General features: G+C 43.6%; 1 long non-coding RNA gene across 5 annotated transcripts; it reads left to right on the top strand.

The window, feature by feature from the left end:
* The first annotated feature begins 124,180 nt into the window (after positions 1 to 124,180).
* LOC115084134 lies at positions 124,181 to 435,844 on the top strand. Of its 5 annotated transcripts, XR_003854477.1 has the most exons (8): positions 124,181 to 124,304; positions 124,580 to 124,773; positions 161,653 to 161,707; positions 426,266 to 426,347; positions 428,931 to 429,008; positions 434,748 to 434,880; positions 435,063 to 435,127; positions 435,340 to 435,844. It is a non-coding gene; the product is annotated as an uncharacterized LOC115084134 (long non-coding RNA). The 5 variants fall into 5 exon arrangements; XR_003854474.1 differs by lacking the exon at positions 428,931 to 429,008; XR_003854476.1 differs by lacking the exon at positions 428,931 to 429,008 and having other exon boundaries at positions 426,266 to 426,343.
* The last annotated feature ends 140,872 nt before the right edge of the window (positions 435,845 to 576,716 follow it).

Genomic DNA, 576,716 nt, shown 5'->3' on the forward strand with positions numbered 1-576,716 from the left:
TCTGCCTGATTACCGACCACGTCTGCATGCTGCCTGAAACTGACCTCTGCCTGATTACTGACCACATCTGCATGCTGCCTGAACTGACCTCTGCCTGTTGGGGGATCGTGTAAGATGGATGTTTAAAGTATCAGTGCCATCCTGAAGTTTTCAATAAATCCTATTGCTTCACAATTAAAAATAAGTGGACTTTAAACTTTATTGACCATCACTGATTGGATTTCTCACTGTCAACTTAAAACTTAACATGGCTGAGATATGACTCCTTGTCTTTCTCCCCAAACCCATCTCTCCTCTTCCCATTTTATCTGTCTATGTGGATGGCACTCTCATCCTTCTTGTGCCCTTGGTATATAATATTGGTGTCATATTTGATGCCTCTCTGTCCTTCTCTACACATAGCTACATAACTACTTAGATTATTGTAACTCTTTATACCATTCCTTATCACGTTCCATCCAAACATTACAATTAGTACAAAATACCACTGCTAAATTCAATTTTGTAAAAAGAAATTTGATCATGTTACTCCACTATTGCATGAGCTTCACTGGATCCTTATTTCTCTCCATGTCCAATTCAAAATTTGATGTCTGCCCTTCAAGGCCTTTTGTTCAGAAACTCTTCATACCTAGCTAATCTTTTAATTCCATATGTTCCAGGACATGCACTTCGTTCAACCCAACATGATCTGGTTTGGGTACACTCTTTTAAAGAAATTGTTTATGTGAGTACTCGGAAATGTGTTTTGCTTTTTTGGCCATTTCATTTTGGAACTCTTTACCCCTAACAGTTTGGCTTGAAAAGGAATTTTTTAAATTTAGGAAACTATTGAAGACTTTTTTATTTAAGGCCTTTCCTGATTGAAATCTGTTATGATTGTTACATTTACCTATTTTATAATTTTATTTTATCGATTGCTGTATGTTTATGGTTTCTTTTATTGCTTGTTTTATTGATTTTATGTTTTATTGATTTATGCTTTAACTATAGGATTATTAGTTTATTATTTTGTTATTTTTTTACTTTTATTAGATATTGCTTTCATTTATTTGTAAGAAAAGTGATCCATCAAATATAATAAACTAACTAAAACACTACTAAAGCATGTCAAATTTTATCAATGTTATTGAGGAAAAAATATCTCTTTCTTTCTGAGCATGCTATCAAAATGCTCAGCCACTTTCTTAACATCTCTTGCTTAGAGTACTGCAACTTGCTGTTTACAGGTCTCATACTGAATCATCATTATCCACTGCAATCTATTCAAAATTTGGCTGTATGACTTATCTTCTTTCAACAGCCCTCTGATCAAGTAACTCCTATTTTCAAATCATTACATTGGCTCCCCATCCATTCTGCATAAAGTTCAAGCTTTTCTTGTTTGCTTACAACTTCAATCTCTCTGCAGTTTCTTATTACCTTTCTTGTTTTCTCTCTTCCTGCATTACTTTTCATGAAGCCTGTCGATTGATCAAATCATTTTTATCTGAGCCTTTCTCTACCATTGAAAACTCCTGGGCCCAGGCTTTCCAGCTTGCTGCACTGTATGCCTGGAATAGACGTCAATGCTTGGTGTGTCATGACTGCTCTCTGACTATATTTAAATCTGGTCTAAAAACGTTTCTGAGGCTTCTTTTGAATCCTAATCATATTTCTAGAATAAATACACTTCTGATAGACTCTTATTTGTTATGCATGTTTCTCTAGATTTGATTGTTAGCTCCATAGAGTAGGGACTGTCTGTATAGTATTCTGTATGTCTATTAGTATTTTAGACATGATAAATAATAGTAGTAGTAGTAGCAGCAGCAATAGTAATATGGTCTAAAGGTGTACTGCCAAGGTGACAGAAAGCAGTAACCATGGGGATTGGTGGCCATGAGCTAAAAGGTATTTTCTCTTTTGTTTATCAGACTGACCAAGGCGCATAGCCTTTAGGGATGTGCAGGAAAAACAAATGCGTTTTTGTTTTCGGTTAATTTTCAGGAGTTTTTTCCCCACAAATTTTGGTTTGTAGATTGTTTGATTCATTTTCATTCTGAAAAAGAAATGAAAAACAATTAAAAAAAAACTCTTAAAGGACCAAAAAACAAAAACGAGATCTCACAGAGCCTCCCATCCACCTGCCTGAAAATTTTCTGGGGCCAGGCTCCCTACGACCCCCACTTATCTGGTCCAGTGTGGATCAACCAGCTTCTTCCTTGTGAAGTCTGAGGGGGAAGGAGATTGCTGTAACCTCGGTCTAGTCAAAGCTGAGGCTTCGACCTGACCCAGAGGCCGGTCCCAATATCTGAGCCTCAGCCTAGGCCGGGGCACGGACCCAGGCCCGATGCTGGGGCCTTGAACTGGACCATGGCAATGCCAGGCATATAGTACAGACCCAGGCCCAAAGCTGCAACCTGGCCCGGAGGCTAGGTCCCGACGCCGAAGCCTCAGTCTAGGCCGGGACCCAGATCCAGGCCCAATGATGCGACCTGACTTGGAGGCTGGATCCTGATGCTGGAACTTCAGTCTAGGCCGGGACCCAGATGCAGGCCTGACAATGCAACCCAACTTGGAAGCTGGGTCCCAACATCAGTACCTCGGCATAGGCCAGGACCCAGATCCAGACCCGATGATGTGATCCGACTCAGAGGCCGGGTCCAGATGCTAGGGCCTAGGTCCGAACCAAGGCCCGATGCAGGGGCCTTGGCCAGGAAGATGGGGTCTGACACCTGGGCCTTGGCCCTGGGTCAGGCCCAGGCTTTGGAGCTCTGGCCTCAGAGCCTCTTCATTCTTCAGCACTTGCAAGCCAAATGACCCGTCTGCTGGTATTGCACCTGAGTTAATTAATTGCCATTTTGATGCATGGCAATGGGTACGGCATTACCATACATCAAAATGGCAGTGTCTGCTGGGTTGAATGTGCCAAAGTTAATTAAGAAGGAATGCATGCTCACTAATCACCCAAACTCTTGCAGATTTACACTGGCTCCCAATAGAACAGAGAATTCAATTTAAAGCACTATGCACAGTTCATAAGCTAATAAACGACGAAAACTCGGACTGGCTAAACACCGCATTACGACTACATGTCCCCCAAAGAAACCTCAGATCAGGCAATAAAGCTCTACTAACCATACCCTCAGTCAGAACAGCAAAGTTAACCCAAGTTAGAGAGAGAGCACTATCTTTGGCAGGACCATTATTATGGAACACATTACCACTAGAATTAAGACTAATGAAAGAAATAAAACTCTTCAAAAAAGGCTTAAAAACATGGCTCTTCAAAAAAGCATTTCACGGTGAGGTAACGGAATAACACATACACAAAGCAGGAATTCACCAAGAAAAAGCAGTATTGCTTACTTTTGTTATTTTCTCACAATTTAAGTATAAATTCTAAAGACAGTTAATAGTAAATGGTAATCACACCCTTTCCCATTTAGATTATATTATCGAACTATGTTACCATTTAATAATGGCACCCTTTGGATAAATTAGAAACCACATATTTGTGCCTAACTGTAAACCGTTGTGATGGTGCTCCACTAAACGACGGTATAGAAACGTTTTTAAATAATTAAATAATTAATTAATTAATGCAGAGATGCTAAATTACCCAGTTCCAGGAGGGATATTTTAGGGTTCTGATAAACCATCCTAATGCATTCGGGTATCTGCAGGACTGATTTCAATCTGTAGAATCAGGAACTACAATGACTCCAATGCATTGTGATGTAAGTTCAAAACCAGAATTGGCCATTTTATCTCCCTCCTCAGACTGGGTAACCATGTATATGTACTCAATAAGGAGATCAAGTTAATAGTAATGGGTTATAAACTACTGATGTCTAAAGTTAGGAAATGGATTGCTCATATAACAGCTCACTTTCATGTACATAATCTCAAAACAACTTGCCATCCTAGACAGACTATATTTTTCAAATATGGAGTTAAATATAGAAATTCAAAATGTACAATGCTTGCCCTATCTTAGACTTGGAGTCTCTATAAACTGAATATCTATTAGAAAGAAGCTCTAAGGATTGCTGTAAACATGTTGAATTAGAGGGAAGAAACATAATGCCCAGAAACCATGTTTGTTTGTCAACTGATTGAGAGATAGCTCTAGTCCAGGGAAAGGCAACTCATGATCTTGAGTGCTGCAAGCCAGTCAGGTCTCCAGGATATCCACACTGAATATTGGGTTTGATGGACCCTTGGTCTGACCCAATATGGCAATTCTTGTTATGAACGCTGCCCGCGGGTTTCCCCACGAGCAGGCTCCGCTCACCTTGCTGCCTTTTCCTGCTGCCCGATGCAGCCGGACGCTGCCGAAGTCGGGCCTTCCCGTGCGGCTGGAGCCACGGACTTCATTCCCTTCGCGGCCCGGAGGCCGCCCACCTTGTCTTGCTTCACCGCAGCCGGTGCCGCAGACTTCTCCACCGTCCATTGTGGCACGGAGCCGCCGCCGATGTCCTTAGGATCATTGGGGCTGGAGGCCGCAAGCCTCAGACTGGATTGGTGTCTGGAGCCGCCCCTGGGGTTTCCTACAGTGGCTGGAGCCGCTGCCGTCGTCGGGGGCCTGCTTCCCAGGCCCGGCCCTGCTTCTGCGCATCGACACCGGGCAGAACCGCTGTCCACGGTCCTGCACAGCTTCCTTCCTGCTCCTAGGTGCGCGGCCGCACCTCTCTTCTGAATTTAAAGGGCCCATGGCCGGATATGCCCTGGGCCCCAACTTAGTGTTTCCTGTGCTAGCCCTATAAAAGGGCTGTAGCTGCATTTCCTCCTTGCCTTGCATCGGAGTTACTTCAGTCCTGGAGGCTCCTGCCTGCCAGAGCTCCGTCAGGTCTTCTGTCTTCTTCGTGGAGCTCCTCATCTCATCTTGTCATCTCGTCTTGCCATGTCTTCATTGCCTGAGGTCCCCGTCCAGGTGTCCTGGTGTTTCATCTCCTGATGTCTCGCTTCCTGTTTGTCTAGCCCTCCTTGGTGTTCGCTCTTGCTTCGGATCCTTCTGTTCTGCCGGCCGTGGATCTCCAGGTGATGGGTGGCCATCATGGGAGATGCCGGCAGTGGACTGGCATCCTGTGCTCCGGAGCCGTCTTGTCCTGCCAGTCTTTGTGGTGCTTTGGATGACATCTGGCTCCGTCGTTGAAGTTCTGCCTCTGCTGGATTCTTCCCTGCACTTGTCCTGCTCTCTGTGTGGTCCGTGACCAGCCTCCTCGGGCTGTGAAAGGCATGCAGTGGGACAAGGTGGTCCGCGACCAGCCCATTGGGTCCGCCCATGAAGGTGGACTGAGTAGGGCACCCTGAGAGACAGTGCCAATGTCCACCTGCCCCGCTTCTCGTCTCGTCTGGACTTCGTGAAGTTCCTTGTCTTGTCTCTGATGCCGTTGCATCAGCCTTGGTGTCATGTCTGCAACAGCCCTGGTGTCATGTCTTCACATCAACCCTCATCGGTGATGCCGTTGCAACAATCTTGGTGTCATGTCTTCGTGTCAAGGCCTCCATCTGCCCTCATCCTCAGGCCAGCCTGCTGCTCCATGCCGATCCAAGCGGCAGGTCCGAAAGGGCTCGGAATGGTCGGAGGACCGTTCACCTACCAACATCATCATGTTGTTGGTGCTGGGAGCTTGCAGGCCTGGCAGAGGGTAAGACCGTGTCTCTGCCATCCTGGGACACGTCGCCAACCCTCGGTTCAGTCCTGGATCCGTCTGGGGTCGGGCTGAGGCCCAAGGGCACACAAAAACACCCCAACACAACAGAATGCAAGGCCTTTCGAGGCCGCCTATGTAACAGAATGCAAGGCCTTTCGAGGCCGCCTACACAACAATTCTTATGTTATTCATGAGCTTACTTTGCATACACTGTCTCCAGTGCATGCAAATGCATCTCATGTATATTCTTTTTTTTTTTTTATTATTATTATTATTATTATTATTTTGCTTTTCAACATTTCAAAGCAGATTACATTCAGGTACTGTAAGTATTGCCCTATCTCCAAAAGGCTTATAGTCTAAGGGTCAGATTCATTAAGACTTTTCTCCCATATTGTGTCTATGGGAAAAAAACATTAGAGGCAGATTTTTAATCCTACGCGCATGGGGTACATTTGTGCGCGCTACCCGGCACGCACAAATGTACACCTGATTTTATAACATGCACGCGCTGCCGTGCACATGTTATAAAATCCAGGGTCGGCGCACGCATGGGGGTGCACACTTATGAACCTTGGCATGCCGAGCCCTAGGGGAGCCCCGATGGCTTTCCCCGTTCCCTCCAAGGCCGCTCCGAAATCGGAGCGGCCTTGGAGGGAACTTTTCTTTCGCTCCCCCTCACCTTCCCCTCCCTTCCCCTATCTAACCCACCCCCCAGTCCTACCTAAATCCCCCCTACCTTATTTTATTTTTTATGCCTGCCTCTTGCAGGCGTATCTTGCGCATGCCGGCCAGCTGCCGGCGCATGAACCTCTGGCACGGCCGCGGTGCCGGAGGACTCGGGACTGCCCCGGACCGCCCCCGGACCGCCCCCAGATCGGGGCCATGCCCACGATCCTGCCCCCTCCCCACCCCTTTTTCAAAGCCCCGGTACATACGGGAGCCCCAGGGTGCACGCAGGGGCAGGTTTTCAGAGTTATGCGCGTAACCCTTTGAAAATCTACCCCTTAGTGAATCAGGTACTAAATTTGTACCTGAAGCAACAGAGAGTAAAGTAATGTGTCCAAAATCACAAGGAGTGGCAGTGGGATTTGAACCCTGGTTTCCCTGGTTCATTGTGGATATTCTGAAAACCTGATCAGGCCTGGATTTGCCAATAGGTTCACTAGTCCTGTGACTAGGGAGGCAAAACTCTGAGGGGGGAAACAGACCAGCTAGAGATTTTCTGCCTCCCTATTGTGCGAATCTCGCTCAGCAGAGATCGGCTTCCAGCTAAAGCCTCTTCCCACCCAGTGCAGCGAATAGGAGGGGAGGAGTGAGGCTGGAAGGGACAGAGCAAAGAAAAACTGCTCTACTCCCTATATCAACTCTTCCCCTCCTGTTCTATAAAGGGAACAGAAGGAGAGAGGTGAGTCTAAAGCTCACAGCAAGGAGCAAAGAAAAGTCACTCTGCTCCCTAACTCAGCCTCTCTCCTCCTGTCATTCAGGGACAAACAGGGTAATTTTCAAAGGAAAATGTAAATGTAACATGTTGTCTTAGCAATTTTCAAAAGCCCATTTACCTGCGTTAGGTACATATATTGTAGCAATTTTCAAAAATTGCTTCAGTATATGCTAATGAATTGTACCCACGTTACGTGCACCTAACGCAGGTAAGTAGGCTTTTGAAAATTGCTGAAATAGCATGTTACATTTACATTTTCCTTTGAAAATTATCCTGTAAAGGCCGAGGTGAGTCGGGAGTAAATAGAGCAGAGCAAAGAAGGCTGTGCCTTAGACCTTCTGCTCTGTTGTCCTTTGTGAGGGGGAGGGGCAGTGATAGCGTCACCAGTGCCTGTGGTGGTGAAATTAAATCTGTCACTGAACCTGACTGATTTGCAGCATTCGAGGACTGGTGTTACCTATCCCTGCCCTAGGATCGGATTTCCCATAAAGCCAACCTAGGCCACGGCCTAGGGCGCAGCAGTCAGGGGGCGTATATACAGCAGAAATAACAATCAAACATTTACACATTTTCCAGAATTATTTTGAAAAGGCCACTTAAAATGCTGTTTTTTAAATTTATATCCATATACTTTAAATAAATTGAGCAGTACATTTACATTATTTATTTATTTTATTTATTTTTAATTTTTATATACCGAGGTTCTTATAGAGACTACAAATCACTCCAGTTTACATATAACGATAAACTGCCCAACAGAGATAAGGGGCTTTACATAGAACAGTGGCACATATGGAACAATATAACTGGATGACAATTTAACATAATGATAATAAATAATATAGTATAGTTTAACATTGTAATTAATAAAATTATGTAATATAATCTGTATAATTTAACTATTTAACTTGGATATAGTGACATATTAACCATGCTAGATATAAATAATAAGATAAAATGAATTTTTGAACTTAGAAATTGTAGTCCAGTTGCAGAGGAAAATATAAATAATAAGATTAATTTTTAGAACTCAAAGATTGTTGTCCAGTTGCAGAGACCTGAAGGAAGGACTTGGTATGGTGACCATAATTAGGGGATACTTCTTATTTGGGAAGACTTTCCGTCTTGGTAGGATTGTGAGTCTGGGAAGGCTTGTTGGAAAAGAAGAGTCTTTAGTCTTTTTTTGAACTCTTGATGATTGGGTTCAAGTCTTAGATTTGGGGGGAGCATGTTCCACTGGTGGGGGCCTGCTAAGGATAGCGCTCTTTTGCTCAGAGATGATTTTACTTGTTGGGCATGCAGTGTTCCTTTGTAAGCGCTTCTGATTGGTCTAGAAGATGTGTGCGGTTGGAGTTGAAAGCTTAACGTGATGGGAGCTATTTTGTTTGTCGCTTTGTGGATGATTGTGAGTACCTTATAGAGTATCCTTTGTTTAATGGGAAGCCAATGTAGGTTACTAAGGATTGGGGTGATGTGATCTTTTTTGTTAGTGCTTGTTAGAATTCTGGCAGCAGAATTCTGTACCATCTGTAATGGTTTGATCGTGTTGTTGGGTAGACCTAGTAGCAGGGAGTTGCAATAGTCGAGCTTAGATAATATAATGGATTGAAGTACCAGCCTGAAGTCGGAGAAGTAAAGGAGGGGTTTAAGTTTTTTGAGGACTTGCAGTTTGTAAAAGCAGTCCTTCGTGGTATTGTTTACGAACTTTTTTATGTTAAGATGATTGTCAAGCCATGCTCCAAGGTCTCTGACGTCTGGTGAGAACATGTTATTAGCGTTTGGTAGAGAGAGGCTAGAAGAGATTGTGAGGGGATCCTGAGAGACAATGAGCATTTCGGTTTTATTGGCATTCAATACTAGGTTGAGGCTTGAGAGTAATTCCTTAATGGGCTGTAGGCATTCGTTCCAGTAAGTGATGGTTTTTTGAAGGGATTCTGTAATCGGGAGAAGGATTTGAATGTCGTCTGCATAGAGGTAATGGGTAAGCTTGAGGTTTGAGAGTAGGTGGCAGAGAGGGAGGAGGTAGATATTGAATAGGGTGGGAGAAAGTGATGATCCTTGCGGGACTCCTTGCTCTGTAAGGATTGGATGCGATTCTTTGTTGTTTATCCTTACTTTGTAGAATCTGTTGCTTAGGAAGGAGTGAAACCATTTGAGAGCTGTGCCTTTGATCCCTATATTAGCTAGTTGGTCTATAAGTGTAGTATGTTTTACCGTATCAAACGCCGCAGAAAGATCAAGTAGAACCAGCAGGTAAGATTGTTTTTTCTCCAGGTTCACGAGGATGGTATCAGTGAGCGATAATAAGAGAGATTCGGTGTTTAGTCGTTTTCGGAAGCCATATTGAGCTGGGGATAGAATGTTATGATCTTCCAGATATTCTGACAGTTGCTTGTTGACAATTTTTTCCATCAGTTTGGCGATGAGTGGTAAGTTTGCAATAGGTCGGAAGTTAGCTGGGTCTGATGGAGAAGCATTTGGTTTCTTTAGTAACGGTTTGAGGATTGCCAATTTTAACTGGTTAGGAACTAAGCCTTGAGACAGGGATGTGTTGATAATTTCTGCTATTGGTTTTGAGATGGTGTTTGGTATGGCAATGAGGAGATTTGTTGGTAATGGGTCTGATGGGTGTGAGGATGGTTTTAGTTTTTTGAGTGTATTTTCAATCTCCAGTGAAGAAGTGAGCTCGAATGAGTCCAAGCTTGTGTTTTGTTGCGGTACTGTTGTTAGATGGTGTGTTAAGGTGGGGCTATTGGATGTAATTGAATGGGTAAGGTTAGTGATTTTTGTCTTGAAGTAGTTGGCTAGTTCGTTAGCTTTGTTGAGCGCTTGGTGGTCTGGGATAGTGGGAGGAGATGGTTTGGTTAAAGAGGAGACGTAAGAAAAAAGAGCCTTTGAGTCGAAAATGAAGTTGTGTATTTTTTTTGCGTAGAATTCTTTCTTTGTTCTAAGGATAGTATTCCTGTAGGTGTTGAGGTGGGATTTGTAGATGGTTTGTGTCGAAGTGGATGAGTTTTTTCTCCAGCTTTGTTCTTTTTTTCTAAGAGATTGTTTGAGGGATTTAAGTTCGGCTGTAAACCAAGGTTTTCTATTGTCTAATGTAGGTTGTATGGTTTTGGTTGTAGTTGGGCAGATTTTATCTGCAATTTTATTGTTAATATTGATCCAAGAGGTGGTAGCAGTTGTTGCGTCTGTGAGGTCAAGTTGATTTAAAGCTTCGGACATCTTTTCACTGAGTATGTCTAGAGAGCAAGGTTTACTGAATTGGATGGTGGATTTGCCCATCTCTACAGTTTGCGCTGTCTTGCTCAGTCATAGGCAAAGCATTTGCTATTTCTCTCTCACACACTCAGCGTAAACCACGTGTTACAGGAAAATTCCTGATTTGGCGTTACAATAGTGATTCCAAGTGATTCATTACACTCATATCGCTTGTCTTCTACATATCTATTGATAATAGGTACGTAAAATATATCGCTACTACTTTTATATACTGTTTTGTTAACTCAGGGCTGAAAGCCGTAAGCAGAAAAAGTTGTCGGGGGTGTTCACCAAATTATAAGGGAGCTGCGATTTTTATTAGAAAACATGAAACATACACAACTTATGGCTTGTTTATGCAGCATCATTTAATGTGGTGTAATGTAAGCTTGACACAAAATGCAAAACATTTCAATAAAATTCTATAATGTCAGATGAGAATCAATGTAAATCTGTTGCATTTTATGTCAATTTTATTCGCTGTTTTTTGTATCGCATACGCCATCTGGGTGAATAATTTGAAGTAACCAAAGAAGTAATCGTTGTTGCGATCCCCCCTGCTGCTGCGCTGCAGGAGGTCTCTTACCTTCCTCCAGAGGCCACTCTGAAGCCAGGGCCTCGCCTGCGCATCATCCAGGACTTGCTCCAGGGCCTGAGAGGCCTAGCTGCTCCTGAGGCATGCCTGTGGCTTGCAAGCCTCAGCGTTTGGACTTCCTGCTTCCAGCCACGCCCGTTTCTCTAGGGGCTGGCCCGCAGCTCTCTACCCTAGTTATAGGACCAGCGGTGGGCGGTCCTGGCAAGCTCCTCCCAGGGAGTTGCCTTCTACCTCCAGTATTTAAGGACTTTCTGTTCACTGTGTCTTGGCCTTGGATCTGAGCATTACAGTCGCCTGTAACCTAGCCGATCCAGGTCCTCCATGTTTGATGGCGCCTTGTCCTGTCTCTGCTTGATGTTCCTGATGTCCAGTGTCTCTGCCTTGATGCCTGTCTCTGACCCTGCCTAGATGTTTGTTCCTGTGCCTGCCAGCCGTAAGGGCTTCGGATGTGAGTTTCCCAGCAACGGAGTCCTGTTCGCCTGGGTCTTCCCCGCGCCCTCCTTCTCAGCGTGGTCCGCGACCAGCCTCCCAGGGCTGTGTAGGGCGCGTCTGGGACAGGGTGGTCCGTGACTCAGTCCCACGGGTGGGCTGAGTAGGGCGCCCTGATGGACAGTGCAATGTTCCCGTCCAGCCTTGTCTCCAGTGTCTGCTTCAGCCCGTACCTTGATGTCTTCCTCTGCCAGCCGAGGGGGCTTCGGATGTGAGTATCCCAGCATCGGAGTTCCTACTCGCCTGGATCCTTCTACTGTCTCGCTTCAGCCCTTGTCCTGATGTCTCCGTCTGCTTCAGCCTGCTTCTGCCCTGTCTGATGTCGTCTGTTTAAGGACTCTGTCTGCCCTCGCCTCTGTCCGGCCTGCTGCCCATTGCCATTCCCTGCGGCAGGTCCGAAAGGGCCGGGAACAGTCGGAGGACCGTTCATCAGTCAACTTCCCCGTGTTGGCTACCATGGGCATGCAGGTCCGGCTGAGGGTCGGACTCCCTGCTTCTGTTCCTGCCTGCCTGGCTCACCATGCCTGCTCAGCTCACCTCCCACGGTGTGGCCTTGGGCTCCTCCTGGGGTCCTGCCGTGGCCCAAGGGCTCACCACCCGCCCGAGACGACCGCGCCCGCGCGCGCTTGTAACAGAATCCAAGGCCATGAGCTCGGTGGGCTGTGCTCGTGATGGACTTGTCTAGTTCCAGGATTTTTTCTTTTGTCTGCTTTCGTCTCACGACCTGCTGGAGGCGCCAGCTTCTGCTTTTGCTTACGACCTGCTGGAGGCGCCAGCTGTTTGGGTTCCCACGACCTGCAGGAGGCGCCTGCGCCCAAACCATCGTTTCCTTATTCCCAGGATGGAGTTCCACGACCTGCAGGAGGCGCCTGCGCTCCTCCTGATGTTGCTGTAGTTTCTGCCCGCCCTCCCCCCCTCTCGTTCTTGCTCTTGCTTCTGCTTGCTTTTGCCTGTTTCTGCTTGCTTCTGCCGTGGGTGCTTGTTTCTGCTGTGTGCCTGGGTCTGCTTGTTTCTGCTGTGTGCGGCGTGCGTGCTCGTCTGTGCTGTGTGCGGCGTGGGTGCTGTTTGTGCTGTGTGCGGCGTGGGTGCTGTTTGTGCTGTGTGCTGCGTGGGTGCTGTTTGTGCTGTTGGCCCTGTGTTGCTCGTTTGTGCTGTTGGCCCTGTGTTGCTCGTTTGTGCTGTTTTCCCGCTTGTTGTTTCCTGCTTGTGGGTTCCCGTCCTCCTCGTTCCCGCGTTGTTTCCCCTGCTTCCTGTCTCTCGCCCTTCGCTCTTTCTCCCTTCGATCTCTCGCTTTCCGCTCTTTCCCTCTCTGCTCTTTCGCTCCTGGGCTCCTTCGCTCTCCGCTCCCTTGCTCTCTGCTCCTTCGCTCTCTGTTCCCTTGCTCTCTGCTCCTTTGCTCTCCGCTCCCTTGCTCGCTGCTCTCTCGCTCTCTGCTCCCTTGCTCTCCGCTTCCTCGCTCTCCGTTCCCTTGCTCCCTCTTTTGTTTTTGTGTGTGTCGGTCGCGCGGTCTCCGTTCGCTCGGTCGCTGCTCGCGCGGTCTCCGTTCGCTCGGTCGCTGCTCGCGCGGTCTCCGTTCGCTCGGTCGCTGCTCGCGCGGTCTCCGTTCGTTCGGTCGCTGCTCCCGCGGTCTCCGTTCGTTCAGTCTCTTGTTCCCTCGGTCTCGTGTTCGCGTGGTCCCGTGTTTCCTTGGGTTTGGTTGGTCTCTCGTCGTGTGTTTGGTTGCTTGCCTGTGGTGGCTGTGTGGTTGTTGGTTGTTGCTTGCTTGCTTGGGGTGTGTGGTTGTTGTTTGGTTGCCTGCTTGCTTGGGGTGTGTGGTTGTTGTTTGGTTGCCTGTTTGCTTGGGGTGTGTGGTTGTTTGCTTTCTTGCTTGGCTTTTGTTTTTGGTCCCTCTGTGAGGGGGGGGATTCTTTGAGGGGGGGGGGGGTACTGTTGCGATCCCCCCTGCTGCTGCGCTGCAGGAGGTCTCTTACCTTCCTCCAGAGGCCACTCTGAAGCCAGGGCCTCGCCTGCGCATCATCCAGGACTTGCTCCAGGGCCTGAGAGGCCTAGCTGCTCCTGAGGCATGCCTGTGGCTTGCAAGCCTCAGCGTTTGGACTTCCTGCTTCCAGCCACGCCCGTTTCTCTAGGGGCTGGCCCGCAGCTCTCTACCCTAGTTATAGGACCAGCGGTGGGCGGTCCTGGCAAGCTCCTCCCAGGGAGTTGCCTTCTACCTCCAGTATTTAAGGACTTTCTGTTCACTGTGTCTTGGCCTTGGATCTGAGCATTACAGTCGCCTGTAACCTAGCCGATCCAGGTCCTCCATGTTTGATGGCGCCTTGTCCTGTCTCTGCTTGATGTTCCTGATGTCCAGTGTCTCTGCCTTGATGCCTGTCTCTGACCCTGCCTAGATGTTTGTTCCTGTGCCTGCCAGCCGTAAGGGCTTCGGATGTGAGTTTCCCAGCATCGGAGTCCTGTTCGCCTGGGTCTTCCCGCGCCCTCCTTCTCAGCGTGGTCCGCGACCAGCCTCCCAGGGCTGTGTAGGGCGCGTCTGGGACAGGGTGGTCCGTGACTCAGTCCCACGGGTGGGCTGAGTAGGGCGCCCTGATGGACAGTGCAATGTTCCCGTCCAGCCTTGTCTCCAGTGTCTGCTTCAGCCCGTACCCTGATGTCTTCCTCTGCCAGCCGAGGGGGCATCGGAGTTCCTACTCGCCTGGATCCTTCTAGTGTCTCGCTTCAGCCCTTGTCCTGATGTCTCCGTCTGCTTCAGCCTGCTTCTGCCCTGTCTGATGTCGTCTGTTTAAGGACTCTGTCTGCCCTCGCCTCTGTCCGGCCTGCTGCCCATTGCCGTTCCCTGCGGCAGGTCCGAAAGGGCCGGGAACAGTCGGAGGACCGTTCATTAGTCAACTTCCCCGTGTTGGCTACCATGGGCATGCAGGTCCGGCTGAGGGTCGGACTCCCTGCTTCTGTTCCTGCCTGCCTGGCTCACCATGCCTGCTCAGCTCACCTCCCACGGTGTGGCCTTGGGCTCCTCCTGGGGTCCTGCCGTGGCCCAAGGGCTCACCACCCGCCCGAGACGACCGCGCCCGCGCGCGCTCGTAACAATCGTCGTACCTCGTATGGGTTATATAGGCAAACGTCTGCATTTTGCGGGCTGGACCAACCCAAACCCGCGGTCCAGGTCGGGTTCAAAATATTTCAGCGTGGGTCGGTTCGGACAGAAGAACTTCCGCGGGGCGATGCGGGTGCCACGGGCTGAACGTTTTTTTTACTGGTTTTGATCTGTTTTATTTTGCTTCTGGGTTCACTCGTCGCAAGTTTAAAAACATTTCAAAAAGAAACTATTACATATTAAATTGAAAATTATAAATCAACTTTTGAGGGGGAGGGGGCGCAGAATTGTGCTTTGGCCTAGGGCTTAGAAATGTGTAAATCCGGCCCCCTTGTCAACAGTTACTTTTCATTAAACTTTGTGTCATATAAAAGTATTTGCCATGGTTTTCAAAATGATATCTAGTTTTTTCAGATATATCTGTGGATACTTTAAAATTGTTTCTATATGATAGTGATAGGGTTGGTTCACCCCAGTCATTGTGGGTTCTGAAGGACAAATATCTCGATATATTCAGGTTTTGTTAAATAACATCTAGTATTTGAGTGCTACGCAGTGTGAAAAAGAACATATTCAGCAAAAAAAGATATTTGGGCCTACAGGAGGTAGCAGAACCATAGATGTTCCATTAATGCCCCTCACCCAGAGACCCCTGGTTCAAACAATTGCTTCCCCTGAAGGCTGGAGCATCTATTGAAGATCCTTTGCTACAACTACTTCATTTCTATTGTAGCATATGGAAGTGATTTTCTCACATTCATTTTTCTTTTTCTCTCATGGTCCAATCAGCAAACCTAGCTAAGACAAACCATGCCATTTTACTCTACCACATGCTACAAGAGGGAAAAGTGGTAAAACTTTTATTAATCTAAAAAAAAAATGGTTAAACTATTTTTTATGGAAAATGATGCATCTAAAAATATTACTGTTGTTAATGTGGCGATGTCCTAGATGGCAGAAGTGAAGTGCTAAGCACTTTCTACAGACAGGCTTTCTGCAATAACCCAATGGTCAAGGCAAATCCTGAGTCTTTCCTGATGACCTGGGAGTGAGCACACACATTGGGCCTCATTTTCTAAAGTATCGCAGGCCTGCGATACTTTAGAAAATCGCGCTAATGGGGGGCAGGGGGGGGGGGGGGGGACGGGACGATCCTGCGCTATCCGGCAGCGATCGCACCGCCGCGGTGCGATCGCTGCCGGTTTCGCACACAATAGCGCCACCATAGAAGGTGTAGCTATTGGGCGTCAAATAGGACGCGAAAAGGCACTTACCTTTTCGCCGTCCAAGGCGTCTTCGCGGAATTGGCCCTGGTGACGCCCCGACTCCTCCTCTTCCGGGGCTGACTCTGCCCCGATTTAGGTAGCGCAGGCGTGTGCTACCTTTGCAAGCTATCGCAGGCTTGCGCTGTTTAGCGCAAGCCTGCGATAGCTTTAGAAAATGAGGCCCATTGTGAGGATTCTCTTGCTGTCTGATTTCAGTGCATAGCAGACACAATATGTGAGAGCAAACATGCAATCACCTTTGAAAGTTGACTTGCTGCACAATGAGATAAATACAAAGGAATATACTCACAGTATAGTCATTCAAGATGCACTACAGCTCTGCTTCCAGCCCTTTGTAACCTGCTGAGCCCTCTAGAAGCCACTGGGGCAACCAGGAGTGAACAAACTCCCTTTCTAAACTAAATAAGAAGATGCCCTACTATAACATCTGAAAAGCATAAGGGATCTGCATTCATTTAACATGAAACTGCAAAATGCAAAGAATAAGGCTAATTTGCATCATTTGGGAGGCCTCGAAATGAATCAGGAGCACCCCAAATGAAACAAATCTTATTCATTTGTTTCATTTTAAACTAATGATTCAGGCCTAGGTCTAGTCCCACAGTCAGGGCCTCGCCTAGGGCATAGGTCGAGGCCCAAAGCAGAAGCCATGACCTATGCCAGGTTGCGACGCCGGGGCCTCGGCCTAGGCAGAAAGATGGAACCTTGCCTAGCACATAGGTCGAGGCGCAAAGCAGGGGCTACGGCCTAGGCCCAAACACAATGCTGGGGTCTTGGTGAAAGCACAGGTCAATTCCAGGGCCTCAGTCGAAACACCCAAAAATTAAACAACCATTTGCATATATTTTGTTTATTTTAAAATTCAAGTATGGACTATTCTTCAATTGTTCATAATTTTTATTAAAGTTGGATATTGTTATATCCAGAATTTTGCTTTCAAGGCTTAGGTATCAGAGAATAAATTGGATTTTCCAAAATCAAAAGATAGCTGGACAGCCAAATGGCAATACTTCTTTTCAAAATACAAGAATCTAAATGAAAACACGTGGATCTACTATAGCCTAAATAAGAATAGCCAAGACAGTTGTTTTGCTACCTCTGGCTGTTTATGAGCACAATAAAAATAAAATGTCTATCTTTTAAGGTGTAATATATTAGTTCAAGATGTGAGTGTCTAAGCAGATTGTCTCTTTCTACTTGGACTTCTAAAGCATTTGCTCTAAGCACTGCTTTGACGGTTGGCGTTTATGATGACATATTAAACTAATTAGTAGAAATTAGTGAGTTGGCTGTTACCTATCTTGGATGTTGATTTTGATCTTCTGGTTCATAGTTAACCTCAGTATAGCAAACCTTCTGTAAAGCTGCCAGAAATCTGTCTTATTCTGGATTTGTCCCAATTACATGGTATTTGATGCTGTTTCTGGATTTTAAAAAGTAAGATTTTTACTTTCTGTCCCAGGAACTTTATAAAGAATCATCAATCCTCTTGAGAAACAGTTTTCATCAGCTTTACTTACTTACTACTACTACTACTACTACTTCTTAGCATTTCTATAGCACTGCACGCCATATGCAGCACCTTACAAATACACAAAAAATACAGTCCCTGCTCGATAGAGCTTACAACCTAATAAGACAAACATACAGCACAAGAGGCTTGAGGCATTTCATAAAGCAAGACAATGGTTAAAAAAGAAGCTTTGAAGATGCTTACTGAATGGAAGGTCATCTATTAAACTTGCAGCCATGAAACATCATAAAAAGTGTGCAAATAGGCCACAATCATACAAAACAGGCTCAGAGGATTCTAATTAAATCCAGATTTGGGCCAGAAAGAACTTGATCAAAGTTCTTTCATGTATGGTGAAAACCTGGACCTAGGGATGAAGGATATTTAAACTGAAATAGGTAATCTATCTATAACAATAATAATTACAGGCTCTCTATAGTTTGTAAGGCTTTGCATTCATTTGAAGTGAATAAGAAATCTGAACTGAAAATGACCATTTTTGGAACAGATTTTTTCAAACAAAATGAAACCCAATTGCCTATAAAAAAACCCTGACAATTTTTGTTTTCTCGTCATTTCAGGAAACAGTGTATGCTAATAGCAAATTGTGTACATATTTGTCAAGAAACAAATAAAAATCCCATGGTCCCTGCCACTAAGCCATCGTCTCCCCTGGCCTCTCTGATTCTCCATCCTCTGCCAATAAGATGGGGTCTAGCCCTAGTCGGTAGGGTTGAGCCAAATCCGGTTGGGGGCCATCTCGGACCCTTCTGACCTCACTCCACCCCTTTTAAATTAGCTGGGGCCATGGAATTCCCTGGCCCCCACTTATCCCTTTCTATCCGGGTCCTATAGCAAGAAAGGGACAGGCAAATCTTATACAGCCGTAAAAACATGCAGCTACACAAGAAAATGGCATTGACTGGCACTGAGACCGGTGCCACTTGGTATTGGTCCTGGCCGGCACATTTTTATAGAGATTACGGTGGAGCAGGAGTGAGTGAGCTTCGCTCTTGTCCCTTTCTTGCCACAGAGGAGCCCCTAGGAATCAATAGCAGGAGTCTGGGCGCCTGAGTAGGCCCTATTTTTTTAAAGGCTTACCGGTATTTCATTTTGGCAAATGAACTGTACCAAATTAAACATTAAAACAAACCGATTTAAAGACTTAAAACCTGGTCTGGTCTGGATTATAGAATCATGGTATTCAGATGCCAGCTGCTGCATCCCGAACCAGACGTGTCCCCCTAGAAACACCTTTTTACACCAGCCTTGGCTGGAAAAGAGAGGTGGTAGGATATTATTAATTGTTAAAAAAACAGATCCAGCTTTCACAGATGAAACTTTCAACTCCTACAGATTGTGAAGCGGTCTAGCTGTTCAGGTTGCTAATTATACCATAATTCTAACTTATTGCCCCCCCCCTCCCCCCGATATATTATTCAACTTTAATAGTAGCAATCACTACTATATACTATAAGAGAGAGAAACTGGTAATTTCTGGAGATTTTAATTTACATATGGATGACCCCTCTTCAAAAACAGCAAATGAGTTCTCAGATGCTTAAGCAGCATTGACATTTTTTAAAACTCTTTATTTATATGTTAACAATGATATACAAGCATAATTACTACAGCAGTATGAACTAGAAATGTAAGGAAAAAGGCAAATAGAAATCAATTCATAAGAAATATAATATGCAGGTCTATGCTCATGTAGGCCAAAATAAGGGGGATAAAGACCAGAAACAAGGGAGTGAAAATTAAAAATATCCAATGAAAAAATCTCCCAAGAAGATATTAATCCAATAAAAACGAATTCACAGAATTTACCCCACCCCTAACCATCCCTTGTTCAAGAAACAATAACACTTGAATCCCCTCCACTAGGTATCTTAGAATCTAAAAAGAAACAGAGCTATGAAAATTAAAAAAATATATACTAGGGATAGGCATTCAGGAGAACTGAAATAGAAAGTGAGATGAAATTTCTTATTTAGTTTTCGGTCGTTTTCAAAATGGAATGATTAAAATTACGAAGAAATTTTGTCGGAATCTCTTCCAGCTTTGAAAATCGTGGGAAAAAAAGTCACCCATTGGGCCTAGGCATGAAGCCAGAGCCTTGCATAGGGAATAGGCCTAGACCCACCACAGGGCCGTAGCCTTTGTCCAAGTGAGACACTGACACCTCAGCCTGAGACCAGGGCCTCATCTTGGCACAGGTCACAGCCTGACAATGTGGGTGTGGCCTATGCTCAAGTGGGACTTCAGGATTTCGACCTATGCTCTGGACCAATACTGGGGTCTTGGCTAAAACATGAGTCCAGGAACTTCCCTGACCCCCATTTACTTTTTCTGTCAGGAGTCCAAGGCCGCATCCAAGCCCAAGCCCAATGCTTGGGCTTTGGTCTAAGCCAGGGCATGGGCCCAGAGGCCTGGTCCTAATACCTGGGCTTCAGCCCAAGCCAAGGCCCAATGCTAGGTCTTGATACCTGGGCCTCGACCTAGGCCAGGGTCCGGACCCAGGCCCAACACCAAGGTTAAGTGTGGAGCCTGGTCCTGATGCCTGGGCCTCGAACAAAGCCCAAGCACAATGCCAGGTACCAACACCTAGGACTCGATCTAGGCCAGGGTCCATGCCAAGGCCTGATGTTGGAGCCCATTTCGGAGGCTGGGTCCATACAACTGGGCCTCAGTCCAAGCCTAGGTCTGATGCCAGTATTTGACATAGATGCTGAGTCCTGATGCCTGGGCCTTGGCCCAAGCCCAGGCCTGACACCAGGACCCAGCCTGGATGCCAGGTCCCAATGCCTAGGCCTTGGCTTAGGGTCAGGTCCAGACCCAGCTGCCAGATCCTAGGCCTCATAGGTCCTCTGTCTTCTTTTTTCAAATGACAGCATCTGCTGAGGGCACATAAGAACATAAGAACATGCCATACTGAGTCAGACCAAGGGTTCATCAAGCCCAGATCCTGTTTCTAACAGTGGCCAATCCAGGCTACAAGTACCTGGCAAGTACCCAAAAACTAAGTATATGTCATGCACTGATGCTAGTAATAGCAGTGGCTATTTTCTAAGTCAACTTGATTAATAGCAGGTAATGGACTTCTCCAAGAACTTGTCCAAACTTTTTTTAAACCCAGCTACATTAACTGCACTAACCACATCCCCTGGCAACAAATTCCAGAGTTTAATTGTGCATAGAGTGAAAAAGAACTTTCTCCGATTAGTTTTAAATGTGCCCCATGCTAACTTCATGGAGTGCCGCCTAGTCCTCCTATATCTGAAAGAGTAAATAACCGATTTACATTTACCCATTCAAATTAACTCTAGCGCATCCTTGTCAGCGAAGGGCGCTATTTTGTTGTATGGCAGTTTGCCATATGGCCATACAACAATATGGTACCCTACGCTGAGGAGAATTTTCCAGAGTTAATTTACTCCTGCACATCCCCGGAGGATGACACCATATGAAGAAAGAAGATGAAGAGGACCTTCAAGGACTGGGCTCTGTGGGCCAGGCCTGGATTTGGCCCTGGGCCAAGACCCAGGTGTCGGAACCATTCCTCCTGGCCTGGCCTTACCATTGGGCCTGCATGGGCTGAGGCCCAGGCATCAGAAATGCCCTGGGATGCTGCCTGAGCTTGGGCTAAGGCCCAGGCATTGCAACTGAACCTTCGGTCCAGGCCCTGCTTCGGGCCTGGACTGGGCCTTGGCCTAGGTCCCTGAGGCAGTACTAGGTCTCCAATCCTGGGCCTTGCTTAGGACCCAGGCCAAAATCACGTCAACCTATCATGCAATAATACTTTATATATTATAGATCTCTTACGTTCACAAATGTGAATAGGTTCTTAGTTTCCTAGGCATTACATGTTCCATAATTCACTGCCCTATATAAGGTTTAGGCAATCATGAGTATATTTTCTGAGAATTGAGATGCTTGCTTATATATGTAATGTGTTTTTGCACAATTATTTCACTGGTGTAGGACAACTGAGGCCCCATATTCCACTCATAATCTCCACATGGAGAATTTACAACAGAAAATAACTTTATTGCAAGAAGTGACAAATAATCACTTCCTAAATTACATTTATCCTTCATAAATGTTTCACTTAATACAAGAAAATAATGTGCCTGTTTTACAGATTTGCTTTGCAAAAAACAAAACAATTGCTCCCCGGCCAAACCTACCCCCCCAAAAATAAACTAAAAATAAGACAAATAAAATTGATTGACATGCTTGTTTGCATTTATTGTACTATGTAGAAAACTTCAATTTTCCTTCTTGATAGCATATTATTGGAATGGATTATTGTTTCATACTATGTAAGAGCTGGTATCTGAAATAGCCTTTATATAGAAGGTTCTATTTGTGAACAAGAATAAATTCTAAGAAAATAAATCATTTACTACCATTTTTATTGATGAGTCCAAATCTAGCTTCCTTATATTTATATATCTTCTTGGTCTGAGAGTTGTGGGCTCTGTCTGTTTCATGTTAATAGCAGACACAATACACACTCCTACCCTCAGTAACAGTTCTTTTTACTGGTATTTGGTTGCAGATGTTTAGTTGTCTATTATTTGATATTTACTCTAAACTAATTATGCTAGAAGTTTTGATAGAAAGCAATATAATTCTCTCTGATATGCCAGCCGCTAAACAGTAATACCAATTCAGATGATCTTGAAAAATATCATGGATAAGATTTGGATGCATTTTGGTTGTAACATGCTCAAAACCCAAAAAGAGGGAGTACAATCACAAATCTTCTATATGGCAATCTTAGAGAAAATAGCACCCTTTCATTTTTTTTTAGTTCTAACATATTTATCTTATTAAAAAAAACCAGAAACAAATATACCCATGCTTTAAACTGTATTTAATGGTGAGGATTCAGAAGAACTGACACAAATCATGGTGATGCTAGAAGATTAAATAAGGCAGATTGATAAACTAAAGAGTAGCAAATCACTCAGAACAGATGGTACATACTAGGGATGTGAATCGTTTTAGGACGATTAAAATTATCGTCCGATAATTTTAATATCGTCTTAAACCGTTATGGAACACAATACAATAGAGATTCTAACGATTTATCGTTATAAATCGTTAGAATCGTGAGCCGGCACACTAAAACCCCCTAAAACCCACCCCCGACCCTTTAAATTAAATCCCCCACCCTCCCGAACCCCCCCCCAAATGACTTAAATAACCTGCGGGTCCAGCGGCGGTCCGGAACGGCAGCGGTCCGGAACGGGCTCCTGCTACTGAATCTTGTTGTCTTCAGCCGGCGCCATTTTCCAAAATGGCGCCGAAAAATGGCGGCGGCCATAGACGAACACGATTGGACGGCAGGAGGTCCTTCCGGACCCCCGCTGGACTTTTGGCAAGTCTTGTGGGGGTCAGGAGGCCCCCCCCAAGCTGGCCAAAAGTTCCTGGAGGTCCAGCGGGGGTCAGGGAGCGATTTCCCGCCGCAAATCGTTTTCTTACGGAAAATGGCGCCGGCAGGAGATCGACTGCAGGAGGTCGTTCAGCAAGGGTTCCGGCGCCTCGCTGAACGACCTCCTGCAGTCGATCTCCTGCCGGCGCCATTTTCCGTACGAAAACGATTCGCGGCGGGAAATCGCTCCCTGACCCCCGCTGGACCTCCAGGAACTTTGGCCAGCTTGGGGGGGGCCTCCTGACCCCCACAAGACTTGCCAAAAGTCCAGCGGGGGTCCGGAAGGACCTCCTGCCGTCCAATCGTGTTCGTCTATGGCCGCCGCCATTTTTCGGCGCCATTTTGGAAAATGGCGCCGGCTGAAGACAACAAGATTCAGTAGCAGGAGCCCGTTCCGGACCGCTGCCGTTCCGGACCGCCGCTGGACCCGCAGGTTATTTAAGTCATTTGGGGGGGGGGTTCGGGAGGGTGGGGGATTTAATTTAAAGGGTCGGGGGTGGGTTTTAGGGGGTTTTAATGTGCCGGTTTTGCGATTTTACGTTTTTTTTGATTTTTTCACGATTTTTCACGATTTTTCACGATATTTTACCCCCCAAACGGCAACAATACGATTCCCTCCCCCTCCCAGCCGAAATCGATCGTTAAGACGATCGAGGACACGATTCACATCCCTAGTACATACACAAGAGTTCAGAAAAAACTAGAAAATGAAATTGTAGATCTATGATTAGTAATTTGTAACCTATCATTTAAATTGTCTATTGTTCCAGAAGACTGAAGCGTAGGCAATGTAAACCTGATCTTTAAAACAAGCTCCAGTTATGAACAAGGAAACCTTAGACCTATGACTCTGACTTCATGCAAGGAAAAATCATGGAAACTATTCAAAAGAACAAAATCACAGAACATATAGAAAAAAATGGTTTAGTGTGACAAAACCAGAATGGATTTACACAAAGGAAATCTTGGCTCACCAATCTGATACATTTTTTGAAAGGATTGATAAACATGTGGATAATGGTGAGCTGGTGGATATAGTATATCTGGGTTTTCAGAAAGCATCTAACAAAGTGCCCCATGAGTGACTCCTGAGAAAATTAAAAAGTCACAGGATAGGAAGCAAAATCCTGTTGTGGATTGCAAACTGGTTAAAGGATAGGAAACAGAGAGTAGGGTAAATAATCAGTTTTCTCAGTCAAGAAGGGTAAAAGTGGAATATCTCTTGGGATCTGAACTGGGAGCGGTGCTTTTTAATAGGGATGGGCATTCGGGAAAAATGAAAGGGGAAATTAGAAAAGGAGCTCCAAGGCCAGGACCCAGCGCATGGGACTTGGCTTACAGTCAGATCCAGGCCTGGATCCCAGGGCTTGGAGCTCCTCTTCATGCATCTTCTTTCTTCTTCTTGAACTGATGCCATCAGTTGGGGCCGTGTCAGAGTTAATTAACTCCAGTGCATCCTCCCCAGTGGAAAGCACCATTTTGATGTACGGCAGCTAACTGAATTACCATACATCAAAATTATGCCCTTGACTAGGGAGGATGCTCCATTAGCTCAAGAAGAAGAAAAAAGACAGAAGATGCATGAAGAGGAGCTCCAAGGCCTAGGCTCTGGGTCTGGGCTTGATTCTGGGCCAAGGCCCGGGCATTGAGACCTGGCCTCCAGTTCAGGCTTCAGTGTTGGGCCTGGGTTCTGATAATGCTTCGGCATCAAGACCTAGTCTCTGGGCCAGGCCACTGCATCAAGCCCATGCCCAGGCCCTGGCCTTGGCCAAGGCCCAGGCATCAGGATTAAGCCTCCTGTTAGGGCCCAAATGTTGGGCCTAGGTCAGGGCCAAAGCCAAGCCATCAGGACATGGCCTCCAAGCAGGGCTCTATGTTGGACCTTTGCCTGGGTCCTGGCCTAGGCTAAGGCCCAGCTATTTAGTCCAGGCCTCCAAGCTTGGGCTTGCATAGGGCCTAGGCCGAGGTTGCAGCAACCTACTGCAGCCTAGGCCTACGCAAGGCCGAGGCTTTGACCAGGGCCTAGGTGTTGGGATAAGACTTTGAGGCCTGGTCCTGATGCCTCGGCCTTATGTAAACCCTAGGCCACACTATGTCCTGGGACTTTGCCCTAGGGTCTATGCAAGGCCCAGGCTTTGGCCTGAGACTAGGCCTTGTCTGCGAATCCTCCCTGGAATAGGTAAGTGGGGGCCAGAGGGGATCCTGGCCCCAGCATTTTCCTGGGTGGGAGGGATGGATGGGGTAAGCCTCGGGAGGCATGTTTCTATTTTTTTTTAAGTTTATTTCATTTTAATTTTAAATAAAGAAAAGAAATAGATATTACACTACTTGAGATTTATGGGAGAAAAACACCCAAAAATAAATGAAAAACAAAACAAACATTTTTCCCCTTTCCACCCCTACTTTTTAATATATTTATAAATGATCTGGAAAGGGAAACATTGAGGTGATCAAATTTGCAGACAATACAAAATTATTCTGAGTTATTAACAAGTGGATTGTTAAAACTTGTAAGAAGACTTTGAAAGACTGGAAGATTTTGAGCATCCAGATGAAATTTAAATGGCAGATGAAATTTAATATGGACAAGTGCAAAGGGATTCACATGGGAAAAAGTAACCCACATAGTAGAAAAGGATCTGGGTACCATAGTGGACAATACTTTGAAATCCTTGGCTCAGTGTGCAATGGTGGTCAAAAAAGCAAACAGAATGTTAGGAATTATTAGAAAAGGAATGGAGAATAAAATGGAGAATATCATAATGCCTCTGTATCGCTCCATGGTGAGGCCACACGTGGAGTACTGTGCGCAGTTATAGTCACCATATCTCAAAAAAGATATAGTTGAACTGGAAAAGGTACAGAGAAGTGCGACCAAAATGATAAAATGGATGGAATGGATGTCCTATGAGGAAAAATCTATAGAGTTTAGGGTTGTTCAGTTTGGAGAAGAGATGGCCGAGTGTAGATATGATAGAGGTTTATAACATCATAAGTGGAATAGAACAACTAAATATAAATCAGTTATTTACTCTTTCAAAATTACAAAGACTAGGGGACACTCCATGAAGTTAATAAGTAGCACATTCAAAACAAATCAGAGAAAATTATTTTTAACTCAATGCACAATTAAGCTCTGGAATTCATTGCCAGAGGGTGTGGTTAAGGCAGTTAGCATAGCTAGGTTTAAAAAAAATTGAGATTTCGGAGCGGCCTCGGAGAGAACGGGGAAAGCCATCAGGGCTCCCCTAGGGCTCGGCGCGTGCAAGATGCACAAGTGTACACCCGCTTCTGCGCGCCGACCCTGGATTTTATAACATGCGCGTGGCTGCGCGCACATGTTATAAAATTGGGCATAGATTTGTGCGCGCCGGGTTGTGCGCACAAATCTACGCCCGCGCGTAGGTTAGAAAATCTGGCCCTTAGGGAATAGCCACTATTTATCTCTGCACCCTAGCAGCATAGGATCTATTTACTGTATGGGATCTTGCCAGGTAATTGTGACCTGGATTGGCCACTGTTGGAGACAAGATATTGGACTTCATGAATCGTTGGTCTGTCCTAGTATGGCAAATGTAATTGTAATTTTAATTGTAATTAAAATTATAATCCAGAGACAAAAAGGAGTTTATCTGAGAAATAAAAATGAGCAATTACTAAGAAACAGTATATCTCGGTATCCTACCCCACATTTTTGAAATTCAAAAGTTTGGTTCAATTTATCTGCGGCAGCATACTCTTATTTAGAAGTAAGAGATAATGAGTTATACCAAAAAGTGACATTGAACAGGGTGGAGTCTCTTCAATAGACAAAACATTTTGACAAGCAATTGACAATAAAATATTCAATAATTATTGAGCACTGGAAGCCAAGCAGTCATTTAAAACAAAAAAGCACCCTTTCAGTTCTTCTGAATTTTTATTCATCATTATTGTCCAATAGAGAGATGGATGTTAGTGAAGTGAATATTAGGGGTGTGCAGGGATAAAATATTAGTTTTCATTTTTTGGTTTATTTTCAGGAGGTTTTTTCCCATGAATTTCGTTTCGTAGCATGTTTGATTTGTTTCATTCATGTGAAAAAAACAAATCAAACATAAAAAAAACAACAAAAAACGACCCATAAAAAGAAAACCGGGCCTCCCAAGGCTTCCAATCCCCACCAACTATCCCTCCCACTTGGAAAAATGCCGGGGCCAGGATCCTCCAGCCCCCACTTACCCGGTCTGGTGGGGATCTGCCAATGAGGCTTAGGCCAAGGTTGAAACCTTGGCTTTACATAGGTGTTAGCCTAGGCTAGAGTCTTGTCCCAGTGCTGGGGCCTTGGCCCAGACCCAGACCCAATATCAGGGCCTGGCCCAGAGGCTAGGTCACAATGACTTGGCCTTGGCCTAATTCAGAGCCTGGGCCCAGGCTCAATGCTGCAGCCCATCCCAGAGGATGGGTCGCAATGCTGGGGCCTCAACCTAGACCCACGCTTGACACTGGGGATCGGCCAAGAGGCTGGGCCCTGACTCCTTGGCCTCAGCCTAGGCCAGGGCCCAGGACCAACATTGTGGCCTAGCCTGGAGGCTGGGTCCTGATGCCAGGGTCTCATCCTAGGTCAAAGCCTGGGCCCAGGCCCGACACTGCGGCCCAGAATGGAGGCTGGATCCCTATACCTGGGCCTCAGCTTAGGGTCAGTTCCAGGCCTGAAGCCCAGGCCTGACAATTTCGATGTTAGCTTCCTATTCTTTCTTCTTTCTTTTTAAACTGATGCCTTCCACTGGGGTCATGCTGGAGTTAATTAAATCTGGTGCATGTACCCCAGCTAATGGCCCATATTGATGTACGACGATGTCTACATCAAAATGGTACCGTCCATTGGGATGAATGTGCCAGAGTTAATTAACTCCTGTCTGACCCCAGTGGTTGGTGTCAGTTTACTAAGAAAGAAGAGGACACATCCAGGCCCTGGCATCTGGCTCCCCCAAATGAAACAAATTGGCCTTATTTATCGTGTTTTACACATTAGTTTAAAATGAATGCAGATCCCTAGTGAATTTAGGCAGATCAAGAACCAGGATTGGAGGGTCTTAGACAGTGTAACCTAAAGTGGTATGATCATCAGGTTTTTAAACAAAGAGGCATAGAAGGAAAATGAGAGTGAAAGAGATACAGAGCAGTTACAAGAAATGAAATACAAAAAAAGAAAAGGCCTGATATTTCAAAATGCCCTGTTATCTAAGATATCCAGATATTACTTATTCAGATAACTTTAAAGGGATATTCAGCTGCACAGCTATGGTGCTGAATATAACCGGAAAAGTTCTAGATATCCAAATAACGTCTATCTGTATAACTTTAGACCTGCTTAGACCAGTTAAGGCTGAATATAGATAACTGGATAAGTAGCACCACCCTGATCTGCCCATCCCCCATCCATTGACTATCTGGTTGAGTGATGGATGCTGAACATAGCTGGATATTCAGCAGCTACCACTTAGCTGGTTAAGTCCTACTTAGGATATTTGGCCCTAAATGTGCTTTCAATATTTGGCCCAGTTTGTCTACAAAACAGCATGTATTTCATTCAAGAAAAAGCCACCATGGAATTCTGAAAAGAATATCTTCACAAACACAGTTATTTTCATAAAAAATAAGTTTATTCCTTTTCAAGTCAATTTTCAAAAATCTACTTAGCACATCATAAGAACATAAGAACACGCCATAATGGGTCAGACCAAGGGTCCATCAAGCCCAGCATCCTGTTTCCAACAGTGGCTAATCCAGGCCATAAGAAACTGGCAAGTACCCAAAAATTAAGTCTATCCCATGCTACTGTTGCTAGTAATAGCAGTGACTATTTCAAATAGTCAACTTATTTAATAGCAGGTAATGGACTTCTCCTCCAAGAACTTATCCAATCCTTTTTTAAACACAGCTACACTAACTGCACAAACACATCCTCTGGCAACAAATTCCAGAGTTTAATTGTGCGTTGCATGAAAAAGAACTTTCTCCGATTAGTTTTAAATGTGCCACATGCTAACTTCATGGAGTACCCCCTAGTCTTTCTATTATCTGAAAGAATAAATAACTGATTCACATTAACCCATTCTAGACCTCTAATCATTTTAAACACCTCTATCATATCTCCCCTCAGCCATCTCTTCTCCAAGCTGAAAAGTCCTAACCTCTTTAGTCTTTCCTCATAGGGGAGCTGTTCCATTTCCTTTATCATTTTGGTTGCCCTTCTCTGTACCTTCTCCATTGCAACTATATCTTTTTTTAGATGCGGTGACCAGAATTGTACACAGTATTCAAGGTACGGTCTCACCATGGAGTGATACAGAGGCATTATGACATTTTTCATTTTATTCACCATTCCCTTTCTAATAATTCCCAACATTCTGTTTGCTTTTTTGACTGCCGCAGCACACTGAACCGATGATTTCAATGTGTTATCCACTATGGCACCTAGATCTGTTTCTTGGGTGGTTGCTCCTAATATGGAACCTAAAATTGTGTAACTATAGCATGGGTTATTTTTCCCTATATGCATCACCTTGCACTTATCCACATTAAATTTCATCTGCCAATTGGATGCCCAATTTTCCAGTCTCAGAAGGTCTTCCTGCAATTTATCACAATCTGCTTTAGATTTAACTACTCTGAACAATTTTGTATCATCTGCAAATCTGATTACCTCACTTGTTGTATTTCTTTCCAGATCATTTATAAATATATTGAAAAGTCAGGGTCCCAATACAGATCCCTGAGGCACTCCACTGCCCACTCCCTTCCACTGAGAAAATTGACCATTTAATCCTACTCTCTGTTTCCTGTCTTTTAGCCAGTTTGTAATCCACGAAAGTACATCGCCACCTATCCCATAACTTTTTACTTTTCCTAGAAGCCTCTCATGAGGAACTTTGTCAAATGCTTTCTGAAAATCCAAATACACTATATCTACCAGTTCACCTTTATCTACATGTTTATTAACTCCTTCAAAAAAGTGAAGCAGATTTGTGAGGCAAGACTTGCCTTGTGTAAAACCATGCTGACTTTGGCCTGGATTTATCAAAATGTGGTAAGTACTGCTTGCGATAGCAAAAGGGGCATGTTTTATGCTAATATAGCAATTTGCACTAATTACCTGTGCAAAGAGCTAAGTTAGTGCAAATTGCAATACCATTTTCAGATTCTGCAATAAGTGCCAGACCTGTTGTATTTCCTGGGGGATCATTGTTAATGAGAGAGAGAGAGAGAGAGAGAGAGAGAGAGAGAGAGAGAGAGAGAGAGAGAGAGAGAGAGAGAGACTGATTGGCCATAATATCATGGCCCATAGGTAGGTATTTGTATCCCTATGGTAGGCCCACCTAGTAACTCGAGGTGGGGTTTAGGTAACCATGTAGGGGGTTAGGGGCCACTTTGACATTCTACGTGACATTTACGAACAGAACAGTGGTCTCTTGTGAAGATTTGATGGCCTTCGGAGTGAGGAAACTCACTCCAAGATGAGATTTGGGCAAGGTTCTCTCAAGCTAGCTTGATGTTACCCAGGTAGAGAATCCATTAAGCTAGGTTGAGAGAACCTTGCCCAAATCTCATCTTGGAGTGAGTTTCCTCACTCCGAAGGCCATCAAATCTTCACAAGAGACCACTTTTCTGTTCGTAGGTGTCACGTAGAATGTTAAAGTGGCCCCTAACCTCCTACACAGTTATCTAAACCCCACCTCGAGTTACTAGGTGGGTCTAGCATAGGGATACAAATACATACCTATGGGCCATGACATCATGGCCAGTCTCTCTCTCTCTCTCTCTCTCTCTCTCTCTCTTTCAACCTGTCAATTCAGCTGAAATTGGACTTACAGGAGACATCACAAATGGCAATGAAACTTTACCACATGGTCACAGCAGCTATCACACAGCCTAACACAATCCAAAGAGGTGTTGTTAAAATCAGCATTATGGCTGTGCAATAGCTCTTCACACACAGGCTAACCCAGCCCACTCTCCACCCCTAACTCCTCCTATTTTTGGAATTTGCATCACACCATACGATATGGTGTGATCGCATGCGGTAAATACATTTTTGCATGCGTTAACGGGGCTTTTCGCATGCGATAAGCCCTTAACGCATGCGAAAACACCTTATCGCATTTTGATAAATGACCCCCTTTGTTCCATTAAACCATGTCTTTCTATATGTTCTGTGATTTTGATATTTAGAACACTTTCCACTATTTTTCCTGGCACTAAAGTCAGGTAACTGGTCTTTAGTTGCCAGGATCGCCCCTGGAGCCCTTTTTAAATATTGGGGTTACATTAGCCATCTTCCTGTCTTCAGGAACAATGGATGATTTTAATGATAGATTACAAATTTTTACTAATAGGTCTGAAATTTCATTTTTTAGTTCTTCAGAACCCTGGGGTATATACCATCTGGTCCAGGTGATTTACTACTCTTCAGTTTGTCAATCAGATTACCAAGTAATTATATCCAGTTAGCTTGAGCTGGATTTTCAGCCAAACTTAACCATCTAGACTTGGAGCTGGAAAGTCATCTAAATCTAGCTGAACAAAATTAGATCAGCTACATAAATGTTTACTTTTGCCATTTTAAACTCTCCATTTGAACGACTCTCTGAATCTTAGAGAGTTAAAGGCACCATATACTCCCTCACATCAGCTTAGATCATCACAGGTTGTGCTTATAGGGATTCCACCTAATATTATTCAATTGTCACAGACATGGCGATGAGCCTTTTCCCGTCATCTTCCTCTCCTTTGGATTAGCTTACCAGTTGGAATTAGAATAATGCAGGACTTGGCTTTGTAAAGTAAAAAAAAAATGTAGTCAAAATCTGGCTTTATAGTCAGGCTTTTGGAATTAACTAGTTAATTCAAAGGTCAATTGAGAGGTTAACCTTTTCTTCACTGATAATACGTTGTTGTCTGTATGAGCTTTTATCTTATTTGATATATGCTTTATTATTTTGGTATGTTAGGTGATATGTTATGGGGTTTTATTACTTTATTTGATGTATATTTAAGGTAATGCTAAATGATTATTTTGGAGTTATTATTATACTACAGCTCAAGTTCTCTCTAGGTGTATAAAACCTAGGTATGTATACTTGTAATATGACTTGTGAATCGATTGTGGCTTTTAGAGTGGTAAATATAATATACATTGGCTTTCACCTTACAAGAATGCTGTTCTATGAACTGTAGAGTGTTAATATTCAGGAAATAAACTATTTCTTTATACAAAGCATAAAATGCTGAAAGCAAAATGCATGTAATACCAACAAAGTTCAGTGAGTATGAATAAAAGTGGTTGACTGCTTTTAAAAAGTAAAGTTTCTGAAATTCTTACTGCAGAGTTAAATTACATTATGTGAGGGACACTGTACATTGAACTTTATTGCTAATTGAAACATCCAAAGAATCAGACTCTTCCAATTACTTTAGGTTTGCTCTGAAAACAGTGGTGTCCCTTGAATAACATGCCCCTGGGTTGTTTTATTGCCTGGATTCCTCCATTTGAGTCATCAGGTGAAACAAATTATTCTTTTCTGTCTGAAGCTGTTAAACTCTCCTTGTACTGGCATTTAGTTTGGGAAATGCAAATTGCATGTATATTATACTGGATATTTTGTACTGTGCTCTATGATGAAAATGGCCTTAGGGGGCAATTAATCTAATATAGCACTTAGCAGACACTAGAATCACAACTCCTTGGGGGCTCATCTCACAGTGCAACATGCGTACACAAAAAAATAGTAAAACAGCACAATCACAATCCAAATCACAAATGGATCAAATAAATAAAACTAAAAGAGCTTAAACTGAGGGACCCTAGTGTTAGACTTGAATGAATTTCTGGGAAAAGGAGCTCCAGAGCCAGGGGTTATCATGAAGTACATCCTAATTTCCAGTCTATGAGTTTAGGAATATATTATATAATCACAAAGCAAAAGGAGAGAGGAGATTAAACCCACTCAATATTTCCAACGTACAATTTTCAAAAAACTTTTGTGCAACAATTAATTACCCAACAAATGACAATATCATAAAGATTGTTGCTCAAATAGTATAATCTGCAGCCTCTCATCACGCAATGGGCCGCAGGCTATCAGCTTACAGAGCTTCCTTTTTTTTAATCATTTATTGTCATTTGTCCACCCACCAATTACCTTTATTCAAACAAGTTCCATAACCATATACATTTTGAATTTTTAAATTTTCAACCTTTCTTTAAAACTGAACGTTCTATAAATGTCAAATTCAGAAAAATAGAATACTTAGCCGTAAATGTTTTCAATCAAGCAACTACAGTGCATTGCTGTTAATTTTAACCATCCCAACATGAATCATGTTTTTAGCGCCATTTTTGAATCCCTAGAGAGACCTTAAAGTTTGGTCCGGGGTACATGGAATATATTGGCCTGATTTGAGAGTTACAATTCCCCTGAAGAAGACTGATACCTCAGTTGAAACATGATTCATGTTGGGATGGTTAAAATTAACAGCAATGCACTGTAGTTGCTTGATTGAAAACATTTACGGCTAAGTATTCCATTTTTCTGAATTTGACATTTATAGAACGTTCAGTTTTAAAGAAAGGTTGAAAATTTAAAAATTCAAAATGTATATGGTTATGGAACTTGTTTGAATAAAGGTAATTGGTGGGTGGACAAATGACAATAAATGATTAAAAAAAAAAGGAAGCTCTGTAAGCTGATAACAGCCTGCGGCCCATTGCGTGGTGAGAGGCTGCAGATTATACTATTTGAGCAACAACCTTTATGATATTGTCATTTGTTGGGTAATTAATTGTTGCACAAAAGTTTTTTGAAAATTGTACGTTGGAAATATTGAGTGGGTTTAGTCTCCTCTCTCCTTTTGCTTTGTGATTAATTTGGAGAGGTAGTTGCTTCATTAGTGTTTGATTATATATTATATAATGCCAGGCTTTATTAGTGAAGTAAAGGATACTGGCTCAAGTAACAGGAGAACATGATATACCTAAATCTGGTTGCTCATTTCACGTCCCTTTTTAACTCAACCAACCTGTCACATGTAGAATGTCCAACTCCTTATCCTTGCCTGCTATGGCCTGGACTCAATACTAAACTTTTATTTCTTTCATTTGTCCTTAGAAATAAAAGATGACAACCACGTTAATAAAAGTGTAAACATTCTCCTCTCAGATACTTTTTGTCCATTATTGTTTACTGAACTACATGAAATTGTGAAAACTGAATATTTTGACAACCATTGTAACTCATGGAAGTCAAGCATTAAAGACTGATAGTGAATCTCATTCTCTAGAAATCTAGTTGCTGCTGTTTATTTATGGCATCCTATGAGTGTTTCTAATGGTGACCTGAGGTTCTGTATAGTATGCAATTCAGGTAATTCTTTCTAGTTGATGAGCATTTTTGTAATATAAGTCATGCGTTTGATCCCAATATAGCCATTACACTGTTAATTTTGTTCCACATAAGCTTGGCACAATACTCTATGTACAATTTAAAAGAACTATTAAGGGGCATTAACCAATAGACAAAGCTAAAGAAAATGATAAAGAAACACACTGAATTTCTGGGGAATCAGCACCATTTCAGCTCTGTCCAATCAATTTTACTGCATGTCTATCTCCGAGACGTTGCAGCCTTCCAAATAGAGTGTTCAGCCACAAGCACTCGGCTAAGTTCTATTCAGTATGTTTCATCTTCCTCTTTAAAAGATGTTACTTTATGCTGATGTTCCTAAAATATGCCCGTGAAAGAGATTTAAAATGTCCTTACTGTAGACCACTTTTCTGTGTGTGCAATAAGGCCTTTTAGGCAGAGATCATTTCCATCTTGCACTACACATATTCAACAGAGTTATTAATTAGGGATGTGCAGACCAAAAGTTTATGTTCATAAGTCCATAAGTCGAAAGGGGGGGTCAATTTCGGTCAATATGGACATATGGAGAATTCCATAAGTTGAGTCTATGTCCATATGTGCAAATAAAAATTTAAACCCCTCACCCTCCTTAATCCCCCCCCCCCCCAAGACTTACCAAAACTCCCTGGTGGTCCAGCGGGGAGTCAGGACGCCATTTCTGAACTCCTTTGCGAGGAGCACGTGACGTCGGCGTCACGTCGGAGTGACGCGGCGTCACGTGCTCCTCGCAAAGGAGTTCAGAAATGGCGTCCTGACTCCCCGCTGGACCACCAGGGAGTTTTGGTAAGTCTTGGGGGGGGGGGGATTAAGGAGGGTGAGGGGTTTAAATTTTTATTTAGGATCAACAATCGCGATTTCCAACGTATTCAACATAGCTATGTTGAATAAGTTGGAAATCCGATCGTTTTCGCCTCATCACTTTTTTAAGTTAAAAAAAAAAAAAGTTGCGTTTTACATTTAAGTTCAAAACGAATGCACACCCCTATTATTAATCCTTAGATAAAAGTATACCAGACAGTCAGACTCTAAGTGTAGCCTACTTTAGAACAACAATAACATTAATAGGCATGCATATTCTGTGTCAGCAAGACAGCACAAAAGTATACAGCACTACGGAAAGTCTGATAATCCACTCACAGTTCTGGTAGTTCAGGTCTAGTGGGCCATACCTTATTTTAGAGAAGAAAGTTGGAATTGATCTACATTGTTAACCTTTGCCAATGGAGAAGCAGAACCCCATTGTTATGCAGTATGCAGCTACTTAAAATGCATAATTTCTTGTAGATAACAGCAATTCCTGACAGCACTGATGCCCGCCTATGTAAGTGCAGGTGTTATTTTAAAAAAAATGGCTGTGTGGATGGAAGCTTTCCATATTTATTTTCTCATCCTTTCTTCAACAGTGTGATGCCCATGTAGCCGTGTACCTTACTGGGATATGAGAAGTTTAGGGCCTTTTAAAATTAGCCACTAAATGCTGCAATATTAAATAGCAGGAAGAAAAAAATTAGTCATGGTCTCAAATTATTTCTCCTTTCATCCAGTTGTCTTTTTAATGGACAACACTGTAGTAGGTATCATTGCTTTCAATACAAGACGAAGATGTGTATTTTTTATTTTCCAAATAAGGGAAGATCACAGTGGACCTTGAAGAGATTAGAAAAACAGTAAATTTGTTGCACTTTATATATTGCTTCTTTGTGAAATCCCTAACTTGCACACAAAGGAAAGATATTAACTTTGGAATCATAGCTAACTACATTATCTATCTATCTATCTAATTAGGCCTTTGATGTGGTTTTGGCCAAGTTGCATAATGTAGGAAACTTGAGTCACAGAAGGCTATTGATTGGTAGGTGGTAAATCACTGGTCTCTCTTTTATCTCATTTCATTGTTACATGTGCATTTTGAAGTAAAATATCTGGAAACACTTTGATATTACAGCAGATTTCAAACAGGTGCTCTACAAGACATTCTTTAGATTCTCCAAGAGCCAAAACAGCAACACATGTTAGAAAAAATAATTGGATATAATCAGAAAATATATTTGTTCATTCCTGAACGCCAGGGGTTTTCACAAATGTTCAGTAGTAAAGACTCAGTTCAAAATTTTTAGATAGCTGACATTTCAATTTGTGTTTGGGAAAGAAGGTATTTTAATTGGAAGTACCTTAACTGGCCAATCAGGTTAGATTTCTCTGAGAATTATAGGTATGTTGTCATGTAAAAATTTTGAACTGAGGCCTAAGTTGATAGGTTTCTTTTGTTTAGAGAGCAGGAGAGTTGATAGAATGGGCAGTCAACTGCCAGCTAACCCCAGTATTACAATATCTAATCTGTGTGTTAAATATGTGTTTTGATTTTTATTGCTATTAAGTGTTATATACATGAATTGTAAATGCATTTTATGGGAGCAATAATTAAACTACTCATGTTGGTGCAAATTCCACAGGTACCTTTTACCTGCAGGGTAAAGGGGCACTTAGGAAAGATAAGGCCATTATGGAAAGACTAAATTCATTCTTTCCTTCAATGTTTACTGAAGAGGATGTAGGGGAGAAACCCATTCCGGAGACAGTTTTCAAGGGTGATAAATCAGATGAACTGAACCAAATTATGGTGAACCTGGAAGATGTAGTAGGCCAGATTAATAAACTAAAGAGTAGTAAGCCACCTGTACCAGATGGCATACACCCCAGGGTTCTGAAAGAACTAAAAAATGAAATTTGAAACCTATTAGTAAAAATTTGTAACCTATATTTAAAATCATTCATTGCACCTGAAGACTGGAGGGTGGCCAATATAACCCTGATATTTAAAAAGGGCTTCAGGGGAGATCCTGGAAACTATAGACCAGTGAGTCTGTCTTCAGTGCGAGGAAAAATCGAGAAAACTGTTATAAAGAATAAAATCAGAACATTTAGATAGACATGGTTTAATGGGACACAGCCAGCATGGTTTTACCCAAGGGAAGTCTTGCCTCACAAATCTACATTTTTATGAAGGGGTGAATAAACATATGAACAAAGGTGAAACAGTAGATGTGGTGTATTTGGATTTTCAGAAGGCATTCAATAATGTGCCTCATTAGAGGCTTCTATGAAAACTAAAAAGTCATGGGATAGGAGGGGATGTCCTGTTGAGAATTGCAGAAGGAAACAGAGAGTAGGATTAAATGGTCAGTTTTCACAGAGGAAAAAGGTAAACAGTGGAGTGACTCAGGGATTTGTACTAGGACTGGTGCTTTTTAATCTACCTTATAAATGGCCTGTGACCGACGGCCCGCAAATGCGCAGTAGAGCACAGCTCTACTGCGCATGTGCGGGCAAGGATGTCGATCAGAAAAAAAAAATGGCGGTGGGGCCGCAGGAGCGGGAGGAGAAGCAGCGGCGCCGCGCGCGCGCGCGGTGCCGCTGCTTCTCCTCCCCAGATCTGCCGGCAGATCTCGGGGGGGGGGGGGTGTCACTCCCGCGCCCCCCCCACCGAGATCTGCCGGCAGATCTCGGGGGGGGGGGGTGTCACTCCCGCGCCCCCCCCACCGAGATCTGCCGGCAGGAGCGGGAGGAGAAGTAGCGGCACCGCGCGCGCGCGGTGCCGCTACTTCTCCTCCCCAGATCTGCCGGCAGATCTCGGGGGGGGTCACTGCCGCGCGCGCGGGAGTGACCCCCCCCCCCGAGATCTGCCGGCAGGAGCGGGAGGAGTTAATGGAGCCGGGTGAGGGTTGCGGGAAGTCGCGCTTACGGCGCCGGGAGGAAATGGAGGTGGGTGAAGGGAGGGAGGGAGGGAGAGGGGGACTGAGTGAGTGGGAGGGAGAGGGGGACTGAGTGAGTGGGAGGGAGGGAGGGAGAGGGGGACTGAGTGAGTGGGAGGGAGGGAGAGGGGGGACTGAGTGGGAGGGAGTGAGGGAGAGGGGGGACTGAGTGAGAGGAGAGGGAGGGTGGAGAGGAGTGGGTGGGGGAGGGGGGTGGTGAAGAGTGAGGGGAGAGAGAATGAGGGGGAGGTGAGAGACAGAGGGATGTAGCCCGTTTTAACGGGCTTTACGGCTTGTATATTTATAAATGATCTGGAAAAGGGCATTTTGAGTGAGATACTTAAATTTGCTGATGACACAAACTTATGCAGAGTAATTAAATCTGAAGCAGATTGTGATAAATTGCAGGAGGACCTTGTGAGACTGGAAGATTGGGCGTCCAAATGGCAGATAAAATTTAATGTGGACAAGTGTAAGGTGATGCATTGCATATAGGAAAAATAACCCTTGCTGTGGTTACACGATACTAGGTTCCACATTAGGAGTTACTAGGGATGTGAATCGTTTTCCATATTGTCTTAACGATAGAAATCGTGTGGCAGGGCAAGAAAATCGTCTTAGGCACGATTTTTTAGTTAAAAAATCGTTAAAAATCGTTTTTTCCGATTAGTGCGCACTAACTCGAGTTAGTGCGCACTAACGGGAGTTAGTGCGCACTAACTGGGAGTTAGTGCGCACTAACTGAAAATGATACAATTTGACACTTTTCAGGTCAGTTAAGGTCAGTTTAGGAATGAATATGTATTCCTATTGGCTGCCCTCTTATTTATTCATGTTACCAAGTTTCCTACTGACAGTATATGGGGGATGGGAAATGGAAACAGTTGGTAGCTTGACAAAACAAGTAATGTGATCAGTCAATGTGACTAGAACTTGTGCCCTAACCCTGATACCAGGGGTATTGTGATCTTCCTGCACACAGTGCCCTATCCCTATTAATACCAGGAGTGTTGTGATCTTCCTGCACACAGTGCCCTATCCCTAATACCAGGGGTGTTGTGATCTTCCTGCACACAGTGCCCTATTCCTGATACTGGGGGTGTTGTGATCTTCCTGCACACAGTGCCCTATTCCTGATACCGGGGGTGTTGTGATCTTCTTGCACACATCCCGATATCAGGGATAGGGCACTGCATGCAGGAAGATCACAACACTCCTGGTATTAATAGGGATAGGGCACTGCATGCAGGAAGATCACAACACTCCTGGTATTAATAGGGATAGGGCACTGCATGCAGGAAGATCACAACACCCCTGGTATCAGGGATAGGGCACTGTGTGCAGGAAGATCACAATACCCCGGAGGAGTGAGGGTCAGGCAGCTCCCCCCTGTCTGTGAAGCCAGCCTCTCACTAGTAATGCAGGGAGGGAGCTGTCTCAGACTTCACCATCCTCCCCCCCCCCCCCTTACCCACACACCATTCACTAGCTGGGACATGGGGGAAGTCAGGAGTGAGGGTCAGGCAGCTCCCCCCTGTCTGTGAAGCCAGCCTCTCACTAGTAATGCAGGGAGGGAGCTGTCTCAGACTTCACCATCCTCCCCCCCCCCCCTCACCCACACACCATTCACTAGCTGGGACATGGGGGAAGTCAGGAGTGAGGGTCAGGCAGCTCCCCCCTGTCTGTGAAGCCAGCCTCTCACTAGTAATGCAGGGAGGGAGCTGTCTCAGACTTCACCATCCTCCCCCCCCCCTCACCCACACACCATTCACTAGCTGGGACATGGGGGAAGTCAGGAGTGAGGGTCAGGCAGCTCTCCCCTGTCTGTGAAGCCAGCCTCTCACTAGTAATGCAGGGAGGGAGCTGTCTCAGACTTCACCATCCACCCCCCCCCTCACCCACACACCATTCACTAGCTGGGAGATGGGGGAAGTCAGGAGTGAGGGTCAGGCAGCTCCCCCCTGTCTGTGAAGCCAGCCTCTCACTAGTAATGCAGGGAGGGAGCTGTCTCAGACTTCACCATCCTCCCCCCCCCCCCCCTCACCCACACACCATTCACTAGCTGGGACATGGGGGAAGTCAGGAGTGAGGGTCAGGCAGCTCCCCCCTGTCTGTGAAGCCAGCCTCTCACTAGTAATGCAGGGAGGGAGCTGTCTCAGACTTCACCATCCTCCCCCCCCCCTCACCCACACACCATTCACTAGCTGGGACATGGGGGAAGTCAGGAGTGAGGGTCAGGCAGCTCCCCCCTGTCTGTGAAGCCAGCGTCTCACTAGTAATGCAGGGAGGGAGCTGTCTCAGACTGGTATCAGGGTTAGGGCACTGTGTGCAGGAAGATCACAACACTCCTGGTATTAATAGGGATAGGGCACTGTAAGAGATGACTGTAGTAGATTGAATAAAGATCTGATGTTTCTGCTCTCCTCACACCAAACAAAAACAACACACAAGCAGAGAAGCCCTTCTTACAAAGCTGAGCTAGTGAGTTAAGTAGGAGGAAAAGTAAACATACTGGTGCCAGTGTGGCTACTTAAAAAATACACTTACCAACAATCAATTACATATATTTGAACTGTGTACAGTTCCAGCCAGGACCACCTTTCTAAAATGCACAGTGATTGGCAAATTCAACATGCACTAGCATTTCAGGTGCCTGCTAACAAAAATAATAAACAAACAAGTTCTAGTCACGTGAGTGCTGATCATTACATTACTTTTTTTGTCAAGCTTCCAACTGTTTCCATTTCACATCCCCCCAACCATATTGGTAACATCAATAGATAAGAGCACAGCCAGCCAATAGGAATACATACATACATATTCATTCCTAAGTGACCTTTACTGACCTGGGAAGTGTGAACACTTTGTTTCATTTTCTGTTGGTGTTCGTTAGTTTCCAGTTCCATTTCCCATCCCCCCAACCATCACCTCAGTGGTAACCTTGGTAACATCAATAGATAAGAGGGCAGCCAGCCAATAGGAACACATATTCATTCCTAACTGACCTTCAGTGACCTGGAAAGTGTTTATTTGTATCATTTTCAGTTAGTGCGCACTAAATCGAGTTAGTGCGCACTAACGGGGAGTTAGTGCGCACTAACTCGAGTTAGTGCGCACTAACACGATTTAACGATTTTTAACGATAAATCGTTAGAATTTCTATTGTATCGTGTTCTATAACGATTTAAGACGATATAAACATTATCGGACGATAATTTTAATCGTTGAAAAACGATTCACATCCCTAGGAGTTACTACCCAGGAAAGAGATCTAAGTGTCATAGGGGATAATACATTGAAATCGTGAGCTCATTGAACTGTGGCAGTCAAAAAAGCAAACAGAATGTTAGAAATTAGGGATGTGCAGCCAGAAAGTATTCGTTGGATTTGGGATATGTATTTGTCGGGGCCCAGATACGTTAAATTCGTTCAATGGCGCGCCAATACATTGATACGTGCATTTGTTTTCCGGTTCCCATTAAAGTCAATGGGGGAAGTATTTGCAGCCTATTTTTGGCTGCAGAACTGAGATTTTATTATCAATTTTGATGAAACTTCTGGGGAGCAATCATCAGAACAACAAAACAGCTCCAAGGTACTTAGACTGTGGCAAAATGGCACCAAAGTGGCATGAATAGCCTAAGGTACTTTAAAGGGGCAAAGGGGTACCAGGAGTGGCAAGAAGAGTACTTTAATAGAGGCACAAAGCAGCAGCGAGAGTGTCAAAAACATACCACAGCTTCAAAAGAGAGCACCGATAACAGATGCATGAACCCTTGAAGGCAGCATGACAGGCAAAGCGGCAAGACAAGTGGCATCGACATCCTACAGCACAATGAAGGGGGAACATAGCAAGCAGAAAGACTAGCACCAACACACTGAGGAACCATGAGAGTGGCAAGAACACCACAAGGAGTTGAGTGAATCATCTGGTGTATGGTAGCAAGACACAGAGGCAGAGGGTAGATACAGGCTGGCTACACCCAGGGAGAGTTCCCTTTCCTTTGTGCAGGAAAGGGCTCCCTGGAATGGGTTCGCTCCTAGAGTGGGGTGTTTCCGTTGGCATCTAGTGAGCTTTCACTGGTCTTTTAAATTCTGGTAGAGTTAGCAGAAATACAAAAGAGAATTTTCAAGGCCGAGGCGGAGGAGATTACCATGTAAACAGCGGTTCAACATGGGTCAGAGGGTAGATACAGGCTGGCTACACCCAGGGAGAGTTCCCTTTCCTTTGAGCTGGGAAGGGCTCCCCAGAATGGGTTGGCCCCTAGAGTGGAGCACGAGCCTTCAAAGTGTGGCAAGTCGATGTGGAGGAGGTTTCCATGTGAACAGCAGTTCAACATGGGTCGGCAGGCGTTAAGAGATAGGCTGGCTACACCCAGGGAGAGTTCCCTTTCCTTTGAGCCGGGAAGGGCTCCCCGGAATGGGTTGGCCCCTAAAGTGGAGCACGAGCCTTCAAAGTGTGGTGACCTGGAGTAGGGTCACCACACTTTGAAGACTTTGAACATGGTCTCACTGTGTTGTGTTTGCCACAGTCTAAGTACCTTGGAGATCTTTTCTTGTTCCGAACATGGGTAAACAGGTGGTAAGAGATAGGCTGCAACAACAGGGAGAGTTCCCGTTCCTTTGAGCAGGAAATGGCTCCCTGGAATGGGTTGGCCCATAGAGTGTATAATGGTACAAATTGTAGGATTTAAGCATTTGCAAACAGATCATGACTTCATAAGCAAGACAGAGGAATTTCTCTTCTCTGCCCTGAAACTAAAGAAAACTGTTTGTTTTATTTAAGGATCCATGCTGTGAAGGATTACTAGTTTAAATTGCCAGACACTGAGGTTTCCCTTTGCAACATGGGTTCAGCCGTTAACACTGGACATAAGGCCTGGACAAACAGGCACAGCAGTTGAGGACAGAGGTCAAGCCCACCTAGGGACATAAGGCCTAGACAGCAGGCACAGCATTCGAGGACAGAGGTCGATCCTATCTAGGGACATAAGGCCTAAACGGACAGGCACAGCAAGTTTTTTTTAATTTATTTATAATCCGCTTTTCACGTTTTTCCAGTACTTCATAGTGGATTACACTCAGGTACTGTAGGTATTTCCCTATCCCCAGAGGGCTTACAATCTAAGTCAAACCCTTGTAGGGACATAAGGCCTGGACGAACAGGCACAGCAGTTGAGGACAAAGGTCAAGCCCACCTAGGGACATAAGGCATAGACAGCAGGCACAGCATTCGAGGACAGAAGTCGATCCTACCTAGGGACATAAGGCCTGAACAGACAGGCACAGCAATTTTTTTTTAAATTTATATATATTCCACTTTTCATGCTTTTCCAGCACTTCATAGTGGATTACACTCAGGTACTGTAGGTATTTCCATCTCCCCAGGGGGCTTACAATCTAAGTCAAACACTTGTAGGGACATATGGCCTGGACAGATAGGCACTGCAATACAGGACAGAGTCAATCCCACCTAGGGACATAAGGCCTAGACAGACAGGCACAGCAATACACGCCTTTCCAGCACTTCATATTGGATTACACTCAAGTACTGTAGGTATTTCCGTCTCCCCAGAGGGCTTACAATCTAAGTCAAACACTTGTAGGAATATAAGGCCTGGATGGACAGGCACAGCAGTCGAGGACAGAGTCAATCCCACCTAGGGACATAAGGCCTGGATGAACAGGCACAGCAATCGAGGACAGAGTCAATCCCACATAGGGACATAAGGCCTGGACGAACAGGCAAAGCAATCGAGGTCAAACCTTTGTAGGGACATAAGGCCTAGATGGACAGGCACAGCAGTCGAGGACAGAGGTCAAGCCCATGTAGGGACATAAGGCCTGGACGGACAGGCACCACAATACAGGACAGAGTCAATCCCACCTAGGGAAATAAGGCCTGGACGAACAGGCAAAGCAATTGAGGTCAAACCCTTGTAGGGACTTAAGGTCTGGATGAACAGGCAAAGCAATCGAGGTCAAACCCTTGTAGGGACATAAGGCCTGGATGGACAGGCACAGCAGTCGAGGACAGAGGTCAAGCCCATGTAGGGACATAAGGCCTGGAAGGACAGGCACCGTAATACAGGACAGAGTCAATCCCACCTAGGGAAATAAGGCCTGGACAAACAGGCAAAGCAATTGAGGTCAAACCCTTGTAGGGAAATAAGGTCTGGACGAACAGGCAAAGCAAGTGAGGTCAAACCCTTGTAGGGACATAAGGCCTGGACGGACAGGCACAGCAATACAGACAGAGTCAATCCCACCTAGGCACATAAGGCCTGGATGGACAGGCACAGCAATCGAGGGCAGAGTTCAAGCCCACGTAGGGACATAAGGCCTAGGCAGACAGGCACAGCAATTGAGGACAGAGTCAATCCCACCTTGGGACATAAGGCCTGGAGAAACAGGCAAAGCAATCGAGGTCAAACCCTTGTAGGGACATAAGCCTAGACGGACAGGCACAGCAATCAAGGACAGAGTCAATCCCATGTAGGGACATAAGGCCTAGACGAACAGGCAAAGCAATTAAGTTCAAACCCTTGTAGGGACATAAGGCCTGGTTGAAGGGGCACACCAGTCGAGGACAGAGGTCAAGCCCACGTAGGGACATAAGGCCTGGATGGACAGGCACAGCAGTCGAGGACAGAGTCAACCCCACCTTGGGACATAAGGCCTGGATGGACAGGCACAGCAGTCGAGGACAGAGGTCAAGCCCACATAGGGACATAAGGCCTGGAAGGACAGGCACAGCAATACAGGACAGAATCAATCCCACCTAGAGAAATAAGGCCTGGACGGACAGGCACAGCAATCAAGGACAGAGTCAATCCCACGTAGGGACATAAGGCATGGATGAACAGGCAAAGCAATTGAGGTCAAATCCTTATAGGGACATAAGGCCTGGATGAAGGGGCATAGCAGTCGAGGTCAAGCCCACGTAGGGACAGAAGGCCTGGATGGACAGGCACAGCAATCGAGGACAGAGGTCAAGCCCACATAGGGACATAAGGCCTAGACGGACAGGCACAGCAATACAGGACAGAATCAATCCCACCTAGAGAATTAAGGCCTGGACGGACAGGCACAGCAGTCAAGGATAGAGGTGAATCCCACCCAGGGACATGAGGCCTGGACGAACAGGCAAAGCAATTTAGGTCAAACCCTTGTAGGTACATAAGGCCTGGACGAACAGGCACAGCAGTCGAGGACAGAGGTCAAGCCCACGTAGGGACATAAGGTCTGGACAGACAGGCACAGCAGTTGAGGAAAGAGGTGAATCCCACATAGGGACATAAAGCCTTGATGAACAGGCACAGCAGTCAAGGACAGAGGTCAGGCCCATGTAGGGACATAAGGCCTGGATGGACAGGCACAGCAATACAGGACAGAGTCAAACCCACCTAGGGAAATAAGGCCTGGACAGACAGGCACAGCAGTCGAGGACAGAGGTCAGGCCCATGTAGGGACATAAGGCCTGGACGGACAGGCACAGCAATACAGGACAGAGTCAAACCCACCTAGGGAAATAAGGCCTGGACAGACAGGCACAGCAGTCGAGCACAGAGGTGAATCCCACCTAGGGACATAAGGCCTGGACGAACAGGCAAAGCAATTGAGCTTAAACCCTTGTAGGGACATAAGGCCTGGACGAACAGGCAAATCAATCGAGGTCAAACCCTTGTAGGGACATAAGTCCTGGATGGACAGGCAATGCAATCGAGGTCAAACCCTTGTAGGTACATAAGGCCTGGACAGACAGTACAGCAGTCGAGGACAGAGGCCAAGCCCACATAGGGACATAAGGCCTGGACGGACAGGCAGAGCAGTCGAGGATAGAGGTCAAGCCCACCTAGGGACATAAGGCCTAATGGACAGGCAAAGCAATCGAGGTCAAACCCTTGTAGGGACATAAGGCCTGGACTGACAGGCACAGCAATCGAGGACAGAGTCAATCCCACATAGGGACATAAGGTCTGGACGAACAGGCAAAGCAATTGAGGTCAAACCCTTGTAGGGAAATAAGGCCTGGATGAACAGGCACAGCAGTCGAGGATAGAAGTCAAACCCACGTAGGGACATAAGGCCTGGACAGACTGGCACAGCAATCGAGGTCAGAGTCAATCCCACCTAGGAACACAAGGCCTGGACGGACAGGCACAGCAATACAGGACAGAGTTAATACCACCTAGGGTAATAAGGTCTGGACAGACAGGTACAGCAGTCGAGGACAGAGGTGAATCCCACCTAGGGACATATGGCCTGGACAAACAGGCAAAGCAATTGAGGTCAAACCCTTGTAGGGACATAAGGCCTGGACGGACAGGCACAGCAGTCAAGGACAGAGGTCAAGCCCATGTAGGGACATAAGGCCTGGGCGGACAGGCACAGCAATTGAGGTCAAACCCTTGTAGGGGCATAAGGCCTGGATGGACAGGCAAAGCAATCAAGGTAAAACACTTGTAGGGACATAAATCCTGGACGGACAGGCACAGCAATTGAGGACATAGTCAATCCTACATAGGGACATAAGGACTGGATGAACAGGCAAAGCAATTGAGGTCAAACCCTTGTAGGAACATAAGGCCTGGACAAACAGGCACAGCAGTCGAGGACAGAGGTCAAGCCCACGTAGGGACATAAGGCTGGACAGACAGGCACAGCAATCGAGGACAGAGTTAATCCCACCTAGGGACATAATGCCTAGGTGGACAGGCACAGCAGTCGAGAACAGAGGTCAAGCCCACATAGGGACAAGGCCTGGACAGAGAGGCACCGCAATTCAGGACAGAGTCAGTCCCACCTAGGGAAATAATGCCTGAATGGACAGGCACAGCAGTCGAGGACAGAGGTGAATCCTACCTAGGGACATAAGGCCTGGATGAACAGGCAAAGCAATTGAGATCAAACCCTTGTACATAAGAACATAAGAACATAAGGAAATGCCATACTGGGTCAGACCAAGGGTCCATCAAGCCCAGCATCCTGTTTCCAACAGTGGCCAATCCAGGCCATAAGAACCTGACAAGTACCCAAAAACTAAGTCTATTCCATGTTACCATTGCTAATGGCAGTGGCTATTCTCTAAGTGAGCTTAATAGCAGGTAATGGACTTCTCCTCCAAGAACTTATCCTATAATAATAGCAGGTAATGGACTTTTCCTCCAAGAACTTATCCAATCCAAGCACAGCAGTTGAGGACAGAGGTCAAGCCCACGTAGGGACATAAGGCCTGGATGGACAGGCACAGCAATACAGGACAGAGTCAATCCCACCTAGGGACATAAGGCCTGGACAGTGGACGGACAGGCACAGTGTTTCAGGTCAGGCCCTTATAGGGATGTATGCCTGGACAGTGGATAGTCTGGCGCAGTGTTTCAGGTCAGGTACATGTGCTGCAGTGCTCATGTTATCTGGAGTATAGGAGGCATTTGGAGCTGCTGCAAGGCTTTCAATTGCTTTTATTCATCTTGCCATTCAAAGGGAAAATTTGGAAAGCCAAGCAAAGGCAGGTTTACATTAAAAAACACTAGCATTTTCATCAACTCTGGTGCCAGCCTTGAGCGGTGAGGGCTCATGATATCCCCTGTCATTGAAAAGACACATTCACTGGGCACACTGATTGGTGGACATGACAGATATCGCTGAGCCACTTTGGCTAGGTTTGCCAGACAGTGGACTTGTGTGCCCAATATGCCAGCGAATTTGTCTGCATGTTCTCTGTCGGCTGTGAGAGATACCGTGTCACTGACAGCTGTGCTGGTGTCTCCTTTGCTTGGGTGGGCTGAGAGTCACTCTTGCCAGCTGCTTTCTCTCTCGCCCATCGCACAACAGATGTATCTTTATGGGCAACATGCCTTTGGCATTCTGAAGTGGAGGAGGAGGTACTATCTGTCGCTGACAGAGTGCTGCTCCTGCCTGGGCTAGCAGCACAACTCTCTGAAGTGCCCGCTGTTTCCACCTCTGCTTCACGCTTAATCTGTCTCTGCCTATGGCACTCCTGTTCACGGACGTTTGCTAACAGCAGGTCCTTCACCAATAAGAGACAATTGTACTGCAGGGGAGTTTCCCTTTCACACGGGGATCACAGACTGTGGCGAGCATGTATGTGTTCTGTTCTGTTAAAGGCCTTAATCTGTCTTCCACCTGCTGCTGCAAAATGTCCAGACAAAGCAGCACTTCAACTGTTATTCCCTCTTCCTGTTTAAAGGCCTCCAAATGTTCATCCAGGAGATTAACTATAGGGATGATGTCAGCTTAGGTGGCACTTCTGGAACTCAGTTCCTCCGTGACATCCTTGAAGGGCTGCAGGATTTTTACCAGCTGACTCATGACTAACCAATCATGATGCCCTAGGGGATTCTGCACACTTATGTCCATTGTACCAGAAAGTTCATGAAGGGGTGTCTGCAGCTCCACTAACCTCTCGAGTATCATAAAGGTGGACTTCCACCGGGTGGCAATGTCTTGAATGAGACGCTTGTGAGGCATCTCCAAATCAGTCTGCTTTTGTCGGAGAACCTGCCCCGCCTTCATACCTCATACCAACCCCAGAGCTGACTTCACTACCAGGTGCAGAGTGTGTGCAAAACATTGGATGTTCTTAAAGTGCCCATCGTTTATTGCCTTAACCATGTTTGCACCATTGTCTGTGACAAAGAACCCTGCCTGAAAATTCCTGTCTCGCTGTTGTAGTTGCCAGCCCTCCAGCATCTGTCTGATGCATGCTAGAATATTGGCTGCAGAATGGGCCTGGTCTGTCAGGTGGGTATGCAGTAAAACCCACCTCCACCCTGATACTTGTTCAGTAATAGAGCTGCTGGCTGCCCCTGCCTCAGCCAGGTCCTACCAGTGTGCTGTCAGGGAGAGGTAAGAGTTTGCAGCTTTCATGGCGGTCCAGATATCGCAGGTGAAATGCACTCTCCCCTCTGCCTTAGCTAGCAGCGCTTGCATTCGACTGCGACACTGCTTGTACATGCTGGGGATGACCTTTCTGCTAAATGTGGTTCTGGAGGGGACTTTGTAATTTGGAACTACGACCTTCAGAAAACGTTTGAAACCCACATTCTCCACTAACTGCAAGGGCTGGTCAACAAGGGCAATCATTTCCCCAGTGTTCCTGGTTACAACTTTTGTGGCTGCCTGCCTCCTACCCCAGGATAGCGTTACCGCGCTCCAGCCCATTTCCTCCATGGTGGGTTGTCGCTTCTGCCACATGTCAGGGGGTTGCTGGCCTGCCACCTGACTGCTAGAAGGGGATGAGGGCATGGGCTGACTCTGTTGCTTTTGAACCACTTTACACTGCTTGGAAGGGGTCCCCTGAATGGTACTGCCACCATCCCCAGATGGCAGTACTCTTGTTGGGTGTTGCCTCTTCATATGATGTGTCATGCCAAAATTAGATAGATGTCCCATTGGCTTGCCGCTATTAATATCCCTGCCACAGTAATTACACCAAGCAAAACGCGGGTCATCAATCACTTTAAAGTGGCTCCAGATTGCCTTTCATGATCCTCCCTTCTCTAAAGTCTTGGGGGTGGATGCTGGCACTAGAGCTGATGTAGTGGGTGCACCCTGAGAAACAATGCCAGGGGCCTCAGTCACCCTCTGTGCCTGCACTGACTGCTCTTCCTCCTCCTCCTCATCACTTTCATCTCTCCCCTGCTGCAGTGAAGTGGAGGCTAAGACAGGACTAACTGATCCTCCTTAAGCTTCGTCAGCTATTACGTCTTCCATTTCTGATGAGAATCCCACACAATATGATTCTTCATCTGAATCAGAAGCAAACAGTCACTGTGCTACAATGTCAATGCTAAGTGTTAGTCGAGACTTCTGTCCCCCTGCTGCTTTTGGGTGTTGACATTTTGTTTGGCATGACTCAGCCTCCCCTTCCCTCACCTCCAAAACTACAGGGTCAGAAACAGGTGGTGGCAATGGTGATGCATCATGGTCAGATTTCATTTTTTTCTGGATGGAACTGCCTGCCCCTCCAAAGAGTTTAGATTGCGACAGGTCCCTTTTTAACTTTAATGGGGGAGTGGCACTAGTGCCTTTTGAAGTGCCTCCTCTGCCAGTCCCAATCACTCAACTACATCTAGCTTTCCCTGACATTATGGATTTAATGTCACTGCCTAGTGCCTACTGGCTGCCCACTGTCACAGTGCCTTGCTATGCACTAATGTAACGAGTGTGGTGTGCACACACATGCAGCTTGCTTGTAAGCACAAAAGAGGCAGACTGGGAATTTTACTGCTCAGACTGTCCCAATAATAAAGTTCAGTCTGTTAAACTACCCACTACCCACTGTCACAGTGGCTTGCTATGCACTAATGTAACGTGTGTGGTGTGCACACACACACGGCTTGCTTGTAAGCACAAAAGAGGCAGACTGGGGCTTTCACTGCACAGACTGTCCCAATAATAAAGTTCAGTCTGCTAAACTGCCAGCCCACTGAAGCCCAGTGCACAGAGAGACTGAGTGAGTTGAATTAAACAAACTCAGTTTAAAAAAGCTGGAATTGTTGGCACAGCAGGAAAATTGATGAAATATATTTTCCAATGGAGATTCTAGCAAAATTGAATATATCTCTCCCAGCCACAACACCCAAATGGTGCTTGCTTGCAGCCTTGCCCAGAGGGTGAATGAAACAAAATGGCACTGCTAGCAGCTTCTCTCCCTGGAACAGAAAATCCGTCTCAGAACACCTAAATAAACTGTTTAAAAAACAAACAGGGCTAGCTGGCACAGGCACTGCAGCCAAATAAAGAATAAATAGCTTTTTTTCCCTACTAACTAGCCTAGCTAGCAATTCAATAGAGATTTCTGAACTCAGACTAGCTCTGAGTGCTGCCTTCTTCCACAGAGACCACCTCCCCACACCACCCCTGCAAAGAAAGTGTGTGTCACGCCATGTGCTTAAGTATATATAGTGCTGGGTCATCAGAAAAATCATCACCGAGCACTGAATGACAGCGCGATTGGCTGCATTCAGTGCATTTCACAAATGTTGTCGCTGATATGCTGCATTCCGGTATCCGTGCCAACCTGTCCGACCCTTTCCTGTAAGTCACTGATGACTCACAGGAAAGGGCTGGATTTTGGCTCTGGATAGTGGATACACTGAAATGGCGTCCTCCGATTGCAAATGGCAGTGAAGAAAAGCGCACGCACTGTGCGCCGTGCAACGGATGAAATGGATGATAAGTTATATTCGTGGGGAGTCACGATACATTTCACTTCCCCACGAATATAACGAATAGGGAAAGATACATTGTGGATTGCCAATATGTCCAAAACGAATGCACACCCCTATTAGAAATTATTTGGAAGGGAATGGAGAATAAAGTGGTGAACATCATAATGCCTCTGTTTCACTCCATGGTGAGACCGCACCTTGAATTCTGTGTGCATTTCTGGTCGCTGCATCTCAAAAAAGATATAGTGGCACTAGAGAAAGAACGGAGGCAGGAGACCAAAATGATAAAGGGGATGGAATGGCTTCCCTATGAGGAAAGGCTAAAGAGGTTAGGGCTGTTCAGCCTGTAGAAGAGACAGCTGAGAAGGGATATGATAGAGGTCTACAAAATAATTAAAGGATTTGTATGGGTAAATGTGAATCATTTATTTACTGTTTCAGATAATACAAGGACTAGGGGGCACTCCATGAAGTTAGCAAGTAGCACATTTAAAACAAATAGGAGAAAATTTGTTTTCATTCAATGCATAAATAAGCTCTGGAATTCATTGCCAGAGGATGTGGCTATGGCAGTTAGTGTAACTTGGTTTAAAAAAAGGTTTGGATAAGTTCCTAGAGCTGAAGTCCATAAAGTGCTATTAATCAATAAGGATTAGTAGCTTGGGATCTATTAATTTAATGTTTGGTACTTGCCAGGTACTTGTGACTTGGTTGGCCACTGTTGGCCACAGGATACCGGGCTTGTTGGACTCTTGGTCTGACCCATTATGGCATATCTTATGTTCTTATATTTACGCAAACAATCAAAACTACATAGATAGTTTTGCTTTAATTATTGCCCTGGAAACATTACATTCAGAAATATGTGCTGCTTTGTCTGTAGGAAAATTTTCCATTTGAAGCAATGCACATAGTTTTGATTCTACAAAACTACAATTCATATGCTTTTGGTTAGCCCATCCTCTCCCCAATGCTGGGAATGCCTCCACAATATGTCGATAAAAGTATACCATTACTGAACTACACATTCTTTTACATGCATGCAGAGTGGTGGTATTCAAAGAGCTCATTTCCATGGGTGAAACATTGCTTTATCTACAGAATTGCTTTCCCATCCTTATATTGCGATTCTGTATTTAATTGCTAAATGTTGTGATTTGTTGTAAGCTGCTGTGTGCAGTTCCTTTAGACTGGAATGGTGGGGTACACGTCTTATAAATAGATCGATAGATACACTTCATGAATGACTGTCAGATCGAATATCAGAAATTCTTCCAGCATTAATCATGTTTCCACAGGGGTTTCACCATTCTCTGCTTTATGCATCATTTGGAAACCTCACAAGCTGAGAAGCCCCATATTATTCCATTTATTTTGTGGTTATAAATAATCAAATACAATTTGCTATTCTGTGGTCCATAATGCATTCAGATTGACTTATAACATGATAGAAGAGGACAAGCTAGGCTTGTACTTGAGGGTTCACTTTGGACTGGAATTCCCCAGGTAGTTCTCTCATTATGGAGTGCGTAGTTATGTTCCATAGACCACTCTTTAAACCCCAGGGAAGCTGAGTCTCATTAGACATGTCCCAGTGAGCACTGTTGATGGAATGTAGTGTGCTCTAAGGATCAGTAAGCCTGGATGAGAAGGATGATTTGGAAAAAAAAAAAAAGAGAGAGAGAAGAAAATGGTTGAGTTACTGCCTGGTAAGGTTTTTAATCCAAAAGGCTGTGATGCAAAGAAAAAAAAAAAGCAGGACAAAATTGCAGAATATTGGTAACTTGAATCTGTTTTGACAGAAATATGGTTTATGCTTTTTTTTTTTATAGTTCAGTTAATATTTATTTAAGCATTCCAAGTGGACAGCATGAAATGAATCTTGGTAAATCTGGTCAGCTAGCAGCTTTTTTTTAATGTTGCTTTTGATATTTTATTCAAAGGCTTTTAGATCAAGAACAACCTGGGCCATACTTAGCATCTTTGGCAGTACAGCTCTCCTCTGATTCCAGACTTGGAAGTAACCTTGAGTTGGCCCACATACCACACCCTGTTCCAGAACGCTATGTTTGATGCATCTGAGGTGCCAGTTCCTACCTTGATGGGAGGTTTTCTAGGGCCTTGCTGAGTAAAAACTTCCTTATGGGAGATAGAGAAGAAAGGGAGACCTTCCTACAAGTCCAGCATGTCAAGAAGGAAACTGGGATTTGCCAACTTATCTCTGTCTCAAAAATGAAATTGCAGATCCATTACTAGTAATTTGTAACCTATCATTACAATCATCTATTGTACCTGAAAATTGAAGGGTGGCCAATGTGACACCGATCTTTAAAAAGGGATCTGGGAAACTATAGACCAGTGAGCCTGACTTCAGTGCTGAGAAAAGTTGTAGAAACTATTTAAAGAACAAAATCACAGACATATAGAAAGACTTGGCTTAATAATACACAGCCAGCATGGATTTATACAAAGAAAGAATGAGGGAGTGTATAATAAACTCCCTCAGAACACCTAAAAGGACTGGCCAGAGCTATCTAGCCTGGTTCTACTTAAGAGCCACCTAGCAAGAGATTCTGGGCCAGGGAGGATCCCTGCAGCCATGGATAAGAAGGCAGGGCCCAGAAGGCTGAGGAGGCCCCAGAGAGAAGGCAGGAAGCCAGTCTGAGCAAGAACTACATATATTGGATTGTTGTGAAACTGCTGAGATATGCAGCCTCTGCGCTGTACTTTTGGTTTTGAATATTGCTTGTAAAAAAAGAGTTTGCACGCAATCAACCAGGGTTTGTACTCATTGCTATTTACCAACTGGTTGCTGAACCACAACATATGGTGGCAGAAATGGGGTCCCTGTTCTAAGTGGGAAGCACAGATAGGAGCCCACCTTTTTAAGGGGCCAAGCTGCAGGGACAGCCTGGGAATAGGTTAGCAAGCCAAGGGGGCTAGTCCTGCCGGAATCAGCTATAGAATACTCAGTTAGTAATGGCCATATAAGCCAGAAAGAGGGGGGTTTTTTTTGTCTTCTTTTTCTCCTATCCCTGAGGGTTTCCAAGCTTCACCACTTGCATCATTGGAGAAGCAGAGAAGATGGAGCAGGTGATACAGATGCTTGCTGCAGGGCAGCAGCAACTACAGAAATTTGTGCAAAATTTATATGAACAGTTTACCCAGTATCTGTTGGTGGGTGGACCCTTGTCCTGAGGCAGTGGAGAACCACCACCTGGTAGGGACCAGGAGGCAACTGCCCCCAGGGGGTGGAGCACTGAAGGAGACAGAGGCTAGCAAGAGCTTCACCACTGGAAGCCCAAGGTCCCCCCAGGAGGAGCCATAGTAACCCGGGCAACTTGGATTTAGGTGGACCTTGCTGGGTTTCCTGGGATAGTGAAAGTCCAGCGTGCCCCCAGACAGAAGGGGAGTGCAGTCAGATTCAAAACTGGAGGTCACGTGGAACAAGGAGGGCCAGAATAGCGTAGGTGACGACAAGGCTAGGAACAGAGCCAGAATCTAGAGATGAGGTCAAGCAGACAAAGGTCAGAGTCTGGGAGCCAGTCTGAGGAGTGTTCAACAAAGCAGAGGTCAGGTACCGGAGGTCAGATGAGATCACAGGCAGGCTGGAGTCAAGAGGCAGGCGGCAGGCAGGCAAGTCGAGGAGCAGACTGGAGTCAGAAGGCAGGCAGCAGGCAGGCAGGCAGGTAGAGGAAGAGACTGGAGTCAGAAGGCAGGCAGCAGTCAGGCAGGTCGAGTAGCAGGCTGGAGCCAAGAGGCAGGCGGCAGGCAGGCAGGTCGCAGAGCAAGCCATCAGTACCAGAGAGACAGTCTGAAGGTACTACCTGGGGAGATGAACAGATGAACAGGAACAGGAGGACGCTGGAACTAGGAAGCAGGAAGAAGGCAGGAACAGAACTGGAATAGAAGGATCCTGGAATGAGACTTGGAACAAGACAGGAGCAAGATACAAGTGCGGTGACAATCTAGCATACAAGCTGACCCGATTGCCAAGGCAAGAAAGTACAGGCAGGGACTTCCTTATAACAAGGAATCAATCAGGGCGCGCCGCGGAGCTAAGACCTGCCCTTGGCCCTACAAGAGGCCGAGCAGTCCGCTAGGGTGCGCTTAGGGGCATGGTCAACGCAGCCAAGGACGCAGGCTCCGGCATGAGGCCTGGTGCGCAGTGGAAGGCCCGGCAACCACCGCTGCGGGACGCCGAGGCCGGAAGTGCTAGCAGCTGCCGCTAGGGAGGCCAACCCAGGACCCTCCGTGGAACCATGAAGGTGATCAGGCCTGTGCGCGGGATGGGCGCAGACAGGGCGCATAACAGTACCCCCCCCCCCCCCCTTCTAGGCCTCCCCCTATGCGGCTGTGGTTTGTCAGGATGAGTCATATGAAAGGTTTTCAGAAGTTCTTTATCAAGGATATTATGGGAAGGTTCCCACAAATTCTCCTCGGCCCCATAACCCTCCCAGGCTAAGAGGTATTCCCATTTTCCTCAACACCGCCAAACGTCGGGGACCTCACTTACCTGGAGGGAAGAGTCAGGTTCAGCAGAGACCCGTGGAGGAGAGGGAACTCTGCGTGGTCTAGGAGAGGACCAACGGCTTTAACAAGGACAATGGTACGTGTTATGGATACCCATGGCACGAGGTATCTGGAGTTGATACGATACAGCTCCCACTCTTAGGATTACAGGGAATGGTCCTATGTATTTCGGAGCCAAGCAATGAGAGGGAAGTCTCAGTCATATGTGTTGAGCGCTTAGCCACACTTTCTGGCTGGGATGGAAGAGTGGAGTAGGACGTCAGAGTTACACTTGGAGTGTTCAGCGGCTTGAGAAAGACGCTCTTTTACTTGGTTCCATACTTGACGAATGGTGTGAGCCAAGGATTGTGCCGCTGGAGAAGGAACTGTCAGAGGAACAGGAAGAGGCAGTCGGGGCTGCCGTCCGAATACCACAGAAAACGGGGATACATCGGTGGCTGCAGCAACATGCATATTGTGCGACAGCTCAGCCCAAGGAAGACGATCAGACCAGATATCCTGATGATCATTTACATAGGAGTGGAGGAAAGTCTTCAGAGTCCGAATGGTCCTTTCAGCTTGGCCATTGTCCTATGGATGATAGGCTGCTGTATAGCTTAAGGAAATGTTGAATTCTTACATAGGGAACGCCAATTCTTGGCAGCAAACTGTGGTCTCCGATAGGAAATAATCTCCTTGGGGAGTCCATGAAGGCAAGAGATGTTCTTCAGAAACAGCTTTGCCAATTCCGGGGCTGAAGGGAAGCCCGGCAGGGGAATGAAGTGACCCATTTTCGAAAAACGGTAGATGATGACCCAAATCACAGTGTTGTTCTGGGAAGGAGGCAGGTCCATAATAGTCCATTGAGAAGCTAGACCATGGCTCGGTAGGTGCCGGGAGTGGTTGAAGTAAGCCCCAAGGCTTTCCAGTAGGCGGTTTCTGTTGGGAACAGATGGGACACGAGTCTACATAATTCCGGGAGTCTTGCATCATGTTGGGCCACCAATAGTGTCTTCGCAACATCTCTAGGGTCCTGGCTCGACCCGGATGGCCCGCCAACTTGGAATCATGAGCCAATTTCAGAACTCGTTCACGTAATCTACGAGGAACAACGGTTTTTCCAGTAGGAACTGTAGGGTTCACAGCAAGGGATATACAGGCAGGATCAATGCTGAACCTAGGAACTTCAGGGACATCTTCAGGTTCAAATGATCTGGATAGTGCATCAGTGTGGAGGTTCTTGGAACCAGGATGGAAACAGAGGACAAAGTTAAATTGTTCGAAGAAAAGTGCCCAATGGGCTTGACGAGATTTCATGAGTTGAGCCTCTTTGAGATGCTCAAGGTTCTTATGGTCAGTGAAGATGATAAACTTGTGTTGCGCCCCTTCCAACCGGGGCGCCACTCTTGAAGTACCAACTTGACTGCGAGAAGTTCACGGTCACCAACGGTGTAATGCTGATCCGTGGGAGAAAACTTATGTGAATAGAAAGAGCAGGGAATCAGTTTGCCCTTGGGGGAAAACTGGCTCAAATCAGCTCCTGCACTGATTGCAGAGGCATCAACCTCTATGATGAATGGATGTTTTGGATCCGGGTGCTGCAGGCAAGGGCCAGAAAAATAGGCCTCCTTGATCATCTGAAAGGTGGCTAGTGCTTTGGGTGTCCATACCCGGGTGTTGGCCCCTTTTCTAGTCATAGCGGTGAGTGGGGCAACTAGGGAAGAGTAATTAGCAATGAAGCTCCGGTAATAATTGGTAAAACCAAGAAAACGTTGTAAGGCTTGGAGGCCTATTGGCTGGGGCCAATTGCGGATCCCCTGGACTTTCTCGGGGTCCATAGAAAATCCTCGGTCAGAAATTATATACCCTAGGAAGGGTAAGCGATTACGCTCAAACAGGCATTTTCCAGCTTGGTATACAAGTGGTTCTCTCTCAGGCATTGAAGGACAATCTGGTCATGATCTCTATGAAATTCCAGGTCTTTAGAGAAGATCAGGATGTCTTCAAGGTATACAACCATGAAGGAATACAGAAGATCTCAAAAATTTCATTCATAAGGTGTTGAAAGACCGCTGAGACATTACATAGCCCAAAGGGCATCACAGTGTGTTAAATGTGGTTTTCCAAATATCATCAGGTTGGATGCGTACCAAATTGTATACACCCTTCAGATCCAACTTGGAGAAGATCCTCACCCCTTTAAGGCGATCGAAAAGTTTACTAATGAGCGATAGTGTGTATTGGTCTTTGCGGGTTATGGTATTGAGCCCCCTGTAATCAATACAAAGGCGTAAGCCGCCATCCTTTTTCTTAACGAAGAAGAACCCTGCACCAGCAGGGGAGTCAGATGGACAGATGAAATCTTTTTCTAGGTTCTCCTTAATAGACATAGCCTGAGTCTCAGGTTGAGACAATGGGTAAGTTCTGCCTTTGGGAGGCGTGGTACCCAGCAGGAGTTCAATAGGACAGTTGAACTTGCATAACGGAAGCAGGGTATCCACTTTCTGTTTCGAGAAAACATCGTTGAAGTCAGAATACTGCGGAGGCAAAGCAGGTAAAATAACAGACTTCAGGACAGGAACTACTGGAGACACAGAATGCAAACAAGTCTTCTGGCATTTGGGACCCCACTGTACCAAGTGTAGAGATTACCAGTCAAACTGGGGTTTGTGAGCCTGGAGGCAGGACAGCCCCAGGATAACCAGATGGGTTGATCGATTCAATACGTAGAAAGATATCTCCTCCTCATGGTAAGACGGACAGTCACTGTCTGGTGAGTGATGAGTCCTGGAAGATGATCCCCCTGGATGGAGGCAATGCAGAGACTCACCTCCAATGGCTGGAGAGGAATGTTCAAGAGCTTGACGATGTCATCCATAATGAAGCTGCCACTTGCTCCGGTGTCAACAAGAGCGGTGGTAGCAAAGGTGTGGGTCTTGATGCCCAGGGATACAGGAAGCAAGAGTTGAGGGCCAGTAACCATTGCGCCCAAGCTCGGGACCCCCACCAGGCTCAGGCGTTGCAGTTTCCCGGTCAAACTGGGCAAGACTGTAGATGATGTTTAGAGGTGCCACAGTAAAGGCAAAGACCCTCCTTCCGCCGACAGAGATGTTTGATTGTAGGTAAGTGCCCACTATTCACCTCCATAGGTTCTACCACGGAGGGAGGTGATGATGCAGAATTCTTTACTGGAGGATTGGAGGTACTTGTGGGATGTGCTATAGGAGAGCGTGGAGCCTTTACTTCTTGGTGTTTTTGCCGGAGACGATGATCAATCTTCCCGGCAAGGAAGATCGGGTCCTCTAGAGACGTGGGAGTTTCACGGATGGAGAGCTCATCTTTGAGAGCTCAGGAGAGTCCATCTAGGAAGATGGCTTGCAGACAATCTTCTTGCCACCCAGGCTCTGTGGCCAGTGTTCTAAACTCCACCATATACTCGGAGAGGGTCCTTGCCCCTTGATGGAGGTGGAGTAAGTTATGGCTAGCAACAGCCTGGCGGCCTGGGTTTCCGAAGGTCTGCTTGAAGAGAGCAATGAATTCAGATAACTTGGAAAGGATGGGATCAGAACGTTCCCAAAAGGGAGAGGCCCACGGAGAGCCTTCCATTCTCAATGGGACAGAATGAAGGTCACCTTAGTGATTTCCTTCAAAAACAATGAGGGTTGCAATGCAAACTGCATGAAGCACTGATTAAGGAAGCCACGACAGGATCATGGGTCCTCATTGTATCGAGGAGGTGCAGGACGTGCCAGATACTTTGGTAAGCATGGTGGCCGAGAAGCCCACAGGATTGGCCAAAGCTGTCTCTTGTAGCTGGGATCGCAGTTCTTCTACCGAAGAGGCCAACATCTCCAAAACTTGATGATGTTGTTTCACTATAGTGGCCAAACCCGGTAGGGCTCTAGAGGCGGGAGCTCTTCCGGGTCCATGCCTTGGCAACGTCTTGTGCTTGGGGGTGGACTCTTGTCCTGAGGCAGTGGAGAACCGCTTCCTGGTAGGGACCAGGAGGCAACTGCCCCCAGGGGGTGGAGCACTGAAGGAGACAAAGGGTAGAAAGAGCTTCACCACTGGAAGCCTGAGGTCCCCCCGGGAGGATCCCATAGGGACCCGGTCTGCTTGGACGTAGGTGGGCCTCACAGGGTTTCCTGGGAGAGTGGAAGTCCGGCATGCCCACAGACAGAAGGGGAGCGCGGTCAAGTTCGAAACTGGAGGTCAGGTGAACTAAGAATTGAGCCATGATCACAAACTTTTAAAAAAAAATTAAAAACATGGTTCTTTGAGAAAGCATACCCATCACAATAAGAAGGATCATCATCACCACTCTATTTAATGTTTGCAAATCATACTTTATTTATTTTCCCTCCTCTTTAATTAATTCTCCCTCTATTTTTTATCTATCTACTCTCTACTATTTATCACAAAGTAACTTTTTCTTATTTAATTTGTTATATGTAAACCGATGTGATGACTTAAGTTGAATGTCGGTATATAATAAATAAATAAATAAAGGAGGACCAGAATAGCGTAGGTGATGACAAGGCTAGGAACAGAGTCAGAATCTAGAGACGAGGTCAAGCAGGCAAAGGTCAGAGTCTGGGAGTCAGTCCGAGGAGTGGTCAACAAAGCAGAGATCAGGTACCGGAGGTCAGACAAGGTCACAGGCAGGCTGAGGTCAGGAGACAGGCGGCAGGCAGGCAGACTGGAGGTCAGTACCAGAGAGACAGTCCGAAGGTACTACCTGGGGAGATGGACAGACGAACAGGAACAGGAGGACGCTGGAACTAGGAAGCAGGAAAAAGGCAGGAACAGAAGTGGAACAGAAGGATCCTGGAATGAGACTTGGAACAAGACAGGAGCAAGATACAAGCGCAGTGACAGTCTAGCACACAAGCTGACCCGATTGCCAAGGCAAGGAATTACAGGCAGGGACTTCCTTATAACAAGGAATCAATCAGGGCGCGCCGCGGAGCTAAGACCTGCCCTTGGCCCTACAAGAGGCCGAGCGGTCCACACACACGCGCATAGGGGCATGGCCAACACAGCTGAGGATGCAGAGCTCCAGCGTGAGGCCTGCTGTGCAGTGGAAGGCCCGGCGACCACCGCCACTCGACGCTGAGGCCTGCAAGTGCTAGCAGCTGCTGCTTGGGAGGCCGTCCCTGGACCTACCGTGGAACCATGAAGGTGAGCAGGCCCCGTGCACGGGACGGGCGCAGACGGGGTGCGTAACAGTATCAGGGGATACTGGCACAGATTGCCCAAGCCATACAAGTTGCCACAGCTCAGGTGAATCCATTATCTTACATTCTGTTTAAGATAAAAGCAGTCGAGGACCCTGAGATCTTCCTGAAAATCTTTGAAAGGACTGCCCAGCTATCGGGTTGGCCAGAAGCCAACTGGAACACATAACTGGCAAATTTACTCATGGGCAAAAGCCAAGCAGTTTTTCAAGTGGCCAATCCAGATGGAAGCACCACCTATGTGGAAGTCAAGACAGCCATGCTAGAAAGAGCAGGGTATAACTCGGAAACATAATGGCAGCAGTTCCAGTGGGGAATCCTACAGCATGGTGAAAGCCCCCAAAACTTGTTCTATTGTCTGAAAGATGTCAGCTGGAAGTAACTGCAGCAGGAGGCAAAGACCCACCTCAAAGTAGACAAAGAGGTGCTTCTAGAACAAACAGTTCCTAGATGGGTTTGACCGGCCTATGCAGAACTGGGTCTGCTGCCACCCAGGGCTCACTGTATATAAAGCATTAGAAGTGGCAGATGCCTTTCACCAGGTATAATTAATGCCCAGCATGTTTGGAGGCTAGAAAGACAGCTTGCCAGTGGCTGGAGTGGTGAGGGGTTAGTCTACCTCAGGTGACAGCCAGAAGGAGGTTCCAAGCATTGTTCCCTGTAAGCCAGCAATTCTCAACCGGTGTGTCACACACTTCCCTTCCTACTGCTTTTCCATCCCTCTTCTCCACCCTAGCAAAAGGAATTCTTCCACTGCTGCTGTTGCCACATGGCCTATCAGTATGTTCAAGGATGCAGCAATGTTAGTAGAAGCAGCATGGCCTTTTCTTCTTCCCATCCCCAACTCAGAAGAGGAAGTGACATACAGTGGGGTGCATGGAAAGAAGAAAGGGCCATGCTGCATTCAAAAGTAGAATCAGCATCAGCCCAGAGCAGCAGCTGGCGATCACAATAGGAGCAACGGGGGCTCAGTGGAAAATGTGATCAGCCAGTGATCAACAAGAGGAGGTAGAGCTGCATTAGCCTCCCATGGCTGATGGGTCTCTTCTTTCTTGGGCCACAGAAGGAAGCTGCTACAGCTGCCATTTGTGCTCCCAGGGGTGAGGGGAGTGAGTGAGAGAGAGAGAGAGAGACAGCCAATGTGTATAAAAGGGAGAGAGAGAACATGTGTGTGAGACAGAACATGTATGTGATAGAGAGAATGTGTGTGATTGAGAGTGTGTAAGAGAGAGAGAGCATGTGTGTGATTGAGAGAGAGACTGGTCAGGGAAGTAGTGTGTGTGTGTGTGTGTGTGTGTGTGTGTGTCTATATATGTGAGAAAGAGCAAGAGACTGGTCAGGAAGGTGGCTAGTGTGTATATGACAGAGTAGTCAAGGAGGTAATGAGTGAGAGAGAGAGAGAGAGAGAGAGACTGATCAGAGAGGTGATTGGTATGTGTATGAGAGAAAGAGACTGGGCAGGGAGGTGACTGGTGTGTGTTTGAGAGAAAGACTAGTCAGGGAGGTTACTGGTGTGAGAGAGGGGGATAGACTAGTCATGGAGATGGCTGTTGTGTGTGTGAGAGAGGTTAGTCAAGGAGGTGACTGGTGGTGGCCAAAAAAAGGAAGAGGATGTGATAGCCACCAGTGGACCTCAACTCCCTGGCAGCTGAAGTCAAGGCCCAGACCCTGTTTGTGTATATGTATGTATGTGTGTGTCTGGGTGAGAGCCTGGGTGGTGGCATGGTGACAGCCTGTGTGTATCGGTGACTACTTCTGTGTGTGTGTATAAGTACCTAAATGTGGGGGTGAGAGCCAGGCTGTGTGCATGGGCATGAAGAGTGACTGCCTGTGAATATCTCCAGGGGTGACTAACTGGGTGAGAGGCAGGCTGTATGTATGTGGGGGTTAAGAGCCTTTGTGTGTATGGGGGTGGGCGAGAAGCTATGTGTGTCTGGCTGGGTGAGAGCCTAGGTATGTGTGTGGCTGGATGAGATCCTGTATGTAGATGTCTGCCTGTGTGTGGGGGGAGAGTAAGAGCCTGTGGGTGGGTGAGAGGCTGTGTGTGTGTGGGGGGGGGGGGGTGAGTGGCTGGATGAAAGCCTGAGTGTGTGTGTGTGGTTGGGTGAGAGCCTGTGTGTGTGTGACTGCCAGTGTGTGGGTGTGGATAGAGAGAGGAAGGGAAAAAGACAGGTGGAGAAAGAAAAACCAGTAAAAAATGAGATGCTGTAAAAGGAACTGGGAAAAGACCAAGAAAGGGAACATGGAAAAAAAAAGCCTGGGACCAACTGATTAGAAAAATAAGATCAGACCACAAAAGTGAAAAATAAATTGTTTTGAATGTTTATTGATTGGAATATGTTATCTTTGGGAATGTGCATTACATATTTGTATTTTGTTCTTTCTTTGGTATTCCACTGTTCAGAGTCTGGTTTCTCAGGCTTTCCATTTTATTCTGTTTCTAATTTGTAGTCCCTTATTTTGGTTTAGGTATGGGTTGGACTGTGTTCTGCAAGTGCAGCTGAGATGCAGTATTTTGCTAGCATGTAGTTTTTCTGTAGGGCTTTGTTCTGTTAATCCCAGTAGGTGGTATATTAGTGTTCTGGGCCATTGTATAATATTTGCATTGCTGCCATGTCATAGATTAGGTTGCTGCTGTTTGAGTCCTGAGAAGTATGTGAGGGAGGGCCAGCAGAGCACAAGTGGAGCCCAACCTGCTCATAGCTGAAGAGTGGCATCACCCGGTGGGCTCTGAGCAGAGTCTATCCCGCTTGTAGCTGAAGAGCGGCGACATTTACCAGGCCATGAGCAGAGCCCATCCTGCTTGCAGCAGAAGATGGAGGAGGCCCAGCAGACCACAAGGGTAGCCGATCTCACTCATGGTGGAAGACAGGGAAGAGAGACCCCAGAGAGCCATAGGTGGAGTCCATCCTACCTGCAGCTGAAGAGGGAGAGACCCAGAATGACCACACATGAGCCTCTGAGAGTAAGAGAGGTAGGTGTGTGTGTGTGTGTGTGTGTGTAAGTGTGTATTATGTATATGTAATTTAGAGATTGGAAGCTTGTATGTGTGTATCATAGTGAAGGAGTGAGTGTGTGTTTGTGCATAGGAGTGAATGTATGTGTGTATGGGAGAACATAAGAAACATAAGAACATAAGAAAATGCCTGTTGGAAACAGGATACTGGGCTTGATGAACCCTCGGACTAGACTAGTATGGCAATTGTTATGTTTTATGTCTGTGGGGGCTACTGGTCCTGGTGGTCAGAGTGGCTCCAGAAAGTAAGAAGACCACAGTAACCTTCAGATAGATAATAGCTTTTCCTATGACAGAAGAGGTGGGTTGACTAGGATTTTGCCAGTTATTAGAAATATCACATTGGAACAAATCTGGATAATGATTACCTAATGAGTTAGCAAGGAACTCCAACAGGACTTGCTTCGGCAGTCCACGATACTTGCAACGATTCGAGTCAGCCAGGGGAATCCCTCCCCACTGCTCGGCCTTTTCAAACTTACCAGGAGTACCCGCTCCACGGAGGCTCCACTCTCTATTCTTGATTTCAGATTGCCGGAATACTCAGAAGATTCCTCATTGCCTGGAAACGATCGCGGATGTGAACAGTGAGTTCTATTGTATATAGGAATCCGTACTCGCTCCATGAGGGCTTACATTCCTATAGCTCTGAAGACTCCCTTCGTCCAAGACGCTATCGCAGGTATGGAGATCGAGAATTACATTGGAAAGATTGCAGATACGAACCGGTACTTGCTCCAAGAGGGCCCATGTTCCTAGAATCCTTTACAGACTCTCTTCTACGCTAGAAGCCATTTCATATACAGCTATTGTGAGTTCTTAATTTAGACTGTGTAGAGGAACCAGTGCTCGCCTACGGCTCCTGTTCCTGAATATACTGAAGACTCTCTGCGGCATAGAGACCTTTGCTAACATCTACTATTGTGAGTGTACCATCTTGTATCTAGTATACCCTGTCTACTAGGGATGTGAATCAGAACCGGTAGGAGCAATGGATGGCCCACACCATTTTTAAAGATGGTGCCGGCCATCCATTATTCCTACCATGTGACAGGGGCCGGCCAATGGCACGGATACTCTGTCACATGGTAAGGGCAAAGGGCCATTGGTGCCATTTTTATTAGTGGCAGCCGATGGCCCGAGAGTGGGAGATCGGTCCCGGGACCCCCACTGGACCACCAGGTAATTTTAAAATATTTTGGGGGGGATCGGGAGGGTAGGGGAAGCTAAGGGAGCAGTTTTAAAGGGTCGGGGTGGGTTTAGGGCTTGTTTATGTGTGCCCTCCCCCAAAAGGATAAGAGAACCCCATGAACAATTCCGTGGGTTTTCCTATCGGTTTCGGGGAGCCCCCGATTTCTGACAACTTTGAAAATATCGTACAATATTTTCAATCATCAGAAATACGATTCACATCCCTACTGTCTACTCACTCCTTCTAGTCTCTCTCTACAGCTCAGCGACCCCAGAGATTATTTTCCAGTATCAGAAGGACTTTAGCCCTACCGGACACCTCGACTCTCTACTGCCACCTCTGGTGGTCCAGCTTCCAGCTTAATAAAAAACTATTGTGTTTACTTCATATTGTAGCCTAGCCAGTGGTTCCTCTCAGGATCTCCTCCTGGGGGTGCTGTCATATACCATCGGCCCAGGGATTCACCATTTCCTCCTAGTGATCATTCCTTACACTACTATCACTCTGTGGGAGCCAACCACTACAGACCACTAACACCGCTCACGGAAGTATTATAGATAGCTACCTTCTCTTTCTATGGGACTTGCCAGCAGCCTATATATATATATATATAACAGATTGCTACTCCGTAGCGGAGGCATGATAGATAGCTATCTCAATAACGAAGTACAATATCCTATTGTTAGCTCTTCTCCTCAGAAGAGTATCATAGAACAGATTGCCAACTCCTCTTCCCTGGGGAGTTGGTCCATAACAGTTTGCTACCTCCTTTCATTACAGGAGCATCTAACAGCAGTTCGCTACAGATTACTAACTCTGCCCTCCTGGCAGGGTCAGCACTACAGATAGCTATCTCCTCCCTTCTGGAGGAGCAGATCATGACAGATTGCTACTCCTCCTCATTTCAAGAGAAAAGCAGAACAGTTTGCTAAACTCTGCCCTCCTGGCGGGGTGAGTGACAGCAGATTGCTGACTCCTCCCCTCTGGAGGAGGAGAGCATAACAGTAACTCCTTTGAAAATTCACTCCAAAGTAAAATTTAAAGGTATTTATTTCCTCTTAGTGGGTTTTTTTTGCATGATAAAATTCATAAGCAATTTCCCTTTTTTCTGTAATTCTTTCCCCTCCATTATAATATTATATTTGAGCTTGATTTTGGTATCTATTTGGATGTGGAATTAAGAAAATATTGTTGGTAAGTAGTACTTCTTTGAATTTCTTTCTTTGGGATGCTAAATTTTATTGTACTGGGCCTCCATCATGTACATGATCTGCATGACAATTTAATGATCTTTTTTTCTTTTAAGCCTATTTTCTGAAATTATGTATGTGTGTACGTATGTTCATGTGTGAATGAGGGTAATATTCAAAAGATACTAAAACAGATAACTTATCTTTCTATTGTCTTGCTGAATTACCCCAAATAAAGTTATCTGGTTATAGGTAGCTGAATAACTTTGAAACTTAACAGTTATCTTTCAGTATGTCTGGTTAGGTTTCAAATTTATATGAGTACATACACCCAGATAACTTTTCCCTTAACTGCCTATATTCAAATGATATATCCGGTTAAATGCCGATGCTAGGAAAAAAACCCAAAGGCTATGCTACAGACGTCCAGGTCAATCTCCCTCACCATAGTTAAATGCTTAAAGCTTGGCAGTTGAGTCCCTCCAACCTCCATTCCCAGATAACTTAACCCTGCTCTTGCAGTTAGCCAAAAAATGATTCAGCAAACTTCAAATACTGGAGATAACCAGAAAACATATTCAGCTAACTTTATTCTGCCCCCCCCCCCCCCCCAAATGCCTCTTACTTATTCAGCTAAACTTTAGGCAGATAATGCAGAGCAATGCATTTAGATTGCAAAAACCCAACGGAGAGGTGAAATTCTTCTAAGCACAAAGGAAGAGTGGGATCTGTAAGTGATTGTGTCTGATGATCTTAAGATGGCCAAACAGGTTGATAAAGCGACAGCAAAATCCAAAAAGCTGCTTGGCTTCATAGGGAGAAGAATGGTCAGCAGAAACAGGGAGGTGATATTGCAAATGTATAGGTCTCTGGTGAGACCTCATTTATAAATGTAGCCCTTGGCTAGTTGAACCGAGATACTGGTACCAGAGGCCATATCTCAAACACAGGTTCAGGTAGTAAACTTTTCATAATGTTAAAATATCTTAAACTGCAAAAGGAAAGATGACATTGCAACACTTAAGTCCCAGTTCCAAATTAATCTATATAGCACTGATGATAACAGCACTGATAAATATTAAAGTCACAATATTAAGCTGATTTTGGTTTCCAATATTATTTGTACTGAGATGTAAAATGATGAAAATATTATTTACAATAATTCACTTATTTATTTATTTAAAATCATTTCTATGCCGTCGTTAAGTAATATACCATCACAACGGTTTACAATAAGGCATGCATAGTAATGTTAAAAATTTGAAAATAGGTAATACTTTATAAAAGTGCCAATGGGGTTCCGGTTATATAAAATTTCAATATTAAGTCTATTTGATGAATGACATATATCTTGCCCTTTTAATACATGTATCCTTGTTGATTTATATGTAAAGCTCTCTTATACTGTGTTTCTTTAAGGTTATCAGTGAGTTTTAAAATAAAGAAAAAACAAAAACAAAAAAGCACCTCGAAGTCTAAGTGCTGAGTGCTGATGTTATGACGCCTGCTTTAGGTACTTTCCTTTTCTCCATTCTCTTTACCAAATGCCTGTTTAAACACCCAGGTTTTTAAATTTCCTTTAAATAGTTTGTAATTTCTCTGTAATCTTATCTCAAGTGGCACTGTGTTCAGTATGGGTCCCGCCAGGGACAGTGCTCATTCTCTGACTTGGATATGTTTTGCTGTCTTAACAGAAGGAATAGTTAAGAGCGCTTTGTTAGCTGATCTCAGATTTCTTTGTGGTACATGTTCATGCAGTGCTGTGTTAAGCCACTCTGCTTTTTCATCATAAACTAATTTATGTATTGTGCAAAGTGCTTTATATTTTACTCTATGTTCAATTGGTAGCCAGTGTAATTCAGCTAGTGTTTCAGTTATGTGATCTCTTCTCTTTTTACCTGTAAGTATTCTTGCGGCAGAATTTTGTAATATTTGGAATGGTCTTATGGTCATATATGGTAGTCCCAGAAACAGAGCGTTGCAGTAATCAGTGCTTGCAAATATTAGTGCTTTTAGAACAGTTCAAAAATTAGCTAGTGTTAATAAAGGTTTTAACTTCCTTAGAACCATTAGTTTAGCGTATCCTTCTTTTATTTTCAGTGATACGTGTTGTTTAAGGCTAAGTTCCGGGTCTATTATTACACCAAGGTTCCGTACCTTCTCGGTTAATTCCACTGTTTGGTTATTTTTAAACATTATTGGTGTTTGAATTAGATCAATATTTTTCCTTTCCAAGTGTAAGAATTCAGTTTTATCAATATTTATAACTAGCTCCATTTGATTTAGTAATTGTTTGATTATGTCCAGGTAAATATTGGCTAGGTTTTAGAGATGTGAATCGTGTCCTCGATCGTCTTAACGATCGATTTCGGCTGGGAGGGGGAGGGAATCGTATTGTTGCCATTTGGGTGTGTAAAGTATCGTGAAAATCATTAAAATCGTGAGCCGGCACACTAAAACCCCCTAAAACCCACCCCCGACCCTTTAAATTAAATCCCCCACCCTCCCGAACCCCCCCCCCAAATGCCTTAAATTACCTGGGGGTCCAGCGGAACACTAAAACACGGCACACTAAAACCCCCTAAAACCCACCCCGACCCTTTAGGCTGAAGACTACACGATTTAGTGTGCCGGTTTTCCTGCTCTCCCCCTTCCCCCGATTTAGCTACGGACCGCCGCTACAGAGGTAATTTAAGGCTACGGAGGTAATTTAAGCTACGGACCGCCGCTACGGACCCCCAGGTAATTTAAGGCATTTGGGGGGGGGGTTCGGGACGGTGGGGGATTTAATTTAAAGGGTCGGGGTGGGTTTTAGGGGGTTTTAGTGTGCAGTGTTTTAGTGTGCCGCTGGACCCCCAGGTAATTTAAGGCATTTGGGGGGGTTCGGGAGGGTGGGGAGATTTAATTTAAAGGGTCGGGGGTGGGTTTTAGGGTGTTTTAGTGTGCCAGTTTTCCTGCCCTCCCCCTTCCCCCGATTTACGATTTTTTGACGATAAATCGGGGGAATTGGTATTGTATCGTGGCCCTAACGATTTTTGACGATTTAAAATATATCGGATGATATTTTAAATCGTCAAAAAACGATTCACATCCCTACTAGGTTTAATGTTTTTTCAATTGTGTTTTCAATGGGTAAAATTAGTTGTATGTCATCGGCATAAATGTAGTGTATGATTCCAAATCCTGCGAGTAGATGGCATAAAGGCTTTAGGTAAATATTAAAGAGTGTTGTGGATAGTGCTGAACCCTGTGGTACTTCCATTTGTAGCCTTACATTTTCTGACATAGTATTTTTAATTTGCACCTGAAAAAATCTGTTACTTAGATATGATCTAAACAATGCAATTGTATTGCTTTGTAGTCTTATTTCTTCTAGTCTTTTTATTAGTATTTCATGATTCACCATGTCAAAAGCAGATGACAGATCTAACAGAATAAGGATGTAATGTTTTACACTATCAAATCCTCTTAGAATATTATCTTTCATTGAAAGGAATAGTGTTTCTGTGCTGTAGTTTTTACAGAATCCGTGTTGTGATGGATATAGGATGTTGTTGTTTTCTAAATGTTCTGATAGTTGTTTTTGTACAGTTTTTTCTATTAGTTTTGCGATTAATAGTAAGTTTGAAACTGGTCTGTAGTTGCTCAGGATTTGGGGGGGCCATGTTTTTTTTCTTTATGATTGGTTTAATTATTGCTCCTTTCAGTTTGTCAGATATTGAACCTTCCTTTAGAGATAAATTTATAATTTTTGTTAGTGTTGGGGCAGCTATGTTAGCTATCTTTTTCAGCTCCATAATAGGTAGGTTGTCAATATTATGGGGGGCTGGATTTAACTTTTTTAGCATGGTTTCCACTTCCAAGCTTGATATCTCAGCAAACGACGACCACTGTATACATTTTAATCTCTTGTTTGGTTGTATTTGGGATTTTGGCTCAAGTTCACAATTTTGTCACTAAAAAACTATGCTATTTCATTGCATCTATTCTCTGGCAGATTCTGGAGAGAGTTAGTTTTAACACTTGTAAGGTCTTTGATTATGGTGAACAGTGTTCTTGAGTTATTCGCAAATTTTTCTATTTTGAACTGAAATATTGTTTTTTTACGTCTAGGATTTTTTGCTTGTAGTAGCCCAGATGTTTTCGATATTTAGTTTTCTGTTGTTTTATGTTTTTTCCATTCCTTTTCTTTTTTTCTAAGATTTCATTTAATTTCTTTTATCTCTTGGTTATGCCATGGATTTATTTGTTTAGTTTTTTTGATGCATATATTTTTTTGTGGGGTTTATTTCATCTGCTAATTTTTTAGTTGTATTTGCACATGCTGGTGTTGCGGTGTAGCAATCATTGTAGACAAAGTTTGTTAATTTTTCTTCTAGTTTGTCTTTTAGTATTTCTATGTTGAAAGGTGGATGATACTTAAATTCTATTGGTTCCTTTTTTTGTATTTCTATTGGTCCTAGATTTTTAATGGTAGATTGAATGAGGAAATGATCTGAACATGGAATTTGTATATAATTTGTGTTTATATGTCTAGGTAGCTGTTATTAATAAATATCAGGTCGAGTGAGTGCCCAGCTTTGTATGTGGGTTTGTCTGTAATTAGTTTGAATCCTAGTGCATTCATTATATCATTTAGTGTCTGGCATGTATTTGATAGTGGGTATATGTCCATGTGAAGGTTAAAATCTCCTAGTAAGATGGTGGGTTTTGAGGTATTTAGCTGTATTGCAGGGGTGTGCATTCGTTCCCTATGAATTGGCAATCCGCAACGTTTAGGGCCATATTTGTTGTATTCATGGGGAAGTGAAATGTATCGCGATTCCCCACGAATACAATGAATCTTTGCCAAATTATTCGGCCATCTAAAGGAGCCAATTTAAACAAACTCCCCACCCTCCGGACCCCCCCCAAGACTTACCAAAACTCCCTGGTGGTCCAGTGGGGGGTCCAGGAGCCATCTCCTGCACTCACACCCTCAGCTGCCAGTTTCAAAATGGTGCCAATAGCCTTTGACCTACTATGTCACAGGGGCTATTGGTGCCATTGGTCAGCCCCTGTCACAGGTTAGGAGCAATGGATGGCTGGCACCATCTTGTGCTCCTACTATGTGACAGGGGCTGACCAATGGCACTGGTAGCCCCTTTGATATAGTAAGGGCAAAGGCTATTGGCGCCATTTTGATTACTGGCAGCCGATGGCCCGAGTGCAGGAGATCACTCCTGAACCCCCACTGGACCACCAGGGACTTTTGGAAAGTCTTGGTGGACCCTCCTGACCCCCACAAGACTTGCCAAAACTCCAGTGGGGGTCCAGGAGAGACCTCCTGCACTCGGGCCATCGATTGCCAGTATTCAAAATGGCACCAATAGCCTTTGCCCTTACTATGTCACAGGGGCTACCGGTGCCATTGGTCAGCCCCTGTCCCATGGCTGGCACCATCTTGTGCTCCTACCATGTGACATGGTAGGAGCACTATGGCGCCGGCCATCCATTGCTCCTACCATGTGACAGGGGCTGACCAATGGCACCGGTAGCCCCTGTGACATAGTAGGTCAAAGGCTAGCGGTGCCATTTTGAAACCGGCAGCCGAGGGTGTTAGTGCAGGAGAAAATACTCCCGGACCCTCGCTGGACTACCAGGGAGTTTTGGTAAGTCTTGGAGGGGTGTCAGGAGGGTGGGGAGTTGTAGTTAATTTAATTTTAGCCGGGAAATGAATAAGAATTAACGTATAAATGTATCGGGGGCCCCCCTTGCCGAATGCAACGTTTCTGCCCCCGATGAATACGAATCCCGAATGCAACGTATGGCATCCCTCTGCACATCCCTAGTGTATTGTGAGGAATTTGATTAGTGGAGAAATGTTTAATTTCAGTAGACTGGGTGGGCAGTAGATTAGGCAGATTTGTATTTGGTTAGTTTCAAAGATTGCAATTTCATGATTTCTAGGGGGTGTGGTTGTTAGTAGTTTGCATTGGAATATTTTTTCAATAATAAGTAGTAAGCCACCACCTCATCTATTTGCTCTAGGGATCGAGAAAACCTCATAATTTTTATGTGCTATCTGGTTTTTTAAAACCGTATCTGATTTTTTTAACCATGATTCTGTTATTGCAATGAAACTAGGTTTAGTGTCGTATAGTAGATCTGTGATGATAGGAAAAATGTTGTTACTGATTGTGCGTTGACTAGAAGAAATGTTATCATTTGTAGTTTATTCACATTTATACTATTAGTCCTTTCTATTTGTATAAGATTTTGATTATTTAAGTTTAGATTCCTTGTTTTATTTGTAATTTAATGATTATTGCATTATCAATGTTACAAAAATAATTTCTGACTTCTGAAAGTCTTGTTAAAGTTAAGATGGTAAAGCCAGTTAATTACGTCTTTATTCTGATGTTTCTTCGATCCCATTGGCATAGTACAAGTTTTAGTTCTTACCTCCCAATGTAGGTGAAGTCTTAAAGATGCAATCCATTTTGCACATCAGCTATCTCCTACCTCTCCATACTGTCATCTCACACTCTTTAGTCTCTTCACAGAAGCTGAATGACACCAATTATTTATTTATAATTTATTTATTTATAACTTTTATATACCGAGGTTCCTGTATGGGATACAGATCACCCCGGTTTACAAAAAATTATTATTATCCTCTTCCCCTTTCTAGTATCAGAGCAATACTCCTCTTATCCAAAATCTCCAATAGATATTCACGGGCCCCATAGGAGATCCATCCCAACTCCTAACTCTCCTCTCTCGTTCTTCTCCTTTGGATTGTGTAAGTCATCCCTCCTCCGGATGCAGATGATCTGCAGGTTCCTTCAGAATGAAAAGACCTCTCCCATTGATAGTAGAGTAGAAACAGAAAGTAACTGAGTCCCTAGTTAATGGTCAATCAGGAAAAAGAGGATAGGGAGAGGAATAAACTAGGAATAAGAGGCTCCATGGAGGAAATAAAAGTTAAACAATAAAAAAACTCAGAAGAAAGCCGTGGCATGCTATCCCTAGGAGGGATAACAGAAAAATCCACATTGTAAGACGTGGTCTGGCTATAAATACCAGAGGAACATACCACATACTCTCTTCTACATGGGGAAGGCAGAAGCTATACACTCACACTATTGCTCTATCCCCCCCCCCCCCCAATATAAATGGTACATTCTGTACATTTTCTGGTAGAGATTCAAGAGGATCTCCACATAAATACATATTATCAGAAGTTCTACTTATAGTGCTTTTCCCCACAACCATGGGATTTACCCTTATCACCAATCACAACCCCATAAAGTGCTAGTAATCTATTCCTCCCAGCATTAACCCCTTCCAAATAGCCAGAGCACACACACCCATCTGCACCACACCCACACACAGTATGCCCCTGTCCTCGGAAGAGCCCCAGCACTTTCCTTCCTCTTAAATATTTATTTATTTATTACTAGGATTTATTGCCTACCTTTATGTATACAAAATTCACTCAGAGAATCTTAGGAAAATTATAGAGCAGCATATAAAGTCGTCAACTGCAGCTTTACAATTAGAAAGGATGATCTCAGATTAGAATAGTAGCAGCAAATCTATTTGCAGCATTGACAGTTAAAGATGCACCTTAGAACTAGCTTCATCTACATCAACCGATATTTGTACCTGAATACAGTTCATCCCAAGCCATCGGTGTAAAGGCTCAAGCTAATCCGAAAACAAATAAAAATACTGACTAAACTACCAGTAACCTAGCAGAAACACTGGCAACTAACTCTAAAATAAATAAGACTGAATCAAAGACAAAATGAGCTGTAACAGCACGTTTAAGGTATTTGAGGTGATGCCAGGCACTTTCCCATAGTCAGTTTAGCAGCTTTGTGTTCCATATTGGGTATCAAATGCTTGCCAGAAAAGCAGGTTTTTGCTTACCAAAGTAGGTGTAGCCATGTATTTGTTGGAGCACTTCTGGGAGGGAGTTCCAGAGGGCAAATACTGCTCCCATGAAGGATTTGTTGCAGTTTTTCTTTCTCTAGATTTCTTTTGACAACGGAATTCACATTTGGGCTCCAGATGAGGATCTCAGTGGTCTGGATAGCACCATGAACAAAGATAGGTCAATCTTCTCTGAGGGTTTGGATGTCAGTGTCAGAGTTTTAAATTGTGTTCGGTACATTATTAGTAATCTGTATAATTTGTGCAGGACAGATGTGATATGGTCGTGTGGTTTGCTCCTTTCTATCAGTCATGGAGTGGAGTTCTGTATTATCTGGAGTTTGAGGAGGGCCTTATCTATTGGTGTGTTGCAATAATGCAGTTGTGTAGTTCTGTGATATGAGCAATTATGAGTAAGTTTTGCTTCTCGATTAACAGGCATAGTTCTCACAAGTTTTATAATTGAAAGTGGCAGCTCTTTACTGTTATCTGGATTTGCAGTGGCATGGTGAGTTCCAAGGCCAGTAAAACTCCATAGCTTTTGACCTGAATCTTTAATGGGAGTTCATAGATTCCAAACAGGATTTTCATTACAGAAATCTGTCTATGCATATTTTCTACCCAGAGAATCTCCATTTTATTTCGATTTAGATGATTTTTGTTATTATGTCCATTCTTGGATATATGGAAGACACTTGCTTAGCTTACCTGATGATGTAGGTGGGCCTGGATCTATATTGGTAGGACAAACTGGACATCATCTGCATAGATGTATGTTTTATGTCAAAAGTTTGGATCAGTTTTCCTAGTGGTTTAAGATATATGTTGAAAGTGCTGGTGAGAGCCTGGATCCTTGGGAGATCCCATAGTTGACGTGTTGTCAGCAAAGTGAACTGATTGTTGCCTATCTGACAGAAATGAATTGCATTAAGTTAGGACCTTTCCATTTGGGTTAGCTTCTACTAGTTGAGATAACATGGTCTTGTGGTCTACAGTTTCAAAGGCTGTACAGAAACACTGCTGCCTGGTTTTTATTGTGAAATTTAAGATCATCCAGCAGGATGACTAAAGCTGTCTCTGCTCCATGGGATTTTCTAAATCCAGATTGGTATGGATCTAGCCAAATTTCTTTGACAGTTGTTTAGTTGACATGTTACTGATCTATTAATTTCCCTTGGAAGGGGATATTGGACATTAGTTTTCAGGTGTGTCTTTTTTTTAGAGGTTGCACTACATGGTTTTTTTTTAGATCCATAGGGAGCAAGCCTTCAGTGAGGGAGGAATTTATAATTTTGGATGCCCAAGCTATGAATCCCTCAGTTGCTAGCTTTACCAACTTAGGGGGTTATTTTCCAAGCCGTGTCATGGGCTTTTCGTATGCGAAAAACACCTTAATGCATGCGAAAAGCACCATAATGCATGGTGCGATGCTAATTTGGAAAAGGGGGAGGAGTTTGGGATTTCTGGCCAAGTGGGCTGGCTTTGCAACCTGCAAAACCATATCATACAGTTTTAACACCAGAAATAACTACACCTTTTTCATTTGTGTTAAGGTGTGCAATATGGCTTTATCATACTTTGCAATGTTTTCACAAATAGTATTTTTATCTGTGGAAGAGGGAGAAAGGGAGAGAGAGAGAGAATAACTATGAAACCCATGTAGTAGTTAGGTATTTATATCTCTATATGAGGCCCACCTAGTAACTCGAGGTGAGGTTTAGGTAGTAGTGTAGGGGTTAGGGTCCATTATGACATTCAGAGTGAGACGTACGAACAGAACAGTACTATCTTGTGAAGATTTGATGTCCTTCAGAGAGAGGAAACTCACACAAAGATGAGATTTGTACAATGTTCTCTTAACATGATGGACTCGGTAACTGGGTACCATAAAACACACCCCTTTTCCTATCTCATATAATAGTTTGATAAATCCTGGCCTTAGTTTAGTTTAGTTTATTGTTATTTATATACCGTTACATCAGATGTACCTTCACAACGGTTTACAAATTTAAAACATATTCAGAAATACAAAGTTTGTTAAAAATAGTAACAGCTAAAACTACACAAAAATAGAAGAAAAACTTAGCTGTTAAGCAAAGATAAAATCAATAAAAAGAGGCACATATTAAGTGAACAGATTTGTTGGCCACAGGATTGCAAGAATTTTTCTGTGATTGGGGTAAATGATTCCCATATTTCTGGTGTATTTGACAGGTTTAAGTTTATTTTTGTCACTGGATGGGAGATGTCTTGATGTGGTGCTAAAGGTCCTTTATATTGTTTTCACAGATGAAGGCAATTTTATTTGCTATTAGTTTTGATGTAGAGTTAAAATTTTGTTATGGTGATTTGCTCAGGCTATTTACTATTTCAAATAATTTTTAGGTTGGGTTAGGAGCTTGTGCAATGCACTGGGAAAAATATGTGTTTTTGGCCTGGATTATGGCCCTTGGTATGTGGTCATATGTGTAATTTACATTGCATTATATGCACTTAGATGAGTGTTGCACCATTTCCTTTCCAATTTTCAATCATGGTATTTTATAGGGATGTGAATCGGGCTTCGGACGATTGAAAATATCGTCGATATTTTCAAAATTGTCAGAAATCGGGGGCTCCCCCGAAACGATAGGAAACCCCCACGATATTGATCGTGGGGGTTCTCTTATCATTTTGGGGGAGGGCGGGAAAAATGGCACACAAAAATAACCCCTAAACCCACCCCAACCCTTTAAAACTAATCCCTTTGCTTCCCCCACCCTCCCGACCCCCCAAAAAACATTTTACAGGTACCTGGTGGTCCAGTGGGGGTCCCGGGAGTGATCTCCCGCTCTCGGGCCGTCGGCTGCCACTAATCAAAATGGCGCCGATGGCCCTTTGCCCTTACCATGAAATGGGTATCCTTGCCATTGGCTGGCCCCTGTCACATGGTAGGAGCACTGGATGGCACGCACCATTTTTAAAGATGGTGCCGGCCATCCAGTGCTCCCTCCATGTGACAGGGGCCGGCCAATGGCACGGATACCCTGTCACATGGTAAGGGCAAAGGGACATTGGCGCCATTTTGATTAGTGGCAGCCGACGGCCCGAGAGCGGGAGATCACTCCCGGGACCCCCACTGGACCACCAGGTACCTGTAAAATGTTTTTTTGGGGGGGGTCAGGAGGGTGCGGAAAGCAAAGGGATTAGTTTTAAAGGGTCGGGGTGGGTTTTTTGTTTATCTGCTCGGGCGCAGCCGATAAACAAAACCACGATCGGGCCCAATGAAAATAATCCACATGTGAATCGGAACCGGAATCCGAACCGATTCTGGTTCCGATTCACATCTCTAGTATTTTAGGGTTCAGAGTTCTTGGGAGTTCCAAGGTGAGCATCTGTGAAGGAGGCATAGTACCATTTATTGGAAGTCAATTTTCTCTAAGGCTTTTGCTAGGTTGACATTTCATTCCTTTATTTGGTCTGTTATAGATACTGGGTTCTCATCCATGGGAGGAATTCAAATGCATTTAGCAGATTTTCTGGTGTTGAACTTTGTTATTCCAGATCACTTTCGAAGATCTACTCGTGTGCATGCTTTTAACATTACTACCTAAAGAGAACTTGATTAGTGAGTTATTGGTCCATGAAAGTGGTGTATCTTAATGTCATATGCCTGATGTTCTGACATTTTCACTCCCATGTAGATCAGGTGGAGTATGTGTCCCTTTTTGTGTGGGGGGTATTTAACAGCCTGAGTGAGACCTGAGGTCATCATTGTGGCCAAGAAATTGGCCATGTGTGGTGTTGATTTATCTATATGTAAATTAAAGTCACCCATGATCACACATTTGGTGAATCATAGCATCAGATCTGTGGTCAGTTCTAGTGTGAAGGATAGTGGATTTGTGAGCCCTTTGTGCTGAAGCATAGTTGACACAGCCTCAAGGGCAAACCTACATGGCCTACGCTGGCAGGTGGCAAATGTGCCCTGCAGTGAGATAGTCACCTGACCCACAGGTTGAGCCATTGGGTTCTGACAGCCGGCAGGACCTAGGCGGATCCCTAGGGCAGTGACGATAACCAAAGTCGAAAAGCACTCCGGGATCAGGGCATGCAGCAAATTAACTTTGCTAATCATACTGTGCCTGAATATGGACCTCAGAATTTCTAGATTTAGTGCATTTGTAATGTCCTGGATCACTAGGTATTTTTTGTTGATTGTTCTGGCATTCATTAGGCCTAAATATTCATGCATCATGTGTGAAGAGTTGTTTTGTGGATGAGTCACTTCTGTCTGTTCCATTGTTGTGGCCTCCTAAAGCCACAGCACAGTCCTAGAGCTCTCTCCCTTCCAGGGCCTGCCCCTGCACTCAGGCTTCCTAGTCAATGCATCACCTTTCATCTATCTGCATCGGCCTCTGAAGGTCATGTAGTTTGTGCTTCCTGGTCCTCAGCTGTCTGATTTGTGGTAGTACTTTGTGTAGCTATAATCACAAACCACTGCCTCCTATCCAGGCACAGCTTCCTCCACCCTGATCAGAGAACCCTGCAATGGCTCCCACTGGATTGTGTCTCCCAAGCAGGGCAGGCCGCACTGTCACGTGGCCTCTTGGCACCCCCAAGGTTCTGCTCCAACTGGTGCACTAAGCCTCCCACTGGTACTAAAGTACTCTATCTTCTAGAAGTGTTTATTGGTTAAAATTAATAGCTCCACTTTTTGTAACAGGGTTTCTCTACCAGTGTTTATCAGTTTTAACTGATAATCAGAAGCCCTAGTCAGAATATACCTACAGTATTCATCACCAATTATAATACATGTAGCAATAAGTCTAAGAATCATCCAAAATTCAATATGTTTCCCAGCAATCACCCAAAGTGTCGAAAAAGAGATAGAGAGAGAATACAAAGAAAGAAAGTATTTTTATATCTAATTATCCAAATTCAAATTTTAATACATTTACAAATATTTATAAAGAGCACACAAAATAATGTACAATAAATGTTTTATCATCACTGGTCACATCCTTAAACCCTGAAAAATCTTCCCAACACATATCATGCACATCACTCAAACTACTGCATACACATCCATCATACACTCACATAATAATAAAAAAAATACATAGGCAAATAATATCGATGAGTTTCATAGCTAAAATCAGCACAGAATGAATCTCTTAAACATGATTACTAATGATGTATTCAAATCATTTTTTTAATTTGCAAAGTTTTCAATGTCAACTCATCTGGAGTTATGGGCACGGTTTGTATAAGAGTTTCTCTAAGGACTTCCCTCTTCAATCTCTTTAACAATAATCTGGTGAATATCCAAAACTTTACTCACATTTGAAATATTTTGTTTGCATTATTCCCGACAAAGAATTCTTTGTTTCATCCCATGTAACAAAGGCTTCATCAGAAGATCCTATTAGAATGATTGTTCCTACAATTAAGACAAAAATAAGCTACTATTGAATTGTGTAAATTATCCCTCTCTAATAAAAGTGTATTGCCTACTTATAATAAATACCAAAAAATGATTGAAAACCTTAATCTCACCAACATGTGACTTAAATGAATTTGCAATGGGACTCATGCCCCAATCCAATGATATAACTTGTTCCAAACATACGAATTGAATATATTTCTAGCAGGACTCACACCCCGATCTTACTGGATCAGGGTAGTGGATGGCGAGATTAAGGTTTTCAATCATTTTTTAGTATTCATTATAAATAGGCATTAGACTTTTATTAGAGAGGGATAATTTACACAATTCAATAGTAGCTTATTTTTGTCTTAAGTGAAGGAACAATCATTCTAATAGGGTCCCCTGATGAAGCCCTTGTTACATGGGGTGAAACAAAGAATTCTTTGTCAGGGATAATGCAAACAAAATTTTTCAAGTTAGTAGAGTTTTGGATATTCGACGGATTATTGTTATACAGATTGAAGAGGGAAGTCCTTAGAGAAACCCTTACACAACCGTGCCAATAACTCCGGATGAGTTGACAGTGAAAACTTTGCAAATTAAAAAACTGATTTAAAAAACATCATTAATAATCATGTTTAAGAGATTCATTCTGTGCTGATTTTAGTTATGTGATACTGTTTGCCTATGTATTTTTTTATTATTATGTGAGTGTATGATTGATTTGTATGCAGTAGTTTGAGTGAATGTGCATGATATGTGTTGGAAAGATTTTTAAGGGTTTAGGGATGTGACCAGTGATGATAAAACATTAACTGGGAGATACAAGACTCGCTTGCCCCTTTTTCTTCAGCTCCCCCCCCCCCATTCCCATTTTGTCACTCCCCAATAAATTCACAGACCTCTTTTGTTTGGTAAAATAAAGGCCGCAGTTTATTTACTAGACCCGAGCCCGCCAAACATTTAATACAATACTAGACATTCCCCCCTCTTTTGTAACATATTCAACTATGCCCCCCACCTCTTCCAGTGGTAGAGCTCCTCCTGAACATCACCTCTGAGCATCAGACCCCCTCTTGCTCATTGGCCATCTCGTGCAGCAGCCCCCCCCCCCGCGCTACATAAGATTCCCCCCCCCCTTTCAACCTTTTAACAATACAATAAAATCAACAACATTCGGGCTCGGGTTTACCACCCCTCACTGCAACAAATTCACATAAAACCACCATGAAACAATACAAATATAACCGCCACAGGGAGGGAGGGAGGGAAAGCCTCTTGCCTGCTAACTGAGCCGTTTCCTCGCCAACTGAGGCGGGAAAACAGCTTCCCTGCAATAAAGAACTCCCTCGCCCAATCCCTGTTATGTATTTCAAATTCTAGCTTTCCATTGGTTCCCTACTCCTCCCTACCCCCTCCTTCCTTTTCCTACCTTCCTATCTCAACTCATATCCCTCGCTCACTTGCCACCCGTTATTTACACAGCGTGAGACAAGCTCACTCTGCTTCACTAACTGGGAGATGCAAGACTCGCTTGCCCCTTTTTCTTCAGCTCCCCCCCCCCCCATTCCCATTTCGTCACTACCCCAATAAATTCACAGACCTCTTTTGTTTGGTAAAATAAAGGCCACAGTTTATTTACTAGACCCGAGCCCGCCAAACATTTAATACAATACTAGACATTCCCCTCCCTTTTGTAACATATTCAGCTATGCCCCCCACCTCTTCCAGTGGTAGAGCTCCTCCTGAACATCTCCTCTGAGCATCAGCCCCCCTCTTGCTCATTGGCCATCTCGTGCAGCAGCTCCCCCGCGCTACACAAGATTTCCCCCCCCCCTTTCAACCTTTTAACAATACAATAAAATCAACAACATTCGGGCTCGGGTTTACCGCCAAAGAACAATAACAACACCCGTTGTCATTGTTCCCCCCCTCCCACTGCGGCCCTCATTTCTTGTGATCACCTGCTCCAACCCTTCCTGTAATGCATTATTAAACAAATCAATACCCACATCGTAAAGATGAACCCCATCTGACCTAAAGTAGCCTGGAATAACCTCCCAAGCCCACTCGTGTCGCACCCAAAACCCACCCTGCCTCACCAACCACTTACCAATTTGCTTGTTCATTTTTTTAACACCTTTATACCAAATTGGTGCCGCCAAGAATTTTAACCTCACAATAATGTCTGACCACCCCAACCGAGTAGCAGGCATCCCATTCATCAATGTGCTAAAGTCCTTCCGGATTTTAGCCACCATATCCTTACAAGACCATTCACCAATAGCATTACCCCCAAGTGGATTAACAGGATTTGTGGCATATCGTTGACCAAAACACATTTCTGCAGAAAGGATAATAGTCCGTCCTACTTCATCCCCCGACGACTAAGCCATTTGACACTCCAGTTCATCGCCTCCAGTTCAAGATTTGTTCCATACGGCCTCTGTTCTGCTCTATGTTGCGCCCAATGTATGAAAGAATGGCCCACAACCCAGACACATTCTTGCTCACCCCGAGGTATACTCCGTTCTGTAAGAAAGACACCACAATTACTACCTTACCAAAGTTGCCTCCCCTCCCCAACCCCACTCAACACTTACTCCCCTTGTATTTTTCCCTTTTTTTTATCGATCTTGTCTCACATAAGACAAGAAGGCATTCGACTTCCAACGCCCTATTGATTGTATTGCCTTACTAGAGAAACCACTCTCCGCCGCTGATGTTGCCGCTCCGATTCGAAACGAATGTGAGGTATAACGCTGCACACTCCATCCCAATAACATTATCACTCTTTTCAATACTTGGACAAACTGATAAACCGTCAATGGCGACCCATCTTGATGCACTAAAAATAAACCCCCCATCCCTGGTCTCACATCCACAAAATGCTGAACATTTCGCACAGGACACACCAACCTGTCTACCGCTGGCACAAGCATTACAAATTGTCCCTTGCCGTGCTGATCTACTTTGGAATGATGAATGCAAATCGTCACAGCACTGTTGCAAACCCACACATTCCTTACCATTAGACCCTTCCCGGCTGCGTTCCCTCTGGAGGAAGCAACAAGTTCCATCACTCGCATTGCCCCAAAAAATGCTAGAACAAACACTGTCCGAAACAGCAATACTTCATATCCAGACCAGCATACCTTTTGTAAACCTCTCACTATCACCAGGAGGTCCTCATAACGTATGGGAAGCCTCCTATCTGGTGCAAATCCCTTTTCCCTTTTCCACCCTCCCAGAACCCTTTTTACCAAAAAACTCAAAACCGGATTTCCCCATCTCTTCAACTTTTGAAAAAATGAAAAACCAGCCAGGTGTGAACGTACGGCTGTCAATGAATATCCCATATTTTTTGCCCACAATATGAATTGAACCATCCATTCATCCTCCACCGGACCTCCCTTCCATCCCCTCTCTTCCAAATACTGAGTTACTACTCGAAAACCCCTTAGGTATGAATTCTAAGTTGCTGGAGCCAAAGACTTCCTAATCAGCGTCCATGCTGCGACCTTCCCATACTCCATAGGTGTTCTGGAAACTGTTCCCCTGTCAAATTTGCTTCCGGCGCTAGTTCTCTGAATTCCTGCCACTTGAAACGAGAAAGTGCATCCGCTATTACATTCTGTTCCCCTGGCACATGTCTCGCTCTAATAGTTACGTTCAATTTCAAACACAGGAAAACTAATTCCCTCAACAACTCGGACACTCTAGGACATTTCGCTGACTGTCTGTTAATAACCTGCACTACCCCCAAATTATCACTCCAAAACAAGACTTTCTTGTTTGCCAACTGTCTATCCCAGATACACAATGCAACTACTATTGGGAATAACTCCAAAAAAGTAATGTTTTTAATTAACCCTTCTTCTTTCCATTCCTCTGGCCACCTTTCCATGCACCAACCTCCTTGAAAGTATATGCCAAAACCAAACCCACCCGCTGCATCCGTGAATAGCTCCAAATCGCAATTAGATATCTCTGCATTCTGCATAATACACACCCTTTTAAATGAGTCCAGAAAAGCCTCCCACACACCTAACTCCTCTTTTACCCTACGAGTCACTCTAATATAATAATGACTGGCCCGCACACCTACTGTGGTACTCGACAACCTCCTAATAAAGGCCCTGCCCATTGGAATCACCCTACATGCAAAATTAAGTGCGCCTATGAGAGACTGCATCTGTCTTAACGTAACCTTAGCTGCCCTGCGTATGCTCCTTACCAATTCTTTCAGTTTCTCAACCTTCTCTTCCGGTAAACACGATTCCAATGCTAACGAATCTAGCTCAATACCTAAAAATGTTAGCCTAGATATAGGGCCCTCAGTTTTGTTATTAGCTACTGGCACTCCCAACGTGGATGCTACCTGCAAAAATCCCTCTAACTGCCGTTGACATAAAGTAGACTGGGCTGGGCCCACAAACAAAAAATCATCCAGGTAATGCAATATCCCACCGCATCCTGTACTTTGTTCTACCGCCCATTGCAAAAATGAACTGAAAGCTTCGAAAAAAGCACACAACACCGCACAACCCATTGGCAAACACTTATCTATATAGTACTGTCCTTCAAAACAGAAACCCAACAAAGAAAAACAACTTGGATGGATAGGCAGTAGCCTAAAAGCAGATTCGATGTCAGCTTTCGCTAACAATGCTCCCCTGCCTGCAATTTGAACTAAACTAACAGCCTCATCAAAGGAGGCATAACGTACAGAACAAAACTCCCTGAGTATATAATCATTTACTGACCTACCTCTCGGGTGCGATAAGTTTAAGATAAAGCGAAACTTACCCTGCTCCTTCTTTGGAATCACTGCAACTGGAGACAAATGCATATTTACATATGGCTGCAAGACAAACGGCCCTGCCATTCTCCCAAGCTTGACTTCTGCTAACATTTTTTCCCTAACTATAACTGCATGATTATGGGCAGACCTAGCATTCCTACCCCTAACCCCTTCACCCGGCCCCACATAAGGTATAACAAAACCCTCCTTGAACCCTTCATATAAAAATTTTGCATCCTCCCGATTAGGATAATTCTCTAACCAATAGCCCAATTCATTCAAGGAAACAGGGGAATCCGCTTTACAACACAACTCTTTAAACTTTTCCCCCTTTTCCTTGAGTTCCGCTAGCTCCCTGTCCACATTTAAGGGCTGAATGTGCTCCTCCACAGGTAGAGCATGCGTGTCGGAACTTGCAGTCTGGGAATAAGCAAGCCATTTTATTGAACCGCCAGCACACATCATTCCCCCCTGGATTGCCTTTAAGAACTTGACTTCCCGCTCAAAAGGAATTCACAGTCCCACTACTCCCCCCAGACCCCACTCCGCCTCCTAAGCCACTGTTCCCAAAACCTACAGCTTTACTTCCCTTCGACCCCTTAAAAGTCATCTGGGTTAACCACAAGTTAATATCCTGTGATCCCCAAGACATGACTCTGCTGCCTTCTATCTTGTCCCGGAATTTTTCATCATAGTTGAGCCAAGCCCAACCCTCATAATCCCGGTACGCTCCTAGTATACTGTCGGCATAAGACAGCAAAGCCCCATATTGCGAAGAATCATAATGCCCCACCACACTAGCAAGGCGAAGAAAGCCTCTCACCCAATTTACTATATTCTTCGTTACCTTAGGACCCCCCGACTTATTATGCTTCTTCTTGTCCTTCTTCTTAGTCCTCTTAACTCTCCTCCTCCCCTCTAACAATCTAAAGATATTCACATACTTTCTCTTGCGTATGAGCCTCCGAAGTTTCCTCGGAACCCCTTCCCAAAGTTCTGCTAAAGTGGCACACGCTGACTGGCCTGCCTCATGCTGTGGCCCCTCTTCTAATATTACTTTATACTTGGGACCCACATCCGATGAGCCATCAGAAGATTCTGAGGTACTAGATGAAGAACTAGATGAATGTTGTTCCCTTTTCCTTTTAGGTTTCCTTTTCTTATACTTCATCACATTTTCTTTCTCACCTGGACCAACAGGAACATCCCTCACTTGACTGGATTCATCCTTCCATCTGGACCTCTCGCTGCTGCCACCTTCCCGACCCGCCTCCTCTTGTGCAAAATCCCTCTCTCTCCAAGCTTCTTGCCTCAATGTTCCCGGCAGAACCTCCTCCTCAGGCTCTGAAAGAAAATATACCTCCTTCCCTCTACTGCCCCCCCAGTGACATGTCCAATTTACCTTCTAACTCACTGCTCTTTCTAACACCTACACTCATTCCTGGTAACCTCCCCTTCTTACCTGCACTTACTGCAAGCCCTGCAGGTCCCGAACTAGGCACCTTTACCCGTGACAAATTATTCCTCTCACTCCATGCTGGCCACCCACCAAAACACTCCCCTTTCCCCAAGGTAAAACCTTCCCCCGGCTCTATGTCCTGAATCCATTCGCTTTCACCCTCATCTTCCCAGTCATTACCCAAACTGTCTTGCCACCCTTTGGAAAGATCTCCCTGAAAACCCTGTCTCCTCTTGACAGCACTTTTACCGTGGAAAACATTCCCCTTGTCCCTGAATTAAGAACCTGAAGGGACTAACATCGATTGAAAACCTGCTGCCTCTGCCTCAGATACTTTCTTTCCTGCTCCCGATGCTTGATTTTTTACACCCCCCCCCCCCCCCGTGCCACTAGCAATATCTTGAACGAGTTTAAACCTTGCTCTAATTGGACCACCCGCCCCCCGAACCGCCCCTCTCCCAGGTGCACCTGAACGCTTCTTAACCTTACCACAAGCCCCTACCCCACCACGAACTGTTTTACTACCCCCCCTCCCTCTGCTCACGTTCGCCCGCCCACCAGTGGAACCCGCTAACACTGTGTCTTTCACAGATACATGGCCGCTCGCAGGAGGACTGGCGCCCTCTGACAGGAAACTGAAATCGCGAGCAGAAGCGTTGAGAGACACCTCTGCCACATCTCCCCATACGTCGGTGCGACGGGCCACCGGCGAGGTAGCAGGAACAGTTTCAACCTCAGCGGACTCGGGGCCGCTCTCCCCCCGAATCCGCCGGCATGTTACCTGGTGGCGGAACGCCAGGGGGAGGGGCAAAATTATTATTAGGCGCTGGGGGCGCTGAGTAAGGAACAAAAGCCGCGCGCTTAGCCCCGTGGCCAGGGAAACCCTCCCGGGAGAGCTGGCCAGGAGAAGGCTCAGCAGCAGGCACAGCACGCGGGGCATAGGGAGAAAAAGCAGCACGGGACGCGGCCGGGTGAGCGAGGTACCCACGGCCGCGCTCCCTCACTCTCCTCGACATATTAGGGCGAATACAAAGGACTCCCTGCTCCTAACAAATAGAAAAGTATTAGGACTCCCAAAAGAAATTAACTTACAATTCAATATGATAAAATATGGTTATAAAGGAATACTAAATATGACAAGCCCACAGCTAATCCCAAGCAAAAAAGCTTCTTGCCTGCTAACTGAGCCGTTTCCTCGCCAACTGAGGCGGGAAAACAGCTTCCCTGCAATAAAGAATTCCCTCGCCCAATCCCTGTTATGTATTTCAAATTCTAGCTTCCCATTGGTTCCCTACTCCTCCCTCCCCCTCCTTCCTTTTCCTACCTTCCTATCTCAACTCATATCCCTCGCTCACTTGCCACCCGTTATTTACACAGCGTGAGACTAGCTCACTCTGCTTCACTTATTGTACACTATTTCTGTGTGCTCTGTATACATATTTCTAAATGTATTAAAATTTGAATTTGGATAATTACATATAAAAAATACTTTCCTTCTTTGTATTCTCTCTGATTGTATGTGAGAGAAGATATATTGTGTATTTGTTACTTCATTAAAAAGAAATATACATATATATCAAAGAACAATATACTCTGTAGTTTATAATGTTTAATTGCCTGATGAGAAAGAAAAATGAAACAACCACGATAGTTTGTGTTACGTCCCATTGGCTGTTTCATGGGATCGCACAATTAAGCTCTGGAATTTGTTGCCAGAGGATGTGGTTAGTGCAGTTAGTGTAGCTGGGTTCAAAAAAGGTTTGGATAAGTTCTTGGAGGAGAAGTCTATTAACTGCTATTAATCAAGTTTACTTAAGGAATAGCCACTGCTATTAATTGCATCAGTAGCATGGGATCTTCTTGGTGTTTGGGTAATTGCCAGGTTCTTGTGGCCTGGTTTTGGCCACTGTTGGAAACAGGATGCTGGGCTTGATGGACCCTTGGTCTGACCCAGCATGGCAATTTCTTTTGTTCTTATGTTCCATATTGTGAGGTTCATGATAACAGCTATGACCGTGTTTTCTTTGCATCCCATGGTGGCTCTATAAATTAACAACCAAAATGAAAAATGAAGGAATATGTAATTTGTATTTCTACTATATTTATCTTCATAAACATGCATATCTATTTAATCATCTAATTATCAGTGTAATAGTATTTATGGCTGAACAAAAATATATATAGGAAATATATTCAATGGAGGCATATAGGACAGTCTAAATATATTTTTTCAAATGTCCCCAGCTGACCATAGTATGAAGCACATAATACTCAATCTGAACTTACTACTGAATGTAACAATACTCTTTTCTAGCTGCTTCACTGTATGTTCTGTGTATGGACATTTTGCATAAAAATAGAACTGTTCTTTCCAATGGTATGTTAAATTGCACATAACCCAACGCGAGAGTGAATATTGAACAAGTGCAAGACCAATGAAATCATATTAGCAATATGGTCAATGACACAAAACTAAACATCTTCTACAGAGTGGTTTGTTATTCCTAGTATAAAATGAATGGATTATGATTCCTAATACTCTTTCTGTGTTCTGCAATCTGGGTTTTTACAGGTGGTTTACTCTTGACCACATGTTTAAAGTCACAGAGGTATTTAATAATGTAAAGGTATATATGCTACAACTAGATGAAATACTTTGAAACTTTTTTTGAATGAGAATATATAAGGAAATTGGACTTTCCATGAATACCAGCAGATACTACATGCCCACAACTTTCATTTCCCAGAGGAAGAACCAGATCATGTCTACTTTGAGGCAAAGATTTGGAAATAATTTTAAAAAATCATATTTTCCCGCTTTGATAAGCAAAATGGGGTCTTTCAAAATTATCATATATTTCAAAGACAGACCAATATTTCCTTATAATTCTATTAATTATACCTGCCTGATTAGAAAATGGTAAAATACACATCACCCAACTGGACTGTTCCTTCTTCCTGTGTTCCAAACACAAATCTAAGGAATATATTTGGTTCTGCCTCATTGACCATATATTATCTCACCAGAGATGTGGCAAATTGCTCAGCTTTTCACTTACTACAGTTTGCATCCAACAGGACTCAATTTAGAAACTGAGTTTTCTTGTGAAGTTTTCTTTTGAATTTCTTGTATGTGGGATTTATGTGGACTGTCTTTTTATGTTCATTCCTAAGTAAGATTTTCTGTTTTATAGTAGAAATATAGCTACAGGTTAAAGTGGTGGATTGTACTTCTGCTTTCTAACTGGTTCGTACTAGTACAATTTCATTGGACCTTACATCTTTTCGATATTCACTCTCTCATAGGCCTGTTATGGTCATGTAGTTTTTAGCATACCTTTTTGAAAGAACAGTTCTAATTTTGTGCAAAATGCCCATAGCTGGGACTTGCAATGAAGATGCTACAAAAGTGTTTCAGATTAAAAGAGTATTATGTATTTGATGCTATGGTTGGCCCGGGACATGTGAAGAAATATATATAGCCTGTCCCATAGGCCTCTATTCGATATTTTTGTTCAGCCTGAAATAACATTATACTGATAATTATATGGTTAAATAGACGTGCAGATTTTAGGAATAGAAATGTAGTGTAAATACAAGTTATATATCATCCTTTCATTTTTCATTTTGATTGTTTTGTTAATCAGTTTAGAGATTCACTATGGGATACATTTCTTTCAGCCTCCCCTTCTCCTTGGAAGAATCAAGTCCACTTACTTTAACTCTTAGAAGCTAGCAGAAGAAAATTACATCTTAGACAGCAGTAGTTAAGATTTTACATTCCCAGCAGGTTCATATAAATTGCTTGGCGCTATGCAAATTACATCAACCACTTTTTTAATATTAATGAACTGTTTTGAATGAATTTGCATGCAATGCAGTTTATTTATAATTTAATTGCATTAGTCCACAGTAAGTCTGCATTAACATTAACACAAACTAATTGACAAAAGAATTGAGCCTAATACCATGTTAATGCATGTTAAGATTATGGTAGGATTAATGCATTTTAGTCAGACCAGTAATGTAGCAGCAGAGCTCAGTATGCACATGTCCTTATTTTACTTTATCCTTTAGGGCGTTAACAGTTCTGCTTGTTATTTTTGGAGACTTTTATGTAACAAACCAAATCCATATGTTGCCAGGCCTCATTTATGCGGGAGGAGGAGAATATGATCGGCAGGGTGCTGCGTACAGTAGAGATTGCTTTGAGGATCATGAAAGAAGATTATGAGTGTTGTCTTCATGTACTCTTTTATTAAGTAGTGCTGCCTCCAATAATTACATGATATCAGGAAACTTAAATCTCTAAACACAAAAGATTTCTATCAATTGAGCTCTCTCTGTTTGTTAAGACACATAGAATCTGAAAATACATTAACTCACAGAGGCCAATGTAATAAAGCCATTATTAAGAATATAAGAACATAAGAAGTGCCATGTTGGATCAGATCAAAGTCCGTCAAGCCCAGCATTCTGTCTCTGACAGTGACCGGTCCAAGTCACAAGTACTCAGCAGATCCCCACTAGTTGATATATTTCTTGAATCTCACTCCCAGGGATAAGTGCTTGCGTTCCCAAGTCTACTTGGCGAACTGTTTATAAACCTTTCCTTCAGGAGCTTGTCCAATCCTCTTTTGAACCCCACTAAGGGGGTCATTCTCTAACACGATCGCACACGGAAAGGGACTTTCTGCACGCGAAAAGTCCCTTTTCGCCTGCGATAGCTAGCTCGGGGCGGAGTTGGCCCCAGAAGAGGAGGAGTCGGGGCGGCACCGGGGCTGACGCTGCGGACACATCGCTGGTGGCGAAAGGTAAGATTCCTTATCGCCGCCAGTTTCACGCCAAATAACTACACCTTTTATGGTGTAGTTATTTGGCGCGAAAGCCGGCAGCGATCGCACCGTGCAGGTGCGATTGCTGCCGGCTATTGCAGGACTGCTCCCCATTACCACCGGATTCTCTAAGGTCTGCGACCTTAGAGAATCCAGGCCTAAGTTAGTTGTCTTGACCACGTCTTCTGGCAACAGTTTCCATATATCGATTGTACAGTGAGTGAAAAAATGCTTCCTACGATTTGTTTTAAATCTGCTGGTTGCTAGTTTCATGAAGTATCCCCTAGTCTGAGAGCTGTGTGAAAAGGTAAATAACCATTCCCTCTCTACCAATTCACCTTCAGTCATGATTTTAAAAATTTCAATCATATTCCCTTTTAGTTGGGTCTTTTCCAAGCTAAAGAGCCCTAATCTGTTTATTTTTTTCTTAACTCTTTTTGTTCCTTTAATTTTTCATCCTACTTAATATCATAATGATATTAAGTAGGAGACAGTACAGAAAAGCAGTTTTTTCAGCTTTTCTGTACTTGTTTTAGATGTGCTCAGCTATTAACTCCTGCTCCAGGAGTGCTGTCTTGGGATAAAATCAGAGTTTATGCATAGGCAGCCATAGAATTCCCATGGTAAGCTTAAGTGTTGTCTTAGCCCTCTCCAAGCTTGTCGCATATTGCTCACTAAAATATTTGATCGCAGATATAGAGATAGCTTCTCTGCATGTGAGTGCAGCACATATCACAGATCCAATGGATCTGTTAGAAAATGTACTAGGCTAATATCAGCATATACATTAGAACTTCCTATCCAGTCTCCTAAGGCCCTCATCACACATCCCATATTGTTGTTCCTTAAATTAGGAAAACCCCATCTTCCATCTTCTATTGGAACTGCCAGCTTAGCGATAGCTATACATGCCCGTTTCCCTCTCTAAATAAAGGAAGAAATATCATCTGTAAATACTGAACATCTTTCTTCTTTAGCATTATTGGTAGCATTTGTAATATGTACGGAAGCTTTGGAAGTAATATCATCTTGATCATTGCTATTCTACCAAGTATAGTATGGTAATGTCATCCAAGTCTGTATATTACTATTATACTATTTCCCCAAATCTCTATGAATATAAACCCCTGGGTTCAGTGATTTATAAAATAACGCAGTCAACCCAATGCAGGCCCAGGAGATTTTAATGGCTTAAGCTTGGCTACCGTGTTTTAATTTCTACTTCATTAATTGGGAGATTTAAAAATCCCAACTGATGATCCATTAGTAATGTCAGTATTTTCTTTTGAATGTAGAAAATTGATAATATTCCCAAAAAATTTCCCCAATTCTCTCTGAAGTGGATACAAATTTCCCATTTCTATCTTTCAGAGTAGTAATAAATAAGGTCCCTGATTTGGGCTTAACCAATTTTGCCAGCAGCTTACCTACTTTATTGCCAGGGATGTACAATTTATTCTTAAGAGCAGTCACTAATGTTAATGCTCTATGACGTAATCTGACATTGAGAAGATTTTGAAGAGACCATATTGCTTGCCTATCTTCTTCTAAATTTAAATTCACAAACACTCTTTTTGCTTCTTTTACTTTATTTGTAAACCCCAAAATATCCTATCTAGTTCCCTTTTTTTCCATATCGTATATCTGATTATTTTTCTTCGTAATACTGCCTTTATTGACTTCCCATAATATTATGGCTTGAGAACTATGCTGTTCATTATGTTAGGCACCTTAAAGAACAATCCCTGACTGAAAAAACACAAAAAAAGAGAAAAATCGCTAAGAAACAAAGCAGATTGAGAGAGCTCAGGGAGAATGGGATCCGCCCCCTATGACATCATCATGTTCAGCGTGAGAGCCGGTAACCGACGCCAGTCCACCAGGCAATGAAGTTGAGGGGCAGCCCACCAGCATCAGGCACCTTAAAGAACAATCCCTGACTGAAAAAACACAAAAAAAGAGAAAAATCGCTAAGAAACAAAGCAGATTGAGAGAGCTCAGGGAGAATGGGATCCACCCCCTATGACATCACCACATTCAGCGTGAGAGCCGGTAACCGACGCTGGTCCACCAGGCGTCGCGCGCCGAAGGGGCGCGACAAAGGGGCTTTCCCCTTTGTGCTCCCCTTCGTGCTAACCTTTGTGATTCCTGTAAAATAATTTTATTTATGTTTTCTTTGTTAATTAACCTTTATTAATGTTGTTTAGCTTTTTCCTTTGTTAACAATTATTTTTTCGTTATAGATGTTCAATGTATTAGACTAAGGAATCATATTTCCTGCTTATTGTGTTTCATTGTAAACCGGTTTGATTTGCTTTTTATACAAGAAATTCGGTATATAAAAATTAAAAATAAAAAATAAAAATAATGTTTTACACATTCTGCCCATTTCTCACCAATAAACCGTTTAAATCTTTTGTCTTGTAATAACTACAGCGGCATTTTCCAAGTACTATAACTAGGCCTTTGCAGCCCCATCTTTATTACACATGACATTGGACAATGGTCCGATATAGCCAACGGTTCAATCTCTACCCTAGAACAGTGCCCAAAGGATGCTTTAGACACAAGGATATAATCCAATCGAGATTTAGATGGATGGGACTTGGCTATATGGGTATTGTCTTTGGTATGAGGGTTTAATGCACACCAGATATCCAGTATTTGCAGCATATTACAAACAAAATACAGCCCTCTAGCAGCTTTATTATATGCTACTAAATTCTTGGATACATGTCCATTTTTGGGTCCATGACACAATTCATGTCTTCTCCTAAAATAAGCATCACTTGCCTCAATCCCATAATTTTTGTCATCAGCCCTGTAAAATAAACTTGTGATCATAACTATTTGGTCCATAAATAGCAGCTAATATAGTGGGCCTTCCTCCCTGATTCTCTCCACCTGAACACCTGTTGCCCATGCCCACTAGTACTGCCAGTTGTTCCTCCTTCCCCAGCTTCTCCCCATCACTTGTCCTCTCTCAGCCATCACTGGCTTATTTCCACATGCAACATGCACATTCCTTTCATGTCCACATGCATCCTTCTCACTCTTCATCCTCTCACCAGCCATGAAGAAACACCCCACTTTAGCAAACTCTAGAAGAGAAAGACAAACACAGAAAAAAATCAAACCCAGACAATAAAAACAGGCGGACAACAAAAACAGTCACACCCTCTTTAAATCACAAATATAGGCAAACAACAATAAGAAAGAAAGACAAAGAGCACAAAAAAGGCAAGGAAACAAAATTAGTAATCACAATATTAAATCTAAACTCTCTTCTTCTGGCCTACATTGGGCAAACCTCTTATCTGAGTCTAATGTTCCACCCATCTCATTACACTGACAATGGTGTGGTAGCACATGGCAGCTTTTCAAATAAGGAGTTAAAAAAGGTGCACTGAGCATGCTCTACAACCATATTCTGTGATAATTAACAAGGAAATGTGTTATTTAATGCATGTAGGAAGGGAAAGTAATGCGTGCTGATCACACAAAGCCACGTGCTCGGAAACATGCATACGTTAGCTTACATGCAGAAAACATCCCAAAATAAAAACCGCGAGAAAAATGTTGCAATAACAATGTACATAATGTATTCTGCATTAATTATCACCGGCAAATTGCACGCATGACCAGCACGAAAGAACAAGTAGCTTCAGCACTCTGTAGTTCATTGGCCTCAAACCAGTAAACAGAAACACCGTATGATTTTAATGAATCCAAAACATACTAGCTTGCATTCATTTTTCCTGGAAGCTATTTTTGTTTTACAAAAGATAAGCATGTAAAAGCTGTATTTTTTTTCACTTAGTTTTAATCTCAGAAAACCTAGGCACTTATTCCCATGAGCCTCTTTATAATGATGCTCTAGGTTCAGCTGCATGTCCCCTTTGGTTTTTCTCCTGAAGCAAGGAAGCATTTGCAAGGAGCACACCAGGTGTTACTTTCATATTCTCAGACACACTAGAATACATTAATGCAAACAGTAAATCAAAACAGAACAAAATTAATGAATGCTGCCAAAGCGCATAGACAAAACTCCTTATTACAGAGTTCCAAATAGCAACAACAAAAAAAAAAGCTTCTATTATCTAGGTCTCTAGATTATTACAGAATCTGATACCAATCACTAATTAGCAATTTTAATTATTAGTTTCAGCTCACAGAAATAATGCTGGAAGACCCCAAGTTTGCTTTATTTTAATCAATATATTTTGTCAGGAGGTTGCTTGGGGTTGTAAGATAATGAGATATAACACAAGCTAGTGTTGCACTGTGCTTAGCTGGGGCCTTTTGCCCAAGGAGCCCCCAGAGTGCTTCACACTGCTTCCCCATCTATTGCTTTTGTGTGGAAATGGAACCAGTAAATACGGTACAGTCCCAGTACCATACAGTACTGTGGAATTCAGTATAGAAAGGGATAGGGGGGCAAGTGAATCAATGACTCTCCACTACTATTGTTAGAAAACTTAAAACAAGTAAAACTATAAGATTTGTATTCACATCTCATGTGTTCCTTTTCTGGAACAAAACCCTTAGGTGACTATGTGTATAATGGTTTTAACCAAAAGAAAATTCTTGCTTGAAAAGTTAGAAATAATGATCTTAAGCTTAGAGTCTATAAAAGGATTGAAAACCACATGATGCACTTGGAGCAAAAGATTTAATTACCTCAAAATGTGATAACCTGCTGTTATTAGCTGTAAAATTTTCATTCACAAGCTTAACATGTTTTCACACATAATATATATTTTTTGATATAGGTGACTGAGTACAGTGAATAGGAATATGAAGAATTTCTCTATCTGGGTCACATTGTAAGCCACTGGGGATGAACTACAGCATAAAAGAATTTCAAAAAAATCATATCTATTACTTATTTTTACTGTGTATATAAAGAAAGATGTAATAAGAATTGATTTTAGAAAATTAAATTACCTAAAAATGAGGATCAAATCATTTCGACTTCCATACGTTTATAGTAAACTTTTCAACAAATCAATTGCAAGGTAAGAAAGAAACTTCATTGCAATTAAATAATAATCATCATAGTTTATAAATATGTAACTTTATAAGCTATGTTTATAGATTCTAATGACTGTCACATATGAAACTCAGCTTGATGTTCAAGACAGTTTTTAAATCCGATGAGATTTCATCATAACACATAGCCATCACCACTTATAATATGTGTAAAAATAAGTCCAAAAATAATCCATATGTCATCTGTGATCATTTAAAGTATAAAATATATATATATATATATATTAAAGAACCAATATGGTCCATATTGCATACAAATCCTATTGAGAAAGGAGAGAAAAGCAAGACCAACACAGTCTATATTCTGACTGATTGGCTGTTTCTTGAGGTCTCCATTTTGAGAAGGTCTTGTTAATGTCCTTTTTTTCTTTGTATCAGACCCTCTTGGGCTACTCATCATGCCCCCTGACACAATCAGGGCCGCCCCCCCCCCCCCCCCCAGGACTATTCAGCCTTTCCCTTCAGGCCCATTAGTATCAAGACTACCCCAGACTGATCATCCTTCCTTGTTACCCATCTCCAGGCAGAATTAAGCCCTCCCAAGCAAACCAACCTACCCATCCACATTCCCTCCCCCATGCCAGACCCACCTCCCACCTACTTTATTGTCTGCAGTAATCGTTGAAGTGGTTGGAATAGCACTCTTGGTTGGTGCCACCTGGCTTTGACATTCAAAATGGCACTGGACAGACTGACGTGATCCTTTGTCTGTGTGAGCTCAGCCAGTGCTATTTTGAATGGCAGAACTTGAAGGGCAAAGGCAGGACTGCTCTTCTGTCCCCTTCAACTGCTAGAGTGGATGATAGAGTAATTAAGAGGTCCCAGTCTCGGGGGACGGAGAGAGATGAAGGAAGTTTTAGGTGAACTGGGGAATTCTGATTTTGCAGGGAGCAGAAGAGTAAGAAATCTGAAGGGGTGTGAATTGATTCTGCTGGCAGTGTAATGCACTGAAATGAAAATGTCTGTTGCAAAATATTAGGTTCAATGCCTCTTAGTATGCTGAGCATTTAGAATGGTGTTTTGTGGGAGATAATGCCCCATTAATACCAGACAATGATGAATGTTATCAGCCGGTTTTAATGTTGTTTACTATAATGGCATCATAAATATATTGTAGATATAGAAATATATGTATATATATATATATATATTATATATATAGAGAGAAATCTATTGTAGATATAGAACTATATCTACATAGATATAGAAATATAAACCGTTGTAATGGCGAAACTGAACGACGGTATATAAAACTCGATAAATAAATACATTATATATATATATATATATATACATATAAATAGATGGAAAGATACAGAGTCTGATATTCACTGCCATTTGGCTGTATAAGTTCAGACTTACCTGGCTAAGTGGCGCCGTTTCAATATTCAGCCACTTTCAGTGGCTGCCACATATCTGGATAACTTTTTATCCAGCTAAAAAGCTATGGGCCAGATTTTCAAAAGGCCCGGTGACACACATAAAGCCCCAGGACATGTGTAAGTCCCAGGGCTTGCAAAAAGGGGAGGGGCGGAGGCAGTCTGGGGCGGGGCGGATGCGGGGCCAGTCTGGGGTGGGGCAGGGCCAGTCTGGGGCGGGGTGGAGGCGGAGCGGGGAGGGGTGGAGCAGGGAGGAGGCTGGGCCAGAGGCCTCTGACACAGCAGCAATTTGCTGCTGTGTCAGATTTTGGAGTGGCCAGGGAGGGAACAGGTGTCAGATTTTGGAGTGGCCAGGGAGGGAACAGGTGAAGGCAGCGTGGCTCGGAGCGGGCTCGGCACGTGCAAGGTGCACAATTGTGCACCCCCTTGCGTGCTCCGACCCCCGGATTTTAAAACATGCGCACCTGCGTACGCATGTTTTAAAATCAGGCGTACATGTGCGCACGCTGGGTAGCGTGCGCACATATAGGCCACATTTGCTTCTTTTAAAATCTACCCCTATTTGAATAAGGGCCTGTTTCACTAAGGTGTTTTTCCCATAAACACAACATAGGAAGAAAGCCTTAATGAATCTGGACATAAGTGAGGAGTGGGACAGGGGCATTCTGGGGCAGTCCTACTTATCCATCTAACTTAGTACCTGATTCACTAAGGGTTTTTCCCATAGACACAAAATGTGAGAGAAGCCTAAATGAATCCGGCCATTAGCTGAATAAGGCCTGGATTCATCATTCTTATCCTGCGAAAACGGGGGGCGGGCCTGTGAAAGCCCGCAGCCTTTGCACCACGGTGATGCGATATTGGCAGCCGCGGTTTGCCGACTCTGCTCCCTGCCCGCCATGACTCTGCCCCGACTCCGCCCCAATCTACTTTGCATGCTATCACATGCGTGCAATAAGCCTTTGATAAATGACCCCCTAAGTTAGATCTACTATTCAACTGGCCTAAAGTTAGCTGGATAAACATATTCAGATAACTACTAGATAGCCGAGTATATTCAGAAGCTTAGCTGTGCCGCTGAATATCTCATCCAAGTTAGCCAGGTATGTTTATTTGGCTAACTTACTCAGCTGGATAACAGCTGAATATGGAACCCATAGTACATAATACAACTGAATAAACATTAATGAATAACTACAGTTTTTGTGGATGTCAGGGTATGCATATAATGGGTCAGATTTAAGGTTTTGCAAAATGATTGCAATAAAGAAAAGCAAAACAGCTACAAGTCAGTTTGCTTGTAGGATTCATTAAGAGCACATCTTTCACTCAAGGATTGTGTTTTATTGCACTTAAAAAAGGGGGAAAATGCATACAAAAAAAATGTGAAGGAAAAAGTTCTTTAAAAAGTCCTGTGGTCCTATTGCCTGAAAGAGCTAAATTTAAGAATCAGGAACACATTCCATAGGACCTGCTGCACAAGTCTTTGTTTACGAGCTGTTTTCTGTGGAATTTATTTCCCTTCCAGAAGTTGCAGGAAATTAAGTCCTGGGGCAAAAGATTGCTATTTGAAAACTGTGCTAGCCAAGGGACTTGCAGACTTCTTGCACTTTTTGTCCTACTTTTGTCTGAAACTTAAATCTGGCCTTGTTGATTTAAACTTTGTAACATAGTATTAAGAAATCAACTAAATCAGTACCAATCAAATTGTCCAGCTTATTTTTATTTAATAGCAGAAGAAACTCAGTTTAAGAAGAAATGTGACGTCATCGAGTGCCGTGGTCTATTTAGTAAAGTAAGTTAAAGCTTGTTAAACATCCGCGTTGGTACCCAACGCACGGTACAATCAGGTTAACGCACAATAAGAGTAATGCATGCACTTGACTTACAATCAACAAAAACAAATTGGTTTTAACACACTGAATATTTGAATGATTTGTGTTGCAATCAAATAGTCTATTGGGATAATTAAAGTTTTGTAAAGCCATGCAGTCTATGTAACCCCACCAGCGAACTCCAGACTTGAACGGCATCGCTGAATGTGTAGTTAAGTTCAAGTGTCAGCTGATGTCAGCTAACGTGAACCCTATGGGGTGAATCTTAAATCCCGCGTGCGGGCACACACATGTGCGCGTGTTTGCCGGCGTGTGCACATGGATGCACGTTATAGAATCTGCTCTATGCGCATACACGTGCGCGCAAATGGTGATGGGAGCGCACAAGTGGGGGGACTTTTAGTAGATACGTGCACCGACACAATTACCTATTTCCCCAGTTCATTCCCAGTTCGCCTCAGTAAAGGAGAGGACTTGCAAACCCCCTAGCTATCTTGCCTCCCTTTTACCGTATTAGCCACGACCCTTAAAACCCCGCTGACTAGCTTATTATTCTTTCTTACATCACTTACACGCCGTCCATAGCAGAAGTAAAGTTACGCGGTTGGAGACCCTGGCACACGCAGACATCATGGTGCAGTCCCGGTCCGCCCATGTAAGACCTGTGCTCTACCCAGACCATTTTCGTGAAAAAAATTTTTATGTGCATACTCGAGCTGTTTTTAAAATCCACGAGGCGCAATTCTGAGCGAGTCACATGCGTATCTCCCGGCTTTGGCGTGCGTAGGGGATTTAAAATCAACCAGTATGTGATCCAATATCCCATTCCCTCCAGCTGAGTAATAAGGCACCCCCTGAGCCTTAACACCTTCCCCTTATTTCTAGCAAAGTCTCCTGCGGCCTGATCCTTCTACCCCTGCCCACCTGACATCTCAGTCAAGGGACTCCAGAGCCCCGATTCATCCGCAAGACCCCTTTCACCCCCTCCCCTACAATCTACCTGCTCAGAAGTTTTCAAATGTAAATTGGAGGCAGGAGGAATCACTTCTCCAGCTTCCCCACCAAATCTTATTTTAAAAATGATATTGGATGACATATTGTGTTTCTTTGCCCCAGAAGTGATGTGAAACAAAGGAGTGTGTGAGGTCATTGTTGGTGCCACTTTTAAAATTGGTATCAGCAGGTGAGGTAGGAGGATTGCTGTTCTCTCCTGCTTCCACCGTGACATTGAAGATCAGCATACATACCCAGTGGACTTCGGGCTTAGGCTGTATGCTCAGAATGCCTCTGTTATTTTGTTACCAATGGTTCTGGGGTTAGGAGAGCATCCTTGTTTGTTCTGCGAGTAGCATTCTGTATTTTTCCATTATGATTTGTAGAGAAATCACTGATCTTGCTTCTTTTATTCGAAGTCAGCATTTTCATTATCTGACAGCTTATTGTCAGCTTGGTGTCCACCTTGTAAGTAGCTGATATGCTATAGCACAGTTGTCTGTCTTGTCAGCCTGTGTGCATAGCTGGAGTTTCTATGTCAAAGCTTTAGTACTGACAGTGCATAATACTGCACAATCAGCCTGGCTGCCACGCAGAAACTCCTTCACCAGAATACATTAAAACAAAAAGCAATATAATAATTCCCTTCTCCTTTACACACCTCCCCCAAATTACAGATTTACAAAAGTTTTAATGTCCTTTGGTTAACTGGGAGTTAAAACTGGAAATAACAACCACATTAAAATCAAGCATTAATATCCAATTTTAACAACTTTAGTTATATATCAAAATCTCTGATCTCTTCCACAACACACACATTACCAGTTAAGATCGAGTTTCTTGATCATGGTTCAAAACTACAGGAGCTGAGAAAATGCCCAAAATGTTTTTACAAAGAGATATGGATAACTTGTTTTGGTCCAGAATCACAATCAAAATAATCTCCACAATTTTGTCACCGACATTTAATGGTATCCTATATAGAAATTGCAAGCATGCAACCTGAATAAGCATATACTATGCAAACTAGATATATGTAACTCACTTGAATTTCTTTATGAGATCTAATAGCTTTTCACTAATCAGTTTCCACTGATTATTTTCTGAAATCCTGAGATCTATGTGGTAGTGGTGGCAGTGGTGGTGGTGGCATATACCTCATCTTTTTTTCATAGATCTTGGCAAGTACTTCAGAAGTTTGAAATTGCCTGCTGTACCTGTTACCTAGATAGTTTCCCCTCTAAGAACTAGCCAGGACCAACCTCGCTTAATTTTCAAACCTACTGCCTGATTCACATAAGGCTTTTCTCCCATTCTGTGTCTATGGGAAAATACCTTGATGATTCAGGCCCTTAGATGAAGTTAGTCTTACTCAGAATGATATGGTTAGGGTTGTGTTCTATAAACAAACACAAAATATAGGGCGACCAATATTCAAATAGTCTGAGCAAATCACCAAATGCACTTGTAAGTGGGTCTGTTGAGATTTCTTCTAGTATTTTCTAAACTGAGTGGTGAGAACTTTTTTAATAGGTGCATAATAATTAGAACATGTGTGTGGAATAATGAAGACTTATATGCACAGGCATGTATTTTATAAAAATGTGCATATTCTGTTTCTAAAAATACTTGTGCTTGTACTGACACCTCCACCAGTTCACCCAGACTCTCCAGCAGTTCACCTTGACCCCTTACCACTTAAGTCAGATCTTCCATCCAAAAACTGCAGACAAAAGGCAAGTGCAATTTCACTTCCTCGACTTAATTAGCCAGTATAAAAGCATATGGCCACATTTGGTAATGTATGCTCATATACCACTTACAAAATAGCAACTTATGGTTTATGGTTTATTTTACTTGACATACTATTAATCTAAGCAGTTTAAATATTACATAATATATATAAGAATAAAAACATCAAATGCAGAGCAGAATAACCTTCATCATAACAATTATAGTAAAGGGATAATTTAAACCTAACGAGACTGATATTCAGCACTACTTAGCTGGATAGGTAACAACTTAGCTGGCTAAGTGGAGGCCATTGAATATCTAGCTATCTATAGTGATCACCAATTAGCCGGATAAGTACTTATCTGGCTAAGTAGATAATAGTATATCTAATGTATGGGAAGGCAAAGGGTGGATCAGTGAGGAGCTACTTAACAGTCTAATGTAGCTGGATAAGTGCTGATATTCAAAGTTATCCATCTATGGTAGACAAATAAGTTAGTCCTGCTCAATAGCAGATCTAAATTTAGCTAGAGAAGAGTTATCCGGTTAACTTTAAACTTATCTGGATATATCCAAATGCCTAGCCATGCTGCTGAATATACCAAGTAAGTTAGCTGGAGAACTCTTATCCAGCTAACTTACATAGTCATTCATCTCTGAATATTGAGGCCAATATAAATTGAAACAAAGACAAATTACACTTCAAGGAATAAAGGATTTACTGTGCATCATTTAAGCTGAGTAAAATCTATATTAAACCCAGCAATATTAAGATTAGCGGAATCCTAGCTAGCAGCCCTTAAATTTCTTAAACAGGGGCAACAGAATCAGGAGCAGAATGCCTGGGCAAAGAGCCATGCTTTCATATTTTCCTAAGTTTAATATTCTCTGATTCTGTCTGAATATCTACCTGTCGGGGGTTCCTCAGTAATGGAGCTTGATAGCTCAAGGATTTTTGTCTGGATATTTCTAATCTAATACCTGAAGGTGATGGAATTCTCAGAAGTCCTTACTGGGAGGAATGCAGATGTAGTTGACTGACATGGAATGAAAAGGTCAATGTGACAGTGAAAGTGACCCCGACAGACTCCTCAAAAGGCTAAGCAAAATTTCTTAAATTTGATTTGGCATAAAACTGGCAGCCACTACGGTTTTTCAAGGGTGGGGTAATATGATCAAGTTTTTTTGACCCAAGGATTAATTTAGCAGCTATGTCTTGTAGGATTTCTAAATGCTTAGTCAGAATCAAAGGCAGACCTTGATACAAGGTGTTACAGTAATGAATAAGAGAAAGCACCAGATTGTAAAGTAAAGTTCTCAGGTAATGGCTTTGTGTAATTTCTAAACCCTGTCACGGAATGCCCCTAAACCGCCTTTTTGCTTTTCTACCAGTAACATATGTGCATGACACAGCAGGTATGTGCATATTTGTGATGTCAAAAGAGCATAAATGTGTATACAATACATGCTCCTTACATATGTATATACCAGTTTTAAATGTGGAAACCTTTTTAAAACTAACCCCTACATTTTTTGTTGGGAAGCCATGGCTAAAAAGAAAAATCATGAATTTGTGATTTATTATGCTAATTATTCATGTGTAAGACATTTACCTGAATAAAGAACGATTTATTCATATAAGCTGGCCTGGCTGAAAATGTTGCATGTGCCAGCCACGGTAGGCCCGCGACCAGGCCCTCTTACCCTCTACTGCTGAATCCAGCGTCTGGCTCCATGTCCCTCACGGCAGTTGGCCGCCGGCTCCATCCTCAGGCCATCCCCAGCGCTCCTGGCACTGCGACAAGCTCCTGTGCTCCATGATGGGCCTCTCTGCATGGCCTGTGGAGAGATGCTGCTGTTCAGTGTCGCGCCCATCATTGCTGCTTATGAAGGGCTCACAGAGGGAACCTGGCTGCGGCCCTGGATGATGACGTCGCTGAAGCTCCGGTATATAAGGCCAGGCTCAACTCCTGTTAGTAGCCTTTGCAACAGGTCTCCACACTGATCGTGTACTTCGTTGCCTCCTGGTGATTCCTCCTTGTTCCTGGTTCCTGTTCCTTTTGAGTTCCTGTTCCTGGTTGATTCCTTCATCTTGTGTTTCTGCTACCCAGCTTCCCTTACAGACTGATCTTTTCTGGACACGACCTCTGCTTTGCCTGACTACGCCATTGATCTTCTTCTGGACACGACCTCTGCTTTGCCCAACTACACCATTGATCTTCTCCTGGACCCGATCTTTGCTTTGCCCGACTACGCCATTGATCTTCTCCTGGACCCGACCTCTGCTTTGCCCGACTATGCCATTGATCTTCTCCTGGACCCGACCTCTGCTTTGCCTGACTACGCTACTGATCATCTCTTAGTCCAGGCCTCCGCTTTGCCTGACTATGCTACTGATTATCCCCTAGCCCAGACCTCCGCTTTGCCTGATCACATTATTGATTATCTCTGAGACCAGACCTCAGCCTTGCCTTGCCACTGCTCCTTGATTGCCACCACACCTGACTTCAGCTTGTTCAACAACGTCTCTTCAGTCTATGTCCTGGACTTGGCTTTTCAGGCTTCGGCCTACTCTTGCTCAGGCGCCCCCTGTCAGACTTTGTTTTCTATTGGCACCCGGGTCTCCGGGACTCCACCTCATCCAGTACAGACTTTATAGTTTAGCTGTTGCTGTCTCTAGGCTGACCACATCATTCTTCCTTTGACAACTATATATGGAGGCGCACCTAACTCCAGCCGGCCCCAGTACCCAAAGGCTCAATCCGTGGGGAACCAGGGCTGGTATTGACGAAGCTCCAGCCGGCCTCCTTCAGTCAGTCCACTCCGCCTGCCGATGGTGAGGACCCATAGGATCCCTTCCATGGGTAGCATCTACCCCACCTCAGCCCAAGGGTCCACCTCCTACGCAACAGAAAATTAACCTTTTATGCACTGCTAAAAGAACCTATGGGTTTCCAGAGCATGCACACTTTTATCTGGGTTCTAAAGAGATGTTTCTGGGGGAGTGTTGAGGTTGGAAGAGGAAACCTGCATGCATACATTCATTTGCTAGATGTAAACCTGCTATTTAACTCATGTTTGTTTACCCACAGCTTCAACATACTCTACATTAACTCAAGTGCCAGTGCAATAAGGTGCATTTAACCAGATCGCACAGTTTATCCCGCAGCAAGGGGTTTTGTGCTCAAAAAATGTGTGCACAGGGTAGAGCCCACTCAAGCAAATTCCATAGGGATGTGCATTCATTTAAAATGAATGCACAAAATGTGAAGAATAAGGCTGATTTGTTTTATGCGGGGGCTCTGAAACAAATGGGGGACCTGCTGGGTTGCGGTATTGCACCAGGTTCTGGGCTGGGTCCTGACATCTGTCCTGGGTCCAGGCCTAGGTTTTGGCATCGGGCCTGGGTGATGACTACAAGCTAGGCCAAGGCCCAGACTTCAACCTAGAGTAGGCTGAGGCTGAGGTTGCAGTGAACTACCGCGGCCTCGGCATTTGCAAGGCCAAGGCTTTGACCTCTACCTAGGCCTTGCTGGTGGATCCTCACCGAATCGAGTAATTGAGGGCTGGGGAGGATCTTGACCCCAGCATTTTTCTAGGTAGGCGGGGAGGGAGAGGCCTTGGGAAGCCCTGTTTTCATTTTTTTCACATGGATGAAAAAATCAAAATTCCATGAACTGATATTTGTGGGAAAAATACCTCCCAAAAACAAACTGAAAAACAAAACACATTTTTCCCCTCTACCATTCCTAAAATTGGATGCTAATGAAGGCATTTCCACCAAATGCAGAAGTGCACTGGCTTACATCATGTTTTCTTAGCCCTGCAAATTTTTAGCCCTGGAAACTTAAAGGTGAATTTTAAAAGCCAGATGCATGCATCATTTATGGAAAGCGTGCCCAAGTTGGGCTGGCGCATGCCCATCAAATTCTAAAAATTGCCAAGATGCGCAAAGTATCTCCAGCAGCAGGCACATCTCACTTGAATTGAAAAAGAGTTGGAGTCTGAATGGGGCATGGTTGATTCGGAGCGAGTTGTGCCTGGGTGTAATCCAAGTCAAGTGCCATGTAAGTTTACTTCTGCTGTAGAGGAAGTATAAGTTTAAAAAAAACCCCAAAAACTAGCATTCCATGAGGGGTTTTAAGTCTAGGGTCATTGGGAGGAGTGTATGCTGTCAAACCTGAGGGGTTTGGAGGATCTAGTTCTTAACTGGGTGAACTGGTGGATGAACTGGTGGAACTGGCAATGATGAAGACGTGCACCCCTTTTAAAATCCCCTGATTTATGTGGTAGAAGTGGGATTTGCACTTGTATGTGCTCGTCAGTTTAAAATTGGGTACAAATGTGCACTCGCCCAGGCTATTTTATAATATGCTTGCACATCTGAGCTAATGTGTACCCATTCACCAGTTTGAAAGTTACTACTCTCTGTCCCTACTCCTAGTCTGAAGTGGGGAAAATATTCCAGAGCTAAATGTTAATCTACAGACGAAAGCTAGAGTTCCGGTGCCAGGACCTGTAGTTGGTGTTTTATGTATAGAATATATGCTTTGTGCACACAAAATATGATTTATGCACACAAAAAATGCTTTCTGTGATGAAAACATTTTTTGTGTACATAAATCATATTTTAAGCATGCTAGGCCATTTTGGGCACATTTTTGGGTCTGCACATTTTTTAACATCTGATACCCTAGTATAACATTAGCTTATTGCATTGTGAGTTAACAATTTTTTAGCTGTGCATTAAGAAACTGCACTAAATTTCAATGCACAATTTTTACACTCAGCCTATTACACTGGCCGCAAAGATAGCTGCTCTTTGAAAATTTGTTTCAGTCCCCAGTTTTCTGCAACAACTAAAGGTAGATTCTGAAGCAAGAGTAAGAAATTTCTGCAGCAAGGAATTTGAAATTCTGCAACAACTTTGTGGCACATTTCCAAAAATTTTAATATTAAACAAAATACGTTACTTTCTACAAATAAAGTAATTTTCTTACATTTGTTGTGCATCCAAATAATTAAATATATTTTGGGGGGTGGGAAAGGAATCTTAATGATTTGTGGTGGGAAAGAAATAGGGGATAGAAGATAGGGGTAGGGAAGGATATCTGGGGATGGGGGGGGGGGGATATAGTATCTCAAAAGAGGAATATGGATAATAGTTCCCAGGGAGGAGTGGCAAAAGAATAGGGAATGGAGGGGAGATTAGGGATGGGGTAGGGTGGGGAATGGGGATTGGGAATAAAAGGGGCATTGAAGAACAAAGGGAGGAGGAGTAAATTGTGGGGCAGAGGGAGAAGGACCCTGCAAATCATTAGCTTCACAAGTGGAGGATAGAGGAAAATGGGAGATTAGGATGGGGAAAGGAAAAAGAAGGGATCCTGACTCATGGAGGGTGAGATCCAGGATCAAAAGACAGAGAAAGGGTCCATTCTCACACACCCCTCCTTCCAACACTGATCCCTTCTCTCATTCACTAACATACCTCACACTTTTTCCAATCCCCCATTTGCTTATTTATATTTTCTGCCCCCTTTCAATAAAATTGCACATGGTGGAGTACATCCATCAACATACACATCTCGATAAAACAAACACCATGAAACTATCATTAGATAAATATTAAAACTTTACCAACATACATTTCTCATTATTATAATAAACCATTCACAAAACAGGAATTTCAATTAGTTACACATTCTGTAAGCCTTCTTAAATTGATCAGTTTTCAACTTCTTTCTGAAAAAAACAAGTTCTGTTTCTTGTTTCAGCTCCAATGGCAAAATATTTCAGATATATCAAAAACAGAAGAGAGGCCAGAAGTAGTATAGTGAAATTGAAAGGTAATGAGGAGCAATGTGTGGAGAGAGATTAAGAAATGGCGGAAATATTAAACAAATACTTCAGTTCGGTGTTCACTAAAGAAGACCCTGAAGAAAGACCATTGCTGGTTAAGAAGACTTTAGATGGGGATGGTGTAGACAAAATTCCATTTATGGAACAGAATGAATGGGAAGAACTAGGCAAATTGAAAGTGGACAAGGCCATCGCACTGGATGAGGTATAACTCAGGATACTGAGGGAGCTCAGAGATATGCTGAAGAGAGCTCAGAGATGTGCTGGTGGGTCTATTGAAGGATCTGTTCAATAGATCCTGAAAACAGGAATGGTGCCATGGGATTGAAGAAAAACAGTAGTGATCCCACTACACAAGAGTGGTAGCAGAGAGGAGGCTGGAAACTACAGGCCAGTTAGCCTCACCTCGGTAGTAAGAAAATTAATGGAGATGCTGAAGAAAAGGATAGTGAACTATCTAGAATTGGATGGGTTGTTTGACCCAAGGCAGCATGGATTCACCAGGGGAAGGTCTTGCCAGACAAATCTGATTGCTTTTTTTGATTTTGGTGAATAGAAAATTGGATCAAGGAAGAGTACTCAATGTGATCTACTTGGATTTCAAAAAAGCTTTCGATGTGGTCCCACATTGGAGACATGAATAAAAAGAAAAGCTTGGGAGAGAGTGCCAAGGTGGTGATGTGGATTACAAAGTGGTTGATTGAAAGGGGACAATGTGTAATGGTAAATGGAACCTACTCTGAAGAGAGGACCATGTTAACTGGAGTGCCACAGGGATTGATTTTGGGACAAGTTCTGTTCAATATCTTTTGAGTGTTAGGATTCGTGGGTTTCGTGGACTTTTGGCCCAAGGTGAGGGTTGATACCACCTGTGGGGAGAAGCCCCACAGGTCTTCACCATCGGGAGGCGAGGCCAGGTATCGCAGGAGGTCCGGTAGTAGTGGCAGAGAGATAGGGCATCCTGTGTCACAGCCACGTGATCGCAGGAGCTTGTAGAGAGGATACTGTGAAGTGTCTCGAGGAGCAAGGTAAGAGACACAGTTCAGAGGGAACCCACAGTACTCAGGCAGGACTGGAGATGCAAGTACCAGAGCAGGAGCCTCTGACATAGGAGCGCTAGGCAGGCCCTGAGAAGTGGGTAATGCGAGACAGGAACTTCAGGAGGAATGCAGCAGAGACTGTCCCGAGGGGCAGGACAGTGTAGCGAGTGAAGCTCTGGTGTGATGATGTAGGCTGACCCGAGGAGCGTGGAAGCCCAAGTCGAATCTCCAAAGTAGTGACGTAAGCCACCCCAAGGAACGGGACTATGCACGATGGAATCTCTGATAGAGAAACAAGGCACTGCCCAGAGGAGTGGGGAGGCACAGAGTACAGTCACTGGTGTAGAACATAGGCACTACCCAGAGGAGCGGGAAGCAAGGAGTACAGTCTCCAAAGCAGTAAGATAGTTCGAGGGACAACTCTGAGAAGCGGCAAGCCAGCAGGCAGGGTCTCTGGAAGGCGCAGGGGCTACCCCAAGGAGTGGGGAAGCCTGGCGACCAGGTCTCCAACTGGAGTGCGAGCAGGCCCCCAAGGAGCAGGTACCCAAGCCAGAGTCCAGAGCCGCAGGTAGATCCAAGGCAGGAACCACGGGTCTGAGGAGACAGGTGCAAGCACCAGTAGGTGAAGGAACTCATTGCCAAATCAGCTAGCAAAGGGCGAAGGAGGTGGTTATGAATCCCAACCTTGTGATGTCATCAGTCGGGGATGCCCCTGAGATTCTCACCATTGGGCCTTTAAAGGGAGGCCCGGTGGTGCATGCGCACACCTAGGAAGGCCCAGAGTCGGTGTGGGTAGCAGCGGCATCCCAGCCATGAAGAGCCTTGAGAACCCGGAGATATGCGGCGGTAGCAGCTAGCTTCAGCCACGAGCTGACCCAGAGAGGAGAGCAGGGCAACACATGATGTGAGTTGAATTGGTCGCAGCCATCTGCGACCGATGGTCATAACAGTGAGAGACATTGCAGAAGAGATAGAAGATGGAGTTTGTCTATTTGCAGATGATACTAAGTTCTGCAACAGAGACTGTATCTCAAAAAGGATAGAGACAAGATGGAGGTGGTCAAGAGAAAGTTGACCAAAGTGGTGTAGGATCAGTATTGGAAGACTTATGAGGAGAGGCTGAAGGATCTAAATATATATACCCTGGAAAAGAGGAGGTGCAGGGGAGATATGATGCAGACCTTCAGCTATCCAAAAGGTTTTAATGATGCATGAACTATGAACCTTTTCTGTTGGAAAGAAATCAGTAAAACTAGGGGTCATGAAATGAAACTCTAGGGGAGATGACTCAGAACCAATGTCAGGAAATATTTCTTCACAGAGAGGGTGATGGATGCCTGGAATACCCTTCCAGAGGAAGTGGTGAAGACAAAAACAGTCAAAGAATTTAAAGGTGCAAGTGGTAAACACTGTGGCTCCCTAAAGGATAGAGGATGGAAATAAAGAAGAGTCCATGGGGGTAACTTGCTGGTGCAGCGGTTACTACCCTTATCAGAAGGTATGGTGATTACTATCCTTAACCGATAAACCTTGATGTTTTGGTGCAACTGCAACATTGCTCTCTGCTTCAATAGCAGGGGGAAAAAGGGAATTGGATTCCGTCTACAACCAATGAGGGTCCTGACTTTTATGGTTTAGGGAACTGATAAGCATAGGGACTACCTGCATGGAGCAGTAGTTACTACCCTTAACATAAGGCATGGGATTATTACCTTTAACCAATAAGCCTTGAATCCTTTGATGTACCTGCAAAATCATTCTCCCCTTTGACTGCGGGAGGGTGGAAAGAGGTATTGGATTCAGACAACAACCAACATGAGCTCTGACTTTTGCAGTCTGGGGTAATGATATGCAGATATAAGGGAAAAAGCACATGACTGCTTCTACAGCCAAGTCCATAATCAAAGCACATCTCGTCAAGCAGTACTGTCTGAATTTCAAGAAGGTCTAGCTTTCAGCAGAAGAGAAACATGAGGGTTACCTGTACAGCATGACAGATACTACCATAAGAAGCTTGCTGGGCAGACTGGATGGTCCTTTTCTGCCATCGTTACTACGTTACTGTGTTATATAGTGTTATATATACATATGTTATTATTCCAGATTACTGGGCCCACAACAGAGAAAGCTGTATTCTGGGTCACAACTCCTTAAAGGAGGGAATCCTTAGCTGCTGCTGCTGCTGCTTAGCTAATTGGAATGGCCAAACTGGCCTATATTGGATGAATAGGTCCTTCAAAAATACCCTGAGCCTTCATTTTGCAGAGCCTGAAATATTAAAGTAAAAAATTTAAATTTAATCCTTGCAGTGGAAATCCATCACTACTGGTGTAATATAGTTCCATCTTTTACTTCTTGAAATTAACGTGGCAGTAGCATTTTGAACCAGTTGTAGGACTTTTAAAATGAATCCCATTATAATAATCTAACGTCAATAAAACAAGTGCTTGCACAACTGAACAAAAATCCCTCTAAGATATTATGTATCTTAATCACCTTACCAACCAAAGCTTAAAAATTGTATTTCTAATAACTGTCTTTATCTGCGGGTAAAAAGACAAACTCATATCTAAAACTATTCCTAAATCTCTAGCCTGCGTGAGTATATGGAACATGTGTCCCATAAACTGAAGATTTTTAAAATCCTCTGGCACTTGCACTCTCCCCACACCCCTTCCAATCCCCTTATTTACTTTCTCTGCACACACCTTCTCTGATACCATCCTCCCATTTATTCCACTGCATCTCTCAAACTTCTGTAATCAATCAGTCTCTCTTGCCCACCCCTCTGATCCCTCATTCACCCTCTCCCTCTATACCCCTCCGATACTCTCACTCTTCCCCTGCAGCTCCTCTGATTCCCTCACTCATACCTCTCCACCTCCTCTGATCCCTTCAAACACCATCCCCTCTCATTGCCCTCCTCCATCTGATCCGAGCATGGAGTTGGAGAAGACAGCAACGGATCAGTGCCTCAAGCCGCATCCTCATCTTCAGCTGCCAGAGTGCCACACCTTCCACCATGCATCAGTGTGGTGTCTGGCTTGGCTCAAAGCACAATTACTCATCCCAAGCAGCAGAGGAAGAGGTTGTAGCCCAAGGTACCACACTGCTGCTATCCAAGCCAGGATTAGTGAACTAAGGGCCTCATTTTCCAAGTGGCTCGCACGCGGTAAGGGACGTTTCGCACGCGAAAAGTCGACGAAAGGTAAGGGCCTTTTCACGTCCGAGTTCGTGCCCAATAACTGCACCTTCTATGGTGGCGCTATTGGGTGCAAAACCGGCAGCGATCGCACCGCGGCTGTGTGATCGCTGCCGGCTAGCGCAGGACCGCCCCCCCGGGTTGATCCCCCGTCCCTCATTACCTAAAGTATCGCAGGTCTGCGATACTTTAGAAAATGAGGCCCTAAGAGATGTGCTGTCTGCCGCGGTGATGTGTCCACCCAAAACCTTGGTCTTCCATGGCATATCAGTGGGAAATAGAGAATTCTGTGGTGAGAGCTGGATTTTGTGGACCTTTCTGCAGCTGTGGATTCATGGCCCCTGGCTAAAATGTATGCACTTAATTTATAATTAGATGCCTATTGAAAATTAGCATCCTTTATTATTCATGTCTTCTGCAAAATGTGATTATTAATGAAAATCTTTATATGACTTTTACATTACACCATTTCCCAGTAGTATAGTATAGTGACATATTATTCCCTTGCTCTTAGAGCAGAACTAATTTACTATAGGAGACTTTCCTTTTATAATATCCACTTCAAAATCTGATTGAAACTTGAATGTACCTCTCTCTGATAGATTGAGAATTTTTTCCTCTTCAATTTGCAGGCAAAACTGACCATTCCATCATTGTGAATAGGAACCTGAAGTAGCAAGGTATAGCTTGTGAACTGCAGCAAATCAGCAATAAATTCCTAGTCTTCATATGCAACACATTTTTTTTTGTAATATATTTCTGGCTCATCCAGAGATACAATGACTTCAACTGGAGTCCACAGGAGCAGAGAAACGATGTATCGGTCTGTTGAGCCAGAGTGATGGCTGATTAATATGGGACTAAATGCTCTTTGAAGCACTGCAGGAAGAATGCCAGAGTTGACTAGAGATGATGTTTTGCATTAAGATAGCAGGATGTGTAGTGATTGCATTAATATTTATTTGAAGCCTTGTCTTCAGAAAACATTAAAGTGAAACATTAAAAGTTAAGGCTGCAGGAAACTTATCTCTCCAGTCCTGAACATAAGAAGTACCATGCTGGATTAGGCAAATGGTCCAGCGAGCCCAGCAGCCTGTCTCGGTCAGAGATCAATCCTAGTCGCTTACTAATGCCTGGTAGATCCTAATGGGGGGATACATTCCATGTTACTCGCTCTCAGAAGTAAGATCCAGCAGTCCCCCTCCCCAGTACCTGGCTAATCATTTTTAATGGACCTTCCACCAGAAACCTGTCTAAGGCTATACTACCAGTCTTCACCACTCCCTCTGACAACAAATCCCAGCATATAATTGTGCATTGACTGAGGAAAAAGGCTTTCTTCAATTTATTTTAAATCTGTTGCCAGTTAGTTTCATAACAGTTATATCCCACTTTTTCATAAGATGCTCAAGGCAACTTACTGCATTTTTTAAATACAGGTTAATAAGTCTGTGTCCCTAAGAGTTTATAATCCAAGTGGGTACTTGCTGAAGTGACTTGCCCATGGTCACAAGGGATTTTAATGGGATCTGAATCCAGATTTGCAGCTTATTACTCCTGCTCCTGTTCTTTTTATCTTTTTTTTTTTTTTGAAAGAGGGATTCTGAGGAAAATCTGAAGTGAATCTGTAGCTTGAAAGAGAATTTTGATGCAAGTATGGTTTTCTTTGAGGAAAGCTTCATCAATTTGACAAATTTCAATACTTTTACAGGCTCATTGAATAGATTTGTGAACCTTTTGTGAAGATGTATACATTTCCATCCATCACTGTTATGTAATTTTTTATCTATCCAATGCCACTTGTCCAATTACAGACATGTGAGGCAGTACCTCTTATGTTCCCTTGTTTACTTGTGCAGGACCAGGCTAGACGCCTAGTCCACCTTAAATCCACTAAGGAGAGTATGCTCCATGGGCTGGATTCTGAGGTGCAGGTGGGACTCAGATGGCATAACCAGAGACTGGGGAATAAGAGCTGGGATCCAGATGGGGATAACCAGACCAGAGCTAGGTCTCTGGGAGGAAGGCAGCTCCTCTAAGTAACAATGGCCAAACTCTGAGCTGAGACAAAGCAGTTCAAACTGTGATTAAGCAGAAGGTTGGTAAGGCACTGCCCTGCCCCTTCAAGCCATTTTTCTCTTCTACAAACTAGAATATAATTTGGTAATTTCTCTAATGACAAAAAACTTTATGAACGGCAGCCATCATCAAGGAATTTTCACTTGCCAAGCACTGCAAAAAAACCATCAGCTTCTGTTTCGGAGAATTTCACAGCACACATATACACAATTTTAATGACACATGCTTCTTCTTATCATCTCTATGTCTCAGACAAACAACACACTGACCCACCATCTTTCAAACATACAGGCATATCTATGTTAGTTCTCACCCCCTCCTCCAACACAGACCCACCTCCCACACCCCTATCCTCTCTTTTATATATATATATATATATATATATATATATCTTTACACACTTGGAAGATAGCTTTCTTGCAACTCCGCGCAGCTGCATATATGCGAGTTTATGGCATGTGGAGATCTACAATAGTATTTTATTACCTGTGCATATCAGATACGCATGTATTATAAAATACACGTATGCATGCTTACGTGCAAATATATGCAATGCAAAGTATTTCAAAGCACTGAATGTGCATACTTTTCCTACCACATTTAAAAATATACATGCATATGTTTTAAGCATGAAAAAAATATATATACTCCTTAAATAAATCTGATTTATGTGTGAAAGTTGGTATATTTTAAAATGTGCATGTGTAATTGAAATTACCAGTTTTCTGATTACTCTGCCAGTTTACCCAATCTTCTTGCATGTCATCGAGACTCTCCTGGTTCTTCAGCCTGAGCTTCCCCCTCCCTCAGTTCACCCAGACCTCCCACCCAGCCAATAGTACACAATAAACAAGTTTGATATAAATTCTGAAAGATAATTAGCAGGTGTAAAATTACATAAGTCTCTTATATTAACTTGTGTGCATAACCCTGGAATGTCCCTTGACTGCCCTTTTTTTCTGCACATATTTGCATGTGAAACCTAAATTATGTGTGTACTTTCAATGTTTAAAAAATGGAGATTATGGGCCGGATTTTAAAAGGGTTACATCCATAAGTTATGCGCGTAACCCTTTTAAAAGCCCCCTGCGCATGCTGAGCCTATTTTGCATAGGCTCGGTGGCGCACGCAAGCCCTGGGACGTGCGTAAGTCCCGGGGCTTCGCAAGGGGGAGCCTATCGGGGGCATGCCGGGTGGGCAGCGCGATTTTCGGGGCATTCCGGGGGGCGTGTTGGGGGCATGGCTCCGGCCCAGGGGCGTGATCGAGGCCTCCAGACCAGCCCCCGGGTCGGGTGATGGTGCGCCAGCAGCCCGTTGGCGCGCGCAAAGTTATGTCTGCCTCCGGCCGGCGTAACTTTGCCAACAAAGGTAGGAGGAAGGGTTAGAAAGGGCCGGAGGGGTGGGTTAGGTAGGGGAAGGGAGGGGAAGGTGCGGGGGGGGGGGTAGAAGGAAAGTTCCCTCCGAGGCCGCTCTGATTTTGGAGCGGCCTCGGAGGGAACAGGCAGCGCGCGCAGGGCTCGGCGTGCGCAAGTTGCACAAATGTGCACCCCCTTGCGCACGTCGACCCCGGATTTTATAAGATACGTGCGGCTACGCGCGTATCTTATAAAATCCAGCATACTTTTGTTCGTGCCTGGTATGCGAACAAAAGTACGCGCGCGCATAGATTTAGAAAATCTACCCCTATGTGAATACAGGTTACTTATGTGCATATATGCTCATTTTTATATGAAAAACTCCTTGAAAATGTACACTTTTATCTTCTTTCACATACACAGTCACCACGTGTTCATAGGTATTCTCTTTTAGACACATACACCTTTCTTTGCCTTTCTCACTCACTCCTCCCCCACAACTGCCATCTTTAAACATTTGGTCAACTGATCCCAAGCTATTTTGCCCCACAAATGAGGGCAAAAGAAATATTTGAGGTCAGCCAGCACCATTTTGAAAGATAATACCTTAGGGAAAGGAGCAAGTAGGGATTGTTCCCGCACGCTGAAGACCACCAGTATTTAGGGGTAAGCCTGGGGAGGGTCAGGAGGAGGAAGAGGGATGTTTTCTTAAGGGGAGGACACTTTTTTGACAAAGGGGGTAGGGTTTGAAGCTTGGTGGGGCAGGGCTTAACTTTCTTTTTCATTTATGGGCCTGGTTGGGGTGCCAGGGGAAGCTCGGGGTTGCCCATGGACCACCAGGGAGTTTTTAAATGAGGGTGGAATCTTACTTGGTCTGTGTCTTCTTTAAAAGATGGTGGACTGAAATGGGCGGGGGCACCATTGTGTTTTTTCTTGAACATAAGATAAGAAATTGCCATACTGGGTCAGACCAAGGGTCCATCAAGCCCAGCATCCTGTTTCCAACAGTGGCCAATCCAGGCTAAAACTATCTGGCAAGTACCCAAACACTAAGAAGCAATGAGAGTAAAATTTCCTTGCAATTTACTAAATTGTGATATTTGGATACTGCAGTTTAGTGAACCCTGCAGGAAGGTGCTTGTGGAAAAATCAGGATGGTAAGGTACCATTTTACCACAGTTTAGTAAACAGGCCCAAAAGTTTGTAAACCTAGCCAGTCAAATTTTAACCGGCTAGATTTAGGAGTAGAGATGTGAATCGTGTCCTCGATCGTCTTAACGATCGATTTCGGCTGGGAGGGGGAGGGAATCGTATTGTTGCCGTTTGGGGGGGGTAAAATATCGTGATAAATCGTTAAAATCGTTAATACCCGCTAAAATCGTTAAAACCCGCTAAAACCCACCCCCGACCCTTTAAATTAAATCCCCCACCCTCCCGAAACCCCCCCCCAATGACTTAAATTACCTGGTGGTTCAGCGGCGGTCCAGAACGGCAGCGGTCCGGAACGGGCTCCTGCTATTGAATCTTGTTGTCTTCAGCCGGCGCCATTTTCCAAAATGGCGCCGAAAAATGGCGGCGGCCATAGACCAACAGGATTCGACGGCAGGAGGTCCTTCCGGACCCCCGCTGGACTTTTGGCAAGTCTTGTGGGGGTCAGGAGGCCCCCCCCCAAGCTGGCCAAAAGTTCCTGGAGGTCCAGCGGGGGTCAGGGAGCGATTTCCCGCCGCGAATCGTTTTCCGTACGGAAAATGGCGCCGGCAGGAGATCGACTGCAGGAGGTCGTTCAGCGAGGCGCCGGAACCCTCACTGAACGACCTCCTGCAGTCGATCTCCTGCCGGCACCATTTTCCGTACGGAAAACGATTCGCGGCGGGAAATCGCTCCCTGACCCCCGCTGGACCTCCAGGAACTTTTGGCCAGCTTGGGGGGGGGGCTCCTGACCCCCACAAGACTTGCCAAAAGTCCAGCGGGGGTCCGGAAGGACCTCCTGCCGTCGAATCCTGTTGGTCTATGGCCGCCGCCATTTTTCGGCGCCATTTTGGAAAATGGCGCCGGCTGAAGACAACAAGATTCAATAGCAGGAGCCCGTTCCGGACCGCTGCCGTTCCGGACCGCCGCTGGACCACCAGGTAATTTAAGTCATTTGGGGGGGGGGGTTCGGGAGGGTGGGGGATTTAATTTAAAGGGTCGGGGGTGGGTTTTAGCGGGTTTTAGTGTGCCGGCTCACGATTCTAACGATTTATAACGATAAATCGTTAGAATCTCTATTGTATTGTGTTTCATAACGGTTTAAGACGATATTAAAATTATCGGACGATAATTTTAATCGTCGTAAAACGATTCACATCCCTATTTAGGAGGATACTCAGTGGTACTGTTAACTAGAGAGGTGCCAGTGAATATACACATACCGATATCCAGATAAAGCTACCTGGTTATGTTTAGCTGCATGGTGGCCACTAAATATTGACCGTATATTGCCTATTATTGTCTATAATACATGTGGAGGTCCATATTTGGTGGGCTGGTTAGTAGACAAGTTATCCAGCTAAAGTTAGCCGGATAACTTGTCCCACTGAATATCCCAGCCTAAAGTTATCCGGCTGACTTTAGCTGGATAACTTGCCCACTAACCAGCCTACTTATTTATCCATCTAAATGATTTTTTAATATCTACCCCTTCAAATTTATCTCTTTCTATATTTCATATAGCAATATTTCTATTAGGGTGGATATTTAAATACACTAACTCTAAAAGAATTTTCTATCTTCAGTCCTGCAGTCAAGACTGCGAGCCAAGTTTTCCATACCAAGTCAATTAATTTCACTAGTTTATTTTGAAAACATTAAATTAATTGGAATACATACATTCATCCTCAACCCGTTTTACAAATCCTTTCATTAAGAAGCTTAATTCACTTACTTTTTTTTTTTACTACATATTAAGGTTATCTTTCCTTGTTATAGCAAGTATCTCGCCTGTAAGAACTCATGATCTGAAGCACTTACAAATTTAGAAAAATATACTGTGGCTTATGTATCATATTATAGTTATTAAAATAATTAATCAAATATATTGTTTTCCATTTCTTAACCTCATTAATATAGTTTTCTCTCTCAGCCTTATTATAAAAATATCTTGCAAAAATGAAGGCAGCAGCAGAATGATTTCAATTTATCTCAATCAACTGCTAATAATAAGTGACTTGTGAATAAGCATAAAAAGAATATATTTTGGTGTCTGTATTCAAATGCCAGAAGTCTAAAATATAGGATCACAGAGTTCAAATACATGGCACTAAATGAGGGTAAATGAAGATCTAACGTACACTCTAGAGGAAAGGCGAGATAGGGGAGACATAAGAGACATTTAAATATTTCAAAGGTTTCCATGCACAGGAGGTGAGGCTCTTTCAACAAAAAGTGGGCTCTAGAAAGAGGGGTCATGGAATTACAGTAAAGGGGGCAGACTCAGGAGTAATCTTAGGGAATATTTATTTAGAGAGAGGGTAGTGAATGTATAGCACAACAAAAAAAAAGTATCTGAATTCAAGAAAGCATGGGATAAACGCAAGCGATCTCTGAGGGAGTTATGGGAATTTTAAAGCCAAATTAGTTGGGTGGATGGGAAATCTAGGCTGGTCATACAGTCTTTTCCTGCCTTCATGTTACTATGTTTTGATATTCAGAGATCTGGTGAAAAAAGGATACAGCATGGGACATTGTGACACCAAGGTACAAAATATAGGAGATTGAATTGGGGTTGGGTTGGCAATATATGCTAAGATGGTAACTTTTAAACAGGCCCAGGGGGGCACATGTGCGAGTGTTCGTCACCCTGCATCCAGAGACTTCTCCATTTTATAACATCCGCGAGTATATGCACACAAGTTATAAATGGATGCATGCATGTGCACGCAAATCTCGCATCTACAGTCTGGGAATTTTACAAGGGATGTGTGCCAATGCAATTTTCCATTGTCCCAGTTCTCCCCAGTTTAGGGGTAGGACTTGCAAACCTCCCCCCCCCCCCCACAAAGAAAAAAGAATAGCTTCCCTTACCCCCTGATAGCCCCCTCCCTTAAAAACCCCACTGACTTGCCTACATTTTTTGGTTTTAAAAGTTACACGCCATCCATAACAGAAGTAAATGTATACAAAAGGGGACCCTGGCACATACAGGGACGTGTAAGTATTTAGGTGTACATTTCTTGGCCAGGCCCCAGCACCCCCGTGCTCCATCCCTTTTCAGAAACGTTGTACATGTGCGCACAGCGGCACATACGTGAATCCTTGGGCGGCTTTCAAAATCAGCAAGCCGGCCCGACTTGTGCTTCAGGCCTTTTAAAATTTACCAATAAGGATGGAAAATGACTCAGGTAGGATAAATGTTAAGCCAGAAACAAACTGCTCTCTGAAATAGAAATCTTATATGCAATGGGCAAATAATTGTGGTTGCTCTTGGTCTACTTAGATATGCTGAATTAACCTGATAACTCTTGAAGGCTGATCACAGATGTATTAAGAAGATAGTACAACAAATGGTGCCATTTCAAAATTGTTTGTTGATCCTGAAATCCATATGTTTAATGGGAAAGAGTACACCAATGACGGTATATTACTATCTACCTGACCAGAGTGGTGAAACAAACTGTAAAATGCAAACAGGGAGTATAACTTTCAGACAAATGTGCACAGTGGCATATATGCGTTTTTATGGCTATGAGCAGATCTACCTACATATTTTATAATATGTGCATATTATATATGTTTGTTTTTTAAAATAAGCATATCTCTACCCCAAAACATATGTGCATATGTAGGCTTACACATGAATGCATGCAGTGCATTGAAACCATGTATATCAATGCATTTAACACACATACTCAGTGGCATACATAAAAGTACTTCGCACCAGGGGTGGATACTTCCTTTGGCACACACCCCCAAATATAACTTTAAAATTTTCTAAACATCGATAAAATATTTCAGAACAGCAGATACATCAAATCACACACAATAATTAAAACTAATATGGATTTTAAAAATCTCCCTCTTTCCATATCTGTCATCCAAAGATTGTCATAGACTGGGGCACACAACCACAGACACAATATCTCCCCTTTCCCTGACACTTACACACATACACACTTGGGGGTAGATTTTCAAAAATACACTTGGGCGTACATGTGCGCGCGCTACCCGGCGTGCACACATGTACGCCCGATTTTATAACATGCGCACGCATGTTATAAAATTGGAGGTCGGTGCGCGCAAGGAGGTGCGCACTTTATAAAATAGGCCCTCTGGATTTACGCGTGTAGAGCTTTGAAAATCAGCCTCTTGGTGAGAGACAGATGGAGCATGTGTGTGTGTGTGTGTGAGACACACACACACACACACACACACACTTCCTCTATGTTTTCTCTTTCTCTCTCTCTCTCTCTCTTACACACACACACACACACACACACACACTTCTTTGTGTGTGTGTGTGTGTCTCTCTCTCACACACACACATACACACACACACACACACCATCTTCCCACCCATACAACCAAATACCAACAAAATTACTACTTATGATACCAGACACTATTTCCAAACCTTTAGCTAATATCATAAACTGCTCATTATCTCAAGGAATCTTCCTGGACGACCTAAAACTCGCTTCTCTCAAACCACTCCTCAAGAAACCCAACCTAGACACTAGAGAACCTAACAACTTCCGCCCTATTTCCAATCTGCCATTCATAGCCAAGATCATGGAAAAGATAGTTAACAAACAACTCTCTGACTATCTCGAAGACCACAAAATACTACACCCATCCCAATACGGGTTTCGCAAAGCTCTAAGCACCGAAACCCTCCTCCTCTCTCTAACAGACCACCTTATCATGGGTATGGACGAGGGACAATCCTTCCTATTGATACTCCTCGACCTCTCGGTGGCTTTCGATACCGTTAACCATTCCATCCTCATCAACCGACTAGCCGATATTGGGATAACAGGAACCGCCTTTAAATGGTTGAATCTTTCCTCACAAACAGAGGCATCAAGGTCCGAATCAATAATAAAGAATCCCCCCGCATCAATTCATCAAAAGGAGTCCCCCAAGGCTCCTCCTTATCCCCTACTCTCTTCAATATATACCTCCTTCCCTTATGCCAACTACTAACGAACCTAAACTTAAAACACTATCTTTATGCGGACGACGTCCAAATCCTGATCCCTACATCTGAGTCTATTACAAAAACTCTCAATCAAGTTCTGGGAAACCTGCCTCAAAGAAATCAACTCCCTCCTCACTAAGCTAAACTTAATACTCAACCCAGACAAAACCGAACTCCTCATCATCTCTCCCGACGACAGCGATGCTCCAACAATACCAACACCCAATCCCCTGGTCTCCCAAGCAAGAGACCTGGGAGTATTAATCGATAACTGTCTAAATCTAAAAAAATTCATCAATCAAACTACCAAAGACTGCTTCTACAAACTGTAGGTACTAAAAAGAATCAAACCATTGCTGCACTTCCATGATTTCAGATCAGTGCTCCAGGCAGTTTATTCTCCAAAATTGACTACTGCAACTCTATCTTGCTAGGTCTCCCAGCCTCTTCTACCAAACCGTTGCAGATGCTTCACAATGCGGCAGCCAGAATCCTAACAAACACCTGCAGAAGAGACCACATCACACCCATCCTCAGAAATTTGCACTGGCTACCAATCAGCTTCAGAATTTTACACAAGTCCCTCACCATCGTCCATAAACCATGCACAACCAAGTCCCTTTGGATCTTCAATTCCCAATCAGACTTCACACTTCCTCCAGACCAATCAGAGAAGCTTACCGAGGATCCCTGCATAGCCCCCCCCCCCCCCCAACAAATCCACCTACCACCTAACCACCAGAGAATGGGCCTTTTCCACAGTGGGACCAACCATCTGGAACTCCATCCCACCAGAGCTCAGACAAGAACCTTGCCTGCTGACTTTCAGAAAAAGGCTCAAGACGTGGTTGTTTAAACAGGCCTTTCCATAAACCTCAGAGCCCCCTCAGCTGCTACGATCGATTACTCAACAATTTGTAAATATTTGATACAGTTATCCAGTTACTATCTGCTATATCTTCCTCTTCCCAGTTACGGCGCCCCTGTTCATTGTAACTTCTGTCTTCTCTATACCATGTTAATAGTTAGTTAGGTTTCGACCCTTGTTATTTGTAAACCGACATGATATGATATTTATCATGAATGCTGGTATAAAAAAAACACTAAATAAATAAATAAAATAATTGAGAGAGCTATGTTATTAGTTTCTTTTTTCAGTGAACATGATTTGTCTTTCATTATGAAAAGTTACTTTAAAAATGTCAATGGATTTTTTGGGGCACCCAGCCAGGATTTATCCTGACGTGGCTAGGGTAACACAAGAAAGGCGTAGGAATTTATCGGCTCTACGTTCAGAGAATCAGGGTTTGGGGGCTTCTTTCCTACTCAGATATCCCTGTAAATTTGTTTATAAAATTTGGAAATGATTCTTATATATTTTTTGTTCCAGAACAGCTTACATTTTTTATTGATGGGAAGAAATTGACTGTTTCCCCAGTGCTTACTTGATATAGTTTTGAGTTTCCTATGTAAGAAATAGGGGTGGGTCATGTCAGTATGATTTCTAATTTTTCCAATTATTTTTTTCCTTTTTCCTTATATTGTATCTCCTATGTTTCTCTCCTCACCTTCCTATGGTTGGAAAGTCTAAATTCAGAGAGAATTTTATTTATTGGATTATGTCGTCCCCGTCCCCCCCCCCCTTGATACACTCTTTAAGATTCTGTGCAAAACTTTGTACTTTGTAATTTTGAAAAACTCATAAATAAAAAAGTTTAAAAAATATATATAGATACATTTATATATATAAATCTAACAGACTAGTAAAACCATACTAAAAGTACACAAATCAAAACAGCTGATGAATAGAATTAACAAACAGTAATAACATATTTCAAAACAGCAGACACATCACATTCAATAATTAAAACTAACAAGAATAAACAATATCTCCCACTCTCCATACCTGGGATCTTTAGATTTCTAGTCGTCATGAGATTTTCATGGACTAGAAGAGAGCGCACAAACTTTAACCTCTCTAACACACATGCGCTGGCACAGGCACTCTCATACACGCACAGGCACTTTCTCTCCAAGACACCTGCACAGGCACAGGCACTCTATCTCACAGAAACCCACCCAGGTATTCACAGACACGTATACATGTAGGCCCACTCATAACACGCGCACACACAGGTGCATTCACACATACAGGCCCTCTCTCATATATAGACACAGACATCCTCACACTCACATTCGCTCTTATATACACTCACCCTCTCATACACATACACACACAAGCACACACACACACACACACACACACACACACAGGCACCCTCTCATACATTTACACCCTCTCATACATGCACACATGTACACACTCCCATACACAGGCACTCACTCTCAGAGGGCCAATCTTTCACTCTCTCATACACATTTTGGACCTCTCCTTCAGCCACTGGCTACACAGCTAGCCAGTGCAGTCATTTCGCTGTTTCTTTTTGCTCAGTGTATCTTCTCTCTTGCTAATCTCATTTTAATAAACTCAAAAAAAGAGTCTATCTCCCTCTCACCAAATCTCTTCTTTTAGCTAAGATTATGTAATATGTTCCCTCAGTGTAAAGTCCATTCAAACTTGTTGTGACTGTGTAACTTTAGCTAATAAACAAAATGATAAATAAGTAAACCTTAACTTCAGAGAAGGAATAACCTCAGTAATTTATTTACATTCAACTGGAACTTGTAACTTTTGTATCAGATTCAAGCTTTTTTGTTTTTCTTTTTCCCAGTTAAGGTTTTCTTTGCTCACCTTTTTACCTTTGCTCACCTTTTTACCTTCAAATCTCTTTCCTTAGAACTGTTCTTTGCTGAAACTTTATTTAAGGGCACACTCAGGGTGGAATTAGGCTGTAGCATTCAAAGGGGTAAGTGTTGGTTGTCTGTGGTTCATCTCCACCACTTTTGCCATTTTTGAGTGAACAAAACTCAGACAACTTAATCACGGACACACAATAACTTTAATATGCTGTTCAATGACCTTGCGGTACAGCATTCACTTTACCCTTACTGTATCCAATTCTTCCGCTTACCTTGGACAGGAACCTTTGTTCTGAACACACTCATACATACTTCCCAATCATTCTCTACTTCTCTTTTTACTGTTCCTTCTCTTTTTTTATGTTTTTACTACTTTTACTAGGCCTGGGGAGCCAAGAATTACATCAGCACTCCAGTTCTAACAGTCAGGCTTCTCACTAGCATTCTGGGATCCTTGTTTGCGATGACATCACAGTGCCAGGAACACTTTGGCTGGTACCACTCCACTTACACCAGCCCTTCCCGTCAGGCCTTCATTAACCGGCCTGCTCCTGTCCTGCCATACCTGGGAGCCAGGTAAGCCTTTCTTCCTCTTACCTTTGGGCACCCTATTTACATTAGCACTGCAGTCATAGTTAATGAACTGTCTGCAAGATCTGGCATCACAGCAGCTTGTTAACTTTGAATTTGCATAAGTTTGCATACATTTTCCAAGAGTAAACTTATTCGCATAAGTGTACTACATATGAAGCCAAAAGATTTTTCAAAGAGGCTTTGCACATAGAAAGGGAAAATTGTGCGCCTAATCCAACTAAAATATACAAGTTGCTGTTTTTGCGTGCAAAGTGGACCTTGCAAAATTTGGCACGCTAGTACATTGGCTTCCTAGATTTATTTTTATAGGACATTCATACAGAAAAAGAAAGTTATAAAAACTATACAGATATAGCCAGATTTTTACTATATGCAATAACTAACTCATATGCATGCAATTAACAAAAAATGTACTTCAATCAAAGAAATCCATTTAATATGTTTCTAATTGTTCCCAAAAGCTTCCAGTAAAGTGTGATGTGCATTCAAAATTCTTCTAACTAGCAAATAAAGTACTCAAATACATGAATCAATCAGTTCATAAGAATCCTCCACAGCCTGTGTTTTGGCACTGTAGTGACTGCATTGGGGAACATAAAAGTGCAATCTTTTCTGACTCATTTATCCCAGTCTCTTCTGTCACATTCTGAAAAGATTGCACTGTTTAGCATCTCCTGATGCAAGTGCTATGGTCCCAAAATACCAGTAGTGTTGAACCAGCTTCCTTTTGAGATGAGAATCATTTTTTCAGAATAATCTTTCAGGGAAGTAGCACTTTTTTTTTTTTTTCTGTGATTTTGTTATGAGATTTTATGTTTTTAAAAGACATTTCTTAGTAGTGATCCTCTGTCATGCTAATGTTGTTGTTCCTTGGAGATTTTTCACTAAGAGGATATTTAGTTGCTATTATTTGACAAGCTTTTGGCTCCTGTTGAACAATCTATATGAGGTTTACAGCACTTAAGTGCTTTACTTACTGATTCAGATCATGTTGCTTGGCTTTTTACAATTGAAATCTTTTTTGGAGATTTATTCTGATTGGTTCCTCCATTTGAGCTCTTTGGCCTGGATTCATCATTCTTTGCAGAATGATGAATCCAACGAAAACAGGGGGCGGGCCTGTGAAAGCCCGCAGCCTTCGCACCACAGCAGTGCGCTGGCTACCGGCTTTCGCATTGAATAGCACCACCGTGAAAGGTGGTGCTATTCGGCGCGCTACTGCCGACGATAATGTTAGTCACATTATCGCCAGCAGCGAAGACACCACTGACTCCGCCCCTCCCCGTCCCAACTCCTTCCTTCCCCCTAATTTGCATTCTATCGCATGCGAAAAGGCCCTTTTCACATGTGATAGAGGCTTATCGCATCGATACGGCCTTATCGCGTGCGATAAGCCTTTGAAAATAACCCCATTTATTTTCTATTTAGAAACACTTTAAAAATACATAGAATTGTAATTTTTTTGGGAGCAATTAGAATTATATTACATGGATTCCTTTAAGTATATTTTTTTATTAATTACATGTGAATTAGTTATTGCACAGAATGAAAATTGGACTACTACTGTTAATGTGGTATAGTATTTGTAACTTGCAATTTCTGTATAAATGCCATTCAAAAATAAGTTTAAATTTCTCACTGCTACTGTTTTCTAAATATTATGGTCATTTATAAAATCCCGTTAGGGCCTTATTGCAGACATTAGGGCTCTAAAGTCCGCGATAACTCCATAACGCCTGTGATAAAGAACGCATTGCAAAATATATGTGCAAATTTTTCCTGAATGGGAGGAGTTTGGGCAGAGTTAGGGCAGAGTAAATTAAAATGAGGGGTGCTTAGCATTGCATGCGATAGTGTAATGCACGTTTTAATGCCAGAGATAACTACACCTTTTTTCCGGGCGTTATCATGTGCATTATGCCCGAAATGGGATTTGTGGTAAAAATTGCAAATCCCATTTTATGCGAGAGAGAGAGCGCTGCTGGGGAGGCACACATTAGTCAACTTTTTATACCACTCTTGGAGGGTGAGGTTTTTGTGGTGGTCTAGGTTTTGATGTGATATGGAGTGAGGAAAGGTAAACAAAGATGAGATTTGTACATTGTACTCTCGACCTAGCTTGATGCACTCAGGGTGCCAGGTCCAGCCTTATGCTGCCTTTGCAGAGGGTAGGGGGAGGGGTGGATATGGAATTAAGAGGGAGAGAGGATGCAATGCAGTTCATCCATTTATCCAGAGCAAGGAGAATCACTAGGCAGATTAGGTGGCCATCTAGCGTGCCACTGGTTTCGGGGGGTGGTGACAGTATAGCTGCTTCTTTTTCTTCACAGCAGAAAAGGGGATAGTGAAACATAGTTATAAAGGCAAAACTCAAGAACTATAAATACTGCAACTAAGCATTATTATGGGTGTCAGCAAGCTGGAAAAGAGTAAGACCTCTCTGAAGGGAGGTAACCCGGTCCTCTCGATCATTCACCCATAATACATTTTTGTATGTAATTTTTCTTTTGCAATAAAATGTCAAAAGTATAGAACCAGCCTTAAACCCTGATAAAGCATAGAGAAATTTTGTTGAGGCAGATAATCATTGACTCAGAAGAGGAAGTGGTCGGTCCACGCAGATATAGTCAGCCTGGATCCATGCAGCAATCAGCAGCAATAAGAGCATGCCTCCCTCTCCCACGCCTCTGGCAGATGCAGGAAGCAGATCAGTATCAGCCTCTGGTCCCATTAGACTTGCGTTTCTGATGGGGAGGAAGTGAGTGAGTGAGCATGTTTGTGTGTGTATGCATGACTGTGTGTGTGTGTGTGTGTGTGTGTGAGTGTAAGTGAGAAACCATGTCTGTGCTTGTGTGTGACAGCATGTGTGTGTGTGTATATGAAAGTATGCCTAAATGTGTGTGTGTGTGTGTGTGTGTGTGTGTGTGTGAGCAAGAGAGAGAGAGCTTGTCTGTGTGTGTGTGTGTGTGTTTGTGACAGCATGTCTGGGTCTGTGTGTGTGTGTGTGATTGATTGATCATGTGTATATGAGAGACAGAGGAGAAAGGATTGTGAGCAACAACCCCTCTCTTTCCCCCTGTTTAAACACAACAATCTTAGGGCATCTGGAAATCAAAAGATCCCAGGTATGGACAGCAGGAGATTTTTTATTCTTTTTAAAATTTTAAGTTTTGGGTGGTGTTTGTGTCTGCTGTTTTGAAATCTTTTATTGGCCTTTGGAAATTTTATGAGTTTTAAATTATTGGATGTTATTCTACTTGTTAGCTGTTGTGAAATATTATTTTTATTAGTATAGTTTTATTTATATTGATGATTTATATTTCCTGATTTTATTGTTTGATGTTTTATGAGGAATGGAAATGTTTCGGTTTTTCCATTGTTGCACTACATATGGTTTATAGTTCAGTTTTTGTCTGCATATTTGTATTACTATTTTATGGTCACTTATTCTGCATTTGATGGAGAATCCGTTTGTATTTTGCAGGTGTGACTGAGGTGAGGGATTCTGCTAGTGTGTAGGTTCTGTATAGGGATCTATACTAGCTTGGCTTTCTCTGTTTTCCTAATAGTAGGTATATTGGTGTTTTAGGGCCTGATGTAATAATTACAGTGGAACCTTTCATAAGTAGGGTTATTAGTGTTTTGAGTGCTGGCAGTTATTGAAGTTTTGATATGGGAGATATACTATATTAAAATTGTAATTCAGTTTACTCATGGCTTTCTGAGGGCCAAGCCAGTATCCAACACATATTACAATAGACCTACTATCAATTTCAAGGGTCTGTTTAACTTTTTTGCAAAGTTTTACAACACTGCATGTAACTATAATATACATGTTGTAAGTGATATTTTTAGCTCAGAAGACTGTTTTTGTTCATGTAAAATCTATTATTATAAACACATAACTTTTAACTGTGAGTAGGGAGAGTGTGCTGGGCACGGGGAGGAACAGGCTGTACGTTTCGCCTAGGGCGCCTAATTCCCTTGCACTAGCCCTGTATAGATCTGATGCCCTTTGAATCAAGCACTGCCTATGTATCTGATGCTGATTGGATCTTGGCTGCAGGGAAATAAGGGATTTAGTAACAGAACTGTTATCTGGGATTTGTTTTGCAGTCATTCTCGCTCTTTTGCTGGGATGGCAGCCTACATTCTTCCCACCTAACCTCTTTTCTTGTATTCTTATGGTAGAGGTGGTTGTTGCAGCTATTTGGGGAAATGGTTACAAGAGCTCAGTTAATTTACTGGGCTACTTGGTTAATTTACAGGGATGGTTAAAGGGTCAGAGATAGAAAGATTCACTTCGTTGAGAAGGACTGGGTACAGTCGCTTGGGAGGTAGCTTCTTGATAGGCTACACAATCATCCTGTCAAAGGGCTGTTCAACAAAAGGCCTACAAACCCTGTCCAGACTCAATTCAACCTGCAACTTCTCCTGAACCACCTTGCTTAGCCACAACACAGAAGAAGAATTACTGATCTTATTTTCTTCAAGGCGGCCTACATAAGGGATGAGAAAGCCATAAAGAAAACCATCATAAAACCCTACCATTATCCTTCCTAGTGTAATGCCACAGCCACCCCTCCATCACCACAACATTAATTGGTATGATGCTCTCTCAAATGGATTATTTCTTTGAACTACCTTCAGATTCCCCTCCAGCCTTCTTGGGACATTTACTGGCTGGATGACTGGCTCCAACCCTTAAACTTATAGTCAGGGAAGTTGTAAACAGATGTATTGTATATCCAGGAAACATCTAGCAATCCTTCTCCCTACTTGGCCAAGCCAGTCTGCGTGGCAGCTTCCTGAAAGAGCTGAGCTAAGGACACTGATCTACTGCCTGCAGGAGCCACTGACCCAGCACCCAACTCTGTTACAAATGACCCTGCTGCCTTATTTGTCTTCTGCATGAGCCAGAGGCTCATGTATTTACCCAAGGACATATATTTGTTTTTCCCCATCATATCCCTAAAGTGCACATTATAATTGAACCAAGTCTAACCTTTGTAATCCTTGTGAGCTGCAAGGATCATATCAATGTATGCAAGGAAAGCTACATATTGAGATGACAACCCCACTAGAGAACATATCATATTACAGCACATCAAACAACAATTTGTGCAAACATTTTTATTGAGACCAAATCATTAAGATACCTATCTAGACAATAAATACTATCTAACTCATCCACACACTCACAACCAAACCATTCATCCAATAAAAATTACACAGTGTGTTATCTCCAACAGTCAACAGTCAATATCACATCGCAAAGACAGTTTAACATGTAATCATCAAATGGTAAAAACATATACATACAATGATATTGACTAGAAGTTTACTTCAACAAACCATCATATCATGTATTTCTAGCTCATCTTAGGCGAATGATATTGCACCAACTGTGTCAATGCTCATCGAGTCCAACAATCCAATAGCCTTGGTACTTAAACATCCACTGTGTTTCGAAACATAGAATTGACACTGTCCAATGGACTATTCCATTGGACTGTTGTGAGTGTGTGGGTGAGTTAGATAGTATTTATTGTCTAGATAGGTATCTTAATGATTTGGTCTCAATAAAAATGTTTGCACAAATTGTTGTTTGATGTGCTGTAATATGATATGTTCTCTAGTGGGGTTGTCATTTCATAGGTATAGAGAACTTATATAATTATTAACCCTCAGTGAGTATAACATATTGAGATGAGTCATGATGCCCCACTGTTGCGTCTTTCGGTCGCAGATGGCTGCGACCGCTCTGCCTTACTTCTTTTTCTCCACTTTCTCTCTCTTTGGGCAAGATGGCTGCCTCCGGTGCCATCTTGCCCAAAGGTGCTGAGGGTCTCGGCATTTCCAAACCAGCATGGGCATCGCCATCCTCCATGCTCACTCCTGTGGCCTCCTAGGGTGCGAGCGCGCACATCTCCTATGCTCAAATACACGTCATGGCGGGAAACTCGGGGGCAGCCCCAACGCATGATGTCAGTACCTCCGGGTATATCTAGCCTCCGCTTTCGCTACCAACTTGAGTTAGCAAGGACTTTGGTTTAAGCTACTCTGACTGCTCTAAGCTGCATGCTTAGACGCTGCTTCACTCCAAGGGCCTCGCTCCAGTAGAAGCTTAAGATACCCGCTCCTCGGGGGTCTCTCGCCTTAAACTACCCTTCGGGGTCCTCTCTAACTAGACAACCACTCCTCGGGGTCTTTCTCTCTCTTCAGGATATTGGACCATCGGGTACTCGCTCCTCGAGGGCCTACCACCCATTATATCCTGCACCACAGACCTTCAGTCCCAACTTTCCACCATCAGGAAGACGCCATCATTCCTGTGAGTACCTCTACGATCCAGTGCTCCAGCTGCATTCACCAGCTGCGAAGTTACCCGCACTGCAGGCTTCTGCCTATCGTGAAATATCTGGGTGAGACTTCACATCTGAACCTGTTGAACGTACTGGCACTTCTTGGATCAGTGCCTTACCTTCCTGCTTTACCATCTATCTACAGCAGTACAATAAAGCCTCTATCCATACTATGTCTGCTATCTGAGTTCAGCCTATTGCAGTGGTTCTCCACGGGGCCCCTCCCCATGGGTGGAGTTCTCCATTGCGACCAAGGGTCCACAATGCCACAAACACCTAACCCCATTCAATATAGTCTGTGGCACCCTTTTTTGAGTACCCTTAAAATGCTCTTTCTCCTTCTCCTTACCCTCCTTCCTACATCCCCTCCTTCCTTCCAGCAACCAAAAAATCTCAATGCATTTACGCTTCTGAATCTTACTCCTGAAATAATGCAATACACCTTCCCATAGCTCTGACAAATCAACCAGAGCTGGAGACTATCTATTCTCACCTCCACTAGCATTGATTGACGATGCATGGGGTCAATTCCTGGAAGAAGAACTGGAAGAGGAAGAAGAAGAACCAGAGGAAGACAAACAGAAAGATCCCACCCATCTTTGCCAATGAGGGCACCTAGACCTGCCTTGCTTTTTCAAACCACCAGGCCCAATTCCTTTCCTGTCACTTTGGGTCTGCTCTTGAACCTGCTCTTCACCAGTCCTCCCCAAAATCACTGAAGCATTATCTGCTTTTGGCCTCTATATCAGCTGTGAGGTATGTACAACAGCCTCCCCTGCTCCTACATCCTCTGTCCCAGCAGCAGACTCGACTGACTCCTGCACCATCTGCGGAACCTGCACATTGCCACCATGCAAAACCTGTACCACATCAAGACGGCTCAACTGGGACCTCTGCTGATCCTCTGGGCCTCTCAGCTGAGACTTACACAGAGCCTCTGCTGGATTGCCACTCCAAACCTCCTGCTGAGCTGCCCCCAGGTGATCAGTGGTCCAAATTGCCTTGATGTCGACACTCAACCTGCAAAGGAAATACATGGGTGCATCATACTGAGGCATAGCACATGACACCAGAGTTTAATAAAAGCTGAGGCCTTTTGATCCCAATTTCTGAGACTGTCTCTTATTGTGTCAAGTGTTTTGTAAGGAGGGTGGTGGAAGGAGAGGCTGAGGTCCTGGTTGCCTATGTTATGTGAATTACCTCGAACCTGAATTTGGTTTATTTTGCATATATTTTTTTACTCTTTGAGCTCAGTGGAGTCCTTAATCATTTATAATTTTAATTTTTAATTTTTACCCGCGAATTTCCTTTTTTAATGGTTTTCAATCAGAATCAAAAGCTCTTATAAAGGTGATTCAATCTATATGTTCTTCCATCTTAGGGCAAACTTAGGGGAAAGTGAAGTATAGCCTTGACACCTGGTAAAGTAACACAGAGGAGAGTATTCAAATATCTAGGCACCTAAATCTGCCTAATTAAAATGATCCCCCGCTGAGTCCCTAAATTTAGTTTCCTGTCTGTACTAGGTCCCTAAATTTAGGCACCTAAAAAGCAGATGGGGCTAGGTCAGAGGATCAAAGTTAGATGCTCAGTGCTGATTTCCAGTGCTGGGCCCCTAACTTTGGCACCTAAACTTAGAAGATTCAATCACTGGTCTAAATTTAGGGCTCTCAGTTTTAGGTCCCTAACTTTAAAGTTAGATGCCTATTTTCAGCCCAAAACTTAGGTGCCTAAGAATATCTGAAAATAGTGGCCTGGACTGTCATGGATCTTCTTTAGCCACTGACAGGATGGCCTCTTCCAGTGACCTGGGCTCTCTATCCTCTTCTTTGGCTGCTGGCAGATTGGATCCACCAGCAGCCCAGGCCATCTTTCCTTCTTTCTGGGCACTGGTATAATAAACTCTGTCTGTGGCTCAGACCATCTCTGCTCTAGCACCCTGGGCATCTCCCGTCTCTTATAAAAAATAAAAGCAAAATTGTGTTAGTTTTTCTTTTTGTCTTTTTTAAAATGACATGAAATGAAACAGTTTGTATTGTTAGTGTCTTCATGTCATTTAAAAAATGAAAGCATGTCCCCATTATGTGTCAAGGTACAGCTCTATAGTTAATACTGCGTGGCTTATTAATTCAATCCTTATTATCTGAGATTTTAACTAGATGTAATATATTACTTTATAAGTCTCCACAAAAGCTTGTATGTATTATTTTCTTTTTGTCTCCTTGGTGACAGTAACCTTTATCTCACTGTTCAGGCTGTATTTTGTTTTCAGCCCTCTCTGCTATTTCTCAGAGCTTTTAAATGACTTTTAGTAGTAGTGAGCTGCTCAGTCAGCAGAGCAATTCTCATCTCATTGCTTATGTCACTTTTTTTTTTTTTTTTACTTCCCTCTCACCTTCCTGCACTTTACAGACAAGATAAAAATGCAAACACACTTAAAAGGGAGAGAGAGCAAGGAACCAGTCAACATCCCAAGGGGAACTGCCTGGTCTTTCTCTTTGCCAAAGACAATTATTAGTGTTGCTAATATTGAGTGTGTGAGATACATAGCTTTTAGCTTTTATGATGTCACTTTTGCTTTTTTTTTTTGTATAATAACAATCTCACAATATTTGCTTGTCCTGAAGAATTCCTGAAAGAAACATAAGAACTATTGCTCTAATCTAGTACAGTGATATGAGTCCTGCTAAAAAAAAAAAAAAAAGCCCAGATGAAAAAAACAATACAAATCAAACAAGTTTTCAGTTCCTCTTTACAATATAACACCAAAATCTCAAGCTGCTAGCATAATAAAAGAATACCAATCAACAGGAATTGATACAACATGGTAGTGAAGGTGCAGTTAGCATACTGTAATACTCGACTGCAATTTTAAGGCAAACTTCTTGCCTTTGTTAGAAAAACTTTAGAAAATCCGGCAGACATGATAAAATGTAGTTTTGGAAGAAAGACAGAAACATAAACGGGAGCGCAGCATGAAGTGTGTATTGTACCAGCTTTGACAGTCATATGAAAAGCTTGTAAAAGCTTGTAAGGAAGACTGCCCCCATGAAGCTTGTGTGAAACATGTACTGTTCCTATTTCCTGCTCATGCCATTAGCATCTGTCTCACGCGGCATCCTGGTATCATCCTTTTCTTGGAGACTGCTGCATAATATCACAGAGTGTTGGATATCTATTGTTGTGCTTTCTGAGTGAATGCTTTTTGTAGGAACCTGGTTAAGTGATAACTCAGAAGCACCCAATTTGCTTATTACTTATGGGGCTGCATTCCTGCAAATGCTACATAGCAGGCAAATCAACCTTAAATGATATACTGTATTACTGTGAGATTTGTCACAAAACTATTTCTAAAAAAAACAGGGCTTGATTCACCTCCGGAGGTTTGGGCCTGTAGCAAGTGGATAGTGGCCAAATATTGTATCTCCAGAATATCTACAGTCGTGAAAGGGGCTATTCATCCACACTGAATGCTGTTTTGAAATTCTGGAAAAGATATTTGCAAGGACCTGAAAAAAATAGTAGAAGAATGTAGGAGGTAGAGAGCATCTTTACTCATTTCATACATGATAACCTATGTATATACACACCATTTCACCTCTATTCCCACCCACAACAAATAATTCACCCCTCTCGGTCCCTGTGCCCCCAGATACCTAGCTTTTATCTTCTACTCTTAAGCCTCTGCCCTGATTCTCACTCAGAGCAGGAGTAAAACTGAGTAGCTTCCCTTTTCACTGTGTTTAGTGTCAATTATTTGCTAATGCTTTATTTTCCAAAAAGTAGATATATTTCTTCTTACTCACTGCCAGGGATAGCAATGGCTTTTCTAATCTACCTGGCTTATAAATTGTTATGAACGTTTCCTCCGTACATTTGTCCAAACTTCTTTTAAACCCTGCTATGTGCAGGTTGCCTTGACCACATCCTCTTCTAGTAGCAGATTCCACAACTTGATTATGCATCGAGTGACAAAGTTATTTTCTATGAATTGTTTAAAATCTGCTGGCTGTTAGTTTCATGGAGTGTCATTAATTGAATTGGTAAATAACTGGCCTTTATTTTCTCGTTCCACCCCACTCCTGATTGTTATAAACTTCTGTCGTGTCCCCTCTTCGCCATCTACTTTCCAAGCTGAAGGGTCCCAGCCAGTGAGGCCTCTCTCTCTTAATAGGAGATCCATTCTATCCCTTTCATTATTTCTGCTGGCCTTCTTTGCTCCTTTGCTAGTTCCGCTATGTCCTTTTTTTGTTAATGTGGCCACCAGAACTGCACACAATATTCAAGGTTCAGTCATGCCATGGATTGAAACAGAGGTAATTTGATATTTTCTGTTTTACGCTCCATTCCTTTTTGGATCATTCCTAACATTCTATTTGCATTTTTGCCCAGCGCCACACACTGTGTTGAGCAGTGGGGTAAGAACATAAGAAATTGCCATGCTGGGTCAGACCAAGGGTGCATAAAGCAAATGGTGACTCTTTTATAGTAGGGGATTCAGTCTTGCTCCCTCAGCCCCTCTTCCACTTCCAACTCCACCCCTCCCCCCCCCAACAACCGAGTTGCCAACAATCCTGCTCCCTACGTTCCCTCTACCCTCCAACACCCCCATCCCCAACCCTTCAGCAGTTTTGCTCCCTCTGTCCTCTTTCCCCAACATACAAAAGACAGTTAGAGCCCATATGGCATTAGGCTTTTTGTAACATGCATTGGGTGTGGGTTTGGCCCTCAGAAAGCCATGAATAAACAAATACAAAATAGTAAATCTCCCATACCAAAACAGCACTAACTGCCAGTACTCAAACTGTAAAAACCTTACATATAAAAAGACAACAATGCAAATATTACATCAGGCCCTACAACTCCATTACACCACCTATCAGGTAAACAGAACAAGCCAGGCTGCCTAAAAATACCTGCAAAATGAATACCTTTACTTAAAAATATTGTACAAGAGCTTTTAAAACTACACAGGCCCCTTCTTCAGATATCAGATCAGAGATATTCACATCTAAAGATGTGTTCTATATTGTCTCTATAGCTCACATATAGTATTTTGAGATAATACTTCCATAGCTCCCATAAAAGCTATCACAGTCTACCAAGAGTACAGTTTACCCCAAGAGAAAAATCAAAACTCTAACTCCCAGGACTCAAACAGTAACAATCCTACCCAGGAAAGAGCAGCACTGCAAATATTACATCAATAAAACTTTTTAAAAAGCAGATATATATCGAATAACAGCCAACAATTAAAACTAATAGGGATAAAAAAAAAATCCTCTGCACTCCATACCTGGGAACTTTTGATTTCCAGTCAGCTTGAGACTGTCCTAGCTTAGCTGGGGGATGGGGGGGGGGGGGGGGGGGAAGGGTGTACAAACTTTTATTCTCTTTCTCTCCTCCATACACACAGTCTAACTCACACACACATACTCAGTGGTTCTTTCTTCTTCACACATACCCACACCCACATACAAAGGCACTCTAACACACTCAGTGGCTTTCTCTCCCTTACACAAAGGCACTATCTGACACTCAGTGACTCTCTGTCCCTCACACATACAAAGACACTCTCTCACACTCAGTGGCTCTCTGTCCCTCACACATACAAAGACACTCTCTTACACTCAGTGGCTCTCTGTCCCTCACACATACAAAGACACTCTCTCACACTCAGTGGCTCTCTGTCTCTCACACATACAAAGGCACTCTCTCACACTCAGTGGCTCTCTGTCCCTCACACATACAAAGACACTCTCTCACACTCAGTGGCTCTCTGTCCCTCACACATACAAAGGCACTCTCTTACACTCAGTGGCTCTCTGTCCCTCACACATACAAAGACACTCTCTCACACTCAGTGGCTTTCTCTCCCTTACACAAAGGCACTATCTGACACTCAGTGACTCTCTGTCCCTCACACATACAAAGACACTCTCTCACACTCAGTGGCTCTCTGTCCCTCACACATACAAAGACACTCTCTTACACTCAGTGGCTCTCTGTCCCTCACACATACAAAGACACTCTCTCACACTCAGTGGCTCTCTGTCTCTCACACATACAAAGGCACTCTCTCACACTCAGTGGCTCTCTGTCCCTCACACATACAAAGACACTCTCTCACACTCAGTGGCTCTCTGTCCCTCACACATACAAAGGCACTCTCTTACACTCAGTGGCTCTCTGTCCCTCACACATACAAAGACACTCTCTCACACTCAGTGGCTTTCTCTCCCTTACACAAAGGCACTATCTGACACTCAGTGACTCTCTGTCCCTCACACATACAAAGACACTCTCTCACACTCAGTGGCTCTCTGTCCCTCACACATACAAAGGCACTCTCTTATAGGGATGTGAATCGTTTTCCATATCGTCTTAACGATAGAAATCGTGTGGCAGGGCAAGAAAATCGTCTTAGGCACGATTTTTTAGTTAAAAAATCGTTAAAAAATCGTTTTTTTCCGATTAGTGCGCACTAACTCGAGTTAGTGCGCACTAACTGGGAGTTAGTGCGCACTAACTGAAAATGATACAATTTGACACTTTTCAGGTCAGTTAAGGTCAGTTTAGGAATGAATATGTATTCCTATTGGCTGCCCTCTTATTTATTCATGTTACCAAGTTTCCTACTGACAGTATATGGGGGATGGGAAATGGAAACAGTTGGTAGCTTGACAAAACAAGTAATGTGATCAGTCAATGTGACTAGAACTTGTGCCCTAACCCTGATACCAGGGGTATTGTGATCTTCCTGCACACAGTGCCCTATCCCTATTAATACCAGGAGTGTTGTGATCTTCCTGCACACAGTGCCCTATCTCTAATACCAGGGGTGTTGTGATCTTCCTGCACACAGTGCCCTATTCCTGATACTGGGGGTGTTGTGATCTTCCTGCACACAGTGCCCTATTCCTGATACCGGGGGTGTTGTGATCTTCTTGCACACATCCCGATATCAGGGATAGGGCACTGCATGCAGGAAGATCACAACACTCCTGGTATTAATAGGGATAGGGCACTGCATGCAGGAAGATCACAACACTCCTGGTATTAATAGGGATAGGGCACTGCATGCAGGAAGATCACAACACCCCTGGTATCAGGGATAGGGCACTGTGTGCAGGAAGATCACAATACCCCCGGAGGAGTGAGGGTCAGGCAGCTCCCCCCTGTCTGTGAAGCCAGCCTCTCACTAGTAATGCAGGGAGGGAGCTGTCTCAGACTTCACCATCCTCCCCCCCCCCCCTTACCCACACACCATTCACTAGCTGGGACATGGGGGAAGTCAGGAGTGAGGGTCAGGCAGCTCCCCCCTGTCTGTGAAGCCAGCCTCTCACTAGTAATGCAGGGAGGGAGCTGTCTCAGACTTCACCATCCTCCCCCCCCCCTCACCCACACACCATTCACTAGCTGGGACATGGGGGAAGTCAGGAGTGAGGGTCAGGCAGCTCCCCCCTGTCTGTGAAGCCAGCCTCTCACAAGTAATGCAGGGAGGGAGCTGTCTCAGACTTCACCATCCTCCCCCCCCCCTCACCCACACACCATTCACTAGCTGGGACATGGGGGAAGTCAGGAGTGAGGGTCAGGCAGCTCCCCCCTGTCTGTGAAGCCAGCCTCTCACTAGTAATGCAGGGAGGGAGCTGTCTCAGACTTCACCATCCACCCCCCCCCTCACCCACACACCATTCACTAGCTGGGACATGGGGGAAGTCAGGAGTGAGGGTCAGGCAGCTCCCCCCTGTCTGTGAAGCCAGCCTCTCACTAGTAATGCAGGGAGGGAGCTGTCTCAGACTTCACCATCCTCCCCCCCCCCCCCTCACCCACACACCATTCACTAGCTGGGACATGGGGGAAGTCAGGAGTGAGGGTCAGGCAGCTCCCCCCTGTCTGTGAAGCCAGCCTCTCACTAGTAATGCAGGGAGGGAGCTGTCTCAGACTTCACCATCCTCCCCCCCCCCTCACCCACACACCATTCACTAGCTGGGACATGGGGGAAGTCAGGAGTGAGGGTCAGGCAGCTCCCCCCTGTCTGTGAAGCCAGCCTCTCACTAGTAATGCAGGGAGGGAGCTGTCTCAGACTGGTATCAGGGTTAGGGCACTGTGTGCAGGAAGATCACAACACTCCTGGTATTAATAGGGATAGGGCACTGTAAGAGATGACTGTAGTAGATTGAATAAAGATCTGATGTCTCTGCTCTCCTCACACCAAACAAAAACAACACACAAGCAGAGAAGCCCTTCTTACAAAGCTGAGCTAGTGAGTTAAGTAGGAGGAAAAGTAAACATACTTGTGCCAGTGTGGCTACTTAAAAAATACACTTACCAACAATCAATTACATATATTTGAACTGTGTACAGTTCCAGCCAGGACCACCTTTCTAAAATGCACAGTGATTGGCAAATTCAACATGCACTAGCATTTCAGGTGCCTGCTAACAAAAATAATAAACAAACAAGTTCTAGTCACGTGAGTGCTGATCATTACATTACTTTTTTTGTCAAGCTTCCAACTGTTTCCATTTCACATCCCCCCAACCATATTGGTAACATCAATAGATAAGAGCACAGCCAGCCAATAGGAATACATACATACATATTCATTCCTAAGTGACCTTTACTGACCTGGGAAGTGTGAACACTTTGTTTCATTTTCTGTTGGTGTTCGTTAGTTTCCAGTTCCATTTCCCATCCCCCCAACCATCACCTCAGTGGTAACCTTGGTAACATCAATAGATAAGAGGGCAGCCAGCCAATAGGAACACATATTCATTCCTAACTGACCTTCAGTGACCTGGAAAGTGTTTATTTGTATCATTTTCAGTTAGTGCGCACTAAATCGAGTTAGTGCGCACTAACGGGGAGTTAGTGCGCACTAACTCGATTTAGTGCGCACTAACACGATTTAACGATTTTTAACGATAAATCGTTAGAATTTCTATTGTATCGTGTTCTATAACGATTTAAGACGATATAAACATTATCGGACGATAATTTTAATCGTTGAAAAACGATTCACATCCCTACTCTCTTACACTCAGTGGCTCTCTGTCCCTCACATATACAAAGGTACTCTCTCACAATTAGTGCATGTTATATAATGGCCACGTACCTGGGCGTAGGCTGACATATGATTGCCAATGTGCGCCCATGTGCCAATTTGAAAGTTACCTTTATAATGTGCAGAATGTTCCTGATGTTGATCCGGTGACACAAGCTCAGTGTAAATACGCTGCTGTTTTTCAGAAGGACAATTTATTTTTTTTGAAGTGACACATTTGGAAACATTTCTTTTAGAAAACAGTGTTGAGGCTTAGTTATTTTGCCTTATCCATTGCAAATGTGGGCTTCAACATTAAAATAGTAATGTCAGTTGACAATGATATTCTTTTCTCTGATGATGTTTCCTTTTATGATTCTTCTGCTAATTTCACCTCCCTTTTTTTACTTTTGATAATGGGGGCTGAGATTTGAATTATATTGATTGTTTCCTTTTTTCTTTTGATTATTGCTGAAATTCCAATAATGCTTTTAAGTTTATCATTTTGTAATGGTTTAAACTTGGATAAAAATTAAATTAAAAAACTAAAATAAATTAATGTTTCTTTACACAAGATAAATGTATTTCTAAGCAATAGATTTCCAAAGAACAAAGATCTGTGCTGTCACTGACATTGTCACTGTGACCAAACATCACTGTAAACCACAGCCCATGCTCTTGTAATACTGGATTGCAAATGTGGCAATGTTTTGCATCCAAACTGTGACTTCCATCTTTGTCCTTCCCACTACCCCTAAGAGACAATCCTGAACTATTAAAAATCATACACATATGAATATTAGACTTCTGGATGGTAGTAGGCCTCATTCAAACATGACAACTGCATATTACTGGAACATTGAGTGACTGGGTGATTGTACAGTTGTATAGACCTGTTACTCCCTGGAACAAACTATTTTCCAAGGGAGTAACATGTCTATACAACTGTATAATCACCCAGTCACTCAATGTTCCATTAATATGCATAACCTTATATACCCTTCATACTGACCAATCAGAGCATATTCTAGATAAGTGCAGGGCATCTGATTTGGGAATGTATTAGACCAATCAGCTAATGGGTCTGGGGTGTTGGCTGGCTGCATTCCAGCATGTAGTCAGAGTCCTCTGCATTCTTTGTCTAACACAGGAATACAGGAATACAGCATAAAGGGGTGTCAGAAAGACAGTGCATACCTACACAACATTTTCATAATGGAGAATTTTAGGAGTTCATACATTGCCTCTAAAATTAAAAAACTTGTTGATTACCATCTTCAGATAGTTTCAACTTAAAGAGTTCATCACAAAACCACTAAACAAATTAACTTGTAGTAAAAACATTACCAAATTTGAATGTATAATTCTAAAGGAATCTCAAAACAGAGATGATTTCCAAAATCTATTTGATTCTCATTTGCGAGGCTTGAAACTGAACAGTATTCTGAGCTTCTACAGCTTACTTGAACTGACCAATTGTTTTGGTTTTAGTGTTAAGAACATAAGAACATAAGAAATTGCCACGCTGGGTCAGACCCAGCATCCATCAAGGTCCATCAAGCCCAGCATCCCGCCTCCAACAGAGGCCAAACCAGGCCACAACAACCTGGCAATTACCCAAACACTAAGAAGATCCCATGCTACTGATGCAATTAATAGCAGTGGCTATTCCCTAAGTAAACTTGATTAATAGCCGTTAATGGACTTCTCCTCCAAGAAATTATCCAAACCTTTTTTGAACCCAGCTACACTAACTGCAGTAACCATATCCTCTGGCAACAAATTCCAGAACTTTATTGTGCGTTGAGTGAAAAAGAATTTTCTCCAATTAGTCTTAAATGTGCTACTTGTTAACTTTATAGAATGCCCCCTAGTCTATCTATTATTCGAAAGTGTAAATAACCGATTCACATCTACAAGACCTCTCAAGATCTTAAAGACCTCTATCATATCCCCCCTCAGCCATCTCTTCTCCGAGCTTTGGAGTAGTAGTAGATTGTGTGGTGCAACCACTGCAATGCCTATATTACAGGGTGATGGTAGAGGGGAGAATGGTCAGACACAGGGTGCTCTTCTGACTTAGATGGTCTAGATTCTACCTGGGGCTCCTCCATGTATGCTCCTTTCTGTTCCCACTTATCTTCTCACAGCATTCTTTGAATATCCTTACTTCTAAATATGCAGTCATGTCAAATTGTTGCTCTCCTGGAACTCTGTTCTCCTTTGATCTCCTCTCCCTAGAGTCCAGTAAATCTTCCATTTCTTTCATCTGCATTGACAAGCAATGTGCAAAGCTTACTTGTATACCTTTGGAAGCCAATAGAAAAAAACAGAATGAAGAGGGAACTGAGCATGCTCATGCTAATTAGCATGGTCTCAATAAGTAGCATACTTACACTATTTAGCCATGCACCAGAATACTTATTACTTAAAGGATTATTCACAAACCCACTACACAAATGAAACTGTATTAGTGACTTTGCCAAATATGAATGTATAATTTTAAAGGAATCTCAAAATAGGGCAACAAGTTCCAAAATCTCTTCAATTTTTATTGAATTCCTAATACAGATACTTATACTTTTTAGAAAAATGTGAGTCTGAACTTGGTTTCACTCTGTCTGTCCAAAGGTGGTCACATATCTTTGATAGACTCAGGCGAGGTAATTCTATCAAGTTCTTTCTCAGAAAGTGAACATAAAATAATATATAAATGGTACTACATACCAGCCTCCTTGATTAAGATGGGAATCAAATCATCAGGCCACTGTTGGCAGAATTTGGAAAAAAGGAAAGTTTTTCAATATGTGATAGCAGTATCATCCCATAATAAAATTATTTTGGTTAGAGATCCTTTTTTTGATTCACAAAGTAACTGAAATTACACTACCTTTTAGAGATGTGAATCGTGTGATCGATCGTCTTAACGATCGATTTTGGCTGGGGGGGGAGGGAATCGGATCGTCGCGGTTTTGTTTTTTTTAAAATCGTGTAAATCGTAAATCGGGGGAGGGCGGGAAAACCGGCACACTAAAACAACCCTAAAACCCACCCCGACCCTTTAAAATAAATCCTCCACCCTCCCGAACCCCCCCAAAATGTCTTAAATTACCTGGGGTCCAGTGGAGGGGTCCCGGTGTGATCTTCCACTCTCGGGCCACGGGTACGTTAATAGAAATGGCGCCGGCGCTACCTTTGCCCTGTCATATGACAGGGCAAAGGTAGTGCCGGCGCCATTTTGGTTCCTGTCCCCCGACGTCACGAGTGCAGGAGATCACTCCCGGACCCCCGCTGGACCCCCAGGGACTTTTGGCCAGCTTGGGGGGCCTCCTGACCCCCACAAGACTTGCCAAAAGTCCAGCGGGGGTCCGGAAGCGACCTCCTGCACTCGAATCATCGACAGGGCAAAGGTAGCGCCGGTGCCATTTCTATTAACGCAATACAAAATGGCGCCGGCCATATGGCCATATTGCAATACAAAATGGCGCCGGCCGTATGGCCGGTGCCATTTTGCAATACGGCAATACGATTCGAGTGCAGGAGGTCGCTTCCGGACCCCCGCTGGAATTTTGGCAAGTCTTGTGGGGGTCAGGAGGACCCCCCAAGCTGGCCAAAAGTCCTTGGGGTCCAGCGGGGGTCCGGGAGCGATCTCCTGCGCTCGTGACATCGGGGGACAGGAACCAAAATGGCGCCGGCGCTACCTTTGCCCTGTCATATGACAGGGCAAAGGTAGCGCCGGCGCCATTTCTATTAACGCACCTGTGGCCCAAGAGTGGAAGATCACACCGGGACCCCCCCACTGGACCCCAGGTAATTTAAGATAATTTGGGGGGGTTCGGGAGGGTGGGGGATTTATTTTAAAGGGTCGGGTGGGTTTTAGGGTTGTTTTAGTGTGCCGGTTTTCCCGCCCTCCCCCTTCCCCCGATTTACGATTTTTGACGATAAATCGGGGGAATTCCTATTGTATATCGCCTCTAACGATTTTTGACGATTTAAAATATATCGGACGATATTTTAAATCGTCAAAAAACGATTCACATCCCTACTACCTTTATTCCATTAATAATATTTCTTGGCTTCTTAGAAGGCCTAGCTCCTTTAAGAACTAAACAGGGATCCCCCTTAATCATTTCTTTCAGGCACACTATAGCTGGACATTGACTCCTTATTCTTCCTGTATATACTGCATTAGAAACAGAGGGGAAAGCAAATGTTGACTGAAGTTTTAACGTAGAGCTGTTATTTCTTCTTTATATATTTCAGAGTATTTTTATTCATTTATGTATTTATTTATATTTTTTCTAGGGATGTGAATCGTTTTTTGACGATTTAAAATATCGTCCGATATATTTTAAATCATCAAAAATCATTAGGGCCACGATATAATACCAATTCCCCCGATTTATCGTCAAAAAATCGTAAATCGGGGGAAGGGGGAGGGCAGGAAAACCGGCACACTAAAACCCCCTAAAACCCACCCCGACCCTTTAAATTAAATCCCCCACCCTCCCGAACCCCCCCCCCAAATGCCTTAAATTACCTGGGGGTCCAGCGGCGGTCCGGAACGGCCTCCTGCAATTGAATCGTGTTGTCTTCAGCCGGCGCCATTCTGCACCGCCATTTTGCAAAATGGTGGCGCGAAATGGCGGCGGCCATAGACCAACACGATTCGACTGCAGGAGGTTGTTCCGGACCCCGCTGGACTTTTGGCAAGTCTTGTGGGGGTCAGGAGGCCCCCCCAAGCTGGCCAAAAGTCCCTGGGGGTCCAGCGGGGGTCCGGGAGCGATCTCCTGCCGTGAATCGTTTTCCGTACGGAAAATGGTGCCGGCAGGAGATCGACTGCAGGAGGTCGTTCAGCCGGGGGACCCCGGCTGAACGACCTCCTGCAGTCGATTCGCAGCAGGAAATCGATCCCGGACCCCCGCTGAACCCCCAGGGACTTTTGGCCAGCTTGGGGGGGCCTCCTGACCCCCACAAGACTTGCCAAAAGTCCAGCGGGGGTCCGGAACGACCTCCTGCAGTCGAATCGTGTTGGTCTATGGCTGCCGCCATTTTGCGCCGCCATTTTGCAAAATGGCGGCGCCATAGACCATGGCCGCTGGACCCCCAGGTAATTTAAGGCATTTGGGGGGGTTCGGGAGGGTGGGGGATTTAATTTAAAGGGTCGGGGTGGGTTTTAGGGTGTTTTAGTGTGCCGGTTTTCCTGCCCTCTCCCTTCCCCCGATTTAGCTACGGACCGCCGCTGGACCCCCAGGTAATTTAAGGCATTTGGGGGGGGGGGGTTCGGGAGGGTGGGGGATTTAATTTAAAGGGTCGGGGGTGGGTTTTAGGATGTTTTAGTGTGCCGGTTCACGATTTTAACGATTTTCACGATACTCTAAACACCCAAACGGCGACGATACGATTCCCTCCCCCTCCCAGCCGAAATCGATTGTTAAGACGATCGAGGACACGATTCACATCTCTAATTTGTTCTAACCTTCCTATCTATTATCCTAAGCAGGTTATAGTACAAATGTACATAATCACATAGAAAATGAACCCATCAACTTCAACAATGAAATGGCAATTGTGAGTCAAGCAAAAATAGATCTAACATCACTGTGGGATGAACTACAGTGGGACAAACCATTAATTGTTCTAATCTACTGCAGAAAAGTTACCATTCCCTATATGCCTGTTCAAACAAGAAACCTTTTAGCTTTTTCTAAAAGTTTTTAAGCAAACCTCAGCCTTCAAGCCCTCAGGCAAGGATTTTCAAAGGGCCGTGCTAGGAATAGCGACAATTCCCTCCCTCAATTTGCACAATCTCAGGTGACAAAAAGAGAATTCCCAGAAAATGTGAGTGAAGCTGACAAGTGGGAACACATGCTTTCAAGGCTGAAATAATAAATGGTGGCATCATGCCATGCAGAGCCTTCAAAATCAGCAGGATGACCTTAAACCTGACACACCAAATAACTGGGAGCCAATGCAATGACTGTGATATTGGGGATATTGTGTTCTCGAAGTGCCTCACCTGCAATCACAGACAAGCAGCTGTCTTCTGAATTAGTTGTCGAAGTTTAAGGGTGGTTGCTGGAATACCTAGGTAAAGAGCATTAGTGTAATCTAGGCCATTGATCACGACATCTTGAATTAGCAGATGGAAATGGCCCAGCCGTAACAAAGGCAAATGATTACATAAAGCTCTCAGCATTTGGGTCTCCACATGCCTACTTTTTAGCCCACACATTTCTAGTCAGAATTCCACCACATGGTGCCTGTGTACTTTGTGTTTGAATATTGTCTTGTTATGTGGCTAAAAGTATGTGTCCACTCACATTTATTTAAAAAAGTTAAATATATATACGTGCTTAGTTCCCTACCTTCCCCTCCCCCCCTGACCACATTCTGCCATCAGGTACAATTTTATACTGTGGCTAAATTACACACATTATGAAAATATGCACCTACTTGTAGCCACTTGAAAATTCACTTAGAAAGATTCAACCATTCTATCCACATAAATCCTGTTTTTACCTGCCTAGTTCTCAACTAGATGTTAGAAACATTTACCCCATAGTATTCAATCTGGTGGTATTCAAACAAGCACTGAAGTTAGATTGTAGCCATGAAAATATCTGGAAACCATGTTCTGTCTTTGTCATGGATGAGGATTATTTTAAAGAATACAGGAAAATTGATACCTGTCAAAGCTTCTTTGCGAAGTGGTAAAAGATGAGCACCATTTGGCTACTTAAGGCAGTTACATGTACTTATGATGACCCCCCCCCCCCCATCCACTGTCTATTCTGAATGAATATTTAGCACATCAGCAATTTTGACTGTGACCTTTGCAGGTGTCTGTTACTCAAAGTAGAAAAGTTTTTGTTCATCTATCAACTCTGCTACCCTCACTGGATATTTATTTATTTATTTATTTATTTATTTATTTAAAAACTTTTCTATACCGTCATTAAGTTAGGTACCATCATAACAGTTTACAATAAGGCACAAATAATAATATTGGAAAATCTATCATTAAACAGGTGCCAAGAATTTACGGTAACATAGTTCGTTTATAATTACTCATAATTGGAAGTGTTGTATCATGTTATATCATGCCCATTCTTTACTTTAACAGATTTTAAAATTCAATAAAAGTAGAATATATACCCATGTAGATTGGGGTAGTGTGCTTGAGTGTTCTGCAGATCGATTTTCTTATTCCCTGTGTTTTACTCTCCTCTCTCTATGTTGTACGCCTGTTTAAATAACCATGTTTTTAAATGTTTTCTGAAGGTTTTGATGTCTGTTTGTAAGCGGATCTCGATAGGCATGGAGTTCCATAACATAGGACTAGCTAAGGAAAGTGCTCTTTCCCTTACTTGGGATAGTTTAGCTGTTTTAATTGAGGGGATGGTTAGTAATGTTTTATTTGCTGATCTCAGGTTTCTGTTAGGGACGTGTACGCGGAGGGCTGTATTCAGCCATTCAGCTTTTTCATTATGTATTAATTTACGTATGATACATAGTGTTTTATAATGTACTCTTTGCTCGATGGGTAGATCACACCGGGACCCCCCCCCACTGGACCCCAGGTAATTTAAGACATTTTGGGGGGTTCGGGAGGGTGGGGGATTTATTTTAAAGGGTCGGGGTGGGTTTTAGGGTTGTTTTAGTGTGCTGGTTTTCCCGCCCTCCCCCTTCCCCTGATTTACGATTTTTGACGATAAATCGGGGGAATTCCTATTGTATATCACCTCTAACGATTTTTGACGATTTAAAATATATCGGACGATATTTTAAATCGTCAAAAAACGATTCACATCCCTACTTTGTATCACCTCCTATTCAGAAAGGTCCAGCAGAGGAGTGTGGGTGCAAAAGATATGCTAATGCCATGACCTGTGTTTCATCTTTGCAGCTGTTAGTGAAGTTTTTATGGGGCCCACTGATGCTGCTGCTCCAACTCTGTCTCCAGTGCTTGTTCTTGGTTCTGTAGCTGCTGTTAGCAGAGCTGACAAGCAACTTGAAGCCTCCAGTAGGTCATGCAGTCATTGGCATATATTGTTTAGATGCTGTCTTAAAGGGTAGACCCTAGATAGGTGGGGAGAACGAGTGGGTTGTTGATAGTACAGAGAACAGTAAAAGGTATGGAACAGAATGCAGACTGACTATTACTCAGTGATGTAGAATTCTCGGGATATGTAACATAATTCATTTGCAATGGAAGTATTTGATTTTATTTGTTTTAAATTTATAAGCCACCATGATTGTGAATGGTAAATAAATAAATTGTAAAAAATTATTAAAATAAATAGTGCTTAACAGTGCATTCTAAAATTACTCATGGTATTTTGTGACTGTTAGCTAAGAGTCTTGTTCCACAATAACACATCAGTTCTGGAGGTGTTAATTAATCAGCATCAAAGTGTCCACATTAGCACTTATAGCCTTTAGTACGCCTATGCCCTAACACTTAACAAACTGCTTTACATTTGTTCCACCCATTAATATGTATGTATATGTATATGGCATTGTTATGTTTCTAGATATAAGATTGTAATCTGCATTGGATGCTCAATGCTAGAAAGTTGTGGAATATAAGATTTTATAAATACATAAAAAATAAAATATGTCTCTTACTGCAACATATGCCATGTTATTGCATGTTCTATGTCGTAGGTACTTACCATGACCATTTAGCACATGTTATTCCAGAAGAGGGAATCCCATTTTATATCTGTGAGAAAATGCTCAATACATTTGATTTAATTTGCTACATCTATGAACAATCAACAAAGAACCGAAAGTGACTGAGTGATTGATTGGAACTGTCCCACTACTTAAAGATTTTTAAGTCAGATTAATGTTTTACATTTGCAATTTTTGAGCACCTTTTCTTTCCTTATATTTTGTCTTTAATTGATATGAGTCATCCAGGCAGTCAGGGCCAGTGCATCCCATTAGGCAAACTAGGCGGTCACCTATGGCGCCAGTCATTGGGAGGTGGCGAAGAGCAGCCATGTGGGGCTGCAAGCAGAGCCTATCCCGCTCGCGGCTGAGAGAAGCACAGAGTCGGTTAGCTGTGAGTAGTACCCATTCTGCTCATGGCCGGAAAAAGCAAACACTCAGCAGGCCACAAGTGGCGTTTCAGTGAATGAATTTGGGACCAGGGGAAAGGATAGAGGGATGGGAGTGGGCACAAGGCAGAAAGTTCACCTAAAGCGCCTAAAAGCCTTGCACCAGCCCTGCAGGCAGTTCATACTTTGTAAAATCTAAACCTTTCTATAATGCAATAAAAGAAAAAATGCAAGAGGAAAGAACATAAGCCTCGTGTCTATTTATTTACCTTTTATAAATTGTGGAGTTAAATATTTATTGTATTTTGTAACTCATATGTTGAAAAGAAAAGAATCAGTCATGGTTCAGCCTTATGAAACAGAGCTGTGTAAACATTACTGATGAAATAGAGTCTGGCAGCATCCATTTTGTCTTCCTTAACTTAGGGAAGAAACTATACACTGTTGACTCTTTTAAAAAGCTGCAGGTTCCTCTTTGTAATCTTAACACTGAGTGCCCATAAACAACTGCTTTCTTTTTCGTGGAACTGCCCAGGGAGTGCACATGGATTTCTACATATATCTTCAGCTTTATTGCTGTCTGCATGCCAGATCACAATTAGAATTCTAATTTGAATTCTAAATGCATTTTGAGCCCTCAGACTTCTTGGTTTCACACCTTATGGAAAGAGACAAACTCTGCTTCTAAAGGTAGGAACTGATTCAGAACTGTTCACTGATACTGCCAGATTGATTAACTGAACATCATCATATTCAGCATGTATTGAATCATGGCATATTCTTTACTGATTTTCACTTATAACAAGTTATTTCTCACTCATTTATTTTTATGTCAGTGTAAAGGAGTGGTTCTATATCCCCTCTTTAACCTGTATGGGACCATGCATCTAGTCTGGTCCACCTTAATAACTATAGAGAGAGAGAGCTCTGTGGGCAGGGCCCTGCTGAGTAGGATAAGAGGGAGAACTCAGCTGGTAACAGGAAGCCTTGCATCTCCAGAAGAAGTCCGCACCTGATCCCTTTCTGTCAGAAGGTAAAAGCTGTAGGTACACTGCTGGAGATAAGCAGTCTACTTTGTTTGTTTGCTGATTATTGTAATAAAGCTGAAAGTTGTAAGAAGAAATTCTGCAGTCAGTGTGATTACTGCCTCCAGCCTATGAAGGTTATCTGGCTATCTCACATATGATTTCTGCACTGCACTCTGCACAGACAAAAATCCAAGTCTCCAAAGGAGGGAAAAGAAGAAAGAAGAAAAAGAAAAGTGTTGTTTATCATTCCTGCCAAAAAGCAGTTTGAGGCAGAAGCAGTGTTGCTGGCTGTGCATAGAGTACTGATAAGTTTAAAAGACTGTGATTCAGGAAGGAGTTCAGAAGTCAAATAGTTTTAAATGTTTTTCTTTAAAATAGAGAACTGTGCTTTAGGGTCTGAAGAAAAATAGCAGCTTTAAAGGTTTGATTGCACATCAGGAGAGAAGCTCTGTTTGCTTAGTCAAGGAAGACTGAGTGAGTTATTTGCTGGACAAACACGTTTTTTCCTTTTCCTCAGAGAAAAAAAGGAACAGTTTGTTGTAGTGTGTGGTTGAATAGGAAGTGGCCCTCCAGCAGCAAGCTATTTGCTCTGCACTAAGATCAAGGAAGTAAGCCTTGTCTGTGGTAAAGCATGACTAATGAAGAAACAGAAGAGTGGATTAAAAGCCTCCAAGAAGGACAGAAGCAAATGTGCCATAAAACACCAGACTCCTTGGGCATGTGTTTAGAATGAATGGGAAGCAAGAGGTATGATCCTAACTGCCAGTCTGCCAGAAGTAAGACCAGGGAAGGGTTCACTGCAGTTAGAATCTGGAAAAGCACAGTAGCCATTTGAATCACATGACTGGTGCTTTACCCTCCAGAGGTACAAAGGTGAAAAGGAAGATAAGAGCAGCGAATGTGCTTGAGCCAGAAAGGAATCTGTGGACAGTGTGACAGAAAATTTTAGCATGGGTGGAAGAAAAGCCTAAGTTTCAAGGAGAGGCACAGCATAGTACAAGAAAAGAGAATGGAAGTCAGGTGAATGAACCTGTAATGACTGTGACTGACATGCAAGAGAACACATGGTGGAGCTTTACAGCCTGGCCTGTAGGAAGCATCACAGGCTACACTGAAGAAAACAATACAGAGTGGCCTGATGGAAGCAAAACAGACTGGTCTGAGGCAGGCAACACAGAGAGGCCAGTCAGAGGCTCTACAGAGAGACCAAATGGAGGTGCTGTGGTGTGACCAGAGAGAGGCGCTGCAGAGAGGCCAGAGAGAGGTGATGTGGAGTGGCCAGAGAGAAGCGCGGCAGTTGGTGATGGTACAGAGGAGTCAGAAGACAGCAGGAGAAGAATTGAGAAAGAGGTGAAGCCGGGTATAGATTGAGCGGAAGAAGAATCAAAATGATAGCACCCAAAGGAAGTAAAGAGAGTCCTGCAAGAGAAGGAGTGGAACCCAGAGCAGCAAAGGGACTCAATTTAAGAACTGTAGGTGGACATTGGGCGGTTCTGCTAATGGTGGAATTTGGGGCAATCCTAATGAAAGAGAGAGAGAGAGTATGATCCTACAGTTCCTACCCAGAGTCTAGCTGGCGGGAAGCCATGAGAAGTATATTGGGGAGTGAGTGGAGATGCTTGTCCCAACAAGTTTGAGCTGAGGGGGAAGGTATGTAAAGAAGTGACCCTACAACCCTGCTTTAACCTGATTGGGACCAGGCATTTAGCTTCGTCTACCTTAAAACCTACATAGAGAAAGAGATCTTTGTGGATGGGACCCTGCTGAGCAGGATAAGAGGAAAAACTCAGCTGGGAACAGGAGGTCCCATATCTGCAGGAGAAGACAGCTTCTGATCCTTCTCTGTCAGAAGGTAAGACCTGTAGATACACTGCTGGAGGTAAGAATTCTACATTGTTTGTATGCTGATTATTGTAATAAAGCTGAAATTTGAAAGAAGAAAGTCTGGAGTCAGTGTGATTCCTGCCTCCAGCCTATGAAAGTTACTCGGCTATCCCACAGTTAGGAGCAACAAAGAACAGATATTGCTCTTGAAGGGACCATTTTAGTGGCCTAAAGTTTAATATTTATTTGAGAATTTCCAGGTAGAGAAAAACATGTGTAATCTCTTTTCATATCAAGAAGGTTGACTAAGGAAGTATAACTGATGAAAAAGGCATAGGATAGACATTGAATAAATTAAACTGAAAATTATGCAATGGAACAATCTCTTCTATTCTGTAGATAATGAATATAGTGAGATAAAGGAATACATTAACCTCCCCCCCCCACCCCAACCCCATCTCTCCAAAACTAGAATAGTTTCACATTGTTCTATAAAATAGCTGGAGTCTGATTTATAAAGGGTTCTCTCCTGTTTTGTACTTATGGGTAAATTATTGTATACATTTTGAATTTCTTTGCATAAGAAGGTAGAACCATCAGAATATTTTAAAGAAAAATTCACATCTCACACTTTCCTTTGCCATCTTGAACATTTTATAGAGAAGGGAACACTTGAGATAAATCTTTTGAAAATCTATCTGGCTAATTTCAAACGTTTTTAGCCAGATAAATCTAACAAGGTAAAAATTCCCACCATCACCTTCTGCTGACCAGCAAAACTGATGCATCTTAAATCACAACTGTCTCAGGTGCGGGCAACTACCAACTCTCACCTACCCATGACTGATCACTCACACCCCTATTCTTCCCACCCCATCCCAAGTACTCCTATTATATTTATAAGAGACAACTCTGTCACACCAATATTCTCAAAGAAGATCTTTAATGGATGGATATGGCAGGAACATAGGCCAATTGCTTGCAACTCAGTTGCATACAATTCAGTTTACTAACCATCAATTACTATTTACTAACATATTCTCAATCACCTGCTAAATTTCAATTTGACAAATGCTCCATAGGATCATGCTACAGCAATGTAGCACCATAGGGAGCATAGGGCATTCAAAGCCACGCCTCAATTTTACAAACTGCTCATAGCATTATGCTACAGCAATGTAGAGCTGTTAGGTGACGCAGGCCGTCAAAGACTCACCCCTCAGGTAATCCTACATTTCTATCCTTGTTCACTGACAAATGTTCTCTGCAGTGCATTGAGGCTCTGGTTCCTAAAAAAGCAGAGGTTATTCATTAAGCATACCAACACAATTTAGGGTAGTGCACAGGCCAATCCCGGCTGTCAAAGCCGAAGACTTGACAGGAAACTCGTTTTGCTCCCACTTACCGATGCCACATAGAAACAGAATACCACATTGCTTAGTATTCTGTGCTTGGCCAGGGTTCAAACACCGCACATGCTGAGTGCCTTAGGATGTAGTCAACCTCATCCCCTGTGCCGCGACTGTTCAGCAGTCCTTCACACCTACCTCTCCACATTGAAACCTTGGAAGCTGTCCCCAAATGGGCAGACTGGGTGGGGAAACCCACCAAAAGAAGTGGCTGGTAGGTAGGATAGCCCCCCTTTAACTTGTGGTCTCCAGCCCATCCCCCAGCCTCTGCCCCCTTCTTTGCTTCGGAAACAGAGCACCTCCAAGGTTCAGGCACTGCACCCTTTAGCCAAGGTGGCTCGGGTCTTCAGATTTAGCCAGTCATAAAAGGGAATGAGTAATATGCATTTTCATTTGGATTTAGTCAATCGGATAGATTTTCAGTGCTACCAATCTAAATTTCACTACACAACTCCAGTTGGATAAATGGCTGCCCTAAATTTAGTCAGTTGAATTTTGTCCAGTTAGATTTAGATGGATTTTTAGCTGCATATCTAGCCAGTTAGATATGGCAGAAAATCTGGCTATATCTAATATGCTGAGGTGGTTTTTGAAAATTGACCCATTTCCATATAATCTGTGCAATTACGGAAAAGAATGTCCACCTGCTGTTTGGGCTTTTAGCAGCATTAGTCAGTTGGGTGTTGCCATATAGCGATAGGGATGTGCTTTTGTTTGGAACAAAATATAGAATGTCAATGAAATTTCCCATTTCATTTTATTTTAAAAATAAAATCTAAGCAATTTGATTCATTTTTTGTTTTGTTTTCAAATAGCAGGCTACAAGTCCTGACCACCTCCCCCACCCCTAAAAAACCCAGACCTTCAAAATTAAAAAAAAAAAAATCTTTCCAGGGCTTGTCATATTCCCTCCAACCTCCCCAGGCTCTCGACTCCTTCTCTGCCCCCTGTATCTTACCGACCATTGGTCACTCCTAGCCTGCCAGTGTCGAACTTCAATGTGGCACTGGTCAGCTCGATGAGGGAAGATACAGCTTTTTAAAAAAAATGTTGGCGGGGGTGGGTTTGCTTTAGTGTGTGCTGTCAATAGCATGCAAGTAAAACAAAAATAAAAAAATAAACCAGAAAACAAAACACCCCCCACCAAACTAAACACAATGAAACTAAATTTTCCAGTGTGCACATCCCTATATAAATCCCTTCAACACTAGTTAGTACAGGAAACAAATTCAGTGGATTTCACTTGCCTGCATTTCAAATATAGACACGTAAACGGTGACTTTCAAAGTGGCACATGGCCGCACATGTACGTGCGTTTGTTGGCCTGTGGCCATTTTATAACTTAAGTGCATAGATATGCGCGCATGTTATAAAATAGCCTGAACGCTTGCACATTTACATGCAATTTTATGTGGATGAGTGCCCATGCGCACAAATGCCGCTTCCGCCATGTAAATGGGGGGATGTTAAAAGATGCGCGGTAACACCATTACCAGTCTTACCAGTTCATTCCCAGTTCACTCGGTTAAGGAATAGGACTTCCAACCCCCACACCCACACACACACACACACACACACACACTCACACAGTTTAATAGCCTCCCTTCTTCCTCATTAGCCCTGACCCTTAAAACCCCACTGATGTGTTCAGTTTTTTTTTTTGTTTTACGACTTACACGCCATCCATAGCAGAAGTAAAGTTATGCGGCAGGGGACTCTGGTGCACGCCTGTGTGTGTGTAGATTACTGTGGAGTAAGTAGACTTTTGAAAATGTGAAATCCAGGAATGCCCATGCCCTGCTCAAACCACACCCATATCCCACTCCTTTTTCGGAACTTTTCATTTGTGTGTGAAGTGGCAAGCATGCACGTACGTGGGCGGATTTTAAAATCCGCTCGGCACACGCTGGCCCGACTTTTGCACGGATCTCCCGGATTTGGCGCACACTGGACTTTTAAAATTCACCTTATAAAGGGTAACTTTCAAAGCCATTTCTGTGGTTAAAGAGTACTTCACCCACGTAAATGGCTTGCCTGCTATACATGTGGGTATAAATGTTCACATGCACCCTGATTTTACAAAGCATTTACACACGTGAAATTGGTTTTACTCCAGTAAATGCATTTTACTGGAGTAGGTAGGCTTTTGATAATTGGTTCAATATATGCCATTGAATTGTTCATAGGATTTACCCGTGTAAGTGCACTTTACTTGCATAAATGGCTTTTGAAAATTGCTACAATAGTATTTTACATTTCCACGCTTAACTCCATTTCAAATGACCTCTTCTTTGCCCGTACTTTTACTCGCAGTGATAAGAGGAGTTCTCAGGCTTGAGGTTGTTGGAGGGTTTGCACTTGCTCATGCACTTTTCAATTTTCAAAAGTATATGCATATTTTTTTTCTTAGAAAAGATTAGCAGGGGTAAATGTGCACAGGGATGGATGGGACATAGGTAAATGTGCACAGGTGGATGGGACATAGGCAGCTTGCTGGGAGCCAAAGAGGAGGGGATGGCTTGCAAGCCACCTCCTCTCTCTATGGTGGCCAGCCAATCACCTGCTGAGGCCAGCTGCTTCCCTCTGCCTGGATGCTGTTACTGCAGCCCCTTGGCATGCTGGGATACACTTAGCAGTGTGGTCATACAGGCATGAACTTGCCACACTGCCATGGAGGGAGAGGTATCTGCCACTATTACAACCATGTAGCCAATTCCAGGATCCAGGGCCTTTCTGCAGTTTCTCCTTTGCAGCCCTTATCCATTCCCAATCAATATTGGCTTCATCCCCCTCCCCCCTCGCATGAATCAATAGCTGGAGAAAATGGAGGGAGAGGAAGGAGGCATACCCATCCTTCAAGAGGATATAAATCAGTTAGAGTCGGGCCAGAGGGAGGCTACTAAAATGATCAGCAGTCTTCATTCTAAAGAATATGGGGATAGACTTAAAAAGCCAAGGCAGATGTGGAGATATGATAGAGATCTAAATATCTCAAAGGTTTCCATGTACTGGAGACAAGCCTCATCCCATGACAAGCCTCATCCCATGAGGTTGAAAGGGGGGTTAGATTCAGGAGTAATCTTAAGAAATATTTCTTTGTAGAGATGGTGGTGGATGCTTGGAACGGCCTCCCAGTGGAGGTGGTAGAGACAAATATCGTATCTGAATTCAAGAAAGCATGGAATATATATATAGGGGATCTCTGAGGGCACGATGGGACTTGTAAGGGCTAGATAAATTAATTGGATGGGCATGTTTCTATGGATTTTATACATATTTTCATGATCTCAGGGCTTGTTCCTTTTTCTACCCACTTCTGAATGTTGATGTTTGGATAATCATGGCTCAGTCATGGTATATGTTACCTTTTCTTGACAGAAAATATCAGTGATACCCCCATTGTCTTCTGCAACTCACAGCAGCTGATCATCCCTACTCGTTCCTAGCCAAGTACTAGTCTATCCAAACCCTGCTTAGCTTTTGAGATCTAAAGAGCTTAGCATCTCCCATGTTGCTGTGGTCTCATAGTCATGCCTATCTATAAAGGTTAATAAAGAAAGACTATCCTGAAATATATGGCATGACATAGTGAAGGACGGGATAAGTAATGAACTAGAGGTTAAGCATTTTTATATTCAGAAACTTGCACAGACATTTTACCAAATTCACCTCTTGTTTTTACATTTTTTTTGTTAAGGTGTAGACTAGGCACTTATGGGTAATAAGTAGCACTTTGCATAAGATTTAGCCTTTGACATATTCAGAGGCTGTAAGCAGGAAATGTTGCATTTCAAGCATTCTAGCATATCATCTCCTCTTGTAGCCTAGTGGATAGCGTAGTGGGAGATAAGCCAGGTTTCAAATCCTGCTACCCACACCTTGTGACTTTTGGCATGTCACTTCACCCTCCATTGCCCTTAGGTACAAAGTTTGATTGTGAGCCCTCTGTGGACAGAGAAATATCTACAGAGCCTTAATGCAATCTGCTCTAAAGTGCCTGAAACAGTGGAACATAAATAAGAAACCTGCACACACATTCAATGGGGGAACACCTTTTATTACCTTCTTATTTTGTCTACTTATGACATTGTCTTGGGTAATGACAGGACACTCACTATCTATCACAAATTGCTCTAAAAATGGTATTGATTTTTGAGACAATAATCCACTGCTACAGAGTCATAAAATTTCACATTGCTGCTTCAGAAAATGTTATCATGTAATGTCAGTAGCTTTGGTTTTTATTTAATTTTGTGATTTAAGTTTTCATTGATTTCCCTGGAGACTAGAATATATCAATATCTTTACATTTAGAGAACATTCAGCTACAAGAAAACATTACAACCACTCCACCCCTCAAATGCAGGAGTAGCTGCTTTATTTTGAATTTATGAAATGTCTTTGGTGAGCCCCATGGGCATGTCTCTAGTAACATTTTTCAACTGTTCAATTCAGTATTCACAATCACTCAAGAAATAGATCCCTTAAGTAAAGAGGGGTTTAAAAGCATGCATTTTAATTATAAAGGGCTCTTTGAGAACTATTTATGAACAGACAGACCAATGCACAGATATACTGGACATATACTGTGTATATATATATATATATATATATATATATATATATCATATATTCCTGTAAGGCCTTTGAACTCAGAAGGCACATGATTGCTGCAGATTCTTCCTGTTAGCACATTTTAGCATGTACTTAGACATAATAAAACAATTACTAAACCAAATGGAACTTGTGATTAACATGAAAAAAACAGAATTTCTACACTTAGAACGAAAAAATATCGAAATCATTCAAACCCTAATAATACTCAAAAACAACCAGAAAATTGACCTAGCTGAAAAAGTACGGAACCTTGGAATAATAATGGACCCAGAAATCAATCTAAAACAACACATATCGCTAAAAGTAAAAGAAGGCTATGCAAAACTCATGATCCTCAGAAAACTAAAACCACTACTAACACCAACTGATTTCAGAACAGTACTTCAGGCGCTGGTTTTCTCTAGTACTGACTACTGTAATGCACTTATACTAGGACTCCCGAATACAACATTAAGGCCACTTCAAATATTTCAAAACACAGCAGCTAGATTACGAACCGAAAAAAGAAGGTGGGACCATATAACTGAAACTCTAGCGGAATTACATTGGTTACCTATTGAGCACAGAATAAAATACAAAGCCTTATGTAACATACATAAACTAATACATGATGAAAAAACGGACTGGCTAAACGTGGCACTACAAGTACACGTCCCACACAGAAACCTTCGATCAGCAAACAAAGCACTCTTAACCATTCCTTCAGTAAAGACTGCGAGACTAACTCAAGTGAGAGAAAGGTCCTTATCTTTAGCAGGCCCCACACTTTGGAACACTATGCCTCTAGAGATCAGATTGGAAAGAGATCTCAAAACCTTTAAGAAAAGTTTAAAAACATGGCTTTTTAAACAAGCATTTTTAAAAGAGACCGGAGAATAGAACATTTACAGGAGGAGGCAAAAGAGCACCAGCACACAGCACTATTCTCAGAAATGTGCATTATAATAGCCCAACAATTCTATTTCCTGACAAACGTAAATGTAAAACACATAGAATATGATTTTTACCTGGGAATAGTATCTTACTGATACAACTGGTCATGACCTTTGTCACGAAACAATTGACTGTCTTATAATGATATATTGTAACCGAACCTTTTGTGGCACCTGTTAGAATGTACTATAGTACACACTCACCTACCTTAATTTATGTGCCTACATGTAAACCGTTGTGATGGTATATAACTTAGCAACGGTATAGACAAGATTTTAAATAAATAAAATAAATAAATAAATACAATTTTAAGTATGAGCGAACTAAGTCCAGAGCTTTTTTATTTGTAGCAGTTTTAGCATGAAATACATTGCCAGTACAGGTGAGGGAGATACAGGAGTTAAAGAATTTTAGGAAGCAGGTGAAAGCAATAGGAAGGGATTTTGGTCAGTTATTATTACTGTCAAGTTTTAACTTTGTATGATATATTTTAAGTTATGTTATGCTTTATTGTATGTGATTTTTATGACTGTGATTCGTGTCATCTGCTTTAGACAAGGTTTTAGGAAATTGCAGACTACAAGAAATTGCAAATAAATAAACATATATTACATTAATTTCACTTCAAAACTCATGTAATCATCTATGTATTCATTCTTCTCTAACTGTTGTAAGGATCTTTTTAATAGATCTTCCGATACATTATGGAGTAGATTTTAAAAAGGAGCGTGCGGGTATACATGTGCGTGCTCTCTCCGGCGTGCACACATGTATTCTCGATGTTATAACATGCGTGTACAGTTGTGCGCATGTTATAAAATCCGGGGTCCGCGCACGCAAGGGGGTGCACAGTTGTGCACCTTGCGAGCAAGAGCCCACTCCGAGCCGCGTTGCCTTCCCCCATTCCCTCGCAGGCCGCTCCAAAATCAGAACGGCCTCGGAGGGAACTTCCCTGCCCCCACACCCCACCTTCCTTTCCCTTCCCCTACTTACCCCGCCCTTTCTCCCTTACCTTTTTTCTCTTCTTTTTTTTGTTTCTAAACTTACTGCGGCCCTGGGGCTGAAGTAAGTTGCGCGCACCGGCCAACTGCCGGCGCCATCCCAAGTACAGCGGCAAATGGCCACTGTGCCTGGAGCCTCTGTCCCCACCCCCGCCCCACCCCTGGACCACCCCGTCCACGTCCCGTCCACACCCCACCCCTTTAGTAAAGCCCCGGGACTCATGTGCGTCGCTGGTCCTTTTGAAAATAGGCCCAGCGCACGTAACCTTTTTAAAATCCGGCCCTATACTTTTCAGTTAACGCTGATACTGGAAAGTTCTAAATGCAAAAGTGCATGCATTTTTTTCTTTACAGCACTAAGTACAATATCCAAATGCAAGTTTATTTTCAAATCACCCACAAATAATGATGCATTGGAATTGGAGAGCCATATGTATCTGTTGTCTCATTTCCTGGAACAAATATCTTTTATTTAGATAGTTTACTTGCAGTTCCCAAGCTGTTAGCAATGGGCCGGATTTTATAAAGTTGCACGAATGTGTACTTTTGTTCGCGCACCAGGCGCAAACAAAAGTACGCGGGATTTTAATAGATACGCGCGTAGCCGCGCGTATCCATTAAAATCCGGGGTCGGCGCGTGCAAGGCTGCCCAAAATCGGCAGCCTGTGTGCGCCGAGCCGCGCAGCCTGCCTCCGTTCCCTTCGAGGCCGCTCCGAAATTGGACAGGGCAAAGGTAGCGCTGGCACCATTTTGGTTCCTGTCCCCCGACGTCACGAGCGTAGGAGATCGCTCCCGGACCCCCGCTGGACCCCCAGGGACTTTTGGCCAGCTTGGGGGAGCCTCCTGACCCCCACAAGACTTGCCAAAAGTCCAGCGGGGGTCCGGGAACGACCTCCTGCACTCGAATCGTGTTGCCGTAATGAAAAATGGCGCCGGCCATATGGCTGGCGCCATTTTGCAGTACGGCAATATGGCCATATGGCCGACGCCATTTTGCAAAAAGTCCCTGGGGGTCCAGCAGGGGTCCGGGAGCGATCTCCTACGCTCGTGACGTCGGGGGACAGGAACCAAAATGGCGCCGGCGCTACCTTTGCCCTGTCATATGATTCTTAGAAATGTTTCAGTAATATCTGTTTTATGGAAGATAGTGGAAGGTAATATTAAGGGTGGCAGGATGGAGTGAGAATGAGAGCAGGGCCGGCAGAAGCATTAGGCGAACTAGGTCTAGGCCTAGAGCACCGGCCATTGGGGACATGAGCCATGTGGGGCCGCAAACGGTGGCGGCAAAGAAGAGTGGAGATTTGGCGGGCCGCGAGTAGTGCCCAACCTGCTCGCAGCCCAGAAAACCAAGAACGAGGTAGGAGTCTGAGTCAGGGCCGAGACTGGGGAGTGGCGGTGCGATCGGAGGGAGGGGATGGTGGATGCAAGGCAGAAGGTGCCTAAGGCACCTATTCCTCATGCACTGGCCCTGATTGAGAGGATTGAGGAGGTTACAGAGAGAAAGGGAATGACAGCTAGAGAGAGGTGAATGGGAAACTGGAGTTTCAACCAGCTTTATTTCTAATTTCAGTTTCTACAGCTTAGGAAGTGTCCTTATTTATCATCTACACTAAGTTTTACTAAAGGTAAGTCTTATTTACTGTGGCATTACAATATTTCAAGGTTTACAATGCATATGTGAAAATGCATGATCACTGGCTATTACAAATAATAGTGTGCAGTATCCCTCTTGATTTAACTTGCATTACCAGTATCATCTTTCTCCTATGCTAATTCTGACAATTGTTTTAAATCATGCATTATTCAAGGAAGACTATGAAATTACATTTTTAGAAGGAAAAGAAGTTCAGTGAATTGTTCCTAGTCAATTTCTCATGTAACCCACTTGCCCAAAAACATGTCTCTTCTTGTGAATTATTCCTTAAGGAAATTCATTCACACATGCCACTGTGAAAACAATAGGAAATTTCTCAAGTATGTAGACATTCTGAAAGAATGCTTGAGGTTTTTCTTTGTCCTTCTGAATATAGTCCAATAATGTGAGTGTAATAAAATAACCTTGTTCCAGAAAGCCCTTTATTTTCCGAAGATCCTCCTGCAGTCCTAAACTAAATCCATCTCCTCTGGATTAAAACTGCATTTGGCATATCAAGATCCAGATTGTGCCCTTTGAGCTTTGTCCAAGAATATGCAGGGGCGCTAGCAGCTGCGAATAAAGAGGCAGCAGAAGTGGTGGGCATCGGGACCACCAACATGAGCAGATTGTGCGAAGGAAACTCTTCTGCAGTTTGCCATGCAGCCAACCTGCCTTTGGCTCGTTGGCAATGATGAGAGCTGTTTCAGCTCTGGTGCACAAGGCCACCAAATAATGCCAGTTGTTTTATGACAGGAGCATCTCTAAGCCGATTAAAAAAACCCCAAAAACAAACAAACAAAAAAACCTCCCAAGATATGGATGCACGGAAAGGCAATGACTTGTCTCTAATGTCCTGGTTTATGGCACAAGAGGAGCGCCAACCTAAGCAGAGAATGAAGTTTCTGTTACATTGTCCACAATGAACAAATGCATTTAGGAAGAAAATAAAAGAATAAATAAGCCAGGTGATGAAAATAAACTAGCTTTTCTTCTAATACATGGCAGAACTGGCTGAAGGACAGTAGATCCTTATGTAAAAATTACCCTTGTAATGCTGCCAAGGTCAGTATCTGTATGGATTTCTACAGCTTTGCTGGTTGCCTAGGAACGGCTTTAACTTGAGTACCCTACTTTGTGAACATTTTAACTTTTATTCACATAAATCAATATAACTTGTTCTTTCATGCTGAATCGTACAACTTGTTTTCATTCTTTTTAGATTTATGCAGGCCCTACCTTGCCTGTATTGTGCATATTTGACTTCTTGCTGCATGCAACAGAGCCAGACTTTTTGTACAATTGTATTTATCTACAGTGTTCTACATGAACTTTGACCTTACATTGGACTTAGGACCTAATGTATTAAAGATTTTTTGTTTTTCCATTTGGGGTTAATTTTCAAATAAATTTATGCACATAAAACATAAGATTATGCACATAAATGGCTTGTTATAAAATTTCCTCTGTCTTTGGGAAAAATGCTTGGTATATAGGCCCCAATTTGTTCAATAGCTGGGCTTCCCAAGTCTGTCCTGGTGACCCCACAGACAGTCAGGTTTTCAAGACAGCCATAATGACGATGTATGAGATAAACTTGCCTACACAGTGGCGAGCCAATACATGCAAATATACTGTTTTCCCCCAAGACTGATGTGGGAAGCCCTTTCTTATGAAATGGAATAAATATAACAAAGGATGACAGCCTGGATTATTACCAAGCTGGATTCCATGCCAGGCATAGTACCTGTGAGGACACTGCCTGCTGTATTGTCCTCCTGCCAGAAGGGGCCCTCAGTGGACAATGTTCTATGCTGCCTCAGTTCCCCCAAGCTCATATGGCTTGGAGATCCTGCTGGTACCCATGTTGGCAATGACTCAGAACTGCCACATCCATTTAAGCCTGCTTTGTCCTCAGCACTCTGCCTCAGCTTGGAGTCCTTTTTCTCCTTGTAGTCATCATGGTCCTGTCCCCTGCCTTGTTCTGTGTCCTGCTTAGACTACAGGGTGGTGGCCTTTCATGTCACTGTTTGTATTCTTGTCTTGTCTGTTTGCTTATTCCTGTTTTAGATTTAGTCTTATGTTTGTTCTTTAAACTAGCCCTCCTATAGAGGCATTTTGTTTGTCCTTGTTTGTTCTAGGATTTTGTCTGTTCCTGCTCTGTTGGTGCACTCTCTTGTCTTGTGTTTTCATGAGGGCACCTTTCTGTTCTTGTCTGTTTTATTTGCAGCCTTGCTCTGCCTTTGTGGGTGCCTTGGCCCTATTTCTGTGCACCACCAGTTAAGTCCTGCTGGCCACCAGAACCCAAACGTTCAATCTGATAGGGAGATAGATTGTGTAGGTGAAGATTCTATTCCTAGCCAGTTCTGTTCCTGAATCCTGCACTGCTCCTGCCCTGGGAGTCAACATTTACCTGTCCGAAAGGGTTCATCACTGTCCCCATTGCTGTTTAATATTTTTATATAGTTCCTGGGGTGACTGCTGTGTTCTGTGTACTTAAATGTTTTTATATACGTGGAGGATATAGTAATCATTTTCCCAGAGAGCAGAGATAGTCAATAATCACTTTCTTATTTTATTCAGGTTCTATTGCTGGTTTCCAATTGATGGAGTTTCAATAACAAATTATTCCTGAATGCTAAGAAAATGGAAATTTTTAACATTGGGAATAATGATTCTGCTATCAGGCCATATTAAGGTTGATTATGGTAATGTTATTTTGATTAAGTCAGTGAAAAATGTGGGGGTTACTTTAGATCCTTTTGCTGAACTTAGAGGCACATGTGACCTGGGTTGTCCGTAGTGCCTTTTCTAAGCTATGCATGGTGCAGAAACTTCACCCATTATTAGATTTTAAATCTTTCAGAATGGTGGCCCTTGCCATGGCTGTGTTCTGTCTGGACTATTGTAATTGTCTGTGCATTGGTCTCCTGGAGAGATTAATGCACAGGTTTCAAGTCATTCAGAAGTTGGCAGCACAGACTATTCTGGGTTGCCAAAATGTACTCTTTCTGGATCCTTATTACATTCTTTGCTTTGGCTTCCAATAGGTCAGTAGGTACAATTTAAGATGTTGTTGTTCATTTTTAGTTTTATGAGGAAATGGTCCATTCTACTTGAAAAAACAAATTGCAATGGCACATGCCTCTGCTAGCACTGTGCTCTAGCCAGGGAGGATTATTAATGTAAGTAAAGTAGTAAGGAAAGTGTAGCCCCCATATGGTGGAATAAACTTCCCATCAATGTTAGGGAAGAGTTAAATTATCTTTGTTTTCCAGCAAGAGTGAAAGCTTTGCTTTGACCCTGAAGTGAGTCTTTATTAATATCTAAGGTTCCTTGGGTACTCCTGATAACAGTTCCCATGCAATTTGGTGTAAAGATTTTAAAAGTCTCTTATGTAGGACTTGGATTTTATGATTGTCTATGAAGTATGATTTTTTTTTTAATGTGTATTTTTATTTTACATATGATTTTTATTTTTTCAGATATGATTTTCTTATTTTAATTTTCAATTGTTTTATGGTAATTTTGCCTTGTATTTTTATGTTTTCACTATGTAGTCATATTAGCTTTGAACACCACCTTGGAGAAACTAATCAAGGTCAAGAAGGTGGTTTAAAAATCTTTTCCATAAATAAAATCTTTCTGTTTAGATGTCAATTTGGATTTCCTTTCTTTCCACATTTGCAACACCTTTGGGGAAAAAAAAGCCTATTATTCAGTATCACTGTCTAAATGATCTGTGTCCATTCTACTTATATACAGGACATAGCATTGCATTGTTTATATCAAATTATGGGCACAAATGGGCAGATTTTGTCAACCAAGTGGTCCTTATCTTTTTTGTCATCTTTTTTTCTCAGTTTATATTATTTCAGAAAACAAGCCTATCTGAAAGTCTGTAAGATTTCTTTTACTATATAGATAGAAAAGCAAATACCTGATACTTCCGAAAGCTGTATAATATCAAATGCTTGAATGTTTATACTAATCTTGAGATATGTACTGTACCTGATAAATGAGTTTCACTTGGTTTCATCTATTTTTTATTGTTCACCATCATTTGCGCTGCAGAAAATAAATCCCTGCTGTAGCTCAGCAAAACTGTCATGAGAAATGCATTGTGTTGAGCATTTCTTAGAGTTAATGAATTAGTAAATTATCAAGTAGTGAGTGAAAATTAGTTAATTGTCTTAATTTAAAAATCTATGTCTGAATCAGTTCCATTACCGAAGCAATATTTATTGTCTATGACATTTTCTCTTTCCAGATTTTTCTTTGCTAATTTTATTACTATATGCATGCAATGTGACAAGACACTGATGTGCATTTTCTGCTTAAGTCATCTACAAGCACATCAACACCTGTCCAATTTATATTCTTATATAACCTTGCCTCCAACCAATTTTTTTGTTACTTCTGTTGATCATTATTTTGAAAATATGGTGCCAGTCACAATATTCTAGCGGCATCTCCTGCATTCTGCTTCAAAAGCCCTATGAAAACTGACCTTGCCAGTAATTTTCCATTAAGGATACAGTCTTAAATTTGAGCCTAACAAACAGCATAAATAGAGTAATGATCCTTGCTAGGATTTGTGTTTTTCAGAACAAAAGGTATATACTGGAACAATTGGTTTATTCAGATGTCCCACAGAGGACAGACATATAGATTTATCATATGAAATTTCTATTTCTTGTGAAGAAGCCATTTACAAAAGGATATTCCACAAAAACATTTATGAGTATAATACACATTGCTAAGTTAAAAGCCTACCTATTATAAGTTACTTTGTAACATGCTGTTGCAAATGGAAACTTAAATGCCTTTTTAAAATATTGGCATATTTTGTAATAGCAGGAGCCTCTTACCAAGAGATTACTATCTCGCTGTCTACTGTCTTTGTAATAGTCTTATATGCTTGCATGTGAATGGTACCTATGGGAATTTTCCCATTGCTAGAGTTTGTGTGAGATACAACTTATGCATGCATTTATGGTATATACATATATGGGTTTTCATTGATGCTCATTGAGAACATCAAACAGCTTCTAAAAGTCATGATAAATGAATAAGTAATTTTCAATAAGACATTTATGAGATAAAATACCCGTGAACCATATCGGCCCTTTTATATGATGATATCAAATATAAGACAATTCTTTTATATTCAGGGTCATCTTATGTAAAGCCCTTAACCACTGTCTCTTCCCCAGACCAGACCTGGTGGGAATCTGCCTCTTTTTCATCTATGCCCGGTAGGATACCACTCTCTGCTCCTCCACTGGGCCTGGTTGTGCACTGCTTCCTCTTTCCCTATCATGCTGGAAGACATGTCCTAGTGTTTAGATCCAAGGCAATGTGGGTTCCAATCTTGCTTCTCCCACACACATTTTTTGTGAATTAAGGTAAGTCACCTTATCTCCCATTACCTCAGGTCCCCATTTAGATTGTAAGGTCTTTTGGATGGGACTTATTTTATCTGAATAACATTGTAAACTGACTTGAGCTAAAATTGAAAGGCAGTCAAAAAGATACAAAATAATATAATATTATTATTCTTTCCTCACTCAGAGAATCAATCTTTAGCCTCAGTAAGATTGGCTTTGCAGCGGCTTTCATGCAGCAGTCTTCAGCCTTGCTTAGGCTCTCTCAGTCCTTAATAGAGATGTGTATTCATTTTAAATGATGAATACTGAAAGCAAGATGAATGAGGCTATTTTTAGTTTGTACCAAATGAAATGAACCAAAAATGACCTTTTTTAAAAATACCTGAAAACTGTCAAGTATTTTTGGTTAAAATGTGGCAGAAAAAGTTTTTTTTTAAGGCCTTCTGGAGACCCTTTAAGCCCCTTCTACCCCAACAGGAGCCTCAGAAGCCAGCCTAGGCCCAGCTGAGAGTCTCCTTGGCCCCTCTGATCCTCCTCCTGCCAAAAAATAGCTCCGGCCCTAGGGCTACCCAGCTTGGCCTAGCAGAGCCCCTCTGATCCCGCCCTCCTACTTCTTCCAATAATAGCTGGGGGCCAGAAAACTACCTGGCCTTCACTGACCTCTTCCAGTCAGTGGCCAGTGAGTATTCGTAAAGGGCAGGAACAATGCTGACTCACTCCTGCCCTGTCTTGGCCTCATAGAAATGGTGGCACTGGCCTTCCTGAGTAGTGCCAGATGTCACATCAGCACCTGTCTCAGATGCGGCTAGTGCCATATATGAGACAGGCAACATGGCACTAGTCGCATCTGGGACAAGTGCCAAAGTGACCACTTTGGTGCCACTCAGAGGCCAGTGCTGCCATTTCTAAAGAGATTTCAACAGGGTAGGTGCAATTGATCATCACTTCTGCCCTTTCTGACCAGTGCACCAGACCCCCAATGGAAGGATTAAGTGGGGGCCCGGGAGGTCCCTAGCTCCTGGCCATTTTTTGAAGGAAAGTAAGGTCAGAGGGGCCCAGCTAGGCCCAGCCAGGTAGACCCTGATTCAGTCATATATAATAGCGATTGGCTCCAGTTGGTCTCTCATGCAACAATCTTTGGTTCAGATTGGATGGGTTCTGCCAGACCTCTCTTGCAGTAGCCTTTGACCCCAGTGAGATTTCTCCACAAGTGCCCCAATGGAGCCTGCCTTCATCAGGGGCTGCGCTGATTATGATTATAAGAAGAGTTGGGCTTTATGATCTACACCAGGGGTGGGCAATTCCGGTCCTCGAGGGCTGCAAACCAGTCGGGTTTTCAGGATATCCTTAATGAATATGCATGAGAGAGACCTGCATACACACTGCCTCAGTTGTATGCAAATCTATTTCATGCATATTCATTAGGGGTATCCTGAAAACCCGACTGGTTTGCAGCCCTCGAGGACCGGACTTGCCCACCCCTGATCTACACAATGCCTTAAAAAACAACCCTTGCCTTATAATCAGACCAACACAATGATTTTCAGTCCATATAAACTAACCTTATTTTCAAATACAAACTATTCACATCGTTTGCGTGTGATGTTTGAGTGGTTAAATTTTAGTGTCTGCAGAAACCCCTCACCACCTAACAAAATTCTGCATTAAGATATATGATGTGGTTATCAAAATAAAGGAAGAGGTAAGAAAGGTGTTGTAAAACACTACCGAGAATTAATGCTGCCACACATTCTTTTTGTTGAAAAATGTGATTTAATATATTAAAGAAAACATTAATGAGACTTTCATTTTTTGATTGTATGGATAGAAAGTTGTCTCAAATGAGAGCATAATGTACGTGCATTGTCTATATGCAACTCGTTTTGGAAGCTTCCGTGTGTGCACATTGCTTTCTTCCCCCCACCCAGTTACTACACTGGCAGCGACTCTTCTTACTGTGGGTAAAAGAACTCACCTTTTGAAAGTAACCAGCTGAAAATCCACTTGGGAAGATTCAACCAACCATTCTACCCACATAACCCCCGATTTTACCCACTTAGTTCATTACCAAGCTTTTGAAAATATAACCCCTACATGTTTTGTTTTGTTTTTGGCCTGATCTCACCTCAGCTGCTATTAATGCAGGGATGCCAAGGGATGCCTCACAGTGACCTAATCCTGCTGCAGATCTGTGTGTGGTAGGGAAGGAAGCAGATTTGTAATTTATAAGTAACATAAGAGACTGCTTTAATGTATCCTAACAACAGATTCACTATTTTTACCACCACTAAACATTGGTAGGAATTATTAAATAATTTTACCCTGTTCAAGACCTTTCCTACTATGAGTTGCCTCCTTTACTTTTCATTTAAGTCTGTCTATTCTGTGAAGTATGTGGTTTTTGCTTTACATTTATCCGTATGAATTCATATCTAGTGCTGTTATACCTGTTTCTCCAGCCTGGAGCCATCCTGAATTTTAGGTCCTGAAATGATCCTTCTTTGCTGTGTTTGCCAATCTCCGTTGTTTTTGTGTCAATACCATATTTTGTTAGCATACTCTGGGTATGCTGCTGTAAATCATTAATAAAACTATTGACCCATACTGGTCAAGGAATAGAGCCCCAAGGCACACCATGTGTTACTGTGGAAATCCTTAGTCTGCAGCTCTCTAACCAAGGATGTGTTCAGTTTGTTTATCTATACAAACATGCACATAACAGGCAAGACTTGAGGTAACTGATAATTAAACCTGAAAGAGATTAAGGAAATCAAACATTTAGTTAATTTTTAGTGTTCTGTTTATTATTTTAATGCTAAAAACATAGACGGTAAACTTTAAAACAAGTTTACGGATGCCCATACAGACGTGTATGGACGCATGAGTGGACATACACTGGAATTTTAAATCATGCGTGCAAGTATGCATATATGATTTAAAATATGCTTACCACGTGTAAATGTGCTCCTAATTTTAAGCCATTACTCAAGCAAACGTACTTTGCACATTAAACTTTGTCAGTTTAATGCGCGCAGGTAAGCGGATTTTAAAACATGCTTGCACAAAGAGGATTCCCAGTTTTACCAAGTAGTCTACCAGTTTGCCCTGTGTATCTTGAGGTCATCCAGACCCCTCTGGTTCTTCACCCTTCACGTACCCCAATTAACCAGGACCCCTTACCCTGTCGGGTTAGGCCTAAAATATGATTTCTGCAGACCTCACCAGGAGCAGCAGTAAATATATTCGGCTAATAAGACATCATGCATTGTGGTTTCTGGTTTTAAAATATGGATTTAGGTGTGTAACTGTTGGCCCTGCCCCAGAACCCCCATGCCCCACCCCTTTTAATTAGCTCATGCATATGCATATACTCATGTAATTAGAGGCTTTTAAAATCCGCATTGCTAGCGCATGGCCCACATATCTATGAATATGGGCCTTTTAAAGCGAGCAACACTTTTAAAATTTTGCCCATACTATGTATTTTGTACTTATTATACTAGTACCTGTTTTAAATAACTAATACATCTAAAACATGTAGGGGGTATATTTTCAAAAGCCTGGTCAGGATCATGTGGGTTATGTGGGTAGAATGGTTGGTTGAATCTGCCCAAGTGGATTTTCGGCTGGTTACTTTCAAAATGTGAGTTCTTTTACCCACAGTGAGAAGAGTTGTTGCCAGTGTAGTAACTGGGTGGGGGAAGCGCACATGGAAGCTTCAAAACCTATATGCATATAGACAATGCATGTACATTTTGCTCTCATTTGAGATATCTTAAAATACATTTTACTTTCTATCCATATAACCAAAAAAGAAGGCCTCAATAATGTTTTCTTTAATATATTAAATCACATTTTTCAACAAAAAGAATGTGTTGCAGCATTAATTCTCGGTAGTGTTTTATAACACCTTTTTTACCTCTTCCTTTATTTTTAAAATCACATCATATATCTTTATGCAGAATTTTGTTAGGTGGTGAGGGGTTTCTGCAGACACTAAAATATTATTTGCTGTTGATACTAAGCGAGAGACATAAATTGGTAGGACATTTGCTTTTCAATATTAATAAAGTTCAGATTATCCTAACCAGAACCAGCCTATTCTCATTCCCAGTTGTGTTCATCTGGCATTAAAGTACTATGTACCTTTATTCGTGGCTGCTTAGTATTTTTAGCCCTGAAGAATGTTACACCTTGATTGAAAGGTCATGAACATAGGAAGCTCTTTTCAGCATCTCAATATTTCCAGGACAGAGGGCTGTTCAAGTATCACACTGACAGGAGAGGGGCACCATCTTGATGGAGGCTGTTTTCTTCTTCTTCAGCCTCAGGACATTCCTGCAGTGCCTAACCAAAATCAGGGGAAGGGTGATAGGGTGGAAAGAAAAGCAGGTAAAATTAGTCAGAGCTGCTTAAGATGCACTAAAAGGGCTTCATTTTAGGTTCTTCTATAAAGAGAGCTACAATGTGTGGCAAGGTTGATCCCTGTAAGCACACCCACTTTCTGATGGTGAACCTACAGGAAAGATAAATGGACGTGTATGTAACCTATATTTGGTGGCTGCATTCTAAACCCCTCATCGATTACTGGGTTCCATTCAAATTGTGGAAAAGCAGCTGTTGTAATGGACAGTACGGATGTGCAGGGGAAAAAGATTTGTTTTGGTTTTCAGTTTGTTTTCAGGAGGTTTTTTTCCCCACTAATTTCGATTTGTGGATTGTTTGATCTGTTTCATTCATGAGAAAAAAAGGAATCAATTAAAAAATTAAAAACAATTAATAAAAAACACAAAATGGCCAAACAACAAAATGAGGCTTCCCATCTACTGGCCTTGAAAAATGCTGGGACCAGGATCCCCTTAGTTCCACTTACCTGGTCCAGTGAGGCTCTACTGGTGAGGCCTAGGCCCAGACCAAAAAGCCGAGGGAGCCATATGTTACCACAACCTTGGCCTACTCAAGGCCAAGGCTTCGACCTGGGCCTAGTCCAGAGCCAGGATCTAGGCTAGGTCCCAATACCGGGGCCTTGGACTGGACCCAGGCCTTAAGCCATGACCCAGCCTGGATGCCAGGTGCTGACACCTAGAACTTGGCCTAGGTTGGAGCCCGGAGACAGGCCTGACACTGTGAGCTAGCCTGCAGACTGGGTCCCGACGCCTGGACCTTGGTGTTGGCCAAAGCCCAGACCCATGACCTGGCTCGCAGGCCAGGTCCCGAAGCTGGGGCCTCGCTCAAACTCAGTCCCCACACTGCGACCTGGCTTGGAGGCTGGGTCCAAATGTCAGGGCCTCGGTCTAGACCCAGGACTGAAACCATGACCTGGCCTGGACACTGGATCCTGATGCCAGGACCTCAGCACGGACCAAGACCCTATGACATGACTTGGCCCACAGGCTGGGTCCCGACACCTGGGCCTCAGCCTAGGCAGGAGCCTGGACCCAGGCCCAATGTTGCGACCCAATCTGTAGGCTAGATTCTAATACCAGGGCCTTGGCCCGATAGTGTGACCTGGCCTGGAGGCTGGGTCCTGACATCAGGGCATCAATCTGTATCCAGGCTTGATGCCACAACCAGGCCCAGAGGCCGGGACCCAATGCCTGACCCAGGCCCTAAGCTGGGGCCTGGCCTGGTAGGCTGGGTCCTGTCATCTGGGCCTCAACTTCAGCCTAGTCCCGGGCCCAGAGCCCAGGCCATGCAACTGCTCTCTCATCATCCTCTTCTTTTCTTCTGACGCCGTCTGCTGGGGTTGCACCAAAGTTAATTAACTTTGGCGGATTCAGCCCAGCAGATGGCACCATTGTGATATGCTGCAGGACCCCTTCTCTGGCCAGGCCCCAGCTTTGGGCCTGGGTCCATACCAAAGCCCAGGTTTCCAGGCTGGGTTGTGGCATTGGGTCTGGGTCTGGGATCCAGCCTAATCCAAGGCCTGGACAATGGGAACTGACCTTTGGGTTGGGTCACAGCGTTGGGCCTAGATCCAGGCTGAGGACCCACCATCAGGACCCAGCCTCCAGGGTAGGTCGTGGTGTCAGGCTGGGTCTGGGCTCTGGCCTAGGCCAAGGCCCAGGTGTCGGGACCCGATCTCCCAATTGTGTCATGGCATCGGGCTTGGGTCCAGGCCGAGACTTCACCTTGCCATCAGATAACAGATGGATCAGGTAAAACATTTTTTGGGTCTCAGCCAAGGCCTCGGCATCTGGCTGGGCCTAGGCTGAGACCCTGGAGTCTTGCTCAGGCATAGGTCACTGTCCCTACTTTGGGTCTCAGACTATGTCTTAGGTGAGGCTCCAGCTTGGTTCTAGGCTTAGGCCGAGGCACTGGTGTCATGCTAGGGCAAGGGCCAAGGCCCCTACTTTGGACATTAACCTATGCCTTAGGCTCTGGCTTGAGGCCTAGGCTTAGGCCCAATGCATTATTTTCAAATGAATGCAATGAATAAGGTTTGTTTCATTCAGGAGGCTCCCAATTCATTTCAGCGCCCCCCCCCCCCCCCCCCCCCCCGCCCCCCGAATGAAACAAATTGCTCTTATTTGTTGTGTTTCTGAAATTCATTTGAAATGAATGCATATCCCTAATGGACAGGGCCCAAGGTGATTCTTTCACTGGCTATTGAGAAATATATTCTTTGTGGCTGGCAAAGTTATTGCCTTAGTGGCTTCTGACACCTTTACCCTTGAATCAGTCTGTAACTACTTTACCTCTCGCTAACAACCACAGCCCAAATCTAGAGATGAATCCAAGTCCTCACAAAGCCTGTGGCCACTGCTCTTCCATGGAATGCTGCCCAAATCCAAGCCCTGGAGCCTGGAAGAGTGTGCAGCCTCACATGCACCCCTGCCAGCTGTATCCTCATCGCTACTCATCAGGCCAGAACCAGCACTCTCCCTGTCCCCAAACTCCCACCAGTGAACTAGAGCAACAAAATTCTCTAGCACCAACACTCCTCGATATCCTTCGTCAACTACATGTCATCAACATCTGCTGCAGCAGCCCTATTGTTGCGTCCGTTGGTCTCAAATGGCTTCGACCTCTGTGCCTCACCTTTCTTCCTTCTCTCTCCTCAAACCTTGGGAAGATGGCTGCTGCCGCGTCTTCATGCCGCTCTGTCCGGCGTCCCCTGGAACGGCAACGGCAATGGTGTTCACCATGTTTCTCCTGAGGACCTCCTAGGGTGCACGCGTGCATGCCACCCACGTCTTTTATCCACATCATGGCAGGAACCTCGGGGGCGTCTCTTCTGAGTGATGTCATGCCATTCAGGTATTTAGCCTGCCCTTCATTTGCTAACAAACTGACAGGTCAATACAGTAAAGTGCGGCACGGTTACCCTGCTTCTAAACCGCTTTCTACTCACTTTTCGGCCGCGTTAGTCCAACCCGCGATACACTATCCCCTTTAACCCATTCTTACCGCCTCTTTAAATCACCGGGTAACCCCTTCGCCCGTGGCATGTATATTAGATGTAAATGATCAAATTAACTATTCCCTCCCATACAGTAACACGCGCCCCGACTATCGCTTTCTTAACCTGCAGTTTTGCCGCGCGTTTAACCTGCTAATTTACCGCCTACCCCTACCCCTGTGTTAGAGGCAGGGGTAAGGGTAGAAGGCAAAGTTTCCCCCAAAAGGAAACCTACAAACCTAAAATCCCCTCCTCCCGAAGCGACTCAACATGTTACCAACTTACTTTTTGTTGCTTTCAGCCCCTTCCCTTCTCTGCCGTCCTCCGGAGGGGACAGCCAACGGCGAAAGTGGCTCGCAGCGGTCCCCCCCGCGCAGGTCCCGGTTCTCCTGGCTCAGCCCTCATCTGCTTAAGGAAGATTGTGAAATCAGGTAAGAGCCCACTGTTCTGTGCCCTCTCCAGTCACGGCATGAGCGGAGCGAAGCGAAGCGTACTTTAATTGGCTTGAGCGCCCGTCAATTTGGGTGCTCCAGCCAATGAAAGTGCATGGACGGGCATGCGTGACGCATGCCGTGACGTCACACCCACCCGTCCATGTGCTTTTCATTGGCTTTCATTGACCCAACCGGAACTTTTGGCCAGCTTGGAGGGGCCTCCTGACCCCCCCAAGCTGGCCAAAAGTTCCTGCCCAGAACTCGTTAGCAGGATCAACCTTGGTTCATCTAAAACAAGGTAATAAACCTTTACCAGACTTCGCCATTGAATTCAAGACGTTGGCTTCTGAATTACATTGGGATGCTAGATGCCTGAAGACACTCTTCTTTGAAGGCCTGAACTTCCGGTTGAAAGATGAACTGGCGGCTCGAGAGATGCCTGAAACCTTAGCAGAACTGATTAAGTTGGCAACAAGGATTGATCGCTGACTTTGCGACAAGGTTCAAGAGGTCAAGAGCCCCAGAAGACCACCTCAGGGAGAGACTCGAGTCAAGTCTGTACCCAGGCCTATAGCTCCAAGTCCTGTTGCAGGTGAAAAAGAACCAAAGCAATTGGGTCACAGTCATTTGACTTCTAAAGAGAGACAAACTCGAAAGAGGTTGGGACTATGCATGTATTGTGGACAAGCTGGACATACTGTTCAAATATGCCCTATACGTCCAGGAAACTGGCAGACCTAAGTCCTGTGGGAGGACTCTTCTCAGGTCTAACTGCACCCTCTCCTCCACTATCTCTTCCAGTATCCTTAATCTGCGGATTAGAATACCAGACCCTTGCCTTAGTGGATTCTGGGGCAGGGGAACATTTCATTTTGAAACGTCTAGTGGAACATTTGCAGATCCCCACCACTACCATGACTTCTCCTCTACTTTTGTCCTCTATTCATGGAGAGCCCTTACCGGGTGAAGTAAACCTGCTCACAGAACCAGAGAGCTTATGTACTGGTACTCTTCATACAGAGACTATTTTCTTCTTTGTGCTAGAGAAGGCCATGCACCCTTTGGTACTGGGGCTACCGTGGCCGCAGAAACATATGCCACAATTCAACTGGGCCACTTTGGAGCTTTCTCGTTGGGGTCCAGATTGCCATTGGCAAATGCTTGATGGAGGTTTCTCTATTTACCATGCATGCCAAATATTCCGTTGTTGCCTGGGTTGCCGCCTCAATATGCATCTTTCCAAGATGTGTTTTCAAAAGAAGCTGCTGATGTATTACCTCCACACAAATCATATGACTGCTCCATCAATTTGAAGCCTAATACGGAACCACCCAAAGGAAGGGTTTACTAGGGGTGTGCATTCGTTTTGAACTTAAATGGAAAACGCAACTTATTTTTTTTTTTTGACTTAAAAAAAAGATGAGGCGTAAACGATCGGATTTCCAACTTATTCAACATAGCTATGTTGGATACGTTGGAAATCGCGATTGTTGATCTAAATACAAATTTAAAGCCCTCACCCTCCTTAATCCCCCCCCCCCCAAGACTTACCAAAGCTGGCCAAAAGTTCTGTGAGGGTCCGGGAGCGATGCGTGGGGAATCACGTGACACCGCGTCACTCTGACATGGCGCCGACGTCACGTGATTCCCCTCGGGTTCGCTCCCGGAACCCTCGTTGGGCCCAAAAGGCACTTTTGGCCAGCTTGGGGGGGTCAGGAGGCCCCCCAAGCTGGCCAAAAGTTCCTTTTGAGCCCAACGAGGGTTCCGGGAGCGAACCCGAGGGGAATCACGTGACGCCGCGTCACTCTGACGTGACGCCGACGTCACGTGCTCCTTGCAAAGGAGTTCAGGAATGGCGTCCTGACCCCGCTGGACCACCAGGGAGTTTTGGTAAGTCTTTGGGGTGGGGGGGGGATTAAGGCGGGTGAGGGGTTTAAATTTTTATTTGCACATATGGACATAGACTCAACTTATGGAATTCTCCATAAGTCCATATTGACCGCAAATGGGACCCCCATTTGACTTATGGACTTATGAACTTAAACTTTTGGTCTGCACATCCCTAGGGTTTACCCCCTCTCTGTGGTAGAGAATAAAGCAATGTCAGAGTACATCCAGGAGAATCTCCAGAAAGGCTTCATAAGACCTTCCAAGTCTCCTGCCAGCGCAGGCTTCTTCTTTGTGGGGAAGAAGGACGGAACATTACGTCCATGCATTGATTACAGAGGTCTGAATGAGATCACTGTAAAGGATCGCTATCCCTTACCACTCATCTCGGAGCTATTCGACAGGTTACAGGGAGCCAAAATATTCTCCAAGCTTGACCTCAAAGGAGCGTATAACTTACTTTGCATCCACTCTGGCAATGAATGGAAGACGGCTTTTAATACCTGGGATGGGCACATTGAATACCTGGTGATGCCCTTTGGCTTGTGCAATGCCCTGGCTGTCTTCCAAAACATGATGAACGATATTCTGCATGATCTACTCTACCAATGTGTTGTTTTATACTTAGATGACATCTTGATATTCTACCAGGACCTGCAATCCCATCAGGAAGATGTCAAAAGAGTTCTGCAGAGACTTCGTGAGAACCGCTTATACACCAAGTTGACTAAATGCAAATTCCACAAGGAATCCATGCCCTTCTTAGGGTACATTGTCTCAAACAAAGGTTTACAGATGGACCCTCAGAAGCTTAAAAGTATTCAAAAATGGACACAACCCACTGGCCTAAAAGCTCTGAGACAATTTTTGGGATTTACCAACTACTACAGGACCTTCATCAAAGATTATTCTTCATTGACTGTTCCATTAACAGCAATGACTAAGAAGGGAGCCAATGTTGCCACTTGGTCTACGGAAGCTGTGACAGCATTTCAGAAGTTAAAAGAAGCCTTCTCAAGCAAACCATGTCTCCGCCATCTGTACCCTACACGACCCTTCATTATGGAAGTCGATGCCTCTGACATAGGTGTAGGAGCCGTGCTAAGCCAGACCAGTGATTCTAAGATCTTGCACCCCTGCTCATTCTTTTCCCGACGCTTTTCACCAGTGAAGAAGAACTACGGCATTGGGGATAAAGAATTGCTGGCAATAAAAATGGCATTTGAAGAATGGCACCCCTGGCTTGAAGGTGCACAATATCAGATCATTGTTTACACTGATCACAAAAATCTGGAGTACTTCCATCACGCTCAATGCCTTTACCATAGACAGGCGAGGTGGTCCCTGTTCTTCAACAGATTTGACTTTGTGCTGAAATATCACCCTGGTGATAAGAATGTCAGAGCAGATGCATTATCTCACTCTTTTCTCTCTGAAGACCTACCTGATGAACCCCAGCATATCATCGACCTGAAGAGAGTTATTTTGACAGCTACACATCCAGTACCCCCGGGCAAGACCATTGTACCCTGCAATTTAAGAAAGAAGTTGCTAGCATGGTCTCATAATTTGAAACTGGCCGGACACCCTGGTCAACGGTGAACACTGGCTAAGCTACAAAAGTATTATTGGTGGTCCACCATGAAGGAAGACACTCTTACGTACGAAGCTTCCTGTTCCAATTGTGCCAGACAGAAACCTCTGCCCAGACATCCTTGGGGCCTGCTTTTACCCTTGCCAGTACCAGATGAGCCATGGACCCACATTGCAACAGATTTTGTGGTGGACTTGCCACTTTCTGGAGGAAACAATACCATCTCAGTTACAGTGGATCAATTTTCGAAGATGGCTCACTTTGTGGCTCTCCCTGGCTTACCTTCAGCCATGGAACTTGCTAAACTATTCATCAGTCAAATCTTTCGCCTACATGGCATGCCTAAACACATTGTTTATGACAGAGGAGCTCAATTTACAGCAAAGTTCTGGAAAGCCTTGTGTAAGAAATTCGACATCACATCACACTTGACTTCACCTCTGCATACCATCCTCAGTTGAATGGCCAAACTGACGTCTTCCCATCGTTTTCACAGATAAAGCTAGGCTCTTCTCTGGCAAAACTGATGTCTTCCCATCATTTTCACAGATAAAGCTAGGCTCTTCTCTGGCAAAAGCAAGATCCTCCCTCCACAGCCAGCAAGGGAAAGGATTTGGTTTGTACTGGGGACAGAGCGAGGTAATCTGGGGGCTTAGCGAGGCACAAGATACAGTTCAAGGAGCTCCTTTCAAACGATGGGAAGATGTTAGTTCCGGATGATGAATTTACATCCGGAATTCGGTACTAAATATATATGGATGTAGTGAATTAACTGTCTCCTTTTGAATACATTGTAGTTTCATGTGAGGTTGGGTGATACAGATGATAACCTGGAATCTTGAGATATATATACTGGATGGGTTGTGATATGACGATTGAATGGTGAATTTACCCTCAGTGGGATACCTGGATCCAGTGAAGAAATTCATTGTGAAAATTCAATTGACACATTTGGAATACCCGAATCATCTTGTGAATATGAAGATTTATTGAACGACTGGTGAAGTCATATTGCTGAGAGGAATTGTGTGATCAATTTTATTCCATTGGAATTCCTTCTCTTTATTCAAGATATTTTCGATGAATTTAGTACGTTGAGTCCGTCCCTGAGGAAGCCCTGCAGAGGAAGGGGGTGAAACAAAGATCTTTGTAGGATTTATGGACTGATATGATTATTCTCTCATGCTTTATGAATTAGGGATTGATATTGTTTAAAATACTTTTGAGATTACAAATAAGTGAAGTATATGATTTTATGTGTTATGTGTGCATGTGAGGGGGTATGTGTGTGTTAGAGAGATTTTAAGTGCTAGACAGGTGTCTAATATGTGTGAATACAAATAAATGTAAAAAAAGTACTGTAAACCGTTTCTTCTTCTTGTGTATACTTATGTATTGTGATAAAGAAGAGGTAGCTACTTTGACCCATTGTGTTACAATCATAAAATAAAGCATTTAAAACAGGAATTAATAAGGCTTGGAGCAAGAGCTGAACTGGAACAAAAGCTAGATTAAACCAAGCAGTAGCTAACCTGGATTTTATTTTTAACTGAGACCAAAAAAAGGCTTACGTCCCTATCCACAGGGGGGAAAAAAACAGAAAAGACAGCCTTTTCACAGACAAAGCTAGGCTCTTCTCTGGCAAAAGCAAGATCCTCCCTCCACAGCCAGCAAGGGAAAGGATTTGGTTTGTACTGGGGACAGAGCGAGGTTCTCTGGGGGCTTAGCGAGGCACAAGATACAGTTCAAGGCAGGTTTAACTCTGGGGTTTATTTCTCCATTTCAAACAAGATTACTTCACCATGTAAATCAAACACAATTATGAGGTATGTACTCATAGAAATACTAGCACGAGGTGCAAGGTTTAGAGGCAAGGTTCCAATATAGTGCTTCTGGCAAGGTACAAGGCATCTGGTTCAAAGATCCTTGGCAAAATATAGGCATCTGGTTCAAGGATTTTTAGCAAAGAACAGTGCTTCTTCCAGGATTTATGACACGGGTCTTCCTCCTGGAGCCCTCAATTTGCTGGGAACACTGGGAAACCTCTAGTGACTCTTATGAACCCCTGAGGATCAATCCCAGTCCTCTGGGGCAGGGTTGCTGCTGGTCTGTGCTGAAAGTAGATATGCAAGTCTTCACAGCTTACTTGGCTGCAAGAAATCCATTCCGTGGGTCATGGGCAAAGCAAAAGCCCTCCACCAGAACAGCCCAGTTCAGGTCTAGCACTGGCTCTGTTTGTAAATTACTTTTGAAAATTGCTTTCCCAAGAGCCTAAAGGTGTGTGTGTGCGTGTGTGTGTGTGTAGGAGGGGGGAGGTGGGGGTTGGCACAGTTTTGAGGCAGAGGAATATGTATAGAAGCTGAACCAGAAGTTATGGCTCAATAAATGAATGGGGGATTCTAATACCAGTATCTGGGCTTAAAATCCTTTCCTATTTCCTTTATGCAAAGGGAAACCGGATTATTGACAGGAAAAGTCTTTCAAATTCTCTGTAACTGTTATTCCTTTCCATTGCTGAACATAAAAACAGGTACATTCAATAAAGCCTCACACATCTGCAATGGCATTTTATTTCCCTGAAAACTAAAAGTCAGCTTCCTGAACTCAGAGGTGGATATTCTATTAAGGTACAAAATAAGAGAGATGCGTAAGAAAGTTTGCAGCACTCTAAACACAAAGGAAAGTGCTACTTTTAAAAGCTTGACTAGTTTTACTGCACCTGTTCTAGTTCTTTCCCAACATGCTTTTTATGACTTGCTTGAATTGATAAGATTTTATTTTTTCTAGAGAAAAAAAATCTGATTCTTGCTGCCGACACAGAAATATAATGATTTGAAACAATGTATTGATTTTGCAATTAAAGCTGTCTTCACTTGTGTAATGGAAAGTCCTAGCCTTCTTGGAATTTATCAGAATGGCATTTGGTTGGCGTCTGCTATTACTGATCCATACATTCAGTAAATGGGGAGAGACGTGTAAGGGCAAAAATGCTTCTAAATTGCACTAATGCACCCTTGAAGAGCTAGTGTCATCAGGATTTGGATCAGAACAGCATTCCTTTTACATAGTGCATTAATTAATGATGGTGACGTGTCTTCTGTACATTACTGACATGAATTACTTTCCTGTCTGGCTTTACACACAGTTCCTTGCAGACCATCTCAAGGGTAACCAGGAAGAAATAATGTCTTTGCAAACATTAGACATTTTAGTCTGTGAAGTTCGGAGGTGTGCAAAATATTACGCATTTGAGTAAATCTCCCGAAGACAGAATCAAATATCCCTGGAGGTGGCCTAAATGTCTTTATTATTTTCCTCTTTTGTGTTCCCTTTATGGCTTAGTTTTGCTTTGGTTTTAGCACATTTTCTGAAAAATTAAAAATACTTATGTTAGTTTCTTCTTTCTGTCTATCTATATTTGACCCTGACTTCATGGGCCAGACTTCATTGGCCAGACCAATGGAGCTGGTGGGGCTCCCCGGGTCCCGTTAGACAAAGATGCAGTCAGTGGCCAGAGAAATAGGACTGGTGGAGTTCCCTAGGCCCTGGTAGTAAATGACGTGGAGTAACATAGCAGGGCTGGCAAGGTTCCACAAGCCCTGTCAGTGGCTGTCAGCACGTGGCCATTCCTTATCTGATGCAACCGCTACTGCGGTAAAATTATGCCAGATGTATAATGATAGGTTTGTTATAATTGTTTTATGTCGAATTTTGCTACAGCAAATTCTGTTATTGTAAACCGACATGAAATTAATTTGAATTTTGCACAAAATGGCGCCGGCCATACGGCAAAACGATTCGACTGCAGGAGGTCGTTCCCGGACCTCCGCTGGACTTTTGGCAAGTCTTGTGGGGGTCAGAAGGCCCCCCCAAGCTGGCCAAAAGTCCCTGGGGGTCCAGCGGGGGTCCGGGAGCGATCTCCTACGCTCCTGACGTCGTTTTGCCGTACGGCGTATGGCCGGCGCCATTTTGTACGGCAAAATGATTCGAGTGCAGGAGGTCGCTCTCGGACCCCCGCTGGACTTTTGGCAAGTCTTGTGGGGGTCAGGAGGCCCCCCCAAGCTGGCCAAAAGTCCCTGGGGGGTCCAGCGGGGGTCCGGGAGCAATCTCCTACGCTCCTGACGTCGGGGGACAAAAAACAAAATGGCGCCGGCACTACCTTTGACCTGTCATATGACAGGGCAGCGCCGGCGCCATTTCTACAATGCACCGCAGGCCCGAGAGTAAAAGATCACACCGGGACCCCCGCTCTGGACCCCAGGTAATTTAAGGCATTTTGGGGGGGTTTGGGAGGGTGGGGGATTTATTTTAAAGGGTCGGGGTGGGTTTTAGGGTTGTTTTAACTAGTGCTCTAACCACTAGGCTATTCCTCCTCCCCAAAATCCGCTCAGCACACGTGAGCCCGACTTCTTTGCGCATCACCTAATTAATGAGCACATCGGGCTTTTAAAATTCAGCTCATATAATAAGTAGGCATTCTGAGAAGTGGAGCTGGGTTATGAAATGGATATACATGCATACTTTCAATTTTCAAAAAGTATACATGGACATATGGACAAAGTTACACCTGCTCTTTAATAGGTGTAAATTTATGCATGCATGGTGCTGGGGGTTATGTGCAAAGCAGCAATTTTTCAAAGTGGATTTGTGCACATAAATCTGCTTTGAAAATTCTGGATGAAGTCTGCGGGTAAGAAAGTACCTGCAGATTTTAGCCTATGCAGGCTATTCAAAAAATTGAGTAACGAATTACTAATTCATAGGTTCACAGATCATGGTTATACATAATTGTTTGATAAATTGAAATGAATAGAGTATTTTTATGGATGTGCAGAGGTCAAATTTTCATTTCAGTTCATTTTATTCATTTTGTAGGTCCCCTCCATTTGTTTCATTAGTTTCATATGAAAAATAAAATTGTTTATTCATTTCTTTTGTTTTTCCGTTTCCCATTAAAGTCAATAGGGAAAGCAATGTAACCTAGTTTGAGCTTCAAAATTAGTTTTTTTCTAATCAATTCTAATGAAACATGAGGATAGACATTATCAAAAGGGGAAGAGAAGTCCATCGCATCAAGCCTGTGCCAATACAGCACTAAAAATGCTATGAATAACATCAAGGAATTGCAATGACTGAAAATGCTACTAGCAGTGGCAGACGTTTTTCAAGGCACCATGAGAAGAGCAAAGCATCGACAAGAGTGTCAAGACCATCCCAAGGCTTCCAAAGAGGGCACCAATAATAGTGGCATGAATTCCCAAATGCAGTGCAAAAGGGAGAAAATGGCAACAAGAGTGGCATGAACATCCTAAGGCACCATGAAGGGGTAACAAATCAGCAAAGGTGGCAGAAAAAAATCCAAGCCCTGAAAGAGGGACAAAGTGTGCAAAGAGTGGCATGAGGATTCCAAGACATCATGAAAATTGCAAAGGAACCACCCAAGGTAGCAAGAACACTCCAAGGTATAGAGTCTGAGGAATGGCAGCAAGGCAGATTGGAAGCAAGACCTCTATGGTATAAAATCTGGGTATTGCAGTAAGGCTCAGTGGAGCAAAGATCCCCATTTGTATCATGAAGAGTATAGCAGCAAGTGGTAGAGTCTGGGGTATGGCAGCAAGACAGAATAGCAGCAGTACTCCTATGTTGTAAAGTCTGAGTTATGGAAACAAGGCTGAGTGGCAGAAAGGTCGCCAAGGTGTAAATTCTATGGTATGACAGAAAGGAAGTGTAGCAGAAAGACCCCAGAGGTACAGAGTATGAGATATGGCAGCAAGGCTAATTGGAAGCAATACCCAGAAGGTGGTACATCAGTAGAATGGCAGCAAGGCAGAGTGGTAACAAGACCCCCAAGGTGTAGCATAATGTGTATAACAGCAAGGAAAAGTGGCAGAAAAACCCTCAAGGTGCTACATAAGGAGCATGGCATCTAGGCAGAGAGCCAGCTAGAACCCCAAAGTGCTACATCTGGGGCATAGCTGCTAGGCAGAGTGGCAGCAAGACTTACAAGGTGTTTTAAGTCATCTTGCCAGTCACAAGGAAATTCTAGAAAGCGAAGAAAAGGCAGAATGATTTTTAAAAAGACCAACTTTTCCATCAACTCTGGCACTAGCCTTGTACAATGAGTGCTTACAATTACCCCTGCTATTGAGAAGCCATATTCACTGGGCACGTTGGTGGACAGGAAAGATAATGCTGAGCTACCTTGGGCAGGACTGTCCAAACTGTGGACTCGTATGACCAATATGCTGGTGGATCTGTATCCCTGACCTTGATAGGCCTTGTTAGATAGAGATGTGCTTTGGGTAAAAAATTTGTGTCGGACTTTGTTTTGGGGCCCCCCGTGAGAATTTCATTTTTCCCGTGATTTGGGGTTTTTTTTCGGGGGCCCCAATTTTTGAGTTAGTACGCGCTAACCTGGCAGAGTGAGCTCGCACTAACAGGAGTTAGCGTGCACTAACTCAAAAATTAATTTTTTTCTGAAATTTCGGAAAAAAAATCAATCATTTTTGGTTCTCCCGAACCATTCGGAATTAGGCAATTTCATTGACATTGCCTAATTCGGGAAAAACAATTGCACATCCCAAATGTTAGATAGCATGTTATAGAAATTGCTTCTGGGATCTCCTGTGCTGGAACGGGGTGAGGGTCTCTCTTCTCAGATTCTTTATCCATAGTCTGTGTCAGGAGAGATGATTCTGTGCAGGCAACATGGCTTTGGTGTAATGAGGTGGGGGAGGAAGTACTAGCTGACAAGATGTTGCTTGGGCTTGCACTGCTCTCTGGGGTAGCCACTCTTTCCTGAGCTTCATCCCCACTGTGCCTCCGCTGCTCCTGTTCACACACCCTAACTGCCAGTATCTCTTTTATGCATGTGAGAAATTGTGGATTACAAGAGTGGCAAGCATGAAAGTATTGTTTCCTGTCAGAGGTTTCAATCTCACTTGCATCTGCTGCAGCAAGGAGTCCACAAACTGCAACACCTCTGCTTCCATTCCCTTTTGCTTAACATTCCCTTTAACATTTCCTCCAGAATAATTACAGTAGGGTTCGAGCTTCTGGATCTGAGATCCCCGGTGACATACTTGAAGGGCTTTAGGACTTGAATCAGCTGCCTCATCACTACCCAATCACGATATCCCTGGGGGTAATCCACACCTATCTCTGCTTCTAGAGACAGATCATGAAGAAGTGTCTGTTGCTTCTCTAACTTCTGCAGCATCATACAGGTGGAATTCTAGTGGGTGCCAACATCTTGGATCAGATGCTTATGAGGCATCCTAAATTCTTCCTGTCCCACAGAAAAGATGCCCGCCTTTCATGTTTCATTGAAAATAGCCTGCTATTTCCCTGCACCTCTCTATCAGATCCTCAGGACTGGAATCCTGCGTCCCTTGGCTCCCAGCCTCATGATGTTCCTCACTGTCAGGTCCAGCAAGCGTGCAAAGCAACAGATCCCCTGAAAACCCCCATCTTCCATTGCAACTGCTGTCACAAAGAAACCCGCATAAAGATTCCTGCCCCCCCCCAGTCTAGCTGCCAGCCCTTAAGATCTTTCAGCAATAATCAGAAATAAATTAATAGAATAAATAAATAGGGGTGTGCATTCGTTTTGAACGCATATGTAAAACGCAACTTATTTTTTTTTAACTTAAAAAAGTGATGAGGCGCAACGATCGCGATTTCCATCTTATTCAACATAGCTATGTTGAATACGTTGAACCTAAATAAACACTTAAACCCCCCACCCTCCTGACCCTCCCCAAGACTTACCAAAACTCACTGGTGGTCCAGCGGGGAGTCAGGAAGCCATTCCTGTATTCCTTTGCGAGGAGCACGTGACGTCGGCGTCACGTCGGAGTGACGCAGACGTCACGTGATTCACCGCGCCTCCGCTCTGGGACCCCCATTGGACCCAACCGTAACTTTTGGCCAGCTTGGGGGGATCAGGAGGCCCCCCAAGAACAGTCAATAAATAACAACAAATTGTGAAAATAGTCATATAGTTATTTGAATACCATGTAAAAATAAAAAGCCTTTACCTTCTTTCTGAATTGTTTAACATCTCTTTCATCTCTCAACTAAATTTAGTCCTAGATGGCATTCTGTAATTGGGAGCTAACAGGTACAGTAGATGCTTAAAGCTCAAGTTCTCCACTATCTGCAAGGACTAGTCATGCAGGACAATAATTTCCCTGATGTACCTCAATACTACTTTCGATGCTGCCTCTTGTCCCAGGACACTGATACAGAATACCATCCCATTTTCTTTATGTTAGTTTGCCTCTGTAGATGCATGGCAGGTCGCTGCTGGCTTGTCACCTGAATAGTGGAAGGGGCCATGTGATCAGCTAGGGAAAAAGTGTTCTTCTTTTTTACCTCTTTCCTCTGGCTTTTGTTCTTAGTGGCAGAGGGGAACTCCAGGCTAGTACTGCCATCTTCCCCTGATATAAATTCTAGTGGATGCTGCTTTGCAGGTAATGCTGATGGCCATAGTATGGCGAATACCCTGAGCAAAATGCATGCCCTCCTTCATTTTAAAGTGATTCCAAATCAGGGATGTCTTGCATGATCTTTTCAATGCATCCTTGGGAGCTGATACTGGCACTGGAGTTGAGATTGAGGGTGGTCTGTGAGGAAAACGTCCAAGGGCATTGCTCATGCTCTCTTCCTGAACTACCTTCTCTTCATATGGGTTGCTCTCAACACTGTTAGTATCATCCATCACATCACTGGAGACTAAGATGCTACTGACTAGAGTTCCCAAATTATCTTCAGCTACTAGATCTTCAATATATTCTGATTCAGGAAATAACAGACAAGATTCTTTATAGAATCAGTTGTTGAAAATACTGCCTCCATTACCTCAGAAGTAGTAATCATGGAGGAGTATGCTGCTGACTTTGGGTATTACACTTCTGCTGCCCATATCCCTGCCCTGCCCTGCTAATATGAGCTATGTATGAATCTCTTGCCTTTTGCCCCTGCTCAAAACAAGAACAGGCAGTGGTGACACATGCTCTCCCAATTTTAATTTTATATGGCTTGAGCTGGCTTCCACTGCTGGTTTTCTGTGGCTCTTTTTTCTCTTTACTGCTTGTACTGCTTGTACTTCTCACAGGTTTGGCTGGCTCTACAGCTAACCCTCTGCCCCTGCCATTCCCTTCTCTGCCCTTTCCAAGCTGTTGTATGATAGAATTTGAAGTACATACTAGAAGTTTGATACCACATTAAAATGTATTGAAACTGTACCAGCACTCACACTAGTACTCAATTATTGTGTCTGTCACACACACTTAGTTTAGTTCACAGACTGAATTCACGTCAGTTCTTAACAAGCACAGAGATAACTTGCCAAGCACAGTTAGCATCAGTTTGCTAGTTGTGGCACAAACTCAGTCTCTGTCTTTCTAGAGCTACCCCTCACAGTGTGTGCAAAAATGTCTCTGTCACACACAAACACAGGCACATATAAAGTATATGTGTGTGCACTGCTGACTGATTCCTTTTGCACACAAAGAAAATTACTAGAAACAAAACCAAAAAGGCTAGAAAGGATATACTTCTCTTCATTTCCATCTCTCTGCAGATAACCTCACTGCAATGCACTGTACTGTAGGGATGTGAATCGTTTTTCAACGATTAAAATTATCGTCCGATAATGTTTATATCGTCTTAAATCGTTATAGAACACGATACAATAGAAATTCTAACGATTTATCGTTAAAAATCGTTAAATCGTGTTAGTGCGCACTAACTCCCCGTTAGTGCGCACTAACTCGATTTAGTGCGCACTAACTGAAAATGATACAAATAAACACTTTCCAGGTCACTGAAGGTCAGTTAGGAATGAATATGTGTTCCTATTGGCTGGCTGCCCTCTTATCTATTGATGTTACCAAGGTTACCACTGAGGTGATGGTTGGGGGGATGGGAAATGGAACTGGAAACTAACGAACACCAACAGAAAATGAAACAAAGTGTTCACACTTCCCAGGTCAGTAAAGGTCACTTAGGAATGAATATGTATGTATGTATTCCTATTGGCTGGCTGTGCTCTTATCTATTGATGTTACCAATATGGTTGGGGGGATGTGAAATGGAAACAGTTGGAAGCTTGACAAAAAAAGTAATGTAATGATCAGCACTCACGTGACTAGAACTTGTTTGTTTATTATTTTTGTTAGCAGGCACCTGAAATGCTAGTGCATGTTGAATTTGCCAATCACTGTGCATTTTAGAAAGGTGGTCCTGGCTGGAACTGTACACAGTTCAAATATATGTAATTGATTGTTGGTAAGTGTATTTTTTAAGTAGCCACACTGGCACCAGTATGTTTACTTTTCCTCCTACTTAACTCACTAGCTCAGCTTTGTAAGAAGGGCTTCTCTGCTTGTGTGTTGTTTTTGTTTGGTGTGAGGAGAGCAGAAACATCAGATCTTTATTCAATCTACTACAGTCATCTCTTACAGTGCCCTATCCCTATTAATACCAGGAGTGTTGTGATCTTCCTGCACACAGTGCCCTAACCCTGATACCAGTCTGAGACAGCTCCCTCCCTGCATTACTAGTGAGAGGCTGGCTTCACAGACAGGGGGGAGCTGCCTGACCCTCACTCCTGACTTCCCCCATGTCCCAGCTAGTGAATCGTGTGTGGGTGAGGGGGGGGGGGAGGAGGATGGTGAAGTCTGAGACAGCTCGCTCCCTGCATTACTAGTGAGAGGCTGGCTTCACAGACAGGGGGGAGCTGCCTGACCCTCACTCCTGACTTCCCCCATGTCCCAGCTAGTGAATGGTGTGTGGGTGAGGGGGGGGGGGGAGGATGGTGAAGTCTGAGACAGCTCCCTCCCTGCATTACTAGTGAGAGGCTGGCTTCACAGACAGGGGGGAGCTGCCTGATCCTCACTCCTGACTTCCCCCATGTCCCAGCTAGTGAATGGTGTGTGGGTGAGGGGGGGAGGGGGGAGGATGGTGAAGTCTGAGACAGCTCCCTCCCTGCATTACTAGTGAGAGGCTGGCTTCACAGACAGGGGGGAGCTGCCTTACCCTCACTCCTGACTTCGCCCATCTCCCAGCTAGTGAATGGTGTGTGGGTGAGGGGGGGGGGGGGAGGATGGTGAAGTCTGAGACAGCTCCCTCCCTGCATTACTAGTGAGAGGCTGGCTTCACAGACAGGGGGGAGCTGCCTGACCCTCATTCCTAACTTCCCCCATGTCCCAGCTAGTGAATGGTGTGTGGGTGAGGGGGGGGGGGAGGATGGTGAAGTCTGAGACAGCTCCCTCCCTGCATTACTAGTGAGATGCTGGCTTCACAGACAGGGGGGAGCTGCCTGATCCTCACTCCTGACTTCCCCCATGTCCCAGCTAGTGAATGGTGTGTGGGTGAGGGGGGGGGGAGGATGGTGAAGTCTGAGACAGCTCCCTCCCTGCATTACTAGTGAGAGGCTGGCTTCACAGACAGGGGGGAGCTGCCTTACCCTCACTCCTGACTTCCCCCATGTCCCAGCTAGTGAATGGTGTGTGGGTGAGGGGGGGGGGGGGGGAGGATGGTGAAGTCTGAGACAGCTCCCTCCCTGCATTACTAGTGAGAGGCTGGCTTCACAGACAGGGGGGAGCTGCCTGACCCTCATTCCTGACTTCCCCCATGTCCCAGCTAGTGAATGGTGTGTGGGTGAGGGGGGGGGGGGAGGATGGTGAAGTCTGAGACAGCTCCCTCCCTGCATTACTAGTGAGAGGCTGGCTTCACAGACAGGGGGGAGCTGCCTGACCCTCACTCCTGACTTCCCCCATGTCCCAGCTAGTGAATGGTGTGTGGGTGAGGGGGGGGGGGGGAGGTGGATGGTGAAGTCTGAGACAGCTCCCTCCCTGCATTACTAGTGAGAGGCTGGCTTCACAGACAGGGGGGAGCTGCCTGACCCTCACTCCTGACTTCCCCCATGTCCCAGCTAGTGAATGGTGTGTGGGTGAGGGGGGGTGGGGAGGATGGTGAAGTCTGAGACAGCTCCCTCCCTGCATTACTAGTGAGAGGCTGGCTTCACAGACGGGGGAGCTGCCTGACCCTCACTCCTGACTTCCCCCATGTCCCAGCTAGTGAATGGTGTGTGGGTGAGGGGGGGGGGGGGGAGGATGGTGAAGTCTGAGACAGCTCCCTCCCTGCATTACTAGTGAGAGGCTGGCTTCACAGACAGGGGGGAGCTGCCTGACCCTCACTCCTGACTTCCCCCATGTCCCAGCTAGTGAATGGTGTGTGGGTGAGGGGGGGGGGAGGATGGTGAAGTCTGAGACAGCTCCCTCCCTGCATTACTAGTGAGAGGCTGGCTTCACAGACAGGGGGGAGCTGCCTGTCCCTCACTCCTGACTTCCCCCATGTCCCAGCTAGTGAATGGTGTGTGGGTGAGGGGGGGGGGGGGGTGGATGGTGAAGTCTGAGACAGCTCCCTCCCTGCATTACTAGTGAGAGGCTGGCTTCACAGACAGGGGGGAGCTGCCTGACCCTCACTCCTGACTTCCCCCATGTCCCAGCTAGTGAATGGTGTGTGGGTAAGGGGGGGGGGGGAGGATGGTGAAGTCTGAGACAGCTCCCTCCCTGCATTACTAGTGAGAGGCTGGCTTCACAGACAGGGGGGAGCTGCCTGACCCTCACTCCTCCGGGGTATTGTGATCTTCCTGCACACAGTGCCCTATCCCTGATACCAGGGGTGTTGTGATCTTCCTGCATGCAGTGCCCTATCCCTATTAATACCAGGAGTGTTGTGATCTTCCTGCATGCAGTGCCCTATCCCTATTAATACCAGGAGTGTTGTGATCTTCCTGCATGCAGTGCCCTATCCCTGATACCGGGATGTGTGCAAGAAGATCACAACACCCCCGGTATCAGGAATAGGGCACTGTGTGCAGGAAGATCACAACACCCCCAGTATCAGGAATAGGGCACTGTGTGCAGGAAGATCACAACACCCCTGGTATTAGGGATAGGGCACTGTGTGCAGGAAGATCACAACACTCCTGGTATTAATAGGGATAGGGCACTGTGTGCAGGAAGATCACAATACCCCTGGTATCAGGGTTAGGGCACAAGTTCTAGTCACATTGACTGATCACATTACTTGTTTTGTCAAGCTACCAACTGTTTCCATTTCCCATCCCCCATATACTGTCAGTAGGAAACTTGGTAACATGAATAAATAAGAGGGCAGCCAATAGGAATACATATTCATTCCTAAACTGACCTTAACTGACCTGAAAAGTGTCAAATTGTATCATTTTCAGTTAGTGCGCACTAACTCCCAGTTAGTGCGCACTAACTCCCGTTAGTGCGCACTAACTCGAGTTAGTGCGCACTAATCGGAAAAAACGATTTTTAACGATTTTTTAACTAAAAAATCGTGCCTAAGACGATTTTCTTGCCCTGCCACACGATTTCTATCGTTAAGACGATATGGAAAACGATTCACATCCCTACTGTACTGCACTACACAGTGTTATATCAGACAGAGACACAAAAATCACTGGCACTGCTTCATTTCTGCTGAGCCTCTAGTGAACACAGAAAGCAGTGCCACTGAGCTGTCTTTCTGTCACGACTACAAACTGTAGCAGAGATCAGAAAAAGCCCTTTGCTAATGCCAATGCCTACTTTTCTTAAGCTTTTAACTCTGAGAGAACTTCAGAAAAGAGATCCTTCACTGCAAAATCCAACAGAACAAATGAAGTTTCTTTGCACATGCTCAGATCTGTCAGTAGGAGGATGTCAATGTCACTTGATTCAGATAGCAGCTTAGGCTAATTAAAAATATGCTTGACCATCTGTTCACCTAGCCAACTTGTCCCATTTCAGCTCTGATGTTACACAGGCAACAATCAGTTCCTATAGTTACCAGTTAGTCCCTGTCTGCATCTGCTGTTTGTTCAGCACAGCCATAGACTTGAATGTGCTATAAACATGAATGGGAGACATAAACAAATGAAAACATAATGTTCATTTACATTTGTGGGCATCCTTCATTCATTTTGTAGGGAATAAATTAAACAAAAATGGTCTCATTCTTTTAATTTTACTCTTTGATTTCAAACAAATACACATTCCTAGTATTTATGAAGATATTATACAGTCAATATATGGCGCCCTTTTGCTGGTTAAGTTGTAACATAGTTGAATACATTTATTTGGCTAACTTTGGGACAACTGAATAGGAGATCTTAAGTAGAAATGTGGCTGTCCAGTGACATTTTAAGTCAGATGGTGCAGGGCTTGGAGTCTAGGGGGGTGCACCAGGCTCTACTAGGCCATCAAAAGTACTAAAAGTATGACCTAGAGGGGTCTGGTTAGTTGGGGTCCACTGCCTTAGGATGGGCAGGAAATCTAAGGAGAAGCTATTGTTTCAAAAAGGCATAGTTGGGAATGGATAAGGTCTTTTGCTGCATAAGTTCTAATATATATATATATATATATATAATTTATTTGTTTACTTATTTATTTTGGTGTTTAGGCCACCTCTAGAAGCAACAGGGGTTTAAGATAGGGACTCACAAGATTCCCAAGGGGGGGTTACATTCAAACCACTCAGATCCTTTAACTAGCAGCCTGGAGTATCATAATGTGAGTTAGCATCCTGATGCTCCCAGGGGTAGTTAACTACAACTCCAGAGTTGTAGCCTTCATGAAAATAATGTAGCTTGTAATTTTTCAGGAAAGCTATGTAGTTTTAATCCCAATAAATGTAATAGTAATGTGCTGCTTTGAAAATATTAAAGCAGCTCATTATCATTTTTGCATTATTGTGGACAAATAACATGCGGTATTTAAAACACTACATGTTATTGCTAATGCAAGACATTTTCCACATATAAATCCTGTTTACTGTGTGATAAACGCCTAACACAGCTTGATAAATGACACCCTTAGCTGGATAAGTGCTGATTTTCAGAGAGTCTCATTATAAGGCTTGCATATAAGTAAACTATTTATACTACTGGAAGAGGGGCAATTAGTAACTTGAGGTGAGGTATTGTGGTGGCCTACGTTTTGGGGGGGCAGTCAGAGGTCGGAACAGCACAGTACACATCAGTGAGGATTTGATGTGATTTGGTGTGAGGAAGGTACACAAAGATGAGATTTCCACATTGTATTCTCTACCTAGCTTGATAGCTAGAATGGTTGCGGCAGTTTCTTTTCAGCGCATGCGGGACTCTCGGGCGTTTTGTGCGTGGTCGGTCCTCGGGGGAGCACGCCGGTTCTTGGGCCAAAAGCGGGGCTTTGTTTCCGGGATGGATTGGAGATTGGAGCGGTGCTGGGTGAGTGACCGGGACAGCGCAAGTGAATTGGCCTCGGTCATCTTCCTGCTTTCCCCTGACGTCGGGTCTCCATTGCACGGTTTGTTTTCTTTTAAATGTAAAGGGCCAGTGTTCTTTTTATCTCTAGACCCTTTTCTATGACTTCACAGTACAGGGACTAAATAAGGATAGTCCCTGTACTGCACTAGTGTCTTGGCAACGTTTTTTTTTTTTTCTTCAAAGTGCTAGGTTCTTTATTTTAGTCTCCTGTAACTCCTGAGTTTCTGGGTTTTCCTGAGATAAATCCTCCTAGATTTACATGCGTAGGTCTTTGAAAATCTGCCCCTATATGTGCAGCATGCATACAGTTTTGTAAGAGAAGACTTCATCCTAAATAACCTCCAGGAGCTGCTTTTTAAAGACATGTCAAATCTAGTGCCAAGAAAGAGAAGCTAGAGAGTTGAGTAAGAGGCCTGTCAAAAGGGAGGAAAACGGAGAGTGCAGAAAAGAACTGAACTGCTTCCTTTCCCCTATCAAGCTACTAGTTTGTCAGTGCCTTTTCTTGTGAGACATTACTGTTCCTTCGATTAGCACTTGCAAAAAACCTTAGACTTGAACACAGTGCATAAATACAGTTTGTTGAAGGAAGAACCTCATGGTGATGGAGACAAAAACTAAACTGCAGGTATAAAAGCTCCTTACCTTAGAGTGGAGACCACAAGCCTTATTTGACCTTTGCTGATCAGCATTTTCCATTTAGATTATAGTGCTTATGAAAACATGACAAAAATGAGTGCCAAGATGCTGTGGCATGCTGCGATAGTGCAGAATGCTCATCAGGAACATGCAGTGGTTACTCTAACTGCACTGAGCAGGACAATATGGTACCGGAATGATTAAAAAAAAATAGTTGAGATTTTAAATGGGAAAATACTTAGGGTCTCTTTCAAAAAATATTTTTTTCTATAGGCACAGAATGGGAAACAATCTTTAAAATAAAAACTATAGCCCTTAAACTCTTATGTATACACTGTTGCTATGAAATGGCATATCCTATTAGATCAGCAAAATTAAAAGTAAAATATATACCTCTCTTGTCAACGCTGTTATAGGAAGTTTATACCTCAAACGGAGGAGGTGATAGCCTCCAGTATACTAAAGCCTCTTCACTCAGGCAGCCTAGCTACAGGGATTGATGGCCATGAAAAAAAGCCTTGGCGAGATAATATTCTTGCTGGTTATCTGATTTCTCTATTATAGCAACTTTTTAAAGCAGTATGATATTTTATTTGATATGTAAGCTCATCTTGAAAATGTTAAAGCTGCTGTCCATTAACCAATAACATGTAAAGGAGATGACCATTCTCTTTGCTTATAATTAAAGTCAATAACCTCCGTACCACAGTTATAGTATATCCTCATTTATAGTAACTGCATATCATTTTCATGCTTTAGCATTGCAAGGTGAATAAACAAGCATACTACTGTAATTAATCAAACCTTCAGTTTATGTGGTAATTAGTAATTATGCTTAGTAGCACCAAATAATTAGTAACCAATCAGAAGTTTTTAGATGTAATTCTTTTGCTGATGGTTTGTTAAACAGAAATAACCATGAAATTGTTTGTATACTATATGGTACTGATCATGTAATTAAATGTGCTATAATTACATGATTATACAAGGGAGGGAACTCACTGTACGATATAGTATTATGTAATGTGCCAATGTAATCTTTCTATTAAAAAATATTTCATACTTCAGCAGGTATTTCATTTGAAACAGGAGAGGCTATTCATGATCCATATTCTCCATCCCAGGACCCCCGACATCAGTGCTGACTCATTGAGTGGGGTTGTCCAATGGTAGGAAGGATTTACCTTCAGGGCTCTAGGCTTTGACAAACTCTGTGGATTTTCCCCAGTAACAATTCCTTATACAGTTATGATATTCCAACACAACATAAACTTTAAAGAGGCACGTCTTCAATACAAAATAATTTTATATCTTGCACATTTCTTTGGTGTGACATCCATATTACAAAATGAGACATTCAGGAAGTAAATCTGTCTGGATGTCCTGATGGCCACTGTGGAAAGACTGGCAAACTGAATGGATGCCATGCCTCCGTTACCACAGTTAGTGCCTGCTCAGATGCCTAGCCTTGAACCGGTCACTACCACGCAACTGTCACCCCTTCCTGGTATTCAGGGGATGCTAAACAGTACTGTGGTTTTCTCAACCAATGCTTTGTTTGTTTCACCCTGCTCCCGTCGCGATTTCCGTCTGACTTAGTCAAGACCAGGTACATCATTTCCCTATTGGAAGGCCGGGCTCTTGTCTGGGCTTCGCCATTCTGGGAACGTAAAGACCCCATCTTGGGGGACCTGGAACAATTTGTGGCTACCTTTAGACAAATTTTCGATGAACCTGCTCGCAAGTCCACGGCAGCTACGGAACTACTATGCTTACGTCAGGGCACTCAGTCACTTTCCGAGTATGCGGTCAATTCTGCACCCTGGCCACTGAGCTAGACTGGAGAGAGGACAGCTTCCACGAGATTTTCTTGGAAGGACTGTCTCCTCGTCTCAGTGGCAAGAGGGCTTCCCGACGATTTGGATTCTATGATTGACCTGGCAGGAAGGATCGACCGTAGACTTCAGCTACGTAGCCACGAGAAAAAGACCAATGTGGCCCCTGCTTCTTCATGCCTGATGGCAACTTCCCCGAAACTCTCCAGCAACCAAGCGCCAGAACCCATGCAGCTGGGACGAGGTCCTCTCTCTCAGGAGGAGAGAAGACACCGATGTTCCTTGGGTCTTTGTTTGTACTGCGGCAACAAGGGGCATTTCCTGGCTCAATGTGGTGAACGGCCGGGGAACGAAAGGTCCTAGGTCCTATCAGCGAGCTGACCCTAGGAGAAGCGAATATCGCTCCTCAATGCACCGTACCGGTGACCTTAGAATATCCTGGTGGTTCATTCACTACATTGGCCTTGCTGGACTTCAGAGCCGAAGGGAACTTTATTCTCTATGATCTGGTCCAGCATTTACAGCTCCATCCAGGGAGCCCCTCTTCTGGGAAGCATTTCCACCCGCACCAAGCCATTAACGCTCCACACAGGTCTCCTCCATACAGAGGAGATATCATTCCTTATTCTGGAAAGATCTATTCACCCGGTTGTTTTGGGCCTACCCTGGCTTCAAAAGCATTCTCCGGTGATCAAATGGGAAACTCTTTAAATTGCATCCTGGAGCACCTCCTGTATCAACTCCTGCTAGCCACTATCTCGCGATCCGGTGTTCCGCTCCTTTCCACACTCCTCGCTATACCTGAACCTTACCAGGACTACTTGGACGTATTTTCCAAGGAAAAAGCCAAACTTCTCCTGGAACACTGACCCTTCAATTGCACCATTGACCTGATGCCAGATACCACATCCCCGAGGGGGCGCGTGTACCATTTATCCCTCCAGGAGACCAAGGCTATGTCTAGCTACATACAAGAAAGCCTGGATCGAGGCTTCATCTGACCCTTCAAATCCCGGGCCGGAGCCGGCTTCTTTTTTGTGGCTAAGAAAGATGGATCTCTCAAGCCTTGTATCGACTATCGCGGTCTGAACGCCATAACCAAATGTGACAGGTACCCGTTACCGCTGATTCCAGAACTCCTAGATCGTCTGCAAGGAGCCCAAATCTTCTCCAAATTGGATCTTCTGGGGGCTTACAACCTTGTAAGGATATGACCCGGCGATGAGTGGAAAACTGCCTTCAACACAAGAGATGGGCCTTTCGGTTTGTGTAATGCCCTGGCGGTTTTTCAAAACCTTATGAATGAGGTACTGAGGGATATGTTGCATACATCGGTAATCGTATATTTAGATGATGTCCTGATCTACTCCAAGGATTTGGCCACACACCGTGTACACGTTCGACAGGTATTACAGAAGCTAAGAGACAATTGCCTCTTTGCCAAACTAGAGAAGTGTTAGTTAGAGCGAAAATCCCTGCCATTTCTTGGGTACATCGTCTCCTCTACTGGTTTCTATATGGACCCAGATAAGGTGGCAGCTACTAAGGATTGGCCTCGCCCTATGGGAGTGAAGGTTCTTCAACATTTCCTAGGCTTCGCCAACTTCTACTGCCAATTCATACCACACTACTCCCAGGTAGTGGCTCCGCTCACTGCTCTTTCCAGAAAAGGAGCTGACGTCAGAAATTGGCCTCAGGCACCGCAAGAAGCCTTCCAGGAACTAAAGAGAGCCTTTCTTCGAGATGTGTGTCTTCACCATCCCGACCCCCAACATCAGTATATTGTCGAAGTTGATGCGTCTGACATCGCTGTAGGAGCGGTCCTAAGCCAACTATCCAGGATGGGAAAATCCTTGCCATGCTCGTACTTCTCCTGGAAGTTCTCTCCCACCGAGATGAACTACAGTATCGGCGACAAGGAATTATTGGCCATTAAGCTGGCATTTGAAGAGTGGCACCAGTGGCTTGAGGGGGCCCAACATCCCATAATTGTCTATTCTGACCACAAGAACTTAGAGTTTCTGTGTCGAGCCCAACGCCTTAACCCTCGGCAAGCTCGCTGGGCTTTATTTTTTAGCCGCTTCAATTTCCTTCTTCGCTACCAGCCAGCATGTAAGAATGTTCGGACTGATGCCCTGTCTCGCACCGCTGAGACTGAGGACACCCCCAAACCACCTCAATACATCTTAGACCTGGCCAAAGTCCTCCTGGCAGCTTCAAAGGCTGTGCCTTTAGGCAAGACAGTAGTGCCAACTCGTCTGCGCAAGAAAGTACTATCATGGGCCCATGACTCGCTAACTGCTGGCCATCCCGGCATCGCCCGGACATTGGAGTTATTGACCAGATACTACTGGTGGCCTCAAGTAAAGGAAGATGTACTTCTGTATGTAAGTTCTTACCCTACCTGTGCTGGACAAAAAGCTCTGCCCGGCCGTCCCTGGGGCCTCTTCCAACCGTTACCCATGCCCACTGAACCATGGACCCACTTCTCCACGGACTTTATAGTGGACCTGCCTCCATCTGAGGGGAAGACGGTGATATGGGTCACGGTTGACAGATTTTCAAAGATGGCTAACTTTGAGCCCCTGGCCAAGCTACCAACCGTGCCTGAACTGGCGCAACTCTTTACCTGGCATATCTTTCACCTACACAGACTCCCTCTCCATGTTTCTTTGGACCGAGGATCACAGTTCACAGCCAAATATTGGAGAGCATTCTGCAGGAAGTTTGGGGTCCAATTAGACTTCACCACGGCCTTCCATCCACAAAGCAACGGTCAAGTAGAACACATGAATAGAACCTTGAAAGCTTTCCTTCGAGCTTTTGTTGGGGACCAACAAAACGACTGGGTGGCTCTGCTGCCATGGTCAGAATTCTCTTATAACTTCCATCGACATACTGCCACCAATAAGCCTCCTTTTCATGTGGTCTGTGGGAAGCAACTCAGACCTCCGTTACCCTTGACTCTGACAGTATGATGTCCTGTAGCGCAAATCTCCGCTCGACAGCTACATAGTCTGTGGAAGTCCACTCGGGAGAGGCTACAACAGACTGCTGCTATCTCAAAGAAATATGCAGACCGACTGCGGTGCTCTGTGCTGGTATTTTGCCCTAGGGATAAGGTATGGCTAAACACCAAGAACATCCAACTGCGGATCCCCTCCATGTGTTTGGCTCCCTGCTATATCGGTCCTTTTGCTGTTGTGGAGCGAGTGGGCGCAGTCTCTTACTGTCTATGCCTTCCCCCCACCTTAAGAATCCACAACGTCTTCCACGTGTCCTTACTCATGCCCTTGATTCTGTAGGTCTTCCATGACAAACCTCCGGGTCCCACTAGACCTACTGCTGAACCAGACGTTGTCTATCAGGTAAAAGAGGTCTTGGATGTTCGGTTCTTTCATAGAAGATGAAAATATCTTCTCTCCTGGGAGGGGTATAGTCCCGAGGAGAATACTTGGGAGCCAGCCTCCAACGTCCTGGACAAGAACCTTCTTCACAAGTTCCACTTGGACCACCCTGCGAAGCCCAAGCCCCTGGGAAGGGGATGTAGGAGGGGGGGTACTGTTACAGTCCCGGGCCATTACCCGGTACCTCCTCCTACCTCGGGGATGGTCCAGGCCGCTGTGGCGTTCCTCCGGCCTGTACAGGCCTGTCCGGCTCCTCTCCATGGCGCTCCCTGCTCGAGGGAGACGCCGCCGATGCTCCGGGGCTTAGGTGCGCACGAACGCAGGGGCTCCACTTTTAAAGGGGCCAGCACGGGAAAGGATAGCACTGCCCCAGGATGACTCAGATGTTTTCAGGGTATTTAAACCCTACATCTAGCTCCAGTTCTTACCTTGCAACAAGGTTCACTCACCTAGAGTCTCTAGTTGCAGTTCTGACTTCGACTTGTTCCTGTCTTCTGACTTCAGCTTGTTCCTGGCTTCTGATTCCAGCTTGATCCTTGGCTTCTGACTTCGGCCTGACCCTCTGTATCCTGCCCTTCCATCCAGGAGGTCTCTCCTAAGTCCAAGCGGCTCGGGTCCTCCCGGGCTCCCCCGGGTGGATCTTGGGCTTCCAGTGGTGAAGATCCAGTCGGCCTCCTGGCACCAGCTTCCTCATCTTCATTCCAGGACGTCTCTCCAGTTACTGCCCACAGGAGACCATTAGTAAGTCCAAGCGGCTCGGATCCTCACGGGCTCCTCCTGGGGGGATCTCGGGCTTCCAGTGGTGAAGTTACATCTGGTCTCCTGCCTCGGGCCACCTACCGGTTGCAACCTCCACTGTGAACCTTCCCACAGTGCATCACCATCTATTTCAGCCGGCTCAAGGGTCCAAGAACATAACAACTCAAAGCTGGACAGATTTATAAAATAACATCACATTGCACATCTGGATGATTGTATCTGATGGTCTTAAGTTGCCAAACAGGTAGATAAAGCAACAGTAAAAGCCAGAAAGATGCTTGGCTGAATAGGGAATGGAATGCTCAGCAGAGGTGTTATTGCCCCTGTATAGGTCCCTGGTGAGACCTCATTTGGAATACTGTACACAATTCTGGAGATTGCACCTTCAAAAGGATATAAACTCGTTGCAGTAGGTCCAGATGGTGGCTACACAAATGATAAGTGGTCTTTGTTCTAAAGTATATGGGGAGAGACTTAAAAATCTACATCTAGCTCCAGTTCTTACCTTGCAACAAGGTTCACGAGCTAGGTTCACGAGCAAGGTTCACGAGCTAGGGGAGATATGATAGAGACATTTAAATATCTCAAAGGTTTCCATGCACAGGAGATGAACCTCTTTCAATGGAAATAAGGCTCTAGAATGAGGGGTCATGGGATGAAGGTGAAATGAGGTAGACTCAGAAGTAACCTTAGGAAAGATTTCTTTACAATGGGGGTGGTGGATGCATGGAACAGCCTCCCAGTGAAGGTGGTGGAGATAAAAATGGTATCCAAATTCAAGAAAACATGGATTTCTGAGGGAGTGATGGGAATCGAAGGGCTACATAAAATGGACGGATTGGCAGTCTAGAAAGACCATATGGTCTTTTTCTGCCACTGTTATGCCTGTTGGTCGCAGATGGCTGTGACCGCGTGTACTTACTTCTTGCACCACTCTCCTGCCCTCCTCCAGTCTGCTTACGGCACGGGCCAGTCTACACCACCACATTTCCCGGGACTCCTCATGGCGGCATGGACGCCGCTACCACCTTCTACAACTTCAGGCCTTCCTAGGCGCGCGCGCACATCATCATCCCCACCTTTGAAGCCTCTTCGGCGGGAACCTCAGGGGCATCCCTGTTTGATGAAGTCACGGGACTGCTGTATTTATGTTCTACCTTCGCCCCCAGCTAGCCAACTTGGCAACAAGTTCCGTATGAGTCTGTAATTCCTGCCTTCGTGTTCCTGAGACTGCGCTGCCTAGCCTTTGCTCCTGGACCCTGACTGGCACCAGCTCCTCGGGGGGTCAGTGTGTGCTCCCCTGGCCTTCCCTCCTCTTCGGGCTGGTTCTGCATCTCCTGGGTTCTATCCTGCAAGGCTTTCTACTGCACGGAATTCTCCCTGGAACCCCTCGGCAACCTGTGAGTTCCACGACAGGGCTTCCCCATTCCTTGGGCCTGCGCCTGTGTTCTACTAAGACTGTCTGCGCCTCCCTGCTCCTCAGGGCCGTGCCTACAAGTATCAAGAGACTCTCAGAGCTTCCCCCGCTCCTCGGGGTTATGCTCTCAGCCCCGCTCCTCGGAGTTCCATCTACTCTAGGCTACCGGCATTTCCCCGCTCACGGGACACTGCCTACATCTGTAGCAGAGATCTGGCTCGGGCTTTCCTGCCCCACGCGTTGGCCTATGTGTTTGCATCATCGCGCTCTACACTACACAAGCTCCGCCCCTCAGGGCTGCCTTCCCAGAGAACCCCTTGCATGGCTAGTCTTGTGCCTTCTGCTCAGTGGTCTGTCCAGCGCCTCCTCACTTCAGGGTCAAAGCCCAGGTACTGCCTCCAGCCTGCCATCCTACTGGGGCAACCTCCTGATCCCTGGGGACCTCTCCATGCCCAGAGCTCCCTGCTGTGCCTATACCTCACCTCCTGATGGTGCGGACCTGTGGGGCTCCTCTCCACAGGTAGCAACAACTTGCATCTCGAGCCAAGGGTCCACATACCCGTGAATCATAACAGCCACCATGTTTCTATACCTAAGAAATTTGGTGATTAGTCAACTAATTAATAGTCTTAACTGGCATAATTTAACATCTTCAACAGGGAAATAATATACTGATTCAAATATTTAGATATTTTTTGCCTGTCCTTTAGTCATTGGGCATCTTATAAAATATGCTAACCATCTGGTATACACATAGGTTTCTGTTTTGCCTCTATATATCAGGATACAGATTCCCAAAACAGAAGCTTCTTTATTAGTTGCTCCATCATGCTCATTTTAAACAGTTACGCTTCAACATAGTTAAGAGTTTTATCCTGGGTAAAGCAGATTTATGGAAAACATCACATCTCACAGCTGGATGTATGCTATCCATCACTAAATTGTTCTACAGATAAAGCGATGTGTAAATTTTGTTCTCCCTCAGAACAAAATGATCCATTAAGCATTGATGCTGCATACCTTGCATCTTAAGTGACCCTTATTCTAGCATACACTATGAAATCCTTAAAAGTCATATTTAATTTTTGAATATTTTTTCACTTATTCATGTTTGTAAAGTTTCTCTTCTAACCTGTCACTTTCTAGTAGTATCTATCAGAGAAGTGATTTTTTCCATCTACCATCTTACATATAAGGCAAATGCAATATAAAGGGAGCAATTTTCTTACTACCAGCATAGCTGCAAAGTTCATGGGTACATTTACAAACCCCAACTCTTAGCAAGGGTGTTACACTTTAGAGGCTGCAAGCACTGACTCACTCAGTGCAGCCCCTGGAAAACCAGCCACAGATTCAAACTTTCGGTAGCAGGAGTCATCTGTGGGGCTCTAAGGTATCACCAAACATAACCAGTCCACACAAAATTTAGTACATCAAACAAGAACAAATAATTATTAAAGAATCCAAAATTTTAAATCCACCTAAAAAGGTCAGGAAAAATCAGCATGCAGCCTGTGCCACAATTAAAATAGACAATTCAGAAAAGGTTTCAAAAGAGTTACTCATGTCTTTTGTTGCTTAAAATCCCTCACATATGGAATCTTCCTACCAAATTCCTATTAATACCTCTGTTTTCTTCAATGTTCATGAAGAACAGATAAAATAAAATCTCTTCACCTTCTTACACCACTCTGGCAGCAAACTTCCTCAGTCTGATGGTGTCCCCATCGGGCAAAGTATCTTTATCTTCTCAGTTGGTTCTCCAGTCTCTCTCCAGTGGATCGGTAGATAATAAACAATAGGGATGTGAATCGTTTTTTGACGATTTAAAACAATCATCAGATATATTTTAAATCATCAAAAATCGTTAGAGCCGCAATACAATAACAATTCCCCCGATTTATCTTCAAAAATCGTAAATCGGGGGAGGGGGGAGGGCGGGAAAACCGGCACACCAAAACAACCCTAAAACCCACCCCGACCCTTTAAAAGAAATCCCCCACCCTCCTGAACCCCCCCAAAATGTTTTAAATTACCTGGGGTCCAGTGGGGGGGGGGGGGGGGGGGTCCTGGCGCGATCTCCCACTCTCGGGCCACGGCTGCGTTAAGAGAAATGGCGCCGGTGGCCCTTTGCCCTTACCATATGACAGGGCAAAGGTAGCGCCGGCGCCATTTTGGTTCCTGTGAGCTGACGTCACGAGTGCAGGAGATCGCTCCCGGACCCCTGCTGGACCCCCAGGGACTTTTGGCCAGCTTGGGGGGGGGGCCTCCTGACCCCCACAAGACTTGCCAAAAGTCCAGCGGGGGTCCGGGAGTGACCTTCTGCACTCGGGCCGATTTGCCAATATTCAAAATGGCGCCGGCGCTACCTTTGCCCTCACTATGTCGACATAGTGAGGGCAAAATGGCGCCAGCACTACCTTTGCCCTCACTATGTCGACATAGCGCCGGCACGATTTTGAATATTGGCAAATCGGCCCGCGTGCAGAAGGTCGCTCCCGGACCCCCGCTGGACTTTTGGCAAGTCTTGTGGGGGTCAGGAGGCCCCCCCCACACCCAAGCTGGCCAAAGGTCCCTGGGGGTCCAGCAGGGGTCCGGGAGCGATCTCCTGCACTCGTGACGTCGGGTCACAGGAACCAAAATGGCGCCGGTGCTACCTTTGCCCTGCCATATGATAAGGGCAAAGGGCCACCGGCGCCATTTCTCTTAACGCAGCCGTGGCTAGAGAGCAGGAGATCACGCCGGGACCACCCCCCCCCACTGGACCCCAGGTAATTTAAAACATTTTGGGGGGGTTCGGGAGGGTGGAGGATTTATTTTAAAGGGTCGGGGTGGGTTTTAGGGTTGTTTTGGTGTGCCGGTTTTCCCGCCCTCCCCCCTCCCCCGATAAAATGATTTTTTAACCTAAAAAACTAAGACGATCAGATCCCCCCCCCAGCCAAGATCGATCGTTAAGACGATCGATCACACGATCCACATCCCTACTAAACAAACTAACCCTGAGTTCCTCAAGACTCCACTATACAACTCCTTTCAACAAACTGCAAGACTAGACTCTAAAACACTTCTCCCTATGACTCATTGAGCCATCTTTTATACTAACTCTGCATAATATCCTCTTTGGGATGAACCCACCTTTCAATCATTATTAGGAAGGGAATGGTGAATAAAATGGAAAATGACATAATGTCTCTATATCGCTCCATGGTGAGACCCCACCTTGAATACTGTGTACAATTCTGGTTGCCGCATCTCAAAAAAGATATAATTGCGATGGAGAAGGTACAGAGAAGGACGACCAAAATGATAAGGGGAATGGAACAGCTCCCATATGAAGAAAGACTAAAGAGGTTAGGACTTTTCAGCTTGGAGAAGAGATGGCTGAGGGGGGATATGATAGAGGTGTTTAAAATCATGAGAGGTCTAGAACGGGTAGATGTGAATCGGTTATTTACTCTTTCAGATAATAGAAATACTAGGGAGCACTCCATGAAGTTAGCATGTGGCACATTTAAAACTAATCAGAGAAAGTTCTTCTTCACCCATTGCACAATTAAACTCTGGAACTTGTTGCCAGAGGACGTGGTTAGTTCAGTTAGTATAGCTGTGTTTAAAAAAAATCCTTGGAGGAGAAGTCCGTTACCTGTTATTAATTAAGTTGACTTAGAAAATAGCCACTGTTCTACTATTACTAGCAATGGTAACATGGACTAGACTTATGGTAGTTTTTGGGTACTTGCCAGGTTCTTAACGCCTGGATTGGCCACTGTTGGAAATAGGATGCTGGGCTTGATGGACCCTTGGTCTGACCCAGTATGGCATGTTCTTATGTTCTTAATCATTCTTAACTCACACTTCCCTAGACTTCCTATTGTTTAAAGATTATCTATTAATAAGTGCTAGACACCCTTACCTATTTTACCCATGGTCCTTTGTACTAATTTTCGAACAAAGTACATGTATACATTCCCTTTGAAAATCGGCCAAGGAAAAAGTAACCACAGAGATTTGCACCTCCCTTTTCTGAAGCCATTTTTTCCAACCAAGACTATGCATGTTGTTTTCTTCCCTGATCTAACCCAGCCTCGGCAATGACTCCACTATAATATGGGTAAAATTCCACACATTGTGGAACTACATGCATACTTTTAACTGCCTATACATATTACATCTTATGAACTCCAGAAGGAAACTGTTTTGGCACAATGCAAGTATGAGGTGAACACTAGCAATACATTTGATAAATTGGGATCTTACTCAACTTACACTGGTTTATGATTGAAGTTCATTCTTGTCAAAGTGTGAGCAAAACCAATCCATTTGGAGACATTACCCTGTGAAAGACAGATGACAAAACATACTTGACTTACCAGAGTACTAAGGAAGACTTGCCAGGTTTCCTTCTCATCTCTGTTGTGGCCTTGGAAGACCATCTACAGGAAGGCCAGCAAGTGGCAGTTGTAGAGTGCAGCAGTGCTGCTGACCTTGGCTTCCATCCCCACATGTCAGTTAGGCAATGAGCAAGAACACTTGAGGACTTCATATTTATACTGTTTCCAGCATCACAGCTAGGGTAGCACATGATCAGCATTTAATTGAGAGGCTGCTGAGCCCAGTCTTGGCAGCCATAATCAACATGATGCCAAGCCTGGCCCATACAACATTCAGCCATGACGTGGGGGGGAGAAAAAGGGATTGGAGAATAAGGAAGAGTCGTGTGCTTCATGATGGTTGGCTATGACTGGGAAATGGGAGGATGCTGCTGGTTGGTCATGAGACTCTGGAAGGTAGGGTTCAAGTTTGAATTTTCTGGCTTTAATGCATTCACCCTGAGGAATATTTTTTCCTTTTCGCTTGGTCCATCTGACTCAAGGTAAGTGTACTTACTGGCGGAGTTGTAGCCTTCAATGTTTTTTGCTCTCTTGTTGCAGGTATTCACCAGTGGCTGGGTGTCGGCCAAGTGTGAGTCTTCTCCTGGTGGAATTGGTGTATTGGGCCCTGTTGCTGGTGCCTAAGGCTCTGGTGTGTGGAGACAGTACGTGCGTTCACCCCCATGTTTTGTGTGTTTGGAGGGGGTGCGTCGATTGTTTGGGGATTGAAGGTGAGGGGGAGGATAAAGTCAGGAAGTTATAAGGTGAGAAGTGCCGAATTAGGGAGAAGCAAGTACTGGGGCATGCTGATGGGGGCAAGCATCTGGAGGAGTAAGGTGATGGGCAGCGGCAAGATAGTTTGGGCCTCCCCACCTCCTTCTTCATAATTCCTCTTTTCATCTGCTTCGTGGTTTGGAGCACAACTGAGTGCAGGATGGGACATTGTTTATTTGGAAGATGTTTCTGCAGGATGGCATTCCTTTGCTGCGGTATTGGGTGTTTGGTTGGAGAGGTGGAGGCATCTGGATCTGCAGCAGGTATGCCTGTTATCAGATGGTTGGGTTCCGGGGTAGTCTGCTTCTTTCCTGGGTCTGAGTGAGTTGGCTTGGGCAGGGGCATGGATTTCTGAACAAACTGATGTGATGCTGTTTGGATGGGCACTGTTTGTTTATTATTTGCTATTGATTCTTGTTTTTGGGGTTGGGAGATGGTGTTACAAGGGATTGTATGTCCCAGTGGGATGGCATTGGGGATTGTGGTAGGGAGGTTGGTTGGTAATGGGAGATCAGTACCCTGTTATAGAGTCCATCAAGTTAGGGTGAGATAACATTGTAGAAATCTCATCTTTGGGACACTTTCCTCACTCCAAATGATGTCAAATTTTCACTGAAGTGTACTGTGCTGATCATACGTCTCACTCTGCATGTCAAACTGGCTCCAAAACCCTAAATCACCACCAAATCCTCACCTCATGTTATTAGCTGGGCTTCCTATACTGGTATAAATAGTTGAAGACTGTGAAGGCTCACCAGAAGCTCTCTCTCTCTCTCTCCCCCCCCCCCCCCCCCCCAAAGCCTGTCTGGGCACATTGAAGCCATGAAATACACTATAATGCACCTCACAATATACTACCTATATGAAGCGCTATCATAGTGCGGGGTGTGGTAATTCTAAAATAATCATAAACAGACCCCTTTTTCTTATTGTGGGCGTTATCCATGCAAATATATAGCATTTTGATGAATCTAGAGGTTATTGTGTGGGGTGTTTTCAGTCCTGTGTCTTGTTTTTCCAGGGTGTGTGAAAGTTAGAATCTGTGATGCTTTACCTATCCCCCCTTTCTGTAGGGTGCACTTGTTAGGTTTGGGTGGCTGTTCTCCCTTGCTCGGTGTGGAGGCGTATTTAGCATTGGGTCTAAGGCATCTCTGTTTGCTCGGAATATTTTCTACTATGCACTATGAATGCAGACGTTTTCTATTATAGATGGGTATGCTCATATCTTTAAACATATCAATGTAAATTTTTCTATTTTTCCAACATACCTTTATTTTCATTAAGTATTTTTTATTGTTATACAAACCACTTCATACTGTTTGAATCATCAACATATTTCAAAAGTATCTATAATTTTACCACTCACATAAAATCCCCATTTTTTTCTCATTCATATCTATTTCATACACATTCATACATCCATCACTCTCATAAAAACCTGTCCTAATCTCTAAACAGTTGCTATTGCCTTACTATAACATATAACCACCACCGTGCTATTATGGAAGTCCATCCAAATCCAATGTTGATCTTCTAATTGTAATCCTCGATGTTATGCACACTAATGTATTTGTTATTTCAAAATTTCTTTCTTTCAAAACGCATAACCTTCATTAAGCCACATCCATGTATTCTTTCTTCACTTCGATCTTGCTTCCTTTGAAAATATAACTTTCTGTTATATAATGCTTCCATTCAAACTTGCTTTCTTAAAAGTACATGGCCTTCATTGAGCCACACCCCAAGTGCTTCAGTTCAAACTTTCTTTCTTAAAAGTACATGGCTTTCATTGAGCCACACCCCAACTGCTTCCATTCAAACTTGCTTTCTTAAAAGTACATGGCCTTCATTGAGCCACACCCCAAGTGTTGTTGTTCAAACTTGCTTTCTTAAAAGTACATGGCCTTCATTGGGCCACACCCCAAGTGCTTTTGTTCAAACTTGCTTTCTTAAAAGTACATGGCCTTCATTGAGGCACACCCCAAGTGTTTGTGTTCAAACTTGCTTTCTTAAAAGTACATGGCCTTCATTGAGCCACACCCCAAGTGCTTCCATTCAAACTTGCTTTCTTAAAAGTACATGGCCTTCATTGAGCCACACCCCAAGTGCTTTCATTCAAACTTGCTTTCTTAAAAGTATATGGCCTTCATTGAGCCACATCCCAAGTGCTTCCGTTCAAACTTGCTTTCTTAAAAGTACATGGCCTCAAGGGTGTAGCTCAATGAAGGCCATGTACTTTTAAGAAAGCAAGTTTGTATATTTATTTATTTATTTATTTATTTATTTAAAATCTTTTCTATACCATCGTTAAGTTATATACCATCACAACGGTTCACATACAGGCACATAAATTAAAGTTGGTAAATGTGTAGGGTAGTACATTCTAACAAGTGCCATTCAGGTTAGGTTACATCATTTCATAATAAATATTATTTGAAGAGTGTGATAATTCTTGTCCTTTAATACATGTAACATACTTTATTTACAAGTATAATTCTCATGATCTGTGTATTTCTATTATGTTAACCATGAGATAAAATAATAAACTAATAAAAAATGCACATGTTGGAAAAAGTACTGTGTTCTTCTGCCAGTTCCTTCATACTTTCTCTTTGTAAAAAGCTTGTTTAAAAAGCCAGGTTTTTAAACTTTTTTTTTTAAGTTTTGAGGTCTCTTTGTAGTCTGATCTCGAGCGGCATGGTGTTCCACAGTATAGATCCTGCTAAGGATAAAGCCCTTTCTCTAACTTGGGTTAGTCTAGCTATCCTGACTGAAAGGATGGTTAGGAATGCTTTGTTGGCTGATCTCAGGTTTCTATGAGGGACATGTACACATGGTCCCTCCTTCTTTTACCAGTCAGTATTCTTGCTGCAGTGTTTTGTAGTATTTGAAGTGGTCTTAACGTTGTGTGCGGTAATCCTAGTAACAGGGCGTTACAGTAGTCAGTGCTAGAAAATATTAGTGCCTGAAGTACTGTTTGAAAGTTTACAGGCATTAGTAAGGGTTTTAGTTTCCTGAGAACCATGAGCTTTGCATAGCCTTCCTTTACTTTTAGTGATATGTGTTGTTTTAGACAGAGTTCTGTGTCTATTATTATTCTGAGGTTCCGTACTCCAATAATACTCAAAAACAACCAGAAAATAGACCTTTTCTGCTAGTTCTATTTTCTGGTTGTTTTTGAGTATTATTGGAGTTTGAATGACCTCAATATTTTTCCGTTCTAAGTGTAGAAATTCCATTTTTTCAATGTTAATAACTAGTTCCATTTGGCTTAACAGCTGTTTGATAATCTCTAGGTACATGTTGACTAGGTTTAATGTTTTCTCAATCGTGTCATCAATTGCTAGGATTACCGTAGTTGAATGTCATCTGCATATATGTAATGTATGATTCCCAGACCTGCTAATAGATGACATAAAGGCAGCATGTATATCTTAAAGAGTGTTGTGGACAAGGCTGATTCTTGTGGTACTCCTGTTTTAAGATTACATTTGTCTGATATTACGTCATTGATCCATACTTGAAAGAAGCTATTGTTTAGCTACGAACTGAACCAGTTAATTTTTTTGCTGTGTAGTCCTATTTCTTCTAGTCTTTTTAATAGTATATTATGATTTACTGTGTCGAAGGCTGATGATAGGTCTAGCATTATTAGAATGTAATGTTTTCCGCTATCAAAATCTCTTAGAATATTGTCTGTCAGCAAGAGCAGCAATGTTTCTGTGCTGTAATGTTTATGAAAGCCATGCTGCGATGGATACAGTATATTATTGTTGTCCAAGTGTTCAGCTAATTGTTTCTGTACAGTTTTTTCTATTAATTTAGCTATTAAGGAAAGATTCAATACTGGTCTGTAGTTTCTCAGGATAAGGGGGTCACTGGTTTTTTTTTCTTTAAAATTGGTTTTATAATTGCCACTTTCAATATATCTGGCATTGTTCCTTCTACTAGGGATAGGTTTATGATCTTTGCTAATATTGGGGAAACAATGTTGGCTACTTTTTTTATGTCGAGGGTTGGTAGTGTGTCTATTACATGAGGAGGCGGGTTTAAGATTTTTAGTATGGATTCAACTTCCAGATCTGATATCTCATTAAATGAGGACCATTGTGTAACATCTCTTTTTTGCATTTTAATTTCCTGCTTGGTTGTGTTTGGAATATTGGCTTTTAAGTTTGTAATTTTGTCACTGAAGAATTTTGCTATTTCATTGCACCTTTGCTCAGGTAAATTTTGGGGTGATTCTGCTTTGTCATTGGTGAGATTTGAGACTATGGTGAATAAGATTCTTGGATTATTTGCAAACTTTTCTATTTTAGAGCTGTAGTATTTTTTCTTTGTATCAAAAATTATTTGTTTGTAAAATGCTAAATATTTTCTGAATTTAGTTAGTGTTTTGGTTGTTTTATACTTTCTCCATTCTTTTTCTTTTTTTCTGAGATTTCTCTTTGCTTCTTTTATCTTTTCATTGTGCCAGGGATTATTTTGTTTTGGTTCTTTGTTACGTATTAATTTGATGGGGTTTATTTCATCTGCTATTTTGTTGGTTTGTTTAACCATGCTTTAGTTGCGGAGCAGCAGTCTTTGTAGTCAAATTCTGTTAGGTTTTCTTCTAATTTGTCTTTTAGCGTTTCAGTGTTATAAAGCGGTCGATACTTGAATTCTATAGGTTTTATGTTTTGTTTCCTTTGTGGTTTAAGAAATTTCATGGTGGATTGTATGAGGAAGTGTTCTGACCATGAAATTTGTGTGTAATCTGTTTTAATGTGTTCTAAGCAGTTGTGGTTGATGAAAGTTAGGTCAAGAGCATGTCCTGCTTTGTGTGTTGATTTGTCAGTTATTAGTAAGAATCCTAGTGCTGTCGTTGTGTCCATTAATGTCTGGCAGGTATTTGATAAAGGGTAGATGTCCATGTGAAGGTTGAAATCTCATAGCACTATGGTAGGTTTAGAGATATTTAGGGGGAAGATGTTTAGCTCTAGGAGGCTTGGTGGACAGTAAATAAGGCATATTTGTATATTGTTTGTATCAAAAATTGCAATTTCGTGATTCCTTGGAGGTGTTGTTGGAATTAGTTTATATTTGAATTTTTTTTCAATTATTAGTAATAGTCCGCCCCCTCGTTTATTTATTCTGGGAATTTGAAAGACATCATAATTTCTATGTGCTATCTGATTTTTTAGAACGGTGTCTGATTTTTTTAACCAGGATTCGGTGATTGCAATGAAGCTTGGTTTATTGTCATATAATAGATCTGTGATTATTGGGAACTTCTTTGTGATGGATTGTGCGTTTACTAGAAGGAAAGTTATCATTAGCATATTGTTTATGATTGCATTTTTTGTGTTATTGGTCCTTTTTATCGGTATAAGGTTACTCGGATTTGGGGTTTTTTTTAGATGCTTTTGTGATGTATTTGTCTCTGTTTTTCTTTAAGTATTTCTCCCCACATTTACCTCTAGTTAGGCAGACTTTGATCGATTGTGTTACCAGAACTTTTCTTTCATTGTCCATGTTCAGTGTTGTCCAGTTTTGAAGCATAGTTTGTTTGGTTTTTCCTCAGGATCTCCGGGGTGTCCAAAGGGGTGTCCAAAGGGGCATACAAAGGGGCCTGCCCCTTTATCGCGCGACGCCATTGTGCAGCACCTCCGGCTCCCTCTCCACTTTTTAAATCCCCTTTTTGGCACTCTTTCCGACGTCAGTGATGTCAGCAGCGTCAGCCAAAGGGGAGGAGCGCGGGTCGCTCTTCTGGGGTCCTCGGGGCGACGTGAACCAGCATCTGAGAAAAGAGTAAAAAGAGACAAAGGGACCTGAAGAGACACAAGGAGAGAAAGAAAGTTAGTTTGGGCCTTTGGTGTTCAGTTCCTGCAGGATGGCAGGACGCCAGTCACACTGCTGCCTCCGGCTCCCTCACAGCTTTTTAAATTCCCCCTTTTGGCGCGCTTTCCGATGTCGGCGACGTCAGTAGCATCAGACAAAGGGGAGGAGCGCGGGTCGCTCTTCCGGGGTCCTCGGGGCGACATGAACCAGCATCTGTGAAAAGAAAAAAAGGAGACAAAGGGACCTGAAGAGACACAAGGAGAGAAAGAAAATTAGTTTGGGCCTTTGGTGTTCAGTTTCAGCAGGACGGCAGGATGCCAATTGCACTGCTGCCTCCGGCTCCCTCTCCGCTTTTGAAATCCCCCCTTTTGGCACGCTTTCTGACGTCAGTGACGTCGGCAGCATCAGCCAAAGGGGAGGAGAGCAGGTCGCTCTTCTGGGGTCCTCAGGGCGACGTGCACCAAAGTCTGTGAAAAGAAAAAAAAGAGACAAAGGGACCTGAAGAGACCCAATAAGAGAAAGAAAGTTAGTTTGGGCCTTTGTTGTTCAGTTCTGGCAGGACGAAAGCACTTGGGATGTGGCTCAATGAAGGCCATGTACTTTTAAGAAAGCAAGTTTGAACGGAAGCATTATATAACGGAAGGTTATATTTTCAAAGGGAGCAAGATCGAAGTGAAGGAAGAATACAAGGATGTGGCTTAATGAAGGTTATGCGTTTTGAAAGAAATAAATTTTGAAATAACAAATACATTAGTGTGCATAACATCGAGTATTACAATTAGAAGATCAATGTTGTATTTGGATGGACTTCCATAATAGCACGGTTGTTGCAGTTTGATGCTGCTGGAGAGGATAGTGGACCCTTGGGCTGACCTACCTAGGGAGACAGGGTAGGCCGGGAGGCGGAGCCACAAGCTGGAAGGGTTCACCCAAGAACCAGGGACCCCCCGGGAAGAGCCCGTAGGGTCCCGGGTCCTTGGGACGGAGCTGTTTGCAGAATGTCCAGAAGGCTGTGGTGGGGCGTAGGCCGGGACCGGAGCAGGCGGATTGAATAGGAAGTCCAAGGTACCCGGAAGGCTGGGGGCCGGCTGCGCAGAGCCGAGGGCCGGCTGAAGGCAGGGCAGCGGGCGGCTGCGGAGTCTGTAGCAAACCGGAGTCAGAGGCAGGCAGTGGGCTGAAGCTGGGTCAGAAGCAAACCGGAGTCGGAGGCAGGCTGCAGGCTGAAGCGGAGTCAGAAGCAAACTGGAGTTGGAGGCAGGCTGTAGGCTGAAGCGGAGTCAGAAGCAAACCGGAGTCAGAGGCAGGCTGCAGGCTGAAGCGGAGTCAGAGGCAAACCGGAGTCAGAGGCAGGCAGCGAGCTGAAGTGGAGTCAGAAGCAAACCGGAGTCAGAGGCAGGCTGCAGGCTGAAGCGGAGTCAGAGGCAAACCGGAGTCAGAGGCAGGCAGCGAGCTGAAGTGGAGTCAGAAGCAAACCGGAGTCAGAGGCAGGCAGCGGGCTGAAGCGGAGTCAGAAGCAAACCGGAGTCAGAAGCAGGCAACGTGGAGATCAACAGGAACGCAACTGGAAGCAACTAAGAAGTTGTGAACCTCGTTGCAAGGCGTTGAGAGAGAGTCTGAACGCCGGTTATGTCAGGAATCGGGCGTGACATCAGCCGCGAGGGCGGGGCCGGGCTTCCGGGAGCTGGGCGCTCAAGACTGGGCGCGCGAGACCGGAGGGAAGCAGGCCCGTAATGGCGGCTGCCATGTGGAATGAGAGAAGCCCCCGGGGTCCGGAGCGGGCGGAATGCGGCAACTACTGAAGCGGAGGTAGGCGGGCCTGAGCCCTAACAGAAGGGAAGCGGTCGGGACCGCAACACGGTGGTGGTTATATGTTATAGTAAGGCAATAGCAGCTGTTTAGACATTGGGACAAGTTTTTATGAGAGTGATGGATGTATGAATGTGTGTGAAATAGATATGAATGAGAAAAAATGGGGATTTTATGTGAGTGGTAAAATTATAGATACTTTTGAAAAATGTTGATGATTCAAACAGTATGAAGAAGTTTGTATAACAATAAAAAATACTTAATGAAAATAAAGGTATGTTGGAAAAATAGAAAAATTGACATTGATATGTTTAAAGATATGAGCATTAGTAGATAGACTGTCTATATATAGACCTTCTAATTTTTTGACAACTATATGCTATGAAATGTTTCCTTTGCACTACTTTTCTTAGCTGGGATTGAATTTGTACACTATGAGGTCACATATTGTGGGTTTTATAGGGCTTCTGGTTCGGGCTTTGTTTGATGTGGTTGCGCAGATTGTGACCTATGTGTGCACATGATCGTGTCCAACTTCAGGGGAGAAGTGGTGTGCTGTCTTGGTGTTCCTCATTTTTCTTAATGATCTTTCTTGGTATGGAGCATGCACTTTTCTATGTGATTGGCTTCCTCACTACTGGCTCTCTCGGTGCAACTGTATACTTTTTTAGGTGTTTTTGCTCATTTATCACTAGTATCTTGACTGGTATTCTTGGATCAATGGGGTGGGTTATTGGTGGTTGGAGATGTGGATGAGGCCTGAAGTTAGGTGGTTGCAGGGCTCCAATGCTCACTATACTCTGTTGGGTTCCTCTTCCTGTGATTGGTTATGTGGGGATACACACAATGGATAGGGGTAGGGTTTTACCTGGTGGTTCATGGATTAGGGGTGAGTTGGGAGAAGTTTTGTGGGGGGTGTTTATATTTCAGGCGGCTCCTTTTGTTTGGCATATAGGGGGATGATTGAGGGCTCATGCTCAAGGATCTTTCTTTGGAGCACAGTATAATCCCCAGGATCTGCATTTGTGCTCAGTGGTTGCAATAGACAAAAGTTTACTATTCAGGGACAAGAAATGCCTCTGACGAGCCTGTGTGGATCTGTCGACAAAATAAAGCATCTTTATTCCTAAAGAAATTTTTAAACATGTGGTCTTTATCTTGTTCTAGCAAAAAGGAGACAAAACGTGTGGTTCTATTATTATTAATATCGATTGATTCCCCTAAGAAAGTAGATATCCCTAAACTAGAGGATTCATCTATATTACCACACTGGATCTTATCTTTTCCAACCACTTGGAATATTGTCATCATCATATGACAATATTTCTTTTAAGAACTTCTTAAACATTTCATAGGGTGATAACAACCGAGTTGAGGAAAATTAACCAAGCGTAAGTTTTTAGAACACATTATGTTTTCAATATTATCAATTTTATTATATAGAACCAAATTATCCTTGATATGAATATTAGGGATGTGCATTTGATTTCAATGAATGTGCAATCCGCAATGCATAAGTCCCTGTTCGTTTGATTTGTGGGTTCGCGAAATGCATGGCGATCCCCCAAAATAAAACATATCATATTAGTTTCATTCTTTTGGTTCACAGTGATTTCTTAGTGGCCGTTTGAAATAGAAGGCCATGTGGAAGTATCCATAAGAAAAAGCAGCCCTTTCCTCTGAGTAATAAGTGACCTCATAGCCCTGTCATAGAGTGGGTCAGACAGGTTGGCAAGGAGATGAGAATGCAACCTAGCAGAGCTAAGCATTTTTCTAATGCAGCCAATTGCCGCTCTCATTCAGTGCTCTATGATGCTGTTCCTGATGATGCTGTACTATTTATACCTTAAGCACGCGGCTTGCTACGCTCTTTCTTTGAGGGGGTGGTTCGGGGAGGTGGCTTTACTCAGAGCTAGTCTGAGTGTCTCAAATCTGTATTCAATTGCTAGCTACTTTGATAGAATTTTCCATTGAAAAAGATATTTGCTCGTTTTTGCTGCAGTGCAAGCCAGCCAGGCTTTCTTTGACCGCACTTTTTTTTATTGAACTCAGAAGGTCTCTCTGTCTCTCCAACTGAGACAAGCTGCTAGCAGTGGCATTTTGATGCTTATCTTACCCCCCTGGGGTAGGTAGTTGCAGACACAGGCAGGGTGTGGGTGGGAGATAGTGTGAGTTGGTATTTTCAAACAAGAAGCAGCAACACTAGGAATTGTGCTGGCTCAGGCTTCCAGTCAAGTCTTTTCTCTGCTGTTTCATTTTTTTGTGCACACAGAGCAGTCTCAGTTGTAGTGTACATCAAGGCACTGCACTGTGCATCTGTGGGCAGTTTTACAGACTCACATATATTGGGACAGCAGTGCTCTTTGAAGCCAAATCCCCAGTAGGCTTCTCTTGTAGTTACAAGTTTGGTGTGTGCACAAACAGTGGTCCCAGTTGTAGTGTACATCAAGGCACTGCATTGTGCATCTGTGGGCAGTTTTTGTTACAGAAAGGGGGGCCTTGAGAGGCCTTTGCCCTCTGTTATGCACACGCAGGCTTTGGCTAGATGGCTAGATGGAGCAAAAGATGCCATGAGCAGCTGCTGCACGAGAATGGGAGATGTGTGTCCTTGGACCTCAGTGAACCCAGAGAGGAGATCTGGGGAAACACCGGGCTGGTGAGACAAATCCATGTCTGGGTCGAGACCAAGCCCAGGCCCCTGCCAACCTGCATACCTCAGTGAGACCAACCACCCTTGGTTGGTCTCTGAGTGGTCCTCCGACTACTCCAAGCCCTTTCGAACCTGCCGCTGGGAACGGCAATGGCAGCAGGCTGGACAGGAGACAAGGGCAGACAAAGGCTCTGGAACATGAAGACTGAGACAGGGAGACTTGGGGCATGAAGACTCAGATGAGAAACTTGAGCATGAAGACTCAGGATCAACGTTTTAGGAACAAATACTGGTTTGAGGCTGCAACGCAGCATGCCCTACACAGCCCACAGCCCATGGACTGGTCGCGGACCACGCTTGAGTGCGGAGCAGACTCCAGACGAATACATGGTAGTTGAAGCCAGAACATGGCGAAGATTCAGTAGAAGCCTGTACCAAGGCGCACTCTACACAGCCGCCCATGGCTGGTTATGGACCATGCTGGAATGGCACAGGTTCAATCAGAGTCTTAGGCATGGACAGTGCAGCCACCAGAGCATCCGAGGGCCGAGACAAATTCCAGGGTAAGGGACCAAGATGAGACTTGGCTTCGAGCAAAGGGAAGGGGGCCAAGGCGAGACTTGGCTTAAGGCATGAAACATGGGACCAAGACGAGACTTGGTTTCAAAGTGAAGATGACCCTCTGGAGACTAGTGCTGCGAGACAAGAAGGCTGGCCCATGCCACAAGGTGACGAGACACGACATGACATGCTAGAGAAGGTAGCCATGAGGAATCAAGGGTCCAGGAAGCAGAAGCAGAGATGAGGCATCAGAAAGGAACCCAACTGACCGAGGCTCCAATGTCCGAGAACAGGAACCAAACGAAATGGATTTATCCTCGGGATGGACATTTGGAGGACTCGAGGAGCTGGAACATCACAGGAAGACCACAAGACATCAGGAAAACCATGAAACATCAGGAAGATACCAGGAACAAGAAGAACAATGAGGGATCCCACGAAGAACAGGAAATACCAGCAGGAGTGAAGATGAGAAGTCCTTGAGACAAACTAATTCCTTGCGAAGGCAACCCAGGACTGGAAGCTGAGCCCTTATATAGGGCTGAAGATCAGGAAATGCCCTTGGAGGAGTCCAGGTGGGGCCAGGAGGCTAACCCTTTAAATCTCTGAAGGAGGCATGGCCTGCACCCTAGGAAACAGGAAGCAGGAAGTATGCAGGACCATGGCCAGCAGCCATGCTACAGGAGCAATGCAGGGAGAAGCCAGACCTCTACACAGGCCCCGATGTCAGCAGCGGCTCCTGCCGCTACTGGAAGCACCGAGGGCATCTCCAGCCACCAGGAAAGCCTGGGGACTGCGGCCTCCAGGCCGTGAAGCTGAAGAGAGTGTCGGCGGCACTCCCTGCCGCAAGAGGGTCCCGATAGGTGTGGCTCCAAGCCACGCTGAAGATTAAAGTCTACGGCTCCTGCGCTGCGGAGGTAAGTGCAGAATCATAACAGTTTTGCAGACTCACATATATTGGGACAGCGGTGCTCTTTGAAGCCAAATCCCCAGTAGGCCTCTATTGTAGTTACAAGTTTGGTGTGTGCACAAACAGAAGTCCCAGTTGTAGTGTTCATCAAGGCACTGCATCGTGTGTCTGTGGGCAGTTTTGCAAACTCACATATATTTGGACAGCAGTGCTCTTTGAAGCCAAATCCCCAGTAGGCCTCTTTTGTAGTTAAAAGTGTTGTGTGTGCATATATAGTGGTCTCAGTTGCAGTGTACATGAAGGCACTGTACCATGCATCTGTGGGCAGCTTTCCAGACTTACATATCTTGGGACAGAGGTGTTCATTCACTAATAAAGAAATAATTATTTTAATTGAAATCCCTAGTAGGCAGTGACATTAAATCCATGATGTCAGGGAAAGGTAGACGTGGTCGAGTGATTGTGACTGGCATAGGAGGCACTTCAAAAGGCAGTGCCAGTCCCCCATTAAAGTGAAAAAGGGAGCTGTTCCAATCTAAAATCTCTGGAGGGGCAGGCAGTTCCATCTGGAAAAAAACTGATATTTAAAGATGATGCACCGCCACCACCTGTTTCTGACCCTGTAGTTTTGGAGGTGAAGGAGGTGAAGGAAGGGGAGACTGAGTCATGCAAGACAAAAGGGCGAGACCCAAAATCAGCAGTGCGACAGCAAACTCGATTTAGAGTTGAAAATGTAGCGCAGGCACTGTTTGCTTCTGATTCCAATGAAGAATCATCTTGTGTGGGATTCTCATCATCAGAAATGGAAGAAGTAATAGCTGAAGAAGGTTTAGGAGGATTAGTTAGTTCTGTCTTAGCCTCCACTTCAGTGCTGCAGGGGAGAGATGAAACTGATGATGATGAGAAGGAAGAGCAGTCAGCACAGGAACAGAGTGTGACTGATGCCCCTGGTATTGCTTCTCAGGTTACACCCACTACTTCAAATCCAGTGCCAGCATCCACCCCGAAAGCAATAGAGAAAGGATCATGAAAGAAATCTGCAATCTAGAGCCACTTTAAAGTGACGGAGGACCCATGTTTTGCTCAGTGTAATTACTGTGCCAGTGCTATTAGCAGAGGTAAGCAAATGGGACATCTGACTAAATTTGGCATGATGCATCCTATGCAGAAGCAACACCCAAAAGTACTGCCATCTGGGGATGGTGGCAGTACCAGTCTGGGGACCCCTTTTTCCAGGCAGTGTAAAGTGGTTGAAAAGGAGCAGTCACCCCACTCCCTCAACCCCTTCTAGCAGCCAGGTGGCAGGCCAGTAGCCCCCTGCCATGTGTTAGAAGCGACAACACACCATGGAGGAAATGGGGTAGTGCTCTGTAATGCTATCCTGGGGAAGGAGGCAGGCAGCCTCAAAAGTTGTAACCAGGAGCACCAGGGAAATGATTGCCTTTGATGACCAGCCCTTGCAAGTAGAGGAGAATGCTGAAGGTCTTAGTTCCAAATTACAAAGTCCCCTCCAGAACCACATTTAGCAGAAAGGTCATCTGCAGCCTGTACAACCAGTGTCGCAGTCGCATCCAAGCGCTGCTAGCTAAGGCACAGGGGAGTGTGCATTTCACCTGTGATATCTGGATCGCCATGAATGCTGCACACTCTTACCTCTCCCTGACAGCACACTGGTGGGACCTGGCTGAGGCAGGGGCAGGCAGCAGCTCTATTAGTGAAGAAGTATCAGGGTGGAGGTGGGCTTTACTGCACACCCACCTGACGGACGAGGCCCATATCTCAGCCAATATTCTAGCATGCATCAGACAGATGGTGGCAGGCTGGCAGCTACACCAGTGAGACAGGAATCTTCAGGCAGGGTTCTTTGTCACAAACAATGGTGCAAACATGGTAAAGGCAATATGCGACAGGCTTTCAGAACATCCGATGTTTTGCATAAACTCTGCACCTGGTAGTGAAGTCAGCTCTGGGGTTGGAGTCCAATCACCAAGAGAATGAATACCTGCATAAGTAATACTCAAGTGCAGGAACATAGCAGCGCACTCCCACAGAAGTGTGAAGGTGAGGCAGGTTCTCTGACAAAAGCAGACTGATTTGGAGATGCCTCACAAGCGTCTCATTCAAGACATTGTCACCTGGTGTAATTCCACGTATATGATGCTGCAGAGGTTAGTGGAGCAGCAGACATCCCTTCATGACCTTTCTCTGGAAATGGAGATAGGTGTGCATAGTCCCCTAGGGCATCATGATTGGTTAGTCATAAGTCAGCTGGTAAAAATCCTGCTGCCCTTCAAGGATGCCATGGAGGAGCTGAGTTCCAGAAGTGCCACCTTGGCTGACACTTCTGGAGGAAAATTTGGAGGGATTTAAACAGGAAGAGGGAATGACAGCAGAGCTGCTGCATTGTCTGGACTTTTTGCGGAAGCAGGTGCAAGAGAAATTAAGACCTTTAACAAAAGACCACTCATACATGCTGGCCACAGTCTGTGATCCCCGTGTGAAAGGCAAACTCACCCTACAGTCAGATTGTCTCACATTTGTGAAGGACCTGCAATTAGTAAAAGTCCGTGAACAGGAGTGCCATAGACAGAGACAGATTAGGCATGAAGCAGAGGAGGAAACAGCGGGCACTTCAGAGAGTAGTGCTAGCCCAAGAAGGAGCAGCACTCTGTCAGCGACAGCTAGTACTTCCTGCTCCACTTCAGTACACCAAAGCCATGTTGCCCATAAACAAGCATATGTTCTGGAATGGGCTAGAGTGAAAGCAGCTGGCAAAAGGGACTCTCAGCCCACCCAAGCAAAGGAGACACCAGCACAAATGTCAGTGACACGGTATCTCACAGAGCCCATAGAGGACATGCAGACAGATCTGCTGGCATATTGGGCACACAAGTCCACTGTCTGGCCACACCTAGCCAAAGTGGCTCAGCGATATCTGTAATATTCACCAACCAGTATGCCCAGTGAATGTGTATGTTCAATGACAGGGGATATCATGAGCCCTCACCACTCAAGGCTGGCACCAGAGTTGATGGAAATGCTAGTGTTTTTGAAAATAATCTTGCCTTTGCTTGGATTTCCAAATTTTCCCTGTGAATGGAAAGATGAATAAAAGCAATTTAAAGCCTTGCAGCAGCTCCAACTGCCTCATATGCGCCAGATAATATCAGCACATGTACCTGACCTCAACTGCTGTGCCTGTCCATCCAGCCCTTACGTCACTACAAGGGCCTAATCTCAAACGCTGTGCCTGTCCATCCAGCCTTTATGTCACTACAAGGGCCTGACCTCAAACGCTGTGCCTGCCTGTCCAGCCCTTACATCATTACAAGTGCCTGACCTCAAACGCTGTGCTTGTCCGTCCAGCCCTTATGTCACTACAAAGGCCTGATCTCAAATGCTGTGCCAGCCCATCCAGCCCTTACATCACTACGAGGGCCTGACCTCAAACGCTGTGCCTGTCTGACCACTGACCAGCCCTTATGTCACTACAAGGGCCTGACCTCAAATGCTGTGCCTGTCTGAGTTTAGTTCTAGTATTTCTAATTTCAGTTTCATATATTTGTGTGTCACTTCTTTACAGAATATTCTTTTTCCTGTTTTGCAACATTTGGAATTTAAGAACATAAAAAGCTGACTTAATATGTTTTGAGCTTACATATTTCATATGCTCAATAGTTTTCATGACCTTCATAATATGGGCCATGTACCCTAAATCTTTCTTAGGTGCCAACATTAATGTTTCTAGTACTATAGAAAACTGGTGGTAGTTGCACTCTAGTTCATCCTCTGTGTTCCCATAGTTTACGAAGGCACTATGTAAACTACAAAGTCAACATAGGTTGATATTGTAGATTTGGACTTGAATAGCAGTTTTCTTATTTCTGAGAGCTCTTCAAGTTCTTTTATCAGCTGAAGTGCATAAGTACACTTAATAGCTTCTGGGTATTCACTAGATGCCAATGGAACCACCATACTTTCAGGGCCAACCCATTCCAGGGAGCCCTTTCCTGCTCAAAGGAAAGGGAACTCTCCCTGGGTGTAGCCAGCCTATCTCTTAGTACCCATTGACCCATGTTGAACCAGAACCGTTGTTCACATAGAAACCTCCTCCATGTCGACTCGCCACGCTTTGAAGGCTCATGCTCCACTCTAGGTGCCAACAACCCATTCTAGGGAGCCCTTTCCTGCACAAAGGAAAGGAAACTCTCCCCAGGAGTAGCCAGCCTATCTCTTAACACCTGCTGACCCATGTTTAACCACTGTTCACCGATGTTCACATGGAAACCTCCTTCGCTTCTGCCTTCAAAATCACCAGATTTTAAAAGACCAGCGCGAGCTCACTAGATGCCAATGGAAACACCCTACTCTAGAGACAAACCCATTCTAGGGAGCCTTTTCCTGCACAAAGGAAAAGCAACTCTCCACAGGGCCAGCCTGTCTTGCCCCTATCAAAACCACAGGGACCTGACAACCTCAGCTCTGCCAGCCTGTCTTGCCCCTATCAACTTTCTGCCACTCTGCCTTGCTGTCATACACCAGACAACTCACTCTACTCCTTGTGGTGTTCTTGCCACTATCATGGTTCCTCAGTGTGTTGGTGCTAGTCTTTCTGCTGTTTTGTCCCTTTATCGGCGCCTTGTGGTTTTTTCTGACATTCTTTCTGCTTGCTATATTCCCCCTTCATTGTGCTGTAGGATGTTGATGCCACTTGTCTTGCCACTTTGCCTGTCGTGCTGCCTTCAAGGGTTCATGCAACTGTTATCAGTGCTCTCTTTTTAAGCTGTGGTGTGTTTTTGACACTCTTGCTGCTGATTTGCACTCTTGCCACTCCTGGTAGCCCTTTGCCCCTTTACAGTGCCCTGGGCTATTCATGCCACTTTGGTGCCACTTTGCCATAGTCTAAGTACCTTGGAGCTCTTTTCTCATTCTGATGATTGCTCTCCAGAAGTTTCATCAGAATTGATAAGAAAACCCCAATTCTGCAGCCAAAAATAGGCTGCAAATACTTCCCCCATTGAATTTAATGGGAAGCGAAAAATGAATAAAACTAATCAGCGAATTGGTTTTTCCCCCTGTGAAACTAATGCAACAAATCTGGGTCCTGGTGAAATGAAAAACAAATCAAAATATTTTTTTTTCCTTCTGCACATCCCTAATGCTTATGTTCAGATTTCTGTAATAACTGAACCTTAGAGGATTATGACCCAACAGCATTTTCTAATCCAGAAGTTTTCCTAATCTGCTCATCAATGAAAGATCTATTGGTGTTAACTAGGGAAGAAAAAAATGCATTCACTTGTGAGGCATTAGAGTCCAGCTTAGATATCATCTTCCAGAAATCAATACGCCTGACATTAATAGAGCTTCAGCAGACTGTTGAAGCCTATCTATTTCCACAGATGGATTTCTATTGTTAATAAGAAAAGACTGATTTGCTGATAAATTTTCAGACTGAAAATGTCTAGTGGACAATTCTGATTCAACACCACCAACAGACATTGAGTCATTTACCTTAATGACATAAATTGATGGAATAATTGATGGTTGTGGAGAAGAAGGATCTTCACCAGGACTCAAAGAAGCTGAAAAAATAGCCCCCTCAATGTCCTCAATAGGCTTCTCAATCACTCTTGTTATGTAGTTGTCCATAGGGCCTCGAAGATCTTGTAAAGTAGGAGAGGAAGTTGTAATTTTGGCTTTCCTTTTTTTCCCCATTTAAAGGGAATCAGGAAAAATAAACAAACAATCCCAGTCGATCAGTCTCAGCCAGACAAAGCCGCTCATCCCTTCGGAGTGCGTGGCGTAGACAGTGTGCTGGCGACGGCAGTGCTCGCACTGCCAGGAGATTTAAAGCCGGCAGTTACTTCCTGATGACATGAACCCCCACACCTCTAGATGGTACCAATCGGTTCAACCAGATTCAGCCACCCAGTCAATCACTACTGATAAGAAACTATCAGACCCAGCAGCCCCAGCAGGGAAACAGACAGGGCGGCCCAGCAACTCCTCTCACCTCCAAAACTCCCCTGCTTCCATATTATTCTAAGATCACAAATGCAGTTTCATATGGCTAAGACAAACTATAATATGTCTAACAATCCTATATAAACCCTAATACAAGCAATGTTTCACATTTCATTGTATAAAAGCAAGCAGTATATAAGTGTGTGACCCATGGAAGTGATTCATAGTAATCCATTTTACGTAGGGACAACCTGACATTGTGTATCCTTTTCCCTCCTAATTCCTAACTCCACAACACATAGCAACTAGAGATGTGAATTGGAACCGGAATCTGATTGGTTCCGGTTTCGATCCAAATATTAAAATTTTTATCGCCCAGCCCGATTTGAATTTTGATTATCGGCTGTGCCCGATCCGATAATCAAAAAACCCTCCCCCACCCTCCCGAACCCCTAAAAAAGGTTTTAAAATTACCTGGTGGTCTAGTGGCGGCGCGGGGAGCTCTCGGGCCATCGGCTGCGTTAATAAAAATGGCGCCGATGGCCCTTTGCCCTTACCATGTGACAGGGTATCCATGCCATTGGCTGGCCCCTGTCACATGGTAGGAGCACTGGATGGCCAGCACCATCTTTAAAGATGGCGCTGACCATCTTTAAAATGGCCGGCGCCATTTTTAAAGATGGCGCCGGCCATCCAGTGCTTCTACCATGTGACAGGGGCCGGCCAATGGCACGGATACCCTGTCACATGGTAAGGGCAAAGGGCCATCGGCGCCATTTTTATTAGTGGCAGCCGATGGCCCGAGAGCGGGAGATCGCTCCCCGCTCCCCCACTGGACCTCCAGGTAATTTTAAAAGGTTTTGGGAGGGGGTTCGGGAGGGTGGGGGAGGCTAAAGGGGTCACTTTAAAGGGTCGGGTGGGTTTTTTTTTAATCGGGCCATCGGCGCCATTTATATTAGTGGCAGCCAAAATGGCACCGATGGCCCGAGAGCGGGAGATCGCGCCGGGACCCCCCTGCTGGACCACCAGGTAATTTAAAACATTTTGGGGGGATTCAGGAGGGTGGGGGATTCGATTTAAAGGGTCGGGGTGGGTTTAGGGGTTGTTTTGGTGTGCCAGTTTTCCCGCCCTCCCCCCTCCCCCGATTTACGATTTTTCACGATAAATTGGGGGAATTTATATTGTATCGCGACTCTAACGATTTTTGATGATTTAAAAAATATCTGACGATTTTTTTAAATCGTCAAAAAACAATTCACATCCCTAATAGCAACTAAAGAATATGAAGGATGTAATAGGTATAGAGGTTGTGTTCAAATTTAATTCCTGTTTAAGGCTCCGATATAATAAGAAGAGCTAGGTTGTGCACACATATTTATTCTACAACTGTACTCCTGATTTAAAAGGAGCTTTGCACATAAACAAAACTTGTGCACAAAAATGTGTGTATATATTAGTGTACTTCCATGCAAATCTCATGTTAATGTAGGCATTAACTATTCCTATCCAATGCAAGGGAATTCTGTTAAAGTCCTGAAGGCCAAACACAAGATTTTTTAACAATGGAAATTTTACTCTTGGACGTGGTGTAGTAAAGTTCACTTACATTTCTGGGACTAATGGTAGTCCATAATGCTGTGCCCCAGCATGGTCCTGGACCTGGAGTTCAGAAGTCCTGGTCTTGGATTTTGTGCATGCAACTGTTATGCTCCTAATTTATGTTTTATACTTCTAGCTTGAATGAGCATAACATTTGTGCTGCTAATTCATTTTTGCACACAATTTTTAGAAGGATAACTTTTATATGTACAAATATATATCCATAGGCACGATCTGTATGCTCTAAGCATATTTTTATTCACTCATTTTCAGGTTAGTGTGCTTTTTTTCAATGACCAATGCATTAGCATACCATTAGCTTAATGCATTGGGAGTTAACTGTTTTTTAATGCATGGGAAAAGAAAATGTGTGATGAAATTCAGTGCACATGTTTACTCATGTCATATTGCATTGGGCTCTTAGTAAAGATAGTTATGTGGTTAAATGTAAATAAACTTAAACTTAACTCCCAAAAGTCTGAAATTCTGTGACTAAGGAAATTTCCAACTCAGGTTTTAAAAACAGATATATTTTTGAATGGTGAGGGGAAGGACAGTGTTATACAACTCACCCATTAATTATAGAGTTTTGATTTACTTTTAGACTCATTTATCTATGGAACTTCAAATCTCCAATGATTCTAAAGTTGCTGTTTTTTCAACTCAGGCACAGATAGCAACTTTGGCCCATTTTTGACAAAATGCCATTAGCTACTTTGATTCATTTGCTTGTTTTATCCCACTTAGATTATTGCAAATCACTTTATATTGGTCTTTCCCCGAAATGTCTGCAGAAATTGCAGTTAGTACATAATAGAGATGTGAATCGTGTCCTCGATCGTCTTAACGATCGATTTCGGCTGGGAGGGGGAGGGAATCGTATTGTTGTCGTTTGGGGGGGTAAAATATCGTGAAAAATCGTTAAATCGTGAGCCGGCACACTAAAACCCCCTAAAACCCACCCCCGACCTTTTAAATTAAATCTCCCACCCTCCCGAACCCCCCCCAAATGACTTAAATAACCTGGGTGTCCAGCGGCGGTCCGGAACGGCAGCGGTCCGGAACGGGCTCCTGCTATTGAATCTTGTTGTCTTCAGCCGGCGCCATTTTTCAAAATGGCGCCGAAAAATGGCGGCGGCCATAGAACAACACGATTCCACGGCAGGAGGTCCTTCCGGACCCCCGCTGGACTTTTGGCAAGTCTTGTGGGGGTCAGGAGGCCCCCCCCCAAGCTGGCCAAAAGTTCCTGGAGGTCCAGCGGGGGTCAGGGAGCGATTTCCCGCCGCAAATCGTTTTCCGTACGGAAAATGGCGCCGGCAGGAGATCGACTGCAGGAGGTCGTTCAGCGAGGGTTCCGGCGCCTCGCTGAATGACCTCCTGCAGTCGATCTCCTGCCGGCGCCATTTTCCGTACGGAAAACGATTCGCGGCGGGAAATCATTCCCTGACCCCCGCTGGACCTCCAGGAACTTTTGGCCAGCTTGGGGGGGGCCTCCTGACCCCCACAAGACTTGCCAAAAGTCCAGCGGGGGTCCGGAAGGACCTCCTGCCGTGGAATCGTGTTGTTCTATGGCCGCCGCCATTTTTCGGCGCCATTTTGGAAAATGGCGCCGGCTGAAGACAACAAGATTCAATAGCAGGAGCCCGTTCCGGACCGCTGCCGTTCCGGACCGCCGCTGGACACCCAGGTTATTTAAGTCATTTGGGGGGGGTTCGGGAGGGTGGGAGATTTAATTTAAAGGGTCGGGGGTGGGTTTTAGGGGGTTTTAGTGTGCCGGCTCACGATTCTAACGATTTATAACGATAAATCGTTAGAATCTCTATTGTATTGTGTTCCATAACGGTTTAAGACGATATTAAAATTATCGGACAATAATTTTAATCGTCGAAAAACGATTCACATCCCTAGTACATAATGCTGCAGCACATTTGATAACAGGTGCAATATTATTTCACAGTATTATTCCAATTTTAAAAGAGCTACCCTGGCTGCCAATTAGGTGTGGACTAGTTTTTTTTTACATTTTAATATCAGTTTTTAAAACCTTAAAAAGACTAAGTTCCAATTACTTAAAGACTTGGTTAATCCAATATGTTCCTTCTCATGCACTGATATCAGCCAATGAAATCTTCCTTTTAAGTGCATGCAATGTCCCTGTTAAGACTCACTGGCTAGTATTGGTCAAAGGCCATTGTCTTTGGAATTCATTACTGAGGGGAGTAAGCCTGGCTGAAAAACTTATGATTTTTTCAGAAACTGTTAAAGATCTGGATTTTTCAACAGGCTTTAAAGTGTAATTTTATTTTTGGGATTTGTTTTATTTAAACTTTATAATTTTATTACTTAATATTTTATTTTGTAATTTTATCAATACTATTATTTTTAATTAATTTGTTATTTAATATGATATTTTGATCATATTTTATTTGTATTGCTTTACAATTGTATCTTGCTTTGACCTTTTGAAACATAATAAAATTGATTCATTTTGTAAGCATTTTGCCTCATCTGGCCTTGTATGACAGCAGTTCTTTCTATATTACTGTATAAGCCATTTATGTGTTGTTTTTTTAATTGTAAAAAATGGTTTGGTATGTATTTCTGTGAGTGCTAAGGTTTTCCTGCATATATTTAGATAGAGCAGAGTTGAATAAGTGTTGCAAAGAGTATATAAATATGGTAGTTTGCAATTTAAATATGGATATCTGTTGGCTTTTTGTTATATTAAATGTTGACATGACATCATGGCCCACATATGCTCTCTTACATTTTTCTACCTTTTCTATAAAGGACTGATATCACTGGAATGACTTATATGTCAGAAAAAAACATGATTGATGCATATGGAATGAAGCTGACAATACATTCCACAACTAAGAGCTGGCTTGGCCCAAATGCCTCATTATATATCCTTGTTGCCAAAATTAGCACTGTTTGACCTACCATGAAACCTCTGCTCAAGCTTCAAAGCTCATTATTTGTATTTACTGAGCCTTTCTATTTAGCTGTTCACCATGGCCTCCTCTCCAGACTCAAATGGGACTTTGTCTACCTGGGTAACATCAAGCTAGGTTGAGAGAACATTGTACAAATCTCAGCTTTGGATGAGTTTCCTCACTCTGAATGACATCAAATCTTCACAAGAGTGCACTTTTCTATTTGTACGTCTCACTCTGAATGTCAAAGTGTCCCCTAACCCCTACACTAATACCTAAACCTCAACTCAAGTAACTAGGTGTGCCTCCTATAGAGGTATAAAGACCTAACTACTATGAGACCCATATTGCTAGTCTCTCTCTCTCTCTCTCTCTCTCTCTCTCTCCCTCTCCCTCCCTCCCCCCCTCCCCCTCCCCCTCCCCCTCTCCCTCTCCCTCTCCCTCTCCCTCTCCCTCTCCTTCTCCCCGCCCCCAGTGGTCCTAGGAATTACAACAATTGTGGCACTTACCACAAAGTCTGAAAAGTTATCATATTCTGTAGTAATACCTATGTGAAGCACTAAGATAGCACACTTTGCGATAAATAAGCTATTACCATAAAATACACCCCTCTAACTATCGCATGTGAGAGTTTGATGAATCTAGCCCTTAGGGATCTAATTTAGAAGCTCAGCTTTTTTTGAATATCAGCCCAATGCTGTTTAAAAGAATCATTATTATCACTACTGTTTATTTGTTGTTTTTTTTTAATAGTGCAAAAGTATATGCATTTTTCTTATGAACAAAATGATCCATTTGCCAGTATACTGGTATGTATACTGATGCCATTTCCAATTATTTTAATAGTTTTCTTTCGTATAGTTTGTGTGATGGGCATTTGTACCCTACACTGGAGTGCAACAGTGAAAAGAGAGACAGGCAGATGCAGCTGGAAGGACAAAGCTAGCCCAGGGATAAAGAACATTGATTAAAGTTGAGCAGAGAGAAAAATAAAGTGAAAAATAGACTGAAAGCAGGCAGAGGGGTGGGACCAGGATCTGAGCTCACCCAGGGAGAAGCCTTGAAAATAGACCACAGCAGGAAAGTGGGGGCTGCCAGCCCAGGAAGAGCTCAGAGAGACACCTGGAGAGTTCCAGTCTTAGCTGGGACTGGGGAGGAGTCCAAGGCAAGAAAGGACCTCCAGCTTAGTACCTTTTGCCTGCGATCCTTCCCCGCTCGAGACTTAGGAAAGCGAGTGAGGGTTTGCTTTGGAGAAGAGGCTGGTTGGAACTACTAGCCCTGAATGAGGGATCTGCCAAGAGTATAGATGACGCTGACATAGGGTTTTTTTTTTCTTTTCTTTTTATGTATTGTTTTGTAACTACCACAGAGGTAGCAGAGAAGGAATAAAGAAAGAACTTGCTGACACCTGAGGCTGGAATTACAATTACTAGAGGGGTCCTAAAGGGAGGACTGTGAGAGACAGAAGCAGTTTGCCAAGAACCGATGGCACAAAGGGAAACCGTATTCAGATAATTAATATTGTGTGTGTTTGACTAATTATTTCTTATGAAGATGACTGATAGAAACAGACAGAGAAACATAGAACAACAGTAAAGAGTCAAAAGGGGGAGCACTACAAATATGATTTACATGGAGCAGCAGTGGTGTGTGTTAAGTTCCCAGGGAGAGAGGGATTTGTTGATCAGCACAGAGTGGTTGTAGAACTTTCTCATACTCCAGGGTAAAACTGAAAGAAGTGGCTGATCACCCAGCATGGATGTTAGGATGGGTGGGCTACATTCCCCAGTTAACAGCACAAAGGACAAGGAGTTGCTTTCCGCTGGGGGTCAAGCTTGTACAGCTGGGAGATTTCCTTTAATGCAGAGGGTGATGATAAGAGCAAGGAAAGGATGACCAGAGATATAGTATGGTAGGCAGGGGAAATTGGGTAGATTGGCTGGGTCAAATGGTTCTTATCTACAAACATCCAGTATGTTACAGTATATTACTGTGCTCTGGGTGCATGTTTCCTTCTTACAAGAACAGTGAAAATGTCCATTGCTGAGATCTCCTTGCAATCAGAATGTAGTGATGCAGAAAGGGAAGAAAGATACCCTGAAGCAGACAAACTGGAGTGGCGTCATTTACTGCTGAAACCCCTTTACTTAGAACATTTTGGTGTTTAATGAGTTGAGACTCAGAAGAATAATTAGCATGGGACCGAAGGAAGCAGTACTCCATGAACATTAGGGGCTTTAATTTACAGTCTACATAATTAAATTTACAAGTACGAGAGCATGTTTGGCTCAGTTTTCAAGTTGTTCTCTTCTGGGCCTTAGCAAGCAAAGTTAACTAATTTATCTTCATGACCCATCTTAATGGTGTGTACCTTATAATGCTAGAACTAGAAACTGAACTTGTGAAATGTGATTCCCAGATGTACCATAAAATAAGTCTTTTCTTTTACTACTTGGTAAAAGAATAACACATCATGTTATCTGCTTTCAAAATGTATACAATTGGGCATTTAATCTGCGTTATGCCAGTCTGACTGGCTGAGTAAGAAAGGGAAGAAAGTATCCAGAGACCATATCACCAGTTTATTGAAAGGACACATGCTTCTAGTTTAACTATTATTTTTTTTATTATATCCTTATTCTCTCTTTTGGTTTTTTGATGCCCATTTTCAGTGTCTTAGATTTGATTCTGCTATTATTTTAGGGAGATTTATGAAGGTGTTAAAAGAGAGAGGTGAACATAAAGATTCCATTTGTGACCTCGTTATCAGGCTTCGCATGAAACTGATTTTTGTTTTCTCTTGTATGAAAGTTTAGGTTCAGGGACAATTTTGCAACTGGGAAATATGACCGTAACTTTGAGGGAGTCCATTTGCAAGCAGCTGCATAAGATGCTTAAATTGGTAAATCCTAATATAATTGTGATGTTTTCTGCTAGCTTCTTTGCTATCATTTTCAGACATAATTACCATTGTGAGTTTTGGTGCAAAGATAAAAGTTATGAGCTCTTGGGATGACATAAGAACATTAGAAATTACCATGCTGGGTCAGACCAAGGGTCCATCAAGCCCAGCATCCCATCTCCAACAGAGGCCAAACCAAGCCACAAGAACCTGGCAATTACCCAAACACTAAGACGATCGCATGCTTCTGATGCAATTAATAGCAGTGGCTATTCCCTAAGTAAACTTGATTAATAGCTATTAATGGACTTCTCCTCCAAGAACTTATCCAAACCTTTTTTGAACCCAGCTACCCTAACTGCACTAACCACATCCTCTGGCAACAAATTCCAGAGCTTTATTGTGCGTTGAATGAAAAAGAATTTTCTCCGATTAGTCTTAAATGTGCCCCATGCTAACTTCATGGAATGCCCCCTAGTCCTTCTATTATTCGAAAGTGTAAATAACCGAGTCACATCTACTCGTTCAAGACCTCTCATGATCTTAAAGACCTCTATCATATCCCCTACTCAGCCGTCTCTTCTCCAAACTGAACAGCCCTAACCTCTTTAGTCTTTCCTCATAGGGAAGCTGTTCCATCCGCTTTATTATTTTGGTTGCCCTTCTTTGTACCTTCTCCATCGCGACTATATCTTTTTTGAGATACGGCGACCAGAATTGTACACAGTATTCAAGGTGCGGTCTCACCATGGAGCGATATAGAGGCATTATGACATTTTCCATTTTATTAATTCCCTTCCTAATAATTCCTAACATTCTGTTTGCTTTTTTGACTGCTACAGCACACTGAGCCGATGATTTCCATGTGTTATCCACTATGATGCCTAGATCTCTTGCTTGGGTGGTAGCTCCTAATATGGACTTTAACATTGTGTAGCTATAGCATGAGTTATTTTTCCCTATATGCATCACCTTGCACTTATCCACATTAAATTTCATCTGCCATTTGGATGCCCAATTTTCCAGTCTCATACGGTCTTCTTGCAATTTATCACAATCTGCTTGTAAACTATTTATACCATTGTAGGAGGGGCAACTAGTAACTCAGGGTGAGGCTTTGGTAGTGGCCTAGGTTTTGGGGGGCAGTTTTACATGCACAGTCAGAGGTATGAACAGCACAGTAGACATCAGTGAAGATTTTATGTGATTTGGAATGAGGAAAGGTATAAAAAGATGAGATTTGTACAATGTACTCTTGACCTAGCTTGAAAGCAGCTAGGGGAGGGATGATTGGCCAGGGGGAGGGGGAGCATTGAGATAGACATGGAGGCCTACAGGCTAACATGGCTGGCCCCAGAATTTTGCTGTGCTAGCTATAGGCCTGGTATGCATAAATCCAGGTTTGGGTATTGAACTGACTAAAGGATTGGAGTGGCTGTAGCAACTGGAGTACTGCCATTGGTCATTTTCAATAAGGCTATAAGCATTTTATTTATTTATTTAATGTTTTTATATACCGGCATTCATGATAGAATCACATGCCGGTTTACAATTAACAGGGGGTGTGGGTGGAACAAAAAATAGAACGAGTGCAAAGAAACAAGAAGTTACAATACAACAAGGCTGATCAAACTGGGAGAAGAGGGAGAGCTAGAGAGAAATTAACAGCGTGTGGTATAATTATTTACAGTATATACGGTATTCTGAAGTGACTGGCTGAAGATAGTATTGCTTTGAGATTTAGTCAGGGTCTGGAAAGGCTTATTTATTTATTTATTTATTTATTTATTTATTTATTTATTTATTTATTTATTTAGAGGATTTTATATACCAATGAACGTTGGGAACATCTCATCGGTTTACATGAAACAACATATATCTAACTGAGCTTTACAGAGAAACTTGGAACCAATAAACAAAAAGGAACAAATACATAATATTACTAACAGAGAGATTCATCAATAAACATACAAAAGGGCATCAGTTTAGAAAAGGGGGAGAAATAAAATACAATATAGGGAAAGAAGGAAGGAGCTATTTTCAAGAAAAATGTGTGGTTAAATAAAGAAAAAAGAAGTTGAATTACAAGTGGCAAAAGGCCCAAAGGGAAAGCTGTTATGCAAATGCTTGCTTGAAAAGGCAGGTTTTTAGATTGTGTTTGAATTTTTTTGGGCAGGGTTCCTGCCACAGAAAGGGAGGGAGTTTGTTGCAGAGGGCAGGCCCAGCTAAAGATAGTGCCCAAGCTTTAGTGGAGGCAAGTTTAGATTGCCTGGGTGAGGGGATAATGAGGGGAGCCTTGTGTTGCTGCCTTATCAGTCTGTTTGAATTGTGAAAGATGAGGTGATCAGAGAACCAGTGCATGTCTTGGTTGTGGAGGGACTTATGGATCAGGGTGACGGTTTTATAAGATATTCTTTCGGCGACAGGTAGCCAATGCAAGTTTTTAAGAACAGGGGTGATGTGGTCACTTTTGTGTGTGTTAGTTAGAATCCGTGCAGCAGCGTTTTGTAGAAGCTGGAGCGGTAGTAGTGTACTTTTGGGTAAACCTAGTAGTAGAGCGTTGCAATAATCAATTTTGGATAAAATGAATGCTTGCAGGATGGTGTGAAAATCACTGAGATGCAGAAGGGGTTTGATTTTTTTGAGGGAGTGCAGTTTAAAATAACAGGCTCTAAGGGTGTAATTGATATATTTTTTAAATGAGAGATGGCTGTCAATAGTGATGCCAAGACTGCGCACCTGTTGGCTAAAAACAATGGTGGAGTCAGGGTTGCAGGCAGGTTGGAGCGGAGGGGGAATGCTTTGTGGAGAGATGTGCAGTAGCTCAGTTTTGGCCGTGTTGAGTGCCAAAAAGTTGCTTGTTTGAATAACCAAGTCTTAAGCCTTTTTCTGAAAGTTGGGAGGCAGGGCTCCTGTTGCAGATCCAGGGGAATGGAATTCCATATCGGTGGACCTGCAGTAGAGAAGGCCCGGTCTCTGAAGGTTAGGTGTTGAGTGGATTTGGTATGTGGTACATGAAGTGATCCTCTGTTTGCTTCTCTGATGGGTCTGGAGGAGGAATGTCGTCTGAGCGGGATTTGTAGGTTAAGAGGAGTGTGGTGATGTATGGCATTGTAGATCATGGTAATGGACTTATGAATAATTCTGAAGTGTATGGGCAGCCAATCTAAGTTTTTGAGGATGGGAGTGATGTGGTCTCTTCTCCTCGTGTTTGTAAGTAATCTGGTGGTCGCGTTTTGGATCATCTGAAGCGGTTTAGTGGAGGATGAAGGCAGACCTAGTAAAATAGAGTTGCAATAATCTATCTTGGAGAAGATGATTGCTTGAAGAACAGTTCGGAAGTCTTGAAAGTGAAGGAGAGGTTTTACTCTTTTCAATACCTGTAGTTTATGGAAGCAGTCTTTAGTTGTGCGGTTGATGAATGATTTCAAATTCAGACGATTATCAATTATTACTCCTAAGTCTCTTACTTGGGTGATGAGTGGGTTAGTTGGTGGATTTGACATGGTGTTGCTATTTTCTGGAGAGATAAGAAGGAGTTCACTCTTAGATGAGTTTAGTATCAGGTTAAGGCTAGCGAGGAGGTAGTTAATTTCTCGAAGGCAATTTTCCCAAAATTCAAGTGTTTTATTGATGGTTTCTTTAAGAGGGATCAGGATCTGTACATCGTCTGCGTATATGAAGTGTTTTAGATTCAGTTTGGTTAACAGCTGGCGCAGTGGAAGAAGGTATATATTAAAGAGCGTAGGGGATAGGGAAGAACCCTGGGGAACTCCTAGGGTGGAATTGTAGCGGGGTGATTCTTTATTGTGAATTTATATCTTGTAGTCTCTGTTGCCCAGGAAAGTTTTGAACCATGCTAGTGCCTTTCCTGTTATTCCGATGTCTGCCAGCTGGTTTAGAAGGATAGTATGGTTAACAGTGTCAAATGCAGCCGAGAGGTCATGGAGAATCAGTAAGAAGGATTGACCTTTATCCAGGCCCATGATGAGGTAGTCTGTCAGGGATATGAGTAGGGATTCTGTGCTTAATGCTTTACGGAACCCGAATTGTGTAGGGAACAGAATTTTATGCTCTTCGATGTAGTCGGATAGTTGTGTGTTAACCAGTTTCTCCATGATCTTGGCTATGAAAGGCTGGTTGAAGATCGGACGGAAGTTGTTTGGATCTTTAGTATCCAGATTTGGTTTCTTAAGGAGAGGTTTGAGGGAGGCCAATTTAAGGTCATCTGGAAAGATTCCCTGAGATAGCGAGCAGTTTATGATGTCAGCCAGTGTGTTGGAGATTGTGTCTGGTATTAGTAGTAGAAGTCTGGTGGGAATTTGGTCGAAGGGGTGGGAGGATGGTTTCATTTTCTTTAGTACCGATTGGATCTCTGAGGCTGTGATGGGTTCAAATGAATCGACTGATGCCCTTGATTTGGAGGTGGTATACACTGTTAGGAGAGGTAGTGCTGGAGGGCAGCTGTGTGAGGAGTTTAATGATTTTGTTTTGGAAAAAGAGAGCTAACTCGTCAGCTTTGGCTTGAGCTTGGGTGATAGGGATGTCTGGTGTGATGGTTTGAGTTAATTTGGATACGTAGGCAAAAAGGGCTTTAGCGTCGAAGATAAGGTGAAGGATTTTGTGAGCATAGAAATCCCTTTTTGCTCTTAAGGTGGAGTTCCTGTATTGGTAGAGAGTGAATTTATAGGCGGCGAGAGTGTTGGGGCAAGGGGTTTTATGCCATTTACTCTCTTTCTGTCTTAAACTCTGTTTTTGTTTTCGAAGTTCGTTGGAGAACCATGGTTGTTAGGGATGTGAATCGGGCTTCGGACGATTGAAAATATCGTCGATATATTCAAAATCATCAGAAATCGGGGGCTCTCCCAAAACAATAGGAAAACCCCATGATATTGTTCGTGGTGCTTCCCTTATCATTTTGGGGGAGGGCAGGAAAAACGGCACACAAAAATAACCCCTAAACCCACCCCGACTCTTTAAAAGTAACCCCTTAGCTTCCCCCACCCTTCCAACCCCCCCAAAACCTTTTTCAGGTACTTGGGGGTCCAGTGGGGGTCCCGGGAGCAATCTCGCGTGATCTCCCGCTCCGGGCCATCCTCCGGCTACCGGGCCGTCCTTTGCCCTTACCTTGTGACAGGGTATCCATGCCATTGGCTGGATCCTGTCACATGGTAGGAGCACTGGATGGCCGGCGCCATCTTGTGCTCCTACCATGTGACAGGGGCTGACCAATGGCACTGGTAGCCCCTGTGACATAGTAAGGGCAAGGCTATCGGCGCCATTTTGGTTCCTGGCACCCGACGGCACGAGTGCAGGATATCACTCCTGGACCCCCGCTGGACTTTTGGCAAGTCTTGTGGGGGTCAGGAGGCCCCCCCAAGCTGGCCAAAAGTCCCTGGGGGTCCAGCGGGGGTCCGGTTTAATGGTCAAGTTAAACTGTAAAGAACCTCTCACCAGACCAACCCTGGCAAAGAAATAAATCTTTTTAAAATTAAAAAGTTTATTGAACTTATTGGAGTTGGGTTCACCAGGATACTTTCCGGATGCTAAATTTAAGGTGGGAGCCTCTCCCCAGGCTGCTCAACAAAAACATATCATTTTTAAATTTTTATTTTTATTTTTATTTTTTTCATTTTCAACAATAATCACAAGAATCCTCTTCTACAGTAATATGGATTATATCATGAAAGAAGAATCACACCAAATATCTTCATTTAAGAAGGAAAACTTACATATGAATTCTCCAAAAATCAAGGAAATATGGGGGAGACAAGTGCAAACAAAGCGGTTTACCCATAAAATACAACAGAAACTTTAAGGAAACTAGCCAGTGAATTCCCCTAGACATTTTTTTGCACCTACTCTTTTACTATGGGACCTCTTCAGGAGTGTGCGTCCAAGAATGTTCTTAACTATACCAGTTCAATGAAAACATGCTTCGCATTAGAATAAGTTACTAAGCATTTACATGGGTATCTTAATGTAAATTTAGCTCCACATGTTAAAGCTTCAGCCCACATCTCCAAAAATGTTTTTCTCCTTAACTGTGTGGCCCTTGCTAAATCGGGATAGATCCACATTATTTGGCCGTATAACAATGCAGATCATTTTGGCAAGAAAAATCTTAGTACAGAATTTCTATCAGAAATAAAAGTAAATGATACCAATAATGTAGCACGATCTGTTACCATAGGAGCAGATTTTCAAAGACCTACGCGCGCTGGGCCTATTTTCAAAAGGCCCGGCGGCATGGGTAAAGCTCTGGGACGCACGTATGTCCCGGGGCTTTTCTGATTGGGCAGGCAGGAAGCAGGATGGGGGCCGGGCAGGGCAGATGGTCCGGGGGCATGGCGGGGCAGTCCGGGGGCATGGCTGGGCGGTCCGGGGGCGGTTTGGGAGGCGTTGCCGAGGACTCTGGCACATCGGCCAGGGGATCGCGCACTGGCACAGCACTCGGCCGGCGTGCGCAAGTTACGCCTGCCTCTGGCGGGCATAACTTCCAAAACAAAGGTATGGGGGGGGGGGGTTCGGTCTGGGGGTAGGACAGGTAGGGGAAGGGAGGGGAAGATGGGGGGCAGGAAGGAAAGTTCCCTCCGAGGTCGCTCTGATTCTTCTGACATCTACTGACATCATCGCTGACATCAGTGAGGACTCCTGGGTCTGCCCTTATAGTGTGCTGGGGTTTTGCATAAAACCCCAAAGCTATATGCCCCTTCAGTTTCACAGTGGGAGAATTCCCATGGCTGCCGCTGCCTCTGGGCGTCAGGTCCACTCAGCAGCGTTGATTTATTTAAAAAAAAATGTGTTGCCATAGTCATTCACAGCTGAGTGGGAGAGTGTACCTTTTAAAATCTGCCCCATAGTATCTAAAGACATATCCAAAATATCTGAGACATTCATTGATTGCTCAGGCAGTTGTTGTTCTAGGACAGGTTCTCTACTCTGTTGATCTTTAGGCAAATAATAGATTTTAGAAATTAAGGCATATTATCAGGTGAGAAACCTAAAATCTTAGGGCCTCATTTTCCAATAACACATTAGGGGGCGTTACCAATGCAAATGAGGCTTCTTTCGTGCAGTGGGGAAACATCGCATGTGGCGATGTTTTCGCCATTTGTGAAAATATTAGCATGATGTTTTCCCAGTGTGTGATGATTCTTTGGGTGTTTCATCGCAGTGCACGATATTTGCAGAGAGAGAGAGAGAGAGAGAGAGAACCTTACTATAGTGCCTAGGCCCTAGACAGGTATTTTAATCCCTATTGGCCAACGTTCTCTCCACCTAGCTTGCTGGATACTCTACCTGGGCAACAACAAGCTAGGTGGAGAGAATGTAGCCCAAATCTCCTCTTGGAGTGAGTTTCCTTACTCCGACGGCCAGCAAATCTTCACTAGAGACCACTGTTCTTTCCGTAGGTCTCATGTGGAATGCGAAAGTGGCCCCCAACCCCCGACGCTCATACCTAATCCCCACCCCGAGTTAGTAGGTGGCCCTCCCATAGGGATTAAAATACCTGTCTAGGGCATAGGCACTATAGTAAGGTTCTCTCTCTCTCTCTCTCTCTCTCTCTCTCTCTCTCTCTCTCTCTCTCTCTCTCTCTCTCTCTCTCTCTCTCTCTCTCTCTCTCTCTCTCTCTCTCTCTCTCTCTACTTGCCGGTAGTGCAGTCTGTAACGCAAATTTGAGGGTTGTAGTTATTAGCCGCAATAGCAGCCACACTAACACTGTGGCTGTTTCGCCACACACGATAAACTGGTTCCTGCTTTACATATACTCCACCCCCTGAATACCAAATTACTAATTTGCATTCACAAATCACACGCAGTAAACTGCTTGGAAAATGAGGCCCTTAGTCAAGTATGTTTTAAATAAATCAGAAGGAGATATCAATTTTACATATGGGAAATTAAGTATCCGAAGATTTAAACTTTTCAAAACATTTTCAATGTTCTCAAACTTCTTAGTGTGTATTAATTCTGACTTAATCATAAATCCTGCTGAAGATTATCTATTGTAGTAAATCGAGTTTCAGGTTGTTCCAATCTCTTTTCCAAAGAACTAACTGTCTCTTCCATTATTGGGGTAAGTTGTTTATTTATTTATTTATTTATTTTATTTAAGGTGTTTTGTATACTGTCATTCGGTTTCGCCATCAAAACGGTTTGCATAAAAATGTTACAAATTGTTGTATGTGCTGTTACATATACCAGTTATTTCTTATATCATTAAATTCTTGCATCGTTGTTACATACTGCAAGTTACTTCATTCATACTGCTGCGTACTCCTTCTTATTTCCTTTTTCTTTCTAAGCTCATGTTATCTACATCATATATATCCACTCTTCTGATTTTCCATTTTTCTTGCCTAGGGTTACATCAGGTAACATTCAGTTCCATAGTGCTAGTTGAAAGGTATTACATACTGTTACATACACATGGTACAAATGTACCAAATGTACAAATGTTCAAATGTACACCATGTTCCTTGACTTGTCCTAAAATCTCATTACCGTTTAGTATTCATTGTATTTTTATTCCCAAGTTTTTTTTCTTGATCCAAGTTCATCTACCTGTTCGATGTAATCGCATTCTTTCATGCGTGTTTAATGTTATAATGTAAACCGAAATGATATGTAACATTGCTACATGAATTGCGGTATATAAAAAAATGTAAAATAAATAAATAAATAATACATACTGCAAGTTCTCCTTTATGTCCTATACAGTGTTGCTGTTATAACACACTGTTGCTTGATAGATTTTCCTATTGCTAGGATAAGTCTGGTACATTATTATTACTAAGATGTGGATGTGACCTTTTTGTTGTTGGATGTGTGTCAGATATGTGTATTGGTTGATTGAGGGAGTCTGAGTAGGCTCTCTTGAATAGCCAGGCTTTTAAGTCTTTTTTGAACGTTTTTATGCATGGTTGAGTTCTTATTCCGATTGGTAAAGCATTCCATAGTTTAGGGCAGGCGATGGATATGGCTCTCTCACGTGTTGTGTTCAGTCTTGAGCTTCTTGCTTGAGGGAGCTTAAGTAGTCCTTTATTTCTCGGTCGTAGATTTCATCTTGGATTATATGTTACTATGTGTTTGCTTAGCCAGTTGCTTTGTTGTCCTGTAATTACTTTATGCATGGTTGTAAGAACTTTGTATTCTATTCGATATTTTATTGGGAGCCAGTGTAACGAGATTAGAATTGTTGTGATGTGATCATGTTTTATTGATCCTGTTAGAATTCTGGCGGCAGTGTTTTGTAGGATTTGGAGAAGACGTATGGTATTGAGAGGTAGTCCAAGGAGTAGTGCATTATAGGTTAGAGAAGATGAGTAGTTGGAGCACTGTTTTGAAATCATCCTGTGTGAGGAATGGTTTAAGACGTCTGAGTGTCAGTAGTTTGTGGTATCCTTCTTTAATCTTGTTGGTTATTTGGGGTTTGAATGAAAGTTCCTTATCAATGGTGATTCCCAGATTACGTGCATGGGTGACAGGTGAGATTAACGTTTTTGGATTCTGTGTAATGAGAGGCTTCATGAGCGAGTTATTGTTATTTTTGTCTAGTATGATTAATTCCATTTTATCAATGTTTATTATTGGTTTCAGGTCATTTAATTGTTTTGTTTTTTTATTTCTGCAAGGTAGGTGGCTGTTTTATCATATGTTTCTTCCAGGGTATTCTATATAGGGATCAGAATTTGTATATCGTCTACCTTCCAGGCACTCTCTCCTGCTCCCATATGAGTTAACATGCCATGTCTAATTCCAGCAGGGTCTGATAAATTGCCCAAACCTAAGGCCCGGCCAGGGTTCTCAGGTGGCACATCTGAGGATTGCACCCCTAAACCTTCAGGGCTCCTCTGTCCAAGTTCTTCTCGTGGTATCTCGTCCCTCTGGTCAACCTTGCCAAATTGGGCTGTCGCTCCATCAGACAGGGAATTGAAGGGTGGTGACGGCGTGGTAGGTGCTCCTGGACTGAGTGATATCCCTTCAGCCAGTAACCCTGAGGACCGCTCTACCTTGGCCGTTGCAGCGGCTGCTCGTTCCAGCATCGTCGTCGGTGAGGCCACAAAGAAGCTATCAATCCATAGCTGATGTTCTTCCGATAAGGGAGAAGAAATTATATTCTCCCTTATTTTAGCCTTCCTCTTTATATGAGGCATTCTTTAAGGTAAAATATAAGGAAATTTAGGATCCCAGAAGAGAGAGCTCCTCAGCGTGTTCACTGGGCGGTGGCCATCTTGTCTCCCTTTTAAATTTTTTAAATCATTGGTTTAGGTTTTATTTAACTTTTAAAAACTTCAAAACTACCTTTGGGCTCTTCTGGGGCAGCTTCCCACTGACATCATCGCTGACATCAGTGAGGACTCCTGTGCCTGCCCTCACAGTGTGCTGGGGCTTTGCATAAGGCCCCAAAGCTATATGCCCCTTCAATTTCACAGTGGGAGAATTCCCATGGCTGCCACTGCCTCTGGGCCTCAGGTGCACTCAGCAGCATTGATTTATTTAAAAAAAAGTTGCCATAGTCATTTCACAGCTGAGCAGGAGACTAGAAGGAGGAGCTTCAGCCAGAAACAACTGCTTGCTCCTCCCCCACTCAGACACTGCCTCATCTTTAGGTCACTAATACCTCCCCAAGTTCCTGCATCCCCTCCTGTCCTTGCGCGGCTCACTGCCACTTCAGGGGAATCCCAGAGCGACCCAACAATATAACCAGCTGTTCGCTCCAGGTTCCCCCAGCCAGCTCATCCTCCGTCGCAGCACTCTGCTGCTTTCATTTTTAATCGCGGCTTAACCTCTCCTCCTGGGCCCAATGAAAACTTTCCCTGCGAGATTCCCAAGCCTCTGGGGCACCTCCACATTCTCGCAACTTTCAGCCGCTTAAACTTTTAATTGCAGCCTGGAGCCGCTGGCAGCAGGATGCGCTGCTCCTCCCAGACCTTAAAAAAAAAAAAAAATCAAAACGCTGGCATATCTCCATGGGCTTCCCTAGCTCCACAAAAGCATGTGGCCATTTACTTCATGGAGCTTAGGCCCTCAACAGCCAATGGAGGACCTTTTCCCAGGGCAGGTAATTATATTATTTTTACCCTTATTTACAATACTGTTACCACGCCTACTGCTAGAGAGGTCTGCTAGTGTTCATAGTTCTCTAACCTCTGCTTTCTGCATTTATGCAGCTGAAAGAGAAACCTTTCTTCTTCTATGATCTGTTTAAATGACATTGGTGCCAGCTCTGTGGGTGAATGACTGCTTAAGCACCCCCAGTTTTAACAAACTCCTTCACTATGTCCAGGGAGGAGTGATTTGTATTGAGTTTAGCGCCCCCAACTATTTTGAAATTTGGCTCCTACGTTAATATCACTTGTAATCCATAGTTTTGGAGTTCCGTCTGCTGTATCTGTGCAGCTGAGAGATAAATCTCCTTGCCCCACTGCAAAATATTCAAACAACCTCTTCCAAATCATATTTTACCTCACTAGTTTGTGACTTGTCAACTGCCATGAAAGAACCCTGGAAAAGACCTTACTCTAGGGCAACAGAAATCCACATCTCTTTGCAAATGAAACCCTTTGTTACTTCTATAATCGGCTGTTCCGCTGCCCTCCTCCTATGAGACAACTCACCTTTCTTAAATCACTCTAAAATGTGTCTCCAACCATCCAGCACTTTAGAGATTCCACCCTCAGGGCCCTCACATGACTCATAGACTGCTGGGATTTGTAGTTCTTACAGAATACTTTCCTTCTCTGGAAGTCTTAAGATCCTTTTTTAGTATATTTCCCCTCTTGCTTATCCCATCCTGCACTCCTTCTGTCTGTGTACAGTACATATATCCTGTCAGAATGAGTCTCCATGGGGGTAGACTCAAGATTAGCATCAGAAAATATTTCTTCATGGAAACAGACTCCCAGGGGAGATAAGAAAGGCAAAAACACTAATGGAATTCAAGAAAGCTTGGGATAAGCACAGGATACATAGTTACAAAGAAGTGAAGGGAAAGCCAGATATCAAAAGGATCTATGGCATGCACCAGGAAGTATTTTGGACAGACTAAATGGGCCTTATGACCTTTTTTTTTGCTATCATGCTTTGTGTAAATTTAGGCACCTTTTTATTTGCCATTCACTCCCAGGAGAGCCATTCTTTTTAGCCATCACTCCTGCCTCAAAATCAAGGATTATTACATCTTTACCTTGTTATTTTACTCAGATTTTATCATTTTAAAGTGCATGAGGTTTCTTTACATGAAATGATGAAGGTATTTCAAAATTAAACTTACATACAACTTTGATGTCGCAGAAACATAAAGTAGGGTAATGGTTTGACTACCCCGCATTATTTAATTTTAGAAAATTACATTGGAAGTGGCTTTTGAGCACATTTTATTGCAAACAGAAATAATGAATATAGTAGAAATCATTGATGGAATGATTTCACAAATGTGAGCCTTCTAAAAACTGGGTTATGATCCTTCAGATTCATATGTACCCAAGCAATAAGAATGCTAAGCCTTACCTTGCTTTTGGAAGCACCGTTTTGTCTTTCTTTTTCCCTACATTACTAGCCTGAGCATAATTGTACATCATGCCCCAAGCAAAATTAACTTCATTTGCACTGATCTGCATCTGTAGTACATGCACTGATGGGATAGCCGCAGCAAATGAAATCACAGCAAAAACTTAGGCAAGCAGAAAGAACTGATAAGTTGACATCTACTTTAATTCCCGTTGTGAAGGAATTAAAATGGTTTTTAATTATCTCTCTCACCCCCAGGTTTAGGGAGTTCATTGCTTCGCTCGCACACTCCCTTTCTGTGTTAAAAGTAAAAATGAAGCAGCAAATAATCTCATGTTTAAAACTGATGTTGATTTAAAATAATATCTGAATGCCCTGGAGTTAAAAAAAGAAAAAAAGGGAGTAAAATGTGGGTAAACTTCTGCTGACATGACAAGCAGAGGCTTAGAATGCTATGCCCATTCACGAGAGAATGCATTGGACGTAGAAGTCAGACGACAGCAGTCCCAGAACAGCGGGACAGTGATAAGCGAGCAGAGCATATGGTTTACTTTTTCAAAGAATATAAAATAATTTTCTGATGTGACACTGATATAAAAGAAAAATGTAGAAGTAATGAAATGTTTTGGTGCCATTCCACCATATAACTGAATGCTATACATAATATATAAGGTCCTTCGTTTTCAGTTTAAACCGATTTCCACCTATAAATTCCCGGATTTTTCCAAAAAGACAAGCAGTTTAAAATTATTTTCACCCTAAGGCATATTAAAGAGCAGCTCCAGAGCTGCAGTTGCAGTATCTCAATGCCTCCAGCAACTGCAGCATTTCAAGTCCTGGCCGCCCGCCCCCCCCCCCCCCCCCCCCCCCCCCCACACACATATGTTACAATACTCTCTCCCACCAGTGCCACTGATACGGCATTTTATGACCCATCTCCCCCCCCCCCCCCCCCCAGGCAGTCAATGTGCCTGCTGCTTGGTGCTGCCAATACAGCATTTGCAGCGGGCCATGCCCACTAGAAGCACATTCCAGCAGGCTCTCTGGCTCCGCGCAAAAGCAGAAGTGCAGTGCTGCACAGCACGGAAGCCTCAGTAGGCATGCTGCCGAAGGAGAGAGGAGAAGCCTGGAGCCGCCACTAGTAAGGAGGAATGCTGTTACATGGGAAGAGATAGGGACATGCTAGGCAAAGGATAGGGGTAGGGAAGCTGCTGAATGGGCGAATGGGAGAATCTGCTCAATTTTTATTTTTTATTGTCTTGGCCTCTGTCCATTAAAATAAACTCTGATGTTTACCCAGAAAAAAAATGAGTCATATTTTTCCACTTAATTTTGCCTGTTCTGGATCTTGTCATAATAAACCCAGATAAATTCCTGGGAAAAATGTTAAAAATAAAAACCAAAATTGAAGGTCCCTAACAATACAGTATTATACCATTGTCGATCACCTCTTTTATGCAAGTGTATACCAAAATGCTTTAGAGTCATTTTGGCAATTACAACGAAATAATACAGAGTAGACACAGTGGGGTGCCTGGGGATTTGAATACAAGGCTGTGCCAAGATTTTGATTACTGCAATAAAGGCAGGAGAGAAGAGATGAGTTTTCAGCTGGGATTTAAAAAGGAAAGAAAGAGAATGAATCACATAAAGGGAAAGCAGCTAAGGCTGAAAGTTGTCTATTGGTGCTACTACTCACAAGTTTCTAACTTGTGCTAATTCAACCCTTTCTTCTGACTAAGGGAGAGCATGGGAGTAACAGAGAAACAAGAAAACATGCTGATAGAAAAGACTTCAAGAGTCTTCTAAATCTATCCAAGTTTCCTTCCTGTTCCAAATACGTCAGACCTTGCAAGACTGGAAGATTGTGCATCCAAATGGAAGATGAAATTTAATGTGGATAAGTGCAAAGTGATGCATATAGGGAAAAATAACCCATGCTATAGTTACACAATGTTAGGTTCTGTCTTAGGAGTTATCACCCAGGAAAGAAATCTAAGTGTCATAGTGGACAGTACATTGAAATTGTCATCTCAGTGTGCTGTGGTGATCAAAAAAAGGAAACAGAATGTTAGGAATTATTAGGAAGGGAATGGGAAATAAAATGGAGGATGTCATAATGCCTCTGTATCACTCCATGATGTGACCTCACCTTGAATACTGTGTGCAATTCTGGTCACTGCATCTCAAAAAGGATATAGCTGCACCGGAAAAAGTGCAGAGAAGGCCATCCAAAATGATAAGGGGCATGGAACGGCTGCCGTATGAGAAAAGGCTAAAGAAGTTAGGGCTGTTTAGTTTGGAGAAGAGACGACTGAGGGGGGGATATGATAGAGGTCTAAAAATCATGAAAGGACTTGAACAAGTTAATGCAAATCACTTATTTACTCTTTCAGATAATAGAAGGACCAAGGGGTACTCCATGAAGTTATCAAGTAGCTCGTTTTTACAAATTGAAGAAAAATCTTCTTCATTCAGAGGTAGATTTTAAAAGGTGTGCAAGGGTGTACATGTGCGCACCTGGCGTGCACACATGTACGCACGATTTTAAAACTTGCGCGCGCAGGCGGGTTGGCGCATGCAAGGGGGTGCACAATTGTGCACATTGCGCGCGCCAAGCCACACTGCCTTCCCCCGTTCCCTCCCAGGCCCCTCCGAAATTGGAACGGCTTATGAGGGAACTTCCCTTTCCCCTAGCCTGACCTTCCCACCCCTTCCCCTAACCATTCCCCCCCAGCCCTACCCTAACCCCCCCTGACCTTTGTCTTACCTTTTGCGCCTGCCTCTGGGCAGGCGCAAGTTGCGCGCGCCGGCAGCCTGCCGGCAAGCGATCCTCCGACAAAGCGGCAATGGCCGCTATGTCAAAGGCCTCTGACCCTGCCCCTGCTCTGCCCCGGACCACCCCACCCATGCCCCGCCCCTTTAGTAAAGCCCCGGGACTTACACGCGTCCCGGGACTTTACGCGCATTGCCAGGCCTTTTGAAAATAGGCCCGGCACGCATAACCCTTTGAAAATCTGGCCCTCAGTGCATAGTTAAGCTCTGGAATTCATTGCCAGAGGATGTGGTTATGGCAGTTAATGTAACTGGGTTTAAAAAAGGTTTGGATAAGTTCCTAGAGAAAAAATCCATAAACTGCTATTATGGTAATTAACAGTATCTTGAGATTTATCTAATGTTTGTATACTTGCCAGGTACTTGTAACTTGGATTGGTTGTAAACAGGATACTGGGCTTGATGGACCCTTAGTCTGACCCAGTATGGCATATCTTATGTTCTTATGCATTGCATTCTGCCTACCTCTATGATCCTGCATGTGGAACAGGAAACATTTCAGAGAATGCTATGCTGGAGTTTCTGGATTTCAAATTTCTACCTAAAATTCTAAATTTGGCTTCTAGAACCTCTCTCCTTCACCTTCCTATGGTTTTGGTACCCACATGTACCAAGAGAGATGGCTCCTCCCCAACACTGTCTAAAATCCTATCTAGATGATGTGTGAGATCTGCCACCTTCACACCAGGCATGCAAGTTAAAAAGTGATCCCTATGTCCACTAGCCACCCATTTATCTGCATTCCTAATGACTGAATCATCATGGGCTCCTGGAGAGCAGATTATAGCTACAGGATTGTTTCCTGCCACACCAAGGTGATGCTTTCCCTTTAAATGATCTTTCCTCTCCACAGCAGCACAGGGGCTGTCAGAGTGGATGTGGGACTGCTCTACCATGTCCCTGAAAGGTCTCTTCTATATTCCTCTTCATCTCCCTTAGCTTTTCTAGGTCTGCTATTCTAGTCTGCAGAGATTGAACTCATTCTCTGAGGGCTAGGAACTGTTTGCACCATGTACACAAATACAACCATTCACCAACTAGTAAATAGTCATACTTGTGGCATTCAGGAGCTCTTCACAAACTTCCATCACCACTGTCTATTAGTAGCTTTGATGGCCAGACTTTTATACAGTCCAGAGCAGATGGTGCTTGACAAGTTATGTAACCACTATGGATTGATTCACTTTGCATAGATGCAGAGTTCCACTGTGGTACCAATACTTCCATGCTGAAACCAAGTTTTACCAAGGAAAAATTTCCAAAGCTGCCTTGTGCACATCTTTACCATTGTAACTGTTCATAACCCAGTCCTAGTCGGGTCATCACCAGCTGATTAGGTTTTCAGAATATCCACAACTTATTATTTATTTATTTATTTAGAATTAGCTCATATCTTTTCATTGGTAGCTCAAGGCAATTTGCATGTCAGAGGCAGAGCATGCAAATTTATTGCATGCATATTTATTACAGATAGGTTGAAATCCAGACTGGCTGGATGTGTCACAAGGATTGGGTTGAGAACCCGTGCCTTGGGCCTGGATTTTCTAAGTTCGCAGAACTTAGAAAATCCGGCAGTAACGGGGGTGGGGGTGGGGGGGGGCAAAGCGGGGGGTGGGTCTGCAAAAGTCGGCAGCGATTGCACCACTGCGGTGCTATCGCTGCCGACTTTCGCAAACCAATAGAGCCACCGTGAAAGGTGGTGCTATTGGCCGTGTTACTGGCGGTGATAAGGCGCCTTACCTTTTTGCCATCAGCGATGTCTTCGCGGCGCCCACCCCTGTGTGGCCCCGACTCCTCTCCTTCCGGTGCGGACGCCGCCTAGAACCCGCCCCGATCTAGGTATTGCACACGGAAAGGGACTTTTCGCGTGCAATACCTTTGGAAAATGAGTGCCTTAGTTTCTAAGGCAATATTTGCAAATTTACTATGTATGGTAATTTTGTTAGGTCACTTGTGATAACCCATCAAAATTGTCAGGGTATATTACATCAGCCCCAACTTATTATTGTGGAAACACATGCACAAATTGTCATGCCAATTAAGCTTTAACTTGAATCTTAATATATGCCCCAATGGTTTAAGTCAGTCATAAAGCAGATAAAAACCTGGCACATATTCTAAAAATGGCAAAAAAAAAAAATAAAAAATTATTTAAATCAATGAAAAACAACAATATTTTTATTCAAGCTATAACTTTGCTTAAAACATAAGGCAATAATGTGTGTATTTTTTTATAATCAACTAAACTGCTCTTATTTTCATGTAAAAGGGACAACTGCATTACACATTTGTGATCCTGCCATGCATGACTCACTAATTTAATTCAAGCCCCATATAAAGCACACTTATTTGAAGTAGCTTTTAAATCTTAAACATGGGCTCTTCCAGATCCTAAACCTCAATTTTAACCATGTTCACATAATTTAATTATTAAATATATTTTTGGAAAGTTATTTGTCTGTTTCACTTTTTAAAATTGTATTTTGATTTAGCTCATATCTTTTCAATGGTGGCTCAAGTCAAGTTACATTCAGGTACAGTAGGCATTTTCCTGTCCACAGAGGGCTTACAATCTTCTAAAGGATATATTTACTAAGCCGCAATATGGTGATAAATCATGTAAAATAGCATTTAATATGCATTAAATGCTATTTATCACAAGTTATTGTTGCGCATCCCATCCGCGCTCGGCCCACGCCCGGGCCTGCTCACCTCACTAACTCCTCCACAGGTCCCAGGTCGTCCTCCCCAGCTGCAGCAGCGAGTACAACCAAGCCTTGGTGTCCCACGGCGGCGTTCGTCGGGCCTTCCACCTCCAGCCAGGCTTTACGGCGGGGCTCGGTGTCCTCCATGGCATCAGCCCTGCCCCTAGGCATGCGCGTACCGCTCTGTCCCTTAGATAGCCAGGGCCAGGTCCCAGCTCTGTGGCGCGTCCTGATTGAACGCTTTATAAGATGAAGTCCCTGCTTCACTTCCTTGCCTTGGCAATCAATGCTGTGATTTCTAGTTTGCCTCTGTGTTTCCAGTCTTTGTTCCAGTCTCATTCCAACCTTATTCCAATTTCATTCCTGTCCTGTTCCAGTCTCGTTCCAGTGTCCTTCTGTTCCATTGTCTTCCTGTTCCTTCGTCTCCCCAGGTAGTACCTTTCAGACTGTCTTCTTGGTACTGACCTTAGCCTGTTCCTAACTACGTTGATCACTGCCTGGATTTCACCTCTGCCTGATTTCTGACCACGTCTGCATGCTGCCTGGAACCGACCTCTGCCTGAACCCTGACCATGTCTGACTGCTGCCTGGAACCTGACCCCTGCTTTGGCTGACTACCCAAGGACTGACCACTGGTATTGACCCTCGCTTTGGCTGACTATCTTCGGACTGATTACTGGTATTGACCCCTGCTTTGGCTGACCACATTACCTTGACTCTGGCCTTGATCCTAGCCATACATTCAGAGACTCTCTTCTGGCCTTCTCTGGCACCCCAGACTTCTAGTCTGCACATCGACCATGCACCCTTGATCGTGGTGGGCACACCTCTGAACTTTCTCTCAATGAGACCCTGCGAGGCCCACTTAAGACCAGACGGCCCGGGTAACCAAAGGCTCAACCTGAGGGAACCCCGGGTTGCTCGTGGCGAAGCTCCAGCTAGCCTCTGTCGCTTCTTGTGCTCCACCTTCTGGTGGCAGGTGCTCTCTGGGTCCGACCAGGGAGCCTACTAATCCTGCACTAGGCCAAGGGTCCACCTCCCGGCGCAACAGTTATCACCATATCGCAATATTGCATGCTATTTTGAAAGATTTTCTCCCCATGTATATTAGCTGCTTTTGCAAGCATAAGATTAACTAATGAATGTAAAGAAGCTAATTACTAGACAATCTAAAGCAAATACAATAATGCGGTTAGCATAAAACAAATCCAGATGTGTTATTCTATTGCATTTGGAGGAGGTATAGTTATTTTTTCCTGGGGACCTCGGGATGCTCAAATGCATCACGAGGTCCCCGGGATACCACTTAAAGAACCCATTGGCCCCAAAATAACTGCTCTCTTCCACAAAGAAATACCCTGTGGGGGTCTATTGAGACCCCTTGCCCACCACCCCACCACTTTTCAAGGTAGCAAGGGCCCAAAATGTTTTAAAAAATAGAATAAAAGATTTCATGATAATACCCATCCCCTACCCTAACCCCTCCCATTAGATGCAAAATTACTTCCTGCCTCCCTCCCTCAGAAATCCATACCAAAAACAACCCCCCCCCCCCCCCGATATCAGGCCCGCCCTGGCCCCACTCTTCAACAAAAGCCCTAATCCATGGGGCCTAGTGGATTTTCTCTCCCCAAGAAAAACCTCCCTGGTGGTCTAGGGGGTCCCTGGATCCCCCTACCTCAAAGAAGTCTCATTGATGGGCTAGTGGGGGTCCAAAATGCCCCCTAGCTCAGGCCCAGTCAACACCATTTTCCCAAATGGCCCTAACTGGCCATTGCCCCTATCATGTGATATTGCTCCTATCATGAATTTGCCACAATATTTTGTCGGGGAGGGGTAAAATATTGCCAGAATGTCCCCCCCCCCCCCCCATGATATATTTTTCCCTCCCATGATAAAATATCATGGCTTAATAAATGACCTCCTAAATTTGTACTTGAGGCAATGAAGGATGAAGTGACTTGTTTAAGGTGACTGGATTGTAAGCTCCAATGAACAGAAACGTCTGGTTGTGCTATAGAAAAGATAAGGAAGTAATAACAGTAATGCAAGTATCTGAAATGTATAAAAATAACTATTTGTTTTCAGTCTGTTTTATTGTATATACTCTATATGCAATGTATTTCATTTTAAAAATGTTTTATTCTGTCATTGGCAATAAATGACCCTATATAATACATTTGTGACTTTCCATAGTTGAAAATGCCATTCCTAATTTAAGGTATTGAAACTATTTCTCCACCTCACTGCATTATATCTTCTCTGTATTGTATGCAATAAGTAGCATTTTCAGGATAGAGAAAGATTACTTTTTCAGTAGTGGTTTCTGAGTTTCTGAGTTTACAGGGACTTTGACAGTTTAAAAACATAAATTTTGTTTAATACCAGCTCCATTACACATTCTATTTATCCCACAGTTTTATTTTTCAAATACGTTTTCTCTATGAGCTCTATTTATTGAAAACTACTGTTGCACAGAATTGTAAAATTACTCTGCAAACTGATTTATGTAAGGAGAATGTAGATGTGTTTGTCATAAAACCATGACCTCCACAAAAATTTAAAATCCTATGTATTTGTTTCAAATATCTATCTTCTTTAGAAAAATATCCATTATCACCTATGTGGTATTGCTATACACATATATTGTAGTAGTAGTTTACTAATGTTGTTATGGTAAGTACTAGTGACTCTACAAAATAAAAAATATGCATTGAAAAATGGTGGCCAGATGTTAATGACTTCGGGCCATTACATTAAAATAAATTGGCCCACCCTCCGCGTTCTTATGGGCAAACTCACAGCTGCCAATATTCAGCAGCTGGTAGTACGTTAGTATTGATGCTACAAATAACATTACATATCCCAAAATGGTTAATGTATATTATCATGAATGTCATTAATACTATTCTGTATATTTACCATTTCTAGTGCGGCTTGATATACCCAACTGCTTATTTGCCTTCGAAAGCAGACAGAAGAAAAACTCTAATTACTCTAATATTAGAGGTTAATCAGAAGATAATTATTAAACAAAAATTCATCATGGCTTGAAAAAGATATTTGAACCATGTTAGGGGAGAACTCAAATATGCTCCATTAACACATTCCACTCTGCCCACAAATATGATCACAAACACCCATTCGAATGCACTTGGGGTAAATTAAAAAAGAGAACGCATGTGCATCTATGTGCGCACGCTACCCGGCATGCACCCATGGACATGTGATTTTATAACATGCGCGCGCTGGCACGCACATGTTATAAAATCCCAGTCGGCACACGCAAGGGGGGGTATAATTTCGCAAATTCGCGCAGCGACAAATCGTCGGGCTTCCCCAGTTCCCTACCCCCTACCCTAACCTCTCTTCCCCTTCCCCTATCCTACCCACCCCTATCCATATCCTAGCCCCCCCCCCCCCATTTTTTTAACTTACTTTTTGCTCCTGCAAAGGAGCAGGAGCAAGTTGCGCGCACCGGCACCCTGCCAGCGCGCGATCCCCTAGCACAGCAGCAAATGGCATAAAACACAGGGTTACGTGCGCAGCCGGGCCCCTTTTAAATGCGCGTGGCATGTGCAAGGCCCGGCCATGCATGTAACCCCTGTGTTTTATGCTCGCGGGCCATTAAAAATCTGGCCTTTATTATTTACCTCTGACAGACGTATTTTATACTTTTGTCCAATCATGTGATGGCGTAAATGTCTCCATGTGGTCAGCTGGTGCTATTTTGAAAATGATGGTGTCAGGCCTGAAGCTCAAAGGAGTGCTCTGGGCCCCACTTGACCACCATGGATCTTCAGGTACTATGAAGGGGGGGAAGTGGGAGGGGGCTAGAGTGGGAAGAAGGAGGTAGAAGGTTCAGGGTTAATTTTTAGACAAAAGGTGTGGGGTTCAGGATGGAAGGTGAAGGGCCAGAGACTGGACAGTTTTATTTATTTTTTACAGTTTGACCACTGGCGCTGCCAGAAGGGGAGGTTGGGTGGGAACATGGTGGTCTATCAAGACCTCCAGGGATCTTAATGCCACCTGGAGTGGGGGAACACATTCAGGCCTCTTGTCACTTTAAAGTGAGCTCCTGGAACATCAGGATGTGGGTTAACATCCCAAGGCTCCTGGGAAAAGTTAGCATTACCTCCTGAGTGTAGCTAAATTTCCTCAAATTAATGTGGCTTGCAAAATTTTCATCAGCTCATTACCATACCTGCACTGGGCCAGATTTTTAGGGGTGAATATAGTACACAGTATTTGAAATGCTCAAGTGTTTGACCTGTTACATGCATAGATTAACTGTCACAAAGTTACACCTCCTTCTAAAATAAGTATATTCATAAGTTGTAATCATAAATTCCATCTCTGCCCAACTCTGTTCCCCTCTCCCAAGTAATACTTCTCTACAGTTTGGATAAAATAACCAAGTTACATATATACTTTTACATGCATAGAACTGAGGATATTTTGGAACAGCCATTTACACACATAATATATATGTTTATATACATAAATGCTTTGAAAATTCAGCCCCTAGGGCCTATTCACTAAAACTCATGCTAACTTTATTTTTTAGCATGCCTGCACAAATGTGACTTAATGCGTGATACATTATTTTTGTGCATCTACTAAAATGAAGCCACTTTAGCAGAAGCAAAAACAGCATGCATGCTAACCTAAAAAAGTACAGTGTGCATACCCTGCATTGTGAAATCCCCCATGCTAGCTGGCTCAATGTGAAAGAACTGGTTGAATTAAAGGGAAGAATATCTGGTGAAGCTGAAAGAGATGAGGAAAGAAATCAGGATACCAAAGATTTGAGTGTAAGAAAGGATTGCCAAAGAGGTAAAGCGAGGTAACAAAACATTGTTCAGGGAAAAGAGAAAGGCTAGAGGTGGTATTGTAAGAATAAAAGGTGACAAGGATCATTGTGTGGAGAAATATGAGGAAAAAGCAGAAATATTAAATAAATACTTCAGTTCGGTGTTCACTAAAGAAGACCCTGGAGGAGGACCATTGCTGGTTGGCAAGAGTATGGATGGGAGTGAGGTATAGATACATCTTCATTTACAGAAGAGAGTGTTTGGATAGAACTAGCAAAACTGAAAGCAGGCAAGACCATGAAGCCTGATGTAATACATCCCAGGATACTAAAGAAGCTCAAAGACATATAGATCCCTGGAAATGGGCATGGTGCCACAAGATTGGAGAAGGGTGGTGGTGGTTCTGCTTCATAAAAGTGGGAGTAGAGAAGAGGTGGGAAACTACAGTCCATTTAGTTATAGCTCAGTAATGGGAAAAATAAATGGAGATGCTGCTGCAGGAAAGGATAACCAACTATCAACGATCTAATGAGTTACAAGATCTGAGGCAACATGGTTTTACCAGAATAAAGTCATGTCAAACAAAATTTAACTGATTTCTTTGATTCAGTACCTAGAGAATTAGATAAAATATGAGCACTCAGTTTCATTTATTTGGATTTTAGCAAAGCTTTTGACACTGTCTCATATAGGAGGCTCATGAACAAAATGAAAAGCCTGGGAGTGAGATCCCAGGGCAGTGGAATAGATTACAATTTGGTTGACTAACAGATGACAGTGAGTGAAAGTTAATGTAATCTACTCTGATGAGAGAAAAATGATAAGTGGAGAGCCTCAAGGTTTGGTTCTGGGGCTGGTTCTGTCAATATCTTTGTGAGCGACATAGTAGAAGGGTTAGATGGAAAAGTTTGTCTTTTGTTGATGACACTAAGATCTGCAACAGGATGGACATACCTGAAGGAGTAGAGAGAATGAAAAGTGATCTAAGAAAGCTTGAGGAGTAATGAAAGTATGGAGTTTGGGATTCAATGCCAAAAAGTACAGAGTCATGCATCTTGGGTGCAGAAATCCAAAAGCACTTTATGTGATGGGGGTACAAGATTGATGTGCATGGACTGGGAATGAAAAATTGTGGTGATAGTGTCTGATATTATGAAGGCAGTGAAGCAATGTGACAAGGTGGTAGTTAAGCTAGAGGGATGCTGAGCTGCATAGAGAGAAAAATGCCCAGAAGGAAAAATGAGATGATAATGGTCCTTTACAGGTCCTTGGTAAGGTCTCACCTGGAGTAGTGTGGTTCAGTTCTGGAGACTGTATCTTAAAAAGAATAGAAGCAGGATGGAAGCTGTCCAGATAAAAGTGACCAGAATGGCATAGGGTCTGCACTGGAAAGCTTATGAGATGAGACTGAAGGTTTTAAATATGTACACCCTGGAGGAGTATACATATTACCCCACATGATCTAATATCTTCTATTCCTCGTCAACACGGTATTCTGACAAACTTATGTACTTATCTCTGTATACATTTGAACCCTTTCTGTAATTCCCCCCCCCCTTAAGCACGAACCTTGCCCCTACCTCCCCGTCATTTGTTAACCCATTCCCAATTTCCTCTTTAATCCCTCCCCCCTCCTCCCCCCTCCTCTCCCCTTGAAAATCCCCTTCCCGATTTTTAACCTCCGCTGTATATACTAAATAGATTTTCACCGTTCCTAATTATCCTTCTCTTTTCACTACGTTACCCAGTGAACCTATTTATAATGTCTCTACCAATTAACCTTTTATTTAGCTTATTTCTTTAACGTTATCATGTAGTTTCTCGTTCTTTGTAAAAGCTATGCCTATGCGACAGATTCCCTGTCCAAGTTTCAAGTTACATGTAAACTGATACGATGTGTAAACGGTTGTCGGTATATAAAAAAATGTAAACAAATAAATAAATAAACAAATAAATAAATAAATAAATACATATATAAATAAGATAGGGGAAATATGGTACAGACCTTTAAATACCTGAAAGGTAATATGATTGACCAGAATAAAGCTTTAGAATTAAGGGAACAACATCAACAAATATTTCTTTGCAGAAAGGGTGGTGAATGCACAGAACGTCCTCTTGGAAGTGGTAGTGAAGTAAAAAATGGTCATGGAATTCAAAAGGGCTGTGGGATGAACACAGACGATCCCTAATGGTTAAAGGATGGAAATGAAGAAAAGGGGTAACCTGCATGGAGAGACAGTTACTTCCCTTAACAGAAAGCATGGAGGCAACCTGCATGGACCAACAGTTGCTACCCCAGACAACTTGCTGGGCAGGCTGAATGGACCACTTGGGTCTTTTTCGGCCATCATTTTCCATGTTACTATGTTAACTGGCAGCATTATGCAACAGGCTCCAGAGCAGGCGGGGCACTCAGGTCCTCACTAGGTGGGAGAGGGGCCATTGGTTGACAGAGTTCTAGCTGAGGTGTGGCTGGACTGGCTCGGCGGCATGGATTTAAAAGCAGTACATGGAGAGGGCTGCTGACTATGAAATCCAAACCTTTGAGCGGGCTATTGTTTCTACTGCCCTTACTGCATGCTGCTAGGTTACTGCATAGGTTCCTTAATGAAATAGACAGCTAGAAAATAGATTGAGACCATATGAAATTTTTCAAAGTCTCTTTTTTCTCTTGAGTAGCTTCTATCTGATTTTAATAATTTTGCTCATTCAACTGATATAATATGTGGCATAGCAATCTTTTGTGATGCTACAGTCACCAAGGCTGGCAATTGTTTTCAATGTACGTGCAAATTGCAAGACAATCAAATCCTGGTAATATCAAGGAAGTGGACTAATGATTACCAGAGCAATCCCCAAATTCTTAAAATGGAATTTAATAACTTCATCTTAAAGCAGTCTCTGCATTTGACCTGTGAATTATAAAGCTAGCAGCATAATCTATTGTGATGGAATTACAATATCCTTAATATTATTATACCAGTCTTTATACGATGTGAATTTCATCATTCACTTAGATGTTCTGATAATTCCGGTGGCAATGTAATCACTGTACTTTAGAGGATTCATATTTCTTAAATGGCAATAGTCAGTCTACCACAATTTTCAGTCTTGTAAAGTAAATATACAGTAAAAGCTCCATTATACGGCAATCATCCAACTGGAAAGCTCATCTAACCGGTATCTAGCAGCACAGCACTTTTTTCACTGTTGCCAAGAAGGTTTTAACAGAATGCTAATCAACATTATGGAGCACATTAGCTTTTCTTTTCTTTCCTCTGCTCTGCGCTCTGTCTACTCTTGCATTATCACTTACCCTCCCAAGGCTGGTTTAAGGATATTAGGCACCCTATGTGACCCTTCAATCTTGCACCCTCCCTCTTGCATTCCTGCCTATTGATGGCAGCTCTGGCACAGAATCACACTTTCTCACCCAGTGCAGCATCCACCCCCCAACCTTTCCCAAGACCTGCATCCCTCTCCCTTTGTCGACCCCGTGAACAGTGTCCACTGTCCACCATCCATTCTCACTATCCCCCTGGCTGGCATCTCTTCTCTTTTCTTTTCCTATGAGCATATTCTGCCTTCTCACCTTTATTCCTTTCTCAGTACATCAGCATCACCCCAATCTATTTGCCTCATTTTTGTAGTACCCAGCAGGTTCCCCATGGGGCCCCTCCCCATAGGAGGAGTCATCGCCACTTCGACCAAGAGTCCACAATATGCCACAAACCCATCAGATTGCTAACTCCATGGACTTGGCTCAGCACTTGGCCTTGCAGGCCATTTCTGGCCTAGCCCAGCAGATCACCGAGCAATAAAAGTCTCTGGAAAGCCTAGCTACTGCCTTCAGTCAGTTACATGCACAACTGAATACTTCAGCAACTCCAGTGAAAGAATTGCTGTCTCCGGTGGTGACTGTCAAGACCACCGTACCGTTATCCGTGCCTACCCGCTTCACGGGCGAAGCACGAATGTGTAGACGGTTTGTCAACCAATGCAGTATGCATTTTTCTTTGCAGCCTACTCTCTTTCCCACAGAAGCTTCCAAGACCACCTATATCCTATTTCTACTTGAAGGAAGAGCCTTGGCTTGCACTTCACCGTTATGGGAACGTGAAGATCCTATCCTGAATGACCTATCAAGATTTCTGGATCTTTTTAAGTCTGTCTTTGATGACCCGGCTCGCCAGAGCATCGCTAGATCTGCTCTGCTTAACCTCCAGCAAGGTAATAAGCCACTTACAGACTATGTAATCGAATTAAAGACTTTAGCATCTGAACTACACTGGGACACTGGATGTCTACGTGCTATCTTCATGGAGGGCCTCAACTCTCGCTTGAAGGACAAACTGGTGGCTCATGATCTGCCTGATACCCTTGAGTCTCTTATGGAACTGGCTGGGAGAATTGACCACCGTATTCGAGACCAAACTCAAGAGGTTAGGAATCCTCGAAAGTCTGCCTCGGGAGCTAACTATCCTAAACCTGTGCCTGTTGCTCCAAGCCTACCGTCTGCTGCCTTAGAAGAAGATGAGCCATGCAACTAGGCCAAAGTCATTTAACTTCTAAAGAAAGACATTTTGCAAACGCATGGGGTTCTGCATGTACTGTGGCCAATCTGGCCACACCGTCCAGAACTGTCCCGTCTGTCAGGGAAACTGACGGGCCTAGGATCTGCAGGAGGACTTCTCCTAGGCCTCATCTCTCCATCTCCTCCATTATCTTTACCAGCCTCACTACTCTGCGGAAGCCTTGAATTTCAGACCCTCGCTCTCATAGACTCCGGAGCCGGAGGAAATTTCATCTTAAAATGCTTAGTAGAACATCTATGGATTCCTACCACACCAAAAGCTAAGCCATTGCTATTGTCTTCAATCCATGGGGAACCACTTCCTTGAGAAGTTTCATTGATTATCCAGGCCATTGGCCTGCGGACCGGAGCTTTACACTCTGAATCTATTTCCTTCCTCGTATTGGAAAAGGCCATGCACCCGGTGGTACTTGGACTGCCTTGGCTACAAGATCATATGCTACAGTTTGATTGGGCCACGCTGAAATTATCCCAGTGGGGATCTGGCTGTCATGGTCAGTGTCTCGCAGAAGTCTCGCCGCTAATGTGCATGCCCACTACACCATCGTTACCTAGCTTACCTCCACAATACGCCTCCTTCCAGGATGTCTTCTCTAAACAAGCAGCAGATGTACTCCCTCCGTACAGGGTTTTTGACTGCGCTAAAAACCTGAAACCTAATGCGGAGCCTCCGAAAGGAAGAGTTTACCCTCTTTCTGAAACTGAGACTAAGGCTATGTCCGCCTATATACAAGAGAACCTTCAAAAAGGATTCATCAGACCCTCCAAATCCCCAGCTGGTGCAGGATTCTTTTTTGTAGGGAAAAAGGATGGCACCTTACCCCCCTGCATCGACTATAGGGGTCTGAATGAAATTACCATAAATGACCAGTATCCCCTGCCCTTGATTTCTGAACTATTTGACAGACTCCAGGGAGCCAAGATATTTTCTAAATTGGATCTCAAAGGAACTTATAATTTGGTGCGCATTCGTGAAGGAAACGAATGGAAGACAGCTTCTAACACCCGCGATGGACACTTCGAATATCTCATCATGCCCTTTGGATTAGGTAATACCTGCAGTGTTTCAAAATAAGATGAACGACATCTTACGGGACTTACTATATCAATGTGTAGTAGTATATCTTGATGATATTCTGATCTTCTCACAAGATCTACAAACACATCAAGAGGACGTCAAGAAGGTTTTAAGACGCCTGTGGGAATACCACTTATACTCAAAACTAGAGAAGTGCGAGTTCCACAACAAATCTGTACCCTTCCTGGGCTACTTTGTTTCTAAAAACGGGTTTAAGATGGACCCTAAGAAATTAGAAAGCATCCGGGATTGGCCCCAACCTACAGGCCTGGAAGGCACTGTGCCGCTTCTTGGGCTTCACGAACTACTACCGTTCCTTTATTAAGAACTACTCATCATTGACAGTTCCTCTCACTGCTATGACCAGAAAGGGAGACAATCCCGCCAACTGGTCACCTGAAGCCATATCAGCCTTTTGACTCTCAAAGAGGCTTTTCAAAAGACGCCATGCCTCCATCATCCAGACCCGTATCGCCCATTCATCGTCGAGGTCGACGCATCGGACGTCGGCGTAGGAGCGGTTTTAAGCCAGTACAGCGAATCCAATGTGCTCCATCCCTGCTCCTTCTTCTCAAGGCAATTCTCGCCTGCCGAAATAAATTACGGAATAGGAGACAAAGAGTTACTTACAATCAAGCTGGCCTTTGTGGAATGGCATCCTTGGCTGGAAGGCGTACAACACCAGATAGTAGTATAAATCGATCACAAGAACTTGGAGTATCTTAGACACACTCAACATCTCAATCATCGTCAAGCAAGATGGTCACTCTTCTTTAACAGATTTGATTTCCTCTTGAAATACCGTCCGGGAGAGAAGAACACTCGGGCTGATGCCCTGTCACGATCCTTCTCACCTCAGGATGTTCCTGATGAACCCCGTCATATCATTGACCCCGGGAGAATGGTTCTTGCAGCTACTCATGTCGTATCTGCAGGGAAGAAGGTTCCGTAGTACTACCCAAGTTAATAGTACCTGTACATACCTCAACTGTACATAGTCTCCCTCTATTCTATTTTATTTTTGTTTTATACTTCATCTAGCTATGCCTTTTCCCCTCCCATTCCCCACACCCCCCTTCCCACACCCCCCTACCCCTTACCCTCCCTCCCTGCCCTGCTCCCCCTGCCTATCCTCCCCCACCTCTCCCTCCCCCATCCTCCCCCTTTTGTTATTGCTCCTTTGATTCATTTGTATTTTGCTTTTGTTTCTGTTATTAATGTTATATTGTTTTATTGTTTTATTGTATTTCCCGCCTGAGTTCTTTGTAAACCGGCATGATGTGTTTCACGAATGTCGGTAAATAAAAAGTTAATAAATAAATAATAAATAAATAAATAAATCAAAGGAAGAAACTGTTGAAGTGGGCACACGATTCCCGCCTAGCCGGCCATCCTGGACAGAGTCGCACTTTGGCTATGTTACAGCGGTATTACTGGTGGCCAACCATGAAAAAGGATGTACAAGCTTATGTGGGTTCCTACGCTGTCTGCACCAAGTAAATGCCGCCAGCTGGACGTCCGTGGGGTCTGCTACAACCCCTGCCAACACCAATGAACCCTGGACACATATAGCAACTGATTTTGTGATAGACTTACCACTCTCCAATGGAAACAATACCATTTGGGTCACCATTGACCGCTTCTCCAAGATGCCAAATTTCGTAACCTTACCAGGATTACCTTCTGCTGTGGAGTTAGTGAAACTCTTCATCAAACATCTTTCGCCTTCATGGAATGCCTAAGCATATTCTGTCTGACAGAGGAGTACAATTCACTGCCAAATTCTGAAGAGACTTATGTCAAAAATTTGATATCTCCTTGGACTTGACCTCTGCTTACCACCCTCAGTCTAATGGTCAGACTAAAAAAATGAACAGAACACTTAAACAGTTTCTATGGTCCTACGTTACCTCAAGACAGAGTGACTGGGCAGAACTGCTGCCTTGGGCAGAGTTTGCTATCAATTCACATCCTGCTACATCTACAGGGTCTTCTCCCTTCCAACTCAACTATGGACGACAACCGCTTCCTCCTCTGCCAATTCCTTTATCAGTTGCTTCTCCTGCCACACAGGCTACTGCAGCAGAGCTATCTCAGCTTTGGAAGTAAACGAAGGACATGCTCCTCAAAGCAGGAGAGAAATGATGCTCACTATCGAGAGGCAGCTCAGTTTCAGCCTGGAGACAAAGTCTGGCTGAGTACCAAGTTCCTCCATCTTAAACTACCTTCAGCACGCTTTGCGCCTCGCTATGTAGGACCTTTTGCTATCCTTCTGCACTTGGGAAATCTGACGTACACTCTAAAATTACCTCCATCTATGAGCATACACAATGCTTTTGATGTCTCTCTGTTAAAGCCCTTGATGCACTCAGAGTTCTCCAAGAAGACCCCAGAACCCACAAATCTGGACACGGAGGATGACATTGAATATGCCGTAGATGACATCTTGGATGTCCATAAGAGAGGCAAGATGTGGGAATACCTCATCTCCTGGGAGGGCTATGGACCAGAAGAAAACTCATGGGAACCTCTGTCCAACATCATGGATAAAGACATGGTACGTCAATTTCATCTCCCACATCCTCGGAAACCCAGACCACCAGAAAGAGGTCCTGAAGGGGGCCCTTTGAAGGGGGGTACTGTTGTGTCCATCGGTCGCAGATGGCTGGGACCACTCTGCCTCACCTCTCTTCTACCCTTTTCCTCCTCCCTGGGAAGGATGGCTGCCTCCAGTGCTGATTGCCAAAACCCTGGGCGTCTCCGACACAGCATGAGCATCCCCATCCGCCATGCTTCTTCCTGAGGCCTCCTAGGCATGTGCATGCACGCCACCTATGCTTTTGAATATGTCATGGCGGGAATCTTGGGGGCTTCCCCACCGCATGACGCCAGTACCTCCGGGCATTTAAACCTCTGCTCTGCTACAGCCCAACGAGTTAGCAAGGACTTTGGTTTTGCTGTTCTGTTTCTAAGCTGCCCACTTGGATTCCTCTCTACCCTCCGGGGTAACTCACTCCTATGGAAGCTCTAGGTACCCGCTCCTCGAGGGCCTCTCGCTTCTATCTGCCCTTCCTAGATAGGACCCTCCTTGGGGGTCCTATCTAGTTTCTTCCAGGATCCTTCGGCGCTCATAGGTACTTGCTCCTCGAGAGCCTAGCCTGCTCAGGGAATCCTGCACATCGGACCTCGGGTCCCTCTCTCCATTCTTCTACCAAGGAAGTTACCAGCACTGCCACTCTGTGAGTATTGCTATGCTCCAGCTCTCCTTATTCCATCCTTCAGGTTCGGCTTATGCCACGCTGCGGAACACTACCCAACCTTGCTTCATCTGGGTGAGACCATCATCTATAGAGACTATCTGAGCTTACTGTGATATTGCTGGCCTACAGTACTATCTTGAAGCAAGATTCAACTTACATCAGCAGTACAATAAAGCTTTCTTCCCTCGGTGTCTGCTTACTAGAGTCTAGCCTATTGCTGTGGTTCCCCACGGGGCCCCTCCCCATGGGGGGAGTCATCACCACTTCAACCAAGAGTCCATAATATGCCACAAACCCAACATTTCTCTTAGCATTTCATCATCTGTCTGACCATTTTGTCCAGGTGGACGGTTGTATACTCCTATCACTATACTCTTACCCAACACACATGGGATTTCTACCCATATAGATTCTACTGAACCTTTAGTCTCTTGTATGATTTTTATCCTGTTGGACTGTATACCCTCCTGGACATAAAGTGCCACACCCCACCAAGTTGATCCTCCCTATCATTACAATATAATTTGTACCCTGATATAGCACTGCCCATTGATTATCCTCCTTCCACCAGGTCTGTGATGCCAATTATGTCAATCTCATCATTTACTGCTATACACTCTAACTCTCTCATCTTACTTCTTAGAACTTCTGGCATTGGCATACAGACATTTCAAGGTGAGTTTTTTGTTTGTATTAACAACCTGCTTTTCAATTGTTGGGGATAATTTGGAAATCTTTAGCTCAGGTGATTTTTTACATATAGGCACATGGACTATGTTTGCTTTTATTGGAACCTCTCTGTTGGTATGCCCTAACTCTCCTGTTTTATTAGTATCCTTCAAGGATACATTCCTCCGAACCTCGCACTGCTGAGTGACTGTCAGCTTTCTCCTTTGTTCTAGTTTAAAAGCTGCTCTATCTCCTTTTGAAAAGTTAGTGCCAGCAGCTTGGTTCCATTCTGGTTAAGGTGGAGCCCATCCTTCCGGAAAAGTATCCCCCTTCCGCAAACGTTTCCCCAGTTCCTTACAAAACTGAATCCCTCTTCTCTGCACCATCGTCTCATCCATGCATTGAAACTCTGGAGCTCTGCCTGCCTCTGGGGACCTGCATGTGGAACAGGAAGCATTTCAGAGAATGCCACACTGGAGGTTCTGGATTTCAGCTTTCTACCTAAAATCCTAAATTTGGCTTCCAGAACCTCTCGCTCACATTTTTCTTGGAAGCCATGTGACTGGGCTCATTGAAAATTTGCTGGAATTCTTGCAGAAAGCATGTGAGGTCCCTCAAGAGTGGATCATCCCTTTCCCAAAGGGGTGAGGCCTTAGCCAGGGTGGATCTGCTGAACAAGGAAAGAAGATAAGTCACCTTGACTCAGTCTGTTAGAAACAAGGGTGCCTGCAATTCAAATTGCATCCAACATTGGTTTAGGAAGCCTCTACACTTTTTTGGATCTCCATTGTACCTCAGGAGCAGAAGCAGTTGAAGTTTGGGACTAGAAGGCCATATTAAGGGTGCCGGAGCAGAAGCTGGAGCAGGATGGTCCACGATGTCCTGAAGATATCTGGCAATAGTGTTCAGCTGATCCTGCTGCTATTGGAGCTGGTGTGCTAGGCCAGTGATAGCGGAGGCCAGAAATGAGTCTGCTGAGCTCATGGCTTCATAAAACTGTGAAGGGTAATGGAGAGGTGAGCCCTTTGTGCTGTGGCATAGTTGATGCAGTCTTGTAGGTGAAACTCCACCGCAGGTTGAGCCCTTGGGTTCTGGCAACCATCAGGACTTAGGCAGGTCCCTAGGATGGTGAAGAGAGTTAGAGTTCACAGACACACTGAGGTCAGGGCAGGCAGCAGAATAATAAAGTAAGAGACAGGCCAATTTCAGGGCAGGTGACTAACAAAGGGTATCTGTTGTGTCGAGGTGGACCCTTGGGCCGAGGTGGGGTTGATGCAACCCATAGGTGAGGACCTATGGGTCCCCACTGTCAGCAGGTGGAGTGGGCTGAAGGAAGAGGCCACTGGAGCTTCACCTATAGCAGCCTTCATTCCCCGCGGGTTGAGCCTTTGGGTGCTGGGGCTGGCAGGACTTAGGTGGGCCTTGAGGTTGGTTAGCAAGAGAGGTTGGTTCAGCCCAGAGACAGCAGATGATAAGTGGCGTAGTCTACCCTGGACTGGGTACAGTACTGGAACTCGGGCACCAATGGAACGGAGAATAGCTGGGGACACTCGAGAAAAGGTAGGCTGAAGCCTAATAAGTCCACGTCCAGGGAGTAGGCTAGAAGAGGCGTCAATGACAGGCTTGCATCAGGGCCGGTGGCAAAGTAGAGGTCATGGAAAGCAATGCTGAGTTCTGATCACGGAGAAGTCAATAGCATAGTCAATCAAGGCAATGGTCGGATCACGGAAAAGTCAATATTATAGTCAAGCGTAGCAGAGGTCTGGGTCTGGAGATAAGCAGTAGCGTAGTCAGACATAGCGGAGGTCTGGGTCTGGAGATAGGCAGTAGCGTAGTCAGACGTAGCGGAGGTCTGGGTCTGGAGATAGGCAGTAGCGTAGTCAGGCGCAGCGGGGTTCTGGGTCTGGAGATAGGCTGACGTGTAGTCAAGCAAAGCAAGTTGATATCTGTAGAGTCAGTCCAAAACATAGACAGGGTAGAAACGAAGAAGACAGGAACCAGGAACAACGAAGGTCAGGAATGAAGAGTAGAGAGAATTCTCTAGCAGCAACGAGTACTCAAGTAGCAAGGAGACCTGTTGCAAAGGCAACACTATGGAGCGAGGCCTGAGCTTAAATACACTGAAGTGTTTGATGTTATTATGCGGGGCTGCGGCCAGGATCCCGCCGCGGGCCCGTCATAAGGATCAGCGATGTCGGCAGAGAGGCCCAACAAGCAATGGCATCTTGACCTGCAACATTGGGGACCATGGCAGAGCCAGAGGCACTGGGGGTGGCCCAAGGCTGGAGCCGGCGGCCCACCGCCGCTAGCGAGGAGGAACTAAGAGCTGGAGTCTGTGTAAGAAGGTGAGGGGGCCGCGCTGTGGGTCTGCCACAGATGGCACGTGTAACAGTATCAGGTCCAGGGAAGAGCTGAGGACAGGCAATCTTGGACAGGTCCAAGCAACAGATCATTTCTAGGTGGCAGGTAATCATGGTCAGGTCCAAGTAAGAGGTCAAGATCAGGAGAGTCAGGCCAAGGGTATACGAAGACACACAGAAGACACTGGACAAGGCAAGGCTGGATAAGGGGGCCTGGATGGTGAAGGCTGGATGAGGCAAGGCTATAAAAGGCAAGGCTGGAGGATAAGGCTAGATGAGGCAAGGCTAGAAGACAAGGCTGGATTCTAGAATGCAGGATAACAGGAACCAGAAACACACAAACAACATGCACTGTTAAGGCAGGAGACCCAATGTTGAGGATATTGATGCTCCAGAGGAGGAGCCTTCAGTAGCAAGGGGCCAATAATGTCATCAGAGGGCACTGATGCTAAGTTCCCACCGTAGGCCCTTTAAATGTGGGACTGCCAGGCATGTGCACGCCTAGTGGAAGCCAGGAGGCACGACAGCCGGCGGTGTCCTGTGCCGAACTGAGCAGCATCCTGCAAATGAACCCCAGCTGTTGGCAGCATCCCGAACATGAAACACTATCCCAACACCGGGAGTGAGTGAAATGGCTCACAGGACCATCCCGCAAGCTGCGGAGTGTAACAGATACAAATTGTATGCAGATGATATTCAGTTTTTTCTACCATTATCATCTTCTTGGACCAAGACTGTTGAATCTACGTCAATCTGTATCAATGCCATCGAGTCCTGGATGACTCAGAATAAACTGGCCTTGAACATGTTCAACATTGAGATGAAAATATTATCTCTTAAGATCACAATTCTTCAGTCAATACCACTACTCATTGAGAATAATAACTTATCAGTTGTTCCCTGTGTGAAGTCTTGGAGTTCTCATTGAATCTAGCCTGTCTGTTCAGCCACAAATTAAAGCTGTGGTAAAATCTGGCCTTTACAAGATAAGGTTGCTCTGTGGCCTGAAGCCTTGTTTGGAATGACTTTCAGTCATAAGGCATATTGCTTGAGTTAACGTCTGGCAATCTGTAAGCATTCTTCTGAGTTCTATGACGATACTTGTTAAATAAGAATTTCATTTGTAGTTCTGTTTTAGTTTGAAAGTTGTTTTTCTTTATATGCTTGTTTAATATTTACATTGCCCAGTCCTTTGTGTATAGGTGATTTATAAATTTTAATAATGTTAAAGATTTTTCTAGCCTTTATTTTGCCATTACTTGACTACAGCAATTCAGTCTATACTAGGCTACCAGATTATGCATTGAAGGTGCTCCAGGTGCCCCAGAATGCGGCTGCTCTGCTGATTTCCAGGAAAAGTATTCAAGATCATATCTTTCCGGTCTTAGTTGACCTACACTGGTTACCTGTACGGTATCAGGTCAAGTACAAAGTGGCAATTATAGTCCAAAAACTCTTGACATTTGATCCTCTACCATGAAATGCTCCTTTTTTACAATCCTTCTCCAGCATTGTGCTCCTTTCCGAGAGGTCTTCAGGATATTCCAGCAATGTACATAGAACACCTGGCTGAGACCTGAAAGAAAGCTTTTTCAGTGACTGCGCCATTATTTTAGAACTCCCTGCCTCAAAGATTGTGCCTTATGACTTGTGCTAAAAACTTTTAAGACCATGTTGAAACGTATCCTTTTCAACAAGCATTTTCATAAGGTTAGGGGCTGAAATGCACACTGATTGATCACTGGATTCTGCTAGTTGCTTATTGTTCTTTTAGTCTGACTTTTTGTTTTTATGATTTTATTATAAATGTTTATCTAGTACATGACGTAGAGCCTTGCACCAGTCAAATAATAAATAATAATAATTATTATGTAGATAGAATTAAACCAATAATAATTCAACTTTTTTAAGTGGGCTGGCATTGAGAGATTCAAGTCTCAAGGGACTTTCTTCCCTCCATTCAATTCTCTTTAATGCAGGATTTCAGCATCACCAATCAAATTGTTGACTTTGACATGTGGAACTGTCCAACCACAGTTGAACAGTGCTATATGTCCACAGGAGGAAAAAATGTTGAAAGCTATTCTGTTATTTTGCCTTTGCTGCATGACAGAGTTCTTTTCTCCTTTCTGAAGTACTTATGTGACCCCTGTATTCTATCAATGAGCTACATGCAGAAAAATGGTTGAATTAGCCTGTCTGAATCTTATTAGCAGTAATACAAATCATCAAGACTTCAGCTTTAGTACAGCCTTGACCAATACATAATATATATAAACTTGTGATACTCTCCATACAGAATTTATTTCAGAATACACCAGAGCATATTGAATCTGCCAGAAAATAACTTTATTGCTAAAAGCACATGTTTAAAAATGTACATTTGTGGTTAGGGGAAAGCAAATTGTTTTAATGAGTTCAGTAGAATAAGAAGAAACCATGGAATCCCAACATTGTAAATACACATTTTATAAATACATGAGGACAGGCACAGACATAACAGAATCATATATGACAATAACATTATAGCATCCAAAACAACATATTTGTATTTTATATTGCAATGATAATGCAATATTGCAATAATGCCATATTTTATAATGCAATGATAATATATTTAATCTATAATGCATACTATAATAAATATTCTGTATGATTAATACATTGCATGTCTAATCCTCCCAGAAATGCTTTCTCTCAGAGACCAAAACAATGTTTTCAGTGGACAAGGCAGTATCTCAAACACATGCAATGATGATTATATGACCCTAAACAACATGCTTTCACAAATGGAAGATCCTGTCAGACAAATGTGATTGATTTTTTAATAAGGTGACAAAAATCAAGGAGGTGCATTGGTTGTTGCTTATATGGACTTAGATACTTCAACAGAAAATGCTGGTAAGCAAACAAGCCAGTATGGGAATAGGATAGAAGGCAGTTAATGTGACAAGGAACTGGATAAGCCACAGAACTCAGAGAACAATGGTTAAAAAAAATAAGCAAACAGGATATTAGGAATTATTAGGAAAGGAATGTTGAATAAAACAGAAAATATCGTAATACTTCATCAGAATAAAAACATAAGAATTACCATACTGGGTCAGACCAGGAGTCTATCAATCCCAGAATCCTGTTCCCACAGTGGCCAATTTAGGTCAAAAGTACTTGACAGAATTCCAAATAGTAGATAGATTTCATACTGCTATCAATTGATCCACATTTACCTGTTCCACTCCACTCATGATTTTATAGACCTCTATCATATCCCCTCTCAGCCATCTCTTCTCCAAACTGACGAGCTCTAACTTCTTTAGCCTTTCCTCATAGGGAATCTGCTCCATTCACTTTGTCATTTTATTTGTCCTTTTCTCAACTTTTTCCAGTTACACTATACCTTTTTTTGAGATTTGGCAAATAGAGCTCTAACCTGACACACTTTTGCTGATCTAACAACCCACACAGAGTTTGCTCTGTGATGTCCTGCTGCCTGGCTTTGTTCTGCTCTGGTCCTATTCCAGTCCTAGTCCTCCGATACTCTCCTGGTTCTTGCTCTGATTTTGGTTCTAGTCCTCAGTTATTCTCCTGGTTCCTGCTCCAGCCCTGGTCCTTGGCACCTCTCCATCCCAGTGGAGTGAACCATGACAATGTGATCCAGTTCAAACCCAGAGGCAAGGTGAAGAAAGAACAGTCTTGGGATACAAAGGGATTTCATGAAAAAACATTCCAAGAAGCCCTGGCCCAGCTTAACACCTTTCAGTGAAGATACTCCTGTCTAATTCATCTTTTTTTTTTTTTTTAAACCAGATATGCTATTTCAAGATGAATCATTCAAGAAAGAAGAATTGTGAGTTCCTTTCCAGTGTACGATGCTCTGTACGAAAGCAAGACCCACATGGAGCCCAGCAACTGACTGACATCTTGACTCGGCCTGTAGGGTACAATCGTCATCTGGAGAAATGAGGAACAAATGGTCATAGTCATGCATGACTCCATGCTGGTGATTGAATTCACAGCATGAGCTCTTGGCTCATAACAACAGGCTCCTGTGGTTCTGCTCCAAACTACTCCCACAACAGTTTACAAAATTCAGCACCAGGCTGCGCCCACAGCACCAAAGAGTCAAATCCAGGCTGTGCTCACCACAGCATCAAAGACTCCAGGCTACTCCAGATCCAGAAAGTACAGTGCCAGCTGCCAGGTCACTCCATTTCCAGCAAGTCTAGTGCTGGTTGTCCACACTGAGTGATCGCATGCAACAACTCTACTCCTAGCTGTTCCAGTTCCTGCAATGGCTCTTCTCCATGCTGAGCCAGCCCCTGCAATGACTTTGCTTCAAAGCAGAGAGCACATTTAAAATTGCTAATAATAATTTGTTAATTATTGAATGCAATAGCAAATAGTCTTATTTCTTATGCTCCTAGTTGCTCCTATTGCGCTCCTATTGCGCTCCTATTGCGCTCCTATTGCGCTCTGCAAGGAAACGCTTGTAAGGTCTTCTTTGTGTAGTGCAAAATTGCAGTCAACTCGTGAGTGCATGTTTTCATATGTTGCCCCTGAATTATTGAATAGCTTGCCTGTAAATATCCAAGAGGAAAGAGATATCAAGGTTGTCAGAAAAAGGTTTAAGGTTATGTTTTTAGAGAAGCATTTTATGAAATATGTTAATCTGAATTGCTATTTGTTTATGTATGTATGTGATGTATGTTTTAAATTATGACTATTTTTAAGATTGTAATCTTTTCTGAACAACATTTTGGAGATTTGTAAAATAAGTCTTAAATAAATACATAAAAATAAGCTGTGCCAACAAATTAGAAGATTCCATGCCAGGCTGTCCCAGCAGCCCCTGTCCATGCAGTGGTGTGAAGTCATTGACATCTGTCACCACAGCTCTAGTGCCTCCTCTAGAACTCCACGTCAGCTGCCTGTTCAACCTGAGTTCCTGTCCATGCACTGGTGAAGTCAGCATTGACTATCCTTGCAGCTCTAGCATCAGACCCCATACCAGACATTGTTCCTGCTTCCAGCCGGGGCAGGGTTTGTCCTCATGCCCACTCTGGATTGTGTCCCTCAGGGTTGGAACAGAGACCCTGGAGGTCTTTTTTGGTTTTGTGACCACCCATTCGAGGGGAGAGGGATTCTGTAAGGGACAGCAGGGATAGAAACTGCATCCTCAGATGTTCAAGGCCAGACGATTTTGCATTGAAGCAACAGGGACACTGAAACACCAAGAATCCTGTAGAAAACACTGTATTGGCTGTGTTCTATGGGCCTGATTCTTAGGAAACCAGGGCCTATTGCCATCTCCCACCATAGTCTGAAGCTGGGGTTTGTGCTTCCCCTTTCACTATGGCTGCAACTATATCTACCTAATCTGCAATCTCCACGAGTGTGTCCTCTTCTAGAGGAGAACTCCACCACTCATCCCCCAAGTCCATCAGTTCCAGCTCATCCTCAGGGCTGCTCAAAACCTCCACCTCCATTTCCTCTGCCTCTTCATCTGGTTCTAGTAGGATTCTTTCCTGTTCCTGCCCCACCCATCCTTCAGATAAGTTCTCAGCCTTCTCCCACCACACCCAGGCTCTCTTGTCTTTTTGATAGGGCAAAACCTGGAAAGTTCTACCTCCTCCAGAACCCCTGTTCCTTCTGGGAGTTAGAGTCCAACTCCTATTCTGCTTTCCTCCTGCCTTCTAGTATTCCCCAGGGGAATATAATACCTATCACAATACTAAGCAAAGCAAAGTTTGGGAGATCCACCCATGGAGGCTTACTATAGGACCAGCAATTGAGGGCTGTTTATAAGCTATATATATATGTTATTTGTTTTGCATTTTTATTATGAATGTTATTTTGTAAGTCACCTTGAAATGTGCTGTGAAAGTGTGGCACACAAATTTTTAATAAACTGAAACTGACCTAGAGCCTGATATACCTTTGTTAGTCCAACAGCCCACATAGAGTTTGTTCCATGATTTCCTATTGCCTGGCCTTGTTCTTGCGCCAGTCCTGGCCCTCGGCTATTCTCCTGGTTTCTGCTCCTGTCTGGTCCTTGGATTTTCTCCATTCCTAGTGGAGTGAACAGTGACACTTGGGAACATCAACTCCTAAAAGTGTAAAAGAGAGGGAAGGTTCTTATGTATATTTGTGTGTATTGATCTAATGCTCAGTTATGTAAAATAAGATAATGTTAAAATGTTTCCCTATTTCTCTGTTTAGCACTTGCTGTTTGTGATTGGACAAGGGGTTGAGCTGATATCATAAGAAATACCTTTTTTCTCTTTCTCTCTCCCTGTCTGCTACTTTCAGATTTCATTTCTGATCTGCCCTGCAACAGTGCAGCAGCTTCTAAGACTAGGCTTTCTTGTTTTGCATAGATGTTTAGTTATCCCAAATAAATAATAAAATGTTTTTGGAACTTGTAGTGTGTACATTCTTTCTTCTGGAATACTTTGAACACAAAGGTTAAACCACAGACTCTAAAATTGGGTTATGGGCCCAGACACCCAGGGAGTAACATTTTTTGTACTGTAACAAGTCTTAAGCACAGAATGTGTTGAGCCATGCCAGAAAGTTCATTATTTTTTTCTTGTGAAATATGAAAATCTTATCCTACATGGTCAACCAAGATTCTAGCCCACTGCAGTAAAATGGATATTATGAATGCACTTGAAAAAGATTGTCAAGCTGCAGTGGCTAAGGCATGAAGCCAAGCTTAAAGCAGAAATCATTCTGTATGTAAGTGATAATTTAAAGATAATTGCAGATCTGCCTACGGGAAACGAGATATTGCAAACACTTAATAATTTACTTAGATGCAGCTCCAGCACTGCTCTCTACATCAATGGTGGGGGTGGAAGGTAACTAGAACCAAAAAGTTACTAATAATGGCCAAGAGTAACAGATAAGTATGAGAAAAAATAAGTGTGGAAGCTTGCTGGGCAGACTGGATGGGCCGTTTGGTCTTCTTCTGCCGACATTTCTATGTTTCTATGTATATGTAGACATTTGCACAGTTGTCTATGGTCTCCAAGTCTATAATTTTCCAAAGACTGTTAAACACAAAACTAGCAGTAGGGGGGGGGGGGGGGGAGGAGACTGAGTACACATGTCATAGTTCATATCAATATAAACAACTTTTTTAAATAATGATGTATATTTGCCAGAGGTGCTCCTAAAGCAATTTGTACTCCACTCACTACTTGAGAGCTATGTAAGTACTGTGGGATTACTTAGCCTGAAATCATAGATGTCTCTGAAACAAACATTAGCCCAAAGATCAGAAAAAGCTCATAATGATTTTAACAAACAACTACTGCGGGGAATGCTTAAGATGTGTTCTAATGTGCAGTAGCACTTATGAGTTTAATAACCACGGTATGGTTATACTATTTTAATTAGTGCATTCCATCTTTAATTTGAAAACTTTCAAAAAACATTTTTTGGTTATTTTTTTTAACTTTTTTTAATTCTGCAAATTTTTTAATTTTAACTTTATTCTTTTGCTTCAGTAATGCTTTATGATATCCTCTCTCCTTTTCAGTCAACCCAACTCCCTTCTATCACATTTGTTAGGCAATACTGTATTTATCTTATTGGATATAGTGGCAGACGGCCCAGACTCACATAGAAGGTTTATATCAATGGGATAGACATTGGTCCACCATATCCAATAAGATAAGTACAGTATTGCCTAGCAAACATGATAGAAATGAGTTGGGTTGACCGACAAGGAAAGAAGATATAATGAAGCATTACTGAAGCAAAAGAAAAGAACAAAAATTACAATTTAAAAATTTGCAGAATTAAAAAAGTTAAAAAAATAACCAAAAATTATTTTTGAAAGTTTTCAAATTAAAGATGGTATGCACTAGTTAAAATGGTATAACCATACCATGGTTATTATATTCATAAGTGCTCCGTATATTAGAACACATCTTAAGCATTCCCCACAGTAGTTGTTTGTTTATGATATTTGTTGGTGGGGGAAACTAGTAAGATCTTGTAGTTTGTGGTTATCATAATGTTTTTAAGGCAGAAACAAGAGATGAGATTTGTTAACTGTATAATAAGAAATGGTATGTAAAAAGGCATTGCAAACTAAATAAAGATATGTTAGAACTCTTCTACCAGCAGGAAAACAATACCTTTTGAAGAAGGGAAGGGTGAAGGAAAGTCTTCATTTAGCAGTAAGGCAGGAACACAGATGAAAAGGAAAATATCAGTAATGATGTTAGACCAAATCAAGATAACAAACACAGATACTATCTGGATTCTGGTGTCTCATGCCAATATGTGTGCAGTGAAGGTGCATTCACTTGTTTAGACAAATTCTACAAAGTAGAGATTTGCCTTGCAGATGGCAGATCTATTGAAGCAAAGGAAAAGGAAAAATCCAGAATAGTTGCTTGATTGATGAAGGACAGGTTAGAATTCTTGAGTTTTTGAATGCTTATTGGACTCCTGAACTGGATGGGAATTATCTAAGTCTTTGTTATATGATGGGAAAAGGTTGTGATGTCCATCTCAAGAACAATGAAGATTTAGTGGAGAGGGATGTTGAGATTTTGCTAAAAGGAATTAAAACAAAATGGCTGCAGCCTGCAGATGGGAACAATGCAATTAAGGTTTGTTCACATGGAAACAAAGGGATCAATTTATGGCTCAGATACTGTGAGTATGGTGACCTTTGCCCTGTGAATGCTGTGTAAAAGCAAAAGCAAAATGAAGCTCATTTCCTGTGCTACAAATAAAACATACCAAACAAACATTAGATCTGGTTTGTACAGATGTTTGTGGCCCCAAATGCAGTAAACAGAAAGGGTGTCAGAAGCTAGTTTCTTGTTCTTGTGGACTGCTATTCAATGTATACTAACATCTATCTTACCTAATAAATGACATTATTGAACAAGGTTAATGGATTTATATTAAATTATGTTTATTTGTTATTCATGAAAGAAATTGTGCAACTAATTGTTTTTTAATTGTGTTGTAAATAACTTAGGAAGATTTTTTAATCTGTTAGGTGATAAATAAATGATTTTAAATAAATAAATACCTTCAAGGACATAGTAGCCAAGTCCCAAATCCAGTCTGGCAGACCCAGTGCTGCCTTGGATCAGAAAGGTCTCCCAGTAGGAGAACATCACCCTGGTATAGCAGGAAGTGATCCTGTAGCAAGGACCTGCTCTCCAGGTGATGTATTGTCCTCTCACTCTGAGGACAAGTCTCCCAGGGCTACTGCCTAGGAGGGAAGGGTTAGGCCGGCCATCATAGTTGGTGATTCAATTATTAGAAATGTAGATAGCAGGGTGGCTGGTGGATGTGAGGACCACCTGGTAACTTGCCTGCCTGGTGCGAAGGTGGCAGACCTCACACATCACCTAGATAGGATTATAGACAGTGCTGGAAAGGAGCCAGCTGTCGTTGTACATGTGGGCACCAACAACAATGGAAAATGTGGGAGAGAGGTTCTAGAAGCCAAATTTAGGATTTTAGGTAGAAAGCTGAAATCCAGAACCTCCAGGGTGGCATTCTACATGCAGGTCCCCAGAGGCAGGCAAAGCTCCAGAGTTTCAATGTGTGGATGAGACGATGGTACAGGGAAGAGGGATTCAGTTTGTAAGGAACTGGGGAAACTTTTGGGGAAGGGGGAGACTTTTCAGAAAGGATGGGCTCAAACTTAACCAGAGTGGAACCAAGCTGTTGGCACTAACTTTCAAAAAGGAGATAGAGCAGCTTTTAAACTAGAACATTCACCTCAGCAGACCGCGCCATTTTGAAGTATGGCAATGCCATAGAATGCTGTATATTAAAATGGCGCTGTCTCCTGGGGTGAATGTGCCAAAGTTAATTAAGTCCAGCATGACCCAGCAGATGCCATTATTTGACATTGAAGAGCTAAAGAAAGAAGATACAAAGAGGAGCTTACAGGCCTGGGATCTGAGGCCTGGGCCTTACCCTGGGCTGAGATCCAGGTGTCAGGACCCAGCTTCCTGGCTGAGGCCCTGGCAGTAGACCTGGGCTCAGGCTCCAGCTTAGGCCAAGGCCCAGGTGTCAGAACTCAGCCTCTGGATCAGGTTATGGCTTCGGGCCTGGGTCCAGACTGAGGCCCCAGTGTCAGGACCTGACTTCCGCGTCGGTTCAAAGCTTCAGCCTTGGCTCAGGCCCAAAGTCCTGGCATCAGGACCAGGCCTCCGGGTCGGGTTATGACATTGGTCCTGGGTCCAGGCTGAGGTCCCAGCATTGAGCCCCAGCCTCCGTGATGTGCCATGGTGTCAGGCCTGTGTCCGGGCTCTGGCCTAGGGAGAATACCTGGCCCTGAGTAGACTAAGGACATGGCAACCTGCCGCAGCCTTGGCCTTTGCAAGTCTGAGACTTCAGCTGCGTCCTTGTTGGCAGATCCCCACTGGACCGGATAAGTGACTGTTGGGGAGAATCCTGTCCCTGGCATTTTTCCAGGAGGGTGGGATGGAGGCTTTGATTTCATTTTTTGTCTGTTTTGACGAGGGTTTTTTTATTGCTTGATTCATTTTTTTCCCACGAATGAAACAAATCAAACAAGCCACAAAGCAAAATTTGTGGGAAAAAAACTCCCAAAAATGAAATGGATAATGAAAACACATTTTTTTTCCTCTGCACATCCCTTTTCAAAAGCACAAACTATAGGTGGAGAGCAATGCAGCAAGATGAGTGACATCAAGACTCTGACACTTACAGTGAGGGATATGGTAGCATGCAGGGATGGTAACTTTTAAACAGATGCATGGGCACACATGTGAGCATGTTCATCAGCCCGTGCCGAGGGACATGGCTATTTTATAAAATTGCCTGACCATGCGCCCATGCACATACAATTTTAAGTGGATGAGTGCTTGAGTGTGCAAATCCCGCTTCTACTGCATAAGTTGGGGAATTTTAAAAGAAATGCGCGCTGACGTCATTTCCCATTTTTCAAGAAAAAGAGAGTTATGTTGCTGAAGATGAAATAAAATTTAAAAAATAAAATAAAAACGGTATTTACACTAAAAAGGCTATCACCTATTTATGGTGGAGCTGATTCAGTAGTACCGGACATCCGTGTACATAAGAGAACACATGGTCCTCTGTTTGTTGGTATTTGATATATATTAGGTAGACATCAGTAGGATATCCTACAAGCTCCCCCTGAATCTTAAGCCTCTCAAGCTCTCTAGGAATGGGCTTTTATGCCACGGTGAAGGGAACCTCCCTTCACCCAGAAGTCCTTGCAGCCTTCTGCCTTATGGAGGTCTGGGTTAAATAGAATGAGGGAGTTGTTGGTATACTCTCTCACATACCCTCCCCCTCAGCTCGGCCTTGTCAGGTTTGGCATCCAGATGTGCACGGGGTACACCCCAGCTAGGCTTCAAATACACTCCCGCTCTAGATATACTGTCTCCACTACCTATGATTTATCTCCATACAGATGCAAAATCGGGATAATCTTGACCCAGGATTTCTGGATACAGGAGCTTGGGAAGGACAGCCGCTGCTTGCATGGCTTGTCCTGTGGCAGTTGTCAAGAGGACATGGGAGGTTGAACACTTCTGTTCATCCCTATGTATACATGTTAATGTTTCTTTCCTCTTTTAGTTAATATGTCCTTGGCATAGTAAGTCCTGGTGAATGAGCATTTTGCTACAGCCAGAATCCACCAAGGCCTAGGTAGAAGCTCCCTCCAGTTCTACCTGGATTATAAAGTCCTTAAGTCACGCATGTGGGACATCCACAAAATTGCATCTTTAGATTTTGTACAACTTGTGATCCTAAGTATGTTCCCACGTGTCATTATCATTCTGGGGCTCTGTCCCTATTATTTGCTCCTTCTTGCATTCACACTCCAGATCATCAAGCCAAGGCCATTCTTCCTTTGCATGACCTTCTATTTTACAGAGGGTCAGTTGAGTTTCTGTCCTACCAGGTTTATTTAAAGACTATTCAGACTATTCAGTTTCCGGCTGCCTATATAGACAGCAGTTTTCTTCATAATTCACCCCAGTAAAGGAGAGGACCTCCTAAACCCCCTAGCTAACTTATCTCCATTTTATCCTATTAGCCCCAACCCTTAAAAACCTGCTGACTAGCCTAGTTTAGTTTAGCAAAAGTAAAGTTACGTGGTAACTTGCTTGTGCATGAAAATACTTATGTGCAGACCTCATGTTACAGACTCAGCCAACACATGTCCCACCTAGACCTTGCCCAGACCCCGCTTATATTCCGCCCCTTTTTTGAACTTTATGATTTGTGTGTGTACCAGGAGATATATGCGTACTCGGGTGCTTTTTAAAATCCACGTGGCATGCATAGGGCTTTTAAAATCAACTAGTTTAGGCACATAAAGAGAGGGTCTGCAAAACCCCATTTCTGAATTGCTCCTGTCTCTCTGGATTCCCCTTTTCCTTTCGGGTTGTGGGTTGTGGCTGCTTCAGAGCGTTATTTTTAAGTATACATACTTTTTCCTCAGGCATTGGCTGGGTCACCAGGCTAACATCTCTAGGTTCACTTCATCCATACCGACAGTCCCTTGCCAAGTGTCCTTTCTGTCCACAGTTAAAACATATGGGTGAGATTGGTATCTGGAACCTGGATACAGAGGCCAAGCCCCCTATCTTGGAGGTTCATTGTGGAGCTCTTCTGACTTCTGTACCATGCCAGGGCACTGTTATGGGTTGTCTCTCCAAGCCCCTAATGCCAGCAGACATTGGCTATACCTGGTGGAATCTTCTTCCATTTCTAGGGCTCTCTCCAGGGTGAGCCCGGTATGTCGGCAGACCCAATTCCACATGGGACAGTCCAGACCATCCAGGAACTGTTTCAGGAGTATTTAATGAGCCACTTCCTGTCCAAACCTTGCCTCCAGCTGGAGCCACTTCCACCCAGCATCTTTCAAACAATGAAAGAGGATTCTGGGGATCTCCCCAGGCAATAGGGACACCCATCATAACTACTGCTGATAGTATTCTGGGGAGTACCCGCTCTCTGTAGTATAGTAGCCTTGACAACCTCATTGGAAGCCCTCCCATCTGGATTAGTGGCCTGGCATGTCTCTTGACTTTTGCCTGTGAGAAAATTAGCCAAGTAAGTTGTCAGAAGGTTTTTGGCCAGGCTAGCAAGTGGACAATCTGTTCAAAGTTCTTTAGAAAGACCTCCAGGTTCTCCCCTTCCTTCGTCTTAAACAGGGTATGAGAAGGTAACAGTGCCTGAGGTATACTGAACATAGCCAATTGCAGGGTCTCAGCTAGCTAAGACTACATCTTATTGCATTACTTGGTCTTGTAGCCACTGCTGTTTTGTAGCTGTTACTGTCCTGTGGCCAGGACCTTTATTACCTGCTCCATTTTATCTCTTGCTGGGGCCAGCTCCCAAACAGATAACTCACACGAAGCATAACAAAGTGAAAAACACCTTTTGGCCTGTTTGTCCTTTATTTACTTCTTGACCCATGACTGCTCAGGTGGGGATAGTCCCCTTGGTCTGCTGTAGTTAGAGATGTGCTTTGGGTTTTACTATTGTGTCAGGCTTTGTTTTGGGCACCCCCCCATGGGAATTTCATTTTTACCGTGGTTAGGTTTTTTTTTGGGGGGGGCCCAATTTTCAGGTTAGTGCGCACTAACGTGTCAGAGTTAGCATGCACTAATGGGTAGGGATGTGAATCGGGTGATCGATCGTCTTAACGATCGATTTTGGCTGGGGGGGAGGGAAAGCTGATCGTCATGGTTTTTGTTTTTTTTAAATCGTAAAAAATCATAAATCAGGGGAGGGCGGGAAAACCAGCACCCTAAAACCCACCCCGACCCTTTAAAATAAATCCCCCACCCTCCCGAAGCCCCCCAAAATGTTTTAAATTACCTGGGGTCCAGTGGGGGGGGTCCCGGCGCGATCTCCTGCTCTCGGGCCACGGCTGCGTTAAAAGAAATGGCGCCGGTGGCCCTTTGCCCTTACCATATGACAGGGCAAAGGTAGCGCCGGCACCATTTTGGTTCCTGTCACCCGACGTCATGAGTGCAGGAGATCGCTCCCGGACCCCCGCTGGACCCCCAGGGACTTTTGGCCAGCTTGGGGGGCCTCCTGACCCCCACAAGACTTGCCAAAAGTCCAACGGGGGTCTGGGAGCGACCTCCTGAACGCGGGCCGTATTGCCAATATTCAAAATGGCACCGGCGCTACTTTTGCTCACTATGTCAGAGAGGGCCTCACTATGTCAGTGAGGGCAAAAGTAGCGCCGGCGCCATTTTGACTTTTGCCCTCACTATGTCGACATAGTGAGGGCAAAAGTAGCGCCGGCGCCATTTTGAATAATGGCAATACGGCCCGCGTGCAGGAGGTCGCTCCCGGACCCCCACTAGACTTTTGGCAAGTCTTGTGTGGGTCAGGAGGACCTCCAAGCTGGCCAAAAGTCCCTGGGGGTCCAGCGGGGGTCCGGGAGCGATCTCCTGCACGCGTGACATCGGGTAACAGGAACCAAAATGGCGCCGGCGCTACCTTTGCCCTGTCATATGGTAAGGGCAAAGGGCCACCGGCACCATTTCTTTTAACGCAGCCATGGCCCGAGAGCAGGAGATCGCGCCGGGACCCCCCCACTGGACCCCAGGTAATTTAAAACATTTTGGGGGGCTTCGGGAGGGTGGGGGATTTATTTTAAAGGGTCGGGGTGGGTTTTAGGGTGCCGGTTTTCCCGCCCTCCGCCGCCCCCGATTTACGATTTTTTGACGATAAATCGGGGGAATTGTTATTGTATCGCGGCTCTAACGATTTTTGACGTTTTAAAATATATCTGACGATTGTTTTAAATCGTCAAAAAACGATTCACATCCCTACTAACGGGAGTTAATGTGCATTAACCCGAAAATGAATTTTTTATGAAATTTCGGAAAAAATTCATTCGTTTTTCAGTTCTTCCGAACCATACCGAATTAAGCAATTTCGTTGAAATTGCCTAATTCAGGAAAAAACAAATGCACATCACTAGCTGTAGTAGAAAATGAAGTCAGAAGACCCAGCAGTTATTTCTCTTTTTCTTGGAGCTGTGGAATTTTACTTGTGCTTCTTGCTTAAGCGAAAAAAAATCCCCGAACTGACACTATGTGTAGCATATTTGGGCCAGTTGCAGCCACAGGAAAGGTTTCAGGAATACCACAAGACTTGACTAACTTGGTTCAGGTGCAATTATTTATTTACAGTGCATCTCAAGTTCATAAATCAAAGTAAAGCTCATCAGGCACATATATTAGGTAGACATATAGCACACAGATATCCCGTGAGGTCCTACAAGCGCCCCCTGAGGCCTCTCAAGCTCTCTAGGTCTGGGTTCTTTTGGCAGGGTAAAGGGAACCTCCCTTCAGTCAGAATCCCTTGTAGCCTTCTGCCTTAAGAAGGCCTGGGTTAAAAGCCTGAGCTCCTTAAGGTAGAATGAGGGAGATCTCGGTATACTCCATCACACCCAGACATAATCAATTCTAGAGTAAACATTCTGGGAGGTGGAAAAAAAAGTATATTCCATATTCTAGAGTGGACATACTTCCAAACATTCATACCAATAATAACACATTACCTGAAATGATTTCTTTTCCCCATCATGTGAACACAGGCTGATTGTGAAGCACGACTTTTCGAGACATGAGAATGGTCCTTCTCGATAGTAGATCTGACAGTCTGGAATGTATTAACTGTTATTTTATGTGCCAGTTAAGTCAGTTAAGAAGGCATTGAAGACTCATTTCTTTCAAATGTGTGTTGATTATATCTAGAAGTTGTTTTTCTGCATGAGGATGCTATTGAAATCAGCGAAATGCTGATTTCTATCTTTTACTCTGTTCTGTTAATATTTTGTCTTAATTATGGATGCTTTATGTAAGCTTCCTAGAGCTGTTAGTATGGACAGCTTTGAAGTGTTTTACAATAAATAAAATTAAAAATAGTAAGTATATGGCTGTTCAGAGATCTATGATATTATTTTATAATGCATATGTATGGGAAACAAATGTATTATAAAATATGCTTATGTCTACCCTGCAACACACATACATATGTTTACTTACTCGCAAATACATGCAATGCATTGAAAGAGAATATTACAATGCATTGAACACACGTTTTTTCTACCTATTTTAAAAATATACATGCATATATTTTATGCAGGAAAATAAAGAGGACTTGCTCGTGTAAAACATGATTCATGCATAAGTCGTTATATTTTAAACCATCTGCCCATAATTTAAATTACTTGTTTTCCGATTGCTCTATCACTTCATCCAGTCCTTTTTCAGATCATGGATATCCTCCTGGTTCTTCAGCCTGGACTATCCCCAGCACACCAGTTCCTCTCATCAGCCAATAATACACAATACACAATAAACAAGGTTGATATAAACAAGGTTGATATCAATTATGCACAATACTTAGCAGGTATAAAATTATGCGAGTGTGTTTACCAAATGTACGCATGCAAGTCTCTTATAAAATAGCAACTTACACAGATAATTATTGGCCCTTGCCCGGAAAGCCACTCGACTGCCCCTTTTTTTTCCTGTGTATTTGTGTGCATGAAACCTAAAGTACACACTACTTTCAATGTTTATAAAAACAGCAATTACAGGAGTACAGGATACTCATGTGTGTATATGCTAAGTTTTATATGCATAACGCTTAGAAAATTACCTCCTTATCACAAGAACATAGGAAACACGTTTTGGTTCAATAAGTTCTCTGAAAAAATTGAGTATTTAATTAAGATCTATACATTTTAGAAGTCAAAGATTTAAGGAACCTAATTCTGCATTTTGCTGAAAGAAAATCAGCAACATAGGTAGTGATGGCATTTTTATAAGACTAATGAAACTTTTCAGGCACAAACTTCCAGGACTTCTCGTTTCTATCCGGCTGCTTTTCTTCACTAGGCTGTATTTTTTTTTTTTGGACTAACACTTTCTAAATCTGAAAGTTCTTTCAAGTCTTTGGAAATCAATATAATCATCTCATAAAATGTAATGAAAAAAACATAATTTAGGAAGTCAATGACTTCCACCCTTTAAGTATTGGAAGTTTTTGCACATTTTTTGAAGCAACCCTGCCTCCCCCACTCTTATGATAGAGGCCAACTAAAGGATAAGGTCAGAACAAAAGGGAACATGTGCACTACAAAGAACGAAAACAACCCAAACACTCAGACATATTTTCCAGTTTAAGCTCAACTTCTTTAATCATTTTCTTATGCCTCAGTTGACTCAAAATCATAATAATAAAATCTTAAAGAACAATGAAATGAGAACAAGAGGACGGCCCAGCTCAGTTTCTAAGAGCCTTAGGCTGCCTTGTTGCAGTTTGGTTGATGACGAGAGTGCACAACCAGAGGAGGAATATACCAGCATTATACACACATAGGCGGATTGTGGACATAAATGTTCTGGAGATTCTGCAAACAACTGGAACACCAATTTTATCTTACACCCCCATATTTCCCCTCCCCATTTTATTCCACCTCACTTTGCCCTATGCCTCTTTTGAGCTGCCTCAGATCTGCTTCTCACTGCTGCCTTCCTGAAAGTTTGCATGTCCTCTGGCTCTTCCATGTTCCTTCGCCTCTGTGCCGCTCCAGGTTTGCTGCTACTGTCACAGCCTCCTTAGAATGACTCTAAGATGATCTGAATGCCTTGCAAACAGGGCCAGTGCAAGAGGATTTGGCGCCCTAGGCGAGCCTTCTCCCTTGCGCGCCCCCCCCCCCCCCCCCCCCCGGGTCACCCCGCCACTCTCCGGTCTCGGCCCCGACTCCTACCTCATTCTCGATCACACCTGCCGACTGTGTGATTTTCTGGGTCACGAGAGGGTTGGGCACTGCTCGCGGCCCGCCAAATATCCACTCCTCTTTGCCACCGCTTGCAGCCCCATATGGCTCGCACCCAGTGGCGCACCAAGGGTCTCCGGCGCCCGGGGGCCAATGCATGTGTGTGCCTCTCCAGCATCCCCCCGTAATCCTTCTTGTACTAATGCTTAAGGTCACAGAAAATCAGTGGCGTCTCTAGACAGAAGAATTGTTGGGGGGGAGCCAAAATGACATTTCTTCATCACACCCACCTCTATAGCATGGATCCTGCTTTCAAATTGGTTATAAAAAAAAAGTGTTAATAAAAAAAGTCGAAAGGGTCTTCTGTGTAATTTTAAAAAGCTGGCCAGTTTCACACTATAAAATTATTTGATAGCCTCATTGAACTAATTCTATATGGCTATGAGAGTGAAGTCTGGAATATATAGGAAGGGACAGAATGTCAATATAAATCCTGCACCTCCAGTTCTGTAACTCTGTGCATCCACTGAAATTCCCCCAAACAATGGAGCTTGGATGTTTCCCTTACAGCTCATCATACTGAAAGATATTTTCATTTCTGGTGTCACTTCACAGTAGGGATGTGAATCGTTTTAGGACGATTAAAATTATCGTCCGATAATTTTAATATCGTCTTAAACCGTTATGGAACACAATACAATACAGATTCTAACGATTTATCGTTATAAATCGTTAGAATCGTGAGCCGGCACACTAAAAACCCCTAAAACCCACCCCCGACCCTTTAAATTAAATCCCCCACCCTCCCGAACCCCCCCCCAAATAACTTAAATAACCTGCGGGTCCTGCGGCGGTCCGGAACGGCAGCGGTCCGGAACGGGCTCCTGCTCCTGAATCTTGTCGTCTTCAGCCGGCGCCATTTTCCAAAATGGCGCCGAAAAATGGCGGCGGCCATAGACGAAAAAGATTGGACGGCAGGAGGTCCTTCCAGACCCCCGCTGGACTTTTGGCAAGTCTCGTGGGGGTCAGGAGGCCCCCCACAAGCTGGCCAAAAGTTCCTGGAGGTCCAGCGGGGGTCAGGGAGCGATTTCCCGCCGCGAATCGTTTTCGTACGGAAAATGGCGCCGGCAGGAGATCGACTGCAGGAGGTCGTTCAGCGAGGGTTCCGGCGCCTCGCTGAACGACCTCCTGCAGTCGATCTCCTGCCGGCGCCATTTTCCGTACGGAAAATGGCGTCGGCCATACGCGTATGGCCGGCGCCATTTTCCGTACGAAAACGATTCGCGGCGGGAAATCGCTCCCTGACCCCCGCTGGACCTCCAGGAACTTTTGGCCAGCTTGTGGGGGGCCTCCTGACCCCCACGAGACTTGCCAAAAGTCCAGCGGGGGTCCGGAAGGACCTCCTGCCGTCCAATCTTTTTCGTCTATGGCCGCCGCCATTTTTCGGCGCCATTTTGGAAAATGGCGCCGGCTGAAGACGACAAGATTGAGGAGCAGGAGCCCGTTCCGGACCGCCGCTGGACCCGCAGGTTATTTAAGTTATTTGGGGGGGGGTTCGGGAGGGTGGGGGATTTAATTTAAAGGGTCGGGGGGGGGGGGGGTTTTAGGGGGTTTTAGTGTGCCGGTTTTTCGATTTTTCGATTTTTAACGATGTTCCGGTGAGGGATGGGGTTCGGGAGGGTGGGGGATTTAATTTAAAGGGTCGGGGGTGGGTTTTAGGGGGTTTTAATGTGCCGGTTTTTCGATTTTTCGATTTTTCGATTTTTAACGATTTTTAACGATTTTTCACGATATTTTACCCCCCCAAACGGCAACAATACGATTCCCTCCCCCCTCCCAGCCGAAATCGATCGTTAAGACGATCGAGGACACGATTCACATCCCTACTTCACAGTAACAGCAGCACAAACACCTTCCACTGCCAGGCACGTTGTGAACACACAAAACCTCGCAAAAAAGACACTCAAAATCTTAACTGCAATCTCATCATAACATAACAGTAATAACACCAAGGACTCAAACAACAATAACCCTACCTGTGAAAAAGCAAGGGTAAATAATACACTGGGTCCTAGAATACTAATACACCACCTACTGAGGAAACAAAACAAACCCGATTGCTATAGATCCCTATACAGACACTACATGCTAGCAGAATCTCTCATCATGGTCACACACATGGAGCAGAGACAGACCCTCACCAAATACAGAATAAAGCCACATAAAGTATAAATAGAAAAGTGCAGACAAAAACTGAACTGTAAAACGCATCATGCCAGACTCTATACAGTGTAACAATGGAAAAACAAAAATGTCACCATTCCTCATGAAACAATCAATAAAATCAAGATATATAAATCATGAATCATAATATCATACTAATAAAATAATTTCAAAACAGCTTATGAATAGAATATCCAATAATTAAAGACTCAAGCAAATTTTGAAATCTTTATCAAAACACCAATAAAATATTTCAAATAGAAGACATCACACACTACCCAATAATTAAAATGGTAGTCAGTCAAGAAAAATGAATTTTAAAAGCCACCTTTACTTACCCTCTCCAGCAGTTCTCCTACTTCTTTCCCTTGCAGGCCATACCAGAAGCAGCAGTAGCTGCTGAAGCTGTCCTCATGGTCCTCTTCCTTAGGGACCACAACCAGTCTCTTCTCTCTCTCTCACACACACACACACCAATCACACCCTCAAGACCAGTTTCTGTCTCTCACACACCAATCATCTCCCCAACCAGTATCTCTCTCTCACACACAAGCACACACATACCACCAGTCATCTCCCTGTTCAGTTTCACACATATGTCGCCTCTCTGGCCAGTCTCTCTCAATCACACAATGCTCTCGCTCCCCTTACTTACACGCAGGATTTCAATCACACAATGCTCTCGCTCCCATTACTTACACGCAGGATTTCAATCACACACATGCCTTCCTCTCACAGCCACAAGCCAGCCAAAAACATGCTCCATCTCTCTCTCGTACACACACATTGACTCACACAAGCACCCTCCCTGACTCACATATACACCACACACACAGAAGCACCATTCCTTTCTCAGGCACACACACACACACACACATACACCCACAGAAGCACCATTCCCTTCTCAGGCACACACACACACAGAAGCACCATTCCTTTCTCACACACACACAGAAGCACCATTCCTTTCACACACACACACACACACAAGCACCATTCCTTTCTCACACACACACACACAGAAGCACCATTCCTTTCACATACACACACACCCAGAAGCACCATTCCTTTCTCACACACACACACAAGCACCATTCCTTTCTCACAAACACAGAAGCACCATTCCTTTCTCTCACACACACTCACACAAGCACCATTCCTTTCTCACACACACAGAAGCACACTGAAGCACCATTCCTTTCTCACACACACACCCCCACCCAGAAGCGCCATTCCTTTCACACATACACAGAAGCACTCTGCCAATCTAAGGCCCCCAGCTGAACAGCTGGTCTCCAGCGGGGGTTAGCAGACCCGGGGTTCATTTTTTCGCCACTGCCGGCCCCGATTTTTATTTCTTCGGCCCCTGCTGCTTGGTCTCTAGCGGGGGCTGACTAGGCAGCGCCCATCTTCATTTTTTCGGCTCTCGCGGGCTTGGTCTCCCGCGGGGGCTGTCTGGGAGGCGCCGGGCCGGCCCATGTTCTTTTCTTCGGCCTCCGCCGGCCACGATTTTTATTTCTTCGGCCCCCGCTGCTTGGTCTCTAGCGGGGGCTGACTAGGCCCTTGAATTGATGGAGGTCACTGGGCTGAATGCAAGCTACACGCGGTCGAGACCACGTGAACAGCTAGACCGGCCCACCGGGGGAAGCCCGATCCCCCGATTGCTCAGTCAGCAGGGGCGGATTGACCTATCAGATCGGGTCTTGTTGGGGGAGGAGGTCAGATGGGTCTGTTGTGGCCGGCGCCATGATAATTAATTAAATCTGTCTTTGGGGCGGGCTGCCGGCAGCGGCTCTTTTATTTTTATCAGGGGGGCGGCGGCTTAATGCAGCTCTTTTAATTTTACCGGGGCAGCGGCTCTCTTTTATTTTTACCGGGGCAGCGGCTCGCTTTCATTTTTACCGGGGTAGCGGCTCTCTTTTATTTTTACCGGGGCAGTGCCGCCCCCGGGAAGCTGGCGCCCTAGGCGACCGCCTAGCTCGCCTAGTGCTTCCGCCGGCCCTGCTTGCAAAGCAGAATTATAAAGTGGTTTAGTTTCTGTAGAGAGGCTTTGGGCAGTGTATATCCTACTGCATTATGCTATTTATTACCCTGCTTATTGCATTTGATATCAGCACTACAGGTATCACAATGCATTGGGAATTAAAAAAAACAACAGGACTGGCCTAAAGTCTCCCTTAAGAAACTAGGCCATTTGTCAGCTCTGCCCAGGCTTTTCCTACAGGGGATTCAGGTCGAGCATCAGAGTCTTCATGATTTGCTGCTGCAGTACTGTGGCAGGGCAGATGCATGCAGGAAGGGAGAATGTAAAGAAATCATACATGGGATCAAGTCCCAATAGGCAAGAAATCCATTGAGAGATGAGGGAGCAGGAGCCACTGAAAGCTGATAGATGTGTTTTCAGTTGCTTCTGCGGCTCTGACTTTGAGCTGAGAATAAACTCCTGCAGGCCATAATCCAGGAAAAACAGTTTTACATAATTCAAGTGGTCCAGAGGATGTTGAAAAACAATGGAGAGAAGGAGGCAGCTGCTCATCAGGACTCTTTGTTTCCATTGGCAGGCTTCTTAGAGCATAAGAACATGCATTCTAGGTCAGACAAAGGGTCCATCAAGCCCAGCATCCTGTTTCCAACAGTGGCCAATACAGGCCATAAGAACCTGGCAAGTACCCAAAAACCAAGTCTATTCCATGTTACTGTTGCTAGTAATAGCAGTGGCTAATTTCTAAGTCAATTTAATTAATAGCAGGTAATGGACTTCTCCTCCAAGAACTTATCCAATCCTTTTTTAAACACAGCTACACTAACTGCACTAACCACATCCTCTGGCAACAAATTCCAGAGTTTAATTGTGCGTTGAGTGAAAAAGAACTTTCTCTGATTAGTTTTAAATGTGCCACATGCTAACTTCATGGAGTGCCCCCTAGTCTTTCTATTATCCCAAAAAGTAAAAAAACGATTCACATCTACCCGTTCTAAACCTCTCATGATTTTAAACACCTCTATCATATCCCCCCTCAGCTGTCTCTTCTCCAAGCTGAAAAGTCCTAACCTCTTTAGTCTTTCCTCATAGGGAAGCTGTTCCATTCTCTTTATCATTTTGGTTGCCCTTCTCTGTACCTTCTGCATCGCATTTATATCTTTTTTAATGTGTGGAATACATCTGGACTGTGCTTCTAGGATGGTATTTTTTAACAATACCATGCCTCTTGCACATTTTTTACCTTTGTAGCTGCTCCTTTCAGTTTTTTCTAACAATGTTCTCATTTTTTCCCTTTTGAAAGTTTAGCACGAGAGCCATGGATTTGCTTACTGTCCCCCTTCCAGTCATTAATTCAAATTTAATGATATTATGATCACTATTGCGAAGCGTCCCCACCACTGTTACCTCTCTCACCAAATCCTGTGCTCCACTGAAAATTAGATCTAAAATTGCTCCCTCTCTTGTCGGTTCCTGAATCAATTGCTCCATAAAAATGTCATTTATTCCATCCAGGAACATCTCTAGCATGTACTGATGATACATTTACCCAGTCAATATTGGGGTAATTGAATCTCCCATTACTGCACTACCAATTTGGTTAGCTTTCCTAATTTCTCTTAGCATTTCACTGTCAGTCTCAACATCTTGACCAGGTGGACGGTAGTATACTCCTATCACTATAGTCTTTCCCGACACACAAGGGATTTCTACCCATAAAGATTCAATTGTGCATTTAGTCTCGTGCAGGATGTTTCTCCTGTTGGACTCTATGCCATCCTGGACAGAAAGCGCCACATCGCCTCCCGGGTGCTCCTGTCATTGCGATATAATTTGTATCCCAATATAGCACTGTCCCATTGGTTCTCCTCCTTCCATCATGTCTCTGAGATGCCAATTAAGTCTATGTCATCATTCACTGCTATACATTCTAATTCTCTCATCTTACTTCTTAGACTTCTGGCATTAGCATACAAACATTTCAAAGTTTGTTTTTTGTTTGTATTTTCATTCTGCTTTTTAATTGATAGGGATAAGTTAGAATTTTTTTTAGCTCAGGTGAGTTTTTAGTTACAGGCACTTGGACTACTTTTCTTATTATTGGAACCTCACTGTCGGGATGCCCTAATTCTAATGCATCATTAGTATCCTTTGAAGATACCTCTCTCCGAACCAAAAGGAGAGCGGGTAATGTCTCCAAATGGGTTAGTTTTACACGTAATATAGAAATACAATATGGGGCGGATTTTCAGACTCCGCGAATAGGCCTACTTTTGTTTGCACTCCAGGCGCAAACAAAAGTACGCTGGATTTTAGTAGATAAGCGCGGAGCGGCGCGTATCTGCTAAAAACCTGGATCGGCGCGCGCAAGGCTATCTATTTTGTATAGCCGGCGCGCGCCGAGCCACGCAGCCTACCCCCGTTCCCTCCAAGGCCGCTCCGAAATCGGAGCGGCCTTGGAGGGAATCCTCTAACGCCCTCCCCTCACCTTCCCCTCCCTTCCTCTACCTAACCCACCCGCCCGGCCCTGTCTACACCCCCCCCTTACCTTTCTCCGGGGATTTACGCCTCCCGGAGGGAGAAGTAAATCCCCGCGCGCCAGCGGGCCTCCTGCGCGCTGGGCCGCGACCTGGGGGCAGGTACGGAGGGCACAGCCACGCCCCCGGACCACCCCGGGCCATAGCCACGCCCCCGTACCCACCCCCACAACGCTGCCAACACGCCCCGAAAACGCCGCGACGACCGGGACCGCCCCCGACACACCCCCGACACGCCCCCCTCGGAGAACCCCGGGATTTACGCGAGTCCCGGGGCTCTGCGCGCGCCGGTAGGCCTATGTAAAATAGGCGCACCGGCGCACAGGGCCCTGCTCGCGTAAATCCGGGCGGATTTGCACGAGCAGGGCTCTTAAAATCCGCCCCTGTGTGCAGAAGGGTAATCGATGTCCACGAAAGGGTCAACAAGTTGAGTAATAAAGTATTCAATAATGACTTTATTCCAGAGCTTTCAATCAGCAATTTTAGAGATAGTTCAAATCACAGTGTGTCTCCTGACATGGACCCATGTTTCACCCGAGGGCTGCAATGGAAGGGATTAAACTGCAAAAGGCTCAAACATATAAATAAAAGCAAAATATAAATTTGTTTTAAAATAAGAGATACATTATATAGGGCATCAAAGAAACATGGGGCAAGCATGATGACTGGCTTAACAGCTGGGATCCCAACTTACAATTCAATCACTGCATTGACCCCTGTTGGGTTTTCTTTCCTAGATGCTTGCATCTCTTTTTCTGATACTGGTTTCTTAACCTCCATCTACCATAAAGAAACAGATCACAACACTCTACTCACATACACAAGCCACCATCCACGGGTTTTGCAGGATAACATACCGGTCTGCCAGTATTTTAGATTTCGCCATCTTTGTGCCAGGCGGGATGATTTTGTATGTCAATCAACAATCATGATGTCCCATTTTACCTCTTGTGGGTATTCCTCCCAGGTTATCAAATGTGCATTCAGACGTGCTCTATACATTAACCAGGATTTACTGTTTACTCGGCCTCGAACTGGCATATCAGATCACCTTACATGTGTCCTCCCTTTCTCTACTCACGTTGGAAGGGTATGCTCTGTTATTAGATTCCATTGGCCAATGTTAAGTCCCCATGCAACTTTTCATGACATCCCCCATTTTGTCTTTCATCGCGGCAAAAATCTTCATGACTTACTTGTACATTCAGAACTCCATTCTCTCCCGCCTCCTTTACCTTCTCCACCAACTGGCCACATTCCTTGTGGCAAATGTTCAGCTTGTCCCCTCTCTCTGTCCATTATAGTTTATTTCCATCCTGTCACTGATCAAACCTGTCACTGGTCAAACCTTTCTACTACAGCATAATTCATCTTGCGCCGGCCATCATCTTGCACCATCCATCCATTGCTCCTACCATGTGACAGGGGCCACCAATGGCACCGGTAGCCCCTGTGACATAGTGAGGGCAAAGGCTATCAGCGCCATTTTGAATACTGGCAGCTGACAGCCCGAGTGCAGGAGATCGCTCCAGGACCCCTGCTGGACCACCAGGGACTTTTGGTAAGTCTTGGGGGGGTCAGGAGGGTGGGGAGTTTATTCGTTAGATACATTGTATTTGTGGGGGTTCGCCATACGTTTCGTGACCCCATGAATACGACGAATAGGGACATATACATTGTGGATTGCCAATACGTCGAAAACGAATGCACACCCCTACACATAGATGAGCATTGCAATGTGTGAAAGATCTCACTGTCCTGGAAAGCTTCCCCAAATGGTTTACTTTGTACTAAACAGAAAGTGGGCATGGTTTCAGTCTTTTACAGAAAGACCACAGTCTACCAGTTTTTCTTTCCCAGCAAGGGTTTATGCTTCACCTTGGCTGAAAAGCTGAAGCAATTAAGATGAGAAATTGAATTTGTGACAAAAGGCAAGGAAATAATCCTTCTCTCTCCTCTGCTAAGATACTCAATGTGCAAAGTTTAGATTACTTAACTCAGTCTTTTAGGAGGGTGATCTAGCCATGTGCTCCTGGGCCTGGATATCTCTAGGAAGGAAATCTCTCAGTCTCTCAGCTCCTGGCTCCTCTGTCTCTTATTGGAATTTTACATGAAGCTCCACTATGCAACAAGAACTGCTGTATTTAACTTCTTCTCGATAATTAGCCATTCCTCCTCTGCTGGCTATGTAGTGCTGTTCTCCAGTAGGCTATTCAGTACAGCCCTTTTCCCAACTTGTTAACACTGTGAGTGCTGGATGCTGGTTCTTGCAGAATATTTGTCATTCAAAGGAGAGCAGATGGGGTTTTGACATATGTTTATATTCCTTCAATTTGTCTATGGTGGCTTGCAGTCTCTGCAGGGTTGAAAAACCCTTTTTCACAAGTCCAAAACACTCACTCAGATCTAGATGTAGCTCGGTCCACATTGTAAGGCTCCAACATATAATAAGCTTGTGGGGGGGCAGGAACCCGGTTTATAGTAGCTTGCTACATCAGGGCAGTGATTACAGTGTTTTTCTGGTACAGTGCTGTTATAATATTGACACATAGGTCTATATTCAGTAATACATCAGGGCAGTGATCACGGAGTTTCTCTGGTACGGCGCTGTTATAATATTTACACATAGGTCTATATTCAGTAAGCAGGAGAGTGGCAAAATTATCCAGATAAAGTTATCCAAATAACTTTAGCTGAATATTCAGCGGGGCAAATCTCTCACTGAATATAGTCAGCTAAAGTTATCTGGGTTTTAATCTAAAAACTTCAGACCTGACAGGCTATATTCAAATATACCCTGTTAAATAAAAAAAAACCCAAAAACAAATAAAATGAAAGCAGCAGCCAAGCAGGACCAATTCCCCAAGCTTCCTATCCCTCAAATAATTCTAAAGAATGTTGGCATCTAATGTCTGATCCCCCCCAACCCCCAAAATAATTAAACTGAACTTCAGACCAAAGAGTACCAAAAATTCCCCAAATATGAAAATAAGAGTTAGTTTTGGGCCCCTCTTCTTCCTTACCCTACCCTCTCACCAACCTGGAATCTCCCAAGACTCCTTAAGCGGTAGAGTGGTACCACACTCCCAACCATGTCCAATGTTTCTCTGACAGATCTCAAACATCTCAAACAACTACTGTTCCCAAATGATTTCAGAACGGTTCTACAATCTCTCATTTTCTCAAGCCTTGATTATTGCAACGCAATTTTCATTGGACTACCTAAATCCACACTGAAACCGTTGCAGGTACTGCAGAATGCCGCTGCTCGAGTTCTCACTGGCAAGAGGAAATATGATCACATCTCACCAACCCTGAAAAACCTACATTGGCTACCAATTTCGCAAAGAATTAAATACAAAACTTTAACTATTCTGCATAATGAAATTTACAAAGGCAACAATACTTCCCTGGATAATATGATCGCAATTCACAAATCACCCCGTGCTACAAGGACTAATGACAAATTGCAATTAATCATTCCCCCTCTATCATCTGCAAAACTATCCATTACTAGAAATAGAGCCTTCTCCATAGCAGGGCCGAAAGAATGGAACTCTATTCCATCCTACCTAAGTTCCATTAGAGACTCCAAATCATTCAAAAAAGAACTCAAAACTTGGTTGTTTAGACAATCATTCACAACCTTTGTCTTTCCTTGAATCCAAAACCTTCCTTTCTAAGAATCATCTAATCTGATTTGTAAATTGTCAACTACTAATATGTTTTTACTCTGCCTTTTCTAAAATGTTAAGTTGTACTTGCGTTATAACATGTTCCATGTATGAAGTTGTTTTTTTCAATGTAAACTGGGGTGAAGGCACTCTGCTATACTTCGGTATAAAAAAAGACTCTAAATAAATAAATAAATAAATAAATAAACTCATGGTAGTGTGCACTACCAATATTGCTGTCAGAGCAGAGCTGGACATGGTTGTAAAAGCAGGAAGAATCTACCACCTGCTAGCTCAGCCCTGAGGATATGGGGTGATTCTGTGCAGGATCAGGGGCAAGGATGTACTTTGGCCTCTTAATAACATATTCCCATTAATGTATTCATTGGCTAGCATCAGAGGCTGTTGCAATTCTTCATAGCTATAGTTATTAGTTATGGGATCATGTCATTGCTGCATTTCAGTAGGTATCTATTAGCAGTCTATGCAGGGTGAATTTAGTCACTTAAGACTATCAGCAAGATTAGCACAAGAATAAGGTCCAATTACTATGAATTTTAGATATTTTAGTCAACAATATTTTCTGTAACTAAAAAAATTATGAAACACTAATAAGGATATGCAATTGGTTAGAAAGACGAAAAATTGGTTTTCTTGACAGTAGCAGAACAATAGCCAATACTTGAACCATAATTATTGTCAAACCTAAAAATGCACAGCTGTGGCCTTTATACTGAAATCTTAGGAACAGGCAAAATGGGAATCTGAGTCATTCATGATTGTCTCTCTCTAGTTTTATTTATCAATCAGTCCTGATACTAATCCTTCAGGAGCTTTAAACAAGACTGTGTAGGAAAAAAATCATCTAAATATTAAAACATAAAATATAATTTTCCTGTGTTCCATAAAATACAATAAAACTACATGAGAAAATAATGAGAAGATAGCAAGAACATGGAAAATACAGAAGATCCAGTACCTGAAGCTTTTTTGACTTATCCAGACTATCTTACTTATCTGGCTATGTGGCGCTTTTTAAAACTTACCTGGATAAGTAAAAAAGAATTTGCTATGTGCACATATTTGTGTTCCTAACTGTAATCATTTACATGAGGAAATTTAACTCATATATTTTCCTTAGCACTTGTCAGTTTTTACACATGTAAATCATCCAATTTTATTAACATGCACGCATGAAGGAAATTACCAGTTAAACCAATTAGTCCACCAGTTTATCTATTTCTAAGTTACCAAGACCCCACCCCCCCCCCCACCCCCCGACCCTTCAACCTGCTCTCCCCCAGTTTACCTAGACTCCTCATCCAGTCAGAATTTGCCTATATTTATATCCTGACTTACACCTAATAATTAGCAAGTGTAAATATGAACAGGTAACAGCCTTACAAGCATGATAAAGGATTTAAAATAATACTTTGTACATGGAAATGTTGACTCCACCCCTAACACCCTGGGCCCACTCCTTTTTTATATGAGAAAATGTATTCATGCACCATTACTTGCGGGTGTATGTTTGAGGTTTATAAAATAGTAGTTGTGCAAATATGCGCTATTTGTGCATGCATGAGCTCATTTTTACACATGCAGCCCTTTTAAAATTCACCTTTCTCTTTTTAGCCAGATAACTACTTAGCCAGATAAGTTGGGGCAATAAAATTAGCGGGGAAAGTCATTGTATGTCTGGCTAAATCTCGAATTTAGCAAGGAAACACTTTGCATATGGTCTATATACTAAAGTGCATTAGCATTAACGCATGTTAAACATGCTATAAAATGCACTAGTGCTTAGAAAATAAGAGCTTAAGACTTGATATTCTGAATCACACCAAAGGTCCATCAAGCCCAGTATCCTGTTTCCAAAAGTGGCCAAGCCAAGTCACAATCCTGGCAGGTTTCCAAGAATAAACAGTGGATGTCTAACTCAACCTTAATAATGGTTAATGAACTTTTCCTCCAGGAAATTGTCCAAATCTTTTTTAAATGCAGCCACACTAATAGCTTTTACCACATCCTCTGGCAAGAAATTCCATAGCTTAATTATGCGTTGAGTAAAATAATATTTTTTTCTTAAGAACATAAGAAATTGCCATGCTGGGTCAGACCAAGGGTCCATCAAGCCCAGCATCCTGTTTCCAACAGAGGCCAAAACCAGGCCACAAGAACCTGGCAATTACCCAAACACTAAGAAGATCCCATGCTACTGATGCAATTAATAGCAGTGGCTATTCCCTAAGTAAAACTGATTAATAGCCATTAATGGACTTCTTCTCCAAGAACTTATCCAAACCTTTTTTGAACCCAGCTACACTAACTGCATTAACCACATCCTCTGGCAACAAATTCCAGAGCTTTATTGTGCGTTGAGTGAAAAAGAATTTTCTCCGATTGGTCTTAAATGTGCTACTTGCTAACTTCATGGAATGCCCCCTAGTCCTTCTATTATTCAAAAGTGAAAATAACCGAGTCACATCTACTCATTCAAGACCTCTCATGATCTTAAAGACCGCTATCATATCCCCCCTCAGCCGTCTCTTCTCCAAGCTGAATAGCCCTAACCTCTTCAGCCTTTCCTCATAGGGAAGCTGTTCCATCCCCTTTATCATTTTGGTTGCCCTTCTCTGTACCTTCTCCATCGCAACTATATCTTTTTTGAGATGTGGTGACCAGAATTGTACACAGTATTCAAGGTGTGGTCTCACCATGGAGCGATATAGAGGCATTATGACATTTTCCGTTCTATTAACCATTCCCTTCTTAATTCCTAACATTCTATTTGCTTTTTTGACTGCTGCAGCACACTGAGCCGACGATTTTAAAGTATTATCCACTGTGATGCCTAGATCTTTTTCCTGGGTGGTAGCTCCTAATATGGAACCTAACATCGTGTAACTACAGCAATGGTTATTTTTCCCTATATTCAACACCTTGCACTTGTCCACATTAAATTTCATCTGCCATTTGGATGCCCAATCTTCAAGTCTTGCAAGGTCCTCCTGTAATGTATCACAGTCTGCTTGTGATTTAGCTACTCTGAATAATTTTGTATCATCCACAAATTTGACAACCTCACTCGTCGTATTCCTTTCCAGATCATTTATTGAAAAGCACCGGTCCAAGTACAGATCCCTGAAGCACTCCACTGTTTACCCTTTTCCACTGAGAAAATTGACCATTTAATCCTACTCTCTGTTTCTTGTCTTTTAACCAGCTTGTAATCCACAAAAGGACATCGCCTCCTATCCCATGACTTTTTAGTTTTCGAAGAAGCTTCTCATGAGGGACTTTGTCAAACGCCTTCTGAAAATCCAAATACACTACATCTACCGGTTCACCTTTATCCACATGTTTATTAACCCCTTTAAAAAATGAAGCAGATTTGTTAGGAAAGATTTCCCTTGGGTAAATCCATGTTGACTATGTTCCATTAAATCATGTCTTTCTATATGCTCTACGATTTTGATCTTGAGAATAGTTTCCACTATTTTTCCCGGCACTAAAGTCAGTCTCACTGGTCTATAGTTACCCGAATCGCCCCTGGAGCCTTTTTTAAATATTGGGTGTTACATTGGCCATCCTCTAGTCTTCAGGTACAATGGATGATTTTAATGATAGGTTACAAATCTTATTTGTTTTAAATGTATTACTAAGTAACTTCATTGTGTGTTTTCTAGTCTTTATACTTTTTGAAAGAGTAAGCAACTGATTAACATTTACTCGTTCAATTCCACTCATTATTTTATAGCTCTCTATCATCTCCCTTCAGCCGAATCTTCTCCAAGCTGAAGATTCCTAATCTCTTTAGCCTTTCTTCTTAGGGAATTGTTCCATTCCCATTATCATTTTGGTCACCCTTCTCTGTATTCTGCTATATCTTTTTTGAGATGTGGTGACCAGAATTGCACACAATACTCACGATGAGATTGCACCATGGAGTGATACAGAGGCATTATGATATTCTCTGTTTTAATTTATTTATTTATTTATTTAACATTTTTATATACCGGCCTTCATGAAAGAAATTCATCTCAGATCGGTTTACAAATAACATGAGGGGAATAACAAAGTCAATCATATAACAAGAAATGAAAGTTACATATAACAAGGGGTATTAACCTGGAGGGCTAGAATAGCCGGAGCGATAGAAGGCATAACTGAACAAATTAGATAATACAATAATATGATGAGAAGAGGCGTAAGTGTATAGGCTACACTTGTCATAGAGTTTAGCTAGGAGTCAGTGTCTGAATTAGTGAGGAATTGCTGGAACTGTTGGTTAAGTGAAGGCCTGGATGAAGAGCCATGTCTTAAGTTTTTTGCGGAAGGTAGACGGGCATGGTTCTAATCTGAGTTCTGTGGGCATCTTGTTCCAGATGGCTGGGCCAGCTGTAGAGAAGGTTCGTTCTTTGGTAGATGATAGGCGGGTAGATTTCCTTGTAGGGGGTTGCAGGGTGCCTTTATATGCTTCTCGAATCGGTCTGTCTGATGTGTATAATTTGAGGGGAATCTGGAGGTCTAGTTGTTGTTGGTTGTGAATGACTTTGTGAATTATAGTGATAGCCTTGTGTAATATTCTATATTTGATTGGCAGCCAGTGCAGGTTCTGTAGTATGGGGGTGATGTGTGTTCCTCTGTTGGTATTAGTCAGGATTCTTGCCGCAGCATTTTGGAGCATCTGTAATGGTTTGATAGATGAAGTAGGGAGCCCGAGGAGAAGAGAGTTACAGTAATCTGTTTTGGAAAAGAGTGTGACTTGGAGCACTGTCCTGAAATCATGGAAGTGGAGGAGGGGTTTGAGCCTTTTCATGACTTGTAATTTATAAAAGCAGTCCTTGGTAGTGTTATTGATGGCTTTCTTAAGATTCAGACGGTTATCAATGATTACTCCAAGGTCCCTTACTTGCGTGATCTGGGTGTTGCCTGCTGGTGGATTGATTACGGCCGAGTGGTCCGAGGAGATGATTAGGAGTTCAGTCTTATTTGCATTCAGAACTAGATTCAAGTTGGTGAGCAGACTGTTTATAGAATTGAGGCAGATTTCCCAAAAGGCGAGAGATTTAGGGAGAGATTCTGTAATGGGAATCAGAATCTGTACGTCATCTGCATATAGATAGAATTTTAATTTTAGGTCCGTGAGCAGTTGACAGAGGGGCAGGAGGTATATATTGAATAGTGTGGGTGATAAGGAAGAGCCTTGTGGTACTCCTAATGTTGATTTGACATCTGGGGATTCGTTGTTATTGATTTTTACTTTGAAGCTTCTGTTACTTAGAAAGGAGTTAAACCAGCTGTGTGCAGATCCTGTTAATCCGATTTCTGCTATGCGATTTAGTAGGATGGAGTGGTTCACGGTGTCAAATGCGGATGAAATGTCCAGAAGGACTAGGATAAAAGATTGACCTTTGTCTAGGCCCATGAGGATGTGGTCGGCAAGGGAGATAAGAAGGGTTTCTGTACTAGCTGCTTTACGAAAGCCATATTGGGATGGGTGAAAGATATTGTGCTCTTCCAGGTATACGGAAAGTTGTGTATTAACAACTTTCTCCATGATTTTTGCTAAAAAAGGGAGGTTGGATATGGGGCGGAAGTTAGAAGGTTCACTTGTGTCGAGGTTAGGTTTCTTCAGGAGAGGTTTGAGGGATGCGGTTTTCAGCCTGTCCGGGTAGATTCCTTGGGAGAGTGAGCAATTTATAATGTTGGCCAATGCTCTGGAAATAGTATTCGGGATGAGAAGCAGTAGTTTAGTTGGAATGTGATCTGTTGGGTGGTTTGATGGTTTTAGTTTCTTAAGTATAGATTCGATTTCCAGTGGTGTTGTAGGTTCAAAGGAATCAAGGATGGCCCCAATATAAGTCCTGGAATTGAAAATTATGGAGGGTGGAGTTGCATTGTTCAGTAGGCGTGCTAATGTGTCTGCAGTTTTTTTCTGAAAGTAGAGTGCTAATTCGTCTGCTTTGGTTTGTGCTTGGTCGTCTGGAATGGTGGGTGTAGGGGATTTTGTGAGTTGGGAGACGTAAGAGAATAGGGTCCTGGCATCAAATTGAAGGTCGTGTATTCTGTGGGCATAGAAGTCTCTTTTTGTCTTTGAGATGGTGATCCTGTAGTTGTGGAGGGTGCGTTTGTAATCAGCTAAATTAGTGGAGTTGGGGATCTTACGCCATTCGTATTCTTTGTGTCTGAGGTTTTGTTTCATCTGCTTGAGTTCTGGGGAGAACCAGGGTTGTTTCTTCTTCTGTATTGAGTTGATTATTTTCACCGTTTTAGGACATAATTTATTTGCTATTGCCTCAGTGATATTGTGCCAAGAGAGGAAGGCTGCATCTGGGCTAGTGGTGTCCAGGTTGGGGAGTTCTTTGGTGAGTTGATCACTGAGTGTGTCAGAAGTGCAGGTTTTCCTAAATTGGATGGTGGAAGGTGGTTGAGGAGGTTTAGGGCATTCTTGAGTCATGAGTGTGGTTGTAATTATTGAATGGTCTGACCAGGGAATTGTGGTACAGATAGGATCATTTTTATAAGATATATTAGAATTGATGAAGATGAGGTCCAGAGTGTGTCCTGCTTTATGGGTTGGTTTTTCTATGATTTGTTTAAAGCCCATTGCACCCAGGGTGGAAAGGAGTGCTTCACAGTTAGGGGTGAGGGGAGAGGCGTCCATTCCTTTCCTAAAAATCCCTAGCATTCTATTTGCTTTCTTGTTAGGGGTGAGGGGAGAGGGGAGAGGCGTCCATTCCTTTCCTAAAAATCCCTAGCATTCTATTTGCTTTCTTGTTTACTGCTGCTGTACACTGAGTAGAAGATTTCAACACATTTTCAATGATGACCCTTCAGTCCTTTTCCTGAGTGGTGACTCCTAATGTAGAGCCTTGCATTGTGTAGCCATAATTTGGCTTACTCTTCCCTAGGTACATCATTTTCTACTTGTTCACATTAAATTTAATTTGCCATTTGCATGCCTAGTCTCCCAGTTTTGCAATGTCATTTTGCAATTTCTCACAATCCTATTGCAATTTACCAAATTTGAATAATTTTGTATCATCAGCAAATTTGATCACCTCACATGTTGTTCCCATTTATAAATATTTTAAAAAGCAATGGTCCCAGAGCAGCTGCCTGGGGCACTCCACTATTCACCATTTTCCACTGGAAAATGTATCATTTAGTCCTACTTTCTGATTTCTTTCTTTTAACCAGTTGGCAATCCACAAAAGACACTGTCCCCTATCCAATAGCTTTTTAATTTCCCAAGTCTCTCATGTGGGACTTTGTCAAATGCTTTTGGAAATCCAGTTACACTATATCAGCTGGCTCACATTTATCCACATGTTTATTTACAACCTAAAAAAAATGTTGCAGATTTGTGAGGCAAGACTTTCCTTGACTAAATCCATGTTGGCGTTGTCCCATTAAACTATGCTTATCTATATGTTAAGCAATTTTGTTCTTTATGATAAATTCTACTGTTTTGCCTGGCACAAATGTTAGACTCACTGGTCTGTAGTTCCCTTGATCACCTCTTGATCCCATTTTAAAAATTGCCATTACATTGGCAGCTCTCCAATTTTCAGGTACCATAAATGATATTACTGATAGTTTACAATTTTCCAATAGCAGGTCTGCAATTTCATTTCTCAGTTCTTTCAGCACTGTGGGATGTATACCATCAGATCCAGGTGATTTGTTACTCTTTAGTTTGTTAATTTGCCCTAGTACATCTTCCAGGATCACTGAGATTTGTTTCAGTTCTTCTGAATCATCACCTTTGAATATAATTTCTGGCATGGATATATCTCATATCTTCCTCAGTGACTACCAAAGCAAAGAATACATTTAATCTCTCTGCTATTACTTTGACATTCCTAAGTACCCCTTTTATCCCTTGATCATCTGATGATCCAATTGACTCCCTCACAGGCTAATTACTTTAAATCTACCTGAAAAAGGTTTTATTATGAGTTTATGTTTTCGCAGCAAGCTTCTTTTCAAATTCTTTCTTTGCCCTCCATATCAATGCTTTGCATCTGACTTGCTAGTTTTCTTCAATTGGATCCCTTTTCCATTTCTTGAAAGATGTTCTTTTAGATATTATAGCTTCTCTCACTTCACATTTTAACCATGCTGGTAGTCATTTAGCCTTTCTTCCACCATATCTAATGCGTGAAATACACCTGGTCTGGGCTTCCAAGATAGCATTTTAAACAGTGTTCATGCCTGAGCTAAACTCTTAACCTTTGTAGTTGATCCTTTCAGTTTTTCCTAATCATTTTCCTCACTTTAGCTTAGTCACCTTTTTGAAAGTTAAATGCTGTTGCAGTAGATTTCTCTTTTGCACTCCCTCCAGTTATTAGGTCACATTTGATTAGGTTATGATCACTATTGTCAAGTGGCTCCAATACTGTTACCTCTCGCACCAAATCCTGTATTCCAGTAAGGACTAGGTCTACAATAGTTTCCTCTCTTGTTGGTTCTTGTATCAGCTGCTCCATGAAGCAGTTATTTATTTCACTTAGGAACTTTACTTCTCTTCAATGTCCTGATGTAACAGTCACCTAGTCAATACTGGGATAACTGAAATCACCCAGTATTATCATACTGCTAATTTTGTTAGCTTCCCTAATTTCTTTTAGCATTTCATTGTCTGTTAGTTCATTCTGGCCAGGTGACGGTAAAACACCCCCACTACTATTTTATTCCCTTTTTCAACATTGCATTTTGTTTCCTGCAGAACTCAATGCTCTCTTTAACATATAGTGCCACCTCTCCAACTATTTGATCCATCCTATCAGTATCCCATTGGTTATCCTCCTTCCACCAATCTCGGAAATGACAATTATAGCTACCTTTTCATCTAGTGCTATACAGTCTAATTCTCCCAACTTATTTTTTAGACTTCTAGCATTGATAACAGACATTTCAAAGTATGTTTTTTGTTTGTATTAACTACCTGATCATCAATTGACAGGGGTAATTTGGAATCTTTTCGCTCTTTACTTAAAGACACCTGGTCCATTTGGGTATTTATTGCAGTTTCTCTACTGGAATGCCTTATTTTCAGTGTTTTCTTAAGCCCAGCATGCACAAAAACTGGGGATACACATGTGGTTGGGCCGTGCGCATGCTGAGCACATTTTAAAAATGGTCCAGCCACGCGTGTATCTCCCGATACATGTGGAAGTGCTAAGCTTGGTAGAAGGAGTGGGCCAGAGGCAGGGTCTGTACAGGGCGAGGGAGGGATGGGGCCAGCCAGGACAGAGGCCATTAGGCCCTGTCCTGAGAAAGCACACACCGGGAGCTTACTACTGCTCAAAGGAGCAGGTAAGTTCAAAAATAAAAAAAAATAGTTTAGTTAGGATAGGTTTAGGGGTCAGGAAGGAGATGGGAAAAGGGAGGTAGAATAGGAAGGGAGTAGAAGACTGGGAGAGAACTGAGCAAAGGCCTGATTGCGTTGCCGCACGTGCTTTACAAAATCCACCCCACACGTGCGAATGGGCACCCACGTGCACATGCACGAGCCGATACAAAATCAGGCACACATGTGTGTGTGGGTATCATATTTTCTAACATGAGTGCGGTGACACATGCATGTTATAAAATTGGTGCGTCCATATGCATGTGCCGGGAACCGTGTACACATGGACGCATGCACGCATGTTTTAAAACCTACTTATTTGTATCTTTCAAAGATATATCATTCCAAACCATGCGCTTCTGAGCAACTGTTGGCTTTCCACATCATCTGTTGTACAAGCATGGAGTAAAACAGCCGACACTGCAGTGTTTAGACAATGCGCAATTGTCTGCTTCAGGGATCATTCAATGTTTATCTAAATAAAGAAGCGAATTGTTAGATGGCAAAAATCAATAAAAATTTCCCAGTTCAAATTCAGAGTACAACATCTTACATCCAAACCACAGTTTCAAAGCTTTTCACAACATGGCTGCTGCAACGGGACACCCGAGCGTCAAGATCAAGTCTTTATATACATCATCTCAGCCAATGACATCTCAAAAATCCAGTGATGTCATATGGCAAATTTAATAGAAGACTGACCACTCAATGATGGTTATTCCATTCATAATAAAGTTCTATTAAAATCTCCTCCTCTATGATTAGGTAAAGGCTGACATAGAACTGAGAACTGTAAATCTTCTAGCATATGGTAAGTGGACAACCAATAACTAACAAGAGGAGCCTCCAGGCATTCTGGTCGAATGCATTTAAGGTGCTCTTGAATCCGAATGCTTAACGAATGGAGAGTTTTTCCTATATAGAATAATGGGCAGAAACACCAAACAATATAGGTCACTCCCTTCAATGTACATGCTGAATGTTTACTCCATGCTTGTACAGTGACACTAGCAGCTCAAACTTGGCCGGAGTCCTAAAAATCTTGAAGCTAAGTTTTTTTCTACTAAGTTCATTTTCAAAGGTATCTCAAGTGTACAATGCAGTAGAGTTGATAATTTCACAAATGGGAAACATGGCTTGTTAAGAGAGCTTGTTGTTGGCATTACCTGTTTTAGGAATAATTACACCAGCATTTTAATTGTTCTAAAAAAGAAAAAGAAAAAAGAAAATCATAAAGATAGTGTTTTACAGCCTGGTATATGATTGAACCTTGGGTGATACTGCCTTTAAATACATAGGCTGTTCAGCACCACTTTATGATACCAATTCATCACACATATTTTTTGATCCTGTATATGTTGTATTGTTTTTAACTTCAGTACAGCCATTTATGCACATAAAATGGGTTTAATGTATGAAAATGTCTTTGAAAATTACCTCAACACAAAAAAATTTAAATTTGTTGCATATCAACAAATGCAATGCTAAGCAGCTCATGAATATTTAATGTAAGTTAGTGCATAAGAAACAGAATTAACCTACCAGTATTAACTGGTAGGTTAATACTGGTAGTATTAACCTACCAGTAATACTAAAACTTAACTACAACCTCTAGAGGTGAATTTTAAGTTTAGCATTAGCCTTGAAAGACTAACACAGATAAAGATGCAGCCCAAATCCCTATCCCTCCACTGTTTCCAAAGACCTGCTTCAGCATCCATAACAAAGAGCTTGCTGAGAACTAATCCCACCGGACGCTTAGGGTCAACCGGTGGCTCCGTGTCCTCCTCTTGACTTTAGCTGCCAGCCAGTTAGGATGCACTGATGGTCCTAGGGCATCCTCTCAACTTTGGCCACTGACAGATTGGGATTCACTGGTGGAACTGTGGCTTACTTTTGACTTTAGCCACCAGTAGGCTGGGGTCTACTGGAAGCACCCAAGCTGCCACCCTCTCTGAATCTGAACCACCACCTTGTGCAAGTGGACAACTTGTACAGTGAGTTGTTCTGGCGTTGTTTAGAGGAGTACTTTTGATTTCTAATACTGATTGACAGTATGCCCTTTTTGTGTGAACATTATTGATCCCTAAAATCCCACTTGAAAAAATGTACTCTATTAATCAAAATATCCACCCCTCACTATACTGTTTTTAAATGAAATACTTTGAAAATTACAAATTCAGCAATACTTTGAAATTTAAGCAATACTTGAAAATTGAAAAATAATGAGTTCTAGGGATGGGCATTTGGGAGAAACAAAATAGGAAATGAGATGAAAGTTCTTGTTTCATTTTGGGTTGTTTTCAAAATGTAATGAATTAAACTCAGACAAAATTTCATCGGAAACTTGTTTTGTTTTGAAAACTGATTTTAAAAAAAAGATCACCGGTCAGGCCTAGGTATAGGCCCAAAGCCAGGGCCTCACTTATGGAATAGACCAAGACTAGGTCCTGAAACCTGGGCCTCAACCAGGACCCAGGCACAATGCTGGGACTTGGTTCAGAGGCCAGATCCTGATGCCTGGCCCTCAATCCAGACCCAGGGCCCAATGCTGGGGCCTGGCCCAGAGGCCAGGTCCTGATGCCTGGGCCTCAGGCTACGCTAGGGCCCAGGCCGGACATCTTAGTTCAGCCCAGAAGCTGGGTCCTAATGCTGGGGCCTTAGCCCAGACCGTGGTCAAATGCCAGGGACTGGCATGGAGGCTGGAACCTGATGCCTGGGCCTTGGCACATGTAAGGCCCAGAGCCCAGACCTCAAACATCTTCTACGTAGGTCTTCTTTCTTCGATATTCTTTCTTCAAAGGGTGTCATTTTGAAGTACAGCAGGCGACAGACCTGGGTCCATGTTGACGCTCAGGCATCTGGACCCGGCCTCCAGGTTGGGCCCTATCATCAGGCCTGGGTCCAAGCTGAGGTCTAATGCCTGCTGCACATCAAAATGATGCCTTCATGTTGATGTGCAGCAGGGGAGAGGAGGATCCTGGCCCCAGCACTTTTCCAGTTGGGTGACACAGAAGGCCTTGGGATCCCCATTTCTTTTTTTTTTTGTTTTTTTATGGGAGTGTTTTAATAATTATTTCATTTGTTTAAAACTAAATAAACAAAATAAACATTACTTGAAATGAAATTCATGGGGTACCCCCGCAAAAAGACAAAACAACAAATAAAATGAAATATTTACATCTTCCCACCCCTAATGAGACCATCGTTCATGGACTCTATATAGATAGTAAATATTCAGACAGGTGCCCAATATAATCAAAGATCTTGTTTATGAATGAACAATGGTTTGAGGTAGTAATTGATTCCCTTAAGGAGAATTATATTGAAGCATGGCCTGTGTCAAGGCACTTTACAAGAAGTCTGAGCACAGCTACTTGAACTTAATATTCATTTATTCACTGTACTGCAAAAAGGAACCAACCAATTCAAAACTCATTTCTGAATGGGAATTGGTCCTTCTTAGGGAATAGTGAATAAATGCTGATAGGTAGTGAAAGAATGGCAGTACCAACTTAACAGTGGCCCAAGGGCACACTACCACCATTCTGTAACATCAAGTGAGGACCTGTTTCTTTTTTTAAATTAACTAAAGCTACCTAAAAAATTTCAGATATTTTCAACTGAGTTGATTTTCAGTTCATTCTGTTCATAACTTACTGAAAATTGACTTATTCATTACAAAATACACATTAGTTTTAAGCAAATGCATTTTCCAATCAGAGACAATTCCACATCTGAGCTGGATGAAGAGCATGAATGACTTTCAGTTTTGCCCAAGAATCCTCTAGAAATTCCCACATCAACTGTTCGCATCACCTCAAACTTATCCAAAGGACCAGAAGAGGGTTCATCAGACAAAGGAATATGTCTATGTTGACCTTTCACTTGCCCATAAAAAATTAACCCTAAGATTAGATCAAGAAAGAAAAAGAGAAGCAAGAATGCTCTTTGATGTCCACCATCTTGGATCTCCATACCCTTTGTCTTATTAGATTTAGACATGCTATATTTTGCTTAGAGTTAACATGCTAAATATCCTAACTAGGACTGAAAGCCACTGCTAACTGGTTAAGTTTCATCCTGTGACCTAACCATGCATCTGACCCTCACCTCTTTTTTTCACTAGTTAAATTTATACACTTTACGGATTTAGCTGATTAAATGTAACCAATCAAAAGGAGGCCATTTTTAACCAATGCGGTTTAATCTGATTACAACTGAAATTAGTTGTTTAAATCTTTTGAAAATCCATGCCTAAATTTCCAAAATAGGTCAGAGTTAGGTGTAATTTGTACCCACCCAGAATTTTATCTGGTTTGAAGAAAGTTCAGCATACTTAGGACCTCATTCACAAAGTGTTTTCCCCATATACACAGAATGTGAGAAAAGCCTTAGTAAATCAGGTCCTTACTTTACTTTGTAGTATCCAAGTTGGAGTATATTCTACTTTCTCATCCCTGCTAACTACCTACCATGGGTATAAACAGATACTTGGCGCATTTTGTTTTAGTGTGTGTAAAATAAATGTAAGAGAGCTTTCTAATGTTTATGAATTTTAAAATAATACAATAAGAATACATTTTTAAAGGATTATCACATTTTGTAAGTCAATTACTCCCTTACTGACTTTTTTTGATGCTTTTCCTAAGTTAAAAGATCTAAAATAAGTATAACTGAAACCCTTGGAGCAATGGAAAGCTTTTTGTCACAAGTCTCATTTTGCTACGTTATTTCAGATCTGACATTATTCTCACAGAATATAGTCCGTTTGTGAAATATATACATTGTGACAATAAGTTTGCTAGAATCTCAATTGCTGATCGCTCACACCATTTTGTCAGAATCTTCAGCCAATAAAACAAATAACACCACTAGAATTTCTAATAATAATTTCCTTAGAACACAATATTCTCCACATTACAATACGAAAGATGCATTGAAAAGATAATAACATTATAAAACTTCTTGAAACTGACAGCATAGATTCACTGGATCCACTTCATTGCAGTTACAGATTCTACCAGTTCTGTCAAGTCTTATATCAGAGAGGGAGTTTTACTCTTAAGGTCCTAGTAAAATGTCTATTTAACATCTTCCCTTAGACCTATGAAAGCAACCTATGTTAATTGACAATTTAACATTTCATGCTGTACAGCATTCTGTGACATATTTCATTAAGTTGAGTAAGATATAAGCCATTGTTCTCAGGGGAGCAATGACTTCTGATCATGCTAAACCACATGAAACCTGACACAGACTATGACAAACTTACAATTAGTGGTTTACTCTATTTACTTTCTTGTTTTTTACTTTACAGCTCTTCCCATTTTACAAGATAGAGCATTATGAAAAGGAGCAAAGGCCACTGCAGTCCTAGTTCTAACCTTTATAGAACTGACACCATTATTCATGTGCAGTGAAATTATCTGCTTTGGAAACTGATGGCTCTATTTTTAAAACATGTTAAGCATATTTACCATTCTTGGATTATTATTTTATCTGAAGTACATTTTACTTCCATAAGGAAAAAACCAAAAGTGGGTAGTCATTAGGGACGTTCATACAAAAATGTTTCAGTTTGGTTCATTCTTTATTTTCATCCATTTTTTTTATTTTGTTATATTTTTCAATTTATTTGTTGTAATTTGTGGTCCATGGTCCTGTTCAATGGGCTGCCGCACTTACCTCCAGCCCTGACTCATGAAAGAGCTCATCTGATGCCATGGCAGACCAACCTGCAGCCCAAGTGGCTGACCTCCGCGGCTGACTGGGCCCTGACGCATGCCGACGCCGCCAACTCCAGCAGAGGCTGTCCCTAGGCGAATGTGCAGCCGATCAGCCCCAATTTAAAGGGCTTGTAGCAGGGAAATCTCCATGGCGCTTCCTGATGATATCTAGAGCCCAGGCCTATTTAAGGCTCCCTCTGCAGCACCTTCATTGCCTTGGCAATAGGTTGACTCCTCCTGGAGAAGTACTTTGCCTATGTTACTGTTTCCTGGTATCTGCTGCATGTTGCTCCTGTGTCCTGTTCATGGTATCCTGGCAGTGTGGTCATCTCTTGAGTTCGTGTCTTTGTGGTCAGTCTCTCCCTCTTCTGTCTTCAGTGTCTTGTCTTGCCCCGGTGGTTCCTCGTTCTCTTTCTTCTCCTCCTGGTCCCTCATCTCCTTGGATTGGACTTCTGGCTTGACCTCTGACTAGGCTTCTGGCATTGATTGTATTGAACTTCTGGCTTGACCTCGGATTGAACCTCGATGCTGCTTGACCTCTGCCTGCCCCTGACCACTGCTTGTTTCCACTTCTGATTGAACGCTGCCTGCCCAGACCACTGCTTCAACCATGACTCCGTGAGAACGCTGCCTGCCTCATACCACAGCCTAAACCCGATCCTGCTGTCTGCAGCTTGACCCATCACCGCTTCTTCCTACGTGCTGGCCTGCAACAACTTCCACGTGATGGATCTTCATCGTCACAGAGACCCTCAATTAAGACCAGCCAGCCCTGGCACCCGATGGCTCAACCTAAGGGAACATGGGCTGGTATTGGCAAAACTCCAGTTGTGCCTCTGCTCCCACCAACTCCAACTGCCAATGGTAGGGACCTATGGAACTCCTCCCTGCAGGTAGCGCCAAGTCATCCTCGGCCTAATGGTCCACATCTGCAACTTTATTTCATTTATTTCAGTAGCTTATGTGTGTAAATAACATTTTGCATGCATAACATTGAATTTTATGCATGCATGTTGTATTTACACATATAAAATCAAATTTTATGTGTGTAAAACATTTTTCTGCATGAATTACCAAAATAAATGAAAATGAATGCAAATCCCTGTTAGTTATCCTTCTCTGTACTGTTAAACCTGAGGTGCATCAACCTGGTCCTTAAGGGCTACAAACAGATTTGTTTTTCAACTTATCTGCAATGAATATGTGTTAAACATATTTGCATATTTTAGTCTGCAACTCAGTTTAATTGGCACAGTTTGCTTATGTGGAAAACTAAACCTGTTTGCAACACTTGATAACCAGGGTTATGCATCTCTGCTCTGTGTTGTATTTTCAATTTCCATTTACTTCTTTTAGAAACATGGATGATGTTGACAGATAAGGACGCATGGGCCACTCCTTCTGGGACTTTTCCTTCTTATCACTAAGGCCCTTTTGTGTTTGTCCCAAACATGCTTGAATTGAACCACTGTTTTGTCTCCTACCACCACCTCAAGAAATCTGTTTCAGGTGTCCACCATCATTTAGATAAAAATGTAATTTTTAAAATTCTCTTTGAATCTTCCTCCCTTCATATTATGATTCTTTCCCACTGAAAATGCTACCTTCTTAGTTTATGCTTAGTTTAGTTAAGTTAATATACTACTTTTCTTTGATAAACCAAGGCTATGTACAGTGTAGCTAGAAAGATCACCATTCTAAATATAAATAATAACAAATCAATAATGCAACGGTTAAACAATACAATGCATCTATACCTTTAAAAGAAAAATTTAAAACAATAAAATAGCAGTATACTTTAACCAAACTCATTAAATTAATCCTCAAAAATCTTCCTAAACAACCATGCTTTAACTGGTTTTCTTGTGTCTTATTGAAGCTTGCTAGATATCTAAATGTTTCTAGAAGAAAGAAGAGAAAAAGATCTGATACAGAGTACAACTTTTATGCCTTAATTTTCTCTCTACATAGCTTATACAGTATATAAGGCTTCTGATTATTGCTTAAACCCAATAAATCCCAAGCCCATGTGAAAAATGGGACTATCAATTTCAACTGATGAGCATGAAATCTGATCTCCTCCTGTACATGTTCTCTTCATAGCATTGGCCTTCTCATTTTGGCTGCTCCAGCCAATCACTTCTTCCAAGTCAGTTCTGCTGCAGCTGATCAACTAAATTGCATGGCTCACTCAGAGCTGCTGCTTGGCTCACAGTGAATTAGAACTCCCATGGTTACTGTACAAACGAGAGCAGTGCTGGAGTGGTGGAATCAGAGTCTCAAATTCAGTGTGATAGGAGCGGTAGCTGTGGGTGAAGGGCATGGTTTAGGTGATCAGCAGCAACAGCCTCAAATCAGAAGAGGAGAATAGCAGAGGAAGCTGATGTAAAAAGGCAACTGTACTCCTCCTTAAATACACCCCAAGTCTCACACATAAATACCTCACTCCCCTACTCCTCACACACAGCTATCCCCAACTTTCAGACTGAGCTGGAACCAGCATTTCCTGCACCTGGAGGCCATGATTACTTGATTAGGTTCCAACATAATCTTAGTAATGGATTGTTCAACATTACATATTAATGAATTAGAGAAATCCATTCTTCAAGTGGTTCTTTACATAGTTACTTTTCCCTAGTTAAACCTGTGACTCTGTAATGGTGGTAATTTAACATCTTCCTATCCAGATCTCTTCCCAATTTCAGGAAAAGTTTTAAAGCTTCATCCTAACTTGAGTGAAATGTGTGGGCTAAATGACTTACTTTGATTGCCAATTTGCCTTATCTTAGTTAAGTTGTCTTGGTTAGATATCTTATAGCTTCTCAACATCTCTTATGCCTCTTTGTACATGAATAATACCTCTCAACTCCATTGTAGTATATTTGTGATGATAGTTAAGTGGATGTACACTACTTGAATGCCTCTTATCTTCTCCCTTCCTCCTCAGGGGCATTAGATGGATATCTCAGTCTCCTCAGAACCTCTGAATTCTTGATGACCCTCCCCCCCTTGTCTTTCACAAGAGACAGCTGTCCAGAGAACAAAAACCCTTGGGACAGAAAAATGATTGAAATGAAAGTTTGAGCAGGCAGTTGATAAAAGGTCAGGTAGAAGGCTACTCCCTTCTTACCATTCTGATTGGGTTGGCAGTGGGAAGAAGGGGGGTGGGGGGGGGGGGAGAGAAAAGAGGAGAGAGAATCTGGGATCACAGTAGATGTATTCCACACATTAATCCAAATGTATTCCAGATATATTCCACACATTAAGAAAGGTGGAAGGAAGGCAAAATGATTACCGGCATGGTTAAAAGGTGAGGTGAAAGAAGCTATTTTAGCCAAAAGATCTTCATTCAAAAATTGGAAGAAGGATCCAACAGAAGAAAATAGGATAATGATTAATTGTTGGCAAGTTAAATGTAAGACATTGATATGACAGGCTAAGAGAGAAATTGAAAAGAAGTTGGCCATAGAAGCAAAAACTCACAGTAAAAACTTTTTTTAAATATATCCAAAGCAGAGAGCCTGTGAGGGAGTCAGTTAGACCGTTAGATGATCGAGGGGTTAAAGAGGCACTTAGAGAAAATAAGGCCATCGCGGAAAGGTTAAACAATTTCTTTGCTTCAGTGTTTACTGAAGAGGATGTTGGGGAGATATCCATATCGGAGAAGGTTTTCATGGATAATGATTCAGATGGACTGAACCAAATCACGGTGAACCTAGAAGATGTGGTAGGCCTGATTGACAAACTGAAGAGTAGTAAATCACTTGGACTGGATGGTATACACCCCAGGGTTCTGAAGGAACTAAAAAATGAAATTTCAGACCTATTAGTAAAAATTTGAAACCTATCATTAAAATCAATCATTGTACCTGAAGACTGGAGAGTGGCTAATATAACCCCAATATTTAAAAAGGGGTCCAGGGGCAATCCGGGAAACTTCAAACCAGTTAGCCTGACTTCAGTGGCAGGGAAAATAGTGGAAAGTGTTCTAAATATCAAAATCACAGAACATATAGAAAGACATGGTTTAATGGAACAAAGTCAGCATGGCTTTATCTAAGGCAAGTCTTGCCTCACAAATCTGATTCACTTTTTTGAAGGAGTTAATAAACATGTAGATAAAGGTGAACTGGTAGATGTAGTGTATTTGGATTTTCAGAAGGCGTTTGACAAAGTTCCTCATGAGAGGCTTCTAGGAAAAGTAAAAAGTCATGGGATAGGTGGCAATGTTCTTTTGTGAATTACAAACTGGCTAAAATACAGGAAAAAGAGAGTAGGATTAAATGGACAATGTTCTCAGTGGAAGGGAGTAGGCAGAGGAGTGCCTCAGGAATCTGTATTGGGACCTGTACTTTCCAATATATTTATAAATGATCTGGAAAGAAATATGACGAGTGAGGTAATCAAATTTGCAGATGATACAAATTATTCAGAGTATTAAATCACAAGCAGATTGAGATAAATTGCAGGAAGACCTTGTGAGACTGGAAAATTGGGCATCGAAAAGGCAGATGAAATTTAATGTGGATAAGTGCATAGAGGGAAAAATAACCCATGCTATAGTTACACAATGTTAGGTTCCATATTAGGAGCTACCACCCAAGAAAGAGATCTAGGCATCATAGTGGATAACACATTGAAATCGTTGGTTCAGTGTGCTATGGCAGTCAAAAAAGCAAACACAATGTTGGGAATTATTAGAAAGGGAATGGTGAATAAAACGGAAAATGTCATAATGCCTCTGTATCGCTCCATGGTGAGACTGCACCTTGAATAAACTGTGAAGGATTTCAAAGGGGCGTGGGATAAACACTGTAGATCCATAAAGTCTTGAGGATGTGAATGAAGAGTAGAGGCATAGAGGTGGCTTGCGGGAATGATGGCTACTACTTGATGATTAATAACTTTTTCAGTAAACATACACACAGTTAATGCAACTGCAACATTGCTCTATGCTTCTACGGCAAGAGGAAATGTGGGGAAAAGGATTTGCATTCACATATAAGCATAGGAATAGCTTGCTTGTTGTGGCAGTTACTGCCCTGAACCAATCAAGCCTGCTACTTCACTTTCAATGCATATCCAAGCAGCTCTCTGCTTCAATAGCAAGGGGAGAATGAAGAAAAGAGGATTTATATTCAGACAACAACCAACAAGGACTAAATTCCACAGGCTAGTTAAACTAATGAGCATGGGAGTATCTTGCTTCTTACAGTGATTACTACCCCTAACCAATTAGGCTTGATACTTCACTTTGGTGCGGCTCCAGCACTACTCTCTGGGACAGGGGTGGGAGTGGAGGGAAATTGGAACCGGGGAGTTACCAATAAGGGCCCTGACCTTGATAGTCAGAGTAACAGATAAGTATGAGAAAAATAAGTGTGAAAGCTTGCTGGGCAGACTGGATGCGCCGCTTGGTCCTCTTCTGCCATCATTTCTATGTTTATGTTTCTATGTTTCTGTGAATACTGTGTACAATTCTGGTTGCTGCATCTCAAAAAAGTTATAGTTGCGATGGAGAAGGTATGGAGAAGGGCGACCAAAATGATAAAGAGGATGGAACAGCTCCCCTATGAGGAAAGATTAAAGAGGTCAGGACTTTTCAGCTTGGAGAAGAGATGGCTGAGGGGGGATATGATAGAGGTGTTTAAAATCATGAGAGGTCTAGAATGGGTAAATGTGAATCGGTTATTTACTCTTTCGGATAATAGAAGGATAGTGGGTACTCCATGAAGATAGCATGAGGCACATTTAAAACTAATCGGAGAAAGTTCTTTTTCACTCAACGTGCAATTAAACTCTGGAATTTGTTGCCAGAGGATGTGGTAGTGTAGTTAGTGTATGTTGTGTTTGTGGCATTGTGGATCCTTGGTCGCAATGGAGATGACTCCGCCCACGGGGAGGGGCCCCATGGGAAACCACTGTGATAGGCTGAACTCAGATAGTAGACACAGTATGGATAGAGGCTTTATTGTACTGCTGTAGATAGATGGTGATATCAGGAAGGTAAGACACTGATCCAAGAAGTGCCAGTACGTTCAACAGGCTAGGATGTGAAGACTCAACCAGATGTTACGATAGTTGGAAACCCGCAGTGCGGGTAACGTCACGGCTGGTGTGTGGAGCTAGAGCACTGGATCGTAGAGGTACTCACAGGATTGATGTTGTCTTCCTGATGGTGGAAAGTTGGGACCGAAGGTCCGTGATGCAGGATATAATGGCTGGTAGGCCCTCGAGGAGCGAGTACCCAATGGTCCAATATCCTGAAATGTAGAAGAGAGAGAAAGACCCCCTAGGAGCAGTTGTCAGTTAGAGAGGACCCTGGAGGGTAGTTGGAAGCGAGAGACCCCCGAGGAGCGGGTATCTGAAGCATCTACAGGAGCGAGGCCCTTGGAGTGGAAGCAGTGTCTAAGCGTGCAGCTTAGAGAAGTCAGAGTAGCTAAAACCGAAGTCCTTGCTAACTCAAGGTGGTAGCGGAAGCGGAGGCTAGATATACCTGGAGGTACTGACGTCATGAGGTGGGGCCGCCCCCAAGGTTCCCGCCATGACGTGTATTTGAGTGTAGGAGATGTACGTGCTTGTGCCCTAGGAGGCCACGGGAGTAAGCATGGTGGATGGGGACACCCACACTGGTTTGGAAACGCTGAGACTCTCGGCACTCGGCACTAGAGGCAGCCATCTTGCCCAAGGAAAGTGAAAGAGGAGAAAAAGAGGTAAGGCAGAGCAGTTGCAGCTGTCTGCAACCAATGGATGCAACAGTGTAGCTGTGTTTAAAAAAGAATTGGATACGTTCTTGGAGGAGAAGTCCATTAAGTGCTATTAATTAAGTTGATTTAGAAAATAGCCACTGCTATTACTAGCAACAGTAACAGGAATAGACTTAATTTTTGGGTACTTGCCAGGTTCTTATGGCCTGGATTGGCCACTGTTGGAAACAGGATGCTGGGCATGATGGACCCTTGGTCTGACCCAGGGTCCACCCATGGAATATTCTTATGTTCTTATGTTCTCCATTCCACTCCTCGGGACATCTCGCAGTATACCTCAGTTCAGGCACCTGCGATCACGTGGGGGATCCCGATGGTGGGGACCTGTGGGGTTCTACCCCTCAGGTAGCATCAACCTCCACATTGGGCCAAGGGTCCACAAAACCCACAAAACCTAACAGATTGCCAAGTCCATGGACCCGGCAGAAGTTTCAGCTATCCAGGCCATTCCTGGCCTGGCTCAAAAGATCATCGGGCAACAAAAAACCTTGGAAACACTAGCAGCAGCTATAGACAACCTGAGAATCTGCTTGGACACCGCAGTGACCACGACGTCCTCCAAGCTCAACGCTTCTACCTCTACGCCGGACTTGGCTTGGGCCTCATCTCTATAGGAGCATGCTGACCCGGTCCTACGAGATTTGCCCAGGTTTCTAGCCTTATTTCACTCCGTCTTTGATGACCCTGGGAGAAAATCTGCTTCCGGATCCACGCTTCTTCATCTCCATCAGGGCACCAGGCCCTTGGCAGATTACATCATAGAATTCCGGACACTGGCATCTGAACTCCATTGGGACCTTGATTGTCTCCGTTCCATTTTCCTTGAAGGACTGAGCCCTTGAATCAAAGATGAGCTGGATGATTGTGATTTGCCTGTATCTTTGGATTCTTTAATTGACCTTGCTGGGCGGATTGACCAACGTCTCCAGGAATGTTCAGAAGAGACCCATTCCTCCAGAGGATCTACGTACAGCTCGTTCCATTGTCGATGCTCTTCCTCCCCAGGTTAGACTTGGTCCAAAACAAAGTTGAGGAAGAACCCATGCAAATGGGCCGAAGCAAGCTTTCACCCAATGAACTAGGTCGCTGCCAGCAATCAGATCTCTGCTTATACTGTGGCAAGTTCGGACATGCCTTAGCCTCATGCCCCATCTGTCTGGGAAACTCCCAGGCCTAGGTTCAGCAGGAGGACTGCTCCTAGACCTGACTTCTCCTTCTCCATTGACCTTGCCTTTCTCCATCAAGCTGGATAACCAAGAGTTCTACACCCTGGCTCTCGTGGACTCTGGTGCTGGTGGAAATTTTATTTTAAAACAACTGATGGAGCTACCTCCGGATTCCCACTATTCACTCCCCAGTACCTCTACTTCTTTCGTCCATTCATGGAGAGCCACTGCCTGGTCAAATTACTCACACCACAGCTCCTATTCTTCTCCGCACTGGTTCCCTGCACGTGGAGTCCATCTCCTTCCACATTCTGGACAAGGCCATACATCCTGTGGTTTTAGGCCTGCCATGGCTACAACAGCATACCCCCCAGTTTGATTGGGCCACCCTACAACTTTCTCACTGGGATCTTTTTGCCATACCAATTGTCTGGAGCCTGTGTTGCCTCTACCCTGCCTGAGTACTTCGATTTTGCCTCCTGGCCTTCCTCCACAATACTCAACCTACGCAGATGTGTTCTCCAAAAAGGCCACAAACACTCTGCCCCTGCATTGAACCTTCGATTGCGCTATTAACTTACTACCTAACACCGAGCCTCCTCAGGGAAGGATTTACCCATTATCGCTCACCGAAACTCAGGCCATGTCAGAGTACATCCACGAGAACCTGGCCAAGGGGTTTAATCGACCCTCCAAATCTCCTGCTGGACCGGGTTTTTTCTTTGTGGGAAAAAAAGATGGATCACTCCGCCCTTGCATTGATTACTGGGGTTTGAATGAGATCACCCTGAAAGACCGCTATCCACTACCTTTAATCTCTGAACTTTTTGACCGGCTCCAGGGAGTGAAAATTTTCTCCAAATTGGAACTCAGGGGAGCCTATAATCTGGTTCATATCCACAAAGCAGATGAATGGAAGATAGCTTTTAATACCTGAGATGGCCACTTTGAATACCTTGCGATGCTGTTTGGTCTATGCAACGCCCCAGCTGTGTTCCAAAATTTAATGAATGAGGTCTTCAGGGATATGTTATATCAATGCGGTATGGTGTATCTCAACGACATTCTGGTGTTCTCCAAGGACCTTCAGAGTCACCGTCATGATGTCTCTCACGTCCCCCAGTGCCTTTGAGACAACCAACTCTATGCCAAACTCAAAAAGTGTTCTTTCAAGCAGGAGACCGTTCCCTTCCTTGGCTACATAGTCTCCAGTCAAGGGTTCAGAATGGATCCTCAAAAGTTAAAAAGCATTTGAGATTGGCTTCAGCCTACGGACCTTCACTCTTTACAGAGATTTCTTGGCTTTGCCAATTACTACCGCTCTTTCATCCATCATTACTCCACTCTGACTGCACCACTTATGGCCATGACCCACAAGGGGGCTAATCCTTCTCACTGGTCACCTGAGGCCATGACCACCTTCCAGAACCTCAAGACCACTTTTCTCTGTGAGCCGTGTCTCTGTCATCCGGATCCTAGACACCCATTCATAGTCGAGGTCGATGCCTCTGACGTGGGAGTAGGGGCGGTCCTAAGCCAGAACTCAAGTACTCATACCCTGTATCCATGCTCCTTTTTCTCCAGATGCTTCTCTCTTGCAGAGCGTAACTACGCCATAGGTGATAAAGAGTTGCTGGCTATCAAGCTAGCCTTCGAGGAGTGGCAACCCTTACTTGAGGGAGCCCAGCATCAGATCACAGTATATACAGACCACAAAAACCTTGAGTATTTACACTGAGCTTAACGTCTGAATCATCGCCATGCCCACTGGACCTTCTTTTTTACCCAGTTTAATTTCCTCCTGCGCTACCGTCCGGGCTACAAGAATTGCCAAGCCGATGCCCTCTCTAGATCCTTCATCCCAGAGGATGTTCCAGACTCTCCATGGCATATAATTGACCCTGCTAATGTCATTCTAACTGCGGCCTTCTCGGACCCTCCTGGGAAGATGGTGGTCCCACATCAGTTTTGCTGGAGGGTGCTTCGTTGGGCTCATGACTCCCTTACCGCAGGACACCAAGGACAATCCAGGACCCTGACCACTCTCCAGCAGTTCTATTGGTGGCCTACCATGAAGAAGGATGCACAGGCATACGTGGAGTCTTGCCCCACTTACGCACGCCATAAGCCTCCAGTGGGATGCCCATGGGGACTCTTACAACCTCTGCCTGTCCCTAGTGAGCCATGGACCCATATCATGACGGATTTTATTGTGGACTTCCTTCCTTCCAAAGGCAACAACACCATTTGGGTCACTCTCGACTGCTTTTCCAAAATGGCCCACTTTGTGGCTCTGCCTGGCCTCCCATCGGCACCTCAGCTCACACAACTGTTCATCCGTCACGAGTTCCGGCTTCACGGACTTCCTAAACATATACTTTCGGACCGTGGAATCCAATTTACTGCCCGATTCTGGAGATCCCTCTGCAAGAAGTTCAATGACTCTCTAGACTTCACTTCTGCCTATCACCCCCAAGCCAATGGGCAAGTGGAGAGAACTAACAGGAGTCTTAAACAATTTCTTCAGGCCTATGTTAACCTTCAGCATAATGATTATTCTGACCTACTTCCCTGGGCTGCATTTGCCTTGAGCACATCCGTCCTCTTCAATTGGCTCATCACCGTTTCAGGTAGTCTATGGATGCCAGCTTCTTCCTCCTCTTCCACTTCTGTCACGATATGAGGCAGTCATAGCCTCTGTTCCTTCATCAGTGACCAGTCATCTGCCCAGGAGTTGCACCAACTATGGAACAGCATGAAGAAGTTGCTACAGAAAGTGGAGAACAGGGCTAAAAAGTTCTTTGACACCCATCACGGTGAATCTCCCCAGTTTAATCTGGGCGGCAAGGTGTGGATTAGTACCCGGTTCATCCATCTCAAACTCCCATCTTCCTGCTTCGCTCCCAAGTACATCTGTCCCTTCCCAGTGGTCTGCCATTTGGGTCCAGTCACTCACAAACTTCGGCTTCCAGCCTCTCTTAAGATCCATAATGCCTTTCATGTATCTTTGTTAAAGCCTTTGGTACTTTCAGGATTCTCCAAGAAGCTGCCGGATCCTCAACCTGCGTTCTCTGAAGCGGATGTGATTTACCAAGTTCAAGACATTCTTGATGTGCGAAAACATGGAAAGAAATGGAAGCATCTCCTGTCTTGGGAGGGCTTCGGTCCCGAAGAAAATAGCTGGGAGCCTTCCACCAATATCCTGGATAAGGATCTCATCAAGCAATTCCATGCTACACATCCTTTAAAGCCCAAACCCATGGGGGTGAGGGGGGGGGCCTTAGAAGGGGGGTACTGTTATGACCGTCAGCCGAGGTGGCCGTGGCCGACCCAACTCACATCCAGCCATGCCTGGCCCTCGACTCCAGATGAACTCGTGGCTCTGGCCAACCACTGTCACCGGGCAAACCTGGCCCTCTCTGCTCCACATGGCAGCTGGGATGCCACCAACCCACGCTCTGACTCCAGGCCTTCCTAGGTGCACGCGCGCGCCATCTGTTCTCTATTTAAAGGGCCAATGGCAGGAACTCCTGGGCTGTCCCCTACTGATGACATCATTACCTTGAGATATTTAAGCACCTCCTTTGGCCTACACAAACTGACTTGGCAACGAGTTCCATGACCTCTCTGGTGCTTGTTCCTGTTTCTACGGACCCGCGGTTCCTGCCTTGGATCTCCACCCTCTTATCTGGACTTTGGCTCAGGTACCCTCTTCTCGGGGGCCTGCTTGCGCTCCCTTTGTTGAGACCTGGTCTCCGTGCTTCCCCCCTCCTCGGGGTGGCTCTTGCACTCTTCACCAGAGGTCCTGACTGCTCACTTCCCCACTCCTTGGGGTAGCCTCAGCATTGCCTTTCAGAGATCCCATCTCTACGCTTCCCCACTCCTCGGGGTAGCCTGTACTTTACTACACCGGAGACTTTGACTCTACTCTTCCCTGCTCCTCAGCAACACTACACCAGAAGCTTTACTCTACTCTTCCCCGCTCCTCGGGGAAAGCCTACATCACTACATCAGAGACTTGACTCTGCACTTCCCCGCTCCTCGGGGCAGCCCCTACATCACTACGCCAGAGACTCTGTTGCTACTCTGTCCTGCCAATCGGGGCAGTCTCTACAGTAGTCCTCCAGAGATCCTGTCTCCGTGCTCCCCGTTCCTCAGGGCCTGCCCAGTGCACCTCTGCCTTGAAGGTTTTTTCTCTGGCACTTTGTATCTTTAGACCTGCCAAGTACTGCGACTCCTCTGAACTCTGTCTCTCCATCCCACTCCTTGGGACGTCTCACAGTATACCTCAGTGCAGGCACCTGTGATCACGTGGCAGTGTCGCAAGATGTCTCCTTCTCTACTGAGCCATAGTCGTATTACTGCTGCAGCTAAGGGATGTGCATTCATTTCATTTGTTTAATTCGTTTCATACGTTTCCCATTACATGCCAATTAGATGTTCATTCGTTTCATACGTTTCATACATTTCATATTACATGCTTGTATAGGAAACGTATGAAACGAATGCACATCCCTAGCTGCAGCTGACCTCGCCTCCCGACGTTGGGGACCTGTGGGGTTCTACCCCTCAGAAAGTATCAACCTCCACCTCATGCCAAGGGTCCATGAAACCCACAAAACCTAACATGAAATATCTGTGTTTATTAGATTATGCTGTTGAAATGCTACTCTACATCTACAATAGAATGAGTACTGATGGCACTGTCAGTAGCATATGTGGTTCAGCTCACTAAAATGATGCAGACTTCCATGAATGCTCTATAGTATACTCCACTGGTGTTTAACCAAGTCCTTGATGTCAGACCAACAGATTTGCTTCTGGGAAGGAATTTCAAAATATGAGGAATAGTTTGTTTTTTATACCAACTACATGCAATTATAGGGTATGAAAATTCACTTGTGGATATACTGAAAACCAGATATGTTGGAGTAAAAGCACCAAGGACCATAACAAGAACCACTAGAGATTTGCATCACTAGCCATGAAAAACACAGGAATTCCAGTATACTGGCTGGTATTGTATCTATGTGCCTGCTGGCTTATTTCTATGAAGAAGAATTTGATATTTGTCTGCTATGAGTGCCTCATAATTAGCTCCTAAAGTGGCTATGTATTTTGCTACTTATAACTGGAAAATAGATAATATACACCTTATTTCAGGATAGACTGGTGTCCTTTTAATGTGTTTTATCTATTCTTCAAATGCTGCCATCATAATTGAGATTCATATTTTTCACCAATATTTTCCCTAAGCTCCCATTAGTATTTCCTTTCCCATCATTGCTGGTTGTTGAAAACTTTATGTATAAAATAAACTCTTTCCCATATACATATTGACCTTTTCCCTGTCTCATTTTTCTAATAACGTCAAACCCCATTGTCTTGCATCATTGTATTTTCCATGGTATCAATGTGTACAACTGCAGATACTAGATCATGATTCCATTAGAAAAATCACATAGCAGGAAACAACTGATTAGAAAGGAGTGATTTTATGTGACAAATAAATTGTCCATAACCAGCAGTGATGGGAAAGGAAGTACAATCCAAAGGAACAACAGATGTGGGTTTGCTAAAATATTCCTTTTTCAAATTAAGTGTGACAGATGCTCTTAGGCCTTGAAACAACTATTTACTAAACCCCTGCAATGCACAGCCCAGAAACAGTAGCATATTTAAATCTTTGCAAAATATTTTATCTTTGTTCTCCAGAAATATTCCACCCACCTCTTCTTCCCCCATTTATAAGTGTTTGGTAGCCTTAGCAAACTTTATAAATGTAGGTGTTTTACTTCCCTTCTTTTCTAAATGTAGACCACGCTCAAGTTACAGCAGCATAAGAACAAAAGAAATTGCCATGCTGGGTCAGACCAAGGGTCCATCAAGCCTAGCATCCTGTTTCAAACAGAGGCCAAACCAGGCCACAAGAACCTGGCAATTAGCCAAACACTAAGAAGATCCCATACTACTGATGCATTAATAGCAGTGGCTATTCCCTAAGTAAACTTGATTAATAGCAGTTAATGGACTTCTCCTCCAAGAACTTATCCAAACCTTTTTTGAACGCAGCTACACTAACTGCATTAACCACATCCTCTGGCAACAAATTCCAGAGATTTCTCCGATTAGTCTTAAATGTGCTACTTGCTAACTTCATGGAATGCCCCCTAGTCCTTCTATTATTCGAAAGTGTAAACAACCGATTCACATCTACTCATTCAAGACCTCTCATGATCTTAAAGACCTCTATCATATCCCCCCTCAGCCATCTCTTCTCCAAGCTGAACAGCCCTAACCTCTTCAGCCTTTCCTCATAGGGGAGCTGTTCCATCCCCTTTATCATTTTGGTTGCCCTTCTCTGTACCTTCTCCATCGCAACTATATCTTTTTTGAGATGCGGCGACCAGTGACTTTTTTAAGATGAGTCAACCAGTGACTCTGAAAAATATACTAGGCACTTCCTCTTGGAATATATATTAAGCCTTTGCAATATCATTTATTTTGTTATTCTCTTGATGTATACGATAACAATCTATGGAAAGCAGGAACAAACAATACCTCATGCCCACATAGTTGCTTAATGGAAATGGCAATGTCCATTTTGTTGTTGTTTTTACTTTTAATACCCTGTTTATTTAGATTCCTCTTTTGTACTGCTGGCTTTGTGCATAGATCATTCTCTGATTTTAAGTACAAAAATCATACAAATGTATTATTATAGAATGAATGCATTATAAAGTTGTACTGATTATTAATTCTTATACTTTTTGTAAAATTACAAAAATATTTGTACTTTTTAAAAGTATTTATAATATTATGCATTGTTACATTGTATGAATCAACTTTATTTCCCAGCTTCAAGGAAACCCAGCAAGTTGTCCTTGCCAGGATGTTACTTGCACTAATCTCCTCATCCCTAAATCTGAGTAATAGTAGCTTTCCCTAATATTAAAGAATACAATTTCACAAAAATGTTATGGAAATATTTCATTAGTATAATAAATGCATACATATCTAGCAGTACTTTAGAGATTTTGCATTATCATTAAATAAGACATTATCTTGGTAATTAGTATACTTAAGAGCATAAGATTGATATGTGCCCGACCAGCGGAGGTCTGCGGACCGGCACCCCACCTACCCCGGGATGTCTCCCTGAGGCCTGGTCAGGCCGGCAAGCATCTTCGCGGAGTTCCCTCGATGAGGGAGACATCGCCGACGTCTGGGCTGGTTCCGCAGGGGCTCTGCCATTTAAAGGGACTAGCGTGGGAAAGCCTTGTTCCGCCTCTGGAGGTGACGTCAGATGCTGCCAGTACTTAAACTGGCTCGACAAGACTCTCCTTGCCTTGCAACGAGGTTCACTCTTCCAGAGTTGATAGTTGCTGTTCCTGACTTCGGCTTTCGTCCACTGGCTTCTGACTTAGGCTTTCGCCCACTGGCTTCTGACTTCAGCTTTCATCCAGGAGGTCTCACCCAAGTCCATGCGGTTCAGGTCCTCACAAGCTCCTCTCGGGGGGACCGCAGGCTTCCAGTGGTGAAGATCTGATTGGCCTCCTGGCTCCAGCTATCCTCCCCTCCTCCGACACCTGCCCACACTCGTAAGTCCAAGTGGCCCGGGTCCTCACGGGCTCCTCCTGGGGGGACCTCGGGTCTCCAGTGGTGAAGATCCTCTTGGTCTCCTGCCTGTGCCGCCTCTTGGTCCCCTGCCTGTGCCGCCTCCTGGCTTCAACCTCCACTGGGGGTCATCCCACAGTGCATCATCATCTGTCTAGCTGGCTCAGGGATCCACGAATCCAACAGTTTGCAAGGCCGTGGACCTGGCAGACATGGCGGGTCTAAAGGCCATCCCCGGAATTGCCTAGCATCTACAGCAACAACAAATCTGCCTTGATGCCCTGATGGCAACAGTAGAGAGACTGGCCAATCATATGGATGGAGCACCTGCACTCGTACCTCCTGTGCCAGTTGCCACGACCGATTCCGGACCAGCAACGCCCACACAAAAGCTGGCACCTTCACGGTACTCAGGGTAAGCGAAGCAGTGCCGTGGATTCCGCAGATTGGGGTCCAACCCCGTATTCTTTCCATCCGGGTATCTTCTATTAATGGTACTCTCCTCCCAGGGAGTATTTGTTACGGATCTTGCTAAGGAGTTAGCAATCTGTTACGCTCTCCTTCTCCAGGAGGGAGGCGCTAGCAAACTGTTATCGCTCACCCCGCCAGGAGGGCAGAGTTAGCAATCTGTTCTGCTTTCCTCTTGAAAGGAGGAGGAGTTAGCAATTGGTCATGATCTGCTCCTCCAGAGGGGAGGAATTAGCTATCTGTAGTGCTTACCCTCGCTAGGAGGGCGGAGTTAGTAATCTGTTAGCGAACTGCTGTTAGATGCTCCTGTAAGGAAGGAGGTAGCAATCTGTTATATGGATCAACTCACCAGGGAAGAGGAGTTGGCAAACTGTTCAATGATACTCTTCTGAGGAGAGGAGCTAACAATATGTATATTGTACTTCGCTACTGAGATATCAATCTATCATGCCTCAGCTACAGAGTAGCAATCTGTTATATATAGGCTGCTGGCAAGTCCCGTAAGCGGTGTTAGTGGTCGGTAGTGGTTGGCTCCCACAGAGTGATAGTAGTGTAAGGAATGACCACTTGAAGGAAATGGTGAATCCCTGGGCCAATGGGAGATGACAGTGCCCTCAGGAGGAGATCCTGAGAGGAACCACTGGCTAGGCTGGAATATGAAATAAACATAGATAGTTCTTTATTAGGCTGGAAGCTGGACCACCAGAAGTGGCAGTAGTGAGTCAATGTGTCCAGCAGGGCTGAAGTCCTTCTGATACTGGAATATAATCTCTGGGTCGCTGAGCTGTAGAGAGTGACTAGAAGTAGTGAGTAGACAGGGTATACTGGATACAAGATGGTACACTCACAACAGTAGATGTCTGCAATGGTCTCTATGCCACAAAGAGTCTTCAGTATATTCAGGAACAGGAGCCGTAGGCGAGCACTGATTCTTATAAATAGCCTGTAATAAGAACTCACAATAGCTGTATATGAAATGGCTTCTAGAGTATAAGAGTGTCTGTAAAGGATTCTAGGAGCATGGACTCTCATGGAGTGAGTACCAGTTCCTATCTGCAATCTTGCCAATATAACTCTCGATCTCTGTACCTGCGATAACGTCTTGGAAGAAAGGGAGTCTTCAGAGCTATAGGAATGTAGGTCCTCGTGGAGCGAGTACCGATTCGTATCTACAATAGAACTCACTGTGTTCATGTCTGCGATCGCTTCCAAGCAATGAGGAGTCTTCCGAGTATTCAGGGACGTAGGCCCTCGAGGAGCGAGTACCGGATCCCGTCTTGGCAATCTGAAATCAAGAAGAGAGAGCGGAGCCCCCGTGGAGCGGGTACCCCTGGAAAGTTTGAAAAGGCCGAGCAGTAGGGAAGAATTCCCCTCGCTGACTTAGATCGTTGTTGCAAGTATCGTGGACTGCCGAAGCAAGTCCTGATGGAGTTCCTTGCTAACTCATTAGAGGTTAGCAAACAAAGACCTTTTAAAGCGAAGATGGATGACGTCACTACGAGGGGACGCCCCCGAGGTTCGCGCTCTTGCTGGTTCAAGTCTGGAGCGCATGCGCCCTTTCGTCATCAGGAACATGGCGGATCTGTAGCGTCAAGCCAGCCTGGGGACACCGGGACTAAGAGGCAGGGAGAAGCCGTGGCTGCATCTGTCTGTCAGAGCCGAAGGGAGTCACTCCCAAGGTAGAGAGGGTGGAGCGAGGGGCGAGAAGAGGCACAAATGTGACAGTATTTCTACCTGCACCAAGCCCTTGATTCTATGCACTGGCCTCCTACACGTGGAGGAAATCTCTCTCCTCATACTGGAGAGGTCCAGTCACCCAATCATATTGGGCTTGCCCTGGCTGCAGAAAAAGTCTCCAATTTTCCACTGGGATATTCTTCAGATCGCCTCCTGGGGTCCGTCTTGTTTTGACTCCTGCCTGCAACTATTCCTCATCCCAGTGTGCCTCTTCTGACCACGTCCATGACACTCCCACCACAGTATCAAGAGTATGAAGATGTCTTCTCTAAGAAGAAAGCGGAACTCCTCCTGGAACATTGTCCGTTTCACTGTGCCATAAACCTTGTCCCTGGAACTACGCCTCCCAAGGGACGGGTTTACCCCTTATCGCTCCCGGAGACCGAGCCATGTTGTCATACATCCAGGAGAATTTGGAGAGAGGCATTATTCGGCCCTCTAATTCCCCCACCGGGGCCAGGTTCTTCTTTGTTGCTAAGAAGGACGGGTCACTCCGACCCTGCGTCAACTACCATGGCTTCAACGCTAATACGCGGTGGGACAGGTACCTTTTGCCTTTGATTCCCGAGCTACTAGACCGGCTCCAAGAAGCTAAGGTCTTTACCAAGCTGGACCGCCAGGGTGGTATGGATATGACCCAGCAATGAATGGAAGACCGCGTTCAATACTAGAGACGGGCCCTATGAATATTTGGTTATGCCCTTTGGCTTATGCAATGCCCCTGCGGACTTCCAAAACCTTATGAATGAGGTCTTGAGGGATATGTTGCATACCTCTGTCATACTATACCTCGACGATGTATTGGTTTACTCTAAAGATTTGTCCACACACCGCATACAAGTGCGACAAGTGCTGCAGAAACTTCTGGACAATCGTCTCTTTGCCAAGTTAGAGAAATGCCAGTTCGAGTGCCAGTTTCCTCCAGAGGCTTCCACATGGACCCTGATAAGGTGGCGCCCATTCGGGATTGGCCACAGCCGGTAGAGGTTAAGGCGCTACAACGCTTCCTTGGCTTCGCTACTTTTTATCGCCAGTTCATACCTCACTACTCCCGGATGGTGGCACGCTTACGGCCCTTACCAAGAAGGGTGCCAATGCTAAGAACTGGTCCCCGACTATGACAAGTGCCTTCCAGAGGCTGAAGGAAGCCTTTCTACTCGATGTTTGTCTCCACCATCCAGATCCGCAGCGTCAGTTTATCGTAGAGGTAGATGCATCTGATCTTGCGGTAGGGGCTATTCTGAGCCAGTTATCCATGAAGGGCAAAGCCTTACCATGTTCCTATTTCTCTCGAAAATTCTCTCTGGTGGAGAGAAATTACGGTATTGGTGATAAGGAGCTCCTGTCCATCAAGCTCGCGCTGGAGGAGTGGCGCCATTGGTTGGAGGGGGCCCAGCACCCCGTGTTTGTCTATACGGATCACAAGAACCTGGAATTCTTGTGCCGAGCCCAATGCCTCAATTCTCGACAAGCTCGATGGTCGCTTTTCCTTAGCCGGTTTAATTTCCTTCTCTGGTATAGGCCAGCCTCCAAGAATATTAGAGCGAACGCCTTCTCTCGCATGACAGAGACGGAGGATAACCCTAATGCACCTCAATATATCCTCGATCCAGCCAAGGTCCTTCTTGCAGCATCTGAAGTGGTTCCTATGGGTAAGACAGTCATGCCAGCTCGCCTACGCAAGAAGGTGTTATCATGGGCTCATGACTCGTTGACTGCAGGTCATTCGGGGGTCGCTCAGACCATGAATCTGCTGACCAAATATTACTGGTGGCCTCAGGTCTGGAGAGATGTTCGTCTCTACGTCAGTTCCTGCCCGACCTGAGCTCGACAAAAGACTCTGACTGGTCGCCCTTGGGAACTTCTTCAACCATTACCTATTCCCACCGAACCATGGACCCATTTGTCTACCGACTTCATCATGGACTTACCACCCTCGGAAGAGAAAACAGTAATATGGGTCACGGTCAACAGATTTTCGAAGATGGCTCACTTCAACCCCTTCTCTAAATTACCAATGGCACCCAAGCTCGCTAGGCTTTTCACTCAGCACATCTTTTGCCTACATGGACTTCCTCTCCATATTGCTTCCGACTGGGGCTCACAGTTCATGGCTAAATATTGTAACACACTCTGCAAGAAATTTGGGGTCCAATTGGACTTCACGACCACCTTTCACCCCCAAGGCAATGGCCAAGCGGAGCGCACAAACAGGACTTTGAAACCTTCCTCTGGACCTTCGTGGGAGACCTACAAAATGATTGGGTGGCTTTACTTCCTTGGGCAGAATTCTCTTACAACCACCAAAGGCATTCAGCCACCGGCAGGTCTCCCTTCCAGATAGTCTATGGGAGACATCTCCAACCTCCTTTGCCTTTGCCTTTGGCGGTCCCATCACCAGCCAAGCAACTCACAAAACAACATGTACACAATCTCTGGGGCTCTACTCGGGAGAAACTTCAATGCACGGCAGTCATGGCAAAGAGGTGAGCAGATCGCCTACAACGTCCAGCCCCAACATTCCTTCCTGGGGACAAGGTATGGCTAAGTACCAAACACCTTCACCTGTGGGTTCCTTCTATGTGCTTGGCTCTGAGGTACATTGGTCCGTTCCTAGTCACGGAATGAGTGGGTGCTATCTCTTACCATCTCCGCCTTCCCTCTATGCTCAGGGATTCATAACGTGTTCCATGTCTTGTTGCCTCAAGCCATTGGTCTTGCCGTCTTCCACAACAAGATCCCTGAACCTGCCGCTCCCGTGGCTCAGGAGGACACTGTCTACCAAGTAAAAGAGGTATTAGATGTGTGATTCCACCTCAGACGATGGGAATATCTCCTCTCCTGGGAGAGCTATGGCCCTGAGGAGAATTCTTGGGAGCCTGCCTCCAACATTTTGGATAAAACTCTTCTTCAACAGTTTCAATCTACGCCACCCTGCTAAGCCAAAGCCCCCAGGAAGGGGGTGTAGAAGGGTGCAATTATATGAAGAATCCACACAATGAGTCGAAATTCATGTAAATAATTTTTAGTTAGTACGGCAACTCCATGATTTCAAATGCAGTAATGCAGTTTTTAACACAATCCCCCGACATGGTCCCATGTTTCGCCATGTGGCTGCATCGGGAGGGAAGGCAAATAAATTCAAATTTCTGAAACAAAGGAAATTTAGGTGTGGGTACAGAGAAAACATGATGGGAACTGCTCAAAATACAATTTTTAAAGAAACATACCTTAGCCAAGTGTCAGTGCACAACTTAAATGGGAGTGCACCAGAGCAGTACAATAGACAGCCCTTTAAAGCTGAAAAAAGGTGCGAAAAAGCGCTTAACCAATCAGAAGGCAGCAGGCAAAGTGAACCTGATAGACAACTGTGAATTCTGATCATGTGAAAAGACCCCACTCAATTTCATTGTTTAAACCAAGTGGAGATAAACTTTTTAATGAATAAATCCATTATTGTTCCCTGCGGACCAAGATTTCAGAAAAGTTACCCCCACCCCCCACCCCCAACATGGAGGAGGAAGCACATCAATTACACAGAACTTTAAATCTGAGATACTCTGGGCATGAGCAATCCAATGGGCAACTAGGGGAGCGTTTTTCCGCTGAATGTTGAGACTTGAACAATGTTCAATAATTCTTGTTTTGATCATCCATGTTGTTTTACCACGTAAATTTTGTAACAGGGGCATCTAATGACATAAATGACTCCAGATGTAGTGCAATTGGAGTTAAAGCATAATGGAAAAGAATCCCATACAGATGGGTGACTGAATGTATCAAGAGATAAGGAGTGAGAACAAACAGAACAGGATCCACAGGGACCATGACCCATGAAGGTTTCTATAGGAGAATTAATTGGAGACAGCTCAGAAAGTACTAGCAGATCCCTAAGGTTTTGTCCACGATGAAAAGTATATCTAATAGGGCATGCAAAGATTTTATGTAAGGATAATATAGGCCAATGGTGGTGGTTGATGGATATAAGAGCAATGCGTTGGACAGAAAATGGCAAGATACAATTAATAATACTTTCAGAGGAGTGAGATTGGATATAAAGAGCAGGTCTCTGTTGGAATAAAGGGCACGTTTAAAGGCTTTCTTTAATACTGAGAACAGATATCTTCGCTCTCTGAATTGAGCCAACATTTGTTGAGACTGAGAAATGAAGTCAGATCTAGAAGAACATAGACTCGAAGCCTTAAAAACTGTCCGAAAGGAATATTGTTTTTTAATTTTAAAGGATGATGACTATTAAAGGCTAACACAGTGTTACGATCCATGTCTTTCCTAAAAATAGACGTAGTATGAAATAAGGATATCCAGAATAGAAATGAACGAGTGATGAATATTAAAATTGAATTGTAATGGCCATACAGTGATTAAGCTAGTCCAGGAAAAGAAAGAATTGGATATCAGGGCTGGTCCAAAGTAAAAGGATGTCATCGATGTATTGGAGCCAAAGGGGAATGAATTTAAACCACTCAGAGGGATAAACAAACTTCTCCTCAAAATTAGAAACATAAAGACAAGATAAGCTGGGGGCCATGGTGGCCCCCATAGCAGTCCCCTTTATTTGCTGGTAATAGAATCAAAAATAAAATGTTTCTTGTTAAGGCTAATCTAGTAATTGAAACTAAAAAGTCAGCGGGGACACGAACCGGATCTAAATGGGAGTTTAGAATATCTTTTATCAGAAGGATAGCCTGCTCTTGGGGTATATTAGAATATAGCGAAATGATGTCCAATGTGACAAGAAAGAACAGTTCAGAAGGAACTGGCAAGCTTTGTAGAATGGTGATTAGATGCGAAGAATCCCTAATATAAGAACGGCTCTTGGAGACAAAGGGTTGAAGGAAATAATCTGTGAATTTTGATAGAGGTTCAAGCACAGAGCCAATCCTGAAGACTATGGGATGGCCCGGAGGGGTTTTCAAGGGATTTATGAATTTTTGGTAAGGTATAAAATGTGGGGGTAACTGGATGTTCAACCATCAGAAAGTTTGCTTCCCTTGTGGTAATCCATTTACGATCAAGAGCCTCAGTTATTACTTCCTTAATGTATTTATGTAGGGGACCGGAAGGATCAGAGGGTAGTGGGAGATAAAAAACGTGATCCTGTAGTTGACTCTTAATCTCCTCCACATACATAGACCTATCTAAAATGACGATTCCACCTCCTTTATCAGCAGGTTTAATTATGATGTTCTGATCATCTATAAGAGATCTTATGGCCAATCTTTCTTGCTTCATAATATTAGATTTGAAACATTTTTGGCAAGTAGCTAGCTTCTCAATATCCATACGAATTAAATTCTCAAATGTTAGCAATGCAAGATCAAAAGGGGGAGGTGGAATCCATCATGTTTTTTTAGACATAATGCATCTCGTGTAGAAACAGTATCAGCAAAAAACAGTTTAAGTTTTAACATTCAAAAAAATCTGTATAGATGAACTTGAACATCAAAAGGATCATATTTGATGGTGGGAATGAAAGACAGCCCTTTTTCTATTACATCGTTTTCCACTTTTGACAATTGGTGAGTTGATAAGTTAAACACCAAACCAGTAGATTTATGAGTTATTGCCAAGGGTCCGTGAGATATGGTTGAGGCTGCTGTCGTGTGTTGCGGGTGATGTGTGAAGTCTGTTGTTGAAATGAACGACCGCGGGAGCTTTGGAACCGAGAGTTCTTCAAGGTTTCTTATCATCAAGACCACTAAACAGCTAACATACTCTTTAAAGAAGAACTTTCTCTTCAGATTGAGAATATCAAATCTAACTCTCCCATCGAAACATTTGACCAACAGCTCGCTGAGTTCAAATCTAATCTGGCAAAATTCAAAGGTGACCTTAAAGCCACCAAATTTAAGAAGTTCCAGTGAGATGAACTAGACTATAAAAGGCTCTAATAAAGGTTGTGCAGCTGGAAGAAGAGGAGTAAGAGGATAATCCAACAGAGGAAGTTGTTGAAGGAACTGGACAGATTTCGTGTTCGGTGGATACCACATTCTCGTCTCCAGATGAATCCTCTGAGGAAGATTGAGCGAAAGTAACAGGTTTTATGGGGAATTGTGGTAGAGGCCATCCATGAGTACATGTATCCCTTTTTATTAGTCTAGTTCATCTCACTGGAACTTCTTAAATTTGATGGCTTTAAGGTCACCTTTGAATTTTGCCAGATTAGATTTGAACTCAGTGAGCTGTTGGTCAAATGTTTCGATGGGAGAGTTAGATTTGATATTCTCAATCTGAAGAGAAAGTTCTTCTTGTAAAGAGGATGTTAGCTGTTTAGTGGTCTTGATGATAAGAAGCATCAAATCGAAAGAACATTTATTTAAGATTTGGATCCATCGAGTGATGAAGTCTTTGTTCTCTGTCTTGGTCTGCAGGGAGCAAAAATGGATTTATTCATTAAAACGTTTATCTCTACTTGGTTTAAACAATGAAATCGAGTGGGGTCTTTTCACATAATCAGTATTCACAGTCGTTCACTTTGTCTGCTGCTTTCTGAATGGTTAAGTGCTTTTTCGTGCCTTTTTTCAGCTTTAAAGGGCTGTCTATTGTACTGCTCTGGTGCACTCCCGTTTAAGTTGTGCACCGACACTTGGCTAAGGTATGTTCCTTTAAAAATTGTATTTTGAGAAGTTCTCATCATGTTTTCTCTGTACCCACACCTAAATTTCCTTTGTTTCAGAAATTTGAATTTATTTGCCATCCCTCCCAATGCAGCCGCACGGCGAAACACAGGACCGTGTCGGGGGATTGTGTTAAAAACTGCATTACATGTAACTTTTGAAATCATGGAGTTGCCATACTAACTAAAAATTATTTACATGAATTTCGACTCATTGTGTGGATTCTTCATATAATTGTACTGCACTATTCCCTTGGATTGTTGATTTATTACGTGCTGTACCTCTCCTCTTTTGTTTGTGGTGCATACCCAAGAATGCACAGGATGGAATAATTTGTCCAACATTTTGATGGCAATGATACCATTACTTCTCTGTTTCTACTCATGACACTTTTTCCATGGTTTTTTGACTGCTGTAGAAACCACAGCGTGGTCTGTGGACCCCTAGCCTGAGTTGAGGTTGATGCTTCCTGAGAGGGTAAACCCCCATAGGTCCCCAACATCAGGAGGCGAGGCTGGAGGAAGACAGGGGCTAGCTGTAGCTTCACCAATACCAGTCTGCGTTCCCCGTGGGTTGAGCCCTTGGGTGCCGGGACCAGCTGAACTTAGGTGGGCCCCTGAGGCATGGTATAGGTGCCAGGTCTGGAACTGGAGCGGGGAGCGGTTTGAGTCCAATGGCTAGCTGGCAAGACAAGACAGACAGAGTTCAAGAGCCAGCAGCAGGAGAAGGAGGAGGGCGCTTGCCTAGAGTCAGAGGGCAGGCTGGTCAGGGATGGCCAAGAGCCATGATTCCGCCGCAGGGAAGACGAGCAAAGTGAGGTCCTGTCCAAGGTTCTGAGGCAGGCAGCTGACGAACAGAGTAAGGTCCAGTCCAAGGTTCAGAGGCAGGCAGCAGACGAGTAGAGTGAGGTCCAGTCAAAAGTTCAGAGCAAGCAGATCCATCCGAAGAGACTCCAGGAAGAAGAGCACAAGGCCTGGTCCTGGAGCAGGAGACAGGCACTGGAACATAAGAATATAAGAACATAAGAAAAAAAATGATGCTCTTTGCAGATGACATGCTGATGACAATTTCCAATGCTCGCAGCTCCCTACCAGAGCTTTTGAAGCTTATTCAGACCTTTGGCACTTTTTCAGGGCTGAAGTTGAATCTCACTAAATCCGAAGCGTTAGATATTACGGGATCTCTCAAGGATCTTTGGCCCGATTTTCCGTTAATGTGGGCGACTGATATGATCAAGTATCTTGGGATTAGAATACATGCACACCCTCAGAGCTGGTATCTTCACAATATCACCCCCTTAATAAAATTGTTTCAACAGAAGGTCAATAGTTGGGTGTCCCTACCATTATCTATTTCAGGCCGGATAGCTTTAGTTAATATGATTCTGCTCCCCAAATTACTATATATTATGCAAATGACTCCCTTCTACTTGAAACCTAAGGATGTGTGTATGTTGCATCGGATATTGAGTAGGGATGTGAATCGTGTCCTCGATCGTCTTAACGATCGATTTCGGCTGGGAGGGGGAGGGAATCGTATTGTTGCCGTTTGGGGGGGGTAAAATATCGTGAAAAATCGTTAAAAATCGTTAAAAAATCGAAAAAATCGAAAAAACCGGCACATTAAAACCCCCTAAAACCCACCCCCGACCCTTTAAATTAAATCCCCCACCCTCCCGAACCCCATCCCTCGCCGGAACATCGTTAAAAATCGAAAAATCGAAAAATCGAAAAACCGGCACACTAAAACCCCCTAAAACCCACCCCCGACCCCTTAAATTAAATCCCCCCCCCCCCCGAACCCCCCCCCCCCCCCAAATAACTTAAATAACCTGCGGGTCCAGCGGCGGTCCGGAACGGGCTCCTGCTCCTGAATCTTGTCGTCTTCAGCCGGCGCCATTTTCCAAAATGGCGCCGAAAAATGGCGGCGGCCATAGACGAAAAAGATTGGACGGCAGGAGGTCCTTCCGGACCCCCGCTGGACTTTTGGCAAGTCTCGTGGGGGTCAGGAGGCCCCCCACAAGCTGGCCAAAAGTTCCTGGAGGTCCAGCGGGGTCAGGGAGCGATTTCCCGCCGCGAATCGTTTTCGTACGGAAAATGGCGCTGGCCATACGTGTATGGCCGGCGCCATTTTCCGTACGGAAAATGGCGCCGGCAGGAGATCGACTGCAGGAGGTCGTTCAGCGAGGCGCCGGAACCCTCGCTGAACGACCTCCTGCAGTCGATCTCCTGCCGGCGCCATTTTCCGTATGGAAAATGGCACCGGCCATACGCGTATGGCCGGCGCCATTTTCCGTATGAAAACGATTCGCGGCGGGAAATCGCTCCCTGACCCCCGCTGGACCTCCAGGAACTTTTGGCCAGCTTGTGGGGGGGCCTCCTGACCCCCACGAGACTTGCCAAAAGTCCAGCGGGGGCCCGGAAGGACCTCCTGCCGTCCAATCTTTTTCGTCTATGGCCGCCGCCATTTTTCGGCGCCATTTTGGAAAATGGCGCCGGCTGAAGACGACAAGATTCAGGAGCAGGAGCCCGTTCCGGACCGCTGCCGTTCCGGACCGCCGCTGGACCCGCAGGTTATTTAAGTTATTTGGGGGGGGTTCGGGAGGGTGGGGGATTTAATTTAAAGGGTCGGGGGTGGGTTTTAGGGGGTTTTAGTGTGCCGGCTCACGATTCTAACGATTTATAACGATAAATCGTTAGAATCTGTATTGTATTGTGTTCCATAACGGTTTAAGACGATATTAAAATTATCGGACGATAATTTTAATCGTCCTAAAACGATTCACATCCCTAATATTGAGTATCTTTTTTTGTAGCCCTAAGAAAGCCAGGATGTCCTTTTCTAAATTAATGGTGCCCAAACCAGACGGAGGCTTAGGAGTTGCTAATCTGCGGTATTATAATATTGCTTGTTTATTACCTACGTTACGGGAGTGACTGGGGTATGGGAGCGAGTCTGAGGTCCTGCAACTCGAGAGGGCAGCCTTTTCCCCCTATCATTTGACGTTTATACTGCATGCACCCCCCGGGGCGCTGCCACTTCCCATCGCCGGTAGTTTACTAGCTAGTGGTATGCATAATTGCTGGAAATATATCCGGGTGTTTCTACATTTGGATTGGAAGCTATCTTACTGTCTCCCCTTAATTCATAATCCGATGCTTCCTGCTGGGATGCCCAGTCGACTATTGTAGAGACTTCAGGAGAGGGGTATTGTTAATATTCTTCCCTTTGTTGATTTGCAGTCCAACACACTCCGCTCCTTTGATTACTGCTGCCAAAACCTCAACTTACTCCCATCAGACTACTTTACTTATTTACAGATTCGTAGCTATATCCAGTCTTGTATAACTGGTTGTAAGTGGGGGATGACGAATGGTCCCTTCCAGAGGCTGTTACATGTTAGTTCACTTAAATTAGTGAAATTGTCCATGTACTATAAATTTTTGCATGATAACTCTACGTACCACTTATACCGTACATGTGCCTGCACATGGTCAATAGATCTGGCATGTGACATTCCATTAAAGGCCTTACGAATGAGCTGTCAAGCAACCCACAAAGCCGCCATTAGTATATCTCTCAGAGAAACCCATTTGAAGGTTATTCATAAGTTGGTGTTTTGGCCTCGTAAAGCGTTTCTAGCAGGAATAACTGCCTGTGGGGATTGTATCAAATGTTCTCACCACAATGCTACTTTACTACATTGCCTGTGGGACTGTACGTGTATCCAGGTTTTTTGGTCACAGGTTTTCCAATATTTTTCCAGTGAGTTTACGTTGGACCATGAATGGACTGCCAAGTTTTGTTTGTTGGGCGTCAAGAGTGGAAAGGGATCTATTCTTGGCCTGTCCTCACTTTTGCTTCACAAGAGTCGATTGATTGCATTACGCATCATCCTCCGTCACTGGCTATCCGATCTCTCGCCAACTCTTCGCGAATGGAGGGATGCCATGCTTCATTTGTACCTACTGGAAAAGAAATCACTGGATACGACATCCCACAAACAGCGGCTTCGATTTACAGCCTTATGGGATCCATTTATTAAATCGTTGCCCTCCTCTTTGGTGGTGGAAGCACCAACCTTATCCGCTTAAAGTACAGACTTATGTTCGTAACCCTGATACTTATTACTGCTTTACTGCTTTATATCTCTAATCACTGGACTTGTGTTCTAGTCCCATTTCTGGTAGAAATATGCCTGATGCTGGTGTCATGGGGGGGGGGGGGGAACTACAAGGGGTTGGGGGGGGGGGAATGGACGAGGTCATACTGAAATATGGGATACTCTCTTACTGCATATTCAGTACAATTTTCATTTTCATTATTGTTGTTGTGCTATTGTTATGCGCATTGTGGTGTTCCTTTGTTAACCCTCAATAAAAATGATTACAAACAAAAAAAAAAAAAAAGAACATAAGAAAATTCCATACTGGGTCAGACCAAGGGTCCATCAAGCCCAGCATCCTGTTTCCAACAGTGGCCAATCCAGGCCATAAGAACCTGGCAAGTACCCAAAAACTAAGTCTATTCCATGTTACCATTGCTAATGGCAGTGGCTATTTTCTAAGTGAAAATAGCAGGTAATGGACTTCTCCTCCAAGAACTTATCCAATCCTTTTTTAAACACAGCTATACTAACTGCACTAACTACATCCTCTGGCAACAAATTCCAGAGTTTAAATGTGCATTGAGTAAAAAAGAACTTTCTCCGATTAGTTTTAAATATGCCCCATGCTAACTTCATGGAGTGCCCCCTAGTCTTTCTATTATCCGAAAGAGTACATAACCGATTCACATCTACCCATTCTAGACCTCTCATGATTTTAAACATCTCTATCATATCCCCCCTCAGCTGTCTCTTCTCCAAGCTGAAAAGTCCTAACCTCTTTAGTCTTTCCTCATAGGGGAGCTGTTCCATTCCCCTTATCATTTTGGTAGCCCTTCTCTGTACCTTCTCCATCGCAATTATATCTTTTTTGAGATGCGGCGACCAGAATTGTACACAGTATTCAAGGTGCGGTCTCACGATGGAGCGATACAGAGGCATTATGATATTTTCCGTTTTATTCACCAATCCCTTTCTAATAATTCCCAACATTCTGTTTGCTTTTTTGACTGCCGCAGCACACTGAACTGAAGATTTCAATGTGTTATCCACTATGATGCCTAAATCTCTTTCTTGGGTTGTAGCACCTAATATGGAACACAACATTGTATAATTATAGCATGGGTTATTTTTCCCTATATGCATCACCTTGCACTTATCCACATTAAATTTCATCTGCCATTTCGATGCCCAATTTTCCAGTCTCACAAGGTCTTCCTGCAATTTATCACAATCTGCTTGTGATTTAACTACTCTGAACAATTTTGTGTCATCTGCAAATTTGATTATCTCACTCGTCGTATCTCTTTCCAGATCATTTATAAATATATTGAAAAGTAAGGGTTCCAATACAGATCCCTGAGGCACTCCACTGTCCACTCCCTTCCACTGAGAAAATTGTCCATTTAATCCTACTCTCTGTTTCCTGTCTTTTAGCCAGTTTGCAGTCCACGAAAGGACATCGCCACCTATCCCATGACTTTTTACTTTTCCTAGAAGCCTCTCATTAGGAACTTTGTCAAACACCAGGTGCTGGAACAGGAGTCAGGTATTGGAACAGGAGTCAGGTACTGGAACAGAAGTCCTTCAATGAGAAGCGCAGGATCCAAAGAGAAGCAATGCAGGAGACTCGTTGCCAAGCCGTCTGGGTACAGCCCAAGGGAGCTTATATAGTCCCGTGCTGATGATGTCATCCTCCGGGGCAGTCCCAGGTTTCCCGCCAAAGGCCCTATAAATAGATGGCGGCATCTCATGCGCTGGTAAGGCCGGGGAGGCCCCGGCATCGGCGGGTGTGAGAGGAGAGGGATTGGAGAGGCAGGTCGTGGCAGCCAACATCCCAAGCAGGGCCTAGAGGCGTAGCCAAGTGGAAGGAGCCAGCATGGGGGTTCTGCGGGCGGTGAGTACAACAACTGCTTTGGCCCCTCAGCTGGACTGTTGGGAAAATATTGTCAAAAATACCTTTAAACATTTCCTCTTATAATTTATCCCTCTAGTTACTTAGGGCAGTATGAGTAGGTAAAATCTCAGAAGGCCAGAATCTGATAGCACAACGGTATCTCAGTTTTAAAAAGTCAAGTAAGATTATTGTAATCACAGGTACCATCAAACTTATCATTCTACATAAGAAATGTTTTTATTAACAGTTTCATCAGTATGGAGAAAGTAGACATCTGCAAAGCACTAGTTTCAGGATACAATCCATTAGTGAACTCAGAGGAGCTCTGGTCTTTGGGTATTATATCTATAAGGTCATAGTACATAAGAAAATAAAAACATAAGAAGCACTGTGCTGTGAAGACAAATGGTCCATTGAGTCACCATCTTGTCCCTGACAGTAGCCAGTCCAGATCCTTAGAAGTACTCGGAAGACCCTTTCCTTGTTGCTCATTCCCAAATGAAGGAGGTGACAATCCCAGTGCCTGCCTGGATAATAAGTGTAAATGATCTGTCCTTCCAAAAATTGTCTAAACCTTTTTGAAACCCAGCTATGCAATTAACTAACCATGTCCTTTGGCAAAAAATGTAATTATGCATTGACTAAAAAAACACTTTCTTTAATTTGTTTTTAGATCTTCTTCCTGTTAATTTCTATGGATATGCAGAGGCAAAAATGTGTTACATTTGTTTATTCATGTCGAGGGCCACAATCATTCATTTGGTTCATTTCAAATAAAAAACAATTGTATTTGTTTTATTTGTTGGTTGGTTCCCATTAAAATCAAGGACAGAAGCAATGCAAACTATTTTAGGCTCCCAAATTAGGCTTTTCTAATCATTTATAATGAAATTTGTGGGTAGCCATTATCAGAAGGATAAACACATGAAGACTATGTCAACATGGCACCAAAGGTGCATGAATATCCAAGCACCTGCAATAGGGATGTGAATCATTTTTTGACGATTTAAAATATCGTCCGATATATTTTAAATCGTCAAAAATCGTTAGAGGCGCGATACAATAGGAATTCCCCCGATTTATCGTCAAAAATCGTAAATCGGGGGAAGGGGGAGGGGAAGGGGGAGGGCGGGAAAACCGGCACACTAAAACAACCCTAAAACCCACCCCGACCCTTTAAAATAAATCCCCCACCCTCCCGAACCCCCCCCAAAATGTCTTAAATTACCTGGGATCCAGTGGGGGGGGTCCCGGTGTGATCTTTCACTCTCGGTCCATGGGTGCGAGACAGGGCAAAGGTAGTGCCGGCACCATTTCTATTAACGCACCCGTGGCCCGAGAGTGGAAGATCACACTGGGACCCCTCCACTGGACCCCAGGTAATTTAAGACATTTGGGGGGGTTCGGGAGGGTGGGGGATTTATTTTAAAGGGTTGGGGTGGGTTTTAGGGTTGTTTTAGTGTGCCGGTTTTCCTGCCCTCCCCCGATTTACGATTTACATGATTTTAAAAAAAACAAAACCGCGACGATCCGATTCCCTCCCCCCCAGCCAAAATCGATCGTTAAGATGATCGATCACACGATTCACATCTCTAACCTGCAATGGGGCAAAAGGTCACCAACAGTGAAGGAGTTTTCCAAAGCACCATTACAGGAACTAAGTAGCAGTAGGAGTAACTATATACCCCCAAGGCTCCAAAACTGGAGCAAAGGTCACCAACAACCACTGCATGAATCCCCAAGGTTGCTTGAGAGGTGCAAATGGTACTAATTTGGTATGAACAGCTCAAGGCCCAAACAAGGAGGAACAAAGCTCCAAAAGAAGCAGGAAAAATTCTAAGGCAGTGATAGAGGGTAAAAACAGCAGAAAGAGTAGCATAAAGATACCAAGGCATCATGAGAAGCACAAAGTGGCCACCCATAATAGCAAGAACACACCAATGCTCCAAATTAGAGTCAAATGTCAACAACCAAATTGGTACAAAGCCTTAGACAGGAAGAAGCCAGAGGAAATCTCTGGAGAAGGCCTGATGTTTCTGCATCACATTATTAGGGGAAAGGGCTGACCATTTAGACTTAGAGTTGGTCTCCCCCTTTGCTGTGTATAATCTCAGACTTGTTAGTATCATCTGCCTCCTCTACCTTCACACTGGAGTCTAAGATGCTATTGACTACAAGCACCAAATTCTCTTCACCCACTAGCTGTTTAATATCCTGTGATTCAGGGAATCAAGAACACATTTCCTCTTCTGAATCTGTTTTTGAAAATATTGCCTCCATTACATCAGAAGCAGTAATCATAGAGGAGCACGGTCCTGGTTTGGGGTGCTGTACTTCTACTGTGGTATAATCCATTGAAGGCTAACTACTGGATGAGACCAATAATTGTAAAAAGTGTAAGGAAAGGGAGCATGAAGAAAAAGTCCAAGAGGGCATAAAACCATTAAAAATAACTAGGTAATATCTGATTGCTAGGGAAAGAACAAGAGTTGGCAAATACCCTAAAGGAAAGGAATACAGAAATAACCTTGAAGACCAGAGTGGAGGATGAGCCACTCAAAGGTATCAAGAGTAGCTTGGATCAGCAGCAGTGGTGCTGGCAATTAAAATCACAAATAGTTGGTGCAGAGCAATGCAACAAGGCTGCGAGGGCTGAGGCAGAAGAAGAATGGCATCAAAAGCCCAAGGAACCAAAAGATAAAATGCGGACCACAATATGACCTTAATCTAGATCTCAGGACCCTAATAACTCCTCCCTTTGATCCTCTAAAGGATATTTCCTTGAAGATGGCCTTTTTAGTGACTGAAGTGAATGTGTGATGGTAAATGGAACTTACTCTGAAGAGAGAGCGGTGTTAAGCGGAGTGCCAAAAGGATCGGTGTTGGGACCGGTCCTGTTTAATATCTTTGTGAGCGACATTGCGGATAGGATAGAAGGTAAGGTTTGTCTTTTTGCGGATGATACTAAGATCTGCAACAGAGTGGACATGTCAGAAGGAGTGGAGAGAATAAGATGGGATTTAAGGAAGATGGAAGAGTGGTCGAAGATATGGCAGCTGAGATTCAATGCCAAAAGTGCAGAGTCATGCAAATGGGGTGTGGAAATCCAAAAGAATTGTATTTGATGGGGGGTGAAGGGCTGATGTGCATGGAGCAGGAGATAGACCTTGGGGTGATAGTGTCTAACAATCTAAAATCGGCGAAACAATGTGACTAGGCGATAGCTAAAACCAGAAGAATTCTGGGCTGCATAGAGAGAGGAATATCTAGTAAAAGAAAGGAAGTGATGATCCCCTTGTACAGGGCCTTGGTCAGGCAGTGTTCAGTTCTGGAGAACGTATCTCCAAAGGGACAGAGACAGGATGGACGCGGTCCAGAGATGGGCGACCAAAAAGGTGGATGGTCTTCATAAAATGACTTATGAGGAGAGATTGAAGAACCTAAATATGTATACCCTGGAGGAGAGAAAGAGCAGGGGTGATATGATACAAACTTTCAGATACTTGAAAGGATGTAATGATCTATGGTCAACAACAAACCTTTTCCATTGGAAAAAAATCAGTAGAATTAGGGGCCATGACTTGAAGCTCCAGGGAAGAAGACTCAGAATCAATATCAGAAAGTATTTCTTCACAGAGAGGGTGATGGATGCCTGGAATGCCCTTCCGGAGGAAGTGGTGAAGACTAAAACTGTGAAGGATTTCAAAGGGGCATGGGATAAACACTGTGGATCCATAAAGGCTAGAGGATGAGAATGAAGTGTAGTGAAGAGCCATGGGGGTGGATTACTGGAGTGGAGGCTACTACATAGTGATTACTACCCTTACTCAATAAGCCTTCGCAAGGTTAATGCAACTCCAACATTGCTCTCTGCTTCTATGGCAAGGGGAAATGTAGAAAAGAAGATTTGCATTCAGACAACAACCAACAAGGACTGAACTTCACAATCTGAATAATGAAATAAGCATGGGGATAGCTTGCTTATTATGGCAGTTACTACCCTAAACCAATTAAGCCTGATACATCACTTTGAATGCATGTATAGCGTGCTCTCTGCTTCAACGGCAGGGGGAAATGTGGAAAAGAGGATTTGCATTCTGACTACAACCAACAAGGACTGAACTTCACAATCGGGGTAAACAAATAAGCGTGGGGGTAGCTTGCTTAATATGGCAGTTACTACCCTAAAACAATTAAGTCTGATACATCACTTTGAATGCATATATAGCATTGCTCTCTGCTTCAATGGCAGGGGGAAAAGGGGGAAATGTGGAAAACAGGATTTGCATTCAGACAACATCAACAAGGCAATGATCTGTGCAGTCTGGGTAAACAAGCATCAGGGTATGTTGCTTAATGTGGTGGTTACTACCCTTTAGGGGTGTGCATTCGTTTTCACTGTATTGGCGATCCGCAACGTATATTGCACTTTTCATTGTATTCGTGGGGAAGCGAAACGTATCGCTATTCCCCACGAATACAACAAATTTTCACCGAATTATTCGGCCGCCAATTTAAACAACCCCCCCACCCTCCTGATCCCCCCCCAAGACTTACCAAAACTCCCTGGTGTCCAGCGGGGGGTCCGGGAATTATACCTTGCATTCACACACCCTCGGTACCAGTATCAAAATGGTGCCGATAGCCTTGCCCTTACTATGTCCCAGGGGCTACCGGTGCCATTGGTCAGCCCCTGTCACATGGCCATCGGCACCATCTTGTGCTCCTACCATGTGACGGGGCTGACCAATGGCACTGGGAGCCCCTGTGACATAGTAAGGGCAAGGCTATCAGTGCCATTTTGATTCCTGGCACCCGACGGCACGAGTGCAGGAGTGCAGGTAGCGCCGGCGCCATTTTGAGTACTGGCAGCTGCTAGCCTTTGCCCTCACTATGTCACAGGGGCCGACCGTCGGCCCTGTGACATAGTGAGGGCAAAGGTAGCGCCGACGCCATTTTGAATACTGGCAATACGGCCCGGGTGCAGGAGGTCGCTCCCGGACCCCCGCTGGACTTTTGACAATTCTTGTGGGGGTCAGAAGGCCCCCCCAAGCTGGCCAAAAGTCCCTGGGGATCCAGCAGGGGTCCGGGAGCGATCTCCTGCACTCGTGCCGTCGGGTGCCAGGAATCAAAATGGCACCGATAGCCTTGCCCTTACTATGTCACAGGGGCTCCCAGTGCCATTGGTCAGCCCCGTCACATGGTAGGAGCACAAGATGGCGCCGTTGGCCATGTGACAGGGGCTGACCAATGGCACCGGTAGCCCCTGTGACATAGTATGTCAAAGGCTATCGGTGCCATTTTGATACTGGTACCGAGGGTGTGTGAGTGCAGGGTATGATTCCCGGACCCCCCGCTGGACCACCAGGGAGTTTTGGTAAGTCTTGGGGGGTCAGGAGGGTGGGGGGTTGTAGTACATTTAATTTTAGCCGGGTAACGAATAGATTTAGACGTATAACCGTATCGGGGCACCATACGGACGTATGCAACGTATCTGCCCCCCCGACGAATACGTATCCCGAATGCAACGTATGGTGCCTCTCTGCACATCCCTACTACCCTTAACCATTAAGCCTTATGCTCACCTTTGATGCAACTCCAACATTACTCTCTGCATCAATGGCAGGGAATGGCAGGAAATTTGAATCAAACAGTTACCAACAAGGGCCCTGAAATTGGTGGTTGGTGAAACAAATACATTTGGGAAAATAAGTGTGGGAGCTTGCTGGGCAGACTGGATGGGCCGATTGGTCTTATTCTGCCATCATTTCTATATAATTGTTCAGCTAAGTATATCTTGGAGATACAAGCTTTGTCATATAGGTACCCCTATTTGGTGTTTGTGGCAGACTCAGTCACCTTTCAACCAGTTCCTTCATTCTTATCTAAAAGTAATGTTCCCATCCACCTAAATTCAGTAATATCTCTTGTGGACTTTAAAGACAGCAAGTCATGAAATAAGAAATACAAACTTCATCTATTGGATATTTGGCATACATTCTTAAGGTACCTAAAGGTTACAGACTCTGAAAGACTGTTCATACTACACAGAGACATGCATAAAGTTATTTTCTGAGTATATAATGGTTGTAGAAGATTAGTAAGTTCAATATTATCTAACTTTAAATATGTCAATGACCACAAAAGTTGGATATTTATCTTTTACTAGTATACCATTACAGTTTATAACATAAGTACAAAATCTGGGGTTTATCCTGGATTCTGGGTTTAACCTTTGGCCCACAGATTAAGTAGGTGGTAAAAAGAGCTTTTTACCAGCTGAAGGTTCTGAGACCTTTGAAATTCATGCTGACCCCAATTTTGTTTAGATTGGTGCTACAAGCACCATTGTGTGGACAATTAGACTATTGTATTAGTCCTTATTATGGGCTAGAAAAAAAAAAATCTTAGAACACTACAAATCATTCAGCATGCAGCAGCACAAGTAGTGACTGGAGTGTCAACTATACTTCATGAGCTGCATTGGTTACCAGTTAATTATAGCGCCCAGTTTAAACTGGCTGTTATAATTTTTAAACTTTTACATAGGGAAAATCCATGCTCGTTGGATGACACTATATCAAAATACATACCAGTAAGGTCATTGCCTTCTTAAGATGCAAATTTGTTGAGTATACCATCTGTACAGACTTGCTAATTTGTTAGAAAGTGTACTAGAATATTTCATCAGCTGGGTCCAACATTCTGGAATGCTGTATCTTTGGAAGTATGCAGTATATTGGAAGTGAAGGTTTTTAGAAAACAATTGAAGGCTTATCTTTTTAAATATGCTTTTAATTTTTGAGTTGTGAATCTGTATTATTGTTTGTTTTTTATTAAAGTCTGTGAATGTTTTTTGTAATCCATAGTGAATATTGTTTACAGCTACGGAATATACCGGTAAGTATTTCTAAATAAAATAAGTAAAGGAGAAGCAGATTCCATGTGTCAAGAAATCCATCTCTCCAGGCACTGGTCATGCTCTGTGTGCATTCCACTAGAGCACAGGTAGCATCCTGGGCAAAGGTATCATCTGTGGCCTCAGAAGACATCTGTATGGCAGCCACTTGGTCTTCCCTACATTCTATTTAAAAACATTAACAACTGGATGCCCAAGCAATGGCAGATTTAGACTTTGGTGTGGGCGTTCTCAGGGTAGCACTATCTTCTAGCTGGGGGAAGTAGCAGCTTAGGTATTTCCCATGTGGTAAGGACTAGTCTGCAGGAAGATAAGGAAGGTGATATTTAATCTTACCTGTTAATTTTTTTTCTTTGAGTCCTGCTAGACCAATCCAAGGCCCACTAACAATATCATGCTGCCAGAACCCAACACAGCCAAGATGCTAGGCACTGTTTCTTTCTCCCTACTTTCAACCCATATCCCCTTGTGGTAGAGAGAATCTTCAATCTCATCTGCTGTTTTCTATTAAGAAAGATAGGGAGAATATTGTCCAATAGAGTAGGCAACCTCACAAAGTGGGAATGAAAGAGTTTTCTCTTCCTCCTTTCTCTCCCGATTCTTTATTTATATCTTTGTAAATTATGATAGGGTAGTTTTGCTCTGAGAGAAAGTTACCGCCAACTCCTAAGATCATGGCTCCCTTATAGCTACACCTGATGACTCATAGAAAAAAAACTGTATCTTTTGTCTCTGGTAGTTGTAGAGGGGAACGAAATCCATGTGTAAAGACTGGTCTAGCAGGACTCAAAGAATGGAAATTAACAGATAAGATTAAATGTTACCTTATTGCATGATCATCCTGGAAGCAAAAGACTGACCACTATTAGCTTGATGGAAATGGTGCCCCCCACGGCGATTAGAAAATAAATCTATAGAACAGCTCCTTCTAGAATACTACTGACGTTAGAGTTAGGCATAGCAATCACTTCTTATATACAGTATATATGTAGGTAAAAGTTTTTATAATAGATAAAGCAAGATATCGGAAACATTTGAACTATAGAACTAAAATAATATTGGATATCTATTCTGCTCTATCTTCTTAGGGCTATGCAGCTAAAAAACGTTTTTTTGTCATTTTGTTTTAGACATACAAATTTTTTTTTTTAGTGCATGCCAAAGCCTATTTAGTATGCACTAATTTGATTTTAGTAAGCACTAAAAAAATAGCATGAATTAATTGAAACAAAAAAAATTACAGCAAATCACTCCATCAAATACTGTATTTTTTACTAGATATAAAATGCTAAAATGTTAACCAGGCTTGCAATGATAGGGCCTGATTTACTAAGTTTTGTTTCCCATAGACATGAAATAGGGGAAAGCTCTTAGTGAATCATGCACATAGTAGTGTCCATGGCAACAAGAAGTAAAAAATATTTTTGGAAAAACTTGATTTTTGAATATTGTAGTTGGTAAAATTACTAATGGCAGTTTAAATTCATTTTTCTTCATTTTTTCCTAGTAAGATCATGAAAGATTTCACATTTCTATTGTTGTGGGGTATGTTTAATTACCTTGTTTATATAATAGCTAAGTTTATAGCTTATTTTCAGGCAAAAACTGTTACTTTAGCCTATACGCAATAATTATTCTGATTTTCACACTCTTTTTTTCTTTCAGTACTGCCCCCAAAACAATAAACAAATGTGAGCAAAGTTACCATACCATAATAAGGGATTCTCTCCAAATTTTAGACTTAGTTGAAAAGCAGTCATAAATAGAGGCCTTATTTCCCAGTCAATCATACTGATCCAATCAAAATTTTTCTAACAAACACACTCCAGAAACATAGACCTAAATTAACTGCATGCAAAGTTTCATTATCATAGATATTTGTGATTAATATTATCCTTGTGATATTATGATTTCAACAAACATTAACTTATAGTCAAAAGAATATTTTTCAAGTTTTTGCTTAAAATAGGCATGACCTAGTTATTCTCTCTCTCTCTCACATACACAAACATATATATATATATATATATATATATGTGTGTGTGTGTGTGTGTATGTATGAGAGAGAGAGAGAGAGAACGAGGCATGACAAAGTCCCTTTTTCTGTCCCCTGCTTCCAATAAATTATCATACTAGGCATTTCAAAGGTCCTTTTCTTGAGGTCTCGAAGGGAATTATGCTTCAAGGTTGAACTCTCAATGCCCTCTAGATGCCAACTGGGACTGCCCTGCAGCAAGTAATAGTCATCCATCACTCCTGGAGCCTTTAGCCATCACTGCCACAGCCCATAATTTCCATCCACTGATATATACATAAAAGCCAAATTCCATGTGTTCTTGATGAGTTTGGTTTTGAGAAATACAAAATTATTTTTTTCTCACAATTCTTGGTCTTGCTTATGTTTCAGATTTTATCCACAAATTAATTTTAATATGATCCACTTTTGGTGCTTTTCTATTTTCCTAGAAGTCGTGATTTGGATTGGCTTTCCCTATGGTTTGGAGTTGTGTATTTTGTTTTGGCATTAGCACCTCGCTTTTAGTGCATGTTTTGAATCTCTTCTTTTCTACCATGTGAGAGTCTACAGCAATGCCACCAAATCACTAGGTTGGCCTAATATATGTTTCTAATTAGACATATATGCAGAGTTCTAGAAACTGTAGTAGTCCTGAAGAAAACTTGATTCTTTGCAGATCGTGAGCCCAACAAACAAATCTGATGTCTGATGGGACCTGAGTATTCTGGATAATTCCTGTACAACAACAATCTTCAGATGCTTTTTTCTGCACTAGCAGCATTATGATTATCAGAACTTGAAAAGAATCCAGTAATCACAGATAAAATAAAAATGATAAATTGTGTCTTGTAGCAAATTCTTTTCAAAAGTAGTCAACTAGATGAAAATGAATCTGCACCTAGACCACAACATTTTAAAACGATGGTAAAACAAGTCAGTCATCCATTGCTGTAGCTAAATTATGGTGAAACTTCATCGGCACACTCTTTTAATTAAAAAAGTCACTTTCACTGAAGCCTTTCCAGCCACCAGTTCCCAACGGAGAGCAGGTGGGCTTGCTTTAGACAGTTTAATTAAAACTGCAACCAGATAGCAGGGAACACTGATTGCATGTGCTTAATACAGGAAGGCTCCTGTCACGTGGAATTCTCCAAAGAAAAAGTTTGAAAGGGGATGGTCGGTAGCTGATGCCAGGATACCTGATATTTTTTTCTTTTGTTAGAAGGATCATTCTAATGCCCTGTTAGGGTTGCCAGCTGGCTCCAGATTTTCAGGACAGGTTGTTCCAGTCCTGGTTTTACCCACTTGCATGCAGGGATTTGTAGCCTTGCTTTTTTTACAAATCCCTGCATGCAAGTGGGTAAAACCAGGACTGGAACAACCTGTCCTGAAAATCTGGATCCAGTTGGCAACCCTATGTCCTATGCAAGGTGCCTGCTTACTAAGTATTACGTTCATCATATGTATAAATGTTATTTGTACATGTGTTAACATTAAAAAGTTATTTTAAAGACTAGCAATCTATACTTTGCACATCTTCTGGAAGATACCTCATGGGGTGTTATGGCACAGCCTCCCCTTGGAACAACTACATGTTGATCATAGAACAATATTAGCTGAATGTACTGGTTAAGAAGGACGTATAAGGTAGAATCCTTTTTTCAGCCCTTGACAGTACAACATGCAATCCTAAGCACGTCTCTACAATAGTTATACTTCCCATAGACTCTTGTTTGTCATTTATGTTTGTCTTGACTAAATTGTAAGCTCCATGGAGCAGGGTCTGTCTCTTATGTGTATGTCTGTATAGCAGGGCTTATATCTACTAGGGCTTTAGAAATATAAGCAGAACCAATGCTAGTTTTTTTGCTAATTCTATGAAAACAATTACTGTGCTGCCTATTTTTGCATTCTGTTTTTTTTTAATGCTTGATTTGTATTAGTTTTCCAGTCAGGGCCAGTGCAAGGGTATTAGGCACCCTAGGCATACCTTACAGCCTTGTGCCTTACCCCACTGACCCCAACACCACCCTTGTCCCAGGCCTCCCCATTCATAATTAAAAATTAAACATTTATACCATATTTAACATGAAAAAGGACATTCAAAGTACAATCTTCTGAAGTAAAAATATCACAATATGTATTTATATACACTGCTGTGGTGTCAACCAGAAATCCTACAAAAAAGACATTTGGAACCCATATGGTATTAGGCATAATGTAACACATGTTGGGTGTGAGCTTGGCCCTTAGAAAGCCATTGGTAAACTGAATTACAATTACAACCCCTGCAATATAGTAAACATCCCATGCAAAAAAACAGCACTAACTGCCAGCAGTCAAACAGTAGCAACCTTACCTGCAACGCTGCAAAAAATTACAACAGGCCCTAAAACATCAATACTACTCCTATTAGGAAAACAGAAAAAAGCAGGCTACTATAAATCCCTACTCAGAAGTTATACACTAACAGAATACCTCACCTTGTTTGCACATGCTGAACACAGACAAACCCTCACCAAATATAGAATAAAGAGACCACAAAATAGAAATAGTCATGGGCAGACAAAAGCTGAACTAAAAACCACAGGAGTCAGATTCTGATTTAGTGCAACAATGGAAAAACAGAAGTGTGACCATTCTTCTGAAAAACATCAAATAAAATCAAGAAATATAAATCATCGGTCATAATAGTAAAATCATACTAATAAAAATAAATCTTTCAAATAGACACCCAATAATTTAAACTCATATACAAATGTTTAAAAATTTCACAAAAACCATTAAACTATTTCAATAACAGCAGACATGAAATAACATCCAATAACTGGAATTAATAATTTGTAGGCTGATAATCTCTTTCAAACACAGCCTCTGTCAAACACAGTATCCACAGGCAAAACACAGCTCAGGACACAGTATATAAGTGTTACAGTTTTGGCTGCAGTGCAACCGCCTCACCACCAGGGGTCCCTCTAGTGCTGGCTTTCCTGACAGGCCCAGTCCATCTCCTCTGTCCACTCTATGTTCTGGGTGTGCCCTTATAACCCTGCCTGACAGTTGCCTCGGTGCTTCGGCATCGAGCTCTCCTGGGCTCCCTGCTCTAGCCTTCGGGCCTTTCCTTGCCTTGCGCGGCCTTCGGGCCTTCTTCCTTGCTTTTCTTACCTGGCCTACGGGCCTTCTGTGTGTGTGTGTGGCCTACGGGCCTTCTGACCTGCCTTGCCCCGCTTACGGTGTGTGGCCTACGGGCCTTCTGTGTATGTGTGGCCTACGGGCCTTCTGACCTGCCTTGCTCTGCTTACGGTGTGTGGCCTACGGGCCTTCTGTGTATGTGTGGCCTACGGGCCTTCTGACCTGCCTTGCTCTGCTTACGGTGTGTGGCCTACGGGCCTTCTGTGTGTGTGTGGCCTATGGGCCTTCTGACCTGCCTTGCTCTGCTTACGGTGTGTGGCCTACGGGCCTTCTGTGTGTGTGTGGCCTACGGGCCTTCTGACCTGCCTTGCCCCGATTACGGTGTGTGGCCTACGGGCCTTCTGACCTGCCTTGCCCCAACTACGGTGTGTGGCCTACGGGCCTTCTGTGTGTGTGTGTGGCCTACGGGCCTTCTGACCTGCCTTGCCCTGCTTACTGTGCCCTGACCCAGCCTGAACCTAGACACTGCTTTCTGCCGCCTGCCCTGACCCAGCCTAAACCTAGACACTGCTATCTGCCGCCTGCCCTGACCCAGCCTGAACCTAGACACTGCTTTCTGCCGCCTGCCCTGACTCAGCCTGAATCTAGACACTGCTATCTGCCGCCTGCCCTGACCCAGCCTGAACCTAGACACTGCTTTCTGCCGCCTGCCCTGACCCAGCCTGGACCCAGACTCTGTTTTAGCCATTCCTGTCTCTCTCAACCTGGAGCCACCCTTCTGGGTGGTGTTCACGACTCCTGACCGGAGCCCAGTCGTAACAATAAGTTAACTATGCAGTGTTATCCAGTCCACCATAGTTATCATTACAGTGAGTTGTTCACAAAAATCCTCAGATTCAGGACTGGGATTTGAAGTTATCTCTCTAGTGTCACTGTAAAGTTCTTTGCCTCAATGTGCTAGAGCAAACTACAGTTTTTACAGTCCCAAAACTCAAGACAGGCAAAGCAAAAAGAAAAACAAACAAAATCATTCTCTCAGTTCACAAGTCCAGTCCTGTAGCTCTGTAAAGAGCTTTTAAACCAGGCACTTAATTGAATACCTCCACCCACAGACTGGACGACTTCCAGCACCAGGAGCTGTTTATTTAACAAGGTAAAAACAGAGCTACTTTAACTTCAGGCTACATGAGATAGAGGAAACAAAACTGTTCATTTACACTTTTGATACTGTAGTGTTATAAATCTCTCTATATATTCCACCCACCTCTGAAGATTGTCAGGTAGTTCAATCTCCATATTCTCAAGTTCATTACCTAAATTTGCTTTAGTTCTCAGTCCTGAAACTGTTCACTTCACTTCCTCTTACCAAGGCCAGATGTCTTCCTCTTTTCCTGCTCAGTGACCTGATTAGATTCACCTGATGTGTTACGACTGTCGCTGACCGATGTCTTCACTCCGCCCTCCTTACCTCTCTGGTGACTCCTCCCATGGTTGACGGATGTTTGGCTGCCGCGGCGTCTGCCTGCTGTCCTCTCTGGCATCCCCGCCATTCTGTCCAGCTGCCTTAGGGCGCGCACGCCGCGTGGCCCTGCTTCAAATACTTTCTTTCGCGTGAACATCAGGAGCGTCCCCCTGTGATGACGTCATGCATCCCAGATACAAAAGGCCTACACTACTGCTAGCTAATAGAGTTAGCAGCAGGTATTCGTACTGGTGAACTCCTTACGGATGGGATTCGCCCTCCGTACCTAGCTACTCTACCTCTCCATTATTGGACTTACTCTATTTGGGGTACCCGCTCCTTGGGGGCCTCTCTCTTCTCTTTCAGGTCGCTGTCTGAAACCGGTACTCGCTCCTCGAGGGCTCATGTTCCCGGACTCGCTGCTGGACTTCACTTCTGCCTGGAAGATTTTGCTGCCTACACCAGTGAGTTGCCATCTACTTCTCTCAGAGCTGTTCCCTGGAACCAGGTACTCGCTCCTCGAGGGCCTGCCTTTACTTCAACTCCTGTGTTCCCTACCGAGAGAAACCGCTGTGTGAGTACTCAACCAATGAGGTTCTATTCCAGAACCCTGCATATTCTTTATTGTACTCACTATCTCAGTTTCTCTTCACTACAGTACAGCCATTGTGGGATCGCTGTTCCAGAGCCCTGAGGGGCTACAAGCCCAGCCGGGCTTCATCTCTGCTCACTACTGCCACCTCTGGTGGCTCCTCAATACTGTTAATAAAAGATCTATCTGTGTTGTGTGTCCTAATGCTGAGCCTGACCTGTGGCCCCTCACGGGAAGTCCCCCCGTGGGTGTGGTCAGCAGCCAGTGCCCAAGGATCCACCCAAAACCTTACAAACAATAACAGATTGCTAACTCCATGGATCCGGCACAGCTCAATGCCCTGCAGGCCATTCCGGGCCTGGCCCTGCGCATTTCTGAACAGCAAGACACATTGGAGAAACTCACTTCAGCGTTTCATCAGCTGCACACACAGAACACCCAAGGCGCTAATTCCAGCAATGAAGGTCCGTTACATGAAGTAACTTTAAAGACTGCTGTATCACTGGTTGCTCCAGTTCGTACCTCGGGAGAGATTCAGAAGACCAGGGGCTTTTTAAACCAGTGCTGCATGCATTTTGCATTACAGCCGTCTCCGTTCCCCACAGCTTTTTCCAAGACTACTTACATTCTATCTTATCTTGATGGAAGGGCCTTGTCTTGGGCCTCTACACTGTGGGAATGCAAGGATCCTATTTTGCAGGACATAGATGGATTTTTTGACTTATTTAAATCCGTTTTCGATGATCCTGCTCGAGTGACCATTGCCGGTTGTGCTCTGGTGGACCTGAAGCAAGGCAACCGACCACTGGCTGATTTTACGATAGAGTTAAGACTCTTGCTACAGAACTCTGCTGGGACCCCAATTGCCTGAAGACCCTCTTCTTCAGAGGCCTGGATACTCGCTTGAAAGACGAGCTGGCCGCTCGTGAAACACCTGACTCGCTGGATGAACTAGTGGCTTTGGCTACTAGGATCGATCACCGGCTTCATGAAAAGGTGAAAGAGCTCCAGCCTAATAAAGGACCTGGTCAGAAGGAGGCTAGTGCTAAACCTGCACCTCGGATGGTTCCAGTAATTCCTGCTACCAGTGGAGATAAACCGATGCAACTTGGTCGCGGACATTTGATTTCCAAAGAGAGAAGACTTCAGAAGAGGCATGGTCTATGCATGTACTGTGGACAAACTGGTCACGATGTCCCAACATGCCCAATTCATCCAGAAATGGACGGGCCTAAGTCCTGCAGGAGGAATGTTCTTAGGCCTCACTTCACCCTCTCCTCCGTTCTCTCTCCCAGTCTCCTTGATCTGCGGACCGTTTAAGGTTCAAACTCTTGCCCTGGTGGATTCTTCGACGCCTAGTGGAATATCTGAGGATTCCCCTCATCACCTTGAAGGTTCGACTACTCCTATCCTCCATCAATGGAGAGCCCTTACCAGGTGACGTGACTTGCCAAACTGTACTGGTAACTCTCCGCACTGGAGCGCTCCATATTGAGTCAATTCCCTTCTTTGTGTTAGAGGCCATGCACCCTATCATCCTGGGGTTACCCTGGTTGCAGTCACATCAACCCCAATTTGACTGGGCATCCTTGTAACTCTCCCACTGGGGCCCAGGTTGTCATGGGAAGTGCCTTAAGGAGATTGCTCCTGTCATCTGCATGCCAACTACTCCAGCGATGCCAGGACTGCCATCCCAATATGCATCTTTCTTGTGTTTTCCAAAGAAGCTGCTGACATCCTTCCTCTGCATAGGTCCTATGACTGTGCCATAAGACTGAAATCCAATACTGAACCTCCTAAAGGACGTGTATATCCACTCTCAGTGATTGAGAACAAGGCGATATCCGAATACATCGAGGAGAATTTACAGAAGGGGTTTATTAGACCATCAAAGTCTCCAGCTGGCGCAGGCTTCTTCTTTGTGGAGAAGAAGGAAGGTACCCTATGTCCTTGTATCGATTACCGAGGTCTGAACAAGATCACGATTAAAGACCGCTACCCCCTGCCTTTAATCTCAGAGCTGTTTGACCGGCTTCAGGGGGCCAAAATATTCTCAAACTTGACCTGAAGGGGGCCTACAACTTAGTTCGCATTCATAGTGGCGACGAATGGAAAACAGCCTTCAACACTTGAGAAGGCCATTTTGAGTACTTAGTTATGCCCTTCGGCCTGTGCAACGCACCCGCTATATTTCAGAACCTGATGAACGACATCCTGCGGGACCTGCTGTACAAGAGTGTCGTGGTATACCTGGATGATATCCTGATATTTTCCCAGGGTTTGCCCACTCATCTAGAGGATATTAATCAAGTTCTACGCCGACTCCGTGAACACCGGCTCTATGCCAAACTCTCCAAGTGTGAATTTCATAAAGACTCAGTGCTTTTTCTTGGCTATATCGTGCCTAAAGATGGCTTCCAGATGGACCCTCAAAAACTCGAGAGTATCAAAAATTGGTCCCAACCTACCAGCCTGAAGGCCCTGAGACGAATCCTGGGGTTTACCAACTATTATAGAAGCTTTATAAAGAACTACTCTTCTTTAACAGTACCCTTGACCGCAATGACCCGCAAGGGTGCCAACACTTCAAAATGGTCTGCGGAGGCCATTTTCGCGTTTGAGAAACTAAAGACTGCCTTTTCCATGGAACCATGCTTGCAGCATCCTGACCCCAAAAAGCCCTTTATCGTAGAAGTTGACACTTCATATGTCAGCGTTGGGGTCTGTATTGAGCTAGACTGGAGACTCTAAAGCCTTACATCCCTGCTCTTTCTTCTCACGACATTTCTCCCCGGCAGAGAAGAACTATGGGATCGGAGATAAAGAGCTCTTGGCAATAAAGCTTGCATTCGAGGAATGGCAGCCTTGGCTCGAAGGCACTCAACATCAAATAATCATATTCACGGTCCACAAAAATCTAGAGTATTTCCACCATGCGCAACATCTTAACCAAAGATAAGCTAGATGGTCCTTATTTTCCAATTGTTTGGACTTTGTGCTTAAATATCGCCCTGGAGACAAAAATACCATAGCTGATGCCTTGTCATGCTCCTTTCTCTTGGAGGATGTGTCTGAAGAACATCAGCACATATTTGACCCAAAGAAAGTCATCTTGGTAACTACACATTCTGTGCCCGCTGGTAAGACCATCGTGCCTAAACACCTTAGGAAGAAAGTGCTCTTTTGGGTGCATGATTCCAAGCTGGCTGGCCATCCTGGTCAATGCCATACCCTGCTCAAGATCCAGAAGTTTTATTGGTGGCCTACTATCAAGAAGGATACCCTATCCTACGTGGCATCCTGTACCAAACACAAACCTGCTTCTGGCCAACCGTGGGCATTGCTGCAACCACTGCCAGTTCCGGAACAGCCCTGGTCACACATCGCTACTGATTTTGTAGTCGATTTACCAACTTCTGGAGGAATGAATACCATCTGGGTAACAGTCGATCGCTTCAGCAAGATGGCCCATTTCATGGCGCTGCCTGGCTTACCTTCAGCCTTGGAGCTTGCGAAGCTCTTCATATCGCACATTTTCCACCTTCACGGCCTACCAAGACACATTGTCTCAGACCAAGGATCTCAATTCACGGCAAGATTCTGGAGGGCCTTATGCAAGTTATTCAACATCTCTCTAGACTACACTTCAGCCTATCATCCACAATCAAATGGCCAAACAGAACAGATGAATAGAACCTTAAAACAGTTCATTCGAGCGTACGTGAGTTGCCATCAGAATAAGTGGGCTGAACTGTTACCTTGGGCTGAATTCACCATCAACTCTCATCCAGCAACATCAATTGGATCAACACCTTTTGAAGTGGTATATAGATGCTCTCCAATACCGCCACTTCCACTGAAGCTCTCAGTGACGTCCCCAGCAGCTCAATCTACTTATGATGAAATCCATAACCTGTGGACTCAGACGAAAGACATGCTAGTTAAAGCAAGTGACCACGCTAAGAAGTTCTATGATGCTCACCATTCTCAAGCGCCTGTCTTCAAACCTGGTGACAAAGTCTGGTTATCTACCAAACATCTCAGACTGAAATTACCCTCCACTCGGTTCGCTCCTCGCTATGTTGGACCATTTCCAATCCTCCGACGTCTTGGCAACATCACCTACAGTCTGAAGCTACCACCCGGACTAAACATCCCCAACGCTTTTCACATTTCACTCTTGAAACCTCTCATACTCAATGAATTCTCTTCCAAGACTCAGGAACCACCTGCCATCAATGCAGAAGATGACCTACAATTCAAGGTTGAAGAGATTCTTGATGTACAAAGATGAGGCAAAACACTTGAATACCTCCTTTCTTGGGAGGGTTTCAGCCCCGAAGAAAACTCTTGGGAGCCTCAGGCTAACATCCTTGATAAAGAGATGCTCCGTCAATTTCATCTTGCGCATCCTTCTAAACCTAAACTTGGTACCCACAGAAGAGACCGCCCTTTGAAGGGGGGTACTGTTACGACTGTCGCTACCTGACATCTCCACTCCGCCCTCCTTACCTCTCTGGCAACTCCTCCCGCAGTTGACGGACATTTGGCTGCCGCGGCGTCTGCCTGCCGTCCTCTCCGGCATCCCCGGTCCAGCTTAGGCACTGCCGCTCACCATGCTGTCCAGCTGCCTTAGGGTGCACACACCGCACGGCCCTGCTTCAAATACTTTCTTTGGCGCGAACCTCAGGGCCGTCTCCCTGTGATGACGTCACGCATCCAGGATACAAAAGGCCTTCACTACTGCTAGCTAATCGAGTTAGCAGCAGGTATTTGTACTGGTGAACTCCTTACGGATGGGATTCACTCTCCGTACCTAGCTATTCTGCCTCTCCATTATTGGACTTACTCTATTTGGGGTACCCACTCCTCGGGGGCCTCTCTCTTCTCTTTCAGGTCACTGTCTGGAACCGGTACTCGCTCCTCAAGGGCCCATGTTCCCAGACTCGCTGCCTGGACTTCACTTCTGCCTGGAAGATACTGCTGCCTACACCATCAGTGAGTTACCATCTACTTCTCTCAGAGCTGTTCCCTGGAACCAGGTACTCGCTCCTCGAGGGCCTGCCTTTTCTTCAGCTCCTGTGTTCCCTACCGAGAGAAACCACTGTGTGAGTACTCAACCAACGAGGCTCTATTCCAGAACCCTGCATATTCTTCATTGTACTCACTATCTCAGTTTCTCTTCACTACAGCACAGCCATTGTGAGATCGCTGTTCCAGAGCCCTGAGGGACTACAAGACCAGCCGGGCTTCATCTCTGCTCACTACTGCCACCTCTGGTGGCTCCTCAATACTGTTAATAAAAGATCTATCTGTGTTGTGTGTCCTAAAGCTGAGCCTGACCTGTGGCCCCTCACGGGACGTCCCCCCATGGGCGTGGTCAGCAGCCACAGTGTCCAAGGATCCACCCAAAACCTTACAAACAATAACATGATGAGAGTGTTTTCTTGCCTCTCTCCTGCCTGTCATCAGTCAGGTTATATAATCTTATCTCCCAAGGCCTTCTGGGAGATGCTTTTTCCCCTGGTAGTTCTAGTACCATAAGGGAATCTTTAAAGGTTCCTTTCATTTGAAAGAAACTGGGCTGTTTTCCATTCTGTCCTCTGGGGAACCACTGTGATGAGTTCCAAGGTGCCTCATCTCAATACACACACATATACATGCTTTCTTCCTCTCACATGCATGCCCCCTCTATTTCTCACATACACTCTCATACGTGCACATATACTCCCCTCTTTATTACACATGCTTTCATTCACATGCACACACACATCTTTCACTCATATATTCTCATTCTCACTCCCACATGCTCTCATAGACACACACATTCCATCTCTCAGTCACAAATGCTCTCACAAATACACACACACACACACACACACACACATGCTTTGACATACTTACTCCCTCTCTCACACAATCTCTCACTCTCACACATGCTCTCACTCACATACTCCCTCTCTGTCACACATGCTCTTGTTGACACACATCCCTCCATTTATTTAAATTATTTATTTTGTAAAAAATTGTAAGATCCTCTATCCTATGTTCTAGGCGTCTTCCAGAAAAAAAATTTATAAAATAAATTTAAAACAAAACCGAAAAATGACACAAATATTTATAAAATATCATGCATGAGTTATATATGGCTACAGTAAACAGACAGTTGGTCCGGATATGCAAGATATAAGCAGTGAGTAGATCAAAATTATCACAATGTATATTGGTAACGTGATTCAAATAAAAAGCTTGTTTAAATAGGTGAGTTTTTAGTTGCTTTTTAAACATTTTTTACAGACCAGTTTCCATAGAGTAGCTGGAAGTTGGCTGTATAGCATCGCACCTGCCACTGAGAGCAGACATTTTCTTGATTCAGAGAGATGAATCACCTTATTACTTGAAACATCAAGTAGGCACTACTCCTCAGATTTTAGGCTTCTGACTGGTCAGTGAATTTTTAGTAAAATATTAATACAGAAAGGTAAATCATCATCTAAAGCATTATGTCTCATATTAAGGATGTTGTATTGTATATGGAGTTTTATAGGCAACCAGTGCAAGGACTTTAAAATGGGAATGATACATTCAAATTTTGTAATAGCAGTTAATATTCTTGCTGCAGAGGTTTGAATGATCTGCAAAGCTTTAATAGTATATGAATTTCAAATTACAATAATCAATGCTAAGGAATAACATTGATTGTATCACCAACTAGAAATCTGCCAACTCCAAATAAGATTGTAGTCTATAAAACATGCATAGTTTCCAGAAAGATTTTTGCACTAGAAGTTTAACATGTCTTAAAATATAGGTCAGATTCAAAGATAACTCTTACATTTCTAGCTTGCCAAACAATGGGCAGTAAGTGACCTAATAAATCAAAAGCTGAGGAGAAGGGGTTCTCCATTTTCCTGCTAAGGTAAAATGATCTCAGTTTTATTTGAATTAAATGACAACCTATTGTGAGATATCCAACCTTTAACTGAAGATAGGTGAATAGTCAACAGACCAAGAGATGTCTGTGTATCAGCAGAAAAGAACCGAATCTCATCTGCATATATATAATAATTTAGTCCCAAACCAGCAAGCAATTAGCAAAAAGGTCTAAGGGCCAGATTCATTAAGACTTTTCCCCCATTTTGTGTCTATGGGAAAACCCCTTAGTGAATCAAGTACTAAGATCAATGTTGAAAAGAACAGCAGAGAGAGGTGAGCCCTGTAGTACTCCCATGTTCAAAGGGCACCAAGTAGGGGTCATGAATCCACATTTCACTTGTTGAGTCCTGTCTAACAGGTAAGAGGAATGTCAATTTAAGACAGCTCCACTAACACCAATTTTAACCAAATGAGTGCATAAGATACCATGGCCTAGGATTTCAAATGCAGAGGAAAGATCCAGAAGGACAAGCAAAAATAAGAGGAGCTCCATACTGTGTTTTTGAAGAAAGTCAAATTGGAAGTTATCCAAACATGATGTTCATCCAAAAAGGACTAAAATTGAGATAGAAAGGAACATTCTCTTACCTTAGTAGGAAAAAGTATGGATGAGATAAGTCTATAATGTATTAAATCATTCGCATCAGCTGAGAGGTCATATAGAAGTTTAAGTGATGGAGGTAGAATTCCACCTGACAAGGATAAATTGATTAATCTAGCTAACGGCTCACATAATTGATTAATCTAGCAAACACTCTCATAATGATGTTGCTGCAGCAGTAGAGAGCACTTGTGGTAGAATTCATTTTTTTTAACAAAAGTAACAATAACCTCCTCAATAACATCCTCAAAATTAAACCACAAAGGATCATTCAATCTGAAGGTCACCTAGCATTGGAAGGTGGGATAACTGTAAGCCCAAATCCACAATGTTTTGTTGAAAAAATGGGCAAACTTGTTGGGTAAAATGTTAGGATAACTATGTGAGGGCAATTTCCTGCTGCTATTGGTTAATCTCACTACAGCATGGAATAATTCTTTAGAATTATTACATGTGGATTGGATAGATTTACCAATATACACTTTTTTGATAAATGCTGCCCTGTAACTATCCAACTCTGAAAGGTGGTTCTTTTTCATCGGGGAGCAATTCTGACTGGAGTGAGTGACTCATCAGCAGACACTTCCTCTCGAAACGGGCGAGATCCCCAGGAGACAAGCAATATCTATATATTCCCTCTTCCTTATCTTGCTCCTCAAGGCCTTAGGTATGGTTTCCCAAAGCTCAGATAAATTAGGAAGAGCCGGTGGGCTTTGCTTGTCTCTTGCACTTGAACAACTCTTGTTCCTTTTTCTGTTTGTACCCTTCCCTTTTGCTTTCCGTGATACCCTTCACTCCGCACCTTACGATTCTGCAGCTGGCTCTCGCTCTGTTCTTGTCCCGGTGGGGGCTTCAGACATCCCAGTGTCATTGCTGTCCCTGTTGGTTGATGTTCCAGCACTCACTTCTGTGTCATGCCATGCTTGTACTCCCCTCCAGCTTCTCTGATGCTGCTTGGCTCTCTGGCCTCACGGTCATCACAATATCCCTCGTATCTTCCTGCGGCACCTCTTTCTGGCTTGCCGCACCCATCATCTGTCTACTTCCTTCTGCCATAGCCGTGTTCTCTGCCGCTGTTGGATAAGGCCCAATACTGCCCTGCCAGGTCACCGTTGGCTGCCACCATGGGTTACACATCAGCAGGTATGCTTGAGGGAACGTGGGCGGCAATTGCATTGCAGTTGTGAGCCATGGAGCGCTGCTGTTGGGGTTCGTGTCCTGCCCTCTGTGTGTGGTCACTGTTGTGGCTTGCCCTTGCAGTTCTGGTCCCATCGGTGGCCACATAGGCCAAAATGGCCATTGAGCTGAACCGTAGAACCCGCCTGTTGGATGTATCGTGGCTTGCCCCTGCTCGCTGTTCTGCTCTGCTGCACCTCCTTTGCTTTGCTCACCCTGGACTACTGCTATGTTGCCGGTCTGTGGCATGGCCAGTTCCACTTCCTGTGCCACTGCCTATCCCCTCATGCTTTTCTCTGGTTGAGCCCTCCATCTCCTTATGTGCGGGCTGTCTGGCCTTCCTCTGACCATCCCACCTCCCATAGCCGTGGTCAGGACCCCTCTTTTTTGTGCTCACTGAGATCGGCCTCCCTCGACTTCTCGCCGCTGCCCCCTCCCTTGACCGCTCCTTTCCGTGGTCCTCTTCTTCCAGCCATGTGGAGTAATGTGTAGGCTTTTAGCCTTGTCCACCCTGCTTCAGCATGGTCTTTAAATTTAAGGAGGGAGGGGGAGGAAAGGTTTCTTTCCCCGACGGCATCAACTGAGGCCTAAACTTACAGCTCCTTCAGTCCCTGGGTCCGTGGTGGGTGGGAGGCAGGTTAGGTGCCTGTGGGTCGGGTGCCTGTCCTGGGTCAACCCACTTCGTGCTCCGTGGGCATGCTCGTACCTCCGATCCACCGCGACACACGGCTTGCGAGCCTTGCCTCACAGTCCTTGCAACGTGGGCGCCGGCCGAGCAAAGAGGAAGTGCCGGGCGCCCACAGCGAAGTTATGGCTGGCCTCAGTCTCACAATGAACGTGAGGCCAATGCCAGCTGCAGCGCCTCGACATCAACGCGTCCTCTCCCCGTTCCCCTCCCCTTGCTCCTTGTTCGGGATCGGAGGCAGAAATGTCGTGGCGGGTAAGGGGAGCTCCCCTCGGGCTCGCGCCATGTTAACAGGGGGCCTCCCCACAAGGAGCGCATCAACCCTTTCCTCTATCGCATGCTGCGCTACCAGACCCTCATTTCCATTTACTCCACCCAAACTCCTCCCACTCGAATCCTAATTTTTAATTTGCATACACATTTTGTGATGCGGTATTTATCATGCGTGTTATGGCATTATTGCACATGCTGGGCCCTACCACGAATTGATAAATGATCCTGATAGTTGGCGTGGAAGGAAAGTGTTGGTATCAAGCAACCACAATTCTATAATGCACAAGAGGTAGGGCTGAGTATCCACTAAAAAATCATGAAACATCTCAATTCTTTTCTTAACAGACCTAGCATTGATGAGACATACTAGAAGAATACAGGATGTGAAAGCAATCAATGAGAATTTAGCCTTAACACAAGGAATCAAATGAGCTCTAGAGATAAAAGGTTTCTTGTACTTTTTATGAGTGAACTGACCATAATGGCCTTGTCCCATAACAACAGAGATGTTATTAGCAGGAGTTTCCATGATGAAGGTGTGACTGAGAGATGAAGAGGTGAACCCCTTTGTTATGCTCCTTTGACATGCACAAAGGTGCGTGCTCGTCTGGTATCACCACAGGAATAGAAATAATTTAAATAAATAAATAAATGTCAACAGGTGGCAGAATCAGAGTCCATCAATTGTGGGAAAGAATTGGAACATCCAGAGGCAGCAATAAAAATAGAAAACTTGCAGACAAACAACTCCCTGCTTCAGCTGACACAACAGAATGCTAGGGTTAGTAGGTAGAATGACAGGTTGCAGCTATTGTTGGCTTCCAGCATCACTACGGGACCCCCACTGATGATTTCAACAGGAGGCGGAGTCAGAGTCTATCAGGAAAGAGCTGGAACATCCAGAGGCAGCAATGCAGAGTACAAAACTTGAAGACCAATGACTCCCTTATTTGTAAAGACAAAGACAAAACCCTCTTGACAATCTGCAGCACTGCACCAAAGATTAACCCCATATCTCACTCACAAATGCTCTCACTGAATGACTCACACACTCCCTCTCTCTCTCACACACATACTTTGACTCTAACTCACATATGCTTTCACTGACACACACATATACTCTCTCTCTCTGTCACTTGCACTTATATAGTGACTCTTTCACCTCACACGTGGGCCTTTCTTTCTTCTTTTTTTAGCTGCCAGTGGCATGGGGTCAACTGGCAGCTACCTCCAGGACTCTTTCTCTTTCTTCAGCCACCAGTTGGATGAGCCTACCAGTCGCCCTTTGGGCTCTTTTCTCTCTCCTCTTCTTCTTCTTCTTCCTTCAGCCGCTGTTCAGATGGGAGTCTATCAGCAGCCTCTGAGCCTCTCTCTTTTTTTATTTTTATTTCTTCAGCTGCCAGTGGGATGGGATCCATCAGTGGCTGCCCAGACTTCTCTCTCTGCTCTCTTTCTTGAGCCATGAAGTCTCTGCCAGACCTTTTATGCTACTGCCATGCCCCTCCCCCCCTCCCCACCACCAGGTGTTTCACCCTGTGATTTGCACATCTAGTAGCACTGGGCCTGAATAGTAGTAACAATATTTATTTTTCTGTAAAATAGTCAAGTGGGGAAACTTGCTTTCTGAATTTCGCAAAATCAAGGTAGTGAAATTCAGAAATGAAAATGTTTTCTGCAATTTTTATTTGCTTTCATCTCTATATTAGTCTTTCCTCTGCTCTAGACCTGCATTGTATGTCTTTATCCTTCCCATGCACTTCTGGGATAAAATCTACTTATATAAAAGGGAAACAGTGTCAGTGTAATCTTCCTTTTATAGGTATGCTAGGTATATAAAAGGTTCAATTAATGTTTTGAAATCCAAGCTAAACCTTCATCATCTATCATCAATCACAATTCTGACTCATCATGAACAGAAAAACAACATGCTCAACTGTGCTCTCTTAAAAGTGCCAAGTAGCACATATTAGTTTCATATTGTCAAGCTATCTTGCAAGCCTGTTGAACAGGCTCATTTATTCCAATTTAGGAAAGCTAAAGAGGTTTGGACTGTTCAATTTGGAGAAGAGATGACTCAATGGCACGTTCTTTTGTGTCATGGCCAAATACTTGTTGTGTCTGTCGGTTCCGACACCCTCTCTCCACCCTCCTTACCTCTTTGGCGCCTCCCTCTTTGCCCGCGAAGTCCTCCGGCGTCCCCGGACCGGCTAGATCTGCAAACCGCCATGTTTCCTGGAGGCCTAGGGGTGCGCACGTGTGGCACGGCCCCGACTGAAGTACCGGCAATGGCGCGAACCTCGGGGACGTCCTCCTAAGATGACATCACCCGCGACGGATATATAAGGTCTTAGAATTTGCTAACAGATTGAGTTAGCAAGGGTTACTCTACCTAAGCTACTCTGCCTCCTTGGACTTACTAGGGGTACCCGCTCCTCAGGAGCCTCGCTCTCTCCTTTGTTTTTCAGGTGACAGTCTGGAACAGTTACTCGCTCCTCAAGGGCCCTTGTTCCCAGACTTACTCAGTACTCTCTTCTGCCTGGAAGTCATCACTGCCAACTACATCAGTGAGTTACCATCGCTCTCTCAGAGCTTTCCCTGGAACCAGGTACTCGCACCTCGAGGACCTATACATTCTAGCTCCTGGGCTTCTATGAGACATTGTGTGAGTGTTACCATCTGGTTCAGTACATGAACTCTGCAAACCCTGCCTACTCACTATTTTTCAGTTTCTCTACAGCTTAGCCTCCAGGGATCGCTGTTCCAGTATCTGAGGGACTACAGCCCAGCCGGGCATTCCAGCTCACTACTGCCACCTCTGGTGGTTCAGTATACTGTTTAATAAAAGAACTAGTGTGTGCCTGTCTCCATACTCTGAGCCTGACCGGTTGTCCCTCTCGGGATCTTCCCCCGTGGGCATAGTCATCTGCCACTGGTCCAAGGATCCACCCACAACTCTCCTAAATAACAACAGATTGTTAATCCCAAGCTAACTGTTAACTCCAAACTGAACAGACTGCTAACTCCAAGCAGACTGTTAACTCCGAACTGAAATGCTAACTCCATGGATCCAGCACAACTGAATGCCTTGCAGGCCATACCAGGCCTGGCCCAATGCATTGTGGAGCAGCAAGACGCCTTGGAGAAACTTACTGCAGCATTTCATCAGCTACACACACAGAAGGTTCAAGGCACAGCCTCCAACCAAGAAGGTCAGTCACCGGAGGTAACTTTGAAGACTGCTGTATCACTGGTGGCTCCAATCTGCTTTTCCGGACAAATCCAGAAGACCTGGGGCTTTTTGAACCAGTGCTGCATGCACTTTGCCTTACAGCCATCGCTATTTCCTACAGTTCTCTCCATCTGGACAGGGACATGCAAAATATAGCATATATCACATGATATATGCAATATAATGTGCGTTAGAGCCTATTATCATGTCATAAGGCCCTAACATAATTTGATGAATGACCCAGATTGATTGCTTTTCTGGGCTTTCTCAAAAATGTATTTTGAGATGTACATAGAACTCAAACAAACATGCTTATGGGAAAAACCCTGTGATTGAATAGGTATGTGTGTACAAATTCTGCAAATGTATAGAAGTAATAGCAAGAATCTGGGAAAGAAAGAGACCAATTTAATAAGAGATACATTTGTGGAGCCAGGTTAGAATACTTGGCAAGTTACAAAATATAAATAGAAATATTGCTGAACTTTGTTGCATTTTTAGACTGACAGGGTCTGATTAAGGTTACTGATGACCTAAGTACAGCACAACAGTGGTGCCCCCTCAGCTATTCCATTGCTTTAATGACAAGACATTAAGTTTCACTAAGTGCTGAAGGTGAAATAGATTAAAAATTAATTTTTCTTCCAGGCCATTCAGCAGGCCAGATGCCACAACTATATTAAATATAAACATTTTATTTTATTTGTTTTATTTAACACTAAATAGTAGTAAGCAATATAAGCAAATTATATTCTTATAACTAGGGGACAACAGAAAAAAATGCAAATTCTCAGCACTCTTTGTTGTTCCCCATTCCTTGTTGCCTTATGCACATGCTTATTTTGCTTAAAAGGTTAATTCAGGGCTGCTGACAGAAGAAGGATGATGAAGAAGGAGCTAGTGCCCAGCCCTACTAAAGCATGCATGTTTCTCTTTCCTCTGGCCTCGAGGGGACCCCGTCGGGCATGATTGCCAGGAGAAGCATTTCTGAGCTGCTACTGCTGCTTCCCAACTTCAGATGGCTGATTGGTTCTCATGAGCAGAATGAATCCATCGGCCACAGGAGGAAGAAGAAGCAGCCGCAGCATCTTGGTAAGCTTCATCCCACTCCTTCTGGCTGTTTCAGTGCTGCTGATGGGTGACAGTGGGGTAGACGAGTGTGATAAGTGAGACCAGTAGAGATAGGATAAGAGCAGTAGGGAGAGATCAAGGAGAGGTGAGAGATGGGGCTGAGAGAGGTGAGTATAAGGGGTATTTTCAATTTTCAGATATATTTCACTACTTTGATTATGATCCTAGTTGCTTTATTATTATGATGCACAAATAAATAATTAAAAGCTGTGCTTAAACATTATTTGGTTGATTTTTGGACAAGAAAGAAGATATCAAGGGTCTTGATCAAATGCTATCCAAAACTACTTGGATCTGTTATGACTTGTAGGTGAGTGGGCCCTTGGGCCACGGTGAGAGGTGGAACCACCCACACGGAGAAGCCCTGTGAGTCTCACTGCCGGTATGCGTGATCTCAGTGGATGTCAGACACAGCTGTGGGCCAGAGTCTTTATTATAGAGGTAGAAAGGCACAGCCCGCGGAGCAGGGGTGCAGGAGAAATTAAGCAGAAAGAGTAGAGGGGTATACCCAGGAGGGGGATACCTCAGATGTGGAGATCCGGTAGTGGCCTGCGAAGCGGGGTACACCGATGAAGTCTCTCTGTAGTGGTAATGCGGTAGTGGCCTGCAGCGCAGGGTACACAGAGGGTTCCCTCAGTTCGGGATGGTATGTTAGTGACCCGAGGTATGGAACACAATGAGGGTCCTGTAGTGATGATACGGGAGTGGTCTGCAGCGCAGGGTACATCAGAGCAGTTCCTCACAAGAGATGACCCGGTACTGGCCCGACGAAAGGGGTTCACCAGAGAGGTCCCATAATGAGGTTGGTAGTAGAAGTAGTCCGTGAAGATGAGGTACTCACAGAGTGCTAGTTCCAGAAGAGGTCCTGGGAACAGGAACAGATGGTGGGCTAAGGCAAAAGGCCCTCCGAGGAGTGGATAGCCAGAGACGAGGAAAGGCCCTCGAGGAGCGGGTACCCAGAGCGTCTCACGCTGAAGTGCGGAGACTGGAACAGGGAGTCCATAAAGATGAAGCGGATTCAACAACGAGGGAACTCCTTGATAACTCATCAGTAGGAAGGGCCAGTCAACTTAAGTACAGCAGGGTGAACACGTCATCCAGATGGGACGCCTCCAAGGTTCTTGCCATGACGTGTTTAAGACTGACCTGTGTGCCTATGCGATCCCGAAGGCAAGATGGCAGTCGGCAGCGCCCAAACTGACCCGGGAACGTCAGGAAGGTCGGAGGTAGCTGGCGGAGGCTGCCATTCTCCCCATAGGTGACAAGGCAGCAAAGAAAGAGGTGAGCATCAGTGGTCACAGCTGTCTGTGACCAATAGGCGTGACAGGATCACATCCTGCAACTTTTGATTGAGATCCAAAATGTCCCACATCTGTAATAAGTAATAGCATTTTATTTTCTTGCACTGTTTTGTTCATCACCTGGTACATTTTATTTTCTAAGGGTTCTTTAATTTGTTTTTCAAGATAATAACAGGCAAGTTACTACTATTACAACCTAGCGGGCGGATTTTAAAAGCCCTGCTCGCGTAAATCCGCCCGGATTTACTCGAGCAGGGCCTTGCGCGCCGGCGCGCCTATTTTCCATAGGCCGCCAGCGCGCGCAGAGCCCCGGGATGCGCGTAGGTCCCGGGGTTTTTGGAAGGGGGCGTGTCGGGGCGTGTCGAGGGGGCGGGACCCGATGATGCGGCGTTTCGGGGGCGCGGCCCGGCATTTCGGGGGCGAGACCGGGGGCGTGGTTTCGGCCCGGGGCGTTTCGGGGGCGCAGCCGTGTCCTCCGGAACCGCCTCCGGGAGGCGTAAATCCGTGGATAAAGGTAGAGGGGGGTTTAGATAGGGCCAGGGGGGTGGGTTAGGTAGGGGAAGGGAGGGGAAGGTGAGGGGAGGGCGAAAGAAAGTTCCCTCCGAGGCCGCTCCGATTTCGGAGCGGCCTTGGAGGGAACGGTGACAGGCTGCGCGGCTCGGCCCGCACCGGCTGCCCAAAATCAGCAGCCTTGTGCACGCCGATCCAGGTGCGCAAACAAAAGTACGCGAATGCGCTTTTTAAAAAAATCTACCCCTAGGTGACTAGACAACTACCACAATCTACTTCATATCTCTAATTTGATCTGAATATATGCTCTACCTCTGTTTCATATTCCTTATTTTGATTCTAACCTGTAATTGAAATTATTTTAATTATAATTTTCATTGTAATCTGCTTTAAGACTTAACCTAGGAAAAGATAGAATATCAAATGTTTATAAATAAATAAATGACAGGTGAGAGCAAAAGCGAGTGTGAAAGAGGTGAAGGCAAGTAGAGGTGAGAAAAGCAAGAGAAAGAGGAAATGAAGGGAGTTACAAAGACAGGAGCAAGGGGGTGAGAGCAAGGGAGGATTAGACAAATGAGAGCAAGGGGAATAAGTAATATAGTAACATAGTACCGACAGCAGAAAGGCCAAATCATCCATCTAGTCTGCACAGCAAGTTTCCTAAGGTATGTCCAGACTTGTCCACAACCGTGAGGTAAATGGTGGTGAGTGACGGGGACTGGGTGAAAAACATACCTGTTGAGGTAATGAAAAGACCATGTGGGAACGAGTGGTAATTCCCACAGGCCTGGAGACAAAACTAGTCTGACTCCAGGCTTTCTTAAAAATTAATCTTTATTCACACCTTCAATCATATACACAACAGTAGACTGCTTTAGCTTCAGACAGTGTACTCTTTTTACTCACAGTTTCAACTGGTTCGTCTCAGCTCAATGTTTGGACAATGTTATGTACAGGGGCTCCATCCTTCTGGAGACCTGGACCTGGTCTGGTTATCCCCACCTGGATCCCAGCTCATATTTATAAGTCTATGATTGTGCCATCTGAGCTCTAACTGCCCCGATCCCACCCATAGAGCATATTCTCCTTAGTGGATTTAAGATGGACCAGGTATCTAGCCTGATCCTGCACAGATACATAGGGGAAACTGCCTCACATACCCCTCCCCTCAGCATGGACCTGTCAGGCCAAGCATCCCTACTCCCTCCTGGATCCCATCCAGGAAAGTCCAAGACATCCCATTCCCCTTCCTCTGGCTTTCCACCAGCTACGTTTGGGAATGCGGACCTAGTGACATGCTCACCCCCATCTCTAAGGGTTATCTTTGACAGCATCATGACCACCACCTAGTGTGCCTTTCGTGCTGTGTACATCCCCAGTCTTTTAACTAAGTCCTTTGCTAGCTTCATGTTCAAATTCCACACTGATGGAGCTTTATGTACTGACTGGGCAACCACAAGTTCCTCTATCACCAGATGCACCCACTTCCTGGTACCTGGTATAACTGCTGTAGAGCCTCTTCTTGGCTCCTCTGTATCCTCAGTTGCTGGAGTCTCCACAGTGCCTCCTTTTGTGCTTTCTGTGGACTATTTATCTAGGTTCTCTGCAGTGTCTCTCTGTGGTTTCCTCCGCTGCACACTCTATAGCACCTCCCTTCAGGCTCTCCACAGTTTCCATCTCTGTGGCCACTCACCCATGCTGGTTGCTGGCTCAACTGCAGCCTCACTCACTGAGGTCTCCAAAGCGCCACCCTCTGGACATCTCCATGGCATCTCTTGCCCTCTCTCTCTGGGCTTCTCACTGGAGTTGACTCTTGGTTTCGGGCAGTGTTTGGGCACCCTACAGGTTCTTCTCTGGACCTCCTGTAGTGCCTCCTTCTGGCTAATCAGTGCTGCAGCCCACTGGCCACTCAATACTCCCTTCTCCTGGGCAGTCTGTGTTGACCTTACTAGGGCTCTCTGTGACCCCTCTCTCAAGATTCATCACCATACCCTTCTCTGGGCTTCTTATGGGAGGTGTTTTGGGGCTCCAGGTAGTGTTTGGATAGCCTAAAGAGTCTTCATCTGGACCTCCTGTAGTGACAACCTCTGGCTACACAATGTTGTGTCCTTCTGGGCTCACCACAGTCTTTCCTCCTAGGGTGCATTGCCAGAGCTCACTGAGCACCTGGTCAATCTCTGCTGCAATCACCTTTATCTCTGCCACCGTCTGTACCCATCCATCTCCCTGCCCAGCCAGGGCCCCTGGAAGCGAGCTTTCTGGCTTCCCAGCCTCAGCTTGCCTCTGAAATACCTATTCCTCCAGCCTCAGGTTCTCTCTTCCCTCTGACTCTGGAGATCTGGGAACTCCTACCAGCCAGATGTACATAGCTGCACTCCTTCCCTGCAGAGCAGCTTGCTTGCTGCAAGAGGGCCCCAACCTGTTTCCATTCACCACACTCACAGTCCACTCTGACAGCTTTTCCAGGACCACACCCTGTACAGCACAGCCTTGCTGCACCAGTGTTCCTTCCTCTTTTCTATTTTTCAAGGCAAAAATAAGTAAAAACAAAAACAAAAACAGCCCTGCATAACCAGCATTAACTAAATCACTATTAATCCGTATCTACCTCCAGCCTGGCTTCTTCTATCTGGTACAAACCTACCACTTTCTGGCTGTCCCTGCACCAGGCCCACTCACAGTATCCTCTCTACCTGCAATTTTGAGGGGGTTTTTCTTATTCAGTGCAGTTTCTGAGCCAAACCCTTTCACAAAAGCTACTGTGCTATGTGCACCCTTGTGCTCTGTATGTTGTTTTAGAGCCACAGGCCCCCCTGTGTTCTGTACCCCATTTAGAACCACAAGTCCTCTTCACAACTCTTTCTATACTCCAAACAGACACTTTTTTGGAGGCTGGGTTTTTTTTTTCCTATGCAAAGCTTTATAAAAAATCCCATGCAGGACACCATACGTGGGAACGAGTGGAGATATTCCCACAGGCCTGGAGACTCTAGGCCTGCGGGAATCACTCCAGCCCTTCTTAAAACATAATAATTATTCACAGCTTCAATCATATACACAACAGTAGACTGTCTTTAGCTTCAGATAGTGTATCTCTCTACTCAGTTTGTACTGCTTTGTCTCAGCTCAGTGTTTGGACAGTGTTAAGTACAGGAGCTGCCTTCCTCCCAGAGACCTGGGCCTGGTCTGGTTATCCCCACCTGGATCCCAGCTCTTATTCCCCAATCTCTGATTATGCTCTCTGAGCCCCACCTGTCCCACAGGATTCCTCCCATAGAGCATATTCTCATCAGTGGTTTTAAGCTGGACCAGGCGTCTAGCCTGGTCCTGCACAGGTACATAAGGGAACACTTGGCACACTGCCTCACAGACCCCTTATTTCATTACTAGATCAATCCCTGCTCCAGCCTAAAAATAGTTTGGAAACATGCTTGATACTTCCACATTTTTACTATAGAACACTACAGTATCTACTCCTTTGGTATTTGAAGGCCTGATATCCAAAAGCATTTATGCACAAAAATAACCAGTTTTATGCACACAAATGGCTCTTTGAAAATAGTCGGGGCCAGTCCATGAAAAAGCTTGCATATAACATTGTTGTATGCATACATTTATTCAAATTAGGACTAGACATTCTGGAGGATGGAGTTGGGGTAGGGATATGACTTCCATGTATACTTCTGTATTTTTAAATGTATGGATGTAAATTATTGTGCACAACTTACATCTTGCTTGGAGCAAGTATAACTTTGTATGGAGAGAATTCCATGTTACAAATCCAATTAAGGAAGGATTTTCAAAGCAAATATATGCACATATGTTTACTTTGAAAATACTCAGTTTGCATTATCCATATGCAGGTTTCACGGCTCTGTGGGGGATTATAAACATACTCTCCCTGTGTCTTTACCATCTTCTGCCTTTCCATTCTTTCCTCCTGAGTATACACATTAAGGTAAAAATACATTATCCACCTTATATTAATAATTAAATGCCTTTCTGAATCTTTCATATCCAGCAACCACATAAATGTGAATGGTAGGGATGTGCAGACCAAAAAATGTATTTTGGTTCCTTCATTCATTTCATTGGGATCCATATTCATTTCACTAGTTTCAAAATGAAAAAAAAAAAGTGTTTATTAGTTTCATTAGTTCCATTTGTTTTCTGTTAAAACATATGGGAGAATTATTACAGTCTATAATAGGCTCTAGAATAGTGAATTTTATATCAATTGTAATGAAACATGGGTGAAGAAATCATCAAAAGGGGGAAAGAGTCGCACGGTAATTTAGAAAATGGCAAAGTGGCATCAAAAAGTGGCGTAAAGTAGCCTAAGGCTCTTCAAAGGGGTACAAGGCTTACGGGATTGGCAGGCGTTCTCTAATGCAATGAGAGTGAAGCAAAGAAGCAGATAAAGAGGAAGAACACCTCAAGGTTTAGAAAGAGGATGGCTGCCCAACAATAGTGTCATGAACAGTTTAAGGCAGCACAAGAGGTAAAGTGACATCAACAGTGGCATCAGGACCCTAAGGCAGCATAAAGGGGGAATGAAGCAGAAAATACAGCAGAAAGAAACCCAAGGTAAGGATAAAGGGACCAAGAAACAGGAAGAGTGGTTCCAAGATAAAGAATTCAAAAGCATGGGAGAGGTGCACAGCAGCACCCTGGATTGGCAAGAAATCCTCAAAGTGTAAGAGCTGAAGATACAGTCAGAAAGAAGTTAAGAATATAAAGGTGTAAAATCTGCGCATGGAGGCAAGGCTGAGTGGCACAAGGATCTGAAGGTATAGGATGAGGGGCATAGCATTAAGGCAGATTGGCATGGGAGATATCAGTCATTGAATTGGAGCCCTCATAGAGAGGGCGGATGACTCTTCCTGTCAAAGTATGGCTACACCTGGATGATCCACCAGTCCAATAGGATATGTTTGTGTCACGGAGTAAGCCACACACGTCATAGTTAGGTAGTAGGTAGGTACCCAAATGCACAGTACAGAGGAACTGCTAATGGGCCATGAAATCAGTTATGGTTCATGAAGAGATGCCGCAAGTGTGCAAAAGAATGGATAGCCATGGCAAGAGCAAGAAATAGAAAGAAGGTGAATACTGTGGATGAAGAATGGTCTTAAAATCCTGAGGAGTGCTTCAGTAAGTTTGTAATGCAATCTATGGCTAGGGCCTCAGTGATAATAATTTTAACAAGGCATAGGTAGCTGTAAGAGAGAGGCCTCAGTGGATAGGATTAGAAAACGGCATGTCATAAGGGTGACACGCCTCATTGTTAATGTTTGGAACATGGCATGTCAAAGCTGTAAGTGTCAGGCCTCAGTTGTTAGGGTTTAAACATGGTTTGCCTTAACTGTAAGTGACAGGCCACAGTGGTAATGGTTGGAACATGGCATGCCTTATCTAAAAGTGAGAGGCCTCAGTGTTAATGGTTGGTATATGGTATGCCATAGCTGATGGAAGTGATATGACTCATTGGTAATATTTGTACATGGCATGCTGTAGTTGTACATGTAGCAGGTTTCATTGATAATGGTTGGACCATGGAATTCTGTGGCTGTAAGAGATAGGCCTCATTGGTTATCTTTAGAAAATGGCATGCCGTTCCTGCTGTACATGACAGACCTCACTGGTAATGGTTAGAACACAACATGTAGCCTTAAGAGAGAGGCCTCATTGGTAATGTTTGGAACATGGCATGACACAGCTGTAAGTGAGAGGCTCATTGGGAATGGTTGGAGCATGACATTCAATACCTGTGACAGGCCTCATTGTTGATGGTTTTTTAACATGGCATGCCATATCTGTAATGGACAGACCTCAGGGTTAATGTTTGGAACATGGAATACGGTGAATGTAAATGACAGGCCACATAGGCAATGGTTGGATCATGGCATGCCGTAGCTGTAAGTGACAGGCCTCAGTGTAAATAGGTTGAAAATTGCATGCCATAGCTTTTAAATGACAGGCCTCATTGGTAATGTTTGGAACAAGGCATGCCATAGCAGTAAGTGACAGGCCTCATTGGTAATGGCTGGAACATGACATGCCAAAGCTGTAAGTGACAGGCCTCATTGTTAATGGTTGGAACATTGTATGCCATATCTAATGGATAAGCCTCAGTGTTAATGTCTGGAACATGGCATTCCATAGCTGTAAAAGACAGGCCTCACTGGCAAGTGTTGGAACATGGCATGCTTGAATGCTGCAAGTGACAGGAGCAATTGGTAATGTTTGGAACAAGGTTTGCCGAGCTGTAAATGATAGGCTTCATTAGGAAGTGTAGGAACATGGTATGCCTTAGCTGCTGTAAGTGACAGCCTCAGTGTTCATGTTTGGAACATGGCATGCCTTAGTTTTTAGATGACAGGCCTTATTGGTAATGGTTGAAACATGGTAAGCCGTAGTTTTAAATGACAGGCATTGGTAATTTTTGGAACATGGCATGCCATAGCAGTAAGTGATAGGCCTCTAATTGATGGAACATGGCATGTCATAACTGTAAATGACAGGCCTCTTGGAAAGGGTTGGAACATGGCATGCCTTAGCTGCTGTAAGTGACAGACCTTATTGGTAATGGTTAGAACATGGCATGCCTTAGTTGCTGTAAGTGACAGGTCTCAATGGTAATGCTTGGAACATGGCATAGTGCAGCTGTGAGTGACAGGCCTCAATGGTAATGCTTGGAACATGGCATGCTGCAGCTGTAAGTGACAGGCCTCGATGGTAATGGTTGGAACATAGCATGCTGTAGTTTTTAAATGATGTCATGCCTCAGCGGCATTAATTTTTAAGGGAGGTAGAGGAACTCAATGGAGACATGCCTTTGAGGTAGCATTTATTAAAGGAGGCAGAGGAATTCAGTAGAGTCATGCCTCTGAGGTAGCATTTCTTAAAAAGAGTCAGAAAAACCCAGCAGATTCATGCCTTGGAGGTGGATGTTGGGGAAAAGGAGGTAGAGGAACCCTGCAGGTAGATACTGGAGAACAGGAGGCAGAGGAACCCAGTAGAGTCATGCCTACCTCGGAGGAGGATGCTGGGGAAAAGGAGGCAGTGGAACACAGTGGAGTCATGCTTGCCTTGGAAGTGGATGCTGGGGAAAAGGAGGCAGAGGTACCCAGTGGAGTCATGCCTCAGAGATGGCATGAGCATGCAGACAAACTCAGTAGAGTCATGATCCTGCAGTTGTGCTTGGAAGAAGGCAGGGTGAGGTAATTAGTGTGGGGTGTGAAGTGGATGGCATGTAAGGCTGCTTCTGGATGTGACTCCTGTGCTGTTACTGTAGGGGAACTTTAGTGTCAGGCTGATGCAGGTTCTGCTGCTAGACTCCTGTGTTGTTCAAGTTGGAGTATGGAAGTAAAAATCTGCTACTGGGTGTCCTGTCAGACCCCTATAGTGTCATGTCCCAGTGTTTTATTTGGGAATGTGTCAGGATGAAGAAATCTGAGTCAGACCTAATTTGTGGATGGCGACAAGTCAGGAGGCAGCAGGGAATGACAGGCCCCAGTTTGGTGGATGGGGACACATCTTCATAAAAGCGGAGAGAGTCAGTACATGCTGGCCCCTGTAATGTTGATAAAGACAAGGCAAGCAGATTTTGTCGGTGTATATTGGCCCCTGTGATGATTTTGTTGACACAACAGGACTCAGCATTGTTGTGTTGTGGCCCTTGGATTAGAGGCAGCAGTAGTGTACTTGTTTTAGTGTGCCCAAAACTGGCAGTGTTGGGGACACAGCAGGACACAGCATGGCATCTCTTCTAGCCCTCAATCTTTAATCTCAGGTCTGGACAGGAGTAGCAGTGTAGTTGTTGTAGTGTGCCCCTACTGGCAGTGTTGGGGACAAAGCAGGACACAGCATTCTTCTGTTCTGGTCCTTGGATTGGCTTTTTGGGCCATGGAGGCAGCAGCAGTGTGGTTGCTGAGGTGTGCCTCAACTGGCAGTGCTAGGGACATAGCTGGACACAGCATGGCATCTCTTCCAACCCTCAATCTCTAATCTCAGGCCTGAACAGGAGTAGCAGTATAGTTGTTGTAGTGTGCCCCAACTCAACGCACAATTAAACTCTGGAATTTGTTGCTAGAGGATGCAGTTAGTGATGTTAGTATAACTGTGTTTAAAAAAGGATTGGATAAGTTCTTGGAGGAGAAGTCCATTACCTGCTATTAAGCTCACTTAGAGAATAGCCACTGCCATTAGCAATGGTTACATGGAATAGACTTAGTTTTTAGGTACTTGCCAGGTTCTTATGGCCTGGATTGACCACTGTTGGAAACAGGATGCTGGGCTTGATGGACCCTTGGTCTGACCCAGTATGGCATTTTCTTATGTTCTTATGTAACTGATGGTGTTGAAGACACAGCAGGATACAGCTTAGTTATTTCTTCCAGCCCTCCATCTTGCATCTCAGGTCTAGACAGAAACATCAGTGTGGTGGTTGTAGTGTGCCCCAACTGGTGGTGTTGGGGATACAGCAAGACACAGTATTCTTCTGTTGTGGCCCTTGGATTGTCTTTTTGGGTAGGTGAGGCAGCAGCAGCATATATGTTATAGTGTGCCCCAATTGGCAGTGTTGGGGACACAGCAGGACACAGCATGGCATCTCTTCCATCCCTGTCGTCCATAAGTTCTTGAAGAGCTCATCATTGAATCCTAATCAACCTCGATTGTTTACTGTAATCTCCGCTAATCTCCTCTAATCTCCTCTAATCTCTATGTTATCTGTTAAAATGTTAAATGTATTTATAATGTTATTTATAATGTTATTTGTTATAATGTAAGCCGCCCACGTGGCGACAGTTTTATTTCACTGTACACCGGTGTGATATGTATTTTATACAGGAACGTCGGTTTATAAAAACTAAAAATAAATAAATAAATAAATAAATCCCTTGATCTTTAATCTCAGGCCTGTTTTGTGGCCCTTAGATTGGCTTTTTGGCCATGGAGACAGCAGCAGTTGGTGGTTGTAGTTTGCCTTAGCTGGCAGTACTGGGGACACAGCATTCAGCAGGACTCAGCATTGATGTTTTGTGGCTCTTGAATTGTCTTTTTGACTGTGGAGACAGCAACAATTTGGTGGTTGTAGTGTGCCCCAACTGGTGGTGTTTGGGACAGAGCTGGACATTGCATAGCATCTCTTTCAGCCCTCGATCTTTAATCTCTGGGCTGGATAGGAGCAGCAATATGGTGGTTGAAATGTGGCCCAACTGGCAGTGTTGGAGACACAGCAGGACTCAGCATTGCAAACCTTTCCAGTCCTCGATCTGGCAACTCGGGCCTGGACAGCAGCATCAATGTGGTTGGTGAAGTGTGGTCCAATTGATGGTATTGCGGACAGAGCAGGCAGATGCAGTTAGTCAATCACAGTCACTGGATTTTGCTGGATGCTGGATGTATGCCCCATTGCTTTTATTGAGGCATGACATGCAGAATCGCAGAGCAACCTTCATGTTCCATTCATTTGTCTTGCCACTTGCATGGCAAACCTGGATAGCCAAGCAAAGGCAGATTAATTTTTAGGAACACTAGCTTCTCTATCAATTGTGGTGAAAACCTGGAGCAATGAGGACTTATGATGTCCCCTGCTATGGAAAACAATCTCTTGCTGGGGACACTTATTGTGGACAAGAGAGATAGCGCTGAGCCACTCTCGCTAGGTCTGACCAGATATTAGACTTGTGAGACCAATATAACAGCACATCTGTCTCCATGTTCTCTATGGTCTCAGTGAGATAGTGTGTTACTGACATTTGAGTTGCCGTCTCCTTTGGTGGTATTGGACATGAATCTTTCTTCTCAGCTGCTTTAGCAATCGCCTGAGACAGAAATGAGGATTGATTCCATTTTCCTGTGGCGGGTGTGCTAGGTGGCAATGACGGGGTGCTGCTCTGACTTGCACTGCTGAAAATCTGGCCAGTGAGGGTGCTTCCTCCTGTGCTACATCCCTCCTCTGCCTGAACATGTGGTGCTCTAGCTTACAGACCTCCTCTGTCAGCATCCTCTTCATATGTGTCAGGCTGTTTGACTCCACTGCAAGTATCCCTTTCACATGTGGATCGCATAATGTAGCGATTATGTATGTGGGTTTCTGGTCAGAGTTCACAGCTTCTCTGTGACCTGCTTTTCCAAGGACATTAAATAGCGCAGCACATTGCCTCTCATTCCCTCTTCCTGTTGAAAGCCCCTCAACTTTTCTAACACCCAGCCCCAGGGCCTACTTCATGCTAGGTGCAGGGTGTGAGTGAAGCATCGTGCACCCTGATATCCACCATCGGATACTGCCTTGTCCATATTAGAGCCATTGTCAGTGATAAAGAAACCTGCAATGAGACTTCTGGCTCTCTGATCCAGCTGCCCGCCTTCCAGCATTTCTCAAATTGCTGCTAAAATATGGACAGAGTTATGGGAACCATCCGCCACGTAAGTGTGCAGGAAAACCCACTTGCGTCTTGTTGCTTCTGCCCCTGTGGAGCTGCTACCTGCCCCTATCTCAGCCAGGTCCCACCAGTGTGCTGTCAGAGAAAGGAAGGAGTGGGAGGCGTTTGTGGATGTCCATGTGTCACTTGTGAAATGCACACATAAGAACATAAGAAAATGCCATACTGGGTCAGACCAAGGGTCCATCAAGCCCAGCATCCTGTTTCCAACAGTGGCCAATCCAGGCCATAAGAACCTGGCAAGTACCCAAAAACTAAGTCTATTCCATGTAACCATTGCTAATGGCAGTGGCTATTCTCTAAGTGAACTTAATAGCAGGTAATGGACTTCTCCTCCAAGAACTTATCCAATCCTTTTTTAAACACAGCTATACTAACTGCACTAACCACATCCTCTGGCAACAAATTCCAGAGTTTAATTGTGCGTTGAGTAAAAAAGAACTTTCTCCGATTAGTTTTAAATGTGCCCCATGCTAACTTCATGGAGTGCCCCCTAGTCTTTCTACTATCCGAAAGAGTAAATAACCGATTCACATCTACCCGTTCTAGACCTCTCATGATTTTAAACACCTCTATCATATCCACTGCTCCCCTGTGCCTTCACCAGCAGTGCGTGCACATGGCTTTGACAATGTTTGTACAAATTGGGGATGACCTTTCTGCTAAAAGTGGTCCTGGAGGGCACTTTATAGTTTGGTGCTATAAGCTGTAACAAATGCCTGAGTCCCATGTCTCAAAAACCTGCAGGGGCTGATTGTCTAAAGCGATAATTTCAGAGATAGTCCTTGTCACCACTTTGGATGCTACCTGCTTCTTTCCCCATGACAGTACCACCAAACACCACCCCATGTCCTTCATTGTGGGCTGTCACTTCTTAGCTATGGTTGGAGACTGCTGCTACCAGCCCACCACCTGACTGGTAGAAGGAGCTGAAGTCCTAGAAGGAGCTTGAGGAACACTCATCCCCTTTTCAAAGACTAGTGTCCTCTGTCTTATAGAAGGGGGTCCCCTGACTACTACTACTACCATCCCCGGGTGCATATTGAAGGAGATGCTGCTTCTTCAGGTGATGCTCCATTCCAGAATTGCTTAAGTGGCCTAGTTGCTTCCCTCAGCTGATGTCTTTTATGCAATGGTTACAACATGCAAAATGTGTGTCCTCCCTCATTTGAAAATGGCTCCAGATCACAGATTTCATTTATTTATTTATTTATTTAGATTCTTTTATATACCGAAGTATAGCCGGCTGCATTTGTGATCCCTTGCCTCTGTCTGCATCCTTGGTGGTGGATGACGCTGTTGGCACTGAAGTAAGGGTGGTCACAGATGGAGTCTAAGGAACTACAACAGAGGATTCAGTCATCCTCTGTTCCTGCACTGTCAGTGTGGCCTACTCTCCCTCACCAAAATGATCTCCTGCCTCTCTCTCCTTTGTCAGTGAAGTGGAAGCCAGACAGTACTATCTAAACCTCCTAATAGTGGGTCTTCAGCTAATGCCTCTCCCATCTCTGCTTCAGAAAATCTTTTGAAGGGAGATTCATCAAGCTCTGATTCACAAGAGAATGACAAAGCTAATCATATGGCCTCTGCTGAAACTGAACTAAGGGTTTGCGCTAGTGGTGGTTTAGGTTTCATTACTTGTACCTGTCTTCTAAAGGCACGGGTGTTGGTTGTTGTACTCTGCTGTGGCTGCTGCTACCAGTGCCTTCTCTTTCCCTCTCCTCTGACAATGCAGGATCTGTCCGAGACACTAATGGAGCAACTGGCATATCTTCCCCAAATCTCAACTTTTTGTGGCTTGACATGCTTATCTTTCCTGCTGTCTTTTGGGATTTGAAATAAATCCCTCTTTATCTTAGTTGAGGGACTCACTATTGTTCATCTAGCAAATCCCCTACCAACAACTGCAGGCTTCCCACATTCTTTTCCTGACATGATTTTTTGTATCTTCTGCAGTGCTAGACAAAAGATATTTTCAGTTAATCTTTATTTCTGAAAATTGGGAGGATGTTGGATGGATAGATGTGGGACGCAATGATGACACTAATGTGACTAACTACAGTGATCCTTGTGTGTATAAGGTTGAACAACACTCAGAGAGAATACACTACAGTAGAACAACTATTTTAGTATTTTGCTCTGCTAATGCTAACTACAATGCACACAGATGCATACACAAAGAAAAAGCAAATAATGGTATATGTGTAAGTACTGACAGCAGTACACAGATGCACACACAAAGAAAAAGCAAAGAATGGTATGTGTGTGTATGTGTAGTAGCTAGTAAATGCAGCGACAAAATAAATGAATCCACAAATGAAAGTGGCTGCTGTACCTGTGGTGGTGACTGGCACAGACAGACTCTACTTTTTTGTGGATGCACTAATAGATACAGACACAGAGAGTTAAAACAGCCTCTGTATGCTGGATACTGTGTCACAGCTCAACTATAGCGCTGGTACTATACTAGTTAGCAACATGTTTAAAATGTAATAAATCACTGCAAAAAGAGCCACTGACAGCAGGCAGGCAGCCTATGCCTTGCCTTCCCCAAAGGGAAAGGCAGATGGATTTGAAAAGACTAATTTTTCTCTAAGTCAGTGGCAGTGAAAGCAGTAACATGTTTAAAAAAAATTATAAACCTGTGCAAATTAATACAATGTGACAGCAGCTAATAGCTAACAGGATTAGAACAGATAGAATATTTCTAATCATTTTGAACCAACGCACTGTTGATATAAAAGACTGTGGTAATATAGAATTCAAAGACAGGATGAGTCAAATCTCCAGGAGTGAGAGATAGAATCCAACTGCAAACTGAAACAGTCAGGGATTGTAATACAAAGGATGGAAAGTTCAGTCATTCACTGCTTTAGAAAAATGCTTCCCTCTGATATGTTCCCTTGTTTGCAAGTCTGATTTCCTTGACAACAGATCCCAGTTCTCCTCTGACCTCACACTTGAGTCATAGGCATGAGAGCTGGTTGCTATGGAAACTCCCACATGACTTGCCTAGCCTCAGATACTATTGTTTTAATGCACTCAATGCTGTTTAGTAGGGAAATGTAAATGAATGAAACAAATGACATATATTTCATTCATGGGACTTGCTCATATATTTTTAGGGGCAAACAGATCAGATGAATATGGTATATTTGTCGTAGATAGGCCATTTGTTTTAAATTAATGCACATCCCTAGTGAATGGGGATCTTCATATATTGCTATGACTCATCATTGTTTATAGTATGCTGCTGATACAGTTGTTATAATCATTGGTCATCCTTAATTAATTTTTTGATATTTTGTTTTATATGGAATAACATTTGCTGCAATACTTATCAATGGTTCAAGAGATTGCTGTTTGAAGTCTAATTCCTGCTTCAACTGATTATCTGCTCAGTCCCATTGCTTCAAAGATTTCCTGAAATGGAACTGTATTTTATGAACATCTGCATCATGAGTTCCTTTCTGCGATTGCAGGTAACCTGTCAAGCATTGTGATCCATATTAAGGTCTGTAAGTTTCATCTTATTGGGTTGAAGGTACTCATTCTGCACAATTTTAATAGCATTCTTCTGAACTTTTACTTTGTCTTTTTCCTTTTGAAATGAAGCCTCCAGACTTGACTCAGCACTTTTAATGAGTTCTCACCAATTATTTGTACAGAGGTATTAGTACCTACCTTCTTTTTTCTGCTTATTATTCCTCCAGTATATATCCTATGATACACATACCTTGTGAATAGAGTTGCCAACTGGCTCCAGATATTCAGGACAGGTTAATCCAATCCTGGTTTTACCCCATTGCATCCTGGGATTTATTCAGATTTCCCTATTGCATTCCCTAAGAAAACCAAGACTATAAGAACCTGTATGCAGTAGAGTAAAACAGGACTGGATCAACTTGTCCTGAAAATCTGGAGCCAGTTTGCAACCCTACTTGTGAAGTAGTATGGCAATCTTAAGAACAAAATACTGTATATGATGTCCTCCAGATGTTGCTCCTGTTTGGTGCTCATCAGTACCTTGCCTATCACATACTTTCCCCCTGAGTTTCTGCATCTCAAATGCATGACATTGAACTTTTGGAAACATATAAAGATCAAAATCAAAAAAAAAGGTAAAACTGCTAGCTTGGTCCCTTAGAAATGAGTCATGTACTGTATAGGAAAAACAAGTATTTTTCTGAAAAAAATATATTCTTTACAATATTTGACAGGAGTGCATTGGAGATCTTTTATGGAACTTAATTAACTGTACAAGTTGCCTTTTGAAGTATAAAATACGTTTTCTGAAAATTTAAAGCAGTGATTTTGTCAGATGATGATGACAGCGAAGGCTGATAGGCAAATTCTAACTGCAATATGTAAAGTCTGGTTACAATTCTAGAAATAATGACATGATTATTAATAATTGACAGTCAGACAAAGCAAATAAACTGTACTTTTAAGCAAAATACTTGGCTTGTAGATTGTTCACAAAACTGCAGTAAAGTAGAGTCATTATAGGGCAGTCTGTTCCATCAAGAGTGATGTTAAGTATGGCAAATCTAATGACAAGAAGCAAAAGTCACAGAAAAATGTATTCACTACTTTCATGAGAAAATTTCAACATTAAGGGTCCTGTACAATAAAACTCATGCAATACTAATTTCTGGACGGACTTGCAAAAAAAATTAATGGGCAAGTTAACATGCCATTTAACTAGTGCAAAAAGATTTGGCATGCTCTTAATAAAAAGTGTCAGAAATAGCATGCATCCAAGTCAGAGGCACTGTGGGTAGGCAACTGGGACCCTCATATGTATGGAACAACAAAAAAAGCCGAATAACAACATTAACATGGAGCAAAAAAGTAGGGCATTTAGGCTAGATACCAAATTAATAATGGGTATCCATATTGTCACAGTTACCCAAGTATTATTTATTCAATTGAGAATTGCCCATGAATATATGATTACAGTGGCCCAGTCTCTTTTGTTGTCTAGACTGGATTATTGTTGTTAGGATTCTATTAGTATGTGAGCCCTGGGCCGAGGTAAGACATCTTACCACCCAGAGGAGGAGCTCCGTGAGCCTCACTGTTGGGAGGCGAGGTCTCAGTAACGTCAGACACAGTATCAGTCTAGAGTCTTTATTAAAAGAGGCACTACGGCGGAGCGGAGGGTGCCAGCGAGGAGGTCACACAGACCCAGAGACACAGGGTCGGTGGAATGGGGGATGCCCAAAGGGAATACCTCCATAGAGTTGGTAATAGTCCACAGAGTGGGGTACACCGATGAGGTCTTCAGTAGAGACGATAGTGGTCCGCAGAGCGGGGTACACCGATGAGGTCCTTAGAAGAGATGGTAATGGTCTGCGGAGCGGAGTACACCAGTGAGGGTCCTCAGTATCGGTGATAGCAGTCCGCAGAGCGGGGAACACGTTTACTTGAATTTGTTACTCTAGTTTTTCCCTTTGTTAAACTGTAAACCGATCCGATATGGTAATTTACTATGAAGGTCGGTATAAAAAACTGTTAAATAAATAAATAAATAACACCAATGAGGTTTGCAGTAGAGTTGGTACAGGCCCACAGAGCGGGGTACGTCCGAGGGAGACCTCCGTAGAGATGGTAATGGTCTGCAAAGCGGGGTACGCCAGAGAGGTCCTCGGTAGAACAGGAAGTGGTCCACAGAGCAGGGTACTCACGAAGAGAGTAGCGATGGTTCCAGGGAACCCCGGGTAATGGGGCAGGCAGAGTCCCAGGCGTCAGGCCCTCTGAGGAGCGGATAGCCGAAGACAAGAAGAGGGTCCCGAGGAGCGGGTACCCGAGATGCCTACGCTAGGAAGCAGGAACTGGAACACAGGTCCTCTGAGAGTGAGGCGGATTTAGCAAGAATGGATCTCTTTGTCAAGTCGTCCGTAAGCAGGGCCAGCTGGGTGAAATATTCTGAAGGGATGACATCATCCGGAGGGATTGCCTCCGAGGTTCCTGCCACGATGTGCTTAAGACTGGCCCGTGCGCGCGCGCCCAATGGATGCTGATGGCAAGATGGTGGTCGGTGGCATCCGTGCCGCCCCAGGAGGCCTGGGAGTGGTAGGCAAGCCGTCGGCAGCTGGCGGAGGCTGCCAGTCTACCCCATGGAGACAGGGAAGTGTAAAGAGAGGTGAGCAACAGTGGTCGCAGCCGTCTGCGACCGACGGGCATAACAATTGTAATGCAGGATATATTGGCTTGCCTCCAAAGCAACGCAAATGGTTACAAATTTTCCACAATATCCCCACTAGAATTATAGGTTGCACAAGATGAGGGATTATGTATCCCAACATTGGTTACTTATAGAGGATTTAATGATTCGCCGACCACGGTGCCCATCCTGCAGCCAGCGCACCCTTACTTCTCAGGTTGTCTATGCTGCCACTGCTGATGCTGTCGCCACTGCCACCATAATCTACATTAGGCACATGTAGTACATGCACATGCCCCCTTCATAAAAAGCCAGCAGTGGGAATTGCTCCTTGGTGCACTCAGATGGCATCTTCCAGCTCGGGGTACTTAAACACCAGCAGTGCAGCATTCAAACACCTCAGCCACAAGACCTCCTGCGCCTTATCGCTAGTGTTTTTTTTCCTTGCTTCCAGTTCCTTGCCTTGCTTCCAGTTCCTTGTCTTGCCTCAAGTTCCTTACCTTGCCTCTGGTTCTTTGCCTCATTTCCGGTTCCTTGCCTTGCCTCTAGTTCCTGTCTGTCCTGCCCGGTCCTGTCCACCCTTCTCTTCTTGTCTCCTGCCTCTTTCCTGTTCTTCTTGGATTGATCTCCAGTTGCCAGTTTGAACTATACTACCTGTGACTTTGCTTGACTGCCACTCGCCTCGATCCTTGGCACGGTCACCGACTTTGCAGGCCTGCTGCCTGCCTTGACCTTCTGACTGCTACTCCATTTTGTGGACATTCTTCTAAGTCCTGCTGGCCTGAGAACTCAAAGGCTCAATCAGTGGGGGAAGAGATTGGTACAGCTGAAGCAGTCCTACTACACTCCAGCCTGGAGCACGTCTGCCACTGCCTGCATAGCCCATGAGCTGGGTAGTACCATATCAACAGCAGTACAAGAGCTCACAACCCCATGTGTGACAGAGGCATAGGAAAGGTTCAAGATAATCATGCTACATATAAAGCCATGAGGGGACTGGAACCTAGTTATCTGTAAGATAAACACAAGGGCTATGTGCCAAGGCATCAGCCTCGTATGGCAGAAAAGGATTTGTTGGTAACCTCAGAAAGAGCCCAATAAAAGAAAACAAGAGGAAGAGCCTTTTCCATCATGGTACCATTATCGTGAAACAGTCTGCCTGAGAAGTTGCAACTGCAAAAAAGACTACACGTAGTTTTAGAAAAACAAAAAAGGAATGGTTATTTTGACAGACATATCTGGATAAGCAATAGTTGATCAGAAGGAAGGGAGGAGACCTTTGATATCCATATCTATCAGATGGTGGGACTAAAGATCAAAAGGTAGGAAGTCATTGAGCAACAGAATGAATTTATAGGAAAATATGAATTCTCAAGAGGAAAGGTAAGACAGCACAGTTAAGAGTGGGTGATATCAACATGATTATATTTTGGGGTTAATATGTGGCAATTTAGAGGAACATGAGACTAACTGTATTGGTATATGTTTTGCTTACGATTTGATTATGATTTTATAATACTTATGAATGTGATTTTATTTATGATATGTATACTGCAAATTGCTTCAAGTTGCATATAGAAAATCTAAAGCTACATGAATTATTACCTCCCCCAATCTATCCCCACCTTAGAAATACCTTTGAACAATGTGGATAAAAATAAACACATTGTAGAACAATGCTTCTAGTTTTACCTGCATTCAAGATTAACAATTTTCAAACAGCTTTATTGCTATCTTTCACATAAGGCATGGGAGTAACCTGCATGGAGCAGCAGTTACTACCCTTAATAGAATGAATGAAGGTAACCTGCACTGGGTGACAGTTACTACCCTCAATAGAAACTGGGAGAAACCTGAACGGAGCAGCAGTTACTAACATGGGAAGCTTGCTGAACAGACTAGATGGCCCGCTTTTTTTTTTTTTCTGCCATCATCCATATGTTACTATGTAGTCAATTTAACCAGAAAAATCACGATTTTCCTGGGTAAATTGCCATTACAATGGCACATAGTGTTAAGGAGACTGACTATTATTATACTGTACCTGTTTAAGTTCTTAAATTGTCTGTAATCCACTTTGAGACCATAGCTGGCAAAAAGCAGAATATTAAATGCTGGCAAATAAATAGATACATTTTAACATTGTTCTCTTAAAGATAAATTTTAAAAGCTGAGGGAGCATCTGGCACTAGTGCGCATCTACCTAATTTTATAAGAGGCCCAGATGTGCACGCAAGTGCCGATGTGCGCACATCTCATATCAGCCAAAATCGTGGTGTGGTAAGGGCGTGGTGGGGCCAAGAGATGATCACACAAGTACCTACTCCTGGGCACGCACCCCCGCCCAGCTACGGAGGAGGTTAGAGCAGCAGGCTACGAACCAGGGGTCAAATCCCACGATGGCTCCTTGTGACCTTGGGCAAGTCACTTTACCCCCTGTTGCCTCAGGTACAAAATTAGATTGTAAGCCCTCTGGGGATAGGTAATCTGCTTTAAAGTGGTATATACAAAGCTAATGAATACATTATTTCCAGGAATTTGTGAGGGGTTTAAGAGGTCTGGCTAAAGAACCAGGGGGCTATGGAGGACCCTGCTCTAGACTGGTGAGACTGGTCATGGCGTGGACATGTGCCTGTTATAAAATTCCCGCCCTTGCATGGCTCAAACCCAGCTTATATTGTTGGGCGCACACAAGCTTAAAATTAGATGCACATTATAATATTGTCATGTCTCTAGGCATGCACCACCGCACAAACATATATATGTACCCATTTGAAAGTTACGATCCCTGGAGGTAATGATATAACAGTCTCTATATATTTGTGGGCTGTTATACACTCAATTTATACCAATTTTCAAAACAAACTTACACATGTAAGTTTGAAATGTATCCCAGCAAAATCACATACACACAATTTGCTAAAACAATTTCGGGTAGATTTTAAAAGAAGTGTGTGCGGCCTACATGTGCGCGCGCTACCCAGCGCGCGCACATGTACGCCCGATTTAATAACATGCCCGCACAGGTGCACGCATGTTTTAAAATCTTGGGTCGGCGAGAGCAAGGGGGTGTACAGTTGTGCACCTTGTGTGCGCCGAGCCGTGTTGCCTTCCTCCGAGCGGCCTGGAAGGGAACTTTCCTTCCCCCTAACCTAACCTAACCTTCCCACCCCTTCCCCTAACCTTTCCCCCCTAGCCCTACTCTAACCCCCCCCCCCCCCTCGACTCTTGTCTTACCTTTTGCGCCTGCCTCTGGGCCGGCAGCCTGCCAGCCGGCAGCCTGCCAGCACGTGATCCTCCAACACAGCGGCAATGGCTGCTATGTCGGAGACCTCTGGTCCCGCCCCCGCTCTGCCCCAGAATACCCAACCCCACCTACGCCCCACCCCACCCTGCCCCTTTTGTAAAGCCCTGGGACTTACACGTGTCCCGGGGTTTTACGTGTGTCGCCAGGCCTTTTTAAAATAGGCATGGCGCGCGTAAGGCCGGTTATGCACATAAACCCTCCGCATTTACACAAGTAACCCTTTTAAAATCCAGCCCTTTATGTGCATACTTTTTAAAATCAAAAACTATACATGTAAGTTCCAACCCTAGCCAGATTCTGCCCCCTGGAACACCTCTCCCCTATGCGTGTATAAGTATTCTCAGACAGTGTGTATGTGTGTAATTTTATGTGCATATTGGTCATCCAATTTTCTAAATGGCCATTTCTCTGGGTACAGCACTACTTTACCCACAGAATTCACTTTCAGGTCAATACAGTAAAGTGCGGCCGCGGTTACCCTGCTTCTAACCCGCTTTCTACTCACTTTTCGGCCGAGTTAGTACAACCCGCGATACACTATCCCCTTTAACCCATTCTTACTGCCTCTTTAAATCACCGGGTAACCCCTTCCGCCCGCAGCATGTATATTAGATGTAAACGATCGAATTAGCTATTCCCTCCCATACAGTAACGCCCGCCCCGACTATCGCTTTTTTAACCTGCAGTTTTGCCACACGTTTAACCTAGTAATTTACTGCCTACCCCTACCCCTGCGTTAGAGGTAGGGGTAAGGGTAGACGGCAAACTTTCCCCCAAAAGGAAACCTAAAAACCTAAAATCCCCTCCTCCCGAAGCGACTTGACATGTACCACCTTACCTTTTGTTGCTTTTTCAGCCCTTTCAGCCTTCTCTGCCGGCTCTGGAGGGGGCAGTCAGCGGCGAAAGCGGCTTCCATTGGTCCCCCGTGCAGGTCCCGGTTCTCCTGGCTCTCGATAATGTTCCAGCAGGTACTCCGCGGCGCGGTTTGGGCTCTCGGCTCCAATGGCTAGAGCCAGCGAAGTGCCTGACGTAACGGCGTGAGCGAAGCAAAGCGTACTTTCATTGGCTTGAGTGCCCAAATTGACGGGTGCTCAAGCCAATGAAAGCACATGGACAGGCGGGCGTGACGTCACGGCGTGCGTCACGCCCGCCTGTTCATGGGCTTTCATTGGCTTGAGCGCCCGTCAATATGGGCGCTCAAGCCAATGAAGCACATGGACGGGCGGGGTGACGTCACGCTCGCCCGTCCATGTGCTTTCATTGGCTTGAGCGCCCAAATTGACGGGCGCTTAAGCCAATGAAAGCACATGGACGGGCATGCATGACACACGCCGTGACATCACGCCTGCCCGTCCATGTGCTTTCATTGGCTTGAGCACCCAAATTGACGGGCGCTCAAGCCAATGAAAGTACGCTTCACTTCGCTCATGCCGTTACGTCATGCACTTCGCTGGCTCTAGCCATTGGAGCCGAGAGCCCGAACCGCGCCGCGGAGTACCTGCTGGAACATCATCGAGAGCCAGGAGAACCGGGACCTGCGCGGGGGACCAATGGAAGCCGCTTTCACCGGCTGCCCCCCGGGAGGCAGGGGAGCCGTGGTCCGTCTCTGGAGGAGGGCTGCAAGAAAAGTAAGTCGCTTCGTTGCTTTACACTTTACACTTTATATGTTGTTTCACCAGTCCTCTCTCCCCCACTCCCTGCGCCTTGTTTCGGGAGGAGGGGAGAGAGACTGGCAATCCCAAGCGTAGGAGAACCGTCCACTTCCTGGTACCTGTCATTTCAAATGTCATTTGAAATGACATTTGAAATGACAGATACCAGCGTGTCCGTGAAGCATTAGGCCAACACACCCAGGATACTGTATAGCGCTCTATACAGTAAAATGGGTTGCGCGGGCCTAATGCTTCACGGACGCTTCTTGGACGCGGCTTGCATTTGCAAGCTATTTAAATACAGTATCGAGCAGTAGGTGAGCCGGACTGTGCGTGCGGCAACCGCGGGTGCGCCCGGCACTAACGCAGCTCTTCCTACCGCTCCTTACTGTATCGGCCTATTTGTAAATTATTCTCTTAAAGGCCAATGCAGATAGATGCGATGAGCCGAACGCACCATTCTGCCTGAATTTCTGTGCGCAAAAGTTACTGCCAACAAAGCAAGGAGTTTTGTGCACAGAAAATGTGCATTTCCAAACAGGAGTAATGCTTAGCGTCCTCACATGGAAATTCTATGCAAATGAGGGCATTAAGCACTACTTCCTGATATAGAGAGACTGCATCTGATCAGTGCGCTTTTCTCAGCATTGGAAACTTAACTCCGGGTCCAGAGCTCAAGTTGTTTCCAGCACTAATGCGCTGGTACTTAAAAGCACTTTAAACCATTTGTAAAAAGTCTAAAATACTGCAATTCCTGCATGCTTGCAGGAAGAGAAGAAAACCGGAGCTCTCCCAATTCCCACTGAGTCACTTCAAATAAGATGAAGTCATTAAGCATTACTCTTCTCCAGGTGCTTGTGCTTTATCCAGATAAACAGCAGAAGTTGCCGCTACTTAGCCAGATAAGTACCGATCTATCCGCCTATCTGGCAAGCCGCTGTCACTTACAGGGTCATTCATCAAACCGCGATGGAATGCAAATTAGAGGAAGGGGAGGAGCATGGGTGGGGTTTGGGTGGAGTTATGTCCCGGCAGCACTACGGGCGATAATGTTTTCTACATTATCGCCCGCAGCACCGCGGGAAGTAACTCCACCTTTTCCCGTGATACAATGGGTGCGAAACTGTGTGGCCTGGCTGCAACTGTGGCGGGCAAAAATGCACCGCTGCGACGTGGCTGGCTGCACAACTTCACCCCGCCCCCTTTTTTTTCGTGCAGCTTATCATTCTGCTATAAATAATGCAGAATGGTGAATCTAGGCCTTAGCTGGATAAGCTGGTACTTAACCAGGTATCTAGTGTGGATTACCACTAGTTAGCCAGATAAGTATTTATGCAGCTAATTAGCGATGAACCGTGCCAGATACCCACATAAGTACCAACGTATCTGGCTAAGTGACAGTGGTGACAGCCGCCACTTACCCAGATTAAGAACAGGCACCTGGAAAAGAAGGGAAAATAGCAGTCTCAACATACTATTGCTATAAAAATAACTTTTATATACAGATTGGAAAATGGAGAATTACTCTGATTAGAGTGATTGTTTTTCATCTTGTTTGAAGTGATCCAATGGGAGTCAGGAGGGATCCACTTGTCTTCTCTCCCTACCAGGATGCCTCACCCACATTACTGAGTTAAAATTTGCATCCAACCAATGCCGAATGCACATTTTATAGTTTTTGCTTGTTTTTATCTCCTGATGCATTTGCATAACATCAGCTTTCTGCATCAAGAGTTAATTTTTTTTTTTTTTTTACCTGAGAGTTATAAATGAATGCTGGAAAACAGTGCACAGGTTTTTTTTTAATCCTCAGCTTATTGCATTAGCCTATTGGAGGGTAATTTATAACATTGCAGGTAACTTATGCAGCAAATACGTGCATAAGTTACACCAGTAAACAGAGCATAAATGCAGAGCCAGCACAGGGACAAAGCAAACAAACATTTGAGGCTGACAGGTTGTATAGGAAAAGAAGCCATTTGCAGGCAGGGACAAATAGCTCAGAGGACACGCTGATCATTTGGGAAGAGAAACAGAGCCAGCCTTTGAGGGGGAAACAGCTCTTTTTTAGAGATGAGAGGCACAGTGTGAGTACCTTCTATTTGCAAAGTTATGAGAGGAAGATTTGTTTTGTTAATTTGATCTGTGTTAGCGAAAGATAAGCTATGTGTATTAACTTGGGCTACAGCAATTCAAGATCTCAGGAAATTTAAGAGAAAATAACTGTTTGGAGATACTTTGAGAAAGAGAGCGTGCAAAGGAACATTTTTTAACCATTTGGAATTTGGCAGTAACAAGCACCGGTACCTGTTCAGCCAGGAAAAATGGATTTGCTGTGTGTGATACAGAAATCACAGTGAAAGTGTATTCACCCTACATTCTTTAAATAGAAGCAGAAGACTAAGAAATTTGTGAAGAGTTGATTGAATGATAAAAGACATTGGTCTGTGAGCATTTGACTATGAATTTGAACAAAGATTGCAACATTAAGGGGCAGATTTTCAAAGGCTACGTGCGTAACTTGAGAAAATCTGCCCCTGCGCTCCAAGCCTATTTGCGCACGCAAGACACGGGGCTTCGAAAAAGGGGCAGAGAGGGGGCATGTCTGGGGGGCGTGGTGGCGGTCCGAGGGTGGGTCTGGGGGTCAGAGGCGGTCCAGGAGTGGGTCTGGGGGCATGGTGGTGGTTCGGGGTGGTCCGGGGGTGGGGACAAATCCCCGGCACAGCGGCCTGTGCTGGGGGATAGCGAGCCGGCGCGCGCAAGTTACGCCTGCCTCGGGCAGGCATAACTTTTGAAATAAAGGTAGGGGGATGATTTAGTTAGGGCTGGGGGGGTGGATTAGATAGGGGAAGGGAGGGGAAGGTAGTGGGGTGGCCGAAAAAAAGTTCCCTCTGAGGCCGCTCCGATTTCGGAGGGAACGGGGAAAGCCATCAGGGCTCCCCTCAGGCTTGGCGCATGCAAGGTGCACATGTGTGCACCCCCTTGCACGCGCTTAGCCTGGATTTTATAACATGCGTGCGGTAGCGCGAGCATGTTATAAAACCGGGCATAGATTTTAAGATCTGGCCCTAAATGTGATAGGAAACTAAAAGAGAAAATGTACTATCCTGAGACGCTTGTGAGAGAAGTTTGCTGAAAAAATGAGGGAGAGTCACAATTCTGATAGAAATATAATTCTAAATTTTGCACAGTGAATGAGAAGATGAATATAGGGACGTGCATTCATTTGCGACAAAATAGGAAATATAGACAATGTTTCCTATTTTGTCGCATTTCGGGGGGGGGGGGGGGCACCAAACGATAGGAAACCCCATAAAATTTCATGTGATTTTCTTATCATTTTTTTTTTTGGGGGGGGGGGGAGAAAGGGCACATAAAAAAAAACCCAAACCCCTCCCAACCCTTCAAATTGAATTAATTGCAACCCCTCCAAGACTTGCCCGACCCCCCCCCCCCCAAGACTTACCAAAAGTCCCTGGTGGTCCAGCGGGGTCCCGGGAGTGATCTCCCCCTCTCGGGCTATCGGCTGCCACTAATCAAAATGGTGCCGATGGCCCTTTGCCCTTACCATGTGACAGGGGCTATTGGTGCCATTGGCCAGCCCCTGTCACATGGTAGGAGCAATGGATGGCCTGCACCATTTTTTAACATGGCGCAGGCCATGCTAAAAAATGTGGACAAATGTAAGTGTTGTTACACAATGTTAGGTTCCATATTAAGAACTACAACCCAGGAAAGAGATCTAGTTGACATAGTGAATAATACATTGAAATCATCAGCTCAGTGTGCTGCAGCAGTCAAAAAAAGCAAACAGAATACTAGGAAGGGAATGGTGAATAAAACGGAAAATGTCATAATGCGTCTTTATCGCTTCATTGTGAGAACACATTGAGTACTGTGTACAGTTTTAAATGATAAATGGGATGGAATGGATCACCTATGAGGAAAGGCTAAAGAGGTTAGGGCTCTTCAGCTAGGAGAAGAGATGGCTGAGGGGAGATATGATAGAGGTCTATAAAATCATGAAAGGGCTAAATAAGATTGGGGGCACCCCATGAAATTAGCAAGTAGCACATTTAAAACAAATCATAGAAAATTATTTTTCACTCAAAGTACAATTAAGTTCTGGAATTTGTTGCCAGAGGATATGGTTTGTGCCATTAGTGTAGATGGGTTTAAAAAACATTTGATTAAATTCTTGAAGGAGAAGTCCATTAAATGTTATCAACCAAGCTGACTTATGGAATAGCCACTACTATTTCTAGCATTAGAAGCATGGGATCTATTTAATGTTTGGGTACTTGCCAGGTACTTGTAATCTGGTTTGGCCACTGTTGGAAACAGGATGCTGGGCTTGATGGACCCTTGGTCTGACCCAGTATGCCAACTTCTTATATTATGTTCTTATACTATCTGTCTTTTCAATGATGGAAAATATTGACCCTGATGGAGGGTGTGGCAACTGATGAATTATGTTTACTGAATCTAAAGGCTGAGAATCTCTGGAGTTCAATTCAACCTTCCAAGGGAAAAATATTTAGCCATTATTGATTGTGATAGTCTATAAAAGTTTTTCTAAAAATGTAGGCAAAAAAAGTAATTCATGTCATCATCTCAACTACTGGAATTATGTGATTTTGCTGGAACCCATGAAGAATGAAAAAAATTTCAAAAAGTAGATATGAGTCTGTCATAAAAAAGAAAAGGAAATCCACAACTCATCAGCCTTCTCTGTTTCACATTATTGTGATGATGTCATAGAAGAACATTTTCCAGAGCAGCTGTAATGCAGAACTTTTAGACCTATGTATCTTTATCTTAGATCCACTGCATTACCTTACATTCAGCATTTTCACAAACTGCATTTCCATTCTCCATCAATATCAGCTTTTTGTGTGCTGTACATTTGTCACTGTCAACTAATATCTATCTTGAAAGAAGATTGATAATTATATTTTTGTCTCCCTATCAATTTAAACAGCAGCATATTTATTGTTTGTGCTCATAACAAAACTATATTGCTATGAACATCTTGACTGATGTGTTGATCATCAATTAATGTCCTGGCATTCAGGCATGTATAGCTCTCCATTAATGCTGATACCTTTCTCATCTTTCTCTATGGCAAGGTTTTCAGACTATCCCTAATGAATATGTATGAGGTAGATTTGCATACATTGGAGACACAATGTTTCCAAACCTAACTTATCTGGCAATCCTGAAAACCTATCTGAATAGGGGTGCCTCCAGGAGAGGGTTTGGAAGGAATGTCTAAGGAAAAACTCCCAATTAATATTCGACTGGTGCTGATGTAGTCAGGGTAACCCCAGGATGACTGGATTCACGGTCCGAGGGAGCACATGGCAAGAGATGGTTTCCTGGTAGACAAGGCCGGTGCAAAGAGAGAGTGGAACAATTATTTCAGTAAGCTGGACTGGGAAGGGTTCCCCATAGACAAAGGAAATAGTTACTGGATGGTCCCTATGGAACTTAGATTGTGCAATTACTTAAAGACATACAGAAGCTTGCTAAAAACCTTCCTGTTTAGGTAAGCTTACTTTTGATTGGGGTTAGTTTTTAGCTTCCTTATCATCACAGGTTCCTGTAATAAACTATTTTTTATTTTGTTATTGTCTAGTGTGTATTATTTGATTTTATGAATGTTTTCTTCTGTACATTGCCAAGGTCTTTTCTGTATTAGGTGACTAATAAATTTTTAATAAATGTAAATGTAAATGATGTTTGGAATCCAGTGCTGGTGGATCTGGGCTTGATCAATAAAGTTCCTGCCTGCTCCAGAATCTAGAAATGCTTCCATATGGAACTGACCATTTTCAGTGGAGACTGCAATGGGAACCAGCAATTATGGGGAGATTGTGTCCAGCCTAGGTTTGCCTCCCCAGTCAAGCCTAGGAATGGGAGTTTCTCGACTCCTCTAGGCATCGGGATGCCATGTGCCCACAGCCACACAATATAAATATAGGCCTCACTGCCTTCATCGAAGCTTTTACTCCAGGGAAAGTTTGATTCTGCCCTCTGGAGAGTCAAAAGAAGCAAGAACAAGAGGGCATTTAAAACACAGAACTAATGCTGCCTCTCACCAGGTGCACTTAGTTTCCAGAACCCTTTCTTGAAAGTAGTGAACAACAGGTCTAACCAAGGATACTGAGGCACCTAATGAAGGAGGAACATCTCGCCCAGCCAGTTCAACTTTGATTCTCCTAAAGAGACCATGCCAGAAGATGGCAGTGAGATTATCTTTCCCCCAGTGCAGTTCGGAGGTAAGTGTCCAAAATTCTATTGCATACTCCCAAAGGGATTGGGAACCCTGCTGAAACCAGAAGATGACCGCTGCTGACAAAGAAGCTTGATCCAGCTCTTCAAATACAAGCTTACACTGCTGGAGGAAATCAGAAAGACTCTAGAATAGAGGATCGTCATGATCCCATAGAGGATACACTCAAACCAATACAGTGACACTGAGCAGCAACAGGAAGTAGGTCATCTTAGACCAGTCAGTAGGGAAGAGAGTGAACTGCAACATTGGTTAATGAAGCAGTGGTATTCCTTGGGATCACCCTGATATCAAGGAAGCAAAAGGAGTTGAGAAATTGGTCTTGGGGATGGAACCAAGCTAGTGGGAAGCTGAGTCACTGGAAGTGGAACCAGTGCAGGGGTCAAGATGTCCATGCAGTATGTAAGCTTCTTCAGGACTGCAGTCACCAGGTTCAGAACCCCTTGCTGTTCTTGGATACATTGAGACAGACTAGGTATAGCCTGGAGCAAGGTCAGGACCACTGGGTCCTTGGCCTCAGCAAATTGTAAGATTCATGGACCATTGTGGCTGTGGTGAGGTTGAATCAGCCTAGGGGGTCAGTCCTGTAGGTACTACTTTAAGCCTTTAAGCCTCCAAGTTTTCCATACCTTGTTGATTGTAACTTTGACTTATTCCTTTTCCTTTGTTATCTATTATTTACCAGAATTGTTACCTCAGTTTTTACCCTTTGTTAAAATGTAAACCGATCCGATATGGTTATCTACTATGAAGGTCGGTATAAAAAACTGCTAAATAAATAAATAAAATACTCACCAACAGCTGATGGAGCTATGCAAAGAAGAAATGGTTCAAGAGCTTCACCTCTAACAACCCCTTTCCCCTTGGGTTAAGCCCTTGGTTCCAGGGGCTGAAAGGCCTTAGGCAACAGTCTCTATGGTAGTGGTGTAGGTAAAGGTCCAGGGTCAAAGGTGGGCAGCAAACTAGAAGGGTCAATGTCCAGGCAAGGGTCAGTGATAGGCAGCAGGCAAGAGTGTTCAGTATCCAGGCAAGATCAAAGGCAGTCAGTAACCAAGAGCAGTCAAATTCTTGGCTAGGGTCAGATCCAGAAGTCAGTCTAAGGTCAGGTTTAGGAGTCAGGAAAAAGGACTGACACCGCAGGGCAGGCAGGGAGGCAAAGGCTGGATAAGATGAGGCAGGTTGGACTGGAGAGACAAGGCAGGTTGGGCTGGAGAGACAAGGCAGGCACAGGATCAGAAAAGCAGTAGTCAGGAAGCAGCAACTCATAACACACACAAGATGCAGGCGACCCGTTACTGAGGCATCTGCTGGGAGTCTATGGTGGACTATTATACCCGGAGCAGGTGATGTCATCAGCAGGCACAAAAGTCTATTTTCCCACCTCTGCCTTTTAAGATGCAACATGTGCCACACACACACGCCTATGGAAATTGCTGGGAGGGGCCAAGCATGGCAAGGAAGAGAGTGTCGGAAGGAACATCTGAGCTGGGGCCTGCTTATGCCATGCAGCATCAGAAACGAATGCTGCAGCTCACGGGGCCTGTCCACGAACCGCAAAAATGTAGCAATCTCTGACCAGAAATTATGTCTGAATCGGAGGCCTGTAGACCACCAATGTAAATAGAAGCACCATCTTCATATTTTTAGGACAGCCCACAATGCTTCTTCCCTACCCCATGTCCCTTGCATTTCAATTACTTGGATATAATTTTTGTCATTAAGTATTACTCCTACCCCTTTCCTGTCCTTTCTGCCCTTCCTTAATAAGATGTAGCCCAGTTTGGCCGTATCCCAATCATGAGACTCAGTGAACCATGTCTCTGTAGCAGCAATGATGTCCAAGTCCACTTCCACAATCAGAGCCTGCAGGTCTGGTATTTCATTGTGTAGACTACGAGCATTTCCCTCAGCTTACTGCTCTTCTTGGACATCTTTTTTGCTGTATTCATCTGATTTTTATTAATTTTTTCATCCACTTTTTGGAGTTGTCAGGGGTGACATTCCAATTTCCTTCTGTCACCCCATCCTCTAGTTTAAATGCCTTATGGCATATGACTTGAATTTTTCACTTAAGATCCTTTTTCCTGCCACAGACAGATATAAGCAATCTTTGACATAGAGCCTTTTACTGTTCCATACATTGCCCTACCCCCTAATACAGCCAAAACTTTCTTCCTTACACCAGGTTTTGAACCATGCATTGAAGTTTTCTATATGGCTTAGCCTCTCCTTCCCGTTCCATGAACAGGAAACACTTCTGAAAAGGCAACAATCTGGAGTCTGGAAATCTTTCTGTTGGATGCTGTTTCAAGCAAGGATGTTCGTTCCCAGATGGATGATAATGTCAACTTCAAAGTCCTTACTTTCCCTTTATTAAGGCTCCAGGGCAATAACAGTTCAATTTCCTTTGACTCCTACACAGGAACCAGGGTCTTGCTCATTTTTAGCCCAGATCAGCAAGGCTGTTGCATCCTCCTGTGGCACAGGCAGAATTTGGGCTAGCTGTTGCCTCCTTTGGTGGGGTCAGGAGTTTAGACTTACTGCCTCCTCCAGTGTGGGTCAAGTTCCATGCAGTATAATGACTCAGTGATGTTGCCTCCTCTGTTGCAGGCATAGACCCTTGGAATGTAGTGGAGTTGATGCAACCTGCAGGGAGGAGCCCTGTAAGTCCCCACTATCAGCTAGCAGAGATGCCTGTGGCAGAGGCCCAACTGGAGCTTCACCTATACCAGCCCTTGTTCCCCTTAGGTTGAGCAGTTGTGTACAGGGCCAGCAAGACTTATGCGCAGGCCTCTATTGACGAGATGTAAGTTCATGGAGACAGGCAAGTCACAAGCCAGGGTTCGGGACAGGCTAGGTACAGGAATAGTCGAAGACAAGTAGTGTTCAAGGCAGTAGCATTCCAGCACAGTTGTGAGTCAGGCAATGGTAAGTGGAAGGCAGAGTTCAATCATAATCCAAAATCAGGCAGTGGTCAGTGGCAGGTGGAATTCAGTCATAGTCGAGAATCAGGCAGTGGTCAATGGTAGGCGGAGTTCAATCGTAGATGAGAATTAGACAGTGGTCTCTGGCAGGCAGAGTTCAATTGTAGTCAAGAATCAGGTGGTGGTCAGTGGCAGGCAGAGTTCAGTCATAGTCAAGCAGGCCAAAGTGAAAACCAGAGATCCGTCCGAGGGAAGGCGGGATGGATAAGCAGGCAGGGAAGCAAGGAACAGCACAGGAAGGCAGGAGAAGACACTGAAGAACTGAAAACTGACCACAGGATGAAGACAAAGAACTGAAGACTGAACACAGAATGAAGACAAATAACTCAGAAAGAAGAGCAGGGACTGCCAAGACAATGACCAGGAACACACTGAGGCAATTAGCTTTACCAAAGATAGTCAACCTATTGCCGAGGCGAGGATGGCAAGGGAAATGGGCTTTTCTTAGCCTGAAGCTCCTGATGTCATCTGAAGGTGCATGGGGTATTTCCCACATCGGACCCTTTAAGTGGAGGCAGATCAGGTGCGCGTTTGCCTAGAGCAGCCATTATCAGGTTCACTGGCGTCTCTTCTGCAGAACGTTGGAGCCGGTCGAAGCACGGCAGCCTGCCACGTTCTCTTTCAGGAGGCTTGCCCTTGTGTCGGGAAACTTCACAGTTGGCTCGGGGCTGGAGGTAAGGAAGACAGTGTGTGGGCCTGCCCTGTGGACCGCCGAATGCAACATCTTCTTTATATCTCAATGACAGAGAGGAGTATTTGGGAGGCGGGGTGGAACTTTAGGTCCAGGATGGCATAGAGTCCAACAGGATAAAGATCCTGCATGAGACTAAATGCACGATTGAATCTTTATGGGTAGAAATCCCTTGTGTTTTGGGGAAGAGTATAGTGATAGGAGTATACTACCGTCTACCTGGCCAAGATGGTGAGACAGACAGTGAAATGCTAAGAGAAATTAGGGAAGCTAACCAAATTGGTAGTGCAGAAATAATGGGAGATTTCAATTACCTAGTGACAAGGATTGTGGAAATCGCAATAGTATAAATATTAGCCTAAGAAGGTGTCAGCAAGCCTGACGTTATATGTCATTATAACAGACACTAACCGGTCTACTCAATCATCCACCTTCATCATTTTTTTAATTCTTTAATACTGCAAAAATTATTTTTATAGAACTTTTTTCTTTTTAATTAAAATAGTCCTCCATCCAAAAGTTTCAAAATGAAATGGACTCTTATCAAACCACTCATTCCTATCGCCCTACACAGGCCGGTGTTTCGCTTATTAAGCTTCGTCAGGGGCACATCAAAAGATGTTTTAGCAAGAGTCAGTTACCATTCAAAATGGACCGCTGAGATGGGAATGAGTGGTTTGATAAGAGTCCGTTTCATTTTGAAACTTTTGGATGGAGGACTATTTTAATTAAAAAGAAAAAAGTTCTATAAAAATAATTTTTGCAGTATTAAAGAATTAAAAAAATGATGAAGGTGGATGATTGAGTAGACCGGTTAGTGTCTGTTATAATGACATATAACGTCAGGCTTGCTGACACCTTCTTAGGCTAATATTTATACTATTGCGATTTCCACAATCCTTGTCACTAGATTATTTTTGTGGTTATCCACTGACTCCTTTTTTTTGTTTGTTAGATTTCAATTACCCCAATATTGACTGGGTAAATGTAACATCAGGACATGCTAGAGAGATAAAGTACCTGGATGGAATAAATGACAGTTTCAAAAAAGATATAGTTGTGATGGAGAAGGTAGAGAGAAGGGCAACCAAAATGATAAAGGGGATGGAACAGCTCACCTATGAGGAAAGACTAAAGAGGTTAGGGTTGTTCAGCTTGGAGAAGAGATGGCTGAGGAGGGATATGATAGAGGTGTTTAAAATCATGAGAGGTCTAGATCGGGTAAATGTGAATCAGTCATTTACTCTTTCAGATAATTGAAGAACTAGAGGGCATTCCATTTAAGCTCTGGAATTTGTTGCCAGGGGATGTGGTTAGTGCAGTTAGTATAGCTGTGTTTAAAAAAAGTTTGGATAAGTTCTTGGAGGAGAAGTCCATTACCTGCTATTAATCAAGTTGACTTAGAAAATAGCAACTGCCATTACTAGCATCAGTAGCATGGAATAGACTTAGTTTTTGGGTACTTGCCAGGAACTTGTAACCTGGATTGGCCACTGTTGGAAACAGGATGCTGGGCTTGATGGACTTTTGGTCTGACCCAGAATGGCAATTTCTTATGTTCTTATGTACTTCCTGTTTCTTCTTCCAACTGTGCAATGAAAGATCTGCATTTTCAGACTTTTTTTCAGGTTACATCTTAAATCCCAATTTCTAAAACTCTGAAACAGGACATCGAGGGAGGAGGGGGTGTTAGGTTTGATCTGATATTCATATGTCCTACTTGAAAAGCTATTCCATAGTAAAATTGCAGAGGGCTGTATGAGGAACAAGTTACCAAGACAACAGTTATGTTTTCTAAATTGAATCAACTGCTGGCAGAGAAGAAAGTAATCTGAGGACAACAGTTCTTTCTATGTTATGATCTCTTATAGGCTTTGATTTAAAGTCCAAATCTAACAGTGTAATGTATTTTCGTAACAATGACTGTGATGGAGATAGATTTGATTAGCTAAGTGAAACCATGGTTCTGTATGCTCCATATCCTAATGCAACATTTGAAAAAGATCAGAAGCTTTCTCCCTTTTATATTTTGTTGGAATCACCCCTCTTGTGTTATTTCAATAAGGCACTAGTGAGCAGGAAATGTTGTCTTACAATTACAGTCATCAAGTATATGTACGTGATTGTCTGCTGGCTGAATGACAGTAACTACCTGACAACTGTTATAAAATGAATCTGTAGTATTTATATTGGAGTCTTTTTGTAAGTCGTGAAACCTTTAAAAAATATCACAACCTAGCAAGACTCCAGCTTTCTCTAAAACCACTATGGCTTGTTTACTTATTTGTTTATTTGTATTTTTTTATTCTTGTTCTCAGTATTAAGTTGTAACTTACAATCCTGATAATTCTTTCCTCTTATCTCCTCATTCAGTTTTCTCTCCTTTCTCCTAGTTAAACTGGAACACATTTTTGCTCTTCAATGGGGAATTTTCAGCTATTGGGTGAATACCTAAAAGACCTTCCTTTAAATCCTTTCTTTATCCTGAGGTACATTTTTACTGCAGTACCTCAGTGCAGAGCCAGTGCGAAGATTCTGGCTGCAGTAGGTGGCTTCAAAATGTGTTACCCTCTTCCCCTGACTAATACCAGTACCGTTGATGCTTCCTTCTCTGAAAATCCCTCACCACCATCACCATCACTGCTAGTATTTGGATCTGACGCCCCTCCTTCTGCTGATGATATCCCCTGCTGGGCTTCCACCGTTGCTAGCATGCTTGCTCAGTTCCTTAAACGTACACCTTACCCCCTTTCTTTGGAAGTGGGCCCAGCAAAGGGTCAAGGCAGAAATAACAGGAGAGCAGAGATTATACGGCAGCCCACAGCCTGAACTATGGTTGCCCAGCATGGCAACAAGCAGCTAGGGATTGCCACAGAAGGAGGTCAGTAGTTAGGAACTGGGGAACTACTGCAAATAGGCAACAATAGCAGAAGGCAGTTTTGCCACCCCTTGCGGCTTACCACCAAGGCCAGTGCTAGATTTTCTGCTGCACCATGCAAAAAATTACTGTGTGCCCCCTCCCCCCCCCCCCCCCCCGATTTATTCAGTGTCTGTCTTGGGCCCATCAAATAAAGCCCAGCTCCATACTGCAATCTATATTATTAAAAACTGACATGTCCCCATCCCCCCCTCCAGAACTCATGGATAGGGAAGGGTATGAGGTACACTGGGCAAACCTTACAGCCTTGCACACAAGCACCTCCCCCCACACCCACACCCTTTACTATTAAATTATGCATTTATAACAAATTTCACATGAAAAAGAACATACAAAAGTACAGTCTTCTGAGGCAATAATAACACTTACAACATGCATATTATATTTACATGCACTCCTATGGTGCGAACCAGAAAACTCTGCAAAAAAGACACTTGGAGCTCCTATGGAATTAGACTTTTTATAATACGTATTGGGTATGAGTTTGGCCCCCAGAAACCCATAAATAAACAGAATTACCATTATAATATAGTAAACCTCCCAGACATAAACAACCCTAACAATCTTATCTATGAAAAGGCAAAACCTCACATATTATACCAGGCCCTAGGACACCAATAAAACTCTTATTAGGAAACCAGGATGCTATAGATCCCTACACAGAAATGACATGACAACAAAATACCTCACCTAAATACCTCATCTCAGTCACAAATTCAGAATACAGAGAGACCCTCACCAAAAACAGAATAAAGAGATCAGAAAGTATAAACAGAAACATACTAAGAAGAACTGAACTAGAACCTACAACAAGCCAGCCTCTATATGCAGAGCAACAATGGAAAAACAGAAACATTACCATTCTTCATAATACATTAAATAATAAAATCAAGAAACAAAACACTTTAATCATAATAGTAAAATCATATTCATAAAAAGAATAAATATTTTAAACCAGTTAATAAATAGAATATCCAAAATTTCCCAAACACCAATAAAATATTTCAAAACATCAGATGAAATAAAAAATCCAATAATTAAAAAAAGGTTCTATTCCCCCCCCCTCAAAAAAATATTTTGAATAAGCAGAATCATCAAATTACACCCAATAATTAGAATTAATAAAGATTTAAAAATCTTCTGCTCTCCATACTTAGGATCTGTTGCGATTCCGGGTCGGCCCCGGAATCGCTACTCACTTCTTCGGGGCTCCGCGTTGGGCCCGCGCTCCCCGGACCTCCGGGGACCTCAGCCAGCGCGGGTTTGGCGTTCCCCCGCCTCGCCCGGGCCTGTGCTCGCTCCTGCCGGCTCCTCTTCGCTGCGTCGCAGCAGCCGGCGTTCCTCAGCAGCTGGCCCCGCCCCCTAGATACACGCGCGCGTCTCTGACCCAAATTTAAAGGGGCCAGCGCGGGAAAATGCAGGGGAAGCCTCCGGGTGACGTCAGACGCTGCAGGGTATTTATACCCTGCAGCTCAGCCAAGCCATTGCCTTGCAACGAGGTTCCCAGGGTTTTTTCCTGTCTCCAGTTGCTGCGTTCCTGCTTCGTTGTCTCCTACTTGGCTCCTGACCCCGGATCGGCTTACGTCCTACTCTTGGCTTCTGACCCCGGACTGGCATTTGGTATCCTCTGGCTTCTGACCTCGGACCGGCTTACGTTGACCCTCTGGCTTCTGACCCCGGACCGGCTTACGTTGATTCTCTGGCTTCTGACCCCGGACTGGCCTACGGTGATCCTTTGGTTCCTGACTCTGGACTGGCGAGCGACGACCCTTCGGCACTCAACCTTGGACTACAGCTGACCAGGCTCTCGCGGGCCCTCCTAAGTCCCAGCGGCCAGGTTCCTACGGGCTCCTCCTGGGGGGACTCCGGCTTCCAGGGTGAATCTCCTAAGTCCCAGCGGCCGGACTCCTACGAGCTCCTCTCGGGGGAGGATCGGCTTCCAGGGCGAAGGTCTTCTCAACACAAGCACCAGCGCCATCATCACCTCCTTCCTCGCCAGAGCTCTTGGTCGCATAGGGCTCCCAGAGTTCCACCTTCGGTCAGCCACCAGTCTGTCCGCGCTGCCTCCCGGGCGGGGTCGCTGCTGCAACCACCTACAGCAGCTCTTCTTCTGGCTCCGATCGGCCCAAGGGTCCACGAATCCAACAGGATCTTGTAATTTCCAAATACCTTGAGATTGTCGTGGATTGGAGGAGGTAGGGCCGTACAAATTTTATCTTGTCTCTCACACACATGCACAATAACACATTCATTATCTCACATACTCCCTCTCTCTAACATACACAGGCTCCCTCTCCCTCACAGATACATTATGTATATGACTGACATATAGTCAGTATTTTATACAAAGAAAACAAGCTTTCTGAACAAAAAAGCATGTTTTCCATACATTTAATAAGATTTATGCTCACAAAAAATGTTTTATGCACTGAAAATATTTTTCTACACACAAATCATATTTTATTGCAGAAAACATGATTTTAGCACATAAACCATGTTTGGTCTGCATAAAATATTATTTATGCACATAAATCGTGTTTTAGTATGTGCTAAGCATTTTCTATGGGCATATTTTCTGTTTTGTGCACATTTCTTAAACTCCCAATGTATTAGTATATCATTAGCGTACAGCATCAGGAGGGTGTTAAACTGTGCCTTGAATTTCAGTGCAACTTTTATGCTCAGCATTTTACATCTGCCTCAAGAACAGGACTCCAGGAATGCCCAGTGTCAGGAGCTACAAGCTATAGTTTTTAAAAAAATATATGTAAGATAATTCAAAGCTTACCAAAGTCACATGACAATAGTTTTAAATTGAAAATAAAAACATTTTTATCTTTTCCCCCACATCATACAGTACACTTTCTTCTGCTTTCATTTTTTTGCTTCTCATGACCCTGCTCTCTGTTTTTCTTTCTGATTTACACAATAGGTGAATTTCTTTGAATTTGCGGTGCTCTCAGGTCCAATTATGCTGCAGCCTTGGCTGTTGTTACTCTTTGCTGATCCTCAGAAGTTGTTGCCTTGTATCTTTTGCACCCCCGGAAGGCAGCAGGAACAGTTGCAGTGGAAAGTGTTAGCTTAAGAAGATGACAGATAGAAGGGATGACAGAAGAGGAGATATTGCTGGGGAGCTGGGTGGAACTGGGGTCAGAGGTAGAAGTGATTTTGGAACAGAAGAGAAGATGGGCAATTTCCTTTTCTGTGTCCTTAACAGAGGAAGAAAGGAAAGTAGAGGGCAAAGGGATGGGAGAGGCGTGAAGTGGACAAGTGCAAGGTGTTGCATATAGGGAAAAATAACCGTTGTTGTAGTTACACGATGTTAGGTTCCATATTAGGAGCTACCACCCAGGAAAAAGATCTAGGCATCATAGTGGATAATACTTTAAAATCGTCGGCTCAGTGTGCTGCAGCAGTCAAAAAAGCAAATAGAATGTTAGGAATTATTAGGAAGGGAATGGTTAATAGAACCGAAAATGTCATAATGCCTCTATATCGCTCCATGGTGAGACTGCACCTTGAATACTGTGTACAATTCTGGTCGCCGCATCTCAAAAAAGATATAGTTGCGATGGAGAAGGTACAGAGAAGGGCAACCAAAATGATAAATGGGATGGAACAGCTTCCCTATGAGGAAAGGCTGAAGAGGTTAGGGCTGTTCAGCTTGGAGAAGAGACGGCTGAGGGGGGATATGATAGAGGTCTTTAAGATCATGAGAGGTCTTGAACGAGTAGATGTGACTCGGTTATTTTCACTTTCGAATAATAGAAGGACTAGGGGGCATTCCATGAAGTTAGCAAGTAGCACATTTAAGACTAATCGGAGAAAATTCTTTTTCACTCAACGCACAATAAAGCTCTGGAATTTGTTGCCAGAGGATGTGGTTAGTGCAGTTAGTGTAGCTGGGTTCAAAAAAGGTTTGGATAAGTTCTTGGAGGAGAAGTCCATTAATGGCAATCAATTTTACTTAGGGAATGGCCACTGCTATTAATTGCATCAGTAGCATGGGATCTTCTTAGTGTTTGGGTAATTGCCAGGTTCTTGTGGCCTGGTTTTGGCCTCTGTTGGAAACAGGATGCTGGGCTTGATGGACCCTTGGTCTGACCCAGCATGGCAATTTCTTATGTTCTTATGTTCTTAAGTGCAACAGTTGGATGAGCCTGGTGGAGAGCACAAAGTGATTCCTGTGAATCTTTCCATGGAAAAAATCAGTCACTGACTATGCAGAGTAGAGATTTACCCATCAAAAATGTTCATTTAGGCTATTATGTTGTTTCATATGAGTGCTTTTTTGTTTTATTTTTGTTTTCATTTTGGGGGGATTTCTCATTTTGTTTTCATTTTATAAAATAGTTCATGCTATTTGAAAATTGCACACACTATATTCCAAAACCAAAAAGAAATATTTTGAGTCTTAGAACCCAGAGGACTTGGAGACCCCCTGTCCCACCCTCTGCCAAACTTAAGAGGTAGCCATGTCCCCAGAAAAAGTAATCATTTTTAAAATAAAGCCCATCTACCAGCCCCGCCCCCACTCCAACCCTCCCCTTTGTTAAAAAAATATACCCCTGGGAACTGGCCTCTCCACTATCCACTCTAGCCCATCCTCCTGTTCTCTCTTCCTCCCCCAGACTCATCAAATTGTGCCTGGAGGTCTGGTGGGGACTCAGGAGCAATCCTTCTGCTCTCGGACTGGAGGTAGCCATGGTACTAGCCACATCTTTCCTCTTATCATCTCACAGAGGCTACCCAATGGCATCGATAGCCCCTGTCACATGATAGGGGCAAAAGGACCAGCACCTGCCACCATTTTGAAAAATGGCACCAGTGGCTCCTTGCTCCTATCATGTGACAAGGGCAACCCAATAGCATGGGCAGCCCCTGTCATATGATAGCAGCAAAGGACAGCTGGCACCATTTTTCAAAATGGTGACTACTGGTTCTAGGATGGGAGGGTTCACTCCCAGGCCCCTGCTCTACCAAAAGGCACAATTTGGTAAGTTTGGGGGTGGGGATGGGGAGGGTGGGCTGAGGTGGCCATGGGAAGGACTGACTCCTGGGAGGAGTTTTTTTTAACAAAGAGGGAAGGGCTGGATGTAGGTGGGCCCTGTGACCCGCATTTTATTTTTAAAAGTATTACTTTTTCTGGGAAACGGCCACTTCCAGGGCTGGCAGGGGGTGGGTCGGGGGTATCCTATGTTTGACAAGGGTACCTGTGCACACTTTTTGCAAATAGTGTGCATAAAATACAGAAGGAAAAGCCCCACAATTTCTTGTGTTTTTTTCTATCATTTAGTTTCAAAAATGAAATCATTGATGTTGTCTATGTCATTTCAAATGAATGCACATCTTTAGGAAAGAGTAAAGGGGGGAGGGAAGAGGACAGAAGGAGGTGGTGGTTTGAGGAGAGAGGCAAGTATGTCAAATAGATTGAGATTTAGAGGCAAAGGTTTAGTTAGACGTACATAATATGCTTGCTTATTGAACATAGTAGCAAACTAGAAAGAGGTAAACAAGAATTTTAAATATAGGAAGCCAGCATATAATAAGGCCCTGATTTAGATGGATATAATGCTTTATTTTATAAAATATATAAGGATGTGACTTAAGTAAAGGTATTTGGTTCTCTTGTGGCTAAGAGTACTCTACCTAAAACAATACTGGAAATATCTATTACTCTTTTTCCCAAACCATTTATAGATTTTACTAATTATAGTTCCTTCAAGCCCACCCCCTTACTAAATTAGATGTGAAAATATTTGCTAAAGTCTCAATTAACAGAATGACAGTTTTGCCCAGACTGGGATTTACGGAGGGCGTACAAAGTTTGATAATATTTAAACAACATTTAATGCTTTGCTATCCATCATGCTAACTTTATGAACTTCCGGAAAAAAATTCACCTGGTTGATTGTTCCTTCATGTACCAAGTATTGAAGCTTGCAAGTTTGTATAAAAAGTTTTGTTTATGGATTCAACAACTTTATAGTTAAAATAAGGCAAAAGTATATGTCAATTAGTTTTTGGGGTTAGAAATGGATACTAATTAGGAATGTCCTTTCTCACCTTTTCTTTTCACAAATACCACATAACCATTTGAGGTTAAAATTAGAAATAATATAGGCAGTAGTGGAATCAAAATGAGCAAGTAGTATATGCTGATATTCTATCTATACATTTCTAATCCTCTGACCTCGCTGCCAGGTGTAATGTAAGAAATAAATAATGTTGGCAAGACTTCAGGACTGAAAATCAGTTTCCATAAAACAACTTATAAATATTTGTCTCATCTAAGAATAGGTAAATAAGTTAAATATCATTTTCCCACTTAAGTGGGCAGGCCAATTGCTAAAATATTTAGTAAAAATGAATTCCTCTACAAATACAATTTTTAGAAATTACTACCCAGTACCCATCTATGACCCCCTTCTACTCACTATAAAACCGGACTCTTCAAGATAGGCTAAATAAAACATTTCTTGAAAACTGTTGCCAGTACAGATGGACATTCGAAGCATGAGCCCTGTGTCGTGATACGACCTGTACAACTGCGGAGCTGGCCATGGTCCATGCTGCTGGTGGGCGCGTGCATCTGGCCATGGGCTGGATGAAACAGGAAGACATTTGGCTTGGAAACAGGAAGACACTTAGCTTGGCATAGGAACACTCGGATGTCCATCACACTAGGAACTAAGCACAGCAAAGCAAAGCTGGTTTCTGGAGTAGTCCTCCAGACACTTGAAAACCCTTTTAGACTGTCACTTGGAAGTGGTTTAAGCATGAGGACAGCTGAAGGTTGAGGACTCAAGACAAGACATGATGAAGGCTTGGACAGGACTCTGAAGACTTGGACAAGATGAAGGCTTAGGACTTGGGAACATGATGAAAGCTCTGAGAGAGACTGGCTCCACTGCGTGCCCTACACAACCCTGGGGCTGGCCGTGGACCACACCAATAGCAATGTAGGCACTGGACTCAAAATCTTGGAACAAAACTGAAGCTGGAACAAGAACTTTGAAGACCAGGGACAGGACTCAGGAAGTCAAATTCAGACTCAGACTCAGACTTTAAAACCAAGGAAGAACTTTTGAAGACTTGAACTAGCAATGAAAACTCTGAAATGTCTGGACAGGATGAAGGCTGGAACCAAGAAGAAGATGAAGATTTCACCAGGACTCAAAAGACACAGGAACCAGGAACATGATGAGAGACCAGAAATATCACAGGAACAAAGACATGGAGGACCTGTAACAATGAAGACAGGAAACAGAAGATCTTGAAGATCATAGGAAGACTGAAGACCTTGCAAAGGAAACAGGAAGCAATTAGAAGTGTCCTTTTATAGGGCTAGCTGGAGATGACATCATCAGGAAGCGCCACAGCATTTCCCACTGTGGGCCTTTAAATCCGGGGTTGAGACATGCGTGCACACTTAAGAAGAGACTGGCATGCAGGAGCAGGGATGGAAGTCGGTGGCCCACAGGACACGAAGAACATGGCAGTATAAGCTCCTCCACTGTATGGATGGGAGAGGCATTATCCAGCCAGCATCAGGAGCCAGCGGAGTCCCTCCTGCATGGGTCTGTGGTGAGGATGGCATTCCAGGTTGCTAGAGAAGTGATAGCGATGGCGACAGCTCATCACCACAAGGAACACAGGCAGCGATGGGGTCGGCGATGTTCGGGTGAATGAGGCTGCTTGTAGGTGACAGAGGATCAGCAGCCTGGGCTGATCTCTGGGAGTAGCATTCCAGCCACTCCGAAGGCCCTTTTGGACCACAGTTATGTGTGAGCCCCTATGCCATGATGTGACCAACACAACTCCGGAACTGGCCATGATCGACGTTGCTGGAAGATAATTTTATCCAGGCACCGGCTAGGTGATGACAAGGATCCACTGAAGACCAGAACCAAGACTGCAGCCTCACCAAGCTGGAACTGAATACTGAAGTGGAGCTAAGCTGGAAATATGGAACCAGGATCAAGGCTTAAGATCATAGCAGGCTGAAACAGAAGTCCAGGTGAAGATGAGAAACCAGATAAAGACTGAAGACAAGGTCCAGACAATGATGAGGAACCAGGCGATAGTGAAGTCAAAGATCCAGGCGAATAGGAGGAACCAGATGAAGACCAAAGACAAGGAACAGGTAGACAGTGAAGACCAGAATGGACCGCAGGCTGGAACAAGCTCTCCAAAGATCAGAAACAAAGAACTCAGGAACTCAGAACTCTGGAACTCGGAAAAAAACTCTAAAACCAAGAGGACTCCAAAGACTTAATCCAGTGAAGATGGACATAGGATAGACAAAACCACAGGAGACCTGGAACAGATTAAGGACCACAGAACACCAGAAGAGACCAGGAACAGATGACCACAGAAGACCAGGAAAAGAGACCAAGAGACCTTGTGAAGGCCCTGAAGGCAAGACTGAAAAGCCCTTTTGTAGGGCAGCTGGTGATGATGTTGACTGATGGCGCCACGGGTTTTCCCAACTGTGGGCCCTTTAACTGCAGCAGGAGTGCACACACATGCACCTAGAGAGACAGGAGCCAGAGCGGTGGTGATATTCGACTGCAAGACGACTGGAGGCATTTCTCTTCCACGGGAAGTGGCAGAATCAGAAGTCAGCAGCATTTTCCTGCCATGGACCAGCATCAGGTGAGTGATGCCACTTGCGGGACCTTCCTGCAGGTGGCAAGCCTAACAGTGGGGACCTCCCGCAAGCAGAATCACAACAGATATAGAGGATCATTAGTGTATAGATGAATTTGCTTCCCAGGTTCTGATATTTATTTCAGACTCTTCCCATATTAGTCTCCCCAAAAAAAGTACTCGAACACATAGGATGACTTTTTAGAGATTTGGACAAGAAAAATCACAGAAGCCAAATAAATTTTATTAAGATATAAACTATGAGGTGAATTTTCAGTTCCTAATGTTATTGTGGATTAACATGCTTGTCACTTGAAAATGGTATTTGAATGGTATAAGTGTATTAATAGCAACGTTGTGTTCAGAGTAATCGTGTGTCCCCTAGGAGTTCCTAGATAATCTAAGTTGGTTGTGATGGTTATTAGGTGTTTGCTTAGTCCCTGTGCAGAAATAAAGATAAAGGATTACAATTTCCTGGTCAGGCTTCCTTTAATTTGGGAGAGTGAGATTAAACCAAGATGGCTTCTTCTGGGACTACATTCCTCAGGTGCCTCTAGAAAGCCATTTCTGGGAGGATCAGTATGGAGTAACTCAAGCAGGGTGTGATCAGTCCCTCTGGCTGCCAGGTGAAATAAACGAGGAAGGTTCAGCAAGAGAAAGGCAGGGCAGCAGGAGAAACAGCAAACAGAACATGGAGGAAGATTAAGAGCCATTATCTACAGACATGCCATTCCTTAATATAAGTAGCTTGTTTTATTAAGTGAAAATGAGATGTTTACTTCTATTTAATTACACCCTGGAAAATTTGGGACTGAGAATGTAAGACTAGAGAATGGAATGCTACATCAAACAGGAATGGAGGAACACAGCCAACCAGTGTGAAATGCTGCAAGTGTAACCCTTGAAGTTCAATTTTCTTTATGACTCCTTGTGTCTGAAACCTGCACTTTGATTCCCAACCCAGTATCAGAAATGAATCCACACGCTCTTTAGTGAGTAACAGTTTTATCTTTACTGGAATGAATGACTGAAATAAATCTGTTCACTTCCTAAGCATCTGCATTTGTCATATAAACACATGTATATAGTACAAGAGAAAACTCAACTTTGTCATAAACTCATGTTAAGTATTTCAACCAGAATCAGCATGTGATATAGCACCCGACCTTAAGCAGTCTCTGAACAAGCAAAGTCCCAGATTGTATCCTACTGTGTGTCCATTTGAATTTAGAGCTGAAGAGGGCGTCAGTACTGCTGCTTCAACTGCCAAATCCACAATACAGCAGCCTCTATCCGAAAGAAGAGCTTCAAATCCTGACAGGGCACAGTTCAACTACTCCAAAGTCATCCACAGCAGGGTTCCAGAAAAGAGAACCTTAATCAGCACAGATAATATTTATTAGTTCAGAGCAGGGCAGGAACTCTGTTCAAGCTGAGCAGTGATCTGTTCGCACACGCTCAATACAATCAAATTTTTATAAATCTCTTTAGGTAAAGTAAAAAACAACTTCAATACATCTCAAAACAATGTTAACTAACATAAATACATTACACATGAATACAATTATAGAGGGCTGCTCACCTTAATCAGCACAGATAATATTTATTAGTTCAGAGCAGGGCAGGAACTCTGTTCAAGCTGAGCAGTGATCTGTTCGCACACGCTCAATACAATCAAATTTTGAATCTCCTTTCCCCCCCCCCCTCAGCTCTTAAAGAGACAGCACTCTATTGTCAGTCTTTTCATGTCACAATGATGATTCAACATTTCTCTGCCCTAGTTCCTAGAGGTATGTTACACAAGGATTTAAGAAATTGTACTTTTGTAAACTGTTTGCCTCCTTAATAAGTTAAAGTGAATAGTGAGCGTGTGAAAGTTTTGCAAGCGAAGCAACTGATACGTATCTAAACTGGCTACTTTATGATGAGGATATTGGGAGAATGAATGACTCTAGACCCGACTTGCTTTATATTTCCCTATGAACTGCAGTGACTACAAATTAAAAAGGAATGTTGTTTTTTTTTAAGAGAACTCAGGCATTTTATGAAACCATTAGAAACTTGCCTGCTGAGTTCCAGAGGATTGCCTGACTACCAATCTTCCACTTAAAGTTGTTTCAAGGTAGCTATGAGTTTAAGGGATTTTTTTTTTTTTTGTTTGGTTTGGTTTTCTTTTGGCAAAGAAGTAAGAGAAGATCTTACTTTGATGAGATGTGTGACCAATTATATTAAGAGGAGATAAAAAGAAGAAAAGAAATCTGGCAGAGGGTTAGGTTCCAGCACTGCTCCTTGTTTTTACAGAATGAAAGGATTACAGGCTATGACACTTTTTCCATAAACTGTTCCGTGCAGAGTTAAAGTGGATCTGGATCTGGGAAAATTATGTTTGCCTGCATGCTGCCAAAAACTAAGTTTGAGCTAATTTCTTGTTTTTGGACTGAGAATCTTGCTCTAAGAAGAAACTGGTTTTCTTGTTTTGTTTTATGCACATGATTGTAATAATGAAGAGAGCAAGTGTATTTTACCCAAGAAGGGGGATCTGATCCCAGATGGAGACAGTGTTTTGATTTGTGTAACCTGAGCAGGATCGAATGCTACCTTCAAATAATAAAATATATATATATTTTTTTTTTTAATAAAGGATAATATGATTCTGCATCCGTGAGAAAACTGAGATTGGATGAGGGATTGAATCCTGGCCAGGAGAATGCTGAACCTCCGTTCCTTAAATTGATATAAAAGAGAAAGTTCCCCATAGCCTTAAGGCTCTTCCGTAGACCCCTAAGCATATCCAGGAAATAAGGCTACAGCAGTCTTACCTACTTCAGTACTGGTGGTGGCATGATCCAGTGACATGCTAGATAGACTTTTGATTATTTGTTTATACTTCTACAGGGTCACTCACATTGCAGATTTGCTCTAGCCAAAGTGACCAGTGAGCAATCCCTTACATTGGAATCCAAAGAGGCTGAACAAATTCCCAAGAGGAGTTTAGACATTTTTAGATTTCTAACTGGGGCCAGATGTACTAAACATTTTTCCCACATACACAAAAATGGGAAAAAGTAACTCTCTAGTACATCTGGCTATCAGCGTCTCATAGTTTCCTCACTCTTGCTGAGATCCCAAAACCTTATGTTCTCTGTGTGACTGGATCAGAGAAAATAAAGTAAATGGAAAGAGGCAGAAGTGAGAATTAAAGGAGAGCGTTCTGACAAGGAAAAATTCTGGATGTCAAACTTCTTAAGAAAATAAATATATTTAACTATTTAAGACTCAAAAAGGATTGCAGCAGCAGCACCATTACCCATGCAGCAGGACAAGGAAGACTGCACAGGATCACCTATTGAGGCCTAATTTCTGAAGAAGGCATCACCTAGCAACAAACACACCACTCGTCTTAAGTAAAATAAAACCTTTTATTGAAAAACAGAAAAAAAGAAGAAAACTTAGAATGAGAACAAATTATTGGTTCTGATATCCAGGAAAACAGTGATAATGAGCAAAATACCTTTGACAGTCTCATATTGGGCTGCTGTATTGGGTAGAGTTCTACTGGGATCCCTACAAAAGAGCATGGCCTAGTATCTAGGTCAGGCAATATAGAATGGAGAACCGTACTATTTTTGCCACCTCCATTGGAGGCTGCTGCAATGCTTTATGTTTGCTTGCATGCAGGTAAGTGACCCCCTAGTACCTGTATGAATTTTTTGTTTGGGTTAAAGAGAGAAGGCGCTTTTCCTTTCAGATTTCTTAAGTTTGTAAAATAAAGGCCCAGAGCCTTAACTGAGGAGCCTTAGAAAATAAAGAAATTAAATTTCAACTCAGACCCAGTCATTGATAACATATATCTAGTGCGTTTTGCAGTTATTTATTCTTTGTGTCTGTTGTTGGGAGAAGTGTTTATCCACCTTTCCAACCCAGAGAAAGGAGTGACAAGAAGAAGTTTGTCCTGGGTATCCTGGTATCCTTTAGTTCAAGGGATTTTATTTATCAGTCTGGCAAAATGGTTGGAGAAGGAGTGGATACCCAAGTGGTTCCACAACCTGGGAGGAGATTGGAGGGACTGAGCTGTCATTCTGGTGCTTACAAACAGCAAAGGAGGTGCCTACAAGATACACTGTGTCCTTCTCTGCTCAGCTGCCGCTATATGGCCTCTCTCTCTGTTTTTCGGCCACTGGTGGGATCGGGTATATGCAACTTCCCCCAAGGTATGACATTCCACTAGGCCCCAGAGAGCAGAGGCAGGCACTCTTGACTTTTCATCCCAGCTGCTGGAGGCCTCCTGGAAGCTCGTTTGCAGCCCCCTGTTTGTACACCCCTGGTCTAAGGACCTTGATGCCTTGCCAAAAGGTGTGCCCTATAATGGAATAGCTGGTTTTGCTTCTCCAGGGATATTGTGAGGCAGCCTATGCATTGCAGATGCAAAATGGCCATTAAGAGGTTTTGTATGTTCTTATATTGTTGCGATGGAGACAGATCTTAACATATGGCTCTGAAGCCTGTGTAACCGAGAGCCATTTTTGGTTACCAGAAAGCCCTAGGAAATGCCAGAAAGAATAGGTTGGTGAATAGGGGGAGGATCCATCTGGAAATATATTTATTGGGCCATTAATTATCAGTGTGTGAACAGTAAAGACTTTATAATTTGGACACTAACCCAGCAAGTCCAGTGTGATTATTTGGGCACACAAACACACACAGTGAAGAAAATTGCCCCTCTCCAAGGGGCACTCAAAGGGAAGTCGGCCACCCCAGCACTGAGCCCTGAAATTTCACTCTTTCCCCCCATAAAAATGATCCACACCCTATGGCGTCAAATAGAAGAGCTAGCCAGGGTCCCTGGCCCAAAGAATTTACAAATTCTTTTATAACCCCAACCATGTAGGACAGGCACACAGCGGTGGGGTTACACCTGCATAAGCATATTCTCTGCTTTTGATGGCAGCGTGCTCTGCCAGTGGGATGCAGTGGGGTAGCTTTCTTTGAAAAGGGGCAGTAGATGAAGGCTGGTGCTGAAGTGGCATAGTGTTGTGGCACTTGTGGCTGATGGTTTAGCCTGCTGTTGCTGCTTCAATGCACAATCGCTTTCTGATATCACCTCCTCCATTTCTGCCCCACTGAAGAGCAGTTCTGCCATCAGTGTGGGTGTAGGCAGTGTTTCTGCCTGTCACCCAGAGATATCCTGAAACTTGGAATCAGTGGCTACAGATATAATCTAATCTATTATAATCTTGGTTTGGGCCACTCTTTTCTGTGGGTTAAAACCCATATTTAATTTGTTACATAATCATAAAAATACATAATAAAATATATCATTATTAATATATAATAATAAAAACAATATATAACACATAAATACAATTTTAACAATTCAATGTACAATAAAAATACAGGAGATGACAAAAGAAGGTTGTTTTGGGAGGAGAGAAGTTCTAGGACATGGGGAAATCTGCTTATCCCTGGGAATCTTATCAACCTGGGATCCTGCCAGGTATTTGTGACTTAGATTGACCACTGCTGGAAACAGGATACGGCGCTTGATGGCTCTTTGGCCAGTATGGAAAATCTTATGATCTTGTGAATTGGGGAGGGAAAGAAGGAAGGAGCTGGGAGGGGGAAAGATGAGGGAAAGAATAAGGTTCTGGGACCAAAGGGGTGCCAAAAGAGGGAAGTTCTGAGACTTGACGGGAGAGGAACTAAGAGAAATAGAGGGAGGTTCTGGGATTTGGGCAGGGGGGAAGAAAGAGAGGAAGGGACATTCTAAGATTGGGGGTTATCCACATGGGGAGAGGGAAGTGTCCCAGCTTTTGGCCTTCGCCCACTCATATCCCTACGCCCCCAATCCCAACCCTATTCATCTTTCTGTCCCTATCCCAGGTGCCCTCTCTCACCTTTTCCCACCCCAACTATTGTTCTCTCTCTCTCTCTGTCCTTCTCTCCCCCCTCCCACACACAAAAAAACAGATGCCTTCTCTCTCACTGCCCCCATCCATGCCAGTCATATCAGCCCCTCTTTCAGTTCCCTTTTTTACCTCTAAACAAACTCCTCTTTCCTTACCTTCCGCTTTCAGTCCCACTTGTGCTGATTGGGCTGGCAGGATGAGAAGTGACCTGTGCTGCATCCTCCTTCTGTACTTACTGTTAGGGGCTAGAGTACTGCACAGTTCAAAGAGCAAGCTGGACCCTGGCAAAAGTGAAGGTGATCAGCAGTGCTGTAGACTGCATCCCTCTACTCTATAGCCAGGGTCCAACTTGCACTTTGACATTCAACGTGAGACATACAAACAGAACAGTGGTCTCATGTGAAGATTTGATGACCTTCGGAGAGAGGAAACTCACCCAAAGATAAGATTGGTGCAATGTTCTCTCCACCTAGCTTGATAGACTCTCTACCTGGGTTACATCAAGCTAGGTGGAGAGAACATTGCACATGTTGAATGTCAAAGTGGCCCCTAACCCCCTACACTAATACCTAAACCTCAACTCGAGTTACTAGGTGGGCCTCCCATAGGGATATAAATTCCTATCTAGGGAGAGGGCATTATGGCTAGTCTCTCTCTCCCCCTGCCCCCCCCCCCCCCCAGATGGCTAGGATGGTGCTCCAGGAGCTTCAAACCTACTAAAACAGGCCTTACCACCCCATAATGCAAGCTATCGCATGGCTTAACACTATTGAAAAAGGTGTAGCTAAAATCGGCGTTAAGTCCATGGAATAGGACTTTGCAAACTGGTAAACCCAGCCCACTCCCGCCCCTAACTCCTCCTCTTTTTCGAATTTGCATCGCACCATATGATATGGTGCTATCACATGCATTAAAGGCATTTTCGTATGTGTTAAGGGCTTATCGCATGCTCTTTTGGCATCTTTGATCCAAAATTTTGTAGATTAATTTTTTCTCCATTCAGATGATATTCAACTCCTTGTCCACTTGGGGTTAGACTAATATGAAGCCATAAATAGACTAAATAGATGTCTTAGTGCAATATCTGTTTGGCTCTGTGAACACCAATTAAAACTCAGTTTGAACTAATCTGACCTATTATGGTTAAGTAGAAAAAAATCTAACTTTATCTACTTTTCCTAATATTCAAGGATTTGACCTTTGTAACAACAAGTAGTATGAAATTTAGATGTTTTGCTAAACTAAATTATTAATGCAGAAATAAATGTTATCAGTAGTTCATGCTTCCTTCACACAGTTAGTTGATCTGAAAGTTTCAACATGTGCCAGGCATTAAAGACATCAAAACTTGAATGTGTCCTTTTATCTTAAATCAATTTTGTTGTTTTATCTGATTTTATTATGTATGTTTGTAATTTGTGTTGTATGTTGGACATGTGCAGAATATACATTTTGAAAATAAAACAACACCATTTACCAAGACTTTCCTGAGGTTGCCATTAAATGTCTGCAGATGGTACAGAATACTGCAGCCAAACTGGTAATGGGTTTCGGGCGTCGCGACAATATTACTCCAACCTTGCATGAATTACACATCGCTTCCAGTCTCTGTGTGTGAAATTTGAACTATTGCCCATTGTGTACAAATGTTTCCACAATATAGATCCAATCTACTTATCCAGTCTAATCACTCCCTGTGTCCCCACAGGTACCTTTAGATCTACTAGCCATGAACTTCTTAGGATTCTAACTACAGAGCTGTAGATATTTGTACTTCAGCTTTTAGTTGTATGGCTCCAGTTTTGTGGGATAAGGTTCCTTTAGACCAGTGGTTCCTGAAACTGTCCTGGAGGACCCCCAGCCAGTCAGGTTTTCAGGATATCCACCATGAATATGCAGAATATCTACCATGAATATGCATGAGATAAATGTGCATGCAATGGAGGTAGTGCATGCAAATCTTCCTAATGCATATTCATGGTGGATATCCTGAAAACCTGACTGGCTGGGGGGGAGGGGGGGTCCTCCAGGACAGGTTGGAAACCACTACTCTAGACCAAGGGTGACCAACTCGAGTCCTCGAGAGCCACACATAGGCCAGGGTTTCAGGTCATCCACATTAGATAGATTGTGCATGCACTACCAACTTTGAGGTAGATTTTAAAAGGTTTACGCACAGCTAAACTGGGAGATATGCATATGACTCACATGCGCTGTGTGGATTTTAAAAGACACGCAGCCACACACGTATCTCCCGGTACGCACATAAAAAAGGTTTGCCAAAAAGGGGCGGGAAAGGGCAGGACAAGGGCGGGTTGGGACTGCGCTAGCCACGCAGGGATCCCACAACCACGTAACTTGCTTCTGCTATGGGCTGTGTGTAAGTACATAAATCTTTAAAAAAGGATAGCAGGGCTTTAAGGGTCGGGTTTAGGAGAGTAGGAGGTCCTCTCTTTTACTCGGGTGAACTGGGAGGGAACTGGGCAATAGGCCTAAGGCGCATCTACTAAAATCCTCTCCACTTACGTGTTTGAGACGGCATTTGTGCGCACATGGGCACACAAGTGTCACTTTGAAAGTCTCCGCTATTGTATTGTTATTGGATTTAATTATATATTAGGGATGTGAATCGTTTTTCAACGATTAAAATTATCGTCCGATAATGTTAATATTGTCTTAAATCGTTATAGAACACGATACAATAGAAATTCTAACGATTTATCGTTAAAAATCGTTAAATCGTGTTAGTGCGCACTAAATCGAGTTAGTGCGCACTAACTCCCCGTTAGTGCGCACTAACTCGATTTAGTGCGCACTAACTGAAAATGATACAAATAAACACTTTCCAGGTCACTGAAGGTCAGTTAGGAATGAATATGTGTTCCTATTGGCTGGCTGCCCTCTTATCTATTGATGTTACCAAGGTTACCACTGAGGTGATGGTTGGGGGGATGGGAAATGGAACTGGAAACTAATGAACACCAACAGAAAATGAAACAAAGTGTTCACACTTCCCAGGTCAGTAAAGGTCACTTAGGAATGAATATGTATGTATGTATTCCTATTGGCTGGCTGTGCTCTTATCTATTGATGTTACCAAGGCTAACACTGAGGTAATGGTTGGGGGGATGTGAAATGGAAACAGTTGGAAGCTTGACAAAAAAAGTAATGTAATGATCAGCACTCACGTGACTAGAACTTGTTTGTTTATTATTTTTGTTAGCAGGCACCTGAAATGCTAGTGCATGTTGAATTTGCCAATCACTGTGCATTTTAGAAAGGTGGTCCTGGCTGGAACTGTACACAATTCAAATATATGTAATTGATTGTTGGTAAGTGTATTTTTTAAGTAGCCACACTGGCACAAGTATGTTTACTTTTCCTCCTACTTAACTCACTAGCTCAGCTTTGTAAGAAGGGCTTCTCTGCTTGTGTGTTGTTTTTGTTTGGTGTGAGGAGAGCAGAAACATCAGATCTTTATTCAATCTACTACAGTCATCTCTTACAGTGCCCTATCCCTATTAATACCAGGAGTGTTGTGATCTTCCTGCACACAGTGCCCTAACCCTGATACCAGTCTGAGACAGCTCCCTCCCTGCATTACTAGTGAGAGGCTGGCTTCACAGACAGGGGGGAGCTGCCTGACCCTCACTCCTGACTTCCCCCATGTCCCAGCTAGTGAATGGTGTGTGGGTGAGGGGGGGGGGGGAGGATGGTGAAGTCTGAGACAGCTCCCTCCCTGCATTACTAGTGAGAGGCTGGCTTCACAGACAGGGGGGAGCTGCCTGACCCTCACTCCTGACTTCCCCCATGTCCCAGCTAGTGAATGGTGTGTGGGTGAGGGGGGGGGAGGATGGTGAAGTCTGAGACAGCTCCCTCCCTGCATTACTAGTGAGAGGCTGGCTTCACAGACAGGGGGGAGCTGCCTGACCCTCACTCCTGACTTCCCCCATGTCCCAGCTAGTGAATGGTGTGTGGGTGAGGGGGGGGGGAGGATGGTGAAGTCTGAGACAGCTCCCTCCCTGCATTACTAGTGAGAGGCTGGCTTCACAGACAGGGGGGAGCTGCCTGACCCTCACTCCTGACTTCCCCCATGTCCCAGCTAGTGAATGGTGTGTGGGTGAGGGGGGGAGGATGGTGAAGTCTGAGACAGCTCCCTCCCTGCATTACTAGTGAGAGGCTGGCTTCACAGACAGGGGGGAGCTGCCTGACCCTCACTCCTGACTTCCCCCATGTCCCAGCTAGTGAATGGTGTGTGGGTGAGGGGGGGGGGGAGGATGGTGAAGTCTGAGACAGCTCCCTCCCTGCATTACTAGTGAGAGGCTGGCTTCACAGACAGGGGGGAGCTGCCTGACCCTCACTCCTGACTTCCCCATGTCCCAGCTAGTGAATGGTGTGTGGGTGAGGGGGGGGGGGGGGGGGAGGAGGATGGTGAAGTCTGAGACAGCTCCCTCCCTGCATTACAAGTGAGAGGCTGGCTTCACAGACAGGGGGGAGCTGCCTGACCCTCACTCCTGACTTCCCCCATGTCCCAGCTAGTGAATGGTGTGTGGGTGAGGGGGGGGGGGGGAGGAGGATGGTGAAGTCTGAGACAGCTCCCTCCCTGCATTACTAGTGAGAGGCTGGCTTCACAGACAGGGGGGAGCTGCCTGACCCTCACTCCTGACTTCCCCCATGTCCCAGCTAGTGAATGGTGTGTGGGTGAGGGGGAGGAGGATGGTGAAGTCTGAGACAGCTCCCTCCCTGCATTACTAGTGAGAGGCTGGCTTCACAGACAGGGGGGAGCTGCCTGACCCTCACTCCTGACTTCCCCCATGTCCCAGCTAGTGAATGGTGTGTGGGTGAGGGGGGGGGGGGGGAGGATGGTGAAGTCTGAGACAGCTCCCTCCCTGCATTACTAGTGAGAGGATGGCTTCACAGACAGGGGGGAGCTGCCTGACCCTCACTCAAGCAGAGAAGCCCTTCTTACAAAGCTGAGCTAGTGAGTTAAGTAGGAGGAAAAGTAAACATACTGGTGCCAGTGTGGCTACTTAAAAAATACACTTACCAACAATCAATTACATATATTTGAACTGTGTACAGTTCCAGCCAGGACCACCTTTCTAAAATGCACAGTGATTGGCAAATTCAACATGCACTAGCATTTCAGGTGCCTGCTAACAAAAATAATAAACAAAGAAGTTCTAGTCACGTGAGTGCTGATCATCACATGTCAAGCTTCCAACTGTTTCCATTTCACATCCCCCCAACCATTACCTCAGTGGTAACCTTGGTAACATCAATAGATAAGAGCACAGCCAGCCAATAGGAATACATATTCATTCCTAAGTGACCTTTACTGACCTGGGAAGTGTGAACACTTTGTTTCATTTTCTGTTGGTGTTCATGAGTTTCCAGTTCCATTTCCCATCCCCCCAACCATCACCTCAGTGGTAACCTTGGTAACATCAATAGATAAGAGGGCTGCCAGCCAATAGGAACACATATTCATTCCTAACTGACCTTCAGTGACCTGGAAAGTGTCTATTTGTTAGGGGTGTGCATTCGGATTGACCGCATTAGTGAAACGCAACTCTTTTTTTTTTTTTACTTAAAAAATTGATTCGACATAAACGATCGGATTTCCCACATATCGAACATAGATATGTTCGATATGTGGGAAATCGCGATTGTTGAGCCAAAATAAAAATATAAACCCCCTCACCCTCCTTAATCCCCCCCCCCCCCGACTTACCACAACTCCCTGGTGATGGAGTGGAGTGAGGACGCCATTTCTGCAATCCTTGGCGAGAAGCATGTGACGTCGGCGGCACGTCGAGTGACGCCGGCGTCACGTGATTCCCGGTTCGTTCGCGCCGGACGGCTCGTTCGGCCCAAAAAGAACTTTTGGCCAGCTTGGGGGGGTCAGGAGGCCCCCCCCAAGCTGGCCAAAAGTTCTTTTTGGGCCGAACAAGCCGTCCGGCGCGAACTCGCCGGGAATCACGTGACGCCGCGTCACTCGACGTGCCACCGACGTCACATGCTTCTCGCCAAGGATTGCAGAAATGACGTCCTCACTCCTCGCTCGATCACCAGGGAGTTGTGGTAAGTCTGGGGGGGGGATTAAGGAGGGTGAGGGGGTTTAAATTTTTTTTTTGCACATATGTACATATACCCAACTCATTGGATTTTTTTTATGTCCATATTGGCCGCAAGTGGGACCCCCTTTCGGACATAAAAAATATGAACATAAAATTTTGCTCTGCACATCCCTACTATTTGTATCATTTTGAGTTAGTGCGCACTAATCGGAAAAAACGATTTTTAACGATTTTTCAACGAAATAATCGTACCAAACATGATTTTCTTCTCCTGCCACACGATTTCTATCGTTAAGACGATATGGAAAACGATTCACATCTCTATTATATATTGTATTAGCTAATTATTTCTAGTTTAGGAAGGAGAAACAGATTTTAAGTGTAAACTGCTTATAGATTTTATTTTAGGTGGTATATCAAGTTGAATAATCTATAATGGATTTCAAAAGTGACTGACAATGGAATTATAATGCAACCAATGATGTTTGTAAAACTTTGATTCTGCATCCTATTGTGTGTTATTCTCTGCTTGTTTGCTTTCAGAATCTTAAGAACATTATTGGACTTGCAATAGGGAAGCTATAACTCATCCCTCGGATCACTTGTCATCAATGTCATAAAGTCAGTAAGTTAGGACAGCAGATTTATTAGTTGATGCTAACATCACCAAGGCCTTTTGACATTTACAGTTCAAACAAACCAACACAGCAGTCAAAACTTTTGGAAGGAAAATAAGGGCCTCATTTTCCAAGCACTTTACTGTGTGCGAGAAATTCACAAATTGCGTTAACAGCTGTTAATGCAAATCCACGATAGTTCTAGACAGCCTTTTTCAGGCTTCGGGGGGGGGGGGGGGAGGGAGAGAGAGAGAGAGAGAGAGAGAGAGAGAGAGAGAGAGAGAGAGAGAGAGAGAGAGAGAGAGAGAGAGAGAGAGAGAGAGAGAGAGACTTACTATAGTGCCTATGCCCTACATAGGTATTTGAATCCCTATGGGAGGGCTACCTACTAACTCGGGGTGGGGATTAGGTATGAGCGTCGGGGGTTGGGGGCCACTTTCGCATTCCACATGAGACCTACGGACAGAACAGTGGTCTCTAGTGCAGATTTGCTGGCCGTCGGAGTGAGGACGCTCACTCCAAGAGGAGATTTGGGCAACGTTCTCTCCACCTAGCATGTTCTTGCCCAGGTAGAGTGTCCATCAAGCTAGGTAGAGAGAACGTTGCCCAAACCACTTCTTGGAGTGAGTGTCCTCACTCCGACGGCCAGCAAATCTGCACTAGAGACCACTGTTCTGTCCGTAGGTCTCATGTGGAATGCGAAAGTGGCCCCCAACCCCCGACGCTCATACCTAATCCCCACCCCGAGTTAGTAGGTGGCCCTCCCATAGGGATTCAAATACCTGTCTAGGGCATAGGCACTATAGTAAGTCAGTCTCTCTCTCTCTCTCTCTCTCTCTCTCTCTCTCTCTCTCTCTCTCTCTCTCTCTCTCTCTCTCTCTCTCTCTCTCTCTCTCCCTCTCCATGAGGCCCTAAGGGTGTCCCTTAAAGAGAAAAACCAAATGTTTATAATGGTTTCAAAAACCAGGATTATGCAGACCTATGACTAGTAATCATTACATACACCCCCAAAAAAAGAAAAACTTTACAAAGATTTTTTAGTATTTAATATAATTGGGGATGTACATTTTTTAATATGTTAACTAAAAACACTGAGCTCAATATTGACGTTTTCAGAACAAATCATTCCAGGATTAACACAGAAAGCCAAGTTGAAAAGCATCTCTCAAAATAGCCAATCACAAGAATCCAATTATTCAGATGATCAAAACCCAGTAATACAGATGATCAATATTCAAAAGACTGCTTGAGAAATCATAAATCAACATATTTACAACACTCTGACATAGACCATGTTTCGACAATAGGCTTCTTCAAAGGAGGCTCAAACATAAACCATCCAGCAGCTCATCTCCAGGAAAAAGCAGTAAATATCTCAAAACAATTCTTCTGGAAAAAAAACAAAACAAGAACATGCACCGTAAACACATTAGGTAGTGTTTATTACTTCTACAAAAATATGTTTTATAAGGAACCACCTGAGGCAAACTTCAGCCAGCAATACAGTTTCAGGCTAAATAGTAAGTCAGTGAAAATTGTCAGTATTTAAATAAAACATATGATTTTAACCTATTCAAAAAATAGACTTATGCTTCGATCAGAAGTGCCAGTCACATGATTAGTAAATGTCCTATAAGCATGTTTCAATACAAATCAAATGCAGTAACCAATGAAATCACTAAATTTATTTAAAATATTTATATCCCATGCCCTCCAAGGTTCAGGATGGGTTTCAATTTGCACATTCTTAAAATAATGGATGAACAAATGTATGTTAAATTAAAAACAAGGGTTGCATAACAAAACAGAGGCTATGTCAATTCTGGGGATTCTCTAGATGTCCAACGCAGTAAAAAATATTTTAAAGCCACAAGGAAAAATTTTAAAGTAGAGTCTACCATCTTGCTTCTTGTTTCAATCCATTTGGGTGTATTGTCTGCCAATAACAAATCCATTCTGCTTGTGCCATTTCAGATATTGAAAGATATCACCTCCACGAGTAAGGTGTATCTCTTTAGTAACTACAAAGGGACCATCATCTAATGAATGCACTATTGTTAACCAATTTTCCACTAAGTGAGCTTCTTCATAAGAGTTGTAAATGCAACTTTAGATATTTATCTTTACTATAGATTTAATAAATCATTTATGCAGAAGCTCAAAGTGATTGCAGGAGTACATATATAATAAAACAAAAAAACAAGATTATAATATTAAGGCAAAAACATAAAATAGATTAACACAAAATAAAATAAAACATGTCTGCTCTCAAAAATAAAAATGTTAAATTAAAATTAATACATTTGTCTTAACAAACATATATTTAGTTCTGATTTAAAAACCTTGAAAATTTCCTCCTGGCAAAGTGCTTGAGATAACATATTCCAAAAGGTAAGAGATGCAACTGAGAGAGCACATGTTCTAATAGAAACTAATCAAGCTTGTCTGAATAAAGGGACATCCAAAAAACCTCTTTGTGCAGATTTCAAAGCACTCATTGGTTAATGTACTCATAATAACGAGTTTACCCAAGGTGCAACATCAGTTAAGAGTAGTTTTAAAAATCAAACTGGTGATTTTTTAATGTACAGATGCTGCTGTGGAGGTAGCCAGTGGAGGTCAATCAAAATTGGAGTAATATGATGAAATCGACTTAACCCAGAAATGAGGTGAGCGGTTGCATTGATTAAAAGTTGCAGTGGTCTTAAAGTGGAAGCTGAAAAGCCCAAATAAATGGGATTACTAAAATCAATCATAGGTAAAATGGAAACTTGCAGAATACAGAAATCTGAAGCTTCAAGTAAATATTTCAAACCATGAAGGAAATGTAGCTTATAAAACCCTGAATGAATAACTGATTTGTATGGGATTTAAAAGATAAACTGGAATTAATCCAGATCTCAAAATTTTTAAAACAAGAAACTTAAGGAAACACTGAGTTGTTAAAATGAATCTCATGAGGAAAAAATTGGAAGAATCTCTGTGTATTAAAATAAAACTGGTCTTTTCCATATTGAGTGCAAGCTTATTAAAAGAAAGCCACTTCCAAATGGAAGTAAGACAAATATTTAAAAACTAATTGTCATCAGCATAAATTTTAAAACCATGACACAAAGTAGCAAGATTCTTACATATAGGTGCTAGATAAATGTTTAAAAAAAGAGGTATAACAAGGCTGAACCCTGTGGGGAACCGGAATCGGTTTGGATTCCGGTTCCGATTCACATGTGGGTTTTTTTCCATCGGGCCCGATCGCGTTTTGTTTATCGGCTGCGCCCCAGCTGATAAACAAAAAGCCCACCCCGACCCTTTAAAAGTAACCCCTTAGCTTTCCCCCACCTTCCCGACCACCCCAAAAACTTTTTACAGGTACCTGGTGGTCCAGTGGGGGTCCCGGGAGCGATCTCCCGTGATCGCCTGCTCCGGGCCGTCCTCCCGCTCCCAGGCCGTCGGCTGCCACTAATCAAAATGGCGCCGATGGCCCTTTGCCCTTACCATGTGACAGGGTATCCGTGCCATTGGCTGGATCCTGTCACATGGTAGGAGCACTGGATGGCCGGCGCCATCTTTTGCTCCTACCATGTGACAGGGGCTGACCAATGGCACCGGTAGCCCCTGTGACATAGTAAGGGCAAAGGCTATCGGCGCCATTTTGAATACTGGCAGCCGACGGTCCGAGTGCAGGAGGTCACTCCCAGACCCCCGCTGGACTTTTGGCAAGTCTTGTGGGGTCAGGAGGGTCCCCCAAGACTTGCCAAAAGCCCCTGGTGATCCAGCGGGGGGGTCCGGGAGCGATCTCCTGCACTCGGGCCATCGGCTGCCAGTAACCAAAATGGCGCCGATAGCCTTTGCCCTTACTATGTCACAGGGGCTACCGGTGCCATTGGTCAGCCCCTGTCACATGGTAGGAGCACAAGATGGCGCCGGCCATCCAGTGCTTCTACCATGTGATAGGATCCGGCCAATGGCACGGATACCCTGTCACATGGTAAGGGCAAAGGGCCATCGGCGTCATCTTGATTAGTGGCAGCCAACGGTCTGAGAGCCCGAGGACGGCCCAGAGTGGGAGATCACTCCCGGGACCCCCACTGGACCACCAGGTACCTGTAAAAATGTTTTGGGGGGGTCGGGAGGGTGGGGGAAGCTAAGGGGTTACTTTTAAAGGGTCGGGGTGGGTTTAGGGGTTATTTTTGTGTGCTGTTTTTCCCGCCCTCCCCCAAAACAATAAGGGAACCCCCACGATCAATATTGTGAGGTTTTCCTATCGTTTTGGGGAGCCCCCGATTTCTGACAATTTTGAAAATATCGACGATATTTTCAATCGTCCGAAGCCCGATTCACTTCCCTATCAAAAACTATTTTATTTCAAAGCGCATTTCACCAAAGATCATTCACCTCTTCTGCTTTTAAATATCTCCTATAGCCTCCATTTTAGCTATTAACAGATGTGGTTTTTGAACAATAAATGTTCTCTCTCTAAAATTCTCCACCCAAATACAGTTTCATCAGTTTCAACGAAGCATCGCCACTCTATTAGAGAAACATATATATTACAATTACCGTTCAGAACATATTTTTTAGAGATGTGAATCGTGTGATCGATCGTCTTAACGATCGATTTTGGCTGGGGGGGGGGAGGGAATCGGATCGTCGCGGTTTTGTTTTTTTTTTAAATTGTGTAAATCGTAAATCGGGGGAGGGCGGGAAAACCGGCACACTATATAGCAGGGTCACATCTCCAAATTGCGATCCAATGCACATATCAATCCCAGGAAGTTAGCTTCCGGTACTATTTCTCTAGAGTTAGTATTCCTAGGCACATTAGGGATGCTTTGCTCACCTGAATATTTACCTAAATTAATGTTTAAGGCAGCTGTTTTGTCATAATTTACTTGAAATCCAGACACTCTAGCGCTTCCATTAGGAAAACAATGAGGTATGTTAGAGCGCCAAAACCCACCCCGACCCTTTAAAATAAATCCCCCACCCTCCCGAACCCCCCCCCCCCCCAAATGTCTTAAATTACCTGGGGTCCAGTGGGGGAGTCCCGCTGTGATCTTCCACTCTCGGGCCACGGGCCACGGGTGCGCCATTTTGTATTGTGCGCCATTTTGTATTGTGCAAAATGGTGCCGGCCGTATGGCCATATTGCCGTATTGCAAAATGGCGCTGGCCGTATGGCCGTATGGCCGGCGCCATTTTGCAATATGGCAAATACGATTCGAGTGCAGGAGGTCGCTTCCGGACCCCCGCTGGACTTTTGGCAAGTATTGTGGGGGTCAGGAGGCCCCCCCCAAGCTGGCCAAAAGTCCCTGGGGGTCCAGCGGGGGTCTGGGAGCGATCTCCTGTGCTCGTGATGTCGGGGGACAGGAACCAAAATGGCGCCGGCGCCATTTCTATTAACGCACCCATGGCCCGAGAGTGGAAGATCACAGCGGGACCCCCCCACTGGACCCCAGGTAATTTAAGACATTTGGGGGGGTTCGGGAGGGTGGGGGACTTATTGTAAAGGGTCAGGGTGGGTTTTAGGGTTGTTTTAGTGTGCCGGTTTTCCCGCCCTCCTCCTTCCCCTCCCCCTTCCCCCGATTTACGATTTTTGACGATAAATCGGGGGAATTCCTAGTATATATCGCCTCTAACGATTTTTGACGATTTAAAATATATCGGATGATATTTTAAATCGTCAAAAAACGATTCACATCCCTAATATTTTTATCTCTCACTGTTTTTTATTCTTATACTTACTATACACTAACCTTATAATGTTTACCTGGGTTTCCAAGCCAATACTGCTTTTATTTGGCTTTTCCACAGTTCACCTAACTCTCTCCTAATCTCCTCATGGTTCCATCAATTGAAATAAGATATCACACTAGGGATGTGCAGAGCAAAATTTTATGTTCATATTTTTTATGTCCGAAAGGGGGTCCCACTTGCGGCCAATATGGACATAAAAAAAATCCAATGAGTTGGGTATATGTACATATGTGCAAAAAAAAAATTTAAACCCCCTCACCCTCCTTAATCCCCCCCCCAGACTTACCACAACTCCCTGGTGATCGAGCGAGGAGTGAGGACGTCATTTCTGCAATCCTTGGCGAGAAGCATGTGACGTCGGTGGCACGTCGAGTGACGCGGCGTCACGTGATTCCCGGCGAGTTCGCGCCGGACGGCTCGTTCGGCCCAAAAAGAACTTTTGGCCAGCTTGGGGGGGCCTCCTGACCCCCTCAAGCTGGCCAAAAGTTCTTTTTGGGCCGAACGAGCCGTCCGGCGCGAACTTGCCGGGAATCACGTGGCGCCGCGTCACTCAGACGCGGCGTCACGTGATTCCCGGCAAGTTCGCGCCGGACGGCTCGTTCGGCCCAAAAAGAACTTTTGGCCAGCTTGGGGGGGCCTCCTGACCCCCCCAAGCTGGCCAAAAGTTCTTTTTGGGCCGAACGAGCCGTCCGCCGCGAACGAGCCGGGAATCACGTGACGCCGACGTCACGTGATTCCCGGCAAGTTCGCGCCGGACGGCTCGTTCAGCCCAAAAAGAACTTTTGGCCAGCTTGGGGGGGGCCTCCTGACCCCCTCAAGCTGGCCAAAAGTTCTTTTTGGGCCGAACGAGCCGTCCGGCGCGAACTTGCCGGGAATCACGTGACGTCGCGTCTGAGTGACGCGGCGCCACGTGATTCCCGGCTCGTTTGCGCCGGACGGCTCGTTCGGCCCAAAAAGAACTTTTGGCCAGCTTGGGGGGGCCTCCTGACCCCCCCAAGCTGGCCAAAAGTTCTTTTTGGGCCGAACGAGCCGTCCGGCACGAACGAGCCGGGAATCACGTGACGCCGGCGTCACTCGACGTGCCACCGACGTCACATGCTTCTCGCCAAGGATTGCAGAAATGGCGTCCTCACTCCTCGCTCCATCACCAGGGAGTTGTGGTAAGTCGGGGGGGGGGGGGATTAAGGAGGGTGAGGGGGTTTATATTTTTATTTTGGCTCAACAATCGCGATTTCCCACATATCGAACATATCTATGTTCGATATGTGGGAAATCCGATCGTTTATGTCGAATCAATTTTTTAAGTAAAAAAAAAATATGAGTTGCGTTTTACTAATGCGGTCAATCCGAATGCACACCCCTATATCACACCAAACCCTAAAAAACCATTCAAAAAGGATATTTATATATAACCATATCTATCACAAGTTACCTCGTTCTCTCATTCTTTCAATTCAGCTTTTAAACATACCGACCTGTAATGATGTTAAAACAAAATTCCAAACCAACTCAACATCTCATATCACCAAAAAGCCACGGCTGTGCATTTAAGTGCTTTCTTTCTCTTTTTAAATCTCCCCCCGGTTACTCTCATTGCAAACGTCACCACTATACTGAACCTTACCTAAACATCCCCTACATATCATTATCTACCCTCTCTACTCACTCTCTCTTATGTGAAATCCTCAATATACAGATACATAACAGCGTCAAAAAAATATATAGTCCCATCAGTACCTAATTAACTGTAACCTACTGGTGTCAAAATCAAATAAACACACTCCACGCCACATCTTGATTTAATCCCAGGGGTTCTATTGTTCCCCAATGAAATATTTATCTTTGCCCTTACTATGTCACATCCGGTACTGTGATCTCAAAAAATACTGATTCTCCTCACCACCATACTGATTCCCTCCACTTGAAGACTCCACAAATGTATTTACCAATGGCTGAGCAAATGCACCACTGGTACAGCATTGGTATGAAAAGAATCATAAAATCCAGGAATTGAGGTTTTGTGTGCTCAACCAGGTATTACTAAAAAGGGGAGTTGATGTTTCAAAAATTCTGGTTCCTTTTGCACCAGAATTTTTGAAATATCAACTCCCCTTTTTAGTGCTCCTGGACCTACTCCCGCTTCTGGAGGCCTGGTTTGCGCCCTGTTTGGCGGCGTCCCCACGGGGGCCGCGCCGCCGGGAAGCTTCTCGTGGATGTCCTGCTCCTAGGCGCGCGCGCCACTTGGACGCTTTTCTAGGCCGTTTCCCGCCAGCGGTGACGCCGCCCAGTTCCTAACGTCTTGATAAGCCATCGGGGCTCCCCTAGGGCTCGGCGCGCGCAAGGTGCACTAGTGTGCACCCCCTTGCATGCGCCAACCCCGGATTTTATAACATGCGTGCGCAGCTGCGCACGCATGTTATAAAATCGGGCGTACCTCTTAAAATCTGGCCCTAACTTTTTAGAGCACTCATTTTAACATAAACCATATCAAAAAAGTTTTTATGTCCTTGTAATTTTTATTCATTTATCAACTTTCATCATCATATGCATTTTATTACATACACATTTTTTTGGTTTAATATATTTTTATGCTTTATCTATTATGTATATTTTATTTAGGGATTTATTTTATTTTTCTTATTTTTTCATAGTTTCACACAACCTCCAATAAGTACAGTGATGTGCAGACTTTGTACCTAACATTTTGTTTCCAAAGGCTATAATTGATGGCATAACAGTTAAAAGGAAGGAACCCATATTCAAATGTTAGAAAAAACACACACAGTAAGGACTTTTTTCTTACATATTTTTTCCTTACACTTCTTTTCTTATACTTCTACCTACTTTTGTATATGTCCTCCTTGATACATTATCTATTTTAAATATGAAGCAGTCAAATTGTAAGTTATCAAGATGGGAGATAACACTGAAACCAAGTTGTTTTTGCTGTTTATTACTTAATATAGGTACACCTCTTTCACTTAATGTGACCCATGAGATTGCTTTTGCATATACAGAACACTTCATACAGGTATTACATACAGTAATATAAATATTTATTTATGTATAATCTTATTTTATATCTCTAATTGTACATGGTTTTTATACATATTTTTGTTTATGCGTGTATTGTATTTATTTATATTTATTTTTTACATTATTTATATTTTATCATGATGTTTCAACACATATACTTGTTTTTAAATGTTTTATGCTTACATTTTATTTATGTTTTAATTATAGTAGCCCCTGAGGCAGCTCTATTCATGGAGTGAAACTCAGCCAGAGTCAGACTGATATACTGAGGAAATAAAGTTCTTTGACTAAACACCGATCGCACTTTTCTTGGTCACTACACCGCTATATTGAATCGGCTTCCGGTTTGTTTTTTGGGAGCATATTTGTGATGTGACATTTTTAGGAATTCTCTAAAATGTTCTTGATTTCAGTATAGTAAACTTTTCAGGTCCTCCATCTGAGTGCTGCAGATTTCAAAACAACTAGCAATGCAGCACTATTTTTTGATTATTTTTTATTTAAATTTTAGATGATTGGTTCTTGGAATCACATTACTTAACCTTAATTGGTGGACTTCCTCCTTTTGTATGGTATAAATGTTGTTTTCTAAAATGGCAGATACAGTTCCAGAATGCCGTAGTTACCTTCTCTACTGATAGCAAATTTTCAAAGATTTTTGAACATCATGATACAGACATGTATGTTTCTATTTTACTAGTAAAAGATTCTTCTCTTAAAAATTGAGTTATTTATTCAATGTGTTTGTATTTTTTCAAATGTGTTGCCACAATTTTTGCCAGATTATTAACCCCTGATTAAGAAGATTTTTTTCAAAACATGAATTATGTTGAGCTACTGGACTTTCCATCTTCAGCTTTACAGATCAGAAAGGCTTCTAATATGGGCATATTTTAAAGAATTCTAAGATAAGTGTCTGCATCAAAACATATTTTTTTCATAGAAGACTTAGGGGTAGATTTTAAAAGGTGCACGCGGGTGAACATGTGCGTGTACACATGTACGCCCGATTATATAATATGCGCGCGCAGGCATGAGCATGTTATAAAATCGGGGGATGGCGCGCACAAGGGGGTGCACAAATGTGCACCTTGCACGCGCCGAGCCGCGCTGCCTTCCCCCATTCCCTTCCCCCTAGCCTGACCTTCCCACCCCTTCCCCTAAACTCCCCCCCCCCCAGCCCTACCCTAAACCCCCCCTGATCTTTGTCTTACCTTTTGTGCCTGCCTCTGGGCAGGCGCAAGTCGATTGCGCCGGCAGCCTGGCAGTACGCGATCCTCTGACACAGTGGCAAATGGCCGCTATGTCGGAAGCCTCTGGACCTGCCCCCGCTCTGCCACCCGACCGCCCCGCCCCTGGACCGCTCCTTTTTGCGAGTCCCGGGACTTACACGCGTCCCGGGGCTTTATGTGTGTTGCCGGGCCTTTTAAAAATAGGCCCGTCACACGTAACCCCCCTACGCACGTAAATCCTCTGGATTTACACGCGTAAGGCTTTTAAAATCCAGCCCTTTATTAAGAAAAAAAAAAATATAAAAGAGAGCAATGATTACAAGCAAATCGGGTTTTTGTCACTTCAGTGGTCTAAGTGAATAAGATAATGGTTCACTAACCAAATTTAGGTGATTTCTTTACCATCACAACTTTATATGAGGGTCTCAAAAAAGAAAAAAGAATTTTGTCTTATGTATGATTAGTCCTATTATATGTGGTTTTTCATTTATATACACATAGGGGCAGATTTTAAAAGGTACGCGCGTGGCGTAAATTTGGGCGCGCAACCTGGCGCGCACAAATATAAGCCCAATTTTATAACATGCACGTGCAGTTGAGCACATGTTATAAAATCAGGGGTTGGCGCGCACAAGGGGGTGCGCACTAGTGCACCTTGTGCGTGCCGAGCCCTTGGGGAGACCAAATTGGCTTTCCCTGTTCCCTCCGAGGCCACTCCGAAATCAAAGAGGCCTCGGAGGGAACTTTCCTTCCCCCCCCCCCCCCCACCTTCCCCTCCCTTCCCCTACCTGTCCCGCCCCCAGCCCAAAAAAAACCCCCCATACCTTTATCTCACAAGTTACGCCTGCCAGAGGCAGGCATAACTTGCGTGCACTGGCCAACTGCCGGTGCGCGATCCTCCCGGCCAGCGGCCTTGCAGAGGCATCTGGCCACACCCCCGCCCCTCCCCAGACCACCCATTTTTTCAAGCCCCAGGACTTACACGCGTCCCAGGGCTTTATGCGTGCCGCCGGGCCTTTAGAAAATAGGCCTGGCGCGCCTAACCCCCTATGCACATAAATCCTCCTGGATTTACGTGTGTAACCCTTTGAAAATCTTCCCCATATTGTCTATGGGATGGCAACGATTTTCTGAGAGCTGCACGGAACTTGTTTTTACCACTTTTTAGACTGCCCATTAAAATGAATGGGAAAATGAATCCAATAAAAAAAACTCCACTTGCACAGTTCAAAATCACACCAAACTTTCAGGTTAGCTTCTAAATAAATGTATCAATAGTCCTGTGTCTTTTCATGATCATATTAGCTATTTTAACATTTTTACAGCTAATAATATTTTTAACTTGCATGATTTGGGTACTTGCCAAGTTCTTGTGGCCTGGATTGGCCACTGTTGGAAACAGGATGCTGGGCTTGATGGACCCTTGGTCTGTCCCAGCATGGCAATTTCTTATGTTCTTATATCATCTCACCTGGTGACCACCACCAGCAAACCCCAGTTTCTGACAAGTTTTAATCACTTTTCAATCACAGGGACCCCCTGAGAAAATGGGTGGGATAACTGAATTAATATTCACTTCTGACCCCAAACTCCAGATGTGGTCAGGTCACAAGCACCCCTAATTCATACCAACACTTGCAAAATGTTAATTTGTATTAATAGGCAAAAGTTTATTAAATTTATTGGTGCTGGGTTCCTCAGGGTGCTTTCCAGGGGCTGACACTAAGGTGGGTGCCTCTCTAGATGCTCCCCTTTTGAAAAGTCACCTTTTTACACTTTTAAGATCATGAGTTTAAGTTTTGTTAACTTTTAAACTTTAATTTTCCTACTGGCACTGTGTAGGCAGCCTCTCGCAGATGTCACTGCCCCAAATCTGTGAGGACCCTTTGGCCTGCAATATAATCGTGCTGAGGCTTTGATTACAGCCCTGACGCTGTCTACTGGCTTAAGTTGGCAGCAATGCAACATGAGCCACACTGAGTGGTATTTATCTATTTTTAAAAAATTAATTTCAGCACTTCTGGGCTCTCTCTGGCTGCCAGGAGCTCCCCAGGCTCCCATGGCCCCAGCAACAATCTGGCATGTATTTTGTTGCGCTCAGCGGTGGACCCTTGTCCTGGGGCAGTGGAGAGATGCCTCCTGGGAGGGCCCAGGAGGTAACTGCCCCCAGGGGAGGGAGCACTGGAGGAGACAGAGGGTGTGAAGAGCTTCACCACTGGAAGCCTGAGGTCCCCCCAGGAGGAGCCCATAGGGACCTGGGCCACTTGGACTTAGATGGGTCTCACAGGGTCTCCTGGGAGAGTGGAAGTCCGGCATGCCCACAGACAAAGGGAGAGTGCAGTCGGGTTCGAGACTGGAGGTCTGGTGTAACAAGGAGAACCAGAATAGTGTAGGTGATGACAAGGTGAGGCACAGAGCCAGAATCAGAAGACGAGTCAAACAGGCTAGGTTCAAATACCAGGAATCAGTCTGAGAATGGTCAATGTAGCAAGGTCGGGTTCCAGAGATCAGACGAGGTCACGGGCAGGCTGAAGTCAGAAGGCAGGTGGCAGGCAGGCGAGTCGAAGAAGGAGCTGAGGTCCGAAGGTAGGCGGCTGGCAGGTCCGAAGGCAGGCGGCTGGCAGGCAGGCAGATCAAGGAACAAGCTGAGGTCCAAAGGTAGGGAGCTGGCAGGCAGGCAGGTCAAGGAACAGGCTGAGGTCAGTACCGGTAGGTCAGTCCAGAGGTACTACCTGAGAGACGAGCAGACGAACACAGGAATGGAAGGATGCAGGAACTAGGCAGGAACAGAACTGGAACAGAAGGATCCTGGAATGAGACTTGAAACAAGACAAGAGCAGGAACAAGCACAGAGGCAATCTAGCAAACACGCTGGCCCGATTGCCAAGGCAAGGAAGTACAGGCAGGAACTTCCTTATAACAAGGAATCAATTGGCGTGCCGCGGAGCAAAGGCCCACCCTTGGCCCTACAAGAGGACAGGCGGCCCGCGCGCACTTGCGTAGGGGCATGGCCATCACCGTTGAGGACGCTGAGCCTCGGAGTGAGGCCTGGCACATCGTGGAAGGCCCGGCGACTGCCGTCGCGGGTCGTTGGGGCCTGGAAGTGCTGGCAGCTGCCATTAGGGAGGCCGACCTGGGACCTGCCATGGAACCATGAAAGTGAGCAGGCCCGTGTGCAGGGCGGCCACAGACAGGGCGCGTAACATATTTATTTTAATTTTATTTCCCCCATTTACACTGTTCTCAGTGATCTTGGCTACTTCCAGCATTAGTCTATTACCTACATAATGCTTCCAGGTAATATCGCTGGAAAAATACTGTTTAGTGTAAAAGTACATTTCCAGCATTATTATGTTAGCTGGATAACATTAGGTATATAACTTGTCGACTAAACAGCCTACTGAATATTGGCCTCACTGTTTGTAAAAATATATTCAGTACATACATTTATTCATTTAAATAAAACTGCTGCCAGATCATTTTTTGAAAAGATCATATTTGAACCAAAACATGGAATTTACATACTCCCGGTACAACAGTCTAGACCAGTGTAACTCAAGCTGGTCCGGAAGTACCTCCTAACCAGTTTGGTTTTCAGGATATCTCCTATGAATATGCAGGAGATTTGTTTTGCATGAATTGCCTCCATTCTAGGAAGTTCTCTCATTTGAAACAAAATGGGACATTTCAACAAAATTTTCTTTTTCATTTCATTTTGCTTTAAAAGCCATCTGAAAGAAAAACATCTGCTTTAAAAAAAAAAGGCAGCCCACCCAAGGTTCCCTTCCCACTGCAAATATTGTGATTCCAAAAAATAAAGACTGGCCCAATCTCTTTCCGATCCGCCCCTAATGACCTGTTACCCCGCACCCCTACCTAACCCACAACAGTAAGCAACTTCACAGGGCAGGAACAATCCCCAAACATTTCTGCCCCACCAGGGCAGGCCTTTGTATTTTTTAGAAGCGTAATTTTTGCAGCATGGACCAGGCCCTGAGCCTAGTTGCTAGAGCCTTAACAAAAAAATCCTTTGTTTTCATTTTTTTAAAAATTTAAATTAATAACGAAAAATACAAAATGAAAAGAGAACTCCCCCACTAATGAAATGAAATCAAAAGAGAACAAAAAAAAAAACAACCTTTCAGCTTCTTACTCCATTTTATGCAAGTGTATCTCATTCACATTCATTGTGGGTAGCTTGAAAACCAGACTGGCTAGAAGGTACTCCAGGATTGGTTTCAGAAACACTGTAGCATCTAGACAACTGTCCTCTTATGCTTCTGTTCCCTGTTAGCAAAGAGTATAATGCATTATTTTATAAAATATTTATTTATTTAAGGCACTTATAACCTGATACATCCAGAAAAAGATCAGCACAAAAAATAAACCATAGACATAAAATACACATTACAACACAAATCAATAAAACAAAATTTATTTCATATAACTTTCTTAAAAAGAACAGCTTTAAGTTTCTTTCTAAAGAAATGATATTCAGTTTCATTTCTCAGTTGTTCATTTAAAGAATTCTACAAGAACGGGCCAATTATAGAAAAGGCTTTATTATGAGTCTCTTGTGTGCGAAAATTCCTAAAAGATGTTACTGATAACAGATTTTTTTTCCTAAAGCCTGCAAAATGTGGGTGCAGGTATAAGACTGAATTAACTAAATGAGTGGATAATCTTCAAAAACTATAGCTTTGTGAACTAACAAACATTTTAAAACAAATTCTTTCAGAAACTGGCAACCAATGAATGATCCTGATAACATATACCAGTCAAAATGTGAGCTGCTCCATTCTGGACTATTTGTAATACTTGGGGAGACCAATATGTACTCCATTACAATAATCCAACTTACTCATTACTAAAGATTGAAATACAGGGGTAGATCTTAAAAAAATACGCGATCGCGTACTTTTGTTCGCGCACCAGGCGCGAACAAAAGTACGCCGGATTTTATAAGATACGCGCGTAGCCGCATGTATCTTATAAAATCTGGGGTCGGCGCGCACAAGGGGGTGCACATTTGTGCAACCTGCACGCGCCGAACCCAGCGCACGCTGCCTGTTCCCTCCGAGGCCGCTCCGATTTCGGAGCGGCTTCGGAGGGAACTTTCCTTCGCCCTCCCCCCACCTTCCCCTCCCTTCCCCTACCTAACCCACCCCCCCGGCCCTTTCTAAACCCCCCCCTAACTTTGCGCGCGCTGGCCGGCCGGCAGACCCGCTCCGTGTTCTGGTCCTAGGGGCTGGTCTGGAGACCTCGACCACGCCCCCGGGCCGGCGCCACGCCCCCGGGCACGCCCCCAAAACACCGCGGCATGCCCCCGAAATGCCGCGTCATTTCGGGAACGCCCCGACACGCCCCCTCCCCGCCCCTTTTCCAAAGCCCCGGGACTTACACGCGTCCCGGGGCTTTACGTGCACCGGCGGCCTATGCAAAATAGGCGCGCCGGTGCGCGAGGGCCCTGCGCGCGTAAATCCGGAAGGATTTACGCACACAGGCCTTTTAAAATCCGCCCCACAGTGCATAAGTCTGTTGAAGAAACTAAAGGCATTAACTGATGCACCATTCGGAAACTTGAAAAAGCAGATTTGGCCACTGTAGAAATCTCAGGCTGCAGTGTTAATCTAGGGTAACCCCACCCCGGTATGCCTGTCCTACACGGGTGGGGCATAAAAGAATGTGTTACTCTTCAGGGCTAGAACCTCTCATAGGCTAGCTCTTTTATATTTCCTCCTTCTCCCAGGGCTGGATCCTTTGTAGGTGAGGGGGAAGATATACTTCTAGGGCCCAGTGTGATAGGGATGAGCTTTCCCTTTAGCTTCCCCTGAGGAGGATGTTTGACCTTAATGCGGACGCAGTGGGTGCAAAAGAAATAGTCTGGAGTCACTGTGATAGTGTCCAAAATTAAAGTTTTTACTGTTTAACACTGGTGATAAATGGCACAAAACTCAAACTGCAGCACTACAGGATTCTCTTCTCAATTTCTTACAGGATCTTCCCTCTATCTGTGCAGGACTCACTTATATCAGGACAAAGAAACACTCACTCTTGGATTTAGGAAAGTGGAGTTCCCAAATGGGCAGGTTCTCTTAGGATGGTCAAAATCCCTTCCAATCCTGATAAAAATGTTAGAGTCTATGGCACAGAGAGTAAATCCTCTCTTTCTCTCCCCAGAGTGGTGGAACACCAGATGGGTATCCCAGTGATGTTACTTTCCTTTACTCTCGGTTAGCAGATCTTCTGGATCTCCTTAATGTTACACAATCTCTTTAGTTCTTCTCTCTGGATCCATGATGGGAAGGATCCCTTGAAACAAGCAGCTCTCGCTTCAGAAGAGGAAGAAAGGGAAGCCAAAACGTCTTCCTGAATCTTCTAACAAGATTGTTTTTCCCCCTAAAACTGATATTAACACTGGAGTTGTTCCTTGCAGTAGGTCACCACCTCTAGGGCAGGTCTTCACTATGCCTGGGTGTCCCAGATACAGGGTTCCCCAATTCCTGTGCCCAAGAAGGTCCAGATGTCTCACAATGCTCCTACCATGAAAAATCTCAAAACCCTCAAAAACAACCCAGAGAAATATCCCAACCAACTAGTGAGTAAACTGGAAGGAAAACCCTCCCAAACTAGGTCAGGGCCACCAAGCAGGGGTTGATTGGCTCCTCTGACTGGGCCTGAGAAATAACAAAATCTAAGCTCCTAAATACCTCTTTACTGTGTGAAAACTTGGGATGTGCATTCGTTTTAGATGAATTAGACAATTTCAATGAAAATGTCTAATTTATCCTGGTTCAGAGGACCTGAAAAACGATCGGAATTTTTCCTGAAATTTTGGAAAAATTTGTTTTTCAGGTTAGTGCGCACTAACGAGAATTAGTGCGCACTAACTCCCGTTAGTGCGTGATAACTTTAAAATGTTAGCACACACTAACTCCCGTTAGATGTGCTAAAGTATACAAGGCCAAAAGGAGTAGAATGTTATTCCATAAACAACTCTAATATCTATTGATGGAAAAAAAAACACAAGAAGTAGAGAGATAAGTGGAGGCCCTTCAGGGGATCTGCTCAAACAAATAGTGATGGAACCCATGAAAAAAGGACTGATACTTGATCTACTGCTCACAAATGGAGATAATGTCTTTAATGTCAGAGTAGGTGCTCACCTGAATTCCAGTGATCTTCAGATGGCATGGTTCAATATAGCAGCCAGGATGGAAAGAAGTCATACGAACATCCAAGTTTTGGTTTTTAAAAATATGGATTTTGGTAACATCAGGACGTACCTTGAGGAGAAGCTAGAAGACTAGGAGAAAATGGGTGGGGTGGAACAGCAGTGGGTCAAATTATAAGGGGCTATAATAAAGGCAACAAACCTTTTATGTCAGAAAAAAACAAAACAAAAGTAAGAGCAAAAAGAAACCAATCTGATTATCAAAAGAGGTGGCTAATAAAATAAAGGCAAAAAGAACAAGGAGTACAAAGGTTCCCAAAAAGAGGAACATAGGAAAGACTATCTGGTGAAGCTGAAGGAGACAAAGAAAGAAATCAGGAAAGCAAAACATCAAGAGCAAGAAAGGATCTCCAGAAAGTTCATGTGAGGTGACAAAACATTTTTCTGATATATCAAAGAAAAAAGGAAGGACAAAAGTGGCATTGTAAAATTGAAAGGAGAAAAGGTATATTTAACCTTATTTTGTTTCTTTTGTACAGTATATTCATAATAAATCAATACAATATTCATTTCAAGTAAGTGATGGCAGAACAACAGTTTTTAATCAATGCTAGTTTGAGGCAGATTTGAATAGAAACTCTAAAACTAAAATGCCATATGCCAGTTCACTGAGTGATCCAGTCATCTTTTGTGTGTAGGACTGTAAGCACATATAACTCTTATCCTTAAAGTCTAATATTCTGTTTGGAGCAGGTTTATGAGAAAAACAGTCTGAATATTTTTGAAGGATTTGCAGTAAGAGGATAACTCTGGTGTCTATAGGCATCTGCTCTCAAGAGCTGAGTGTTCCTGAAGTCATATGTTCACATTTTTCCATGGTTGACTCAATCTTTCATCCTTCATATGTACATAAAATAAATACCAATTGTTACTGGCACATATTGAGTAGAATGAAGGCAGAGATAAGTTAATGTCATAGTCTACTTGGGGACAAATTGCAGGGCTAGCAGCCAAATCAGTATGGTACAGGAAGAGTTGAAGAAATTAAGAGAGGATGGTAGGCAGCAAGTGAGCGCTATTGCATTTTCTGGCTCTGATGCCTGCTAAAGGAGATGATAGACTTTGTCACACCAAAATCTTCAATGTATGGTTGAAAATGTGATATAAAGAACAGGATTATGGATATATTGGGGATGGGGATATTCACGGAATAATAAAAAAATTTATTGTAATGATGGACTGCATCTATGTGAGAGAGGATCCAGAATTCTAAGGAAATAATTTTGAAAATATATATGGTTTAAACCAGATGAGAGGGACAACAGATAGAAGCTGGTTAATTTGGCTGTTGCCTCCGAGAAAGAAATGAGGTTAATGACAGAAAATACAAGAATAAGTACCTCACAGATCTACCTGGGAAGACAAGTCAAGCAGGTACGAGGTTATATGAAAGGACAACTAAGAAAAGAGAGATGTTTGGAAACCTATGAACACAAAAGTTCATAGTCTAGGCCAGGGCCCTCAAACCTTTCATGAGAATGGCTATGTAGAACATTTCAAATCAATGAGAGGGCTGGACCATTGGATAGGGGACCCCTTGGTGACTTTGCTGAACAAGAGAAAGACCCTATCCAGCCCTCTAAGTAATGTGAAATGCTGGGGAAAGGAGAAGGAGGAGGCAGGGCAAGGTTTGCCAACTTCTGAGAAATATTATTACTGATATAATAACTTGTTCTCCCTGTTTATAGGTAGACTTGCAAGGTTCTTATTCTTGTATGTTCTTTCATTAACCTCATTTGTGTGTTGGGGTGACAGATAAATTAACCAGCTTCTATTTGCCATCCCTCTCATCTGGTTTAAACCATATAATCAATATTTTCACAATTCTTCCCTTAAAATTCAGGTTCCCCTCTCAGATAGAATATCAGTAATAATATTTCTTGGAAGCTGGCAACCCTGCACACCCCAGGAAACCCTGAGTCCTGCCTTTCCTCCTCTTCCCTAGCTTATTCTCTCTATTTCTTCACCCCGTCCCCCAGTATCCATTCCCACTTACCTTTTTTTTAACATTCCTTTTTATGTTTTTGTTTTTATTTTATTTTTTGTGCTTAATTTAGTTTAATGGTTTTTATTTTTTTTTTTGGGGGGGGGAGGTGTAATTTAGTTGTTCATTCCTGAAAGGCCTTTTCCTCCTTCTCCCCCTGCTCCCAAGGACAGCAGAGGAATGCCCAGCCCAGAAAGGCATGACAATAAAGAGATGAGGAAGGCTTGGCTGCTTCATCATCTTCCATGCAGCAGAAGTAGGGCGGGAGCTGCAACAGGAAACAGAGGCACTAGCTGAGTTCCAAGCACCAGTGACACAAGTTACAACGCCTTTAAGGGGAGGCACAGACTATGCCTGAGCTGCCAGTGCTCAGCACCATCAAGCCACTGGTGGAGTGCGATGACATCAGCTCTGACTCAGACACCTTCTCTGCTGCTGCAGCCCTCTGGCAGCAGAACAGTGCCTGTGCCGGCACGACAAGCATGTTCAACAATTGAAGCTTGGCACTTTTGCTTCTTGCTGTTGGTCTTGCACAATGCTTGCAAGTTTTGAACTTTTGTGGTGCCAGTACAGCCACTGTCAGAGTGGTTAACGGTGACATGTGCTTCTGCTGTTGCATCTCCTGAAACTTCCAGGCCAAATGTGGGCCATGAGCTACAGTTTGGGGAACCCTGGTCTAGTCAATAACATTCCCAACCTGCAAGTCCTAATGGCAGAGGCAGATCTAGATACTGTTGCTGAAACAGAGGCATTGTTCAATGAGCCCCATGACTGGGAGAAAGACATACTGAGCTATAATCTGTTCTAGAATGACAGGATAGGCAGAAAAGGGGGAGGAATATTTTATATTTATCTATAAGTACTTATAATCACTTCCCTGGCTTTAATTATAGTAGCATTTTATGCAAAACATAATATATCAACTGAAATACAGGGGGAATGGGGAAAAGAAAAGGTGCTTTGAGTTATCTTGGAAAGAGGAAGTGGCATTTCTATCTGCATTGGAGTGATTCTTCTGGCACAAGCAGAAGAGCCGGAGGAGATCTAGTCAAAAACAAATACTCAGCCCCTGTTTCACCAGCTAGTAGAGCTTAGGGGCTCACTTGGGAATGCTGAGTTCAAGTTTTCATGCATGATTCTGAGTTCTTTCCTGATGGGAATTAAAATCTTCCAAGGCCCTTAGGTTGTTTATATATTTTATGATAACTTCCTGCAAAAATAACAACACGGTAACAATCTGGTATTGTTCAAAAAACAAGTCCTTTATTAGAATAACTGATGCAGTAAATAGAATCAAGAGGAGTAAATATTCAGATGCTAAGTGGCTAGTTAAATTGACAGGATACCCATATCTAGCTAGTTAACAGGATACCCATATCTGGCTAACAATTGGATAGGCTACAGTTAACCGGATATGTGGTATCCAGCTAACTTTAGACCTGTCCTATGGCATGACTAGAGTTAGCCGGTTAAGTTAACTGGGTAACTCCGAATATTGGAGATAGCAGGTTTACTTAACTGGCTAACTCAGCTCCTCTCTGGAATACCTACCTCTCTCCCCAGGACTGCCCCCGACTTGCCTGACTAAATTCTAGCTAGATAAGCATTTTAAAAATGCAGGTAAGCCATTTAGATGAACAACTTTCCTGTTATCCATCTAAATGGCTTTTGAATATGTACCCCAATAGAGTGCGGAATGAAACACAGTTGAATCCATGCAAAAAAACAAGACAATACACAGTCCAAAGACTAGAGTTGCTGCAAATTTTCACAAATTAGGGATTTTCTTTCTTCACTACCCATTTACTCTGAAGTACTTAGAAGAATCGTACCCTCCTTAGTATTTGCCATCTGTTGTACAGAGCTCTGTAGTCCAGCAGTAAACACTCTCCAAAGCAGATGACTCTTCCCAGCAGCAACCATGAAGTGGGTCTCTCAATCTGGAAATCCTTACTGTGACTCCAACAGGAAATCTACTCTATAAATCCTCAAAAAAATCTTCAGTGACATGCAAGAAGTATGGGACCAATTCCCTTTTCACTATTCCAGTTCTTTGGTTTCTCTCAATCTCAGGATCCTCTTTGAATCTCAATCAAGAAATCTCCCTCCTCCTGGAAGGACAGAGGACTCCAACCTTGAACCTCAGCCACCTTCCTAGGATAGAAGATTGGACAAAATAACATGAGCCTTCTCAGGACAAGTCCCACTGGGGAGTGTCAGGAAACACTTTATATTCCTACTTTCTCTAGCATCATGCATCCAGCATCTGTGAAAACTCTGATGTATATAGTAAGGGACACTTTGGTGCCATGTTTACATATGTAAGACTGCAGTGAAGGAGGAGGGGTTTCTGGTGGGATATTTAATTTGGTACATATTGAGCTCTTCTCTAAGCAATGTGGCATCTATCCCACTTCCAGATGAACCTCTGACAACTATTGTTAGTCTTTCTCCATTCCCTTTTTTAATGACTACTTAAAAGTATTTAGTAAATATTTTCACTTTTTCCATGTCACCCTCTACATATTCTTCTTTTTCTCCTCTTAGAATCCCACCTCTGCCCTTCATTTTTTCACTGACATACCAGAAAAATGTTGTCATATAACTTTACCACCTTAATCATATTCTTTTCCACTCACATCTTTGCCATCCTGTCTACTTTGCCTGCTTCATTCAGTTTTTCCTGAGTAGTCTTTCATTTGCTTCACTTTAGAAGAACCCTTGAACTTTTTGCATGCAAATTATTTTGCTCTTACTTTTGCAGCCACCTGCTTTGAAAACTATACTGATTTTTTTCCCTCTTGCCTTTATTTACTTTCATAATATAAAGATTTCTTGATCTTGCTGTGGCTCCTTTTAGTTAAGGCTACTGTTCTACTTCACACATATTTTTTCATCCTGCCAGTGCCATATTAAATTGGTCCCCCATGTTAAAGTCAATACCCCTGAAGTACAGGAATCTAATTCTTGTGTGCCCTTCTCTACAGTTACTCTTTCATTAAACCACACCTTCTGATAATTGCTTGAGCTTAGGTGACTGCCTACTCAGATATTAGAAATGCTTTCCTTAATTGTAAGTACCAGTCCTGGGATGGCTCCATGCTTCATGTGTTGCATGCCCATTTGTTTCAGCAATTCCCCTTGAAGGGAGTACAGGATCTCTCTGTTTTTGACTTATTTCACAGGGTGAACTGAACCAAATGACAGTGAACCTGGAAGATGAAGCAGGCCAGATTGACAAACAGTAGAGTAGTAAATCACCTGGACTGGATGGTATATACCCCAGGGTTCTGAAAGAACTAAAAAATGAAATTTCAGACCTATTATAATTAATTTGTAACCTTTCATTAAAATCATATATTGTACCTGAAAACTGGAAAGTGGCCAATGTAATCCTAATATTTAAAAAGGGCTCAAGGGGTGATCTGGGAAACTATAGACCAGTGAACCTGACTTCAGTACCAGGAAAAATCATGGAAACTGTTTTAAAGAATAAAATCACAGAACATTTAGATAGACATGGTTTAATGGGAAACAGCCAGCATGGATTTACCCAAGGGAAGACTTGCCTTACAAGTCTCCTACATTTATTGGAAGGGGTGAATAAACAAGTGGAAAAATGAGAACCAGCAGATGTGGTGTATTTTAGTCCTGGGGGAATTCTGTGCTACTGCAGAGCGCAGAATTTGTGCAGAATCCCCCCCCCCCATGCAGAACTAAGAACATAAGAAATTGCCATGCTGGGTCAGACCAAGGGTCCATCAAGCCCAGCATCCTGTTTCCAACAGAGGCCAAACCAGGCCCAAGAGCCTGGCAATTACTAGGGGTGTGCATTCGTATTGAACATAAATGTAAAACGCTACTTATTTATTTTTTTTAACTTAAAAAAGTGATAGGACATAAACGATCGGATTTCCAACTTATTCAACATAGCTATGTTGAATAAGTTGGAAATCGCGATTGTTGATCCAAAATAAAAATTTAAACCCCTCACCTTCCTTAATCCCCCCCCAAAGACTTACCACAACTCCCTGGTGATCCAGCGAGGAGTGAGGACGCCATTTCTGAAAGCCTTTCCGAGGAGCACGTGACGTCGGCGTCACGTCGGAGTGACGCGGCGTCACGTGATTCCCCGCGGGTTCGCGCCGGAACGCTCATTCGGCCCAAAAGGAACTTTTGGCCAGCTTGGGGGGGCCTCCTGACACCCCCAAGCTGGCCAGAAGTTCCTTTTGGGCCGAACGAGGGTGCCAGAGGGAACCCGCGGGGAATCACGTGACGCCGCGTCACGCCGACGTCACGTGATTCCCCGCGGGGTCGCTTCCGGGATCCTCGTTCGGCCCAAAAGGAACTTTTGGCCAGCTTGGGGGTGTCAGGAGGCCCCCCCAAGCTGGCCAAAAGTTCCTTTTGGGCCGAACGAGCGTTCCGGCGCGAACCCGCGGGGAATCACGTGACGCCGCGTCACTCCGACGTGACGCCGACGTCACGTGCTCCTCGGAAAGGCTTTCAGAAATGGCGTCCTCACTCCTCGCTGGATCACCAGGGAGTTGTGGTAAGTCTTTGGGGGGGGATTAAGGAGGGTGAGGGGTTTAAATTTTTATTTGCACATATGGACATATACTCAACTCATTGAATTCTGTTTATGTCCATATTGACCGCAAATGGGACCCCCTTTGGACATATGGACATATGAACTTAACCTTTTGCTCTGCACATCCCTAGCAATTACCCAAACACTAAGAAGATCCCATGCTACTGATGCAATTAATAGCAGTGGCTATTCCCTAAGTAAACTTGATTACTGGAGATAATACCCTTATTCAATAAACATACACACGGTTAATGCGACTCCAACATTGCTCAAAGACTCCAACATTGCTCTAAGCTTCAACGGCAAGAGGAAATGTGGAAAAAAGGATTTGTATTCACAAAAAAGTGGGGAGTAGCTTGCTTGTTATGGCGGTTATTACCCCAAACTAAATAAGCCTGATACTTCACTTTCAATTCATATCCAGCATAGCTCTCTGCTTCAACGGCAGGGGAGAATGACTGATACTTCATGCATATCCAGCATAGCTTTCTGCTTCAACAGCAGGGGAGAAAGTCTGATACTTCACTTTCAGTGCATATCCAGAATAAATCTCTGCTTCAACGGCAGGGGGAATGAAGAAAAGTGGATCTTTATACAGACAACAACCAACAAGGACTGAATTACATAGTCTGGGTAAACAAATAAGCATGGGTGTAGTTTCCTTATAGCGGCGGTTAGTACCCCTAACTAATTAAGCTAGATATTTCACTTAGATGCAGCTCCAACACTGCTTTCTACATTAATGGTGGGGGTGGAAGGGAAATAGAACCAAAAGGTTACTAAGAGCCAAGAGTAACAGATAAGTATGAGAAAAAAAAAAGTGCGAAACTTGCTGGGAAGACTGGATGGGCCGTTTGGTCTTCTTCCGCCGTAATTTCTATGTTTCTATATGTTAATAGCCGTTAATGGATTTCTCCTCCAAGAACTTATCCAAACCTTTTTTGAACCCAGCTACACTAACTGCACTAACCACATCCACTGGCAACAAATTCCAGAGCTTTATTGTGCGTTGAGTGACAAAGAATTTTCTCCGATTAGTCTTAAATGTTTTACTTGCTAACATCATGGAAGGCCCCCTAGTCCTTCTATTATTCGAAAGTGTAAATAACCAATTCACATCTACTCGTTCAAGACCTCTTATGATCTTAAAGACCTCTATCATATACCCCATCAGCCGACTCTTCTACAAGCTGAACAGCCCTATCCTCTTCAGCCTTTCCTCATAGGGGAGCTGTTCAATTCCCTTTATCATTTTGGTTGCCCTTCTCAGTACCTTCTCCATCGCAACTATATATTTTTTGAGATGCAGCGATCAGAATTGTACACAGTATTCAAGATGCAGTCTCACCATGGAGTAATATAGGGGCATTATGAAATTTTCCGTTTAATTAACCATTCCCTTCCTAATAATTCGTAACATTCTGTTTGCTTTTTTGACTGCTGCAGCACATTGAGCCGACGATTTTAAAGTATTATCCACTATGATGCCTAGATCTTTTTCCAGGGTGGTAGCTCCTAATATGGAACCTAACATCGTGTAACTACAGCAAGGGTTATTTTTCTCTATATGCAACCCCTTGCACTTGTCCACATTAAATTTCATCTGCCATTTGGATGCCCAATCTTCCAGTCTTGCAAGGTCCTCCTGTAATGTATCACAATCCGCTTGTGATTTAACTACTCTGAATACTTTTGTATCATCCGAAAATTTAATAACCTCACTCGCATATTCCTTTCCAGATCATTTATATATATATTGAAAAGCACCGGTCCCAGTACAGATCCCTGATGTACTCCACTGTTTACCCTTTTCCACTGAGAAAATTGACCATTTAATCCTACTCTCTGTTTCCTGTCTTTTAACCAGTTTGTATTCCATGAAAGGACATCGCCTGTTATCCCATGACTATCCAAATTCTGTGCTGAAAATAGCAAAGGAGACCCCGGCATGCCGCGAACAGAATGCAAAAAAAAGAAGGCCCGCGTGTGCCAAGGGACACGTTCCATTTGCAGCAAAGATAAAGGCCTCAGCACGCTGTTCGTGGCGAAGATGGAAGGCCCCCATGTGCTGCGAACAGAGTGTGCTCCACTCACGGTAAAGATGGAAGGCCCCCATGTGCTGTGAACAGAGTGTGCTCCACTCTTGGTGAAGATAAAAGCCCCGATGAGAGAGAGTGGGTGTGAGAGAGGGGAGGGGAGGAGAGGAGAGAAGGGGCATGGGAAAGGGGAGGGTGAAGGAGAGGGAGAGAGCATGGGAGGTAAGAGAGTGGAGGGGATGCTTGTGTGTGGGTTTCAGAGAAAAGAAGCCTATATAAGGGGAGGGGGGTGTAGGGGAGGGGAGCAGGAGCAGGAGGGGGTGAGAGAGAGCATGGGCGGTAAGAGGGGGGATGCTTGAGTCGAGTGTGGGTTTCAGAGAGAGGGATCCTATATGAGGAGACTGTGAAGAAGTGTGTATGTGTGTGAGAGATCGGGAGCTCGTGTGTATGAAAAAGGGATCGTGTGTATGTGAGGGTGTGTAGCCTGTGTGAAGGAATTGTGTATGTGTGAGATAGAGCCTTTGTGACAGGATGCATGAGAGAGAGACTTAGATAGCCTGTGTGAGGATGTATGTGTGAGAGAGAAAAAAGGAACTTGTGTGGGAGTGTATGCAACAGGGAGGGCCCTGTGTGAGGGGATGTGTGTTTGTGTGTGAGAGAGTGAGGGAGCCTGTATGAGGGTGCATGTATGTTTTATTTTTTATTTTATTAACTTTTATTTACCGACATTCGTGGAGCACATCATGCCGGTTTACAAAGAACTCAGGCGGGAAATACAATGAAACAATATAACAATATAACAATATATCAATAACACATTAATAACAGAACCAAAAATCAGAATACAAAGAGAACCAAAGGAGCAAAGATAACGGGGGGAGGAAGGGGGAGGGGGCGGTGGGGGAGGATAGGCAGGGGGCAGGGTAAGGGGAGGGAGGGAGGGTATTCACTAGGATATAGTTTATTTAAGGTGAAACTGGAGGTGCAAAAGAGAGAGAGGTATACTCGGGGAGATGATAGCGGCCAGGAGGCCCAAGGATCTAGGGATGGCTAGGGGGGGGGGGGGGGGGGGGGGGGGGGGGTGGGGATGGGTCGAACGAAGGGGGGGTAGGGGTAAGTGACAAGGGCAGGGGGGCTGGGAGGTGTGGGAGCGGGTGGAGAAAAATCGGGCGGGTGGATCTGGGGGAGAAATGTGTATTAGAGAGAGGGAGCATGTGTGTGAGAGAGGGAGGGGGACACAGGGAGCCTGTGTGAGGGGCAGAACTGAGAACGGGGTCAAGCTCTGGGACTGGCGATAGAGTGGAAGGTGTTGAGCCTAGATGTGGAGAGGAGAGATACTGGCAGGTGGAGGAGTTGGGGCCTGAGAGGGCAAAGTGACCAGGGGAGTAGGGAGAGCGAGTAGAAGGAACACTCTTAAAGTGAATTTCTAGGGAAATTCTGCTCAAAATATTTAAAATTCTGCATCTTTAAGTAATAACCTTTTTCTGTATTAATTTAAAATGTAATTACTTAAAGACTGTCATGTAAATTATGTTATTTTGACCAATATAAAATTTGCAGAATTTTGCAGAATGTTAAGTTTTTGTGCGTAGAATTTTTAATTTTTTTGCGCAGAATTCCCCCAGGAGTAGTATTTCGATTTTCAGAAGGTGTTCGACAAAGACCCTCATAAAAAGGCTTCTAAGAAAACTAAAAAGTCATGGGATAGGAGGCAATGTCCTTTTCTGGATTGCAAGCTGGTTAAAAGAAAGGAAACAGAGTAGGATTAAATGGTCTGTTTTCACAGTGGAAAAAGGTAAATAGTGGCATGCCTTAGGGATCTGTACTTAGACCAGTGTTTTTAAATATATTTATAAATGATCTAGAAAGGGATATGAAGCATGAGGTGATCAAATTTGCAGATGATACAATTTTGCAGAGAAGTTAAATCTCAAGTGGATTGTGAAAAACTGCAGAAGAACATTGTGAGCCTGGAAGATTGGGCTTCTAAATGGTAGATGAAATTTAATATGGACAAGTACAAGGTGATGCATATAGGGAAAAGTAACTCTTGCTATAGTTATATGATATTAGGTTCCATTTTAGGAGTTACCACCCAGGAAAGCGATAATACATTGCAATCATAGGCTCAGTGTGCTGTGGTGGTCAAAAAAGCAAACAATGTTAGGAATTATTAGAAAGGGAAGGGCAAATAAAATGGTGGATGTCATAATGCCTCTTTTTCACTCCATGGTGAGACCACACCTTGAATACTGTGTGAAATTCTGGTCGCCACATCTCAAAAAAGATATAGTTGCACTGGAGAATGTACAGAGAAGGGCAACCAAAAGGATAAGGGGCATGGAACGGCTCCCCTGTGAAGAAAGGGTAACGAGGTTAGGGCTATTCACTTGAAGAAGAGACGGCTGAGAGGCAGGGCCGGTGCAAGGGTATTAGGCACCCTAGGCAAACCTTCTGCCTTATGCCCCCCCCCCCCCCCGCCACTCACGGTCTGCTGAGTCTCTCCTGCTCGCGGCCGGCCGAATCTCTAGTATTCTCGGCTGTGAGGATAGGCTCCACTTGCGGCCCGCCGAGTCTCTACTCCTCTCGGCCATGAATGGGATGGGCTCCATTTGAGGTCCACATGGCTGCTCTTTGCCGTTCCCTAATTGCTGGCACATTAGGAGACCACCTAGTTTGCCTATTGGGATGTGCCAGCCCAGCTGAGGGGGGATATGATAGAGGTCTACAAAATCATGAAAGGACTTGAATAAGTAAACATAAATTGATTACTTACTCTCTCAGACAATAAAAGGACTAGGGTTATTCCAAGAAGTTAGCAAGTAGCTCATCTAAAACAAATTGGAGAAAATGTTTTCACTCAACACATAATAATTAAGCTCTGGAATTCAGTGCCAGAGGATGATTAGGGCTGTTAGTGTAACTGGGTTTAAAAAAGATTTGGATAAGTTCCTAGAGGAGAAGTCCATAAACTATTAACAAATAAGGAATAGTAGCTATTTAATCTATTTAATGTTTGGATACTTGTCAAGTACGTGTGGCTTGGATTGACCACTGTTGGAAACAGGATGCTGGATTTGATGGACCCTTGGTCTGACCCAGTATGGCATGTCTTATGTTCTTATGTTCAAGTTCTTGAATGTTAGAACATAGTTGTCTCAATCAGAAAAACTGACTCACAGAAGATTGGTCTTCAAACAATTTGGTTTACTATTATTGTGATGACAATTGTTTCACAAAGCATAAAGAGAAAATATTTTTCAAGAAATTAGTCAGGCAGATGATTATATTTTATTGCTGATCCATGCATGAGGATACATAGTCATGTGGATCTTATATGATGCCAACACATAAGTGAAGCTATGCTATGGTTGATATAACAATATTCAATGCTGGAGAAAGAATAGTTACTGAAGTTAAAGCATGGAGTTAGCACAAAAGATCCTCAGTTGTGAAGAAAAAAGGGAAGACAGAGTTCAGATAAGAGTCCATAACATTAATTCAGGACTTATTGTAAATTGGACAGACTAGGGACCTTATTTTCCAAGGCTATCGCAGGCTTCTGCTAACAATTAGCCTGCGATAGCTAGCAAAGGTAGCGCACGCCTGCGCTACCTACATCGGGGTAGAGTCGGCCCTGGAAGAGGAGAAGTTGGGGCGTCACTGGGGCCGACTCTGCGACGACGGCACGGACAGCAAAAAGGTAAGGGCCTTTTCGCTGCCTATTTCGCGCCCAATAACTACACCTTCTATGGTGGAGTTATTGGGCCCTAGATAAGTTATACGGTCCCCATCTGCTGTCATGTTCTATAAAATTGGTAAAAGGGTTAAACAAAAGGATAATAGCCAGTACATTACTTTTTGAAGTTGAGATGCTTAGTCAAGGATAATATTGCATTAAACTAATTTTATATTGATGGGTTAACTAATTTTATCAGTTCCTTAGATATTATGTTGGGGATTAATGAGTGCTCTATGTCAGATTCAGAACACCAATTAAATTTATCACAGTTCCTGGTTTGATAAAATTTCATTTATTTTCATAAAATGCTGCCAAATTAGGGGGTCATTTTCTATAGCTTTTGCACGTGAAAAGGGACTTTTTGTGTGCGATAGCTAGATTGGGGCGGAGTCAGAGTGGAGTCGGCACTGGAAGGGGAGGAGGCACTGGGGCGTACATGGTGAAGACATTGCTGACGGCAAAAGGGTAAGGCCCCTTATCGCCGCCAGTAACGCGCCCAATAGCACCACCTTTCATGGTGGCACTATTGGTTTGTGAAAACCCGCCCCCCGCTTCGCTCCCCAGTACCGCGCGATTCACTAAGGCCTGCATTTTTAGAAAATCCAGGCCTTAGTGATTTTATTTTTTTGCAAAAGGTAATTTTTGTGCATGTATTTCAAAAAGCCAGAGCATTATTTTTTACAGTATAATAAAAGCAGTATCATGCCATCTTTTCTTCCTATTTTTCTTTTTTTCAATGTTTTCGCTTTTATGTTATTTTTTCTTTATTTTGGAAGTGTTAGGAAGAACAAGGTAGACATAGGCATCTGTTAAATATCTACTTTTTGCAATCACATGAATTGTTAAATGATTCCCATATAATTTTAGAATTTAGTCTCAGATTAATCCCCCATGTTCAACTGACATACAGGAAATTTAGAGAGAAATATGTAGCCACCTCATAGAAATAGAACTATGTTATTTCAACATCTAATATAATCTTTCTGAAGCTAATTTGTTCCCTGAAGACTAATTATTGAAAAAAATCACTTTTTCCTGCTGCAGTTTCTTCATATAAAGGAGTCATAAATCTCTCTTGGTGACATCATAATCTATTGTTTTGGGGATACTTCTGGTAACAAAGTGCTCAATTCAACCAAATTCGTTTTGGCTTCTGGATGGTGAACAGTGTAAAACGATGAATAACAATTGCCATGAAAGCATATATTTGCGATGAATTCAAAAAATAAAGAAAATATTTGAAATGGCCTGAAAAAAAAGATTTTTGGACCATGTAGGACGTACCACCATAAATGATCCATTAACTCAGGGGTAAGCAACTCCAGTCCTGGAGTGCCACAAACAGGTCTGGTTTTCAGGACATCCACAATGAATACGCATGAGGTATATTTGTATACATTACCTCTATTAAATTGATATATATCTCATGCGTATTCTTTGTGGATGTCCTGAAAACCAGACCTATTTGTGGCACTCCAGGATAGGAAATGCCTATCCTTGCATTAACCTCTTCCACTCCATCCACAGATATTCCCACAAGTGTCCATTTACTAGAGATGTGAATCGTGTGATCGATCGTCTTAACGATCGATTTCGGCTGGGAGGGGGAGGGAATCGGATCGTCGCAGTTTGGGTTTTTTAAATATCGTGTAAATCGTGTAAATCGAAAACCGGCACACTAAAACATCCCTAAAACCCACCCCGACCCTTTAAAATAAATCCCCCACCCTCCCGAACCCCCCAAAATGCCTTAAATTACCTGGGGTCCAGTGGGGTGGGGAGGGGAAGGAGGAGGGCGGGAAAACCGGCACACTAAAACAACCCTAAAACCCACCCCGACCCTTTAAAATAAATCTCCCACCCTCCCGAACCCCCCAAAATGCCTTAAATTACCTGGGGTCCAGTGGGGTGGGGAGGGGAAGGAGGAGGGCGGGAAAACCGGCACACTAAAACAACCCTAAAACCCACCCCGACCCTTTAAAATAAATCCCCCACCCTCCCGAACCCCCCCAAAATGCCTTAAATTACCTGGGGTCCAGAGGAAGGGTCCCGGTGTGATCTTTTACTCTCGGACCTCCGTGCGTTGTAGAAATGGCGCCGGCGCTACCTTTGACCTGTCATATGACAGGTCAAAGGTAGCGCCGGCGCCATTTTGATTTTTTGTCCCCCGACGTCAGGAGCGTAGGAGATCGCTCCCGGACCCCCGCTGGACCCCCAGGGACTTTTGGCCAGCTTGGGGGGGCCTCCTGACCCCCACAAGACTTGCCAAAAGTCCAGCGGGGGTCCGGAACGATCTCCTACCGCGAATCGTTTTTCCGTACGGAAAATGGCGCCGGCCATACGGCAACACGATTCGACTGTAGGAGGTCGTTCCGGACCCCCGCTGGACTTTTGGCAAGTCTTGTGGGGGTCAGGAGGCCCCCCCAAGCTGGCCAAAAGTCCCTGGGGGTCCAGCGGGGGTCCAGAACGACCTCCTGCAGTCGAATCGTTTTTCCGTACGGAAAAACGATTCGCGGTAGGAGATCACTATTAAATTAGGGTCCCCCCCATAAAAAGTTAAAAATGTTTGAGAAACAATTTGATAAATGAGAATGATTGTGTTTTCATATTTAGGCAAGATCCCCTGAAGAAGGCGGGTGTTTCCGCCGAAACATCGTCGATGTCGGGAGGCGCGGGAGTGCGTATATAACAGCGGCATTGCAAACTGAATGAATAGCGGGCAAAGAAAGAGATTAGCATTTAAATGTTTTTGAGATTTGAAATGATCAATAATTGAGAATTTGAAAGAAATGCTTTGAGGATATGTGTGGAGCACTTAGGTGTGGGTAAAGTTTAAATACTGCATGAGAGATAGGTTTTTAAGAAAATAGTGAGTCACATGATGGGGTTTTAAAAAAATAAATTGGGAAAGAGTAAATGAGGTGACTCTGTGTGCTATATACACGATACTGGTTGTAGCCCTGTAAGGGCAAGAGCCAGGCGACTGTGAAGGCACAATCATTCTGATACAATTTCCCAAAAAAATATTTTTGAGTGTTAGTAAGGGTAAAATATAATTCCTCCTTTTTGGAGAAGTGTTTTGATTGATAAAACAAAATGGTACCAGCCTCAGGGTCAGTTGGCACCAATTTCGAACTGGTATCAATCCTATTCCTTTCTATACCGGGAACCCCAGTGGAAGGGGTAAGCCTGGTCTGGAGGGAGGCTAGGGAGCCTTAGAGGAAGGTATGGAAGGGGGACGAAATTTTGCATCTCCTAGGGTTTTTTTCATTGACTTTCTCAAATGAAAGTAAACAAAAAAACCCCAATTCATTTCAGAGTGGGTGTTTATTTCATTTTAAATGAAGTGTGAGTGTTTCATCATATTTCTCATTTATTTTAGAAACTAATGCACACCCATAGTAACAAGTTCTTGAACTTTTCTTATACCTACTCAGCTATGATGGCCATCTTAAACAGAATGCCTCTGGGGAAGGAGAAGAAATGGACATGCAAAGGGAATGGTGAAAAGGGAAACAGTAACAGAGAGAAGATAAATAGAACACTTGTACAGATCAGAGCAGTTCCAAAAGGGAAAAGTCCATGGCGTAGCTTTGAGTGACACTAGTTAGAAACACTTTGGTGAAAAGGGGTTCATGCACAAAACTGAACAGTGAAATGAAAACAGGAAATCACACTGAAATAATCCAATCAGCAACTGCAACCCTGCATACAGCATAGATGACACTCTGGTTATGGATGCACAGTCATTTGAAACATAGGAAATGACCTTTCCTAGGTCATTTCATGACATTTTCAAAACGAAAGGACGGGAACGTAGACAAAATTTCATTTGTTGTTGTTTCTGCCATTTTACACGTTCTATTTGCAAATGGCATACACTAAAGTAAAAAACTGAAATACAAATTAAATGAAACAAATTAAATTTAAAAATGACATAAAACAGACCAAAAAGAAAATTCAATAAAAACAAAACAATTTTTTTTTTGCACGCAGAAACCTAACACCAATGAACAATCAATGTAAAGGTTTGACCATTCAGCCAGACTCAAATGCAAGAAACAGCCACAGCAGACATGCCGTCTCATAAGAATACACTACAAAGAGGCAGCATGTGAGCTTATACATGCAAACATATACAGCTATGAATGCAGCGGAAATAAGTCTACCCGCTGTTTGCCTACACCTTACGTTGAATGGTGAAACTTATCTTTCTTCAGGCACCAGGGTTACTTATCATTCTAATGGTTCTGCACCTGGAAGCAGAGAGCTCCAGCAGCTCACCCCAGACTGAGAAAGTTCTGAAAACCCCAGTATCAGTCTGCCAGATTTACCACAGTCTCAAGAAAAAGTAAACATATTTCAGACTGAAGACTGCTAGAACTGAATAAAAAGCTCATATATATTCAGGTCAACACTCATTCACCTGAGGTAGGTCTGAGGAGACAATGCAGTGTCTTAATGGAGTGCCTATTATGGCTCCTCCTTCTGCCCAAATAGCCTATTTCTGGTGGTGATGCATAGATATTTTTTTTTTCTTTGCCAAATATCTCCCCGTATACCTTCTTTTATGACAGTTGCCTCATAGGCTCTTTCAACTATTCACTCTTTAGAAACCAAAAAAGAATTTGTGTAAATCGAGCACATTGTGATTATTTTCATTCACTGCAGTCAGTGAATATCTTTCTGCTGGAGATTTTTCCAGGTCTCAGATATGAAAGAATGAAGCCCAGGCTGAAATGTATGAATCTGACCTCATAATGCAAGCAAACAGATTAAAGATATTGGTTTTGAGAGAGAAAAATCACCTCTGCTAGTCTCTGTGGTCCATTGTTCCTGATGCATCAGGATCTCATTTGCCCACGTCCTGGAAAATTAAGTCCAGATTCAGCAAATATCAGCAAATCAGTCATTCTAATAAACTTTATCTGGTGAGGATTTATTCCAAAACTGATGTGGATAGAAAGTAAAATGAATGACAATAGGGGGAGGATAATTTTAAAATGGCCCATGTCACGCTAAATCTGTGGGCAGACTTATCCCAAATTAAATATTCTGGACGTGTGCACATGTGCACCCAATTTGAAAAGGGCATGTGCCTAGATGCATAAATCCCGATTCTATCACTTAAGTCGGGTATTTTATAATGAGAGCGCATCCAGCCATTGCCAGTTTCACTAGTTCATCCACCAGTTCACCCAGTTAGGTCCTCCAAACCTCCCTGGTATAATAGCCTGCATTTCCCCCAGTTACCCCAGACCCTTTAAACCCATCAGAAATGGCTAGTTTGTTTTATTTTTGAAGTTTCACCTCCTCCATAGCAGGAATAAATGTATGCGGCACTGGACCTCAGCGCGCGCTCAGGTGGAAAAATATTCACGAGCACATCTTTTAGCCCCACCCCAGAATGCCCCTGCTTGGCATGTACAATCCAAACACGTATGCCCATCCCCCACTAGATGTGCGCACTGGACTTTTAAAATCTGTCTCATTAGTTTGCTTTAAAAATCTGAGGATTTTCACGATGCATGCATAACTTTCTGCGTGTCCATTTATGTGCATGGATTCAAATATCAAAAATATGCATGTAAATTTTGTCCCCCATCCTTACTCTACCCCTGGAACACCTCCGCCTAGCGTGAGTAAAATGAAGTTTCATGTGTACTTTTACATTCACAGTTCCCTAATTGATTTTTAAGGTGTCACTATGTTTCTTCATGTAAGTCACTTTGAAAATCAAGCCCTTCATTTTCTCAGGTGGAATAAAGTATTTAACTATTTTTCACTGATAGCCACATAGAAGTGGATTTTTAAAAGGGTGCTGAGTATCTAACAACAACTTTGTGCTAAGATAATTTTCGGCTGCAACCTGTCCTCTAGATTTATCAAAATGCTATAAATATAGCAGAAATAGCGTCTGTGATAAAAAAAAAACACGGTGTGTAGGTAGGATAATTTCCCTGTTCCCACAATACATTTATCACAGCTGCGCTATTTTTCACTTCATGTGCTGTGAGACACAGAGAGACAGAGAGAGACTGAGAGACTTTACACCTGCATCAAATATGTCACTCTCTATACCTCTGTAACAGGCCGATACAGTACAGTGTGCTCCGGTGGAGCTCACTGTTAACCGGCATTTGGACACGCGTTTTTGACGTGCTAGCTTTACCCCTTATTCAGTAAGGGGTAATAGCGCGTCGAAAATGCGCGTCCAACCCCCCCCCCCCCGAGACTAATAGCGCCCGCAACATGCAAATGCATGTTGCGGGCGCTATTAGCCATTCCCGTGCGATACAGTAAGTAAAATGTGCAGCCAAGCCGCACATTTTACTTTAAGAAATTAGCATGTACCCAAAGGCTGGCGTTAATTTCTGCCGGCGCCAGGGAAGTGCACAGAAAAACAGTAAAAACTGCTTTTCTTTGCACCCTCCGACTTAATATCATGGCGATATTAAGTCGGAGGTCCGAAAGGTTAAAAAAAGTTAAAAATTAAAAAATTAAAAATGGGCCCGCGGATGGCGGGTTGAAAACCGGACGCTCAATTTTGCCGGCGTCCGGTTTCCGAACCCATGGCTGTCAGCGGGTTTGAGTACCGACACCGGCAAAATTGAGCGTCGGCTGTCAAACTGGCTGACAGCCGCTACTCCTGTCCAAAAAGAGGCGCTAGGGGCGCGCTAGTGTCCCTAGCGCCTCTTTTTACCGCGGGCCCTAATTTAAATAAATTAACTTACTGAATCGCACGCACAGGGGAGTGGCCTGTGCGCGCGATTTTTACTGTATCGGCCCTTTTAACTCAGAGTGGGATGGGAGGTGATTTTACATACATATTAAGAAGTATGAACAGGAAAGTACACATCACTGAAGATTTTCTGCCTACTATGATTATAAAACCACCCCCCAAAACTACCCCCAAACCCCACTCTGAGTTAAAAATGCCCCCTCTTACAATGATATAAACAGACCGTGACACTGATGCCTATAGAAAGGTGTGCTTGCTCTCTTTCTCTCTCACTCTCTCTCTCTCTCGCTCTCTCTCTCTCCCCCTCCCCTCCCCCCCCCCCATGTATGCACTAGCATACCATTGTGCTATTTACTGTGGGGCGGATTTTCAAAGGGTTACGCGTGTATATTACACGCGTAATCCCGAAAACCCGCTTCTGCGCGTGCCGAGCATAGGCTCAGCGACGCGCACAAGCCCCGGGACGCGCGTATGTCCCGGGGCTTTGAAAAAAGGGTGGGAAGGGGCAGTGTGGGAAAGGGGCGGGGCAGGGTCAGAGCCTCCAGGCACAGCAGCCATTTGCCGCTGTGCACGGGATTGCGGATCGGCCGGTGCGCGCAATCTACGCCTGCCCGGAGGCAGGCGCAACTTATAAGACAAAGGTAAGGGGGGGGGGGGGGGGGGGGTTTGCGCGCACAAATCTATGCCCGTGCCTAGTTTTTTAAATCTGGCCCTGTGTGTGTTAAGGCCCTAACAATAAATTACCCTGTATGTTTTCAGGCTAGATTTTTTTTTCAGACATCTATTTCACCAGAAATTATAGTGGGTATTAAAGTACATTGTAGTTTTAATTTCAATATATTAATTCCTTCAAAATAAAAGTATTTAAAAGGTGCCTTTCAAAATACACTTATATTAAGATAATTAGCGCTTCAGTACAAAGGATTACAAGCTAATTAAATATGGGGTGGTCAAAATTAAACCCAGCAGGCACCATAAACCAGAGGGAGTGCTAGCAAATTGTCCAAGGGAAACTCCTCAGAGTATTCCTTTGACTCTGCGATCAAATTGAAGATACGGGGCACTTTGAAGCCATGCACATTTCCATCTGCTTGGAAGCAGGTAGCAAGAACCCACAGGAAAATATACCCGGGGCTTTCAGAATAAAAGATTTGTGCTGCTTTGCTGTCTTGTTTCAACCGCTTGGTTTCCTTTTGTATACAAGTGGTATATCAAATCCAATAAACATAAACACCCCCCCCCCCGATGTACATATAGGGGTAGATTTTAAAAGAAGCGCGATCAGCCTACTTTTGCTTGCGCATCAGACTCAAGCAAAAGTACGCTGGATTTTAGTAGATACGCGCGGAGCCGCGCGTATCCACTAAAATCCTGGATCGGCGCGCGCAAGGCTATCGATTTTGTATAGCCTGCGCGCGCCGAGCCGCGCTGCCTCCCCCCGTTCCCTCCAAGGCCGCTCCGAAATCGGAGCGGCCTTGGAGGGAACTTTCCTTTGCCCTCCCCTCACCTTCCCCTCCCTTCCCCTACCTAACCCACCCGCCCGGCCCTGTCTACACCCCCCCCTTACCTTTGTCGGGGGATTTACGCCTCCCGGAGGGAGACGTAAATCCCCGCGCGCCAGCGGGCCTGCTGCGCGCCGGGCCGCGACCTGGGGGCGGGTACGGAGGGCGCGGCCACGCCCCCGGGCTGTAGCCACGCCCCGTACCCGCCCCCAAAACGCTGCCGACACGCCCCCGGAACGCCGCGACGACCGGGCCCGCCCCCCGACACGCCCCCCTCCGAGAACCCCGGGACTTACGCGAGTCCCGGGGCTCTGCGCGCGCCGGGAGGCCTATGTAAAATAGGCTTCCCGGCGCGCAGGGCCCTGCTCGCGTAAATCCGCCCGGTTTTGGGCGGATTTACGCGAGCAGGGCTCTGAAAATCCGCCCCTATGGGGCTCACCGGCGCGCGCAGAACCCCGGGACTCGCGTAAGTCCCGGGGTTTTCGGAGTGGGCGTGTCGGGAGGCGTGTCGGGGGGCGGGGCCGGAGCGCGCGGCGTTGCGGGGGCGTGTCGGCAGTGTTTTGGGGGCGGGTACGGGGGCGTGGCTATGGCCCGGGGGCGTGGCCGCGCCCTCCGTACCCGCCCCCAGGTCGCGGCCCGGCGCGCAGGAGGCCCGCTGGCGCGCGGGGATTTACGCCTCCCTCCGGGAGGCGTAAATCCCCCGACAAAGGTAGGATGGGGGTTTAGACAGGGCCGGGCGGGTGGGTTAGGTAGGGGAAGGGAGGGGAAGGTGAGGGGAGGGCAAAGGAAAGTTCCCTTCTAGGCCGCTCCGATTTCGGAGCGGCCTAGGAGGGAACGGGGGTAGGCTGCGCGGCTCGGCGCGCGCAGGCTATACGAAATCGATAGCCTTGCGCGCGCCAATCCAGGATTTTAGCCGATACGCGCGACTACGCGCGTATCTACTAAAACCCAGCGTACTTTTGTTTGCGCCTGGAGCGCAAACAAAAGTAGGCTGTTCGCGCTCGTCTGAAAATCTACCCCATATATAATAAAATGTATTCATGAAATACTGACATTCAATTTTTTACTGGGATATATTGAAATATGAATAAGTAAATGGTTTAAGATTTTTTTTTCCCACAACAGTGAAAATTTTGTTACAATGACAAATACTCCACTTATTTAATAATACATATATGCTGTCCTCATTCAAGACTGTTTTACTGTCTGTATGGGGTTGATTCACCCATTCTTTGGCCAGGAAGGAGGTCAAGGTGCTAGATAATGCTATTTAAGTCTAGGGAAGAGGATGCTCAGTAGGATAAATAAGGACAGCTAGAACGGAAAAGGGCTCAGGGACGGAAACTTTCAAACAGTCACGCAGGGGAACATGTACCTTATTTTTAACATTATAGGTAGCTTGAGTATAGGTTGCCTTAGTAAACAAATGGCAAAATCTTGTAAAGTTAACAAATAAGTCATCACTTAATATAGGTCACACCCCAACCATCACTCTCTTTCTCTCTCTCTCTCTCTCTCTCTCTCTCTCTCTCCAAACATTTATCAGACTCGCTTCCCAGATACTGAAAAACTATTATGAGCCTCGCTCCCCCAATAACGCAAAAAATCTGCTTACAATCCAATGCTTCCTCTATGGTCAGGAATCCTCTTAAAAGCACTTGCTGTCTGCACATTTAAACATGGTACCCATGCGTCCTCAAATGGCGCCACGCCTAATATGTCCCGGGCAGTGCTCATCAGTCAATGCTTTTAGAATATGGGGACAAAGCCTTGCCTGCAATCTGCCATTTGTCAAAAATTCTTAAACAAATGTGACAATTATTTTTTTGGGGAAATTTCATAAATAGGTCAACCCTCTGTACAGGTTGCACCCTCCGAGCTGGAAGTAAAAACCATGATATATACCCCACAAAATATGAGTCACTTGTGCATCAGTGTGCATACAGAGATACGACAATTTTGTAACATATGTGCCCATAAATGCGTATGTTATAAAATAGCCTGGGTGTGTATATGTGTGCGCCCAATTTTGTAAGTGGACACATGGTCACATAAAGACATGTTTGAACCATGCAAGTGAAGGAATTTTATAACACACACTTTTATCTTCACACTGCCTCAACTCTGTTTATTAATTTATTTTTGTTCCTATATTCTGCAATTTTCAGTAAAGACATTCAATGCACATAAGAATAAACATACATAAACTCTATAGCAAATAAAACAATTAAAAACAAACAATTAATAAAACATAATAATAGAATATTTTAATAATATCTAAAAGATGACTTTCAGGAACAAACCTGGCTAAACAATGTTTATTCCCTCTATCTTCATAGGAATCACTGGAGAAAAACTAAACATCCTGAGGACAATAAATTATAGAAGTACCAAAGTCAGGTACCAAATGTATCTCCTCCATTTTAGCAGGATAACTGTTATATAAATAAAAGCCAAATCATATGTAAGAAAATGTAGAAGGGTAGCATTGCTGTTTGCATATTGTCAATACACAGGCTGAAACTAAATAAGCCCATCTTAACAGAGCTACAGGGTGGCCCATGGAAAAGTAGCCTGCCTGCGTGACACTGGTATTGGAGGCAGGCTACTTTTCCATGGGCCACCCTGTATAAGGGCAGTCAGGAGAAGTAGTAGTTAAGATTGCAGTTTCATTTTAGAGGCCATTACCTGACTATTTGCATTTCATGAGACAATTTACACATTTCAGCAGATACCCATGTTCTGATTATACATTTAGAAGAACCTCCACACACCCAACTTCTTATTCTAATGCACTATGTAAAAGGTAGAAGAAATGGATACTGTATGAAAGAATCAACCAAGGTCCCGCTTCCAGGGAAACCAAGTAAGCTGCGCCAACTTTGACCTCAAAAGAATGACCCATTGCTTGCAGTAACTAGGACAATTACTATCCCTCAAGCTTTAGGGAAAAGACAAATGTGGAGGTTCCACAGAGTGCTAGCAATATATCTGCCAAATACCAAAAGAAAGGAAGCTCAACTTTGATTCCAGGTAAGTGGCGGTCATGGTGGAAGAAGCAGTTTCACATTTCTTGCAGCTCTACTGGGAGTACTTTTGAGCTGTTATGCTCCGCCGGCCGGGAGCACTAGAGGGTGAGAGATCTGTGCCTCTTTGTAGTAAGGCGGGCATCGTCCAGGGTTGGAGGCAACCAGGCCGCTGCCGACCTGCCTGCCTTAGTGAGACCAACCATACAAGGTTGATCTCTGAGTGATCCTCCAACTACTCCATGCCCTTTCGGACTTGCCACTGGATAGTGACAGAGGCGGCAGGCCTGACAGGAGATGAGTGCAGACTAGGACTGAAGCTTGAAGGCTGAGATGAAGACTTCAGAACTCAGGAGTGGAACACAAGGCATTGACAACAGGAACGAAAGATATCAGGACATCGGAAAGTTGAGCGGATTGAAGCTCACTCATAGAAGGCATCTGGAACTAGAGTAGATGGAGGCTCAGGACATCAGAAATGTCCAAGGCAAGGATATCTCTTATTGACCTTAGGAAATCCAGACGAGATGAAAAGGACTTGGAAGACTTGGACGAAGACAGGTGTGCACTGTTCCTCAGGGCGTCCTACACAGCCCACCACAGGGCGGACCTACAGGGCTGGTCATGGACCACCCTGTCCTCTGCGCACCCTACACAGCCTAAGGAGGCTGGTCACAGACCATGCGGGAGTGGGGAAGGCTCAGGAAAGGAGTCCAACTGACCAAGGCTCCAATGACCGGAAACAGGAACCAGATGAAACGGATTTACCCTAGGGGTGGCCATCTGGAGAACTCGAGAAGCTGGAACATCAAAGGAGCCCACATTAGGAAGATCAGGAACGTAAGACCTCTAGCCATCTACGACGTCAGGCCTTCTGGAACATCAGGACTGCAGAGACGGAGGACATCTGGAACATCAGGACATCAGAGATGGAACGAAGAGAGATCCCTTAAAGCACTGGAACACCAAGCAAGAACAGGAACATGGAGTCCAAGAGGAAGGAGAAGCTCCTCAGAAGACTGGCTCATTGAGAAGGCACTGGAGGAATGACTGAAGAGCCCTTAAGTAGGGCTAAAGAGGAAGGCTCCCAGATGATGTCATCAGGTGGGGGCCAGGAGGACCCCACCCATGCTGTCCCTTTAACAAGGGAAGAGAGCCGCGGACCTGCCCCATAGGAGGAGCAGTGAGGAAGTCTGCTGGATCCTGGACAGCGGCCCTGCAGATGCTGAAGCAGGGAGGAGTCGGAACTGCCGTGCAGGCCCCGACGTCTAAGGCAGAGCAAGTCGGCATCTCTGCTGCTGTGGAACAGGCATCCAGGCCTGTCAGGAGGCAGCGTAGACAGCGACTGTAGATCGCGAAGAGGACGCCAAAGTCCGCGGCTCCTGCTGCAGTGAAGAAGTAGCATGGCAGTGCGGGGGCAGCTTCCTGCTGCAATGGAGAAGCCCGGCACGGCCAGGGAAGTCCAGACAGCTGCGGCCTCTGGGCCGTGGAGGTAAGAGGCGGCTCGTGGCTCCAGCCACGGGCCGCATCACAAGATGAGGTACTGCAAATATATAATAACCAAATTAATACTTCTGTAAATAGTATTGGAGGGACATACAGGAGGTAGGGAAGTGATCAAAAGTAATTACTACCCTACAGAAAATATATTCAAGGTAGAGGCCTTGGAGTCAAATAAAAGTAGGGCATCCAGGTGCATGGATAGCCATTTGTGGGATTGAGGTGGTACAGAGCCCAATAATGGAAAGTATAGAATGGCTACTTCTCCTATTTGCTTTGAATGAGGAGTTTTTTTAGCCCCTCTAAATTACATTTTCAGTATTTAAAAAATACCAAACAGCAGCCAAATATTCCTTTTACAACAGTAAATGATCAGCACTGGATCAGTCAATAGGCACCTATTATGTCCGTACCTAGGGTAGCAAACATATAGGGGCAGCAGGCTGGCTAAGAACATAAGAACATATGAAATTGCCATACTGGGTCAGACCAAGGGTCCATCAAGCCCAGCATCCTGTTTCCGTCCGTGACCAATCCTGGCTACAAGTATCAGGCAAGTACCCAAACACTAAGAAGATCCCATGCTACTGATGCAATTAATAGCAGTGGCTATTCCCTAAGTCATCTTGATTAATAACAGTGAATGGACTTCTCCTCCAAGAACTTATCCAAACCTTTTTAAACTCAACTATACTATCTGCACTAGCCATATCCCCTGGCAACAAATTCCAGAGCTGAATTGTGCATTGAGTGAAAAAGAATTTTCTCCAATTAGTTTTAAATGTGGAGTGCCCCTAGTCCTTCTATTATCCCAAAGTGTAAATAACTGATTCACATCTACCCATTTTAGACCTCTCATGATCTTAAAGATCTCTATCATATCCCTCCTCCAAGCTGAACAGGGTGGCCAATATAACCCCAATATTTAAAAAGGGCTCCAGGGGCGATCTGGGAAACAATAGACCAGTGAGCCTGACATCAGTGCTGGGAAAAATAGTGGAAACTATACTTAAGATCAAAATCATAGAGCATATAGAAAGACATGGTTTAATGGAACACAGTCAGCATGGATTTGACCAATAATTGCATTACTTTTATGTGCCTTTATGTAAACCGTTGTGACGGTACCCACCTTAATGACGGTATAGAAAAAGATTTAAATAAATATATATATAAATAAATAAATAAATAAGGGAAGTCTTGCCTCACAAATCTGCTTCATTTTTTTTAAGGCATTAATAAACATATGAATAAAGGTGAACCAGTAGATGCAGTGTATTTGCATTTTCTGAAAGTGTTTGACAAAGTCCCTCAATAGTGGTTTCTAAGAAAACTAAAAAGTCATGGGATAGGAGGCAAAGTCCTTTCATGGATTACAAACTGATTAAAAGACAGGAAACAGAGAGTAGAATTAAATGGACAATTTTCTCAGTAGAAAAGGGTAAAGAGTGGAGTGCCTCAGTGCTTGGACCAGTGCTTTTCAATATATTTATAAATGATCTGGAAAGGAATTCAACAAGTGAGGTTATCAAATTTTCAGATGATTCAAAATTATTCAGAGTAGTTAAGTCACTAGCGGATTGTGATAAATTGCAAGAGAACCTTGTGAGACTGGAAGAAGAAATTTAATATGGACAAGTGCAAGGTGTTGCATATAGGGAAAAATAACCCATTCTGTATTTACACAATGTTAGGTTCCATATTAGGAGCTACCACCCAGGAAAAAGATCTAGACATCAATAATACATTGAAATCGACAGCTCAGTGTGCTGTGGCAGTCAAAAAAGCAAACAGAATGTTGGGAATTATTAGGAAGGAAAAGGTGAATAAAAAAGGAAAATGTCATAATGCCTCTGTATCGCTCCATGGTGAGACCGCACCTTGAATACTGTGTACAATTCTGGTTACCGCATCTCAAAAAAGATATAGTTGCACTGGAGAAGGTAGAGAGAAGGGCGACCAAAATGATAAATGGGAATGGAACAGCTCCCCTATGAGGAAAGGCTAAAGAGGTTAAGGCTAAGATTTGCTGCCATCCAGCTCTTGTAACAGCCCCTTACAGGAGTGGGGGGGGGAAACACCAAAAGTGTCTAGAGCCATCAGAAACCTAAATCCATCCTTAAAACAGGTGGAGAAATCTCAATATTTCAGCCAAACCTAACACACTAGATGTAGGTCAGCTATTTGTGCACCTGGAGTTCTGGGGCTAAACTTAGAGCTGAAAATTGTGTGACTGAAGTTGGGAGTGGGAGTGTGAGAGCTGCAATATTTGCTATCCAGCAAAGTCATAAACTTGCCCCAGGAACACCTCTGGTTTCTTCCTTTTCTGACCAGCTAAACTAGTGTGCTTTGAAATCTTGTGCAGACAAATTTAGCCAATCGGGGGAGGGGGGGGGGAGTTTTAATCTGATTAAATTTATCCAGCTAACTTCTGAATTTAGCAGGTAATCCTTTTGAAAATCCACTCCTAGTCACCTCATGAAGACCTAAACCTCCCAGGTGTAAAGCAAGACTATACTGAATTATTGATCCATTTTGTCCCTAGTAAAAGATGCTATTGAATGTCAATGAAAACTAAGACGAAGATGTGTACATCAATGATGAGTTATCTTGAATGTCCCCACAGGTTGCTGTTGATCTTGCCGAGTGATTTTTATCAGTCAGCATGGGGAAGGAAGGGCTGCTTTGAATGCAATTTGGTAGGGATATGAATCGTTTTTTGACAATTTAAAAAATTGTCCGATATTGGCCTGTCAGGGCCGGCCAATGGCACGGATACCCTGTCACATGGTAAGGGCAAAGGGCCATCGGCGCCATTTTTATTAGTGGCAGTCGATGGCCTGAGAGCGGGAGATCGCTCCCCATGCCCCCACTAGACCACCAGGTAATTTTAAAACGTTTTTTGGGGGGTTGGGAGGGTGGGGGAAGCTAAGTGGTTGGTTTTTTGTTTATCGGATCGAGCGCAGCCGATAAACAAAAACCCAATCAGGCCGGATGATAAAAATTTTAAGATTTGAATCGGAACCGATCAGATTCCGGTTCCGATTCACATGTCTACAATTTGGCTTGTATCTCATTTACTCAAAAGGTTTATATGAAATGAGAATACATTTTAAAAGTTATAATGCCAGCAGTTTGTCTTCAATCCCAAACATATCAACAAACTCCATAAATACTTACAAAAAATCATAACATAGTAAAGTGTAGCTGATCAGAGGTAAAGTTGTGCCAGGTTGAATCAAGTTTCCTTAATTTGTGGTGTGGAGAAGAGGAGAGGAAGTGGTAGGAGAGGGATTAGTTTCCCCTCATATCTGAGGTAGCAAACATAATTTAATTTCAAAATGTTCAAAATCTGGTTTTAGTAGTGTTAGATATTTCAATCTAGAAAGCAAAGTACTTCAGTTGTCTATTTGCATGCTAATGTACCGAACACCTTTACAGTGACCCACCTGTTTTAAAGATAATACGCCAAACTAAAGTTTGTGGAGAAAAAAATGATAAATGTGTATGTGATAGGGCCAGAGGCATTTGAGGGCTGCTTTATATGGTAGTGATTTTCCCACTTGTTAGCTGCAATACCGCCTTTGTGCTTTGAGTAATACCATAATCCCTCCTTTATAATAGCTGAGCCAGAATGCTGCAATGCACTGATGAGTCCTAATAGGCTGGATCACATGCCCGACATTGCAGACATATTGTAGCTTGGCCACCATACAGTATTTCTTTTGTATCAAAGATTTATCATAAAAACTCTGTGCTATTTTGAGTCTAAGAGAACGGAAGGCAATTCCAGCTTTTTATTCATTTGATGGGATGGCTATCAAGAAGCTCTGATTTAAACTGTTTTGTCTTCTTTCATAGATTTATAGGATAACTATATACGATCTTGTGTTGTATTTGGAGAGCACTGCAGTATTCTTGGGACAGCTGCTGAAAGCTGACTTGTATCTAGGAGACAGCATGACTCACTGCATCTTTCAGCACAGTCCGCACCTCTCCCCCCTTTGCCACCAAATGGTTGATCAAAATCAGCTAAAATACTTTGATGAATTCATAAGGAGTTCTAGATAGATGCAAGAGTAGTTGGAAAAGGTTTGGGGATTAATATATTGTGGAAGGTGAGACCTGAACACAGTAGACATTTATTATCTGAATGCCTAGGTTTCATTAGGAGCAAAACTTTGCTTGGGCAGAAAGTCTGTTTTCCAAAAATATACTATGCATAAATTGATATGTAAATTGTATAAGATTAAATAAACACTTTATGTGCCCAGAATGTCATATTTTGCACCAGTAATTAGTATCACTACATACTAGTTATCAGGAGGTAAAGTGTAAGGATCTTTTTACAAGAAAAAAAAAAACACAATAATTTGTGCAATTAACTGAGGTACACATGTCATGCAGTCATTTATGCAAACATTGTGATGATTTACATATTTTGACTTAGACAAATTTCAGATACTTCAGCACAACTAAAAAAAAAAATAGTGAATGTGCTTTCCCCCTTGTTCATAAACAAAAAAGAAAACTTGTTAAAATAAAACAGATACACTAATTAAAGATACAGATAAGTTAATATAAAACTCTCAAAAGCAATATTTAATAAGTGAAAAGAAATGCAGTGCATTAAAATCGAATGATTGTGCAGAAATTGTTTGTGCTCTGAGGCCAATAAGAAAATCTAGTGAAATGTTTCAGAGAATAGTTCTAGCATATCTTTATGTACACGTGTGATGGCCAATTGATGGCTAGCATGCAACATTTTTGCAACCTGCAGTACAGGTTTTTCAAAAGGTACTATTTGACCTGGGTGAGAGAGAAGCCATTTTAATGGCAGTGGATAGAAGAGAGAGGAGATGATTATTATTACAAAAGGGAAAGAGGAGTCACTGACTGAATGCTAGTAGGAATAGCGCAAAAGAGCTCCTAAACTCAAGAGGAGACGTGTGGCCTGCTGGACATTGGTTCCCTAGTTAACTGGGGTAAATAGTGACTGACCCTGGTAAATTAATTGTCTGAAAGCCATCAGCTTGTTGTGGCTAGGATCTGCCCTTTAGCTTTATCCTGTTGCACTGAGTATGTGTCTCCAGGGCTGTGCGCTCAGGATGGAAGGGTTAGGATGGCCGTTACAGTTGGTGATTCAATCATTAGGATGTACATAGCTGGTGGTGGGTATGAGGTTTGCTTGATAACTTACCTGCCTGGTGTGAAGGTAGTGAATCTTACATGCCACCCAGAAAAGATTTTAGAGAGTGCTGGGGAGGAGCCAAGTGTCATGGTACATGTGGGGTCATGACATAGGAGAGTGCAGGAGGAAGGTTCCAGAGGCTAAATTTAGGGTCTTAGGTAGGAAACTGAAATCCAGTACCTCCAAGGTTGCTTTCTCAGAAATGTTCCTTGCTCCACATGCAGGACCCCAGAGGCAGGCTAAACTCCAGAATCTTATGAATGGATGTAAACGTAGTGCAGGAAAGAGGATTTTAGTTTTGTTAGGAACTGGGGAAAATTCTGGATGACAGGAAGCATATTCTGAAAGAATGGGCTTCATCTTAACCAGAGTGGAACCAGGCTGTTGGCACCACCACTTATAAAGGAGATGGAACAGGTTTTAAACTAGACCATGGGGGAAAGCCAACAGCCACTCAGAAGCACATGGTTCAGAGGGATATATCTTCCTAAGCTACTTGCAAAACAGGGAAATTAGAATATTCCAGTAGAGAGGTTATGGTTAAAGCTGAAGTAGCCCAGACAGACATAGACAAATAGCACCCAGATGTGAATGACTAACAAGCAGGGTGTGAATACAAATAAAAATGAAAATACAAATTAAAAAAAAACTTTAAAATGTCTGTATGCAATGACCAAAGTCTGAACAGTAAGATTAATGAGGTAGAATGTATGGCATTATTCAAGGATATAAACATTAGAGGCATTTCAGAGATGTTGTGAAAGGAGGATAACCAATGGGAACACTGATAGAAGGGTATAAATTATATTGATGTGATAGGGCAGTTCAAATTGATGGAGGGGTAGTACTATATGTAAAAGAAGACATAGAGCCAAGCATGATAAAAATCCTGCAGGAAACAAAATGCACTGTAGAATCCTTATGGATAGAAATTCAATGTATGATAACTAAGGGGTAGATTTAAAAAAATATGCGCGTGTCCATGTTATAAAATCGGAGATGGCGCGCGCAAGGGGTGTGTGTGAAAAATTACAATTTAAGCACAGTGACGACATCGGGCCTCCCCCAGTCTCCTCCCAGTCCGCTCCAATTAAGGAGCGGACTGGGAGGGAACTTTCCCACCACCACCACCCCCCACCTACCCTCCCTCCCTCTTCCCCTCTCCTCCCCGACCTCTTAGAAGGCCTTACCTTTTTTTTTCTTGTTTTAGAACTTACACCGGCAGGGTGCAGGTGCGTGATCCCCCGGCACAGCAGCAAATGGCCGCTGTACTGGCCTGCCTCCAGCCCCACTCTTCCCCGCTCCTTGGACCGCCTCTCCCCACCCCTAGACCGCCCCTTTTCTTCAGCCTGGCTCTTGTGTGTGTAATGAGGGTTATGCGCAAGGCTGGGCTCCTTTTAAAAGGCGCATGGCGCGTGCAAGGCCTGGTCATGCGCCTAACCCCCGTTTTTTACGCGCATCGAGCGGTGGGTGTATGCTACTGGCCACCTGGCCAAAATGAAGAAACAGATTATGAAATGCTAGCTGAAATTAAAAAAGCAAATAAATTTGGCAACACAATAATATTGGGAGATTTCAATTACCCCGGTATTGTTTGGGTCACTGTCTCATCGGGACATGTTCTAGATGTCATAAATGACTGCTTCCTGGAGCAGCTGGTCCTAGAAATGATGAAAGGGATGGTTACTTTAGTTCTAGTCCTTAGTGGAATGCACAGCCTGGTATGAAGAGTTACTCTGGTGAGGCTACTAAGCAATAGTGATTATAATGCAATCAAATTTTACATAATCATTGGAGGGAGGACATTAAGTAGAACTACCACAATAGCATACAACTTTAAAAAGGAAGACTATGTCAGAATGAGGAAATTAGTTAAAAAAAACCAAAAACCTAAAAGGAGCAATAACATAGAAATGATGGCAGAAAAAGATCAAACGGTCCATCCAGTCTGCCCAGCAAGCCCACAGCCTCACCCACTATGTCATACAGGTCACACCCATACTTAGTTTCTCAGACTATAAAAGTCATGGCCCTTGTTTATTTCTGTCTAAGTCCAATTCCCCATTATCTCTTGGCATTGAAACAGAGAGCAATGTTGGAGTTGCAACAAAATTATCAAACTTATTGGGAAAGGTTAGTAACAGCCACATCAGCAAGATACCCACATGCTTATTTGTTTCCCCAGACTGTAACCTTGTTGGTTGCTGTCTGAATCCAATTTCTCTTTTCCTTGTTTCCCCCTGTCATTGAAGCAGAGAGCAATGATGGAGTTGCATGAACAGTATGAAGGCTTATTAGTTAAGGGTAGTAACTGCTGTACCAGCAAGTTACCCTCAGGCACTTTTTTCTTCATTTCCATCATCTAGCCTTTAAGGATCCACAGTGTTTATCCCATTTCCCTTTGAACTCTTTCACTGTTTGCATGAGAACTGGACATTTGTTACAAATCCAGCTACAATTCTTAAAACAGAATCTTCATGTTGGTTTTCTGTTCAGGCATACTTCTCACATTGCATAAAAATACCATTTTGGAAGCCCAGATAAAATGTATTTCTTGCATTAAATAAAAGGTACTTGCTCCTGTCTCCTCGAACCCATGGTTCCCGTATCGGATCTACCTGCAACTCTGGACTGTGACTCGGGTACCCACTCCTAGGGGACCCTGTTTGCGCTCCTGTTGGAGACCTTGTCTCCAGACTTCCCCTGCTCCTTAGGCTAGCCCTGCACCTCCCAGAGCTCCTGCCTGCCGGCCTCCCTGCTCCTCAGGGTTGTCCCTAGGAACTGCCTTACTGCTTGGAGACTCAACGCTGCGCTTCCTCACTCCTCGGGGCAGTGCCTAAACCAGTGACGGTGCCAGCACTTCCCCACTCCTCGGGGCAGTGCCTACGTTCTACACTAGTGACTGTACCTGCATTTCCCTGCTCCTCGGGGCAGCAGATACATTCTACATCTAGTGACTGTACTCTGCACCTCCCTGCTCCTTGGGGTAGTGTCTTCGTTTCTCTACCAGAGATTCCATCGTGCGCAGCCCTGGTCCTCGGGGTTGCTTACATCAGAGATTCAACTCAAGCTTCTCTGCTCCAAGAGACAGCCTGTGTCATCACTCCAGAGCCTCTCTCACTACTCCACCCCGCCCCTTGGGACAGTCTCTGCTGCGGACCTCCAGAAACTCCTGCCTCATGCTCCCCACTCCTCGGGGCCTGCCTAGCGCTTCTCTCTCTTGGAGGTTCCTGCTCTGGTACGTGCATCTCCAGTTCTGCCTGAATACTGTGGGTTCTCCTTGAACTGTGTCTCTCACCCCGCTGCTCGGGATCCCCCACAGTACTCTCTCTACTAGCACCTACGATCATGTGGCTATGACGCAGGACACCCTGTTCCTCTACACTCTACTGCATCTCCTGCTGAAGCTGACCTCGCCTCCCGACGGTGAGGACCTGGGGTACTCCTCCCCACAGATAGTATCAACCTTCACCTCAGGCCAAGGGTCCATGAAACCCAGGAATCCTAACAAGAGGGTTGGGAAATACTGATGTAGCTAAAGGTGAGCTGGTTGTTATAGTGTGTAGAGACTCCCTGGTCTCCACTAGATGGCCCTACCCTGGGTTTTCCAGCATAGTGGAGGTATCATTCCCTAACAGCATCTCCCTTAGAGGTTTGCTATAAATGGTAGCTCCTTAGTGCACAAGTGATGCTAGAGGTCTAGAGAGTGTGATCGTTTTGGTTTGGTTTCTGGAGAGTAAGGAGTTGATTTGATAACTTGTTATGTTAGAAGGAGATTCCTACAGTGCACTCCTTGCCTGTCAGGATCTGCCTCTTTTTGTAGCAAAAATACTTTTTTCAGTAGTGAGACCTGGACCCATCTGGTGAGGGCATGTCCCATATCTGGAGGCCAGGTGTAAGAAGATCTCTGTGCTCCTCTTCCTGGCAGTGAAGGGACTACAGTGACTTTTCACCTCAGAGGACGTTTGGGGACTTTGAAAGTATTTTCTCCTTTTTGGTTTGTGAGAAGGTTTAGTGCCAGCCTTCCTTACAGTGGGAACTGGTTTATATTAGCCTGTTTTTTTTTCTAACATCAGATCTTTCCCTAAGAGAGGTCACATCAAGAGGAGTTCGAGGAACAGAGGCAAGATCTTTTAGAGTCCCCCAACTGGATCTCCACACTTTGGGACACAGGCTGAGCATGAACTGGAATGTAGACTTAGGTATGATTTTTTAGATCCTCCTCACACATTGGAAATTCCATGCCCAGCTGGGATATCTTATCTGCTCACTCCCTGTGAGATAAGCTCTGGACCAGGGTCCTGTATTGAAGATATATACACAGAGGAAAGAAAAAGGAGTCTGCATTGGAAATATCCCAGTGGATAACAGATGTAAAGAGAACAGTTATTTACTTGATTGGACATGTATTTACTTTCTGAAGAATCACATTAAAGTTAATTTGAACCCCCAATCTGTGTCCTGCCTGTATCCTGCAGCACTACCACAGATAGCCAGCACAGTAGTATTAAACAGAGGGAATTTCACTACACTGCCTGAGCCTTGAAGGCCAGCCTTCCCCCCAAATAGAAAGGACCTGCCACCTTGGGACAAGCCACGAGGGAAAAACAAGTCCAAGGAGATAGTTCCTACCTATTAATGATTTTATGGCCCTTTGGACACATCCAACCCACCAAAAATGGCTACATAATGTATTTGGGTTTTCAGAAGGTATATGGCATAGTTCCCCATGAGATACTCCTCAGGAAATTACTAAGCCATGACGTAGAAGGCAGTGGATCTGTAACTGGTTAAAAAGCTGGAAACAGAAGTTAGGATTCAATGGTCAATTTTCCAAATGGAGAAAGGTCATTAGTGAATCAGTACTGGGACCTGTGCTGTTTAACATATTCATAAATGATCTGGAAAAAGGGAATGTCAATGAGTGAGGTGAATAAATCTGCAGATGACAAGATTATTCAAAGTTGCAAGGGACTGCAGAAGGACCTTGTGAGATGAGGAAACTGGCAACTGAATGGCAGATGAAATTTAATGTGAAGAAGTGTAAAGTGATGCACATAGGGAAAAATAATCCCAACTACAGGTACATGATACTGGGTCCTGAATTGTGAGTCACTACCCAGGAAACGGACCTTGGAGTTCTTGTGGACAACACATTGAAATCCTCTGCTCAGTGTGAGGCGGTGGTCAAAAAAGCAAATAGAATGTTAGGAATGGTCTGGAAAGAAATGGAGAATAAAATGGAAAATTTCATATTGCCTCTGTATTGAGCCATGATGCAGCTGCACTGTGCAATTCTGGTCACCCCATCTCAAGAAAGATATAGCAGAACTAGAAACTGTGCAGAGGAGGGTGACAAAAATGATAAGGGGATGGAACATCTCTCCTATGATCACAGACTATACAGGCTAGAGCTCTTCAACTTGGAAAACGATTGCTGAGAGGGGATATAACACTCCAATTCTATTACTACTTCATTAACCTTCAAGCTTCTCTACAAAAACCCTAGTTTTATCTAATTATATTAGACAAGTTGTATATCTATTAGTAACTATTAGTTAATTTATTTTTATTATTATATTATTATCATATTAGATAATTTGTATATCCATTAGTAACTATTAGTTAATTTATCTTTATTACCCGGTTATCCTTTACATATACAATGTATCCTCATTATAACCTTCCAGTTATATTATTGTTTAATCTCAGTTTATTGTAAAGCCTTGTTTAGCTACGTTAATGTTCCATGTAAACCGATGTGATGTTCCCAACAAATGTTGGTCTATAAAAATGTTAAATAAAATAAATAAATAATAGAAATGTACAGTATTTAATTATGAGTGGAGTGGAATGGGTAAATAAAGAATGATTATTTACCCTTTCAAGTAATACTAAAACAAGGGGACAATCCATGAAACTAACAGCCAGCAGATTCAAAGCAGATCATAGAAAATACTTTTTCACTCAGTACATGATCAAGGTGTGGAATCTGTTGCCAGAGGATGTGATCAAGGTGACTATCATAGCAGAGTTTAAAAGAGGTGTGGACAAGTTGCTGAAGGAAAAATCCATAGCACATTATTAACCAGGTAGACTAAAGAAAGCTATTGTTATCCCAGGAAATGAGTAACAGGAATTAGTTCTACTTTATGGAATCTTCCAGGTACTTATGACCTGGATTAGCTCTGTAGGGGACAGGATGCTAGGCTCAATGGACATTGGTCTGACCCAGCATGGACATTCTTAAGTTATGAGATAACAAATGTATGGGAATGGTTTTTGATTGTTAATTCCCCAAACCTCCCAATCCCATCCCCACCCATTTTTACCATTAACCAAGTTACAAAGCTATCAAATCTGTCATATATTGACCCCTGGACCATTCAGGGCATGTGGTATTGGACCCTAATTCTGCTATGACGAAATGATTATTCAGGAATCTTTGATTTGTCAGTCGAAGATATGTTTGTCTCCTAAGAGTTTTGCTTCAGTTGTTCATGTGATGATTACATCTCAGCTGGACTATTGCATTGCTGCGCTAATGGGGTTCTCTCAGGTTGCTATTAAAAGACTGCAGTTTGTTCAAAATATAGCAGTTAAGATGCTGGTTGGAATGAGTTATAGGGTATATGCAACACTGTTATACAGATTGCTTTGGTTACCAGTTTAATTTAAAATGCAATTTAAGATTATTGTGCACACCTTTTAAAGTTCCTAATAGCTTGGGACTGTTTAGTTGTTTATGCCCCTCCATGGGTGTTATGTTCTCCACAGAAAGGGTTACTTTGTGTGCCCTTGGTGAAGGAAACACATCTTCAGAGGACTGGAGGACAGATTTCTTTTGGTAATTGCCCCTATGATTTGGAAAAGATTTCCAGAAGAACTCTGGAGTATTAAGGATTATTATGCAATTGTAAGACGATGATCAAAGGTTGGTTGTTTTGTGCAGCTTTTCAGATGGGATGGCGACTTACCTGACTATCTAGTGTGAGGGCAAGTGGTGGTTTGAGATTTTGTGGGTTGGAAAAAGTTTTATTTTATTAATAATGGAACTGTATTAATTTGTAGTGTTGTATTTTGTTGTTTTAAATATTATATTTTGCTATTGTACATCACTTCAGGTGGTTTCATAGAAGCGCTTACTAAATGTGAGTAAATAAATAGCTTTCTTGTCTAGGAAGCCAACAGATGTGTGTTTCCTAAGAACAAAGACTGAGATTTCACAGGTAGAGACATTAGGAAAGGTTCTCAAATATGCTGGAAAACTGCTCATTTATACACTGGCCACTTTTTTTGTAGCTGATATCCATGCCATCACCTTCATATACTGCAAATGAAAATGCCACAAAGTTTTGCATGGAAGAAAGGCTTCAGACCAGCTTATTATAGACTTTTTTGGCTATAAGCAAGTTTTTCCAGATGAATAAAGCGTGGGTTTTTATTATTTAAAAATGATTGTGGTGTATTAAATACTGAGGCCAAAATGCTAAGGGCCAATATCACTTAGCATTCATGCTAAAGGTTTTCAGCCTGCGTGTTAAATAACTATCCCAATTACTAATGATTGAGCATAGAAAGAGGGAAATTAAGTCAAAATGTCAGAGGGGGACCATAGCCCTACATCTGTACTGTGTTAGGGTGGGGATGGCTCCACTGTGCTAAGTTAGATTAGGGATTTTGACATGCAGAGTATGCACATTGTAAAAGGTCTGCACTCTTTCTCTTACTGCGTGTAAGCTCTGCATCTCATTAGTTTAATGATTTGACTGTGTGTCTTTTAATGAATTAACCCATTAATGTACTCCTGTTGTTTATGGAAAGTATGTTTTTGATATGGATATGCAATGGGTTGGGGTTGTAGCTCTTTAAAATTTTCAGATGGCCCTTTAGCAGTCACAAGATGCCGATTCCTGATATAGTTATTAAGTTTACTTAGAGGTTAGAGATTAGATTAACAAGAAAACCTTTGATCTGACAGATATCAATATTGTTTCTTATTTTCAGTCCATGTGTTCATGTGGTGCATAAGATATTTGATCTTTTTTGAAACTTATTTTATTCATATCCAATTTTTTTGCAGAAAAATATAGGAAAAGGCATATCTTCTACCAAAATATTTGTAGAGAAATATTTTGAAACCTGAAGGGGGTTTATTCATTCTGCTTGTACAAAAAAATAAGTTGAAAATTGGGTCCTGTATATTAAGTTTCTAACACCACTAATTTGTGCAGGAATGTGGGAAATAGTTTTTCCTTCCTTCTTTTTTTTTTGTTTAATCAAAAAGTGTATAAACAGGATTTTAGTCTTTCTGTGTGAGTTATGTTGATAACAGTATGGCTGTGCAAAGCAAATTAATCACATCATAACAATCTATGATGCTGTGATTAATTTGCCAGACAATTTGCTTAGAAAATGAAGGCTTCATTATTAAGATGGACACTAGGCAGGGACTTCCTCCTCACCACAGGTTGTATGTTAATGCATATATTTAAGCACTGAAACCCCATCAAATGAGTTGCTGATAACTTTTCAGTCATACCACACTCTATCAAGCAAATTAATCACTGTGCATCACATAGTCCAGGAGGAAGAGACTTATAGCTTCTTATCTTAATGAGGATAAAGTAAAAACCCACTACTTATAATTGCCGTTACCTAATGCTTGACAACAGCTTCAGCACTCACTTGTGGTCTGGCAAAAACACAGATAGATACACTGATATTCAAAGCTGCAGTTGCTAAATCTTTTAGCATCCCTTGATGCATCTGATTAAAGCAATTGATCAATATTAAACTTTGAGAAAAACTAATGTGGGTATGTTGCAGATGACATCCCATGAATAAGTAACTTGGATAATGGCATTTGTCTTACTATAAAGCTCATCCATAATTTAACAAGAATATACCCATTTAAAAAAAAAAAACTAGGTTTATCACTGCCAACATAAAGAGTTAATTGGTTTCTATGTTCTGGGAACTATCTGAGAATAAGATGAGAGATGGAAAAGTGGTTGCATAGATAATGAATGTGAAATACCTGCTATACCACATTTCTTTTCTTTCTAGTGACAATGAGCTCTGCTTCAACAGCTTTTTAAATGAATTTTTTTCTTTCAAATTGTTTGAATCAAGTTCTTTTTACTTCATTAAAGAATTCACAGAGGTTCCAACTTTGTTCACTGTGCCAACAAGACAATTGGGCAGTGGATGTGCATGGCAAAAAATTACATTCTAGGATAAATTCTTAAAGTTCTGTATGGAAGAAGCATTTTGGGCTTACAGTAGAGAAATAACCTTCTGGTTAGAACAGCAGGATACAAACAGAGAAAGCCAAAGTTCAACTCCTTCTTTTGCTCTTTGTGTCCTGGGGGGAAGTCACTTTATCCTCCATTACTTCAGGTATAAATTTAGAGAGTTAATTAGTAAACCACATTAGGCCAACAAAACTCAAAATAAGCAAATTACATACAAATGAGGTTCCTTTCAGCTTCTTATGTTAAAATAACATGTATCTTTCCAGGAAAGGAATTTATCTACAGGTTTTCATATGTAGTTTTTTTTTCAGTTTTTGCTAAAATATCACACGAAATTGGCTAATTTTGTGCAATATTTTTCCAAACTCATGCAAACACCTTAAAGAGCTCTGCATCCATAAAATAAAACTTTCCCACCAGGCCATGACAGCAGCAATATGCTGTGATTTTGGCTAACCATTAGTGCCAACATGAAAGGTAGATTGAAATACTCCCAGCACAGAAAGTCTCTCAGAATCAGGATGGAGACAGCAGGGTATGCCTCAGCCTATTACAGGAGAGAAAAACCAAAACAAACCTCTCTCATGCTGTTTTCCCAGTCAGTGGGAACCAGCCGTTAGTCTGCTTGCAGAAGAGACAGGGATTTACAGTAGGAGGTGGGGACGTAGAGGGACCACATATAGGATCACCACACAGGAGGCCTGGTAGTTTTCGCCTGGAGCACATCTTGTCAGTGTACTAGGGTGTATTTCACAAGCTGCTGTTTCCAGATGCTTTCACTATTAATTAATTAATGTATATATTTATTTGATGGCATTTATTACTCATCCTTCTTACATTCAGAGCAGGGTACATTAAGAACACGCATAATATAGTAATGAACTAATAAAAGAAATTGTTAGGTGATTCAAAAATATGAGTAAAGCCAAACATCATATAGCATGGATACGCATGGAAATAACAAGTATAAAGTTACAACTATTTCTGGCATACATGGAACTAGCAGCCAGATATTCAGTAACAATTAGCCATAGAGGTTGCTAATGAGTAGTTATGACATTATCAATAATATCAAACAGAGGATGACATGAGCTCTAGGGATTGCAGGGAGGATTTATGGGTTGTTCAAATGGACTAAGTGAAGTCCAGTAGGGAATAGCGTTGGGGAATATAAAATGTCATTTCATGCTGGGAAAGCATTTTTAAAGAGGTGGGTCTTTAATGCTTTTTTTTAAAAGAAAACTCTTTTGCGGAGGCATCTCACTTCCTTTGGTAGGCTATTCCACAGGAGAAGGCCCATTGTCTGGTTTCATCGAGATGAGCCAACTTCAGAGATGGAACATATGCAGCCACATTCATGCATACATCAGATTTCCCACTCATAGGCAAGAATTGGATGCCATGAACAGGGGTTTCTATGACATGGCTCATTTTCCCCATGTCTTGGGGATCAAAGACAGCTCCTATACAGCTCTCATACCACCTCACTAGAGAGAGGAGTCCTTCTGCAACAGGAAGTACTTCCACTCCCTCAATGTGCAAGTCTGAACAAGGGAGCCACCTGTGATGCTTACATCCTGCATCAATTGTCACCTTTTTACCACTTTGAGAACAGGAGACATGGTCATAGCTGGCTACTTGGTGAGACAGCTTCTTTCTTATGAAGTCCTTTTAAGGTACTTTTGGTATATTTCAAGGAAATAAATGGCTGTCTTGCCTCAGCTCACATCTCAAACAGTGTGGCTTCAGAGGTCCTTTATAGATATATTTTCATAGCCAGATCTTGTTTCACAACTTAAATGTTGTATAATGAATGGAAGGGATGCAGAGTGTGACAAAAGCTGGGGGCCATTATCAATTGAAAGTAGCTTTCCACTAAAGAACCTGGATGCTCAGTCTCTGTCTCATTGCCAAACACATGTGTCACTTACAAAATAACACTGAGAGATGTGTGTACTATTGGGCAATGTGCATAACATGGTAAGCTCTATAGAGAAGGGACCAAAAAGGAAAAATCATAGTGCCAGAGCAGCTTCTAAGGTAAATTTTGTTGTATAGTCTGCCATGTTGAATGTGTAATAATAGGGTCCTTACACCTTCTGCACTGCCCCACATGATGTTACATGTTAGCTAATTTTACATGCACCACAGTCTAGCATCTAAGATGTAATGTTATAAAATAGTAAAGATGTGCATTCAGGAGAAACAAAATAGGAATTAACAAAATGTTCTATTTCATTTCATTTCATTTTAAAAATGAAATGATTGAAAATCTGACAAAATTTCATTGGTTTTCATGTTTCGTTTTGAAACACATCCCCCCTCCAAAAAAGTCACCCACCAGGCCTAGGTCCTGCCCCAAGGCTGAGGCCTTTATGTAGAGAATAGGCAGAGATCCAAAGCAGAGTCATTGGCCGACGCACAAAAGAGATGCTGGAGCCTCGATGCCAGGGCCATAGGTTATTGCCTGATGCAGGGGTCATGGCCAGTGCACAAGAGCAATACCGGGGTCTTGACCTAGGCCCCGGCCCAACATCAGCCCAATCCCAGGAACTAGGATGAGACTTGAGCAAAGGCTCAGGCCCCCAAAATTTTGCCAGGGCTGGGAAACTTCCCAGCTGGCACTTACCTTATCTGTCAGGGATCCGACATTGTAGCCAAGGTGCAAGCCTGAAGCCAGGGCCCAGGCTTGGGTGCTGACATCTGGGCCTCAGCCTTGGCTAGGCTAAGGCGTGGCCCAGGCCCAGAGGCCATGCTGTTATTTTCTTTCTTCTGTCTTCTTTACAATGACAGTATCTGCTATTCATTTAAACTACTGTACAACAAAATAGCACCCTTCGCTGAGGAGGGAGGCTCTGGAGTTAATTAACTCTGGTGCATCCCCAGCAGAGGCCATCATTATAAAGAAGAAAAAAGAGGTGAATGGATATGAATCCTGGGCTCTGGCCTCTGGGTCTGGCCTCGGGTCTTGGCTTAGGCCAAGGCCCATGCACCTAGATCTGGCTTCTGGGCTGGTACTGGGACCATGCCAAGGCCCAGTGTTGGGACCTGGCCTCCATACCAGGCCCCAGTTTTGGGCCTCTGTGTTGGGACATGGCCTGACACCATGGCTGGAGCCGGACACTGGGGCCTAGGCCAAATGCTATGGCCTCAATTTAGGCCAAGGCCAGAGGATGTGTCCCAGTCCAGAGGCCTTGAAGTCTGGGCTTTGTTTCAGCCTAGGCCATGGTCACAGTGGCCTACTACAGCCTAGGCTTTGGTCTGGGCCTAGGCCTCATCAACAGATCATTCCAGAATGGGTAAGTGGGGACAGGGGAGGATCCTAGCCCCGGCATTTTTCTGGGTGTGAGAAATGGGTGGTAAAAATAGGCAGCCTCATAAGGCCCCTTTTCTTTTTTTTTTAATGTGTTTTTGGGGTGTTTTTTAATGTTTGTTTCATTTTATGTGCTAATGAAAACAAAATAAACAGTAAATGAAACAAAATTTGTAAAAAAAAAATCACCTCAATAACAAAATTAAAAAAGAAAACAAATTTTTTACCCCATACATCCCTATAAAATAGTGAATCATGCATTTGGACTGCAAAATTCTAAGGGAGAGGTACATTCTAGGGAGTTAAATTCTTCTATGCTCAAAACAAGAACAATATCTGGGGATGATAATATCTGATGATCTCAAGGTGGATAAGGCGATTGCAAAAACCAGAAAGATCCTCGAAAGTAAGGGAGAAGAATGGCTAGCAGAAAAAAAGGTAATATTGCCCCTGTATATTTCCCTGGTGAGACTTCATTTGGAATACTGTATACAGTTCTGGAGACCACACCGTCGGAAGGATATTCAGTAAACAGGATGGAGTTGGTCCAGAGGCTAACTACTAAAATAGTCAGTGGTCTTCATTGTAAAGCATATGTGGAAAGATTTAAAGATCTAAACATATATACCTATAGGATAGATGAGATAGGGGAGACATTTAAATATCTTAGAGATATCAATGCGCAGGAGGCAGGTCTCTTTCAACAGAAAGGAGACTTTGGAATGAAGCGTCATGCGATGATGGTAAAAGGGAGTAAACTGAGAAGTAATCTAAGGAAATATTTCTTTACAGAGAGGGTGGTGGATATATGGAACAGCCTCCCAGTGAAGGTGGTGGAGATAAGTACAGTATCTGAATTCAAGAAAGCATGGGACAAACACAGGGGATCTCTAATGAAGTGGTAGGGATTATAAAGCTGCTATCATGTTTCCGTTTTTATATCTATGGCAGGGACCCCACCACCATGAACTGACTTCATGCCAGGATCATATTGTGTAACCCAGGGACATTTGATAAGTGTTTGATTGGTATCCACTATATTCCAGATATTGCAGTACAGGAACTGCTGGACACTGTTTCCTTTCTGCATTTTGTGCAGAGAAACGCTAGAGAGACTTGTGCTGCTGGAAGACTGTGCTTCTAAAGACAACCAGCAGCTGCAAGGTTAACTGCATGTGAAAGCAAGGAAGAGAAATCCACTGTCGTCAGGCTGAGAGTGGAGATAACTGAGGCGATTGACTGGTTTTTTTTTTTTTGGACCCAATGAGACTCTCACAGAATCAGGATGGCGACGGCAGTGTGAGCCTCAGTGTGTGCCTATCACAGGAGAGAAAAAAACAAAACAAACCTTTCTCAGGCTGTTTTCCTGGTCAATGGGATCCAGCCATTAGTCTGCCTGCAGAAGAGACTGGGAGAGGAAAGAGGAGCCAGAGTGGCAGTGTTTTATTTGTCCAGCTTCCATGGAAGAACAGAACTGCATAGAAGGAGAAATGGGGAACCCCAGAGAAAATCCAGTAAGCCAGAGGCTGAGAGCCAGTGTGCCTTTCTGTGGCTACATTCAGGACCATGCATGCAGCCAAGATCTCATGCAGGAGATTTTCTCTTGAGGAGGAGATAAGACAAGTGAAGTCTGTTCTTCAGGAAGTCTTGGGGAGGGAGAACTGTTGCTTTCTATTAATACCACATAGCCTGGAAAAGAACAAAAACTCTATACTCACTATTCAATCAGTTAGCAACCCATCTGATTATTTTCATTCCCTTGAAGTCAGAGTTTGACCAGAAGCATCAGGAAGGAGCTGCATTACAGCTTTCTGCCTCCTGAGTTTCAGACCTCTGAACTGACTACAGAAGTCTTTTGATTCTGACACATTTGTTTTTTGGGGTTTTTTTCCTCTTTACAACCAAGGGCTCCATTGTTGCCATTTTAGAGTGTGTACACCTGTAGGACTAGTTACTTTGGCAGGTTGAAACAAGTCTTTTGGGGGATATTCTAGGGATAAGTATCCCTGATGTTTTGTCCTTATAGTTTATTTTATTACACACTGCAGAACTTAGATCAACAGTATACTCAGTTCTATAACTCTACGTTTGCCTGCATTGCTTACATATGATTAGAAAATGAGGGGGTTTTTTTACCTTTTAGAATTATCAATGAAGTTCTCATGTTTAGAATATACCTGTTAATATTATTTAACTTTTCCCAGTTACACTTACTATATTACTCACCAATCATTATTAAGTTACAACGTGTTCTCTCTTGAATGTAGTAATTTTGCTAGCTATACCCTTTTCCAGGGAATAAGGTATAAGAGGGGAACAGTGTGGGCATAGGACTCATCTCTCCCAGTGGCATTCCAAAACCCCACACCCCCATTCTGCCCCTTTACCATAAGTGCAAGTGGGGATCTTCTCTTACAGCACACCTCCATCCCTTGGCAGATTTCCTTATATTACCTGAGCAGGGACACTACTTATCTATGACTGCTTAAAGCTTCACCACATAGGACATGCCTTCCCTAGCCACTATTGAGATGTGCCAATCCATTCCAGAAGAGGGCAAATCATGCATCTTCAAATCTGAGCCCTGAACAGGATTCCTTTCTTTTATCATAAACTTCCCTGCTTCATCTCTGCTTCTGGTGTTTAAAAGTCCACTGCCATAGTCTGCATCTCTTCCTCCATACCCCTGAGCTGTAGATTACTCTCACTCAGCTGCATCATAGTTTCCATACTAGGAAAGTGAGTTTCAATGTCATCCATTGGCCTCAGCTCTCCCTCCGACACACAAGCTCTCTCATAGCCCAGTATTTGAGGAGGTTCTCAATCAAGTGGACTTAAAATCTAATGTTCAAGCCAGATGGTTGCTATCTTGCTCAACCCAGCTCCTGAGCTCAATTCCTTACAATACTAGCCTTATGCCACATGAATCATTAAAGCTTAAACTGCAGCACCACTGAGGAAGACTGCTCTGTTGGGTAGATTCCAATCTTTCCTTTATACTACTTCTCTGTTGATGGCATAAACATTTTTAAAACATAAGAAAAATGACAAAACACTGAGTTAGGCTTGAAGCACTGTACAACAGAAGCCTTCATGCTGCCATTGTGGGTCCTAGTGAGCCAATAGCATCTGCTATCCGTTGAATTAGACCCTCTTCTGCAGCTTCCCAATGCTAGACTCCATCTATTCCCACCCCTCTGGTGACATCACCAAATATGGGAGTGAAGAGTCAGGAAATCTGCTTGGTGCAAGCAACATCTGCTGCTTGCCATCTATGACCTCATTACCAATCCTTGGTTCTTACTGCTGCTGAACCTGCTGCTGAACCTGACCCTCTTTTGCAGCTTCCTGTTCAAAATGGCTTAGATTTTGTGTATGTTTCTTTCCCGCACTTCCATCCCTCTCCTATCCACCCTTAGCTCATCCTTTAATTTATATTCAAGAGACATTTTCACATTTAAAATCAATTTAAAACACATGATTGGCCCAGCACTTATAAAGAGTTAATACCAATTCATTTAAAGGACTCTTATTTACACATTCCTACTCTCTTAGCAACTTAAACTTAACTAAGAACTCAAAAAATTTAAGATGAAGACAGCAATCCAGTAGCAAGAAGAGGGGCCTTCCAGGGCCACTGCTATTACTAGCAACAGTAGCATGGAATGGACTTGGTTGGTGCTTGTGGCCTGGATTAGCCACTGTTGGGAACAGGATAATGGGCTTGATGGACCCTTGGTCTGACCCAGTATAGGCATGTTCTTATGTTCTTATCTGCATCGAGTGTCACATTTATGATTTTTTATCGTTGGTGAGTGGTTATACGTGTGACCCAGTACAAAGAGTTCCTGGCTCTCAGAGAATGAGTCCGATCTCCGGAGGCTAGAGTGGCAGACCTGGAGGAACTGAGGCAGACAGAGAGGTATATAGATGAGACTTTCAGGGACATAGTAGCCAAGTCCCAACTCCAGTCTGGCATCCCTGATGCTGCCTTGGAGGAATTAGTTCTCCTGGTCAGAAAGCAATGATGTGCAAAGCCTGCCATGGGAAATCTCATATTTCCTGCAGTTTGGGCCTTTAAAATTCAGGGAGACCTGAAATTCGGTTTAGTATTGTTTAATATCTATTTACTGCCAGTATGTCACCTCTTGGCAGGCCTAGGTCTGAACTTTTACATTTATGCTGATGACATTCAGTTACTTGTACCCGTATCAGATACAGTCGAACAAATGTTTAAATTGATAACTATCTGTCTGCTATCAAACAACTACTATGCCATATGAAATTGGCCTTAAACATGGAGAAAACTGAAATCATTCTCCTTGATAGAAAGCCAAAAAATATTACTAACAATGCCTTTGCTTTGCCAGACAACATTAAGTTAACTCTCTCTGACTCAATAAGAGATCTAGGGATAACCATCGAATGTCAACTAAATTTTAAAAAACATATCACCACTAACCTAAGAGAGGGTTACTATAAATTGCTGGTTCTGAGAAAATTGAAACCTTTGCTGGATGTCAATGACTTTCGATCTGTGTTGCAAGCCCTAATTTTCTCATCATTAGACTACTGCAATTCTCTTCTTTTAGGTCTCCCACAACCTACTCCTCTTGGGCCTCCCACAATCTACTTTGTGCCCCCTACAGGTACTTCAGAACTCTGCAGCAAGAGTATTAACAGATTGTAAGAAACATGAACATTTTATTCCTGTTTTAATTAATCTGCATTGGCTACCAATAACACAAAGAATACAGTGTAAAGCATGTTGTATATTACATAAAGTGATATATGGACAACAAAATGGACTGGTTGAACTTTTTAATTCATTTACATGTCCCACAGAGATCTTTGACATCAGCGAATAAAGGATTGCTGCAAATCCCATCTGAGAACTTAGCTCATATTATACTAGTCCGAGATAGGTCCATCTCATTGCAGGTCCATGTATCTGGAATATGATGCCGATTGAACTGCATTTAGAATCAGAGTTTAAAGCTTTTAAGAAAGCCTTAAAGACATGGCTCTTCAAGCAGGCTTATGCTGATCACCTTGAAAAAAGGACTAGCTAGTATGGAGAAACGCTATTTTACCTTTTGTCTTTTATGTTGATTTATTAATAATTTTATTTGTTATTAGTCATTTTAATATATTTTAGATACTGTTATTATTGATTTTATGATTTTGTAAGATGTAAACCGTCGTGATGTGTACTACGAATGACGGTATACAAAAATTTTAAATAAATAAATAAATGTAACACTTTACGTCCCTTACTAGTACTCCAAAACTCGGTGGCGAGAGTATTAACAAACTGTAAGAAACGCGATCATATTACACCTGTCCTGGTAAAGTTACACTGGTTGCCAATATCGCAGAGAATATATTACAAAACTTGCTGTATCCTCCATAAAGCTATCTATGGACAAAAACGAATTGGTTGAACTTTTCAGTCTGTCTACATACTCCACACAGAACATTAAGATAAGCAAATAAAGGACTATTGCAAATTCCTTCAGTAAATACAGCTCACCTCATACTAGTACACGATAGGACCATCTCTATCGCAGGTCCCAGTATCTGGAACACAATGCCTGCTGAATTATGACTTGAAACAGAGTTTAAAACATTTAAAAAAGCCCTGAAGACCTGGCTTTTCGAACAGGACTATGCAGACTACCTTGAAAAAAATTTAAAAGAAAACAGCTAGAATGAAAAAGCCAACCTTTCCCTCATGATTTTATTTCCCCGTCCTTTTATTAATTGTTTTGTTTTTATGTTGAAAACGTTTTGTAATTTTTCCTCCGATAAATATCATTGTTGTTTTATGGTGTTTCTGTTATGTAAACCGTTGTGATGTTCTTTTCGAATGACGGTATACAAAACTTTTAAAATAAATAAATAAATAGTGCGCACTTCGAATTTCAGGCTCTCCGATCCAGGACAAATGCACATCCATAGAAAGCATTATCCTGGTGCAGCAGGAAGTGATCCTGTAGCAAGGATCTGCTCTCCAGGTGATGATGAATTGTAGGGATGTGCAGAGCAAAATTTTATGTTCATATTTTTTATGTCCGAAAGGGGGTCCCACTTGCGGCCAATATGGACATAAAAAAAATCCAATGAGTTGGGTATATGTACATATGTGCAAAAAAAAAATTTAAAACCCCCTCACCCTCCTTAATCCCCCCCCCAGACTTACCACAACTCCCTGGTGATCGAGCGAGGAGTGAGGACGTCATTTCTGCAATCCTTGGCGAGAAGCATGTGACGTCGGTGGCACGTCGAGTGACGCGGCGTCACGTGATTCCCGGCTCGTTCGCGCCGGACGGCTCGTTCGGCCCAAAAAGAACTTTTGGCCAGCTTGGGGGGGCTTCCTGACCCCCCCAAGCTGGCCAAAAGTTCTTTTTGGGCCGAACGAGCCGTCCGGCGCGAATGAGCCGGGAATCACGTGACGCCGGCGTCACTTGACGTGCCGCCGACGTCACATGCTTCTCGCCAAGGATTGCAGAAATGGCGTCCTCACTCCTCGCTCCATCACCAGGGAGTTATGGTAAGTCGGGGGGGGGGGGATTAAGGAGGGTGAGGGGGTTTATATTTTTATTTTGGCTCAACAATCACGATTTCCCACATATCGAACATATCTATGTTCGATATGTGGGAAATCCGATCGTTTATGTCGAATCAATTTTTTAAGTAAAAAAAAAATATGAGTTGCGTTTTACTAATGCGGTCAATCCGAATGCACACCCCTAATGAATTGTCCTCTCACACCGAGGAGGGGAAGCCATCACAGTTGGTGATTTAATTATTAGGAATGTAGAGAGTTGGGTGGCTGTTGAACATGAGGATCACTTATCATGCCTGGCAAGTACAAATTTGGCAGATCTCACGCATCACCTAGATAGGATTTTAGATAGTGCTGGGGAGGATCTGGTTCTTGTGGTTCATGTGGGTACCAACAACATAGGAAAATGTGGGAGAAAGGTTCTGGAAGACAAATTTAGGCTTTTAGGTAGAAAGCTGAAATCCAGAACCTCCAGGGTAGTATTCTCTGAAATGCTCCCTATTCCACATACAGGTCCCCAGAAGAAGGCAGAGCTCTGCAGTTTCAATGCATGGCTGAGCCAATGATACAAGGAATATGGATTCAGCTTTCTAAAGAAATTGGAAACCTTTTGGGGAAGGGGGAGTCTTTTCCAAAGGGATGAGCTCCACCTTATCCAGGGTAGAACCAGGCTGCTGGCACTAACCTTTAAAAAGGAGATAGAGCAGCTTTTAAACTAGAACAAAGGGGAAAGCCAACAGTCGCTCAGCAGCGTGTGGTTCAGCGTGGGGTATCTTCAAAGGATACTAATGAAGTAGGAGAGTTAGGGCAGCCCGACAGAGAGTTTCCAACAAAAGCAAAAGTAATCCATGTGCCTATAAGTAAAGAACCACCTGAGCTAAAAGATTCCAAATTATTCCTGTCAATTGAAAAACAGGTTATTAATACAAACAAAAACACACTTTGAAATGTCTATATGCCAGTAAGAGAAGCCTAAGGAGTAAAATGGGAGAGTTAGAGTGTATAGCAGTGAATGATGAGATAGAATCAACTGGCCTCTCAGATACAATAAACTAACATCATTATGTTGAATAGATTTCCTTCTGAAGCTTTTCCAATTTCCTCTACTTTTAAAAATTGAAATATTAAGATATCAACAGTAATAAGGGTCCTCTATGTACAGTTCAAACTTAATTTGTCATTAAAAAATTTGTAGCTACCATTGCCTTCATGAAACTTAGCCTTGCATGGTCTAAAGCCATTTTTTACTCCATCTGATTTTCATAGTATTATTCAATCTTTAGTCATTTCAAAAATAGATTATTGCAATGCTCTACATGTCGGCATACCAGCAGCATACATGCTCAAATGTTTTCAAGTGGTACAGAATGCAGCAGCCAGGTTTATAAATGGCACTAGATTATGTGACCATATTAGCTCTGTGCTATGCTCTTTACATTAGCTCCCCATGAAATGGAGGATCCAAGTTAAAATTCTTACTTTGATCCATTGAGCCTTGAGCAATGATACTCCCATTTGTGTTATTTATTAAAAATTTACAAACCACTGCGCAGTTTGAGATCATCCAGCCTCAATATGTTCACCAAGCATGTCTAGATGAGACCAGAGAGTATACTTTTTATGTAGCAGGTCCAGTACTTTGGAAAAACTTATCAAATGATAGTGGAAGTATTCAATGTTATACCACTATTAGGCAGCATGTCAAAGCTTTCTACTTTCAGCAGCTTTAAGGGTCCAATGCTCAACACTAGCTGATTAAGTAACTTACAGGGTCATTTATCAAATTGCATTAGGATCTTTTCGCGGGCGTTAGGACCCTAACAGCCGTGATAACACCATAAAGCATGAGATAAATAATGCATTTCGAGATACGTATGAAAATGTTCTAAATTTAGTCAAAGGAGAGGAGTTTGGGTGGAGTTTATGAAAATGAGGGGTGTTTAATGTTGCATGCGAGAGCATAACAAAACGTTAATGCTGGAAATAACTACACCTTTTTTCCTGGCGTTATGCTATGCGATATGCCCGAACCGGGATTAAGTTCCGTTGCAGGCAGGAGAGGACATGGTAGACTCTACATTCCCCTGTTCACTTCTTCCAACTTTTTCTATAAGGGACCGACAACACTGGAATATTTTTTCCATGTCCTGAAAGGAATAATGAGCCTCATGCCTTTTACAATGAAACTGATAATGCATTTGGTTGGATCCAAATGCCTCATAATGGGATCAGGGTTATTTGCTTCTATTTGGCCTCCTGAGGCTGACTTTTTTTTTTTTTTTTTTTAATCTCAGAACAGCATTAAACGTAGTTAGCCAAATCTCCTGGCTTCCTTTCTAGCTTCAAACCCTTCCTCTGGAAAAGCTTCCTGAATGTAATTCTTGCTAAAAGTTTATCTGATGTTGCTGTATGTAAATGCAAGGGAGTGACTCTGTATCCTTACTTTCATTCCTGGCAAATGGTGCAATCTCAGCATAGACCACAGGTTCCCAAATCTGGTCCTTGGGGACCACCAGCCAGACTGGTTTTCAGGATTTCCGCAATGAATATGCATGAGATATACTTGTACGTCTTGACTCCTTTGTATACAACTCACATATATTCATTGCGGAAATCCTCAAAACCAGACCAGTTTGTGACTCTTGAGAACCATATATGGGGTCCTCTGAGATAGGCATATTTGTCTTGCCTCCTTTTTACTCCCCCTGCTACCAGAACCAAGGCACTCTGTAGCACTGGAACTTGGAAGGAGACACCTCCTATTAGGACTCAAAGCATATAAGCAAAGGACTTGATTGCATTACTAGTACGGGGTGGTATGCAAGAGGCAGAACAGAATATGAATGGAGAATGACATTCTCCTTGTGCTATGCACAATAAGTATGTTTCTTTAAACAAAAAAATAGCTAAAGAAAGGAAAAAAAAAAAGTCATGCCGAGCCTATGTTGAAGATAAGCCTGTTTGTGTCTAATACATTGGATACATTGTTCAAGAACAGTTCATCCCTGTAAAAATATGACCCCTGTAATACTGCCAAGGTCGGTGGATCCTAGGGTGATCTGTTGTGTAAGAGCTTGTCATGCAAGTTAGGGCTGCCTCAGGGTTCTTCTAATTTATGCAGACATTTTTATCAAGATTTAAGAAAAAGCCAGTGAGGAGAATATGCCTGACTATAGTATTCAGTTGGCTAATTTCCCCTCGTTTTGCACAGTCTGTGCTTTCTTCCCAACCATACTTGATCTTGGCCTTATGTAACCAGCCAGCAGACTGGGATGCATGCATGCATGGTAATTAAGAGCAGAACACCAACTTTGTGTCATTTCAATGAGAAAACTGTTTTTATATCATATTCTTGATTTAATTAAAATGAAAATTTTATACATGCAAGCTGTGAACTCATGTAGGAGAAAAAGATCATACCGTATCCAGATCTACAAAAGCATTACAATTATTTCTCATGGTGCATAGTGAAATTATAATACAATTGTTTGTCATCTGCTACCATATTTATTAATGATCTTCATTTCCAAGTGGTGTTGATAAAGTCATCGTGATGTGACATAATTAAGAATGAAATTAGGCATGTGGATATTTGTATTAGCAGCATATAATAATACTATAAGTACATATATAAAAAAATAGATATAAAATCACTACCAATGTATACAATACTATATAAGATCATTTACATGATTACAAGGTTCCTTCCCAAAAAAGCTTACAATCTAAGATGTTGATTTACCTGAGGTGGTTTGGACCTTCAGATGGTAAATGGCTGCAGAATATTGAGTTTTCCCAAATTTCTGCTGTTGTGACAGGACCAGGAATGTTTGGATGCTATTTGTTGTATTTTGGAAAAAAAAACACAGATCAATACCATTTGTACAGCTAAGTTCAGACTTACCTGGACAAATGGCAGGTTTTGCTTTTTTAATCATCTTTTTATTGAAATTTTCAAAATTAAACAACAAGTTGCCAACGAATACTTCTCAACAGAGACATTAATGAATAGGACACAACTCCCCTCCCTCTCCCCCCTCCCCTCCCAGGCAAGGTCTGAGTTTTCAGGAGCATCTAAGATGTAGCCAGGTTGCACTAGTCCTCTCAAATTTTTAATATGTAGTCCTTCAACTGTGTCAAAAGGCGGTCCCAAAAAGACTTCCAAATAGAAAAGCATTCTGTAATTGCGTCCTGAGATGTCTGTGTGCTGTCATGTATTCAAATTGAAGAAGTTTGTATATCCTCGTTCTCCATTGGACAAGCTTGGGTGATGAAATCACGATCCAATTGGATAGTATGGATTGGATTGGTGGCCGCGGGTCAAGGACGACATACGCCATTATGTCCAGTCATGCCCTACCTGTGCTCGACAGAAGTCTCTCCATGGACACCCCTGGAGGCTTCTACAGCCATTGCCCACTCCCACGGAGCCTTGGACTCACCTATCCACCGACTTTATTGTGGATCTACCAGTTTCCGATGGGAAGACTGTGATTTGGGTCACGGTTGACCGCTTTTCAAAGATGGCCCAGTTTGTGCCTCTCGCCAAGCTACCTTCAGCGCCAGAACTGGCTAACCTCTTTATCCAACATGTCTTCCATTTACATGGCCTGCCTTCACACATTACCTCTGACCGTGGGCCGCAGTTTATGGCAAAGTATTGGAGGGCCCTCTGCAAGAAGTTCGGGGTGCGCCTGGATCTCACTACTGCCTTTCACCCTCAAGCCAATGGCCAGGCTGAGCGGACTAACCGAACACTGAAGGCCTTCCTCCAAGCTTTCGTTGGGGATCTACAGGTTGACTGGGTCACCCTCTTACCATGGGCTGAGTTTTCCTATAACCACCACAAGCACTCCGCTACTGACCAGTCCCCGTTTCAGCTCGTCTCGGAAAGAGCCCCAGGCCTCCATTGCCTTTGCCACTGACTGTCTCTTCACTGGCGGTTCAGCTTACTGCCCAGCAGTTGTGTGCGCTATGGATATCTACTCAGGAAAAGCTTTGAACTGCCTCTGCCAAGGCTAAGAAGTACACGGATCGTTTACGGCGACCAGCCCCGGTCCTCCTTCCAGGGAGTAAAGTCTGGTTGAGCACCAGAAATATTTGTCTACGGGTCCCTTCTATGCGCCTGGCTCCCAAGTATATTGGTCCATTCCCTGTAGCGGAACGAGTTGGGGCGGTGTCCTACCATCTGCGATTACCTTCCACTTTAAGGATTCATGACGTGTTCCACGTGTCTTTGCTTAAGCCTGTGGTGCTCTCTTCCTTTCACGATAAACTTCCGGAACCCATCGCTGCCGAAGCTGAGACCGATGGCATCTATACGGTGAAGGAAGTTCTGGACGTACGATTCCACCATCGTCGGTGGGAATACCTCCTCTCGTGGGAGGGCTACAGTCCGGAGGAAAACTCCTGGGAGCCCTCTTTCCATATCTTGGATAAAGACCTCCTTCGCCAGTTCCATCTGGATCACCCAAGTAAACCCAGGCCTCCAGGGAGGGGGCATAGGAGAGGGGGTACTGTTACGGTCCCGGGCCATGCCCCGGTCCCTCCACCTACCTCGGGGGCGGCCCGGGCCGTTTACGGGCTTCCACGGGCTTGCAGGCCCTCCAGCGTGTCTCTCCCTCCTCGGGAGAGATGCCGACGGTCCGGCGCGGCTGGCCCTGCCCCCTGACACGTGCGCGCGGGGAGGAGCTCCTCTTAAAGGGGCCAGTGCGGGAAAACCCTCTGTTCTGCTGGGGATGATGTCAGACACCCTCAGGGTATAAGTACAATGCATCTAGAGCACTCCAGTGCCTTGCAACGAGGTTCCTCAGGTTCCTGATCTCGAGTTGCTGCGTTCTCCTGCTCTCTGTTCTTGACCTGGCTTGTCTCCTGACTTGTTCGCCATCTTCGTCCATTGGCTCTGGTATCTGCTTCTGACCTCTGGTTCTGACCCGGCTCGTCCATGACTTCTGCTCTAGCTTCTGTACCTGGCTTGGTTCGCTCTGACCTCTGGTTCTGACCCGGCTCTGTCCACGACTCTGTCTTCTGCCTCATCCTTGGCTTGGTTTCGCCTCTGACTCCCGGCTTCCGACTCAGCTTTCTTCCTTGTCTTCGCTGGCCCAGAAGATTCACCTAAGTCCCAGCAGCCGGGCCCCTACGGGCGCCTCCTGGGGGGGCACCGGCTTCCAGGGTGAATCTCCAAAAGTCCCAGCGGCTGGACTCCTACGGGCTCCTCCTGGGGGAGTACCGGCTTCCAGGGTGAAGACTCGTCAGTCACCGGGGCCCAACATCGTCCGTCCTTTCAGCCTTTACCGAGTCCTTGGTCGCATAGGACTCCACCGTGTCTCAGTGTCGAAGCGTTCTCTGAGCCCTCCGAGCCACCTCCCGGTTGGGATGCTTGCCGTGGTCCTCCACAGTGCACCATCTTCTGTTCCAAGCGGCCCAAGGGTCCACAATCGTAACCCCTTTATCTACATGTTTATTAACTCCTTCAAAAAAGTGAAGCAGATTTGTGAGGCAAGACTTGCCTTGGGTAAAACCATGCTGACTTTGTTCCATTAAACCATGTCTTTCTATATATTCAATGATTTTGATATTTGGAACATTTTCCACAATTTTTCCTGGCACTGAAGTCAGGCTAATTGGTCTGTAGTTTCCCGAATCGCCCCTGGAACCCTTTTTAAATATTGGGGTTAATTTAGCCACCTTCCAGTCTTCAGGTACAATGGATGATTTTAATGATAGGTTACAAATTTTTACTAATAGGTCTGAAATTTCATTTTTTAGTTCCTTCAGAACCCTGGGGTGTATACCATCCGGTCCAGGTTATTTACTACTCTTCAGTTTGTCAATCAGGCCTACCACATCTTCTAAGTTCACCGTGATTTGGTTCAGTCAAAGAACATAAGAACATAAGAAATTGCCATGCTGGGTCAGACCAAGGGTCCATCAAGCTCAGCATCCTGTTTCCAACAGCGGCCAAACCAGGCAATTACCCAAACACTAAGAAGATCCCAAGCTACTGATGCAATTAATAGCAGTGGCAACTCCCTAAGTAAACTTGATTAATATCAGTTAATGGGTTTCTCTTCCAAGAACTTATCCAAACCTTTTTTGAACCCAGCTACACTAACTGCACTAACCACATCCTCTGGCAACAAATCCCAGACCTTTATTATGCGTTGAGTGAAAAAGAATTTTCTCCGATTAGTCTTAAATGTGGTACATGCTAGAGATGTGCTTCGTTTTTAGGAATCGGATCGGGCTTCGGTCGACCGATTCGTTTAAAAGTTTAGTTTTTCGCGTGTGATTTGGTTTTTTTTACGAACAGAGTTAGTGCGCACTAACGGGGTTAGTGCGCCCAAAGTTCCCGTTAGTGCGCACTAACTAATGCTAGTGCGCACTACCAAAAATTGCAACTTTTAAGTAAAACGTATCAATTTTTAAGGAGTTCGTTAGCTAAATGTACGGTTCTGGGCTCCCACTGGTTCGCACCACCTGGAAAACAGCCAATGGGAATGTAGAATCAGTATTTTAACTCATCCGTAGTTAGTGCGCACTACCGCTGGATAGTGCGCACTACCGCTGGTTAGTGCACACAAACGCGGATTAGTGCGCGCTCTCTTGAGCATGCTCTGTGAGGTCCCCAGAGGCCATTTTGCTGCACGCACTAATAATTATTTTCTTACTACGTGCTGACAGAGGAGAGCAGCAGTGTTTGAGCTGTGCACACACGTCACAGAGTTACAATATCATCAACTTCAACTTTACCACTGTAAGTGTATAATATAATAAATATATAAGATTCTGTTTTAGTTTTTATACAGTATTACTTTACTATTAGTTAGTTGGTTAAGTTAAATAGTTAATGCACTTTTTTTCGGTGAAATAGCATAAAATAATATAAAAATAATATTAAATGAAGTTACTTACATTAGGGGAAATTAAAAGTTTAACACACAAAAGTACTTCATTTAATTTTATGCTAATTTAGTGAAAAAAAAGTTTAACAGAGATTGTCAGTGTCACACAGACAGCTCCCTCCCTGCCTGCATTACGTAGTGAGAGGCTGGCTGGCTTCACAGACAGGGGGGGGGAGCTCAGCTGCCTGACCCTCACTCCTCCCCTCCCCCCATGTCCCTGCCACTGAACTGAATAGCGTACTGTCTGTCACTGTGAGGGTGAGGGCCGAGACAGCTCCCTCCCTGCCTGCATTACGTAGTGAGAGGCTGGCTGGCTTCACAGACAGGGGGGGGGGGGGGGAGCTCAGCTGCCTGACCCTCACTCCTCCCCTCCCCCCATGTCCCTGCCACTGAACTGAATAGCGTACTGTCACTGTGAGGGTGAGGGCCGAGACAGCTCCCTCCCTGCCTGCATTACGTAGTGAGAGGCTGGCTGGCTTCACAGACAGGGGGGGGGGAGCTCAGCTGCCTGACCCTCACTCCTCCCCTCCCCCCATGTCCCTGCCACTGAACTGAATAGCGTACTGTCTGTCACTGTGAGGGTGAGGGCCGAGACAGCTCCCTCCCTGCCTGCATTACGTAGTGAGAGGCTGGCTGGCTTCACAGACAGGGGGGGGGGAGCTCAGCTGCCTGACCCTCACTCCTCCCCTCCCCCCATGTCCCTGCCACTGAACTGAATAGCGTACTGTCACTGTGAGGGTGAGGGCCGAGACAGCTCCCTCCCTGCCTGCATTACGTAGTGAGAGGCTGGCTGGCTTCACAGACAGGGGGGGGGGAGCTCAGCTGCCTGACCCTCACTCCTCCCCTCCCCCCATGTCCCTGCCACTGAACTGAATAGCGTACTGTCACTGTGAGGGTGAGGGCTGAGACAGCTCCCTCCCTGCCTGCATTACGTAGTGAGAGGCTGGCTGGCTTCACAGACAGGGGGGGGGGAGCTCAGCTGCCTGACCCTCACTCCTCCCCTCCCCCCATGTCCCTGCCACTGAACTGAATAGCGTACTGTCACTGTGAGGGTGAGGGCCGAGACAGCTCCCTCCCTGCCTGCATTACGTAGTGAGAGGCTGGCTGGCTTCACAGACAGGGGGGGGGAGCTCAGCTGCCTGACCCTCACTCCTCCCCTCCCCCCATGTCCCTGCCACTGAACTGAATAGCGTACTGTCTGTCACTGTGAGGGTGAGGGCCGAGACAGCTCCCTCCCTGCCTGCATTATGTAGTGAGAGGCTGGCTGGCTTCACAGACAGGGGGGGGGAGCTCAGCTGCCTGACCCTCACTCCTCCCCTCCCCCCATGTCCCTGCCACTGAACTGAATAGCGTACTGTCACTGTGAGGGTGAGGGCTGAGACAGCTCCCTCCCTGCCTGCATTATGTAGTGAGAGGCTGGCTGGCTTCACAGACAGGGGGGGGGGGGGAGCTCAGCTGCCTGACCCTCACTCCTCCCCTCCCCCCATGTCCCTGCCACTGAACTGAATAGCGTACTGTCACTGTGAGGGTGAGGGCCGAGACAGCTCCCTCCCTGCCTGCATTACGTAGTGAGAGGCTGGCTGGCTTCACAGACAGGGGGGGGGGAGCTCAGCTGCCTGACCCTCACTCCTCCCCTCCCCCCATGTCCCTGCCACTGAACTGAATAGCGTACTGTCTGTCACTGTGAGGGTGAGGGCCGAGACAGCTCCCTCCCTGCCTGCATTATGTAGTGAGAGGCTGGCTGGCTTCACAGACAGGGGGGGGGGGAGCTCAGCTGCCTGACCCTCACTCCTCCCCTCCCCCCATGTCCCTGCCACTGAACTGAATAGCGTACTGTCTGTCACTGTGAGGGTGAGGGCCGAGACAGCTCCCTCCCTGCCTGCATTACGTAGTGAGAGGCTGGCTGGCTTCACAGACAGGGGGGGGGGGAGCTCAGCTGCCTGACCCTCACTCCTCCCCTCCCCCCATGTCCCTGCCACTGAACTGAATAGCGTACTGTCACTGTGAGGGTGAGGGCCGAGACAGCTCCCTCCCTGCCTGCATTACGTAGTGAGAGGCTGGCTGGCTTCACAGACAGGGGGGGGGGGAAGCTCAGCTGCCTGACCCTCACTCCTCCCCTCCCCCCATGTCCCTGCCACTGAACTGAATAGTGTACTGTCACTGTGAGGGTGAGGGCTGAGGGCTGGCTTCACAGACAGGGGGGAGCTGCCTAGCCCCTCCCTGCATTAGTGTGTGAGCTTCTGAACAAACAGCTGTCCTATAGCACATACTTTTTTTCATCTTCTTTTTTATTTTCTCATGGTAGGATGGAACGTGAAAGGGAGTCCGGTGAGGACAGGGGGAGGGAGTCTGACTCCTCCCCACCGTCCTCCTCCAAGGTGGCAGCAAGGTCCAGGAAGCCCCGCTTTACCCAGGGCGACGTGGACCTCCTGGCCCGGCTCATGCTCCTGGATGAGAGGAACCTGTACACCCCCTCAGGCAGCAGGCCTAACCTGCAAAGGGAGACTGCTGCCTGGGCCTCTCTCCAGGAGGAGTTTTGCCGGCGGACCTCCTACCCTCGTGAGGTGGAAGACCTCAAAAAGAAAGGTGAGAAATAATAATGTTGATCATATTATTCAATTATAAATTATGTATATTATTTTGTCATTGAAAATTAAATAGAGTATGATAGTAATACTAGCTACAGTAGCAGCTACTAGTAGCATACAGTGAGTTATATAATTATAATGTAATAATTAACTACTATAAGTAATAAAAGTTATAATGTTAAGTAAATATATTTTAAAAAAACAGAAATACTAGTAGCTAGCTACTAGCTAGCTAGCTACTAGTGTACCACCCTTACCCTATACTATACTAGTATTAATACTTAATAACTAGACTACAAAGGAAATAAAATTATCTGTGGTATATTATTGATATTTATATTTATCTTTTTGAAAGCCACATTGAAATATAAATAAAATAGTATTTATGTATAACTAACTTTTGTATGTTGCATAAAAAATAATCTAGTAGGTCAAGGCAAAACATGGGCATGTTGTAAAAATTAATCAATGTTATTCTTTTTCCTGTATATTCCTCTAATTTTCAGGTCGCCATCTGCGATTGCACGAGGGTAGGTGGCTCGAGGAGGTCCGCCGAACCTTGCCCCGTTCCGTGCCTGGTAAGTTGTTTTCAGAATACTACACAAGAACAACACACATTACACAACTATTCAATTAATTGTAATGGAATTTGTGTTAAAAATGTTTCTTTACTATAACAGTGAATGAATCATTGTGTCTGATCTCATTCTTGTTTTTAAAATTCTAACTGTTGTTCTCTGAATTTTGATTTGTCTTGTACAGAACAACACCCAGGTAGGGACGAGGCGGGGCTTCCTGGGCCTAGTGGGAGGCAGAGCTGTCACCAGAGGAGGACGGAGGCAGCAACAACAAGTGGTCTAGGTAGGAAATAATATATCTTGGCACAGCCAGTACAGTAGTATATATTATCTGAGGCTGAAAAACAAAATCTTTTTTTTTTTATATCAGTCAGTTATAGTGGCTGGGGATTGGGAATGGGAGGATGTGTGTATTTATTTATTTGTATATATTAAATGACACTGAGTGGCTATGATAGTAAACTAAAGAATTGAAGGTGAAAAAAAAGAAGAGGTTTGTAGTGTATCTCCTACCATCATATTCTGTGTAACCTGAGATTGACTATTATTTCTCCTTCCAATCCTTCAAATTATGTATTCTCTCTAATCTATGTTGATAGATTTGATATCCCTCCACTCTCCCCCTCACTCCTTCTCCCCTGCAATGGACTCCTCATTTTTCTATAATCCTCAAGGTCAATAAACTAAATAAGGGGTAGATTATTTTATAAACTTGCTCACACGCATCCAGTAGTATTTGCTTTTTTATTTGTCATATCTGACTATGTAATGTATGTATAATGTATAGTTCTGTGTCTCATGTTGAATTATTATTTATTTTAATTTCTTTATAGGACCACCAGAAAAAGCTGCCAGGAGCCAGCGGCCCACCACTGCCACCAGCACCACCACCAGCACCACCACCAGCACCACCACCAGCGCCAGCGCCAGTGCCAGCACCAGCACCAGCACTGCCGTACTTCCTCCAGGATCTCCTCCAACATGTAAGTGCTGCTGTGCACAATATTCAAAGTTGGAGGAGATCCTGCAGGAAGTACGGCAGTTCAAGGTGAAATATGATGCCGACTTCATGATGTTGCAGCAGAGGGTCGGAGAGGTGCAGGCCAGTGTCTGCAATGTGGAGAGGAGGTTGTTAGCCCTGGAGGAGGCCCCTCAGGAGCAGAGGGAAATGGCTTCTCCTCCTCATGAGATGCCTCATGAGGAGGAGGTGCCAGTTCCCTCTGCTTCAGAGGAGGTTTCTCCAGTGGCGACACCCTCCTCTCCACATGAGCCTGACCCTGCAACATCATGAAGTCAAGGCATCATATTTCGCCTTGACCTGGGCTGCTGGCCTGGGTTTTTTTTTTTGTTTTGTTTTTTTTTTTAAATGTGTGCATGTACTGTGGTGGTGGTGGTGTGAAATATAAATGTTAATAAATTTGTTTATATTGGAAATGTTTGCTTGTTCTTTTTTTATATATTATTTTATTAGTCATTTAACTAATAATTATTATTCCAAAATAATATAGTATGGTACTACTAAATTACAAAGAGCAGACATGTACGGATGTATGTCTATTATAATCCAACACATTTCATTGTTTTAGTAGTAGTAACTAAGTTAGTCATACACTTCCATACAACATTCAGTCTGGCTGAATTAGCACAAGTTGTATACTTGTGAGCAGTAGCGCCAACGTCAAGGCTTCAACCGTGGCTACTGACCATTCACACATCTTTCAACCTGGCCAATACAATATTGTGCACTGTGTGCAGTGTGTGCAGCACTCAAGCTACTGCAATGACTCACACGTCAATGCCAAAAATTGCTCCATGACCAAGACAGCCATTTGAAGCAAAAAATGTAATGCTTGTGATACTAAAGTAGGAGTAAGGACTAGGAGAAAGCAGACTCATGAACAAAAAATCCTTCAGAAATGTACAACTTCTGGATGCTCAGTTTTCTCTTTTTATTACACTCAAGGGTGTCTGTATATATTTGGTTAATCAATATATTGTTACAGTAGTGGATATAACAGACAGTAACAGTTTATATCCAACTAGTAGCTAGTAGTAGTAGCAGCTACTAGTTGGATATAAACTGGATATCCAAGTAGTAGCTAGTACTTGGATATCCAGTAGCTAGTAGCTAGCTACTACTAGTACAGCCACTAGCTACTTAGAGTATCAACCTCTCTGTGCACTGTAAGTGCAATTTAATATTGTATTGGCCTGAAATTCTTTCATACTTCATTCACACAATCATGCTGTCGGAGATGGACGCTGAGGCAGAAGAACCCAGCGAGGACTTGCCTGCCTCAGAGGTGGACATTGGGGGAAAGGAGCCTGGGAGTGAGAAGCCTGTGTTGGAGACGCAGCAGGACAGAGTGTTCATGTCTTGTGACTCCCAGACTGGCTTCTCCTGTGGGCCACAAGAGGCAGCAGCGGCAATGTTGTGGCCGCTGCTGCCTCTTGTGGCCGGGCGCCCCAGCAAGCGATGCGGGGAGCACAGCTGCATAGAGCCAAGCCTCTCTTCCACCCCTTGACCTTGGATCTCGGCCCTCGACAAGAGACTCACTCCTCCCAGTCACAGGGAAAGTTCGGATACCCAAGCTGTGGAAAGTTCGTTTTGATAAAAACCAATTGCTCGACTAAGTCTGGAGACAAACGTGCACGGTGTGGACTCACTATGTTCCCTATCATTGAAAATACTCTTTCACTTTGCACACTTGTTGGCGGGCAGGAAAGAAAGTGCTGTGCTAGTATTGCAAGATCAGGCCACATTGAAGCTTTCTGTGCCCAATATCTCAAGGGATCTGAGTCCATGCTCTGAATTGGCTCAGACAGAAAACTCTTAACATGCAGTTCTGAAACATTCTCCTGCAGGTAGGACTCAGTAGTAACTCTTCTGCCAACAGCTGATGCGATTGCTTGTGACATGGCAGGCAGTTCATTAAATGTGGAATGACTCATATTTTGATGTGTTATGGAAGGGGTAGGGGAGCAGCTGATCATACTAGTACTTGAGCAGGATGGAGTTGGAGACTGAGAGGATGATACTAAATCTTTTTCATCGTTACCAGTGGAACAGACCCTGTTAGACATTATGGGGTAGATTTTAAGAGGCGCGCGAACAGCCTACTTTTGCTTGCGCATCAGACTCAAGCAAAAGTACGCTGGATTTTAGTAGATACGCGCGGAGCCGCGCGTATCCACTAAAATCCTGGATCGGCGCGCGCAAGGCTATCGATTTTGTATAGCCTGCGCGCGCCGAGCCGCGCTGCCTCCCCCCGTTCCCTCCAAGGCCGCTCCGAAATCGGAGCGGCCTCGGAGGGAACTTTCCTTTGCCCTCCCCTCACCTTACCCTCCCTTCCCCTACCTAACCCACCCACCCGGCCCTGTCTACACCCCCCCCCTTACCTTTGTCGGGGGATTTACGCCTCCCGGAGGGAGACGTAAATCCCCGCGCGCCAGCGGGCCTGCTGCGCGCCGGGCCGTGACCTGGGGGCGGGTACGGAGGGCGCGGCCACGCCCCCGGGTCGTAGCCACGCCCCGTACCCGCCCCCAAAACGCGGCCGACACGCCCCCGAAACGCCGCGTCGACCGGGCCCGCCCCCCGACACGCCTCCCGACACGCCCACTCCGAAAACCCCGGGACTTACGCGAGTCCCGGGGCTCTGCGCGCGCCGGGAGGCCTATGTAAAATAGGCTTCCCGGCGCGCAGGGCCCTGCTCGCGTAAATCCGCCCGGTTTTGGGCGGATTTACGCGAGCAGGGCTCTGAAAATCCGCCCCTATGTTTTCAACCATTGTAATCAACTTTTTTTTCCAATGTGTAAGAGCATTGTTCTTGAGAGCAATACTGCCTTTCACACGTGGGTCACACATCGTGGCTAACATATAGCAATCCCTTTGCATGAGAGGTTTCAATCTTTTTTCAACTTGCTCTTTTAAGCATTTAACAAGCATTAACACTTCCTTAGAGAAATCTGGATGATGCAGAAATTCCTCTAATACCTCCTCCAGATAGTTTATTACAGGGATGACACCACCCAAAGTGGCATTAGCTGAACTCAATGCATCAGTATATACTTTGAAAGGCTTGAGGACATGCACCATGTGTGCAATGTTTGTCCAGTCCTGACATCCAAGAGGATTTTCCAATCCAATTTCAGTTGCCATTGCCAAATCATGAAGAGGTGTCTGCTGTTCAGACAACCTCTCCAACATAAGATAGGTGGAATTCCATCTGGTAGGCACATCCTGAAGAAGGTTGTGCAAAGGTGCGCCAACTGCTATTTGCCTCTTTCTGAGTTGCTTCCCACTTTTTACACTACGATTGAAATGCCCAGCTATTTTGCGACACTTTTCAATCAACCGCTTCAGGAGTTGACTACTACAACTAGTAGTACCACCTTCCTTGCCACTAAGCCCCAAAGCATCCCTCACTATCAGATGCAGGGTATGTGCAAAGCATCGGATGCCGTTGAATCTACCATCAGCCAGAGCCTTAATAATATTGGAACCATTGTCAGTAATGAAAAATCCATTTAAGCATTCCATATCACTGCTTCTAAGGAGCCCATTCCATTTTTCCATCATCCCCTGAATTGCGTGTAAGATATTTTCGGAAGTATGTCTCTTGTCTAGCACTTGAGCATGCAGTAAAGCCCAATGGTATCCTGGCGAAACCTTTTGGAGCTGCTGCCACTGCCACTGCCAATGCTGCTAGTGCTTACAGGTATTAATGCCTCATCCAGCTGCCACCAATGTGCTGTTAGAGATAAATATGCATGCATTGCATTCATACTAGTCCAAACATCAATGGTGAGATGGATGCTCCTCCCCTTTGCCCTTGCCATCATAATCTGCATTTCAGCACGACATTTTCTGTATAGGGAAGGAAGCACCTGACGGCTAAATGTACTTCTTGAAGGAAGTTTGTAGTAAGGGGCGAAATAATGGAGCATCTGCTTAAATCCCTCATTTTCTACAATCTGCAGCGGCTGATCATCCAAAGCAATCATTAGAGCAATATGTCGTGTACCCACTTTAGACATTGCCTGCTTCCTGCTCTGTGACATTGCAGAAGAACACCACCCCATCTGCTCCATGGTAGCTTGCCGCTGCTGCTGGGGATGAGGAAGAGGAGACTGCTGCTTCTGCAGATGCACACAATCTGTATCTTCTTTATCTTTAGTACTACTACTACTTTCCTTCTGTGGCTGCTTCCCTGTTGCTTTACTTGAAGCCTGGGCAAGCACAGTGGGACCAGCTTCTTCTGCAAGCAACAGTGCTCTATGTTCTCTTTCAAGGTGATATTTCATGTTGCTGTTAGTAAGATGTCCAATAATTCTTCCACGGCTCACCATCTTTTTACAATGGATACATTGTCCAAATCTCTGGTCAGCCACAACATGATAATGATTCCAAATCTTTGATGTCCTTGTACTGTTCCTTACTCTAGGCTGGATACTTGTCATTTTCATACTAGTAGTAGAAATAGTAGTAGTAGTAGTAGTCACACGTGGATGTTCAAATGGTGTAGGGGACAGGGTACCAGCAATACTGCTGGCACTGGCAGTAGTTGTTTGTTTTGCAATCTGACTAACATTGTCATTGCTTCTGTTCTCCTCCTCCTCCTTCTCCTCAGAATGTTTACTAGCCAAAAACTCCTGATCATCATCCTCCTCCTCCTCCTCCTCCTCCTCCTCAATATCTGATTCATCATCATCATCCAATACTTTCTGTAGCACCATTCTTTCATCTAATCTTTTCACCTTTCCCTCAAATTTTGCTCGTTCCTTCCCTTGCAACAAGTTTCCTTGCACTTCTACATCCTCTTTCTTCTCAAAAAATCGCAGTTTTTTCCTAGGGACTGGCAGACAGCTCTTTCCAGTAGCACTATCACTAGCAACACGTTTTTTTCCAGAGGGTACTGGTAGGGGCATTATGATTCTGTGGTCAAAGAAATATATAATAAATATAGTACATTAAACAAGTTAATAAATTAGTTTGGTATTCATTTTTAAAACTTTATTGAGCTAATAGCATTAGCTAGCTAGCTATTGCTAAGGCTACCCCCAGACCACAGGACAAAGAAGGATATAGTGATTATTTATTAGTCAGTGAGTGACACTGACAATTGATAATTTGATATAGTATACTTACTAATATATTATATTGCAATTTATACCATGCATTGGCCAGAGCATCAAACTGCAGCAGACTGAGACTGAAACTAGGCTGCAATACTTCAGTTCACTCATTACACTAGCCTCCTGGCAGGACTGGCTAGTGGCTAGGCTTTTCTGCATTGAGGTTAGAGAAGTCCTATTCCTATTTTTTCATATCCTTTTCAGGCCTATTCTGTTCTTTGAACTAAAATAACTTCTCCCTCCCACTTCAAGTCTTACCCACAGATCTCACACACAGGAGCAGAAGCCTCAAGCCAAGCACAAGATACATAATATAGGATATTGGACAGACTATTGGCCAATTATAGGTTTAGTAGTAGAATTGATTTGATAGTAGTGACTCACTGGCTTTAATAGCTAGCCAATATAGCCAGTGACACTAGGCTAATAGCCAAGCTAGCTATTAGCCTAGTGTCACTGGCTAGGGCTAGCTAGCTATAAACACTATTAGTGATAAATCTGGTAGATTACACATACATCTATATAATATTGATAAATATAATATTATATAATTTTATATCTTTATAAATCTATTAAAACTCTACTGCTGCAATGTTCAGAAAGCAATCAACGCACCTACCTTAGTACCTTCACCTTGTCCTTTATAAGCAAGCCCTGCTGCTGGACTGGAGTGCTGGTGCCTGCCTATGCCTAGGCTAGGAATGCTGCGAACGAAGAGCTCACTCAAGAAACAGAAAAAAAGAGTAGAGCTCAGCTCAGCTCACTGGTTGTGGCTATTGGCTATTTTGGCTAGTGGCTTGGCTGCTACCAGTAGCTAGCTATATGCTACTGTGGCTAGTGGCAATGGCTGGCTACTGGCTGGCTGCTAGTATCATAGGCTGATACTAGTATCAGCTAGCTAAGCCAGCTAGCAGCTAGTACCCCTTAATAACAATAAAGGCTGTATAATATTAACTAACTATCAAATCAACAGCTGCAGCTAGCTATAAACTGATTGACTGATGTTTTCTCCTCAAACCCACAAAACAAAAGCAACACATAAGCAGAGCACCCCTTATTATATAGCTATTATTGCTACCTATTGACTAAAAGTAGGAGGGAAAATAAACCTATTAATTTAAGTGGCCAATTCAAAAATGATGCAAATGAATATTATGCATAATATATCAAACAAATTCTAGTCACATGATTGATGACATAATCACAATATCCACAGACACACTACTACAGTAGGATTAGAACTTCAAGCTAATAGCTCTATCCCCCATTCCCATTCCCCATCCCCCATATAAAACAATCTGTAAAAAACAGCACCTTGGCTGTTGGTAACCTTGGTAATGAATAAAAAAACAAGAAGACACCCAATAGGAATACATATTCAACCTTCAATTTTAAAAAAAGTGTCAATTTAGTATCAATTTACGTTAGTGCGCACTAACATATATCACTGCGCACTGCCATGTACCTAGTGCGCACTAATAATCCGTTAGTGCGCAGTACGGTGAGGCGCCATGTACTGCGCACTACGTCCAGCGACTGCGCGCTAACGGATAGTCCATGCGCACTAACATCCGTTAGTGCGCAGTAATAAAAAACCGACTTTAACCCGAAAATTCGTGGAATTTTGATTCTTTTTCCCAACTTCCCCAACAATGACGAATTAGACAATGTCGTTGGCATTGGCTAAATCGTGAAAAACGAAGGCACATCTCTAGTACATGCTAACTTCATAGAATGCCCCCTAGTCCTTCTATTATTTGAAAGTGTAAATAACCAATTCACATCTATTTGTTCAAGACCTCTCACGATCTTAAAGACCTCTATCATATCCCCCATCAGCCGTCTCTTCTCCAAGCTGAACAGCCTTAACCTCTTTAGCCTTTCCTCATAGGGGAGCTGTTCCATCCCCTTTATCATTTTGGTTGCCCTTTTCTATACCTTTTCCATTGCATCTATATCTTTTTTTGAGATGCGGCGACCAGAATTGTACACAGTATTCAAGGTGCTGTCTCACCATGAAGCGATAAAGAGGCATTATGACATTTTCCGTTTTATTAACCATTCCCTTCCTAATAATTCCTAACACTCTGTTTGCTTTTTTAACTGAGCACACTGAGCTGACAATTTTAAAGTATTATCCACTATGATGCCTAGATCTTTTTCCTGGGTGGTAGTTCCTAATATGGAACCTAACATCGTGTAACTACAGCAAGAGTTATTTTTCCCTATATGCAACACCTTGCACTTGTCCACATTAAATTTCATCTGCCATTTGGATGCCCAATCTTCCAGTCTTGCAAGGTCCTCCCGTAATGTATCACAATCCACTTGTGATTTAACTACTCTGAATAATTTTGTATCATCTGCAAATTTGATTACCTCACTCGTCGTATTCCTTTCCAGATCATTTATATATATATTGAAAAGCACTGGTCCAAGTACAGATCCCTGAGGCACTCCACTGTTTACCCTTTTCCATTGAGAAAATTGACCATTTAATCCTACTCTCTGTTTCCTGTCTTTTAACCAGTTTGTAATCCACAAAAGGACATCGCCTCCTATCCCATGACTTTTTAGTCCATTTGAATCATTACCCATGAAAGCCTTCTCTGGTATGAGTACCTCCTCAACATCTTCTTCAGTAAATACAGAAGCAAAGAAATCATTTAATCTTTCCACGATGGCCTTATCTTCTCTAAGTGCCCCTTTAATCCCTTGATTAAAGAGGCACTTTAATCAAGGGGTCCAACTGACTCCCTCACAGGCTCCTGCTTCAGATATGTTTTTAAAAGGTTTTACTGTGAGTTTTTGCCTCTACGGCCAACTTCTTTTCAAATTCTCTCTTAGCCTGTCTTATCAATGTCTTACATTTAACTTGCCAACGCTTATGCATTATCCTATTTTCTTCTGTTGGATCCTTCTTCCAATTTTTGAATGAAGATCTTTTGGCTAAAATAGCTTCTTTCACCTCACCTTTTAGACATGCCAGTAATTGTTTTGCCTTCTTTCCACCTTTCTTAATGTGTAGAATACATCTGGACTGTGCTTTTAGGATGGTATTTTTTAACCATGACCTCATCTCTTGCACACTTTTTACCTTTGTGTCTGCTCCTTTCATTTTTTTTCTAACTATTTTTCTCATTTTATCAAAGTTTCCCTTTTTAAAGTTTAGTACGAGAGCCTTGGATTTGTTTACTGTCCCCCTTCTGGTCATTAATTCATCATATTATGATCACTATTGCCAAGCAGCCCAACTACCATTACCTCTCTCCCAAAATCCTGTGCTCCATTGAGAATTAGATCTAAAATTGCTCCCCCTCTTGTCAGTTCCTACCCACTGGCAAGATATTCAGAGAACCAGCACACTCAAAGATTTGTTTTCAGGAACCATTACTAAATCCCCCATTATCTCCGCATATTGTTGAGCTGAGGACCAAATGCTGCGACAACAGCAACCTGTTGTCGCAGCATTCACAAAATGGAGCCTCTGGCCGGCATTCATCCTGTCATGTCAGGAATTTCTGTGGATTTTCTCTCAGATCCAAGCAATCACAGTTAATGAGGACCTGCGAGAAACCCAGTTTAAATTTTTATGACAAGGATACATCACACCTGAGCAAGTCTTTCGATTTGGCCTTAGTGATTCCTCTATCTGCGGCCAAATGTCAGGCTCTTATTAACATGTGTTCTGGGAATGCCCTCACATCCAAGTGCAGAGTTTTTGCACGTCTCTATGGAACTATGTAATTCCCTTAGATACACAACTGTGGCTGCTTGGATCCAATCTCTCGCTGACAACGCCTAGAAAGGCTACCTTATTACGCTTCCTTGTTAAGGCGGCAATAATTGGGAAAAAAGCTCTTCTCACCAAATGGTTAGACAAGGTAGCTCCAGAGGTAGATCAATGGTTTAAACAAATGCTAAGGCTCTGTACACAAGAGCTCTATATCTTGCTACACCAACAAGTATCTTTACCAGGAGAAGAGGATGAGGTTTGGGCCCCCTTTCTTTCCTATTTACGCCCTTTTACAGAAGCCAAGTGAGGGGGGGGGGGGGGGGGGGGAACAGATTTCTTACTTTAAGAACCTCACACATTGGCCCACTCACCCACCAGATGAGAGAAGCTATTCTTGTGCTTGTATTTTTCCATCTCTGAACACCCACACCTGTTTCTAGATACATAGCAACACCTGTTCCCACTCAACACGTTGCTTGACAGATAGACGACATGCACACATTCAGAGGGAGGGGGGAAGAGAGAGGGAGGGAGGGGGGGTTTGATAGGAAACACATGCCTTATTCTGGGTACAGCTCCCAGTTACACATTTATCCTTTGGGTTATTGGCAATAAGGAGCAACAGAGTTACAGCTTTTTTGGATGATTAGTCTTATCGATTAATACTACCGGATTTGTATTATTTTTAAAAATGTGTAGTAAAATGAAGATCAAGATTGTAGACTATATGATTGGACGCAACAGTGCATTTGCATAAAATGTCGTATTTACAAAAAGGCATAAAAGTCCTCCCTATGTATAGAGTATTGAAGCTGGAGGTCAGAGAATGTGTATAACAACCCAGTTAATGGATGGGTTAATTGGTGGAGATATCTAAGACTTTTCACTTGCCACCTTAAGAAGGGGGACAAATCTCTGCCGGGGAGAAAAAATGAATTGTTGACTATATTTGACATAGTGGTAATACCCTGCGGTTGCCGAAGAAGTCAGCACAGGTAAGCCCATGTGGTTCTGCAGGTCCCAACCAGGAGGTGGCTCTTTAAAGAGGTGGAAGCTGCCTTGACAGCATATGGAGAAGGCTGTTCAAAGAAGGAACCCCATACCATGCAGTGAAAAGCAGGGTGGGTAAAAAGTCAGAGGAGTTGAAGATCCAATCTTGTATGAGGCGTAGATTACATGCCATGTGGTAGTGAACTAAATTAGGACACCCCAGATCCCCTGCAGACAGTGGTTGATGTAACATTTGTAAAGGAATCCGGGCTTTGCGACCGCCCCATAAAAAATGTCTGAGGGCCTTATGAAGAATCTTGACATCCGGAGTAGATAGGCGGATGGGCAACATTTGCAAGACATATAGCCATTTAGGTAAGATTACCATTTGATATAGGTGAATCCTAGTTTTCAGTGATAAGGGCAGGTTTTGCCAACATTGTAACATATCCTGTGTGTATTGAAGTTTAGGTGATATGTTGAGGCGATAAATATCATCCAAGGGAGCTGGTATTCGGATCCATAAGTATTTGAGTTCCTTGGGATCCCATCGTAATGGAAAGTCCCCCTCCCAGTTTTTTTGGACATTATTCATATCATCCAGGGCTTCGGATTTGTCCCAATTAATTTTTAGCCCCACAAAGACTCCAAATCTCTCTTGCAAGGACAGTAATGGGGTCAGGGAAGAACAAGGATGAGTTAAAAACACTAGAACATTATCAGCAAATGCCACCACTTTAAACGAGTGCCCTGCTCTCTCAAACCCCTGAATCTCCTCATCAGCTTGAATCTTCCTAATTAGTGGGTCGATCGTAAGTATGTAAAGAAGTATGTAAAGAAGTGGAGACATAGGAGATATGGGTCTATAAGATTCAGGTTTTTCTGTATCTTTCCCAGCTTTAGGGAGAACTATAATATGAGCGCTATTAAATTTGTTTGGGAAAGAATTCATAGCCAAGCCCATAGTATAAAAATCCATCAAAGGAGCAGCTACATGGACTCTCAATATCTTATAGAAGTCGTAAGAGAATCCATCGGGCCACGGAGATTTACCAGAGTGCGTGGTGTTTATGATTTGGGCTACCTCATAGGATTGAATAGGGAAATTTAAAAAATCTCATTGAGATGTGGTAAGGCTTGGTAGAGAAACATCGGAGAAGAACTCTTGCCAAATCAGCTTTATACAGGGTATCATAGAAGACACGGAACACTTCACAAATATCAAAAACATTGGATACCAGGTGTCCCTGTCTTGTACGCATTTGAGAAACCACCGTCCATGGCTTTTGCGCCCTAATTAAATTAGCTAGGGGTCTTCCCACTTTGTTACCAAACTTGAAATAATTATGTTGAGACACTTGTAGCGCTTTACCCGCCCTTATGTGAAGCACCGTATTCAGTTGGTTAAGGGCATTAAAGTAGGCTTTTTTGTTGTCCTCCGACGGGTTTTGAAGCAACATGCGCCTGGCCTGTTTAAGGAGATCATCCAGCTGCAATATCTCTTGATTCATACGTTTGTACCTGGCCCCCGTATAGCTAATGATGTCCCCCCTCAGAACCGCCTTGGCAGCCTCCCAATACAAAAGGGAGTTTCCCACGTGTTGTGCATTGTTAGCTTTATAATCCAACCATTTGTCCCATAGGTAGTTTTGAAAATCTTTATCCCCTTTAAGATCCTGGTGGAACCGCCATAGGGCTGTGCCTCGTCGGTTAGCACCCAGAGTAATAGAGAAAGAATTAGGCGTGTGATCGGAGATCACCTGCGTTTCTATATCCACCTTGATAACTCTAGAAAAGCCTTCTTCTGCCTGGAGTATATAGTCTATTCTGGAAAAGGAGTTGTGTGGGTGGGAGTAAAAGGTGTAGTCCCTTTCTGTGGGGTGGAGAGTCCTCCACACATCCAAGAGCTTCAGTTGCTTAATAAAAGGATCTAGCCTAGCCCTTTCCCCTGTATCTCTCCTTGAGCTCCCCACGCCGTGGATCTGTCTAATGTGTTATCAGCCACACAGTTTAGGTCCCCTGCTATGAAAAGTAAGCCTGTTTGGTGTGTCATCACCACATTTTGGAACTTATTAAAGTATTGTTGAGTGTTTGCGGTAGGAGTATAGACAGTACAAATTGTAACTTGAGTTCCCTGCCATTTTCCCTATTGATAACGCGTACCTACCCTCCCGATCTATCACAGATCTTTCCAAAACAAAGTCAGTGGTTTTACTGATAAGAATTGCTACCCACGCCTTCCGGTTATGGGCCTCTGCAAATATACATTCCCCCACCCAATCTCTTTTTAACTTGAGGCTTTCTTTCTCATTTAAGTGGGTTTCTTGCAGACACACAATAGCACCTCTTAACCTCTTTAGGTGAGTCAGGACTTTTTTGCGTTTGATAGACGATCCCAGCCCATGGACATTCCATGACATTAGCTTAGACATTGAGAGAGTAACTGCAGGCAAGCATGCCGAAGAGTAAACTGATATATCCCAGAGGGGGGAAGTCCCAGCAGCCCCCCCCCCCCTCAAATGCATTCACCAGTACAAAGCTGAAGCCGAACTATTCATCATTCACTCTCTCTTTCACATTCATAACCCCATACATTCACACACACCAAAACACGCAGAGTGTCCTTAGCCCAAAACCTTGCACACCCCATATAGTCATACCCATACCCCTCCCCAAGCCCCCCCTCCCCACCTCCCCAGTTCCCTACACATCTATCACAAAATTGTGCGGTCTGCCCCTACGCTACTTATGAAGGGTCAGTTCGAGGAACCACGCTTATAGGGCACGAGGGTGCCCCGCTCTCGCCATCAACTTTAGTACTCGTCCATTGTACTCGACCATTGCCCCAAAGCCGCAACCGCTCATGCAGCAGATCAGGCAAACATGTAATAGTCAGCTGGGCCTATCCAAGTCCATTGGGTACTGTTGTAAAGAGATTGTGGTGCTCGCCCGTCAGTTGATCAGCACAGTCCATGGGAGTCCTGGCGAATAAAAAAAACTAAATAACCACGAACCATCTCCCACTGGTTGAATATGCTGCTTAGCCATCCAAAGGATTTTCCTATTTAGCTGAAACCCAGTGCAGTTGGGCCAGCTGCAGCCCGGGGTTCATGGAGAATCAGTAGAAAACAGGAAAATAATTGAACATCAAACCTCACAAAATCTTTGGTTGTCTGAAACAGAACCTTGCAAAATGTACCATTCAAGGCCCAGGATTTTGAAAACACTTTAAAGCAGCCTCCGGATCAGAAAAACTATGCTGCTTTCCGTTTTGCCACTTTTAAGGTAGCAGGGTATTGGAGGGCAAACTTTATTTTCTGCTCAAACAACTTTGAGCACATGGGAGAGAATTTTCGGCGTTGTTGCGAGACCAAAACAGAGTAGTCCTGGGTAATGCATATTTTTTGGCCTTGATAGAGCAGCTACGGGTTTTTTCGGTAGGCCAGCCATATGCACTGTTTATCTGCTGAAATTAATATTTTAGCGATGACTATATGAGGTCTGGGGTCTGAAGGGCAGCAGGTCCCCAATCTGTGTGCCCTTTCAAAGGGCATCGCTCCCCTCAGGTCCGGCAACCCGACTGCCTCTGGGAGCCAGTCTTCCAAAAAGGCACCCAGAACTTTCTCATCTAGTGCCTCTGGTAAACCCAGGAATCTAAGATTGTCTCGCCTAAGTCTATTTTCAATCTCATCTATTTTGTCCTGACATTCTTTTAAGGCCTCCATCTGTGCTCCGACCATCATAGTAGTTGCCGCCTCCCAATCTTCCAGACCCACAACCCAGCCCTTTACCTCATTCAAATTTTGAGCGAGGCTGGCTAATTTGGAGTCCAAGGTAGTATCCAGGGTTTCTTTCAGGACATCCACTGTGAGTTGCGCTCCCGCCGCCATTTTGGGCTCCACGACCTTCACCTTGTCTTTTTCACACTCTTTTTTTCCTCCTCTAGCAGATGTCGGAGGTGAAGATTTGTTCATATAATGAATAATCGACATCAGCTCGAGGGTTTGATATAGGTTATAGCATCTGGTAGCGAGCGATGCTGGTGGATACGGGGGTAGGGCACCCAGAGCTGAAAGAGAGCATGTCTACCTCAGCACATCGCCCCACTTGACCCCCTCATTCTGCTTTTTAATTGATAGAGATAAGTTAGAATTTTTTAGCTCAGTTGAGTTTTTAGTTACAGGGACTTGGACTACTTTTCTTATTATTGGAACCTCACTGTCAGGATGCCCTAATTCTAATGCATCATTAGTATCCTTTGAAGTTACCTCCCACCAAACCATGCGCTGATGAGCGACTATCGGCTTTCCCCTTTATTCTAGTTTAAAAGCTGCTCTATCTCCTTTTTAAAGGTTAGCACCAGCAGTCTGGTTCCACCCTGGTTAAGGTGGAGCCCATCCCTTCGGAAGAGACTCCCCCTTCCCCAAAAGGTTCCCCGGTTCCTTACAAAACGGAATCCCTCTTCCTTGCACCATTATCTCATCTACGCATTGAGACTCCGGAGCTCTGCCTGCCTCTGGGACCTGCATGTGGAACAGGGAGCATTTCAGAGAATGCTAACCTGGAAGTTCTGGATTTAAGCTTTCTACCTAAGATCCTAAATTTGGCTTTCAGAACCTCCCTCCCACATTTTCTTATGTCATTGGTGCCCACATGTACCATGACAGCTGGCTCCTCCCCAGCACAGCACTGTCTAAAATCCTATCTAGGTGACGTATGAGGAGGCTGGTAACTACAGACCGGTTAGCCTCACTTCAGTAGTGGGAAAAGTAATGGAGTCACTGTTGAAAGAGAGAATTGTGAACTATCTACAATCTGGAGAATTGCTGGACCAGAGGCAGCATGGATTCACCAGGGGAAGATCCTGTCAGACAAATCTGATCGACTTTTTTGACTGGGTAACCAAGGAATTGGATCATGGAAGAGCGCTCGATGTCATCTACTTGGATTTCAGCAAAGCTTTTGATACGGTTCCGCACAGGAGACTGGTGAATAAAACGAGAAGCTTAGGCGTGAGTGCCGAGGTGGTGGCCTGGATTGAAAACTGGTTGACGGACAGAAGATAATGTGTGATGGTAAATGGAACTTTCTCTGAAGAGAGAGCGGTTTTAAGCGGTGTACCGCAAGGATCGGTGTTGGGACCGGTCCTGTTCAATATCTTTGTGAGCGACATTGCGGACGGGATAGAAGGTAAGATTTGTCTTTTTGCGGATGATACTAAGATCTGCAACAGAGTGGACATGCCGGAAGGAGTGGAGAGGATGAGACGGGATATGGCAACTGAGATTCAATGCCAAGAAGTGCAAAGTCATGCATATGGGGAGTGGAAATCCGAATGAACTGTATTCAATGGGGGGGGGGGGGGAAGGCTGATGTGCACGGAGCAGGAAAGAGACCTTGGGGTGATAGTGTCTAATGATATGAAGTATGTGAAACAATGCGACAAGGCGATAGCAAAAGCCAGAAGAATGCTGGGCTGCATAGAGAGAGGAATATCGAGTAAGAAAATGGAAGTGATTATCCCCTTGTACAGGTCCTTGGTGAGGCCTCACCTGGAGTACTGTGTTCAGTTCTGGAGACCGTATCTACAAAGAGACAGAGACAAGATGGAAGCGGTACAAAGGGCGACCAGAAAGGTGGAGGGTCTTCATCGAATGACATATGAGGAGAGATTGAAGAATCTAAATATGTACACCCTGGAGGAAAGGAGGAGCAGGGGTGATATGATTCAGACTTTCAGATACTTGAAAGGCTTTAACGCTCCTAAGACAATGACAAACCTTTTCCATCAGAAAAAAATCAGCAGAACCAGAGGTCACGAGCTGAGGCTCCAGGGAGGAAGACTAAGAACCAATGTCAGGAAGTATTTCTTCACGGAGAGAGTGGTGGATGCCTGGAATGCCCTTCCGGAGGAAGTGGTGAAGACAAAAACTGTGAAGGACTTCAAAGAGGCATGGGATAAACACTGTGGATCCATCAAGTCTAGAGGACGTGAATAAAGAGGGGGTGGCTTGCATACAGAATGCTGAACAAGCAGCAGCCCTCAAGATAGAAGGGCTCAAAATAGAAGAACAACAGGAAGCCACTGCTGCCACAGCCGCTGCCGAAGTGTGCAGAAAGGCTGAGCTAGAGATTGCCTCAGACCTGTTGCAGTAAAAGGAAGAAGCAGCAGCCCTTGAAGCCCTAATTAAAGGTCTTGTTGTGGGGGGGGGGGGGGGCGTTGTCACAGCCAAGAAAAGCAGCAGACGCAGGGATCAATAACCAGGGCCCGCAAGCCCAAAGGTGGAAGGAGGCGGCAGAATACAGAACACTGCACGGAGTGGCAGTAGCCACAGAGGCATTCACGGAGCGGGATGCCAGTGATCGGTGTTCCACCTTCATGGAGCGGAAGGATGGAGGGCTGCCATCTCCAAAAAAAAAACAAAAAAAGGGGTGGGTAAGAGTATGTGAAATTACCGGTGAGGTTATAGGCTATAGGTATTGCCAATTATTAGGCTTGTTCAATATTTGTTGTTAATGTGGCTCACGGAAATGGGGGCTACTACCTGGAGATAATACCCTTGTTCAGTGTACATACACACAGTTGATGAGACTCCGTCATTGCTCTGGGCTTCAACGGCGAGAGGTAATGTGGAAGAAAAAAAAAAATTTGTATTCACAGGGAAGCGAGGTGTAGCTGGACAGATACTTTACTTTCAATGCATGTCCAGCATAGCTCTTTGCTTCAACGGCAGGGGAGAAAGTCTGATACTTCTCGTTCAACGCATAGCTCTCTGCTTCCACGGCAGGGGGAATGAGGAAGGGATGATCTGTATGTGGGTTGCATAGTCTGGGTGGACAGGGGCAGGGGTGTGGCCTGCCCCTGTTACTACCCCTGATTGAGCTGGATATTCACTTGGATGCAATTCCAGCACTGCTCTCTACATTGATGATGGGGGGAGGGGAAATAGAACTGGAGAGTACTGGAAACCAAGCGTAACAAGTATGAGAGAGAGAAAAAGAAAAGAGGAGTGCATGGCTTGCTGGGCAGACTGGATGGGCCGTTTGGTCTTCTTCTGCCATCATTTCTATGTTTCTATGTTTCTTTGTATGAGGTCCGCCACCTTCGCCCTAGGTAGGCATGTTACCAGGCGATCCTCACGCCCACCAGCCACCCAGCTGTCTACATTCCTAATAATCGAATCACCAACTTTGACGGCCAACCTAACCCTTCCCTCCTGGGCAGTAGGCCTTGGAGAGATATCCTCAGTGTGAAAGGACAATGCACCACCTGGACAGCAGGTCCTTGCTCCAGGATCCTTTCCTACTGCACCAGATTGATGCTCTCCAATCATGAGACCTTCTTCCTCCAAGGCAGCATCAGGGCTGCCAGACTGGAGTTGGGACTTGGCTACTATGTCCCTGAAGGTCTCATCTATATACCTCTCTGTCTGCCCCAGCTACTCCAGGTCTGCCACACTAGCATCCAGAGATTGGACTCGTTCTCTGAGAGCCAGGAGCTCTTTGCATCACATGCACATGTACAATTTCTCACCGGTGGGTAAAAAATCATACATGTGACACTCGATGCAAAAGACTGGGAAGCCCCCCTCTTGCTGCTGGACTGCTGCCTTCATCTCAAATTTGTTCCATTAAATAAATGGAAACCATAGATGCTTTAATTCTTTGACATTTAAGACAACTCTTAACCTCCAGTATTAGAATTTGAAATTTTTTCTTAGTTTTTACTTTATGGAGAAGATGACAAGGGCATCAAACTAAATAAATTACATTTGTGGAGTTACAATTCATAAAATCTCTTAGAGGTGAATTTTAAAAGCCCAATGCATACAACAATGAGGGGATGTGCAAATATGTCGGGGCGGCATACACCAAGCGGATTTTGAAAGCTGCCCGGGTAAGCGTGTATTTCACGATGAGCTCACAAATGAAAAGTTTATAAAAAGGGGTTGGGTGTGGGCATGCCAGGGCCTGACCAAGAAATGAGCATGTAAATATTTAGGTTCAATGGCGTGCACCAGGGTTCCCTGCTGTGTAATTTTACTTCTGCTATGAATGATGTGTAAGTTATAAAACAAAAAAATTCTAGACACATCAGTGGGGTTATAAAGATTGGGGCTAACAGGGGAAAAGGGAGGCTATTGAACTAAGGGTTTTGGGCAAACTGGGAATGAGCTGGGAAAATTGTCGATGGCATCTGCATGCGTAGCTTTTAAATTCCCCCGGTAGAAGTTGCATTGTACACACAAGCATGTGTCCACTTAAAATTGCAATCACATGTGCATGCAGTCAGGCTATTTTATAACGTGCACACTTATATGCGCTGCAAACGTTTTGTGTATTTGAGGTTTTTTGCCTGTTTAAAAAAATATATATATATTAATAGTTGTAGGAGAAAAACGAGCACAAACAGGTAAAGAGTCTACTGCCAAATTAAGATCTCTTCCACATAGGGATGATCTTAGAAAAATTAATCCTCTAACTTCACAATATAATGATTAGCCAAATTGAATACCATTATTGTACTTTCACTGTATCTTTTATTTGTTTATAAAAATGGCCTTTGTTAGGGCCAAGTCAGCTAACTCACTTACAAATTTCAGTGGGAATACATAGATTTCCCTGTCTTTTCTGTAATGTAATATTAACAATCTCTAATATCGTCATAGTTATTCCATGTCAAATGTTACTAAAAGACTATATCTGACATCTAGATCAAATAAATCTATTTGGATTACATCTGTGGAATCAGAAGAGGAAATTTTCCCTTCAAAAAGCCTCATAAAAAAAGTTAGGGTAGTCAGTGGGGATTTAGGGGTTGGGGCTGGTAGGGTAAAAGGGAGACAAGTTAGGTAGAGGGTTCAGGAAATCCACTCCTTTACTGGGGCGAACTGGGAGGGACCTGGTAAATAGGCCTAATGCATCGCGATGCATACTGGCTAAATTTCCCCCCACTTACTCATGCGAGACAGCATTTGCACGCTCATGCACGCATCAATATAAAATCGTGTGTGCAGGTATATGAGGGTAACCGATTTTATAGCATGCATGCATAAATGCATGCATGTTATAAAATCAGCACACCCATGTGCGTATGCACGCGGGTATTAAAATTCACCTTATAGGTTACAAAATACAGTAGATTTTCATGTATACATCTACATGCGCATAAGGGGATACATGCAGCTGCTTGAAAGCTGACCTCCCTGACTGTAAGCCCATTGAGGATAGGGAAATACCTACAGTATTGAATGTAATCTTCTTTGAAATGCCTGAAAAGTAGAATATAAATCAAATAAATACATTGATTAAAAACATAAAAACTGCTATACTGGGTTAGACTAAGAGTCTGTCAAGCCCAGTATCCTGTTTCCAACAGTGGCCAATCCAGGTCACAAGTATCTGGCAAGATCCCAAATAGTAGTGTGACAAGGGTGTCTGTTCCCAAGAATGTGTCTCTGGATTGAATAGCACAAGGGCTTTAAGTGACTTAATATTGACAAGCTTCTTTTTTTTTTTTTTAATTCTTTATTTATAAGTTTTTCATTCACATATACGATTAAGTGAACAAAAGAAATAGTATAATCACATCATGAACATCCCATTACATAAATAACAAATAATTTCCATAAAATGGAATATTAACAATTTTACACAACGGATAATCTCTATTTCGAACATCATCCAATCTTATATATTGAAACATTCATTACAGTGATTAATTTAGCTTTAGTTACAAGAATGAAGCGTAGAGAATTCTTAGCATTAAGATCTCAAGTTACCTCTTTAGGTTATATGTTTTTTCTACGCTATCCCTGTAAGTGTGAACTTAAAAAAGGAGAACACACTTATGTTTTCTGTCAGATAGAGCAAATGCAGCAATTTATCGCTGCACAGCAGCCTACGATTTCTTCATCATTGCCTGTTAACGGAATGTCTCCCATAATTATAGAAGCATCTACTAGTGTTATTCCTTTAAGTGAGTAGGCTATCGAAGGCATAAATGTAGTATACACCAGCGGGTGATCTATGTTAAGCATTTTTATTGGATTATTTCCAAATAATATCTCCATGTATTTTATACCAAAGTACTCAATTGTAAGTCTCAATTTTTATCTTTAGTTGACAAGCTTCTTTTAAGTTCCATGCAGGGAAAATATCCATCAACTATGACAGGCCTTTACTGAAATAAATAGGATTGATAGCAAGAAAACTGACAGTGAATGCAGAATAAATGTTAAGTGCTCTTCAAAGCATCCCCCTCCCCTCCTGAGTACAGCCAAGCTGTGATGCTGCAGGAAGTGTATTGGACCAATGGGAGCCTCAGAACTATCTGGGAAGCAAGGAGGATTCTGAACAATGGAACGAGAGGAAAAGAAGAGACATGGGCTTCTGCTGAAAGATAAAAAAAACATAGAAGTAATAGGAGATGGGAGAGAAAGGAGACAAGGATCTGGCTTTTGTGTGAATCCCATGCAAAAAAAAACATCATGCAGGTATGCTGCACCAAGAGAAACACTACTGAACACCAGTGAAAGGGAAAGAATCACTCAGCAGAGGATAGGGATGAGCTGGGAATAAATTCCTCCCTTGCTATCCTCCCCTACATCAGGAGCTATTGGTTGCAGTTTCAGTGGATGGGGGTACTATTCCTCTGCTGAAGGAGCCAACAGAGATAAACAAACAAAACAATCTAAATCTTGACTGTAATAGTAAGAACCAGAGGGTTTCCCTAAAGGTGGATTCCTGCACTGGATGCTCATAGTTATATGAGCAAGATCCACCTCTGCAACACTCAGACTATGCTAGGAGTTTGCTTTACACTTGCAAATACTACAGGAGGGACAAATTGCAGTGGGGTTTCAATCCTGAGAAACCCTTGGTGCTGTAAACACTGCGACCAACAATGGCTGCCTGTTCAAACACACAGTTTGGACTAAACTCATTTTCACAGGAGAATCCATATCAACCTGCCACAGCAGCCTTGTGTGGACATTTGGTTTATTCAGGAAATGCATGGCTCCACCAAGTTTTGTTTTTATTATCTTGTCCATGCACCACCAGGACTGGGGAAACCATTTTTTACATTTCTTGCAGCTTACACTGGGGTTTTGTAGATTGCATACCTTTTGCTGTTTCTGGGGTTGCCGTTGATATCAAAAGTGACATCATGCTGCTGTTAGATATATATATATATATATATATATAAAAAACTGTTGTTCTTACCTGCTACTATGGGGCATTATTTTGCTGCTGTTTTGATTGCCATATCATTTATGTCTCTTTCTCTTCACCTTTATCAAAGAGTAAAGGTGTGTTGAAAATTTCAGCATGTCACGGTGTATCCTCGGTCACCTGCTCAGGAACAGGGGTACTAACCATATTGAATCTGGGGTGCCAGGGTCATTTCCCTAGTATATAAGGAACCCACACTCCCATCTGTCCCTATTTCATGGGGCCTGGACGAGTCTTCTGCTAAAGCACACCTCCAGCTATTGGCAGCAGGCTTTTCCCCAATTCTCCTGGTGAGGTGCTACAGTAGAAAGTCAATGCTACTTATACTCAGGTATAAACAATGGCTTTCCCCAAATCTACCTAGTTAATAACTGTTTATAGACTTTTCCTCCAGGAATCTGTCCAAACCTCTTTGAAACCCAGCTTCAAAATAAATATAAATGATGTACTTCAGAAATATAGTTCCTGGGCTCTACATGCTTACGTGCATTTTCAGTTGCCTACACATGCATGCTTAAGTTCATAGCATCGGGTTGGAACTAAGATGGTGGCTTGCTAGGTTGTAGCATTGCTGGCACTCCTTGTTTTCTTCAAAACATTTTCTTCATTATGGCCCCAAAGAGGAAGGAAAACCCAAGCAGTACTCCTTCTTACCTGAGGTTTTTCCCAGCCAGTAGACACTTGATTCAATCCTGAGCCAATCGTCAGTGATTGGAAACGCAAGATCCATTGAGGAGTCCTGCGAGGGAGCGCAGGTACTTTTGGATGTTAGTCTCAGTCCCCCACAGCATTTCCCTCCACCTCAGCTGGGCACTCCCAATAATGCAGCGTCTGAGCAGTTGCAGGAGAATGAAGCGGACAGCTCTTCGGCGGGAGGGACTGCAGCCAGTGTAGTTCAGCCCGACTTGGAAATCAGCCTTGCTAAAGAGAGTCAAGAGATGCTGTTTGTGGGTTTCTCCATATCGGATGCTGTGGCTGGTGAATATTCTTCTGCTTCTCTCATGAGTTGCCCCTTTCAGTTGCCATCTCAAATCTCTTTGGATTTACTCTGGTCAGTCCTGGTGAGAGTGGACTCTGTAATCAGCAGCTGTGTCTCTGATATTGGTCTGTTAGTGAAATAAGTATCAGAACTTCGGGAAGTTCACTTGGAAAGGCTCCAAGGGATCGAGTAGAGTTGTGGGCATGGAAAAACAGGTTCAAGAAATTCAAAAGGTGAACACTGTTTTGATACAAGATAAGACCTCTATTCACAGGAAAATAGAACAGTTGAAAAACTTTTCAAGGTGCTTACATTTGTGATTTGTAAGCTTTCCTAAACTTCCTGGGACTCCAATTAGAGACACATTGAAAAAAAATATTTTACTGAAATTCTTGGTTTGCCTGCTGGAGATTGTCCACCGATTAGTAGAACTTTTTTCTACATACACGTAGAAGAGAAGAGAATGGCTGTCCTATTCCATCTGAAGCACCACTGGACAAATCCTCTATATTAGAGGTTGTGGATAGAGAGACTCTTTTGGTATCTTTTGTATTTGAGCAAGACTTAAAATTTTAAAATTATATTTTCATGAAGTTTATACTCTCTTTTATGGGAATTGTATCTGGATTTATCCAGATGTGGTTAAAACTACTCAAGAGAGAAGGAAACCTTTCCTTGCAGTGCGTCAGGAGGTTCTTTCCTTGGATGCTATTTTTCTTCTTAGATATCCATGCAAGTGTGTAGTTTTATATGCTGGCAATAGATATTTTTAACTTCTTGATCAGCTTCATGTCTTTTTGGATCAGGAGAAATCTCTTCTATCAGCAACTGATGGCTCCATTTAGTTAATTTAATATACTTCGATCTATAGCAAGTTAATGCTTTGTTTCTATACATTTCTCACTTTTACCTCTCCTGGGTCTTGTCCACCCCCTTTTTTATTGTTGTCCTTGGCTATTATTGGAGATGTTATCATTTTTCTCTTTATTGGATTGTTGTTACTTTATTTTTTCTGAATATACTTCCCATATCTATCCATGAAGGAGGGATACATTTCTCATGTATCAAAGTCCTTCACAGAATAACCAGTTTTAAGAAATCAGAAGGGAGATCTGCACTGTCGGACATGGACCCATTTTGATTACCTGCATCAGGAAACAGACTCTTCTCTTAAAACTTCATAAGGAATGTTTCACATCAGCTACCTTTAAATCTAGTTTCACTTGCTATAGTAACACTTTAAAAAATTAATCTCAGCTCCAGATTTATATACATACAGTACTAAAACCTTCCTTCCCATTAGTCACTATGCTTCCCATTTTCTAAGAGGATTCAGATGACCCAATGATTAAACAATAAGTTAAACCAATGAGAAACTGCAGTCTTATAGACGGCTCCTTTCTCATTCAAACAACCCGGGAACTTTTCCCATTTGATATGTAGCTGTCATGTCAACACAATGAATTTTCCAGGGATACATGTCGATTTGTAGGCATCTTTGTAGCCTTGAGTTTGGATTAGAAAAGGCAAGTAATTAAATCCAAAATCCAAATCCAATTGTGAATCACCACAAGACAAGTCAATCAATGTTTGATTCCATCCTTGTGGCATGACCAAGTTCAATGTAAAAATCCATCTTTGCTTTCACGATCCCCTTCTCCTTGGATCCTTATCAGTGTGTTCAGGTGTAAAACACTGCAAACCATCAAAGACATGTTTTTGTAATTGACAATATTCAACAAGCGGGGCTTCAAATCTTATTTTTTAAATCAATTACAATGATCTGGCAGCCTCACTTGAAGATGACACTTATTTTTACCTACATAGATGATACATACTCTAAAGTAAGACATGCATTGCACATTGCATAGTGTGAGAGTACATAGCTCTTCTCAATCATTTTTTTTTTGTTTTATGCATTTAAAGTACACAGATAGTACAAGAAAATAAAATTTAAAAAAAAAAATGTTTAGAAGGGAAACCATTTCAACCAAGGAGAAAAACCCTTCTATACATGGAGCAAGTTTTCAAAAATGGAACAAACGTTAATAATGTAAATAATATTAAAGAAATTACACAACACAAAGTGCAGTCTTATAGTAGAAAATGTAAACGTAACCTCTTTTTTGAGAGTGGTGATTCCCTCAGGGCACACATTTAATTTATAACCTTTGGGTCTGCTCCAGCTAGCTGACTCCTTCCTAAACTTGACTCCTGATCCTTGGGGAGATTCTTTTTATGGCGGGAGACTATCGTCTATAGCCCAGACAGTGGTGTGTGATCCTCTGTGTGTTTGCTTGCAACTGTCGCAATTCCAGGAGGGAGGTGCTATGAAAGAACAGGTAGGACCAGGAACTGGGTGTAAAATAATAATTTAATTAATTTGACTTTAGTTTAAATTTTTACGTCTTATATTTAAAGTCAAATTAAAGTCCTTTTTAAAATATTTGTGCATTTACATCTGAATTTGTGTCCTTTCCTTCAGCAAACTGATCGAGCTTCCCATAGTGATGTAAAATGTGCACTAAAGCTTTCTCAGCAGCTTAACCAGGTCAGGAGTCCTATTCAAACATAGCAAAAATCCTACTTGAAAATCCAGTGTCTTCCCAAGCATCCAGCCCTGTATCCTGGTCCCATGTTTTGTGGAGATCCACATTGGGACTCCAGGTTCTTACTTGATTCCTTTAGTTCTTCTGAAAGGTGACTCTTCAGGTTGAAAAGTCTGAGGTTAGGAATCTGCTTATGTAGCCAAGTTCTAGTGAGGAGGGGTAGCCATAAAGCCTCCGCACAACAAAAGAGATATACTGTCTTAAAAAAAACAAAAACTTCCTTCTGCTGTCACAAGTGCTTACCACATTCATGGGGAGAATGGGCTTACTGGTCTTCGGCTCCTGCACTCTGAGTCCAGCCAGCAAGGATGACCTTCATCAAAGGAACAGAGTGAAATATAGTCCCTTCTGTCGTAGAGTTCTTCCAGTTGTCACGCACCTCACAGTCAAGCCTGTCACAAATACTTACCACGTTCAATGGGGTGAATGGGCTCACTTTTCTTCAGTCGTGGTGTGTAAGTTCCAAAAGGATTCAGGCCAAAATTACATCTTTACTGCAACTAAAATACCTAGCATCCACTGGCAGGTTTTGCACAGAGAATCCACCTCCAAAAAGGGAAACTGGTTAGGCAGGGAGGCCTCACCAGGGAGGGACAAAAGTCTACAACCTGACTCTATAATGTCTATTCTGTATTGACTCTAGCCACAGCTTTTAGTCAGAAAATAGCTGGATATAAAGGCATGAGCAACCAATGTAGGCTATCTTAGGCAGGAGGAGGGCAAGAGGGGATGGATAGCTCAAGATGTTTAAGAAACGGGAAATGGAACTAGGGCATCCATTGACAGACTAGGGGGTCTGTTAACATAAATAGCAGTAAATATATTCCTTCATTTACACCTGAGAGAAGATAGAAACAGAGGAATCAATCAACCTTCTCTAAATTTATAATACTAAGAAAAGACTCTGAACAAAATTCAGCAAAACATTTCCAAGGGAATTGCATAAAAATAATCAGTATCAATATCCAAAGTCCATTGTTTCATTAGAAGAAATAATCTTCCATTGAATGGGATAACTCATGAAAAATTTGGGAATATCCTATTTTTTTGGATCCAAAAAATAAATCTGTTTCTATGAATTAACTTTAATAGCAAGCCTTTATCAGGTTAAAGAGCTATTGTTACCAACAGTGTAGCATGTATGGTAACCTCTTCATAGGAGTGTGTTATTTAATTTAAATCATTTTTTAATAAATGAGAATCTAATATCAAATGCTAATTTTGGTCATTTGATTGGATATTTGCATTTGCATGACAAAACCCCGTTTTTGTAGAATACATTTCTAATATTTATTATTATTATTATTATTATTATTATATATTTATTATATAATAATATTTATTATATAATAATATATTATAATATTTATTCTATAATAATATATATTATTATATTATTATAATATTTATTATTATTTATTCTAATATTTATAACCTCAAACAAAACCTTCAATATAAAGAACAACAATGGCGGAAGAATCCCACCACCACTGCACGAGCCTCCTACAAATCCACGATGAGCTACTATAGGACCACTATTCTTCGTACCAAAAGAGACTTCTACGCCAAAAAAATACATGGCTTCCTATACGACCCTAAAACACTCTTCTCATATGTTGCCACACTCACAACCCCTATTCCTCCAATCATCCCGGAAGAAGAAGCACAAAACAAATCCTCTGAGTTGGCAGTTTTCTTCGACAACAAAATAAAAAATCTACTTATCCCCCTAACATCATCCAGCCCCATTCATAACTCCCAGCCTCCACCTGACCAAAACAATACCCCATCAACACACAAACGATCACTAGTATCGTTTGATACTACATCATCCCTGGAAATAGAATCAATCATCAAGAAAATGAAGCCCTCATCGCACCCAATAGACCAAATCCCGACCAAACTCCTTCTCACAATCCCTAACATCATCACCAAACCTTTGGCTGACATCATAAACTGTTCACTCACTAACGGAACAGTCCCAGACGCCTTAAAAACAGCCTCTCTGAAACCACTACTAAAAAAACCTAACCTGGACCCATCTAACCCCATAAATTTTTGCCCTATCGCTAACCTACCATTCATAGCCAAGCTAATGGAAAAACTGGTCAATACGAGACTCACAGACTACCTCGAATCCCATGACATTCTATTCCCATCGCAATTCGGTTTCAGGAAACGCAGAAATACAGAATCTCTCCTACTCTCATTAACGGGCAACATCCTGTTGGGTCTCGACAAAGGTCAATCATACTTACTAGCTCTGTTAGACATCTCGACAGCGTTCGACACAGTTAACCACACTATCCTCATCAACCGCCTGATGGAAATAGGCATCTCAGGTGCTGCTCTCCTCTGGTTAAAATCCTTTCTAAGCGACAGATACTATAAAGTAAAAATAATCAACAAAGAGTCTCACCCGGTAGCTGCCAAACAAGGAGTTCCCCAGGGATCCTCGCTCTTGCCGACCCTATTCAACATATATCTTCTCCCCCTATGCCAACTTCTCAATAACCTCAACCTCACATACTTCATTTATGCGGACGACGTGCAGATCCTAATCCCCATCAAGGATCCCATTTCTGACACTCTAAACTACTGGAATAGCTGCCTCCACGCCATCAACCTCCTTCTCACAAGCCTCTGCCTAGTTCTAAATACATCCAAGACCGAACTGCTAGTCATTTCCCCCAATGATAATAACCCGCTAGCCATCAATACTAATACTCCACTAGTAAATCAAGTGAGAGACCTTGGGGCCTTCCTAGACTCCAGAATGAACTTTAAAAAATTCATCAACAACACCACTAAAGAAGGTTTTTACAAACTACAGGTACTAAAACAGTTAAGACCTTTCCTACACTTCCACGACTACCGTTCGGCCCTTCAAGCCATACTATTCTCAAAGATTGATTATTGCAACGCGCTGTTGTTTGGCCTCCCAGCCTCTTCTACCAAACCTCTTCAAATGCTGCAGAACGCTGCAGCCAGGATCCTCACAAACTCTCGCCGCATGGACCACATCACTCTGATTCTAAAAACTCTTCACTGGCTACCCATTCACTTCAGAATTCTCTTCAAGATACTTACTATTATCCACAAAACCCTATTTCAGGAATCCCAGCTCCAACTCACCATACCCCTCAAACCACATTCCTCGACAAGACCCACCAGATCCGCATACAGAAACGCCCTCCAAGTTCCCCCCAAAAAATCCATTCTCCACAACGCCATTGAAAAACGAGCACTATCAACTGCCGGTCCACATCATTGGAACTTTCTCCCTCCAGATCTCCGCCAGGAACAGTGCCATATCACTTTCAGAAAAAAATTAAAAACTTGGCTGTTCACCCAAGCATACCCCTGAAGAACCTTCAGAGTCACCCACACTGTCTCATTCCCCACGGTTGCGTCCTCTTCCCACAACTCGAAGGAACTGTTTTTTCGGCTAACTGCACTTTCATATAACTTGCCTAATCGTATACACTGTGTAAATTGTATAAAACTCTTACCATGTAAGCACTTCTCTCCGCTTATATGCTTTCTATCCAGTTAGAAATTGTTTAACCTTTCCTTTTTTCCAACAGCCTAGTTCCACTTTCCCTGTTATAATGTAACTTTTTGCTTCCATTGTTAACTGGTTTACCCCTAGTTAATTGTAAACCGGTACGATAAGACCTGGTCTTGAGCATCGGTATATTAAAAGAATTTAAATAAATAAAATAAAATAATAAAACGGAAACATTGGAAAATATCCATTCCTCCTTCCTCCACATATTTATTCCTATTAGAAGTAGGCAAATACATCTTGGATATAGGAGGTTTGGAATCTAAGGGGAGCTTCAAATTTTCCAGCAAGAACTTCTTAAATAGTTTCTGTGTTGAAAAAAGTCTTGACTTTGGAAATGTTATGAAGCACAGATTCATGTTCTTTTACTGCATTCTCCATTTACTCTATTTTATTATGTAGAGCTAAATTGTCCTTAATGATAGCAACATTGGATGGCTATAACACAGAAATCTGGCCTCCTAGTGCTACCAATCTGTTGTCATGTTCTCCAAGTCTCTGATCCTGATATTCAAACTTATGTGCTACTTCTTTTGTAAACACACACAATTGAGATATTGATTCCTTCTGTTCCAGTAACTACATGCCAAATCTGTTCTAGAGTGATACTTGTTTGTTCAGTGAACTCAAATGAGAATCCTGAGAGAGGATTGGCAATTGCTGGAATTGGAACTCCCATCAGTGTGGAAGATACTGGCTGAGCATTTCCAAAGCACTCACAAACTCATCACCCTGAAATGCAGACTTCAAGAATTGCGACTGTCTCTCCCAAGGGAATTTCTTCCAAACCACAGCAAGGCCATCTGACCAGTGAGACTGTTCAATCACCTTTTGAACTGCCTTCCCGCCTGTATGTGCCCCCAAAATTGAACCAGAAAGTGCCTCTCTTTCAAAGGGCCCTAGAGAGATTGTGGTCTGAACTTCAGTGCTTGGCTGAAAAGGAGTTGTCTTGGCACCAGAACTTAGCATTACATCAAGTTTAGTTGGGTTAAGCATAGCTTTGTTGTGCTGAGTCCTGGGGCTGGCTGCCCATTGCTGCTGTCCCAAGGGTTGAACAAACCCATCCATAAAACCTCAGGTAGATGCTGGAGGATCTAGGAGTAAGCTTTGGATTTTACCTCTTCTCTTGACCAAATCTATTTGCTATTTTTGCTTATTTATGATGATTTTACAGGGCTACCAAAATTATAAGGGGAATGGAACAACTCCCCTATGAGGAAAGACTAAAGAGGTTAGGACTTTTCAGCTTGGAGAAGAGACGACTGAGGGGGGATATGATAGAGGTGTTTAAAATCATGAGAGGTCTAGAACGGGTAGATGTGAATCGGTTATTTACTCTTTCGGATAGTAGAAAGTCTAGGGGGCACTCCATGAAGTTAGCATGGGGTACATTTAAAACTAATCGGAGAAAGTTCTTTTTTACTCAACGCACAATTAAACTCTGGAATTTGTTGCCAGAGGATGTGGTTAGTGCAGTTAGTATAGCTGTGTTTAAAAAAGGATTGGATAAGTTCTTGGAGGAGAAGTCCATTACCTGCTATTAAGTTCACTTAGGGGCGGATTTTAAAAAGCATTTACATGCGTAAATCTGGGTTTTACGCATGTAAATGCACTTTACTCGAGTAAGTGGGCTTTTGAAAATTGCTACAATATATGCCATTGAATCGTCCATAGGATTTATTCGCATAAGTTCACTTTACGTGACTAAATGGCTTTTGAAAATTGCTACAATAGTAGTTACATTTATGCGCGTAACTCCTTTGAAAATTACCCCCTTAGAGAATAGCCACTGCCATTAGCAATGGTAACATGGAATAGACTTAGTTTTTGGGTACTTGCCAGGTTCTTATGGCCTGGATTGGCCACTGTTGGAAACAGGATGCTGGGCTTGATGGACCCTTGGTCTGACCCAGTATGGCATTTTCTTATGCTCTTATGTTTAGATTGATTTGCACAGATACTCTAAGAGATGTTTGTTATGACCAAGAGCACTGTACCTTTTGTTTAAATAACTTGTGAAGACATTTTTTATTTTGTTTTATTTTGCTATTTTTATTCTGTTTTATGTTGATTTCAGATTGATTTGTTTTATGTCAGTATCCATTTTAAGCTAAGTAAAGAAAGCATTTTTTGTTCCTAAGATTCACCCTGTTTGGTATTTTCAACTTGTTTCTAATTTTGGGCCTCATTTTCCAATATCGCAGTGGTAACGCATGAGGGGGCGTGACCCATGCAAATAAAGCATTTTTCGTGCAGCGGGGAAACATCGTGCACCGCGATAAAACAACCAATGAATCTTTGCAGTACAAACAGCCTATTTCCACTCTTAGGTGCTGCAAGCAACATGTTATATGAGAGAGAGAGAGAGAGAGAGAGAGAGAGACTTGCTATAGTGCACAAGGTAACGCACATGAAAGGGTTGTAGCTATGAGCCGCGCTAACTCTGCGGCTGTTTCGCGGCACACGATAACTGTTTCCTGCTTTACATATGCTCTGCCCCAACTCCGCCCCTGAATACCAAATTACAAATTTGCATTCGCAAATCCCGTTAACGGCTGTTAGCGCGATTTGCAAATTTATCTCCCGCGGTAACTCCTTGGAAAATGACCCCTAACTTCCTTAACTTATTATATTGAATTTCATTCAACTTTAATACTATTTCATTAATCTTTCTTATCTTAGCTCTTCCCTTCCTTATTGCGTGCGTTAGGGCCTTATCGCAGCGGTAACATTAAAATTAGGGCGAGGGGAGGGGTCAGGGAGGAGTTAGGCAGGAGTCGGCGTCGATATCGCTGCCGGCAATAACGTTTCAAACATTATTGCCAGCAGTAGCTCGGGGAATAGCACCACCTTTTACGGTGGTGCTATTCCCCGAGCTGTATATGTGTGTTACACGTACATTTGTACATAAATGTTACACGTACATTTGTGCATGAACCATACACATATATGTTTCCATGATGCTCAATTTCCATTTCTCTGGGGCAGGCTCATTTCACAATGCCACCACCAGCACGCCAGCTGAATTTCACCACCGGGGGCATCTCACGACTGGCGTCCCTGGTGGTGAGAGATGAAGGGGACAAAGAAGAAATGTGAGGACCATGAATCACGCTTTGTACCCATGTGGGGTAAATAGATTGTGGGTAATAGGGGTAGGGGTTGAGTGAGGGGTGTAAAAGGGGTTACTTGGGGGCATGCTAGGAATATGGGGTAGGGGTAGAGACTGTAAAGGGTGTGTAAGTGAGATCACTAGGCAGGTACTATGGGTTGGGGTGGGTAGGGTGGGCACTGTTAAGCATGTGCAGGGGGTCAATAGGAGGGGTGCTACGGGATTGTAAAAAGTGTGTAAGTGGGGGCACTGGGGGCCACTAGGGGTCGGTAATCAGATGGTGACTGTAAAAAAGTGAGTTAAAGTGGTCACTAGGGGGACACTAGAGGGGTGAGGTGGAGATTGTAAAGGATTTATAAGTGAGATCACTAGGGGGGCTCAATGTGTCCTACAGGTAGGTAAAGAGGCAATAAATATGGATGGATTCAGTAACAGAATTAGATTCCATTAATTGCATGATAAATGTACATGTATAGCAAAATTTATCAAATGCAAAAGTGAAATTATTGGTAAGGATAACAAGAGATGATGTTAACCAATAGTCAACAAGGATAACAAATGTCCATTTACGAGATAAAACTTTCTCTGGGACATTTAATAGTTTTAATGGTGTCTGCTACAGCAGAGTAGTCCACTGTCCTTCTTCAAGAAGGGAGAGATGTGGCCCTGGCCTACAGTTCCAGTTATTCCCCAAAGCTGTGTGTGCTCTCTGTAGTCACAGAGTTTTCCCTTTTAAATAATTCTTTATCTGAAAGGGATATTCTGACTGGTTGAAATGACCAGCTGTTAGCGCTATGGACCCTTGAGCTGGGATTCCCAACAGTATCCCCCCTCCCCCTTACGCCCCCACACAGAAGGGCCAGGCTTGTCGGGGTGTGCAAGATGGAACTGATGGAGGAGAGATTTATCCAAGATATTGGAGGCAGGCTCCCAGGTGTTCTCCTCTGGGGCGAAGCTATCCCAGGTGATTAAATACTCCCAGCATCTGTGGTTGTACCTGATGTCAAGTATGTCTTGCACTTGGTAAACTGGATCCTCATTGGCAACTGCATCCAGATGTTCAGGTGGCTTATGATGAAAAGCTGAGAGCACCAAGGATTTCAATAGAGAGACATGGAAGACATTGTATATTTTCAGGCTCGATGGTAGGCGCAGACGATAAGAAACCGGACCCAAGCGTTCACTCACTTTTAAGGGTCCAATGTACTTGGTTGCCAATCATATAGAGGGTACTCTGAGGTGAATGTGGCAAGTGCTAACCCACATCCAATCTCCAGGGCTGAAGAGCAGAGCCCGACGATGATGTTTGTCTGCACCCTTCATGGCAGACTCAGCTGCCCACTGAAAGTTGGCCTTGGTGGAGTTCCAGAGAGCATGGAGCTGCTGGGCCATGAGCTGAGCCACTGGCAAGGGTACAGCCAAGGGTAGAGGCAGTGGTGGTGCCGGTTGCTTCCCAAAGATGATTTGGAAGGGGGATGCACCCGTCATGAAGTAGACATGCTGGTTATGGGAAAATTCTGCCTAAGGCAATAGAGTTGCCCAATCATCCTGTCTGTTTCCAACAAAACAGATAAGGAATCCCTTTAAGGCGCAGTTGGTCCGCTCCGCCTGGCCATTTCCTTGTGGGTGAAAAGTGGGCGTGAAATCCAGTTGGATCCCGAATTTCTTGCATAGTGCCCACCAATATTTGGCCATGAATTGAGACCCACGGTCGGAAGCTATATGTCGTGGTAGGCCATGCAGGCAGAAGATATGTTGGGTAAACAACTGGGTGAGCTCTGGTGTGGTGGGAAGTTTCGGGAGTGCCACAGTGGGCCGTCTTCAAGAACATGTCAATGTTTACTCAGATGACTTGCTTCCCTTCGGACATCGGTAAATCTACCATGAAATCTGTGGAGCTGTGGGTCCAAGGCTCCTCAGGAATAGGAAGCGGCTGCAGGAGTCCCCAAGGGCGACCTGGCAGTGGCTTCTGTCAGCACAGGTCGGACAAGAATTGACGTACACCCGGACGATGCGGTCCATGTGAGCCCACCAGTAGTAGCGGGTTAGAAGTTCCAGCATGCGAGCCCTGCCAGAATGGCCGGAAGTCAAAGAGTCATGTGCAAAGGATAGAACCTTCCTGTGAAGGCAGAGTGGCACAATTGTCTTGCCTAGAGGAATAATGTCGGTGACTGCGAGATGGACTTTAGTTGGGTCCAAAACGTGGGTGCAGCCAGAGTGTCTCCGATCTCTGAAGTTCGGGAGAGAACGTCTATTCTAGTATTCTTGGAGGCCGGGTGATACTGCAGAGAGAAGTCAAATAGACTGAAGGATTAAGTCGCTGAGCCTGGCATAAGTATTCCAGGTTCTTGTGATCTGTGTATACGGTAATGGGGTGTTGAGCCCCCTCCAGCCATTGCCATACTCCTCGAATGCCATCTTTATTGCTAGGAGCTCTGTCACCGGTTCCTTAGTTCCTCTCAGTGGGTGAAAACTTCCAGGAGAAATATGAGCACGTTAACAGGGCACCGTTGCAAGAGAACTGGCAGAGTACAGCTCCCATCTCTGAGTCAGAGGCATCCACCTCTACTACAAACGGGTGCGAATGGTCAGGATGGCGCAGGCAAGAGTCATGGAGAAAGGCCTGTTTCAGATCTTTGAATGTCCAAAGCGCCTCAGGTGGCCAGTCCCTGGCATTGGAACCCTTCCTAGTAAGGGCAGTGAGAGGAGCTACCATAAGTGAGTAGTGAGGGATGAAGTGCCGATAGAAGTTAGCGAAGCCGAGGAACCACTGGAGAGCATGGATCCCCACAGGCCGTGGCCATCCCTGATGCTTGCAACCTTCTCAGAGTCCATGTGGAAACCGATGGTGGATACTATGTATCCCAGGAATGGGAGAGACTCACACTTAAAAAGGCACTTCTCAAGTTTGGCGAAGAGGTGATGTTCCCAAAAGCGTTGTAGTACACGTCGCACCTCCTTGCGATGAGTACGAAGATATTTGGAATAGACTAGCACATCGCCCAGGTAGGCGATCACACTAGAGTGGAGCATGTATCAAAAGACCTCATTCATGAGGTTTTGGAAGACCGCCAGGGCGTTAACAGTACAAAAGGCTTTACTAAATACTCATAATGCCTTTTCGCGGGTATTGAAGGCGGTCTTCCATTTGTCTCCAGGCTTTATTCAGACTAGGTTATAAGCCTCTTGGAGGTTGAGTTTCATAAACATTTCGCCCCTTGCAGGTGATCCAAGAGCTCTGGGATGAGCGGGAGAGGATATCTGTCCCGACAGGTTATGGCGTTGAGGCCACGGTAGTCTATGCAGGGCCTTAAGGTGCTGTCTTTCTTGGCCACGAAGAAGAACCTAGCTCCTGCCGGAGAGGTCAAAGGTCAAATGAACCCCCTCTTCAGATTGTCTTGGATATATTGTGACATTGCTTGAGTTTCAGGCAAGGACAAGGGGTAAACTTGGCCTCGAGGAGGAGTAGAGTTGGGTAGCAGATCTATAGCACAGTCAAAAAGCCGGTGCTCGGGAAGAGTCTCGGCCTTCTCATTTGAGAACACATCAGTGTGGGAAATATGCGCTTGCCAGCAAGCCATTTCATCAGGTTTAAACACTAACTTCCCTTCTCCCTGACATTTGCCTGAATAAAAGCATCACTTGTGCTTAAGCCTCTCTGCCTAGGAGAGGATACCTGACTTCATGTATTTCTCTGGCTTATAATTAATCCTGATAGCCTGAAAGTAGGGCTGGGTTTTCCCTAGTCAGAGGCAGGACAAAGTCAGGAGGTATAGATTTCAGCAGCCAATGATATGATCCGTGCACACCCCCTGAGCCAAAGCCAATGGTGTAATGACTCTTCTGTTGCTATGGGAAAGTAGCCAATCATGTAATGACACATCATCTGCCTTTGTATGAATGTAGAATAAAAGGAAGAGGCTCGGGAGGACAAACCCTCTTTGCCTCTTTGCCTTCTCTCTTCCTGCCTGCCATGAAAGCTGATGTGCCTCTTCATTACTCCAATATCTGGTGACCCTTGCGACGTGATGATAAACCCCATGCTTATTTTGGCTGGTCATAGCTTAAAGGTACGTACCGTTCAACAGATTTGCTATTGTAATATATTTTAAAAAAAGTACTTCTTAGTAATTTTTAAAAGTATTTCTCAGCAAGTTTGTTCCCCACACTCGTAAGCATGGGCAGTGATTTATCTATGCAGCAGAGGCTACATGCCAAGCAGCTGCAGAAAATCAACAATAATCATTATTTCATCACCAGAAGAAAACTAGCGCAAGTCAGCCTGGGGGACTTAGAAAAATTAATAAGTGAAATAGCTTGTCGTTGCCCTTGGTATTCTATGGAGTCTGGAACTCTAAATACCCAGAATTGGATTTCAATCGGCAATTATCTTCATACGGCTCCCAGAGCTCCCATAAAGCAAAGATTAATCTGGCAAAAATGTACAGAAGCCATTGAACACATGGTAGAAAAAAAAGGTTTAAAAACAGCAGTTTCAAACCATGTGCTTTTAGAAGCAGGCAGACATACCCTTCCCCCATCTTCTCAGTCTTCCTCAGAGACAGCAAATTCTTTGTATCCTCAGCTCCCCATACCTACACCCAAAGCACAAGCAATTCACACCTTCCCCATTTCTTTAGAAAACCAACCCTTGAGAACAATAGAGCCACCACCTGGCCTGGGTGGGGCGATTAGCATTGAATTTCAGCAGAAACTGCAGAAAGAAAACCTTGCAGAAACAGAATTATTAGAAGGACTTCAAGCCTTCCCCATCACAGAAAAGAACCATGAACAAAGGGGGACAGAAAATGAAATAGAACATCTGGGGACACACAATCACATGGCTCCTGTGGCTTCCTCTGCATCCACCTCAGAGAAAAGACCCCAGGAAATAGAAAACACTGAGGTCAGAAAAACTAGCCTTCCTCCATCTTGCCTGCAAACCCCTTTCCCCACTAACCACTCCCTGAACATTCATTTGCCATTGCCTGAGACAGTCAATAATTCTGCATCATCAATTTGTCCAGGTAAATTACCATCTCAAACCACTGCTCCCGGTAACAATTTATGTGCAGCGGTCAGCATGGGATTCCACCTTGAACATGGAAATCTCACAAGGGAGGAATTATTGAAAGGGATTCAAGCCTTTCCCATTACAGAAAGATACAAAGAACTAGGTGTGGCAGCAATAGAGTTGAGTGCCATGTGCAGTGACTATGCCCACAGGTCTTCAAAGAAATCAGCGTATAAGACCTTGGGCCAGGCAGCTGCACTCCTGTGTTACAAGCAAAGAAAATATCAATATGAAAAAAAGGATTTAATTAGACTCATGCGTTACAAGCAAAGAAAATATCACTATGAAAAAAAAAATGATTTCATTATACACTTCAATGACCTCTTGCAGACCAGATTAGGCAAAGTAACTGTGCAGACAGTACAAATTTGGAAAAAATGGTTTCTCCTGGTCTTCGATGTTCAGTTGCAGAGGGACTGCATACTTAAGGAGTAGTTTCTATTTGAAATTCAGTTACAAAAAATCTGCATACTTTGAGAGTATTTTCCCCCACAAAGTGAATGCATAGCCTTGTGTTGGAACTGTGCTGAGATTTGAACAATTGCTGTGTAAATTACATGTGAAAGTTCCCTTTTGCAAAGTTTATTTGGCTCACATTTAAAATGACTCCATTTCTCTGAGATTTAAGTTTATAGTTTGAATTGCTAGCGTACAGAACACATATCTTTACTGTGATTCTCCCTTTCAGGACAAAAGTGGATTGGAATGGTGTCTGTCTGCAGGGAATCAGTCCTTGCCAAGCCATTGTCTATGGTTGATGTTAATTTGTTAAACAATGCTATCTTCAAGTTCCTATTGACTGAAGGATTAACTCCTTGGGTGCAGTTCTTTTCTTTTGAGAAACACTGCTCCTCCCCCCCCCCCCCCTTTTACTCTTGCTTGCCACTCATGGGGGAGGGAGGGAGAACTTTTGAAAAGAAAGAAAAAAAACCTGGACTTAGTCCTGCAATTTCTCTCTCTACTTTCTATATGTCTTTAATCTTTTAATACTTTCAAACTTTAGCATGCAGCAGACAGAGCTGAGCAAACAGCGTGTTTAATTTCCTATTCTAATAATTATATGAAGAAATTCTATTCTGATATTCCACATTGAAAGTAAGCTCAGAGTATTATTGATTGCAACCTGGAACAATATTTGCAATCTATAAAGTAATGATGGGGTCTCCACTAGGAGGCGCTATGTTATTCTACAAGTTATATTATATTATTGTTTTAATAATTCTGTTGTATAATAGTTTTTATTTTTCAGGCCTACAGACCTTCTGTATTAAGGACACTTCAGTTTTATTTTCTTTTTCACAAAATTTATACAGAATTCTGAACCTTAAAATTTTTACTGACAGAGGTTGCTACATCTAAAGCAATCCCTCCCAAACCTTTTCTTGCAAATCCAAATTGATTTTATTAAAATTGAATGATAGAATTGATTTCTTCAAGGTTAAAAAAGTAAGAATTTCACTTTAATCCTTACCTTAGTAATTTTTTGCTGTATGCCAGTTTTTAATATTTTCCAGATTTACAGCCTTCCTGCCATGAAGAGATGTGAAGATGGACACTTTGCAGTTTATTTTAACATTTTTCTAACACCTTTTGACTTTTGACTTTTGATCCTTGATCTAATTTTGTTTTTGATAACTTTTTGATAAGATTTTTAGCTCATATTATGTGTTATCTGTTGTCTGTCTTGATGCAAGAAATATTTGCAAGATGAATGAATATATGTCAGTCTTGTGTAGCATATGTTTAATGTAATGTCTAATATACTTGTCATTTGATTCTGCTTACAGCAAATGACTTTTCCTTTAAATGATTAATTTACACTTATTGCTATTTTACTGAATGAAAATTGATCGCTGCATAAAAACTTTCTTGATAATCCCTCTGTTCTGAAAACTAATAATGGCTCTGCTTATTGCAGCCATTCCTTTGCATGAATTTTGTCAATAATTGAACATTAAATACTTATTTGGCATCCCCTACAACACCACAGGGCAAGCCATTGTGGAGAGAGCCAATCATACCCTTAAGAGCTCTTGACCATACAAAATAAAAAGGAGGGATTGCCCCTGGATTTTCCCCTAAGAAGGACTGGCTGAACAAAGTAATTCCCACTAAGAAGGATTGGCTGAACAAAGTATTGTTTACTTTAAATCATCTAAACATATCAGGTTCACATAAGAACACAGCCATGAGTAATCATTATGGGACTAGGGTTAGTCACCCACAGCCATCAGTTTTGTATAGAATATTTAATGTCTGGTACGGTCCCGTTCCCTTAAAATGGGGAACGAGGATATGTTTCTCTGCTTGCTTCCACAGGTATATCAAGCCGTGGAAAGATGGAAAGGTGTCCAGGTCTACAGGACCCGATCCCCAACTTCTCCCTGAGCCTCCACAGCCCTCAGAAGGACAGAGACCGGACTCCTTGCAAAAAGCAGCACCACATGACCTGGGGACAGATCAAGGCCCTATCCAACCAATCTGCACAACTCTTAGAACAGCAAGGCCTTGAGAAAACTCCAGAGAACTTATTAGCCGCTTTTTCTTGCCTGAATGCCAACTCATTAACAATTGTGTTCTGCATCCTCATCTTTTGCCTTATTTCTCCAGCTATGGCGATTTCAGAACAAGGACTCTGACAGGACAACATGTACATCCTCGAATCAGAACTTTTCACACCTGTTGAATCGAACAGACTGTTGGATCTGCACACACATGCCAACCCAAGCCTGCAGAGAACTACTGATGCATGCTGTACCATTTAACCTTACAGTATGGACTAATTATCCTTTACAGAGAGGTGTTTTCATTAACTCTCCAGTTAATAATACCATACTACACATTGGTAGCTGTATTCAAGAGACTGCCGCTCTTTGTTGGGACTATGATACAGGGGATGGAAAGGGAATTCAGGTGGGAAATATCCATATTGTAACCGAACATTTGTATTAATCACTGAACACTTGCATAATTATACCACATATATGTATGCAATTGGCAGATTTCAGGATGTACAGTGGGAGACCCAAGCAAGTACAGAAAGTATAGAGGGGATGAAGGATTTACCTTTTGTAGTTATATAGCCCAAATGATAACCAATGACATGTCCACTAATCTGTTAGGAAACATATGGATGTTATGTGGGCGTAGAGCATATATGTACATTTCCCCAAGATGGAGAGACAGATGCACTTTAGGCTACATCCTCCCCTCATACTATGCAGTCAATAATTTACCCAAAGCAAGGCTCCTAACAAAAGGGAGGCGATAAATAATCCCATAGAAAAGTATACAGAAACTCAGATAGCTAGAAGCCTGTTTCCTCCAATGGGGACAGATATGAATTACAGAGACTTACACATCCTAGCTAACTGGACGACTGCCATATTTAATCAGACAGTCCATGCATTAATACTACTCACAACAGAAGTCTCTCAGATTAGAGAAGTAGCATACAGAACAGCTATACCTTACAAACCATTTTAGCCTTAAAGGGTGGTGTTTGTGCATTAATTGGATCTCATTGCTGTGTGTACATATCAGTTTATAAAGCAAACCTCACACATACCACAGAGCAGATAGAAACCATGGTTGCTGATGCACCACTTTCAGACAGAATACCAACTTCTCCATGGGACTGGCTATGGTCCTGACTCCCTGATATTTCTGGTCTCAAAGGGGTGATTTCTATTATAATTACTGTAATTATCTTAATTATTTGCCTGTGATGCTGTATTCAGTGCATACCCAACCTCATATCCATATTGAAACCTTGCTCTCAGCCCGGATACAAAGATGTCTTGTAAGATGCCTAATAGGGAATCCGGAGCCCTGCAGCGTTGGCACACCACCTGCACCTGCTCTGGGTGATATGGAGATTCAGAAGCTCATCGACAGCTGGCACACCACGTCGAATCAGCTTTCTTCTCTTCATATCCCCCTTCCCCTATTTCCAGCCCATACCAAGACATAACAGATTTCAGTAAGGGTCTAAAGCTTTACTGAGCTGCCTAAACAAAAACAGAAAGGGTGAGATGTGGGAAATATGCGCTTGCCAGCAAGCCATTTCATCAGGTTTAAACACTAACTTCCCTTCTCCCTGACATTTGCCTGAATAAAAGCATCACTTGTGCTTAAGCCTCTCTGCCTAGGAGAGGATACCTGACTTCATGTATTTCTCTGGCTTATAATTAATCCTGATAGCCTGAAAGTAGGGCTGGGTTTTCCCTAGTCAGAGGCAGGACAAAGTCAGGAGGTATAGATTTCAGCAGCCAATGATATGATCCGTGCACACCCCCTGAGCCAAAGCCAATGGTGTAATGACTCTTCTGTTGCTATGGGAAAGTAGCCAATCATGTAATGACACATCATCTGCCTTTGTATGAATGTACAATAAAAGGAAGAGGCTCGGGAGGACAAACCCTCTTTGCCTCTTTGCCTTCTCTCTTCCTGCCTGCCATGAAAGCTGATGTGCCTCTTCATTACTCCAATAATCAGTGAAGTCCACATAGTGAGCTGGAAGGGCCAGGGAAGTGGTAGCCAGAGGTAGTCGAGACCGGAGTAATTCCGTCAAACAGGAGGAGAAGCAGGCCAGGCCCCAGGCGGAAATTTGAAGAGTCTTCCAATCTATGCTCGGGGGTGCTTTTGGAGCCAGGGTAGCCCTTACACTACGGGGTGGACCGCTTTTTCCAGAATAAAGAAGGTGATCTCCTACTCATGGAAAATCCCAGTGCAGAGAGATACAGGAGCAGTAATAGTGGTGACTCAGCGGGAAGGGGACTCCCATGGATGGAGGATATTTGCAACAGTGGAATTCTTGGTAATACTGGGAGCTGGAGCTGTTTCACCAAGTCAGCTAAAATGAAGTTCCCTCCAGCTCCTGAGTCGATGAAAGCCAGCATGGGGAACGATCCTCTCGAGTATGTAAAGGACACAGGAGCCATGCATTGGGGAGAAGAATTCACACAGTCCAGGCTCAGCTCCCCTGTGACACCTAGGCTTGGGAGTTTCCCGGACGTTCTGTGCTCTGAGCCAACAAGTGGCCCTTGCCTCCTCAGTAGAGGCAGAGGCCAAGCGATCAACGCCGCTGTCTCTCTTCGGGAGTGAGAGGGCTGCGACCCATCTGCATGGGTTCTTCACCACCCCAAGAGTTATGCTCAGCAGGAGGAGGTGGAGCCAGCAGTCGAGAGAAGAAAGGGGCCAGTGGAATTGGCCTACACCCAGGTTTCAATTCTCGGGCATGCTGCTGTAGGCGGCGGTCAATCTGCCCCATCAGGTCAATTAGAGACTCTAGGTCATCAGGAAGTTCCCAAGCAGCAAGCTCGTCCTTGATCCTTGAGGTCAGGAAAATACTTCACAGGCTGTCCTCCCACCAGCCCAGCTCCAAAGCTAGTGTGCGAAATTCGACTGTGTAGTCTACCAAGGGTTGAGATCCCTGGCGTAGGTGGAGGAGCTCCATGGCAGCTGTAGACAGTTGAGCTGGCTCATTAAGACCTGCTTAAATGTGTGGACGAACCGCTGAAGGTCCCCAAGCAAGGAGTTGCCCCGCTCCCACAGGGGGGAAGCCCAAGCCAGGGCCTTGCCATCCAATAAGGATAAGATATAAGTCATTTTAACCTGGTCTGAAGTGAACTGCACTGGCTGGAGAGAGAAGCGCATAAAGCAGTGGTTGAGGAAACCCCGACACTGCTTTGGATCCTCAGCATAACGGGTTGGTGCCGGCAGATGCAGAGAGGCAGAAGGTGCCAGTGCTGGAGCGGGAGGTGGTGATGGAGCCGCAGACTGGGGAGAAGAGTCTAGGCAGTTAGCCAGGCGCTCGACTGTGGCTTCCAAGAGATCCAAACAATGCTGCTGATGCTGTAGGCATTGAACCAGGCTCGGGATGGCCTGGAGCCCGGAGAGGTCTGCCAGGTCCATGGCCTTGGCAAACTGTTAGCACTGTGGACCCTTGAGCTGGCTCAAGAGCTGGAACTCCCACTGAGGAAAGGCCCTCCAGTGGGTCTCGTAGGCATAAGGCAGTGCAGAAGCAGGGGACCCAACAGGAACTTCACCTATACCAGTCCTCGTTCCCCTCAGGTTCAGCCCTTGGGTGCCAGGGCCAGCAGGTCATAGGCAAAGGTCTCCTGGCAGAGAGATATCCATGGAAGGAAGCAGAGAATATGGTCCGGGTCGAGGCTGGCAGAGGTCCAGATGAATGAAGATGGTCTAGGTGTCAGAGCAGGCAGTGACGATGCATCACGGGGAACCAGGCCACAAGTCGGGGCAAGCTGAAGACAAGCAGGATCTGGGAACACGCCAAAGGTCAGGATGGGCAGCAGACAGAAGAATCAGGAGGCCAGGCCGAAGTCAAAACTAAGAAGACAATTCAAAAACTAGAATCAGGAGAAGGAAGCAGTACCACGGGAGCAGGAACAGGAGAACAGGAACAGCAGGAATGCAGAAACACAGGAACAGTAGCTGGAGCAAGCAGGAATGCAGCAACTAGATTCTCAGAAAAGCTGACCTGTTGCCAAGGCAAGGAATGGCTACCAGGCGTGGGCTTAAATAGCCCCAGCTGATGACATCCTCATTGGGGGCCGGACCAAAGGTTCCCCTCTGCGGCCCCTTTAAAAGGTCGTCCTGGCCAAGCTCGTGCACATAGGGAGGCGGGTCCCAGAAGGAAGTCGGCGGCATCTCCCTCGTGGGGAGGATGCGGCAGGAAGGCCCCGATACAACCTGCCTTGGAGCACCGTGGAGAGAGGCAGAAGCTGGTGTCTGCCAGCACAGGTAGGGGAACCCAGCCGCGGCGACCCACGGCCAGGATTCCCAACACCAGCTAGCTCCCTCATGAAAATGGGTATCGTGGTGCTTCTGAGAATGTCCCTGTTCTGGTGTTCTTTGGGGCCTGCTGGCAGGAAACCACTTCTAGGCACATTATGGTAGTGCAAACAGCCATGCTACTAACTCCAGACTTCAGTTTAAAATAGAGAAATATACCAGTATGGAGGTCACACAAGCAGCAACAGTGCACAGAAAACTTTGTATTCCTATTTCTCTGGATAGATTGAGGACCTGAATAAGAAGGCCCAGGAACTGCACAGAAGAAAACAGAGGAGGCTAGATCAGCTGTGTGCGAGGCAGTATGGGGCCTGAAGTAAATTCATGATATAGAGATCAGGGAGATTAGAGCATGGTCTGTCTAATTCCTTCTTCCATCACCAGTATCACTGCTGGCCTACTAATCTCCAAGGCCCTATCTCTGCCATGAGCTTCAACAAATCCTTATGCCAAGAAAACATTGTCTTTGGCATTTTTCTGATCCACGGGCAGCATGGTCAAGAGTGACTTTATATTGTGCCCCCAGGCCTAGTTTGAAACTGTTGAGGGTGCAGTTCAACCCACTCCCAAAATTATTACCAAGGAAAGTATATGCCACCTATCCTAGCAACGCGCATACACTAGGTGCCGCTACATGGCCCTTGATGCCTTGCTATATAGACCACACCCCAACATGAACTACTCTGATAGAGTCTGCCTCCAAGCCAATATCACTAGCTAGGCACCTTGTAATCAAATATTGCTGAACTAAAACTTCCTTTACTCAAGGAACCAATATATGGCCTTGCCATCACCTGTAGGACATGGGTGTCCTGCAGCTAGGAGAACTTTCCTTTGCCTACACTTCTCCCATTAAAGGGTTGCTCTCTAACTGCTTGTTGGAAGCATGGACTTTTGGGCTGAGGTGGAGTTGGCACAACCTGCATGGAGGAGCCCTGCAGGCCCCTACTGTAGCAGGCGAAGGCAGAGGCCCAACTGGAGCTTCATCTATACCAGCCTACATTCCCCTTGGGTTAAGCCTTCAGGTGCCAGGGCCAGCAGGTCTCAGGTGGGGGCCTCTGCTGATAGTCAGAAAATCTGTTAAGCTTGCTAGGTGAATCCTGAAACAGGTGAGTGTCGATAGCAGGCAGCGTTTATAGAGGTCCAGAAGTCAGGCAGTAGTCAGAGGCAGGAAGAGTTCAAGGAAGTCCAGGAGTCAGGCCAAGGTCAATACCGGGTATCCATCCATGAGAAAGACAGGATGGAGAGGCAGAGCAGGAATGCAAGGAGCAGCACAGGAGGGAAGGCACACAGAAGAACTGAAGACTGACCACAGAGGCTGATGAACAGGATGAGAACCACAAGAATTGAAGAATGAAGGCACTGGAACTGAAGATATTGGAACAGGAGAATGAGGAATCTGACTGGAACTGAAGACACAGGAACTTAAGATCGCAAGAACAGGGATGCTGAGGCAACTCACACTACTCAGGCAGTAGGGAGACCTGTTGCTGAGGTGAAGAGGAAGTGCACCAGTGGTCTTTTATAGGCCCTTCCCAGAGAGGTCATCAAGGGGCGCTACTGGCCTTTTCCTACCCCGGGCCCTTTAAATGAGTTAAAATCAGGCACGTGAGCAATTTATAGAGGCCCAGGGAAGGCATCAGTGGCATACCGCCACAGAGACTGTCGGCAGTATCCCAACACACCATAGATCAGTGTCTCGCTGCACTGGAGGAAGGAGAGATGCGGCAGTGACGGGGAGCAGCTGCTGAGGCCTGGCTTGAGTGGTAAGTGTGGCAGCCTACAGGGAAGGCTCATGGACCACCAAATCAACACTGCTTACATGATCATACACATCACACCTTGAAGCATATGAGAACACAAAATTACATTCAATTACATACAGTCCCAGTTACACTCCAGTATGACCCAGTCTGTCCCAGGGACACTCCCTCCCACCCCATAGCCTGCTGCCCTTTCCACTCACCCAGAGAAGGCAGCCTGCCAAACAACAAGTCACCAAACAGTAACAAAAATTGCACTTATGTGCATAAATGAGCAGTAATAAATATTCTCAAGTACTTTTGACGATATTTGCATGTAAGTCACTTTTAAAATTGCTCATTATGTACGTAGATGCATACCATGCCCTAACATGCCCCTTCTTTCACACATATGCTTACTTAAACATGTGCACATACAATTGTATGTTGCACATTTACAAAATATCTCTAAAAAAGAGCACGGTTAGGACCTATAAATCAACTTAGTGAAAAACAAAAGGCTCCTAAGAATTATTTATAGCACAGCTCAAACCAAATATTTGTTAAATGTACCAAAAAATGTATCAAAACATTTTTATAAAATTGTTATATAATTTTATAAACGCTGCATCAGCAAGCCTGTCGATGTGTTCAATCTCTTGGACATGAACCGTCCGGTCTGCACATTTATTTATTTATTTATTTATTTTTAATTTTTATATACCGAAGTTCTTGTAGGGACTACAAATCACTCCGGTTTACATACAACGAAGAACTGCTCAACAAAGAGCGGAGCTTTACATGGAACCGTATAACATATGGAACAGTATAACTGGTTGACAATTTAACATAGTGCTAAATAAAGTAATAATATTTTAACTGGTAATAAATAAAGAAATATAATATTTTATATAAGAAGTATAACTATTTAACATAGCAATAAATATAAATATAAGCAGTGCCTAATATATATATGAAATAAAGTGAATTTTTGAGCTCAAAGATAATTGTCCAGTTGCAGATTCTTAAAAATAGTACTTGATACAGCGTCCATAGTTAAGGGATACCTGGTAATTAGGAGGTCTGTCAGTCACAGTAAGTTTGTCAGTAATTAGGAAGTCTGTCAGTCACAGTAAGATTAAGCGTCTGGGAAAGCTTGTTGGAAGAGAAAAGTCTTCAGTCTTTTTTTGAATTCTTGATGACTGGGTTCTAGTCTAAGATCTGGGGGAAGCATGTTCCACTGGTGTGGGCCTGCTGAAGATAGCGCTCGTTTGCTCAATGATGATTTTATTTGCGGAACATGCAGTGTTCCTCTGTATGCGCTTCTGATTGGTCTGGAGGAAGTGTGCGGTTGGAGTTGAGAGCTTAATGTGATGGGGGCTAATTTGTTTGTCGCTTTGTGGATGATAGTGAGTACCTTATAGAGTATCCTTTGTTTAATGGGGAGCCAATGTAAGTTCCGAAGGATTGGGGTGATATGATCTTTTTTGTTAGTGCTAGTTAGAATTCTAGCCGCTGAATTCTGAACCATCTGTAATGGTTTGATAGTGTTGGCGGGAATACCTAGTAGCAGGGAGTTGCAGTAGTCGAGCTTGGAAAGAATGATGGATTGTAGTACTAGCCTGAAGTCGGAGAAGTGAAGGAGGGGTTTAAGTTTTTTGAGGACTTGCAGTTTGTAAAAGCAGTCCTTTGTGGTATTGTTTACGAACTTTTTTAGGTTTAGATGATTATCTAGCCATGCTCCAAGGTCTCTGACTTCAGATGAGAACGAGTTGTTTGTGTTTGGTAGAGAAAGGCTGGAAGAGATTGTGCGTGGATCTTGGGAGACAATGAGCATTTCGGTTTTATTAGCATTCAATACTAAGTTGAGGCTTGAGAGTAGGTTTTTGATGGGCTGTAGGCATTCGTTCCAGTACGTGATGGTTTTTTGAAGGGATTCTGTGATCGGAAGGAGGATTTGTATGTCGTCTGCATAGAGGTAATGGGTAAGCTTAAGGTGTGAGAGTAGATGGCATTTGCGCTAGGCAGCTGTATATGATTATACCAAGACAATATAATTTTCTCAAGTATTGAATCATCCACCTCTCACGGCGAGACCCGCCTGTTACGTTGAAATTATATTTCTGCGTCTGTCCCAGAAATCCAGTCAAGGATCTAGAGTTGCAATGTAATTATACAGCTGAAAGCCTCAAAACTGTTTACAAGAATCCTCTGACTGTGCGATTCAATTGACCTAATGTAATTGACCCGACAGCGGCCGGTGTTTCGCTGCAGAGCTGCAGCTTCATCAGGGGTAATTGTCTGAGAAACAAAACAAATGTCAGAAAGTCGGATTGGAACATAATAAATATAGAAATGTGAATACTTAGCTGGACATGTCTGGATGAGCCGACCTGCTTGTGGTGAACCAATGGTCACACGAAAACATCTTGAAGAAGTGGGACAGAGACCGCTACGCTCAGGTATTGATGATTAAATAACCCGCGCAAATTCAAGCGGGATGACGTCACACAACGCCGTCATCATGACCACCATATATACACAAATATAGAACTGCATACCAATGCTTATCCAAGTAGTGCGTAGGTCCGTGTGTTATCATCTTTAACTCGGATCTGTCTAACTTAGCTCAGCCGAGAAAGACTTGTAATTCCAGAGTAGAATTAAGACCTTCAGGTTGAACTGTTTTAAGTTGGTGAATCCAGCGCTGTTCTTCCAGCAAGAGCAGGGTGTTGAAATCTCCACCACGCCAAGAGGGGAGGTGTTGTGCTAAAACGCATGCCTTTAGGGACTCAAAACTATGTGAATGCTCCAAACAATGTGATACAAGAGGAGCTGGCTTCCAGGGTGAACTTCACCTCCAGCTCCTGCCTGGTATCCGCCTCCCGACCTGTCACTCTCCAGAGACTATAGTACACCTCTCCCCAGTCTCTCACAGGTCGGACCAAGGGTCCACTAAACAGTTCATTCACAATATATATGGTGGTCATGACGACGGCGTTGTGTGACGTCATCCCGCTTGAATTTGCACGGGCTATTTAATCATCAATACCTGAGCATAGCGGTCTCTGTCCCGCTTCTTCAAGACGTTTTCGTGAGACCATTAGTTCACCACAAGCAGGTCGGCTCATCCAGTAATGTCCAGCTAAGTATTCACATTTCTATATTTATTATGTTCCAATCCGACTTTCTGACATTTGTTTTGTTTCTCAGACAATTACCCCTGATGAAGCTGCAGCTCCACAGCGAAACACCGGCCGCTGTCGGGTCAATTACATTAGGTCAATTGAATCGCACGTCAGAGGATTCTTGTAAACAGTTTTGAGGCTTTCAGCCATATAAATACATTGCAACTCTAGATCCTTGACTGGATTTCTGGGACAGACGCAGAAATATAATTTCAACGTAACAGGCTGGTCTTGCCGTGAGAGTTGGATGATACAATACTTGAGAAATTATATTGTCTTGGTATAATCATATATAGCTGCCTAGCCGCAAATGATGTGCAGACCAGACGGTTCATGTCCAAGAGATTGAACACGTCGACAGGCTTGCTGATGCAGCATTTATAAAATTATATAACAATTTTATAACAATTTTTTGATACATTTAACAAATATTTGGTTTGAGCTGTGCTATAAATAATTCTTAGGAGCCTTTTGTTTTTCACGCACATTTACAAAATACAGATTCTGCATGCATTTTATTTATTTATTTAAATTATCTTATATTCCTCAATTCTAACAAAATTCATTGTAGATTACAAACAAATATACATAATCAGAAACCAAACATATAACAACAATAAACCAAACATATAAAAACAATAAACAAAAATACAGTTAAAATTAAAGACACAATAATGCAAAAACTTGTGCAAATGAAAAAGCCTTCACTTTCTTTTGAAAAATCAGGTATATCTGAATTTTGCGAATGTCGAAAAGTAAAGCATTTCATAAAATAGGATCCTGCATAGAAAAAATTTTTGCTCTAATCTTACTAGACCAATGTACACTACTAGCCAGTACTTCAAGCGATATTTGAGATGAGGCACGTAACTTCTGAACTGGAGTATGCTTTATATACATGCATATATGTACTTTTGAATGCATGTACCTCTTTGAAAATTCACTCAATAGAGTACAATTTTTAAATCAGGAAGATCAAATATAGTTTTAGTTCACAAACCATTCATAATTTTAACATTACCTTTTCAATTGTAGAAGAGATAATAGCCCTCCATGATAAGAGGTGAGTCTAAAATATCAACAAGGCTCCTTACCTGAGGTTTTAAAAAGAATAGATTAATTTAGCTGCAACTAAAATTTAATATCTTCAAGAGAGATCCTGCTGACCCACAAAATCTGTTTATTAGCTGGATTAACCTTCAACCAGAAGGAAATACTCTTCAATTATTTATTATATGTGCAAACTTCTCCTGCTTTGCCCTCAGTTCTCAATCTCTCTTGATCTTTCAATCAGTTAAACTGTTTTACTAGTTTCAGAAACCAAAGTACTCAGTTCTTGAATACATAAAACATGTATTAGAATGATGAAACAGTTCACCACTCTCTGTCTCTGTGACTGGCACAACAAAGAACAGCCATCTAGACTGGTTCAGCAGTTATGAGTCCCTGGCAGACCAGTAGTCAGAGGGAGATGAACTGCAGCTGTAACTGAAGCTATAGATACAGTAGATCTCTGTGCTGCATTAGTTTTTGCTATGTCATTTTTTTGCTTCTTATTTCTTGCTTCAATTTTCCTATATTTTTAGTCTCTTCTCAGCTAATCGTGGACTCGTAGAATGCCTTTTTTTTTTTTTTGTCTGACAACTGCGTACATTTTCCTTTATTAGTTTATCTCAAGTATGTTACTTGTAATAAATATTAAGAATTGAATAAAGAGAAAATTTAAAAAATATAAACAGAAAAAGGTTTTAGAAATTATCCAAATGCTGATACAATAAAACAGCCTGGTGAATCTATCATTGACTTATCCACTTTGGGAAGTATAATTTACAGGAGCTTTGGAAAACTATAAGGTAAAAAACTGATGTTCCTGTCTTGTTAAATAAGCCTGGTGCTTCACTTTATTAATAAGAGGTCATATAAATGATTGAAGCTGTCCCATTAGATCTCTACTCAATTACTTATAAGATGTGTCATCTGATAATTGTCTTTAATCTCAGCTATATAGTTATCCCTGTCCATGATCATCACCACTTTCCCCTTATCCTCTGGCTTAATCACACATACACTTTCTTCTGAGAAAACACGGTTAACACTCATCATTCCTTAAAAAAAAAAAAAAATTCCCAAACCGCAAAATTGGGTTTTTTTCAACTGACCAACATTTCTTAATATCAGCTCCTTAAAAGTCTGGAGATTAGGGTCTAATGGTCAATCTACTGCTTATAAATTAACTCTTTCAACATAAACTTTGTGTTGCAAAGTTCTCAAAATTTTCAAAATCAGTCCTAAATGAAGTGCATTATTCATAGCTGATGGCACAAAAGACAATACCTTTAGAAAAAACTGTAAGTGCTTCACATAATATTTGTAACAGAGATAAAATAATTACAGTAGATTGTGCAAAATTGGAATATTTCCTTTGTGATTAATTTACTACTTATGAAAGGTGCCAGATTGACAGCAGTGGAAATCAAAGTTTCACTTTAATTCATAGAATAGGAACAGCACAGGAAGTGGCAGTTTAAGTTCCCCACCCACACACAATATTCTGTCAATGTGCCTTGACCCTACTCTTGAGAAACCTCCTCTAAAGGTGAGAAGGTAATTCAGGCTTCATTGCCTGTACAATCTTTGACCTGCCAACAGTGCTGCCAATTAGGACCAAGTTGTGATGGTGGGTTTAGTGATGTGGACATCTGTCCCCTGGGAACTGAATTGAAACTACAACATCATTTCACATAGATTGCCAAACCATTTTTAGATGATAATGACTTTCACTCCCATCCTGAACTGGATTTGAACCAATAACATTAAGGTGAAAGGTTATGGGACCCGCTACTAATCCCCAGAGCCATCCAGTCCAGCAAGATTTGAGCATTCAATATATTTACAGCATAGTGCTGAAGTTTCCTATTATATTATAAAACGTATTAGGAATTTGCCAGGATTTCATAGGTTCATTTGCAGTATGAAATAAATAAGGCATGACAGGTATATATTTGGGGGGATATTGGCATTTCTTAGCTACAATATATGTTATGAAACCTAGAAGCTGAAATGCTTATATTCCATTACATCCTACACCCAGGACTGCTTTAAAACATTTTTCTCTTTAAGAGATCATTTTATACTGTTTAGATTTAGCTTATTCCATTATATTGGTATGTCAACATGAGATGGAACCACACCATTTTAAAATGAATGTCTATGCAGTAGTCAAACTCTCTTTTTCTATAATGAAAACTTGTAACATTGCAGATTTCAGAACCTTTCTAAATGATGTTGGATAAAAACATTTTGCATGCATTATCAACTTAAATTTAGACTCAACTATTTTATTTGCCCCCAACCTGAGTGTAGCTCTCAAAGGCTCTGCCACTCACGTTAATATTGCAGCAGGTTCCAATATAAAATCACATACATAACATATGAAATACATTACACTGTGTTTCTGGATTGGACTCTTTTCTCCCTGGTTACAATAATATTCCCTTTTTTTTCTGGGACTCCTGCTAACATTCCTTTCCAAACTCCTGCTGAAACAAACACATCTTTAGAGAATTTTTAAAGGTAGTTATCTCACTCTGTGTTCTTAATTGTTCTGGCATGTTGGCATGTTCCTACCACAGAAAAAGCTCAATATCGAATCTCACCTAAATGTGCATTCTTAATAGATTGAATTTCTACTAAACCCTTGATTTGGGAGTGGAGAGATCTAGATGGAGTGTACACTTAGTGTTGAACCCAACCATAATGTTTTTTGGTTGTTAATCAATGTATGCGTCAACATTAGTACCTTACAGTCAATCCATGCTCTCATGGGAAGCCAGTGCAGTGTTGCCAAAACTGGAGTAATTTGTCAAATTTCTTACAGCTTGTCAACAGCTGAGCAGCTGGGTTTTGAAACAACCACAAAGGTTGCAAGGAGAAATTTGGGAGTCCCAGAAACAAGGAATTGTAATAAACCAGGCTTGACAGTATTATAAGACAAACCTAAAATCAGAAAACTCTCAAAATAGTTTAAGTTGCCTCAACATCCTGAACAAATCCGGTATTTTATATGTGAAGCTCTAGCAAGATGGCAATCCATAAGAACCCCCAGACCCCTTACTGTCGCTGATAGTAAGATACTTGTTACTCAAAAAAGAAATGAACCATTTCAAGGGCTGGACGCTTACTCCTAACTTTATATGCCAATTAATCTGAATCTGGTGGTCAATTGTATCGAAAAGTGCCGAAATGTCTAATAAAATTAAGAGATAATCTTGGCCTCCATCAAACCCTCTTCAAACTGTATTGAAAATCCTAATAAGTAAAGTTTCAGTATAACTATATTTCTGAAACCCAAACTGGTTTTGAAAAAGCAGGGAATGATCCTCCAGAAAGTCATTTTGATGACCCTTCTCTGTACCTATAATAATAATGCTAAATCTTTTTTAAGAAGTGGTGACTAGAAATGTACACAATACTCAAGGTGTAATCGCAGCATGGAGCAATACAGAGACTTTATGATATTCTCTGTTTTATTCTCCATTCCTTTCTTAATAATTCCTAGTTTTCTATTTGCTTTTTTGGCTGCCACCACACACGGAGCAGAGGATTTTGACATATTTTCATGATGACACTTAGATCCTTTTCCTGGGTGGTGATTTCCAGACCCCAGTATGGAACCTTGCATTGTGTAGCTATAACTTGTGTTGCTTTTCCCTAGGTGCATCATTTTGCACCTATCCTCATAACTGTGCTATTCACCTTTGGGGGGCTGGGGGAGTTTCAGGGGCTCAGGACCCTAATTTCTATTGTGTCTTGGGGGTGGAGGATGGGGCCATCACCGCATGGGCTCATTTTTGTACAATTTAACTTTTAGGGAGTCAGGGCCACCTCAAGTGACGGCTCTGGGTTGAGCCAGGGGTCAGCACCTGTTGTGTGGGTCTGACTTGTCAGTCCGATCCCGCTTTCCTTTTGTTCATCCTGGCAGTTGGGGCTTGGGCCTGGCCGCGGCGCTGGGCCTGGCTGCGATGCTTCCATTGCGGCGCATGTGGGACACGCTCGGGAGTTGATCGCAGCTCATCTGCCTTCGGCTCTGCCTCTGGGGTCGGGTCACTGTCGGGATCCTGCTGGGCACGTGGTTGTAGCGCGGCTCTGGGCTTTGCCATTTTCATTGGGGTTTCCGGGTTTCCCTGCCATCGGGTCTCCATAGGTGCGCGGGTTGTTTACATTTATTTTTAAAGGACCAGTAGTTTTCTTCCTCTTGGTTCTTTCATCTGACATCACAATGCAGGGACTATATAAGGAAAGTCCCTGCACTGCACTAGTGCTTTCGCAATGTTTTTTTCTGTGCCTGGTTCTTTGTTTTTTCTTCATCTCCTGAGAATCCCAAGGTTCCTGGTTTCCTGTAATTCCTGATTTTTCCTCAGTTTTCTGAGTTCTTCCATGATTTTTAAGGTACCGGTGGTTGTCTGTATTTATGATTCCTTTGACTCTTCGGACTGACATCCTTTGATCTTCGCTGACTGTCCACGAATATCACTGCCTGCCTTGTTCTGTGCCCGGATGTCTATCTGAGACCTCACGTAAGTCCAGTAGACCCTGCTACCCGAGGGCTCAACCTAAGGGGAACGTGGGTTGGTATTGGAGAAGCTTCAGCGGGGTTTCTGATTCTCTCTAGTCTCACCTCCTGAAGGAAGGATTAATGGGGTTCCTCCTCATGAGTTGGATGACTCTCCTTCAGTCAAAGGGTCCACATCCAGAACAGGTTGCCAAGGCCATGGAGGGTATTCCGGGCTTAGCTCTGAAGATTTTGGAACAGCAAAGGGCTTTGGAGTCATTAGCGGTTTTCATGGACCAGCTCAGTACTCGTTTTGATTCCATGATGCCTGGGAGCATACTTCCAACTTCATCTACATCGAGTCTTCCGATGCCGGAACCATCTTTCCATTCTGCTATTTCGCTAACTGCTCCTCCTTGCTATGCCAAGGATCCGTTGCATTGTTGGGGATTTCTTAACCAGTGCAACAGGTATTTTTGCCTCCAGAATTCTTTGTTTCCAGACAATCTTATGAAGACTATCTTCATTTTATCCTTACTTGAGGGTAAGGCGCTAGCCTGGGCTCCCCCCCCCCCCCCCCCCCATGGGAATGCTCAGATCCCATTCTCCAAGATCTTCCTTGAGTTTTCGATCTTTTTCAGACAGTCTTTGAAAAACCAGGTTGTTTGGCAGCTTCCGGATCTGAACGACTGCATATTCGACAAAGTGGGCGTTCTCTGGCAGATTATATGGTTGAATTTCGTACTCTGGCTACTTAACTCCACTGGGGAGAACACTGCCTTCGATCTATCTTTTTAGATGGGTTAGCTCCCAGGATCAAGGACGAGTTGGCTGCTCATGGTAGGAGCACAAGATGGCGCCGATGGCCATGTGACAGGGGCTGACCAATGGCGCCGGTAGCCCCTGTGACATGGTAGTTCAGAAGCTATTCGGCACCATTTTGAGCAAGGCTGGCAATGGTGCACATGGGCACAGAGGAACAAATGGCACCCGGGACCCCGCTGGACCACCAGGGATGTTGGTAAGTCTTGGGGAAGGATTGGGATGGTGGGGGGAGTTTGTATGTATGTACGAAAATGATTTTAAATGCTTGGGGTGGGGGGTTTTTTAGCTTCATTTCCCGCTTCATTTTTTGGCCCGGTTTCGGTTTTCCTCGTTTTGTTTTTCAAAAAAACTAAACGATAAAAACCGAATTTTACCACGAAGTATCCGAGTCAAAAAACGACCCGGTAGAAAAAAACGAAGCACATCTCTATCAAAGAGTGGCTTTCAACTGGTTTAAATCGTTCCTAGACAACAGATTTTACAAGGATAGGATCAACAACAAGGAATCACACCCCATCAAATCAAACCTGGGAGTCCCACAAGGATCATCTCTCTCTCCTACCCTCTTTAATATTTACATGCTCCCACTTTGCCAACTACTTTCCAATCTAAAATTAACGTATTACCTATACGCTGATGATGTCCAAATTCTTCTCCCAATCACAGATTTCCTGCAAAAAACCTGGTCTTACTGGAATAGTTGTCTGCAATCGATCAATAATCTTCTAGCTAGCCTCAACCTGATCCTCAATACAAATAAGACCGAGTTCCTCATCATTTCACTGGATAAAAACCAAGTTCTCCTCAACTCCCCAAGCGCTTCTCAATTCGCTAAAACAGCTATCAACCTCTCCCCTTCTGTCAGAGATTTAGGGGTTCGGCTCGACATCCAATTCAACTTTAAATCTTTTGTCCATAACATCACCAAAGAATGCTTCTTTAAATTACAAGTACTCAAAAAACTAAAACCTCTCCTGCATTTTTGAAACTTCCGTCTGTTGCTTCAATCTATCATCCTTTCTAAATTAGACTACTGCAAGTCCCTCTTGCTAGGTCTCCCTGCAATAACTATCAAACCCCTGCAGATGGTCCAGAATGCCACTGTCAGGATACTCACCAACTCAAATAAAAGAAACCATATCACTCCCATACTTCAGTCACTTCACTGGCTACCCGTCAAATTTAGGATTTTCTTCAAAGTTCTCATGATGATCCACAAGGACATCCACAACATCGCACCTCTCAAGCTCAGTAATCAATTCCGTCCACACACTTCAGACAGACCAGTCAGGAGAGCGTACAAAGGCTTCCTGTATGCCCCCCCTGCCAAATCCTCTCTAAGAAAACGAGCATTTTCAACAGCAGGGCCTATTCTATGGAATACTCTTCCACCAGATCTACGGCAAGAACCTAGTCACCAAACCTTCAAGAAAAATCTAAAGACGTGGCTCTTCATGCAAGCCTTCCCGGAAATTCAAGCTCACTCTGACGCTTTTCGAAGGACATGGACTAAGGCGCGAGGATAAATTGGTCACACCCCACTCACGACACAGTCCCCGAGGCCTCATCAGGGAGCCTTTTTTCCTCTGCTTCTTCCACCGGCTCAATCCCAGCTTCTTGATCCTTTCCGCCTGACCTACCCCTCCCTCCAATTTCACCTCCCTTTTACTCCCCCCTTACTCCCCTGACTACTAGCTTCAAATCTTAAGTCTTTTACAATATTACGGCATTAATGTCTTATAGTTATCTCGCATTCAGTTTATAAGGTTTCCATTTGTTCCTTGCATTCTCCAAATGTTCCCAATGTTCTGATGCTCTAATATTTTATGTACAAAGTGTTCCGATGTTCTAATGTTTTATGTTCTATGTAATCGCCACTCGTGACAGTTCTGTTACACTGTAAACCGGTATGATCTGTATACTTTACAGGAATGTCGGTATATAAGAATTCAAAATAAATAAATAAATAAATAAGATCTGGCTTTCTCAACAAGATAGTGTCTGAATATCTACTTCTAAATGGCTAATACTTATACAGTACTAGAAAGCATACATAAGAGTACTTATCATAAACCTTGCTAAATATGACACTATAACACACAGTGAGCAAGTTACCCCAGCATTGCACAATGCATGGACGCCTGCAAAACGTTCCTTTTAGCCATTGCTGTCACTCTAAAACTTATGATGCAGATCATAGTGCTGCACAGGAGAGGCATCTAAAATTGATAAACATCCACAGACCCTCACCAGTTAGAAATCAGGACTTACATGCAGTATAGTAGCTCATTTACATGTTTACATGTGCCTGAAGAACACCAAAGGTAGCATATATAACACGTCTTGTAAACAAAAACATACACAATTCTTTGGGGATTAGAAACACCTCTGACTTAAACAATATTGAATCCAATTTACAGCCACACACCAAATCACGGAACTTACAAATCTTAGCTTCTATCACCCTTCGGATAAAGGGCCCAGGCTGGCCACTTTATAAGTGGTGCCACGTTACAGAGTCAAAGGTGATGCAGCCTGTTTCTATAAGGTAGCTTAATTTAAGAACCCTTGAGCAGGATCCACTCTGTGTAGCCAACTGCTTCCATGCACAACATATTTGCTATGCTCCAGAGGCAAGTATATAGCCTAAACAGATGGCTACCTGTTAATAGGGACAGTCTTTACATTCAGTGGCTCCCCACAAAGTTATATGTAAGATGGGCAAAGCAGGAAATGTGCTAAGCCAGAAAAGTGAGCATGTGATGGATGTACAATAGAAGCAGCCACACCTGCACCAGACTGCCAGCTTGTGCTACAAAAAAACCTGAAAAATTCACTAGGTAAGGCAGTACCAAACTGACACTGATCTGAAGGCATTGTGTTGAGAGAGGCTGCAAATAAAACAAGGCTTTGTGTTTCAGCAGCATATGGCACCATAGTCTCCTGAAAGTTTAAAGCAAACACCTGCACTTACAGTCAGAGAGATAAATGTTAAAAGCCCGGTGTGCACCAAAATTGGGAGATGTGCACGCACCAGCAGATTTTAAAAGTTGCCTACATGAGCGCACATCTCCCGATGCGTGCCGTGAGTATCTCACTCCAATTCAAAAAGGGGCATGATTTGAACATGGTTTCATCATGGGCATTCATGGGCAGGGGCAAGAGATGTGCGTGTAAATACTTATGCGCCTGGCCGCGTGCCCAGGTCCAGTGCCGCGTAACTTTACTTCTGCTAAGTTAAAAAAAAAACCCAGCCATCCCTGAGGGGTTTAAAGGGTCTGGGGTAACTGAGGGGAGTGTTGGCTTTTGAACCAGGGGATTTTGAGGGACCTAGCTGTACACTGGGCGAACTGGTGGATGAACTGGCGAAATTGGTCATGGTGTGGACACGCACTGGTTATACAATTCCCCCACTTGCACAGCTCATACCCAGATGTGCACAGCTCTGCGTGTCCAGTTGCAAAATAGGAAATACACATATGCGTGCCCAGACAATTTTATAACATATGTGCATTATGTTATAAAATTGCCATGTTCATAAGAACATAAGAAGATAAGAAATTGCCGTACTGGGTCAGACCAAGGGTCCATAAAGCCCAGTATCCTGTTTCCAACAGTGGCCAATCCAGGCCATAAGAACCTGGCAAGTACCCAAACACTAAGAGGATCCCATGCTACTGATGCCAGTAATAGCAGTGGTTATTCTCTAAGACAATTTGATTAATAGCAGTTAATGGACTTCTCCTCCATGTGTGCCGACACACATGCCTCAATGTGCACCTGCGAGCCCCTTTGAAAGTTACCATCCCTACCCTACGTTCTTTTGTATAACTCCTCAGAACAATTAGCACTGTGGTCACAGAGCTCCATTCCACTGGGACGTCTTAATCAAGAGGTTGAGGTAGGTTGTATTCACATTGTGCTTCTTATTGTTAGGCCAAGTTGCAGATACTATATCGATTAAAACCATTATTAACTCTTAAGGATTTCCGAACTGTACTGCAAACCCTAATCTTCTCCAACCTAGTCTACTGCAACTCCTTACTACTAGGCCTTCCAGCTTGTAACTTAAACCCACTACAACTATTTCAAAATGCCACAGCAAGACTCTTATTAGGATCTAGGAAATATGATCACATAACACCCTCGAGATGTCATTGCTTTGTTTACCAGTACAATACAGAATCTACTATAAAGCATTCATGATAATATTCAACATTATTCAATCAAATAATACCAGCCTGTTAGGAGTGACACTACAACCATACAATCCACAGTGAGCACTAAGATCTCAAAATAAAGGACTAGTGGCTATTCCCACAATACGGAGCACACACCTAACACAAATAAGAGATTTATGTTCTCCATAGAGGGTCCAAAGTTCTGGAATGCTATGCCTGAGTCGTTACATATTACACCAGATAAAAAGAAATTTATTTCTGAACTAAAAGCATGGCTATTCAAAAAGTTTATAATTTAACTTAAAATCATCTGAAAATACAGAGCCACAGAGACAAGAAGGACAAAAGATAATAATCTAATCATGAAGAATAAATCAAACAAGAGAATATAAGAATATCAAAACAACCCACTAACTAAGATGTAAAAACTATCACTTCATTTTAATTTACAATACTGTTTGCCATAAATATAAGATCAATTATGAAGATTTACTAGAAAAGTTAAACTTGCTAAATATTAATGCCTATGAATACCACTGTTGTAACCAATCATTGTTCATTTGTTTGTTGAGTTATAACTATGAATGTTACTTTGTAAACCATTGTGATCTATACATGGAACGATAGTATATAAAATATTTAAATAAATAAAAATAAATATGGCAAAATCAGTCCCTACAGAACACTGACCAAGCATACTTAAGCTTCTGCACTGAGTGGCTACAGGATGTAGAATGACATTGTGTAACCTGAGCACTTCTGATCACCTTGCTATTCTACGACCCTAACAACAGATTTATTTATTTCTTCTTATTTGGATCTATTTAATAAGATAGACTATGCAGGTTTCACTTGTGCTCACACATAGTGTGGGATTTTGCACACATCTGTGCAAAATAAAAGCCTTTAAGCTTCACCCTGCCTATTGCCCCCATCTGTTGCCAGTCCAACACCAGCACCTAAAAAAGCTAGAACATATGCTAAGCTTTTCAAACACTGCAAAGCTATATTCTCACATTGCTCCATGACCAGGAGAATTGGCTTATTTAGCAGTGCCTAGCCTCTAGCACCTTCTCAAGTTTTTTGAATATTGGATAGCAGATCTGCTATCCAATATTAAAAAAATACTCAATATACTTGTCCAGACAGATTTTAAATATAACCAGCTAAGGATCTTATTTACTAAGGGACGGATTTTAAAAGCCCTACGCGCGTAAATCCTCTGGATTTACGCGCGTAGGGGGGTTACACGTGCCGGGCCTATTTTTAAAAGGCCCGGCGACGCGCGTAAAGCCCCGGGATGTGTATAAGTCCTGGGACTTTACTAAAGGGGTGGTCCAGGCCGTGGTGGGATGGTCTGTGGGTGGGGCAGGGGCAGGGCCAGAGGCCTCCGACACAGCGGCCATTGCCGACGTGTCGAAGGATCGCGGGCCGGCAGGCTGCTGACAAGCGCAACTTGCGCCTGCCCAGAGGCAGGCGCAAGTTGCCTTAACCAGGCGCAAGGTGCCTTAACCAGCTAAGAGCTATTTAACCATTTAAGCAGTACTTGCATTTTCAATTTCCAACTGTATGAAAGTTATTTGACTACATGCCAACTTTTTATCCAGCTATAATCTCTTAAAAAAGAAGATAGCCATTCATTTTTAAAAGCTAACTCCTGCAGATGTCTAAAAAGCAGGTCTAAGTTTAGCCGAATGCACATTATCAGTTGTGTGGACCTGCAACACTGAAAATTTGACTTATCAGGTTAAGTTTTGGCCACACCCCCGACATGCCCCAAAACATCTTTTTCTTTATCCGGCTGAATGCTGTTGGTCAACTATAATATTTAACTAAGCCTCTGCTGCTGAAAGTCCTCTGTAGATAGACATGTCCTATTTAGCTGGCTCCAGATATATGGGCCCTAAGGTTTTGAAGATCGACCTTGACAGGTTTTCTCCCATCTTGTGTTTATGGGAAAGCATTCTTAGTAAAGATTTTGTTAGTCTGATCCCGTGGTTGAAGAAGATTACCTCCCTCAGTAAAAACATTTTTAAAAAGGTGAGCAAGAGAACCTGTGTGAATGACGCCGTGATGCGCTTGAAATCTCATTTCATTGCAATGAGTGCATCCCAAGATTTTGGGTAGTAATTGCTATTGTTTGTATTAGGATTGTTGACAGTGTACTGTTCAAGCATAGTCTCCTGTCAATTAAACTGACATCAGTAAGCAGGAGCTTTCACTTGTTTTAATGAAAATATATGGGCTTCCAGTTTCTGCAGAGCACAGTCCTCAGAGTCCGTGGAAGGGTTGCTATGGCTATTGGCATAACCTGGGGATGCGGGTCTGCATTGCCTCTTTCATTGCATTCTTTGCTTGGCTTTCTCTTCCTCTGCTAAATTTGAAAGCAAAAAAAAAAGTGCAGTCCTATTAAAAGATCATTTGCAAATTCTACGGCCCCTGGTCTTCAATAAACATGTCTTGAGAACCACTCTGCAGCTGAAGATCTCAGACTTGCAGGCAGCATTGCCAGTAGCTAATTCTCATTCAAATGAAACAATGAGAATGAGAATGTTCTCTGCTTTGTTAAAAAGTAGAATCAGTCATGCATGGCATTCGGCGAGCCCAAAATGAGCTGTCTCAAATGGAGAGGCTTGCCTTAGCTTTGTAAACAATGACCACCTGCTATTCTTTCAACTGCAATGAGAGAATAAGGAGCACTTTATTATATTAACAAGCAACCAGCCTCAGTTGCATAAGCCTGGGTCGATAATCAATCTGTGGGTTTTTACTGCTGTAACGATGTAAAGTAGGTTAGAGAAAAAGGCGGTGTTTGAAAACTGATCTGCTAACATGGAAGTTCAAATTCAAACTCGAATCTTGTGAAAGGACAACATATTTCACTGTCCTGAGAAGCTGGACTTTTAAAGTGCAGTAAGATCAGGAAAAATCAACTTTCTTGAAAAAAAAAAAATTAAGGCTTGCCAGCAGCAACTCGCTGATACACTTGGAAAGAGAAGGCAGAAAGCATGAAGCATATACTGGAGAATACAAGATATTAGTTGCTGCAATTAGTGAGCTACATTCATAGGGTTATGCTTTCGGGCCATATTTTTGTTTACGTTAATATTACATTTTCATACACAAAGGGGGGAAAACCTTATTTAGCATTAATATGCTTTACAAATAGGAGCTCCATGGGCAATTGTGCTAAATAATTACATTAATATGTTGCATTTTACAAGAATTTCTACATTTCATCTAACTCTTTTATCCTCCTTAGCAGCTGATTACTTATAAATCATTAACCAGATGTCTTAAAGGGACAGAGTAAGACATTACCCATTTTAATCACACATAGTATATGATCACTGCTGTTAAAAGAAAAACAGAATACTGGGAGTTACAGCAGCCTGGAGACAGCAGGAAGCTGCGTGTTTGAAATGTTTTGGGTTTTTTTCGTCTCTTGTTTACTAATCATGGAAATACTGCTCCCCTAACAACTGTAATATCACATGGTACAGAATTTCTGTGATATGTTCTACGGGCTGCAAAACACCTTAGTCAGAAAACATGATCTAACATGCCTTCCAAATCTCTGTGTGTTTCAGAGAAAGGATGCATTGTAATAGGCCAAATTAATTCCTCACTTATTAATCATGCATTGATTCAGAGTCTCACAGCTTTTACTTGCACTGTGCCTTCAGTTTTCTATATGAAAGTTAACATGATTTAGAAAAATACAAGGACTATCTTGTAGCAAAATTGTGATTTCAGAATATAAGGCCACCTTGGAACTCAAATCAAACCTATGCACCTTATTTAGGGAAGTCTTCAGAATTTGGGGCATTCTGGGTAAAGATCGGCCCGGGGATTTTCCCCAAAACCGGCCCAGAAGATATCCCGTGGACTGCCGAGCGTGGCTCTGTCGCGGCTGCGCTCGGCAGACCACATTACCAGAGCGCCCGGCCCTGGATAGTAGTTAGCAACCTTTTGTTTTGTTTTTTTAGTTGCTGCTGTACAGGGACATCCACTAGAGGCAGGTTCTGTCTGTAATAATACAACTTTAAATTCATCTTAATGGAGTGAAACTAACTTAAAAGATACAGCTAGTGTTCATGTGTTCTTTTATCAAAAGTTAATTATTCAGCTCAGTCAGAATTCTAGGGAGTAATATTCAGTCACTGGCAGGATTACAAAGTTAGCCGGATAAAACTTATCTGGCTAACTGTTGAGGGATATTTAGTAGTGTAGCTGAACAGTTGAATACAGCCAGCCAACTTAAAGACAATTGAATAATTTTATCCGGCTAACTTTAGGCAGTTCAAGGTCCAAATTCAGAGGCTTTTAGCCAGATAACTAACAAGTTATTCAGCTAAATTCTGACTTTTGAATATTTTGGTTACTTACTTATCCAGCTAAACATTAGCCAGATAATGCATTATCCGGCTAAAAAGTAGCCAAATAAGGCCCTGATTTACTAAGACTTTTCTACCATCCTGTGTCAGAAAAATGCTTGGTGAATGACCCTCTAAGGGCTTTATTTTCCAAGGCTATCGCAGGCTTGCGCTAACTGCGCAAGCCTGCGATAGCTAACAAAGGTAGCGCAAGCCTGCGCTACCTACATCGGGGTGGAGTCGGCCCCGGAAGAGGAGGAGTCGGGGCGTCACCGGGGCCAACTCTGCGAGGACGGCGTGGACAGCGAAAAGGTAAGGGCCTTTTCGCTGCCTATTTCACGCCCAATAACTACACCTTCTATGGTGGAGTTATTGGGCGCGATACCGGCAGCGATCGCATCGCGGAGGTGCGATCACTGCCAGCTAGCGCAGGACCGCCCCCCCCCCCCCCCGTTTCGGCCCCCCGCCCCTCATTACCGCATTTCTCTAAAGTATCGCAGGCCTGCGATACTTTAGAAAATGAGGCCCTAAGTTAGGAACATTCCAGGGGATTTTCTGGTAACAGATAAGTTAGCCATGTGGCTGTTAGGTTGTGCCAAAGAGTTGCTCTAAAACTATCCAGGAAAAGTTATTAGGCTATCTTTAATATAGACATCTATATTCAATAATGCAGCTGCACTACTAAATATCCCTCTAAAATTAGCCGGATATCTTTATACAGCTACCTTTGCAATCTGACCAGTGACTGAATATGGTCCTCCTCTTTGGCATAACCAGAGCTAGCCAGATATGTTATATGAATATCAGAATTAGCTGGATAACTTAACTGGCTAACTTCTCCCAGAAATGCCTCCAGAACTGCCCCGACATTATCTGGCTACATTTCAGCTGGAAAGTGAGATACCCAGCTAAAGTTTAGTCGATAAGTGCACAAAATATTCAAAAGTCGGCATTTAACTGGATAATTTGTGAGTTATTTGGACAAATGTCTTTAAATATGGATCTTCTGGAAAAAATAGTTCTTATCTGAGTACCAAAATGTCTGTAACATACTGCTTCATTAAATAGTTTCAGTTTGGTTGCTGAGTGGCCAAGGGTGAGATTCTGACTGCTGAAGCCTCTCTGTAATTCTGAATAGTTTTGCGCCCACTTCTTGCAGACACAATTGACTATTTGTTAGTATGTAATGTTAAAGGTTCTGCAGCTGGTTAGAAGGATAAATCCTATAGTTCTAGTAATCGATTTCTTGCCGTAATTGTTCTGTGTTCCAGCCTTAGGAAAAGGTTGAGGTGAAGCTGAGGCATGTGCATACAGAAGTCAGTTTGCCCATTTTGTGACAAAAATTAGATTAAGGCAAATTGCTATTCAGGTGGGCAAGTGAAAACAAGTATTTCCTATTCAAATATGGAGCAGAGGATGCACTGAAAGGCTAAACAAGGGGTGAATATGGCAAGAATGGGCATTTAATGAGACCTGCCCTGCTCTGAGTCGCTGTCTCTCATTCCCCTAAGCATGAGCCTCATTATGCTTTATTGAACATGCCGAGTTACTCTGGAGATGGGCACCTAAAGAGGCAGGAAAGCCACAGTGCGTATGTTTGGGCCACAAAGTCAGCACGATCACAGAGCAAGAAATCCAAAATACCTGCCCACATTTCATTCTCTACATCACCTTATCTGAAAACTCTCTGTTCATCTTGACTATGTATTCAATGAGGCAAACCCTAGCACTTACACATATGAGAGTCAAAAGCTCTTTGCAGGGTAAACTTTTCCATCAGAGGATTGGGGTGGTATCAAGCATCATGTGCTTCAGTCTTAACTAGCAAACATGTATGCAAACACCATCTCTACCATCACTGTACTTGATAAAGTGCTGTCCTGGTCATAAAAGGGTAACAGGCTCTGCTAAGATAATACAGCTTTCCATGAATCCCAGGAAGCCTTACTCTACTTTTCCAAAGCTATGGTAGTCTGATAGCTCATATATGCTGAAACCAGAGCAAAGTAGTATCAGCAGTAGGGACAGGGTGGGTGACCTATCTGCCCCTCAATGGCATATATTCCATGGGGCATCAGCAACAGATAAGGTCCTGAAAAAGAGGTTTAGAGAGCACTTTCACAACAAGGCTACATACTTTTAACATCTAAAATCACAATGGTTATGAATTAACAGCACTTACACATTATACACCCCCTAGAGTCCACTTACCTGAAATATTGGGACAATGCAAGTCCTTTGGTATGCTACCTCCTTTTCCTACACAGCTGCCTCCTCCAGAGAGGGAAGACATTGATGGACACAAGTGCTGTGCAACATGCATCACACAATGAATAATTTGCTAGTCTTCACAAGTACAAGCATTAGGAAGCCTCCAGTATGGTTTACAAAGTGAAACTGGCTTTTAAGCAGAGCAAATGTGTGCTTGATCAGGAAACTGGTAAAGTGATGGGCATGGTTGGACTGCTCTTCAGAAGGAGAGGAGGCACGGAAGAAGGAGCTAGAGCCAGGTCAACAATGGATTCCCATTATTACCTACAAGCACAGAATTTAAGTGACTCACCATTAAATGCTTGAAGCTATTACTAACACCAAAGAAGACTACAGCAGTTCCAGTCATTACCTGCAGAATTCCTGTCCCTGAATCTTGAGTACATATGTAGTCACTTTACCTTAATATATGGACATCATAGCAGGAAACAAGAAGCTTGGTCCTCACCAGTAAGAAATAGCCACAGCAGACCTGGATGTTCAGATTTGTACTGCTTATAGTTCCAGTAGATGGCTTCTTAGCAAAACCAAACCCAGAGAAGTTAAATCAATAGCCTCATTGACAGGGAAGTACATGATGTCATAGAAATCCCTTTGTACCTCCCTTCTCTCCTGCTTTAAACAGGGATACGAAATATGATCAAGCCTGCAAGCAAACATGATCTCCAGAAAAGAGAATACTTGAAATACTGTGTACAGTTCTGAAGATAGCACTTTCAAAAGGAGATTAAATGGATGGAATCGATCCAGAGAGTGGCTACTAAAATGGTGGGTTGTATGTCTTCATTCTAAAGCATGTGGAGATAGACTTAAAGATCTAAACGTATATACCCTAGGGGAAAGGCGAGTCAAGGAAGATATGATAGAGAAATTCAAATATCTCAAAGGTTTCCATGCATAGGAGGTGAGCCTTTTAAAAAGAAGTCTAGAACAAGAGGTCATGAGATGAGGTTGAAAGGGGTAGACTCAGGAGTAGAGATGTGAATCGGAACCGAATTGGTTCAAATTCTGGTTCCGATTCACATCTGGGGGTTTTTTCATCGGGCCCGATCGCGGTTTTGTTTATTGGCTGCGCCCGAGCTGATAAACAAAAAACCCAGCCCGACCCTTTAAAAATGGCGTGGGCCATCCAGTGCTTCTACCATGTGACAGGGGCCAGCCAATGGCACGGATACCCTGTCACATGGTAAGGGCAAAGGGCCATCGGCGCCATTTTGATTAGTGGCAGCCGACGGCCCAGGAGCGGGAGATCACTCCCGGGACCCCCACTGGACCACCAGGTACCTGTAAAATGTTTTTTTGGGGGGTCGGAAGGGTGGGGGAAGCAAAGGGATTAGTTTTAAAGGGTCGGGGTGGGTTTAGGGGTTATTTTTGTGTGCCGTTTTTCCCACCCTCCCCCAAAACGATAAGAGAACCCCCACGATCAATATCGTGGGGTTTTCCTATCATTTCAGGGGAGCCCCCAATTTCTGACGATTTTGAAAATATCGACGATATTTTCAATCATCCGAAGCCCGATTCACATCCCTACTCAGGAGTAATCTTAGGAAATATTTCTTTACTGAGAGGGTGGTGGATGTGTGGAACAGACTCCTAGTGGACATGGTGAAGACAAAAATTAAAGAAAGCATGGGATAAATACAGGGGATCTCTAAGGAAGTGATGAGAATTATAATACTAAATTAATTGGATGGATGAGCAGACTGTCGTTTTCTATGTTTCTATGTTTCTGACAAGCTGTGAGGATGGCCTATACAGGAGGTTTTATGATCATGATATTTCTAAAAAACAAAACAAAACAATACTAGACAATAAGAGTTCTGGTTAACCTGATTCTACTTAGGTACATTCTTAGAACTGAGCTCCTCTAAATCTGCAATGGGGTGAAATAATCAGCTGTATAAGGCTCAGCATCTGCTGCAATTGGTATAAAAGAGTAAATGCTGACTATATTTTCAGTTTTTGGCAGTACAACCTTCATGCATAAAATCATATACAGTACAAATATATAAAATAAAACAATATCATAAATACCACATGCCTTATCACCTTGCTACCACAAATATAGTGTTGGGTTTTTTTGGGTTCTTTAAACAGTTTTCTGTTTTGATGTTCGATTTACAAATGTTTTGTTTATTGTATATCGCTTTGAGAGATTTACCTTAATCTGTAAGGCAATCTATAAAGTGTGCCTAAATAAATAAATAATGTTAGTTATAAAATTCTTCCAATATCTCATCAGCTGTACTAGATACCTAAAAATTATTATAACCACAGGATGTGAGTCATGAACATTTATATTGTTCCCAGCATAATACAATTAATGGATAAATACCTGTCTGAATAAGATAGCCTCATTTTTTAGGTCATTCGGTAAAGAGTTCCAAAGTAAGAGTTCTGCTACCCTGAACATAAATTTATGAGATTCACCTAGTCTAATCAGCTTAGGAGATGGAACATTCAATAAACTGAGAAATAAAGATTGCAATACATGACTCGGGTGATACATTTTCAATACCATATTAAAGCAAGCTGGAGCAAGCCCATTGAAGGCTTTATAGATCAATGTTAATACCTTGAAACCTTCAAACTATCCATATTTCTACACTGATGGGTGATAGGAATCTGCGTGTTATCAAACAGCAGTACTGTAAGCAACTTAGCTACAGGAAAATGAGCAAGCAAAATAATTTCAGATGTTTTTAGGTTAAGAACTAGTAACTTGTCTGTTGTCACCCAATTGAAAATAGCAGTCAAAGAAGCTACAATATTGGTCATAAAAGGGGAAAATAAAACTCAATATCATAAGCATATATCTTGAAGCCAACACACAAATTAGACAATATTTGACAGAATGGGGAAATGTAAATATTAAAAAGAATAGCAGACAGAACAGATTCCTGTGGTACTCTAGTTATAGCCTGCAAAGAAGTCCTTGTGGACTCCAAAACTACTCTTTAGTAGTGATCCATCAAATACAATGAAAACCATTTTAATACAGTAGATGTAATATCTGTTGAAGAAAGCTATTCAAGCAAAATACAATGGTCCAGAGTATGAAAAGAAGAAGAGATATCCAACAAAACAAGAAAAACAATAATTCCCAAATTGAAACCTCCAGACTATAAATTTGGAAAGGCTCAATATTATGACCAGATGAATCCAAATTGAAAAGTATCGAGGAGGTCATTATCCTCTAGATATACATTCATTTGCTTCTGAAAAATTTTCTCAATGTTTTACCTAAAATGTCAATGAAAAATACAGGATGTGCATTTGTTTTTGCTGAATTAGATAATTTCAATGAAATTGTCTAATTAGCCATGATTCGGGGGCAACGAAACCCACAAATAATTTTTCCAAAATTGGAAGTGGGCTTTGAGGCCAAAATTTTGAAAAAATTCGTATTTTGGGTTAGCGTGCGCTAACCCAAAACTCGGGGGCCCATGAAAAAAAACCCCCGAAAATGAAAGTTTCCCACGGTTTACCGAAAACGAAGCCCGAAACAAAATTTCAAAACTGTGCACATCTCTAGTAATTACTATTTATATTCGTGTATAAGTCGAGAAATTTATGCCTGAAATTAGGCACAAAAAAGCTGGCTCGACTTATACATGCATAGTATACATGAGTTGTGCAACCCAACACCCCCCCCTCCCCCCAAGACTTACCAGTAGCTCCTGTCACATGCTAAGGGCAAAGGGCCTTAGCATGTGATTACTGGCAGCTGATGACCAGGGAGCGGGAGATCATGCCCAGGCCCCCTGCTGGACCACCATGATCTTTTGGTGAGTCTTGGGGGGGGGGCTTTGATTGGTTGGGGCTGGTTAAAAGTATGAAGCTTTAATTTTTGTATTTATTTCATTGGTTGGAAGTTTATTTCATGAGGTGAATTTTTTTGGGGGGAGCAGGGTGGTGTTTTTTTTTTGTGTGCATTCTATTTCAAACTAAAAAAATGGCCTCCAAGCCCACTTCCCATCCCCATGTGTTGGTGGACTGCTCCTTCCCCCTTTTACACCCATAGATGGGGTAAGCAATGAGGGCTTTTGTTTGTTTTGTGGCAGGGAAGAGTGTTTGAACTTTTAAAATGAAAAAAAAGAAAGAAATTGTGTTCTTTTTTGTTGTTTTAAAAATGAAAGGAAATGAAAATACATCCCTAATGATGGCAGCTTCTTACATTTTATGTGTACAACTAGTAGCTGTACCTGGTTACTTTTTTAAAGTATTTTTTTACAATAGTGGACCCAGGTTTGAGATGTATTGCAAGAGAAGACACATTTTGACTTTCTAGCATGGTTATTCCACTATTTATCTTCCCCCATTGGGGAGGGCAACCATGGGGGAGGGAAGCAAGGATTCTTACAGCAGCTTTGTTTCTTCGTGTGACGTTACCATTTCTTAAGTCCCCCTAGGTTTTGCCCTCGACTAATCCAGGGGTGACAGATAAATCTTGATTTGGGAGGCCCAAAAATGCCCTCGACTTATACATTTGATCGACTTATACACGAGTATATGCGGTATTAAGCTCCACAGGGTCAAAAGCTGGATTAAGGTCGGCGTAATAGCTGCAGACTTCAAGGAGTTTGGAATATGGCCTTCATCTAGCAGGGCAGTAACCAAATGAGCAATATAAAAGGCACAATTACACGTGCATTATTTTCATTATCACATTAAGAAAGATTCATTTTCATATTTACAATGATCTCATCCTCTTCCTAGACCAAGGTAGGCTCAAAAGTCTTCCACTCATCCCCTCTTGATGCTAAAATATCATCCATTTCAGAGCACACAAAACTCAGTTTGGCTACGTGGAAAGGAAAGCATCACTCTTATGGGAGGGGTTTAACATCTCTTTAGCTCAAAAGCTATTTTTGTTTAGTTATTTTTGCTTTTTTTTTCTTGGATCCTTATAGGGTAGCATAAGAGTGAGTCTTGCACTCCCCAGTTTCTGTTTTCCCTGCTTCAGATCAGAAGGATTTTTATGTTGTACGTGGTGCAGCATCTTGATCCTCTTCACTAGCTTCTCAACTGGTTGTAGAAGTTGTGTTGAGGATGCCAAGTTCAGTTAAGCTGCCAGTGACACCAGGTCTTCTCCCAGCAGCCACTTTTTCCCATCTCTCTCATTGTCAGTGTCTCCTCATCACTGTTTGCAGATAAAAGCCCTGAAATATATGTGAGCACCTTTGGGGATGGTCATTATGCTGTAAGCAGACCTGGCAGAAGTGGAAGGCACTGAATTAATGGCTGCAGGGCCAGAGATCAAAGACTGTACTTCAGGCTAGTACTGGGCTTTCTACTAATATTTCTTACTTGCCGCCTTTATCTTCTGATTTCCCTACTACTGAAAGAGTAGAGATGATTGGGGGAAGGTGTTTTTCCTAAAGAAATAATTAGACAAACTTTATGGATTGCTGTTACTTATTTAGAGGATATTGAAGCAGGCCTGAAGGCAAATGGTTGGGCAATTTAGACTCGTAGGGCCTATGCAGTAAAACTTGTTGAAAATAATTTTAGCATGTGACTCGGTAAAATTTAAAAGTGCATCTTAAAATTGAATTCAATGTGCTTGGCATACATATCACCAAGGACACGCTAAAACTTATCCTTAATAGAGTGGCCTTGATACTAACAGCGACATTAACACAAAAAAGTGTAACATCCAGACTACCTGCCAGGAGATCCTCCATGCTAACTGGCCCAAAGTGAAAGATTCATTTAAAAGTGGGGATTTCATTCTGGTACAAAACTGAAGGGACTGGCATGTCCCATACTCAAGCCCATACACAAAATGAATGGGCTTGTTGACCCCAGTCCTCTCACAGCATGTACTACAACAGTGGCCCCAACATAAAATTCCTCCTTCCCTCCACCACACAGAATAGTAGAATAGAGCAGGCAGGGGCTTGGCAACCCAACACATGCCCCCCCCCCCCTCAAATCCCTACCAGTGGTAAGATAAAAGGGCCCCATGCCCCAACATTTAATCTGCATTAATATGTGACTGTACTTTAGTAAATAGGCCTCTTTTTTACTATTTTGAGTTCTGTCATTAGTGTAATTTGCTTTTTAAAATTTTCTTTTGGTGCCAGCTTTTCTGAGATTATGTATTGTTACCTTGTTTGGTAAAATTATGAAAACCAAAAAAAAAATAAAATTGCCCTTTAACAGAGTCATTTATCATTTTACCATAAGGACTTAACGCCTGCGTTAG

The sequence above is a fragment of the Rhinatrema bivittatum genome, chromosome 2, assembly GCF_901001135.1.
Source record: "Rhinatrema bivittatum chromosome 2, aRhiBiv1.1, whole genome shotgun sequence".
NCBI classification, from domain to species: Eukaryota; Metazoa; Chordata; class Amphibia; order Gymnophiona; family Rhinatrematidae; genus Rhinatrema; species Rhinatrema bivittatum.